Here is a 487,587-nt window from a genome sequence, read left to right as displayed (position 1 = left end):
CTTACCTTGTTAGATGTTCTCACTGTACTTTGATTATGTGATTATAGGCCTACCTGCCCCCACTGAATGGTGAATTCCATAAAGTCATTTCAACAAGTGTCTTGCACAGTGCCAAGGTCTAATAGTGGATGGATTGATGGATCCATGGATGGACAGACTTGGACATAAAGGCACATAGGCTTTACCTGTGGCTCCTTATCCTTGGCCTCAAGCAGGATGTTGGAGCGGAGGCCATCTAATTTTCCAAGAAGTTCATGATGCCATTGATTCTCAGTCTCAAAGAGATTAGCCACTCCTTTGTTATACAGATAAAGCCATCACCCCGTGGTTACCCAAGAACATGTTTTCATTCAACAAACACTTACGGGCTCACTGTGCACCAGGCTCTCTACTCACTGTCTGAATCACAACCTGAATCAGTGCTGGAGGACTTCTAGGAGTGGCCTCCTCTCTAATTGGTGAGCAATTTCCCTACAACCACAAGAGACCCTAGGGAAAGCAGAAATCAGGATCTCAAATCGAGACTCCTGCCCAGAGGTAGCTTGATTTGGCAAATCCTGAGCTTTTTAAAAGGGCTTCAGTGAGGTGGGCTGGGTTGTGGCTCAGTGGTAGAGCGCTTGCCTAGCAGGTGTGAGGCCCTGGGTTCGATCCTCAGCACCACATATAAATAAATAAATAAAATAAAGGTCCACTGACAACTAAAAAAATATCTAAAAAGGGGTGGTGGGGCTTCAGAAAGTGGGTGGGTTCCAGCTCAACTCCTGTTAGTGTAAAGCAAACTCTCTTCCCCTTCTCAGCCTCCCCGGGCACCACTCCCTGCTCTACCCTTTGGTTCCAGCAATGCTGAAAGCCAGGGGGCCCTGTGTGCCCTGGATACAAGCTCCATGAGGACAGGAACCTTGCTGGCCTGTCATTGTATCTCCAGCACCTCCACATTCCTGGAACCTAATAGGCCATTGGGAAATGTTTGTGATGATGTAATAAATGCTATGTTGTACTGTTGCTGCCATTGCCACCGTCATACATCATGTTATAGATGATACATTGTAGTACCATAATCTACCGTGGTCTTTGCCGGCAATGTCTCCCTGTGCTCAGAACGCCCTTCCATCTTCCATTTTTATTTAGCCTCTTTTTTTTTTTTCTTCTGATACTGGGGATTGAACCCAGGGGTGCTGAACCACTGAGCCACATCCCCAGCCCTTTTGTATGTTTTATTTAGAGACAGGGTCTCTCTGAGTTGCTTAGGGCCTCACTAAGTGACTGAGGTTGGCTTTGGAATTCATGATCCTCCTGCCTCAGCCTCCCGAGCCACTGCCATTGGGATTACAGGTATGCATCATGATGCCTGGCTCTCCAACCTGAGCCTTTCTTTCTTTTTTTTTTTTTTTAAGAGAGAGTGAGAGAGAGAGGGGGACAGAGAGAGAGAGAATTTTAACATTTATTTATTTTTTCTTAGTTCTCGGCGGACACAACATCTTTGTTTGTATGTGGTGCTGAGGATCGAACCCGGGCCGCACGCACGCTAGGCGAGCGCGCTACCGCTTGAGCCACATCCCCAGCCCCCCTGAGCCTTTCTTAAAGCCCCTAGCTCACATCAAACAGCCTTCCTCTGAGTTTCTGGCATCCTGTAGAGAGGTCTCTCTTCTCACTAGCCACAGGATACTGCATTTTTCTGGTGTGTGTCTGCTCCCTGCCCTGGACTTGGAGCATCGTGTAGACAGGGACCAGAGGTTATTCATCTTCATACCCTCAGCTCCTTGGCAAGGTGTCTGGAACATAGAAAGCACTCCATAAAGATTTGTCAACTTGAACTAAACAGCCCCAAGTAGATGCAGATTGGGTCATACCAAATGTGATTGCTGATTCATTTGGTCATTTGGCAAACATTGATTGAGTACTCGTGATGTGCCAAGCACTGTTTTGGGTGGGGGAGACACAGCACTGAGCCAAACAGACAAAAATGATGATAAAGAGGGTGCTTATCAATTAGACACAACCCAGATATTTTAACAGGGTAGTAAAGTGCTGTGCAGGGTCAATGTGAATTTATTTTGAACCTCAGCTTTAACCCTAACATTAAGATTCAGCAGGAAATTCAGGGTCCCAATGGCACAGTGATCTCTCAGGTGTGCACCACAATGTGCAGCCTCAGTGGTCTCTCTTTCTTTGTCCACCTCCTTAATGGATACATACAGTAGTCTCCCATGAGATATTTTAGTATATGTTTATTCAGGGTCCTCTGAAATTCCTTTTACATTCTAAAATCTCAATAATTTGCCTAGAAATGTTCTGCAAATAGCATTAAGTATTTCAAGGCTTAGAAAGCACTTCACAAGTGCACAAAATGCATTTGTATTTCAGATCCCATGATAAATAAAAAAATTGAAGTCCAATCAGCTTTCAATCCAGATGAAATTCAATTGAATTGAATTGAAATGCCATTTATGGACTTTTTTGATCACACTGACTACCCACGTTACATTGAACAAACTCATATGGAGCCCTCCTATTCTGCCATGTGCTGTAGTAGCATTAAAAAAAAAAAAAAGATCAATAGGACTTGATCCTGATGTTTAAAGAGTTCCCAGTTTAGTGGGGGAGACTGCATTACCGTCTCACTCGAACACGTGAGACTGAGAAACACTGCAGCCCGGGTAGGTTCGCACGGTGCTGGAGGAACAGGCGGACCAACACGTTCATTTTGCCCCTGGAGGTAGCAGAGAGGCTTGACCAGTGGCAATACCTAGGTGGAGATTAAATAGATGAGCAGAGTTTGGCAAAGAGTGGAAATAAGGGAAGAGACCGGCTGGGAAGAAGGATGTGTCATGAACACAGTGACCGAGGTACAGGGCAAGCAGGTGGTGAAGGATATTGACTGATAACAAGGTAAGTTTTTATTCCAGGGACAAGGGAGAATGTTATTAAAGTTTAAATGTTTAAAATTTATGATGCCTTTATATATACCTAAGGACATACATCATGATACTCTGTAACAAAAAAACAGAGAAGGGCCAATATTACCTGCCTTTTGTGAAGTGTTTACTCTATTAGGCAGGTGCCAGATTAGGCATCTGCTAGGCAATTTGCATTTTATCTTCGTGACAACCCTAGGATGAAGCTATCATGATGCCCATTTTACAGATGAGACCATGGAGGCTCTGAGTGATTAAGTCCCTCAGCCAGTCTGTAGCAGACTTGGAACTTAAATGCAAGTTTAAGTTGGTGGGTCTGACTTCAAGGCCTGTGACCTCAACTTCTGGGCTACGGCTGAAACTTGTACAAACTCTAAGCAAATTCATGAATTAGGAGTTTATAGAAACTTTTTTAAGATTTAGTATATATATTAAAACTTTAAATGGTTCACACTCTTTAACCCAAAATGAGATTTCTGGAAACAAATCTTAAAGAAGTAATCAGAAATTCACCCAAAGTTATATGCACAAAGATGGTTATTGCAATGTTATTTATAGCACAAACAAAATGCCCAATATTAGGAAAGTTTTTCTTATAAAATGATGGCTTATTATATAATCATTAAAATTATATTTGCATAGGATAAAAAATTATGTATATATAATGGTAACTGCATAAATTTTAAAATGTGCAACAAAAAAAAAAAGAAAGAAAAGAAATATCATAGAGTAGCCTGTCTGAAAAGGGAGCTAGAAGTGATTTTATTTTCCCCTACACGTCCCAAATTTTCTTCATTTGAGCACCTCGGTTTTAACATCTGGAAAAAAATAGAACCAAAAAAAAAAGCAACTCCATCCTGGGCAGCCAGAGGGATGAGTGGCAGCCGTGTTGGCCAAATCAGCTACTGCACTTGACCCTCAGATGTCTGGAGATCAACACATTGACTGAGCTGGTGCCCTCGCCGTGACATCAAGGGTCCAAATTCAAATCATTCCATTTACCCATAGTCACTCAAATATTCAAAGAAGGCAGCGTAATTCATCCTAAAATTTAAAAAAATTATGTTTTGCAATTCATTAAATTAACACATTTGTTAAATATTGTCAAGTTTGTTTTTTAGCCTGACACTAGTAATTCTTCAAGGAAGTGGGAAAGAAGGAGAAGAGAGAACAGATCTGGAACTTTGGGGTCCAACCCAGGAAAGCTACTGGCTGGTTAAGTGCAGAAACTTACTCTACAATTGCTGGGTCCTCTCAGAGGAATTAGAGTTAAAGCTAATAACCCAATTTGGAATAATCTAAAGCTCTTTTTAGGGAAGTTTTTTACTCAATTGGGCTCATTATGCATGGGTTTAATGTGTAACAATTTGTTCTTGAAAGCTAACATTATTGTTGGCAATAAAGATAGGAAGTGGAAATAAGTTTCCAATATGTAAAGCAGATTTATTTCTCGTTTCATATGGACTTGTTCCGGGTCTCTGCTTATGAATCACACTGGGCTCCCCGCAATAAGACGCTGTCCATGCAGTTGGTTATGATAAATGGCCTGTAATTGTGAATCTGATATTGGTTTTCAATATTGAATTTATCATTCTGTCCTCTTAACAGATATTAAATACCTTTAAGAATTTATCCATTTGCCTGATCCATCCGTGATTTTTCAATATGTAAAATTTATTAGTTTCCTAGTTTTTTGAGATTTTAACGGCCGACAACATCATTAATAACGCTGAGTAATGGAGCTGACCTCTTTTAAACCTCGTTCCCTTCCACTAATCCAGAACATTCAAATTGAATCAGAATGTATTCAATTGAGGGACTCAAAGAGAAAGAGGACTGTGGTGGGGTGAGGTGTCTGGTTTGAGATGCAGCAGCCGCAGCCTGGCCACATTGTCACCGCCTCTACCTCTTCACCTCCAGCCCCTGGCAGAGGGAGTCAAGCCCAGTTGTGTGGATCTTTGCTTCCTCCTCCTCCCCCTCCTTCTCCCATTGGCTGGGCCAGCTCCGCAGACTCCTCCCCTCAGCTGCCTCAGTTTCTTCAGTGTCGAGTGATTGATGATAATAATAATGCTGCTTGTCTGGCTCCCTCCTAAAGTACTTCGGGAATTGATGAAAGCTTGCAGGCTGTACACTCAGAGAGTCCCCTCCAGGACAGCTGCCTTGCTGCCCTGGAAGCCTCACCAAGCTTGGTGGGGAAGGAGTCCTCTCCTTCATTTCAGTCCTGTCCTTCATTTGGCTGAAAGAAATCAGACTGTGTGGAAGAGAAACAAGGCTGTGAGGAACAACAGCAAAGCAGGATTTACCTGACTCCCAGTTCTGTGTGTTTAAGGCTTCCCGTGCATGTTGCTACCAGAACAGCATAAAGCTAGCTCAGGGTCAGAATTTGGAACCATGCCTTGGCTAATTTTATTGATTTTTGAATTTCTTTTTCTTTTCTTTTCTTTTTCTTTTTTTTTTTTTTTAGTTGTAAATGGACAGCATGCCTTTATTTTATTTGCTTATTTTTATATGATGCTGAGGATCAAACCCAGGGCCTCACACATGCTAGGCAAGTGCTCTGCCACTGAGCTATAGCCCCAGCCCTTTTTTGTTTGTTTAACTCAGTCTACAAGGCTACATCTCATAGTTACTGTAGTATCCATGGCATAAAACCGACACTTAGAAATGACCTCTGTTAGGTCAGGGAACAAGTTGACCACCAGTTATGGGGGTTCCCTCAGCCAGGGGCCCAGAAAGGAATGAGCCAGAGCTGTGAGCACATGCAGAAAATTAAAGGGCCTCGTGGCAGGACAGGGAAGTGGACAAAAAGCAGCCCTGAGAGGGGACCCAGCTGAATTTCCTGATCATGCTCAGGGGATACAGAGGACCGCCTTCTTGGGGCGACTGCAGGGTGCACAGTCCTTGCTGCCCTCTTCCTGCAGATAATTGGAAATTAACTACCACCCCTTCCCCTAAAGCCTAATTTCATATTCTTGCAGCAGCCTGATTGACTTTCAGTCCAATGAAAATCAGCTTCCTTGGAAGTTTTGTCTATTTAAGGATTATGGGCCAAGATCAGACCTATCAGAAGAAACCAGGCGTTGTCAATAGATCAATAACAGGTGACAAATTTCCAAAGGGCTCCTGAGTCAAGAGGGAACTTATTTTTATTATTTTCTTTTACCAAAAGCTGGAGGGTCACCTGGCTCCAGATCTAGTCTACAGGACAATGTCAGATTAGGTGACCCAGTCCATACCAGTCACCAACTCTCCAAAATTTTCCTGCAATCCCAGAGCATGATTTACAAGCCCTCATAAAGTACATATGTCCTCCTCAAACCCCAGACATTTTAGAACCTTCTGTAGATTCAGCTTTACTCCCCAAGACTCTTACTATACTTTTCATATCAATGACTAATCACCCCCTCGAGCGCCTCCCCCAGAATTTTAATCAGGGGAAATGTTTGAGTATCTATGAGTGCCTGGATACTCAGCACTGGGTGAACTGCTGTGGAGACACAAAAATATATAAAATACCTCTGCCCTCAGGTAGGACTAGCAATGGCACTGTTCTTCAGAATCAATTATTGAGCATTACTCCATGCCTGGCACCATGCCAAATGATGCAAAGAATCATACTTAGTCCTTTCCCAAAGAGTGTATTTTTTTTTTGAGAATTTTAACATTTATTTATTTTTTCTTAGTTCTCGGCGGACACAACATCTTTGTTGGTATGTGGTGCTGCTGAGGATCGAACCCGGGTCGCACGCATGCCAGGCGAGCGCGCTACCACTTGAGCCACATCCCCAGCCCCTAGGAGTGTATTTTATTCAAGAGAGAAGATTGTAATCTATAAACCCGATGGTTCATGGTGAAATGTTGAGTGGTGAAGGCAATAAGCATAAGAGGGTTAGGAAGCCTCGTTGCAGGCTGGGAATAATCAGGGATAAACCTTATAAAGTAAGAGGCAATGGAAAAGCATCATGAGACAAGGATGGGTGGGGATAGGCAGCAAGAGCACACAGTCATTGTGTGGTTGAGTGTTGTCAGGAATTACCGTCTTTATTATCCAGCCCTTCAAATATCTGCCCTCCCTGCGAGGTACTCACTCATAGCTATCCTACACAGGAAAAGAGGCAACAAACACTAACAAAGCACCCACTGTGTGCAGAAGGTATCTTTACCATATGCATCTTCCCAAGCCGCTCTGCCAAGAAGACCTCATGATCCTCCTTCATGGAAAGGACCCCGGAGCTCAAATGGTAAATCATTGCTCAAGACTGTATCCCCAGTTATTGGCCAACTGAAATTCAGTCTCTCTCTTGACCTCCAAGGCTCACATTCTTTTACTCTGGATCACATGGACTCCAGGAAGCAGAAAGGGGTAATACCCCCAAGAAGGCAATATCAGGCCAGAATCTAGAAGAAGAGAAGGGAAAATGGCAGGTGGCCGTGCTTCTAAGTGGACATGAGCCAGGTGCCAGGGTGGGCAGGGAGTGCAACTAGATCTTCACTTTTAGATTCAGTCACCACTGTGGTCTCCTGCGACTGACACCCCAACCTGATTTCCCGCCATGATGACGGCTCCCTGTGGCAAAACACCAGTCCTTGAGGATCTAGGGCTTTCTCCCCTAGCAGCTAGAGTCTCCACTGGGGCTCTATATCCTTTGTCCAGGGTAAGACAAGCTTAGGTTTGGTGCCTACAGCTGGACCCCCTCACAGCTATGCCGTTTTTTGAGGTATATGAGGGAGAAAAACTATCACTGTCCCCAAAATAATATCTCCTCCATATGTAAATGGTTCCATTTTAAGCCAAAATTGGTGTAATTAAAATTATAAAAGGCTGGTTATGGTGGCACACTCCTATAATCCCAGCAGCTCAGGAGGCTGAGGCAGGAGGATCAAGAGTTCAAAGCCAGCCTCAGCAATTTAGGGAGGCCCTAAGCAAACTGGCAACATCCTGTCTCAAATTAAATACAAAAAAGACTGGAGATGTGGCTCAGTGGTTAAGTGCCCCTGGGTTCAATCCCCTCAATACAAAAAAAAAAAAAAAATATATATATATATATATATATATATATGTGTGTGTGTGTGAGTGTGTGTGTGTGTGTGTGTGTGTGTGTAACAAAAGATAGCCCTTTTCCCCTGTTGCCCTTAATTATGATAAAGATGAGAAAGAAGAAACTATAAGATAGTTTGTTTAAAAGGCACAATCCGAAGGGGCAATGAATAAATAATTAAAATGAGTGTATTGTTATTGCTTCTTCAAAAGGTCTCATGGACAGAGGGGCCTGATTGGCAGCCAAGACAGCCGGGAAACATTTGTCATCCTCAAAGTGACTGTTCTGAAAATGAAGATACAGAAAGCCCTGTTCTCTGGGACCTATCCCCCCACAGCCTTTCCATCAGATGGGAGAACAGGAAAAATGCCAAAGGTCAGTCTGCCCGACAAGGAACCCACCCCCCTGGGCACATTAACGTCAATCCAAAGAAAGGGTTAAATCCTTAGACTCCCTTGGCGTAGAAGAGGCAGAGCTACCACAAGATCAGCACCATTGTGGTGAAGCTGCTGCAGTCATTAACATTATCCGGCCCCAACATGGTACTTAGCACAGCACTGAGTATAAAGGATGATCCAGCTCCTGCTTTGAAAATAAATATCTAGGCTCTGAGACCTGATTTACGGCTCAGCAGGTGGCGCCAGCCTTTAGCAGCCCAGGCCACCCTGCCCCCTGCCCCCACAGCCCCTGCAGTCTCTCATTTTTCTCATGCAACTTCAGATCTTCTGGAATCTACTCTGTGTTACAAGGTCCTCCTGGGTTGCTTGGCCCTCAACTGGCCTCTGTGGCTCAAAGAACAGGCAAAGGACAGAAACAGAGAAGGGCAACCAGGACCCTGAGGTGGCACTAGAGCAGGAAGGGGGCATGGTGATGGTTTTCTATGACTGGTGGGAATCAAGTTAAGTACCTAATGTCACCCCTCTACCACTCCAGGCCCTGGATATGTCTTATCATTTCATCCTGGAATCTCACACTTTGTAAATCCTCTGGTATATTTTATTTTTATTAATTTATGTTTTTATTTTTTGCAGTAGTAGGGAACAAATCCATGATCTCACACATGCTAGGCAAGTGCTCTACCACTGAGCTACATCCTCAGGCCTTTTTCTTTTCTTTTATTTTCTTTTATTTATTTTGAGACAGTCTCTCTAAGTTGCCAAGGCTTGCCTCAAACTTGGGATCCTCCTGCCTCAGCCTCCCAGGTACCCAGGATTACAGGCTTGTGCCACCACACCTGACTCATACATTTGAAAAATCCAGATCCATGCCATAGTAAATTCTATCCATACACGACTTTGGAACACGAAAGCATTGACACGTGTCCATGGCCATCTAAGAAATGTATAAACATTATATGTACACATCAGTTCCTCTAGCAAAAGTCCCACTTCCCACTGCCAAATGTTATTTTTTACAGCAGCTCTGTGAGATGAGTGAAGGCGTATATCTCACCAAAGTAAGCCACTTTTTATAGAGTGGAAAAAAAAAAAAAAAAGCCCAAACAGTTTTATTGCTTTTTAACCAACAGAATTTCTGGATGCAAATGAATGAATCACCCTTGTGGTGATTGGCTGCCTGAGTTTCCTTGTCATGCATGGAGCAGGATCAGCGGATGTGACTTGTGTCCTCATGAGTCCCGGGGAAGATAAAAGACTGACATTGCTACCAGTGAATTATGAGATTTGTCTTTATCAGTGAAAATAAGGTCATAACGAAGCCAGCCGTCGCCTATTATATGTGTGTTCCATCTACTTCTCTGTATAATGTGATCCAGAGTGCCAGGGTGAGGTGGACAGCCCAGTGTATAAATTAGCAATTTTAAAAAGCTGCATTAAGTCTTTAAGGCCACCAGGGTACCTTTTAATGCATTGATGCCAGTCTTCAATAGACACTGGTCTTCTTTACATCTGACCTGCATTTTGATGACAATTTGATGGGAAAAGTATCTGGAAGGACTCTCCAAAGTACATTTGAAACTAGAGAGAAAAAAAGAATATGTTGAACCACAGCTGGATCCGGAGTAGACAGCTAACCAATCACGGAACTGAGTTCCTCAGGGCTACTTCTAAAGAGATCTATTAATTAAATAATTAAGTCATTCAGCCTTTGTTTCTGGAGCGATCTCTCCATGCAGGGCACCAAGGGACCTCTGAAGCCCTGGCTCTTTCAAAAGCTGAGAGAGGGATGTGTTTTGCATTAGAGAATCTCTGTACGAGGAAAAGAATGACAAGGGAAATGATGGCTATGTTCTAGAACATGTGCAAAGTTGACCCCGAGTCCTATATAAAATGATCTGTTGATGCCCAGGATTGAAAAAGATATGAAAAATTCTGAAAATGGCTTCTCTCTTCGACATGATCCTTGGCCTGAAATTTGCCGGCTTAGTTTTCTCATAGCTACTTCCACACAAACAAGTGCATCTATTTGCTGCCACAATACAATAGGCAAAATTTTACAAGATAAATACATTCTTCCTTCTCTTCCACAGTAATGACAGAAGTTTGAGAGTCAGCAATGGGCACAAGGAGGGGCAAGCGAGAGACGGAAGGAAAACAGACACAGGTCTCTATCCTCAAGGAACTCCCAAATGATTTATGGAATAAATAATTATTGAGTATCTACTAGATGTAACTACTCTACTTGACTAGCTATTTATTCCAGATGCAATTAAGTTCATGGGAGGTGGGGGGAGCAAGAGTAAGAAAGAAAACCTGAATCTTTCTTTCTTTCTTTTTTTTCAATGTACAAAGAATCTACTCATTCATCCAACATGGTTTCATTGAAAACCTAATATATGCCAGACACTGCTGTAAGCCCTGGGGAGCAGTGAACAACTCAAAGTCCCTGCTTTAATGGATCATATACCCCATGGGGGAGACAACCAACCAACACACAGGATGGACATTTATAATGAGAAGAGTACAGTGTAGTGGATTCTGGACTCTAACTGATTGGTTTAAGTACTATCTTTGTCAATTGCTAGGTATAGAACCATAGGGAAGTTATTTAACATTTGATGTCTCAATTTTCTCATCTGTAAAATGGGGAGAGTACTAGTAATACACCTAATCCACAGAATTGCTGTTAGGATTACTCAGGTTGGGACAGGAGCTGTAGCTCAGTGGCAGAGGGCTTGCCTAGCATGTGTGAGGCATAGGGTTTGATCCTTTGCATTACATAAAAATAAACAAATAAAATAAAGGTATGATGTCCAATTACAACTACAGAAAAAAAAAAGATCAGGTTAACATATGTAAAGTGCTTAGAGCAGCACTAGTTCTACCATAGTTAGTCCCATATGGCTGTGTGCTAGTAATACGAACGCCTCACTGATAAGGCGGAGATACGACAATGAATCAAAAATAAAGGCATACAGATGATAGGAGGTACTGTTAGATGGGGTGATCAGGGAAGGTCTGTCTGAAGGAAGAGGTGTTTGAGCAGAGACTTGAGTCATGACAATAACCAAGGAAGATGGCTGGGGGTGCAGCTCAGTGGTGGAGTGCTGGCCTAGCACATAGGAGGCCTTGGGTTTGATTCCCAGAATCGGAAAAAAACAAAAACAAGGAAGAACATTTTTGTCAGAGTGAATGGCAAATGAAAAATCTCTGAGACAGGATCAAGCTTGGGGTAACAGGGAAGAGCAGGATACTAAAACTAGCTAAAGAGAAGAAACTAAGGAAGTGCCCATGGGCCTGGCTGTCTCGGGCCTTGCAGGCCACATAGGGATCTTAGATATTATTCTAAGAACAACAAGAAGTTAGTGAAGAGGTTTGAACAAGGGAGTAACAAAATTTATGTTTTAATAACTTCTTTGTATAGCAGTTCCTCAAAAAATTGAAAATAGAACTACCATTTAATCCAGTGATGTATACCACAAATAATCAAAAGCTCAGTTTGAAGAGATAGCTGGACACCCCCATGTTCACACCCCCATCACATAACAGTCAGAAGGTGGGGAGGAACAAACCAATTGTCATCGACAGATGAATGGTTAAACACAGTGCAATGTCCACACAAGGAAACATCACTCAGCCTTAGAAAGGAAGAGATTCTGGAAATGATGGCATTTGCTGGTAAATGGATAGAGCTGGAGCATATCATGCTAAGTGAAATAAATTAGTCCCCAAACAACCAGAAGACGAATGTCTTCTCTGATAGGAGGATGCTAATTCACATAAGGGGAAAACTAGGGATTAGGCAGAAGAGAGTGAAGGGAGGGGAGCGAGCGGGTACAGAGGTAGGAAGGGCAGTAGAATGACTTGGACACTATGACCCCATGTGCAGATACGACTACACGACATGTGATTCAACATCGTGCACAATGAGAAGAATGAGAAGTTAGACTCTATTTATGTCTAAAGTGCATTCCACTGTCATGTATAACTAACTAGAATATTTTTAAATGACATCCATAGTGCTCAACACACACACACACAAAGAAAGGAGGACATTCTGACACCCCACAACATGGATGGACTTTGAGGACATTAAGCTAAATAAATAAAGCAGTCATAAAAGGACAAATATGGATGATTTCACTTATAGGAGATATCTAGGAGAGCCAAACCCATAGAAACAGAAAATAGAATGGGGATTGCCAGGAACAGGAGAGAGAGGGATGGGGAGCTGTGGCTTACTGGGTACAGAGTTCCAGAATTGCAAGATAAAAGAGTCCTGGAGATCTGTCGCACAACAAGGTGAATACTCTTCTTTTTTTTTAATAAATATTTTTTAAAGATGGACACAATATTTTTATTTATTTTATTTATATATATTTTTATGTGGTGCTGAGGATTGAACCCAATACCTTATAAATGTGAGGCAATTGCTCTACCGCTGAGCTATAACCCCAGCCCCAAGGTGAATACTGTTAATGCTATTAAAATATACACTTAAAAAGCATAAGGATGATAGATTTTATGCATATCTTACTATAATTTTTTAAAACATCATCTGTAGTCAGGGGCATGATGATGCATACCTGTAATCCCAGTGGCTCTGGAGGCTGAGGCAGGAGGATCACAAGTTCAAGGCCAGCCTCAGCAACTTAGTGAGGCCATGTCTCAAAACAAAATATAAAAAGGACCATGGATGTGGCTCAGTGATAAAGCACCGTGAGTTCAATCCACCATACAAAAACAAAAACAAAAAAAAAACCTGCCAGGCACTGTGGCACATACCTGTAATCCCAGGGACTCTGGAGGCTGAGGCAGGAAGATCATGAGTTCAAAGCCAGCCTCAGCAAAATGGAGGTGCTAAGCAACTCAGTGAGATCCTGTCTCTAAATAAAATACAATATTGGGCTGGGGATGTGGCTCAGTGGTCTAGTGCCTCTGAGTTCAGTCCCTGGTACAAAAAAAAACAAAACAAAACAAAAAAACACCCTTCTGCGTCTGCAAACTAGACTGACAACAAGTAAGAATGGAAGCAGAGAGCCCCCTTAGATGTTTTAGTTATATATTGCTACATATGAAACCAACCCAAAACTGTGGCTTAAAACAACCATCATTTTATTGTCCCTCATGAGTCTGTGGGTTGACTGGGCTCAGCCTGAAGGTTCTTCTGCTCCATGGGACGCCAGCTTAGGCTACAGGAGGGTACAACTTGTACATGATGCTTAGGCACATGTCTGGCACCTCTGTGGGACGCTCAGTTGGAACACTGATATGCAGTCTCCTGGCCTCTCCCGCTTCACTTGGCTTCTGCAGCAGAGCAGCTCAGGGCTCCCGGAGGTACAAAAGCTTTCTTGATACATGGGTCAGCTTCGCTTCCTCCACATTCCATGGCTAAAGTAAGAGTCACAGGTCAGCTGAGATTTGATGTAAAAATACACAAAGGTGTGACTCCAGGGAGGACTGGCTCCCAGGGGACCTTCTTTGGAGACTAGCCATGCAGGAGACCACTGCTGAGATCTGGGTGAGAAACAATGAAGGCTCAGACCACAATAGCATTTTAGATGGTAAAAAAAAATGATCAACTTGGGATATATTTTGAAAGCAGGATCAGTAAGATTTGCTGATGACTCAAATATGGAATAAAAAGGGAAAGAACAGTAAAAGATGAGTCTACGTTTTGGGGCAAGGCCACTGAATGAGTGGTGGTATCATTAATCAGGCAACAAAGTGTCAGCAAGAACAGCAAACTTGCCAGGAGTGGTACAGAACGACTGTAATCTCAGCAACCTGGGAGGCAGAGGCAGGAGAATCCCAAATTCAAGGTCAGCTTCAGCAATTTAGCAGACCTTGTCTCAAAATAAAATTTAAGAGCTGGAGGTATGGCTTAGTGGTAGAGCGTCTGCCTAGCATGCGTGAGGCCCCAGGCCCAATCCCCAGCACCACACACACACAAAAAAGTAATAATAATAATAATAATAGATTTAATAAGGGCTGGGGATGTGGCTCAGGAGTATCTATCATGTGCAAGTCCCCAGGTGCAATCCTGAGTACCAAAAAAAAAAAAAAAAAAAAAGCAGCCAGTGGTAGTGGTACACACCTGTAATTATCCAGCAGCTCTGGAGGCTAAGACAGGTGGACCACAAGTTCAAAGCCACCTCAGTAACTTAATGAGGCCCTAAGCAACTTAGTGAGACCGTGTCTCAAAATAAAAAGGGCTGGAGATGTGGCTCAGTGGTTAAGAGCCCCTAAGATCAATCCCCCATACAAAAAAAAAAAAAAAAAAAACCAGACTTGGAGACATGGTATCAAATCAATCCTCCGTTGTTTGTCCCACATCGCCTCTCTGGGCTTCTACTTCCAACCTGAAAGATGAGGACTATATCTGTTCATCCAATCTTATAAGGTCATCCCAGGAGCAAATGAAATCTTGTGTATAAATACCTTTGTCTGAAGGTTGTTATCCATGCTGTGGCCGAGGGACAACCACCCACCCTGCAACCATGAAATCTGGTTCCAACCCCAGGCCCCTCTTAGATTTGTTGAAAGCACTTGGGCAAGTCATTTAACCTCACAAATCTGTTTCCTTATTGGTATAATTAGGCAGGCCATAAAAGCTCTACTGCCTATGTCAAGGGCATTTTTGTGAAAATCAATCACAAGATGGAAAACATTTTTGAAAAGGCATAAAATGGCAATGGAAGGTATTATTATTGCATCAGTAATTACAGATCCAATATCCAGGCTTGCAGAGGGGTGGAGGGAACCAACAACAGGGTGGAGTCCATAAAAATTCACCCTTTCTCATGTGACCCAGGGGTTCCGGGCTTGCCTTAAGGAATAGCCAGGGGGGAATACCACTCAGAGCTGCTGTAAAACACAGCCCCTAATTGCAAGTCAATCATACGCAAGCCACAGAGGTGGTGAGTTATTCATAATAATGGAATACAGATAACAAGCTTGGATTTGCAGCACTTTGAGACAAACTGTTTTTGTTGGTTGATTTTTTAATGCATTGGAAAACTGAGGGGTGAAAGCAGCAGGTCACATCACGGAAGCAAAGAAACAGCAGGAGCTGAGGGAAGAAAGGCTCCAATAAACATCTCTCTTCAAAATCGAATGTGTGACATCTGGGGCCAGGCCAGGCTCTGGAACCCAGGGCAAAGAGAGCAAGACAAGAACTCCAATATCCCCATCCGCCACAGAAAACCCTTGGGTTTTAAGGTCTCGTCTGAAAGACACCCACACACTAAAGAGCCTGGTATTCAATTTATTCTTTGCAGAAGAATAAGAGACTGAATCAATGCTGCAAGGATATGAACTTGGGTTCGGAGCCAGTCAAGAGCAGCCGTTCAAACCCTCACCCACCCCCTTCAGGCAGGGGAGCACATATAGTGAAGGACACGAAACGCAGTCATCGTTTTCTAAAGAGACCGCTTCTGCTCTCATTATCATTTAAGGCTGTAGTCAGTGTTGAACAATCATAAGAAACGGGCATGGGGGGAAAATGCACCCAAATCACAGGCGTACACAATAAAAATGCTATTATAGACTTTTGTGAATATAAATAGTTTTTTAAATGAGGCTGCTAAAACTGGCATCTTAGATGCTACCTGAAAAAGAGTCATGTTTATATATTCCAACAGTGGCACCGGTCACCAGTCTCGGCTGGCTACCACAGAATGGACTGGCTGATTCTTTTGGAATGAATTATCAAGGCAGACTGGTTGTGGGGCAGAGAAGGGAGAGGTGGATGGAAGCAGAGGGCGAACAAAGGGCAGAGAAAAGCGACTCGATGCTGGACAGGGGTAAATTGAAGAGGACAAAGGAATCAAAAGAATAAAAGGAGTAAGGACGGGTTCCCTCTGAGCCACATTAGACCGTACGTACCTCCTCCATCGTACCTCAGCACAAACTTCAGTGGTGGTTTTTGTCTTTGCACTAACAACAATCCCAGCCCCTCAGGTCGCCAGTTCCTTTCCTTCCCTTCGTTCTGGTGAAGGCATGGCAGTCATTAATGAGTATTCTGCAGAAGCATAATAATGCCAGAGCGGTGCTTCCCTTAAAAGAGGTGATCGCTCCCTATCCATGTGGGCTCCTACGCTTTAAGTCAGCTCAGATGAAAAAGGGCAGCACACAGGAACTGCACTGTGCAGGTCAAGGTCTGTGGGAGCCACCTAAAGCGTGAGGAAGGACATTCGGTCAGTGGGGAGTGTGGAGGAAGGAAGCAAAACCTGGAGAGCCCGTTGAACTGAGGTCTGGGTCTGCTGTGGGCCAGAATAACCCCTGCATGCCTTTTGGATCATCCGAGTGCAAAACACTTGCTCGACCTAGTAGGATGCGGTGGGTGGGCTGCTGGCCCTGAGACTAGTGACTATCAGCTGGAGGAGGCACAGGGGCCTGGAAGCCCACCAGTATTCTCAACGGTTCCCATCAGAGGTTGGTGTTGAGACCTTAGGGTGTGAGTGAACACAAGCCACCAGTGGGGCGCAGTGGCCCACGCCTTTGATCCCGGCGGTTTGGGAAGCTTCAGCAGGAGGATCGCAGGTCCAAAGCCAGCCTCAGCAATTTAGCGAGGTCCTAAGCAACTCAGTGAGACCCTGTCTCTAAATAAAATATAAAAAGGGCTGGGGATGTGGCTCAGTGGTTAAGCACCCTTGGGTTCAATCCCTGGTACCCAGGTGTGGGGGGCTGACAAAACCACATGCCACCAGCCAGCAGGTGAGAATGTGCGGCCAGGGCTGGATCCTCAGGGCGCACATCAAGGCAGGACTCAGATCAGTCTGTTCTTGTTGTCTTCCTCTGCACTTGGCTCTTTTGGCCCCAGAGCACCACCCTTATCAGGTTTCTGGCTTCAGACCTGGAGCTGTCCCTCCATCACATTGCAGCTTCTCCTCCTTGCCCACTCATGGCCATACGTGTCCCACCAAGCCTTTGACTTCTCCCCACCTGCCCTTTCCTTTTAAGCCCCTGTGACCTACCCGTGCTTCAGTCATTTCTCTGTTTAGAAACCCCCTCCCGTCTGCTTCCTCATCTCCCCAAATCATCCCAAGGTGATCCACTAACTTGCTACTTGGATCACACCATAGCTTTGCTCAAAAACTTCCCAGCGTTCTCCACTGCCTTTGGGACAAACCCAGAATCAGGTATCCTGACATTCAGGACCCTCTACAAGCCTGTCTTAAACTTTCTGACCTATCCTCTATCACAGCCAAAGCCACCTTCTCATTTCCCTTTGCTCCCTGCCTGCTGCTGCTTCATCTGCTCTGCTTAGACTCAGTTCATAGCCACCCCCACGCCCACACTGCTACTCCTCAGCCCCAATGGTACAGACAAGCACCTAGAGTCTCCGCCATCCACTTGTGACATGCTCACCACCTGTGACATCTCATCTGCTTCACACAACACTGTGCTACTACTCAATGTTTTGTCTCTTTGACTCAATCAGGTTGAAAGCTCCTTGATGTGCAGGCCCTGTGCACGTCTTAATGTGTGTATGGGGGTTCTCGCCTGGTACCCTGAACAGGGTAGGTGCTCACTAAGTAGCGATTTATCACTTTTAAGGACATTCTTCACTGACTTCCAAGAAGGATCCAGCCCCAGTGGCAGCAACATTCCCTGCCACCCAAAGCAAGCACGACACCTCCTCTGATGACTCGGCTGAAATTAAAAATTCAAGAGCTTCACTGGAAAGCACAGCTCTCCGCAAGGAAATCTGTCAAGGTGCCTGCTTCTAACCCAATAGGTTAGGCCCCAGACTTAAAAGGCCTCACAACTAGGGTTAGGAGGACAGGCAGCAGCCCTAGCAAAGTAAAGGCGCCTCCATGGCTCCAGGGGTTCACACAGGCCCCGGGTGCACGTGCAGAGGCTCCAACGGCATGATGAGCAGAATTTTGAAACTTCCTTCCCCAATAGCCCATGGAATTGAATTTCTGATCTCTGAGTGCACACATGGATATGCATTTCCCATTACTTGTTTAGGCAGACTATAAAACATGACTGTAGAGGAGTCACCAATTTATGAAGAGGTTGCAGGCTTCAAGTTCATTTGTTGGCTATTTGGAACTTAGAATGAATTTTTCCCTGGAAGCAAGTGTTTAGGTTTCCCAGCCAACCAGTACAAGGGCACTTAACCCATAATGTACCGCACTAGAAAGAAGCAAAGCGATTTTTATTCTGTTCACTGGGGTGTTGGAAACTGCAGTGGCTGCGAGGCCAGGGGGACAGTGTAAATGAGAAGGGTCAGACAGGGAATAACAGGCACTGCCAGGCATCACCCTTCGGAAAGAGAGAGCCGCTCTCCAGCTCCAGCTAACTGCTGCCACGGGAGAATGCAGGCCCTATGCGGCAGATCCGGAGGAGCCAAAACCCAAATTTTTATGTGAAAATTGTTGGCAACTAATTGAAAATTTTTTCAGCACAGTGAAGATCAAACTGGATACATCACGGGGCTAAAACTGGCCCAAGCTTACAACCTATACTCAGTAATGTTGCTTCTTTGGTGGGGGGAAGGAAAGCATTTTAATTACTTTTGTTTGTTTGTTTATTTTTTGTTCTTGTGTTTTGTTTTGGGGTCTTTAGTTGGTTTTGTTTTTTGGTACTGTAGATTGAACCCAGAGTTGCTTTACCATTGAGCTGCATTCCCAGTCCTTTTTATTTTGAGACAGGGTCTCTCTAAGTTGCCCAAGCTGGCCTCAAACTTGTGATCCTCCTGCCTCAGCCTCCCCAGTTGCTGGAATTACAGTCATGGGCCAACATGACATTCAGCATTTTAATTTCTATGGGTTGACAGTGGGGAAGTATTTTCCCCCATGAAATATGGGGCTCCTCCTAGGAACTCATCCAAGGGTAGGACCCTGCTTTGCATATAGAAGGCTGATGTTTCTGTAGGTCTATCTGAAAAGTCAAGGCTGATAGAAGGCCCCTGGCTTGAAACCTGTTCCCCCACCTCCTCCATCACTGTTCGAGGACATGGCCCCTTTACTCTTTCTGATATGTCAGGGCCATTTGTTCATATGGTATATATAACTTAGGACTCATCTCTGTTTTGCTTTGGTTGTGGTGGTTATTACTATTGCTCTACTATTTTCGTCTGTTTTTGTTTTTGTTTTTCTGATTACAAATGTTACATTAGTTCAGTAAAACAAATTTGGAAATTTTTCCCTCCTGAAAGTAATCAATAATAATGATTTACATTTTTTTTCCTTTTTAAATATTTTTACATTATACTAGTGTAGAGAGTGGAATGACCTCCCTCCCTACGATATATGTCTCTACATCCTAATCTCTAGAATCTGTGACTGTACCCTTCTCTGGAGAAAGATCTTTGCAGATATAATAAGTTAATATATAAGTTAAGGATGTTGAGATTACCCTGGTGAGTCCAAAATCCAATGAGAGTGTCTTTGTAAGAGAGACACACAGATGTACTTAAGAGAGAGAAGCCATGTGGCCATGGAGATTGACATGGTCATGAGTCAAGGAATGCTCACAGTACCTAGAGCTGGGAGAGGCAAGGAGTGATTGTCCCCTAGAGCCTTTGAAGAGAGAGTCTGGAGGACTTCTGTCCTCCAGAACCATGAAAGAATAACTTTGTTGTTTGTTTGTTGGTTGGTTGATACTACAGATTAAACCCAGGGTTCTCCATCCCTGAGCTACATCCCCAGCCCTTTTTATTTTTTATTTTGAGACAGGGTCTTACTAAGTTGCTGAGGCTGGCCTTGAACTTGCAATCCTCGTACTTCAGCCTTCCTTCTGAGTTGCTAGGATTATAGGCCTGCACCACCAGACCCCAGAAAGAATAAATTTCTGTTTTACCAAGTTTGTAATCATTCATTACAGAGCACTAAGGAAACTAATCCCACAAGCTATACATAAATAAATGTTCAATGTAATTAATTCCAACAATGCAGGATGACATAAAGTAAAAAGGTTAACATGCTAAACCAATCCCACTCTATTCCCTGTGAACAGTAACTGCTTGGTAAATAACCCCTTGAGGCCTTTTCCTCTGCACTTAAAACACACACACAAACCTGTGCACATGAATATTTTTATGTATTTTTGTATGTTTTTAAATAAATCTGCTACTTGCTCTATTTTAAGTTTGGTATCTCTTGGGGATATTTGCATGTGTGAACATAAAGCTCTGCCTTGTCCTTTTCAGGGACTGCAGTATATTCTATTAACAGTCTATGCCATTGTTTTTATCCACTCACAACTTATCATTTTAACAATATTACAACGATAAATCAGAATTGACTCTCTTAGCTACAATTAAAACTTTTTCCTCTTTTCAAAGTACACCCTCCTATATACATATGGATGAGGGTAACCTTATTTCTCTCACCAAATATTCTGGCTTTCCTCTTCCTGTCCTTGGAATCCTGTGTGACCCAATGACTTGCTTTAACGGTGGTTTGTGACCAGAAGTCACATGTGTCTTTTCCAACTAGAAGCTTTAGGATCGAGTATACAGTTTGTCTCATTCTTTTCCCCTGCCACCCAACTGCAGAAACACAAAAAGGGAACGCCATCAGCCTCGTTCCTCTGGTGTGCATGACGGAGGAGAGTGACATAGAGTCAAATGGGGAATAATCCTTGTTGTTTTAATCCACTAACATTCAAGGAGTTTATTTGTTTATCTTTAATATATATATATATATATATATATATTAAAGATAAATTATATATATAATTATAATAATATATATAACAGCATGTATATTATATGTAATATATATTATATATTTTTTTAGTTTTAGGTGGACACAATACGTTTATTTTATTTTTATGTGGTGCTGAGGATCAAACCTAGTGCCTCATACGTGCTAGGCAAGCATTCTACCATTGAAACACAATCCCAGCCCCCATTCGAAGATTTTGTGTTTTGTTTTGTTTTAAATATCTTTATTCATTTTTTTATGTGGTGTTGAGGATTGAACCTAGTGCCTCACATGTGCTAAGCAAGTGCTCCACCATTGATCCATAACCCCCAGCTCTCAAGGAGTTTTTGTTATTGCAACATATCCCAATCATAATGGATTAAAATATATAATGTATATATGTATATGAAATATCTACATATTCCATATACATATAAGTTAATATATAAGTTAAGGATGTTGAGATTATCCTGGTGGATGTTGAATTGAATTACCATTTACCTTCTAAAACTGAATTACCATTTACCACAGCAATTTCACTTCTAGATATATATCCAATAGAAATGATAATATGTTCACACAAAATATACAGAAATGTATATAATAGTATTATTCCTAGTAACCAAGATATGGGAAAAAATCCAAATGTCTATCAACTGATGAATAGATAACAAAATGTTGGTTTATCAATAAAATGAACGTATTTAGACACAAAAAATGCAGTATTGACAAAAAATGAAGTCTGAATGGATACAACTTTAAAACATTTAGTGAGGTAGTGAGGATGTGGCTCAATGGTAGGATGCCTTCTTGCCATGCATGAAGCCCCAGGTTGATCCCTAGCGCTACCAAAATAAAAAAAGGAAAAGAAGAAAAGAAACAAAGAAAATGCTATGCTAAGTGAAAAAACTGTCAGTCACATAAAAAAAATACATATTATATAATTCCATTTAATGTCCAGAAAATGCCAATTACCAAGATCCAAAGTAGACCAGGCACCATGGTGCATGCCTGCAATCCTAGGGTGAAGCAGAAGGATTGCAAATTCAAGGACAATTTGGGCAATTTAGGAAGACCCAGACTCAAAATATAAATTACAAAGGCCTGGCGATGTAGCCCAGTGGTAAAGCACCCCTAGGTTCAGTTCCTGGTATAAATAAACAAAGACCCAAAGTACTGTGATTGCTTAGATCTAAGGTGAATAGGATAATGAGAGGTAACTGCTAAAAAGGATGGGATTTCTTTTTGAGATGATCAAATGTGCTAAAGTTGACTATATTTAAATATATTTATGAATGATTGAATAGATCTGTGAATACACTAAAACCCCATGAATTACCAAGAATAGGGTGTATGTTTAAAATACCAGCTAACTTGAGGGGCTAATGAGGGAGAGTTGGGAGTTCAATGCCAGCCTGGGCAAATCAGCAAGATCCCTGTCTCAAAAATCAAAAGATAAACAATCTATGAATTGTGCATTAATTTTTTTAATTGATTACCTTTTTATTTTTATTTTTTTAGTTGTAGATGAACACTATACCTTTTTTTTGTTCATTTATTTTTATGTGGTGCTCAGGATTGAATCCAGAGCCTCATACATGCGAGGCAAGCGCTCCACTGGTGAGCCCCAGCCCCCCCTATTTATTACCTTTTTTAATGCTGGGAATTGAACCCAGGGCCATGGGGCAAGCCAAGCAACCCCTCTCCTACTGAACAACACACCCAGGCCTAACCTGTACACTCTCCATGGGTGGACTATATTGTGTATGAATTATATCAATAAAGCTGTTAACAAATTAAATAAATAAATAAAACTGGGGAAAGTGTGGGCTGGGGTTGTGGCTCAGTGGTAGAGCACACGCCTAGCATGTGCGAGGCCCTGGGTTTGATCCTCAGCACCACATAAAAATAAATAAATAAAATAAAGGTATTGTGTCCAACTATAACTAAAAAATAAAATATTTAAAAAAAGAAAGAAAAAACTGGGGAAAGCTTAAGACAAGTACCTTGGAAGAGAAAGGTGTGGTTTAGCAAGGCCCACTCAGTATTAATCAACAATATTATCAGCAATATACTCTTACTTTCTACCTAGTCATTTTTCCTTTTTACATTTCCTCTAAGATGATGAACTTAGTGCCACTGGAAAGGACACATCATGTGTCCCATAGCATGAATATCACCCTAGCTCTAAGTCAATAAGTGGGTTTGGCGGACATATGGGTCCACAGCATTGCTCTTGGGTCTAGTAAAACTCACCATGCTCTGCATTTACTAATGAAGCAATGGGTTTCCGGTTATTTTCTATAGTATCGTGTACATTTGAGGAAACAGAGCTCTGAGGGCTCAGAGAACACCCCCTCCTCTCTTGCTTCTGGTTGGGGGATTAGCAGGTGCTGGGAGCTTGGGGCAGGGAGAGGAAGTGCCTTTCTCTGATCCACAGTGATGCCTCAAGCTAATTAAAGAACATTGTTTGTAGAACTGGAAGGGGATCAAAATGCCTTCAGTTCTCCAAGTCAGAAAAAAATACGGCCTTGAAGGCTAAAATGGTAAACATGACAAGAGTCTTATGGTTTCAGGGAAAGTGAGCTCAGATCCAAGCCTTTTCTCTCCAGGGCAGAGAATATTTTTTAATGATGTCTCTTAAAATGTCAAATTTAATAGGAAAAAAAAAAAAAGAGGGAGCCCTCTGCTTCTCCCCTCCCCACCCAAATACTGCAATCGGAGGAGTTTCCTCAGTCTGGGCTCTGACCCCATCACCGTTCTCAGAAGGCTCTGCAGCCAGCCACACGGAGAAGGAGGCCTCCGAGGAGGATGACATCTCAAATTTAAAATTCAAATCTTCAAAAACTGCTAGGCCTCCTGTCACCTGTCACAGTGGGTCTTTAAGAGAGAATCCTAATCTGGAGGATCCTAATCTTCTTTGGGAAGAGCTGAGGGGTTGGCCAATTAGGAGTGCCCTGACCAAAGCACCCAGGCCCCTCCGCAAGCTGGGCCCCTGTTAGCCAAAGGGCTGGGCTCTGTGCAGGGTTCCTGAGTGAATTCCCCGCCCAGTGTGAACCGAGGCTCCTCAACCCAACAACAAGCAGGGTCAGGTGCTTTGGTGGTTCCCCCTCAGCCTGAACCAGCCCAGTCAGTGCTGCCCATCAGCCATTATTTTTGTCTCTCTCTGGATACAGGCCTACATCTTCCATTCCTTTACTTATTACTTACTTACTTACTTACTTATTTTGGGTGCTGAGGATTGAACCCAGGGACACTCTCTGCCTCTGAGCTACATCCCCATCCCTTTTTATTTTTATTTTGAGATAGGGTCTCTCTAAGTTATCCAGGCTGGCCTCAAAATTGCAATCCTCCTGCCTCAGCCTCCCAAATAGCTAGGATCATCCCATTCTTTTCTAAGAACATTATTTCTGTTTCTTTCAAATGCTTAACAAATACCATTGTTTAAAATATGATTTATGGAACTCGGACATTTTTTTCTGAATCATTATTGTAGACAGAATTCTGAGACGCACCCAAGATTCTGGCGCCCTGGTATGCACACACCTTCTCCGGGTTATTCGGCCAAATGAGAATCTAGGTGCTGCTGTGAAGGGATTTTGCAGATGCAGTTAAGGTCCCAAATCAGCTGACTTTAAGAGAGTAGATTAGCCTTGGTGGGCTGACCTGATCAGGTGAAGTCTTAAAGGGACTGGTTTCTGATGATAGAGACAAGAAGGGTACAAAGTACATGGAATGGGCTGCATGACAGGGCACTACAGGTGGCCTCTAAGCACTTAGAGCACCCCTGGCTAATAGCCAGCAAGAGATCAGGGGATCAGGGGCCTTAGTCTCAACCTGTCAACTTGAAGGGAAATACCAAGCTCCAGAAAATAACACAATTCAACAGACACCTTGATTTTAGCCTTGTGAGACCCTGAGCAGAAAATCTAACTTAGCTGTGCCCAGACTTCTGACCTACAGACACTGGATAATAAATGAGCAGCTTTAAACTACTGTTGGTGTTACTTTGTTTTATACAGGAATTGAAGGCAAGCAGAAATAGTCTATTTGCCCTGACCTTAAATATAAAGAAAGTTAATTATATGTGCCATTTTAAACTTTGGTCCATATTCTTCCTTTAGAGCCAGACACAAAAGCATAGCTTAATGTGACTTTCATTTTATGAAATAATAAAAGTTAAATTGAAAATCCTAATACTTTGTTTATATTTATCCCAAACCTGGAAGCTTAGTACTCTTCATTCTATTTTCCATTCCTTCATAACCTTTCTATTATAAATTATATGCTTTTAGAATTCACAGTCTAGCCAGACACAGTGGTGCACATCTGTGATACCAGTAACTCAGGAGGCTGAGGCAAGAGGATTGCAAGTTTGAGGGCAGACTCAGCGACTTAGCAAGGTCCTAAGAAACTTAGCAAGACCCTGTCTCCGAATGAAAAATAAAAAATGCTGGGAATGTGGCTCAAGTGGTTAAAGACCCCTGGGTTCAATGTCTGGTACCAAAAAAAAAAAAAAAATTGATAGTCTATCAGATACAGACAATGGGAGGTGCTCTCCCAAATGCAAATAGATTCAGTAACTAAATAGCAAAATAAACAGGAAAAATTTCATATAATATACTCATCCAATTCAAAAACCATTTATTATGACTGGTGGTAACAATCTCACAAAATGGATGATAATTTAATTTTATCAAATAACACCAACTCAAAAAATTAAACCACAATAGTGATGTTTCTATTTTTCAATTACAAATAGCAATCCACATAACTGAATTTTTTTCTAGTCAGCTTTAAGACTTAAAGGATTTTCTTTTTCTTTCCTGTCTTAATCAATGAAGCTTACTTTTTAATTAATTTTGGAGTATCTGGACCTTTGGGCTCCTTGAATAAAGGTATTGTTAAAATACTAAGGTTTTTTGTTTGCTTGTTTTTGGTCTCAAATAATTGAATGCATTTTAACATGGTCTGTGAAAGGCCAGATTTGCATTACTCAGATATCAACACAGAGGGGACTTTAGAGGAACCACTTAAAAAAAAAAAAAAAAAAAAAAATCAATGAAACAGCGCCCTTTAGTGGTAGAACAACAAAATTATCAGCAGGTTAACAGTACAGACAAAATCTGCTGAGATTTACAATAGTAAGTGCAAAAATAATTTTCTCTTAAAAAAAGAATTGAGCAGAACGTGTTAGAGTAATCATTGCAAAGTGGATTATGAGGAATCACAGAGTGTTTAGAATGCCAAAATAGAGCCATCATATCTGCTGAGAAAAATGAAAACTAAGGATTAACAGCCTTTAACATATAGGAAATTAAATTATCCCTAATACAAGTAGAAAAGTAATCTCAGCAGCCATTTGTTCTCCACTGACACGAAGCACAAATGAAAGCAAGCTGATTCTTTAGATAAATGGAGTAATTTTAGGTATTTACATGACCCTTTAGAATCATCGATTTATTAATATCAATACCCAGTAACATCTGCCCTGTTGGCTGTATTTTACAAATGAAATCACTAAGACTCAGGGAAGTTAGGAGAGTCGATACTTAAATGCTACCATTTCCAATTCTTTATCCCTGTAATCGGGTTCATCCCCGGTCCACCACATAGAATGTACCCTATCCTAGACACTTGTCATTTACTAATTAAAGGGTGGCTCAGCTGACTCATTGCATAAACTCCACAGCCAAACTGCTTGGGTTCGAAGTCTGGCTTTGCCATCCATGGAGTAAGTGGCCTGGGAATCAATTCAGTCCTTTTCTAGGTCAGTTTCCTTGCTTGGAAGGTGTACTTGCTAATGGTAGCTCATTCAAGGCATTGTTTTGAGGATTAAGTGTGAAAATGCAGCAAGTTTGTACAGCAGTACCTGGCTGCTGGTAAAAGCCTGAAAAGCATTAGCTGTAATTAGCTGGTTCAGCATAGGTTGAAAACTTTGGTTTCTTTTTAATGACTCTTAGGATGCAAAGCTATCAAACAACAGTAATTACAGAGAAGTAGGTTTCAGATGGAAACAGAACTTTAATGTTTTTACTTCTCGTCTTCAGAATTGTATGTGTTGCAGTAAGCATGTAATTTTAAATCAAATGTAATTTTAATTATTGTAATTTTAAATCAATCAATAAATACAGATTGTTTCAATGCTAGCTTCCATAACCCCTCAAATGCTTCAAGCTCATCTTCTGGAATTTCTTTTATACCTTTAACCTCCCTGTCCTCTTAGCCCTTTGTAAAGATGCCCCACTCTGCCTAGGTTAGCCTTTTGATGAGACCTTTTGATTATGATCCAGTAGATAGATGCTGATGTCTGCACTCCCAGAGTGCATCTGCAAGAAGGCATGTCAATGCTACAAACTCTGCCGTGTAAGCACCCCGGTGCTCAGCCTGAAGATTGAAGTCATGCACCAGGGAAACCAAGCCACAGTCAGAGATTTCCATCAGCAACAGAGTGCTGAAAGCTGTCGCAGCACTCTGGTATCTGGGCAATTGGCTGCCCATCTGCACTTGGATTGACAAGGAAAGGAGAAACTAAAGAGAGAAGCAAGCTGCCAGGCATCCTTGCCCAGTGTAGCATTACTGCCCAGACGGAAGCAGAACACAGCAGACCACTGATGTTCTCCCACCTGCTAGAGGACTGTACCATTAGAAGTGCTGTAGAAATCCTTGAGCAGCTTCATAAAGACACTTAGTATCTAGTGAGGAGTTTTCTGAACAAACAGCCCTGCAACTCTTGGACAAGTTTCTTAGCTTCCTTTGTGAAGTGGGAGAGTAATAGGATAATCGTAGCTGCCAAAACAAAAGCTTATTTCTGCCTTATAAGAGTTCACTGTGGATGCCCCTGAGTCCGGGGAAGCAGAGCTCTCCTCTGTACAGTTTAAGAACCAAAGATGTCCTGGAGGGGAAAGTTTCTGCCATCTTTAACACCAGCTTCCAAGATCCCCTGGGCATTGGAATTCAGCCAGTGGAACATGAAAGAAGAGCATACATGGGGGTTTTGTAGGCCAGGCCTGGAACTGGTGCCATTACATTCTGCCAGCTAGAACCCAGTAATACCTCTCTACCTGCAAGAGAAACTAGGAAATGTGGGTCATCTCTGTGTCCAGAGAAGAGAACATGGATTTGGTGAGGAGAGCAAGTCTCTCTCACAAAAAAAAAAAAAAAAAAAAAAAATACTCAGGGACTGAGGTTGTGGCTCAGCAGTAGAGTGCTTGCCTAGCATGTGTGAGTCACTGGGTTCAATTCTCAGCACTTCATATAAATAAATAAAAGAAAGTACATTGACAACTTAAAAAAATATTTTAAAAAAATCACATACTGGAGCTGGAGTTGTGGCTCAGTGGTAGAGCGCTCATCTAGCATGTGCAGAGGCCCTGGCTTCGATCCTCAGCACCACATAAGAATAAAATAAAGGTATTGTGTCCAACTATAACTAAAATTTTTTTTTAAATTACATACTGAACTACTGTGATAAGGATAAAGAGATGATGTGGTGATGAGTGGTTGGTGTACTGGCTCATGCGGAGAGTCCAATGTAAAAAGAAGTAACAGAATATTCAAGCAGAGACCAGGTAGTGGGCTGAGGTGGGGTATCCCACAGAACAAGGGATAAGGAGATTGCAGAACAAATTGTCTCATTTAGGGGAAGGATTTGGGTAGAGGCACTCAAGTAGTCACTAGTGCTGTTCAAAGGGTTTCACCACCTGCCTTCAGACCTAGGAATGCACCTCCTGCCCCACCTGTCCCCATTGCTGGTCATGTGACTGATTCTGACCACAGGAGGAAATGACTCATGATTTCCACTCTGGACCACGATTCTGATTATGGGTGTAAAGCTCTCCAGAGGGCTCTCTCCCCTTTGCCAATAACCAGCAGCGTTCCAGAAAGGGTTATTTCATCAGCCTGAGTCCTGGGCAAAGACAGCAGTGCTCTTGGCACCTAGGCAACCTTTAGTTGTCTTGAGACATTGAGATTTTTGAAGTTGTATGTTACTACAGCATCAGCTGGTTTATTCTGATACAGACATCTTTCTTCAGTCAAAAGGCATCACATGGCCTGTGAGGCAAACCAACCAACCAACCAACCAGAAGGGCACTCATCCATTTTAGATGATCAATTCTAAGAACTGAGGGACCATTTTTTTAATAACAGTTTCCAGGCATGGTGACACATGCCAGTAATCCCAGTGACTCTGGAGGCTGATTTGGAAGGCTGAGGCAGGAGGATCACAAGTTAGAAGCTAACCTTGGCAATTTAGTGAGGCCCAAAGCAATTTAACAAGACGCTATCTCAAAATAAAATAAAATTTAAAAAGGGTTGGGATGTAGTTCAGTGGTAAAGTGCCCCTAGGTTCAATTCCCAGTACAACAAAACAGAAGAAAACAGTTTGTACATTATTGTCACAATTCAAGCAAAAGAAATTCTTCATGGGCCTTAGGTTATTTAAAATATTGATGAAACCAACTCTCAGTAGAATCCCAGACATATTCTATTTCTTAAAAGATTATGTGTCGGGACTGGGGTTGTGGCTCAGCGGTAGAGTGCTAGCCTAGCATGTGCGAGACACTGGGTTCCATCCTCAGCACCACATATAAGTAAATAAGTAAATAAATAAATAAATAAAGGTATTGTGTCCAACTAAAAAAAATATTAAATAGAAAGATCATTTGTCCCAATCTGCAAATTAGAATCTAATCAAAGTTATCCCCTTCCCCATATAATCAAACGTTTAAAAAAAGATGAAAATGGGAGAGCTTTAGCCAGGTGCAGTGATGCACACCTGTACCAGCTTTGTGGGAGGCTGAGTCAGGAGGATGGCAAGTTCTTGGACAGTTGGGCAAGTTAGGAAATCCAGTCTCAAAATAAAAATATATAAAGGGCTGAGGATGTTGGTGGTAGAATATCCCTGAGTTGTCCCCAAAATAGGAAGAAAAAATAGAGAAAAAGCACGCATGCACAAGCATTTTGGAGAGAATTGTGAACAGCTGTCTGAAGCATTTTTGTGTAGGGGACAAATTTGGCTACTTGCTATGCTCTGAGCGCTTTAGAATTGGCCTCTTGAATTGGGGCCTCCTGCACCGTGCATCTGGGTTCGATCCTTGCACTCTGGCCTATGGACTAAGCACTCTGTTAAATTCTGATTTGTGCAATTTCATCTCAGATCTCACACCGCTGTGTATTTTGACAGAGGTACACTGAAGGGCCATGGCTTCGTTTTTAATATTTATGTTTGAAGTACTAGAGATTGCTCCAGGGCCTTGTGCTTGCTGGACAAGTGTTACCTCACGGAGCTACTTCCCCTCCTTTTTTTTTTTTTTTTTAACCTGGGGCAGGAGAGTACTGGGGATTGAACTCAGGGGCACTCAACCACAGAGCCACATCCCCAGCCCTATTTTGTGTTTTATTTGGAGACAAGGTCTCATGAGTTGCTTAGCACCTTGCTATTGCTGAGGCTGGATTTGAACTAGCAATCCCTCTGCCTCAGCCTCCTGAGCCTCTGGGATTACAGGCATGTGCTGGACAGCACTTCCCCTGCTTTTTAATTTATTTTTTTTTTAATTTTAAGACAATGTCTGAGTTGCAGATCCTTCTGCCTCAGCTTCCCTACTAACTGAGATTATAGGGTGACTCATTGTGGCCATGGTTATTTTTACGGTGTTCCCTTAGAATAAAGGGAGAGATCCAATAGGGCACCCTCAATTCTGCTTACTTAAGCAGAATAGGAGGCTGTGATGTTTCCAGCCAGAAGGTTGAGCTGTCTTAGCTAGAACTTGCTAAATATATACACTATAAATTCCTTAGATGCAGGAACTGTGCTTTATTCATCTCTGAATAGTAGGTTAAGAATCTGCTTTGGACTCATTAGATTCTGGCTTGAATGCGGATTCTACCACTTAATAACTAAGCCTGCCTCAGTTGTAAAATGTGGATGTGAATGCCCACTGCTTTGATTTGTGGAAGTTAAACTGGTATATGTGCAGCACCCCCTCTGTCTCAAGTCTGTCAAGAAAGTTCTGCAGGGCGCGATGGCGCATGCCTGTAATCCCAATGGTTGGGTAGGCTGAGGCAGGAGGATGGGGAATTCCACACCAGTTTCAGAACATAGTGAGGCCCTAAGCAACTCAGTGAGACCTTGTCTCATAATAAAATATAAGGAAAGGGCTGGGGTTGTAGATCAGCGGCAGAGCACTCGCCTCACACATTCCAGGGGCTGGGTTTGATCCTCAGCACCATGTAAAAATTGTGCCCAACTACAACTAAAAAATATATATTAAAAAAAAATACACACACACATGGAAAAAGGGCTGGGATGTGGCTCAGTGGTTGAGCGCCCCTGAGTTCAATCCCCAGTATAAAACAAACAACAACAATAAAAAGGAGTTCTAGCCAGTCAAAGGTATGTGATCTCAGAAGCTACATTACAGTACCATTGTGATTGTCAATAGCAGTTTTAAGAATTCCTTTGGCAGAGAATGCCAGTGCTATAAAGTTGAGGTTGAACCGTGTTTACCCCAAGGGATGGGACTGGTTTTCATTTTATCTGAGAATGTTTACATGTATTAAAATTCAAAATAAGTACATTTTTAAAAATATTTATTTTTTTAGTTGCCGTCAGACATAATACCTTTTATTTATTTTCATGTGGTGCTGAGGATTGAACCCAGGCCCTCAAACGTGCTAGGTGAGAGCCTAATGCTGAGCCACAGCCCCAGAAAGGAATAAAGGCTGGGCTAGCGGGGCTGTTTAGCTTCTGATTTTTATTTATTTATTTTTTTAGCGAGGACAGATAAATAACTGAAAACTCTAGTAATTGCCCAGTATTTATATGGCAGCCGGATTCCCATATGGATCTAGATAGAAACAAAGTATTAGTAATTGTTTATAGTTCAACCAAACCTTTTTTCAGAGTACTTTTAAACCAGCTTCCAGTGGCACATGCCTTTAATCCCAGAGGTTTGGGAGGCTGAGGCAGGAGGATCATGAGTTCAAATCCCTCACCTGTACCAAAACAAAACAAAAGCTTTCCTGCATATAGTGTCCTAGTCACCCCTAAGTATTTGGGGTGCATTTTAATCACCTCTCTCCCATATATATTCCTTATATTTTATTACCACGCCCACGCCATTGCGAATCAGAAAGAAATTTAGGTGGGGTTAGAGGCCTGGGCCGGGGCTGGAGAATCCGCCCCGCGGGCCTCGGGCCTCGGGCCTCAAGCCCTCCGCACGGCCGTCCGTTAGGGCGGTTCGATGCCCGCAGCGCTCACACCCCAGCCGGGTGGGCCGGGCCGGGCGGCCGGGGACCGAAGGGCGGGCCCCAAGCCGCGGCCTCGCCTCCGGCGCTTCCCGGCAGCTCTGGGCGGCCTCCCAGGGCTCAGAGCTCCGCGGGGCCGAGCGCTGCCACCATGCTGCAGAAGCGGGAGAAGGTCCTGCTGCTGAGGACCTTCCAGGGCCGGACGCTGCGGATCGTGCGTGAGCACTACCTGCGGCCCTGCGTGCCGTGCAACAGCCCGCTCTGCCCGCAGCCCGCCGCCTGCCGCAACGGTGAGGGCCGGCGCCGGGGCCTGGGGAAGCCTGCGGAGCCGGGGCCTGGCGGGAACGGGGGCGGCCGGGCGCGAGCGAGGACTGCCGGGGCGGAGCGTCGGGGGGCGCAGCGCGAGGCGGCGAGAGCGCGGAGTCCCAGGCCCGCGGCCTCCGCCCGCCTCAGGATCACCTGCAGCCTGACTGGGGCTGGGAGCGGGCGGCCCGGGTCCGCGGCTGCAGGGGCGCTCCGGCGGCTTCTCCTGATCAAATGGAAGAGCCCTGGAGACTGGCGCCTCCCAGCCCAGAGGCCGGTGGTTCGGGTTTTCAGAGGGGCCCTGAGGGCGCAGGCACCCGCCTCTTCAGGCGCGCAGCCTGGGGGACGGCTCCTGACCGCTCGGGCTCTGCGGTGAGAGGCTGCCGCGAGCCGCTGCCGCCCCCTTGACATGGCCTCCTCCGCTCCTCAGATTTTCAGCCTGCCAACCCGGACGCCGTGAACGTTTATACAGTGGAGAGCAGGACTCGGGAATTATCTAGGCCTTCGTCGTGGGGGAAGGTGGTGTGAGAGCTGGATTGGAGACTGCTGCGGACCAGACTTGCCCGCTTGGTTTCCAAGTTGCAGGAGTGGCCCATTTAACAATGAGGGTTACTGTTCTTTCCCCCTCGTGGGAGATGAGCCCGGTGGTCCTTTTCCGGGAATGCTTGGAATTCTGTTTATGGTTGGGGTTCAGCTTGGTTACAGTTTCAGTTACAGCTTGGTTAAACAGCTCTCAGCTGGGTAGAAAGCCTACCACTTCCAGTTGCTTCCAGTAAGCATCTTTTCTGGTCAATTCCATCTTTCTAGGACTTGAGACTTCTGAGCATGTTTAGAAGCTTGAAACACGACCTACTAGAAATTGCTGGATACATACAAGTGGTTAACATATACATACAGTGCTTCATTTGAATGTGATTGCATGTCAATGAGGAGGTAACAGAAATATCCAGCTAGTGCTGAAATGTACTTTTTTGCTTTTAAAATATCATTTGTCCTCTCCTGCACCACTAGCAACACCATAAACCACTTTGAGCATGAATTTATCACAGCTTCAAAAACAAAAAAAGAAGGCGCAGAGTTTCCCCTGAACTTTGGGCTTCTACCAAAGTAGATTTGTCTTGTCTTTTAAAGAACTTTATGTTGGAATTAAGATGGGAAGTGATTTTAAACACTGGGGCACCATGACATTGAGATAGTAATAAAACAGGTTTGAAAATGTTATCTAATATCTTACATTTTGAATTATGTTTCAGAGGGGAAGCTCTTGTCTAGTGATGTGACTCATTATGTGATCCCAGACTGGAAAGTTGTTCAAGATTACCTTGAGATCCTTGAATTTCCAGAGCTGAAGGGAATTATTTTCATGCAAACGGCTTGTCAAGCTGTGCAGCATCAAAGAGGCCGGAGGTATCTGTTTTGCATTATTTATTTATTTATAGTGCAGATTTTTTCTCCCCCTTTAGAAAAGGTCTCTTGTTGGAGGGGGAGGAGAAGAATTCATTATTTTGTCAGAAAGGACTTTTGAAACTAATTTGGTATTCTCTTTGCTAGTGGAGAATGCAGTAACATTATTTTAAATTTCTGCTTCAACACCTGGCCCCAAACTGACTGTAGATCAATAAACTGCAGTGTCCCCAGTATATAGGTATTTAAGATTCTAGTGTGAACTGACTTTTGGTTTGCATTTTTATGGTAGCAGTGCATTTTTTTTTCTGTTAATGTATATTATTTAAGCTTCTTTTTAATATACATTGTTTCAGTAACCTACATTCTTTTCTTTAGAAAAGGACTACTTTTAAATAAAGCCTCTAAATAAAATATTTAAAAAAGGACTGGGTAGTGCTGGGGTTGTGGCTCAGTGATAGAGTGCTCACCTTTATTGTGAATTACAAATTGTACTTATAACGATTTATCCAATAAAACCATAAATAACTTGTTTTATTTTTAGATTACTAGTGTAAATATCAGCCACAGTAATTGTATTTACTGACCAAAAATTTCTAATTGAACTAGTCTAAAATACTTGCCTTGTACTTAAATGAAGAATAATTGTCCACCTTTTAAACAAGTGTCCTAAAAATGGTTTTGCTTCATTGAATACTGAGAAAAATTTTATGATTTGAACTTCAGACTGTATGGAAATAGCATATTAGAATTATATATCCAAAAGCTTAACATCCCAAGCTATTTAATAAGCAGAAACTACGTATTTATTCTTTTTTTTTTAATGTTGTAGTTTCTTCAGAACTTGATACTAAAAGATGAAGTTGTTTTTATTTGTATATGAAAATGATAAATTGTCCTTATGATACGCTCAGTTAAAAACGTACATTAACTAGACTGTGTACAGGCTTTTTTCAGATAGAATATTTTAAAATGACTTGAAGTTGATTTTATTCAGACACAAAGATGTAGATGTTTACATACATCCAGGTTTCAGTGCTGCTTCAGGTGTCGTATTTCAATTTCTACTACTAAAATCAATGTGTTATTATCGTTCAAATTGCTAACACACCGCAAGCCTTTTCAACTTCTGTTTTCTGATATATTTTTAACATTAAGGATTGTTTTAAAAACCAATTCCTGAGACATTCAAAAGCAAAGAATCAGAATTTAAATGTCTTTTCTCCTGAACATTTCAAAAGTAGTTAACTTGATGAAAAACTATTGGTTTTCCAGTACTTTACTGTGTCTCTCAATATACTAAATGCAAAAACAAAAGATAAGGTTTTATGAAATAGGTTTTTATGATAACATTCTGCTTTTTTTTCGTTGGATAAGCCCTTTTCTTTTTTCCAGTACTGGGGATCAAACCTGGGGGCACTGTACTGCTGAGCTACTCCCCCATACTTTTTTTTTTTTTTTTTTTTTTTTGAGACAAAGTCTTGCTAAATTGCTCAGGCTGTCCTGGAGGCCTGGAACTTTAGATCCTCCTGCCTCAGTCTCCTGAGTGGCTGGGATTATAGGCATGTTCCACCAGCTATGCACCCCCCCACACCTTAATAAATACTTTTTGAGTTCCTAGTTCTAGGCCTTGAGGAATACAAAAAGAAGTCTTAGTTCCTCTCATAATAAACCTGTTGTTTCATTAGGGTCAACTGCAAGGAACAAGAAATTAATTATGAAGGATCATAGCCACAGAAGGATAGTTAATGTGAACTATCCAAAGTACAAACGTATAAGTGGGTGTGAGGTTAGGTCAAAAAGCCTCCAGGAGAAATAGGTTTGAAACTGGTCTTAAAAAATCTATTATGAGGGCTGGGGTTGTGGCTCAGGGGTAGAGCCTAGTATGCATGAGGCACTGGGTTTGATCTTCAGCACCACATTAAAAAATAAAATAAATTAATAAAGGTATTATGTCCATCTACAACTAAAAAATATTTTTAAAAAATATATTATGAGCTGGGTGCAGTGGCCCATGCCTGTAATCCCAGCACCTTTGGAGGTTGAGGCAAGAAGATCACAAGTTCAAAGCCAGCCTTAGCAACTTAGAGAGGCCCTAAGCAACTCAGTGAGACCCAGTCTTTCAATAAAATATTGAAAAAGGACTGGGGGTGCTGGGGTTGTGGCTCAGTGGTAGAGTGCTTGCCTAGCATGTGTGAGGCCCTGGGTTCAATCCTCAGCACCACATAAAAATAGATGAATAAAATAAAGGTATTGTGTCCAACTACAATTAAAAAATAAGTAAATATATATATATATATATATATATATATATATATTTATAATTTTTTTTTAAGGGCTGGAGGTGTGGCCCAGTGGTTAATCACTCCTGGGTTCAACCCCTGTACTAAAAAAAAAAAAAACCGTTTATTATAAACTGAGTGCAATGGTGCACACTTGTAATCCCAGCGACTCAGAAGGAGGCTGAGGCAAGACTACAAAGTTGAGGCCAGCCATGGGGTTTAGCTTAGTGTTAGAATGCTTGGCTAGCATGGGGGAAACACTGGGTTCAACCTTCAATACTGCCATTGAATATATAAGATCTAAGAGAATCTCTTTATTAATTTGGCCTTCATTAATGTTAAGTGCAATATAAATACTATGTAAGTGCAAGTCATTTGATTTTTTTTTTAAGTTCACCAATAAATGATGTAAACATGATGTTTAACATGTTTTGAAATATGTTTAGAAGGCTAAATCAAGCTGATTAATATGTCCATTACCTTATCTTTGTGTGTGTGTGTGTGTGTGGTGAAAATCAACTTTCTACATTTAAACAAACTTGGCCTAGTAAGAGGCTCTCTGGTGTTTTGTTTCATTTACTGTCGGGCAATGTTTTGTTTTTCAGTTCTTCCTTGGATATTTTTGAGATGTCAGTATATAATTCCTTCTATACAATATGCTTCTAGGAACCTGATTGCTTGGGAAAGCTTTGTTGGTTAATGATGCCTGGTGTGATCTGGTGTCCACTGTGAGGATGCCTTGCCTTCTCCTTTTGACTCCCTCCTGAATTCCTTCAGAGAGTATCGGCATTCTGTGCCTCTGTTTTTTGGTGGTGTACAGTATAAGATTGGAATCATATTATACTTGGAGGGCTCTATGAGGTCACATAGGTTTCAACTTCTTCTCCAATACATCAGGGTTTTTCAACATGAATAATGTATTAACCCTGATTCTAAAAGACAAAAATGCTCCTGGATATCCCATGTTAATATATTTTATATGTATTTTACTGTACTGGTATTTAAACAAAAGTCTAGGTATAAGTTCTCATATTTAAATACTTAATACAACCATAAAACCAAATCAGACCTTTAAAGTAAATAAACATAGTTTAAAAACTAGAAAACTACAAACAAACATTATAGATAGTAGTTCTTTAGTATTCAGGGGAAATTGGTTCTAGGACCCCTAAGGGTAACAAATGCTGAGGGTGCTCAGGTCCCTTATGTGAAATGGCATAGTGTTTGCATATTACCTTTGCACATCCTCCTTCATGTTTGAAATTTTCTCTAGATTACCATATTAGTGCATGCCTATAATTCCAGGAATTTGGGAAGCTGAGACAGGAGGAAGGTGAGTTCAAAGACAGTCTCAGCAATTTAGCAAGACTCTGTCTCAAGAACTTGGGTTCAATCAGGAGGAGAAGGAGGAGGAGAAACCTAATACAATATAAATACTATGTATACAGTTATGTTATTTAGGAAATAAGTTTAAGAAAAACTCCACATTTTCAGTACAGTTGAAATTCTTTTTATCTGATTATTTCCCTCAATAGATGAGGTTCCCTCAGGTGTGGAACACAAGGATGCAGAGGGCCAACCATAATTTAATGTGGCAGATGACACTGTGTTACTGAAATGAAATCACCAGAGTTGGGTTTCACCGTAAAAAGATAATCTCCTATCTGATTCTATATGTAATGTGAATTTACATTTTGATTTTAATATCAACGTAGAGAATGCCTGTTCTCATAAGTGTATTGTACAAAAGAGTGAATAATGTCAAGTCTTTGATTATTTAAGATGATCACATGCCTGTCATCTAAATCCTTAAATTATTTAATCAAGTGTTAATTGGTAAATCTATAATAAGGCTGCCCTGTCCGCTACATTCATGTAATCAGATGGTAACAAATACGTATTGAGGGAACATAGGCTCTAGAAACTGCTAGCACTGAGGGTATAGTGGTAAACAAAAGCAGACTCAGCCCTGAAGGGGCGACAAGCAGGAATCGGGTAGTCTCACACAGAGGTAGGACTGTGATCGTGACCTGTGCAGGGAAATACAAGGAGTGGTAGCAACAGAGCTCCTAGCAGCCAGGGAGCAAGGAAGGGCATTCCTTGGGCAAATGCCTCTGCTGAGCTCCAAGGGATAAGTAGGAGTAGACCACACAGAGAAAGGAGAAAAGTTTATTAGGCAAGGGGAGGTGCTTGTGCAGGGCCCATGATGGGGGTGTGACACTCTTAAGGAACTGAGAAAGCACAGCTGGATCAGTTGGGAAGTCCCATGGACCTCCCGGATGTCAGGGAAGGGTTTTAAGTAAAATGGGATAACATAATAAGATTCCTGTCTTTAAAATATTTGCAGGTCCCTGGGCTGGGGCTGTGGATCAGTGGCAGAGTACTTGCCTAGCACATGTGAGGCACTGGATTTGATCCCTAGCACCATATAAAAAATGAATAAATAATATAAAAGTATTGTGTCCATCCACAGCTAAAAATATTTCTAAAAAAATTGCAGGGCCAAGTAGAAAAGAGTCCTGGAGAAAAAAAGGGAAGAGGCTATGTTATAGTCCAGATGAGAGAATACATTGGTCTATTTTGTTTTACTATAATGGAATACTAAAGACAGGCTACTTTGGGGCTGGGGATGTGGCTCAAGCGGTAGTGCGCTCGCCTGGCATGCGTGCGGCCCGGGTTCGATCCTCAGCACCACATACAAACAAAGATGTTGTGTCCACCGAGAACTAAAAAATAAATATTAAAAAATTCTCTCTCTCTCTCTCCTCTCTCTTAAAAAAAAAAAAAAAAAAAAAAAGACAGGCTACTTTATAAAGAAAAAAGGTTTGGGGCTGGGGATGTGGCTCAAGCGGTAGCGCGCTGGCCTGGCATGCGTGCGGCCCGGGTTCAATCCTCAGCACCACATACCAACAAAGATGTTGTGTCCGCCGAGAACTGAAAAATAAATGTTAAAAATTAAAAAAAAAAAAAAAAAAGAAAAAGAAAAAGAAAAAAGGTTTGTTTAGCTCATGTTTCTAGAGGCCCAATGTGATGGGCCATATGGATTGGTGATATGGACTTGTTACTAATGGAGTCTCAAGGTAGTGCAGGTCTCCACATGGCAAAAGGCAGGGAACACACGTATGTACGTGTGTATCTTCTGATGGTCTCTCTTCCTCTTAAAAAATTACCAGTAATTCTGTCATGAGGGTTCCACCTTTATGACATCTAACCCTAACCACCTCCCAAAGGCCCCACTTCTAAATAAAACAGTGGGATAAGTTTCCACCTGCCCTTCATATCTCACAATAGGGATTAAATCTCAACAAATGATTCCCTAGGACTACATACCCAAAAAAATAAATAAATAAATAAATGTTCAACTCATGAACCCTTAGGGGACACACTCAAAACATTCTCCAATCATAGCAGAGACGCTGGGAGCTTAGACACGGAGATAAGTGGATAGTTCCAAGAGCTACTTAGTAGGTAAAAATCTATAAAACTATCTAAATATATAACCAAGGAAACTGAAAAGTATCCACATTGAAACAGAAAAAGATGGAATATTCACAGAAGCTTTATCTATAAGCAAAAAGGTAGAAATAAACCAAGTGTCCATTAACTGATGTTCAAGCAAAATGTGGTGCATTCATACAGTGGAATATTATTCAGCCATAAAAAGCTGAGCATGTTTACAACATGGATGAAACTTGAAAACGTCATGCCAAGTAAAATACACCAACCACACAAAGACACCATCTATTGTATAATTTCATTATTTACATGTCATGTAGAGGCAGATCAATAGAGACAGAAGGCAGAATAGTGTTGCCAAAGGATGGGCTAAGGGAAAGGAGGAATGGCAGCTAATTGGATATAGGTTTCTTTTCTTTTTTTCTGTGGTACTCGGGACCCAACCCAGAGCTTCACACATGCTAGGCAAGTGCTCTGCCACTAAGCTATATTCTCCAGCCCTTTTTATTCTGAGACAAGGTCTAAGTTGCCCAGGCTGGCCTTAAACTTGTGATCCTCCTGCCTCAGCCTCCCATGTCACTAGGTTTATAGGTGTGGGCCCCTCCACCTGGCTGGATGCAGGTTTCTCTTAGGATGATGAAACTGGTTTGGAATTAGATAACAGTAATAGTTGCAGAACTCTGTGACTCTATGAAAATTATTGTATTGTACATTTTACAAATATAAATGAATTATATCTCAAAATAGCAATTTTTTTGACCTATAGAACTTAGTGATAGTTTTAGATATGTAAGATGGTGAGAAGGTGGTGTCAAAGATAATATTGAGGTTTCTGGCTTATGTAACTGGACAGAGAGAGAACACTAGAGGAAGACCAAGTGTCTAGCTTCTGAGAGGCAGGGCCCTGATGGCAGTGCAAGTTGGAAGGTGTGTGTTGTCAGCTGTCTGAGATGATTAACTCATAAAGAGACAAGGTGGACTTTGGCTCACATTGTTGGAGATTCTAGTCCATGATGGATAGGCGTTTGATACATGATCATTGCTTTTGGTCCCATGGCAAGGCAGCATATCAGATATGTCAGGAGCAAGTGACAGAGCAAAGCCACTCACTTTGTAGGTAGGAAGCAAAAAAAAGGAAGAGGAAGGGGCAGGGGTCCCACTGTCCCCTTCAAAGGCCCTCTCCCAAAGACCTGATGACCTCCCGCTAGGCCCCACCTCTTAGAGCTTTCACCATCTCTAAATAGCAGCACCCTGGGAACCAGGTCTTTAACACAAGGGTCTTTGGGGACATACAAGAGCCAGACTATAACTGTAGTCACTCAGATGGCCCAATATGCAGTCCTCAAAAATGCACTGAGTATATTGGCTACATATAAATAACAAACTTCTCTTGTAGAAAACCCAAGGATTTTGAAAGTGAGGGCCAGCCTATTGTAAACCTAGCTGGCAAACATATTTAGTACAGATTTTACCTCTTGTAAGCCTTCCCTCTGATTGTGGGATGCCCACTTCTAACCCTTCGAGAGTGCGGTCATGGGGGGGATTGTTGTTGCATCTGTAGGTAAGGTCGCCATCAAATAAAAACAGTAAAAAAAAACAGTTTAACCTGGGTTCAGTAGTGTGTGCCTGTAGTTCTGTTATAGTTAAAGCTTTGTCCCTGGGTTTCATAAACTGACTTCCAGACCACTCACATATAATCAAATCAAGACTTTATTGAAGCACACTAGTGGCAACTGACCAGAACATAAAGCAGTTCCCCTGATCAGCCCCGAACAATTGCAAAGGCACTCCTTATAAGCCTGAAAACCGCAAAAGGGATGTTGGGGGGGGGGGTCTAGCCAATGCAAGCAAGCCAGAAGCAGGAGAGTGCAGTCAGGCGGAGGGACGCCTAGCTAATCACAGTGAGCCCAGTCACCCCAGTTACAGAAACAGAGCCTTGTTACTCTAGTTACAAAAACAATGCCCCATTAGGTAGTTCTGTGTTCTTAAAGGTTTCTATAGCAAAAGGAAAAGAACATCTTGCCCTGGTCATGACCCTTCTAACTTGGCATGGTTTTACAAAATGGAGTTACTAAACAAAATGGAGTCACTTTGGCTTGACTATCACAGTTCCAGCACTCAGGAGGCTGAGGCAGGAGGATAACTTGAGTCCAGGAGTTTGACATCAGTCTGAGCAATACAGCAAGACTCCATCTGGGAGGGGGTGGGGGGATCAACCTACAGAAGGAAGTTTAGCTGGCCCCAAGAAATTTTTGAAATATTTAGGTGATAGAGATCTAGAAAAAAGTCCAAGCCAGTCCAAGGGAGGTAAAGTTTTTCTGCAAGACTGTGAAGGTTTTAAAACTTAAGATATTTTTATTGCACTTGACTATCAAAACAACTGCTCTCCTGTCATTCTGGTCAAACTTGTTCAAGGCCCCATGATGCTCTGTGCTGACTCCACACAGGACACTCATCTATCTAATTCTATCATAAGCACTACAAACTCTGACTAGCAGAAAATATGACTATATTGCATGTATGCACTATTAAATTATAACTATAAGCCGACACATCTACAAGGAAGCTGATTGTCATGCTCAGAGTAATCTGTAATTTGTTTCCTGCTTTTCCCATTAGTATTCCTGGGCTATTTGTTCATTTGTTTTATCTGGCTGATAGGTAGCTGACAAATGGAAGCATGTAATAAAAGTCTAAGAAAAATATATGGGAGTGCAACCTAAGTTTTGGAAAAGTCTTGTTAGGTTAGATACTTTTCTAAATATTTGGAAGGGCCGGGTGCAGTGGTGTATGCCTGTAATCCCAGCAGCTCAGAGGGCAGAGGCAGGAGGATCGCAAGTTCAAAGCCAGCCTTAGCAACTTAGTGAGGCCCTAAGCAACTCAGTAAGACCCTATCTCTAAATAAAATATAAAAAATGGCTGGGGATGTGGTCAGTGGTTAAATGCCAAATAATTTATATATATATATATATATAGGCATTATTCTGGTCTGGTAGTTATACTGGGTCTGGCTTGTGGCATGTCATTATTTGGCAAGGAATTCTGGTCCTAGAGTGAAGGGGACGTATATGAACCCTAGTAGGAGGATAACTGGGTTCTGAAAATATCAGAGTTTATTCAGAAACATTATTACCCTGGACTTGGATGGAGACAGACACAGACACACACACACACACACACACACACACACACACACACACACACACACACACACACACACACACACACCTAGCATTTGGAAGATACTGATTAAGCCTCGGCTGTCAGCCAAAGATGCTGGAGTGGCGTGTACTGTCTGCCACCTTCCCCGCTTGGCCCTTCCTCCAGCCAGCTCCCATTCATCTTTCAGGCCTCAAGGGTCACCTATTCTAGGAAAACTCCCTCCTTTCAGCGCACTTTATTTCACTGAAACGAGTGGTTCTGTTTTGATTTTGCCAAGTAGGATTTCTATTTTTTTAATCATGTTTTTGTGGTAAAATATACATAAGATTTAACATTTTAACCACTAGTAACCATTTTAACCATTTGTAAGTGTACCGTTCAAGGGCATCAAGTACTTTGGCATTGTTATGCAGCCTTCACCACCAAGGGCCTCGATAAATTGTAGAACTCATGATATTCCTGCCTCAGCCTCCAGAGCCTCTGGGATTACAGGTGTGTGTCACCTTGTGCCCATCCCCTCCTTTTCTTTTTGAGACAGGGTCTTGCCAAGTTGTGGAGACTGACCTCAGACTTGGCGATCCTCCTGCCTCAGCCTCCTGAATGGCCAGCTAGTTGCCTCTTAAAGCGACTCCTCCACAACCCTGCACTGGGAGTTAAGTGTGCATCATGGGAACTTTGGGGGCCATGTTCAAACCACAGCATGAGATAAGACCAAAAATAGGCAGTAATTTTTCTGTTTTCTCTGAAATAATAAATTACAGTTGTTTATAAAATCACTTTCGAAATCTATTGCTTAACAAATAAGTGTTCATTTTTTAAAAGTTCACATGTTAAAGAAAGGTGTAAAGCAGAAAATGAAAATCTAATATATCCTCCTGCAAAGCTGACCCCTGTTAACAGTGCAATGTAGAAATGATTGTTTTTTGTTTGTTTATTTGTCTTTTGGTCCCAGGGATTGAACCCAGGGGCACTTATCCACCAAACCACATCACCAGCCCTTTTTATTTTTTCTTCTGAGACAGGCTCTCACTGAGCTTCTCAGGGCCTCTCTGACTTGCTGAGACTGATTTTGCACCTTGAATCCTCCTGCCTCAGCCTCTTGAGCTGCTGGGATTACAGGCGTGCACCATCACACCCGGCTCAATGTAGAAGTTTTAAAAAAGTATTTGTGAAGATGGGAAAATTTCCAACTTCACATGTTCTACCAATCTTGTGGGAGGGAAGTGGCTTTTGTACAAATGGAATTATGTTAAGAAAAACTACAATGCATTGATAGAAAGGGAACTGAGTCCCTTTGTTCATTGTGACATTTTATAAGTTACTATTGATCATTTTTGTTTGTTTCTTTTTTTTCTGGCCATGCTGGGGATATAACCCAGGGCCTCACACATGCCAAGTACATGTTCTACCATTGAGATTTCCCCCCAAGCCTGATTGTTTTAAGGGGACTCCAAATAATGTCAGTGTCTCTTGTTTTCATGTGAATTATAAGATCACACAGATATCAGTAGTTGCCGTGACTGTAGTAGGGCAAATTGGGGAGTTCTGTCTTTGCCTTAATGAAAAGGCTGCAGGGAAGAATGGCAAACCCAGGGCCTCAAGCATTCTAGGCACATGTTCTACCACTGAGCTATACTCCTAGCCCCAAAAATCTTTTTTTTTTTAATTTTTTTTTTATATTAGAGATTGAATCCAGGGATGCTTTACCTCTGAGCCACATCCCTAGCCCCTTTTTATTTTCAGAGAGGGTCTCACTAAGTTGCTTTGGGCCTCACTTAGTTGCTGGGGCTGGCCTCAAATTTTCAACCCTCCTGCCTCAGCCTCCCAAACTGCTGGGATTACAGGTATATGCCACGACACCTGGTCCAAAAGATTCATTTATTCTTTTTTTTTTTTAAGTTGTTGATAAACCTTTATTTTGTTTATCTATACATGGTGCTGAAAATCAAACCCAGTGTGCTACTGATGAGCCACAGCCCCAGCCCTCATTTATTCTTTTTTTAAATCCATAGTGGCAGGCTGGAGGTGGGAGTGGAAAAGAACGAATTTTATTAAACATGTTAGCTGAGTGTAGTGGTCCACATCTATAATTTTAGCTACTTGGGAGATTGAGGCAGGAGGATTGCAAGTTCAAGACCCATCTGGGCAAATAGTGAGACCCTTTCCCAAAATAAAATTTTAAAAGAGCTGAGAATGTTGCTTAGTGATAGAGCATCCTTGGGTTCAATCCCCAGAACCACCACCACACACACAAAAAAAAAACCTCACATGTTAAATGATGCTTTGGATAACATATGTTAACATCTGGTTTAATTTGGGGGGGTTGGAGTACTGGGGTTTGTAGAGAACTGAGGGACCTCCACCACTTAGCTGCATCATCAGCACCCTCACACACTTTTTTTTTTTTTTTTAAGATACGGTCTCACTAAGTTTCCAAGGCTGGCCTTGATTGTGATCTTCTGCCTTAGCATCCCAAGTTGCTAGAACTACTTGCAATTTTTTTTTTTTTTTTTTTTTTGGTGGTACTGGAGATTGAACCCAAGACTTTGTGCATTCTAGTCAAGCAATCTACCACTGAGCTATACAGCCCCAGCCCCCCAAGTTGCTAGAATCACAGATGTACATCGATACGCCCCACTAAATCAATTTTTAAATAGACAATATACACTCAAATAATACACTCATATTTGGCATAAATACATGTTGGTGATCATTATTAGGTGGAACCACGTAAATTGATGTTTTGTAAGTAAAAAACAAGAGATTATTTCCAGTCTTAGTCAAACTATAATCATCATCATTACTATTACTATAAGAACTATAAATATTAGTTTAGTGGCTGGAAGTGTACCTTAGAGGTAGAAGTGTGCAGATGTGTGAGATCCTAGCACAATGAAACAAAACCTCAGTTAACTCCCTTTAAAATAATTGAATGGCCTTTGTAATTTCATACTACTTAGACTTTTCAAAAGCACCTTCTTAGAAATTGACCCATAGTCTACTTGATTTATTTTTTATTTTTATTTTTTTGGTGCTGGGGATTGCATGCAAGGCAGGTTCTCTACTAACTGAACTATATCCCCAGCCCCTAGACTTAATTTTTGAATTATGACTGTGTCTTGATGGGGAAAGATTTACAACTTTCTATTAGGTGTCTGACAAGTGAGGCTAGCTCTCCTTCATGTAAATCAGAGTGACTGCTAAATAAAATTCACAAATAAGTCCCTAAACTTATTTACCTTGTACGTCCTTTCCTGGGCCTGCCAGCAAAAAGTACAATGTGTTAGTCCTTAATGCCATTTACAGAACAAAGTGAGGGACAAAAATAAAGTGTCAGATTTTGCTTGCCTCTGTGTACTCAAGCTTTGAAGAGGGACAGGGCAATACAATTACATAGTAAAAAGATCAGAAATCACAGAGGGGAAAGCAAAGAAAAAGAGTTTAATTAATCTGAAAACTAATTAACTAAGCCCTGCTGAAGTACATTCTAGCAGGCAAAATGGAGAAAAGAGCAGCCCAATCACACTAAGGCCAATAAGTGCTTCTCGGGTTTTAAATAATCAATCTTTTGCTCTAAAATTTCTTTCTTTCTTCCTCTATTTCTTTCTTTCCCTATTATTTATTTATTTATTTACTCACTCACTTACTTACTGGATCTTAGCAGGAGATTGCAGGAGATGAGTACCTGCTGTGTTAGATTCATTTTTCTCCTCTGTGTTACAGACAGTATAACAAACTGCGGAACCTCCTGAAGGATGCGCGTCACGATTGCATTCTCTTTGCTAATGAATTCCAGCAGCACTGCTATCTCCCTCGGGAAAGAGGAGAATCCATGGAAAAATGGCAGACCAGGTGTGGCAGCGAGTCATCTTTCATTTCCTCATCATTGACTATTTGCAGGTTGATCTAAATAGTATGCCAGAATAAACCAACAATTATCCAGCAGCCATGATTAATACTCAAATGCTTAATGCATCAGTATAACAGATAAGTCATTTGAATATGTAATTGTTAAATTTTTAAAATTGTTATTAGGGGAGCCAGTGTGGTGGTGTGCACCTGTGATCCTAGTGACTTTGCTGGCTGAGGCAGGTCACAAGATATCCAGGCCAGCCTGAGCAATTTAGAGAGACCTTGTCTCCAAATAAGAAAAAAAAAAGAAAGAAAGAAAAAAAGAAATGACTACAGCTGGGGGTGTAGTTCAGTGTCAAAGCACTTGCCTACGGTTTGCAAGATCCTGGATTTGATTCCCAGGACCTTGAAAAAAAAATTGTAATTAAGGAGAACGTAGGTGGACTGGGGATATAGCTCAGTTGGTACAGTGCTTGCCTTGCATTCACAAGGCCCTGGGTTCAATCCCCAGCACCCCCCGCAAATAAATAAAGGTCCCCAGGGTAAGTTTGCCTCTGACCCTAAGAGCTAGCAGGATCCTTCCAGTGATCTAGAAGTTGTAATTCACTACCCGTGTGTCTGTGTAGGGGGAAGGAGTATTGCTTTTAAGCTAATGAGGTCAAATGCTCAATTTAATATCCTTGGCCAGTCTTGTTAGACTGAAGCTGTTTTAGGAAATACAGTGTCTTAGTTAAGATCTACCTGAAAACAGCCTGAGGTAAGCAGTTGGGTGTGGGGTGTTTATGGGGGCGATTCCCAAAACAGGAGTGAGGAAGTGGGGGCAGAAAGAGGGGTGAAGGGTTGGGTTGGGGCTATAGCTCAGTTGGTAGAGTGCGTGCCTCACATGCCAAGGCCCTGGGTTCAATCCCCAGCACCACAACAACAACAAAAAAAAGAGGGATGAAGGGAAAGAATAAAGGATGTGACACTGTTGTAGGAAATGAAGTCTTGTTGGGGAACCTCTGAGAAGCCCTAAAGAATGTACCTTTGAAGGCACCCCAAAGGGTAGGGCTAGGGATTTAGTTAGTACCCCCTCCTTTAATTGAGAGATTTTCGCCAGGGCTTTAAACTCCATTCAATGACTCCATGAGGAGTGACAGAAAACATTTAAGTTATCTTTTTCCTTGTGATTATTTATCTGATAGAGCCATTAAATATTTCAAGTCTCCAAAGCAAAATAGTTAACGATACATATAGAATTTGGGGGCAGGGGGAGGGGTATTGGGAATTGAACTCAGGGCACTCGACCACTAAGCCACATCCACAGCCCTATTTTATATTTTATTTAGAGACAGGATCTCACTGAATTACTTAGTGCCTAGCTTTTGCTGATTCTGGCTTTGAACTCGAGATCCTCCTGCCTCAGTCTCCTGAGCAGCTGAGATTACAGGTATGCACCACCGCACCTGGCTTAGAATTTTTACTTATAGTCTCCAAGTTCCCACTGGGTTCAATATAAGTAAAAAGCAAATCTTTCTCCAGATCGAGTCACATAGAAGCACTCAAAATAATAACATTTGCTAAGTACACAGCCTTGCACATAGTAGGTATACAATAAATGTTGGCTAAATGAAACACACACACACACACACACACAAAAAAAAAAAATGGACCTTACAGAGCACCTTCATTTTTAGAAAGGGAAATAAATGCCCACAAAAAGGGACCATACAGGTTTGTACACTTCCTTGGAAACATACTCTTCCAACTAAGGGCTATTAAAAGATGACAGAGCCTGATGGTTTCTAAGCCATAATCAAGAAATAAAAGTGGTTGCTATGGTTGTTGGATGTCTTTAGGGAGAAAAGATGTTAGATGCTTTTTCATCATCTCTGTATCCCCCAGAGCACCAACTCCAGGGCTTATTTATAATGGATACTCAGGAAGTATTTGATAAGGGGATGAATGAATTAATGGATATCTATATGCACAAAAGGATGGCAGATTAAGAGCCAAATGTGAAACTCTGAACAATGGCTTGTGTCTGTCAGCCTTGGGAGAGTTCACGTGTTCTTTGCTTTTCCAGGAGCATATACAATGCGGCTGTTTGGTACTATCACCACTGCCAGGATAGGATGCCTATTGTTATGGTGACAGAAGATGAAGAGGCGATTCAGCAGTATGGAAGTGAAACAGAAGGAGTATTCGTGATTTCTTTCAAGGTATTTGTGGTTGTGTGTGTGTGTGCATCCTAAGTTATACCCTCATAAGGCTCTAGATCCCTTTGGATCACAGCCAGGCATGATAGTGCAGGCCTATAATCCCAGCAATTTGGGAGGCTGGGGTAGGAGGATCGAAAGTTTGAGGCCAACTTGGGCAATTTAGTGAGACCCTGTCAATAGAGAGAGAGATGGATAGAATGAGTGAGCTTAGTGGTAGAGTGCTCCTGGATTCAGTCCCTATACAAAAAAAAAAAAAAAATGTCCATATCTTTATTATTCTCCAACTAGTTTACCTTGACTTTAGCAAATGTGGACAAACTATGTGACTATAAGGCACACAGATCCGAGACCAGCCTAATAAGCCCTTGCTGAGAGTAGACTAATTTTGTTTTGTGGGAGGAGGATGTTTAGTGCTGGGGATTGAACCCAGGGCCTCGTGCATGGCAAGCACACACTGTACCACTGAGCTATGCCCCAGTCTCTAATGTTTATACAATAATAACTATTATGACAATAGGTTGAATAAGATTGCCACAATTCTCTTATTTTTTACCAAAAACTGGCAGTTTTATAGTCCCTCCTAATACTCAACATGCATCTATGCCAAGCCTAAGTGTGTTATTTAAATGGAATGATACACACCAATGTGTATTAGTTCATTTAATTCTTGCCCAAATCTTCTGCAGTGGGTGTTATTATCCCATCTTATTGGTAAAGAAACTGAAGCACAAAAAGGCTAAGTGACTTGCTAGGGTCACAAAATAGAGAATGGTAGAGCCAGAAGGTGTCCAGGAAGTCTGACTCCAGAGCTCCTAATCACCATTCAGATTATTTTCCTGAATACACACACAAAACACAAATTATTTTAAGGCAGTTTTATTTTCCAGCTATTCCTCACTCTTCCCACTTAGGAGTGTTCCTGGGAATTCGTATGGACAAGTGAAGGGGGCTGAGATAGGATATAATTTATGTGAGGGCTGTCAGATCAGCGTGGTGGAGATCATAACAGGAGTGGCATTATCAGTGCCAGTTTCTTCAGGCTGTCATGGCAATACAGTTCTTCCTATCTCTTAAGCACCTTTTGAGAAAACAGGAGGACTGTTAATCTCTCAATAGATGACTGGTCTCCCCTCTTGGCCCAGTTGGTCAATCAACTTCTACTGGTTGATTTCGTTTTATGATTTAGAAACTAGAATGAGGTTCTCCATTACCCCTGTCGGTTTATAGAAAGACTAGTTGGATTTTGAATTGTAGATTCTATAAGGATTCCCATGTGCATGTATTGCTAAAGATTTGCCAATAGAATTTTTTTAGCCCTGCTATAAAAAAGTGTTTTGGCATGCCAGAGAATTCTAGGGGCACTAGATATTAATGGCAGTGTCACTTGTTTCTTCTGTTGTAATATATCATATCTTGTTCCTGCAGAGGACAGTTGACTAAAATTACATTTTTCTATTTTTTTGTGAAAATTACTTTTCTTTGTAGTTCAGTAGGATAGGACAGTTTTATTTTGTATAGCATTTCTCAAGTATGCTGTGTGACCAAGGGCCTCATAGAGGTGAATGATGGTAGAAAAAGAGAGAGATTGTGAAGTTCAGATGAGAGGGAAGTCCAGAATTTTCTTTGGGGACTTGAAGTTAGATGGAAAAGAGCCAATATGATAAATACCACTTGAAGAGGTGGTTCACAATGACAAAAATTTGGTGTTGTTAGTGATAAGTGACTATGGAATTAGGATACTAATATTAGCATTAGCACAGTTTGTTTGAATAGGACCCTGAAGTTAATGAGCAAAATGCTAGAGTTGACAATCGGGATTTTTTTTTTAATTTGAGGAAAGAGAATATGCTAGACTCTACCTTAGAATTAAAATTGAGTTAAAATCACAAATAAAAAAGTAAGAATACCTACACAGGAGACTTTCCTGTCCATACAGACTACTGTCTGTAGCAGTGCAATATAGGGAAAGTCAGGCTACCTGAGTGTGTGTGTGTGTGAGTGTGTGTGTGTGTGTTTTAGGTGGGTGGGTGGCTAGGGCATTGGACAGAGAAGTTTAAAAATACAGAAAATCTAAGTAAGAGGTAGAAATGCACCGTGGTGGAATTCTTGGCAAGGCTTCAGGAAATAGAAGAAAATAAGCCAGTAACTTGAGGCTCAGGAACAGCATTCCCTAGGCAAGATTTTTCAGTAGTACTATAATTAAAAATTATTATCTTCTGACCATGTTTCTCTGTCCCTTTATTAAATGCAGAATTACCTGGACAACTTTTGGCCAGACTTAAAAGCTGCCCATGAGCTTTATGATTCTATCCTTCAGTCTCGACAGGAGAGAGAGAATGAGAGTCAGGAGAGCCATGGCAAAGAGTACCCAGAACATCTTCCCTTGGAAGTGTTAGAAGCTGGGATCAAATCTGGACGCTATATCCAGGTGAGGATGGTAAAAAAGAATCACTGTCAGAGCAGGGCATGGTGGCACACAGCTGTAATCCCAGGTCCTCTGGAGGCTGAGGCAGGAGGATTAACATGTGGTAGGCCTTGGGTTCAGTCCCTAGTATTGCGAAAATAAAGAATGAATGTCAGGACCCATCCTTTTTTTTCTTCGTCTCCTGTTGCAGGCCTCTAAGTTGAAAGGCTATACACAGAATAAGCCTGGGCTGTTGAAATTTAGGGTGACTGGGGTGACATTCTGCCTACAGCCCTAGGCTATCCAATTTGAAGCTGCTTTATTACGATGTTGTTAGTTGTGCTGCATGTAGAGCATCATACAAATGGAGTGTGGGAGTAGACTTGTAAATACCTCCTGTTACTAGGGAAGAAATATTTTTGAATCAAGGTGTGGAAGTTTAACAACATTATAAAATATTTGAAATTTAGCTTCTTCACTCCTGTACATTTTCCCATTCCTTTCAAGGACCTCTTTGTGATCCCCCTGGACCTAGAACCCAGGTGCTTGGGAAGGAATCAGACAAATTATTCAGTTTTCAACAACTATATACTTATATAGCTGTGTGCAGTCTTTTTTTTTAAACTTTTTATTCATTTTTTTTAGTTGTATGGACACAATACCTTTCATTTTATTTATTTATTTATTTTTGTGTGGTGCTGAGAATTGAACCCAGCGTCTTACACGTGCTAGGCAAGTGCTCTACTGCTGAGGTACAACCCCAGCCCCTGTGCAGTCTTTTTTTTTTTTTTTTAAGAGTCATTCTTTTTTTTTTTTTTTTTTAAAGAGAGAGAGAGGGGGAGAGAATTTTAATATTTATTTTTTAGTTTTCCTCGGACACAACATCTTTGTTTGTATGTGGTGCTGAGGATCGAACCAAGCCGCACGCATGCGCATGCGCTACCGCTTGAGCCACACCCCCAGGCCCCCCCCCCCAGTCTTATCACATGCATAGATCTGTGTGCATCCACCACCACAATCAAGTCACAGAACTGTTCTATAATAGATTTTACACTTCTAACAAGCAACTCAGAAGATTTTTCAATTTTTTATTTGTTCTACTTAGTCGTACATGACAGCAGAATGCATTTCAATTCATTGTACACAAATGGAGTGCAATATTTCAATTCTCTGATTATATATGGTGTAGAGATGCACCATTCGTGCAATCCTACGTGTACCTAAGGTAATGATGTCCATCTCATTCCACCATCTTTCCTACCCTCATAACCCCTCCCCACCCTCCACTTTGCTCAATCCAAAGTTCCTCCATTTTTCCCATGTCCTCTCTCCATCATAGATCAGCATCTACTAATCAAGGAAAACATTCAGCCTCAGAAGATTTTTATGCTAGCAAAGTTTGGGAATGCCACACTAAAGTTCCTGCTGACAGTATGAATATGAGTGTGTCTAGCACTTGGTATAGTCAGTATTTCAAAATGATTGTATTTGCTATCAAGAAAAGAAACCTTAGTATAATTCCTAAAGAAAAGAATCATAAACCTATAGGAATATATTGAGGATATCTTTTGTAATTTTTTTAAACCTGGACCTTTTGGAAGAGAAAAGTAGAGGTAAGGGAACTGGGAATGGGGGGAAAAGAAGGGGAGGGTAAATACTGGGGATTGAAGTACAACAGATCATTTTCCACGCTTTTATAATTATGTCATAACTAAAAAGAACCAATACAAATATTGTTACAAAATACAAACAACAACAACAATAACAACAAAAAAAAAACCCTGGACCTTTTGGGAGATAAACTTGGGAGAAAAGAAAAATTTTCACACTGATTTTTTATTATGATTTTAGGGGATTCTGAATGTCAATAAACACAGAGCACAAATAGAAGCTTTTGTTCGACTTCAAGGAGCCAGCAGTAAAGATTCAGGTTTAGTATAAATCTTATATAAATTTCCATACTACTTTTTTATTCTGATATTACACAGTGAAGAAAGCAAAGTTGAAATTTCATTGTTATATATCCCCATGTACACTGGGTTTCTGGAATTTGGGCTTTCTTCTCCCTAGCTTTTTTGTGTATTATTGCTGGTTTTATTTCATCTTATCTTGCTTTTTAAAGATTAAAATATTTTCAATTAACACTTAGTAATTGCATGTATTTACGGAGTTTAGTGTGATATTTCTTTTTTTTTTTCAGTGTGATCTTTCAATACATTGTATACAATGTGTAACAATCAAATAAGGGTAATTGTTATATCCATCACTTCAAACATTTACAATTTCTTTATGTTTGGAACATTCAAAATTCTGCCAGCTGTTTTAAAACACAGAATTTATGGTTATTAACCATAATTACCCTATCGCACTACAGAACATTAGAAGTTATTCCTCCTATCTTTGTACCCCTTATTTCTGGTTTTATTGTAATAAACTAAAACAAAGAAGCAAAGTAACTTGCTCAGAGCTACATACCTGGTCATTGGTAGAGCTTAACTTAGAATGAAGGCAGTTTGTGACTCAGACATTCCTTTGTCTGCCTCAATGTACTATATTATCTCATTGAATCATTTCTAAAAAGTAATCAAAATGAAAAAGTGTGAAAATAAATTGTACCATATGGTTAATTTTGTGATCCCAGAGTGGAAAAACAAAACCAAACCCTGAGCTTCCAAGGAGTGGGGCTGGGTGGAAGCAGACTGAGAAGCAATGGCTTTCTGGGGGCTTCTCTTTGTCAGAGTGGCAGTTCTGCAATTATATGTAGTTCATCAACCCGCTGACCGTGGCCCCCTTGGCTGTGCAGATTCTGAAGGTATCACACATAATTCCAGTGTAGGCCCACATGCAAGGAACTAATACCTACCTTGAAAGGTAATAAGAAGAATTTTTTAAAAGGTGATCAAGTAGTCTGTATGAAAGCACACTGTACAGTATGACTTGGTGGCAGCATTTCTTCACTCCTAACCTCCAAAAAGAAGTTTAACTTCACCTTAGAAAGGAAGTTTTTATTTTCAGGAATGCTGATTAGACTTCAAATGTATTGAAATTATTTCCGGTGTTTGTGTGTGCTACCTAGGTTTAATCAGTGACATCCTAATCCACGGCATGAAGGCTCGGAACCGCTCCATTCATGGAGATGTGGTGGTTGTGGAACTGCTCCCTAAAAATGAATGGAAAGGAAGAATTGCTGCCTTGTGTGAGAATGACAGCGATGACAAGGCCTTGGGCGAGTCCCCAAGTGAGCCCATGCCTACAGGTGAGCCTGCTTGGAAAGTCACTCCAGCATCCATTTTTCTTGTGGAATTATTATTTTCTTTTGCCTAGAATTCCAGAAATACTGTTTGCTCTCTATTTATATATATTAACAGGACTGGGGATGTGGCTCAAGCCGTAGCGTGCTCGCCTTGCATGCGTGCAGCCCGGGTTCGATCCTCAGCACCACATACAAACAAAGATGTTGTGTCCACCGAAAACTAAAAAATAAATATTAAAAATTCTCTCTCTCTCTCTGTGTATCTCTCTCTCTCACCTCTCTCTAATATATAAACAAATAAAACACTATACATAGTCATCATGTGTAACATCCTCTTTTTATACATGCATGCATTATGGAAGGGCTACATTGAGCTAGTTAACATGAATTATTTCACATAATTGTTTTTATAGTGAGGAGCCTTAAAATCTAGTGATTTTCAAGACTACAGTACATTGTTAACCATAGTCAGCATGTTGTACAATAACACTTGGAATATGAGACAGTCTCTTTGCTGCACATGTTGGCATATGCCAGAAATCCCAGTGACTTGCAAGGTTAAGGCATGAAAATCACAAGTTGGAGGCCAGTCTAATTATCTTAGTGAGACCCTCAAGAATTTAGTCTCTGTCTCAAAATTGGGGAAGCATGGTAATAAAGTACCCCTTGGTGCTAGGGATTGAACCCAAGGCCTTGAGCATGCTAAGTGCATGGTCTACCACTGAGCAGAACCTGCATCCCCTCGAGTATTTTAATCTTATCTGTAGCCAAATATGCTATGTCACTCATTTTAAAACAAAAACCCTCTTTGGGTCCCACATCCCTTCCATCTGTCGCACTCTTTTCTGCATCAGTTTATGATGAAACTCAATAAAAACTCAAAAATAAAAAAACTCCCCTCCTCTAAAACCGCTCTTGTCCAAATCATCAGTGATCTTGAGTTGCTAAACACTGGTCAGTTCCCATTCCTCAGCCTGTCAGTGGTATTTGACTGATCGGTCATTGCTTCTCCCTTTGGAGTCTGGGAGCCCAGGCTTGATCAGCTGTGGTTAGGAGACAGCCCATGGTGGTCCTTCTGTCTTTTGCTGGTTTTCCATGGTGTCATCCTCTTGGGCATACAGCTGCTCTGCTCTGGATCTGTTTTTCTCTGCACTCTTTCACAGAGACTTCATTCAGTGTTTGACTTTCTGTCTGCAGTCCAAACCCTTTCTCACCCTCCAACTTCATTTAATCAGTCATCTCTTGGGCATCATCCCTTGAAGACTTAACACACTCAATAACAGATGTCTGACCTCTACCCTGAGGCCTGCTCTTCCCCAAATGCTCCCCATCTCAGTAAAAGGCAAATTAACTATTAAGAGTCGGTCAACCCAAACACCTTGGGATTTTCCTTAAATTTTCTTCATATGTCAGCATATCTGGTCAACTTTAACATCTGACCTGAATCCAGCCATTTCCCACACTTCTTATCACACCTCTCTGTGCATGGTCCACAGGCACCCTTCACACAATTATCGAATCAGACTCCTCACTAGCCTCTCTGCCCCTACTCTTACTCTCAGTGAGACTTTAAAAAATGAGTTGGGTCTTGCCATGTCTTTACTCAAAATGTTCCAAGAGCTACCACCTATTTCTTTTTTTTTTTTAAAGAGAGAGAGAGAGAGAGAATTTTTTTAATATTTATTTTTCAGTTTTTGATGGACACAACATCTTTATTTTTATGTGGTGCTGAGGATCAAACCCAAACCCTGCGCATGCCAGGCGAGTTCGTTACCGCTTAAGCCACATCCCCAGCCCAATAACTCCTATTTCTTTAAGAGTAAAATTCAAAGTCCTTATCATGGCCTATATAATACCCCCAGCTTGGGCTGCTCTATTATTCTTTTCTTCTCCAGCCACATTGACATGACTTGATCTTCCTTGACTTGGACAAGCTTTCCCCAAATGATTTCATATCTGTTTTCCTCACTTTCTTTCAAATCTCTGCTCAAATGTCCCTTTATTTAAAATAGCTGCCAATTCTGACCCTTTATCTTTATTGATCATCTTACCCCATTTAGTGCCTTTCTTAGTAATTATCACTACCTCATATGTATTTCTTTATTTCCATTTTGTGGTCCTGGGGATTGAACCTTGAACCCAGGAGCACTCTACCACCAAACTACACCTCCAACCCTTTTTTTTTTTTTTAAAGAGAGAGAGAATTTTTAATATTTTTTTTTTAAAGAGAGAGAGAGGAGAGAGAGAGAGAATTTTCAATATTTATTTTTCAGTTCTCGGCAGACACAACATCTTTGTTGGTATGTGGTGCTGAGGATCGAACCCAGGCCGCACGCATGCCAGGCGAGCGCGCTACCGCTTGAGCCACATCCCCAGCCCAATTTTTAATATTTATTATTTAGTTTTCGGCGGACACAACATCTTTGTTTGTATGTAGTGCTGAGGATCGAACCCGGGCCGCACTCATGCCAGGCGAGCGCACTACCACTTGAGCCATATCCCCAGCCCACCTCCAACCCTTTTTACTGTATATTTTGAGACAGGGTCTTAAGTTGCTGAGGCTGGCCTCAAAATTGCAATCCTTCTCCTTCAGCCTCCTGCATTGCCAGGATTACAAGTGTGTACCATCGTGCCAGACTGACATATTTTTTTCTGTTTCCCACTCAAACTGATTACATATAAACTCCATGAATTCAGGGACTTTGTTTTGATTTTGCTATATTTTGTGTATCTACAACAGGCCCTCATATTAGGAAGGGGCTCAATAATATTTATGAAAGAAAAGCACTTTTAACAATTACATCTGTCTTTTTCTTGGCTTCAATAAGTGCTGATTAAAAGTGCTATATATCAGACTTATGATTTGTATATATTTTTTTGTGAATAATGGGCCACGCAAGCCTCACTGGTGAAAGAATGAAAGATGACAGTGAAAACCCAAAGAAGAGGGCATGGTTTAAGAGTGAAAATCATTTGACTCTTATTGGGTTCAGTATTCCAGAACCTAAGATTGATAAAGAACTAGCAAAAGAGAAAATGGCACCAATGGATTCTAAATGTCACATCAGGTCCGAAAGAAAAAAGGGGCATGATGATCACACATAAAAAATTATTTATCTTAAAAAATATCTTTAAAATGATCAGAAGGCAAATCTTTAAACACCTCTTGTGTAGATGTGCTTGAAAAAATGGGACTTTGCATTCTTATTTGCATCTTTACTGCTGAGCTGCTCACAGTCCAGGTAATCATTGCTTTGTTCTGTTTCGTCATCCCAAGGTCGAGTGGTGGGCATTCTTCAGAAGAACTGGCGGGATTATGTGGTGACATTTCCATCCAAAGAAGAGGTCCAATCTCAGGGCAAAAATGCTCAGAAAATCCTAGTTACACCTTGGGATTACAGAATCCCCAAAATTCGAATTAGTACCCAGCAAGCGGAAGCCCTCCAGGTAGCCAACACTGTACCTCTACTGTTCTCCTTCTGTCTTTACCAGCTTCTGAGCAGTACCAGGAAGCGTTATTAATTCCTTTGCATAAGAGAAAATAAATTATTGATGGATTCTGGCACTCTAAGATACTGTTTTTTAAAAGTTCTAAATATATAAGAACCATCTATTAAGTAGTCCGTGGTTAATAAATGAAGGCCAGAGAGAAATCGTCCTAGAAAGAGCTGTGTAGGACAACCTGAACGAACATACATTATCCAGCTGTCCAACCCAGAAACTTTCAATAGATACACTTTGCCAACACTAACAAGCTTTCTTCCAGCAAGAGATATAGAAATACGATCACTCTGCCCTGTAGGGATGATGTAGTGGTACTTCACAGAATCGATTATCCATAAAGGAAAATAGCACTGGAGAGAAGACATAAACAAGAAAGTTAGAAATTAAACTTTTCTTGTGGCAAAGAGTGTGGGCATTGCCCAATTTAATTCACCTGATGTTTTGCAGTTTTTGAGACACTAAGGCAGAATGTCCCCAGTCTGTAACCTGGATATTGTATCTTTACATCTTACAGTTTTTTGCAGACTCTCAGAGGTCAGTTGCAACTACACACATTCCATTTCCATAGTTTCCTGGACTTGTTGGGTAGTGACGTTCCAATTTACACTGATATCTTCTTTCCTACCCAATATCATCTTAAGACTTCAAAGAAATTAGAAGCCAGATGCAGTGGCACATGCCTGTAATCCCAGAAGTTCAGGAGGCTGAGACAGGAGAGTTGCAAGTGCAAAGCCAGCCTTAACAATTTAGTGAGGCCCTAAGCAATTCAGTGAGACCTTGTCTAAAAATAAAATATAAAAAAGGGCTGGGGTTGGGGCTCAGTGGTTAAACGCCCCTGCATTCAATTCCTGCTACAAAAAAGAAAAAGAAAAGAAAAAGAAATTAGAAAGTAATTCCCAAACACTTAAAATTGAGACTGCCATTTTAAAACTTAATTTAGACCATGCATAATTAGGTTTATCCCTGTGTTGCAAGTATTAACTAAAATGTATTACAACTGCTTTTCTTTAACAAACTAAAATTTCCAGTCTACTTATTTGATGTAGAGAGGTAATGCCTCCCTTCAAAGCAATGAGCCAAGCATTTGCAATGCCATCTGGCAATTCAGTAAAACAGGAAGAATAAAAATAAATAAAATAAACCACCACACACCAGTATTGCAAATTTGCCCCTTTCTTTGGAACTGAGTGCTGTTTATCTCTTGTTTGCTTGATGTTTCTAATTGAACCACTTAACTCCTAGTGCTTGGCTCATGTTTTATTTTTTCCTTTGTGCAGGACTTCAGGGTGGTTGTGCGCATCGATTCCTGGGAGTCAACATCTGTGTATCCAAATGGGCATTTTGTGCGTGTTTTAGGAAGAATCGGTGATCTGGAAGGGGAGATTGCAACCATCCTGGTGGAAAACAGTATTTCAGTTGTCCCTTTCTCAGAAGCTCAGGTCAGATTTCCCAGAGGCCTTTGATCTAGTAGCACACATTTTCGTTTTGCTTTTGTTGTTGTTTCATCATTAAGAAAGAAAAATCTTTATGCTATGTAACAACCCACTGTCTAAAGCCACAGAGTAATGAAAAAAATCTCACTCCACTTTATTTCATATTTGAACCAGACTGAAGTCTGCTTCAAGTGTAAAATTTGTTTCCTAGAGCCTCATAGTTCTAAAATTTTTACATTTTCCAACTGTGCTTAAAAATGACATGTCAATGTCCTGCAGTCAGTATACATCCATCCTCAACAACTGTAAATGTACTTGGTTATAGACCCATTGGACTCTACTCCCCTTCAGAGTTGTTCAACCAGAGGCTTCATAAAACTACAGGGAACAGATTCCTCTGATCCATACATCTCCAGCCCATGGGTCAAAAAAATCATGCTCATTATGAAAAAGTTTTGTAACCTTTACAGAAAACAAAAATCCAATGAACGTAAAACATCAGCCATTTCCATCACTTTATGGTCTTTTAAAACCCCCATAAATCTTGTTTATTATTCTTGCATAGCCATATTCATTGAGTGCACTTATTTCTGTTCTGCTTCTTTCACTTAAAATTATGTCTATGTATTGACATAGCCTACTTATTTTTAGTAGTTATGACAAATTACTGCATATTGATGTACCCTAGTTTGCTTAAACATTCCTCAATTGTTGGGCATTTGGGCTGTTTAATTTTTCAGTAATATAAAAAATCCTACTTCAAACATTTTTATCAACATTGCCTTTTTTTCCCTTTTGATCATTCCCTTGGAATGTAATCTTTAAAGTGAGATTACCAAGTCAAAGGGCATAAAAAATTCAAATAGCTTTCATTATGTATTGGCAGATTGTTTTCCAGAAAAAATTAGACCAGTTTGCATTACCATCAAGAGTGTATGGATATTCTTATTTTCATTAGAGTACTTGACAGGACAGGAGCTATAATAAGAAAATATTTTAGAATATTTTACATTATTAAATTTTTATGTTTAACATTAGTTTCTGGAAATTATTGGTTGACTTGTTTGGCGGCAGAGAAAATGTTAGAATAAAATAAAGTGTGAATTAGACTTCACAAGACTAGAGTTCTCTCCCCTTTCAGCCTACTTAACTGCAAATTGATGGTTTAAACAGGTAATAAAGGAGAGAAAATGTCCTAGATTTGTCCTGTTTAAATAATCTTTAAGGAATAAGCTTTGTATTATTTGGGACATGTTGATTTTTTTCCAGGCTTGACGTGAAAAGCTCAAGGACAGCCAGGCATTTTGGTGCATATCTGTAATCCTGGCAACACAGGAGGCTGAAACAGGTGGATCCCAAGTTCAAGGACAGCCTCCACAACTTAGGGAGACCTTGTCTCAAAATATAAAATAAAAAAGGCTGGGGATGTATTTCAATAAATTTCAGTACTGGGTTCAATCCCTAGTACTGAAAAGGAAAAAAAAAAAGGCTTAATCTTCATTTAAATAGATGAATCATTTAGAAATGGATTACATTATTTGTACTCATAAGCTGCTACTTCATTTTGTGCTAGCCCGCATAACTGATGAGGCTGGTGGAAATTGCGGGACATTTCCTGTCAGATTGCAAAGGTCCTCAAGGGGGTCTTTCTTTTCTGTTGACTCCTACTTTCCACACCCTCACCCAGGGCCTGACACATCTGGGGCATCCATTAAATAATGATTGATCAAAAGAAGCAAAATAGGTTGATGCAGAAGGTAATTGGAAATTAATAAATTTCTACATGGTTACATTGAAAATGTAAGAAAGCTTTTTATAGAAACTTGTGGTATATAAATTGCTGAATATTTGGCCTCTCATGTAGATGTGTGAGATGCCAGTAAACACACCAGAAAATCCTTGGAAGGTGAGTCCTGAAGAGGAACAAGAACGTAAAGACTTGAGGAAAACCCATCTTGTGTTCAGCATTGACCCCAAAGGTTGTGAAGATGTGGATGATACACTGTCAGTCAGAACCTTAAATAATGGCAACCTGGAACTTGGAGTCCACATTGCAGATGTAACACACTTTGTGGCTCCCAATTCTTACATTGATGTGGAAGCTAGAACAAGGTAAGATCAGCACCATGGTGTGTGTATGTGACTATTATTTTTTTTATCTGTGCTAATTTCAGATGTGCAAAGATTTTATGTTTGTACAATTCTGAAAATTCCTTCCAAAAAAAGTTGTGGTCATTCCCCCTTTAAATAGTAGCTTGGTCAATTTTCCTTTCCTTTTTTAACCTTTTTACACCATGATTCCTACTAAATTGAAATAGGTTAAATTTTCATGTAGTAATATACTACTTTTATATAAACATTGGATCATTACACTCCAGTTTTTGTTGCTCTTTCTTTCTTACATCAGTGAAAGAATATTCAGCCCAAAGGAGAATCATTTAGAAAAGTAGAAACATGGGAATCATTTTATTATGCAGTCTGCTGCACTTTATAAAGAGCAGCAGCCTTGGGGAATCTGTACTGAGGTCTCAGCCATTTACCTCTCTGCAGCCTATGCTGTCAGCAGTTCTGTTTCTCCCAGCTGAAGGTCAGTCACTGCATATGTGTCATTCGCAGGGCCACCACTTATTATTTAGCAGATCGTCGCTATGACATGCTGCCCTCTATCCTCAGTGCTGATTTGTGTTCCCTGCTGGGAGGTGTTGATAGGTGAGTTTATTATTTTTATCTTAAAAGTTTATCTTGGCCCTTTGAGGTACCTGATGCTCTCTGCTCAGGCCTCTTTCCTCTTCCAATATCTCTTACCACCCTCTCCCCTGTGGCCTGCTTTCCCTGTCTCCTCTAAACTCTGCTGTACACTTATTTTTAGGTAGCTTTATTTCTCCAGCCTTCCCTTCCCCTCTTTCCCTGTTAGCTTTTAAATTCAGCTAGTCTGGGAACAAATGTTTATAGCTTTATACACATGCATTCCCTGGTTGAAGCTGTTCTACATCAGAATAATGAATTTAGGTAGTTGTTCATTTATTATAGTTAAAGTTTATTTATCTTTAAATAGGTAATAAAATCATATAATCCAAATTCAGATTCCAAAAAATATTTAATGAAATGTTCTTTCCTATTGCTTTTTCTCAGTAACTTTTTAAAAATTTTGGTATGGGGACTGAATTCAGGGGCACTCAACCGCTGAGCCACATCCCCAGCCCTATTTTGTATTTTATTTAGAGACAGAGTCTCACTGAGTTGCTAAGTGCCTCAATTTTGCTGAGGCTGTCTTTGAATTTGTGATTTTCCTGCCTCAGCCTCCCGAGCTGTTGGGATTACAGTCGTGCGCCACCATACCTGGTGATAACCAGATTTTTCCTAGATTTAATATGTACACAAATATGATTTTTTTAACACAAAAAAGCCAGCCTTAGTAATTTAGTGAGGTGCTAAGCAATTCAGTGAGACCCTGTCTCTAATAAAAAATACAAAATGAGGCTGGGGATGTGGCTCGGTGGTCAAGTGCCCGAGTTCAATCCCTGGTACCAAAAAAAAAATTATCAAACTACTTTGAACACAAGTTACTTTGTGTTTTAAAAAATAGTGTATCTTAGGGCTGGGGTTGTGGCTCAGCAATAGAGTGCTCACCTAGCATGTGCGAGGCCCTGGGTTCAATCTGCAGCACCACATAAAAATAAATAAATAAAGATATTGTGTCTTAAATAAATAAAGATATAGTGTATCTTAAATTCTTAGAAATGGAATGTATCAAGGGTACATCATTTGTGTTTGGATCAATAAATTGACCTCAAGAATTTGCACCAATATATTCCTACCACTAAGGTATGCAGGTGTTTATTTCCCCACAGCCCTGCCAACACAGCGCATTGTATTTTTCTTTTAGGTAATTTGTTATTTGAAAACAATTTTTTTTTGTACCAGGAATTGAACTCAGACATACTCAACCATTGAGCCACATCCCCCAACCTGATTTTGAATTTCATTTAGAGACAGAGTCTCACCAAATTGTTCAGCACCTTGCAGTTGCCAAAGCTGGCTTTGAACTTACTATTCTCCTGTGTCAGCCTCCCTGGCTGCTGGGATTACAGGCGTGTAGTTGTAGAGGGACAGTAATGCCTTTGTTTTATTTTTATGTAGTGCTAAGGATCGAACCCAGTGTCTCATGCATACCTGGCAAGTGTCCTGCCACTGAGCTATAGTCCCAGCCTGAAGAATGGTATCTTACAGTAGTTTTATTTTTTTTATTTTGAGAGAGAATTTTTAATTTTTTTTTTTTTTTTTTTTCCGGCGGACACAACATCTTTGTTTGTATGTGGTGCTGAGGATCGAACCCAGGCCGCACGCATGCCAGGTGAACACGCTACCGCTTGAGCCACATCCCCAGCCCACAGTAGTTTTAATTTGTATTTTTCCTACTATGAGGAAAGTTAAACATTCTTATGTTTCACAATCATTTGTGCATCCTTTTCTGTGGGATTCTTATTCGTTTCCCATTTTCAGTTTGGTTGTGTGATCCATTACTGACTTGAGAACTCTTTAGATATGGGTAAATTAGTCTTTTTTTTCCAAATACAAATTGTGTATACATACATAAACACATTTTAGCAGTACTGGGCATCAAACCCAGGGCCTCACTATATGCTAGGCAAGTGTTCTAGCATTGAGCTACATCCCTAGTCCTTTTAAAATTTTGAGACAGATCTTGCTAAGTTGCCCAAGCTGGCCTTGAATTTGTGATCCTCCTGCCTCTGCCACCCCAGATACTGGGATTATAGGTATGGGTTACCACACCAACTAGTTTTTAAATGAAGTGTTTTGGTACCAGGGATTGAATCTAGGGGTGTTTAACCACTGAGCCACAACCCTAAACCTTTTTATTTTTTGAGACAAGGTCTTACTAAGCTGCGGAGGCTGGTCTGAATTGTGATTCTCCTGCCTCAGCCTTCCTGGTCACTGGAATTATAGGCGTGCACCACCACACCCAGGAAACGTGTTTTGATGGCAAAATGGTTCTTTGCTGAATGAACATTTGCTAAATTAAGCTGTCATCAAGACTGGTACCTTAGCTTACTGTCATCCTATAGAATCTAAAAGGCTTTGCTGTATTATCCTGGGAAGCTAAATAGACTCTTCTATCAGTGCCAGTATATTCTAGTCAAAATGGAGACCTGTAAAGTAGATTATGTATTGTTACATATAAACTCATTTCAGATTTTTTCAGAACTTAGAACCTAGCCTAACATCTTTGATTAAAGTTCAAATACATTTTGATTTATTATTAGTGTGGTTAGATTGAGTAATTGGACCAAAAACCTGTAGTGATGTAATTTCTTTCAAGTTACATTTAGGGTCAAGTTCTGTTTGCTTCAAAAATAAGAGCTGAATAGTGATGTTGTTGATGTTACTGGTTTTGTAGGTATGCTGTAAGTGTCATGTGGGAATTGGATGAAACCTCTTATGAAATTAAGAAAGTGTGGTATGGCAGAACCATTATTCGATCAGCTTATAAACTCTTCTATGAAGCAGCCCAGGAACTACTGGATGGAAACTTCAGCATTGTTGATGATATTCCAGAACTTAAAGACTTGGATGAGAAGAGCAGACAAGCCAAACTGGAGGAATTAGTATGGGCAATTGGAAAGTTGACTGATATAGCTCGCCATATCCGAGCTAAACGAGACCGTTGTGGTGCCCTGGAACTGGAAGGGGTAGAGGTTCGAGTGCAGCTCGATGAAAAAAAGAATATTCATGACCTCATCCCCAAGCAACCCCTGGAGGTCCATGAGACAGTGGCTGAATGCATGATCCTGGCCAACCACTGGGTAGCCAAGAAGATCTGGGAGAACTTCCCTCATCAAGCCTTGTTGCGCCAACATCCTTCTCCACACCAGGAGTTTTTTTCTGAGCTCCGGGAATGTGCTAAAGCAAAAGGCTTCTTCATTGATACACGGTATTCCTCCTTTGAGGCAGGCAGATGAATGGCAGGAAGTACTGTACACTGGCAGATCTTTATTTTTGCCATGTTGGGGATCAGACCCAGAATCCTCCACATCTAGGCAAGCACTCTATCAAGCTATGTCCCCAGCCCTTTTTATTTTTTTTAAATAATGTTCACTAAGTTGCCAGTGGGCTGGCTTTCAAACTTGGAATCCTCCTTCCTCAGCCACTCAGACAGCTGGGATTGCAGGAAGACACCACAGTCCCTGGCTAGTTTAACTATTTATATACATATGTATTTCCTGGTTTGTTTATTTAGTTTTATGTGGTGCTGGGGATCAAACCCAGGCCTCAGGCACACATGCTAGGCAAGTGCTCTACCACTGAGTTACAACCCAGCCCTACTTGTTGGGTTTTAAAAAATTATTTTGAGCCAGGCGTGGTGGTACATGTGTGTAATCCCAGGGGCTTGGGAGGCTAAGTCAGGAGGATTGTGAGTTCAAAGCCACCAAAACAACTTCGCGAGGCCCTAAGCAACTCTGTAAGACCCTGTCTCTAATTAAAAGGGGTAGAGATGTAGCTCAGTGGTTGAGAGCATATTTAAAAAGAAAGGCTGCCAGGCATAGGCAACTCAGGAAGTTAAACCAGGGGGGACTTCAAGTTTGGGGCTAGACTCAGCAAGATCCTGTCTCAAAATTTTAAAAAAAAATGAAAAAAGGGCTGGAAATGTTATCTCAATGGTACATTGCTTCTGGGCTCAATCTCCAGTACCCACAAAAAAAAAAAAAAAAAATTGACCTGTATTGGATTTTTGGATTTTTAAAATTAAGTATTTTAAGAATTTAACTTGGGGGGCTGGGACTGGGGCTCAGTGGTACAGTACTCGCCTAGCACATGTGAGGCCCTGGGTTTGATCCTTAGCACCACATAAAAATAAATAAATAAAATAAAGGTATTGTGTCCAACTACAACTAAAAAATAAATATTTAAAAAAAAAAGAATTCAACTTGGGCCAGATGCAGTAGCACATGCCTGTAATCCTAGTGGCTCTGGAAGCAAAGGCAGGAGGATCACGAGTTCAAAGCCTGGCCTCAGCAAAAGTGAGGCACTAGCAATTCAGTGAGACTTTGTCTCTAAATAAAATACAAAATAGGGCTGGGGCATGTGGCTCAGTGGTCAAGTGCCCCCGAGTTCAATTCCTGTACCCCCCACAAAAAAAGAATTCAACTTGGGAGTCTGGGGCTGTAGCTTAGTGATAAGCATTTGCCCAGCATGTGTGAGGCACTGGGTTCGATCCTCAGCACCCCATAAAAATAAATAAAATAAAGGTCCATCTACAACTAAAAAAAAATATTAAAAAAAGAATTCAACTTGGTAAGAATTTAACCACCTACTATTTACAAGAATTAACTCAACCTAGTATTATTCAGGACAATGCTTTACTAAAGAAATTTATTTAATCTGTGACATTCTTCTTTTGTCTAAATCCTAAAAGCAAACTAGATTTCTGTAATTAAAAAGAGTTGCTTCTGAAATGTGTCCAAAAGAAATTTAACTGCTGGCAGATAAAGGTAATCAGACCAAAAAGCAAAGGGTTCCCCATAAACCCTTACTTCTACCTTAACTTTGGGACTACATAAAGGTTTTTCTGTTCTTTATTAGGTCCAATAAAACACTGGCTGATTCTCTGGATAATGCTAATGACCCCAATGATCCTATTGTAAACAGACTGCTACGCTCTATGGCTACGCAGGCTATGTCTAATGCACTGTATTTCTCTACTGGATCATGTGCGGAGGAAGAGTTCCATCATTATGGTGAATGATAAAATTTTCTTCTGTATGACTGTAAGCTTCAGCAATTTGTTTAAAAAGCATAGACATTTTTTGTTAATTCTGATGTTTTGGTTTCTTTCTGAAGGTCTTGCATTAGATAAATATACCCATTTTACTTCTCCAATAAGAAGATATTCAGATATTGTAGTACACAGATTGTTAATGGCAGCCATTTCAAAAGATAAGAAAATGGAAATGAAAGAAAATCTACTCAGCAACAAGGATCTTGAGGAATTGTGCAGACATATCAACAACAGAAACCGAGTAAGAAGACATTTTACAATTCTTTTACCATCATCTCTTTATTTATTTATTTTTTAAAATTTATTTATATGTGGTACCGGGGATCAAACCCAGTGCCTCACGCATTCTAGGCAAGCGCGCTACTACTGAGCTTTATTATAGAATGGAATACCATACACATTAACAAATTCTAGAATTATTCTAACAATACTCTTAATATATTTGCAAGTATTCTTAGATAACATGTGGTTTTTTAATGACAAAGTCTCACTATGTTGCCCAAGTTAGTCTCAAACTTTGGCTCAAATGATCCTCTGGCCTCAGCCTTCCTAGAAGCTGGGACTACAGGAACACATCAGCATGGTTGTCTTGAATTTCCAAATTTGATGATAGTTTAGATGTTCTTCCCAAAAGGCAGGAATATAAAGATTCAAACAATACATAAAGATAGGAAGACAAAAAATTCACCTAACCCCTTGCCACTCAACTCTAGACAGCGCTAACATTTTCATTTATAAAATATACAATATCTGCTGTTTTAAATTTTTTCATTTATATAACCTATAATTGATAGCATATCATGTTGCTATAATTATATCATTATTTTAGAAGCTACTTTTCATTCTATTTCATATTATTACTAGTAGTTATAAGATTGTATAGAACTAAACCATTGGGTGATGCAGAATATTACAAAGTAAATGTTTAAGACAATATTCTGTATCCAATGTTTGTGTTCTCTATTGTACAATACTGTAGCCACTGGCCACAATGATTATTTAAATTATTTAGAATTAAAAATTCAGTTCACTTGTGGTTAGCAGCCACCTATTAGTAACAGATACAGAACATTTCCATCATTACAGAAAGTTTTGTTTATAACCATCCTAGTACATACATTGTTACGGATTTTTCAGATTATTGCCTAGGTAAATCCTAGAAAGGGAATTACTGAGTCAAAAGGTATACAGAAATAAAATGTTGATGCATATTACTAAATTGCTCAGTAATAGTAGGGCTAATTTACATTTCCACCAAAGAGACAATGGCAGCCCAGCCTTGAAAAAGACAGGACATATATATATAATACTTTTTCTGTGCTCTAAGGACATGTCCCAGATTTGCCAGCCTCTACTTCGATGAACTAAAAAGTTTATTTTTATAAAATTATCTATTTTCTGTGACTTTTTTGATGGGATAATACTGGATATACCAAGTTCTCAAAAAATTGATTTGATTCAAAATAGAAAACAGTTTTTATATTAATAATAGTTAGACATCTTCTAACCTTTTTAAAGACATTTTCTGTAGAAATGTGAATTTCAGGGCTGGGGATGTGGCTCCAGCGATAGCGCGCTCGCCTGGCATGTGTGCGACCCGGGTTCGATCCTCAGCACCACATACAAACAAAGATGTTCTGTCTGCAGATAACTAAAAAATAAATATTGAAAATTCTCTCTCTCTCTCTCTCTCTAAAAAAGAAAAAAAAGGAAAATACTTAAAAAAAAACAAAAAAGAAAAGTGAATTTCAGGTTTCTTCTGGGAATGTCAGGAAGGTCTGTTATAATGCTCGAGGTTGTGCTTCTTCCAGGCAGCACAGCATTCTCAGAAGCAGTCTACTGAGCTCTTCCAGTGCATGTACTTTAAAGACAAGGACCCTGAAACTGAGGAGCGATGCATATCTGATGGAGTTATTTACTCAATTAGAACAAATGGTGTGCTTGTATTTATACCGAGGTATGTTGCATCCAATGCAATAGGTAATAAGAAATCAGAATTAAACTAAAAATGTAGAACCAAAACAGTAAATTTACTAAAATATTTATTTAGGGCTAGGGACATAGCTCAGTGGTAGAGTGCTTACGTAGCATGCACGATGCCCTAGGTTTGATCCCACAGACTGCAAAAAATAATATTAAGCAAGTATTTATAGTTACCATAGATACAAAATGGGGGCAACTGGCCATTTTAGTGTCACCTGGGACCCTGGGCCTCCTTCCTCGGATAGAAGGGCTTGGGCCGGGCCAGCATCCACCTACCTCTTTGGGGCATTCTCTCACCCATTGACCCTTTCCCGAGGGGTTGGTCCCTAGGATACTCTCGAGTACATATGTATGTCCATCTATATCTATTTTAGGATCTTACGTAGCTAAATATTTTGTGTTCTCATTTACTATAGAAAAATAAATAAACCATGGGAAAAGTGGTGTTTTTAATCTAAAAGAAAAACTAGCATCCTAGATAAACATACAATATCTATATACTAAGTACATTATCTCTGAATTTTTATTCTGGCCCTGATTCAGGTTTGGGATTAAAGGTGCTGCTTATCTAAAAAATAAAGATGGTTTAGTGATCTCATGTGGTCCAGATAGCCGTTCTGAATGGAAACCAGGATCTCTTCAACGATTTCAAAACAAAATAATCTCTACCACAACAGCAGGGCAATCTGTTACATTCCATTTGTTTGACCATGTGACAGTAAGTCTATATTTACATTAAGTATTATTTTCATTGTAAATAACAAAGAATTTGATTTAGTAATATGTATTTTTTTCCTCCATGATAGGTAAGAATATCTGTACAAGCCTTGCGTTGCCATTCTGATACAATCAGGCTTGAAATAATAAGCAACAAACCATACATGATACCAAACACAGAACTTTTTCATCAGAGTTCTCTCTTGCTGAAGAGTGAATTAGTGAAAGAAGTGACCAGATCTATGGAAGAAGCTCAGCTTGCCCAAGAAGTCAAAGTAAACATCATTCAGGAAGAATATCAAGAATACTGCCAAACAAAGGGGCAAAGTCTATACACACTTCTAGAGGAGATAAGGGACCTAGCTCTCCTAGATGTTTCAAGCAATTACAGAACATAAAATATTCTTTGAACTTTATCTTATGTGTTTTAACATTCTTTCAAACTTCTAATTTGGTGTTACTCAGGACTACAGTTGCTCAAGATTGGAGAGGTATTTCATATATGTATAAAATGTTCTTTCATAATTCACTGAAGTTGTTAAAAAGTAAAACTAGATTACTAAACTGATTTTTCAGCTAGGATGACGGTGCAAAGCAGGTTGCTAGCCTAGTTTTCATCTTATCTCAAATCAATTCTTACCCAAAAAAAAGGTCTTATTGAAAAAAATAATTGCCTCATTGGGACAAAAGTGCCAGTGACATAGTCCTTTCTAACATCTATCAAATAACTTTTCAATCACTTTCAGGAAAGACCCAGTCCTGTCCATCTATCCACTTTAAAACTCCTCTACTTCAAACTTTCCCAGTTGTCCCAGCACCAGATGGGGACAGGGCATAGAGAGGGCACTGGGATACACAGCAAAGTCTTACCGCAACTCTCCTTTCCCACACCACCCCCATTATGTTGTGTATTCCTCTGATAATGAGGTATGTTGGATTCCACTTGTTGGAAACTTATTAAATGCCAGTAAATCCATCACTGGAAAAACAACCCCCCCGCCAATCCCCTCCTCATCTAGGATCATGATTATGGACAGAGGCCTGAATAGGGACTCCTGGGAAGCAGTTTCTCTAGGCAACAATGGCAACTCCATCATCTAGCTGACTGCTTATTGGCAACAATAAACCATGATCCTCTTGATACACATGCCTCCTGGCCCATCACTAATGGCAATTTGTATCAAACATACAATCCATACGTTATTCTTGTGCTTCCTGGATTTTCAATCAAACCATCTTTGTCACTTCCTCTCCCTATCTGAAGTCAGAAAGCCTGAAAAGCTCTGTGAAGATGCCCATCTCTCCTGGCTTTATGGATGGAAGCAAATGTAGCACCATCATTCCACTCTTTTCCTAAGAGGTAAAAGCATTTCTTTATAACTTCCTAAAAACTGGCTTAGTTCTTTCCCTCCTCTCCATAGCAATCTCCTACCAAGAACCAGACCTTCTTTAAACTTGTTGTCAACATGATCCTTTCCCATCTCTAATTAACCTCTATCAAACTGATAAAGCAGGCAAGGAGAACTCTAATCAGGTCCTTTCTCCATCTGGTCCCAACATTTATAGCTTCATAGTCACCAGTCCCAAATCTTCCTTATTTCCTAAATCTTTATCTCTGTGTCATTGTACAATGTTCTTCCTAATACTTGGACCCAACTGAAAGGTCAATCTGTTGAATTCACCTATGAATCATCCCTCAGTCTGTGTTACTCATAATATTGGGCAAATTTCCTCCCAACTATTCAAAAAGGTACCAAGGAGCATTCTTTGAACTTCCCCAGAATCTATGATGGTTAGATAATACGTTGACCTTTCATTTGCCCTTTTAATTATTAAAGTGACTCCCCAAACTACAGGCAACACTGTGAACATTTTATTAAAAATATAATTGCAGAACAGTGATCAAACACACAAAGTTTCCAAAGACATTTTTATTTCTTTTTAAAAAACAGACATTAGGGGACTAGGGTTGTGGCTTAGCAGTAAAGTGCTCCCCTAGGACATGTGGGGCTCTGGGTTTGATGCTCAGCACCACATAAAAATAAAATAAAGGTATAGTGTCCAACTAAAACACAATATTTAAAAAAAAAAAAACAGACATTTAGTGGGCTGAAGGTGGCAGAAAATGCTCTAAATAAAATACAAAGCAGGGCTGGGGATGTGTCTCAGTGATCGAGTGCCCCTGAGTTCAATCCCCAAGTACCAAAAGAAAAAAGTGACACACACCTGTAATCCTAGCGGCTCGGGAGGCTGAGGCAGGAGGATTGTAAATTCAAAGCTAGCCTCAGCAGCTTAGTGAAGCTCTAAGCAACTTAGCAAGATCCTGTCTCTAAACAAAATTTTAAAAGTGACATCAAGTCAGGCTTGGTGACACATAATTGCAATCCCAGTGATCCGGGAAAAAGGTAGGTGGATCACAAGTTGAAGGACAACCTCAGCAATTTAGCAAGACCTGTCTTAAAAAGGGCTCAATGGTATAGCACTCCTAGGTTTAATTCCCAGTAGCCCCCCCCCCAAAAAAATTTAAATACATATTTACATCTTAAAACATGCAATTTAGCGGAAATAAGGCATTTAATGCACACTAGTATTAGAAGCTGCTTAACAAATCACTTTATGAAGTCATATCTATATATAAAAAGACTTTACTAATATTACTGACAATTATAAATAAATATCAGAGTTTAAACAAGAATCCACAAACATTTTTACTACATAAAGGTTTTCTTACAAAGCAGACAAAAGACACAATAATAACTTTGATAACACTTCTGGATGAAGCATAAAATTACCTTTGCACATTTTAAAAGGATTGGTCCAGTTGTGTTTCCTCTAATTTTAATTGCTCCTCTTCATTTACAGAAGCATCATTATGTGAACTGACTAAAATGTCTTTGTTTAATCCATTTGACTCCTCATTTTGATCTTCATCAATACAAATCTCTTCAACTGTCTGTGCCTTGGGTGTATTCATTAACATTTCTAAAGGAAAAATTATATTATCATTATTCATAAGGACCCGATTCAATCTTATATCCAAGGTATAAATATCTTCAAAAGCTTGGGTTAGTAGAAATAAAACCTATGATCATTTAATTATGATTACTTTTTTTGTTGTTAACCATGGATTGAACCCAGGGGGACTCAACCACTGAGCCACATCCCCAGCCCTTTTTTATACTTTATTTAAGACAGGATCTTTGGGACTGGGGATGTGGCTCAAGCGGTAGCGTGCTCGCCTGGCATGCGTGTGGCCCAGGTTCGATCCTCAGCATCACATACCAACAAAGATGTTGTGTCCGCCAAAAACTGAAAAATAGATATTGAAATTCTCTCTCTAAAAAAAAAAAAAAAAATTTTTTTTAAAATAAAGACAGGATCTCACTGGGTTGCTTAGGGCCTCACTGAGTTGCTGAAGCTGGCTTTGAACTTGCCATCCTGTTGCTTAGCCTCCTGAGCTACTGGGATTACAGGAGCCATTATACCCAGCTTGATTACACCTAATCCTATATGAGATTTTTACACTTGTATACAAGTCCGCTTAAAATGCAAAGGGTCTTGGGGCTAGGTGAATAGCTCAGTGGTACTATGTATGCACTTAGCAAACCCCTGCTCTATTCTAGGGATCAAACCTGGGATGCTTTACAATGAATTACATCCCAAGCCCATTTTATTTGATAAACAGTTTTGAGCTGGGGTTATGGCTTAGTGGTAAAGCGCTCGCCTAGCATGTGGAAGGCCCTGGGTTTGATCCTCAGCACCACATAAAAATAAAATAAAGATATTGTGTCCAACTACAACTAAAAATATATATATTTTTAAAAAAAGAGTCTTGCTAAACTGCTGGGACTGGCCTCAAGCCTGTGATCCTCCTACCTCAGTTTCTCAAGTAGCTGGGATTATGGCATGGGCCACCACACCTGGTGCAAAGGGTCTTGAATGATACTAAACTCCAACTTTTAAAAAAATTTTTGGTATTAGGATACTTTACCACTGGGTTATAGCTTCAGCCCTTTTTATTTTTTTTAGTTTGAGACAGAGTCTTGCTAAGTTGTTTAGGGCCTCACTAAATAGCAGAGGCTGCCCTTGAACTTGTGATCTTCCTGCTTCAGTCTCCCAAGCTGCTGGGATTTTAGGCATGCACCACTGCACCTGTCTTAAATTCAAACTGCTGACTCACAAGTGTAACTTCTCATTCAAAATCAGAACTACTTGAAAGAAGTTCAAAAAACCAAATGCATAATAATTTTGTCAAAGTGATCTAAAGTAAAGAAAATTTAGGAAAATTACTTTTATTTGGGCAAATTTTAAGTTATATCTTATAAAGAGGTCAGACTTAAATACCTATTACCAGGTATATATTGAGAGGGCAAGAAAGCTACTACTGTTAATTTTATCTTCATGTAATTTATTTTTGTAGTTGTAGATGAACAGAATACCTTTGTTGTATTGCTAAGCATTGGACCCAGTGCCTCACACATGCTAGGTAAGTGCTCTGCCACTGAGCTATAGTCCCAGCCCAATATTCATGTAATTTTTCACATGGTACTAATAAAACATTGGTAAAGATAAAAACTAAGTTCATTTTAGCTGAAAAAAATATCATGATTGGTAGTCACAATATTTAAGAATGTTGTAATATTAAGTGAAACTTGTTTTACAATATGGTCTTTACTTACCATATAATTATTTTTCCCACTTTGAAGGAAAAATCTAGAAATTGAGAAAACTTTTGATTCTTTTTAAAAAATAGTTTTAATGCTTATTTATATAGCATCTAACCCCATAATCATTTTTAAAAACAGCAAATTTAGAGCTGAGGATATATAACTCAACTGTAGAGCAGGTACATTATCATACACAAAGCTGTGGGTTCAATCCCTGGCTCCAAATAAATAAAGAGCAAATCTTAAATTGGGAAGGGATAAGCAAATGAACAGCCACCAAAAGTACACCTCATAACAGAACATAATACAATAAAAAGAATTTAGTGGTTGTGGCTCAGAGGTAGAGCGCCCACCTAGCATGTGCGAGGCTCTGGGTTTGATTCTTTTTTTTTTTTTTTTAAGAGAGAGTGAGAGAGGAGAGAGAGAGAGAATTTTTAATATTTATTTTTTAGTTCTCAGCAGACACAACATCTTTGTTGGTATGCGGTGCTAAGATTCGAACCCGGGCCGCATGCATGCCAGGCAAGCGCGCTACCGCTTGAGCCATATCCCTAGCCCCTGGGTTCGATTCTTAGCACCAATAAAAATCAATAAAGGTATTGTGTCTAAAAAATAAATATTAAAAAAAAAAAAAGAATTTTAGTACCTGTTTGTATCACAACAAATGGCTCTAAAATTCTCAACTGGTCCATGATTTAAAAAGTCAGGGAAGAATATATTTTTGAACAATTCAGAATCCTAGGAGATACCGAGCTATCCAGAAAACCATCTTAAACTCATTCTTTCAATATTTCCAAATAGCTCTCTTCCTCCCTCTCTCTCTCTCTCTTTCTCACACACACACACACACACACACACACACACACACACAAGTTTAATATCACACATTTCCATTCCAAGAGGTAGTTTATTTAGGTAGATAGTAGAGAAGTTAAAATTTTCAACATGCCTATGATATATTAATGGCAGCTCATAAAACTTACCATTTCCTAGGGACTGACTATTACTCAGTAGCTTTGCCTGCCTTCTTTCCAAGGCCAGTTGTTTATTTCTCTCAATTCTTTGTTGTTGCTCTTCTGTTAGGTTTCTACTTGACACAGAAGCAAACTTCTCACTTTCAGATGAGTCTGTCAAAAAGGGATCTAACTCGGCAGCAGTTACATCAAGGCCTTTGCTTTCCCCCACTTCATCTGCAGTAGAAAAGAAAAAATTAGTACAACTGAAGCCTTAGAAAAAAAGAGATTATCCAGATTTTAACTGAAAAGTGGCTTGAAGAGGCAACAGGTCAGGGCACAGTGATACATGCCTGTGATCCCAGTAACTCAGGAGGCTGAGACAAAAGGATCCCAAGTATGAGGTCAGTTTGGACCCTATGCTAAAATAAAAGATAAAAAAGGGCTGGGTAGGGATGTAGCCCCTGGGTTCAACCCCCAGTATGAACAAAAGAAAACAAAACATAATAAAATGGTGGCAAGTGGCTGCATCTGAAGAAACAATTCATGAGGTATGAGAATATTGCAAATACATGCTTGATTCAAACAAGAAAAAAATTTTTTTTTTTTTTTTAATTGGGGAGTACTAGGAATTGAACCCAGGGGCACTTAGCCACTGAGAAACATCCCCAGCTCTTTTTATTTTGAGATAGGGTCTTGTAAAATTGCTTAGAGCCTCACTAAATTGATGAAGTTGACTTTGAATTTGTGACCTCCTGCCTCAGCCTCCCAAACTGCTTAAATTACAGATATGTGCCACCACACCTGACCAAGAAATTTTTATAAAACACCTTAAAGGTGCATGTTTAGTCAAATGAAAATATTATTAAGTGGTAGAGTACTTGCCTAGCATACGCAAGGTCTTTTTTTTTTTTAATCTTTTTTTTAGAGAGAAAGAGAGGTAGATAGAGGTAGAGAGAATTTTAATATTTATTTTTTTTAGTTATCAGCGGGCACAACATCTTTGTTTGTATGTGGTGCTGAGGATCGAACCCGGGCCGCAGGCATGCCAGGTGAGCACGCTACTACTTGAGCCACATCCCAAGCCCCATAAGCAAGGTCTTGAGTTAATTATTATTTGCAGTGATGGGGATTTAAGAAAAATTAAGCCAGGCGCAGTGGCACATGCCTGTAATCCCAGTGGCTCGGGAAGCTGAGGCAGGAGGATCATGAGTTCAAAGCCACACTCAGCAAAAGCACAGCACTAGGCAACTTAGTGAGACCCTATCTCTAAATAAAATAAAAAAATAGGGCTGGGTTGTGGCCTCAGGGGTTAAATACCCCTAAGTTCAATTCCTAGTATCTGCCCCCCCAAAAAAATTAAATTTTATTAACATATTTAAAATGAGGACTGGGAAGCTGGACACAGTGGCTTACACCTCTAATCCCAGTTATTCAGAAGACTGAGGCAAGAGGATTGCAAGTTTGAGGCCAACCTGGGCAACATAATGAGACCCCCATCTCAAAAACTGAAAATAAAATGAGGGCCAAGGCTAAGGATGTGGCTCAGTGAGTAGGGTGCTTGTCCAGCATCCACAAGGACCTGGGTTCAATCCCCAGCATCAAAAGCCAAAAATGAAAGGACTTTAAGTGCTAAACTACCACTTGTTCATATGACAGAATTAGTCTGTTCTATGAACTGAACTGAAAAATGCAAGAAACAGGCCCTCGTTCATTTTCAAAATTCAGCATAATATGACATGGAGATGCTTTTGATTGCCCAGGCAAGTAAACTGACATTGTGTTTTTACCAAACACCAGCAAAATGCACAAGTGGTAGTTTAAAAAGATCTGAAAAAGAACAAAATGCCTTCAGGTAGAATAGAAACACAAGCAAAAAATAACAAAATGGCAGAGATAAGACTTCACTTTCTCTCTGCGTCATCTACATTATGGGATTAAAAAAACGATAATCCCAGGGACTGGGGTTATGGCTCAGTGGTAGAGTATCCGCCTCACACTTGCAAGGCCCTGGGTTAGATCCTCAGCACCACATATAAATAAAATAAAGTTATTGTGTCCAACTACAAATAATAAATATTTTAATAAGATATAATTCCAACAGATCTGACAAAGCCACTTGAAAATTTTAAATCACTATATCCCCATTTGAAATATGAATTTATATCTCATCCCTGTCCTATAATATATATTATGACTTATGATATTCGGTAAAATAGTAGAAAATATCCCAAAACATGAAAATAAACCTCTACAATTACTTAGTGACATATACTTAATCCAGCCCTTTACACAAAAGCCTCTTTGGAAACTCCTTCCTTTGTAGTTAAAAAGCCACTTTTCCTTCCTGGAATGGTAAAATATTTATGTGTCAAGAAACTAAAATGCTGGGCTGGGGATGTGGCTCAAGCAGTTGCACGCTCGCCTGGCATGCGTGCGGCCCGGGTTCGATCCTCAGCACCGCATACCAACAAAGATGTTGTGTCCACCGAGAACTAAAAAATAAATATTAAAATTCTCTCTCTCTCCCTCTCTCCTCTCTCTTTAAAAAAAAAAAAAAAAAGAAAGAAACTAAAATGCGGGGCTGGGGATGTGGCTCAAGTGGTAGTGCGTTCGCCTGGCATGCATGTGGCCCGGGTTCGATCCTCAGCACCACATACAAACAAAGATGTTGTGTTCGCTGAAAACTGAGAAATAAATATTAAAAAAATTCTCTCTTTTAAAAAAAAATAAATAAATAATAAAGGCATTGTTTGTCTCCACCTTCACCTAAAAAAAAAAATTAAAAAAAAAAAAAGAAAAAAGAAACTAAAATGCATTCCTTTGTCAAAAAATACTAATAGAATACTAATACTGCTGGAGAAGAAACAGGCACTAGAACCAATTATGAGTGAGGTATTCTTTTTCTTTTAATATTTAGTTTTAGTTGTAGTTGGACACAATTCCTTTATTTTTGTTTATATATTTTTATGTGGTGCTGAGGATGGAACCCAGGGCCTCACACGTGCTAGGTGAGCACTCTACTGTGAGTCACAACCCCAGCCCCCACCAGTGAGGTTTTTAATATGCTTTACCTTACAGAGCTTAGAAGATTCTAAATCAATAATAATGAAATACCCAAACAAGTATTTTTCATGAGCCACAAAAGAAAAACTACTTTAGTAGTAAATGATCTCTTTAATATAAACAATGTTGTATGGGGGAAAAATATGAATGTAACCACTGATGAGGCAATGTATTGCTTTAACTAGGATATAAAGGGGGTAAAAAAAAAAAAAAAAAAAAAAAAACAATTAGCAGGCCTGTAATCCCAGCAGCTCAGGAGGCTGAGACAGGAAGATTGTGAGTTCAAAGCCAGCCTCAGCAAAAGCAAGGCACTGAGCAACTCAGTGAGACCCTGTCTCTAAATAAAATATAAAACAGGGCTGGGGATGTGGCTCAGAAGTTGAGTGCTCCTAAGTTCAATCCCTACTACCTGCCCTCCCCCCAAATTAAAACCCCAGATAACTTAAATCACATTCCTTCACTTTTTTTTAACAGGGTGGTGGGTACTGGGAATTGAACCCAGGGATACTTTACCACTAAGTTACATTCCCAGCCTTCCCCTCTACCTTTTTTTTTTTTTTTTTTTTTTTTAAGGCAGTGTTTAAATTGCTTAGGGCCTCACTAAGCTTACCAGGCTAGCCTTGAACTTGCAATCCTCCTGCTCAGGTTTCCAAGTCACTGGGATTACAGGTGTACACCATCACACCAAACTCCTTCTCACTTTTTTTTTTTTTGTGGTGCTCGGGATGGAACCCATGGCCTTGTGCATGTGAGGCAAGCACTGAGCTATATCCCCAGCCCCTCCATCTCACTTTTAAAAGCAACTTATAATTAACTTTGGGGGATTCAATATGGAACCTGTATTTCTCACATCTATTAAAAGTTACAAAACATGTATGGAGCCATCGCACAGAAAATCTGATAACTGTACAGATCCTGTCGGCAGGAACCATCTGTGTTAATGTGTGTGACTGTCTATGGTTGCACTGTACAACTAACAAATGCAATCAACATCAGGAACAGTCACATGAGTCTTACTAAAATCCTACATTCAGAATGTGCACTATAAGTGAAATGCAAACTTTCATCATCACTGTATTCTGCCTAATCCAAGGGCACTTAATTACTGAGCCACATCCTCAGTCCTTTTTAATTTTTTTAAATTTTGAGGCAGGGCCTCACTAAGTTGCTTAGGGCCTTACTAAGTTGCTGAGCCTGGTTTTAAACTTGTGATCCTCCTGCCTCAGCCTCCTGAGCTGTTGGTATTACAGGCATGTGTCACCATGCCCGACCACTCTATCTTGATACATATTTTTATTAACAAACACTATAAAGGATTAATGGTCTGACAAATTCTCACAAGTTCACATTTTTTTAAAAATTTATTTATATGTGGTGCTGAAAATTGAACCCAGTGCCTCACACATGCTAGGCAAGCATTCTGCCACTGAGCCACAATCGCAGCCCTGCAACTATATCTTTAAGAAGCAAATTTCAGGGGCTGGAGCTGGGGCTGAGTGGAAGCGCACGTGCCTGGTATGTGTGAGGCACTGGGTTTGATTCTCAGCACCATCTATGGAAAAAAAAAAAAAAAAAAGATCTGTCAGCAACTAAAAAATATTAAAAAAGAAAAAGAAACAAATTTCAGCCAGGCGTGGTGGCACATGCCTGGAATCCCAGTGGCTTGGGAAGCTAAGGCAGGAGGATCATGGGTTTAAAGCCAGCCTTAGCAATGGCATGTGCTAAGCAACTCAGACCTGTCTCTAAATAAAATACAAAACAGGGCTGGGGATGTGGCTTAGTAGTTGAGTGGCCCTGAGTTCAACCCCCAGTACCCCTCCCCTAAAAAAGAAAAAAAAAAAAAATTTCATATGCATTCTAGATTTCCTAATGCATTTTAACTTGTTCCTATCAACTGTACTGATTATATACACAATACAGATTGAGAATACAGTCCTCTGTTACCTACCCCAATTGGATCCATTTCTAAAAGCAAAATTGTTATAAAGCAGATAAACCTATATACTTACCATCATTGCTAACAAAATCTTCATGTAAAATAGGGAGATCAAGTCGAATTCGTTTTAAACAGGTCTGACAATAAAGAAGATATTTTTACATTTTCATCTAAATGTTAGGAAGAGAAATGATCACTTATTCAATTCTTAGTTTCTAAAGAACTGTCCTTCAAATAGACATTATTAATTTTCCCTCTACCACAACAAATTTCAAAATGAAAACCCCAAAATAGCAATCTAACCTCAGCTACATTTACCTTTGTTCTATTTAGCACTATGAACAACATTCATAATAATCACAATACTTACCTGCACTTCCTTTTTATTTCCCAGATATTCAACTCTGTCAATAAAATCCTCAAATTGCAGTTTGGGGAATAGCCTATGTGCCCAGTGCTCCATGTTTCTGATTAGTGTCTTCAAGTCTTCAGCCTGGCACATAAAAATAAAAACGCTAAATAGAAGACTCATTCTCACATTGGCCTTGTCAGCAGATTTCAGAACTGAAAAGAAATGCCAAAGTCATTGGTGTCATATTTATATATAGTTAGGAAACTTTTAGAAGGAAATTTACAAAGAAAAATATTTACTAAGGGCTTAGAGGATTACAGTTCTAAAAGAGCACTGGATATATGTTTTTAAAAATCAGAGGAGCTGAAGTTGGGCATGATGTTGCATGTTTGCAATCCTAGATACTTTCAAGGCTGACACAGGAGAATCACAATTTCAGGGCCAACCTCAGAAACTTAGCGAGATCCTATCTCAAAAAATAAAAAGGGCAGAAGGTGTAGTTCCGTGGTAGAACACCTCTGGTCTCAATTCCTAGCCCCACAAAACATAAATAAACAAAATTAAAAACCAGATGAAAAAATACCAGTAAGAAAATTTCCAAGATAATAATATGTGTCTTTTCAGAATTGTAAAGTAAAACCCCAAAATGAGCTTTAATACAATATGTCAAAATATCTCTCAGGAATCCTAACTGGAATAAGTTATAGTCCATATATGTATAAAAGGTCAAAATACACTCTACTATCAAGTGTATCTAAAAAGAACAATAATTAAAAAAAAACTTTCAGGAATAACTAAACACTGACAGATCCCAAAATCATATACTTAGAAAAAATCATTGAAAATTCAGAACTGTAAGGAATATATTTAAAAACCCAAGGACAGAGACTAGAAAGAACAGTTTAAACATTCTCAAACCATTAATACCTCTCCATATTTGAAATTCCAATTAAGATTTTTTAAAAATGTAAATTAAAAATAAATTTTAATAAACTTGACTCATGAAAAGTAAAGTTATAAATTCCTGGTTTTGCTATAAAATATTCATTCTTCACTTTACAATATTTTAAAATAGGACTACATAAAGTCAAATTCCAATTCTATCACTTAAAAGCCATTTACATCTCTGTACCTATTTCCTCATGTGTGAGACTAATATACATACCTCACAGGGTTATTGTAAGGATTAATAAAAACAATGTGCCACAGGCATGGTGAAGCATACCTGTAATCCCAGAGGTTCAGGGAGGCTGAAGCACGAGGATCACAAATTCAAAGCCAGTCTTAGCAACTTAGCAAAGCCTTAGCAATTTAGAGAGATCCCGTCTCAAATAAAATATAAAAGGGCTAGGTATGTGGCTCAGTGGTCAAGCACCCTTGGGTTCAATCCCTAGTACCAAAAATTAAAAAATAAAGAAATAAAACAAAAACCCTGATATGGCTCAGTGATTAAGCACACTGAGGCTCAATCTCAGGTATCAAACAAGCAAACAGTGCACCTGACACTATGTAAATTCTGAAATGTTGCTATTTTTATTTGACCATGACTAGAAGCAAATGTCAAAACTACCAACTCTATCACTGACTAAATATGCTTTTTTTGTTTTTATTTTATTTTATTTTATTTTTTTAAAGAGAGAGAGAGAGAGAGGGAGGAAGGGAGAGAGAGAGAGAGAGAGAGAGAGAGAGAGAGAGAGAGAGAGAGAGAGAGAGAATTTTTTTTTTAAATATTTATTTTTTAGTTCTCGGCAGACACAACATCTTTGTTGGTATGTGGTGCTGAGGATCGAACCCGGGCCGCACGCATGCCAGGCTACCGCTTGAGCCACATCCTGTTTTTTTTGTTTTTAAAGAGAGAGTGAGAGAGGGAGGGGGAGGGGGAGGGAGAGAGAGAGAGAGAATTTTAATATTTTTTTTTTTTTTAGTTATCGGCGGAGACAACATCTTTGCTTTGTATGTGATGCTGAGGATCAAACCCAGGCCACAGGCATGCCAGGCGAGTGCGCTACCGCTTGAGCACATCCCAGCCCTAAATATGTAATACTAAGAACACAATCTCTTTTCATTCTCCCCTTCTAATAATAAAGGTATAAATTATTTTAAAGATTCAATTACCTAAAATCATTTTCCAGTTGGAAGTAGCTGATTAACCACCTCACAATGTCACATTAGACACAAAGGAACCAAGAAAAGAAAAACTGTGCTGGGGGCATAGCTCAGTGGTAGAGCATTTGCTTAGTGCTCTCAAAGTCCTGGGTTCAATCCCCAACATTGCAAAAACATGATAGTTAAAAAAAAAAAAAAAAAAAAAAAACCAAAAAACTAAATACAGTTAAGTTCCAAGTTAATATAAGAAGAAAAAGTAGTGAGTGTTCAAAATTGTAAGAAAATAGTAAAAATTTCTAAGGGCAAAATACAGAATAAAGTAAACTCAAAGCACATTCTGGCCCAATGAACACAAAATGCCTATTATTCATATAAACTTACTTATTTTAATAAAGGCTTATTATAAACACGATCAAGACTTCATAAATTCAAAGTACCAATTCACCACTAATACCTGAAAATTTCATCTACCACTATCCTATCTCGTCTAGTACTAGTACTACTACTATTACTACCTTATCCCTCAGGTAGTAGGTAGTAAAACAGCCTGAGTTGTTGACGACCTCCAGTTTCTTTCTCCTTACAAATTATCCTGCATACCATACACCTAAATATTACTGTCAATATTATTTTAGTTGGGCAATTAAACTAAGCTCAGTTTTAATTATTGGCCATTGGCCACTCAAAACTCTTAAGTCTGTGACTAGATAATGGGACCAACACTCACTTCATAGATTGAAAATTAACAGAGAACATATTTGAAATACTTTAAACTGCAAAGCCCTATAAAAAGATTATCTACCAAAAACCTACCTAGTCTTATTATTCAAAGATAAGAGAATTTTAAAACATACAGTTATACAGTGTACATCTGTTATTAAATGTTTTCATTTTTTCAAAAACTTTACTGATATCTATTAACCAGACACTGTCTCATATCTTGGGGACATATAAGTAATCAATTCAGGGCTGGAGATGTGGCTCAAGCGGTAGTGCGCTCGCCTGGCATGCGTGCGGCCCGGGTTCGATCCTCAGCACCACATACAAACAAAGATGTTGTGTCTGCCGAAAACTAAAAATGAGTATTAAAAATTCTATAAAAAAAAAAATAATAAGTGATCAATTCAGGCAGAGTCTTTGCCCTCATGAAGTTTAAAATCATTCTTTGAAGAGCAAAGTAAATTCTATTCCTCCTATCTGTGTGTGTGTATTTGTTTGCTAATGGGGATTGAACCCAGAGATACTTTACCATTAAGCTATACCTCACTTTTTTTTTTTTTTTTTTAATTTGAGATAGATCTCACGCAGTTGCCCAAGCTGGCCTCACACCTGTGATCCTCTTGCTTTCACCTCTCAAGTCATTGGATTACAGGTGTGCACCACTACACCTAGCTTCCTCTAAATTTATAACTTTAAACTCAGGCTTAGAGACTCAGAAATGATTTTACCTAAAGCTATGACTTTACATATATATGTATGTATATCTACATATGATGTGACAAAAAATGAGACTACACAGACATATTTTCTAATTCTTTAAATAGTACCTTTTCCACTACATCACAACTGCTTTTCAGGTGATATTATGATTAATGGAAATATTTAAAGATTCTCAAGAAGATAATGAGCCCACAGTTTACTGCTATTTTAAAAAACAAGACTAGGGCTGGGGCTGTAGCTCAGTGGCAGAGTGCTTGCCTGGCATGCGTGGGGCACTGGGTTCGATCCCTAGCACCACATAAAAATAAGCAAAATAAGGGCATTCTGTCCCTCTACAACTATAAAAGATATTAAAAAAAAAAAAAAGACAAAAAGGAAAATAAGACCTTTCTTACCTCATGACCTTTCCCTTTGAATTTTGTCTTATCAAACACATGCCTTAAGGCAGGAAGTCCTCTCTCTGAAATTAATCTGTAAATAGAAAAACATTTTGAATTTCAAGTTTCCTAGAGTGAAGTCCAAACCAAGACCATAGGAAAAAAAAATATTTTCTCCTAAATGAAAACAAATATTTATAGAACAATCTGATTTTCAATTCACCCCAACCCAAAGCTTGTAACATTAGAAAAAAACAATAGCTATAAAGTATAAACGTGTATAGAAAACACATACCTCTGAGCATCCAACTTGGGAATATTCCTTTTAACTGTTCTCTTTACAGGTACAGGAACAGGTGCTCTGGTCCCTGACCCTGATGAAATATATCAAGAAGCAGCATTATATAATTTAAGCCTTACTTACAAATTTATTATTTATAAGCTGATGGATGGATAAGTGAACATGGATACTTTTGTGAAACTCTATACAGACCTTCATCAGGTTCAGGTCCTTCACCATCTCTCTGCGGAGATGCTGGAGGTGGGAAAGGAGGAAAAGTTTCATCTTCTACATGTTCATAATCTGGCAGGTCAACTAAGCCATTCTCTTGGGGTTCTAACATTTTTTTCCCTAGGGGAAAAAAAAAGTAAAATTATTCTTATTTATCCAAAATAATATTCCTATTATACAGTTAAGTTCCAGATGAAGCAAGTTCATGGGTAAGCCACATTTTAGATCACACATCATTAAAAAAAAAAAAGAAAGAAAGAAAACAATGAGAAAAAAGACTAGGCTAGAAACTGGCACTGAGTTCTACTATAGACTCTACCACTGAATATGATTTTGAACAAAATCATTTTACATCAACTACTTAATGAGTTAATAAGTACCTGAGACTTGTACTTGATGAGTTAATAAGCACCTGAGACTTCTTTTCAATGGCTTCTGTTTTAAGAATAAAAACCCCAAGGTCATGAGTAAACTGGCCTCTTTATACCTCTTTGGCCCCACTTTACATAACTCTTTGCCCCTTCTTTCAGTTCCTTGAAAGAGCCATATCCCTCATGGCCTTGGATCTTTGCAATTGCTATTTCCTATCTTAAATGCTCTTCCCTGACTCCTAATCTTTTTCAGATTTCCATTACCACCTCCTCAGAAAATCTATCCCAATTTCCTCAATTTAAATCCTCTTTTAATAAGCACTGATAATACCAAGTCTCACAGTAATTATTATTTCAACATTAGGTTTTGTGTGCTTATTTAATGTTTGTTTACCATACTAGACCAGGTAGGGCTCTTTGTGTTCCCCCACTGCATCCCTACTGCTGGTACACAACAGGTGCTCAATATATATTTGTTAGTGAAGGAAGTAGCGAAAAGAATTACAAACCAGGCAAAGTGACATGCACCTATAGTCCCAGCAAGCTAAAACAGGAAGATCCCTGAGCCCAAGCATTCCAGGTCACCCTGGGGAACACACAGACTCAGTCTTTAAAAATAAATAAAACAAGTATATTTACCTCTATTTCAATTAAGTCCTTTGGAAAGAAGTGGGGCTCAGAAATTCGAGGTTGACAGGGAGCTCTGAGTTTGGTGACAAGGCACAAACTATATTAAGTTCATCAAAGAAGTGTTCGGGCATGGGGCACGGAGCATGGGGCATAGGGCGAGGAGTGTCAGTAAACTGATGCTCCTTAGCTGCAGATCACATTTCCTACACTTCTTTCACGCCTTGACAATGGTGGCATAACTGCCTCTTTTTAAGACACTGATCAAACTCTTAACTTCCTCCTCTGATCCCCAAACTTTCAGAGGACTGAAGATTAACACACGTAATATCCAAACCAATTCGTTCCCAGACCCTTTCGTTTCCCATGTCCCCAAGTCCTCGGAACAGAAGCCCTCTGTCTGACTTTAATTCCCCTGGGTTCCACGGCTGAAAACATCACCCCTCCCAGCCTCCTCTCCAACTCTCACCTCGCTCCCCCGGTTCAACCGGGTTCATTCGCTGCACATCCACAAGGCGCCCTCCGTGTTTATAGGGCCTTCTACAGAAGCAGAGGGACCCGGAAACGCGCTCGCTCCAGCCAGAAGGCTCGGCTTAGCGGCAGGCAGCCCTGAACGGCAACGCAGGTAAACGTGCCCGCCCCCTACGGTCCAGGCCGGTCCCGCCCTCCCCCCCCCCCCCCCGCTCCAGGGGCGCTTGGCCGAAATCCTGTTCTCCAGCTCCTCACCCGCTCCCTGAGACTCCCCAGCTCCAGTCAAGCTCCGAAAGAAGAAGCCTCCTTACCAAGAACTTCACTTTCGTGGCACCCGCTTTCAGCTCACGCCGCCTGCAGCCTCGGCGCGGTGGGCGCCCCGCTGGACGCAGCGGGTGAACCGAACTTCTCGCGAGACGCCGACACACCGGCGGTGTAAGAGGTCTCGGAGTTTGGCGCCAAATACACGCAGGGCCTGGGCGGGGCCTTTATGAAGCCCAGCCCCGCCCCGCGGCCTCGCGGTTCCCCACCTTTCCGAATCTTGAGTTCTTTCTCTCCTCCTTTGCTTAAAGTTGATAGTTGTTACTTCCTGGACACTTTATACTTTGGAAGTGTTGAAAACTGAGTTGTGGAGGAAGTTAAAAACGGGTAGAGGGAAGCAGTATTGATTGCGAAACTGCCTTTTTTTCAGAGTTGATGGCGGAATGCCTGGAGGTGAGTGCGGCTTTTCCTGGGTGCCGGGGATTGAGCCCAGGGGGCTCCACTGGGCTGCTTCCCCAGCCCTTTTTTTTTTTTTTTTTTCTTAAAGAGAGAGAGAGAATTTTTTTAATATTTATTTTTTAGTTCTCTGTGGACACAACATCTTTGTATGTGGTGCTGAGGATCGAACCCGGGCCGCACGCATGCCAGGCGAGCGCGCTACTGCTTGAGCCACATCCCCAGCCTTTTTTCTTTACTTTGAAGTGGCCTAAGTTTCCCAGGCTGGCATGGACCTTGTCATTGTCACGAGTCGCACTTTTTTTTAAATAGCCAGGCGCTTCGGGACACGCCTGTAATGCCAGCGACTCGCCACGTTGTCGCAGGAGGATCTCCATCACCTCAGTAATTTAGCGAAACCCTGTCTTAAAAATGGGCTGGGGGTATAGCGTAAAGCGCCTCAGGTTATTTCTCCCAAAAAAGGAAGAAAGAAAAGAAAAACAAAAATGATATCTGCAGCAAATTATCTAACCATCCCGATTTGGCAAACCTAAAAGATAAAAGTGTTAGCAAGAACATTCTAGGTACTTTTTTTTTTTTTTTTTGGTACTGGCATGCCCCCGTTTTTTGAGCTACACCATCTCTAATTTTTTGTATGTTGAAATTAAAAATTTAAAGAATGGATCAAATATGTGAAGAGAATATGACAAAATTGCCAGTTCTTTGTGCCTGAAATTGTGTATGAAAATGTATATGCACATTTTTGCTTAATTTTTCCATAAAAATATATGCAAATTAATATAAATTAACAAAATTAGCATCAGTTTGAAACAAATGTCTCAACTTCAGTACAAATGGCTGAGGCAGCAATTTTTGCTGTTGATGCTGGGGACTACTGAGCTGGGTCCCCAACCCTATTTTGTATTTTTTTTTCGGGGGGGGGGGGGGGGGGGGGATTGAAACCACTGCCTTGTGCGTGCAAGGCAAGCACTCTACCAACTGAGCTATATCCCCAGCCCAAAACTTTCTTGTTTTGGAGGTGGGGGTTACCAGGGATTGAACTCCAGGGTATTTGACCACTGACCCCCATTTCCAGCCCAATTTTGTATTTTATTTATTTTTGTGGTGCTGGAGATTGAACCCAGGGCTTTGTGCATGCCAGGTAAGCCCTCTACCAAGTGAGCTATATCACCAGCTCCTATTTTGTATTTTATTTAGAGAATACAGGGTCTCACTGAGTTGCTTAGCACCTGTTTTTTGTTTTTTTTTTTTTTGTACCAGGAATTGAACTCAGGCACACAATCACTGAGCCACATTCCCAGTCCTATTTTGTATTTTATTTTGAGACAGGGTCTCACTCAGTTGCTAAACCCCTTGCCCATTGCTGAGGCTGGCTTTGAAATCCTAATCCTCCTAATCCTGCCTCAGCCTCTCCTAGCCCCTGGGATTACAGGAGTGTGCCACCATGCCTGACAAGAAGTACACTCTTTATTATCCAGATAACAATCAGTATTTTACACTTTTTGTTTAATCAAGTAAATGTGAAAGCACTATGAGAAGTTAAAAAGTTATACACTCCCCCCAAAACAAAACAAGAACTGAAAGTATACTCAGAGTATGAACTCAGTTCTGTCATTTTCTGGTTGGTGGTGACCTTTGTGCTTCAGTTTCCTCATTACAGTATTAATAAATAGTACCTACTTCCAGTTGTGAGGCATTAATTAACAGTATCTATCATTAGCCACAATTTTTTTTTTGTTTTTTTTTTGGAGAGAGAAAGAATTTTTTTTCTATATTTATTTTCGGCAGACACAACATCTTTGTTTGTATGTGGTGGTGAGGATAGAACCTGGGCCGCCACGCATGCCAGGCAAGCGTGCTACTGCTTGAACCACATCCCCAGCCCATAGCCACACCATTTTTAGAATGCTTTACTCTTAGGAAATGTCAAGATTTTGTTAAGTAATTGTAGACCCGTGTGAATAAATGATCACACCTGTAAATAATTGGTATTGCCAAATCCAGATTGTCTTTTTTTCCTTATATGAAGACTAGGGGCTGGGGATGTGGCTTTGTAGTAGGGTGCTGACCCAGGCCCATTTGAGACCCTGGGTTCAGACCCCAGCACTGCAAACAACAAAAAAACAGAACTATCTTTTCTTTAGAAGTTTCACCAAAAATATTCCTATAGTACAAGTCATTAAAAATCTTTTAAGGGGCTGGAGTTGTGGCTCAGTGGTAGAGGTAGCACTTGCCTAGCATGTGTGAGGCCCTGGGTTCGATCCTTAGCAATAAATAAATAAAAATAAAAAGTCTTTTAAAACAATTTAATGTTTAAAAAGTGAATAGGGGCCTAATACAGTGGTGCACACCTATAATCCCAGCAACTGGGGAGGTTGAGCAGGAGGATGGCAAGTTCAAGGCCAGACTCAGCAAGTTAGTGAAGCCCTAAGCAACTTATTGAAACCCTGTCTCAAAATAAAAAGAACTGGAGATGAGACTCAGTGTTATATACCCTGGATTAAATTCCTAGTACCAAATAAAAAAATAAAAATTAATATATATATTTTTTTAGATAAAAAGGGTTGGGGCTGTTGCTCAGTGGTTAAGCACCCCTGCATTCAATCCCTGGGATCAAAAACAAAACTGAATAGGGTTAAAAAAGAAAAATGAGGGGCTGGGGAGGTGGCTCAAGTGGTAGCGCGCTCGCCTAGCATGCGTGCGGCCCGGGTTCGATCCTCAGCAGCACCATATACCAACAAAGATGTTGTGTCCGCCGAGAACTAAGAAAAAATAAATAAATGTTAAAATTCTCTCTCTCTCTGTCCCTCTCTCTCACTCTCTCTTTAAAAAAAAAAAGAAAAAGAAAAAAAAAAAAAAAAAGAAAAATGAAAACTATCAAAGGATCAAACATTGAGTACTGAATGTGCAAGTTTTTCTGGCAAACTGGGAACCAAGTCTACCACAGATCTAGATAGGCTTTCAAGATGTGGTTTGGAAGAAAAGAAGTGAGGTAAATCTTTTAAAACCAAAAGCCCATGAATTACATCCCTCATTAAAAAAAAAAAAAATCTTGCTAAGCACAGTGGCACACACCTGTAATCTCAGCTACTTGGGAAGCTGAGGCAGGAAGATCACAAGTTTGAGGACAGCTTAGGCAATTTAGCAAGATGCTGTTTCAAAATAAAATTTAGATAACTGGGGATGCAGCTCAGTAGTAAAAGTGCCCCCCTTGGGCTGGAGTTGTAGCCACAAGCTGCTGGTAGAGCACTTGTCTAGCATGTGTGAGGACCTGGGTTTGACTATCAGCACTACATATAAATAAATGAATAAAATAAAGGTCCATCAACATCTAAAAAAATATTTTTTTAAAAAATGCCCCTGGGTTCAATCACTAAGGGGGAAAGTCTCAGACTGGGGATATAGCTCAGTGGTAGAGCATTTGTTTAGCCCACAAATCCTGGGTTCAATCCCTAGTACTGTTGTAACAAACCCAGCCTCAGCAACTTATCAAGGCACTGGCTCTAAAAGCTCCCTTTCACCTTCTGAATGTACCCCTTATTGCTCTAAGGCTTATTTATTTTTAATATTTTTTTAGTTGTAGATGGACACAATGCCTTCATTTGTTTTGTTTTGTTTTGTTTTTTAATGTGGTGCAGCGGATCCAATTCAGTGCCTCATGCAAGCTAGGCAAGCGCTCTACCACTGAGCCACAACCTGACCCAAGTTTTTTTAAAAAGTTTTTTTTTTTTTTTCTCTCTGCTCTTCCCCCAACCCTAACAAGATTAGGGAGAAAGTGTTATTTTCCCCAAGTTAATTGCCCTTGTACACACCCACTACAAGAAGGAGATGCCTACAGAGGATCTGGAAAGTGAATATCTCCCAAATTAACAAGTGAATCCTAACACGCCTTTAGGGTACCCTGGGACACCACCCCCCCCCCCCCAGGATTCCCTACCATAGCACACCTGGAATGTAATCCTTGAAAAGTTCCTTTAAAACCCTCCAGTACTTCCTGATTAAGAAAGTCACAACCTTTGGGACTGGAGTCCTCTGTGTTTCTCCTTTGCTAACAAAGCAATAAACTTTTTTCCTTTTTTTCTCAAAACGGTGTCCTCATTATTAAATTGGCATTGATCGCACTGGGGACAGGGACTGAGTTTTTTGTTACACTGTGATGGCAAAACCAGACCTGGTTGTGACGGTGGGCTGGGGCTGTAGCTCCGTGGTGGAGCTCTTGCCTAACATGTGTGAAACACTGGGTTCAATCCTCAACACCACATAAAGATAAATAAATAAATAAAATAAAGGTATTGTGTCCATCTACAACTAAAATATATTTTTTAAAAATGAGTTAGGTCCAGTGGCACACGCCTGTTATCCCAGTGACTCCAGAGGCTGAGGCAGAAGGATCATGATTTAAAACCCAGCCTCAGCATCTTTTCAAGGCCCTGGCTCTAATAAAATATATAAAAAGGGCTTGGATGTGGCTTAGAGGTTAAGCGCCACTGGATTCAATCCCTGGTTTAAAAAAAAAAAAAGTTATGGTCATAAACCAATGTCTGGGGAAAGGGTCAGTTTTGTCCTCCCTACCCCCTAGCCTTTCTCTGGGAAGCATAATTAACCATGAGTCCCTACCTTTTGGGTTATAAATAACTGCCTTAGGAGCTGGACTGCACTCTTGAAATGCAAAAGAAGCCTGTGAAAAGAGCCCTTTCTTACCTGTTTCTGTAAGCAAGTTGTATGTTAGAGACCCTGCACTAGGCTGCCAGTTGCATAAATTAGGGCTTTTTTTTTTCTTCTTTTTTTTAAGAGGAAAAAGCTCCAATGATAGGATGGGTCTAAAATGATGCCAAACAACCTATAAATGTAGACACTGTGAATCGGCTCAGAATTTGGAGTTTCGTTTCCCTCTGGGTCTGCTGGCATGATAGAACATTTAGATTCTCTGAGTGCTGCTTACTGCTTCCAGATCAGTCTGTTTCCTGCAACAGTACCTTGAAGGAAAAAAAAAAAGCGAAATCTTCAGGTCTTGTTGATTGCTGTTTTTGGTTTTTTTTGTGTGCTTTTTTTTTTTTTTTTTGGAGGGGGGGTTGTTTTAGTATAAACATGTGGTTCTATTTTCAGAGACATAAATATTTCAGTTACAAATATAAACCATCATTGTCCACATATGGTATAACTTTGATTTTGATTAGAATCAACGAAACTAAAGTGGCAATTTTCAGTTTTATTAAAATAAAGTGATTTTGAAATTGTTTACAATAGCTTCTTTAATGCTTGAGATTTTTACCAGTTTATAACTTTGTTACAAAGATAATCAGCATAACATATTTGATAGATTTGTTTGTATTTAAGGAAGATCACTTGATTGGCTGGTTTTATCTGGACTCCTCACTTAGGTAAACACTGAGCTGGCTGGAGATAATGGTCTGCTGTGTACTTGAGGACTCTGTCTCAAAAATATGGCTACCCTTGCCCCCTGAGTTGTGTGTGACAAATCAAAATTGTGATGATATCACCTAGGCAGGTCTGCAGTGGCATTAGCAACCAAGGTGACGAGGCAGGGTTTACAAATTAGGATCAACTCAACTGCAAATTACAGGAAGCAAAAAGGAAATAAAAAGAAAATAAGCTAAATAAACTAAAATTCTAATAAACAAGATCGAATTTGTCTTTCCCATATAAGAAGTCTTAAGGTAGTAAATCCAAAGTCAGCATGGTGCTCCATGTTTTTAGAATCCAGTCCCCTATCTCCTTACCATGCAATCATTCCTCTCTCAAGTTTGTCTCTCAAGCTCTGTCCAAGAGCTCTCACTTGCCAAGTTCCAACTATATTCTGGTCAATAGGAAAGAGGAAAAAAGATTGAGATGGCCCCACATTTTCAGAACAATTCCCAGAAGCTGCATACAATTCTGGTTACTCCTATTATCCAGAATGTAATCAATCACATGGTCACACTTAGGCGTAAGGGATGATAGGAATGTAGTCTTTATTCTTGTTGGCCACATGCCCAGTAGGAACACAGGATTTCTACAACTGTGGAAGAGGGGTGAAAAGATGTCAGGCACAACTAGCAAATGACCATAAATAACAAGATCGAAAAAAATGAATACATTAATTTTGCAAATTTACCATTTGCAAAAATATGAAGCATATGATACTTAGTATTTTCATAAGAATGCACACAAGTAATTCTCAGCATAAGACTTATTTTGTCACTGTAAACTGATTTATACCTTTGGGAATCTAAGAACTTATCTTCAAACCACAATATTGGCTCTACTAATAACTAAAAGCCTGATCAATTCACTTTATTCTTTTGAGTCTGGTCTTTTGTAATACACAAGGTATAGATTAAATGACCCCAAAGGTATTATTTTAATGAAGAATACTAAAGCCTAAAGTAAAAATCAACAGGTATTGACTGATCATTCTAGTTTTGTAATAAAACAGTGTCTTTTCTGTTAATAAGCTTACAGTTAAATTGGTAAAGTAAGATAACCTTTGAACACATTATTTTATGAGTTCATTCCCGAGACAAAAGAGAAAAACTCACCTTCCCAGGGCTCCATGTGTCAGATGTATACTGTATACTCTGGTCTCTCAACTGCATGAGATTTCAAGTCAGAAGAGAGGTGGAGTGAAGATGGAGGCTGCTTGGCATTTCATTGTGATACAATAACCAGCATCCAAAAATAGTAGGGCAAGAGGTGTTAGAGGTCATGTTCAGTGTCTAGTGTCAGCACCGAGAGTGGGGGATCTACTTGCACCCCATGGTGGCATCAACAAGATCAACATTAGAATAGCAGAACACTATAATTTTGGTATTAGTCCTATATAGCTACTGAGCCTTTTTTTCTGCACACTCATAGATTCTAGGAGACATCTGGATCCTTTAATAAATATATTTTCTGTTTAAACTAGAAATGAGACTAGATTCTGTTATTTGCAACTGTGGATCCTAACTAAAACACACTGACTGATTATAATTAAGACAACACATAATTAAATGTTGATTAATTTAGAAATAATAGATTGATAAGTGCTACAACCCAGGCACAGTGGTGCACACCTATATCTTAGTGCTTCAGGAAGCTGAGGCAGCAGGATCATGAGTTTGAAGCCAGGCTCAGTAATTTAGTGAGGCCTTAAGCAGTGAACCCTGCTCAGGGTTCAATGAAACCCTGTTACAAAATAAAACACAAACAAAGAGCTGGAGATGTGGCTAAGTGGTTGAACACTATGAGTTCAATCCTCAGTACCAAATAAATAAATAAATAAATAAGTGCTATGGATGTTCTGAAGAAAGAAAAATGAACAAGAGTTGTCAGGGAAGGCTTCTGGAAAGATATGGAACTTGAGCTGTATCTTGGAATTAAGTAGGATTAAAATAGATGGATAGACAGTTGTTTTAAGATAACAGAAGTATAAAAAAATAATTAACCTTTGTGGGTGTGGTGGTGCATATCTGTAATCCCAGCAACTCTGGAGGCTGAGGCAGGAGGGATTCCAAGTCCCAGGCCAACCTGGACAATTTATCAAGATCCTGTCTCAAAAAAAAAAAAAAAAAAGGGATTGGACATGGTGGTGCACACCTGTAATCCCAGTGATTTGGGAGGCTGAGACAGGAGGGTTGTAAGTTCAAAGTCAGTATCAGCAACTTAGTGAGGCTCTAAGCAACTTAGTGAGACCCTGGAGAGGTGGGGGGAGGGGGGAGAGGGAAAGAGGGAGGAGGGGAGGGGATTGAAATAACTTGTGCTGGGAAGAATGGAAAATAAAATTGGGATATGACATAATTAACTGGTACTGAGAAAAATAAAATTGGGATAGCTATGTTTTTGGTGGGTACCCAGAAGCACTTTACCATTGATCTACATCCCTAGCCCTTTTTGGTGGTTGTTGTTTTTGTTTTGAAACAGGGTCTTGTTAAATTGCTTAAGAGTCTAAGTTGCTAAAGCTGGCTTAGAACTTGCAACCCTCCTGTCTCAGCCTCTTGAGTTGCTGGGATTATAGGTACACACAGTGTACCACTGTGCCCATACAGGATAGCTATTTTTTAAAAAATAATTATTTTATTATTTTATTTATTTTTATGTAGTGCTAAGGATTGAACCCAGTCCCTCACACATGCTAGGCAAGCATTCTGCCATGGAGCTACAGCCCAACCCAGGGACAACTATTTTAAACAGAGAGATCACATCATGTATTCTTTTGTTAATACACCCTCATATTAAATATTATTTTAATATAATACTGGATACATATAAAATATGTTTTCACATATCATAATAAAAACTGTGAATCTAATATCCATTCTAAGAATTGGTCTATATCTTCCATATATGAGTTTATTTTCCATTCTCCTGAATCCTCCAGCTTACTGAGATCACTCCTATTTTGAATTTTATATTTACCATTCTTTTTAAAAATAGTTTTAGAGCTGGGCACGGTGGTGAACACCTGTAATCCCAGCATCTTGGGAGGCTAAGACAGGATTGTGACTTCAAAGCCAGCCTCAGCAATGGCAAGGCACTAAGCAACTCTGTGAGACCCTGTCTCTAAATAAAATGCAAAATAGGACTGGGCCTGTAGCTTAATAGTTGAGTGCCTCTGAGTTCAATCCCTGGTACCCCCACTCGACGCAAAAATAGTTTTAGCATATACATATGGGCCCAAAATATAAACAATTTTAATACTGTTTGGGGGCTTTATAAAAATTACATCAAACTATATGCAGTCTGTTGGGCTTGCTTGTCTTACTCTATATTTTGTTCTGTGATTCTTTCACATTGTTTCAGATAATTGTAGTTCAGAAAATTTTCACTGCTGTAAACTATTCTATTTTTGAATCACTACGGTTTATTTAAGCATTCTCTCATTGAAGAACATTTGGAATGTTTCCAGTTGTTTTGCAACCATGAACAGTGTTACTTTTGACATTCTTTTTTCCCTTGGTACTGGGGATTGAAACTAGGTGCTCTCTACTACTGAGATAAATCCCCAGTCCTTCATAAAATTTTATTTTGGAACAGGATATCACAAAATTTCCCAGGTTGGCCTGGAACTTGCCATTCTCCTACATCAGCTTCCCAAGTAGATGGGTGGGACAATGTGTGCCACCATGCCTGATGTGTGTGTGTGCATGTGTGTGTGTGTGTAGACACACACACATTCTTATACATGTAACATATATGTTAATTAAAGGGGCAAAGACTTGAGAAGATAGGAGAGAATGATTTAAGTCACAGGCAGAAGGGATAGCCTTTGATTGTAGGGTGAATTACTTCACTCTTTTTAAAAATTTTTTAATACTTTTATTTATTTGTTTATTTTTATGTATTTTGTGCTGAGAATCAAACCCAGCGTCTCACATGTGCTAGCCAAGCACTTACTGCTGAGCCACAACCACAGCCTCTACTTGTCTCTTAATATGAAGGACAGTAAGTTTAGATGCAGGTGTGATAGTTTCGTGATAGGAAGAGTCAAAGAAGATAAAACCAGGTCACTCCAGAGTTGAGGTTTTCTCAGGAAAGCACAATGAAAAGTAAAAGAGACATGGACTTGAAGTATTTGCAGAAAGCAACTTAACCACTGAACCTGAATCTGAGCTGAATGGAGAAATGACTACGGAAGGAGACAGGGTTAAAGTGGAAACTTAACTGAATTTGAGCTCTGGATGGTGCTTGAAGTTTGATTCTAGGCAAGCACTCGAGCAAGTAAGCCAAAAAAAAAAAAAAAATACAATTGCAGATTGTATTTTGGTGGCTTACACCTGCAATCCCAGCTCCTTGGGAGGCTGAGGTGGAAGGACAATTAGAGCACAGAAATTTGAATCAAGCTATGCAACATAATGAGACCTCATCTCTTAAAACAAATAAACAAACAAACAAAAAAGGATAGAGTGTTTAATTTTTTTTTTTAGTTGTAGATGGACAATATATATCTTTATTTTTTATTTACTTTTATGTGGTGCTGAGGATGGAACCCAGGGCCTCACACGTGCAAGGCAAGTGCTCTACCACTGTGTCACAACCGCAGCCTAAAGGTTTAAATTTTGATACTGGAGACTTTACTGTTTTAGAATCATGCAAATGCCCAGGATTTCAGCCACAGTCTCTCTTTCTTCATAGTTCAAATACAGTTGATTTAACACTGATCATTTTCACTTTCACTGCCTGTGGAAGTTGGGATCTCTCCCAAAATTTATTTATTTATTTACTCCCCCTCACCTTCTTCCCTTCTTTGTCTCTTACTTTTTGTGATCCTGGGGATCACATGTCCTCATACATGCTAGGCAACTGCTCTACCTCTGAGTCTTATCCCCAGCACCTTCCCAAGATTTCTGTAAGTTCACAGTGAGACGGGTTTTCATGATTATATGGGCCTCTGAGTTGCTCAATCTCACATCTTATTACTGTTCTAAAACATTCAACATAGGCCTGTAGGCCCTTTCTCTAATTTCAACAATAAATTTACTCCTTTAGTTTTCATGGGGAGAGAGTTACATGGTACTTGATCAAGACTGCTTCTATTTTATTTTTGTACCAGGGATTGAACCCATGGCCACTTAACCACTGAACCATATCCCCAGCCTTTCTTTTATATTTTATTTTAAGACAGGGTCTCACTAGGTTGCCTACAGCCTAACTTGCTGAGGCTGGCTTTGAACCTGCGATCCTCCTGCCTCAGCCTTTCCAGCCACTGGAATTATGGGTTTGTGCCACTGTACCTGGCTAAAGCCTTCATTCTAATGTTACCTTCCCTATTTTTCTCCTTCTTTTCCATGTCTTCTGTTGTGTAGACCATGTTCCCCAGTTTTTTCTTAAGCTTGAAGCTGGCTAACACCCTCAGGTTGAACCAGAAGCAATGGAAACAGGTACTTACCAACTTAAAGGACTTATTAAAATACAGTATTCTTCCCAACTAGAACATTTCACTTCCACAGAGGACTTTAATGCCATATATTAAAGCAGTAAATTGTTCTCATCTCCATCCAAATACAATGTGATCCAACTGAAATGGTTGTGTTGTTTTGAGAAGGGATCTGGCTATGTTGCTCTGCTGGATCTCCCAGCTCAGGAGATCCTTCTGCCTCAGCCTCCTGAGTAGCTGGGATTACAGGCATGTACCACCATGCTTGGCTCATCCAACTATAATTTGATGGAAAAGAAGGGTACTAAGAAAGCATTCCCACTGGGCATAGTGGCACACACCTGTGATCCCAGGAAGTCAGGAGGCTGAGGCAGGAGGATCACAAGGTCAAAGCCAGCCTCAGCAACTTGGTGAGGCCCTAAGCAACTTAGCAAGATGCTGTCTCAAAATTTAAAAAAAAAAAGAAAGCAGTCAACTATGTAGCATAATAAGACCAGCACCGTTTGATTTCATGTCTCACTTTTTATTTTTTTTATTTTTTATTTTTTTTTTAGAGAGAGAATTTTTAATATTTATTTTTTAGTTCTCGGCAGACACAACATCTTTGTATGTGGTGCTGAGGATCGAACCTGGGCCGCATGCATGCCAGGGGAGCGCGCTACCGCTTGAGCCACATCCCCAGCCCATGTCTCACTTTTTAAATTACTTATACTATATCCTCAGTAGTAAGTTATTTTGCAATTCTGAAAAATATTTGAAAAAAAAAACCTTTAGGTTTTTTTAAACTCTCATAATTTTGAAATGTCTTTTGTTCAAATGTTTGAAAAGAACATTCTTACCAGGTGAGGGAGCTGGGGAGCTATTCCTAAGTATTTTCACAAGGAAGGAGTATTACTAAAGATTTAAAGTTTAGCTTTGCACAGAGGCAGTATTGTAGCCTATGAATTTATCTGAGGTATGATTATTGCTAATTGAAAACTCTTGGAAAAGTTTTCAATTAGCAATGGGGACTGATTAAAACAAAACAGATGCAATGGTCTGTTCTTGCCTGTAATCTCAACAACTGGGGAGGCTGAGGCAGGAGGATCACAAGTTTGAGGCCAGCCTCAGCAATTTAGTGAGGCCTTAAGCATTTTAGTGAGAACCTGTCTCAAAATAAAAAAGCAAAACAGACTGCGGATGCTGCTCAGTGGTAAAATATCCCTGGGTTAAATCTCTAATATTAAAAAAAAATTGTTCTTTAAAGAAAATGAAGAAGCAAACCAATAGGCAGAAAAAGAATCATTGCAAATATATGCCTGACAAAGGACTTGTATCTGGAGAATATAAGAATTCTTATAACACCATAATAGACAAAAAATTAAAAATGGCAAAAAAATTCTGAACATTCACTTTGCCAAAGAAGATATCTGTATGTCAAACCAGCACAAAAATAGTCTGAATATCATTAGTCAGTAAGGACATATAAATTAAACTACAATGAGACACAACTACACAAAGTTTAAAGTTTAAAAAGACTGATCCTACCAAATATTGACAAGGATGTAGAACAAATGGAACGTTCCTTGGGTACTGATAGGAATGTAACAGAGTTTAAACACTTAAGAAAATAGTTTGGAAGTTTCTTAAAAAGTTAAATATATACCTACTATATGACCCAGGCTTTTACTCTTAAGTTACCTATATAAAATAAATGATTTGTACACAGATAAAGACTTTTACCAGATGTCTATAGCACTTTTATTTGTAATATCCAAAAAAAGCAGGGGGTGGGGAACCCAAATGTCTATCAAAAGGGCTGGGGTTCTGGTTCAGTGGTAGAATGCTTGCCTAGCATGTGTGAAGCACTGGGTTCCATTCTCAGCACCACATAAAAATAAAATAAAATAAATAAAGGTATTGTGTCCATCTACAACTAAAATTTTTTTTAAAAGAGTAATAAATTGTGATATATCCATAAAATGACATACTATTTGCAATCAGTGAGACAACTGATATATACAACAACATGGGTGAATCTTTTTTTTTTTTTAAGTACCACAAAGGTACTTTTTTAAAAATTATTTTTTAGTTGTAATTCGACAGAATACCTTTTATTTTATTTATTTTTATATGGTACTGAGGATCGAACTCAGGGCCTCCTACATGCTAAGTGAGCACTCTACCACTGAGCCCCAACCCCAGCCCCAACATAGGTGAATCTTAAAAGTGCAAGTGAAAGAAGTCAGACCCCCCCAAAAAAAATCCAAAGGGGGGGATATATTTAACAATTCCATTTACATAAAATTCTGCAAAATGCAAACTATAGTGGGAGAAGGGACAGATGAGAAAGAGTTTCAAGACGGGCATATAAGGACACTATTGGGGATAATTTATATGTTCATTATACTAATTGTCATGATGGTTTATTTGCGTATGTCGAAACTATTCAAAATGTACACTTTAGGGCTGGGATGGAGCTCAATTATAGTTTGCGTTTAGTACCTGCAAGGCCATAGATTCAATCCCCAAGATAAAAAAAATATATATATTTATTTGGGGTTGGGAGGTTGGGGTTGTAGCTCGGTGGTAGAGCATTTGTCAAGCACATGTGAGGTACTGGGTTCAATCCTCAGCACCACATAAAAATAAATAAAATAAAGGAATTGTGTCCATCTACACCAAAAAAAAAAAATTTATAAATACCATGGCTTCTTGTTGTTTTGAATAAAGTAAAACAAAGTAATATATGTAACTAGACAGAAAAATAAAATACAAAAAAGGTATACAAAATGAAAAGAAAAAGATCCTCTTCCCACTTAGCAAGTCTTTCAAAGATAACCAGTATCAACAAATTGTTATAGTTTCCCAAAGGAAAAAGATACATTGATTTGTGTTTACATTTTGTTTTTATGAAACAAATGCTGAAACAGACATCCCCATTGCACATCTGTGATTATTTTTGTAAATAAAGTCCTAAATTTGAACTATTAGCATGATGGATATTATATGAAATTACACAGGGGCTGGAGAAGTAGCTCAATGGTAAAGGGCGTGCTTAGCATGTACAAGGCCCTGCCTGGATTCAATCACTAGCACCACCAAGAGAGAGAGACAGAGGCGGGGGGAGATATTTTAGGAATTAAATTTGAATGATATTTAGGTTTGTCAATTTCTAAATTTAGCCTCAAATTTATCTAGCTTAAAAGAATTATTAAGTATGATAAATTCAAATCTATTGAATTTATACAAAATATGGTATGATATCAGTTGAAATTGAAGGTATTAAAACTGGAGGAAAGGAAAAATAATCATTATTATTTATGATATTAAAAGATATTTAGTGTCATTTTTTTTTTCCCCTCAGTACTGGGAATCAAACCTAGGGCCTTGCACATGCTAGGCAAGCACTCTACCACTCAGCTAAATCCAAAGTCTTTCTAATCTTTTATTTTGAGGTAGGGTCTTGCTAAGTTGCCCAGGAATACCTTGAACTTTTGATCCTCCTGCTTCAGATTCCTTGGTAGCTGGAATTACAGGTCTGAACTATCACCAGCACCTGCTTTAGTGTCTTTATAATTGAAAATATCACCACCAAACAAATCCACTTTATGACTGTCTAACAAAATTAATTTTACCTATCTACTATTCGGCAACATAACAGACTTTATTTTATTGTTAAGTTCCCAGGATGGTCTCAAACTCATAGGCTCAAGTGATCCTCCCACCGTGGTTTCCTGAGTGCTGGTCCTACTGAATCCAGCTAAAAGATCACAGGGACTCAGAAGATGTCCCTGTTTTACCCCTCACTAGCTATGTGACCTTGGAGGACACTATCGTACCCTGAGAGGCTGTTTTCACAATTATAAAGTGAGCTGATTGGGCACCAGGACCTCTATAATCCAGTTCTAAAATTCAAAAATGAACTCAGTCTCTCACTGTCCAAGTGCAAAAGCCTCATATCAGATGTCAGTCTAGGATCTAGTTACAAAGGTCTACCTATTCAGAGAAAGCATAGAAAGGAGCGAAGGTAAATAGCCTTATGGTTTAGCAGTAATCTAATGACAAAACATAATACTTTATATTTTATGAGGCTGTACAATTACAACAACCTGGCACATTGTGGAGAAGAGATTCCTTGCTCCCTGGGAGTATATAAAACTACAAAACACAAAGATGTACCTGTAATTATAGTTTATAATACCTTAAAATACATATAAACCCAGGACTATGTGTCATACATGTTTCATTATTGGAAACAAAATTCTTTTCAGGCAAATTCTCAGGTCTCTATAAGTTGATCTGCCTCTGAGCAAGAACAAATTATAGAAAGATGTATAATCAGACTTTCTGATGACTCTGCCTGTGTAAGTCCCATATTATCAGATCACTAAAGCTCAAGTGGTCACTTATTTTAAATTTCTTGCCTGTAATCTTCACAATATACCTGACAGGAGAAGGATGCTGCAGGAATTTTCCACTGAGTAAAAGAAATCATTAAGAAGAATAATATTTATTTATTTTGGGGGGAGGGGACTGGGGATTGAACTCAGAGGTTCTTTACCACTGAGCTATATTGAAAGCTCTTTTTATTTTTTTATTTTAATACAGGATCTCACTATACTGCTTAGGACATAGCTAAATTGCTGAGGCTGGCCTAGAATTATTGATATCTCCTGTCTCAGCTTCCAAGGTCACTGGGATTACAGGCATGCACTACTGCACTAGCAAGAGGAAAACTTAGAAAAGATCAATGACGACAAGCATTTAAATGAATGCCTTAGGAAAGAAATTTGAGATTTGTTTAATCTTACACCAGATTGAGAATAAGAATATCCAGGATCCTAGATCCTAGACTGACTCCAAAGGAAGTGGAGACTTCCTTCTCCATAGCTACCCTCTAGGAAGCTGGTGGGTCCCAAGTGTATATTCTTTCACTGTGCTACCCAAGGGTGAAAATCAAAATAACGCAGTACTACATCTGTTAAGCCAGGGTGAAGTACCTACCCCCACCCTCCAAAAGCATAGGTCTTGGATCTCACATCCTGTCTGGTTTAAGCCACATCCTTAGATAGCACCTAAAATTGCATCATCCTCCACCTTGTGGAGGCATCTTTTCCTTTAAATGAACGGCAAGTCACCATTAAAAGTGGTTCCCAAAATAACCCAGTGGTTTCATTGCCATCGGAATATCTGACATCAAGACTGAGGAAGCGGATGCATCTCCTCCGAGGGGGAGGGACCGCAGTGTTACCCTTCACACTTGACTCTACTCAGTTACTCAACAGGAACAGCTGCCAAACCCAGGAACTTAAAAATCCAGACAATGGGTTACATTCCTCACCTCCTAATTATTTAAAAAAATTAATAAATAGCTTCACATGAACAGAATGAGTTTTAGGCAAAGGGAACTAAAGATAGTAAAAACATTTGATCATTTGATAGGGGCTGGGGACATAGGTAGGGTGCTTGCCTTGCATGCACAAGGCCCTGGGTTCAATCTCAAACACACACACACACACACACACACACACACACAAAAAAAAAAAAATTGATAAAGAGCCAGAACCAGAACTCTCTCATTAGAGTGTAGGAAAATGTGGTAGTAAAGATTAAAAACCAAAAAAAAAAGGGCGGGGGGGACGGTGGAACTTTTTCATATGGAATAATTTCTGTTTGCAATACTCAGAAGTGTTTTAGTTTTGAATTTCCTACTGAACTTTTCATAGCATGAGAATAAAAGAATCTTAATTTGTAAAGGGACAAATATGGACTTGCCTCTAAAATAAAACTCATAAATTGATTATATCAAAAAACTGATTCTATAATACCAACTGCATTCAATACAGTTGCAGATGAACACAGGAGTCTATCATATAACCAGATTATCAATAGGTTCTTTTCCTTATTTTGTAATTTCGTTTCCATCAAGATAACTTTTCCCGAGGGAGGAGAGGATCCCCAGGCTCTCATAGGAGGAGGCGCGCAGTACCTGGCCCTGAGAATCTCACGCACAGCTGGAACCAGGAGCCTGGACACTAAACCTCTCTTTTCCAGTGGGTTTATCTGGTGCCTCCAGGCAGCAGAGGGCGCCGTGGAGCCTGAGCCAACCCGGCTCCCAGGCGGGCGCACCGCGCCCCCGTGACGTATTTCCGCGTCATCTGCCGTCGTTATTTGCTTCCATTGGCTGTCGGAGAGGCAATGGGGCGGAGCCATTTGGGGGTGAAGACAGCGCCGCGGCCAGGGTGGGGGCGAGGCTTCCCCCTTCCCCGCCCCTCCCCCGCCCTCCAGTCCCTCCCAGGGACGGCTGCGCGGAGCTCCTAGGAGCGCGGTGGCGCCTGCACTTTCCCGGGCCAGGGCTGGAGCAAGGTTCTGCTGCCCGCGCGGCGGGGCTGCCCGAGCCGGAGGGACCCGCTGACTGAAGGAGAGAGGGAGGGAATCCCAGCTTGCCGAGCGCACGCAGCCCGCTCCGAGCCGGCGGGGCAGCCCTTTTGCTTCTTGCGCGCGGATTCCGGGAGGGTGGGGTGGGGGTCCCCTGAGACCGCCGCTGGCCCCTAGGCATTGACGGGCGCAGGAAGCGCCCTCCAAGTCAGTCCTCGGGCCCGCGCTCCGACTTGCTCCCGCGCAGCGGGCGCCGGCTAGAGCAGAGGGAGGAAGCGAGAGGGGCCACCCTCCCCTCGGAGTTGGAAGCTCCTTCCCGGTACAAAATGCCTAAAAAGAAGCCGACGCCCATCCAGCTGAACCCGGCCCCCGACGGCTCGGCGGTTAACGGGACCAGCTCCGCGGAGTAAGTCCGGGGTGGGCGGCGAGCGCGGGGGCCGGGCTGGGGAGGCCCGGCCGGGGCGCTCGAGCGCCAGTCGAGCGTGCACTGCGCGCCGGGCTCCGCTCGTGTTGGTCACGTAGGGCTCGGACTGGAAGGGGGCGAGGAACTCCCCGCCGCCGAGGTATCGGTGACTAAGCACTGATTGCGCGCCTGACTCAGACCAGTGAGTGGACCCAGCGAGTCTCGACTTTCCCCCTTTTCAGTCGTCTTGGCCACTGACTAGTCTTTTCTCAAGAAAATGAAAGCTAGCACATCGCCCCTAGCCTCCCGCTGCGGTTTTCTAAATAGATCCTCTGGGATTCTGGCCTGTAACGGGACGAGGAGGCAAATGTCTTGGAAAAAATTAAGGGCACATCTGTGCCTTTGAGACCGGCTTAGTGGGTATTGAGTTGGGATCAGCTTCCCTATCTTTACCTTCGTGCCTGACACCTGTGGGTCCTTGTAGCCGGTGGGCCGCATGGCCAGCGGGGGCGTGTGTATACAGACTTCTATGTGACTTTTCCCTTGCTGACTCTGGGGACTCCCAGTCCCTGGCCTTCTTCCTGGCAACTCTCTTGCTAAAAGGAAGCGGTTTTCTTCTTTATCTGACCATTTATTAAATAAACATCCCCTAACCAGTGACTCCCCAGGCTTTCCTTACTTGACCATGGGGTCTGAACTCCTGACATGAATACTATGACCATGGAAACCACATGCAAGGTGCTCAGTCGCTGTTTCCAGTGTGGCTCACTTATTTCATGGGGATTTCTCAGTTCTCTCAATTCTTTTTTTTATAGTTGTAGATGGACAGAATGCCTTTATTTTATTGCTTATTTTTATGTGGTGCTGAGGATCGAACCCAGTGCCTCATGCATGCTAGGCAAGCATTCTGCCACTGAGCTAGAGCCCCAGCCCCGCTCTCAACTCTTTTTTGGGTCCTGAGTAAAGAACGTGACCATGTGAGGGAGAGATGCCTATCTAGCTGGAGACATAACCAGAAAAGATAAAGGTCCTAACCTTTTACCTTTATCCTTGCTGATGAAATGAATAGAGTAGGTATGGACCTTCTGCCCTTTGATGATTTCTGTAGCCTCCCTTCCTCTCCCTAGAGGGACTCTGTTGGCTTGATGACTCTGTCCTTACCTGTAATGGTCACAAGGGCAATAGGTGGTAGATTTGTGTGAATTCTGCTAGGTTTTTTCAGACTTGCTCCCAGTATACACCCCCCCTCCCCCAGGCTCTTTTAGTACTGGAGTTGCTGTTTTACATGATATTGACTTGTACATATGGATGGATTGCATTGGAAACTATCCTTCAGTTTTAGTGTACAGTATTTTGTGCCCTTAAAACAGACAGAAAGCCCCCAGGGAGGGGGTTCCTCAGTAATCCTCACTGTTTTCTGGACAAGTTTTATTTTTTAGTAGAGGATTAAAATCCAGAGGTACTCTACCACTGAGCTACATCTGCAGCCCTTTTTACTTTTTTTTTTTAACCTTTGTTTTTGTTCATTTATTTTTATATGGTATTAAGGATTGAACCCACTGCTTCAACTATGCTAGGTGAGTGATGAACCCCAGTCCCCCCTTTTTGCTTTTTATTTCAAGGTAGGTTTTCACTAAGTTTCCAGGCTGACCTCAAATTTAACAATCCCCTAGCCTCAGCTCCTGAGTTTGCTGGATTTCATGCATTGCCACCACACCCAGCTCAGGACAAGTGTTGACTCAGTGGGTTCTGGGGAACTGATCATCCTTTTCCTCTTTGATTTAGAGGTGGATATTGAGTGGAAGTACCTGTTATTATTTTGTTGACTCCGCAGCTGTATTCTTGCAAGGGGAAGAAATTACATGAAAATGATACAAAGAGGATAAGAAAAAACTACCTTGAAGTTGAGAGGAGAAAAATTTGGGTGGGACTGGGAGGTTCTAAATAGTGCTTAGAAAGTTGGGCTCTGGAGTCAGACTGGATTTGAAGCCTGACTCTGGTTACTTGTGGTGGTTTTATGATCTGAGACAAGTGTCTGAGTAGTCTCTCTGAGGCTTAGGTTTATTTTTTTTCATCCATATTAATGGGGCTAATGATAGAACCTACTTAGGATAGTTGTGAGGATTAAATGAGCTTGTATGTAATAAACCTTCCAAAAATGATGCCTTTGTTATTGGTAAGTGTTGAGAAGACTAAAAGACATTGGAAGGTAATTTCCATTCACGGTGGTGGATCTGTAAGTTAGGGTGCTTCTGTACAAACAACCCTCCTTAGGTTAGTTTCCATGGCATCTGCATGTACCTCCATGACTCATTGTTGTTACAATAGGAGGCATCTTTGTGTAGGCTGCTGATACAAACAGGGACTGTTCCCCCTTTTTCCTAGCACTAAAGAGGAGGAAAGCTGTGTACTTCTTCACCTTTTCCTTCTGATAGTATTTCTCAGGCAAAACTTCCCCTATCTTGGATTGCCAGTAGAAAGAACTCTGTTGTGGTCATTGTTTCTGTGATTAGGTCCTGGCACAACTTTATTTTATTTTTATTTTTTAACATTTATTTATTTTTTTAGTTATCGGCAGACACAACATCTTTGTTGGTATGTGGTGCTGAGGATCGAACCCGGGCTACACGCATGCCAGGCGAGCGCGCTACTGCTTGAGCCACATCCCCAGCCCCTGGCACAACTTTAAAATGATCAGATAATGTGAATTAATGAAGGAAAAAAAATCCATTGCTAATGAAGAACTCTTGGTAACAAATTGTCAAAATTGCTTTACCCCATTCAGAGATGAAGCTGGTTATATGGATCCTAAATTTTATGCAAGTTTTGGGGATCCTCAAAAAGAATGCAAACATATCCTTCTTTTGCAAATTCTACAAAAATATGTGAGCATATTTCTAGGATCTGAAGTGTTAAATGCAATAAGTTAGAAATAAGATCATATTATTCCCTCTTTGTAAAAAAATGTTTTTCTGGTTCCATCATAAAATAAAATTTATATTCCTTAAATATAAGGACCCTGAGTGAGCTGCCTGCCTCAAATCTCATTAACCACGTTTCTTGCCCTTCCTTTCTTTCTCTACATTGGTCCTCTTTCACTTCCTTCATGGGAAGGTCTGTGCTCCCTTTTGGCTTTTACACATGCTCTTCCCTTTTTTTTTTGGAATATTTATTTTTTAGTTGTAGGTGGACACAATACCTTTATTTTGTTTTTATGTGGTACTGAGGATTGAACCCGGGGCCTCATACGTGCCAGGCAAGTGCTCTACCACTGAGCCACAACCCCAGCCCTGCTCTTCCCTTTTCCTAGAATGAATAATCTCTCCTTCTTTTCTAACTGGAGAGGAAGCAGTTATCACCTCTCAGCTTAAATATCTAAATGTCATTTCCTCAGAGATGCTCACAGCCTACTTCATCTAAAATATATTCTTCTTTGTTGTCACCTGATTTTTTTGAGGCTTAATTATTGTCTATTTTTTTTAAACTGGGGATTGTTAATATCCACCTTTCTTGTACACCATAATCTTTAAGCATAGAACTTCACAGTTTTGATTCACTACTCTGTAAGTAGCCCTTGAAATAGTACCTGGCGTGTGATAGATGTGCATGTTTGTTGGACGAATCAAATCAACAAAATTTCAGACATTTATGTAACGTGTTTAATACATCTTTTCATCCCCTTTAATTTTTCCTTTTATTTTCCCCTTTTCTCTCATCCTCCTTCCCATTTTCTTTTTTCTCCCACATACTCTCTTACCTACTCTAAGGTGTTTAATCTGTGGCTTTATAATTCTACTTATGTGCTTGGTTGTATTTTTATCTGTATTAAATTATGGCTTTATATCTCCTCCTCCCCCCTTGTTTTGTTGCCCTTGGGAAGTAGAGGGTATTATTTTCTGTGTTTCTGTACTTGGGGTACTAAATACTATTGTCCTGTAAATCGACATCAGACAATATAGACTACATTATGTTGAGGTAACAACCAACAACAAAACCTTAGAAGGTGAACACACTTTCAGGTTAGTGAACGGCTCTATCTATGGGACCCAGGGTGATGGAGGCACTATCTCTGAAATGTGCTTACATGGGAAGGAAATTTTGTGAGCCCCATTCAGGTTTTTAAAGTTTTTGTCCAGTAGTGGCACATATCACTTTTGCTCCATTTTGTTGACCAAAGCAAATCACTTGGCCATGCTGACCTTCAGAGTGGGCAGGGATCTTCTTCAAAGGAGACAGGGAATATTTGAACCTGATTCAATGACCAATAACCATTCCCAAAGTTTTATATCTTTTTTTTTTTTTTTTTTTTTTAGCAAATACCTTGTGTGTTTGTTTTGTGTTTATGCAGTACTAGGGATTGAACCCAATTATGCTCTACCAGTCCTTTTCATTTTTTAGTTTGAGTCAGAGTCTCACTAAGTTGCTAATGTTGACTTGGAACTTGAGAATCTCCTGAGTTGCTGGGATTACAGGCATGTGCCACTAGGCTTGGCTCAAATACCATGTTTTTGAGCTCTATTCATGATGCTATGTGTGTATCTAGGTCTTTATTTCTCTTGTTTGCAGAGCAGGCAATTATGTTCATGAACCACATTTTACTTGTTCTCCTAGAGTGAGACTGAGGCATTGTTGTTTCCAGCCACTGCTGCCTTAAACAGTGCTTCCATGACCTTCTTTAAACACAGATCCTTGTGAGAGTTCACTGTGGAATGTTCTCAAAAGTGGGATCACTGGGTCTTAGGGTAGTTTGTCTCTCCCTTCCAAGATGAGGCATGGTTTGTTTTTGGTGCTGGGGATTGAATCCAGCGCCTTGTGCATGCTAAGGAAGGCTTTCCTGCTGAGCTTCATCCTCAGTTTAAGGCACATTCTTAGCTCTTTAAAACTACACTTTTTGGGGCTAGGATTGCAATCCAGGGATAGAATGCTTGCACAGCATGCTCAAGGTCCTGGGTTTCATCCCCAGCACTGCAAAACAAACAAAACCTAACACTTTTAATCTCCCTGAGGAGAAGCCTGAACCCTGAACAGACATTTCAGTAGTGGGGCAGGGAACCTCCCAAGACCTGACCTTTTTTTTCCAAATGCAAGTCCTTTGTACTTCCTTATTCTTAGTTTCCTTATCTATGAAATGGGGATGATAAGAATGTACCATGTTGATCTACAGGTCCTACCGGTCAGGTTCTTTGTTTTCTTCCATTGTCCTTTTTCTCTATATTCCAGCACTGATGTTACACAGCATATAAGTGTTTATCCACCCCAACCCCCCACTATGAGGGCTTCATAAGGTTGAGGCTTTGCTTCATTCCTTGCTCAGTATGTAGAACAGTATCTGACACATAGTTTGTTCTTTTTTTTCCAAATGGTGCAGGGGTTTGAACTCAGGGCCTTGTACATGCAAGGCAAGCACTTTACCAACTGAGCTATATCCCCAGCCCATAATTGGTACTTGATAAATACCTGATTAAGTGGTTGGACAGGTTCTTCCTGGAAGGAGTACTGTGCAGAGGAAGACAGTGTATGAAAATGTGCTTCGAAGGCCTCAAGATGCTGAATAAACTTAGGAGGGCTCATTGCTTAGCTTTGGTGGCATCTGTGATTTTGGATTTTGAACTATTTGAATGTAACCTTGAAATATTCAAACTTAATTATTGCATTCAGAGCATAGTTCACAGCATCAGCAATTCTGCCTCACTTATAAGGAACGCATATCTGTTAGAGTGTGAAGGCCCTTGAGGAAGGGGACAGAAAAGTTGAGACAAGTGGATGTGCTTTTGATGGGTGGGCCTCTTATAGCCTTTTCTGAGATGTGCGCCAGGATAACTAGGAGCTTTTAAAGTAGATTTACACTGATTTTGTAGTTTTGAATGTGGATTCTTCTATTGGCTCTTTGAGGTAATAATTACTTCAGGTGAAAAGTAATGTCAGACTCTGTGTCCTTGGGAAGAATGTTTCTGCTGTCATAGCAGATACAGAAGTGGAAAAGACATTCATAAAGATGACTTAGCCCGTGGCAAGGAGATGTGTGGGGATCTTGTTTGAACATAAACACAAAATTCCACTCCTGCTTATCAATGCTCCTTTGAAAGAAAAGGAGATGACATTAGAGTAGAGTGACTGTTTACCCTGACATACTATCCAGTTTGATTTTCCTCTTTTCCAGCTCACCTACTGTGATCCACACCAAGTGATACAAAGTGATCCCTTTACTGTCCTGGCCTCCCGCCCAGCACACTCTAGCACCCTGCTTCTTACCTTTTTACCCACAGGTCTTTCTCACACTCCTTTTGTCTGAAACACCCTGCTTCATGTTACTAAATTACTGAATAATTTTTTTTTTTTTTTGTAGTGCTAGTGATTGAATCCAGGACCTCATGAATGCTAGGCAAGCACTCTACCACTGAACTATATCTCCAGCCCAATTTTTTTTTTTTTTTTTGTGGTGCTGGGGATCAAACCCAGGGACTCGCACATGCTAAGGATGTGCTCTACCACTGAGCTTATCCCCATCCACTACTCTTTTGCATTATTTTATTTTTGCTTTATATTTGCCATCAGACTTAAGCAGCACTGCTGCTGCTTCTTCATTGTTGTCATCTTTTTACTGGGGATTGAACCCAGATGCTTTACCACTGAGCTACATCCCCAGCCCTTTTTATTTATTTATTTTAATTTTGAGATGTGGTCTCACTAAGTTGCTTAGGGTCTTGCTAAATTGCTGAGGCTGACCTCCTACTTTGGCCTCCCAAGTTGCTGGGATTACAGGCATCTGCTACTGTGCCTGACAACTTTAGCTTTTTTGAGGGCAGGGACCAAGACACTGCATTGCTGTTTCCCTAGCCTCTAGCATGGTGCCTGGGATAAATACTACCCATCTTTCAAGATCTAGCATGAATAAATGCTAGCCATAATTCAAGATCTAGTATAAAGTATATCTCCTATATAGGTACCTAGAGGTACTCTACTACTGAGTTATACCCCCACCCCACCCCACCCCTTTTTTTTTTTTAAGATAGGCTGTCAATTTGAGGCTGGCCTTGAACTCATGATCCTCCTGTTTCAGCTTCCAGAGTTGCTGGGGGATTACATGTGTGTGCCACTGTGCCCAGCTTCTTTTTTGGTACTGGGGATTGAACCCAGGGGCTCTTCATCGCCAGGCTACATTCCCAGTCCGTTTGATTTTTCATTTTGATACAGGGTCTCACTAAATTGTTGAGGCTGGCCTGGTTCTGGTGATCCTCTTGTGATCCCAAGTGACTGGAATTATAAGTGAACTCCACTGCGCACAGGCCAAAAATATCAGGCATTTTAGTGAATCACACATTTTAGTACTTATTACATTACCACATATAATTTCTAACTTATTAAGTGTACCTTATGTATATCTTCCCCCCTTAATTATTAGGGAGGATACCTGTTTGAACCCCTGGATCTATTGCATTGCTGATACAGCACGTCATTATTGGTAGAGTTGAGAAAATCAAGCCTGGCATGGTGGTGAGCACTTGTAGTCCCAGCTGCTCAGGAGGCTGAGGCACGCTTGCATCATGAGTTTGAGACCAGCCTGGTAACATAGTGAGGACTACCCCCACCCCCTCATCTAAAAACCAACAAATCAAACAGTGTTTAAATACAACAACAAAACCTCCTGACTACCTTTCCGCTTTATATGTGATAGTTATTTCCTCCACATCCACATGAAGTACAGGTCAAGAAGTGGTGAATCTTTTTGACATGTTGAGAAAATGAGTCCAGAGAACCCACAGGCTGAGAAGAGGAAGAGGGGGGCCTGAGAAGAAAGCTTAGGGTCCCAGTTTTGTTTCTGTTGTTCCTTTCCAAAAACTGCCAATTTTGTAGTGGTTTCTTACTGCTACTTGATTTGTATTTTTCCTTCATGTCCAGTGCCCTGGTTTGTTGTCCAAAATCCCAGAAGACCTATTTAGAGGCTCACATACCTGTTTGCTAATTTAACTCGTCCCAGGATGAATGGCATTTTGTTTCAAAACAGGTGTTCTTTGAAACCTAATGTAGAACCAACTGCTGAAAATGCTGATTCTGCCTTAAGATTGCTCTGTGTAGTTCCCATGGGCATCTGCTTTGATGTCAGAGAGGGAGTCAGGTTAATAAGAGGTTATAGCGTGCTGATGAAAAAGTAGAAAAGGGTAGAGTGACCTCTGCCCTCCCCACTTCTTTGAATAAATTACAACTCTAGAAATTTTGGATGTATAAACGCCTTTTAAAGAAATTATATCCTCTAGTTTAATTTTTGATTATTCTACTATATGCATTTTTATTTAGGTAGTTAAGATCACTTAATGAACACCTCCCTCCTTTTTTTTTTTTTAAATTGGGCATAATATTCATATTTGTCCTTTTGGTTGGCTAAGCAAATGGCATTTTATTGGTGTTTTATGTGATTCCCAGATTTTTATTATTTGACAATATTTTTATGTTTTTGAACCAATTTGTTTTATTTTGCTTTCAGATGAATTCACTTACCAAATCAGAGCTAGTGCACTGTGCTACCATTGTTGTCACATATTAATAGAATATGTTCTGAAAAATAGATTAAAACTTTTTCTGTGTGTGTGGTACTGAGGATTGAACCCAGGGGTGCTCTATCACTGAGCTACGCTCAGCCCTTTTTGAAACAGGGTCTTGTTAAATTGCCTAGTCTTGTCCAAATGTGAGATCCTCTTGCTTCAGGCTCCCTGAGTGACTGGGATTACAGGTGTGCGCCACCAAGCCTGGCTGAACCAATTCATAATATATATTTCAACTATTTCCTCAAGCCTCAGGACTTTCTACTTTTTTTTTTTTTTTTTTTTTGGTGGTGCTGGGGATTGAACCCAGGGCCTTGTGCATGCAAGGGAAGCACTCTACCAACTGAGCTATATCCCTAACCAGGACTTTTTTTTAAGGCTAGTATTTTGGCTAATTTAATAGGTGCTATAAGGCCTCCTTTAAAACCAGTATCCTTTCCTTTAATTGTTAGTTTTATTTTTGAAATGGCATTATCTTCAGTGTTTTATCATTTCAGTTTAAACTAATATTTATTGAATGCTTACTGAACGTAAGTCACTATGCTGGGAGCTGCCAGTAGGTGACTCAGAGATGAGTAAGAGTATCTTTGCTTCCAAAGATCTCTTTTTTTTTAAAAAATATATTTTTTTAAGTTTTAGATGGACACAATATCTTTTTTATTTACTTTTTTTTAATTGTTGGTTGTTCAAAACATTACATAGTTCTTGATATATTATATTTACAGTATCTTTATTTTACATTTATGTGGTGCTGAGGATTGAACCCAGTGCCTTGTGCATGCTAGATGAGCACTGTACCACTGAGCCACAACCTCAGCCCCCAAAGATCTTAAAATCTAATATGGGAGGGGAGGAGGCTATCACAGGGGCACCAGAAAAGGGAACAAATGGCTGCAGAGGAAGAAAAGTGCCCCAAAAGAGGAGGTACAAAGAATGCACTGTTGAAACTCATTCAGAGGAGGGAGAACACCATCCAGCAGGGAGCTTAGGAGAGCTCCCTTCACGGTGGAGATGACATTTGAACTGGGTCTTGCAGGATGGCTAGGATTTCCATGGGAATGGGGAAGGGGGCGTGGCAGGAAGAGACTGCAGGATGAGCAGCTTCACATAAGCGGGAATGCTTGGGATGTGTGCAGGAGTAATTCAGTGTGAGGGGTTCATCGGTTCAAGTTGCAAAAGATGAAGCTGGAGAGGTAGGTTGGAACCGTTCTGTGCTACAAGGCTGAACATTTTGAAAAGTCGCATGCAAACTTCTGGCCATTTTTAATGTGCTTTGTAGTCTATAAAGTTTTATAATTTTGTGTGGTTACTGCATTGTCCCATTGTGTTTAATGTTATATTAAGAAGGAATATTTTTTTAATCTCCAAAAGCATGTCTTTTGTGTGGACTAGCCTACATTTCATTAGCATTTAGACATCTATCATCTCTTTGCAACTAGCTGGAGTATATGGCTTCCTTTTATTTTAGTTTCTTCCAAAAAATTCTTGTGTATACTGAGTAAATATTTCAAGTATTTAACATTTATTGATTTACTTTTGGTACTGGGGATTGAACCCTGGGGCACTCTGCCACTTAGCTACACCCAGTCTTTTTTTTTTTTTTTTTTGAGACAGAGTATTGCTAAATTGCTGAGGCTGACCTTGAACTTGTGATCTCCTTCCTTTGCCTCCAAAGTCACTGGGATTACAGGCATGTGCCACCATGCCTGACTTTAAGCACTTAACACTTCGATACTGTTGTGATTGAACATTTTTAAATTTGTGTTTTTCATCATGATTAAACTGAATTTTTTGACTTCTTTGTATCCTATAGTTTAAGTTCACTTATATGATCATTTTTTTGCTTAAAAGTATGTGCATTTCTCAATTTACTATTGTTATCTGTAAAACATAACTTTTTCTTTTCAACAGTCTCATCTTGTCTTGCTCTCAGGGGCAGTTCTTGTGTCTCGGGAACACTCAAGTATAATGAGGTTTCACAAGAACCTTCTGGGCCAGGGATCTTTATATTCTTTCCAAGGAACCATGAAAATAGGAAGCAGCTGCCCAGCTTTGTAGAAGCAGACCCTGTTAGGGCCGAATGGGACATTAGCCCTTTGCCTTCATTTGAGAGATGAGGAAACTAGAGCCAGGGAGGGGAAGGAACTTGTTAAAGAGTTCTGATTGCTAGAGTGGCAGTTGAACTTTTATCCAGCTCATTTTCATATGGTGTATATATTCATGTTTTCATTTGGGACACTTAATGGTTTGAAAATTTTCCAAGTTTCCCCAGTAATGAATTTTGGTTACTTCATCCAGTATTTTTTTTTAATTGTTTTTTGTTTTGTTTTCAAGCAATAATCGAACTCTGGAAAAGTTACCCCTCTGTATCCCTACTCTCCTAGGTAGTTGAGGGAAAAAAGAATAAGGAAATGGGGGAAGGAAAGGGTATTTTAGTCCTTGATCCTTAGTAGGAGGGCCTATTTTTAAGCTTCATAATGTCAGTTTTAAAAGCAGTGGTTTTCAAAATAACCATAGACGAAAATCCCCTTGAAATGAATGCCTTTCTGGAATTGACCTATTTTGAATTTAACTGCTAGCAAGAAGGGTTCAGAATCTCAAATGTTCTTAAATGCATTTGCTTTTCATAGAAAGTGGAACAACTGAGTGATTAATCCACCTGGGTTTCAGATAAAGGTCAAATCTTTTTTTTTTTGGTACTGGGGATTGAACCCACGGGTGCTTTACTGCTGAGCCACATCCCCAACAGGGTCTTGCTAAGTTGCTGAGGTGGCATTGAACGTGTGATCCTCTTGCCTCAGCCTCTCGAGTCACTGGAATTATAAGTATGCACCAGCAAGTCAGATTAAGTCTTGAAATCTAGGAATTGTAGGGAAAAAGACATGGCTAATTAGCCAATCATTGTTGTCTTCATAGATTTGTCTGGATTCAGCTTAACTATTTTTTCTTAATTGAATTGTAACTGATATATCAGGTTAGTTTAAAAAAATTAGATCACTCAAGGCCTTGGGTTTGATCTCCAGCCCAAAATATGTGTGCGTACACACACACACACACTGACACCCAGAAGATCCTCGCCTTATTTGGGAGTGTAGAGTCAAAATTATTTGCTGTTGCATTATCCTTTGTTAAACAGTCCTTCAAAAAAGTCCTTGTTGGGGGAGGCCTCAGAAGTTAACAAGAATTTCAAGCTAACTGTAAAACTTTTGTGTAATGGTTTACTTAAATCCAGATTGAAATCCTACCAAATTGCCAGCCTTTCAGCTTTTCTCTTCCTCTAAGGGTTTGTGGTATGGTGGAGAAACAGGAAGAAGAGAGCCACTTAACATTCAAGTAATTATTAGTATAAAAGAAATTTTATCCAGCTTAATTTAGGCACTCATTTGAATCCACTGAGAAAACTTGGTCATTGGAGCCTAGGAAAGATTCCATTCACTAAAGGAAAGACCAGCATACTTTGGGCCAGACTCTTAATCATATCATATTAACATTACATTACACTTATATATATTAGATACATCTAATATTGATTTAGTTGGAGATTGTAACACTTTTATTATTTTATTGAAGCATTCCTTCTAATACTTTCTTGTTTTGTTTTATTTTGGTAACTAAATTTATGCTGGCTTAGCCAAAAATGTAACTGATTGCATTTCTATTTTTGAGTATTCTAAATCACTGAACAATTAAAAAAAAAACACTAAGTATTTCCAAATAGAAAAGAAGACATACCATTTTGGATTATGGGCAGTCGAGGACAGAGTTTGTGAGGAAAATACCAGAAACCACTAACAGGTTTTTTTGGTTGCACTAAAACAAAGTTTCAGCTTGATATGCAGTCACTTGGACGAGTTTGTAAATTCCTGCATGACTATTTGAGGTGGAAGGGACACAGAGTAAGCGGAAATTACTGGTTCCGGGAGCTCAGAGGACATGGGTAATTAGAGGCTTGCCCACAGCTGAGGACCTGGAACAATTCCTGAGCAAGTTGCTTTCTTGATAGACAAGGCTGCATGTGTAGGACTTATAGCTTTTAATCTGTGAGGTAATAAAAATGGATCTGAATGCAGGAAGGAATAGTGGGATGAAGTTGGTAGGTGCGACACTTTTATTCCTAAAGAACACAACTGGAAAAATAAGTTACCATTTATTGAAGGCCTATCTGGTGTCTTTACATTCATGGTCTTAAGTTTGCATTAAAATTCTATAAAAAGATCATAGCATGCTATTGTACAAATAAGGGAAATGAAGCTCAGGGAAGTTAAGTAATTCCTCAAGATTGCATAATTAGTAAGTGGTGGAGTGAAGTTTAGAGCTCTGGTCTGTCCAGTGCTTTTTCCCTGTGGCCCTTCCTATACTATATAAAAAGCCACAGGTTTTTATGGAGCTGTACTTTCCAAAACTGCAACCACTAGCCACATGTGGCTATTTGTACTTAAATTAATTCAAATCAAATAAAGTTTAAAAAATCGGTTTCTAAACTGCTCTAGCCACATTTTAAGTGTTCAGTGGCCCTATATGGCTGGTGGCTACGGTATTGAACAGCACAGATTTGCCCATTTCCATCTTTGCAGAAAGTTCTATTAGTGCTGGTCTAGAGATCAGTTAATCTTGCCCTTTTAATTAATTAATTAAATATGCCTCTATTTTGTAAAGGAGAAAATGAGGGACAAAGGAAGGAAGTAACCTGTTCAGCCTCATACATTTCATTAATCTAGGTCTTTGGACTGGTTGCCTGGTGAATTTTCCCATGCCCCATCCTCTCCCTTAGAAACAAAAATAATAGAATGGAGATATTTAAAAAGAGAGACTTCCCTGCTCTCTAAGCTTTGCTCAGCTTTTAAACTAGATTCTTTCTCCTAAAGCATGGCCCTGTGTTTTCCCAAGTTCAAAGGGCATGTCCGGATTAGTTTCCCCCAAGGAAATGAAAGATGTTTGTTGGAAAGGAATTCCATGCTTAATATATGAAGTGGCACTTGGATTCCCTCTGGTTCCTCTCTGCCTTCCTACCACTTTGTAATTGAACTTGCAGCTGCTAACCATTTGTCTTCCAAACAAGACCAACTTCAAAACAGTTCAGATGACAGAGGTATGTATACTTTGAATATGAGCAGCTGCCCATTATTTGCTGTTGATTCAAATGGTATTTGTGTTAGGGTCAAATACATTTAGATTATGACCAAAATTACAGTAGATTTCTAATTTATATGTTAGATTAAAAGATGTATTAACATTCATCCAACTGATACTTACTACATACGTAATACGTATCAGGCACTGGGTTGCAGGCGGACTAAAAGGACTTTGTTGAAAATGGGGGAAAAAATGCAGATGTTATGGAGAAGCCTAATGCATTTAAAATTCTTGTCTGAATTATATTGTTGGTGTTTGCCATCTGTGTATTCTACCTATTTAGTCTTGGAATTCAGTAAAAGCTTCAGTTTAGGTCACAACTCTGAAGCAAAGTGAAGAATTGTGCAAATGTCCTTGTAGTAGATGCTATTAAAGACATTTAAATTATACCCTCCAGTGTCTAAATGACAGTTTAAAGTACATGTGTGCAGCTTGGGGGATGGGCACGTGGGAGCAAAAAGGAGGCATTGTACTGGGGTAATATTTTTAGGAAGCCTAAATGTGATGTTTGATTGCAGTATAACTAACACACTCCGGGTTTAGAAAGTTATCGTTCAGAAACTGAGAAATTAAAGTTTTGGGTTTCTTAAATGTTAAAATCATATGTTTGAGTATGCTTAGATTAAAAATGGAGAAATTGGAATGACGACAGGGTATCCAGAAAAGTGCCTGTCTTCCCTGAGAGCACAAAGACAGCCACAGAAAGGACTTTAAAGATGGTGGGAACAGCTGGAAGGAATCCCTAGGAGCTTTGACATCTGGTCTTTCTAATTGCCTGATCATATGATGGGGGATTGAGCATCCAGAGGACTCTCTGTTGTTCTGTAGAGTTGGGTCTAATTTCTAGAAGGTTGGGAATAAGCTTTTGAGAGTTTGGAGGCAGTAGGCCCAACTGCAGGATGGTCTTGAGAAAGGACTGTTCACCACTCAGAGGGTTCTTGTTAGATGAGTACTAGCAGTCATGAAAGGCTTAGCTTCCCAGTTGGATTGTGAATGATAGTTCCTCCTCCCCAAGTGGTTCATTTGAATCCAGAGACTAACTCCTTTTTCAGAGGAGTCTGAAAGTCTTCAAGCTTTAGAATTTTCAGGGCACAGTACTTTGGAATGACAGTAAGTGTAGAGTAAAAGTGTGAGATCTGAGCGTCTTTCCTGGTGCAACTGAATACGTGCCATTTGACCATTTTGTGCCTTGGTTTCTTCTCTGCAGATTGGGGGTACTGGGAGTGGCATTTTATCTTCCAGGTGTGTATGAGTTGCACAGAATTATATTGGTCACCACTCAGCACACTTTTAAGCTCTAAGTAGATAGTATTTTATAGTTTAAAGGAGTCTTAGAAATGTTCTGTTGAAATTCTGTTTGCAGAGAAAGAATCTGGGACTACAAACAAGGATTACAGGAAGTTGGTTGTGTCATATAGCAGTGCTATTTCAAATTTGTGACTTTTGAGTAACACAGCTTGAGGGCCATGTAGTACAGCTGAAAGACTTTGGGTCCCTGAGCCCAAAGAGATTGAGTGAAGCTGCCTCTTATTATCTTTATGACCTTGTGAAAGTTTTCATATCCTTAAGTCAGAAAAATGGGCATAATAATACTTACCCAGGAGAAAGGATCATAGATACTCCATGTATGTAAACTGTTTTTCATGATGAACAGAGCTAATGGAAAGGGCAGGATTACATCCCCAGCCCAGGGTGCTTTTATCAGGTGAGAAGGAGAGAAAATTCTTACCTCTCAAAGCACTTCCAGTGATAGACCTCTGTAGCTTTCTTTACCCACACACAATTAGCATAGAAACAACCGGGCATACTTGCAATTTTTTAGGATGTGCGGGAAGCAAAAGAATTATTTTCAGTGAAACAGGAGTCTTCAAAAGGTGCCTCGGAAACAACTGCTGCATAGTGCATCCTAATATAGACTCCTCCCAGCTTCTCTGGGTCAGTCATCTGCCTAATGAGCACCATCAGGAAGCCCATCTTTCTTCAAGAGTTTAACAAGGATTTCCTGGGCTTTGTGTGCATGCACGTGCCTGGAGGAGAGGGCAGAGCGAGGAAAGACGAGTCACTGACCTTTGGTGGAGTAACTGGAAGGTAACACTCCCTTCCTGTGGTTGACACCAGTGGGGGAATCAGCTCATGGTTCATCTAGACATCTCCTCCCTGGGTCCAGGCCTCTGCTTTGTGTCTTCTGGGGATTCCCTTCTCCACTCTCAGTGTATGTAAAATTATGATTTAGGGCCCAAGTTTAACTGGTAGGTCACCTCTTCTGTAAATCTGTCCCAGACCTCTCTTCTGCCCCACTCCAGGCAGAGGTTGTCTCCTCCACCCTCCAAATTGTTCTCTACATCTCCCATCACACTTTAGTTTGTGTAACTCTGTACAGTTTGACTGAACCTGGAGAAGCCCAGCCTTATTCTTCCTTAACTGCAGTGCATAGCTGTTCTCTGATATGTTAGCTTTATAGCACTAAAACAAATACCTGAGATGATCAACGTGTAAAGAGAAATATTTATTCTGGCTCAGAATTGAGGAGGTTTCAGTCTATGATGGATTGGCCCTCTTGTTTTAGTCCTGTGCCAAGGCAGCACAGTATGATGGCAGCCCATTTGGAACAAAACAGCTCACTTCATGGCCAGAAAGCTGAAGAGAGGGGAGGGAACCGGGGTTCATTCCCCCCCAGTGACCTGAAGACCTCTCTACCTCTTAGAGGTTCTCCCACTTCCCAGTAGCTTTGAGCTGGGGACCATGCTTCTAATACATGGGCCTTTGGGGAACATTTCAGGTATAGACTGTAGGACCTGGAATCTGATTTGGAACAGTTTTATTGGCAACTAAACAAGCCTTGAGATGGTGGGAAGACAGAGACTTGAGGACGTCCTTCTCCAAAAGGCAAGGCTCTGTTAGTCCCAGTGAATTCTGACTTTGACATCATTGGTGGTCAGCTATTTTCATAGTATTAGTCACAGGAGGGTCACATTGTCGCATTTGAGAACTCTGGGGGCTCTTTATTAACTCCCCCTTGGGTGCTAAGAATTGACATTCAGGACCTCACACGGGCTGGGCAAGTGCTCTACCACAGAACTACATCTCTAGCCCTTCTTCATGTTTTTTTAACATCCATTCATTGCCTCACTCAATCCCCCTTAGACATGGGGGATGTGTTATCTCTGCTTGAGAAATGAGGAAACAAGATTTCTTTTTTTTTTTAATATTTATTTATTTTTTTCGGTGGACACAACATATTTGTTTGTATGTGGTGCTGAGGCTCGAACCCGGGCCGCACTCATGCCAGGTGAGCGTGCTACCACTCGAGCCACATCTCCAGCCCCGAAACAGGATTTCTTGTTGAAGGTCAAACAGGCAGCCAAGGATCTGCTTCTTCAGCCCACAGGAGAAACAGGTGGGAAGCATATATTGGTGGTACATTAATTTTGTGCCTGGCTTGGAGGAAGGCTCCGGGAATGTTTGGAAGGCCTGAAAGCGTCTGTGAGCCTCTTTTGCAGGTTAAGCTGCTTGCTTATTCCCAGCAAATGTTGCGCCCTTGATGGATAAATGACAGTGGTGGCTGAATTTACATGGCACCTGTTGGCTTTTCACACTCCCCTTCACGCCTCTCTGGGGACTGAGATAGGACAGATGGCCACAGACATAGGATTCTGAGCTCTGCCTCATCTCTGCAAAATCACATTTGGGGAAAAGTTAAGTTTGTGCAATAACACAATTTTGGTAACATGGTTTTGTACTGCTGGTAAGTTGTTTAACATTCTGGATAAATCACACTTCAGCAGAACTCATTTGGGAACAGAGCTTAATTTTGCTGTAGGTGGCTGTGATTCCCACCCACCAGTCCTCCCACCCCCTAATAAATCAAGGCTGATAAGGTGAATGCTGTGCTAAGCCAGGCTATTTCTAGGTCTAGGATAGAATTATATTAATCATCCTTTTCCCTTTTAATTTCTTCTCCCATGAATATAGCCACCTGTCCTTAAAATGCTAGAGGTGGAATTGATCATAATAGTTCAACCTCTTTCTTTTGTGTACCTTGGAAGGGATTGAGGCCAGTGAGATTGGGTGGTGAACCCAGGGTATTGGGCAGTGAAGACCTGAATGAGATCAGGGCTCCTGATTTCTACCCTGCTCCATCCATTGCCCTTTGCTTCTGTTAGGACTAGAGGAGAGTTAATACTGTGTTCAAGTTAAATCAATAAATTTTGCTCATTCTTTTTTTTTTTTTAAATATTTATTTATTTATTTATTAGTTCTTGGCGGACACAACATCTTTCTTTTGTATGTGGTGCTGGAGGATCGAACCTGGGCCCCACACATGCCAGGCGAGCACGCTACTGCTTGAGCCACATCCCCAGCCCCAATGTTGCTCATTCTTAAGGGCCCAAGCACAGGATGAATTAATTTCCTTTTAGCCATAACATTTTCTCTTGACATCTTTGATAAGGGTAGTTAAAGACTACAGTAAAGTGTAGTCAAAGGGTTAACTGTGAGTGGGTTTAACTGATAGGATTTAACCTTTGGGCCGGGAAAAATCAGGCAAGCAATGGATAAGTATATTTGGAGGGAGAGAAAATTTTGTTTTAACAGTTAATCTAGAATAACACTAATATACCATTTGGCTCTAAAAATCATCAGCTTTTTTTTTTTTTTTTAAAGAGACAGAGAGAGAGAGAGAGAGAATTTTTAATATTTTATTTTTTAGTTCTCGGCGGACACAACATCTTTGTTGGTATGTGGTGCTGAGGATCGAACCTGGGCCGCACGCATGCCAGACGAGCGCGCTACCACCTGAGCCACATTCCCAGCCCAAAATCATCAGCTTTTAATGTCTCAGATACAATAGACAGATGTATAACCCAAAAGCAGGTGTCCGGGCTGCTGAAGATGTTAAAAATGTAACCATAGGTCCATTTCTGGGACTTGAAATTCTATTTCTTATTTGTTATAGAAGCTTCAGTGTTCTACTTTCTCCTGCTACTGAACTTGGGAGCTTTGGGAGCTCAGCTGCTAATGTGCCATTGTCTAGTCTTTGGTCCTCTCCTATCTGGGGGTGTGTGTTTTGTGTCCAAGTGGGAACTTTGAGGAGGGATACACATGCCTGGCCAGCCAGCCAGACCTAATCAACTTGTACCATGTTCTGTGTAGCAGGTAGCCTAGTTTTAACTCAGCTGAAGATGATGATTTTCACCTGCACACAGTATATTTTTTTCTTGGCAGTACTGAGCATGGAACCCAGGAGATCTACTACCACTAAGCTACACCCCCAACGCCCCCTTTTAAAAAAATTTTTTTTAGTGGTAGATGGTCACAATACCTTAATTTTATGTATTTATTTTTTATGTGTGCTGAGGATCGAACCTAGTGCCTCATGTGTGCTAGGCAAGTGCCCTACCACTGAGCCAGAACAGCAGCACCTCCTTTTATTTTTTGATATAGGGGTCTTGCTAAGTTGCTGAGGCTATCCTCAAACTTGCAATCCTCTTACTTCAGCCTTCTGAGTCACTGGGCCCACAGGTGTGTGCCACCATGCCCAGCGGCACACAGTGTCTCTTGTTGTAAATGGTCATTGTTTACAGATTTATTGATTTTAGAAAAATCTTAAAAAGTCTCAAGTCTTTTCTAATTGAGGGGAAAAAGAGATGCTAATTATGTCCTGTTCTGCTTCTAATACCATGATAATTGTGTGTATGTACCCCCCCACACACACATACACCCCTAGACTCTTCTGTCTGGGGTCTTAGGAGTGATCCCTGGAGGCAGACAGCTGAGGTCGGGATCTTGGCACTACCTTAAACAGTTGTGTTGGTTGAATTGATTGTTTAACCTCTCTGATTCCCAGTTTTCTCACTAATAAATATGGGTTTTCAGAAGTAACTTCACACAATTGTTTAGAGGGCTAGTAGAAGTCCTCAGCATGACACCTAAATCATAGAAAGTGCTCAAAATAATTTTACCCATTACTGTTGACATTTCATTTGGGGTTTCTCCTTCATTATTGCCAGTGTGTGGGAGCCTACCTCTCTTTGAATGTTGAAGTCAGGTCAGATATTACCATGACTGTCTCTATCAGAAAAGCTCCAGCAGGACTGTACATGAACTACTCAGGAGAAGAGTCGCTTGTGGGGAGGTGTGTGGTGATCTTTATACATACCTGTTCTGTTTTACCACCTACTCTGTGAGCTTTTAAAGATGAAGAGTTAAGTCTTGATGCCTCCTCTCTAGCCCAGGCCTGACATATGTAGGCATCAGTAAACATAGAAAGTCAGTGTTGGTGTACAGATCTTATGTGTGACTGAAGCTTTATACGATTGAGTTTTGCTGATGTCAAATACAATATTTATGAACATTGAATTTCTTGATCCTTTTTTTCTTTTTTGGTGGTAGAGATTGATCCCAGGGCCTCACATATGCTAAATGTGTGCTTTATCATCAAAACTACACTGATAACTTTTTGTTTGTGTGGTTCTGGAATTGAACCTTAGGCCTTGGACATGTGGGCAAGAGAGCTAACACTGAGGTACACCTCCAGTCACTGATAAATATTGAATTTTTTTTTTTTTCCTTTTTGACTGATTAAGCAAGGCTGGACTTGTTGGAGCCCTTAGATGGGAACAAGGGATGTGACTCTTTTTCCTGGGTTATTATGTAAGTGCTTACATAATGCCTGACACAAAGGAATTTGGAAGTGTTATCTAGTCATGTAGTCTAGTTATTAGATTGTAAGTGAATATGCTAGGTATGGATATTATAAATATATTTGTGATCTGAGGGCCTGAAAGAGTTAAAGCTCCTCTCAGAATAGCCTAGGCAGCTCCCAGGAAGTAGCTCAGAGGCAGGATGTGGCAAACCAGTGGGTAAATGAGAGCCCTTCTCCTTTGGAAGAAAAGGAAGTAGGTGGGGAGAAGTAAAGAGGAAGAGCTCAGTGGACAGATCTTTTTATCTCTGCTGTAAGAATAAGCTTTTTGTTTGAGTGCCAAGCCGACCCTGTAGAATTTTGACCCCAAATGACCAAGGTCCTAAGGATGCTAGTAATGCTGGTTTTGGAGTTGTTTTATTCTGCTCCACACTAGTAACTCAAGTTTAATATGCAGTGGAGTATTGTCTAAGCAGATTTTTTTTTCTTTTGAGGTACTGGGAATTGAATCCAGAGGCACTTTAACACCAAGCTACACCTCCAGCCCTTTTTCTTTTTTCTTTTGAGACAGGGTCTCACTAAGTTGCTTAGATCCTCACTTAGTTACCAATGCTGGCTTTGAACTTGCGATCCTCCTGCCTTGGCTTTCCAAGTTGCTGGGATTACAGGCATGCACCACCATGCTTGGCTAGATTTTTTTCTAATTTTGATTATTGGTATATTGTCCCCCCACTCCACCTCTTGATATATCCTTTAATGCCCTTTGAAGATTTAAAGTGAACATGAGGTGTCATCTAAAAATTACACTTCTTCTAACCAAGAATAAATTAGAAGAGAGAGATATTTTTTAGAAAAGTATCCCTCTAATGTATTTACCTGTTATTACTGGACTGGATATGCTGGTGCATGCTTGTAATCCCAATCCAATTTAGCAAGACACTGTCTCAAAAATAAAATAAATAAAAGGGCCAAGGACATAGTTCAGTGATAGAGTGCCACTGCATTCAATCCCCAGTACTTTAATTTTTTTTTTCTAGCTACTTATCCATTTCAGAACACATTTCTGCTTGTTCTCTGAGCAGGTTCTGATGATAGTTCCCTGTTATACAGGACAAGAGAGTGCTTTCCTTTATTTCAGACAGATTTTGTTCTACATCAGATGACCAGCTGTCAACAGAGTTGATGGAGGGCTCCAGACCTCCTGACTTAAAGTCCAGGGTTTTCCACAATATTAGTACTTTTATTTTTTTCTCTAGTGCTAGGGATCAAACCTAGGCCTTAAACATGCTAAGCAAGTGACCTACCACTGAGCTACAGCCCCGGCCATTTGGTACCTTTATACATTAGAAGAAAATTATCAATGAAGGGTACAGTTTTTTTTTAATATTTATTTTTTAGTTGTAATTGGACACAATACCTTTATTTCACTTATTTTTTTAATGTGGTGCTGAGAATCGAACCGAGGGTCTCGCACGTGGGAGGTGAGCGCTCTACCTCTGAGCCACAACTCCAGCCCTTGAAGGGTACAGTTTCACAAATAAAAAATGCATTACTTAGGCATGATTGGTTTAATCATTGGCTATGATTGAACTTGGTTTCAAGCCCCCTCAGTTCCCTGCAAGTTGAGCTGTTATCACATGTCTCAGAGCCCCAGCTCACTAATCAGGTATTTGGCCTTTCTGATACTGCCAGTGTCCCATCTAGTCTTCTCTTTGGCACAGACTAAGGGCACATCGTGAGTCACATTGTTAGCAAAAATTGCCATTCCCACTATGAATAACAAAGACACTCCTATTACTCAGGAAATTGCCAGTATTTACAGGCTACCTTTCAGAAACATACAAAGGCCAACGCTTGCCGCGGCGCCCCCCCCCCCCTTGTGTTACTGGGGATGCTCTGCCACTGAGCTACATGCTTGGCCTTTTTTTTTTTTTTTTTACTTATAGATGGACACAATATCTTTGTTTTGTTTGTTTATTTATTTTTATGTGGTGCTGAGGATCAAACCCAGTGCCTCACACATGATAGGCAAGCACTCTACCACTGAGCCACAAACCCAGCCCTCCCTTTTTTTATTTTTTATTTTGAGACAGGGTCTCACCAAATTACTGAGGCTGTCCTCAAACTTGAAATCCTTCTGCTTCAGCTTCCGGGGTTTCTGGGATTACAGATGTGTGTCACCATGCTTGGCAAGTCAGATTATTATATAACATCTTCATACCCCCAAAGCTGTCTAATCCTCATCTTTGTGATGTGGTAAATCATGCCTTGGCTGCTCACACCAGAAATCTGGAGTTCTTCTCAACTCCCTCTTCTCTCTGCCTGTGTCCAGATGGTCACCCAGATGTGGCAACACTAAATTCAGTCTCTGTCGCATCTACTCTCTTCACTGTCCCCTGGCTACTGTGATGTGATGCTCTTGTCTCCTCTTGCTTTTCTCACTGCCTTCAAACTGATTTTCCTCCCTTGTTTTCCCCCATCTCCAACCTGCCTGTTGCTGCCAGACATTTGGTTCCAAAATATAAAAATGATCTTACCACTTTCTTACTGTAGAATTTGTTGTTATAGAACAATGTATATATTATAAATTCATTTGTGTAAAACACAAATAAAACATACTAAGTAAAAATGTACTTAGAAGGGTGTGCTACGGATATAGCTCAGTTGGTTGAGTGCTTGCCTTGCATGCACAAGGCCTTCGGGTCAATCCCTAGTACCACAAACACACACACACACACACACACACAAAAAAAAAAAAAAAAGTACTTAGAAGGAATCTAGAAGAGTACATATTCAACAATGTGAACAGTAATTATTTGAGGGAAGGTGGCACATGTGCATTTCTGGACTGGTTGGATTGTTTGAAATGAGCACCTATTATTCTTTTTTTAATGTCTGGTATAATTATAGACATCTACCCTGCTCAGCTTCTTACTGGAGTGCTGTGCTCTTCACCATACAGTCTGGCCTCAGCTGACCCCCAGCCTCATCTCGGCTTTCTCCTAGGTTCACCTACTCTCTGGCCACTTGGAACCGCTTGTACAAGATGCACAAGCTTGGACTGCTTTCCCTTCTTGTCCTCTGTGAAAATTGATAACCTTCAGGACGAAACTTGGGCATTACATTTTCTGACCTTCTCTTTATTTTCATCATCTTAGAGGGCATTTAGGGTCTTTTCTCTTTGTTCTGATAGCCTTCTATGCCCAGCTTGCTTTCAGCATTTTGTCTTACAAGTAAGTCTTTTCTTTTTACTGTATGTTGAACTAGTTTGGAATTTAGCCACCTTTCTCTGGTTTTCACCAAACAACAGTAAGAACAAAATATATACAGAGCTATTTGTGTGCAGCAGATTGGGTGGAAGGTCTGGGGTGGAAAGGGTGTGTTGTTATTATAGCAATAAAGACAACTTAAAATCTCGCGGTATTGGATATCAGGTTTTAAAAGACCTTTGCACTCTGCTGTGGTACATCCTTTCCTTCCTTTCTTGCTACTTCTTAGTCACTCCCCAAATGTTTACCATTTTATTTTGCAAAATAATTCAGTTCTCCAGCTCCACCTCTACATGCTATTCAGCCTCTCTTCTACCTATTCCATGGCTTAGGCGAAGACTCTCCTAAACTATGGGCATGCTTTCTGGTCCTCTAGTGGTCTCTGCTTGAGTGGTGGGTTGTTAATATAGAAACTTATTTCCTCACCCTCTGTCTCTCCAATTCCCTGACCCTGAAGATAGAAGTGAGCATTATCAGTATTTAAGTTTTTTCGATTTTGTGTTTTGGTGCTGGAGATTGAACCCAAGGCCTAACACATGCCAAGTACGCACTGAACCACTGAACTATATACCCCAGCTCAGTTTTGGTTTTAATTACGTTTCTTTCTTTTGATACATATTACTAATTCTTGGTAGGTTTTGACTGTACTAGGGCAAATGCTGTTACTTTAGGGACCTGACTAGTAATTTTTCACCCCTGTACCCCAGCCCCCCATAAAGGTGTGCATCTAAGCCAGCACATATGTGGTGGTTTGTCCTGATCCTGAGATCAGGATTCTCTGAGTATTAATAGAGAATGATGTAGGAGTGGAATTTTTCCAAGAGGTGATGTATACTCAGGTGAGTCTGGCTGACCTGTGTACTTTGGGACAGAAGAAGCATCCACTGGTAATAAAAATGTACTTCTTGTACATTTAAGACTGGAGAAAAAGGATTTCTCAGTGTGAACTAAAATTGGAAACACATTTTGAATTCTGTGTTTCTTTCACTGCATCTTCCTGCCCTTAGCTCTGCTTCTGAACATGGGCTATTTTTTTTTAAAAAAAATATTTATTTATTTATTTTAGTTGTAGTTGTACACATATCTCCATTTCACTTGTTTATTTATATGTGGTCCTGAGAATTGAACCCAGTGCCTCACGCATGCTAGGCAAGCACGCTATCACTGAGCCACAACCCCAGCCCTGAACATGGGCTATTGACCTTGGTAACTCCATTGTCCTCATGGTTCTGCATTGTTAGGTCTAAGATCCTGGTCACCTCGGGTCCTATACCTTCTCCCACATTGAACAGTTGGTACCCCTGATTCACAGAATGATCTAGACCATTATTACTCAGGGAGTTTCTCAGAGGGCTTTCTTCTCTGTTAGGTCTTCAAGAACAGGCAATTGGTAATGACCAGTAGATCATCTTTCCCAGGCTGCAGTCAGTCAGCTTGTCCTTTTGTAAATGGCCAGTCACACTGTTCTCTAGCGCCTCCACCAGTCCCAGGTCTCCTTTCATTTGTTTTTATAAGGTCCGCATGACCCCTATGGTTTACTTTTTCCACCGATGGGGGAATCTCAGCTCTTTTCTGGCCACCACGATTTTTACTTCTTGCTGCTTCTACCAGAGTGCTTTACCAAGCACTTCCCTTCCCGCTCCAATCAAAATGTATCAGTCTTGGGTGTTCCTCTGAGGGGAGTTCGTCTTCAGGTAGATTTAATTTATTGCTTTTCTAGGAACTTTCACAATTTAGCAGAGCACACTTTTTAACCTAAAGGAGTAACGAGTAATGGAGAAAGAACTGTTGTTAGGAATGAGCGGGTAGGGTATTTTGTAAGAATGACATGAAAATCTTCAGCATGGTGTGGAGGAAAGAGCAAAATTTGGAGTTCTTCTCTTAGCCTTGGTAATTTACTTAACTGTTCCTCCTTTATTTCCATATCTGTGATGTGCAAACAGTATAATTATTTTTTTTTTCAGGTTGTGAGGACTAATGGGTGATCAATGCTTAGTATTTAGGAAGTTCATCCCTTCAGCTAAATCTAAATTTCATTTTTTTTTTTTTTTTTTTAGTACTGGGAATTGAACCTAGGGGTGCTTAGCCATTGAGCTAGTTACTGGGTTTTGACAAGTTGCCCAGGGCCTTGTTGATTACTGAGGCTGGCTTTGAACTTGTGGTCCTCCTGCTTCAGCCTCCCAAGCTGCTGGGATTACAGCAGCTCCTTGCCCAGGTACATTTCATTCTTTATCATACTGTTATGTACTTTTTTTATCCCCACCAAGTAAAGGTTATATTCCTTTTTTGTCTTCTATCTTTTGATCTTTGAACCCTCCAAACATTATCACTTATTCTTTCTGTAAGTTTAGAGAAAACTGATGTTTTAGGAATTAATCTGTGCTGACATGAAACAAATTTTGTCCACTGGGGCAGAAGTTACTCTAGGCTTTCAGTTCTTTCAAGCAACAACCTAATACGCCCTCTTTGATTCAGAGTGTTGTTCAATATTTGAGATGAGTCTTAGGGAGTGGGTGGTCCCATCATTCCAAAGTGTGTGTGTGTGTGTGTGTGTGTGAGAGAGAGAGAGAGAGAGAGACACTATCTGCAGAACCATGCTGTGGGAAGGTAATGTAAAAGATTTCGGAAGCCTGTTTTGTTCCAAGGGATAAGTTTTTTTCTTTCTTTCTTTTTTTTTTTTTGGTGGTGGTGGGGTTGTTTTAAAAATTGATAGGAGCACATGGTTTTTATTCATTTCTTTTTTCTTTCTTTTTTTTTTTTTTTAGTGAGAGAGGGGGACAGAGAGAGAGAGAGAATTTTAACATTTATTTATTTTTTCTTAGTTCTTGGCGGACACAACATCCTTGTTGGCATGTGGTGCTGCTGAGGATCGAACCCGGGCCACACGCATGCCAGGCGAGCGCGCTACCGCTTGAGCCACATCCCCAGCCCTCTTTTTTCTTTTATAAAAAGTTTTTTTTTTCTTGTAGTTGTAGACACATCTTTATTTATTTACTTACTTATTTTGGGATACTAGGGCTTGAACTCAGGGGCACTTGACCACTGAGCCATCTCCTCAGCCCTTTTTATTTTGTTTTATTTTTTGGTAGTACTGGGAATTGAACTCAGGGGCACTCAACCACTGAGCCAAATCCCCAGCCCTATTTTGTATTTTATTTAGAGACAAGGTCTCACCAAGTTGCTTAGCACCTTGCTTTTGCTGAGGCTGGTTTTGAACTTGTGATCCTCCTCCCTCAGCCTCCTAAGCTGCTGGGATTACAGGCATGCACCACCGCACCTGTCTAAAATTTTTTTTTATAGCTGTAGATGGACACAGTACCTTTATTTACTTATTTTTATGTAGTGTTGAGGATCAAACCCAGGGCCTCACACGTGTGAGGCAAGTGCTTTGCCATTGAGCCACCATCCCAGCCCTTATTCATTTTTTTAAAATCAAACTGTTGTTAACTTAAAAAAATTTTCGTTTAGAAGCTTAAAATCAACTTGGTTTAAAGTAAAATTCAAGATAAACACCTGTCCTAAATCATTTTCTAATTTTTATCTCCCAGCATTTAGTTTTTGTTTACAATATTTTTTTAACTATATTTTTTAGTTTTGTATGGACTCAGTGCCTTTATTTGTTTTTATGTGGTGCTAGGATTGAACCCAAATTGAACCCAGTGCCTCACACTTGCAAGGCAAGTACTCTGCCACTGAGCCACAACCCCAGCCCCTTGTTTACAATATTTTAAATTCCAATTCTGCACCATTGTCCACAGATTAACCTCTGCTAGAATGCTCTTTCTTTTTTTTTTTTTTTGCTTTTCAAATTTTATCCTCATATCTCCTATTCCTGCAAAACTGGTTCTCATTCTTCTAGCATGTCTTAAACTATGGAGTTGTTTGTATCCTAGGCCCCTTATGAGAGTTAGGGATGCTGTGGGATGACCCTGGCCTCACAGTCTCCGGTGGTAGTAGTGAAACAGTGAAAAGCAATAGAGGTAGTGTTTAAAGACATTGTGTATTTTCCCCACACTATTTATTGCATGAACAACTGAAAATGCAGGCGTTTTGAAAACTACCTCCTATCCCATTACACCTGATTTCATTAATCTGCATTTCCTTCCAGTGCTTGTTCATATGCAGTTTTTTCCCCCCTCATACATAATAGAATTTTACATTCTTTTTTCTCTTTGGTACTAGGGATTGAACCCAGGTGCAAATAACCACTGAGCCAATCCTCAGCCCTTTTTTTAAATATATTTTATTTTGAGACAGGATCTTGTTAAGTTGCTGAGGCTGGATTTGAACTTGTGATCCTCCTGCCTCAGCCTCCCAAATTGCTAGGATTACAGTGGTGCACCACCACTACCAGCTAGGTGTCAACATTTCTGATGCCCATGAGTCTATACAACTATGGGCAAGTCACTTCTTTCTGAGACCCAGTTTCTCCTTGTCTAAAATCAGGGGTTTAGACTAATTGACCTATAAGAAAATATCTATAATGAAAGTGTCTAACGCTGGTGGAGTATTTCACAGTCAGGCATGTGTGCATTGTGTTTATGTGTGTACCTTCAATGCACATCTTTCAGATTCCTCCAGTAGTGGCTTTTTTCTTGTGCATAGAGTGGAGCCTGAGTTGCACAGGTTTTTTCCTCAGTGTTCCTACTGCTTTCTCAGCTCTGAACTGCCACTCAATGCCTAGACATAGGGGTGTCTTTCTGTACACTCTTTTCCTTGGCTTAGGGATAGATGGTAATTACATTATTTATTTTTATTTTTTAAGAGACAGGGTCTCACTGTTCCGCCTAGGCTGGCCTCCAGCTTCTGGGTTGAAGTGATCCTTGTGCCTCAGCTTCCCAAATGACTGGGACTACAGGTACTCATCACTGTGCTGGCTTACATTTGCTTTTTTATTTGGTGCTAGGCTTGAGATGGAGGTAGGGAAAGTTTTATGTTGTTCCTGTCCCACTTCAGCATTAATAGGCTCTGTGAATTTGGTTCCCAAGTGTGGGTTTTTCCCAATGCTTTCTCCCCTTTTCTGCATGGATACCAAACTCTACTTGGCTTATTTATTTATTTATTTTTTCATCCAGTACTGGGAATGGAACCCACACGTGCTTCACCACCGAGCTACATCCCCAGTCCTTTTTATTTTATTCATATTGAGATAGAATCTAACTCAGTTGCTGAGGCTGGCTTTGCAATCTTCCTACCTTGGCCTCCTGAGTTGCTAGAATTATAGGTGTGTACCCTGCTTCCAGCCAAACTCTACTGTGTATCTGTGGTGTGTCTTGGGCAGAACAAGTTTCTTATAACTCCTCTTGCAATGGTAACCTTTGCTTTGTGTTGGTGTTGAGCAGGGCTTTGGGCTTAATTTCCTTTCCTTTTCTTTTTTTGGCAAGCAAGCAGGAATTTTATTAAAAGAAGGTGAGAGCAGGATTCAGAACTCCTTAGCACATGGGGCAAGGGTACCCCTGCCCTCCCCCCCTTTTTTTTGAGGTAGAGTCTTACAATGTTTCCTAGGCTAGCCTTGAACTCCTGGGTTTAAGCAATCCTCCCACCTCAGTAGCTGGGACTCCAGGTGCATGTCACCATGCCCAACTGGGCTTAGATTCTTCATCAGTTATGGGAATCCATGCTCCAGTACAGTCATTCTCTTGAATGGTTCATCATGTGCTTCACTGAACTCAGCAGAGATTTTTTTTTAACCTTTTCCTTCACATTGACTGCACATGCAAATCACATGTTGGCTGCCTACTCTTCTCTGCTTGCTGACAGATGTGTAGGTGAGAAAAGTCTCAGTCATTGTTCCTGAAAGGAGCCCCCAGACCCATTTCTAGGGCCAGTGACATATGCTGGAAATCAGCTGCTTCTGGGCCAGCACAGAGCTGGTCTTTCACATTGGAATATAAAAGTATTCAAAAGAAGAGAAGCATTCATATGGCTGTCAGATACTGTATTTGGGAAAGAGGTATGAAGGCATCAGAGGTCAAAAGACCTGGGTTTAACATGGGGTAACTTGCCCTGTGAATTTATGTACATCACTTTTCCTCATAGTGGAGTATAACTAGGTGGTCTTTAAGTCCTGTCCAGAGCTAATATTCTTTAATCTAATATCATATACATATTCTAAGTATAAAATTCACAGGTAAGTATTAGGGCTATGCTTCTCTGCACACACAGTGGTTGGCTTCCCGGGTTCCTGGGGCCTTGGTAATTCTTGCTTACATGTAAGCTCCATTAACAAGATAAAGGCATCATTTTGTTTACTCTGGTCTTCTCTGAGAACACATGCTTTTCAGCACTAAAAGGCCTTTAGTGAACAGACTAGAAACAGACAGTTAAGGGCAAGTTGAGTCAAGATGTGATGGTAGACCAAAGGAGGTGGTAGAGAGCAAGGTAAGAGTTAAATGTAAAAAACAAAGCAAAACTGGAATGATCTGAATGCCAGACCAGTAGTTAATATATGCTATTGTTGGACAGAATAACATTCAGCTTGATAGTACTTATTAGGCACTTATTGTAAGCCAGGTATTCTACTATGATGAGCTGCTTTAATTTCATCAATGTCCTACATGTGATTATCACAGCCCCACTTTACTGATAAAACTGAGGCTTAATACTTTTATTTTTTTATTTTTTTTTAAAGAGAGAGTGAGAGAGAGAGAGGGAGACAGAGAGAGAGAATTTTAACATTTATTTATTTATTCTTAGTTCTCGGCGGACACAACATCTTTGTTGGTATGTGGTGCTACTGAGGATCGAACCCGGGCCGCACGCATGCTAGGCGAGCGCGCTACCGCTTGAGCCACATCCCCAGCCCTAATACTTTTAAATAACTTGTTGAAGATGACATTGCTACTTAAGGGGCCAAATAGGGATTAAACCCAGACAGCTTGACTCCCAGGTATATATTTGTATATCCTAAATGCAGAGTTTGATGAATTTTCAGGAACTAGACACACCATGTAACCAGCACTCAAATCAAGAACAGGGCATTACAAGCACATAGCAATTTCCTTTTGCTCTGTATTAGGGTTCCTTAGAGGAACAGAACCAACAGGGCGTGTGTGTAGTATGTCTGTGTGTCTGTGTTGAGAGAGAAAGGGAGCAGATGTGCACATGAGACATCAAGAAATGTTGATGTTAATTTTAGGGACTTGATTCTCGTGGTAGGAAGACTGGTAAGTGTTAAGCCTGTAGGGTAGGCCAGTGGGCTGAAGACCCAGCAGGAGTTCAAGTCCAGTGGCAGTCTACTGGCTGAATCTCTTCTTTAGGGAGATCAATCTTGTTTTCTTTTCTCTTCAACTGATTGGATGAGGCCTGCCCACATGGAGGGTGATTTGGTTTACTAGAGTCCAACAATTGAAATGTTAATCTCATAAAAAAACAAAACTTTCACAGAAAGTGAAAGGACCAAACAATGTTTGACCAAATATCTGGGCACTGTGACCTAGCCAAGTTGACACATAAAATTAACCACCACTCACTTCCCTCATGTGGCTACTCTTGGAAAGGTGACCTTTCCTCATTTATAACTGCATAGATTAGAATTTCATATAGATGGAATGACAATATGTATTCCTCTTTTGTGCCTGGCTTCTTTCACAGAGCCCATGTACATAATCCTAGGATCTTATTGCCTAGTTACTTGACTAGCCATTTCTGGAGTGGCCTGCAGGATGGAGGTGGGGGAGAACATAGACCCTCTCCCCCACCATTTTGCCTGCACCAGCCCTAGTCAGTGCTTCTGGACTCCCTAACCCAGATGGACTGGCAGAAGAATGGAAGTTGATAAGCAGTGCCTTTGGCATTCCCTGCCTTCCTCCTCAGGCCCCTTCTTCTTTCCTCCCTTCCTACTCTTAGTCCCCCACCCCATTCTTACATCCCCATGCAGCCATTGAAGTTTATCAGCCCCTCAACTTGAACACACACTCTACCTTATTCCATACCTCCTCCACTTGCAGTCACATTGACAGACTTGGCCCTCAGATATTTAGACAGCTCTCCCTTGCTCTTTTCCTCCTCCTATGTACTTTTTTTTTGTTTGTTTGTTTGTCTTTTAAATGGGTTTGGGAACTGAGGACCAGAAAGAAGGTAACTTGCCCACAGTCTCACTGATGGGGCATGGTAGTGCTAGAGGATCCAGGGGTTACAGCCTCTAGCAGACCCCTCAGGGGTCTCTCTTAGCTTGGGTCCTGCTACAGTAGCCTTCCTTTTTGCCAAATGCCAGGCAAGGGAGCATGATCTCTCCCTGTGTTCTAATGAGGCTCACTGCTCTGGCACCTGGTTCTCCTCCCAGCCTGGTGATTGCTTGTCATCCTCTGCCTGCCCTTCAGTCTGCCCTCCTGGCTGAGGCAGGGCCTGCCACCCACTATGGTGGCAGCTTCCATGTTCAGCCACCATCAGAGTTGGGAGTGGCGGCAGGGTCTTGAAAGAAGTTCTGTTCTAGGAGATCTGCCACCCTGAATAATGTGGCCTTGTCCTCTCTGGACCCATTTCTTTACTTGCAAAATGAGGGTTAGATCAGGTAGTCTTTAAGTTCCCTCTCTGTGTTGCATTTTATACTGCTTCTAACTTTTAAACTGCTGAGCCATAAATGAGAGACTCCATCGTGGCAGTGTAATTAGGCTCAGCAGATGGGTGAGTGAGAGGGAAGGAGATGTTCTTACTCATAAGATCAGCCTTTCCTTCATTGGGCCTCCCTGATGTTTTCAGAACACCAGTGACAACCCTTGTTTTTATCTGTGTTCCCATTTCAAACCTATAATCTTCTTGTATCTCCATGAACTTGTGTTTACTGTTAGACAGCCATGCTGCAGAATGCGTTACAGTGAGCTGTCTTCTCCAACATGGCGAATGTGATGACAGTTGGAGCTGTTCACAGCTGGTCCCTGGAATGACAACTCTGTGTGTGTGTGTGTGTGTGTGTGTGTGTGTGTGTGTGAGAGAGAGAGAGAGAGAGAGAGAGAGAGAGAGGGAGGGAGGGAGAGGGGGGAGGGAGATTGTGATTGAGCTCCAATTTTTATTTTCAGATCTCTAGTCTCATTTTTGCTGATTTTAGTTAAAACTAAGGGTTGTAAAAGGGCAGTTTTTGGCCTACTGAGTCTTGAGGAACTCTTTATTTCCATTGCTTTAAGCATTTCACATTGGGAGGGCAGAAATGAGCTTTATGGATATCATTGATCCCTCGTGCTAGAGGAAGCAGTATGGAACACTGTTACATTTTTGACTGATCTCTTTGTCATGAGCACTGAAAGCCAGGAATTTCGTTTCACCTTTGGATTCAATATTTTGCCTTTCATTCTCTGAAAAAAATTTTAACAAACTTTTAAAATGCTGGGCATGGTGGTGCATTCTTGTAATCTCAGCAACTTGGTAGGCTGAGGCAGGAGGATTGCAAGTTCAAAGCCAGCCTCAGCAACTTAGCAAGGCACTAAGCAACTTAGCAAGAACCTGTTTCAAAATAAAAAGGGCTGGGGATGAGGCTCAGTGGTTGAGCATCTCTGGGTTCAGTCTCCAGTATCAAAACCAAAACAAAAAATATCACCACCACCAATAACAAAAAAAAAAAAAAAAAACAAACTTTTAAAATGTTTTGCAAATTAATAAAGTCAGTGATTTCTGGATTCTGCAGTTGCTGCCTTGGCTCCTCCCCATCCCTATTCTCCCATCCCCAACATTAGTGTAGAAATGTGCCAAAAATATCGGAGTTTCTTCCCATTAGTTTTCTGTTTTGACCCCTGGTGGAGTAAGTATGGAGTTGTTACTTCCATTTACAGAAGAGAAATCTGGGATGTGGCAAAGCCGAGTGACTTGTTGGTCACGCAGTTAGTTGCTGATAAATTCAGGATAAGAATCTAGGGCTTCTGAACACTAGTGACTTGTTAATTTGCAATACTAATCCACCCCCAGTGCTTGCCTTTAACCTACCTGCCCTTGGGAAGGTCTTGCCATCAAGACTCAGGGACTTTGTTGTCTCTCTCTGTGGCTCCACCTCTGAAAGCACAAATGAGCAGAGCAGCCAGTTACCTAGCTGGTGAGGTGAGCTGTAAAGGGAGGCGGTGTAGAGGTGGAGGAGGAAGGAAGGTTGTGCAAGGTGCAGACTTATGTTTTCTTCCTAAAGAATTGCTAAAGAATTCCACTCACTTTCCCCCCCCCCCCCCGCACAAAAGGCAGAAAAGTGAGTGGAATCAACATTCCTTTTTCCTTGCCAAAAGGAGTAAATTTTCTGGGTGTCTTTGGCGGATGGTATTAGTTGCAGTGCAGAGTTAACCTGCCTCTAGTTCCTCAGCAGATTGTGCAGCAGACAGGGTTGTATCTGAGATAAAGGGCCCCTCACCGAGGTAGACCATCATGTGAGATTGAGCCCTAGTGTGTTAAACACCACATGCTGGGATTCTTTCCTCTGTTTGTGAGTTGCCTCCTTTGAAAGTATTGAGCATTTTGAAGAGGCATCATGGTTAAGGTTAAGGATTCTTTGTAGGTTTGATCCCTGGCTGTGCCACTTACTAGCTGTGTGACCTTGAGCAGTTTATTTCTGTTTGTTCATCTGTTCTAATTGTAGGGTGTGGATTAAGTGAGGTAATAAATATAAAGCATTTAGAAGGGTACAGTATTGTGAGCAGAGTGAGTCTCCTTTCTGTAGCCTTTCTGCTCTCCTTCATGCACCGTGTGTGTGTGTGTGTGTGTGTGTGTGTGTGTGTGTGTGTGTGTGTGTTTTCACGTGCATGCATGATGGTAGTTTTTGGATTCTGCATTTCCAGCTGGGCTGCTGAGCCCTCCAGGCAGCTGTAACATCATCCAAGTTTTAGCTATGGGGTCTGTCTGCATTGGATATGTTTTTAAATGACATCATCAAGGAGCTGCTTTGTGGAGAGAAAGGAAACCGAGCGAAACCGAGCGTGTGCAAGCTGTGTACTCACAGCCCCATGTGCACCGGGTCCCTCCACCTTAGGGGCTGAAGCACTGTGAGACTTAGTCAAACCTAAAATTTTATTTTATTTTTTGGTACAGAGATTGAACCCAGGGTGCTTAAGCACTGAGCCACATTCTCAGCCCTTTTTATATTTTATTTAGAAACAGAGTATTGATAAGTTGCTTGGTGCCTGGCTAAGTTGCTGAGGCTGGCTTTGAACTAGCCATCCTCCTGCCTCACCCTCCTAAACCATTAGGATTACAAGCACGCTTCACCATGCCTGGCTAAAACCTAAAAATTGTTTTATAAAATATTTATTTTTTAGTTTTAGGTGGACACAATATATTTATTTTGTTTTTATGTGGTGCTGAAGATTGAACCCAGTGCCTCATGTATGCTAGGCGAGCACTCCACCCCTGAGCTACATACAACCCCAGCCCTAAAACCTAAAATTTTAGCGGGGTGAGAATACTGACCAGCAGTCTTAGTCTGCTCGTCTGCTGTAACACAACAACACTGGTGACTTAAAGGGACATCTATTTTCTCTCAGTTCTGGAGGTTGGCAGTCTGAGGTCAGGATGTCGGCACAGTTGGACTTCCTGGTTTGCAGAGGGCTGTGTGCTTTTGTCCGTATATGTGTTAGGAGGAAGGCGGAATAGATTTCTCTTCTTCTCAGGCCACCAATTCTGTCTGATTAGGATCCCACCCTTAGAACCTATTTAACCTTAATCACCTCTGAAAATCCTGTCTCCGATCAGTTGGAGTTTAGGGTTCTACATAGGAATTTGGGGGAGGGGTGCCCAATTCAGCCCGTAGCACCAGCCTTCCTCCCTCCAGAGATATCCAACGAGGAAAGTCGGTGACATCACCCTATGTCTTCTTTGGCCCCACACACTGTTATTTGTGAAGCGGCATTGGACCTCCCCATACGTGGGGAGGCCCCTGTCTCCTAGCCTTCTTGAGGTTTGGGATGGTGGGTGTGATAGAGGAGAAGGTTATGCTGACTTCTGCCTCCAAGCTCAGAACTGGTGTGTACGTGGGGGGCACCAGCATTCAGATGTGTCATAGGCCTGTCTTGTCACCTTTGTCACTTGTGTCATCTGTTTAGACTGGGGAGTGAAATCAAATGAAACAGTGGAAGCTGTCTTTACCAACTCACAGGAGTAATGAACACTCTTCAATTCTCTGTGTAAAACATACAGAGCGAGGCCCACAGCCTACTGTGTGCGACTAGCAGGCTGCTCTCTGCCGAGCCCACTCGCTCAGCACCCACTGGCTGAAGTATGTGCTTACCAAGAGCCAGCTTGTTCCCAAGCCATTTGCACAGTTCTAGCTGGCATTGAAGCTAAGTAATGTAGTTAAGTACCAGATAACTGATGAAATATGACTGCAAATGAACTGATTTTCTTTCCTTTCTTTAAATACTAGTTAAAAGCCATGGAAAGATTCAGTAAGGCCAAGTCCCTGAAATATGTTATTGTCAAATTAGATGAGCAGTAAGTTTGGGGAAAATCAAAAGATCCTAAAATTTTATGTTGTGATTATTTTGTCTTCATTTTTACTTCATTTTATAGAATCAGGATTTGGACATCATAAATAGTATATTATATTCTGGTTCATGTAAGAAAGATGATGTGGAATTCTTAGCAGTGGACCCTTATTCAAAGGGCCTTGGACTGTGTTAAAGGCTGAATGATGAATATGGATTTACATCCATTATACTAAAATAAAATTTTTAGGTCTATTATTTTTGTGGATATCTTGCTGTAACTTTTCTGATTTGTCTGGTTCTGGGACCTGATTACAGTGGATCTGAAGGTTCTTACTGTTGTGATTCAGTTTACAGTGGGTTTGTTTTCAGTTGAGAAGATTTAAGGAATTTTATTTTGTATATGGTGTAAACTTAATAAAACCAACATTATTGGGGCTTTTTTTTTTTTTTTTTTTTTGATACCAGGGATTTAAACCAGGGACACTTACCTACTAAGTCACATCCTCAGCCCTTTTTATTTTTTCTTTTGCAACAGGGCCTCACTAAGTTGCTAAGGCTGGCCTCAAATTTGTGATCCTCCTGCCTCAGTCTCCTGAGTTGCTGGGATTATAGGCTTGTGCCAATACACCCAACTTAGTGGGGCTTTTTAAACTGGGACTTTAAAAAAATTTAATGTGGCTCATTCTCAATTTTATTCTTTGGTTCCTCTTGTATACTTAAAGCACACTAAGAGAGACCCAATTCTCTCATTTTACAAAGGAGGAAGCTGAAGCCCTGAGAGGTAAAGCATGCTGGTGGTGAAGTAGTTGTGGTGGCTGGAGTAGAGGTGGCAGATCCACAGCAGGATGAACCCTGCCCTCCAGTCCCCTCCTCCAGTTCTCTGTCCCTGGCCTCAGATCTAGAGCTGTCCACGATGGGAGTCTTCCTCTGGGTGACTACTCTGGTGACAGTGTTGACCTGTGGATACCTTTTGGACAGGACCAATCTGGAGGCCTTGCAGAAGAAGCTGGAAGAGCTGGAGCTTGATGAGCAGCAGCGGAAGCGCCTTGAAGCCTTTCTGACCCAGAAGCAGAAGGTGGGAGAACTGAAAGATGATGACTTTGAGAAGATCAGCGAGCTGGGTGCAGGCAATGGCGGTGTGGTATTCAAGGTCTCCCACAAGCCGTCTGGCCTCGTCATGGCCAGAAAGGTGAGTTTACCAGGATAGATAGGTAATTGAATTATCTCAGGGAAGATCTGGAGGCCTGGGGACAAGTGTGGAAGGAAGATGGATTTTTTTTTTAAAAAATACTTTATTTATTTATTTTTATGTGATGCTGAGGATCAAACCTAGGTCCCCGCACATGCTAGGCAAGTGCTCTACCGCTGAGTCCCAGCCCCAGCCCCGGAAGATGGAATTTTTAACTTGTATTTTTTATGTTGTTTGAATCTTGAACTCATCATCTATCAAGTGGTGGGTAAATGTGCTAGTGACTGTTAATGTATTAATTCCCATCCTCAGTCTGGGAAATAATAGTAAGTGACCCTAACTTAGCTCTCTGTGTGCTGTGGAAGGGGTACCAGGTGCCAGTTTATCATTTATCAAGTGTAGGAGCAGCTGCTTTTGTTCACCTGGGCCCAGAAATGCTCAGGCCAGACGCTGAGATCATGTTGTTTCCTGTGTTCCTACCCTGCCAGGGGCTGCCTTCGTCTCCCTGCAGTTAGCCTCAGATCCCTCCACGGTTGCATTCTTTGAGTTGGACTTCCCATTCCTGTCTCCCCTTGGTCATTTTTCTGAACACAGCCCCCATGTAGAGAGCTGGCCTCTTCCATGGTTTTCAGCTCATCGTGTTCATTCCTGCCCCCATGTTTGTGCTTGTGCTGTTCCTTTTTTTTGGGAACTGGGGATTGGACCTGGGTACTTAACCACTGAGCCGCATCCCCACCCTACCCCACCCTTTATTAAAAAAAAAATTTACTTTTTAGTTTTAGGTGGACGCAATATCTTTATTTTACATCTGTGTTGTGCTGAGGATCAAACCCAGTGCCTCGTGCATGGTAGGCGAGTGCTCTACCACTGAGCCACAACCCCAGCACCCCCCACAGCCCTTTTTTTATATTTAACTTAAAGACAGGGTCTTGCTGAGTTGCTTTTAGGGCCTTGCTAAGTTACTGAGACTGGCTTTGAATTTGTGATCCTCCTTCCCCAGCCCCCGAGCTGCTGGGATTGCAGGTGTGCTGTTCCTTTCATTTTTTTCCAACAGTGCCTGTCCTCAGGAATCTCTAGCTGCTCCAACTCACAGTTATCGATAACCAACACTTCCATGTTCTTTGACCATTGTTTATGGCATTTTTTAGATACTCAACCTTATCAGTATTTTTTGTGGTGCTGGGGATTGAACCCATGGCTTCATGCAGGCTAGGCAAGTGTGATACCTCTGAGCTACATCCCCAGCCCTAGGTGACTATTGATTTGTCTGTTACTTGTCTCCCCAGTTAGAATAAGGACCAGTGTTAAGGGGACATAGAATAGTACCTGAGATTTTGGCTAACTCTCAACCACATGAGGCACCCGAGGTCAGGGAGGAACCTCTTGGGCATCTTGGGTCAGTATACCAAGTTCCTCATGCCCTTTTATCTTTCAACCTGAGTATGACCAAGTCCTTGAGGCCAGTTTCCCCTCAGATCTCAGCCCTACAGGTTCTTTTGGCATAAACTCTCCATTTAGATTTGTTCCCAAGCTTGGCTCCTGGAAGCAGAAGCACAGCTGGCTTTCTGGTTACAATTCTTTGGTGCCAGCACCCACCTTATACATAGACACTTAGTGGTTTGGTAGAACAGAAATTTGTGCTTCTATTGACCTTATATTTAAACATTTAAGAAGAAAGATCCCTCCCTCTCATAAAAACCTCTCTTTCCCCGACCTTTCTTTCCCCAGCTAATTCACCTGGAGATCAAACCTGCAATCCGGAACCAGATCATCAGGGAGCTGCAGGTTCTGCATGAATGCAACTCCCCATACATCGTGGGCTTTTATGGCGCATTCTATAGTGACGGGGAGATCAGCATCTGCATGGAGCACATGGTATGTAGTGACCTGCTGGTCCCTGGAGCAGCAGCCTGAAAATTGGCGATTCTGACCTAATCTTTGGTCAGGGAGGTGATCAGCTGCTTCCCTATGATACCCTGTGTCACACCACCATCTTGAGCATCTGGGTAGCTTGATTGTAGAACTTGGCAAATTCATAGGATGACAAGCTTCCTTTCCTTGCCTCGCTTCAGAGAGATGATAGTAACCAGGATTCCCTGGTGGTGTGTCTGAAGCACATCTCCCAGTTTTCTCCTATCCAGATGACCCTAAGATTTTGATGTGGATAAAATATGGTTAATATAGTTTAAATCATTTATTGCGAATAATATTGTGTGCTGGGTACAAAGTTCTGGGATTATGAAGATGAGTGAAACAGTCTCTGCCTTCTGAGAAGTTATAATCTACTTTAAGGGGTTTGGACAAGGAGAGAAGTAATCCCACCCTATGCCCATTAGTGGAAGTTCAAGTAAGGGACAGGCTTATGGGCTCACAGGTATGAGTGTCAGTCTTTTTAGCTGCCTGGGGTCCCTTCAATTTCTAGTGAGTAACAATAGTAATGTTAATGCTAATAATGATAAATTAATTTTTATATGGTAAATATTATATCAAGCATTATTATTATTATTTTTTGGTACCAGTGATTGAACTCAAGGGGTGCTCAATATCCCTAAGTTCAGTGAGCCACTTCCCCATCCTTGAGCCACATCCCCAACCCTTTTTTATATTTTGTTTACAGACAGGGTCTTACTGAGTTGCTTAGTGCTTTACTAAGTTGCTGTGGCTGGCTTTGAACTTGCGATCCTCCTGCTTCAGCCTCCTGAGCCACTGGGATCACAGGTGTGCACCACTGTGACCAGCCTCAAGCTTATCTTAAATTTTAAAAAAAGTGTTTTTTGGGTACTGGGGATTGAACCCAGGGGCGTTCTACCACTGAGCTACATCCCCAGCCCTTTTTGTTTTTTATTTTGAGACAGAGTCTCACTAAGTTGCTGAGGCTGGCCTCCAACTTTTCATCCTCCTGCCTTAGCTTCCCAACTTGGCAAGTCAATATTTTATTGCATTTTCACAGCAACCTTTGTGAGTGGGCATATTATCCCACCCAGTGAGGAGACCAGGGTACAGAGAAATTGATGAATCGCCCTAGATCATACAGCTAGTAAGTGGTGTTGGCAGAATTTAAGCCAAGGCAGTCTGACTCCAACTTGTACTTTATTGGATAGTGATGAGGGGATCAGGGCTATTTCCATCCTGGAAGCCTAGAATTTCCTAGAGATGCTGATGTCATCTTTTTTGCAGCATATGATAGGGGACTTTGGAATCTGACATATGTTTATCCACATCTCTTTTCTCCATGGAAATCCAAGTGGGGACTTTGTCATGTTTGCCACTGTCTTCAAAAAGCCTAGAATATTCCTGACACATAGCAGGTGCTCAATATTTATTTGTTGAATGATTGTCACCTCTTTGTTATGATCTTGGACAGATTTCTTTATCTTGTTGATTCTCAGCTTTCTCATCTGTAAAAGGGCATTATTATAGCTGCTTTGTTTTGGTGAGGATTAATTAAAATAACAGATATAAGTCTTCCAGCACACTGACTCAGAGTATATATTCTGCAAATGTTAGCTTCGCTTTATTTCCATGGACTGACAATTTAGAAATGAAGGCTGACAGGAGTCTACATAGTTGATGGCTGCTGTGTTTTCAGTCCAGCCTGGTGTCCTTCTCCATTTCTTTCCTGACCCTCTAGAGCTGCCCTGACCTTTAGAACCAGATCCCTGGTGCCTGGTCTTAATGAACTCAAGGAGAATCCTTCCAGGCAGTTCTTATCTTGCTCGTGCCCCCATTATTTTGAACGTCTCTTCATTCTGATCAAAAGAAGGGCTGCATACACTGTTGTAGGCATCTGCCGACATTTGTGGGTACCATATGGAACATAGATCCTGAAAAATCTGTGCTTCTAAAGGTTATCAAGAATGCTCCCGTTCCTTTTTTGTTGCAACTAGAGTAAGACTCTGCGGGAGACATTTCTGGCTTGGTCCTTGAACCTGGCCCAGGATACTGATTATTTTTCTCTTGGGTTCTTGTTTCATATCCCTTGGGTTTCTTTGCTCTTTGTGATGATGCTGAGTTTTCATCTCTAGCCTAAGAGCTTTAGATGATGATATATAAATGGCAGTGGAGGTCCTGGAAACCTAGAAGGAAAGGCCAGGGTGGCTTCTTTCCCTTAGGTCCTGCTAATGTTGTAGAAGGTGGGTGGTGGCATGACTAGGTATAACAGTAGCTAGCTTTGAATCTTTCACCACTTTCTAAGTCCCTTTCATATTATGTAAGTTATTAATCACATCAGCCCCAACTCAGGGGATAGATTATTGACCTCCCAGCTGCTAGTCAGAGAGTAAGCCTCAGACAGGTTTTGTAATGAGCTTATTCTCACAGTCAATAAGCATCAGAGACTCTGAGGAAGTCTGTTTTCTTTAAATTTCATATTCTCCCTGTTACTCTGTGTAAGTGTATACTCAGGATTTTGCATCTCTGAGAACTGATTGGATGGGATCTTTTCTAGGGCACCTCCCTGTGCTCACATCCTGTGTTTCTATGGTTTTTAGCACTTGTAACCAGTCAGGGGTTATGTAAGTAAATCAACTTGGGTTCACAAATTCTTTTTGGTGTTTATTATGTGTGTGATGCCACATGACCTGATCTGAGGACAGAGACATGAGAGAAGCATCTCTCGTCCTCCAGAGCTGTTCACAGGCTGTATGGCTGTGTTCTAGCACCTTCTCAAGTAGGAGATGTCAGTGCAGATGTAAAAGCTCCTGAGCACCATGTATGTCATTTCATGCCTGCTCAGTTCTTTCCTGGGTCATCTCCAAGTTCCATACCACTCAGATTTATTCCTTTATAGAGGAAAAAGGACACCATTTGGGGTGTGAGCATGATTGAATTCCAGGATGCTTGCTTCAGAAATAGGGTTAGGCTTAACCCCGAACATGGAGAGTGGCCTCTTCCTTTATTTAGATTTGTCAGTACCTCTTGTATGTCCTCCTGCCAGGAGGACCTGTTTTGAAATGATTGCTCTGGATTCAAAGTGCCAGAATAGCTTTCTGCTCCAGCTGTGGACCCCTCATCTTTTCCTCAGTCTCCAAGCAGTCCCTTGCAGCAGAGGCCTTGTTCCAGCTGCCCCTGACCAGAAAACTCTGCTCTGGCTGCCACTTCTCTTGGGATTTATGCTCAGCATTTATGCTTCAGCATTTTAGAAGTGGTGTCGTGGACTGGATGTGGTGACACATAACTGTAATCTCAGCAACTTGCAAGGCTGAGACAGGAGGACTGCAAGTTTGAGGCCAACCTCAGGAAATTAGGGAAACCTAGTCTCAAAAAGGGTTGGGGATGTAGCTCAATGATAAAGCATCCCTGGGTTCAACCCCCAGTATTAAAAAAAAGAAAAAAAGTGGTGTCACATAGAGAGCTCTGCTCAAGTCACATCAGTGTATTATGAAAAATTTCAAGCATAACGAAAGCTAAAGGAATTGTACCCTGTATTCCCACAAACCCACCACTTTGAGCCTACAACTAACATTTTGCTATATTTTTCTCACCACATATTGTCTGTTTACTGCTCAAATCAATTTTTTTCTGGATGCATTTAAAAATTAATTTGTATCATTAGCATTCATTGAGCCCTATCTTCTGAAGTGCTCAGCCAGGAGCTTACCTTTCCTGGAAATGAACTGTATTTGCACTGCCCAGTCTAAATTTTGAGACCCAAAGGGGCTGTGATGCTCTTGATCAGAACAGAAATGCTCTTGTCTTCAGGGAAGTAAATTCCTGCTCAAGTGGTAGCTGAGCAACCAGGGAACTGGGGACTCAGAATTGATGGTTCTCATGCAGGAGTAAAAGCTTTTGAGCTATTATTTTCATAAAGCGTTTGTCTCCTCTATAGAAAACCTTCACAAAAGTACCATTGACTTAGTTAATAATTGGCTTCTAAAAATAAGCACAGTTTCAGCAGCTCTAGTCAGTGAAGGCAAGTTCTTGGCAGTGAAGTAGAATTAGAAGGCTATAGGGTTAGTCGTAGGCAACTCTGGGTGCTCCTGATAGCTTATGCCTCTTACATCTTGCTAATACCATTGTTCTTCCTGTTATTCTGCTCATAGCTCAGGAGGTTAAAGGGAAGAGAGCCCATGTTTCTTCCTTTTTAATCAGTATTTTTTGGGTGGGAGATACTGGGAAGCTCATGTGCTACTGCTGAGGTATACTCCATCCCCAGCTTGATTAATAGAAATATTTACCTTACCAGTTCCCAGGGAAAGTTATACATTTTCAGTTAGCTAGGGCTGCTCTCTGTTCAGTTGAGACATAGTACTGTTCATTGCTAAATGGAGGAAGGAACCTGAAAACCACAGGGTTAACTTTTCCACCTCATTTGAATCCAGTTTTGGCAGTGGCTGTGTTATCTTGTTTTATTTATTTATTTGGGTACCAGGGATTAAACTCAGGGGAACTCGACCACTGAGCCACATCCCCAGTCCTGTTTTGTATTTTATTTAGAGACAGGGTCTCAGTGCATTGCTTATTGCCTTGCTTTTGCTGAGGCTGGCTTTGAACTGTAGATCCTCCTGCCTCAGCCTCCCGAGCTGCTGAGATTATAGGCGTGTGCCACTGAGCCCAGCTTGATAATCTTGTTTTAAAAATATATTTCTTATGATTAGGCAAAGCCATTCATACAAAAGAATTAAAACCATATCAATTGGAGGCAAAATAGAATTAGCTTGGGAACTTTCTGCACTGGAGTTCCTCTTCCCACTGGTAAAGGAAATTGAGAAGTACTGTGGAGTTCTCGGGGCCTGGTAAATTGGGGTGGTAACTTGGACTATGGTGTTGTCCTGATTGGACCAAAAGGAGGCTCTGCAGCATGGTGAAGGCAGCCAAGGTCATAGGATTGATTTGATTGCTAGAGTTCAGCGGAGGTTATAGCCCCCAAGGGCTTTTTGAAAATAAGTGTGTTTAAAGGGGAGTTCTTTTTGGTTTTAGTTTTATGATCCCACTTTCCTGTTTTGTGGAGGTTATCCATAGCACCTTTGAAATTTAGGTTGAGTTTTGGAATCCTCTACTGTTCTCCTTGGTCACCTTACCCTCCACTAGGTGGTTATACTGGTCAAAAGTCACTCATGTGTACATAGGGATGTATATATGTTATGTGAGACTGTCCTGCATTTGAGAATCCACACCCATATCATTTTACCTTGCCATCAGCATCAGTGATCCAGAGTTGATAGTAACAGAAATTAATTGGTCTGAACTATATTTATTTATTTGTTTGCTTGCTTGCTTGTTTATCATTCATTCATTCATTCATACATACATATTGGGGATTGAACCCAGAGGCAGTTTACCACTGAAGTATACCCTCAGCCCTTCTCATTTTTATTTTTGAGACAGGGCTTTGCTGTGTTGCTAAGGCTGGTTTGAACTTGTGATTCTCCTGTCTCAGCCTCCTTAGTAGCTGGGGTTACAAGTATGCACCACCACATCCAGCTTGAGCTATCCTTTATATAAGGATAGAATTTTTAAGTTGATAATCTGGTTTTAGCCTTAGATTCAGGTAGTATTACTTGGGAGATCTATATCCTTGAATGAGTTTTGCCTCCTCTACAAAGAAAGCAGTTCTGTATTTACATAATAGTGCCTTTGAACAAAATGGGTGCTCAGTATCTATTAATTTATTTATAGATTTAATTCTCTATTTTGCCAAATTAGTTATTTAAAAGGTAAAACATTTATTCATTGTAGAAAATTTATAAACAATAGAAAAACACAAAGAAGAAACCATCATGCAGCGGAAATCTCTGATAATCTTAACTGCCTAGACTGAAGGTAACTCATGCTAACATTTTTGACTTTGTTTTGTGTGAATATATGTGCACTTTTTTATTTTGATAGAAGTGGAGTTGTGCTGTTCTTTTGTTTATCACATTGTGTATTATTCCCTGTCCTCACATTCAGTGGCTGCTTCTTAGAGGCTTAGTGATTTGGGAGGCAGGCTGTCTGTAGGAGCATCTCTGCTTGTCCAGGTTTTGCCACCTCCAAGGCTCAGCTTCTGCTCCTGTTCTGAGCCTTCCCTTAGCAGCTTCAGCATAGCAGCATTTATTCCCTGCTTTGTTTCAGAGGAGGATTCATGGTGCCTTCCTTCTTATGAATGTGTTCTGTCTCCTCAAGCAGAGGGTACATTCTCTTTCTTTCTCAGCTGCTGTGGCTCTCATCTTTTTTTTTTTTTTTTTTAAGAGAGAGGAGAGGGAGGGGGGGAGAGAGAGAGAGAGAGAAAATTTATTTATTTTTTTAGTTTTTCCGGCGGACACAACATCTTTGTTTGTATGTGGTGCTGAGGATCGAATCCGGGCCGCACGCATGCCAGGCGAGCGCGCTACCACTTGAGCCACATCCCCAGCCCCTGTGGCTCTCATCTTAAAACTCTAGGGCTGGATTCTTTCACTGTTTTCTAAAAAGTGCAGTCTGGGTTTCCACTGGGGGGCCTTGGCCAAAGCTGGTCATTTCCAGTCTGATCTCTGTCACTATGGGTTGAGGAAGAGATGCAGAAATGAACCATGTTATCCCAGGAGTACTAGGCAATTTAATGCTTCTTTGCTTTTGATCTTATTGAAATACCCCATTCTTTCCTTGCCTTGTCCCTCCCCTTTCCAGGTATAGAAACCAGTGCTTCTTGAGTAAGAGTTCAGATCAAATGTTATCTTCTGAGTTTAGTCAGAATGGCTTCTCCCTTCTGCATGTGTGTAGCTCATTTATACATTTCTGGTTTGTTATATTAGGTAATACGTTTATTGAGGGGAGAAATTAGCTTTTAATATCTTTGTCCCCTATAACACCTAAGATAGTCCGTAGCATTTTGTAGGATTTGTGGGATGAATGATTGCTTTCTGTGACATTTTTGTTTGGATTTTGTCAATTCTGATTTGTTAGGATAATATCAAATGCAAGTTGTAACTTAAACAGTGGCTAACTTTCATTGAGTACTTATTATGTGCTGTATGTTGTTCCAAGTACTTTAGGTGTAGTAGCTTGCTTAATCCTTATAATAGCCCTGTGATTATTATAATAGCCTTTTAATTATCATCATCCTCATTTTACTGGTTGAGTAGCTTATTCAAGGTCTCCTAGATAGTAAGCAAAAGAATTGGGCTTTAAATTTGGACAGGTTGCCTGTATTCCTGACCACTGCCCCATGCTGTGAGCTGGGGGGGGGCAGCCAAGACTTTGACCACTATTAATTTGCTTATGGAAGTTCATGGGATTGGAGTTACTTGAATTTTGTGCCTCCCCCAATGTGTTGCATTCATGTCATATTTGATGTCTAGAGCAAACCACAGGGTGCTCACCCTTAACCTCTTAGGAAGATTTGCCAAGTAAGAGTTACTTTCTTCCTAAAGTTGAAATGATCACTAGAAACATTGTAATGAAAATGTCTGCTATTCTTGTTCTTAGGATGGGGGTTCTTTGGATCAAGTCCTGAAGAAAGCCGGAAGAATTCCTGAACAAATTTTAGGAAAAGTTAGCATTGCAGTGAGTATGTTCAGTTGTTCTTCAAAGTTGTTTCATTTATAAATTGAGTTGGTAGGGAATAGATGAGGTGGGGAGGAAGCCAATGAAGGGAAAGTTTATTTTAAAACTGGGATTTTTCTCACTATCTTTTCCCTATCTAGAGTCTAGATACAATATCTCTTTCTTTCTTTCTCTCTCATTAGAATGAGAAAAGTTACTTTTTATATGTTAAAATCTGTGTCTGAAAAACAAGACAAGGTATTTAAGAAAATCCCCATTCATGGTATTAGAAAAGCTCTGCTAAATTGCAGATTTAGAAAAACTTGAATTCACACATAGTGTTTTTTAAAGTTGTTTAATTTTGAGATAATTAGGTTAACTTAAAAATAACACTTTAGATACCACATAAAAAGATGATTGCTTGATAGGACAGGTTAACACAGTGAAACAAAAGAATAAAAAGGGCTGGGATGTAGTTCTGTGCTCACCCAGCATGTGTGAGGCCCTGAATTTGAGCCCTAACATCGTCAAAAAGAAAAAGGATAAGGAAGGATGGCAAATTTACTAATGATGTTTGGTGAAATATTTTCTAGGTCATTTTAAAATAGATTATTTTTCTGAACATAACTATTTCCATTTCCCATCCTTTTATATTCCCTTTCCTCTAGGTAATAAAAGGCCTGACATATCTGAGGGAGAAGCACAAGATTATGCACAGAGGTAAGAAATTACTTGCTAGTTATTATGTTCTGAATTTCAACTGAAATCAAGCATCTTTTTGTGTGTTTCATTTTGTTTTGGGGTAAAAGCCTTTGAATTATGGTTTTAGTCTTCATGACATGTTTTTGTGTAGTGTGGTGACTGAGGCCGCGCATTTCACCTGTCTGGTCCTGGTATGCGCCTGTCCCTCCTGCCATGTGTACTAGCCCTCTGGTTTTCCACGAGGAGCTCTGCCATCATTTCCATTAAAGGGTGGGAGATTTCAGATCAACCTGGAATAACCAGCTTTCTTTTCCCTTCTGCCTAGTGTAGCTCCCACCTTCTCAAATCTTTCTTTTTGGCTTCCCCAGTTATCTTGTGTATACCCAAGGAGCTGCTTGGTAAGCCACACGGGTCTGTGCAGATGTCTTTGGAGAGTTCACCACTTGCCCAGCCAAGAAGGGGAAGTTGTTAGAAGGACTCTTGCCCCATTGAGCACTGCTGTTATGGCTCAGCCTGGCCAGCTTTTCAGATTCCTTTTTCAGATTCCTGCTCTCTTGGGTCTTTTCCAGAAGCCCTGGAGGAATTAACAAGAAGGCATATCTTGATTCCTGAGCAAAAAGACAGTGGATGATTTGTGGAAACCTGAGTTAGGGTTAGAATGAGAGAGCACAAGTCTCCCTAGTGTCTCTGTCTTCAGGCTTCCTCATTGCTAGTAAGTTCTATCTCTGGTCTAACTGTTGTCTTTCCTGATGAAACTTAAACTCCATTTCTTCTTATTCTGTTCTTGAGAAAAAAATAGGGAAGAGTAAAAGGCTTCTTCTCTGCTTTGAATTTTCATTTGTTCTTATTTGTTATTTGTTTGCTGGAGAGAGCTTAGTGATTATTTCAAGTCTTTTTTTTTTTTTTTGGTACCAGGGTTTGAAATCAGTGTTGCTTATAACCCTGAGCTACATCCTCCACCCTTTTTATTATTTTTTTATTTTTTAATTTTGAGACAGGGTCCTGTTAAGTTGTTTAGAACCTCATTAAGTTTCTGAGGCTGGCTTGGAACTTGGTGTTCCTCCTGCCTCAGCCTCCTAAATCACTGAGATTACAGGTGTGTGCCACTGCCTGGCCCTCAATTACCTTTTTCTATATAACAAACTTAGTAGTTTAAAAATGCAACAGTTTGTTACTTTCCAACATTCTGTGGGCTGGCAGATTCACTATCCTCTGATAGTCTAAAGCCCTGGCTTCTTTCAGTGCTATCTTTGGGTTTTCAGCAGCAAGAGCTGGTACATCACAATATTCAGGCACCTTTTAAACCTCTGTTTATGTCAGGTTAGTTGATGTCCTGTTGGTCAAGGTAGATTGCCTGGTCAAGGTAGTTGCCTGGTCGAGGGAGTCAAGATTTAAAAGCAGTGTGAAGACCCGTTTTCTTGTTAGAAGAAATGGCCAGTTTATTTTCACAGTAATTAAAATCTAGGTTCAAATCTTATATATGTTACTTACTGTCTGACCTTGATTGAATTAGTTAACTTACCCCCAAACTCGGGAAAACAGAGGCTACCAAAAATGTTGTAAAGATTAAGACAATACAAAGCACTTGAAATAGTGTTTGACACATAGTTGGCACTTAATAAATGTTAACTGCTGCTTAGTAGATGGATTAGTAGGTTTTTCTGGGTGGGGATTGGGGATTAAACCTGGGGTCACTTAACCACATCACCAGCCGTGCATCCCCCACCCCCTTTTTTGTAAGTACCGCACGCTAACCGATTGCGCCACTGGAGCTCCAGACCACCCCCCTTTTTTAATGCAGTGTCTTGTTAAGTTGCTTAGAGCCTTTCTTAGTTGCTGAGGCTGGCTCTGAACTTGTGATCCTTCTGCATCAGTGTCCTGAGCCGCTGATTACAGGTGTGCGCCACTGTGCCCTGCATGGATTAGTAGAGATTTTTAAATGATCACCAGTGTCGGGTACAGTGGCATATGCCAGTAATCTCAGCAACTTGGGAGGATGTGGGAGAAAGATCAAAAGTTCAAGGCCAGCCTCAGCAACTTAGCAAGGCCCTAAGCTACTTAGTGAGACCCTGTTTCAAAATTTAAAGGACTAGAGATATGACTCAGTGGTAGAGCCCCCCTGGGTCTAATCCCCAGTACCACCAAGTAAATAAATAAACAAACAAATAAATAAATAAATAACAAATTATCAGCAACAGAAACCATCCTGACTTGGTTTAATTTTCTTAAAACTTATGCATTAGAAGGATTCTGAGGAAGCTAGAGAAGCCCTTTTTTGGGGGGAGGGTACTAGGGTTTGAACTCAGGGGCACTCAAACCCTATTTTGTATTTTATTTAGAGACGGGGTCTCATTAAGTTGCTTAGCACCTCAGTGTTGCTGAGAATGGCTTTGAACTTGTGATCCTCCTGCCTCAGCCTCCTGAGCTGCTGGGATTACTGATTTGTGCCACTGCATCCCGTTTAAAGAATCCATTGAGGGCTGGGGTTGTGCAATTGCCTAGCATGTGCAAGGCCTTGGGTTCGATCCTCAGCACCGCATAAAAATAAATAAAATAAAGGTCCAACTACAACTAAATATATATATATATATAAATAATTCATTGAGAAGCTGAACCTATAGACTAGTTTGGCAGGAAGCAAGGCTTTGCTGGTTGGGGAGCTGGTTCACTGGAGCAGAAAAGCAGCCACCCTAGTTCACAGTTATCATAGTGCTGCTGCTGCTGCTGCCTCTGGGCCTCTTGGCTCTTTTCACTCTTACTGTGGGGTGGGGTGGGCTGTGGGTTCACCAACTCCTGAACCTAGAGGGGGTCCAGGATCAGTGCCTTTGAAGCATCTGTTCTCACAATAATTATGAAGGTGGGCTGGGGTCTAGCTCAGTTAGTAGAGCACTTGCCTCACATGCATAAGGCACTGGGTTCAATCCCTAGCACCATAAAAATAAAACAAAACAAATAATTATGAAGGTATCAGGGGACACCGTTCTTTCCTGCTGAGTGTTGTGGGCAGGTTGACACCTCATTTTCAAGACTAGCTTAGGAACTTAGGGTTTTAAATTATTAGGTTGGAAGTGATTTCTAGATGCGCTCTGCTGTAAGTAAAACTAATGTACAAGAACAAAAAATAAGTAAAAATAATGAAAAATTGTTTTACAAAAAGAATTCAGTGTTCACTTCAGGATCCTTCAAATATCACTTCTTATAGAAACTTCCAAATTATGTCAACTTGATTAGAATATTTCTCTTTAGGGATATGCCATTAACATAAAGCTAGGCATACCTGCATTTGAAATTAATAATAATAATAGTAATAATGATTATTATTATTTTGTGGTGCTGAGGATTGAACCCAGGGCCTTGTGCATGCAAGGCAAGCACTCTACCCACTGAGCTATATCCCCAGCCCGACAATTATTTTTTGATGAGGGGAAGTACAATAATGGTATTTAAAGGAAGACCAAATGATTTGGGGTAGCATTTGGATATGATTTTTCCAGCTAGGTGGTAGATACCTTTCTTCAACTGGGTGAATATGTCCTGGTCCTAGTTTGGTACCTTGCCTTGTTGTAAACATGGCCAGCTTTCTTACATATGTAGCATGACTACAACAAATGGGAATCTAGAGATAAGCAGGTTCTCATCATTCTTTTTTTTAATTGGCAGGTGGGTAATTGGGATTAATCCCAGGGGCACTTAACTACTGAGCCACATTCCTAGCCACCACTCCCCACCCCTTTTTTAAAATTTAGAGACTGGTCTTGCTGAGTTGCTTAGGACCTTGCTAAGTTGCATAGGTTGGTTTTGAACTCACAATCCTCCTGCCTCAGCCTCCCTAGTTGCTGGCATTATAGGCATGTGTACCACTGTGCCTGGCTCATCCTCATTTTAGAGTGACTCATTGGCAGGGTTTCTTGAGCAGGATAGGTACCACCAGCTATTCTGGATTTCATCTATGGTGAACTGGTCCCCTGTAATGTCTTCTGGTATTGTCAGGTCATGGTATTCTCTTTCCCCTGGGTATTCAAAGAGAGAAACAATACTGTGGCTCACTGTGGTACATGTGTTTTATGGCCTGCTGATCAGGGCATGGGTGTGAGATCTATGACTGTTCTGGAAGTATGAGTTTCTTTTTTAAAATTTTTTAAAACGTTATATTTATTTTTTAGTTTTAGGTGTACACAGTATCTTTTTATTTTATTTTTTTTTTGGTGCTGAGGATCAAACCCAGTGCCTCACGCATGCTAGGCAAGCGCTCTACCTCTGAGCCACAACCCCAGCCCCTGGAAGTATGAGTTTCATCTGAAGTCTCTGTATGACTTTCTGGTGAATGGCCATAAATAGGTAACTCTATATGCTCCTCACTCCTCTCCTTATAGTCTCTTCCCCCATCTGAGACAAGTAATTCATATTTGTAAAATATTTATAGAATACCTGCCAAGTGTAAGATACTGGATGAATCACTATGGAGGCCGTAAAGATGGCTCATAAATGAATTGTGTCTTCCAGAGGAAAGATGTATCTACAGATGACACTAGTATATGGTGGAACATAACCATTGTCATTTTTATGCATGAATCATTACTTTATCAACTTTCAAATGGAATATGATGTGACATAATTTATTAGTCAGAATTCTTTGGTTGTGTCAGAACTCAAGAATGTGTTCGATTAAGTCACCACGAAGTCTGAAGACATGGATGAAGATGGGGTTGAAATGACAGCCTCAGAATTCTTGTCACCTCTTGGCCTTGCTCATTCTACTGTGGGTTTGTTTCCCTTTTAGGCAGGTTCTCTTTACTGAGGACTAGATGGACCTCACTAATCCGAGACATATTTAGACCTTAGTGCTCCCTATCCCAGAGAGAGAATTTCACTTGATCTCCCCAGCATCCAGATTCCTACTGGACCCACTGGTTTACTCTGATTGGCTGTGGTGGGAGTGTCTTCCCATGTTGGGCCCATTGCTGTGCCCAGGGCCCTGGAGGGTAAGCCACTGTGACTTACATGCTCAGCACCTTGGTGGGATCAATGATTGACACCCTAGCAAAAAATCTCGGTGTTTGAGTAGGAATATATCCCAAATAAAAAATGGGGAGATTCTTTTTGTTTTGTTTTGTTTTGTTTTACTAGAAGATAGGAAGAGGGGATGGATGCTGAAAGCAAGCAAATTTTAAAAAGAGAAGGAAAAAAAAAAATAGGCAAAGAATGTAACTCAGTGGTAGAGTGCAGGCCCAGCATGTGTGAAGTCTGGGATTCCAGCCCCAAGAAAAAAAGAAAAGAAACGTTTTTCCATGAGAAATACTTTTAAACATTGGGTCAAAAAGACAAAAAAACTATCAACATAGGGTCAAAACAGTAATCAAGCATTGCAGCAAGAGTGGGCAAACAGGCCCACTGGCCATGCCTGGGCTGCTGTCTTGATTTCATATGGATTGCAAACTAAAAATGGCTTTCAAAATTTTGGAACATGTGACAAATGTCCATTCAGATTTTTGTGTCCATTTTATGGACATTTTATGAAGTTTGTTGGAACACAGCCATGCTTATTTGCTTAAGTGTTATCCATGGCTGCTTTTGTGCTATCATGGCAAATTGAACAGCTGCCTTTGAAAGAGATGACTGTGTGGCTCACAAATTGAAACAATAATTTACTCTCTAGTCCTTTACAGAAAAAAGCTTCCTGAAAACTGAGGTAAGAGAAAGAATTCCCTGAGAGAAAACTTTAGAATTTAAGCACAAAACTCAGCTTTGATTCACCGGCTTTAAGTTCTTGAGGAAAACCTGATATATGGCATAGGTTGGAAAGAGTATTTTTTTTTCTAACCCTGGACCTCTGAAAAGAATTAGTCATGATCCCCAGCTCTGAGGTTGGGGGTGGGGGAGAAGAAGGAAAAAAGAGAAAGAAAGGAAAAGGGTTAGGGGAGAGAGAGAGACTGTTAGTGTCAGTTACAAAAATTTCTCTGTGGTGTTTCTTTTTACTGTGGTAGATCAAAGGTCCATTTCAGCTCTGAGTTAGAGTTTGAGGTAGAGAGGGTGCTAGGCTGTAGCCCTGTCTTATGCTATTTAAAGCAGTGATTTATATCACCACCATGCCATTCCTTTTAGACTACTTTAATTATCAAGGCCTCATTTTGATCAAGACCCTGAAGAAGCATTACATGAATTAGGATTCCATACAACTTAGCCTGTGAATTATTTGTGCCTTGGAGTTGCCGGCTGATAAATATCAATACATGCTAAGAACAGTTTAAAATTATGCCTTATTTTTCTTTTCCGTTCACAGACTCTGTGTAACCTGCCTGATCTTTATGCCCAGTATTGAATTAGTAGCCTGGGCCTATAGCATACTGAGAAAGCCAGCCTGGATTTTTAAGGAAATACAACCAATAATCTGAGCAAGCTGTGGATGGACTATACCAGAATGGCTTAGACCTTGGGGCCATCCTGCTTGGAATGCACTCCAAAAGAGTCCCTGATGGCTAGGATAGAGAGTTATGTAAAACTGGGGATTTCAGGTCAGAATGAGACTTAAGGCTTTTGCAGACTGTTATGAGAGTGTTCTCAGTTCCTTGCTCCTGCGAGAGCTGAGTCTCCAAAGTACCTCAGGTGGCCCAGCAACAGCCTCTGCCTTTGGGGTCCTAAGCAAATTCTTCACCACTTCATTCAGGTATGCTGGTGCTAATAGGCACGATCTGAAGTGGATCAAGTTTGTTGTCTTGTCGTTTTATGTCTGTTTGCAGCAGACTGGCACATGATGGTTTTTGAGCTGCAGAAACTGCAGTTCTTACTAGACACTGTCCTGTCTGCCTTGGCTTTTGTGGCCTCTTGCAAAGTTTCCCTGAGCAGAAAGTCAGGGTGGCCCTGTCTCCCCCAGCCATTTGGCCTGAGGCTACACCCAAGGTTCCTTCTCAAATAGTCTGTGTGTGTGCCAAGGCCTATCATCTGCTCCCTTAACTGGGAGGTTGCCCATCACATGCATGCAGTAACCCTTCCTTTGCCTACACATCTCATCCCATAGCTATGTGGAAGACAGCTTCAAGAGGACAGTGAATTGACACGCTGTCTAGACTCCCCTGCCTTCCGCACAGAGAGTAACAGTTAACCATTCTCTTGGTTAGAAATGTCTCATTCTCTCTAGAATAATCTCAACTGCCAGACTCACAGGGATGGATTATAGTTGCAGATGAGTTTGTCTCAAAGTTCCTCAGGAGAGGCTGACAGGATGGGAGAAGGAGTGCTTAGAGGAGGAAGAGTGCTTCCTCATATCCCTTTTGGGAAGCATCAGAGAGGAGGTGGTATTTGAGCTGGACTTGAAAACATAGGTAAAAGTGGCGCATGTGGCAGTGTTGGGGGAAGGAAGTCCAGGTAGAGGGAAACACAAAGGCAGGAAAACAGACTCATCCAACAGGAAATGGCAGTCATTCAAGTTGTCTAGAACACAGGGTCCCTGATGGCTTGGGGCAGAACAAAGTAAGGATAGTTGAAATACCAGGGAGGGTCTTCACAGCCATGTTCAGGGGCTGGGTTTTAGCATGGTAACAGGAAGCAGTGGAATCTTCCTGCACAGGGAAGAGAGGTTAGCTATCCTTCGAGGAAGAGGACTCTGGCTGCTATGGCCAAGGTGATCTGGAGTGGAGAGAGATCACTTAGGAAGCTGCTGCCATGGCACAATGGAGAGAATGTGGGTCTGAGTTAGGATAATGGCAGAATGAAGGGACACGAGGAGACACAAGGGGGTGAAGTAGTCAGGGTTTATTCTAGAAGTCTCTGGAGAGCAGAGATCAGGTACTGGGGTGGGAAGGTGGAGAAGTGGCAGGCAGACTTGACTGTGGCCCTTGTTGCAAGTTGTGGTAAGAGGGAGCTGAGGCTGTACCTGGTGACCCTGGAGAGCTGTGTCCTATTCCCTCCTGTACCATAGAGCCTCATTCTAAGGGAAACCTGGCTGGAACTGCCATTATCTTTAGTTATAGATTTCTGTAACTTCCTGGAGGGACCTGCGCCCTGAGAGCTGGTTTGATTTAGAATCTGGTCACCTGATGAACTAGGGGTAGATTTTATTAACCACTACCCAAAGCAAGGGAGGAACCCGGCTCATGATGCCCAGTGCTATAGAGAAACAACAGGAGAATCTGTGGTGCATCTCAGCTTGAGGGTGGGGGCCAGCTTAAGGCTTGATGATACCAAATTAGAGCCAAATGTGGTGAACGTTTCTATTTGGAAGTACACATTTCTAGGTTTATTGTGGGAGTGAAGTTCTTACTGCCCCACTAAGCTGTGAACATTGCTGTTAGGTGGTGGTGGCTGCCTCTGAATACCTGGGGAGCTGATGCCCAGCAAATGGCCTCAGATCCACTGTGTCCTCTCAGTTTAGCATCCTGGCTGCTGATGGAACCTTGTAGAAGGCTTCTAGCTCCCACCCTACAAAGAAAAAAATGGTTGTTATAAATGAAATAAGATGGGAAATGAAAGGGTATTGTTGAGGCCAGGTGATTGAGTACATAGTTACTATCTCTACTTTTGTATTTGGATCTTTTCAGACAAAATATTTAACTAAAAGAAGGTGGCGTACATTCTGGCCTAATAAGTGACTTACAGGTTAATAACCCCCAGGATTCAAAAGAGACTGAATCTTGTGGACCAACAGTTACTAGGTAAATAAATAAAGAATTAAAAAAAAAACATATAAAGAACAAACAATAACAAAAAAAACAGTTACTAGGGGTGGTTCCCGTCTGGGAGCTGGGCTTTGTCCTAGGGAGGACTGTTGGCTACAAGTCACAGAAACCAACATGAGCCAGTATTGACAGAAGAGAGGATTCCTTATAAGAATCTAGAGAGTCCTGAGGGAGCCCAAGGGCTAGACATAGTCTGTGCCCAGGAAGGAACCAGGACAGGGACCTGAAGGCCACTAGAATCCCAGGCAACCTCTGCTCTCTTTGCTTCTCTGTCCACGGGTGGAAGGAAGGCAGCAGCCTTCAGCATTTAGCCTGCATTGAGTTTCTTCCAGACTCAGCTCAAGCCATTTGCCAGGTCCTTGAACAACACAGCAAAAACTTACAGCCATTGGGGCTCCTCCCTAGAGGTTTAGGAGGTCATTCCAGGGATACATTTGAGCCAGGCAGCCCTTCCCTTGCTCCCTGTAACCAGAAGATTAGGAGGATGTTGGACATATGCAAATAGAGAAGACTGGCTTTGAGACTAATGAGCAAATGATTCAGACATGCAGAGGGTACCAGGGAGCCATGTAGATCCTCCAGGTATTGATGGGGATCTTGCAGGCAAGAGCCTGGCTGAGAAGGAGCCTCATTCTTTATGTCACTTGGGTTTTTTCTCAAATAAATGATAGCTTTTTTTCCCCCTCCTAGCTGAAGAAGCCACTGAACTTTAAAGTCTGTGCTTTCCACGTATAACTTCTTCATTTATTGAGTACTTAGGACTTGCCAGACACAGTCAGGTAGGAATTACTCTTCCCGCCTAACACCCAAGGAAAGGTTCAGAGAGGTTCTGTAACGTGACTGTGGTCAGCTAGTGAAAGGTGGAGTTCAGATTCAAACATCAGATCTCACTACTCCAAAGTTAGTGGTGCTGTCTCCACACCACAGAAATGTCCTATTTACTAATGTAATTTATGAAAAGGATCACTGGGCATTAGGGTTCTTGAGTTTTTTTTTGTTTTTTTTTTTGTGGGAAGATGTTGGAGGTTTAGCTAACCAAATCTCAGGAAGGATAGAGATGCAGTTGGTTGACTTGAGGGATAATTTTGTCGAGGAACTAAAATGCCATAAACTCTTATGCTTCCATTAGAAGGTACTTATAAAAGACATGGGTAGGGACCAGGGATATGGCTCAGTGAGTGCTTGCCTATCATGTCTGAGGCCCTGGGTTCAATCCCCAGAGCATGCTTGGGGGCATGCGCGCGTATACACACACACTGTTGTTAGCTCTTTTTCTTATTTGTTTCTCTTTCCATGTTGGCTCTATTATCTCAGGGCAGCTGCCTCTCTAGACTGTAACCATTGTTTCTGACTTCATAGTCTCTTACCAGAAAGGGATGAGCTCTTCCTGGCTTCATCTTGGTAATTCTGAGGGAGGGCTCTGATTAATGTGGATGGGTCAAGTGCCCACACCTGCTGGCAACCCTTGGAGGGGATGGGAGGACAAGTGGCCCAGCCTGGCTGGGGGCTGCCCTGTGTTCAGGGAACAGGGTTCTCTGATCCTCATTCTCCACAGTGGGTGTGAGGAAAGAGAATCTTCCCCAACGGTGTGCATGGAGGGGAACTGGGCTCCTCAGTAGACTAACTGGGGACTGCCCCTTCTGTGTCACTGGACACTTCATTCTAAGAGTTCTGAGTTTGTTCCTTAGGGACCTGCCCAGAGCTAACTAGGAGTGACTGGTGAGTAGCCTCCTCACCTTTTTTTCTGGACTTCTTGATGAAATATGCTGAGCTGTGACCCAGGCACAAATCCTGGGTCACCTTAAACATACTGGCCTTACTACAAATTCTCTTAAATTCTCCATTTAAAAATTAACAGATTTCCATGTGACTTGTCCCCTTTTACCAAGGTCTTTTCTCTCATTCTGTTGAGCACAATTAGCTTTCATCAGGTCAAAACAAGTTTTGAGCTAATTTCTGCTCTTGAATAGCATGTGAAAAGTATCCAAGTTAGTAAACATGGTGTTCCTGTCAGTAGGTGGTTGATTGGCTCCTTTTCTCCTCCCAGGTAACCCAAATAGTCTGGAGAGGGAAATGTGCTGCTAGAATGTAGGTTGGTTGGTTGGTTGATTTCTTCTAATTCTTATCTTTCCTTCTTGCCTTTTTTTTTTTTTTTTTTTTTTTGTACTGGGGATTAAACCCAGGGTCCTCTGTCACTGAGCCATATCCCCAGCCTTTTTTATTTTGAGACAGGGTCTCCCTAAGTTGTGGAGCCTGGCCTCAAATTTGCAGTCCTCCTTCCTCAGCCTCTCAAGTTGCTGGGACAGGTGTGTGCCACTGCACTCAGCTGAATGCAGGTTTCTTTTAATGGAAAGGATACTTTTTGATCTTTGGTGAGAGACTTCATTGTGGATTTCCCTACCCTAACTTGGGATTGCTCTGCCAGATGTTACTACAGGGATATTAGAAATGTGTCAGGAAATCTAGGGCCCATAGCTTTTTCCTTTCCTGCCCCGCTTTCTTTTCCCTTCTTTTATTACAGCCCCCCCTCTCCTTACCCCTGCCCTTCTGAGTATAACCGCTTTGAATGACATGTGCTAACAAAACCAAGCCCTGAACTCTTTTGCATCATCATCTCATGTGTAAGAGTCAGATTTTGTTCCTTTTGGTCCAGGGATGAGCAGTGAATTGTCAGGGAGGGGTGCATGAGGTTAGAGAACAAAAACATTTCAAAACTAATGAATCTTGGAGGGGAAGGAGGGAAAACTTTTCAAATGCAATTGCTGGGCTTGGTTGTAAGAATCTTGAAAATGGAGAAGATAAAATTAGTGGCTTGTTAGGACCTGACAGGAATGCTCCTCCTCCCAGAGCTCCCTGCTGGAACATGGTTGTTCATCAGAAGGAGGTGGGAAACGAGCTCTAGTTCCTGTTGCTAGCAGGGCTCTGCAGTTAGATGTGTTGGGAGGGAATGGGCTGTGCTGAGGAAGAGCCATCATGCTCACTTGCTAAACCAGGGCGCAATGTTTTCTCTCACAACCGGATTTGCAGGATTTCAGCATACCCCAAGTCAGATGTGGTTCCCAGAAATAGAGCTTATTGCCTCTGTAATGAGAGTGACTTCTTCCCCAAGCCAAGTGACAGCTTCCTAATAATGGCTTCCCTAAACTTTTGGGGCACAGCTCCTGGTGGTTTGCCATGAGCTCTGCTGCCTGGGCCCCGACCATCTGGGTTCTGGCAAGAGCACTCCCTCAGGAGTCTAGAACCCTCTCCCTACTGTACAGCCTTGCTGGAACGACTCCATGCTGAGCCTTATCTCTCCTCATCTGCGGGCAGGGGCTCATGATGCCTCCCTCACACCATTATGATGAGGATTAAAGAAGAGAATGTATTAAAAAGACCTGGCCTCATAGGTGCCCCAGAACCAGAGCTGGGTGGGTTTCTCCCTGGGTCTGCTGGGCTCTGTTAAACCCCATCCCTCAGTCTTCCAGCTGCATCCATTTTCACTCACTGAGAAGGGGAGGGAGGGGAGAGCCCAAGCCTTTTATGAGCACTCTTGGGGAAGGAAGTTTGGGTGGGAAAAGGGGGTTACAGGCTAACTAACTGAAGGGTTTGGGATTTTCTCTGAGTTTGAATTATCTTTGCTACATAGTTAACTTCCTGAGGCCATGGGTAGCTGCATCCAAGGCAGCTCCCTTTTTTCTTCTGCTTTCGATCTTTAGAGAAAGGTTCTTAAGACTCCACCAAAGATGCTAGGAAGAAGTCCTTTGAAACCATTTAAAAAGTCACCATTTAAAAAGAAAATCTCCCTTGCAGCTGGAGGTATATACCCAGTAGTAGAACACTTGCCTCATGTGCCCAAGCCCCTGGATTTGATCCTCAGCACAGTAAATAGATAAGTTTTTTAAAATTTTAAATCTCATTTGCTTTTTTTTTTCTTTTTTAAAATCTTCAACTCTCACTTATCTAAGATCATCTTGCTTTTGGATCCAGCTTTTGTCACAGATGGGCTAGTCAGGCTTCTCTGTGTCACTCTGCTTGTTTCTCAGTGGGCCCTTGCTCCTTGCCTTACACTTTTCTGATTTTCTTGTGCTTCCCGCTGCTGCAGCTCTCTTCTGCCCTTCTGCTCCTCCATCTTGTCTTAGAGAATGCAGCTTCCTTTAATATTACCCAAATCAACAAGATGACATTGAGAAGCCAGGCATGGTGGCACATACCTGTATTTACATCGACCTGGAAGGATGAGGCAGGATATCATAAGTTCAAGGCCAGCCTCAACAACTGAATGAGACCCTGTCTCAAAATAATAAAGAGTGCTGGGGATATAGCTCAATGGTAGAGTGCTTTTCCTAGTATGCATTTGTTCCCCAGCACCACAAATAAATAAGAAGAAAGAAAATGACCTAGATGGAATCTGCTGAGGTCTGCCATGCACCTTGGTTTGTCTGTCTGCTGTGCCTTCTCGGCTAGACAGGCTGGCTTCAGAGGGGTGGCACTGATTCCAGCTGCTTGGTAGAATTTAGACCATATCTCTGTCTGGCTGTCACCAGCCATGTGTGCACATACATGTTCTTGTTATTGTTGGATTCCATCACCCTGCCCCTTGAAGACAGTGCCCTTTTTATGTATTGCACCACACAGGCATGTTATAAAAGTATTTGTAGAATAAATGGCCCTCAAATTATTTATCCAAACCCTTGTTTTAGAGTGGCAAAAAAAAAAAAAGCTCTGAATATATGCTCTTAAGGGAAAATTCAGGGGGCTTTGAACAGTGGTCATATCTGGGGTAGAAGATTTCAGAAGAAAATACTTTATTCTCTTTATTTTTTCATACAATCTCCTTGTTCTTATATGTGTACTTTGTTTTGTGGTGTGGGGGAGTGAACCAGTGCCTTACAGAAGCTGGGGAAGCGCTCTGCCAACCCTCATCTGCTCATTTTTGGGGAAGGAGGGTTTGCCCATTATTGCAGAGAAGGAGCAGCATTGGGTATCCCAACTCAGCATCTTGTGGGATTCCTGGGAAAACCCACCAACCTGGGAGTCTAGTGGGTGGTGGATGCTTCTTCCAGAATGTAGTTTGGCCTGCTTTTTGCTGAGGCTTCTTACATCACTTCTTCATATTGAAGGATCAGAAAGAGAAGCTGAGAGTCAGGCATGGTAGCACAAGCCTGTAATCCCAGTGGCTCAGGAGGCTGAAGCAGAAGGATCAAATCTGAGGCCAGCCTCAGCAACTGAGTAAGATTCTGTCTCAAAAATTAATAGGGCTGGGCATGTAACACCCTTGGATTCAATCCCTAGTGGAAGAAAAAGAGAGAGAGAGAGAGAGAGAGAGAGACACACACACACACACACACACACACACACACACACACACACACACACTGAGGTCTGGAAGAGGCCTGAGGGACTGGGCCTATCATTTGAACCACCTTGAGAGATCTGTTAGGACAGTGTGGGAGGAAGCCCAGATAAATCCCCCTGGACTCCAGGAACGAGGCAGTATCTCATGTTGGGAAGAGGACTCAAAAGAAGCAAGCAATGGAGGTAACAGAGGGGGTGGAAAGGAGGATTTTCAGATGTAGGGACCAGCAGAAAGAAGGTGAGGAGGTGACACACCTTTGTACAGTGGCAGTCTGAGAGGCAGGCCAGCCTGGACTGGGAGTAGGTAGCTGAGGAGTCACCTTGAGGGTGAAGAATTGGTGGAAGGCTGAGAAAGCCAGGAAAAGGGTCTTGGACTGTGCTCTGAGGCAGAGGGTGAGCCATAGCAGCAGGGGCTCTGTCGTTGGAGTTCTGGTGGCCACAGACAAGTTGGAAGGGAATGGTGGGGAGGGGCTGGCTCCAGTGTGAAGCTGTTCCAGGTGCTGATAGAGATCAGGAAGTGAACTCTGGACCTTATCTGACATCATATACTTCTTTTCTGCTTCCAGAGGAGTGCGGCTTGGCTGGGGCTTCCTGAGGGTGGGGTGGGGAAGGAGAGCATGTTCTGGCTTGGCTGCTCCAGCAGCATACTGGAGTTGAGTGAGTTGGTGTGTCCAGGTCACCAGAGGGGCCTTGTGCAGTGCATCTGGCTCCTAGATCCTGTGTTCCAGCAGGGAAAATCCTCCAGGGGATCCCTTTCCTTCCCTCCACTGCCATAGATCTCTGCAGCCTCCCAGGCAGTGTTGTTGCTGGGGTGGATGCAGCGAGCTGGAGATGACAGTCTGGGTGGTGGTGGGGGAGCAGTGTTATGTAAGTTTGAACAGGAGGCTTGCTTGCCATGTGAGTAGAAATCAGATGCAAGGACAGCTAGAGGCAGTGCAGCCTCTCGTGAGCACAGTTGCACCAGAGAAGGGCTGCGCCAGCAGAGGAGGGCTGGGGCCAGGAGGAGGAGAAGGGACACCTGGTTCCGTGAACTGCCGGCCTGGGAAGGCAACCTCTGAAATCATCAGTCTGTATTCCTCTGGTTCAGTGTTCTGTTTATATGCTGTTCTTGATCACTTTGATCCTGGTCTTCATTTTGTGATGTTTCAAGAGCTGCAGTTGTCACCACTTTACTGATGGCACATTACAACCCAGAGAAGTGAAATCTAGCTCAAGGCTCCACGTAGAGCAGGTGACAGGACCAAGATTTGAATACAGGCCTCCTGTCCCTTTACCCAGTGCTCCTTTCTAGCTCCCAAACAAGGTCTCACAGACCACACCACACAGGCCATGGGAGCTTTGGGGATGGATGAGGGAGTGTGGCTGGTGTGCTCAGCACCCAGAAGAAAGGCTGTGGCATGTGGTGGGGCGTATGAAAGAGGGGACTCGTGTGGGACTCATGTTGGACTGCCTATCTATCCCTATGTCCCAGCAGGCATGTCACACACCTCCTTCTTCCCAGTTTGGTCCTATTTTGTAGTGTCCTATTCCATATCCCGAGCAAGTGGTTTCTAGGAATTTGTCCTCTGAAAGTGGCACTGAGGGATTTTTCCATATGTTCTATTATAGGATCCTTATTACTGTCAGTAAAGCTGCTGGGCTTGCTCCTTGGCTGAAAGTGTTTGTTGGGACCTGTCCTACACTAGGCTGGGGGAAGGAACAGTTAGTTCCTCATTTCCCAAAACTTTTTCGTATAATTCTCCAGAAGGCCACATGCTCCCTCCCTCTCTGTCCCAGTCGTTACCAAGTGTTCTACAGAGGTCTACCTTCACCAGCCATCACAGCTGCACCCTTCACTCTCTGGTTTCATGCATTTTTATTTTCTTCATGGCCCATGAAACTCCCTGAAATTACACATTTGTTCATTGATTTATTCATTGTCTCCTCACACTAAATTTTAAGCTTCGTAACAGTGGGGACTTGATCAGTTTGTTCACCTCTGTGTGCCTGGAAGCTTGCAGAGTGCCTGCATATGGTTGGTTCTCTGTAACTATTAGTGACAGAGAGAGCTAAAGAATATGGCAGCAAGGCTGGTGGGAGGCAGATAGGTTCAGATGTCAGAAGGTCTGGATTCTACTTCTAGCTTTACTCAGTTTTTGCTCTGTGACCTTCCATAAGCCCCTGGACCCTTTGGGCTTAGACCTTTTGTCTCTACCATGAAAGGCAGAACTGGATGCCCTTTAAGGCCCCTCCTGGTGTCTGTACCTTGACACCTGTGGTAGGTTGGGGTTGCCCAGAGGTTTGGGAAGGTCTTGTCTCCTGTGCTCCTTGTGAAAGCCTGACCTGGATCTGAATGCTGTGTGTGGAGACATGATGAGGGCTGGGATTTAGAAAGAGCACGCCATGGCTGTGTGGGTATACCTATGTATATGCTAGCTTGCGTGTGCACATGGTGAGTTTGGATCTGTGCATTGGACAAGAGTTTCTGGAGCATCTACCATGTGCCCAGCATTGTCTGGCTCACATCTTAGAGTGGTGAGAAGGGCAGCCAGCCAGTGCCCTGCTGGAGCTGTTGGTGATGGAGAGAGGCAGGAGATGAGTTGTGTGGGAGAGGAGTTTGCTGGGAGATTAAAGGTAAATTTTTTTTTTTTTCAATTTGCTCTTAGAAGGATACTCAAATAGACCTGTTAGAATCTGTTGATTCATGTGGAAGAATATTGAAGGGAAAATAATGGAATGTTAATAATTGCTCTGGCAGGTTAGAATTATTTTTGGCTTGTTTTTTTCCTCTGATTTTTCCAGATGTTCTATTATAGTGTCCATATTACTTTCAGTAAAGATTCCCTGTCATGATGGGGTTGTAGCTGAGTGGTAGGGCACCCATATGCCTGGCATATAGGTGGCCCTGAATTCAATCCATAGCATCACACACACAAAAAGATTCCCTGTCATGGTTTAGGATTTTTCTCCTGACATTGCCTGCCCTTGAGTGACTCTCTCACTGTTTGTTGATGTCTGCTCACAAAACCCTGGCCTGGGGACTCCAAGTCCCAGCCTGGGTTTTCCCACCTGTAAATCAAGACAATGACCCTGGTCTATCCATTTCACAGTTGTCTGATCAAAGGAGATGGTGGGAGAAAAGACATGTGAAAGGTTATTGCTCTCTGCAGACAAAGAGCCAGTGGCCTGTTATTGGTGGCAGCAGAAGGTGTGGAATGTGGGATGGTATTGTGAACCTAGGGACGTGAGTAGACTTTATGCTGGCATATTGCCTTGACTCTGAGGAGCATCTTTCAGGCCTCTGAGTTCTCTGGCCTTGAGTAGCTAGGGGCTCACCTTGACTAACAGAGCAGGTGTAGGTGAGTTGACTTTTAGGTAAGTGACTTCAGTTAAAGAAAATCACAAGTCAGCACCCACTCCATGCTTTGTGCTTGGTACAGAGGTCAAGAATAGAAATTCCTGCCCTTGTTAAGTCTTTCATCTGCAGCCTCAGCGAGCATATAGTTCTTGTTATTTATGTTTTCTGCTTCTCATACCTTCCACCCATAGATCTGTGTCCTGCCAACAAGGATGGTTGAATGTTTTAGTTAGCTTTTTTCAGTACTGGGACTAAAAGACCTGACCAGAACAATTTTAAAGGAAGAAAAGTTTATTTAAGGGCTTACAGTTTCAGAGGTCTTAGTCCAAAAGATGGCCAGCTCCATTCCTCGGGGCTTGAGGTGAGGCTGAACATCACGGTGAAAGTGTGTGGCAGAGGGAAGCAGCTCACATGGTGATTAGGAAGCAAAGAGAGAGACTCCATTTTCCAGATAATAAAATGTATACCCCATAGCCATGCCCCTAATAAACCACTTCCTCCAGCCACACCCCACCTGCCTCCAGTTACCACTCAGTTAATCCATCAGGGATTAATTCGCTGATTAGGTTAAGGCTACACCCCCAATGATTTCTCCTCCAAACCTTCTTGCATTGTCTCACACATGAGCTTTTGTGGGGCACCTCACATCCAAACCATTAACATTGAAGCAACAGACTTTCAAATCTTGACTATTCATGAGGACTGACTCCTTTCCATGGGTCGTTTGGCCAAGCCTCAATCCTTAAAGGGTAGAAAGAAATCTACTGGCATTTTGTCCTACTTTTTCAGCAGCTAATCATTTCATTCCCTGACAGTCCTTCCTTGGACCCTGAAAAAGGGGGGAATAAGGAACTCTGGTGTCCAGTATTTGCAAGCCAAGGGCTGCTTCTGATGGGAGACTGGGGTGTTGTCCTGGACTCACTGTCAACACTGGCCTTTTTAGGGAACATTGACTCTTCTCCCCTACCCAGGCTCCTTATGTCAGTTCCTTACTTTTCTATTTTTTCTTTCCTACAGATGTCAAGCCATCCAACATCCTAGTCAACTCCCGTGGGGAGATCAAGCTCTGTGACTTTGGGGTCAGCGGGCAGCTCATTGACTCCATGGCCAACTCCTTCGTGGGCACAAGGTCCTACATGTCGGTACGAACAGCAAGTCTTGAGTTTCTCAGCTGGTCAGAGATAAGAGCCAAATGGTTACCTTCCCTGTGGAGCCAGAGCGTTGTGATGGGTGATGATGGGTGGGGGACAAGAAATGAGGGATGAGGCACAATGGTCCTCCCTGAGGAGTTGAAATCTAACAGGAAGATACTTGGCCTTTCATGGACCTAGGTGCATAATTGGAGTCTTTTAACTCACTAGGAGACATTGTACCATCCCAGCTTCAGAGCTTGGCTTCCATTCCAAAGAGACAGTTCTAGCTAGATGTCTTTACCTGATTGTTTACAGACCCTCACACCCAACAAGTTCAGACATGACGGCACTCCAAACTGTCTTACCTTTCCTTTCCTATTAGCAGTAAATAGCATTACTGTGTCCAAGGCAGAAGTTGACTTAACCTCCCTTTCTAGCTCCCCATTCTTTTAACATCTAGTATCCCCAACTCCTGAGTTTATTTAGAGTTGTTTCCTCCATCTCGCCTCTTTCCCTCCTCACTACATGTCAACTTCTACCTCTGCCTCTCACTGTAGCCCACCCGGTCTCCTGGCTGGAGTCTCTGCTCTAGTTCAGCCATCTTGGGGATCTTCCCTCCTTCAACACTCCATCTTGGGGGTATTTCTTCCTGCTCACAACTCTGCTGGCTCCCAGTGCCACCAGAGTGCTGTGGCTGTCCCACACCCATGGCTACATCAACACAGGATCATTTTCTTTCCCCTTGGGAAGGCTGTAAGTGACTCTCTTGTCCTTGGCATCGGCATGGGATCTGACATGTGCAGGTGTTGAGGGAAGGCTAGGTGAGTGGGGGAATGTCAGCTGACTGAAGGGAAAGGTGGGAACATGAGTCTGGGTGAGTGCTGACCCAATTCTGCTGGGTCAGAGTGGGTGGTCTTTACAGAAGCAGAAGTAAGTGCAGCCAATGATTGTGAAGACGGGCTCAGAGGCCCAGGAGACCTTAACATGCACAGTATTTTATGTGCTCTTTGTCAAAGCACTTTTACATCCTTAAATGGTCTCATTTGATCCATGCAGTTGTTCCATCAAGGATAGAGCATAGTTCCCATTTCAGAAGTGAGGAACTCTAAATTAGAGGGGTTAAGAGAACAACTATAAACTTGCCAAGCCAGGATTGAAAGCCAACTCCTGCACTTATCCTCATTCCCACTTGCTGGCCCCTCCCCTGCTGTCAACACCACTCAACACTGCTTGCCACATGTCCCCATCCCTCTGTTCTCCAATGACCCATGGTGAGCTCTCTTCTGTTCTCTTTGCCTGTCGTCTCTGTCATCGCTTCTTCCCTAAGTGGATCATAACTAAACAGCTGGCACCCTAGGCCCTTCAATTGCCAGCTTTCAAGTTCAAAATCAATTAATAAGCCCTGGGTCTTATTGATCCAGGGTTTACTGGTTGGGTTTTTGTGGTTACATGGTCAGTTCCAAAATAGTTCAGCGTTAGAGTTAGTGAAAAATCCTATGGGAGAAGTTAATTCAGTATAAATAAATGAATTATGGTCAGAATAAAGATTTTTGGTAGGATTTTTGAAATCGTGTACTACTTGAAATAATGCTTAGTAAAAATAATGGTTTTTGTAGCACTATATACTTTTTTCTACTTGAGTCTTCCCACCAAATATCAAACTGATATTTTGATATTTCCCAATATCAAACTGTTTATATACAATTTTGCAGTATCTGACATGTTTTCATTTGATTTGACCTCAATAACACTAGTAAAAAGGATGGGTATTTTGTTATGTTGTTGTTACTGTTTTTACCATCAGCAACCAGTCCCATTTTATAGATGAAGAAACTGAGGTTCACATCTCGTAGCTTGTAAGTCCCAAGGTTGGGACCTGACCTCAGATCCTTTGTTTCTTGTACCCACGGCATTACTTCATTAATACCCATGTTTCACAAGCTTCCTATTTTAGACTCAGGAGACAAGATGAGCTTCTCATGGTGGGCTTGGGAGAGGCTGCCCTGTACATGCAAGTCAGTGGCCAGAATGAACAAAGCTGGAACCACACGCTGAAGTGGTAGTTGGGGCCCAGTGGGTTGGATGCTGTCAGCTTAGTGTGTGTTACAAGGGATACAGTGAGGAGGAGTCAGAACCATGAAACCAGCTAGGATTTGCTAAGTATGACATTTGGAGGCAAATGGGAGGTGAGATTCAAGATGTTTGTGGGGCTCTTCAAACAGGATGTGAGCATGTGAGTTGCCCAGAGGAAGGGACAAAAGATAAAACATTAGCAAACCAAGGGTCGTGCTTAGTTCAGCTAATGATAATTGTTTCTGTCTCTTCTGCAGCCAGAAAGACTCCAGGGGACTCATTACTCAGTGCAGTCGGACATCTGGAGCATGGGGCTCTCTCTGGTGGAAATGGCAGTGGGGAGGTACCCTATCCCTCCTCCAGATGCCAAGGAGCTGGAGCTGATGTTTGGGTGCCAGGTGGAGGGAGATGCAGCTGAGACACCCCCCAGGCCCAGGACACCCGGGAGGCCCCTTAGCTGTGAGTGGCCTGCTGTGTCTCCAGTTTGAACTGTGGGGTCCCTTGTTGTAAGGGGTTTCTGGAGGGCAGACTCTCTGTACATTCTGCCAGCACTGCTTCTCTGTCTCGATGCCAGGCTGGGGCCAGGGGGAAGCAGCAGGGGTTTTCAGGTAAGAGCAGAAAATTATCATAACCATGAACAGTTTCCCACCATTTGTTGAGTACCTCTATGTTCTAGGTGCTGTGCTTATTAGCAGTTTATATACATTAATTTTCTTTTTTTTTTTTTTTTTTTTTAAAGAGAGAGTGAGAGAGGGGAGAGAGAGAGAGACAGAGAGAGAGAATTTTTTTTTTAATATTTATTTTTTAGTTCTCGGCGGACACAACATCTTTGTTGGTATGTGGTGCTGAGGATCGAACCCGGGCCGCACGCATGCCAGGCGAGCGCACTACCGCATGAGCCAAATCCCCAGCCCTACATTAATTTTCTTTTTAGTCGAGACAGTTTTGGTAGATTTGTTTTTACTGAGATAAAATTCACATAACACAATATTGACATTTTAAAATACATGTGGCCCCTGAGGCTGGCCTGTACCTCTGGGATATGAAAAGAAGAAACCCAGGTTCAGGAAGAATTAGAGCTAAGTCAAATATAGCTCAGTGATAGAACACTTGGCTAGCATATGGAAAGGCCTGAGTTCAGTCCCCAGCATTGTGGGGGAGAGGTGATCAACAACACCACATACAATGAAATCCTTTAGTTGTTTAGTCATTATATTATTTCACATAATATAAAGGAGGAGAAATGGGCAGATGTATTTATTACCTATGTCTGCTTTACAAAACTTTGTACTTAATATGGCACAGTGGCACATGCCTGTAATCCCAGCAACTTGGTAGCTAAGATAGAAGATTGCAAGTTCACGGTCAGCTTCGGCAACTTAGACCCTGTCTCAAACTAAAAAATAAAAAGGGCTGGGGAGGTAGCTTATTTCAGTTCCCATTACTGGATAAAGAAAGGTAACTCAGAGCTGGGGTTGTGGCTCAGTGGTAGAGCACTTGCCTAGCATGTGCAAGGCCCTGGGTTCGATCCTTGGTATCACATAAAAATAAATAAATAAAGATATTGTGTCCAACTACAACCAAAAAAAAAAGATTAAAAACAAAAAACAAAAAAAGGTAACTCAATACTTTATCTCAGAGGTCACCTGATTTGCCCAAAGTCACAAATGTAGGATATAGCAGAGCCCAGACTCATACTCTGACCAGGTGACTCTGAAAGGAAAGTGAGAAAGCGAGAGCCGTGCGGGCGAGAAATGAAGGACAGAGACCAGAGATCCACACAAAGGTTTATTTGTCAAAGCTGACAAATAAAGGCCATCCCTCTGTAGAGTGGAGAGAGGCCCTGAGATGTTTGGGTGTTCAGCTTTTATGGGGTAGGGATTTGGAGTTGTAGTTGTGGTGCTAGGGGATGGGCTTGGGAGTGCTTGCCTCAGAGCTAGGCGGGTGGGGAATACCATGGGATTGGCTTAGGTTGATGGCACCATGGCGCTTTCCAGAGTCAAGGGGTCCTGGCCTTCTGGATTTGGCTTAGGGTTATGGTACCGTGGAGTAAGTCACTAATGGAGGCGGGGGAGTTTGGGTAAGAGGAAGTACAGGAAAGCAAAACCCATAAGATGGTGGTTAACACTTAAGATGGCTGCTTGAATGTTAAATCAGTACTCTATACTGTGGCCTTTGCTAGTTCCTTCTGTTGAGGCCTTATCTGTGAGTGATCTGTTTATTGTCATAACCCTGTTCTGGGTCCATGCCCAGCCCCTTGCCCCATTGATAAGTGATCACCTGTGTGTTTCTGAGAACTGTTTTCTTTTTTCCCTTTTGTAAAATTGTAGCATATGGAATGGACAGTCGACCTCCCATGGCAATTTTTGAGTTGTTGGATTACATAGTCAATGAGGTAAGTGTGGCCTGGTTTCCTTGACTTGGAATTTATTCACTCCCCTTAAGAAAATACCCATTGTCCTGGGTGGTAGTGCGTACCTGTGTCTCAGCTATTTGGGAGACAAGGCAGTCTGGGCAACTTAGTGAAACCTTGTCTCCAAATAAAAAATAAAGCGTGAGGAAGTAACTCAGTGGTTGAGTGCTCCTTGGTTCAATCCCCAGTACTGCCCACCCCCCAACCCCCACTCCTACCCCTGCCCCAGTAGCCATGGCTGAGTTGCCTGGGAGACCTGGAAGTTGTTCCCACAGTATGGCCTCCAGGATGTTTGTGTTCTGGTTTATGCCTCCTGCTGCTGAAAACATTGGCTGGTTTAGAAACTACAGGAGTGTTCCCAGTCCCCCACTTTCATCCCCTCCCCCCATCTTCCTGTAGCTCTGAGTCCTTCCTTTCCAAGATTCAGGAGGCTTCAGTTTGCTCCTTTACATACTCTTGTGCCTTCATTCACCAACCTCTCTAGTGTACTTACTATATATCAAGCACTGTGACAGCGATAGTAGGCCAGGGATACAAAGATGGAAAATAAAATCTATAGTCTTGAAAACTAATTGGGAGGGAGAAGCAAGGCAAATGTATGTATAATTGCATTGTAGGGTTTTTGCTTTTAAGTGCTGTTTAAAAGCTAGGAAAAATGGGGCACAGTGGTGCAGGCCTGTAATCCCAGTGGCTTGGGAAGCTGAGGCAGGAGGATGCCAAGTTCAAAGCCAGCCTCAGCAATTTAGTGACTCCCTAAGCAATTCAGGGAGACCCTGTCTCTAAATAAAATGCAAAAATGGCTGGGGATGTGGCTCAGTGGGTACCTGAGTTCAGTCCCCAGTACAAAAAAAAAAACTAGGAAAATTTAAATTAAAATGAGTGTGGAAATAGATATGGACCATATTCATAAATTGTGTGAAAGCAGCAAATAACAAAATAGTATGTATACTATTATCAGTTAATGAACTATATGTGTATATATGTGCCTATAAAGTCTGGGAAGGAATAAAATAGATTGGTTTTCTCTAAGTGAAATTAAAGATAATATTTTCTTATTGCTTTTGGCCATCTTTAACCACAAGGAGCTCATATACTTGTGAAATATATGCCAGTAAGTTTAATTGACAAAAGGATCAAGGAAGGAACATATGGAGAATCATTCATCAAACTTGGGTTTGGGGTGTTGGGAAGCTGGTGAGGAGCCCCAAGGTTCTCACAGGAGGTGGGGGCTTGGCTGGTGGGCAGGACAGGATTTTAGGGGAGACAGTAGGGCCAGCATTCCTGGCTTCAGGAACAGCCTTAGTAGTCGAAGGGGCAAGTTCTGGCATGTTTGGGAAGTAGCTGTGGTGTCAGATATAGTATCACCTCATTCTTATCTTTTTTTTTTTTTTTTAAAGAGAGAGAATTTTTAATATTTATTTTTTTAGTTTTTTGGCAGACACAATATCTTTGTTTATATGTGGTGCTGAGGATTGAACCCAGGCCGCACGCATGCCAGGCGAGCGCGCTACCGCTTGAGCCACATCCCCAGCCCCTCATTCTTATCTTGTCTTCCTCAGTATACCAGCAGAATGCCTTCTTAATACTTTCTTTCTTACCATTCTCTGAAACCAGACCTTAGAGGTCTCAAAAATGTTGCCTGGTCTATTACAAACTCGACAGGGAAAATCATGATTTGCCCTGGAGGCTAATAAATCACTCTCACTGGTTCAGGGCACTAGGGTATTTACCTCTTTTTGCAGTCTACAAAGCTTTAGACTAAAGCAATGTGGGATGAAGAAAAGAAGTTTGGGTTCTGATCCTTGCAGCTTAAGGTTTTAAGGAAGAGCATGTTGTGTTTCTGGAGTCAGGAAAAAGCCATCCATCCCCTACTGCTGGGGACACTGCTCTGCATGGTTCTGGGTTCCTGGGAGTCCTATTAAGAGAGGAATTGCACTGGTGCTGCTTTCTTTTTTCCTACTCAGTTCTTCCAAGCACTGTTGAGATGGGCCAAATTGGTTTTATCTTCTTCATACAGGTGAAGAAACTGAGGCTCCAAGGAAAAAAGTAGCTCAGGTCTCCCCAGTTAGTGCCCTAGTGCTCTTTCTTTTTTACCACCTACTCCCAATACCCACCTCCTGTCCAACCCCCGTGCCTCCACCCCCCTACCTCCCAGGAGCCTTTGCTGGCACACATTCCTATCCTGCCTGGCCCCCTCCCACAGAGAAGGAATGGAAGCTGGCCTGTGTACCTCTATTCCCCCATTCCCCCTCAGCAGCAGGGACAGCCTGCAGGGCAGTGCTTGCTCTGAGTCACTATTCCCAAGAGCTGGGCTGCAGTTAGCCTTAGGTCAGACTGACAGAACCTTCAGGGGAGAGGGCTAGGCTGGACTTTTTGGTAGGCGGTGTCAGTGTTTTTATCTTTTTCAGTTTGAGATGGGGGTCTGTATTGCCCAGGCTTGTCCTGAATTCCTGGATTCAAATGACTTCCCTCAGTCACTAAAGTAACTAAGGCTAGAGCTGTTTCATTTTTAATTTTGAATCACCTGTTGATTTTAGGCCACAGAGCAATGACATCCTAGGCACTGGGGTCAGCTTATTCCAAGGAAGTTCCCAGCACAGGTCACATAAATGCATTTAGATTTCTTGGACTGCCTGGAGCATCATAAACCTGTGCAGCCCTGAACAATTGCCATGGGAACCCAAGATCTGTGGCCAGTGTCAGAGACCTGAAAAGCGGCCTCATTTCTGGAGTATACAGGCAACATTCTTCCAGATTGACCAACCCTCTGCTAGTTAATGTTTTATTAACCTTTCTCTGCCTCCCCAGGGTTCAGAGAAGGGATTTTTCCCCCCCCCTCCTTTTTAAAGCTTGCTCCTGCAGGCCTGATCCATGCCTGGTGGTTTGCACACCCCCCTAGTTGCTGTTGTTAGAATTACTGGTGATGTTTCCATGCCACATGTCAAGAGTTCAAAGGGTTCCAGAGATCAGTAGGCACAACCTCCTCATTTCATTAAGACAAGACTGAGGCCACAGAGGTTCACTGATTTTTTTTTTCTTTCACCAGATGAATGAATAGTAAAGTATAATGTGGTCCCAATTTTAACTGTGCTATGTGAGACCATTGGGTCCAACAGGGTGACCCAGCAGGCTTTGTTTTTGACTGGAGCACAGCACTGCCCAGAGGTAGGGCTGGGATGGGAAGAGATGGCTGGAGCAGGGTCTAACATTTCTCATGTCTTGACATGTGTCTGCAGCCGCCTCCAAAACTGCCCAGTGGAGTATTCAGTCTGGAATTTCAAGATTTTGTGAATAAATGGTGAGTTTGCTCATTGTTTTTTGAAAGGGTACCTGGATTTGTCAGACTTCCCACCCCATTTCTGAGCCCTCCAGCTTTGCCCTTTCCCCTCTTGAGTACCCCCTGGCTATTGCCATAGCCTTTCTTGTGGAGGGCCAGGGCTTAGTGGTGTGACTGCTTCCAGCACTTGCTCTACATGGATTGGCATGTTGCTTTTTTTTTTTTTTTTTTTTTTGTAGATGGATACAGTACCTTTATTTAGTTATTTTTGTGTGGTGCTGAGGATCAAACCCAGTGCTCTACCACTGAGTCACAACCCCAGCCCCTCCCTTGCATGTTGCTTTTTGACCTTCATTTAATTCAGCAAGAAGTCATTAACGTATTGTGGGCATGATATTGTACCAAGAACAGGAAGATGAATAAGGCTCTGGCACTCCTCCTCAGAGCCTATAGTGCGTAGGGGGAAAGGCATGCAAACAGAAGCAATCTGAATCAGAATCAGCGCCAGGCAGAAGCTTCATATTACTTTTTTCCTTTCAGCTTAATAAAAAACCCCGCAGAGAGAGCAGATTTGAAGCAACTCATGGTAAGTCCATTTATTTCAGATTCTTACAGCACTTGTTTATTAATTTGGTCTCCTGTCATTTTTCTGGCACTTATTTACTTTCCATTCCCTGCTTCTGCCCTGACCACCGTGGTGCAGCTGAGAGCCTGAGGCTGCAGGACTCAATCACCAGTCTCCTCTGTCCTCCCATCAGTTTAAAGAAAAGGCTGAAATCACCTCACAGCTGGGATATTGGAAGAAAGGCTTGAGGCAGTCGAGGGAAAGAAGGGGCCAGTCTGCGGCCTTCATGGGGCTGGGCCTTTTTCTCTTGCTGACTTATCTTATGTTAACCTGTGCACCTGCCTCCTCTTGCTTGGCAGCAGGGCAAGTGAAACACCTTGACCTCATAGCTTTTGTGGCTTGCAGTGTCACATGCTCTCACCTCCACCAGTGCCTTTGGCTTTCCCAACAAGTCTGTGAGGTCTTGAAGGGAAGGTCACTAATCCCGTTACATTCTGCAAGAGCAGCTAGGGAGGTGAATGACTTTCCATTGGTATAATTGGCAGAGGCAGGTAGAGCAGGTCTTTGGGCCTGCAGCTGGCCCTACTGCTGCTCAAGGGCAGGCCAGGAGCTCCCTCCAAGTGTGGCACAAGTGCTAGATGTGACTCTTGGATTTTCCTTCCATTGGTGGTTTTTAAAACACCTCTCCCTGTTTCCTTGCTTGCAGGTTCATGCTTTTATCAAGAGATCTGATGCTGAGGAAGTGGATTTTGCAGGTTGGCTCTGCTCCACCATAGGCCTTAACCAGCCCAGCACACCAACCCATGCAGCTGGCGTCTAATCCTTTGGGAAGCAGCAAAGAGCGAGTCCTCTGCCCAGTGGTGTGCCATGTTGCTTTTGGGCCTCTCCCATGCTTGTCTCTGTTCAGACGTGCATTTGACTTATGACAAAGGATGAAGAACACAGCATGTGCCAAAACTGTACTCGTCGTCATTTTTAATATTACTGTCTTTATTATTACTATTATTTCCCTAAGTGGATTGGCTTTGTGCTTGGGGCTGTCTGTGAGTATGTTAATCAAAACACATGCCAAGCTGAAATACAGTGACACTTTGGTGACCGTGGGTAGTCATTCTTACTGACATTTGCACTGCTGTTCCTGCTCCGCAACTGGCTGGCCGCCTGTATCTCCAGGATTCTTGACACTTGGTGGTCCTTCATTTCTGCCAAGTGGACCTTCTCTCAGTGTGAGTGCGAGGGAGCCTCATAAGTCCCTTCACAGGCAGTGCATGTGAAGCATGCTTTGCTGCTGTGAAAATGAGTACCAGAGAGTGTACATCATGTTATTTTATTACCATCTTTTGCTTTTGACGTAGAATTCAGCAGTTTCCATCAAAATCTAGCCAGAGCCATTCACTGCCATGATAGCTGGGGCTTCACCAGTCTGATTTGTAGACTTCTGGTTGTATTTCTATATTTATTTTTAAATATATTGTGTGGGGTAGTAAATGGTATATGTATCTTTAAGTTTAGATTAGTGTTTCTAAAATGGTGGAGTTACTCTGAATGTCACAAATGAATCAAGGCATTAAAATATGTCAGATTTCTATCTTCCCCCAATCTAAGTACCAATGCTATTGTAAACAACGTGTATAGTGCCTAAAAAAAAGTAAGAAAATCCTTTTAATCATTTTAATCCAGATGTTTAACAAATCTAGTCTCTTATTCTAATAAATATACTATCAAGTTAAAGGATGAAAGGTATTTCTACTTTTGTGGTAGGCTTTGCGATTTCTCTAATGTATAAGAAATCAAATGATTTAGTCAAGCATTGTTGTGGGGGGTGGGGAAAGTAGGAAGGAGGCTGAAAGGCAGAACTATCACACCAACAACAAATTCAGGACATTGGACTAATGGGTCTTCCTGTGATTTCAATCTTTGTACTAATTCTTCTGCTACATCACCTTACCTGTGACTTTCAACCACTTGCCTTTAGACTTATGGACGGATCCCTTCTTTTCCTTTTCTCTCTACATAGGAAAAAGCAGCAGGTAGGGTTTGGGAACAAGTCTAAGAAAAATCACAAGCCATTTCTCAGTGAACATTCCCCGTTTTCCTTAACAAAGAGCTGAGCTGGGGGTTTACCTGCTCACCCGAGGCCCTGCAGGCTTTGGAGCCTCTAGCCAGGCAGAGCCAGTCAGTCTGCTTTGTTACAATGAGCAATGGATTATCTTCTTGCACCACTTACACTTAACTCCACCTTCCTGGAAGGGAGAAATGTGCCTGATGCCAGCTTTGTCATGTCTGTGAGGTGGCAGTGAAATCACAGTAATTAGATGTGGTAACAGCCACACAAAGTAGTCTAAGGTGGGCAGTGTAATTAAAGCCATGAGCCAGGTGTGGTGGCATACACCTGTAATCCCAACAGCTCAGGAGTCTGCAAGTTCGAGGCCAGTTTCAGCAACTAAGAGAGGCACTAAACAACTTTAGTGAGACCCTGTCTCAAAAAATAAAAAGGGCTTGGGATGTAACTCAGTGGTTAAGCACCCCTGAGTTTAATCCCTGGTACCAAAAAATTAAAAACACAGAAAAAAGCCATGGTCATTGGTGCCCTCTTCTTAATTAAGCATGAAGCTTCCTGATCAGTACATCAAATCTTGTATTCTTTGAAAGGGCAGATTATAGAAAACCAAATGTAATGTATATGTTTAAAAATAAAAAGGCTATTTCATTTTTAGATTAAAAAGAGAACTTGGTAAGTAATACCCAAAGTAGATAGTTCCACTCTGGAGCTACCAGAGCTTGGGTTATAGCCAGGATTTTAAAAAATGGTCAGTGTTGTGTACACTGCTGCCTACGAATTTTTTTTTTCACGAGGCCAACAGCTGTTCTAAGAACAGTCTAACTTACATGTTTTCAACATATAAACACTTGAGTTTTAAAACCTACTCCCTATGTCTTGCCAACAAGGAGAGGATGCCTGGCTATTGAGAATGTCTCATTAAAATGAACAAACTACATCCTTTGTGAGAAAATAGCTTAAGCTGGTATCTAAAACCTGGATTTAGGTGCAGTGGCATATACCTGTAACCCCAGCTACTTTGGAGGCTGAAGCAGGAGACCCAAAAGTTCAAGGCCAGTCTGGACAACGTGGAAAAACCTTGTTTCAGAATTTAAAAAAGGGCTGGGGTTGTAGCTCAATGATAGTCCCCCTGGGCTCCATCCTCAGGATCAAGAAAATAAAACCCAGATGTAAATGCTTTCATGAGTGGTTTCTTTTGAGGGGTGCTTTAATTCTCTATCCACAGTTAAATGTATTTCATTTTTAGTGTCAAAAGATTTTTTTCCAGTAATTTTTTTTTTACCAAGAATGATCTTGTTTTCAAGAATGATGTTCCCAGCATCAGTGCTTTGAGTTCTTAGTCAGATTCTTGTCTCAAACTTCCTTTTACTGAGACACCAGTAATAGTTGGGATTTTAGATGATACCTCATTGGCATCTTAACAACCTGTGAAACTGCTAGAGCAGATGTGATTATCCTCACGTTACAGATGTAAAACTAGAGTTGCGAAGAGGTGTGAAAACAAGCAACCAGTTACCAGTCAGCAGTAGAGCTAGAATACAGTGAACTTTTCCGGGTCTTGAAAAACCCTGTTCATGTTTTAAATCAGACCCCAAAAATGTATACCTTGATAAATTTTGTTCCAAAACTGTCTTCACTGTGTTTTAAGGAACATATCACTTAAACTTCCTGCTCTTTCCTATAAGAGTAGCTTAAAATAACCTCAATGAAACATTAACAACAAATATATTCCTCTTTTTTTCTGAACAGCTACATAAGTTCTGTGTGAAGACATTCTTAGTTTGCATTGGCTGTTAGCTGGAGAAGAAATTATAGAATTAAGTGAGTACTCAGTAGAAAAGGGACAATATGCAGAATTAAATCTCAATTTCAAATACAAAGTTCAACAACTCTTATTCTGCAGTTATCATCTCTTTTATTATAAAAGTGCAATCTCCCAAGCATAGTGATATCTTCTTTAATGACACATTTCTTCTTTAAGGGCCAGAAATGGATCTTATTTTACGCCATCTTGCCATTTCCCTCAGAGGAGGAAATGCTGCTTTCTCCCTCTGTATCTAGAAACCAGCAAGGTCTATGATGGTTATTTATAATTTATTCTGAAGCATCTTTTATCAGCGATGTTTCAAGCTAGATGTGGTAACAGCCACACAAAGCAGTCTAGGGTGGGCAGTGTTTCCATGTCTCTGAAATATGGCAGCAGCTTGTGCTCTCAAGTGCCCCGTCCTTCGTCTTGTTATCTTTCTCTCCTAGACTGTGACCTAACTGTTCACAAGGGTTCAATCGCACACAAATAGCTCTTAACTGGGTTTTCTGAAAGACTTGTTGACTGGAAAGCCTAGCTTGTATCTTTCTCAGTAGGATTTCAGAGGAAATTTTATTTTGAACATAATTACTAAATCTAATCTTGTCACAGATACTTCACCATCCAAACTGCTCAACTTTAAGACAGTATATCTTTGATTTTGTTACTATGTTTTACTTTTCCTAAAACATTCTGGAACTTGAGTTATTACTGATGAAGCCACTTATACAATGACACATTCCTCCTAAGATTCTTGCTTTCCTTTCAAGTAGGCCATAGGACTTCTCTGAAGAAGTATCTGAGGCTTAGAAATATAATTTTTAGAACAAATCCTGGGTCTCATCCTCCTTTAGGAATCTGATTCTTCTTCTTCCTCTTCTTCTTCTTCCATCACATGGCTCTTTGTGCTCAATTCTAGTGTAGTTTGATTGATCGATGCTTCATTATCTACATGCATCAACATCTGTTAGCCAAGGACATCAAAGATTAGTAGAAAGGATATTGGCAGCAAAACAGCAAATTCTTAAAATGTTTCAAAATCAAATCTCAACTGTATATTCACCCCTAGCATTTATGACTAAGAGGTAAGCCACTTTGCTATATTCTGTTCTTCTAAGTTCTACCTCACTTCTGTTACCAAAATGGGGTAAGAGTAAAATGTCCCAGATTTACTAGAATGTTACCTCATTTACAAATATGGTTCTGGGAGAAAGTTCTAACTTAAGAATTGTGCAGACTAAATGACATAACTACAACATCCAGAATTGCTCACATTTGATATATTTAGATGTATTTAGAAAGAGTATGATTTTATTGACTTCTTGAAGGCATGTGGTAAGAGGAGGGTAGGATGAGGACTGAAATTCATTTTTCAGTATTACACTTTGTAGTTGAAGCCACATTTTGTTTTTGACACATTCTTACAGAGATCTACATACTTCCCCAGGGTTCATCCGAGTAACTAGAGAGAACAGGTGACCAGGAGGGAGTAGGCTCCCTAAATTGGTCAAAAGTGTAGCCAACTAATGTAGAATAGCCAGCTTCTTAAACTAGAAACTGATCCAAGGCTGGAGATACAGCTTAGTGGTAGAGTGCTTGCTTATCATGTACAAGGCCCTCGGTTTGATCTCCAGAACCACCACCAGCACTAAAAAAAAAAAAACAAAAAAAACAGCAGCACTTAAAGTCCTTTGGGCTTGACAACATGCTTTATAATTTTTGGCCACCCAAGCAGCAGGGGAGCATAGTGAACTCTGCACTCTCTCTGCCTGTACTTAATTTTTTTTTGTGAGGTGGGGGAGGTAGCAGGGATTGAAGTCAGGGCACTTGACCACTGAGCCACATCCCCAGTCCTATTTTGAATTTTATTTAGAGACAGGGTCTCACTGAGTTGTTTAATACCTTGCTTTTCCTGAGGCTGGCTTTGGACTTGCCATTCTCCTGCCTCAGCCTACCGAGCTGCTGCGATTACAGGTGTGGGTGCCTGTATTTAATTTTACTTACATCATGTGACTGTTCTGGTATACCAGGCTGAGAAGACAGCATCTCATCCCCTTTTCTAGAACTGATTATTGATTGGAGGGCCAATTCTTCAACCTAGAAAAGAAGAGTTGAGGATATTTCATTACCATTTTTTTTAGTTGTAGATGGACACAATATCTTTATTTTTATGTGGTGCTGAGGATCGAACCCAGTGCCTCATGCATGCAAGGCAAGTGATCTACTACTGATCAACCCCAGGCTTTTCATGCCTTTTATTTTTGCTTTTTTGCAGTACTGGGGATTGATCCCAGAGCACTGAGCAAGGTAGGCACTCTATTATTCACCCACATCATCAACACTTTAAATTCAGAGACGGGTTCTTACCCATTTGCTCAAGCTGGCCTTTAACTTGTGATCCTGCCTCAGCATCATGAACAGCTGTTTTCCCTGCCTTTTAAAGAGAGGAATAAATTCCACCTTCTTCCCTTTGGACTGTACAGGTGGGTTTTGTGTGTATGTGTATGTGTGTTGTGTGTATTTTACTAGGGATTGAACCCAGAGCTTCCCACATTCTAGCCAAGCACTCTACCACTGAGCTACATCCCCAGCCTCCATTCCTCCTCCTCACCACCACCACCACCACCACCACCCTTTTTTGAGACAGGATATCAAAGTTGTTCAGCCTTGAGCTTTTGATCCTCCTGTCTTCCAAGTTACTGGTGTTATTGGCAGCAGAGCCAAGGAACCTACCTGGATTCTGACTGGTCATATCTAGCCTCCCACCTGCATTAAAAAATAGGCAAACAATGGAAAAAGAAAAAATGAACTTTATACAATTTGGTCAAGCCTTAGCCACTGTTTACCTTTTTCTTATGTGCGCAGGCAGCTGAATCCAGCTAGCTGGGATCCAGACAGGTTCCCTGGCCTGGTTGCCAATAACACTGGGATTACAGGCATACACTGCACAATGGGCAGTACAGGTGTTCTGGCTTAATTATGGTTTTCATTCACCAAGAACTAGCAGTTATGAAAGAAAACACAAGTGTATCATTGAATCAGATGTGGAAGTCAGCCTGTGCAATTTATTAAGACCCTGTCTCGAAATAAAAACTGAAAAGGGCTGAGAGTGTAGTTCAGTGGTAGTGTTCAATCTCCAGTACAACCCCCGGCCACACACACACAAAAGACCAGGCAACACCCGACTCCACAGAAGAGTCTTCAGACCTGAGCTTGTCTACTCAGTAATGAGAAAGCAAAGACAGGGGGAAAAGAAAACCCAAGTGTTTCTTGAACCATGAGGGAATCTGGGTTTTGGGGACCATCATCCATACTATCACTAGGTACTTGTAGGGGTACTGTTGCAGTATAGACATAACTGTGGGTCATTATAATTACCCAGGAGGAAAATCCTTATTGTTTTGCTAAGTCAAAATTGTAAAACGCTTTTCAGTTTATAAAGGGCTTTTTAATCCTCATGTCATTTGGACTTCAAGACCTAAATAAGACAGTTGAATAGGGATTAGCATGATCATCTCACAAGGGCTGAATTATCCACAGGTCTGGAAAGTGACGTAAACAGGCCTGAATCACCAACCTTCAAACTCATGGAGTCATTAACAGCTCCAAGAACTACTGGGAATTCTAAGCTTTGGGACCAGTCCCTCTCCCAGGGCTTGATATCTTTCACACCATGGGATATCTCAAAGATCTATTCTTGGTTTGCAATATTAAAGCCATTTCAAGAATCAGTACAAACTAGTAAACGGGCTCAGGAGAGGGTTCAGGAAGAGATGGATGGGTAGGAAGACTAAGTGAGCTTTGGAGAAGAGGACACATCCTCAGCGTATGACCAGCAGGGTCAAGATTTAGAGATGTGGGGCCTAATATTCGAAAGCACGCTTGCCAGGTGTTTCAGCTACATGAGTTTGTAACCTGCTAGGTCCGCGCCACGACAGACGGATGAGGACCAGGACAATCGACCGCAGAGGCAGGCTCCTCAAAGGGCTGAGCTCGGGGAGATGTCACGCAGGCGAAATGGTGGGGCGGTGGGGTCACCTTGAGGCGGTTCAGCTGGTCGTGCAGGGCTGCCTTCAGTCGCAGCAACGTCTCCTCCTCTTTGCGCAGCTCCTGAAGCCGGCTCAGCATCTCCGCTCGTCAGGACGCCAAGTTCCACAGTCTGTCAGCCTGGCGCTCGCTGATGACGCCATCGCCAATTTCCGGAAACGTAGGGGGCGGGGCTTGAAGACAAATCGGAAGCGCACAGCAGGTCTCCTTCCGGCGCGTGCAGTCGCCCGGTTACTCAATGGGTAGTGAGCGATGTGAAGGGTTTGGCTTTCTAGGAGACATTTGGACGCATGAATAATGATCAAGATTTCTAAAGCACAGGACAAAAAAAAACTGAAAATAAGTCTTGAGTTTGGACAGGTTTTTCAACCCCGGTAGTGCATTTCCTCACACTAAGTGGTGAAGCTGTAATAATTCAGAACAGTACTGACTGCAGCACACTTCCAACGCGGTGCTTCAACCCCCACCCCCACCCTTCTGCTGTCTTGGGTAGAGCCCAGGGCTTCGTGCAGGCTAGGAGACTACAACCCCTGGCCAAAGCAGCTGTTTGACTCCACGATTCCAGTTGCGTACCAAGGAAGGGGTCAAAACCACCCGTTTCTAGTACAAGCTGTGGTACATGAACCATATTAATTCCTAGTGGACTCTAAAGGGGACAGACTGCTACTTAAGGAGCTAAAGAGCATGAAGATGAAGCTGTGAGGACAAAATGCAATGAGAAACACCCATTTTGTCTACCAAGAACCAACAGTTGGCCCAGGAACCAGATCATCCCGGCTGTGAACCTTTGCCAACCATCTATGCACTAAATACGTGCACATGGTTCCAAAAACACCCCCTCTAGAATCTTTTTAAATTAAGGGTGACAAGTGCCAACCGACTTCCATCATTGTAAGCTAACAGAAGCACTTTCCCAGAGGTAACCAAATTCACTGGTTACTTCCAACATTGTATTGAACAACTTTGCCCTCTTGTGGTTGCTTAAAATGTCAAATTTCTATGGAATTTAACGCACATCCAGCCTTTTTGGGAAGCAAATAGTTTTCTTGGAGGGGTACAAGGGACTGAACTAAGGAGTGCTTACCCACCAAGCCACACCCCCAGCCCTCCCCTTTTTTAACTTTGAGATGGTCTAAGTTGCAGAGGCTGGCTTTGAACTTGTGTTCCTTCTGTCTCAGCCTCCTGAGCTGCTGGGATTACAGGCAACCATGACCTCAGGTTTTTCTAGTGATTTATAAAATGGAATGCCACATCAAGGTCTTTGAAATAAGATACTGTGTCCACCTACAACTAAAAAATTTTTTTCCTAAGACCAGTGAAGTTTTACTAAACAGACCCAACAAAACATGTTTGTCACTGCATCTTTGATCAGCTCTTTATTCAAAATAAACTGTCCAAAATTATTTAAACTTATGGAATAAAACAGATTTTAGAGTTTATGCAGCAGACTTTTTCTCTTCTGCAGCAGGTTTCTTCTCTGCTGGTTTCTTTTCAGCTGTTGGTTTCTTGGAAGGTGCAGCCTTCTTCCCCACAGGCTTCTTCTGCTTAACACCAACAGCCTTCTTTCCCTGCTTCTTCACCACAGGCTTCTTGCCTGCAGCCCCCTTCTGATCTTTCTTATCTGATTTAGCTGCGGCTGCAGCTGCTGCTGCTTTATCCACCCGGAGTTTGTGCTGCAATAAATTAAGTAAAAAGTTTAAGTTTTTTTAAAAAAACTCCACATTCACATTATTAGTAAAAACAAATGGATCACTTACATTCTTGGCCTGGCGAAGAATGGTATTCCGGCGCATAGTCTTTGCATATGGGTTTAGCTTCAACATGATTCTCAGGTTTTTCAATGGATTCTTCTTCAGGACTCTGCGATGAATCTTCTTACTGTGAAAAGGTAGACACTTATTAATTTACTTACATTACTCATATTTTTGAAATAATAATTTGGCAGAAAGAATGATACTATAAATATCAGAACTTTACCGTGGTGCCCTAAGAGCTCTTTGAATTTCTGGGCTCTTCAAGATTCTGCTCAAGTCTGTATTGATCATCTTGTGCATAGGGAGGCTGAAGGAAAATGATTAACAATGGATACCTAAATTCTCAAGTAACCGACTGAGGATGATAAACTTCAACACCTTTATTTTTATTTTTTTAAATGGCAATTCTTTTATTTAAAAAAAATAGTTTTTTAGTCCTCAATGGACCTTTACTTATATTTATTTATATGTGGTGCAGAGACTCAAACCCAGGGCCTCACACATGCTAGGCCAAGTGTTCCACCACTGAGCTACAACCCCAGCCCAACAACATCTCTATTTTTAACCATTTCTCTCTCCAGAACGCAGTAAAAATTTCTACTAAACTATCTTCAGAAGCCCTGGCCAAAGTAGTATTTACCATTCGAGCATACTGTTTGCACATAAAGGGAAATGTCAGCCAAATAAAACCCATTATTTATATAAAGTATGCAGCTAGGTGTGGTGACACATGCCTTTAATTCCAGGCTGCAGCAGTTTGAAACCAGCCTGTGCAGCTTAGAAAGATCCCATCTCACAATGAAAAAAAGGGGTGGGGATTTAACTTAGTGATGAGTGCTCTGGGGTTCAAACACTAACACTACCAAAACAAAACCAAAAAAATCCCATGAAGGGCTGGGGTTGTGGCTCAGCGGTAGAGCACGTGCCTAGCATATGCGAGGCCCTGGGTTCAATCCTCAGTACCACATAAAAATAAATATATTGTGTCCAACTAAAAAATATTAAAAAAAAATCCCATGAAAATTATGCTAACCAATTCTGAATGCTAATGTGCATAAATGGTTAAAAATAAAGGTGCTGAAGTTCACCATCTTCAGTTTAAATCTATGTTCAGTATTTAAATATAAAAAAGCACTCACTTATAGTTACTCTTGAGGGAAGCAGCCTTACGCCAAGTGCCATATAGTTCATCTAACTTCCGAAAAGCACTTTCAGTCCAAATGCAGAAACGCCCCACATGCCCACCAGGAGCAAGTTTCAAAATGTTCAGTTTGCTTACATTAAGTAGAGTAATTCCTTTTAAAGGGAAAGGAGAATTAGAAAGGCATTTTCAATATAATATAAACAATCTTTATGGCGTCACCAGGAACCCGAGAGCTACCTTCTCAATTTTACAAAGTTTCAACCATGGATAGTACAATTCATTCAGCTAAGAATCAGAATTTCCACAAAATCATTTATTTCAGAAACACGGACCATAAAGTGGAATCTCATCATAATCAAAGCTGAATAAGGATGCATAGTGTGAGTAATCAAAACAAAAACACTGTAAGGATTACCAGGTATGTTTCTGAAGGCCTTGATGATACCATTGTCTTCATTATAGATGATACAGGGGCCCCTGCGCTGGATACGACGACGGTTTCTCATTTTGCCTTTGCCAGCTCTCATTCGTTGAGAGGCATAGACCTACAAAATGAACAATTTCAGTATTAAGGTAAATGAAGTAATTATTAAGGTATAGATCTGCCCTGGATCTTCACAGTTAAGTATGTGTTTTCTCAGACACCATTCTGACAAAGTATTGCATCTATACTGTGTATATGTCTTTCCTAGTAATTATTCCCTAGATAATATAATGCAGAACTATTTACGTAGCATCTACATTAGGTAAAAATAATTTTTTAAGATGAGGTGTATAGGTTATATCGAAATACTATAGTACCTCACTTTGTGAGGCTTGGGCATCAATGGATCTTATTATGGAGACAAGGATGGTCCTGCAATCAGTGCCCAATGGATACTAAGGGTTGACTGTCCTATCTTTCAGTTTTCCTCTTGAACAATCAAAAATCTGGGGTTGGGGTTGTGGCTCAGCTGTAGAGCGCTGGCCTAGCATGTGCAAGGCCCTGGTTTCGATCCTCAGCACCACATAAAAATAAACAAAATAAAGGTACTGTGTCCAAGAAATAAATATTTTTTAAAAATGCTTAAAAAAAAGAGAGAAGAAATTCAAGATCTGACAAATTTCTATACATCAAGAACCACCAAACTGGGGCTTATGGTTAGAGCTCAGTAGTAGAGTACATGCCTTGCATGTGGTGAGGAACTGGGTTCGATCCTCAGAACTACATAGAAATAAATGAATAAGATGAAGGTATTGTGTCCATGTACAACTTACAAACAAACCCCACCAAACTGTAAATATGCACATTAAGCCTACTTTTTTTTTTGGTACTGGGGATTGAACCCATGGGCACTTAACTGAGCCACACCCCCAGTCCTTTTTTTTTTTTTTTTTTTTACCAAATGTCTTCTTTGATATAATGAGAGCAACTAAGAATAGAGTAGGGAGGAAGAGCAGGAAGAAAAGATTGACATTAAACCCCCAGTCCTTTTTAAGTGTATTTTTTTAGAGACAGGGCCTTGATAAATCCCTGAGGCTGGCCCTTTGAACTTGTGATTCTCCTTGTCTCACCCTCCCTAGCTGCTGGGGGTTACCAGCAGGTGCCATGGCACCCAGCTAAGCCTACCTTTTTGATATCATTCCAGGCTTTAAGCTTCTTAAGAAGCAAAACAGCCTCCTTGGTCTTCTTGTAACCTTCAACTTTATCTTCCACCACCAAAGGGAGTTCAGGAACTTCCTCAATTCGATGACCTGACAAACCAATTCAATACTTATCTGGTTACCTGAATTCTTTGAAAAAGATTTTATATAACTTACAAAAGCAAAACAGTACACAATTTGCCAAATCAGAATTTCCACAAATATCATTTGTTTCAGAAACACGGACCAATGAAGTGGAATCTCATCATTTTGACAAGCAAAAATGTGCACGAGGGAGATGATGTGATATGAAAAGCTTTCTAATTATATAATTACTATTTGAAGAATTTCCAGTTACATAGCTATTGTTAGATCACCAACTTGTTATTTAGAAGTAATCAAAACCTATTCTTAATAAACGGAAATTTAGACACTCTAGGATGAACACAGGTAAATTATAACAAAATATTACAAACCTTTAGACATGACCAGGGCCGGTAAGGCTGAGGCAGCCAAAGCAGAGCAGATGGCATATCGCTTTTGGGTTGTGTTCACTCTCCGGTGCCAACGACGCCATGTTTTGGTTGGTGCAAACATGCGGCCTCCTCTACACATCTATTTCCTTAGTTAAGAATAAAACTTCTTGGGGCTGGGTTGTGGCTCAGCAGTAGAGCACTCGCCTAGGTGTGAGGTCCTGGGTTTGATCCTCAACACCACATAAATAAAGATATTGTGTCCAAGTACAACTAAAAAATAAATATAAAAAAAGAGTAACACTTCTTAAAATTACACATTAGGAAATGGTTATGTCTTGCTCAGTAACAATTTTCGTCAACCTTCTGTAACAGCTTACTGACAGCAGGCAACTGTCGCTGAGAACAGAGTAAGACGCAAATTACGACATCATTGCAAGAGAAACCTCCCTGCGTGAAGCCTTTTCTCTTGAATAATTTTAATTTCACATGTGTCTCAAGCGACAGATAACTTGAACACTTAATATTTTAGACATAAAGAGTTCAAAATACATCTAATGTGTATAAACCGGGCACAGTCTGCTAGATTCCAAAAACTGACCAGTGTAGGTAAAGGATACATTTCCAAAGGCACCCTGGCCAGAACGGTGAGTCCCACCACCTCGAACTCTGGGGATTCGAGCCACAGCTCTACCAGTACCCCAAGACTCAGCACTGGTTTGATGACCTAAATGGGAAGAAATTCAATTTTAGCTACCTAGACATAACCAATCTATTTGACTTGTGAATGGCAACAAACAGCATCAGAATATCCAAGAAAATCATGTGGTTCAGAAACACGGACCAATGAAATGGAATTTCATCACTACTGTAAAGCAACCTTAAAATACCAACCCAGAGAAAACATGAATCCATACCTGCCAATTCACTGACAGCATACGGCTGTCTGTTGTTTTTACGCAAGTTGGTATGAACAAAGTTCACAATATCTGGTCGAATTGGGGCCTTGAACACAGCAGGCAAAGTAACATTTTTGCCAGATGACTCCCCCTTTTCAGAGTACACAGATATCAGGGGTCGAGCACACGCCTTGGGGAAAAAAATTGACAAGCAACATTAGAGGTGAACTCTTCTCATATGCCAACAGCAAACTATCAGTTATGTAAGAGCTCAGTTTTGTGAGGCAGATATTGCTTCAGGCTTAAACACCATATAAAGCCTCAAACAATATCAAATTATTAAACTTCAATAAGTTCTCAGGCCTGTCCCAAGCTCCACAATTTTCAAGGGTTGAAAATGCAGTTTAATCTCACCACCTAAACTATCTGAACTCACTCATCCAACCTTTCATTTCTGTTGCTCCCCCTTACCTCTTCCAAAGCTTGCTAGTAAAAACTTGTCAGGTTACTTTTCCTTCATCTTTCCTAAAAACTTTTCACTGGAAATAGTAGCGTCTTAAGGATGGCTTATACAATCTCCTCTCTTCCAGATATTGACCCACCTTTTGTTCTTTCCAGTTTTGGGGTTCAGCACTGGGCCTCGCACAAGTGCTGGACCACTAAGTTATAAGGTCACCTTCTCCAATCACTGTTTTAAGTTGATAATTACATCCTCTCCAATTTCCTATGTCAAAGGCACTTGCAATTGAATATTACTATGTTTTCAGTCCAAGTCAACAGCAATCCATGTATAGAGTGTTGTCTGTCTTGTTCACAAACTCCAGTACGTTACATAGCACACAAGCATGGTATTTAAAACATAGTGGACACCCAACGTTAGTCATACCGTGAGTTTGCTAAAAGTTTAAACATTAGACGGTGTCAAATACAGCAACGAATCTTAACGGAGTCTCAAAGCTTTTTACAGACATCATCTCAATACTGGGCATTCAGGAAAAAGGTTTAATACAAGTTTTCCCCTCTTTAACAAAGTTCCTTAAAAGATGGAAATATACCTAGTTAGAGAGCACATTTAGACATAAGGCACAAACCTGTCCTTACCACCCACCTTCTCAGGCGCCCAGAGCTCCCATTCTCAACAGAACTCTAGTTTTCTAGGATCCCAAAGCAGCTAGAATCCAGAAGTTCGTTTGAGAACGACCGAGGAGCTTCCAGGCGCGCCCTAGTGCCCGGCCTCCCACGTTGCCTAAGATGGCTGCCGGGTCGCCAAACAACCCAGTTCTCCCCGAAAACAGACGCCTTTGGAACTCTCGTCCTTGATTCCTCCCCTGCATATTTTGTTTTCTGAACCCTCGTCACTCCCTTCTCAATTCGGGCAGGCGAAACTCCAGGTAAGAAGATTTCCACTCACCATTGCCGGGAGAGGAGAGGGCCACGCTCCTCTCGCCCCAGCTGCTCCCACAGGAAAAGGAAGTACTTAGCACTCCTTACTCTATATGTAACCTTCAGCTTGTTCACACACTGCCCCGCCACAGAACAAACGCAGGCACAAAATATCTCTCTACTATACTAAGTAAATAAAAAAAAACCAGCGTGTTATTTTTTATATGTATCAAAGCATGGGATCTATGTTTCCAAATCTTAGAAAACTTGCTTAGAAAGGAGGGACTCCTTTTAGCGGACTAATCCTTAAGAGGGCGTGACCAATCTCGCGAGAGGAGGAGTCTTTCTCTGCAACCACTACATTTATTTAAAAAAAAATTTCTGACGGGAATAGAAAACTATTGTAACAAGAAATTTCACTGAGTGCTCTATAAACAAAGTTTAATTATATGGACAAAAGGAATTGGTTTCCAACTAGTAAAAGTAGTCCCGGCGGGGCGGGGTTACGGCCTCTGACGTCGGCGTCCGGGCGCGCAGTTCAGTTTGGCGGTTCCGGAGTCGGGAGTAAGACCGGGGCAGAATGTGGGCGCAAGTGAGCCGAGGAGCTGAGGAGTTTTACGCTCGCCTTCTTCAGTGAGTCGTAGTTTATACCGATAGCTGGATGTAGGAACAGCATTTCTAGATACTCTCTAGGTATCTAGATCCCGCCCCAAGCTTTTTGCTGCACCTTGAGTGTTGAGAGCCACAGCCAAAGGGGCCCCAGCAAACTTCCAGCTGCCAGCAAGCTTCAGACTGCCCCAGCAACATCTAGCTGATTGGCTCCTCTGCGGTGATGTTCATTGGGCTGTTTCCCTGCCCTTCAGACTGCCAGCTGATGATTGGCTCACAGCTGCCCCAGCAACATCTAGCTGATTGGCTCCTCCACGGAGCTGCTCATTGGGTGACTTCTTTGGCTCTGCCCACGCAACCCAGCCAATCGGCCTCAAGAGGAGGAGGATTGTGGGAGGTTGAGAGGCTGGTGTGGGGGAGAGAGGCTTGTGGAAGCCGGTGGTGGCAGTTGGGCTCTGAGGGTTTTTCCCTGGAGCTGTTTTGTTTGGCGTTTGTAGTTCTAAAAATAAAGTTAGTTTCTTTTTGACAAGTGGCTCCTGATTTGTGCCAAGCCAGACTTCGGCATTTGGTGGCTCGCACGGGGAGCAACTGAGGGTAAGTAAACTGCTCGCCCCTGAGGGCAGGGCGAGAGGATGGGGAGCCATTCTAAGTCTCCTCTTTTGTTTTGCTTCGTTTTTGTTTTAACTTTCCTGTCCCTGGAGATGAGTAAGAGGGAAGACAAACCACTCACATCTGAGGAAAAACTATTTGCGTTTGAGGAACAGATAGGGAGAAAGGACGGATGCATATGTCAGGAGGATAGAAAGGCTGTTATAATGATTTTGTGTGGTTCCCTTTTTATTGGATTCTGTCTCGGTTTTGTTTGGCGTCATCTTGTTGGGTTGTATTATAGTAGAAATACGGGATCAGCAATTAGTAAAAAACAAACCGAAAGAGTGTTAAGTAAATTGTTAGAGGAAGGAAGCTTCCCAGTAAAATCAAGAGCAGTCAGGGCATACGTTGATGTAATACAAGAATATAGCCCATGGCTTTTTAAGGAGGAGCTGTTAGATATATCACAATGGAACCATCACGGTGAAGATTTAAAAAGAATAGAAAAGAACAACCCAGGGACTCTGCCAGTTGGCACATTGTCATTGTGGACGTTGGTATCTAGTTTGCTTAGTCCAAAGCCTTCAGTTCAGACAGAGGTAGAGGAAGAAGAAGACATATTGATTCAAGTAGAAGAGGAAGTCTCTCAAGTTAGTCAGACAGAGGAAAAGATTCAAGTAAAAGCTCGAGCTAGTCAGAAAGAGGAAAAGATTCAAGTAAAAGAGAAGGTCTTTCGAGATAGTGAGACAGAGGAAGGAAGTTTAGAGCAGAAAAATCTATCAGGGGAAAAGTTAAAACAGGTGACTGCTAATAAGACCCTTTTGTTAGAGAGCGTGAGTGTCCAATCAACAGCACCACCTCCATATGCTAAGAGACTCCCAACCCCCGCAGTTGATAGTTTGGATCCTGAGACAGGATCTCAAGTATGCCCTGTATTTGAGGTAGGAGGGCAGCGAACTTACCAGGGTTTAAATTTCAAATCAGTGAAGGAGCTAAAAGAGGCTGTAGCAACCTATGGTCCTCAAGCACCCTTCACTGTAAGCTTGGTCGAATCCATTACCAACTTAAGCATGACGCCAGCAGATTGGGCTAGTTTGTGTAAAGCTGTGCTAAATGGAGGACAATACCTGTTATGGAAGGTTGCCAATGAGGAATTTTGCAAGGAGACGGCTAGTCGAAATGCAGCAGCTGGTTATCCTCAGAGAAATCTAGATATGTTGTTAGGAAAGGGACCTTATGAGGATCGGCAGCAACAACTTGCATATGATCCTGGTGTATATTTACAAATTGCTGTAGATGCAGTTAGGGCATGGAAGTCTTTACAAGAACCTGGAGGTTTACAAGGTCAATTATCTAAGATAATACAAGGAGCTAATGAACCTTACGCTGAATTTGTAGATAGGCTTATTCAAACAGCTACCAGAGTTTTTGGGAATACAGAACAAGCAATGCCATTTATAAAACAACTGGCTTATGACCAAGCGAATCGTTGGTGTAGAGATATCATTAGACCATGGAAACAGGAAGATTTAAACACATATATTAAATTATGTAGAGACATTAATGAACAAGGGCAAATTGTGGCAGCTGCAGTAAAACAAGCTTTAGATGCCAGAGACATTAATGAACAAGGGCAAATTGTGGCAGCTGCAGTAAAACAGGCTTTAGATGCCAGAGACATTAATGAACAAGGGCAAATTGTGGCAGCTGCAGTAAAACAGGTTTTGGATGCCAGAGACATTAATGAACAAGGGCAAATTGTGGCAGCTGCAGTAAAACAGGCTTTAGATGCCAGGCCAAGAACATGCTACAATTGTCAACAAACAGGACATTTTAAAAGGAATTGCCCCATAGGAGGAGGGTTTAACAAAACTAGGTATCAAACAAGTAGAATACCGGGTATTTGCCCACGATGCCGTAGAGGGAGACATTGGGCTAATGAATGCCGTTCTCAAACCACCATAGAGGGTACTCCATTATATTGGGCTAATGAATACCGTCCTCAAACCGCCATAGAGGGTACTCCATTATCAAAAAACGAACAAGGACAAGGTGTTTATCCACAATATCGTGGACAAAGGCATCAGGCTCCGTTGCCAAAAAATGGACAGGGGGCCCCAATGCTCCGGGGCCCCAAACCACAAATATACGGAGCACTGGAGGAACCCAGCAACCCCAGCAACCCCATCAGGGTAGTGCCCAGCACATCAGATCCCTCATCAGACAAACCAGAGGGAGCGCAGGGTTGGACATCTGCGCCTCCACCAAATCAGTACTAACTCCAGAGATGGGAGTTCAAATCATTCCCACAGGGGTAAAAGGACCTCTTCCCAAAGGAACAGTAGGCTTATTATTGGGACGCAGCTCTTCTACTCTAAAAGGACTTTTGATAAGTCCTGGGGTAATTGATTCCAATTATGAAGGTGAAATAAAAATTATAGCCAGTTCTCCAAAGGGTATATCAGTAATTTCACCAGGAGATAGAATAGCACAGTTACTAATAATACCAAGCCTACATGATAAATTTTCCAGTCATGTTGTAGAAAGAGGTTCCAAGGGATTAGGCTCCACAGGTGTAGATTGGGCTATGCTTTCTTTAAATTTAGATTCTCGCCCCATGCTAAAACTAAATATTCAAGGACATGAATTTAATGGGCTACTGGATACAGGTGCAGATCTTAGCATCATCTCTCGTCAAGAATGGCCAAAACATTGGCCATTACAACAAGCCACTCAATCGCTTCGAGGCCTAGGATTGGCGACTAATCCCGATAGAAGTGCAATGCTATTAGATTGGAAGGATCCTGAAGGATGTGAAGGAACTATACAGCCATATGTATTGGATCATCTTCCCGTAAATTTATGGGGACGAGATGTCTTAGATCAATTAGGTTTGACATTAACAAATAATATCAATCAAAATGCACCCACTATTATGGCTAGACAAGGTTTTAGGAAAGGAAAAAGATTAGAAAGACAAGAACAATGTATAGCAGCACCAATACAAATAGATCAAGGAACAGACAGACATGGGTTGGATTTTCACAAAGGGCCACTGAGACAATAAAAATTACATGGAAATCAGAAAGACCAGTATGGGTTCCTCAGTGGCCCTTGACTAAAGAAAAGACACAAGTAGCCCATGATCTGGTCAAACAACAATTAGCGGAAGGACATATACAACCTTCTGTATCTCCCCATAATACTCCCATTTTTGTCATCAAAAAGAAATCTGGTAAATGGAGATTACTGCAAGATTTAAGAGCCATTAACAATGAAATGGTCATTATGGGACCTGCTCAATCGGGGATTCCTCAATTGTCTGCTTTGCCAAAAACTTGGTATGTTTTAGTTATAGATATTAAAGATTGTTTTTTTTCAATTCCAATTCATCCTGAGGATAGTCCACGTTTTGCATTTACTATCCCTGCACTAAATCATGAAGGTCCTGATCAGAGATATGAATGGAAAGTACTCCCTCAAGGGATGGCTAACAGCCCAACTATGTGTCAAATTTATGTTAACAAAGTAATCCAGCCACTTAGAAATCAAAATCCTGAACTACAAATATTTCACTATATGGATGATGTGTTATTGGCACACAAAGCTAAAAACACATTGCTAGAATGTTATGCCACACTTACAAACTTATTAAAAAATTATAATCTAGAGATAGCAATAGATAAAGTGCAATTAAATTTTCCAATTAATTATTTAGGAGTTCTATTATCCTCAACCATGGTCCGTCCACCAAAAATTCAAATACGAGTAGATCAACTCAAATCACTTAATGACTTTCAAAAGTTATTAGGAGACATAAATTGGATAAGGCCTTATCTAGGTATTCCAACAGGAGAATTGGGACCTTTATTTGATATCCTAAAAGGTCCATCAGATCCAAATTCACCCCGAATGTTAACGCCTGAAGCAAGAAAGGCATTAAAAATCATTGAAACATATATGGAAAATATGCATTTGGATAGAATTGATATAAGTTTGCCTTTATTATTTATTGTACTACCAACAAAATATATTCCTACAGGAGTATTTTGGCAAGAAGGTCCATTATTATGGATACATTTATCTTATTCTCCTAACACTATTCTTACTAGGTATCCTGAGGCTGTAGGACAATTAATACTCAAAGGAATAAAAACAGCAAAGGCAGTGTTTAGAATTTCTCCCCATAAAATTATTACTCCATATACTATGAATCAAATTGATGAATTAGCTAATGAGTTAAATACTTGGGCAATAATAATGTGCAAATCTAATGTTTCATTTGATAACCACTTACCATCTAATCCTTTATTGTCTTTTTGGTCATTGCATCCTGTAATTTTTCCAAAAATGACAAGAAAAACACCTATCATGAATGCTCCAAATATATTCACTGATGGGTCAAATAATGGTACAGCAGCAATAGTTACACCTGATCAAGCTTTTACATTTTTAGTACCCAAACAATCAGCTCAAAAGGTAGAGCTTAATGCAGTATTACAAACTTTTGTGATGTTTAAAGATTCTGTATTTAATTTATTTTCTGATAGCCAGTATATAGTTAATGCTATAGTATCCCTTGAAGATGCTGGTAGAATTTCCCCTTCTTCTACTGTTTTCTCTTTGTTTTCCACTATACAAAGTTTAATCTGGGACAGAAAAGATCCATTTTTTATAGGACATATCAGGGCACATACAGGATTGCCTGGAGCCCTTAGTTTGGGCAATGATTTAGCAGATAAAACTACACGTGACATACATATTTTCTCTATACTAGAAGAAGCTATAAATTTTCATGAAAGATTCCATGTCAATGCTAATACTTTACAAAAGCGTTTTAAAATAACTAAGGAACAAGCTAGACAAATAATAAAACAATGTCAAAATTGTGTGACCTTTTTACCACAAGTTAATCTTGGAGTCAATCCTAGAGGATTGATGCCTAACCATATTTGGCAGATGGACGTCACACACTTGCCAGAATTTGGAAAATTAAAATATTTGCATGTTACAGTTGATACTTCTTCTGGATTTTTGATGGGCTCCCTTCATGCCGGTGAAAAAACTAAAGATGTTATAGCTCATTGCTTACAAAATTTTGCCACTGTGGGCATTCCAAAACAGTTAAAAACAGATAATGCCCCTGGTTATACGTCTACTTCTTTTAAACAATTTTGCTCATCATTTGGCATTACTCATATAACAGGAATCCCATACAATCCACAGGGTCAAGGCATAGTTGAAAGAGCTCATCAAACTATTAAAATGTACTTATTAAAGCAAAAAGACGGAATTGGGAAGGGGTATATATTCCCCAAAGATAAACTTAAAATAACTCTTTTTACTCTAAACTTTTTAAATTTGGATTCATCAGGACTTAGTGCTGCAGAAAGGCATATGTGTCCAAAAAATGTACATAAGCCCAAGGTACTTTGGAAAGATATTCTAACAGGACAATGGAAAGGTCCTGACCCAGTAATTGTCTGGAATCGGGGGTCTGTTTGTGTGTTTCCACAGGAAGAACAGCAGCCGATTTGGATTCCAGAGAGATTAACCAAGGTTCTGACCCAGAACAGCAGCCGATTTGGATTCCAGAGAGATTAACCAAGGTTCTGACCCAGTGATTGTCTGGAGTCGGGGGCCTGTTTGTGTGTTTCCACAGGGAGAACAGCAGCTGATTTGGATTCCGGAGAGATTAACTAAAATCCTGACCCAGTGATTGTCTGGAGTCGGGGGTCTGTTTTTGTGTTTCCACAGAGAGAACAGCAGCCGATTTGGATTCCAGAGAGATTAACTAAAGCGATTTCTACAGACCAAAAAGAAGATGATTTAGCTCAAATCCATAATAGCTGATATCCAAAACTCCAATTTGGCTATCCTTACATCTGCGACAGAACCAGGATGCTTTTTTCAATATCTATTTTATTATTGCCCTTTCCCATATCATGAAGTTCTATTTTATTTTTTTGAGCTCATACAGACCTAGGTTAATGTTTTGCTGATCAGTTCTATTTTTTTTTGACTATAGAGTTTTTAAACATTGCAATAGAGATTTTACCTGTAAAAAGTTATAAGGCCTTTACTATTGTGTTATGTGTTGTATGTATTATATTATGTGTGCACACTTGTGTTTTGTGTTATATGTTTGAATGTACGTATGTCCAATGTACATATTTCTATATATCATATATGATGAGCGCTCATGAAAAGATGGATCCAAATATTTTTTTTTTATTCACGTGATTTAAATGGTTTAATTTAAATTGGGTAAATAACTGTTAAGAATTGTTTTAATATGTAAACAAAAAGGAGGTTAACAGATCTGTTTGTTTACTCTCACCTTTAGTTTTCATTATATTTAATAATTCTCTTCACTATAATATAAATTGTTAAGAAAATTGTTTTCTTTTAAGAAAATTGTTTTCTTTTAGTGCCTTCTGGAATGTTACCTAATTTTTTCTTTAGCCATTATTGCCAGAATTTCTATCTTCATCCCAGTGCCGATGAAGATAATATAAATTGTTAAGAAAATTGTTTTCTTTTAGTGTCTTCTGGAATGTTACCTAATTTTTTCTTTAGTCATTATTGCCAGAATTCCTATCTTCATCCCTGTGCCGGTGAAGACAAAGATAAAACTAATCTACAGTTTCTGCAATAGCCATCACTGAACTGCTTACAGAACTTGCACTGAACTGCTTACAGAACTATGTGTCATTTGTATGCATTGTGAACTATCTGTTGGTGCAGCGACTTGTGGTAGTGTTGGGGTATTTTTGCTGATGATATCATCGGTGGTACAATTTTCCCAAAAGGAGCCGTCAATTGACTTGGTATATCTTCCTCCCTTCTGCTTGTCATGATCATTCAGCTAAAATTTGGGGGTCAACAGAGGTGAGGCAAAGAACCTCACCCCCCCCCCCCCCCCCGCTGAGACCTCTCCACAGGTGTGGCTGTACTGGACCGGTAGTCAATGACGGGTAAGATCCAATTACAATGGTACCAACCTAAGACAGGAGGCTGACGCCCTGAGGTCAGCTCATCCGAAGACGGGTAAGGACCATATGTATTGGACAACCTAAGGCAGGCACGGTCCATAAGCCACATGCTTGTTGTTTAAACAGAGAGGGGGAGATGTTGAGAGCCACAGCCAAAGGGGCCCCAGCAAACTTCCAGCTGCCAGCAAGCTTCAGACTGCCCCAGCAACATCTAGCTGATTGGCTCCTCTGCGGTGATGTTCATTGGGCTGTTTCCCTGCCCTTCAGACTGCCAGCTGATGATTGGCTCACAGCTGCCCCAGCAACATCTAGCTGATTGGCTCCTCCACGGAGCTGCTCATTGGGTGACTTCTTTGGCTCTGCCCACGCAACCCAGCCAATCGGCCTCAAGAGGAGGAGGATTGTGGGAGGTTGAGAGGCTGGTGTGGGGGAGAGAGGCTTGTGGAAGCCGGTGGTGGCAGTTGGGCTCTGAGGGTTTTTCCCTGGAGCTGTTTTGTTTGGCGTTTGTAGTTCTAAAAATAAAGTTAGTTTCTTTTTGACAAGTGGCTCCTGATTTGTGCCAAGCCAGACTTCGGCACTTGAGAATGAGCGCTTGGCCTGCTTTGCTGGGGAAGAGACCGGCCTCCTGCTCCAGTGTGGGGGCCCTGCCTGTGGTCCTAGGAGAAAATATCTGCACGTTATCAAAATAGGCAGAAGGTGACACATATTTAGGAGGCAACTTATTTATTCTGTTTTTGCGCACGCTTGTGATTTAAGTAGAGGCATCTTCCAGAATATGAAAACTGGATGTCGCCATCCTTCACCTGTTCAAAGCCTTGCTAAAAGTGAAACGGATTGTTATAGTCTGTTCAAAGTGGTTACCGTATGATCTACACTTCTAATGATAACGGCATGAGGTGTTGATTTTAAAAACACCTTTTTATTTTCACTGCTCCACGACTTCATTTTGTTCTTATAGTTAAGTATTACAACCAAAGGGATTCTATTAAGTTCTTCACCATACATTAAAGTCTAATTCAGTGGGTCGGAAATTTGCGTGTGTATCAGAATCACCTGGAGGATTCTCAAAACACAGATTGCTAGGTTCCACCTCCAGGGTTTCTCACTTATTAGGTCTGAAGTGGGGGCCACAGAATTTGCCTTTCTTACAAATTCATTATTCTTTAAATGCTATAATTTTTCATGGTCTTTACTGCTTTTCCCCTCTGCAGTAATGCTTTACATTATGACGAACACTAGCATTTTAAAAGAAACTAACAGTGTCTCGGAAATCTTTCAGTGTGAGAATGTATGTATCTATCTGATCGTTTACTTGCTCCCACATTCTGCCCTGGTCTTACTTCAGTGTCTGGAAGTATACAGTACTTCATTCTGTGGTTGTTCTATGATAAAACTTAAGCCCTTTATACTTCCGAAATATTTAATGAGTGTTATTAGTTTTTTTCTTCACTTGTAAGCACCAAAAGTTTCTGTCTCTTGTTCCTCTATATCCAGCTGCCTAATGGAAATTTTTATGTGGAGTCTCAAAATCAATACTTGAAGATTGAATTAATCTTTCCACTTAACCTGATGTTTTTCTTCTGATTGATTGATTGATTTTTGTAGATTGAACCCAGGGGCACTGTACACTGAGCGGCATTCTCAGCCCTTTTAGTTATTGTTTTAAGACAGGGTCTCACTAAATTACTGAGACTGGCCCAGAACTTTTGATCCTCCTGTCTCAGCCTCTTGAGTTGCTGGCATTACAGAGGTATGCCACTGAACCTAGCTCCACTCTTGAATTCAGTCTCTGAATTAAAAGAGGTCTAAATCCAATACCACAACTTCATTCTCTTTTTCACTGTCCCCTACTCCCACCTCATCTAGGCTGTCCTTTTATCTTTGCTTCACTCCTGTTGAGGCCACTATGACTTCTCTGAAGTGCTGTAAGTTATTCAGAGCTATTTTCCTGGACTCCAAGTTATATTTCTCATTTAAATCTTTCAGTAAATTCCCCTGGGCTTTCAGATAAAGTTCAAGCCCTAGCTAAATCTCCACCATAGCTTCCTGTACAGTACTTGCCTCTGACAGAGCACTCATGACCCTGTAGCTAGCTCTTGATTTACTCTTTGGACTCCAGTCAAGACTGCATTTTCTCTGCCTCCACCCCATGCTGGGGATTGAACCCAATAGTGCTCTACCACCAAGCTATATCCTCAATCCTTTTAATTTTATTTTTGATACAAGGTCTTACTAAATTGCAGAGGCTGGCCTTGAACTTGACATCCTCCTGCCTCCTGTGTTTCTGGGATTATAGGTATTTACCACCTTACTTGGCTAAGACTGTATTTAACATCCCTAGCATCTAGCAAGAGTGCCTGGCTTAAAATATGTATGTTTGTTGACAATTGTTGAATGACTGACTAAGTAATATCTTTGAGTCATACTTAAAAGGTAAATGTCTTTAAGAATAAGTCATAATCTAACACAGTATGGCAAAAGCAAATTAGTCACAGGCCTGCTCTCCTGTTTCTATTTCAGTAGGTCGTATATTAGATCAAATAGATGTAAATGGTATCCTAAAACAGTGCTATTGGGGCCCTTCAAAGACTTTTTCAGAGCGTAGATCAGGCTGATGTGATTTTGGTATTGCATTTTAGTATGTTAATTTAGAGTTCATATGTAAAATTTATTGAATTGATAGTTATTAAATGATATCCTAGAGGTTTTTGCTTATATTTTAAAAAGGAAATATTTAAATTTTTTTTTAGTAACTGTCAAATTTACTGTTTTTTTTTGTTTGTTTGTTTTAAGTAAAAGCTCACAAAATGGAGAAGAGATGGTTCTATTTAGCCGAAATCTAAGATCTGAGACTTTTAAGTAACTTCTCAGAAGTTAACCACTGATTCAGTGTCAGATCAGAATTTACTCACTTTTAATCTTCCAAAATTTATGTGGTTATGTATTTGAAAAAGCATAAGTGAAGAGGCCGACGACATAAATTTCTGCTGCCTCTAAGAAACAAATATGTCTGCTGGGTGTGGTGGTGCACATATGTAATCTTAGCAATTTGGCGTCTGAGGCTGAAGGATTGCACATTCAAGGCTAATCTTGTCAACTTAATGCGACTCTGTCTCAAAATAAAAAGATAAAAGGGCTGGGATGTTGCTCAGTGGTAAAGGGCCCCTGGGTTAAATGCCTAGTACCAAAATTTAAAAAAAGAAGAAACTTTTGTATAATTGTGGGTAGCAGTTCATTAATCTATCACAATTCTTTTTTTTTTTTCTTCTTTATCTAAGCACTTCTTTTTTCTCTTCTTTCCAACTATGCCCTAGGGCTGCCATAGGTATTTTTATTTTTCCCCTCACTGATATCATGCAGAGGTAAAGTGCAGCTAACTTCTGAGTTTAATTAAGCTATAGCTCTATTTTTCACATGTGGTTCTTCATTTCAGAGAATTTAATGAAGAAAAGAAAGGAATCTGTAAAGACCCATTTATCTATGAGGTATGAAATGTTTATTTGGTTTTTAAACACAACTTTACCCTAAAAATTGTAGGGTTTTAAGTCAGATTTATTGAAATTAATTTACATTCAGCAAATTTCATTGTTTTGGCGTACAATTCTGTGAGTTTTGACAAATACCTTTAGTCATATCACTTCTATCCGAGATATAGAACATTTTTTTTAATATTTTTTAGTCATTGATGGACCTTTATTTAATTTATTTATTTGTATGTGGTGCTGAGAATTGAACCCAGGGCCTCACACGTGCCAGGCAAGCACTCTACCTCTGAGCCACCACCCGAGCTCCAACATTTCTTTATCTCTGAAAATTTTCTCATATTAGCTGAGTGTGGTAGCACACAGCTTTAAGACAAGGCAGGAGAATTGCAAGTTTGAGTCCAGCCTGGGCAACTTAGATAAATAAAAAGGGCTGGAGATGTAGCTTAGCATATAGAGTGCTTACATAGCATGTGTGAGTCCCTGGGTTTAATTCCTAGTACCAAACACAATTTTTTTTTCTCATGTTCTTGTGAGGGTAACCTTTTCCCCTGCCCTTAGTTCTTAGCAACTACTAATTTGGTTTTTGTCACTATAGTTTTGCCTTTTTAAATATATATATATATAAATAAAATCATCTAGCCTTCTGGCTTTTTTTTCAATCAGTATAATGCATTTGAGATTCATCTATATTGTTTATGTATCAATAATTCATTTTTATAGGTGTACTACAATTGTGTTATCCAATCCTGATTGAGGGATATTTGAGTTATTTCCAGTTTTTTTGGGAGTTTTTTTGGCACCAGGGATAGAGCTAGGAGCACTTAACCACTGAGCCACATCCTTAGTCCTTTTTATTTTTTATTTTGAGACATGGTCTCACTAAGTTGCTTAGATCCTCATTAAGTTGCTGAAGCTGGCTTTGAACTTGCAATCCTCCTGCCTCAGCCTCCCAAGCTGCTGGGATTACAGGAGTGCGCCACCAAGCCCGACTTGTTTCCAGTTTTTGAGGCTTATGAGTAAAGCTGCTTTAAATATTCATGTATTTGTTAAGCATCTGATATGTGCCAAGTATTCCATAGGAGATAATTAATGAATTAAATAGTATATATTAAAAGACAAGCTGAGGAGAAATAATTGTGGATAAGTGTTAATATCTATATCCATCTGTATAAATAAAATATGTAAAATTCACAAGACAAAAATTAATAGAAGAATAGTTTTTTAGGGATGCTCTTACAAAGTACCACAAATAAGACTGCTTAAAACATGAAATTTATTCTCAAACAGTGTTGAAATCTAGGTGTTGCTAGGACCATGCTTCCATGATCAAGGCCAGCCTAGGCAATTTAGTGAGTCCCTCCCTGTCTCAAAAGATCTGGGCATGTAGCTCAGTGATAGAGCACTCCTGGGTTCAATCCCCAGTACTGCTAAACAAACAAACAAACAAATAATTTGGGTATGATGTATTTGACAATATTAATGTGATTTTAGGTGTTCATCTTAACATTTTTGATAGATATTTACTTTCCATTATATATTGTAGCAAATAACTGGAAACTACCAAAATGTTGCACAAAATAGAATTAATATGTGAATTAATATGTGTATCACAGTTTATTTACCCATAGAATTAATGTGGTAGAATAATAGAACCATACTACTAGGAAGAAAAAGAATAATGACATGGAAAAAGGTTCATGAAAATTATTGGAATATCCTGTCTTTACTAAACAAAATTCTGTCCAGATATCTAAATAGACATTTTCTTTTCTTTTTTTTTAATGGTGCTGGGGATTGAACCCTGGGCCTTGTGCATGCAAGGCAAGGCTACAAACTGAGCTATATTCCCAGCCTCACATTTCTTTTTACATAAGTGACAATTTTTTGTATGCCTTGTAAAAGATCTGACAGAATATAAGCCAACCAGACTGAAAACAGTAGTAATTATACTGCGTAGTAGAATTATGGGTGATTTTAAAAAAAACTTATATTTAAAAAAAGCATTTTTTACAGTAGTTGTGAATTGCATTTGGAATGAAAAAATATATAAAGTTTCTGCAAACTGATAGTGGTAAAGTTTTAAAATTTTATAGTACAATCAAAGGAAAGGATAATATTTAATAAATTGGTAATTTTATGCTACAAAACAGTAAATACAGAGTGTGATTTTGGGAAAAGGATGTCATTGTGGTTCAAAGCAAAGATGACTTTACAAGGCAGTTGCACCTCAGGTAGACCTTGAAGCATGAAGAGGTGTTAGGTTTAAGAGCTAAGTTTTCTAAACATCATGAGAAATAACATGGACAAAAAAATTAATAACATCTTTTAAAACATATGACTTGTTAAAATCTCTTCAGGTCACTTACATAGAACCAGTCTTAGTGTGTTTATATATTTGTACAAAAGTGTGTGTGTGTGTGTATTTATATATATATATATATATAAAACATTGCTTAACGTATGTATGTTTTTAACAGGCTGATATCCAAGTGCAATTGATCAACAAAGGTCAACCAAACCCTCTGAAAAATATTCTAAATGAAAATGACATAGTATTCATTGTGGAAAAAGTGGTAAGCAGTGTTTGGGCTTTATGGTTATATGATTCTTTTTAATATTTATTTTTTAGTTGTAGTTGGACACTGTATGCTTATTTTATTTATTTTATATGGTGCTGAGGATTGAACCCAAGGCCTCATACGTGCTAGGTGAGTGCTCTACTGCTAAGCCCCAGCCCCAGTCCTGTATGATTCTTAATAAGTAGATTTGCTTCCTTGGGAATAATCACACACACACACATTTTGCTATCAGCAATAGAGAGAGTGTATATAATTCTTTTAGGAATAAGCATAGTGCTGTCTAGTAGAAATAAACTGTCAACCATATATGTAGTTTTAAATGCTTTAGTAGTTTTATTAAGAAAAAGAAAGAAGTGAAATTATCATTGAGACAATAAAGTTGACTTTTTTCTTCTTTTGTTCAGTCCTATGAATTTTGACATACATAACGATTCTTATAATCACTACTATAGCTGGAATATAAAACACTTCCATCTCACCAAAACTCTCCCTCATGCTAGTCCTTTGTAATCATATCCTCTCCTATCCCCTAACCATTGGCAGCCATTGGTTTCTTTTCTATTACTGTAGTTTTGTCTTTTCAAGAATGTCATGAATGGAATCACAATGTGAAAGCTTTCGAGTCTGACTTCTTTTACTTAGTATAATACTTTAAGGTTCATTCAGTTTGTATCAATAGTTCATTTACTCTTATTGCTGAATAGTATTCCATGATATGGAGTATCACAGTTTATTTACCCATTCACCCTTTGAAGGACATTTGGTAGTATAATGAATAGAGCTATTATAAGCATTCTTATGAAGGTTTCCATGTGAGCACACTTAGGTTCAAATATTGGCTTTTAGGCAAGTTATTTAGCCTTTTGCTACCTCGATTTTCCCAGAGATGATAATAACATCTAGCTCAGAATTTTTGTGAAGAATAAAAGATAACTTAGAACAGTATTTAGTACTCAGGAATTGTTAACTCTTAAAATTACTGTTGTTACTACTTAAGCTAAGCTATTTAACTATTTTGTAAATACATAGATACTGGAATCCTATAATACCAATGACAACTGCTGATAGCCCTAAGAGGAATAGGTACAAGGAGCAAGACTGTGGAGTTAAGATCATATCCCAGAAAGAAGAACTCCCAGTTTGGGAAATGAAAAATCCAACAAAATCTGGGAGGTTCTCTTGGTATTTCCCTTGGTATTTATTCTTTAGCTTGATTTAACTTGATATTGATTTTATCACTTTCTGCATATTGGAGCACTTTTCTAATGGCATTAGATGTTTCCTTTACCAGGAGTAACTAAATTGATATCTTTTTTATGGGATAGTGGAAATGCTTATAATGGTGTGATTTGTTGGTACCAAACTAGTCTGTGACTACAACCCCATTGTTTGTGCTTATGGGTATAGAAATGAGTATGTTAGGTTCTGTCTGTAGTTATTCCCTTACATAGTAAGGCGTTGACTATAAAGTGCTATTTTATCTGATTAAATAATTAAAACCATTTTGAAAGCCATTAGAAAAGGAAGAAACAAGTCATGTTGAAGAACCACAAACTGAAGAAACTGCTATTTCTGATTTCTCTACTGGTGAAAATGTTGGACCACTTGCTTTACCAGTTGGGAAAGCAAGGTAAGTTTTTTCCTCAGCATAGGGTCAGAGGTGGAAGGGGGGAGGATTTAATTTGAAGCATTCTTGTAAATATTGGGGAAAAATAGGTATCTAGCACCCAGATCTCTCTCTTCCTTCCATTTTCCCCTAAGATAATGTAGGAAAACCACGGTTATCTTCCCTTTCTCCACTCTTTTCCAATTTGTTGTTGCTTCTTGTTTTCCTTGTGTTTAAACTGGCACCTCTTCTACATTTTTTTTTCCCCCTCACTACTGCCACAGTGATTTTTTTTTTGTTTTTGGTGCTGAGAATCAGTCAAACCCAGGGCCTTAGGTAAGTGCTCTATCACTGAGCCCAGTCCCATACTGATCTTTATAAAATGAAAACCTAATCATATTGCTTAAAAATCCTGCAGTTCTTCTTCCTTCCCTTCATGATAAAATCCAGATTCCACATGAGTAACATATAGGAGCTTCATTTACTTGTCCTGGAAATCCTCCACATGGAATGGTACCATACCCCATGGGCATTGGAAGTATTCAGGGGTATTTTTAGTCATAACCATCAAGAGAAATGACTGGCATTTACTGGGATTGGGCTATGGATGGTAAATGTCCTGCAATGTGTGGAGTTTTCCTGTACAACTGGGAATTACTCTACCCAAGATGGCACTGTGCCCCTTTTGGAAACTCTAATGCCTCTATCTGCCTCTCCAGCTTCACTTTCTGTCTTCCTGCTGTGTAGCCATATGTAGTTCCCTTTGCCCAACCTTTCCGTACTTATAAAACAAAAAAAAATTCCTTGCCTCCAAGGAGTTCTGGCGGATAGAGTCATAAAAATAATATCATTAGAGAGTGATAGTTACCATAACACTCTTTGCAAAGTGACTTTCCTTCATGCAGGTTTGTTATGTAGCTAAATTATTCAGTCTTTTCTTTCACGGCTTCTTGTGTTTAAGTCCTAATGTAGGCTGTTTTTCTCCCAGACAACTTGAACATTGTTGATATTGTTTTCATCAGGCAGTGTTTTTTGGATTGATTCATATGCTATCATTTCTTTGCTTTCTGTTTCTTCTTACATTTTAAACCATCCTTCTGGAATTATTTTACTTCCTTTTTGAAATAAAATTGTTTAGAAATTTATTTCCTGGACATCTGTTCATAGTAAATTCAGGTTTTATCTCTTTGAAAAAAACAAAAATTTAAGCACATTTTGTGAGTAACCTTTAGTTTTGATATATTTACAAAGTTTTAGAAAGTTATAAGATAGTGCAGGAACTTCTGTGTACCCTTAACCCAGATTCACTAATTATTTTGCTAAATCTGCTGTGTCAATCTCTCTCCCTCTCCATGTAGATCTATACATAAAGCGATGTACATACAGTACATATGTGTATACAGTATAACTATATTGTTAATTATATATTGTTATTTTCATATACAACGCATGTAACTATTGAAATATATATAGTGTGTACGTATTTATGTTGTAAGTATGCACTTATATAGCTACATATAAAATACACATACCATACACACACATAAATATATGCAATTTTTTTAATGACATAGGTATAAATGTATGTAATAGGTATAGATAGTATATTGGAGAAGCTTTATCTTTTTTTTTTTTTTAATTTGTTGATGGACCTTTATTTATTTATTTATATGCAGTGCTGAGGATCAAACCCAATTCCTCACACATGCAAGGCAAGCACTCTAACACTAAGCCAACAACCCCAGCCCAGAAGCTTTATTCTTTTATCCCCAAATATTTCACTGTATGATTTCTAAAAATGAATATATTCTCTCTTTTTTTAATGTGTATGCTTTTATCTTGTTACTCTGTGGGGGAGGGGGGCTGTGCTGGGGATGGAACCCAGGGACCTGTACATACATGCAAGGTAAGCACACTCTACCAACTGAGCTATATCCCCAGCCCACAAATATATTCTCTTATGTAACCACAGAACAATGATCAAAATCTGAAAATTTAACATTATAATTAGTATCTAATTCAGAGGCCACATTTAAATTTCCTTAAGTATCCCAGTGATTCATAACTTTGAGCATCTTATGATATGCTTATTGGCTCCTACCTATTATTTCTTTAAATTACTCTCACACCCAACTTCCATTCTCACCCCATCTCCATATTGATCTCCTTTTTAGTAGCTGGTCCCTTATAGTGAGACTCTTAACTTTATGGTCTGTGTTTCTTGATCAACTAGTGTGCTTTATTCTCACATCTCTGTGTGAAATATACATACATATATACTTACGCATTTTGCTACTTTATTTCCAAATTGATGTTTTTGAGGCTCTTCTTGGTATAGTGTTACTTTTTATTCTTTACTTTTCATTTATTTATTTATTTATTTAATATTTATTTTTTAGTTATTGGCAGACACAACATCTTTGTATGTGGTGCTGAGGATCGAACCTGGGCCACACGCATGCCAGGCGAGCGCGCTACCACTTGAGCTACATCCCCAGCCCTTCATTTATTTTTTAAAAAATTAAAGTTCTGTGTTTATTTATTTTTGCAGTTCTAGGTATTAAACCCAGGCCTCACACTTTGGTTTTGGTGGTAGTTCTGGGAGTCAGATGCAAGGGCCTCTCCCTTGTTAAGCATGTGTTCTACCACTGAGCTACACACTCAGCCCAAAAAGAAAATTTTTAATTATGATCTTTACCTAAATTTGTTCTTCTTACTCTTATTTTCAAGGCAATTAATTGGACTTTACACCATGGCTCACAATCCTAATATGACCCATTTGAAGATTAATCAGCCAGTTACTGCCCTTCCTCCCCTTTGGATAAGATGTGACAGTTCAGATCCTGAAAGTACCTGTTGGCTAGGAGCTGAGCTCATCACAACAAATGACAGTATTACAGGAATTGTCTTGTATGTGGTTAGTTGTAAAGGTGAGTGCTCATTCTTTGTATTTGTATAATTTTTGTTTTGTGGTTTTTACTGAATATTTATATTAAAGGGGAAGTGTACACAGTGGGACTTTAGTTGATTACATGAAGTTATTCCACTGTATAACTTGAAGGAAGGATTCTGGAAAAACCAGAAAGTCTGGACAGGAGGTTATGCCTGTTTTGTTTGGGTTTCATTTGATTCGCATGTGTATGTTTTTGCAAATTTTCCTTAGAGTGTAAATAACTGAATATAATAACAATATAATTCCAGACTCATAGTAAACATTTAATGATTTTTTAAATTTATTTTATTTTTGAAACATGGTCTTACTAAGTTGCTTAGGGTCTCAGCCTCCTGAGTTGCTGGGATTCCAGTCCTGTACCACCACATCTAGCTTTAATTACATTTTTGATGGTGATATTGACCTTTGTTTCACTTTTATTTTTAAATAAACATTTCACTCACGGTGATTTAAAATATAATATGAACAATTATTAGTATTATGGCATCCTCACAATTTAAGAAATTATGATTTTCTAACTCTCTAACAATATAATTTTGAGTGGTACCTTTAATTTTTTCTTTCGTATCCTGTAGCTGATAAAAATTATTCTGTAAGTCTGGAAAACCTAAAAAATTCACACAAGAAAAGACATCACTTGTCTACTGTAAGTATTTCTCTCTCATTTTTTTTTTTAAATGTTATTGACCTGCCCTTCTAGTTTTAAACATTTTTTTTCAAGATGTGAATGTAGATCAGTGGTAGAATGCTTGCCTTCCATGTGCAAGGCCAGTACCTCCTCTCCCCAAAAGAGTTTTTTTTTTTAAGAGAGAGAGAGAATTTTTAAATTTTTTAGTTTTCGGCGGATGCAACATCTTTATTTGTATGTGGTGCTGAGGATTGAACCCGGGCCGCACGCATGCCAGGCGAGTGCGCTACTGCTTGAGCCACATCCCCAGCCCCGAATTTTTTTTTTTCATTTCTGATCCCCAGTACCTCCTCTCCCCAAAAGAGATTTTTTTCACTTCTGAAATTTATTAAGTTTATTTTCATATTATCAGCAGCTAAGATACAGTCATCCTTTGGTATCAATGGGGATAGGTTCTAAGACCTTTCTCAGTTGCTCAAGTCCCTTATATAAAATGGTGTAGTATTTCCATATAACTGATGCATATCCTCCTTTGTGCATAAAATCATCTCTAGATTACTTTTAATAGCAAATACAATGTAAATGCTTTGTAAACAGTTGCTATATTTTATTTTCAGAGAATAATGACAAGAAAAAGTCTTGTCATTTTTAAAATGATATGTTTTTGCTCCATGGTTGGTGCAGAACCCGTGGATACAGAGGGCTGACTATATGTGACTTCTTGCCTTTAAGCTAATGTTTGTCACTTAAAAAGAACTCTTATTTTTCCATTTGGAATGAAAGTCAGAGTAAGGTGCTTTTTTTCTTTTGGGACAAGAATCAAAGTAGTTTTCAAAAAATGGGCTTTTGGGCCATTTGAAAACATAGTGCTAAGGGTCTGCTGGATGCACTCTTTTCAGGTAACAGCCAGAGGCTTTGCCCAGTATGAGCTCTTTAAGTCCACTGTTTTGGATGATATAGTCACCCCATCACAAACTACAATCACTTTGGATATTTCCTGGAGTCCTGTTGATGAGATTCTTCAAATTCCCCCACTCTCTTCAACTGCAGTTCTGGTAGGAATGGACCCTTTTTTCTGCTTGGGTTTATAAGACCCCTAAATGGTTGTTTACTTGTTCATTGCTGGGGCTGCATGCTTTCATTTCTAGCAGTCACTGGGTATAAGGCTGGACAACTCTGAATGTCTTGCCTTGCTCCTGGAGTCTCACCAGGGCATCCAGGGGAGGTTTTGCCAAGTGAGCTGAGCCATCAGTTGCTCACAATTCCACAATTAGAAATTTAAGAATTTTCTAGTGCTAAGTTTTTGCCTCAATTGTGTGTGAGGCACTGGGATCAATTCTCAGCATCACATATAAATAAATGAATAAAATAAAAGTCCATTAACAACTAAAAAAATTAAAATTAAATTAAAACAGAATTTTCTAGTGATTAATGAAGTCTGTTATGTGGAGACTTAAAATGATTTATGATTTCCTGTGTTCTTAAGAATGCAGATATTGCTGAGTACCGTGGTGCAGCAGCTCAGGAGGCTGAGACAGGAGAATCTTGAGTTCAAAGCCAGCCTCAACAAAAGCAAGGTGCTAAGCAACTCAGTGAGAGTTGCTAAATAAAATACAAAATAGGCCTGGGGATGTGGCTTAGTGGTTGAATGCCCCTGAGTTCAATCCCTGGTACCAAAAAAATCATGTAGAAGATATTCAGTCTTGGACACAGTTCTTTCTAAAATATTAAAAACAAAACCTGAATGTTCAATAGGGAAGTAGTTAAAATAGATATCCATGGTGACATATTATCCAGGCTTTAAAAAGTCATGTTTCAAAATGTCCTAATAGAAAATGCTTTTTAAGAACAAAGGAAATATACAAAATAATATATACAGTATGATCTCAACTATGTTTAAAAAAAGGCATGCACAGAAACCTGGATAGTGTTAACAGTGGTTCCTACAGCATGGTAGGATTTTGGATAATTACATTCTTTGTGCTTTTCCTGTAGTAGGGATTTACATATATTGGCCTTTTTAAAAAAATTATAAGGTCTTAAATTTGTAAAACTTTAACCTCTGACTAGGACAGTGCTCTGTTGGCTTAGTTAGAAGGAGTCTATAAAACTATTGGATTTTTATTTTTGGTGTGTGATAATGCTAAGTTATCATTGAGTCTTTAGATACATTGACTGAAATTTCTCTACCTTGTCCTCTTGATGCTAAAGATTAATAAGTGTGTGTTTGAAGCAGGACAGCAGTGCATGCGAAAAGGGCAATTGTTCCATGCAAGTACAGTTGTTTATGGTATGTAGAGAGGGTATACAATTCCCTGAGCTTAGGTTACTGTATCAAGATGGCAGAGTCTGGGTAAAATGTTTTAAATGAAGTGTTGATCTAATTTTTCAATTCATTGATGCTTTATAAAATATATTTTTAAATGTGTGGTTGGTTTGAAATGCAAGTTACTCTCTTATGCAGCTATTGCCCATTAAAACTGACAGATTTGGGGTTCTTTTTAGAATATTAAAGTGGAATCAGGAGAGCCCAGAGGTTGTTTGAATCATCTTCACAGAGAACTGAAATTTGTCCTTGTGAGTATCCTTCTGAAATTCTTAACTTTCATTAAATTGCATGTTTTCATAAAAAAAGTTTGCTAATATCACTTACATGGTGATTGTCCTTACAGTTTTAAAGGGGAGCATCAGTAACTACAAACTTTCCATTTTCTACTGGAGTGTTTCCTTTTTATTTATATGAGGGTCCCCCCTTTCCAGGTGGGTCAATTGCCCCAGTTTATTCCAAATGGCCTGCTATTCATAACTGGAATTTTGATTGATGCTAGAGATTAATGTGTGTTTGAAGAATTTTATATTTTAGTAATTTTAGCTCTACTCTACAAATTGAATCTTAGGAGCATGTCTCATTTTAATACAGTAGAAATTCCATATAGCCTGGCATACAAAGCCAGGTATGATCCAGCTGCTGTCCTGCTCATTTCTTTTCATTTATTTTTGAAAATAGTTTTATTGAAACATAAATTATATTCCATAAAATTCCCTCATTTTAACTGTGCATTTCAGTGGTTTTTAGTATATTTACCCAAGTTGTACACATCAACAATTAATTTTAAAACATTTTCATCACCCCTTCATGAAATCTGGTGCCCACTATACCCATTAGCATTCACTTCCCACCTCCATCAGCCTGTGGCAATCACTATCTACTTTCTATTTGGTCCTTTATAGTGCTAAGTAGCATTCCATTGTATAGATACACCACATCTTGTTTATCCAATCATCAGCTGATGGTCATTGTAGTTGTTTCTACTTTTTGCCTATCATGAATAATGCTGCTGTGAACATTCATATGCAAGTTTTTGTGTAGACATGTTTACATATTTCATAGATGGAGTTGTTATGTCTATGGTAACTGTTTTGAACCTCTGAAGGGACTGTCACACTGTTACTTTTTTCCAAAGTGGTTGCAGCATTTTACATTCTTACCAGCATTGTAGGAAGGTTCCAGTTTCTTTGTATCCTTGCCAACACTTGATATTGTCAAATTTAAAAAATAATAGCCATTCTAGTAGGAACAAACTAGTATCTTATAATTTTGATTTGCATTTCTAATGACTTTGAACATATTTTCATGTGCTGTTGGCTTTTCTTTACTAATTGGAATTACATAATTGAGTGACTATGAGCAAGTTATTTAACCTGGATTAGCTTAGCCTCGCCTCAATGGAATGAGAGTAATAGTAATATCTACCTCATTTAAAAAAAATTTTATTAGTTATTGATGAACCTTTATTTATTTATTTGTTTATGTGTGGTGCTGAGAATCGAACCCAGTGCCTCACACATGGTGGGCAAGCAGTCTACCATATACTTTCACAGTGCAATTGAGTTTAAACACTCAAGAAATGTCACTGCAATTAATAGTACTAAATACATCCTTATTTATTAAGCTATATTTTCTACTAACAAGCTTCTGGGCTTTTTAAAATCTCCCATAGGTTTTGGCTGATGGTTTGAAGACTGGTGTGACTGAATGGCTGGAGCCCCTGGAAGCAAAATCTGCTATTGAACTTGTGCAGGAATTTCTGAATGGTGTTTGTTTTCCTAATTCATTCTTATTGCAGGGACTGGGGTATTGAGGATTGAATCCAGGGTGCCCTACCACTGAGCTATACCCTCGGCTCTTTTTATTTTTTATTTTTTGAGACATCTTGCTAAATTGCCCCTATGAAACTCCTAATTCACTCTTGTTTTTCTTAAATAGGAATTTACACTTGGTATATTTAAATGTAAATTCTCTCTTTAACCTTGATATGCTTTTTGGTTGGAATTTCTTAGAGCCAGGAGGTCTGACATGGTTGGAGGGACAAGTTTTATTCCAAAGTGCTAATGTTAAAGACCTAAGTAATTCTAAAAAAAAAAAAAAAACAAAACTAATAAGATTTAGTTTGAAATTTATATAACACAAACATATTTGAGATCATAGGAAAAGAAGGATGAAATAGTAACCCTTGAGTACCTACCATGTGTCCAGCATTGTGTGTCAGGGGCTTTCATGTTACCTCAGTTCATTCTCACACCCCTACCTGATGGGTATTTATTGTTACTGCCACTGCAGAGTTAGGTAATTTGTTAAATTTCATACTTTTACTGTTCCCATTTGCTACTTGAGAATAGGAGTAGGATGAAAATAATTTGGAAAACTTGAAAACAAAAATTAAGTTAATTAGCTTTTGCTACTTTCTAGACTTAAATAAGCTGGATGGATTTGGTGATCCTACAAAAAAAGATGCAGAGGTAAGTGATTATTATTAGTTAGAAATGTACACAGGAAATGCTTTGAAAATTTGCTTATGCTATTACCTTTCTTGTTGTATCATCTCAAGTGGATCTGGTACAATCTCATTATTATTAAGCTACTCAATTACAGAGAAATGAATGTCAGTACACTATATGATGATATTGCTATAGTATACTAATACACTTTAAAATGATGTTATAATGATATAATGTGGTATTAGTAATTAAAACTAGATATGTTCTCATTTTAATGAAAAGAAAAATGGAGACTAAGGTAATTTAATAAATATTATGTGGAAAGAAAACTGAATGCTCATTTCTAGGCATTAGAGTTTTAAAATAACTTTAACACCAAGTCTAGTTTTTCAAAATATATTGTATGTCTCATCAGTGAATGAAAAGGTGTAGAAAATATATTCATATTATTCTTTGTGTTGATAAATCTGCAATGTCTCAGAGCAGCCTTTAAAAACTTAAGCTATTTCACTTTAAAAATAAATAAACTGACATTGTCTCAAATTTATATCTTTTTCAGACAGTGAATCATGACACTGCTGCAGTTGATAGGTCCGTACTTATCACAGTGCGGGGTGATCTTGATTTTGCTGAACAACTTTGGTGCAAAATGAGCAGCAGTAGGTATCCATTGTGATTAAAAATTTTTTTGTTATTTAAATCTTTTGGAAATAATGCAGTATGTACTATTAGTCTATGTTTATATTATCAAATTTATTTCTAATAATAGATTGGCATATTCTGCTCAAGAATTATACTAAGATAAAGCAATTTTATAAGTCTATTCTTTTCTCCTGCTTTTTTTTGTATATTTATTTTTTAGTTTTAGTTGGACACAATACCTTTATTTATTTTATTTTATTTTTTTTTATGTAAGTTCTCTCTTTAACCTTGATATGCTTTTTGGTTGGAATTTATTAGAGCCAGGAGGTCTGACATGGTTGGAGGGACAAGTGTTATTCTGAAGTGCTGAGGATCGAGAACCCAGGGCCTTGCAGGTCCTAGGCAAGCACTCTACTATGAGCTACAGTCTCAGCTCTGCTCCTGCTTTTTAAAGTATTAGATTTTGCTTTATGTTTCGTTTCATTTATTTATTTGTTTGTTTGTTTGTTTATTTATTTATTTATTTATTTATTTATGGTGCTGGGGAATCGAACCCAGGTGCACTTAACCACTGAGCCACATCCCAGTCCTTTTTATATTTTATTTTGAGATAGGGTCTTGCTAAGTTACTTAAGGCCTTGCTAAGTTGCTGAGGCTGGCTTTGAACTCAAGATTCTCCTGCCTCATCTTCCCCAGTTGCTGGGATTACTGGCATGCAACATCCCCAGGATTATGTTATATTTATATGAACACAAATATATACCTAATATATTTATAATTATTAGAAAAATCAAAAGTATTTCTTAATATTTTGCTTACTATATTATTTTCTGGCAATCTCAGTTCAATGTTTTACCTTAGAAATGTATTAAGTCGGGGCTGGAGTTGTGGCTTAGCAATAGAGCACTTACCTAGCATGTGTGAGGCCCTGGGTTTGATCCTCATCACCATATAAAAATAAATAAATAAAATAAAGGTATTGTCCAACTACAAAAAAAAGTATTTTTTAAAAAATGCATTATGGGGCTGGGGATGTGGCTCAAGCAATAGCGCACTTGCCTGGCATGTGTCCGGCCCAAGTTCGATCCTCAGCACCACATACAAACAAAGATGTTGTGTCCGCCAAAAACTAAAAAATAAATATTAATATCTCTCTGTCTCTCTCTCTTAAAAAAAAAATTTTTAAAAAATAAAAAATGCATTGTCTTTTTTCTGTAAATATTTTTCCTTTTCCCCATCTATATAGTACATATTCTTCTAATTCATTTGTGTATTCTTAAGTTTAATGACATTTTTGATTTATAGAAATATGAAAATAACGTTAGTCTGACTTGGTTTTGAAGGTGTGGTTTCATATCAAGACTTGGTGAAGTGTTTCACATTGATCATCCAGAGTCTACAACGTGGTGATATACAGCCATGGGTAGGTTGAATAGTGCTAGAATGTGTTCTCAGTGGCATAGTATGATGGGTAAGGACACAGGCACTGCAGCTACTATTATTGTCATTGTTAACTATTCTGTGTCTGAGTATTTCCATATACCAATGATGAAAATAAAAACTCTTTTTTTTAATATATTTTTATTTGTAGATGGACACAATGTCTTTATTTTACTTATTTATTTTTATGTGGTGCTGAGGAGTGAACCCAATGTCTCATGCATGCAAGGCAAGAGTTCTACCACTGAGCTACAACCCCAGCTCCTGAGATACTCTTTTTTAAAAATAATTTTGAAGATGTATTGATATCCGCAAAATGTAGCATGACCTTTGAACTATTAATTCTATGGACAGAATCCACCCTAAACTTATAAACAAAAATATATGTCAAGATTGCATATATCAGAATAGTCATTATAGTTTCATTTATAGTAGCAAAAGATTATAAACAACTAAATTCCCCTTGTTAAAGGAATGGCAAGTACATAATGATACAGCCACATAATAGCATGTATCATAGTTGCTAAAAAGTGTTGCTGACAAATGGAGTATACACAGTTGTATAAAAATGTAAATTTGGGGGCTGGGGTTGTAGCTCAGCAGTAGAGTGCTCGCCTAGCATGTGCAAGGCCCTGGGTTCGATCCTTAGCACCACATAGAATAAATAAATAAAGGCATTGTGCCCTAAAAAATAATTTTTGTATTAGTTGTTCAAAAAAAATAAATATTTTTAAAAATGTAAATTTTGGAGAGAAAAATCTAAAAACAAGTGTGCTAAAATATTAATAACAGTCAACTCTGGTGAAAAGGTTACAAGTGACTTTTTCCAACTACATTATATGTTTCTGTACTTTACAAATTTTCCATACTGAAATTGCACTATTTTTACAATGAAGGAAAAGCTAAAAGTTGGAAACAAACAAAAATTACTTCTTTAATAGGAATCTTAAATAACTTGGCTGTCAATTCACAACTATGAAAGTTTAAAAACTTTCATAGATGTGTGAAGTCCTGGGTTAATCTCTAGCACACCCTGCCACCACCACCAAAAAGAAAAAAGGCTTTCTTAGTTCTGAACAGAGGTACACTTCAGAGCAAAGGCTCTGCTTAATTGGGCATTAGTGATTGTAGGCATTTTAGTTTTTCTTTTTTTTTTTTTAAATATTTATTTTTCAGTTTTCGGCGGACACAACATCTTTATTTGTATGTGGTGCTGAGGATCGAACCCCGGCCGCACGCACACCAGGCGAGCGCGCTACCGCTTGAGCCACATCCCCAGCCCCGGCATTTTAGTTTTGATTATTTATAATTTTCTGTTAAGAATTTCTGTGTGGGCTGGGGATGTGGCTCAAGCGGTAGCACGCTCGCCTGGCATGCGTGCGGCCCGGGTTCGATCCTAAGCACCACATACAAAGATGTTGTGTCTGCAGAAAACTAAATAATAAATATTACAAAATTCTCTCTCTCTCTAAAAAGAAAAAAAAAAGAATTTCTGTGTTTTTAAGATGTTTACAAGTAAAATTCTTTTGTATACAGTAAGTGCAAAATGTGAAACTACTTTAAAAAAAGAAAATGCAAAAAGATTGTGATAAAAGTTAAAATAGAGATAAATAGAAACTAGTGGGAAAATGACAAATATTTTATATATGTTTAAAATGAATTATATAGCACTTGGAACACATTAAATCTTTAATTTTACAGTTCTTTTTAATTGGCAATTATCAAGTTATATTGGATATCATAGCCATAAAGGAATTCCTTATGATATATGCACAGGCTATTGAGGAATAGAGTTTTCCCACAGCTTAAGCTTATCACTTAGGGGTGGTAAGTTTAAACTCTTCTGAGTTGCTTTGAACTTTTCAACAATTAAGGTAGAAAAGACAGTTTAGAAACTGACATATTCAAACAATTTGTAGTGACAGTTTAGAAACTGACATATTCAAACAATTTGTAGTGTCAGGAGATGAAGAATGAAAGCTTATAATTTTTAACTTATGCAGTTTACTTCTCTTTTGCATATTGGATGGTTTTATAAAAATTTCTTGATTTCTAGCTCCATAGTGGGAGTAACAGTCTACTAAGTAAGCTCATTCATCAGTCTTATCATGGAACCATGGACACAGTTTCTCTCAGTGGGACTATTCCACTTCAAATGCTTTTGGAAATTGGCTTGGACAAACTAAAAAAAGATTATATCAGTTTTTTTGTAGGTAAGTTCCTTTCCCAGCTCAAAACATTAAAAGGTATGTCCAGTTGTCATCCATAGATATTTTCACATTTTATCTTTCACTTGCCTCTAGTCATTTGTAGTCCTGGTCATCGTCCCCCCCCCCCTTCACTGTGAAACAAGCATTTCTCTCCTGTGAGCCATTCAAAAAGATATCAAATTAACTATAACTATAGTTTTGTTTGTTTGCTTATAGTTCAAACATTTGAGATTCTGCAAGTTTAGTAAATTAAAAAGCCTTTTATGAGATGCTATTTTAATACCCAATACTTGGTGATTTTTTATTGGAGCAAGCTGTGATCAGTTTTAGAATAGTATTAGTATGTATTTATGGTGTAAAATGTCAGAAAAAATTGGTCTTTTATGAGGAAGTATTTAGCTTGATGATCTCTTTCATGTATGAACTATGGAAAGTTTTGCTTGGGGTTCCTTAACATGTAATAGCAATTCCTAAAACTGATTTGCATATATGTGTTTTTTCTTCATAGGTCAGGAACTTGCATCTTTGAATCACTTGGTGAGTTTTTTTAATTCTAAAATTGGTTTTTCTTTTGTTTAGTCATTCTATCTGTAAGTGTCTGTAATGTGCTCTAGGAAACATGAAAAAGACAGTCAATACCTTAACTATTACTGTCTAGTAAGACAAATGAAAAATTAGTCTACTCAATGTCATTTCTCATAATTTACAAATTGATGATACTGATATATGTTTTCATCCTGCTCTAGTAAATGTGCTGCTATATGGGCTGGGGTTGTGGTAGAGCATTTGCCTAGCACGTGTGAGGCCCTGGATTTGATCCTTAGCACCACATAAAAATAAATAAAATAAAGATGATATTGTGTTCAACTAAAAAATAAAATTTTTTTTTAAATGTGCTGCTATAACTTTTATCTAGAATTATTAGGGAATGTCTTCAGCCCTATAAAGAAGGTTTATTTTATATTTATCAACCCATTTATATTAAAGAATCATTTTGCAAAGAATTTACACACACACACACACACACACACACACACACACACATACACATACACACACACATATATTCCTCCCCCTCCCCACCGTTACCACTTAAGCACTTTTTTTTTTTTTTTTTGAGAAAGGCTTTCACTAAGTTGTTAGGCCTTGCTAATTGTTGAGGCTGGCTTTGAATTTGTAATCCTCCTGCCTCGGCCATTTGACTACAAGGATTATAAGCATGTGCCACCATGCCCAGCTATGATGTTCTTTTTTCTTGTTGTTATTGTTCTAATTAGTTCTACATGACAATGGAATGTATTTTGGCACATCAGACATAAATGGAGTATAATTTCTCATTCTTCTGGTTGTACATGATGTAGAGTCACACCAGTCATGTTGCCATATTATTGCATAGGCAATAATGTCCAATTCATTCTACTATCCTTCCTACCCTTATGCCCCTTCACTCCCCTCTACCTAATCCAGAGTAACTATTCTTCCCTAGCCCTCCACCCCTTATTTTGAATTAGCATCTGCATATCAAAAGAGAATATCAGGCCTTTGGTTTCCTGAGATTGGCTTATTTCACTTATCACAATAGTCTCCAGTTTCATCCATTCACCAGCAAATGCCATAATTTCATTCTTTAAGGCTGAGTAATATTCCATTGTGTATATATACCATATTTTTTCTTTATCCATTCATCTGTTGAAGAATATCTAGTTGGTTCCATTGTTTAGCTATTTCGAGTTTCATGTATTAGTTCAATTTTTGACTCAGGTCCTAGAGGTTATTCTCAGCTTTTGCCACATGGCCCTCTCCACAGCGTGGCAGCTCCTTCAGAGTGAGCAAAACATCTCTAAGACTTTACTATCTTCTGAAGGGCTTCCCTAATCTGGTCGTTATAATGACCAAGAGATAATCTCCTTTTTGATTAACTCATAGTTAGTGACCTAATCATGGCATTAAAATTCCATAGTATTTACAGGTTCTTACCTCACTCAAGGGAAAGGTGTGTGCTCCTGGAGGCTTGAGTCTTGGGGGCCATTGTCAAATCCTGCCTACCATATTTACCATGGACTATTTCCTTTGGATGTCTTCTCAGAAATGGGATTAGAAGATCTGAGCATTTTATGATGCTGGCATTTCTTTTGGAAAAGAAAATTGTACCAATTTATCAATAACAAGTGAAAGTGGGAGCTTATTAAACACTTGCTTAGCTTGACATGATGGTGCACACCTATAATCTCAGTGATTTGGGAGGCTGAGGCAAGAGGATCACAATTTGAGGCCAGCCTTAACAACTTAACAAGGCCCTAAAAAAGGTCTAAACAGTGCTGGGGATGTGGCTCAATCGGTAGCGCGCTCCTCTGGCATGCGTGCGGCCCGGGTTCGATCCTCAGCACCACATACCAACAAAGATGTTGTGTCCGCCGAGAACTAAAAAATAAATATTAAAAATTCTCTCTCTCTCTCTCTCTCTCTCTCTCCTCGCTCACTCTCTCTTTAAAAAAATAAAAAGTCTGAGGATGTAGGTTGGTGGTTAAATGCCTTTAAGTTAAATCCCTGGGGGTACAAGAAAAGAAAACACATGCTTAATTATTTAATACTTCAGGTTTACTATTTTTAGAGATGGATACATCAATTTAGCAAGTATGGATTTGCCATTCATTCCATCTGGGAAGCTTGGTGGGTGGTATTGGCTACCCACTTGGGCCCCTTGGTGAAGCAGTTCTGTGATTTGCCTTCACTAGAGAATATGTGTAACCATTTGCTTAGAGTAGTCCTGGTGAAGACTTTATTTATAGTTGCGTTAGGAATAGAGAGCATATTTCCAAATATTCTTCTTATTCTTTTTTGAGGGGAGGGGTACTGGGAATGAAACCCAGGGGCACTTAACCACTGAGTCATATCTCTAGCCCCTTTTACTTTTTATTTTGAAGAGTCTCTCTAAGTTGCTTAGGGCCTTGCTAAGTTGCTGAGGCTGGCTTTAAATTTGCGATACTCCTACTCAGCCTCCCAAGTTGCTAGGAGTATAGGCATGCACCACCACACGTAACAGATTCTGCTTATTTTTTTTTAATATTTATTTTTTAGTTGTAGTTAGACACAGTACCTTTATTTATTTATTTTTATGTGGTGTGAGGATCGAACCCAGGGCTTCACACACGCTAGGCAAGCACTCTACCACTGAGCCACAACCCCAGCCCTAGATTCTGCTTATTCTTTAACTCTCTATTTTGCTTATACTTTTTTCTTTTTTGTTTTTATTTTTTTTTTCACTTTAAAAAAAAATTTGCTCTAATTAGTTATATATGACAACAGAGTGCACTTCGATTCATAGTATACAAATGGAACACAATTTATCACTTCTCTGGTTGTACATGGAATCACACCATTTGTGCAATCAGACATATACCTAGGGTAATGATGTCTATCTCATTCCACCATCTTTCCTACCCCCGTGGCCCCCACCCTCCCTCCTCTTTGCCCAATCAAAATTCCTTCATTCATCCCATGCTCCCCCCATATGGATCAGTATCCAGTTATCAGAGAAAACATTCAGCCTTCTTTTTTCTTTTTATTAGTGTATTATACGTAATACTGGTGTTCATTTTTGATGTAATTATACATGCATGGAATATGATTTGCTCCACTTCAGTATCCCCACTCCATTTCCTCTTTCCCTCCCCTCCTCCCTCCCCCATTCCCTTTCCTCTACTTAATTGGTCTTCCTTGTACTTATTTATAGTTTTGTTTTTAACTGGTGCTTTATGGATATACACAAAGGTGGGAGCTGGGCATGGTAGTACACACCTGTAATACCAATGACTTGAGAGGCTGAAGCAGGCGGATCGTTTGTTTAAGAACACTCTCAGCAAATCAGTGAGACCTGCTCTCAAAAAGGGGTGGGGCGGTGGCTGTGGCTCAGGGGTAGATACACACTTGCTTTGCATGTGTGGGGCACTGAATTCGATCCTCAGCGCCACATAAAAACAAATAAATAAAGACATTATGTTCATCTACAACTAAAAAAAATACTAAAAAAATAAAATAAAATGGCTGGAGATATAGCTTAAAGTACAGATAAAGGTGAAATTCACCATGATATCATATATGTATATAGCATAATTTGGTCAGTTTCAGTCCTTTTTTATATTTTTTTCATTCCAGGAATACTTCATTTCTTCATCAGTGGAGATACAAGAACAGGTTAATCGTGTTCAAAAACTTCACCATATTCTAGAAATAATAGTTAGTTGCATGTTTTTCATTCAACTTCAACATGAGCTCCTCTTTTCTTTAACACAGTAAGTATTTATTGTTTACTTCATAGATACATCTTCTCTTCTGAATCCCAGCTATTTGGGAGGCTGAGGCAGGAGAATCACAAGCCTGACCAACTTTTTCACTAAATAAAATTTCAATAAAATCTAAAGGGCTGGGGTGTAGCTTAGTGGTAGAGCAGTAGCCTAGCATGTACAAGGCCCTGAGTTTGATCCCCAGTCTGAAAAGAAAGAAAGGAAGGAACGTGGGTGTTCTTTTCTGAAAAACTGCAGCCAAAATATGTAGTTTTTATTGCCAGTCGGGATAGAACTTGTTCACCCTGTCTTCAGATTAGCATGGTTCTAGGTCACTATCATAGGAAGGAAAGGGTTTTAAATCCAGAATACTCAGACTTAACACTTGGTTTTATCACTTTTTAACTTTCTTAGGAAGTTTCCTCTCACTTAATCTTGTTTCCTCCTCTATGAAAAGCATCATTAGATCCATCAGAGATTATTAAACTTCCTATGTAAAGCCAGGCATGGTGGCACACGCCTGTAATCCTAGCAGTTTAGGAGGCTGAGGCAGGAGGATTGCAAGTTCAAAGCCAGCCTCAGCAAATTAGAGAGGCACTTTGCAACTCAACAAGACCTTGTCTCTAAATAAAATATAAAAAAGGGCTGGGGATGTGACTCAGTGGTTAAGCACTCCTGGGTTAATCCTCAGTGTCAATAAATAAATAAATAATCCTCCTATGTGTGCTGTAAGGATTAAATTATATAATGTGTATAAGGTCACTGACACATAATAAGTGCTTAATAAATATTGTTTCTTCTCTTCTTTACATCCCTATAAATCTGAGTCAGACCAATCATTACCAGTCATCTCTATGGACAACTGGGTGAAATCAGATAGTATTACCAGACCTCTGTAGTTGGATTGTTGTAGTTAGAGATTCTGAACAGTTAGAACTAAAAACAATTTGGAATAATCCGTATACATGTATTGCTGGTGTTTTACATGTACTAGAGCTCTCAAATGAGGAGTAAATAAACCATTGAGCCTTTTCCAAATTTAGAATTTGCCTCAATTTTAAAGAGAAAGGTTTGAAATTGTTACTTTTTATAGAACCTAAAAGAATTGTTTTCATTAAAAATCAGTAGTATAATCAAGTTAACTAATATACTCCAGACTCTGAAAACCACGGAGGCCATGTCTTTATCTCTCTTCTACCTCTTAGTTTTTATGTTTCTGATACCTCTTTGTCCTGATTTGAGCCTTTACTTGGGCTCAACATAAACATATTAAGCATATTTTTATATGTATGAGAAATATGTCTATTATTAATTTATTTTTAAAGTGATTGACCTAGCACCCCTGGGTCCAATACCCAGTACAGAGAGAGAGAAAAAGAGAAAGAAAGAAAGAAAGAAGGAAGTAGGGGGATGTTGAGATTTTCTTTTAATAAAAAACAAAACAAAACAAAAAAAAACCTTAGTTGGGCAGGTGCTGTTCATTTTGTACTTTTGTGGTAGATGGTACTCAATAAAATATTTCTGATAATCTAAGGAAAGTTTTATCTCCAAATGAGTCTTCCAAAAGGTGTTTTGGGGTTTTGTTTTGTTTTTTTTAGATCCTGCATAAAATATTATAAACAAAATCCTCTTGATGAGCAACACATTTTTCAGCTGCCAGTTAGACCAGCTGCTGTAAAAAACTTATACCAAAGGTAAGCAGTTTAATAATTAAATTCTACCTTAAGTCCACCCATGATTCTTGGCAATTTTGGTGTCTATACCATGGGAATCTCATCATCTAGAACCTTTTCTCCTCTGAAACCTGCATCAGTGCCCCGTTCTCTGACCATAGTCCAGTAGTCCTCCCCTTTCTTTCTCCCAGACCTTATATCAGCTCTTTTTAGATTGTCAAGCCTTTAATTCTTCATTTTGTTCTCAATTTGAAATTATTCACAAAAGAAAGTAGAAAGTAGAGCCAGAAAGGAAATGACAGATTGGGGTGCGGGGAGGTGGGAATGATCAGGAGAGTGGCAAGGCTAAGGATATGGCTGTGGGAGTAAAAGGAGAATGTGGGATTGGGGAGGCTATGGTGATGGGTTAGTTATCTACTTGGGCACTGAGTTTGCTACAAGTGATGATCTCCCCTGATTCTTCCCTCCACATAGAAAATACTTGAATTTTCTCATACTACAGCCACTGTTAATTTCCCCCCTCTATTTAGTTCTTTCTTAGACAAACCCCCATCTCTCCCCTGAAACTGCTCAGGTGAAGGTCCCCAAGAGCCACTCATTGGCAAAATCAGTGGATGATTTTCAGTAAAAGAATGTTCTTTTGCTCCTTGTGTGCCATCAGTTTTCTCCTTTAGTAAGCACCCATAGGCTATTTGTTGTTTAGCACTATACTTTTCTTAAACCTGTCTTCTTAGTTTCTGTAACATGCATTCTGTGTTAACTTTTTAATTTCACTTCTCTGGCCCACTCCCAAGACTGAGAATAGTTCTTTTTTTAAGTTATTGGTCAGCTTGCTTCCTAGATGTGAGTTTTCACCAGAACAGTCTCTGGGCTAATGATAATTCATAATCTATGTATTCAGCTTCTTCTGAGCTTCAGACCTAAATTTCTATATGCCTATTAGATGTGAATCCCCAGCTTCAGGGTCATGTAGTTAGTCTAGAATCTAATTCTGAACCAGTACTAAGAGCTGTTGTACAACCTGGCACCTATGTATTAGGTGAAAAGTGCTAGAATAAATTTTACATGTACATGTTAATCAGCTTGATTCAGCCATTCTACAATGTATATATATAGAAAACATGTTGTATATGATAAATACATACATTTTTGGTTAAAAATTAGTAAAATGTTAAAACAACAATGAGTCCCTATTCCCCTTTGTTGTCCTTCTGCATTTCATCTTTCAAGTGACCATCATTAGTATCCATCTAATACCTAAAATAGAAACCTGAGACTTATTCTCCACTAATTGTTGTCCTGCACTCCCTCCTTTAAATGATTACCAAGTCACCAGTTAAAGAAATTGAAATAATAAAATAAAATAAATGGATATAAAGTCCTGATCTTATTTGTACCTCTTGAATTCAGCCCTTTCTTCCCATCATCATTACTTTCTTTATGTCTGTCTTTTTCATACTGGACTTTGGTAAAATCCTCTTTCCTAACCGTTCTCTCTATCAACATAATCTTCTGTTTCAATGTTGCTGCCAAAGTTATCTTCTAAAATTCACACTCTTTTGTGATATCTTTCTGTTTAAATGACTCCCTGTTACCTTTAGGACAATGCTCCTGTGCCTAAGTGTGGTCTTCAAGGCCCCCTGTGCCTGGCCCCTGCACCTTTCTGGCCAAGGTGATGCCACATCCTCCCTCCTCCCTTTTGAGTCAGGAATGCTATCATTGACTTTCTTCAGATGTTTCACCCTCACCCCTCAGTGCCTATGCCTGTGTCATTTCTTCCTCCTAGATTTTGTCTGCTTAATTAACTCATCATTTCATACTCAGCTCAAATGTTGTAACCTCTGAGGTTCTTCCTCAACTCTGCATTCCCCATTCTGAGTCAGATTCCGGGCTTCTCTTGTCCTCTTACCCAGTTTTTCTCTATTATTGTTATTTATATTCTTATTTCTTTTCCTCTCCTGATTGCACTCAAAATGGGAGTTATGACCTATTTTGCTTCAGTGTTTATCCCATAAGGACTTCACTAAAAGATTGTAAAAGAAAGGAAATAGCTGTTCATTGTTTTGTCTTTTAATGTTTTTATTTTTTTTTCCCCTCTTGGTCTTAGAGAAAAGCCACAGAAATGGAGAGTGGAAATAAATAGCGGTCAGAAAAAGGTTAAAACAATTTGGCAATTGAGTGACAGTCCACCTGTAGACCATCTGAATTTTCAGAAACCTGGTAAAGATGATTTGTAATCTATTTAGATAAATTATTCCAAGTGAAAATAAACTAAATTTTTCTGGAAGGGATCATTATTACAGCTCTTGTGCTTAGTTTTAAATAATTTTCCTGAATTGAGTGTAAACAGACTTTTTTTTTTTTTTTTTTTTTTTTTGGCATGGCTGAAGATTGAACCCAGAGGCACTCTGCTACTGAACTATGTCCCCATCTCATTTTATTTTTTATTTTCAGAGAGGGTTTCACTGAATTACCCAGGCTGAGCCAAAACAAACTTATTCTTAGAAATAAAGGGGTTGAGAGGGGGGAGACAGACAAATATTTGTGCCAGTGTAATGCTTAGAAAAATTCAGAGTTTGATAATCATGAAAGAGTGCTTTTTCTTTTTTGTACTAGGAACTGAACCCAGGAGTACTTTATATTTTTTATTTTGAGACAGAGTCTTGCTATTTTTTAGGGCCTTGCTACGTTGCTGAGGTTGGCCTCAAACTTGTGATCCTTCTGTCTTAGCTTCCTGGGTTGCTGGGATTATAGGTGCCACCATGCCCAGCATATGAAAGAGTGCTTTTCCTCGTTATCCTGGGTAGAGGAACTTTAATCGAATGAGGTCAAGCAGTAGGGACATGGGTGTAAAAATAGGTTATAAGATGGAAATGCTAGTTCATAATCCACACTGTGCACTCTTTGAAATTGTGTTATTTCTGTCCTGGTGTCTTCTCTGTGACTAGAGTAAGGGTTAACATTTCTTATACTCTCTCAGTGATTACCCATGTTAGTTGTATAATTAGCTGGTCTACTAAGTCCTCCTCCTTTAGCATCTATAAACTTGTATTTTCAGACATACAGATTGTGATACAGTTGTCTCTTATGTACATAGGTCTTTAATCACTACATTCAGATATTGCCAGGATTGTTTGAAAACAAATCTGATAGTTTTTTAACAAAGTCTAAGACTTCAAAGACCTTAATTAGCTACTCTTGGGAATACAAATCGTTCTATTTTATTCATTAATATCTTTCAAAATTATTTCCAGACAATGTTTATTCTTCTCCCCAAAATATATTTTAATTCAGACATAATAGAAACCTGTCAATTGAAGACTCTGTGCATATAGCTACACTGTGAAAGTCCTTAAAAAAAAAAAACTGAAAGAATTTTTCCATGAGCCATCAGTTAAAATCATGCCTTATCTTTTCTGAGTGTGATATAAAACCTGGGCACTATAAAAGATTGAAAGTCAGTTTTAGAAATAGAAAAATTTCTGCATGGCAAAACATGCCAGAGGCAAAACAAAAGACAAATGACAAACTAAGAGGAGAAATTTATAGCCCATGTTCAGAAAAGGGATATATTCCCTATAAAACAACAAAAACACTTTTAAATCAGTTTTTAAAAATTAATAACTTAATAGAAAAATGGGCAAATAATTTGAACAGTTTACTAAATGGAAATTTGAATGTTTCTTAAAAGGTGCTTGGGCTGGGGATATAGGTCTGAGAGTGGTAGAATTCAATGCCTACTACAATAAATAAATGGAAGGAAGGAAGGAAGGAAGGAAGGAAGGAAGGAAGGAAGGAGAGAAAGAAAGAAAGAAAGAAAGAAAGAAAGAAAGAAAGAAAGAAAGAAAGAAAGAAAGAAAGAAAGAAAGAGAAAAGAAAAGAAAAGAAAAGAAAAGAAAAGAAAAGGAAAGAAAAGAAAGAAAGAGTGTTTAGCCCTACCCATATTAAGAAAAAAAAAAAGAAATGCAAATTTATATTATGTAGGGACTAGGGCTATAGCTCAGTGGCAGAGTGCTTGCCTAGCACGTGTGAGGCACTGGGTTTGAGCCTTAGCACTACTTAAAAATAAACAAATAAAATAAAGGCATGCTGTCCATCTACAACTACCAAAAAAAAATTTTTTTTTAATTATGCAGATACCATTTTTATCTGGTCAGAGTAGCAAAAGATCAAAAAACTTTAGTGTCACTGTGCTGGTATGGGTATGGGGTAATAGGCAATCAACCATAAACCTTGCCAGTGTGAGTGTAAAGTTATACAGCCTCTGGAGGGTGATATCCACTAGAATTGTAAAAGAGCACATACTTTAGCCTAGCCATTCCATTAGTCACAATATCCACACATATAATCAGACACCAGACATGTGCAAACAGACCTATGAACAACACTATTAATTGTAGTGTTATTTACTATAGGAAAACATAGGCTGGGACATATAAAGAGGTCTAGAACCAAATGTTAGCCCTTAAGTATGGACTGCTGAGGGCATAGGTGGTCTTTAACAATCATCTGGGGAGCTATTAAAGTGCTGTTGCTCCAACCAAGTAAATCCGAATTTTTGGTGGGAGAGCCTAAACGTCAATAATTTTTTTTTTTTTAAGGAGAGAGAAAAATTTTTAATATTTATTCTTTAGTTTTTGTCGGACACAACATCTTTATTTGTATGTGGTGCTGAAGATTGAACCCAGCGCCGCACGCATGCCAGGCAAACGCGCTACCGCTTGAGCCACATCCCCAGCCCTGGACATCAATAATTTGTAAAGTTCTCCAGGTACAGCTAAAGTTGAAATCCATTGACTTAAACATTTTAACTACACCTGTTTTCATTTTTTTAAGAAGAAAACATATATGGCTTTTATGATTCAGAAGAAAGTTTGAAGACATAAATATGTGATACAATTATGAAAAATGCCATTTTAAAACTTAGGAGAAAAATCATGCAAAGTGAAAAAAAATTTTTTCAATGATACTGAAAAAGCAAAGTATACTGAACATATCTTTAGAGTCTTTTTGACACAGTCACTTCAAAAAAAGTCAAAGTTGGGCTGGGGATGTGGCTCAAGCGGTAGCGCGCTTGCCTGGCATGCGTGCGGCCCGGGTTCGATCCTCAGCACCACATACAAAACAAAGATGTTGTATTCACCGAAAATTTAAAAAAAAAAAAATTTAAAAAAAAGTGAAAGTTATTTTGAATATTAAAACATTTTGCTAATGCATAGGTCCAGTGCCTCCTTTTATCAGAATAAAGAATTCTTATGAAATTGTATATTTTGTGTGTTGAAAATGCACTCAATTTTGGCTTGAACTTTATAATCTCTTCTCACTATCCTATATTCTTAATATTAGGTCAGAAATTATTCAGTGATTTTGGGCCCAAAACAAGATGCATTCTTGAAGAAAGACCTCATTTGTAAAAGTTGTGAACTATCCAAACAAAGCCCCAATTGTAAACATTAAAGCTCAATAATGATTTATTTTTTGTTAGAGATAAGCATTTAAGAAATTAGATTTTTTTATTTCATTGCACTTAGATCAAAAACTAGTTTTTCAAGATACTTAATGGGTTTTATGGTCTTAAGTAAAACAACTGACATGAAAAGTAGGATACTTAAGAGAAAAAAATATACCTTTAGCTGTCATTAGAATAGAGAATAATGATTTGGAGTTAGTGGTGTGGAAAAATGGTATCTAGTAGAGTGCTGCCCACCCAGAGGTGCTCAGTGGTAACAGGTAATGGTGAAAGTGTGGAAGCTAAAATACTGCTCTGCAAGGAAGCAGACTTAATCCTATGTAAATGTTAGACTTAACATTTTTTTTAAATACAACAATCAGTCTGAGGAGGAAAAAAATGGATATATGTCTAGCTTGAAGACTACAAATCCTAAGTAGAATTTCTTTCTTTTCTGAAATATATGTTTAGATGGGGAAAAGTCAGTTTAACCTCAGTTGATTTGGCTCAAGAAATAAAGCCATATATTCCCAGATGAAAAATAAATTTTTTTCAAAATCTGCCTTAAATTTTAGGTTGTTAATCACATTTTAAATGCATCAAAAGGGATAATATTTAAATGAATTGTCCTGGATGACAATGTCTAACTGAGTTTTGGCCAAATTTTGTCTAACAAATTCTCTTAAAGTAGAAGATATATGCCATTCAGTCAACCTCTTGATTATTGTGCTAATACAAAAGTCAGTGTAGAAAAGCCAGCAGGGTGTTAAAGAATTCTGATCTTACTGTCTTTCTGGTTACAGATTTTTCTGAATTAACACTAAATGTTAGCCTGGAAGAAAGGATACCCTTTACTAACATGGTTACCTGCAGCCTGGTGCATTTTAAGTGAAGTGAGCTGAGGTGGTCCTCCATAAGGTATTTAAATTCACTTTTTGTTCTCTTTATTAAGTACTTTATGTTTTAGTTATTTCTACATTGTAAATGTTGATTTAATACATTAGGAATATGAATAATTTATCAGTAATCACATATAAGGCTTACCAGATGTTACTTCCTTCCTACCTTCTATTTAGTCAACTTACTAGGTCAGTTCAATTCTAAAACCACCAAAATGAAAATTTTTTTCTTTTGGAGTTTTTGCATTTTAAATCTGAATAGTAGAGGGGGCTGCTGTTGCAGCCCAGTGGTAGAATGCTAGCCTAGCATGTGTGAGGAGGCACTGGGTTCCATCCTTGGCATCACATAAAAAAAAAAAATACAAATAAATAAAATAAAGGTATTGTGTCCATCTACAACTAAAAAAAAAAAAATTAAAAACAAATCTGTATAGTAGAGTTGAATTTCAAAACCACCTATAGGGGGCTGATGTTGTGGCTCAGGGGTAGAACGCTAGGATGTGCGAGGCCCTAGGTTCGATCCTCATAAAATAAATAAATAAATAAATAAATAAATAAATAAATAAATAAATAAATAAATAAATAAATAAACACCACATAAAAATAAATAAAAGCAAAGGTATAGTGTCTAACTACAACTAAAAAAAAGAAAAAGAAAAAAAAACACCTATGGGGGAGAAAAATCCTAAATAAACATACTATTTATAATGAAACTAAAGTTTTGTTAAAAAATAATTTCATCTCAGCCCAATTATAGGACTAAGTCTCAGACATGAACACCCTTTAAAAATCTTTTGATTTCAGATAGTGTTAACCAAAAAAAATTTTTTTTTAATTAATGGAATAATATTTTTTGCTATCTTTATGTTTCAGAAACAAAATTAAGAAGAATCAAATAATGAATAAAATGTTCCTAAATAAATGAAGATTAATTTTAGCAAACTTAAAAATACAAAGGACTGGGGCTGGGGATGTGGCTCAAGCGGTAACGCTCTCGCCTGGCATGCGCGGGGCGCTGGGTTCAATCCTCAGCACCACATAAAAAAATATTAAGATGTTGTGTCTACTGAAAACTGAAAAATAAATATGAAAAAATTCTCTCTTCTCTTTAAAAAAAAATAATAATAATACAATGGACCTTAATGTTTTTAAAATACACCTTGTTACTTAACAGTTAAATGTTTCTTTTAAATATACTTTTTATATTCTGAAACATTTCTTTGAAGTAGCTTATTGATTAAAATAAATCTAGTATGAGAAATTTACCTCTGTAAAATTTGTGTGCTCATTTATTGGTGCCCACCTAATGCTTTTTCCTGGTTGGCTAATGGATCTATAATCTAAAAGGATTATTGTATGTAGAGTGATGCTATCCATTACATAGGACAGTGCTGAGATGGTAGTCATTTGTACAGTTAAGTAGTATTTCTATTTTATATGTTTTACATAAAATGAAAAAAGTCACAAAACTATGCTGTGATCTCTTTTGTAAAGTGAGAGTGTGTGCATAATATAAGCAGAATATTAATGCTGACTTTGGGGGTGAGGTTATAGGTAATTTTTTATTTTATGCTTATTTTTATTTTTTAATTTTTAAATTTCAGCATACACCAAAAAGAGTGGGGGGAAAAGGTAATTATAACAAATCCAGAAAACAGACATGAACAAACTTCCAAAGCAGAAATAGGAGGACCATCCTGAAGATTTCTCTATGAAAGACGAAGCTCCAAAATTGGTGATCTTGTCTCAACTCTGGCTCCTGAGGAGCAGCATTAACAGCAGGGCAGCAATGAGTGTGCAGAGGGTGCAGACTGTGGGGACCACGATCTCCGAGACCATGTGCATGTGACTGAGCAAAGGCTCTGAAATGGGACAGAGAACAACCACCAGGTGAGCTGCGTCCCAGAAGCTTTAAGTATACTGGAAAAACTTGAGAAATGACATCAAGTTTTCTAATTCTCATTTTGTAGAAAAGGGAACCTAGTAAACTCAATGTTATTTAAAAATTAGGGGTTTGGGGATGTGGCTCAGTGGTAGTGTACTTGAGTAACATGCATAAGCCCTGGGTTTAATCCCCAGCACCACATGCACACACACACAAGTTATGTGAGAGTTTATAAAATATTTCAGAGAATATGGGATTGCCTAAATTTGGATTTTTCTACAGGTAGTATAATAAAGGCTAAGTGTATCGTTACTTAATGCTTACCATGTATCTCTCTCAAGATTATTAACAGCCATGTTTTACAGTTCCCATAATTTTTCATTGGAGAGACTTATGAAAGAAAAATTGAGAAACATTTCCAAACTTTCAAGCATGTTACTATGTATCTTATGGGAATTCCCATATTAAAATATATGGTGATTCTTGCATAGTTTGATCTTTAAGAATTAAATGATGAGCCTGTTTCTTGTACATTGATATAATAGTGAATATTTCTGTAATACCCTTTTTTAATTTTTCTGCTAGGCATTCTGATTACTGAGATAAATAAAGCACAGACTCTGTTCTTATAGAGTTCATAGGCTTTTAAGCAAATTCTGTGTTACGAATACATTGTTTATTTCAGTTTAATGGAATATACATCCTTAGTATTGTCTCTGTTATTTAGATATGGGAAGGTTTATACATAGTGATATACTGGCTCTTAAAAATGTTGGCTTCAAAGAGTTTGCTTTAGTACTTTCTACATTGAATACCACATTAAAGATAAGTTTATTGCTGTGTGCACAGTGGCACATGCCTGTAATCCAGCAATGTGGGAGACTGAGGCAGGAGTATCACAAGTTCAAGGCCAACCTGGGCAACTTAATAAGACCCTGGGGGTGTAGCTCAGTGGTAAAGCATTGCTAGGTTCAATCCCCAGTATGGGGAGGAAAAATGAGTCTAGTAAAACAGTATATTTCTCTGAGTGTCCCTATGGAGAGAAAAAAAATTCAAAGAGGTGAAACGTGTTGCCATTTCTTGATACACATTTGCATCTTGGTTATTCTATAGCTTGGATCCATTTAGATCCCATTTCATAAGAAATGATGCCTTCTGTGAGGGTAGGGACCTAGTTTTATTCATTGCTGTATCCCCAGGGCTTAAAATAACTCATAGTTAATAGTGAATGATTAATAATTATTTGCTGAATGAATGAGTACAAGAGCTAAAGTATTCTTGACCTTTTCTTCATTCCTGTAGGTATAATGGTTAACTTTTCCCTTCCTTCTATAAGCCCACTTTAACAAAAATGGTAGGTATATAAATTTACAATGTGGTTCAGAAAGAATAAAATTTCAGTAGTTGAAACATTACTCTTTAATGGTAGTTTTTTTTAATATTTATAATGCTTCTGAGATAGAAATTTGACATTGCTTCAAAGTAAAGAAAAAATTCAATCAAATCATAAGTGGTTTGGGAAGATTGACTTCAGGTAGATCTACAGTTTGAGATTTTTGGTAATGTCATTATAGGTGTAATTATGTAATTTAATTATCAAAGAAAAGAATTAAAATATACTCACCTGCAGCAAGTAACTGGTTGTTTATAGAGCAAGTTTCCAAGGCTTCAAGGTGCCAACTTTCCACCTGATAAAAACCCACTTGGTAAGTAATGTCTTAGACTAACTACTTTTTGCTGTGTGAAATTATTTTTGGAGTAAATGTAGGGTATATAAATAAATATTTTAAAAATCCACTTGTAGTTTAAATTAGTTAATATTTATTGCACATCTATATGCATCATAGAGAGGGAATCAAAGAATAGATTATTTTTAAGGAGTGTGCAATCTTGTGCTTTTTTTCTCTTCCTCCCCTTCCTTCCCCTCCTGCCCTTCTTGCCCCTCCTGCCCTCCCTCCTCTCCTTCCCTCCCCTCCCTCCCTCCCTTCCTTCCCGCCTTCCTTTCTTTCCTTCCTTTTTTTTTTTTTTTTTAATTTGGTACTGGGGATTGAACCCAGAGACACTCTGCCACTGAGCTACATCAGTTCTTTTTAATTTTAGTTCGAGGCAGGATCTCACTAAGTTACCAGGGCTGGCCTTGAAACTCAAAATCCTCCTGTCTCAGTCTCCCAAGTAGCTAGGATTACAGGCGTGCACCACCACGACTAGAGTATTTTTCTAATAATATAAAAGTAGCAAATGCCTTATAACTGTTAGTCACCACTTTCATTTTTAGTCCCTCTGGCTCACCTTCAAAGAATTTTTAATTATCATTTATATTCCCTGCCAATAGGTGCATCAACATGTAATAGAGAGCTAAAATTGTAGATTATTGTAGATTATTAAATTTGTAGATCATTGATATGTTTGGTAGGTTTTAAAAGATTATAAAGTTTGATTACTTTTTTATCTCATTTTGGAGCCAGTATGTTTATAAGGCTTTCATATTTGATGGGAAAAGAAACGATAATAATGTCATTCTACATTTGATTTACTTCACTGATTTTTCATATTTTGAAGATTACATAGTATTTATTAGCATTAAGACAACATTTAACCAGAAGTCTCCATTGACTTTACCTGTTATAACCTAGAGCACATGGAACTCATGCACACCTCTAGTCATGTCCTTAATGCTTTGTTGTGAGTTAAATTTTGAGGCATGCTTCCTCTATTCTAAGCAAAGGAGCAAAGAGGTGGTGAGGGGAAGGAAAGACAGCCACGCTGCATACCTCTGTCCTCTTTGGAAAAAAGAGGGGAAGTGCTTGCCAAACTGCACCCCAGTGCTTAGCTTGTCTAAATCCAGAAGAAATAGTTAGTCTTACCTCTCTTGGATTGGGAAACCCATTGGCAGTGATAATCTTCTTGTAATATTGAACTGAAGCCTTAGGATAGCGAGGCTTATTTCTGACATTAAACTCAACATAGTAGAATCCATATCTATCTGTGTATCCTTTTTCCCATTCAAACTTATCCAACAGAGACCAGGAAGTATACCCTTTTATATTAGCACCATCTTTTATAGCTGAAAAGACATTTATTCCACTTTTAACATATTTCATTTACTTAAAAAATAATATTGTGAAGATAATATTAAAATGTTTTTATTTATGAGATTTAGAGACAAGTCATAGTTGATCATGTGTTATCAAATTTTGTTTAAGGTGCATAGAAAAATATGTGAAGACATTGTTGGTTTGTATCTCACCTTTTAGCATTTCATTTATGTATCCTTTAAGGTACTGAATTCTCCACTCATCACATAATTGTGTACAGTGTTCTTTTTGAGATGCTCCATTTTCTGTCACATATATGGGAGGATCGCCATATTGAGTCTGTAAGTGAGTCAGAGTAACATATCTTAAAAATTCTGACTTACAGGTAGATTTCTGGATCAGATACTCGTATAACAACATGTATTCAAGGCTACCAGATTGTAATCAAGTACATCTTAGCATGTACTGTCAGTTAACATGTTTATTTAGAGATGAATGTAGGCAAGAGGCGCATTAATGTGAAAGAATATATTTCTCAATAAATTGGCATTGTTGGAGGGAAAATGCACCTTGAGTCTTGTTCTTTCCTACATTTTCCATTTCAGGTGAGAAGGACAACAAAACACCTAAATGTGAGATAAGAATTTTTAGCTAAAATTGTATATGTTGAAGCAATTATTCATAAAAGGTATTGGTCTGCAAGGCCAATTCTCACAATCTGAAATATAGGTAATTGGATTTATTTTATTACCTTTCACATGTAGTCACCTGAGTTTAAGCTGTGAGAATATGAATTCAGGTCTAAAAGTTCTTTACAGAGCTTAATACAGTAAGTACCTGAGCAAAGTTAAGGAGCCTCCTGAATCCCCATGGCACTGAATAGAGCCAGTTAGATCCAAGATCTGGCCAGTTTGGATCAATAAGTTCTATTAAGTCACGGTCATTCTGGTAGCTGGGCCCCTGGCGGGAGGGGTAGTTCCTTTCAGTGATGTATCTTGTAGTAAAATGACCTAATCCCAGGAAATCAGATGTGCCTTTAATGTAGCTCTTCTCCTGGAGGGAGAACTCTGGTAATCTGGACATATCCAGGCCTTGCTCTTCACTCTTTCTTCCTATTGAGAGAAAACAAGAAGATTTAACCAAGTCTTATATTCTCACAATCATCATTTTATTTTTATGTACCACTATGATAATGGCATGTGGACATAAAAGCTGGACTTCAGGATTTGTCTGCATGGAAAAATATGACCTTTGCCTTCCAAACTGGGATTTTAGCATCTGAATACTATCCAAAGGAATTTAAAGTTTTTATTGCTTAAAAGTAACAATTTCAGGGCCAAGGTTGTCGTTCAGTGGTAGAGCACTTGCCTAGCATGCGTGAAGCACTGGGTTTGATCCCTGGCATCACATAAAAATAAAAACAAATAAATAAAGGTATTGTGTCCATCTACAACTAAAAAAAAAATTTTTTTTAAGTAACAATTTCATGCTGGGGTTGTAGCTCAGTGGTGGAGCGCTTGCCTTGCACATATGAGGTCATGGATTTGATCCTCAGCACGACATAAAAATAAATAAAAATATTGTGCCCATCTACAACTAAAAAAAATATTTAAAATAACATTTTCATGGATTAGTTAAGTGGTATGTGGACAACTGGGTAGCTATCTGGAAAAATGTAGAGTTGGACTCCTGTATTATTCCTTACATCAAAAATTGGTAATTTTGACCTTTGGAAGGCCAGTGGTGGTATAGGACCAACATGGACATGTTCACACATTGTAGTTGGTAGTGTGAAGTGTGACAATCTCTGCATTGGGCAATTTTGTTCTTTCACAATTGTAAACTATTATGTCCTTTCACTAGCCAGTCCCCAAACTATTTATTCTATATTTTATTCACACATGTAAAAGGATGTATGTACAAGAATCTTCATTATAGATTGAGCAGCAAAAGATTGAAAATAACTGGGGATGAGGCTTAGTGGTGGAATGTTTGCCTGGCATACACGAGATGCTGGATTCTATCCCTGGCACCACAAAAAAGAGGGGAAGGAAGAGGAGAAAAAAAAATTTTAATGAAATATTCGCCAGTACAACATGCAGCCATTAGAATGGAAGAGGCAGCACTTTATATATTAACATGAAAAGAATGCCAACAGATATGCATAAGTGGAAAAAAGATGCACGCTCAGTGTAGCATGTACTAATAAGTACATACTTTGGACAAACAGCAGTGATTTGGCTCCCATAGGCCCAGTCTATCATTGACAGTGTACTTCCCTCTGGAAGGATAGAAGAAGATGGAGGGAGGCTTGATTTTCACTTTGTATTTTTTTGTGCTTGAAAAAAATTTAAAATGTGTCCTTCTGTATAACCTTTGCAAATTTTTAAAAAATTATAAAGAAAAGCAACATTTTTGTTAGTTGATCTACAATATGACCATAAAAGCATTTCCAAAGAGGCTATTGGTTTAGATTAAGTGAATGAAAAGTTTGTATTATTAAATACCTTTAAAATATTAGCATGTTATTACCTTCAGTTATATTTAGTAACATGAAAAACTATAAGATACTGTTTCTATACTAATACAGTAGCTACTTGCTACATGTATATTAAAATATGACTAGATTCAGTCACACTGACGAATGATTTTTATTTTATTTTACTCTTAAGCTTAAATAGGCATCTATGGCCATAAGCATTACCTTTGTAGTAGACAGCACAGATGGAAAGCATATCCATCATCACAAAGTTATGGCAGACTGCACTGGCCTAGAGTTACTTTTTTACTTTTGTTCATGTTTATTAAGGTGTTTTTGTTTTGTTTTGTTTTGTTTTGTTTTGTTTTTGGTAGTGCTAAGAATTTTACCCAGGGCCTCATGCATGCCAGGCAAGACACTTTACCACTGAGCCTTTGACACTTTACCCCAGCCCAATAAAAGGTGATTCTCAAAAACCTGAAAGTAATTTGTAAACAAGATTTCCGGTATGGTGCTTTCATTACTAAAAATAAATAAATAAAATTGCCTATAGGGTCCTCCTCTCCACTCTGTACAAAACCCTGTTCCCGCTTGAATCATTACCAAATTGAAATTGATGAGGTCTGGAATTATTGGCCTTAAGACCAAACACTTCTCTGTAATGAATAATCTATTTGGCTTTTTAGTGCAGTCCCCCTGTAGCACCTGCAATGTCTTCTCAGACATTGAGAAGCAAATGTACTGTGTGAATGATAGGGTGTTCTGCAGGGATACTGGCCCTGGTCCTGGCCCTGAGGGCTTTTTCCTTGAAATAATTATTAAGAGTTTGACTGTCTGTATATAAAGTATTACAGAACTAGTTATTGCCAAAAGATTGTGAGGTTACTTTGTCTAATCTGTTCATTTTCCAGAGTGAGAAAATAGATTCCCTATTTTTCGAGCCATTTTCCCTGGAATTTCCTGTTATGTGGGCAGTTAATAGCTTCCAAACTGAGGGCTGGGGATATAGCTCAGAAGTAGAGCACTTGCTTACCAGGCACAAGGCTGTGGGTTCAATCCCCAGCACCCCAAGGAAAAAAAAAAAGAAGGGAAAAAAAAGAAAGAAAAGAAAAAGCTCTATAAGCTTTACTTGTCTTCATTTGATTCCCTGACACATTGGAAACCAGAGCTTTGAAAGTATTTCTCAAGCAGCACAAAGAACCAACAATTGAACCTATATCCGCTAACTGGATCTAGGCTGTCATCTACTTCATTGAAGATGCAAGGGAGTAGAGCAGGCAGAGGAGACAGGACAGCATAACAGCAGAGGGCAGCCCAAAGACCTAGCATGGTTTTTCCTTTGTTCTGAATTCTCAATTCCAATTCTAGGGATTTGTTTGATGTTCCCCCATCCCACCCTGCTACCTTCCAGCTCTCAAATAACTAGTTAATACTTTGGGACTGGGTTATCCCTTGAGTGCTTTGCCAAGCCCAGGTCCTCTTCTGTTCCCTGCTTTCTCCTCATTTCACTTGGACTCAGTAACTGTTGCTCCTGAGGTGACTTGGTGGCAACAAGTGGTAGAGATCCTTAAGTAAAATAAACCAGGCTCAGAAAGGTGAGTACTGCATTATCTCACTCAGATGTGGAGTATAAAAACTTGAACTCACAGAAGTTGACAGTAAACAGTGGTAACCAGAGGCTGGTGGAGGGTGGGATGGGGTAGGGTAGGGAGAAGTTGATCAAGGGGTACTGTTGCAGTTCCGTAGGAGTAAGAAGTTCTGGGGTTCTCTTGCACAGTTCAATAATGTACTCCCCTTCCCCCAAGTACTGAGAATTGAAACCAGGGAGTCTATACCACTAGTTACATCCCCAGCCCTTTTTATTTCATTTTTTATTTTGAGACAGGATTGATCTTAAACTTGTGATCCTCCTGCCTTAGCCTCCCAAATCACTATAACAGGTGTGCACCACTACCCCAGGATGTTCTATACTTTTCAAAAAGCTAGAAGAAAGGAGTTTATAAGTTTTCACCCTAAAGAAATTTTTTTTTTTTTTTTTTTTTTAATGCCAGGGATCTAAGCCAGGGCCTTGTGCATGCTAGGAAAGTGCTCTATTATTGGGCTTCATCCCCAGCCCTAGAAATGATAGTGTTCAAGGCAATAGATTTAACATGATTTAAACATTACAAAATATGTACATGTATTTGAACATCACATGCTACCTGATAGATATGTATAATATTTGTTTTTATCAGTTAAAAATAAATTTAATTAAAAATATGAAAATATGACTTAGCTCACCAATATGGTCTTTCATGACTTCGGGATAGTCACCAGCATAAATGGGGTTGGCAAACCAGCCCAGGCAGAATTGTAGGTATCTCTCAGCAGCCTCTACATCCTTGGGGTTATTGATGTCCACAGGTTCCCCCCAGTCACAGTTCAGTGAAATCCCCACCAGACCTTAAAAGAAAAGGTGGGTAGGAAGTATGCATGACATGGCTCCTCTTGGCACCTGTGTTTCAGCTCCTTTGTGGGGTTCCAGCTCACCTTGCTGCTTGTTGCGCCACTTCTTCCTGTAAGAATGCCAGGCTTGGGCATGGGCCTGAAAGGAGCAGGAATTCACCATGGGTGCCTGACTCATCTATTTCTTTTCCCCCCTTTCAATCTGGGATGGTCTTTCCTTCCTAACTCCAAAAAGTTTAAGACCTAACATTTTTCTAAATCTAGCCCTGATTGTCCCAATCCACAGTCTCCCTCTGACTTCCAGAGGCACTTAAATTTCTATTTACTGACTGGCATAAACCACTTCATGTTGTCATTTATTATTTCTAAGATTGTTGCACAAATTCTTTGTTCCCGTTTGTCTATTGCAACTAGGCTGTACTTTCCTACAGGTACTCTGCAAGTTAGGACAACACCACATGGAACAATCAGGAAATGAAATGGGAAATGTACATCCAATTTTTTCTCCATATTCTCTACCAGGACCCTCTGGTCTGCTGTAAAGTCTATTTCAAAGGCTAGGTCAGTATCTAAGAGAGATTAAAGGTTATCCGGAACAGCGGTTCTTAAAGTATGGACCAAGAGCAGCATCATCGCCTGGAAATTTGATAAAAATGCAAACTCATGGTCCTTACCCAGACCTACTGAATCAGAAGATCTGGGAGGGGGGCCCAGCAACCTTTTAATAAGGCTTTCATGTGATTCCCACACTTGCTGAAGTTTGAGGAGCAGAATTAACATCTAAAGGCTACAAAGTTGGGGATATTGCCTGTTACTCCCAGAGAACCCTTATTTATCAGTCTTCTCTCCCTATTTTGCCAGCCAGCAATAACTAGAAAACAATGAACTATAGAACTGTCTGATAATGTGGAACATCTCAAAAACAATATTAAATCACTTCTATTCAGCTTACTATCTTTTATAGATAAGAAGGCCTGAAGAGTGATCTCCATGTTATTAAAGATATCTTCAGAGCTCTGTCCTTTAAATATTCAGTTTAAGAAATCGTAAGTCAGATTTACGATTGGGATTGTGGCTCAGTGGTAGAGCACTTGCTTAGCATGTGTGAGACACTGGGTTGAATCCTCAGCACCACATAGACACAATACCTTTATTTATTTTTATCTACAATTAAAAAAAGTCTTTTTAAATCGTAAATCAAGCATAGAAAGAATGATGTTTGCCTCACCTTCAGCCCAGAACAGTGGAGTTGGCTGACTTCTGAAACCAGGAACCCAGTTAATTTTCTTCTCTAAGTTGTTCTTGTCAAGTATTTTTGTTAGTGTTGAAAAGCTAACACATCTACCTTCTTCAAAATGTCCATTGGACCTATCTCATCACCCGTTGAATCCCTTTTCTGCAGGCATCATCACTTGTATTTGAAGCTACGTCCTATGTATGATGTGACCTGATTTTCTCCCATTCTTCTCACAGCTTTCCTGTACTTGTAACTCATGGTTAGTCATCTTCTCTGAATGTCTCCTCCACTTTCTTGCCTAGAACACCACCTGGCTACCCTAAAGATCATAAGGCATTTTTTTCCCCACACCCCACATGCCTTTGGGCCTAGAAGAGGGCTGGTGTTTGCCAATGCTTCCAAACTATTTCCTTCCTCCTCCAAAAACATGCTGTTAAACAACTGATACTAACCTTTATTAACTGCTGTCTTTCACAATTTCCAGTTCTCATTCACTGAAGATTTTAGCCCTTAGCTCAGAATCATACACCCTTTTCCTCCCATCACCTATAGGTGACAAATTTCCACATGTACGTGCTTCACCCAGTTGGCTAGATCTTAAGCAGCAACTTTTACAGCATCTCAGGTCATAGCAGAGTGCTAGATGACAGGACACACTTTCCACAAAATCCTCACAGAATAGGAGTTGCTGTGGAATACGCTGAGGTGGAAGCCTAGCAGCAAAGGATCAAGTTCAGCCCCAGACCCCTGGGCAGGCTGGCCTGGCACTGGGAGTCATCCCTCTACCTGGAACCCAGTCTGCACCCCAGAAAGACCCACCTCACCTTAATGATGTGGTGTGCCGCCTTGTACATGCCAGTGCCGTGCAGCTTCAGGCCTGGTGCATGGCGGCCCGTCTCATAGCCTTTTTCCACCATTGCCTGTGGGGACAGCAAGTAGGGACCACAGGACCTGTGACAAGTGGCAGGCAGCACTCTAGTTTTCCCACCTGGAGAAGGGCCCTTCTTACCCGAGGATCACTGAAAGTGATCCAGTGCTTCACCCGGTCCCCAAAAGCCTCAAAGCACAGATCAGCATAGTCACTGAAGTAGCTGGTCATGCTCGCGTTCTGCCACCCGCCATATTTGACCTGGAGCAGCTGCCAATGGAGAGAGAAGTCAGTGCCCTGAGATTTACTTCTGGAGCCAATTGGCCAAATGGGTAAGAGGAACAGGGGTGAATACAGCACAGAGAATGTTTAGAGATCCTTGTTCAGGGAGAGGTGAGCAAAGGTGCAGGGTGGTGGGCCCAGAGCTCTGACTGCAATAGCAGTAAGGAGCCACCTAACAATTTAAATATGAAGGGAAAGGCTGGGAATGCAGCTTGGTGGTATAGCACCTGCTCAGTGTGTGTGTTGGAGGGCTGGGTTCAATCCTCAGCACCTTTTTAAAAAAATGTGTGGGTAATAATTTAAGCCATCTAGCATACAAACGAGGGAGGGAGCAGGGAAAGTGAGACTTTGAAGGAACCTGACAGATTGGATATTTAAGAAAATTTGCCTAGGGAGAGGCCTGATACTGAAAAAAGCATTTAGAATATAAATTGTGAGGAAATGAGATATGGCTCCAGACATGCAGGCTCAGATGAGGATTTGAGGGCTGCATAGAATCAGAGACCTCCAAGAGTCTACAGTTCAGGTGGGTCTGCTTTCTTCAGCAGGGAGCCCTATCCCAGCTGAAGGCCTCTGCTCCTGCAGTAGGGTTTCCACAGATCAGTCCTGTTGTGATTACCTAGAGTTCTCTGGGAATAAGCCCAGATTCCCAATCACCTTCGCTCCCTATAATTGAAGTCTTCCAGGTCTGGCCCAAGCCACTCCTCCAACCTCTGACCTTTCTCCCCACTTTACCTGCTCCTCCAGCCCAGTCACCTGCCCAGTGCCTCACCCTCACACAGAGCTGCCTCCAGAGAGCCAGAATTCCCTTTCCTCTCACCTCCTGCTCGAAACCTTCTCCCCAGCACATGTATAAACTTGTTAAATACATCATGGTACCAAACCTGAATCAAAAGATATTTCTTGGACCAGAGGCATAGTTTGGTGGTAGAGCACTGGTCTAGCACATGTGAGGTCTTAGATTCAACCCTCGGCATCACAAAGAAAAAGTTTCTTAATACTTTTTTTTTTTTAATTTTTTCATGCCAAATGTTTTGGGAAACACTGGGATTCACACTCTTCACTTACTATAAACTTCAACTAAAGCAGTGGATCCTCCCAGCCATGTGAGAAGGTGCTATGGTTTGAGTGTTTTTGGTTCCCTAGAATTCATAAACTTAGTTCCCAGGGCAACAGGAAGGTGACTGAATCATAGGGCTCCCTCCTCATGAGTGGGATTGGGGGCCCTCATAAAATAACTTGAAGGTCATCCCCTTTGCCCTTCCACCTTCTGCCATGTGAGGACACAATTTTTTCCCTCCAAAGGATGTACCATCCGAGTGCCATCTTGGACCTTTGGGCACCTTGATCTTAGACTCCAGAACTCTGAGAAATATCTGTTCTTTATAAATTACCTAGTCTGTGGTATTCTATTACAATGGCACAAATGAACTAAGACCAAAAGAGATTTCTTCACTCAATCCTTTTAGTCCTAAGCCAGAGTCCAGACCCCAGACTCTGTCCTACCTTGGCCACCCTAGATCTTCCAAGCATACTCCTCCCCACTGAACCTGCACCAGCCCTCACCTGTGGCAGATCCCAGTGGTACAAGGTCACAATGGGGGTGATGTTGCTCTTCAGAAGGGCATCAATTAAATCACTGTAGAATCTGATTCCCTTTTTGTTCACCTGCTCAGCTGTAGGTGAAATAAAGAGATAAAAGAGGACTCTACAACAAAGGCCCTGGGGCTTGCCTCCTATGGTGGACCTTGCTGGACCCTATGGCTTTCCCCAGACCTGAAGGCACCTGAGCCTCAGAGTGCTTTAGGAATGCCTGGGAGCCAGTGACCCACACACCTGTCAGACTGCTGCAGCCACAGCCAGGCTCCTGGGCTGGTTGTCCTTCCCAGGACTTTGTGGTGTCTCTGCACTTGGGCTGAGAAGGGGACTGTGCTCTAGCTCACCTCGGATGCCTGTGGGCAGGAGCCGGGGCCAAGACAGGGAGAATCGGTAGTGGCTGACGTTCATCTCCCTCAGCAGAGCGATGTCCTCCTGAGCAGATGGAGTGTGAATGGGTACAGGGCTGGGTCACCTGGGGACCAGGTGGGGATCAAGGGGGAGGCAGGGGTCATGGAGCCCCTGGGCCAAGGCCCATTCCTGTCTGTAGCTCTCTATAGCTCCTCGTATAGTAGAGGTGAGGTCACCTGTTCCCTCTCCATGCCGGGGTGGCCGAGAGTCAGGTGAAATGCAGGGTCTAAGGGCACTCTGAGAAGTCCACCAGATGACACTTCTTGAGGTGATGAATCCCTCAAGAAGCCAATGCAAGAAGAAAGTGGGTGCCAACAATGAGCTGGCCTGTCTCCTTCACTGGAAGCAAGTTCACAGGCAAGGATCAGGTTCAGGCAGCTGCAGGCTGGAGGCCCTGGACCAGGGCATCAGCCCTTAAGCCCCGCTCACCTGAACAGAGGGTCTGGTTGAGTGAGGTCACGTGCACCCCCCTCACTCACCTGGACCTTGTAGTAGCCATCACAGGCTGTGTCTGCGGTCTCATCCCCGAGCACCTTCCCCTTCCCGCTGTGTGTGAAGGCGTCCCAGATGCTGGGCCCTTTCCCGTCCTGGTCCCAGGCCCCCTCAGTCTGGTAGGCAGAACTGCCCACACCCCAGGAGAAACCTGTAGGTGGAGACCCCTGCTGGGCCCTGGGCCACCCAGTGCTTCACCTGAAGCCAGGACATCCTGCCTCTGGCCTCAGGGCAGGACCCCTCTATGGCCTGTCTCCCTGGGAGCAAGAGTGTATGGAGCAGTGGGAAGAAGATATAATAATTTAAAACATTTTTTTTGCACAATTTTAGCTCTGATTAGCATTTGTTGCCTTATTTTGGTAATTTTTTAAACAAATCTTTTAGGAACTTTTATTTTAGAATAATCATATGGAGGTGTGTTTCTCATCCTCCCCATCAGGAGTAAAAGCACCAGTCTCCTCAGCAAGTCACCTGAGGTGGGCAGGCCAACAGACAGATGGACAGTCAGAGGACAGACCAGCAGAGGAGTGGAGGGGACGTACCAGGTGGGAAGGTTCCGTAGTAGAAGGAGGCCTCTTCTGGGAAGCCATCCCTGGCCCCCAGCCTGGACACCAACAGTAGCACCCAACAGAGAGTGACAGCCTGCACTTGCTTCATGGCACTCGGCCCTCCTCCATACCTGGAAAAGGCACCTGTGGGGCCCATTCAGCCAGGCTGGGGCAAAGGTGGAGGGTGGGGGGATAGGAAGAGGTGGGGTACTTTGTCTGGACCCACCCCAGGGGCTGAGCTAGGCACTGGGCGCCACTCCTGAGTTCAACACTGAGCGGAAGACAGCGTTGGGCTTGGGGAGCTCTGGGTGGGCAAAGCCCAAACCAGCCCCTCCCTCTATGCTATCTGATGGGGGAGACCCAGCCATTACTCCTTGAGTGGCCACTAGCTGATGGGGAACCATCTCTGCTGAGGGGAAGCTCCAGGCTGGGGAGATGAGATAACCCCAGTCCCTGCAGCCCTCCCACCTGCATACTCCCCTTCCTGGCAGGGGGATTATCCCTCCAGGACCCTCAGTCCCATCAGGAGAACTCCTTTCCACTCTGATGCCAGCCCAGCCGACTTACTTAGGATTGTCCTTGGTCCCTGACACCCCAGAGCAGCCGCTGAAAGCCAGAGCTCCCTTGGACTAACCCCTGAGCCTGCACTGCCCCTGAGAGCAGAGCCCACAGTGCAGAAGGCTCTGGCTGGGGGTGTGGTCTGTGGCCTGACCCCCTACAAAGAACTTCAATAGCCCCAGGGGGAGGAGACAACAGGAGTGCTGAGCTGGCCTGAGTCAGCAGTGGCCTTGGCCCTGGGCCCTGGGATCCAGCTGGCCCTTTCCAGGGTAGAGGGGCAACAAGGTTGGGATGGTCCCCAGTCCTCCTGGCCCACCCAGGACCACCTTCCAGTGCCACCTTCAGCACATCTTAGTCCTGCACGTCCTGGGTGGGGGGGTGGGGTGGGACCAGCACCTTGGTGCCTGTCTCAGTCTCTCTGCTACCACAGAAAGTCCCTATAGAAGGTAAAGGTGAGTTTTCCACTTCAGCCTCCTCTCTTTGGACTTGCCATCCATTCCTTCCCTCACTCATCCAACCAGCTGCTGCTGGAACATGGTGGGCAGGGGGCCAGGGCCACCACTAGGGCTTCCTTCCCCCAGTGCCTTCTCAGTCAAGTCCTCCTCCTCTTGCAGCACCCTTGCTCCACTTCCAGCCACCCTGCCTCAGCTGAGACCCCCGTGTGACTCTCTCTTGTGGGCAGGTCTCACCCCTGTGTGGGATCATTTCTTTCTTTTCCTCACTTTATGGATGGGCAGCACCTCCTCCAGGAAGCCCTCCTGGACCTGCTTCCTGAGGCCAGATTGGGCATTCCTGTTTCCATCCCTGCAGCCCTGCCCTTCCCTGGCAGTGGGCTAAGTGCTGGTCTGTCCCTGCTGCCTCCTTGTAGGTTCCTGGGAGGCAGGGGTGTGCCAGCCTGGTCCACCTAGAGTCCCCAGTGCCCCTCACGCTGGTGCTCCGTAGTGTGAGATGAATCTAAATAATATAAGAATTATTCTAAAAACAGCCGATTCTCCCCCAAAAGTCAGGCAGGCAATTAGAAGCAGCTTCACCTTGTGGGTTAGGGTCTCTCCTGGACCTGACCAGCAGCCAGCCTCAGGTGGGCCCATTCTGAGGTTGTTCCAGCTCTGTGCCCATTTTCAGGTGGAAGAAACTAGAAAGCTAGCTCCTCCACCACTGCCTGCCTGAGCTCCTAAGGGATTGGCCAGAGGTGTGCCAAGGAGGTGGGTGCCTGGACACCAGGGGAGGGGACCAACTGAGGTCTGGTGCTGGCTCCTCTGGGCTTCCACTGGCAAAGCCTGTAGTGAGGGGACTGAGGTCTTGCCCCAAGTTTGGAGGTTCTCCATCCAGCTTCATGGGGGCAGGAATGCTTTTTGGAGTGGTGCTGGGCTGGGCCCCTGAGCAAAAATTTCCTGCCCATTGCCACCCCCACCCCAACAAGCACATCCTTCCCTCCACAGACATTTCCAGCAGCTTCGGGCCTACTGGGGAATGGATGGGGGGGGCGGTTGTAAACACTGTACAGGGGGATGGGGCAGAAATGGAAATGCGGCACCCTGGGAAGCTGGGGGTGGGGCTGGCATCATAAGGGACTGGAAGGAGTTGGAGGTGGTTACCATGGTGACCGACAGAGCAGAAGCAGCTGCCCCAGGTGTGTTTGGAGACCTGGGTGGTTGGTAGCTTCCCTCCTCTTGCTCCTGTTGTGCAGTGCCGTGTCCACAGGGTCAAGTGGGCTACAGGCCACCTCTTACTGGTGCCTCAGGCCCACACATGCCAGTGCAGGCCCTGGGCACTCTGTGCTCTGGACTGAGGGCTGCAAGAAATACAAAACTTGAAGGATTGATGTCATCTCTGAAAAATGCCTCTTCCCAGGAGCCCAGTCCCCGTGTTTGTGTGGGAGGAGGCTGGTCAGCCCAGCTTGGCAGGGTGACTCAGGGTTTGTGTAGAACCCAGTTTCCACAGTTCTGATGCCCTGTTCTCTCCCAGGGCCTCCAAATCTGGCTCTGGCTAGAAGGAAGGTGAGCCTCCCACCTCCTTCCCTTCCATGCACACACTCCAGCGGCTGCCCCGGCTCTGCTTGAAGCCAGGATCTCCCAGTACCTGGGCCAGGGCAGGATCCTTCCCTGGGTGGGGGCCCGAAGTCCCTGGCATCAGGTCCTGGATGACAAACAAGGTGTGTTAGGGGACAGATGAATGGCACTTAGTCTCTGCAGTCTTCTTCCCCCTCATGCCTGCAAGGGCCATGGAGTTGGGGACCCCTCGTAATAGACGTGTATGTCCAAGATGTAGCCTGAGTTCTGTAACTCTGAGGATGGACTTAGTAAAAGCAAAGGGTGTGGTCTTCAGTCCTGGGTGGCACCGTGGTACCCCAGGCATTGGGGCAAGGTGGGATGGGTGCTGGAAGAGGCACAGTTGAAATCTGACAGCTTGGCTGGGGTCTTTGATAACTGGTCTTGGGGCTCTGTATGAGTGGAGACAGGGACAGAAAAATGCAAGAAATCACCAGCAGAGGAGCTCAGTGTGGGAAGCTCTGGCTGGTTCCAGAGCTCCCCCCCTCCCCCCTCCCCTCCCCCTCCTCCCTCCCCTCCCCTCCCCCTCCTCCCTCCTACTTCTCCTTCATTGTCATCATAATAGCAGGTGCCATCCACAACCACTACTCAAACCACCATCCTGGCTGGGAGAGGTTGTGGGCTTCTAGGTCTCAGAGCTCAGCTTATCCCGCCCCCTCCCGTTTCCTAGGAGAGGATGCAGGGGCTGGAGATCCAGGAGCTTTGCTATGTTTGGATGAGTGTCCCTCAAAGGCCCAGTGTTAAACTTGGTCCCCAGGGTGGCACTGTCAGGAGGTGCTGTGAACCTCTAGGAGGCGGGGTCTAGCGGGAGGTCCTTAGGCACTGGGGGTTATGTTCCTGAGGAGGACTAAGGATCCTGGCCAGTCCTCTCTTCCTTTTTGCTTCCTGGCTCCCTAGGAAAGTCTGTTTTGCCATGTGCTCTAGCCATAATGTGCTGCTCTCGCCAGAGGCCCAAAGCGTAGGGCCATGGATCATGGACTGGAACCTCCAGAACCAGGAGCCCAAATAAACCTTTTCTCTTTATTTATTCATTATCTCGAGTATTTTGTTCTAGTGTCAGAAATTGCTAATACAGGCTTACTCAGGGCCATACGGTGATTTATGAGAGGGCAGGCACAAGACAACCCAAGTCCTTTGCCTCCCAGCTTGAAGTTCCTCTCACCCACACAGGCTCCCAGCTTGTCTGTTTTGCCTGAACCAAACATATGGACAGAGCCTGAGGCCTCTCCTTCAATCCCTGAAGACTCAGAAAATCCCTCACATCTAGCCCCCAATCCTTCCTCCCTTTGCTGACCCAGTCATCCAACAAACTACCCACTGAAGACCAGTAAACCACACCATCTGCTTTACCACTTGTTCCTCCTGCATTTCCAGACAGGCTGGCCCCACAGCTCCAGCCTCCTTCTCTCCCCAGGCCCCCCTCTTAGGCCATGAACCCCAGCCCAGGCTGTTTCCATCTCCCTGTCTCTGTGGCCAAGAAAACAGGAAGCATCTGAGTCACCCGTTGTCTCCCTGGGCTTTGGCTGTGTGGAGTCAGGGAAGGACAAGGAGGGAAGAGGATGGCTCCATAGTGGCTGAGACTCTTGTGAAGCTCTGTCTTCCAGCTTGTGCGACCCCCAACAGCCAGCAGTCCAGGAGTCTCCCTGTAATTTTTCTTGATATAAGAGAAAGAGAATGCCTTAAGATTTGGAATTCTGAAGTGGGGCGTGGTGCTACACACCTGTAATCCCAGTGACTGGGGAGGCTGAGGTGGGAGGATCACAAGTTCAAGGCCAGCCTCAGTACCTTAGCGAGGTCCTCAGCAACCTAGCAAGACTCTGCTTCAAAATAAAAATATAAAGGGGTAGGGATGTGGCTGAGTGGCAGAGTTGATAGAGTGCCCCTGGGTTCAATTCTGAGTACTGGGAAAAAAAAAAAGATTTGGATTTGGACTTGGCTCTGCTTCCCACTGGCTGTGGGTCTGGGCTTGTCTGGTAGTTCTCAACCTTGATAGAGTCATCAGGGAGTTTTTTTTTTTTTTTAATATTTATTTTTTAGGTGTAGATGGACACAACACAATGCCTTTATTTTTATGGGTGCTGATGATTGAACCCAGGTCCCGCCCGTGCTAGGCAGGTGCTCTACCACTGAGCCACAATCCCAGCCCCAGAGTTTTGATACCACTGGCACCTAGGCGCTACCCCCAGCAGTCAGGTGTCATTTTTAAAAAGTTTCTCAGGGGATTCCAAAGTGCAGCCAGGCTTGAGAACCCCTGGGCCCATCTCCTTAAGCCTCAGTCTCTCACCTGTCAAGTGGGGCCCATGTGGCCTGCTCTGTGGGTGCTGAAAACAATGGAGATCTGAGGTGCAGGTTCAGGTATGTGTGGTTCTGTCCACTACTGGGAGAGCTTGGGCAGAAGTGGGGTATCCCCAGGGGCACCTTGGCCTTCAGAAACCCATTGAGGTCACAGTGGTAGGATATTGATGAGCAGGCTGAGAAGCCTGAGCAAGCCCACCTCCTTTTCTGAGAGCATCTTCCAAAGTACCCTGCATGGAACAGAGGAAATTGGAGGTGAGAACAGCAGGCGTCACTCCAGGATCAGCCCCCAAACAACTCTTGGTCCAGTGAAGAGAAAGGTCAAAGTTCAAAATGGAAAAAAAGCTCTAAGAGAGGAAGTTAGAAGAGGAGACAGGGCTCTGGCTGAAGGGAGTCTGGAAGTTTCTGGAGAATGGCACAGTAAGTAGCCATCCGGGGGCTTGGGAGTCCCAGGCTGAGGAAGCTGCCAGAACTGCAGGCATAGAGGAAAGAGCAGAGAGGACTCCTCAGGGTCTCTGGGCTGTGAGTTGTGAGTGGGGGACGAAGCACCCTCTTCCAGCCCTTGCCCTTGAGTAGATGCAAGATTCCATTCACGAAAACCAGCAAGCATGTTTGTCTTACAGTGTGGACTTACATTTTTGTTCCTGGAGTTGTCCTAGGCCTGGTTTTGATTTCTATTGTTTCAGGTGGCCCTTGGTTATATTGTCTCCACACCTTGTGTGCCTGGTTATTTTTGACTGTAGGGCTGATATTTGTCCGATACCTTGTCTTTACGAATTATTTGAGGCCCAAAATGATGTCGTTGTCCTTGGCAAGGACTTTACTTAGCTTCTGCGGTATGTGGGGGCACTGGCAATCCAAGAGCACCTTGATTGAACTAGAGTTTCTGGCCTACTCAGATCATTCAATGCCAGAGTTCGGTACTTGCAAGGACTGGTTTGCTCCCAGTTCATTGTTACTCTTGGAATGCAGCCTGGGGTTTTCTGGTTCCAAGTGGGGGGTGATTACCCAGTTCTCCCCTTCTTTTCTGTCCCTTGGCTTCTCAAAGCTCTCAGAGGCTCTGCCCATCTTCTTAGCCTTTGCTCTCTGGCTGGCAAATCCAGCCATGGCAGAAGAGGCTTCTGACATTGGGCTGACTGGCCAGGCAATTTCTTTATATCTTTTTAGTTCTTTGATGCTTTGTTTTTGTTTTGTTTTGTTTGTTTAGTTTTGCTTTTGGTACAGGAATTGAACCACTGAGCGCTTAACCAGTGAGCCACATCCCCAGTATTTTTCATATTTTACTTAGAGACAGGGTCTTGCTGAACTGCTTAGGGCCTCGCCAAGTTGCTCAAGCTGGCTTTGAACTCATGATCCTCCTGCCTCAGCCTCCAGAGTCACTGGGATTACAGGCATGTGCCATGGCACCAGCTCTGCTGACTTATAATACCTGATACAACGTAAATGTTATGTAAATAATTGTTAAACTGTATTATTTAATGACAAGAAATGCTGAGTACAGGTGTGATTTTTTTTCCCTGAATATTTTGGACCCATGTTGGATGAATCATGGATACAGACCCCACAGACATGCAGGGTCAACTGTACCGAATACACAGATCCCAGGGCTGTCTACCAAGTTGGGCTGCCCAGCAGGCTCCACTAACAGCACGCAGCCATTTTCCCCCAGCACCTCGTCCTGGGAGCAATTAGGGACGTGTGATGGTTTGGGTTCCCCTTGGATCCCGTTCACAGTCGATAGCTGAGAGTTTCAGGTTCTTTGAAAGTGACATCTGCAGCTATTGGGCTCCTTGATATTTGGGCACTGAGGGACAGGTGAAGCTGGTTCTGCCGGTCATTTGATGAGACAGGTTCCTTCATTTGTTCTTCAAATGCTCCTACAATACTGTGCAGGGGGCCACAGGGGTGAGCTGCTGGGTGTCCACCTTGCACAGCTCCATGGAGCACGAGTGACAGATAATCATGGTGACATGGTGCAGGGGTAGCCATGGGTGTAGGTCCTTCCAGCGTGGATAGGATGTGTGAAGGGAGGCTTGGAACATGTGGGCTAACAAGTCCCAGAACATTTGTAGGGACAGCACAACATACTGTTTGAAACTTGGCCTGCCCAGCCTAGAAACACAGACCGAATGGTTGCCATGCTTGAGGGTTCTTGGTGGGGACAGGTGGAGACTAGGCTAGGCTGGCAGGGGTCACACTAGAGTCTGGGCTTTCCATCTACTTAGACACGCAGGCAGGCTCAGTTAAGTCCCATCTATGTCTCGTGACCTCAGTTTCCTCATCTGAACAATGTTATTCCTGCTAACTAGAACCTTCCTCTACACAGGGAGGCAGGGGTGGACAGGGAGGACAGTCTAAGTCCAGAAGGCTGACCACTGGCTTCAGACCATGTTCTGAAAGGTCAGCATGTTCAGAAAGGCCCCTGTGCTGTGAATGCTTGCTGTATGAGGAGAGTTTGAGGCTACTGCTGACCTCCAGGATTCCATGAGCCTCGCCCAGAGCAGTGGCCAGAGTGATGCAGAGACTGTGAGAGATTCCGGGGGTGGAAGGTGCACACGGGGATGCCCGGGCATAGCCGTAGGGTGAAGGGAAAGACAGAGGTGACCCAGAGCCCAGCCCCGGCCCAGAGCCAACCGGTGGGACGGCAGCCTCTAAGCAGATGTGTATGGCTTGGGGCCTCCAGGTCTTTCTGCAATCAGGGAAGGAGGTAGCCATGCCTAGATGCAAAGGAGGCTGGGACATGCAGTCCTTCTCTAGGCAGCACTTCCAGAACAGCGCCACGCTGAGGAAGGAGCAGGCAAGCTTGGTAGACAGGGAGCCATCTTTAATATGGCTGAGGAATGGGCCTAGCAGCAGGGAACACCCTCCGTCCCCAGCAGGCTTGAGGGGACAGGTGGAAACCAGGAAGGGTTGAGGGCACCTCAAATCAACTCAAACAGACAGCGGGTGCAGTTGGGGAGTTTGAGCCATGTGTGCCCCGAGTGTGACATGGCACGTGTGTGCTGAGTATGTGCTTTGTATTTGTATACTTGTTTTCTTACCACATAACAAATCACCCCAGAGAGAGCACTGAAGCCATGTCCACTGGTTAGCACGCAGTTAAGTAGGTCAGAAGTCCAGCTGGGGACAATTGAGTGCTCTGCTTAGGGTCCCTCAGCGTCCCAGTCAAGGTGCGGTTGATCTGGACTCCCATCTGGAGGCTCTGGGGAAGAATCCACTCCCAGGCTCACTCAGGCTGCAGCCAGAGCTCAGTTCCTTGTGTTTATAGGACTGCGGGTCCTGGGTCCTGGCTGACTGTCAGCCAAAGGTTGCTCTCAGCTCCCAGAGGCCCTGTTCTGTGGGCCACTCCATCTCAAAACCAGCCCTGAGTGCTTTTGAGCTCTCTGATTTCCCTTCTGTAACCAGCTGGAGAAAACTTGGCTTTTAGAGGGCTCCCAATAGGATTGGGCCCACCCAGATCACTCAGTTCAGACCACACTCCAGGGGGAGGGGCGTGGGGATTATACAAGGTCAGGTCTCTGTGGAATTCTGACCACCCCAAGGGCTGGGTCTGGATGCCTGTGGGCATGACCCTCTGGGTGACCCATCTGGCCTGTGCCTCCCTGGCGGCACTTTTTGCCCCATCTTATCTCCAAGCTTGCTTCCTGGTTGGAAGGATTTCTAGGAAAAGGTGCCTGAGGAGGCAGCTGAGGCCCTGCAGATTCCAGCTTGGTCCCCTGCAACTTCATAGACTTGAGAAAATAGAGGCCAAGACAGAGCCTTTTGCTTCAGAGTTGCCACTGAAAGGCCCTAAGTGCTTCCCTTTTTCTTCCTGCTGCTTCAATTCAAATGACTATCCACACTGCGCGCCGTGCCCCCCATCTTCATGTTCCTCTCATTCCACTGACTCCTCTCACCACAACTTGCAGATCCTTTCCATCACTGTCCCCCGCACCCACTGGCCCCTGGGTGCCTGATGATGGAGGGACACAGTGGGAAGAGACGGGTTTGGCTGCAGCTTTTGCCCCGGGAGCTTGTGTGACTGTGGGGGAGACCTTTAGTCACTCAGCTCGAGTTTCCTCAAAGGTAGAACAGGGATGGCTATGTTCCTCACCATGGGGTCCTCGTGAGTGGGTCCACCCTGTGACCTGGCCATGCTGAAGAGCAGAGAGCTCTGGGGAAAGACAGTCAGGCTATTCGCCAAAGGGTCAGAGAGGGCTCTGGAGGGGAGTCCCTCCTGGGAATAAGGCCCAGGAAAAGCATGGCTCTCAGAGGGGAGGGTTCTCCTGGGCACAATGGTGGCAGGGGGCAGGGAGATTGAGATGTCACAGGAAGAGAGAATTTGATTCCAGCCAAGGGGACAGGAAAGAATGTTTTTTTATTTACTGTTTTTTTGTGTGTGTGTGGGTTTTTTTGGTACTGGTGATGGAACTCAGGGCCAATCACCACTGAGTCACATCCCCAGCCCTGTTTTGTATTTTATTTAGAGACAGGGTCTCACTGAGCTGCTTAGTGCCTCACTTTTGCTGAGGCTGGCTTTGAACTCACTATCCTCAGCCTCTTGAGCTGCTGGAATTATGGGTGTGAGCTACCATGCTGGGCAATACTGGTTTTTTGTTTTGTTTTGTTTTCCTTTTCTTTTTTGTGGCACTGGGGATTGAACCCAGGAACATGTGCATACTAGGCAAAGAACTTTTATTTTATTTTTTTTTAAGGGGAGAAAGACTGTGTTTAAAAACAAACAAACAAATAAACATTGACTTGTGTTTATTAACTGTTCCTGCAAGTTCATAAGAAATACCCTTTGGGACCCACAGGCATACTTGGGGGAACTCGGTAGGGGACTGTTCAGGAGGCCTCCACAGGTGAGGACTAGCCTGTGCTGGACCCTATGCAGATCTGAGCTCTGAACCACACAGCTGTCACCAATACCACCATTGCTAGCCTCCTTCTCTCTGAGACCAGAACCTGTTGCTCCTCCTTGTTTGTGGGTCCTATAAAGTCCCACTAAGCACGTGTCGCGTAAAGGACCCTCTTGGCTATGGGTTAAAGGGGATTCGTGCACATGCGCACTACAGAAATATCCTTGAACCTTCTCTGGGAAGGCTCCTTCTTCCTAGTTGGTAGAGAGCTGCAGAGACCCCTGAGGACACTTGGGCAGGGTGACTGCCTGTGACTGCCCCCTAGGAGCAGAGGGAAGGCTGCTGACGTCAGGGCAGAGGAATGATGGGCGACCCGGGGAAGGCCGCATTCTTTCTTAGCAGAGTTGTGGAGCCCAGCGCCAGGCAGCAGGCGTGAGCTGCAGGATCCCAGGAGAGGGACGCTTCAATGGCTGAGCTCCATGTCAGCTCTCAAGAAAATTTAAATGGAAAGACACTTTCGGTCTTACTTCCTGCCATCTTCCAGTGCTCTTGACAACAACTCACTGGCTGGCTGCCAGGCTGGCTGGACTGTAGGTAGGAGGCAGGAAGGCAAAGCCTCTGGGGCTCACAGCCAGGGCTCCCGCTTGGACCGTCCCTGCCACACGCCCTCTCTGTTGTCCAGAGGCCTCCTGAGGCTCCTTCATTTTATGGCTCTGCCAATTTCAGCCCCCAGCCTCCATCCTGAGGTCTGAGGTGAGATTCATCAGTCTCAGTTCATGGGAGGGGGAGCTTAGGAAGTGGAAGGGGTGCGTGAGTGTTCCCTTCAAGGACACACCCCCCAAATTGCTTTTCTCCAGTGTTCATACTCATGAAGTCAGAACTTAGTCATATCACAATGTGCCACCGGGTTGAGAAAAATCATCTTTACCTAGTGGCCACGGAACCAGCCAAAATATAGGGGCCTGTTATTAAGGGAAGGAGAGAATGGATACTGGAGAACAGTCATGAGATTTGTCCACAAAGCAAGGGAGAGTGAATGTGGATTGACTGGGAGGGGTAGAGTGGAGGCAGGGAGGCCAGGTAGAGGCCACTGCAGTATTCTGGATGAGAAGTTATAGTGTCCTGGTCTAGGACGTGGCAGTTGGGAGGAGCCACAGGATTTGCTACTAGTTAAATAGTGAAGATGAAGGAGAAAGGAATCAGGGACAACTTCTGGCATGAAAATTTGGCACAAGCATGTGTTGAGTGGTTCCCACAGGGCAGGTACTGCTGATCCTTTTGGAGCCCTGTGGCGCCATCTCTGTCCTCGCAGGGACGTCGGGGGGGAAAGAGTCATCCCAGGAAATGAGGAAAGAATAGTTGAAAACTCAAAAACCAGGTGAATTGACTAGGAGAACAGGAGCTCGGCCAGGCTGAGCACTCCTGGGGGAGGAGGCAGACACTCAGTTAGGTAGGGGACTGTTCAAGAGGCCTCCACAGGTGAGGACTAGCCTGTGCTGTGCCCAGGTAGGTAAGCAGGAAGACCCAAGATGAGAAAAAAACTTCCTAGTGATGGCAGTGCTGGTCAGAAGGGGGCAGAAGGAGCCTTAGCTTTGGAAGCAGGTGATGAATTCAAACTGGTTGTGTTCTCCTGCATTGCAGGTATTGTTATAGATTGGATCAGTCTCTTCTGTAGACGGGCACTAGCGATAAAAAGCACAAACACACATGCTCATTGGCTCAGAAATTCCACTTTACCCCAAAGATATACTCACTCATGTATGGAGCATCACATATACATAGCTACTCATTGAAGCATTATTTTTTTAATTGCAAAAAAATTGGAAACAAATGTTCCTCAGTATAACTGGGTGGAGAAATTAGGATATATTTATGCAATGAACTAGTATGTGAAAAAGAATGAAGTTATTCTCTATGTACTGATTTGGAAAGATTTCCAAGATGTATTAAAAGTGGAAAAAAAAAAACAATTACAGATCCATGTGTATAATTTACTCCATTTGGGGAAAGGGAAATAGTAGGGAGGGAACATCTATTCATATTCACGTGTCTTTTAAAAGTATATATATATATATTTTTTCCATATTTGTTTATGCTATAAATTGGATGTGGTCTGTCTCCCAAGGATTCACATGCTGGAGGATTGGTCCCAAATGTGATAGTATTAAGAGGTGGTGGAGCCTTTAAGAGGTGGAGCCTAGCATGAGATGATTAGGTCATTGGGGCATTGCCCTCAGTTTCCATGAAATTGCGTTGTTATAAAAAGAGCAAGCCTGGCCCCTCTCTGGTTTCTGACTTCCTGTCTTGGTATGTGATCTCCCCCCAACCCTCAACAAAGCACTCCCCCCAAGCAGTCACATATCTTGTTGTAAAGCAGCTAAGGAGCTTGTACCTGAAGCTGAACAGATAGGACTCTTGATCTTGGACTTTCAGCCTCTGAAACTGTGAGCTCAGAGAGTTCTTTTTCCTTATAAATATCCAGCATCAGGTATTTTGTTATAGCAACAGTAAATGGACGAAGACAGCTTATTTATATAGAATATCTTTGGAAGGACACAGAGGATAGGTTGCCTCCAGAATGGAGATCTAGGTGACTGGCCATCAGGGCTAGAAGGAAGACTTTTCATTACACATTGGGAATTTCAATGTGATGTATTATTCATATCCGTGTACTGCCATTTGTAGCTGTGTGACTTTGAGCAAGTCATTGACTTCTTTGAGCCTTAGTTTCCTCCTCTATAAAATGATGATAACACCACCATCCTTGAAAAGGATCATCCGGGTTACCTGGCAAAAAAGCAATGCCACGTCCCTCCCATCTCTTCTTTCCTTTGTTGTTCTGGCTGCTAAGTCCTCCCTGCCTCACACACCCACTTGCATATGCGAGCTGCCTCTCCCAGACTTGCTGGTGTTTGGAGTTAGGGTGATGGGTACCTAACAACTGTCCCCACGATTCCAACATCACCAGCCAAGATGGGGGCTCAGGAGAAGGAGCAGGTTTGGGGATGCAGAGTGTGAGGCCAGTTATGGTCAGGCTAAGTGGGGCACAACTGACGGAGGTCAATGTGTGGGCTTCTTTTTCCCTCTAGTGTCCCCCTCCCCACTGCAGGGATTGAGCCCAGAGGTGCTTTACCACTGAACCCCATCCCAAGCTCTTCTTCTTTTATTTTGAGACAAGGTCTCACTAAATTGCTTAGGGCCTCTCCAAGTTGCTGGGACTGGCTTTGAACTTGAGATCCTTCTGCCTTGGCCTCCTGAGCTGCAAGCTGCTTGGATTACAGACGTGCACCACCATGCTCAGCCCCCTACTCTCTTGACCTTTGTGCTTCTTTTCTCTCTGGTCCCTGCCCACATGCCTGCCCTGCCTCCTCTGGGACCTTCTCATAGCTCCCTCCACCTGGGATTCCTACTTCCCTTTTCCCACCCGAAAAATACTCTCTGATGCCAGAGCATCCTCTCCCCTCGAGGGTGGATCTGGGAGCAGCACTTCCAGGGTGAGGAGGGAAGGGACTGCGCCTCCGCCTCGTAAGAACCACTTCTCAGGCCTGGGGCAGAGGTGCATGCCTGCAATCCAGAGGCTGGGGCAGGAGGAGTGCTAATTCAAAGTCTGTCTCAGCAACTTAGTGAGGTCCTAAGCAATTGATTGAGACTAGGGATATGACGCAGTGGTTAAGGACCCCTGCGTTCAATCCCCCCCCCCAAAAAAAAGAGAGAACCACTTCTTGGATGCAATGGCTCCCTGTGGCCCAGAGGACCAGTGGACCAACTAAGGTCCCTGAGGCCTGGCATTCCAAGTCTTTCGTGGTCTGTCTCTGGCCTCGTTCCTACCCCAACTGCACCTTGCTGCCCTCAGGGAGCTGGCAGGGCTGATAGAAATATAATTTGAACCACACTGTAGTTCAGATAGTTTCAGTAACACATTAAAAAAAATAACATGTACAATTAGTTTCAATAATAGACTTTGTATAACCCATTATATCCAAAATGCCATTTTAACTTGTACCCAGCACACTTAACACTGATGAGATATTTTACGATTTTTCCCCCTAAGTCTTTGCAACCTGGCATGTGATCTACACTGACAACCATCTCAATCCATACTGGCTGTGTTTCTGGTTCTCAGTAGCCACGGGTGGCAGGTGACCCCTGAATTGGCCACTCAGGTCTGAGCTAACTTGAACTCCTAATACTAAGTCCTAAAAACAATGGCATGAGTAACTACATGGTGGAAGGAATAGGAGGTTTAACTTGTGGGTGTTCTTTCCTTTTTTGCTTTGTTTTCTCAGGGAAGAGGTGAGGGGCTTTGTGAAGGCGGCCTCCACCCATTAGAAGGTTCGTCTGTTTGTCTTGGAGTCCTGGAGCACACAGGAGACCTCCAAGTCTTGCCAGGAAGTGGGAAATAGGCACCCCTTTGTGTATTAAGGTCAAAAAGGAGAAGATTTGACATGGGCCCCCAGAAGAGGACTAGGTGTCTTCATGCTCATTACCCAGGAGCACAGGGAAGTGGCCGTTGTCACTCTTTGAACAGGTAAGCCCCGGCTCTGGAGCCTGTGGAGTCCTGGCTGGAGCCTCTTCTTCCTGGAGGAGGGCAAGATTTCCAGAAGTCAGCCCCTGACCTGGGTCTCCTTTCTTCTTTTAGTATCCCTTTCTACCCTTCTCTCTCTCACACCCCTTCCTTTCCCTGTCCTAAAACTACTGAGACGCAGTCCCCAAGTGAGGGGGCCTGTGTCCAAATACCTGTTTTCTCCTTGGAACGCTTAGGTGTGGCTCTGGGAAAGAGGCCCGGGAGGAGGAACTGCGGACACTGGATTCCATCCACCTGGAGGCCTGGCCTCACCTGCGGGCGCCCGGCCCACCTGTCTGTGGCTCCAAACACCAGCTCCTTCCACTCACAGTCATTCATAAAAAGTGTGTGGGTGTGTGAAGGGGACTGTCAGACTGAGAGTGGCTCAGGGGGCTGTCTGGGGCATAGGGTTGATGGCTGGGTTCTCCAGCCCAGGCCAGGTATAAAGGTTCATTCATTCCTGACAGGTGTGTGATGACCTGTCCAAGGCCAGCCAAGAGCTTTCAGCGGGATTTAATCAGGGCTCAGGTGGGCCCCTCTCCCGCTTGAAAACTAGAGCTGTGATCTTGGCAGAAGCCATTGGTTCATGTTGGGACCCCATGCTGGTAACAGGAAGCCAGCCCGGCCATACAGCCCTCTTCTGGTACAGATGGGTAAACTGAGGCTGCTGAGGGAAGCAGGAGATGACACTCTCCAGGGTCAGTGAGCTTGGGATGGTCTGTATGGACTCTCTGCTCTCTGGGGTGTGGCTTGTTATCCCCGTTTTACAGATGGGAAAAATCAAGGCTGAGAAACTTTATGAGCTTGGCCAGGCTGTGGCTGGTGAGTGGAAGAGCTGGTATTCCCACCCTGACCATAATGCACAGTGGCGACAGGTGGGGCTCACCTTGCCCTCAGCTTCCCCCTTCCATCAGGACAGGGAGGCAGGATCTGGGGGAGGGAGCCAGGCAGGGTGGGAGGAGTAAGTCTCAGCCCAGTGGCTCAGGTGAGTGAGAAAGGGAACTTCACTTTTCTGTCATTCTACTTACTGTGGGGTTCAAAGCCTCCTGGAGGAGGGGGGTAGAAGGGGAAGGGGTGTGAACATTGATGGCAGTCCGAGTTCTTCCCCTTTGCTCTGAGGGGGACCCCTATTAGATTGGGCAGCTCTCTTCTGACTTTAGTGTCCTTTCCAGGGCTCAAAAATCAGCCTGCTGCATCTGGGCCTTACAGGGAGGTGCTCACAGCCCTGTCTAGCCCTGCTCTGCCCGGCCCCCTGCAGAGCTTCCCAGGACACATCACATTTCACATGGAGGTTTCTATGCCTTCCCCTGCAGCCTGGGGAGTAGGAGGGACTGTCCTCTGGACTCCTGGAGACAGACCATCAGCACCACCCTCCTCCTTAGCTGCTCTGCAGATGGGGATGGGGAAGGTTCTAAGTATCCCTGGGGGTCAAAGTGGCCTTCCACTCTTTCTTGGAGATAAGTCACCACTGCTCTGACATCACTGGTCAACCGCCGTGTGCGTCTGTGACCCACTCAGGCTCTGGAAGCCTCATGATCTCTGGGTCACTGATGGACCCAGGGAGGAGGGCGGGGCAGTCCTGATTTGCGCAGGACTGGGGCAGGGTGGCTCCTGGGACCACAGATGTTCAGTTCTAAAGCAGGGGCATGCTTGGGTAAAGTGAGGTGAACTGGACCCCCATCTTTCTCCCTGCCTCCTTCCCCTGGCCTGCTGTGACTATCCTGGGAAGGGGAGGATGGGGTCAAGGACCTTCATCTCTGTGTCCTATGTTTGGGAAAAAATGCCAGGCAGGCCAAGCCTTGGAATTTGACTTGGGGGAACAAGATTCCTTGGTGAGACCTGTCCATCCCTCCACGCGGTTCCCATCTGCTGGTTTCATCCAAAAATTTGGGGCAGAGTCTGCATTGCGATACCCGTATGTGACTGTTTACATTTAAGAATGGTGTTTTAAATGACCACTTTTCTTGTTCAAATGTTGGCACGAGGCTAAACTGCTGGTGAGGTGGGGTTGGTATAGTTTCTGGGGACACTTTGATGAGCCACCCCCAGGGGGCACTCACACCCCGTCTGGGCAACGCTTCTGGCCTAAGATCCCTCGCTGGGCAGAGGGTGGAGGCTGCCTCTTCAGTGGTTCTGGGGAGGGGCAGGAAAGACAGCACCCCCGTGGGGCTGGTGTGCCCGACCTCCACTCCACAGTGTGACCCCTGTTCCCAGCTCCACCAGAGCAGCGGAAGAATAGCTTTTAGGGAATTTGTGTGCAGAATGGTGTGGAGGACAGATAGCCTGTCTAGGGAGAGGGCCCATGGTTTTCACAAGACTGGGATGCCTCATGGTTAGGAAGCCTACTCTGGGGACCAGAGTGGTGGGTCAGAGCAAATACTCCAGGACAAGGGCTGACCAGTCACTGGCCTCCTGCAGGCAGAGTGGCAACTCAGTATTTTCTGAGCACCCTGAGAAAAGCTGACAGAGAACCCCACCATCCTCTCTTCTCAGAAGATGCATCCCATGCCCCTTGCTGCACCCACCCACCCTTCCTGACCAGTGTCCAGGTCCCCAGTGCAGAGCCAGAGAGAGCCTGCTCCTGCTCTGGTGTCTGCACCCTCTGGGCCTCCTGTTTTGTCCCATGTGAAGTGGGGACTGAGTGCCTGTGGTGTAGGGTGATTCTGAGGTTCAAGGAGGGGATCCTCAAGGGTGGGCCTGTTACCCCTGAGAGAAGCCCTGGCCACCTTTCCTAGCTGATGCTCTTTCTCCTTCACAGGGCACAGATGAGGGCAGTGTGCTCTTGCTGACCAGCCTTCCCTGCTGCATCAGGACCCTGATTCTCTCTTTCCAGAACTTACCAGGAAGAGAATTAAGCTAAATGTAAGCTCCGTGGGGGTAGGAGTGGGGTCTGTGCTGCTCACTGCTGTATCCTTCAGGCATGGAAAAGAGCTCAGCACATAGTAGGTACTCAAAAATATGCGTTGAATAACAAATAGGGCAATAAGAAAGGGACATCCAGACATGTTCAGAAAAGCATGGGGAATGGTCTTAGAGGGGCCATGACACTTTTTTCACCCAGGGGCCTGGTTTTGATTCTATCACCACCTTTCTGAGTGACCTTGGGCAAGTTCCTTCTCTTCTCTGGTCCAGTTTTCCCAAATGTAACATGAAGGCCCTGGCCCAGGAGCTCTTCAGGCTCCACCCAGCTCTGGTGCTCTGTGCATCCCTGGGAAGCATGACCCAGTGGGTCTGAGAGCAGAAGTAGACAGCAGAGGAGGGCTGAGCACAAGAAACTCCAAAAGGGAGCATAGTAGGCACTCTAGGATCAGACCAGATCCGGGCCCTGGCGGCTGGGGACTGCAACAATTTTCTGTTGCCACCCACAGGAGCAATTGTTTCTTCTTCTGTCCCCAGTCTTTCTCCTGCAGGGCTTTCAGCCACTCAGCAGAAGGAGCTGTAGGCAAGCTTCTCCTGGGTTTGCAGCCGAGCGAGTACTGACTTTCGGTGAAGGCCCCTGGGCTGGGACCAGGCAGAGCTGCTGCTTAAAGTTCTGGGGTTCCATCTCCAGCAGAGGCCCCACCTTGCTCCTTTGGGCCTGGGTTGAAATTGTCCTTCCCAGCCCCCTTGGCCTGGGGAGAGAGGAGGTTGACAAGGTTGAGTTTCCTGTAACCTGTGATTTCATGAGCCCTAGAATAGACCTACCAACTATCGCCTACCTCTGCCCTCTCCCAGCATTTCTTCTGGGAGTGGACTTTTTCTCTACAGCCTGATAGAGAAACATCTGGGAATATAATTAGACAGGTAATTTTATTTAAATGATGGGTTCGGTTCCATCCACACTATAGTGTGTATTTTGTTGCACTGGTGACTGTTAAATTGGGATTTCTCTATGTCCTCTGAGAAAGTTCTACACATTGCCCCACCCCCACAGAAAACCCCTCCTGTTTTCATCAACCATTTGAAATAGCACAACCTACAACCCAATTGGATTAAAAATTACTTATAACAAAAGTAATTTGTGCTTTGTGTGAACTTTGCAGAATTATATGAAGGTTTTTTTTTTTAAATTAGTGCATTATAGTTAATAGTAGGGTTTATTTTGACATATTTATAAATGCATATAACACAGTTTTCTCTATTTAACCCCTCTACCACCCTTTTCCTCCCCCTCCTCCCTCCTTCCACTCTATTGGTGTTCTTTATATTTAGTTATTTATTTTTAAATTGATGCATTATATATATAATTGGAAGGCATTATGATGTATTTATTCACGCACCTTGTATAATTTGGTCAACTTCATTCCCCTGTTCTTTCCCCTCCTCTCTTCCTTCCTCCTTGGTTCCCCTCTTCTTTTTAACTTTTTTTATTTGTTCTTTTTACACATATATGTCAGCAGAATGTATTTTGACATATAATACACACATAAGTATAACTTAGTCTAATTGGGATCCCATTCTTGTGGTTCTACATGATGTGGAGTTACGCTGGTCATGTATTCATATATGAACACAGGAGAGTTATGTCTGACTCATTCTACTGTCTTTGCTATTCCCATTCGTCCTCCCTTCCCTTCACTCCCCTTTGTCTAATCCAAAGGATTTCATTCTTCTCTCCCCCTCCCCCACTTATTATGTGCTAGCATCTTCATATCAGAGAGAGCATTCATTCAGCCTTTGTTTTGGGGGGGTGTCCTCTATTTCTACTCTACTGATCTCCTTTCTATTTTCATGAGATCTCCTTTTTTATTTCTTTTTTCTCTTCCACATATAAAAGAAAACATTTGATTGCAGTTCCAATTCTCCAGTTCTCCAGTTCCATCCACTTACTAGCAAATGATATAATTTCATTATTCTTTATGACTGAGTAGAACTCCATTGTGTATACACATCTGATTTTTAAAACAAAAATCTATTCATCTACTGATGGTTGGTTCCATAACTTGGCTATTGTGGATTGTGCTGCTATAAACATTGTTATATATGTATCACTATTGTACGCTGATTTTAATTCTTTTGGGTAAATATCCCACCAAGATGTGGGACAGCTGGTGGTGATAGCATTTTTTTAATGTTATTTTTTTAAAAAATTTTTTAATATTTAATTTTTTTTAAGTTTTTGGCATACACAACATCTTTGTATGTGGTATTGAGGATCGAACCCAGGCCGCACGCATGCCAGGTGAGTGCGCTACCGCTTGAGCCACATCCCCAGCCCTTAATGTTATTTTTTTTTAAGTGAAAATTCTCCTTTCATCTCATTGTCTAATATTAATAGTTTGACATAACATTCCACACCTTTCTACCTATGTATATGACATTTTCTATCTAATCTTTGTGCTCTTGTATGAGTTTATCTGCAAAACAACTTTGTAGAAGGGGAATTCCTATGTCAAAGAATGTATATATTTAAAACATTCCGAGATATCACCAAACCTCAAATTTTTGTATATTAGCTATTCACAAACGATGTATGCAATTGCTTATTTCCCCACTGCATGTGTTATACTTTGGATATTAGGTGTCCCCAAAAAGCTCACATATGAGATAATACAAGAAGGTTTGGAGGAGAAATGATTGGGTTATGAGAGTCTTAACCAATCAGTGAATTAATCCCCTGACGAGGATTAATTGAGTGAAAACTGAAGACTGGTGGTTTGTGGCTGGAGGAGGCTGGTCATTGGGTGTGCCTTTGGGGTGTATATTTGTATCTGTGCAAGTGGAGTCTCTCTCTGCTTTCTGATCATCATTTGAGCTGCTTCCCTCCACCACCCTCTTCTGCCATGTTGTTCTGCCTCATCTTGACCCCTGAGGAATGGAGCCTGCTGTCTATGGACTGAGACCTCTGAAACTGTGATCCCTCAAATAAACTTTTCCTCCTCTATCATTGTTCTGGTTGAGTCTTTTAGTCACAGCAGCAAAAATCTGACTCAAACAGTATGACCAAGTCTTATATTATTTTTTATTTTATTTCTGGTAGTAGGAATTGAAACAGAGGCATTCCAGCACTTAGCTACATCCCCAGCCATGTCAACTTTAAAATTTTGAGACAAGATCTCTCAAAGTTGCTCAGGCTGGCCTTGAACCTGGGATCCTCATGCCTCAGCTTCCTGAGATTATAGGCGTATGCCACCAAGCCTGGCTTCCTGCTGTCTTTATCAGTTAGGTAAGGAAAGTAGCCTATCATTTTAATTTGCATTTCTTTAAATGTAAGCAACTGAATTTCTCTTTGTTTATGGCCCTTTGAGAGTTTTTCTAATACTCATTGCTTACTATTGTCTGTTTCTTATAGATTATAAAAATGCTTTACACACAAGGACATCATCAAATTAATCTTTCACTTGTCATAATTAACTGGTAAATATTTTTTCCCTGTTTATATTTCGTTTATTTTTTAATTTCTAAAATCTCTGTGGCAATGGTGATTAATATTCCCTTTATGGAGTCTGGTTTCTTACCTAGGCTTGTGTGTGTGTGTGTGTGTGTGTGTGTGTGTGTGTGTTGGAACCCAGGGTTTCAAGCATGCTAGGTGAGTGCCTAGTTGCATTTTTGATACTATAAGTCTAGTGACCATGAAGGTCCATAATCCATATATTGAGCTTTGGGAGAGAGAAGATTTTTGTCATTTACAGTTTACAGCCCCAAAACAAGAGGTTCAGGGACAAAGTGGCTCAGAGATCTGGAAGTCTAGAGTCCAATGCCTGAGGGGAAGGTGTAGACAAGAGGTGGCCAGAGAAATCTGGTATCTTGGTGACCCTGACCACTGCCCTGCCTCCTGTGACCTCAGTTTCTCTGAATGCAAAATGAGGTTAATGTAAATGAACTAACTCCAAGGTCATATTCTGTTTTAACACTGCATAGTGTGACCTTGGACTGGTTGCTGCCTCTCTCTTTTTAAAAATATTTTTTTAGATGTCAATAGACCTTTATTTTATTCATTTATTTATATGCAGTGCTGAGAATTGAACCTAGTGCCTCACACATGCTAGGCAAGCACTCTTACCACTGAGTCACAACCCCAGCCCTGGTTGCTGCCACTCTTCTGAGCCTAATCCCTTCCATAAAAGGAGGAGATAGCCAGGCCTGGTGGTGACACCTGTAATCCCAGACAAAGGCTTGGGAGGCTGAGGCAGGAGAATCACAAGTTCAAAGCTAGCCTCAGCAATTTAGCAAGGCCCTAAGCAACTTAGTGAGACCCTGTCTCAAAATAAAAATAAAAAGGGCCTCTAGGTTCAATCCTTGATACTCTGTCCTCCCCCCCAAAAAAGACACTTCTCAGAAGAAGATATATAATCGATCAACAAATATATGAAAAAATGTTCAACATCTCTAGCAATTAAAGAAACGCAAAACTACTAAGATTTCATCTCCCTCCAGTCAGAATGGCAGCTACTTTGAAGATAAACAACAATAAGTGTTGGTGAGGATGTGGGGGAAAAGGCACACTCATACATTGCTGGTGGGACTGCAAATTGGTGCAGCCTATCTGGAAAGCAGTATGGAGATTCCTTAGAAACCAGGTGAAATGATCCATCTCTGCTACTATACAGTGCTTGGGGCTGTGGATATTTAAAGCAGATCTTGGGTAAGCCTCACTTTCCTTATCTAGGTAATGGGACTAGCAAAGCCTCCTTCTCCAGCTTGTTTAGTTGAAGATCAAAGCAAAGTTGCTAGCCCTGGCACATAGTTGGTGTTCAAGGTAATCTAACCCAGCCCTTGCTGGGGGCTTGCCATGAAACAGGTCATGACCAGATCTTGGGCCAGGGTAATATGTGGTGTTTAGTGGGGTCGGATGGACCCTGTCTGCCCCTCACTGGTGCCAGATCTTCGATGAGTCATTTGGTCTCCCTGCACCTCGGTTTCCTTGTCTGTTCAGTCAGATGGCTGAGCCCCTTTGGCAGGGTGGTCATAAGGATTATATGAGGTCGGGAGTGAGGCAGGCAGATGGTGCCAGCACCAGAGTCAAGGCCTCCGTTGGCCTGAGCTCAGGCTTTAGGTAGCTAGCTCCCTCTGGCTTCAGGGATCAGAGTCCCCTTTGACTCCGCTGGCCACAGTGGTCATTACTCCAAAATCACTGAGCATTGGAGAGCGATTGTCCCCTGCAAGCCCCGCTTGTTCCTTGGCTGTAGTCCTATGACCATTTAGGTTTAAACTGGTGAGCAGGGCGGGTGGCTCTGGTGGAGTCCTGCAGTGGTGCTAACACTGGGTGACAGGGGCTGGAGAGGGGGCTCCCAGCCTGTCTCTGTGGCCCCGGCAAGCTCCTGCTCTGAACTCCCAGAGCCTGGTAGGGCAGTTTGGGTCCCGTGGTTCCTCACACCATCCCTGACATAGCTGGGACCATTATTCCCATTTTATGGCTGGGTAAACTGAAGTCCCCAGGTCTGGAGACTCTAGGGCACATGGGACGACTGAAGTCCCACCTGATCTGATCCTGCTGAAGGCTCAACCCATGAGAAAGGCTTCATCTCCAGAAGACTCCCATTTAAGTAGGGGCATCAAGCCTCAGAAGGGCTACTACGTGCCCACACAGGTTTCCTGGGCATCTGACTCATGCCTGGCCCCGTGCCTGTGCCAAAGGAACAGAGAAGACAAGTCATAGTCCTGCATCGACATGGGTTCAAATCCCAGCTGTGCTGCCGGTCAGCTATGGCGCAAGTCATGCAGCCACTCAGGCCTTGGTTTCTCTATCAGTAAGATAAAACCAAAGGAGATTAGATACAATGTTGTGTGTAAAAGTGGTTTTAAAACTGTAGAGATGTATCCAGTGAGCCAAAGCCAAGAACACTGTCCATGAAACAGAAGAAGCAGAGCAGGGTGACGGACTCTGGGGAGTTGCCTGAGTGGGAAACGGAGCTGGATTGTACATGGGGGAGAAGGACTTGTACTCAGAAAGCCAGGAGGGGTAGCGACTTGTCTGGCCCTTTCTCCCCATTGCTCAGAGCTGGAGAAGGAAGCTTAGAGAAGGGTTTTGCCCAAAGACCATTGCAAAAGCCACACCTCGTGCCTCACACATGCGAGGCAAGCACTCTTACAATGTGGACAGCTCTCAGCAGGAGTTGAGGCTTCTGTGAGATCCTGGGGAATGGCTTGGCCAATCTGGGCCCCATTTCACCCTCTGTCAGTCTCACAGGGGCTGCTGGGAGTGCTCTGCTTCTGGAGCGTGAGTGCATCATTTGCCCTGTGTGGCCTCTGTGTCTCATGGGCCTGTCAGGTGGTCTGGCAGCTCTTGAAGTGCCAGAGTGTGGTCCTCTGTGGAAGGATGCTTCTCCTTCCCTGTAGGTTGGTCTGACCGCAGGACCAGACTCAGGTCAAACCAGACTAAAGGGAAAGAGGTCCAGGAGGGGCGTCCTCTCAGTGCCAGGGAACTCTCAAAGAGGAGGTGGGCTTTGGAGAAGATGGCAGCTTTGTCTCCCCAACTCTTCTGTGGACGAAGTGGTCCTGGGTCCCTCGAAGCTGAGAATCCCTGGGCTGACCCACAGGCATTCCAATCCTAGGTGTGACCTGAAGCAAGAGAGAGATGCCAGGCCTGGGGGCCTCAGGGGAGGAGGAGGAGGAAAGGGAGGGGGGGCACCTTTGCCAGCCAGGAAACGTCTGCCGACTGGCATCAGACATTGAGCTAGTGAGCTTCCTGCGGGCGGTACACACAGCCCAATGACCTCACCCTTCAGGCATCCTGGGACAGCCCCCCATTCCAAATAGGACATCCCATTGTCCCCTGGAATGGCAAATGGTGGCAGCATTGACCTTTCAGCTTCCAAACAACATTCATTCATTCAACAATATTTACAGAGCACCCACTTTGTGCGGGCACCATGCCAGGCACAGCACACAGCAGGAAGCCTGGCAGCTCAGGGGCTAATGGGTCTGCATGTCCCTGCAGGGCCCCTGAGGGCTTGTGCACATCTCCTTTCCTGTTGTTCTGGCTGGGACACTGAGGTCCTCACTGATGAGGGGGAATCGCAGAGTGGGTAACCCTGGCAGTAGGTATGGGATAGCCCACACGCACAGATTGGGCCCCACTCACGTCAAGCACTGCAGTGAGGCCCCACATCTATTGGTGGCTTTGGTTAAGTTTCCCAACAACCAATAAGTGTCATTGTCCTCTTTACTGAGATGAACACTGAATCTCAGTGAATGAGCTGGCTGCAGGCCACACAGTTCCTGAGAGTCTTGACCCAGATTCAGACCCCAGTCTTTCCCGGGTACCAGGGCCTCGGATACTAAAACTAGTCCAACTGCGCCCATGACTTCATTTTGGATCCTTGGCTTGAAACCTCTTATTGGCCTAGTAGATTTGGGCAAGTCATCTTACCCCTCTGAGGGGGGTTTTTCCATCTGTAATTTAAGACTTCACAGTGTCCAATTCAAAAGATTGCTATGCAGGGTAAGTGGGAAATGGGCGTGAAGACCCCTCCCACTGGCTGAGGCAAGAGGCTTCAAGAGACCTCATTCAGGGGGCTCATCTCCCATAATTCTCTGGCCAGACAAGACCTGGAGATGTCACTGAATCTATTTCCCAGTCTCCAGGCCTAATCACTTTGGTCACCAGCAAGAATTGATAGAGTGCCTGACATTTTGCTATGCAGAATGAGCAGGGACAGATGAGGAATACGACATAGCATCCCTCTCTTCCTCTCCTCTTTAGTCACTTTAGGGTCATTGAGATCTTAGTTTATTTAGGAAGTAACTAGACCAGTACAGGCTGCCATAATGATCGTCCATCTCTTTGTGAGATATTTCATGACTTCACTCATTTTATCCAGATGCTTGAAAGTTTCCACAGCCACATAGGTTAGGGCCAGAACCTTCCAGTCCCATGGGTTCTGCTCATTGTGGCATGGGAAGTAAATAAGTTTGTTTTTTAAATCCAGGGAGTGATTCTTGTCTGCAAAGTGGAATCAGTCCGTCCATCACCTAGGGGTATCTCCAGACCATCCACTGAAGGCTGGACAGGGTGGGGTGTGGGAACTGTAGCCAGCAGGGCAGACGTGGGGCAGGGGTCTCCTGTGGAGGACAGCCCAGGAGAGAGGCAAACATTTCAGGGGTTCTTCTTCTAGTGGCTTCTATGTCACCTGCCTCAAGGCTTTTGCAGGAGTTCTATACATCTGTGAAAAGCAAAGCCTTCTCCTTTTCTCTGATGGGAAGCCTCCCTCAGAGGAGCTGGGGAGTGAAGGCTTAAATCCTCACCATTCATTGACTTGGCCACCTTAGATAAATCTGTCCTGGGCTGGGGATGTGGCTCAAGCAGAAGCGCGCTGGCCTACCTTGGGTGCGGCCCGGGTTCGATCCTCAGCACCACATACAAACAAAGATGTTGTGTCTGCCGAAAACTAAAAAATAAATATTAAAAATTCTCTCTCTCTTTCTTAAAAAAAAAAAAATCTGTCCAAGGGTCTGGTCATCTGTAAAACTGGGATGATATCAGCAATGCACAGAGCTGTTTGGGGGATAAAATGGGCCCCTTTAATGCAAGGAAACTTTTATAAGCTACCATGTGCAGGTACCATGCTAGGCACTAAGTGGAATCAAGCAGATCATGAATCAGACCTTAATCCTACCTTAAGAAACTCACAATTGAATGTAGTTACATGAAAGGAATTAATGATACTGTGAATAAGATCCCCCATGACCCCCTGCCTCATGAGTACCGTGCACACACCAGGTGCTCAATACCTGCTGATTGAATGCAACTAAAGTACAAACTGGCAGGCCCAGGGCAGTGGATGGTCTCCCAGGAGAGGACTCACTTTACTGGGCTCCAGGGACCCTTCCATTTGTCTACTGATCCTGCATCAAGGCGGAGGAAGACAGCGCAGGGCAAGGCCCCAGCTTCTCCTTCCCTCCTGTCCGCCCAGCCCTCGTTGGAACTCTGAGGAGTCTCCGGATGTGAAGAGGAAGCGGCCGGGCTGCGGAAGGCAGGCTCATTTCCAGTGCGGGCCGGGCCGCCAGGCCGGGTCCTGTTTACACAGCCAGGCCGGCAGGACTTGGCGGCAAGCGCGCTTCTGCCTGAGAACACAAGGGGCTGGCAGAGCCCGCTCGGCCAGGCGTGGGGAGGCCTGTGCCAAGGGGAAAGTCGAGTCTAAAGAGTGCTTCCTCCGGCCGGCGGCCCCAGGCTTTGTCTCCAGTCTGTGAGCAGTTCCTCCAGGGATTCACAATCAGCGGGAATTTATAAATAAACCCCACCTCAGCCTCACACCGCAGCCTGGCCGGACCTGGGGACTGGGAGGCTGGGGAGAGGCCCTGGGTGACACTGGCTGCAGGGCAGAGGCCCTCCTGGCTTTTTGGGAGGGGATGGCAGGGGTGTTGCCAGCAGCCACCTTTCCCACCAGAGGACTCTGGAGCTGGGCCACCAGTCTAGAACAAAGAACTTGAGAGACCTGAATTTTTATCTGCTCCCAGGAGGATGGTGGAGGGAACTAGGTAGAATTTTGAAACAACTGAGGCTTTCAAACCCTTTTTTTTTTTTTTTTTGTACGATGGATTGAACGCAGGGGTGCTTAACCACTGAGCCACATCCCCATCCCTTTTTGTGCATTTTATTTAGACAGGTTTTCACTGAGTTGCTTAGGATCCCGCTAAATTGCTGAGGCTGGGTCTTTGAATTCGTGATCCTCTTGCTCAGCCTCCTCAGCTGCTGGGATTACAGGTGTATGCCATAGCTCCCAGCTCAGTTTCATTGATAAAATTTAAAACTTGGGCTGAGGACACAGTTCAGTTGGTAGAGAGCTTGCCTCTCATTCACTAAGGCCCTGCACAAGGCCCTGGGTTCAATCCTCAGCACCACACACACACACACATACACACACACACACACACAAAACCCTCAAAGAAAAGTTGCAATAATAGAACAGAGAATTTGCATATATCCTGTAATCAGAGTCCTCAAGTGCTTACATTTATCCCATTGCCCTTCATTGTTCTCTCTCATTTTTTTTTTTCCTGAAAGTGGGCTGTATCAAAATCCTGACTGACCACTTAGTGTATTCCAAGGCAAGGTGTTCCAGTTCTCTAAGTCTGGTGCATCCCCTCTTTTCTGAAATGGTGCTAAAAGGGCCCTTCACCACGTGAAGATGAGAAGAGGTGACAATGGGGAACATCTGGTGTAACAGACATGATCAACACAGCTCATCTGGAGAGCAATTTGTACACAGTATGTCATCTGATCTTTGTAACACTTCTTTCTTTTTTTGTAATATAGTGTAGATCCTACCCAGGGCCTTGCACATGTTAGGCAAGTGATCTACCACTGAGCTATACCCTCAGACCTAATTTTCTTTTCTTTTCTTTTTTAAAAAATATTTATTCTTAAGTTTTAGGTGGACACAATATCTTTATTTTACATTTATGTGGTGCTAAGGATCGAACCCAGTGCCTCATGCATGCTAGGCAAGCACTCTACTACTGAGCCACAACCCCAGCCCCCTAATTTTCTTTTTCTAATGAAGAAATTGAGGCTCAGAGATGGTGTACCATTGGTAGATCACACAGCAGGTAAACTAAAACACTAGGCTTTGCTATACAGCACTGAATTAATTCTGGGTCGGTCATCTTCCCAACTTGCTGTGTGATCTCAATAGCATTCCCAAGGCCTCAGATCCCCATTGTGATATAGGGCAGGGATCCCTAGGTGGGACAGAGGAGCTTACATGACAGCAGCCCTTCAGATCCCTGGAGACAGGTAGTTGAGCGCTTTCTAGGTCAGGATCACAGTGGAAGCTGTTCCAGTAGAGCTTCCTTTAAATTCTTGCAGCCACCTTAGGATCCCAGCTCAAAACTCTCTTGCAGGTTGTTTTTGGAAGCTCTGGGAAATCTGACCAGAAGGCCTGGTCTCACAGCCTCTGGAGCTCATGCAGTGATGGGACTCAGCCACCAGGTGGCGCCACACAGGTTGCGGTGCTCTCATGGAAGCCTGCATAATTCTGCTGATTGTCTCAGAGCAGCTGCAGTCCCCTGATCATGCCCTCCTGGCTGTCCAGTTAGACTAGGGTCACATCCAGGGAAACTAAGCCTACAAGGACTAGTGGCCTTCCTAGAAGTTGTTATCCATGTGACATTTGCTTGGCCTTTGTGGGGGACACTGACAGAGTTGCTGGGCTTCCTGGCCTCAGTTTCCACACTTGCAGGAAGGTGTGAGTCATTCTTGCCTAGCTTTCTGCATATGTCTGGGTACCACAGTTTCTATAACTGTTGAATGTAAAGGCGTGAGCCTACGAGGATACGGCCCATGTCCCAGCACTGTGTGAGATGTGACACCTGTGGTCCAGCGCTGGGTTTACATTCTGCTCCCAGCATAGTTTCTGGACGGCAGCACAGGCCCTTGGAACAGGAAGCCCTAGGGCTCCTCTCACCAGCCCCTGTCATTCCTCACCGGCAGGAACTTGAGGTCCAGCTGGCTAGGGATTTGCCTAAGATCTCACAGCTGCACCTGACTCACCAGAACCCAGCCCTATTACCCTGGGGATGGCTGTCACGGACTCTTTTCTCACCTCTGCTGCTCAGAGGTCCAGCAAAGAAGCCCTTGTGGGAAAGGTCTGGTGCAACTTGGGCTGGAATGGGCACTGGTGGCAGCTGTGAGCTGGACCACCATGCTGCAAAACAGCCCCAGCTCAAGGAAGCCCCTCTCCCTGAGGGACAGTCAGTGCCCCCCCCCACCAAAGGTCTCCCATGGAAAAGCCCCTCAGGGCTCACCTGCCAAGCCCCCAGGGGAACATTTTTAAAAGTTGAGACATTCTCTAGGGAACAAACTGCATTTCTATTCATACAGACATTTATGCTTTTATTTATGAAATAAAAAGACTTCTGTTCTCTGTTAATTAGTGGGCTCATATAAACCCTCTTCCCAGCTCAGGATGTGGGGGCAGGGGAGAAACCAATAAAAATATAAAAATATGGAATTCCAGATATACTGGGCAGCCTGGGGAGGAGGGACTCATTACCCCAAGTTAGTAACTGTCCAGAATCCCAGGCTGCTAGCACACATATTTTGGGAAGAGCATGCCGGTAACTTGAACTTATGCATATTCATATCCAGATCCAACTGTGACTGGCTTTTCCTCTGGTTTCAGCAGGGAGATGGGGAGTAGGGCCCTGTGGGTATTGAGGGTAGGAGCAGGGAAGGAACAGGGCAGGGGATGGGGGATGTACACGAAGGCTGAGGAAATTGTCCATCAGAAGGAGAAAGAAGACTCATTGTTGCTTTCAAGATAGGCCTGGGTGATGGGGGACATAGAAAATTCAGTTTCCATGAGCCATGCTTGTAACCTGGGGCAGAAGGGGCATACCTGCCCCTCAAAATTCCCAGAAGCAAGGCTGGCTTATGGGCCCAGAGTTGTCCCTCTCCTGCAGAGCCCCAAGCTGTCCTGGGGAGGAGCCACTATCCTCATCCCCATTTCTCTCCTAGAAGACTGAGGCTCAGAGAGAGGGAAGGGCTCACCAATAAGCAGTGACTATGCTGATGCCTAAATGCCCAAACAAACCACATTCTGCCTGAACCTAGACCTACGCCTACCTGGTAAAGCTACTGACCCTTTCTGAGCTCACTTTTACTCATCTGTAAAATGGGGATAATAGTGCCTATATCCTGGGGTTGTTGATAGGATTTGAAACTGTACATAAGGCCTGGCACACAGTAGGTATGCAATAAATGGTAGTTGTATTACAGAGAAGCCAAATCTTACTTGGGCACTGTGTTTGTTTTTTTTTTTTTAATATTCATTAATTGTGTGTGTGTGTGTGTGTGTGTGTGTGTGTGAGAGAGAGAGAGAGAGAGAGAGAGAGAGAGAGAGAGAGAGAGAGAGAGAAGCATGAAAGGAAACTTTAATTGCTATGGCCATATTGGGAAGACACAATGAGATCTAGCATCTCAGTCCTTTTTTTGGTACCAGGGATTGAGCCCAAGGGCACTTAACCACTGAGCCACATCCCCAGCCCTTTCTGTTCTTTGAGACAGGCCTCAGCTAAGTTGCTGAGGCTGGCCTTGAGTGTGTAATCCTCCTGCCTCAGTCCCCCCAAGTAGCTGTGATTGCCAACATTGGATGCATTTCTTAAGGCAGCTTAATTAAGGAAAAAAAAAAAAGTCCTTGGAAAGTCCTTTAGGAAGGAGTATAAAAGCCTTGCAAGGGTATGAGGGGAAGGGAAGTCATCCATGGGAGAGAGACTAAAGCTTTAGGGCTGCCTGGAAGCCAAGGGAGGCAGGCCAACTACACACAGAGCCTGAGGGCGCTGGGGAGGCCTGGCAGGTACCGGAGGGATCAGGGCCAGGCCAGGCAGGGCCTGGAATGCCAGGTGGAGAAGTCAGGCCGTGCTCGCTGCTGCTGGAGACGGCTGACTTTGGGAGTGGGGCGATTCAAGGGAGGTTCCCTCCGTAAGTGTCCGTTTCCACCCATCCCCAGGGTTCTTTCTCTGCGGAGAGCTGGGGCCAGTTCGCTGCCCCTGCGAGGCCTCTCCCAGCCGGGCCTTCCTCTCCCCCAGGCCTCCTGCCTTGCTGTCTGGCTGCCAACTGAATTTTATGTGGGGAATTTGAAGAATTTGAAAAGGCAGAATGCAAATGCCACTCCGAGATTTCCTTGTCAGACTCTAACCCGGAAAAGCCCCTCTTTGTGGGGTGATGGAAAGAGCATCGGATTCGGGTCTCCATCAGATGCTCAGCGGCCAGGTGGCCAGACCGAGTCCCTTAATCTCCCTGGACTTAACCCGCCATCCGAGGAAAGGAGCCACCCCACCAACACGCCACTTTAGAACTGAGAGTCCAGCGCGGTGACAGAGAGCGGCGCGAGTGCCCTGTCACAGCGGGGTGCGCAGAGGTTGCTCACCACACTTGGGTGCCCTTTCACAGCCGAGGGCACTGAAGGCCCGGGAAGGGCGGTGGTCCGGGGTCCCCTGGCTGCCTGGCCCTGGCCCAGGCGCGCGCACTGAGGTCGGCGCAGCCCCGTCGCGCGCCCCTGCGCCCTCGACGCCCTGGGCGCGCCCCCTCCCGCCGCCCCCGGGCTGCCGGCTGCGCGCCCCGAGCCGCCGGGCCAGCGCGCCTCTATCTCCCGCGGCCCCGGCGTCTCGCAGTCTCGGCAGCTCCAGCGCCGGGCGTTATCTTCGCTCGCCGGGCCGGGGCCCCTTCCCGCCTTCCCGCCGGGCCGGGGCCGCCGTGGCGACGGGCCGCTCCCGCCTTATCGGCCGCCCCCGCCCGCCAGCAAGGGGCCCCGCGGGCGCCGGGGAGGGGGCAGAGCCGCGCCCGCGCCCTCACCCCGGCCCGAACCTCCTGAAATGCCAGTTCCCAGGGATACCCCCTCCCCGAGATTCCCCCCCCTCCTCCTCGGCTGTCCTCTATCCCGAGATGTCCCCCCACCTCCGCTGCCTCCCAGATGCCCCCTCCTCCTCCCAGGGTTGAGCTCTCCTCAAGATACTCCCTCCCAGGGCGCCCTCCTCCCTGGCCAAGCTGCGGAGAATGCTTTCCCCAAGGAGCTGCGCATCAGAAAAGGGTCGCTCCCCCCAACCCGCCCCAGATTTGTCCTTTCCTTAAAAGACAAGCCTAACTCTGCTTAATCCCACTTAGTCACGTTTTAAACGATTTCACAAGAGAGGAACAATTCTGCAAAACAAAATAAAAACAAAAGCATCCAGTCGGTAAACCCGCTGTCTTCGGGGATGTGGGGGAAACAGGAATGCTTGTTCACCAGATCTCTGCAAAACGCTTGTGCGGAGTGGGGGGTGCAGGGTGGGGGACTGGCTGCATTGCCCAGGTGGCAGCTCTTGGAACTTCAGTTTCTCTGCTGTTTATTTGAATCTGTAGGATATGAAGCTCTCCGTAGTGCTGGTGGTAGAGAACATGGGTGCAGTCCTTGGTATTAACGTTTTGGCAGTGTAGATGGAAAGCCATAAATGTACTCATACCCTTTGACTCAGTGATCCCACTCTGGGAATGAATCCCAGGGAAATAGCTTAGCAGCAGCAAAAGAAAAAAAATTCTGGGTTCATCCATGTGTTACTTGTAAAGCTAGTGAACATATCTTTCTAAGTGAAAAGTTAGAATACATGAGTCACGTGGAACTGGGTTTGAACCCACCACAGCCACTTCTAAGCCCTGGGTGAATTGCTTAACTCCACTGGTTTGTTTCCCTGTTTGCAAAGTGGATAGCCCTGGCACTCAGAAGGCTTCTGTAAAAATTCAGGAGGCAGCTGGTGGTAGCATCTAGTACAGGGCCTGGGGTAGGAGAGGAGTTGAAGACATGTTTATTTGCTTCTGTCTCATCCTTCAGAAGTGCAAGTATGGATATTTCAAGTCACATTTGTAAATACAGTTAGCCTTCCATATCCATGGGTCCACATCCAAGAATTCACCCAACCTCAGATTGAAAGTATTAAAAAAAAGTTCTTGTGCTAAACATGTACAGACATCCCCCATCACTATTCCTTAAACAATGCAGAATGAAAACTATTTACATAGCGTTTCATATTGGATATCATAAATAATCTAGAGATGATTTAAAGTATATAGGAGAATGGCCATTTGTTATAGGAAATACTGTGCTTGTATAAGCATCCTTGGATTTTAGTATCCACGGGGGTCCTGAAGCCCATTCCTCAAGAATACTGAGGAAAGACTGTGCAAGAGAAAGCATATGTGGTGGTTAAGAGTGGAATTTTTGAGTTCTTCCACCTTGGATTGGCTCAGAATCTTAACCATACCACTTGTTTCCTAGCTTGACAAGATGAATTTCCTTACTAATAAAGTGATAGAACCAACTGCACTGTCAAGCCAGTGTCATGAGAGGTAAGTGAGCCACTATGCTCAACCCATTTACCTCTGTGCCTGGCAGGTAAGAAACATTCAATAATCTCTAGCAGGGCTGGGGTTGTGGCTCAGCAGTAGAGCACTCACCTAGTATGTGCCAGGCCCTCGGTTTGATCCTCAGCACCACATAAAAATAAACAAACAAACAAGCAAACAAACAAATAAATAAAGGTATTTTGTCCAGCTACAACTAAAAAATAATAATAATTCGTAGTTGTTATTGTTACTAAATAATATTTACAACTGGACAAACTTTAATATCCAAAAATACTCCAAGTTAAATAGGGTAGTATATCTTTCAGTGGAATATGATGCAGCATTTTGGATGCTGTAAAAGAAAGAGACTTGATATAAGCTAAAATGAGGAGGACGTATGCTGTAAGTGAAAAAAGCAAGTTGCATCCATCTGGATAGAGGATCTAAGTTTGAAAAAATATAAGGTAAAAGTACAGGTGAATATTTAGGAAAGTTCTTGTCTCATTGTGTAGTCTGGGAGTAGGAATTCTCTCCTTCAACAAATCAGGAACCCAGTGCCATGGAGGAAAAGATGGACTGATTAGACTGTAAAATAAGTTTGAATAAGTGTTCAGAGGCTCCAAGTCCACAGACAACATCAGATGGGCAGAAATACTTGTTATGTATATGATAAAGTGTTCAGAGCCCTCATATACAGATTCCCTGCAAATTAATTAGAAAAAGGAAAATTAATTAGAACTAGGAAAATAGGTAAAACAGGGCTGGGGTGGGACTCGGTGGCACAGTGCTTGCCTAGCACGTGCGAGGCACTGGGTTCAATCAGGCACCTTGTAGAAATAAATAAATAAAATAAAGTTATTAAAAATGGGTAGAACAATCACAGAGGCATACACCATAAACCCAGTGACTCAGGAGACTGAGGCAGGAGGATCCCATGTTGGAAGGTAGCCTGGGCCTTTTAATAAGACCCTCGGCAACCTAATGAGAACCAGTCTCAAAATAAAAAATAAAATAAAATAAAAAGGAAGGGCTGGGGATGTAGCTCAGTGGTAGAGTGCTCATCGGTTTAGTTCCCAGTCGGGGTAGGGAGGGCAAAACCACTTCACAGAAGAGGAAATGCATAGGCATGTAAACTTTGGAAAAGCCTCCAACTTCCCTGGTCACTGGGGAAATGCAAATCAAAGTAGGAACAAAAATGCCATTTTTCTAACAAGCACTAGCTATTAAAATAGAAATGGTTCTGCCCTTGACCCAATTGCAGAACTCTAACCTGGAAATGTTATCCATAAGAAGATGTTTTTTCCCCCTGCTGTGTTGTTCATAGTGACAATCTCAGTGTCCTCCTTTAAGAATTATGGGTGGATAACTGGTTACCTCCATGCTGGGGAATATGGTGGATTATTAAACTTGTGAAATCTCCATGCAGTGACTTGTGACATGTCTGTAATATTTTATTAGATTACAAAAAGGCAACATTGGCATCATGTGAAAAGTATGATCCCACTTCAAAAAGTGAGTGTGTGTGTGTGTGTGTGTGTGTGTGTGTGTGTGTGTGTGTGTGTAAGATCGGGTAAGGCTTCAAGCCTTCACCATGATACATAGATTGGCTGTTTGCATGAGCCTCAAGTACGGTGGGTGCCCATATTGAAAGAAAGCAAGAGACTTTGCGCACTCTTTAATTGTTTGACTTTTTCCCATTTAATTTGTAAGAACTTGCATATGAAGGCTATAAATCCTTCCTTTCCTGCTTGAGGAAAGATTCCTGCCAGCCTATTCTGAGTTGTTCCAAGATCTCCCAGTGGTGGGAGGAGAGAGAAGTGGCTTTTTCTCAGTCCCCCTCTCTCTGTGACACTTGGCTTGGTGCAGCAGTGCACACTGATGTTATAGTTTGGGGCACAAGTGCAATTAAGTAAATTTGGTCCCACACAACAAAAGAAGAAAAGTTGCAATGAGATCCCTAACCTGTGATTCAGTTTTTGTGAAGAAGGACTAGGAGAGGCCAGGCCAGCCTCAGGTGTGGTGGAAGGGATTTTAAGGTTTAATGTCTCTATCACATTTACATTTTTTATAATGAACATCAAAACACTATTTCCCCTTGCAATCTCATGGGGTGTTTGTGTCTGGTGATTGCAGGGAATGCGGGCGAGAATCAGAGATTGGTCTGGCTGGTGGGACCCCACCCCAGCATTTTAGTGTAGTAGGTTTCCATGGAGTGAATTGTTTGTGGGGCCGGTTGGGCAGACCCAGGGAGACAGATGGAATTCCTACGATGGGAAGCTCCTATTGGCACAAACTGAGTGAATGACACCGTGAGCCCACCAGAGCCATATGCCAGTCTCCAGTTCTGTTCAGCTGCAGAAGCCACACAGTGACCTTTCTACAGGATGAGTGACATCTTACTCTTCCTTCATCTCCTTCCTTTCTTTTCGTCTCCTTCCTTCTTTCCTTCCCTCCTTTCTTTCTTTTCTCTTTCATTCCCTCCTTCTCTTCTTCCTGCTTGCTTTCCTTTCCCTCTCTCTTGTTCCTTATTTCCAGCCCAACTGAATTGGGTGACTTGCCTAAAACAACTCAGGAGTGACAGGAAGGTGGCCTTGGCCTCCGTCCTTAGGAGAGGCAGGGGGTAAGCAACATGTCCATGGTACCTGCCATTGCCCAGGCAGTGCGCTAGCCGAGAGGAGTGGAAAGAAAATCTGTCAGTCATGCCTGAGCCTGTGCTCCTCATCACCCCTTAGAGCTGCGACGCAGCCACCTCTCAGAGGTTACTCAGGCAGGTCCCCATCCTTCTATTGTATATGGTAGGCAAGACTGTGACTTCTAAGGTACAGGGTGCCCCTGGTCTCGGCTGCACCCAGAGGAGTGTGCAGTCCCGTGAATCTGAGTGACAGGAAAATCTTCGGGGTGTTGGATTTCATAATGTTGTCAGGAAGGGCAACCTAGGAAGAGGGACCAGCCCGAGGACCAAAATTACATCAGCCAACACTTGATGGATCTCAGCACTTGGTATACATATTAATTCATTCAATCCACCAAGAAGTCTCAGCCCGCAGGGTGTTATAGTGGGTACTATTAGGATTCTGACTTTACAGGTGAGGAAGGTGAGGCTCAGAGAGCTTAGATAGCCTGTCCAAGGACACACAGCTAGAAGGAGGAGGGCTGAGTCAGCACCAGTGCCCCTGGACTACATGCTGCAGAGGAGGCCGGGTGTGCAGTAGGGTTTGGTTTTGCGTTGTTTCGGGGCAGACCCTGGTGAATGGACAGCCAGCAGCACTCTAGGCCCTTAGGAGCCAGGTCATTAATCCTCTCTAAGCTGTGCCTGTAAGATGAGGACAGTGATTATTGCCCCCCTAATTTCCCTTTCCCAGCCTGCCCACTCTGCCCAAAGCAAAGAAAATTCTCAGCTTTGTAGTAGAGTGCTGGGGCATTAGGAGTAGGGGTACTGTCATCCCCGGGGACCCCCCTCTAGCTGATCAAGGTTAAAGTCAGGTGTCTTCTCCAGCTCCGGCCAACATGAATGCTTCTCTGCAGGAGCTGGCACAGGGTAACATGGGTGACCTGGGGAGGATTTCTCCCAGATTGTCCTGGGTAAAGACCTTGGGCAGTGTCCTAATCTCTCGGAGCCTTTGCTTCACTGGGTTGTTGTGAGGATGAAATGAGTCTCTACACGTAGAGCGCTCAGCCGGGCAGGCAACACAGAATAATGGCTATAGAAGGGAGCTAGGTGCTAAGGGAGAGTGGCATGGATCAGGCAGATCCGTTCCCTGACCTCTGAGACCTCAGCGTCTAGTAGGGTGATCAACTGTCCTTGTTCACCTGTGTGTGGGCTTCTTGGTGTCCAAACTGGTAAGGTCCACAGCAAACTGAGACGAATTGGTTGCCCTACTATGCAGTAGGAGCACAAACAACTAAATAAGCCAGCCCAAGATGGCTTGGTGAAGAAGCTCAGAGTGTATTTGAGCTGAAAGAAAGAGCTGAGAAAAGAAGGAAAGGAGGGCTGGGGATATGACTCAAGCGGTAGCGCGCATGGGGCCCGGGTTCAGTCCTCAGCACCCTATACAAACAAAGATGTTGTGTCCGCCGAAAACTAAAAAATAAATATTAAAAAAAAAAAGAAGGAAAGGAGGAGAATGTACCAGGCAGAGGGATACAGAGCTGGTGGTCGGTGGGGGACCAAGACATGCCCAGGCACTTGTACCAAAGACCCCCCCTCCCCCCGACCAAGTGCCAGGGGAGGACAAACAGGGGCAGTGTGGTATATGTACGTATTTTCTTGTTCATGCCCTAGTTACCTCTTGTGACAGTGGTTGCCTCCAGAGGCATATCCCAGGAGGAGGAGGTGCTGGGGACAAGTGACAGAGATCGTGGAGTTTTTAAATGGAGCGAGTGTAATACCTCTCCACAAGATAAAATAATGTAAGGCCACAGGGTTGCCTGTGCTCCCCCACACCCAGCTCATTCCAGTGAGTGGCTGCAGGACCCGCCAGCATGGGGCTGTCCCAGCCCCAGGGGCACCAAGCTGGCCTAGGAAAGGGAAGAGGCCACAGCCACACTGTCTGCCGCCTGGGCTGAGCTCCGGTCTCCCCCAGGCCCGTGGCAGACAGAACTAAACAGGCTGGCTTATCAGCTGTCGCCACTGCGTCCCACCCGGCTGAGCTGGGCTCCAGGCTGCTGGGAAAGTGACCCCCTGCCTTTTGCCAGGGAGAGCCCTGGCCGAGGGTGGGGGCCTGTGAGGTGTTTTCCCAGGGTCAGTCTGGGGAGGGGGTATCTGGTGGAGGGGGGCACCATGGGGCCCGGGCGTTGTTCTGCTGCAGACTTTCACTGTGGGATTCTGCAGAATTCATTCTTAGTATTATTTTTATAATGACACAGTGGCCCAAGAATCTATTCTCTTTATCAAATACCCAGGCAATGCTTCTGTGTAGGAATGACAAGCCCCCTCCCCTGGAGTCCGATGTTGGTGCGGGCCTGGGCTGTCCTGTGTGTGTTCTCATTCAGTCCTTGTGGTCCCTGGGAGGGAGCACTGTCCCTCGTGGTCATTTTAGAGATGAACAAACCAAGGGCTTGCTGGGTAGAATTTGCCTTAGGCTCCAGGGATGGGGAGCAGCAGAGCCGGGACCATGACACCTTCCCTTCCTCTTCCTTGAGAAGGGGGGAGACTGAGGCCAAAGGAGGACGGTGATTGGGCATCATCTGGCCTCTCTGGGTCCCAGGGTCCTCCTCTGAGTAACTGGGTCATGCATGATAATCCTGGTTCCTCTGCAGGGTCACTGTGAGGGGGTGCTGGGCACTCTGATAGTCTGTGTGCAGCGGGGAGGGGGTTCCTCTTAGGTTTTTCTTTTTCCCCTGGATCCCAAGGGTCCCAGCTGGGGGGTGAGGGGTGGCCCTCTAACCACTGGCTGTGTCACACAAAAGGCCTTTGAAACCCTCCCAGGGGGTTGGCCTCCCTCAGAGGGCACCTGGCTTCCTGCTCAGGGACACCAGGCTGTACCTGGTTGGGTCACACCCAAGTGCTGGAAGTGGAGGTGTCACAGGAAGTGGGGGGAAGGGAAGGGTGGGCAGTGAAAGCCCTGACAGTTATGGGGGAGTTTGGCAGAGACTTAGAGCGGGGTGGGAGGTTAGGGGAAGGAGGGCTCCTAGAGTCAGGGCAGAGGGGAACTGGGGCTGTACCTCACCACTCTAAGGCTCCCACAAACAACTGCTCCTATAGGGAACTCTCCACAGATCTGCTGCAGCCTGAGCACCTCTAAGCCCAGGTAGGAATCTGGGTGTCCTAGCCTAGCCCCTTCTTATCAAGGACAGTCATCAGACTTAGAGATTCTAGTCTTCCCAGTATCATCTCAGCTGGAAGCAGCCCTCCATTCCTGAGGGGCTGAGACTCTCTTCCTCTTATCAAGACCCTGACTCTTGGTCCCCAACAGTCTTCCCCCGCCTCGGCCTCATCCACCGCCAACACCACACACACACACACACACACACACACACACACACACACACACACACACATTCCTGTCGCCCTCCTAAATTTTAGCTCTCAAATACAAATCTATTTCCTTCACATCCTTCTTAAAACTCTGTCATGGGCCCTGTGTGGAGTGCAGGTGACTCTGGAGGCTGAGGCAGGAAGATCACAAGTTTGAAGCTAATCTGAGCAACTTAGTGAGATCCTGTTTCAAAATCAAGTTTTTAAAGGGCTGAGGAGATAGCTCAGTGATATAGCATTTGCCTGGCATGTGCTGGGGCTTGGGTTCAATCCTCAGTACAGAAAGAAAGAGAAAGAAGGAAATGTATTTATATTTTTACAAAATGGCTCTGCACTGTGTAGGGGACAGTCTCAGAGTCCCTAGAGGGACCTCTGAAGCCACCTGCCCTTCCCCACCTCCCATCTACTAGAGCAGTTCTGTTCCCTCCCCACCCTGCTTCAGCCCCTGGATGGGCTCCCTGGGGCTCTCTAAGTGCAGGGTGCTCCCAGGTCCCCAGGCTTTGCCCTTGCTGTGTCCTCCCTAGGACTTTGATGTGTCCTCTCCTTTGTGGGCACCAGTCACCCTGGCGGGCACCAGTCACCCTGGCGCTCCCTCAGCGCAGGGTATACACATGGGAGCACAAATTGTGAGACAGAAGCTGAAGGGCTCTAATTTACGTACCTTTCTGTCTCCTTGGGACCTGGTAGTCCCTGAGGGCAGGGCTGGGTGTTCCCTGTCCTTGGGAAATGGCCAGGAGTCCTACAAGTGGCTGGGTAAGAGTGGGGACAGAGCCTGGTGCTGTGGGTGGGGATGGGGGTCTGTTCCCTCCTCAGCTCTCCGTGTGGGGGGCTTTCCATTCAGGTGCAGGAGACTTGGTTCTTGGGTGGCCCTGGCAGACCTCAGCCTAGAGCATCTCTTAGGGCAGGTCCCCAGCAGGACTCTTTCTAAAGGGGAGGACACCCCTGGCCCCACTTGCCCTTTTCTGTGGCATCATCCTCTTCCTGAAGATGTTCCCAAATATCTCCAGTCTCCTTCCCTGGCTCGCCTCACCTCCACCCCTGCTGCAGCTCTGCCTGAAGCAGGAAGTCCAGCTCCATGGACGCCCCCACACCTCCCCAACTTTTCCTCTGGGCTTCTGCTTCCCCCACTCCTGCTGCACAGCCGGGGCTTCACCCACCCCAGCACTGACAATGGCGAACAATGGCTGTTTCCTGTGTGGCCCACTTGTCCTCACCTCTAAGCTATTGTTAGTTCTATAAATTCTCTCAAAGCATCTCCCCATTCTCCTCCTGGTCCAAAGCTTCCCCCTCCCTCCAGGGCCATCAGAAATGTGCCTTCCTCAAGAATCACTCCAAGGTCCCGTAGCTGACCCCCTTGCTTAGCTTCTTCTGCCTTGTATTGGAGTTCTTTTTTGGGGGGCTTATGTCCCTCTGAGCCTGGAATGGAACTTCCTGAGCCTCAGTCTTGTCACTTGAGGGTCTTTTCCTGTAGATAGGGATGACATCCCTGCTCTGCACAAGTTTTAACCCATCACAACCTGAAGTATCCATTAGCAGGGTTAGAAAGAAAAGGGGGAACCAGGTGCGATAGCACATGCCTATAATCCCAGTGGATGGGGACGCTGAGACAGCAGGATTATAAATTCAAAGCCAGCCTCAGCAACTTAGGGAGGCTGTAAGCAACTCAGTGAGACCCTGACTCTAGATATAAAGGTTGGGGATATGGTTCAGTGGTTCAGCACCCCTGGGTTCAGTCCCTGATACCAAAACAAACAAACAAACAAACAAACAAACAAATATAAAACAAGAAAAGGAAAGGAAAAGGAGAGGTGAGGTGCACTCCCCTTGACACCTGTCTTTCTGAGGAACTCTGAGGTGTTTGAGACGTCTCACCCTGAGCTGGCCTGTACAGTCATTCTGAAGGCTCATCTGTGTGTTTGTCCAGGAAGGAAGGACAGTGAACTATTTGTTGGCCTGATTTATAACTTTTAAATATTTAGACACATGGTAGGTTGGCCTTGGTCCTGCCAATGTTGGGGGAGGTCTTGGAGAGGAGCCATGAGGAGTCAGTAAAATGAACCTAGGAAGAGGTTGGGTGAGCAGGTTGCCCAGATGGCGGGAGCACAGTGATTCCTATCGCTGAGAGATGAGAGATGGAGAACAGGAACTGGGGTGAGAATGTGGCTGCCCCTGCCACCCCAGCACGTGGGATGGACTTCCTACCGTGTCCAGGAGGACGCACACCAGCAGTGTTATTCTGTTGCTCTGTGATGTGGGGCTGGCAGTGTGACCTCTCCTTTCCCCACTGTGGGTGTTCAGCCTCAGGGGTCATTGAGGAGGGCTTCAGTGACAAGGTGATAATCTCTATGTCATGTGACTATGTGACAGTGAGGCTGTTTATATAAAAAAGAAAAACTTTTATGCCCTGAGACAGGAATCAAACCTGATTCCTCTGTTGATTTTATTACTTTGAAAAAAAATATGTATATTTACTACACAGCAATATACAGTCAGCTCATTGTCAAAATGTTAGCTTATAGAGAAAGACTTTCCCTCTGCCCCCCCCAAAAGAGCCATCAATCCTCCACTTTCCAGGACAAAGCCTTTTCTCTCTCCTACAGCTCACTGATAATGATGACAAACAGACGGAACCTTTACTATGTGCTAAGCATAACCCTCAACTCTAATTTCCCCATTAAACAGATACAAAGCCCGAGGCTTTAAGACACAAAGTAAAGGTTGCCAAGCATTGGTCAGGGCAGACCAAGCCCAGGCCTCTGGCTTCAGAACCCCTGTCCTTGGCCATTTTTGGCTCTCCTTTTTCCTAGATGGGTAAATCTCGACCTTGAGGTCCTTCTAGGCAGATGGGTCCCAGCAGGAAAAACACTGGACTTAGAGGCCAGTGGCTTCCAGTTCTGTCTCTATGGCCTCCACTTCTCGTTCTGTCAAATGGGTTGGCCCCGTCTGCCCTGCATACTTCCTAGGCCTGTTTGAGAACCAGGAGGAAGGGTAGGGCCAGATTAGTGGAAGCTTGCTCCCCCATCGCAAGATTCCCCCAACTCCTTACAGCTCCCAGCACACAGCTTTGCACAGAAAATGGGCCCACTTTAGGCAGCCAGTTCTGTTAGCAGGGGAGCCTGTTGGAGGGTGGGTGTGGGGAGAGCCTGTCCTGGGAGGAACCCTGAAGAGTGCATTGCCGGGATTATCTGGGTCCCGGCTGCTCCCATGTGCCCTGTTTTTGGTCCTGTGCCCAGCTTGGGGCTGCTGGGCCCTGCCTCCCTCCCATGGGTCCATGGAGGTCTTGGAGGCTTGTCCTGAACTCTTGGGCACAGGCCCTGCTCCCTGGAGGGGATTTTTGTGTGGTTTGGGAAGGACAAAGAACGCCTTCTGCCAATAGGGCAGAAATTACACGGTGGGCATTCCTGGCAGGCCAGGCCAGCGTCATGCTAGCTTTCAGTCTGGCACGGGCACCCCCGCCACGGAAATGTGCTTCTAATTACAGAGGCCAGACCAAGCGCTTTAGAGGATCCCAGTGCAGGGGACGTTAACCAGTTCCTCTCACAGGGGCTGGGGAGTGGACTTGCAGAGGCTGAGGGCTTTGAAGGGAGAGCTGGGTGGGTGCAAGGCCCTCTCCTCATATGGCAAGGTAGAAGTGCAGCGTGAGGACCCGGGGCTGTGAGAAGACCATCAGGGGGAGACAACCCTGAGCCGGGAGGTGGGCAGCCCTGAGTGGGAATCCAGGTGGGGACTTCCTGGCTCCCGAACTAGGGTGAGTCGCTTAGCCTCCTGACCTCAGAGGCTTACTTTCCCTGACCCCAAAATGGAGATCACAGCCCCTTTCTTGGGAGGCTATTATGAACGCACTAGATGATGCAAGGCCCAGAGCCTTTCCAAACAGAAATAAAAATGAAGAACTTTATGCCTGGGGGTAAGAATCAAAGTACGGATTTCTGCCAATTTTTTAATTTTGAATTTTTTTCTTACTATAAAGCAATATATGGTCACTGTTATAATTTTAGTATCTAGGGTTGGGGGTATGACTCTGTGGATGTGAGCCCTGGGTTGCATCCCTGGCACTGAACAAAAACAAAAATTTAATATAGAAAGATTTTTTAAAATAAAGTCACTTGTTGTCCCTTTCACCAATTATTTATTATTATTATTATTATTATTATTATTATTATTAAGTGACAGTGTTGAGGCTGATCCTCATTTTGCCAGGGTAGAAGCTGCCACCTCCTCCAAATTACAGGAGTGGGGGGGGGAGGTGGGCGTGGGGGGGGTGCAGACCCTTGACTTGGAGACATCAGGAGCTTGTTCTGCCTTCAAAGAACGCCCAGCCTCACCTGGAGGAGTGGCTTGCCTGGCCACATCCCAGGGCACAGTGAGGTACAACTGAGAAGGGTAAAGAACTCAGGGTCTGAGCCCATGGACACAGGCTCCAGCCTGGCTGTGACCCTAAAATGCTTTCCAAAACAACTTCACTACTTTGATAGAAATGGATGTAAGTGATTGAGAAAAAGCATGAAGAGGAAGCTACCACTCCTTCCACCCAGAGGGCATGAAGGTGGACTCCCTGGGGTGCCTCCCTCCAGTGGTGGCTCCAGCAGATGGGAGTGTGCATAAGTCTGGGCGCTGGTAGAATCCAGCCTGGCGGCTGGACAGGAAAAAGGAGAACCAGCATCGCCACATCCTGGGGCTGCTATGGGGTGAACAAGGGGATGGGGGCTCTCTACTCCTAAATTGGGTCCCGACTGCCACGTATGCCCAGAGGGACAAAGAACAACAGGAAGGCTTGTCGTGGAGTCAGCCATGAGCATCCCTCATGGGTCCTGGACCATTCCTCAGAGAGCCCACGGCACAATGCTCCAACACAGCGGACACAGGAGGCAGACTGGCTGGGTTCCAGTCCCAGCTCAGCCACTGACCGGTTCCTGCCAGAACTGGGGCATGTTAGCTGATTTCCCTTGCGTTGATTTTCCTCACTTGCAAATCAGGGGCACCGGTAGCCCTCTCTAGTAGGGCTACCCAAGCTTAAATGAGTTAATTCAAATAAAGCTCTTCCATCCCAGGCACAAGGTAAGTGATTCATAAGTGCTGGCTGTTATTAATGTTGCCATTGTTATTCGGTGGCCACATTGCTCAGGCCCTGGAACGGGCAGGGTGGTGGAGGGCCCCCCAGCTGCCCTCTCTGAGACTCTCCCTCTCTGCAACTTGCTCACCAGCAGAATGCACCTTTTAGCCAGGTTTGAGGTGCATTGGCTATTAGGAGACCCAGGGCCAGATCTGGAGGGACCTGGCTCTCTCAGGCCCGCTGTTTTTCTTGGCTCCCTCTGCTTTCCATCCCCCAGGCCAGAGGCAGAGCCTGAGAAACTGTTGTTCTTGTGGCAGTTGTTTTGTAAAAACTGGCCTTTCAGGGACCTCCTCATCGGACCTCCCATTTTACATAGAGGAAACCCGAGGCCCAGGGAAGTGAAGCATGGTCACCCGCAGTTAAGTGGCCGAGCTGAGCCGAGTGGCCACATGCAAACCAAGAGCTCTTTTCCTGGACTGGCGGTGATCTGCTGGGAGGTGTCTCTGTGGACACACTGCAGGCTCCAAGAGCAGGGAGCTTGAATCCAAGCTACTCACATTGAATTTTCCTGCCCAGCTCTGTGCCCACTCAATGCTTGCTCAAAAGGACTGTAGAAACATCCTTCACCCTCTTTCAGAGGAGGAAATTGAGGCCCAGAGTGGATTGGATGCTTGGGTGCATGGTGAGCCAGAATGGGGGCTAGAGCCCAGGGGTCCTGGTGCTAGGCCTGGGCCGTATCCACTGCCCTCCCACTGTTCCATGCAGACAGTGCACTTGCTGAGTGCCACCAGGAAGGAGCCAGTGCCTCTGGGAGTGTGCTGTGGGCACCAAGAGGATTAGGGAGAGAAGATGGGAAGCTGGCTTTGGGGTCCAGGCTTGGCCTCAAACCATGTTTCCTATCTATCTCAGTTTCATTCTTTCATGGGAGATAGGAAGGAGAAGGATAGGCTTGTTCTTCTATCCTGCAGTTGGAGAACTTTTTTTTTTTTTTTTTAAGACAGGGCCTCACTAAGTTGCTGAGGCTGGCATTGATCTTGTGGTCCTCCTGCTTCAACCTCCTTGGTACTGAAATTATAGGTGTGTGCCACCGTTCCCCAAAAGGCAGAGAGCTTGAGACCAAGACAGTGATTTATTTGCCAGAAAAGCCCGCGCCAATGCCTTCTGCTCTCAGCCCCCTGATTTCCAAAGCTCTGGCCATGATACCCAACCCCCTCAGGGTACCCCCAGCATGGAGGGATCTAGGCTGGGGTGCAGCACACTCTGCCTTGCACTGGCTGGATGCCTTTGAGACAGGTCACAGATCTTCTCTGGGCCTCAGTTTCCCCATCTCCACTGTGTGCTGATGGTAATTCCCGGGCTCACTCCATGAGGATGGATATAATGGACATGATTGCTTTGAAATTATAAAGTGATGGGCTTGTGTGGGATTGGTGAAGAGGGCTCAGAAAAGTCAGTGTGGTGGGCAGAAAGTCATGCAGGGAGAGATCTTGTCATGGGAGCTGTTGAAACTGTGTGTTCTTAACACTGCCTTATATCCCATATTTCCTTACATAATTCGTCTTTTTCTTGTTTCTCCAAATAGACTTTATTACAGGTGTAAGGCAATAATACAGAAAAGGAGGGCTCCCAGGAAAACCACTTGGTGAATGTTTTGGGGAGATCCTTCCAGACTTTTTGCTAGGCATGTGCATCAAAATAGCTATATGTACTTGTATATTGAAGACTATGGAATATTTCATATATTATTTTGTGAAATTTCCTCTTTTTTTTTTCACTTACTGATATTGAATAACATGTCACTGTTAACAGAGCTTTGTCTCCACCATTCTTTTTCCCAGCTGAGGAGCACCCCGGGGATGGGGACGCTGTGTTGTGGTGGGCCAGCCACCATAGCTCCAGCTGTTTAAGGGACATGAAGGACGACACACTAGTGATACCCAAAGGTCCCTGCCTCCAACCTCAGCCCGGGAGTGAGTTGGGAGTGGAGTGGGAGCCTTCTGGAGCTGAGGTCCCTCCCTGACAGCTTAGGGAGGGAGGGGATATTACAGGGGGGCTGGCTGGGGAGGGAGAAGGGCCCACTCCCGTGGGGCAGGCACAGATTCGCTTGCGCCCAAGCCCTCCCTCCTTGGCCTCTCCAAGAAAGCCCCCCGGGGTGGGCCTGGCCCTTTACTTTGTGGCAGTGGGGGTCCTGGTCCACTGCACCCCGGGAAAAGCAAGAGCCAGGAAGGGCCCAGGTCTGGGGCAGGGGCACCCCCCCAGCTTTCCCCAGCTCCTTTTGGGTTGTTTCTCTGCTCGCCAGGCCCTGTTATCTTCCTCTGAGCCTGACGCCTAGTTCTTCCTGTTTAAAATTTAGACTCTGGACTTTTCCTCTGGGGGCGGTTATGTGTTTGTTTTGTGTTTTGCATTCTCCCCCAGTTCCTATCTCTGCCACTTTAGGTCACCCAGGCTCAGTACCAACCCAGTTTTCAGTGCCCTGTCTAGTACCCACATAAGCAAAATGTCCCCTCTGCTCAATACCATGGCTGGGGTGCTCAGGTGACAGGGGTCCCTCGGTTTCCCTGGCTGTAACATCCAGAGGTTGTGAGCGCTACCCTGGGTCCCCTTATCAACCATGGCTCCTCCTCTAGGGCCCACCCAACCTGAGGGTCCCCGTTCCCTGCAGTGCTCTGCTTTGAGCTACCTCAGGAAGGAGTTTCAGTCACAGAACAAGGAAATAAGCTTGGAATGCGAGTGTCCCTGGTAGGCCGCATGCTTGGTAGGGAGGCAGGCCCAGGACCCAGCCCGTGCTACCTGTGGGACGAGCAGGATGCAGGAGTCTGGAGCCCTGGCCACCCACCCCAGCCATGTCTCCCTCTGGACCTTGGTTTTGTCATAGGAGGGTGGTTGAGGAGTTGGATCAACCAGTCCCTGGGGTCTTGCAGGTTGATGAGCTAGGATTTTTTTGGTCTTCATGTGATGCTCTTGGGGATTCCAGGTGGGGTGATTGTGGGGAGAGACAGCGGATAGAGAAAAGGCATGGGGCGGGGTGTGCTTGGCCTTCACCATACAGATCCGCCCCACCTCCTCTGGCAGCTTCTCTGGGGCTGCTCCCGGAGCCACTCCAGCATTCCCACCCCACAGGGGACTCTGGAAGGCCTTGGGTTTGGGGTGGGATTTGGGCAGGTCAGCCTCCTCCTCAGCCAGTGCAGGTGGTAGTGCCTATCTGCAAAGCTGATGGGAAGACAGGAGGCCGGGTGCCTAACCCAGAGGACATGCTTCCTGAATGGTGGGTCTGGAGGCCACTGCCTCCCACAGGAGAATGTTTGTTATGGTTCTTCATGGCTGTCAGTTCCTAGAGAGAAGCACCAGGTCTGAGCCATTCTTGAGAACCCTTGGCCAGGAACTATTGATGAAGAAGCTACATCAGTGGAACATGGGGTCAGGACCTTCGGGAGCACGCCTCACCTCCACCCCTGGGCCTCTCTACTCCGGCTCTCGTGAGGCCTGTCTTAGTGCTCGCTCTCTGCCCCAGGAGATAGGACCCAGTGGCCCACGGTGGGGGACTTCTCAGGAAGGCCCTGAGGTGACGTTTGTTGCTCTCCTGTTTCAGGCCCCATCCTTCACTTCTGATGTTGGGGACATCTCAGAGACATCAGAGCCCTTGAAGAAGACCCCCTGGGCTAGGGTCCTTGTGTGGGCAGCAGTTGGCATGTCTGAAAACCCCAGGCTGGACCCACTGGTGGGGCTGGCTGGAGCCTTGTGCTGGAGGACAGCCCTGGGGAAGGCCTTTGCCCAGATCCTCTGGGCTCCCCTTGGCAGCCCAGTGAGGAGGGGACGCACGTCCTGTCCTATGAATGCAGCAAAATGGACATAAGTGACAGAGCTGGGCGTGGAAATCCCACCTGCAGATTCGCAGGCCGCCCAAGCCTCCTTCATACTGCTGGGTCCCCAAGGAAGGCCCAGAGCTGAGCCCCATTTCCGCCTTTTCCTCCTTCCTGCTGCGGGTTTATCTCTCCTGATTACCAGTTGCAGGGAAAGTTCTCACCACCCTCCTTTGAACCCTCAGGGAAGGACCCATAGCTCAGCGACCAGGACTGAGAGGCTTCCTACCCCTATCTCTGGGCCCTGTACTCCCCATTGGGGGGAAAGCTGGCTGCCCTAGAGGGCCCCACAAAGGTCCGGCTGTCAGAGCAGGGGCTGATTCCAATCCCAGTTCCAAGCCTTGGTTTCTTTATCCATAAAATGGGCATAATAACATGGCTGACCTCAGAATGCCCTAGTGAAGACTGTCAGAAAACCCAGAAAATGCCCTGGGCCTCTGGACTGAGTCCATTTTACTTCTGTGTTCTGAGTTGACCCCCTGCCTCCTCAGACAGCAGCATCTGGTTCTTGCAGACTTAGGTGAGGAGTGCAGTGGAAGAAAGTCTGCAGTCTGGAGCCAGAGAACCAGGCCCCTGTCTGGTTTGGCCACCGACTGGCTGTGGAACTTTGGCTTCCCTTAAAGTTCCCCAGATGCCCTCTGAACTTCGGGTACTTAGTGGGGAGACTCGACAAGATAGTCTTGGTCCTGTGCTGGGGCCTCTCCCACTGCCCTGACCCCAGCCCCATCAGGTGGAGCCATCGCCAGGCAGCGGGGCTCTCAGCATCCTGCCGCCAGCGCCCCACGCTGCCCATCTGCACACCCTGCCCAGCCGGCCTGGCCCGCCAGGGTGGCTGAGGGCCTGGAGCCATGGAATCAGCCTGCCCTTCCCTCCTTTGTCTGCGGGTGCTTCCTTCCCTTTGCAGCGGGCTTGCTTTTTTCTGGTTTATCAGGCCCTGGGGAAAGCAGGGGCCAGCCAGGCTCCCAGCCGAGCACCCCTGGGAGGCCGCCAGCCAGAGCAGACATTCCCTCTCAGTCTCCAGGCTGCGGAGCTCGCCAGGCCCTCCCTCCACCTCGTAGGCTGCTCCAGCCTGGGGCCAGGGCGCAGGAACCCAGCGCCTCTCCCAGCCTGGGGGTGGCGGACAGGAGCCCCGGACCTCACGACCTCCTTTTCATAAGTCGGAAGCCTGAGGGGTCCTTGGGATGCATTGATGTTCCCTGCCTCACTTTGGAGGGGACTGAGGCCTAGAGAGAAGCGTCCCAGAGAGCCCACTACCAGCTCAGGGCTCCCTCCCCATCAGCTTGCAGCTGGCGCCCTGGGTCTCCCTCTCAGGACTAGAGGCAGGGCAGGGGTCTGTGGTCTGAAAGTCCTGCTGTGCACCCCAGCTGTCACTCACTAGTGGGACAAGTTAGCTACCCTTGTTCCTCCATGCACAAATCTGTCCAGTGAGGGGAACGGGCCTACCTCACAGGCTGTTCTGAAGGCCAGAGGAGATAATCCAGATGACAACCTGTCCCAGAGCAGGGGTCCTCAGTGGCAGTGATATGGCCTCTGAAGGGACAAATGAGTTGGTAAAGGGGCATGAAAACAAAATTACATTATGGTTCTATCCACAGTAAATAAACAGTGTATCCTTGGTATTAGAATTTTGCAGTGGGGAACAATTCGGAAAAATTCTCTATCAAGGTTGCTTGGGTAACAGGAATGATCATAAAAAAAAGGATGGAGAGTGCTGGTCAGTGGTCAGGGCTCTGTGAGCCCACCCCTCCCACCCTCTCCTCTCTTCCCCAGAAGCCTGACCTGCATTGGGCTGAGTCAGGTCAGGAGTCAGCCTGTGCTCATCTTCACAAAAACTTGTGAGAACCCGTGGTGGGATCACAAGTTTTGATAATAGGAAAGTTGGCTTGTTTGTTCTCTCGTTCATAGACATCCGCCTGAGGTCTCAAAGCCACCCCTGAGAGCAGGTGCAAAAGAGGTAATGATGACCCTGGTCCCAGCTCTCAACACAGCCAGGACAGATGGCCCGGAGATGTGATCAGCTTGTACTGCAGGAGGGCCAGGCCCTGTGGGCAGGGGTGGTGTGCAGGCAAATTCAACAGAGGAAAGGGGCCATACGAGGCCGACTTGATGGACGGGTAAGAGTTCCCAGGTGGAAGGAGCAGCAGGACATGCCATGCAGAGGAAACCACCTGGGCAAAGGTACGAAAGGGTACCCAAGAGCTGTGAGCAGGATGGGACAGAGAAAGGATGTGGAGGACCACAACACCTGGGGTGTAGCTTTAGGGTTATCACCAGGGCGGTCTTGTTCGTAACTCTTCATAGAAAATTTGGGAAGCCTCAAGAATCAAACAGAAGCTAAGCGCTGTGACGCACGCCTATGATCCCAGGGAGGCTGAGACCGGAGGTCACGAGTTCAAAGCCAACCTCAGCAACTTTGTGAGGCCCTAAGCAATTCAGCAAGACCCTGTCTCTAAAAAGTGAAAAAGGGCTGGGGATGTGGCTCAGTGGAGAGGGGCACGGGGTTCAATCCCTTGTACCCCGTCCTCCCAAAAAAATCAAATGGAAGTTCCCGTCTTTCATTCTGGGGGGGCATTTTTGCAGGCTTTCCTGTCTTGTTTTGTGTCCTGCTATCTATTTCTGAGGGACCTGCCCACTCATATCACTGTCTCTCGGGGCCCAGCACTGTGTCCCCTGCTTTGCCTGAGTCATTCAATTCCTGCCATGACTGGACGATCTTTCCCCCAGAGTGGCCACAGGGCTGAAGGTCGCAGAGCCAGTGAGTGGTGGGGCCTGCATGGGGCTACCACAGCTGACCTGCCACCACTGTGCACGATGCTGTCCTATGTAGTCTGGGGAAGCTCATGGGGACCGTGGGGAGGCAGAACAGGGAGGGCCCAGAAATGGTCAGGAGATTCTGGCTTCCTGGGTTACCAGCCGCCTGGGCCAATCTCTGAAATGTCCCAGGTACCAGGGCACACAGATGGTCACCCAATGCTGCAGCAACTACACCAGGACTGGATTACAGACAGGGAAACCGAGGCCTGCACAGAAGAAGGTCCCTGCCTGAGACCCTGCCTTATGTGTTGGAATCATGGGAGTTGAGTGGAGTGGGGGCGAAAAGGTCTATTTCTATGAATTTATTTTGAAAAATGAGAGTGCCTGCAGGGACCAGAAGGCCACCCATCAAGTGAGTATCACCACAATTGTCTTTTGTCTCCCATTATTGAGTGTCAGACATGAGGCTGTCCCTTCTATAAATGAGGAAATGTCAGAATGGCAATCATCAAGAATATAAGCAACAATAAATGTGGGCGAGGATGTGGGGAAAAGGTACACTCACGCATTGCTGGTGGGACTGCAAATTGCTGCAACCACTCTGGAAAGCAGCATGGAGATTTCTCAGAAAACGTGGAATGAAACCGCCGTTTGACCCAGTTATCCCACTCCTTGGTTTATATCCAAAGAATACTGCAGTGACACAGCCACATCAATGTTTACAGCAGCTCAACTCACAACAGCTGAGCTGTGGAACCAACCTAGCAGCTCTTCAACAAATGAATGAATAAAGAAAATGTGGTACATGTACACAATGGAATATTACTCAGCCATAAAAAAACAAGGACTTTATGACTTTTGCCAGTAAATGGATGGAGCTGGAGACTATGATGCTAAGTGAAATAAGCCAATCCCAGGAATCCAAGAACAAATGTTCTCTCTGATATGCGGATGCTGACATACAATAAGGGGGAGATGGAAGAACAGAAGTTCATTGGATTAGACAAAGAGGAATGAAGAGAAGGGAGGGGGATGGGAATAGGAAAGATAGTAGAATGAATCAGACGTAACTTTCCTGTGTTGATATGTGAATACACGAGCTGTGTAACTCCACATCATGTATAACCTCAAGATTGAAATCCTAATTTGAATGTTATGCTCCATGCATGTATTAAATGTCCAAATACATTCTACTGTCAAGTATGTCTAAAAAGAACAAATAAAAACAAGAGAGAGAGAGAGAGAGAGAGAGAGAGAGAGAGAGAGAGAAAATTGTAGCTCAGAGAAGTTAAGCCTCTTGCTGATGGTCACACAGCCACTTAAACAGACCAATCAGAACTAAATTCAGTTCTAAGTTGATGCCCATATTCCTGACCACTTGGAATACTCGTATAATAAAATCAGCTAAAGGAAAACAGCAGTTAAGTATGAATTTGTGTGTGTTTTAGCGACTTTAAACCAATAACTGTGAATTTATGCAGTGCTAAGTGTCCTCATGCCCTAATCCAAACCAGCTGTCTCAATTCTGTAAGCAGCAGCCCCTTTAAGATTCATCACAGAGACACCCCTCAGCCCTCCTCCCCACACCGACTGTGGAGTCCGTGGACCCCACTCCTGGGATGTCTCCACATCCTGTGCTGAGGTCTCAGAGAAAGTACAGACCTGGGATCTGGGATCCCGAGGTCTGGCCTACTGCCTGCTCTGCAGCCCTGAACAAGCCACTGTCCCTCTCTGGACCTCACGAGGGGCTTACCAGATGAGTACTGAAAACCCTTCCTTGCCCTCCGGGTACTGTGTGCAGAGTGTTCTGTGAACCTCAGGGCCAAGACAAGGAGGAGGATGCCTTAGATCATCCCACATCACCATGATGTACAGAATTTCAAATAACTGCTCCACCCAGCAATAGGCCAGCCAGGCAGGCCACCCATTGCTCCAGCTGAGTGTTGGTGAGCAGAGCCCAGCAGGTGTGGCTTTGTGCAGACTGAGTGTGGGTGTGGTCACCCTCCCACACCACAGCCACAGCCCTGGATGCTTGCAGGGCGTCAGGTGTCACCGCTCAATCCTCAGGGTGGATCTCTAAGGGGCTCTAGTAAGAAGTCACTGTTGGAGGCGTACATTCTTTTTTGGACTAAGAATTGAACCCAGGGGCACTTAATCACTGAGCCACGTCCCCAGCCCTTTTTTTTGTATTTTATTTAGAGACAGGGTCTCACTGAGTTGCTTAGTGCCTCACTAAATTGCTGAGGCTGGTTTTGAACTAGCGATCCTCCAGCCTCAGCCTCCCGAGCTGCTGGGATGACAGGCGTGTGCCACGGAGCCCAGTGGAGACGCACATTCTTTTAGTAGTGTCTGCAGTTTATCAGGGAAGATGGGAGGATGATCCTTGTCAGAAAGGAGTGGCCAGCTGAGGGGCTTCCAGGATAGGAGATGTGCAAAGGGATGTTCCCTGAGCCCCCCCCCAGCACCCCATGTACCAGTTTTGAGGGCACGAGGGCACCTGGGCAACGGGGATATCCGCCCCCCCCCTTTAAACAGGCTTCTCCAGCATCCCCTGCTCTTCCACCCTGCGGCTGTCTCGGATGTCCCTTGCTTCTGTGGCCATGACTCCCTCAGCCATATCTGTTAGGCCAGATCTCTCCGCCAGGGCAGCCCTGCCCATTGAGAGAGAGCGAACTCCTGTCTCACCATCCGCCCCCGACACCACGCTGGAGAAATGCAGGGAGACATGCAGTCAAGAATCAAGGGGGGCTTCCTGGAGGAAGGGGTGTCCGGGCCATTTGTGGATGACCAGGCGGAAGAAACAGGAAATCAGGACTTGGTTCTAAGGCTGATGGGAAACCAAAGAACCCTCATGCAGGCGCAGAGGAATCGCTGTGTCCAGAAGGGCAAAGCCGCAGGGAACGCCCCAGCCTGCGCACAGCTTGAGGGGCACAGGGGGCCAGGGCTGGGCTCAGGAGGGATCCGGGGGACCCATGTTCCTGCCTTGGAAGAGGCTGGGGAATCTAAATGTGTCCACTTGGGAAGGTCATTCTCGGGGAGGCCAAGCTGATGTCCGAGCCCAGCCGACTAAGGCAGGTGGTGCTGGAGGCCCTTGTGTCTGGGTGGTGGCTGAATCTGTGAGTCAGTGGGGTTGGGGACACTGAGATGGGAAGAGGGAGTGGGAAGCTGGGTATCCCCATATTAGGGGCAGAGTGGCGGACAGGTCCCTCTTTAGGGGACACTGGGATGGGGTGTTCCAGGACCCCACTACAAGGGCGGTTCAAGGAGGGAACTGCCAGCAAGGCCCCACAGCATGAAGGATCACGTGCACTGGGCCCCATGGAGGTCACCGAGGAATCTGTCAAAGCAGCTGGACAGAGAGAGGACACAGATGAGGCAAGCCAGATGGGCCCACCAGGGCCAAGGCCCTGGCACCCCTCTCATAGACACCTGCCAGAGCCTTCCCCTGCTCTCCCTGCTTCTGCCTCAGCCCTTTAGTGCATCTCAGGCAGGGCCAGAGGGCTCTGGCAGACACAGCCAGGCCTCCTGCTCCTGGCCTCCAGCTCTCTCAGGCCTCCCCAGCAACAGCCTTAACACCGCCCAAGGCCAGTGTGCTTCTGCTCTCCCCTTTTATGTCTTGGGTCCCTGCTCTGAATGAGAGCCCTGCTTCTACTTCTCCAACCTGCGGGTGGCCTCCTGTTTCAGCACCTCTGCGCGGGAGACCCCATAGCCCACAGCCTTGCTTCCTGGGATGGAGCCCACTCTCTAGCCGTGCCTCCCAAAGGAAGCTTTCTGGAACACCCCTCCCAGCCCCAGGCAGATCAGGTTCTCTTCCTTTTTTCAGGGATTGAACCTAGGGGTGCTCAACCACGGAGGCACTTCCCCTTTTGATGCTTTATTAAGAGACTTGGGGTCCTCCTGTCTCTGCCTCCCCAGCCACTGAGAATACAGGTGTGCACCTCGTCGGCCAGGTTCTCTTCTTTGATACCTGTAGCCTCACAGTCCGAAATGCTCCTCACAGTCCTAAATGCTCCTCACAGCCCTAAATGAGTGTTTAATTGGGCTCCTGATCTGCCCTTCTCATTAGAATGTGAGGTGCTGCTATGGGCGGCAGTTCTGCTGTGTCCACCATAAACTGCAGCCAGGCCTGCTCAGAGTGGGCACCTAGTAAATTTGAATGAACGAGAGCTACTGAGTGAGAAAAATGGAGACAAATGGACTAAGGGAAGTCTTTCTTTCTTTCTTCTTCTTCTTCTTTTTTTTTTTTTTAAACAGGGATTGAACCCAGATCGCTTAACCACTGAGCCACATCCCCAGCTTTTTAAGATGTGTTTTTTAAAATAAAGACAGGGTCTCACTGAGTTGCTAAGTGCCTCGCTCATCTGCTGAGGCTGGCTTTGAACTCATGATCCTCAGACCTCAGCTTCCAAGTTGCAGGGATTGCAGGCATGAGCCACGGTGCCCAGCTGGACTAAAGGAAGTCTCTAGAGCAAATATAGTTTGTCCACTGAGGTGCAGGTCGAGATGGGAAAGGGGTATGACTGTGGGAGGGCAGGGGGCACAGCCACCGGGCCAGTTTCTTAGTCTTTTTGTCTGTAATAACAGGATCCTGGCAGTGATCCCCGGGCACACAGGACGTGGTCAGTAAATACTAGTACCCCATCTCCCAATCTGAAAGCACAGCCCTGTCGGGCGCAGGCTAGGTGTGGTCCACCAGGGCAGGGGGAGCCTCCTCGCCCCCAACTGGACCCGCCCAGCGGGGTCTCCCAGGACCCCCTCTTCACGCCGGAGCACCCAGGGGCCAGTATCCGTTTAGGACTCAGCAGCGTTGCGACTCCCTGGCGCCCCGGAGGCGGGGCAGGGCTCTAACCCGAGCGCGCAGCAGGGTCGCCGCAGCCGGTGCCGCCCGCCGCCCGCCGCCCGCCGGATGTCTGAGTTTGGTTTTGGTGATGGAGCCGCCGAGTGCCGCCTTATCGGGCTGTCTCTGCGCTGGCTCCCGCCGCCCGGCCTCCCAGCCTGGCCGCCTCGGCCACCCGGCTCCGCTCTGGCGGGCTGCTCCCTGGGACTCCCCAGGGCAAAACTGGGGGCCGTGGGGTCCATTAGAGCAGGGCGGGCCGCCTGGGGCCTGGGGAGGGTGGAAGGTGGGGGTGTTGGCTGGGAAAGGTCTCCGATGTCTCCCCGAGAGGCAGGGGGTCCTTATTTAAGCCCCTTTGGCAATGATCAGGAAGGGACTGATTGGCCCGCCTTTTGGAGGGACTGGTCCCCTGGTGCGAGTGGCAAAGAAGCAGGCCAGAAGGTGCCACCCTGCAGCGAGATCTGTGGGGACCCTGCTTTTACTCTGCAAAAATGAAGGGTTGCCTCAGAGGCTGGGGCAGAGGCAGCCGAGTCCCTGTGGGTATCAGGGCCTTTCTGTTCCCAGCCACAGGGGTCCCCTTGGGCTCTGGCTGGCACTCCAGGTACCATGTCCTCTCTCTGCCTCCAGGAACGCCTTCTCAGGATTGCACGCTCTACACCTTTGGGTCTGGTGACAGCGGGCTAGAACCTCACTGGCCAAAAAGAAAGAGCAAAACCATAGTCAAGGAGGGTGCTGGAGCTAGTGCTGCCTCCTTGGGGTGGGCAGCGTGGTGGCCAGGACAGCTTTCTGCCCCAGATGTGGCAGGCAGGCATCTGAAGCCCCGAGGAGGTTGAATATGAAGACACTTGGGATGGGAAGGAGGATGACAGCCCTGCAGGGTCCCTTACCTCATGGGGAGTCTGAGCCCAGATTTCCTGTAGTCACTCTGCAAACTCCAACTGAGCTGGGGGATGTGGAGCTGGGAGGCAGGGAAGCCCCCATTGTGGAGCCCTGGGGGAGGAGAGAAGCCCCAGACTCCCAGGCGTGGATCATGAGCTAGTCTGGGGGCCAGGAGGAGGAAGATAGAGAGGAGGAAGGCCAGGAGCCCTGCAGAGGCACAAGCCTGGAGGCCCTTGTGAGGAGTCTGGGTTTTTTGCACTACAGTGAGTGGGAGAGTGGGGATGCAGAGGGACGTTGGGGTCTCCTTGAGAAGACTCTCACACCCCAAGGCAAGGACCGAGCAGTGTGTTTCAGACTACAAGAATGTTACTTTACCGCGTTTACAAACTGATAAATCATGATGAGAGATGTCATGCCCATTTTACAGTCAAGCAAGCTGCATCAGAAGCTGGGAAAACCAGATTTTGAGAACATCATCCTGGCGCAGAAGCCCAGGCTGCTGTCTCCCTGCCTCAGCCTCCAGGAAATGGAATTATGGAGGGGCCTTCGGGTTCACTTGCTCTGATCTCTTTCCTCTCTGTTTTTATGAAAGAAGACACTGAGGTTCCCAGAGGGGCCAGGCTTGGTCCCACCATCCTCCTTCTTCATGTGACCTCCCTGACATCCTCCCAGTGTTCCCAGACAGGAGTTGGTTAATGACACAATGCTCCTCCCCACCCCCATCTGCCCCATCTCCTGCCCTCCCCTTAGTGGGTCTGGGCAGGGCCTGGGGATCTGTATTTTTGGCAAGCATCTTGGTGGTTCTGGCTCTGCCATTTGCCCTTAGGCATTTGGGGCTCATAAAGTTTTCCCTGCAGCTTCTCACGGAGCCCGTTCTCCACTGGCTTCCTCCCTCCCCCCTCAGCTCACCCCCCAAGGACACCCCCTCCACTCCCTCCACTTCTGTGCACCCCAGGCCCTTCCTCTTCAGGCTCCCCCTCTAGAAGAAAAGTGAAAACACATGGTTTCCTGGGCAACCGCATCCCTCCTCCCGGCCTGCCCTGAGACCTCCCAGTGTCTCTCTAGTGTTCAGAAGAATATTTCAAATACCAGCCTCACCAGGCCCCAGCCGACAAAGGCTGATTCCCCTTCAAACCTTTCTCTCTGTGGGGCAAGAGCTCTGTTCCCCTCAAACTTGGAGGCCTGGGATCTCAGTGAAAGTTCCAGGCCATCACCTTGGTTACCACTAGGTTTACTCTGCTCACTAGCTAGAAGAGAAGCTCATTGCTATTTGGCCTTAGGGATCTATTTAGATGGGGAAGCTAGAGCTCAGAGAGGGAAGGGACTTACCCCAAGTCACACAGCAAAGCTGTGGTCTGACTAAAGGGTTGAAGAGTACCATGCCGATCACCTACGTCTTCTAGACATGGTACGGGAATCTCCGGAAACATTAACTGATCAGTCCTTCCCTCCCACAATTCTATAGGGTCAGTTTTTATTCCCATTTTAGAGTCGAGAAAACCAAGGCTCAGAAAACCTCAGTAATTGTTTGATCATGTGTGCAGTTGTGAGCAATTAGGAGAGTGTGTGGGAGGTGATTAGAGTGTAGTGAGGCGTGTGTGATTATACGTGGGGGACAAGTGACGCATGGACATGATTCATGTGTGAGGGGTGTTATGGTTGAGGGTGCGTGTGATTGTGATTTTATTTGGGTATGGGGAAGAGTGATTTGGATGTTCGTACATGTGTGTTGGTGTGTGTGTGTGTGTTGGGGTGTGTGTGTGAGTGTCCACGTGTGGAGATGACTGTGCTCCAAGAGCCGGGCTGCCTGGGACTGTGCTATTGTGCATATTTAGATGTGTCGGGCCTGCGGACCTGAGCGTGAGTGCGTGTGTGTGATTCTGTGTGGGTGGTTCGGGTGACTGTGTGTGTCACTCTTCTCTGCCTTCAGGGCTTGGGGTGAGCATGACCCCTCCTCTTTGGATTCCCCGTGGCAGTGGGGGGGGGGACCCTGTAGGATGCTGGAGCATGTTCTTTGGGCACTGGGCTCTAGGGCTGCTGTGGTCGCCCCCCCCCCCCCTCGAGCTAGGAGGATGCTGGAAATGGGTTCCAGCCGCAGCCAGGTCTCTTTGGAGAAGGGGAGGGAAGAACTCTCAAAAGGCAGATCTTTATTGAAACATTCCATGACACGCACACCATCTAATTGATCTCCTTATTAGTAGCAGATTTTTCTCTCGGCCTCTTCTCCTTCCTGAACTTACAAAACGAGAGGGGCAGGAGCCAGTTGCGTGCAGACCCTGGCCAGCTCCTGCCTGTCCTTCTATGGGTGCACTGCTGCCTTTCCAGGTCGGAGTGTAGGTAGAGGGGCCATGGTCCCCTGTGGGATCAGGTTTCCAAAGCCCAGAGAAAGGCCCTGGCCGTCCTCCAGTTCCTCCTCCTCATCGCTGGCCACTGGCTGAGTCCCATCGTCCGTGAGTCCTTCTGGTTACTTTGGGCCTTCCTTTAGGTCACAGTGAAGTGTGTGTGGGCAGGACCCGGGGGACTCCTGAGTCATTTGCTCATGGCTCATGCTGCGGGATTCTTGGAGCCTCCTCCTCCTTACCTGTAAGAGGAGACTTCAGATGATCAGTGCTGCAGGTGGCCATGGGGATGGATTCCCATTAGGTGTGCAACTCCCCAAACCCACTGTAAATGTGGTGGACCCCATTACGACTCTGATGAATGACACACACAGAAGGCACAGTTGAAAGCCTAGGAGTTCCCAAGAGGGAGTCGGCTTTGCATTAGCAGAGCAGGGAGGGGCGGGGCAGCAGTCGGACACAGGAGAGGTCACCATGCTCCCCTCAGGTCGCTTTCTGCCCCCCTGTAGAAAGCCAACGACACCGTCTGGGTGGGCCTGTGCTAGGTGACAGTTCAAGCTTCACCTAAGGAGCTGTGAAAGGAGAAGACACTTTATTCAAAAGGTTCCTGCTGATGCTTTAGGCAGCCATTGTTGTCCCCATTTGTCAGAGAAGGAAACTGAGGCCCAAGGAGGTCTGCAGATACACCGAGAGTGCCTAGCTCAGGAAGGGAGGTGGGCTTGGACCTGTTTTGAGCCCTCTAGTCATTCAACAAACACGATGGTAAAACAGCCTCAGTCCCTCTGCCAGGAAGATCTTAAGGGACAGAGGAGTGAATAGGCATGGGGACACTAATGTGACAAGTGCTGTGACAGGGCAAGGCCAGCCACTGACTGGTGGGGCCAGGGAGGGTGGCCCCTGAGTAGGTGGAGGGGGCTGGACCACAGGGCTGACCTGCTGGCATGCATGGGCAAGGCCACACGGGCAGTAAAAACATGGGTGCACTTATTAGGCAACTACTGTTAATATCTGCTGCCATTGCTCCCCTCGCCCCTCCCCCCATCCAGAAACCATCTGGCATAACAGGGGCACTGCTGTGGCAGTGGGTGAGCTTCGTGCCTGGGCTGGGGTCCTTTGCTCTGTCTTGTTTTTGCTCGGACGTGGGGGAGAGGGTGGGGGCTGGAAGCTGCAGTCGGGGCTGAGCCAACGGGCCTGCTGCTCGACACGTCTGCTTCCATTCCACATGGACTTCCTGGGAATGACCAGGGCCTCTGTGCAGTTCCTGTTCCCAGCGGCTCGCAGTCGCCAGGCCCAGGGAGACAAACCGTCCCTGAATGTGGTGGGGCAGGGAACAATATGGGGCGGGTGGAGGAGGGCCACAGGAAGCGTGGCAGGGACAGCCGGGGAGCTGGCCTCGGGGCTGGGGGTGACTCAGGGACTTGTGACTTGATAAAGTAAGATGACTCCTAAGGAAAACAACCAGAGTCCGGGGAGGCGCCGAAATGGCGAACGAGACGGATTTCCAGCTCCCAGTCAGACATGAGATCCGGAGTCCCCACGTGTCTCTCTGCCACAAAGGACTTTAAACACCAGCAAACCAAGCACGTAGTCATGACTGTCAGGTAGGCATCACGACCCTGACTTCACAGAAGAAGAACTGAGGCTTGGAGAGGGGAGATGGAGAGCTGGGGAAGGCGCTGTGTGGCCAGGATCTGCCCCAGGCCAGTCTGACTCCAGAGCTTGTGTGTCTGCTGCCCCAGTAACCAGGCCACCAGTGGCTCAGCCAGGGCCCTGTGTAGGCTCATGATATCCTTGCTGCCCAATCCAGGGCCCCCAACACTTTTCCCAGAAGACCCCCGACAAAGAGAACCATTTTGCCACTAGAGCTTCAGAACATGTTTGAAACTGGGAGGGGGAACACAGCTCAGAAATGCAGCAAGAAATCTACAAATAAAATGAACAATCACAGTAAAAATCCGAGTCCCTGTAGATCTGTGGGTTTAATAAAATATGGAGCAGGGTAGGTGCAAGATGGCCCACGTGGTGGAGAGGCCTCCCACAGTCTGACAGCGATGGCCCTCTGGCCCGTGTCTGCACGTGAGCACCCGCCACGGGCACTGTGACTGGGAGGTCCCTGGGTTCCTGTCCCTGGGACCGTGGATCCATCCTTTTACTTTCCCAGCCTCAGTTTCTTTATGGGAAAAGAAATGGGACCATGATGGCAGGCTCACACTGGCTGGTGGCAGGGTTAACTCCAATAACGTTGGAGCTCAGCTATTGTTCATGCCTCTGCAGGCTGCCCTGCCCAGTTTCAGGAAGTCCTTTTTGGCTGCAAACTTCTTAAGATGAAAGAATGTTGGAGAAGGCCATTCGAGATAAGGCAGAGCCAGCCTCTCCTGTGGGAGGGTGACTTTGGGAATTCAGGAGGCTTTCTACCTTTAGATCCATCCCTACCCAGCCTCGGGCTTGGGTTAGGTTACAGTGCCCATCCCCCTTCCCCTCCCCATGAGGGAGAGGGCGCTGGAAGCAGAGTCCAGGTCAGATTTATTTCTCTCTTTTAATATTTATTTTTTAGTTGTAGTTGGACACAATACCTTTATTTTATTTACTTATATGTGGTGCTGAGGATTGAACCCAGGGCCTCGAATGTGCTAGGCGAACGCTCTATCGCTGAGCCACAACCGCAGCTCCAGATTTATCTCTTTTTAAAAAACAGCTCTATCAGGATGTGGCTGACATACAGTAAGAGACATGTACTTAAAGTGCACGGTGTGATGAGTTTTCACATATGCTGACACTCGTGAAAACAGCACCAGAATCGAAAAAACTGGACATGCTCATCACTGCCAGAAGTTTCCTCATGCCATTTTGTTACCCTTTTGGCTCTCTCTGAAAACTCCCTAAGCTATCACTGATCTGCTTTATGCCATCATACAGTAACATTTTTCAAAAATTTTATGTAAATTTTACATGTACTTTTGCATTAAGGCTTCTTTCACTCAGCATTAGTATCTTTTTTTTTTAAATTATCACTCATTTCTTTTTTTTTTTTTTAAGAGAGAGTGAGAGAGGGGAGAGAGAGAGAGAGAGAATTTTAATATTTATTTTTTAGTTTTCGGCGGACACAACATCTTTGTTGGTATGTGGTGCTGAGGATCGAACCCGGGTTGCACGCATGCCAGGCAAGCGCGCTACTGCTTGAGCCACATTCCCAGCCCCTCAGCATTAGTATCTTAACATGGGTTTATATCATGCATGTATCAGTCGTTCACTCCTCTTTGTGGCTGAGTAGCATTCTGTTATGTGAATATCCTTCCATATTTTTATTCATTCTTCTGTTACAGGCATTTGGAATATTTCCAGGTTTTTTTTTTGGGGGGATAGGGATAATGAGGATTGAACTCAGGGGCACTTGACCACTGAGCCACATCCCCAGCCCTATTTTGTATTTTATTTAGAGACAGGGTCTCACTGAGTGGCTTAGTGCCTGGCTGTTGCTGAGGCTGGCTTTGAACTCACAATCCTCCTGCCTCAGCCTCCTGAGCCGCTGGCGTTCACCACTGTGCCCAGCTTGGAATATTTCCAGTTTTTTACTATTTTAAATAGAGCTTCTATGAGCAGTCCCATGCAAATCTTTATATAAACATAGATTTCATTTCTCTTGGATAAATACCTAGAGGAGGGAGCATGGATGGTGTAGGAAATGTAGTTTAACTTTTTAAAGAAAGCTCTAAATTGTTTTCCAGTGTGATTGTACTATTTTCATTCCAACAGAAGTGTAATAGAATCTCAGTTGTTCCTCCTCCTCACCAATGCTTTGTGTGATCAGTCTTTTTTGTTTTGGACATTCAAATAGGTGTGCAATAAGATCTTATTGTGGTTTAATTGACATTTCCCTTAGGACTAATGATACTGAGCATCTCTGCGTTTGCTGATTTGCCACCTGTATATTTTCTTTAGTCAAGTGTATGTTCAAGTCTTTAATCATTCATTAATTGGGTTGTTTATTTTCTCATTATTGAGTTGTGAGAGCTCTTTATGTTTGATTTCAAGCCCTTAATGAAATATCTGGTTTGCAAGTATTTTCTCCCGATTTGTGGCTTGTTTTTTTTTTTTTTTTTCCATTCTCTTCACTGTGTCTTTCAAAGAACAGGAGTTCCTAAAATGATGAAATACAACTTATCTTCTTTTTTGTTTTTCCTGTATTGATTGTGTTTTGGTATGTATATAAGAAGTCTTAGTCTAATCTGAGATCACAAAGACTTTCTTCAAAATTTTATTAGTATTAGATTTTACATTTAAACCTATGATTTTTTTTCATGATTTTTTCCCCCCAGTACTGAGGATTAAACCTGGGGAATATCTACCATTGAGCCACATCCCTAGCTCTTTTTTTTTTTTTTTTTTTGAGACAACATCTTGCTAGGTTGCCCAGGTTATCCTTAAATTTGTGATCCTCTTCCCTGAGTCTTCCAAGTTGCTGGGATTACAGGTGTATGCCACCTGGACTGGCTAATTAATTATTTTTTCTCCTCCTCCTCCTCCTCCTTCTCCTTGTCCTTTATTGATCTGTTCGTCTCTCTTAAGAGCAATGTCACACTATTTTAATTTCTGTAGCTTTATAATCAATCAAAATTGTTTTGTCTATTTTAGGTCCTTTGCCTCTTTCCACATGGGTTTTAGAATCAGTTTGTCATCTTCAACAAAATACCTTCTGGGATTTTGTTTGGGATTGTATTGAATCTATGTGTCCATCTGGATAGAATTGACATTTTAGCAATACTTAAGTCTTCTGGTACATGAAGATGGTGTACCTCTATTTATTTATGATTTGTTTCTAGAAGCTTTAACTTCCTATTGGCAGAATTCTGTAGTTGTCACTGTAAAGTCTTGCATGTCTTTCATTGAATTATCTATGTTTACTATTTTAATGCTATAAATAGTATTATTTTTGTTTTAAATTTAAAGTTCTGATTATTGATACTTTCAGATAACAGGAACAGGACCCACCACCTGAAACAACTAAAAAGCCACACCTGGGTTGGGGTTGTGGCTCAGAGATAGAGCGCTTGCCTACCATGCATGAGGCACTGGGTTCGATTGTCAGCACCACATAAAAATAAAATAAAGGGGCTAGGATTGTGGCTCAGCGGTAGAGCATTCCCCTAGCACAGGCGGGACCTGGGTTCGATCTTTACTCAGCACCACATAAAAATAAAGGCATTGTGTTGTGTCCATCTACACCTAAAAAAAATAAATATTTTTTAAAAAAAGAAAATAAAGATATTGTGACTACCTATAACTAAAAAAATAAACAACTTTTTAAAAAAGCCACACCTAACAAAAAAGAATAACACCAAAAGTATGAATAGCAATGAAGGACAGTGGTCTCTGAATGACAGAACGCAGATAAGATGAGCTACGATTGCCCCAGTTTACTGACTGGAGAGCATTTCCAAGCCACAGCAAAGGACAGTGGAACCAAGGCAGAGCCCAGCAGTGGCCTTGAGTTGAGGAGATGGAGGTGGACACCCAAGAAAGTCAAAGTAGCTAGAATTTGCAGAATTTGAAGGAGAGGAGAGAGCTACATAGAGAAAATAGGAATCCCTTCTCCTATTTGAGTAATGATCAGCACACAGATGTGATAAAGCAACCTGAGGCCTGAAAGGAACTCCAAGAGATTAAAGAGAGCATCCCCTGGAGCTCTCCTGGGTGATGCTCTCTTGAGACACAGAACAGTGCCTATTCCCAACAACCAAATGCAAAACATCACACAGAGCTCATGGGACTTTGTTAGAAGTCCCACCTCAGTAGCTGGGGAACAACCCTAGATTAAATGCTACTTAAAAATATATATATATTTTAGTTTTAGATGGGCACAATACCTTTATTTTGTTTATTGGTTTTTATTGTTTCTAAGGATTAAACCCAGTGCCTCACAATTGTGAAGCAAGCATTCCACCACTGAGCTATAGCCCTAGCCCCAATGTCACTCTTATTCTGCCTAATAAAGCTTAAAATCAAGGCCTAAAAGGATCAAACTCCTTTCAAATGACTTAACCTCATCATAGAATTAATCTCAAGAGTAATTTTAGAACCACAAAAGGAGTTTACCCAACAAGATAAAATTCACAATGCCTAGCATCTAATCAAAATTACCAGACATTCAAAGAAGAAGGAAAATATAACACAGAATGAAAAGCAGGTCATCAATGCACAATGAAAAGAAGGCATTAAGACTGCTGTTATGGGCTGGGGATATAGCTCAGTTGGCCTTGCAGGCACAAGACCCTGGATTCAATCCCTAGCACAACAACAACAACAACAACAAAAGACTGCTGTTATAATTATTTTCTGTTCATTCGAGTAGCCCAATGAAAGCCTGGACATGTGAAGTGGAGATATATAAACCATAAAAAAGGCCTAAACAAGCTTCTGAAGACAAAATTCACAATATCTGGGATGAAAATCTGCTTGAAAGAAGACAGATTTGACACTACAGAATAGTAAACTAGAACACATAGTAAAGGAAACTACCCAAAAGAAAACATAGTAAGAAAAAAATAAGAAAAATGAACACGTATCAATTTATGAGGCTGAACATATGTGTAATTGGAATCCTTGAAGGAAAGGAGAGAAAGGGTGGTATCAATAAAAGATTTAAAGAAACAATGACTGAAATTTTTCCAAATTTGATGAAAGCTATAAATCCAATTCCAGCAAAAGCAACATAGAACTATGCCAAAACACAGCATAATCAAATTGCTTAAAACCAGTGATTAAGAGAAAAATTTAGGAGGAGCTATAAAGGGAAACATATATACCATACAGAGAAACAAAACTAAAGATAAGCAGATTCCTTATTCTAAATAATGCAATGTAGAAAACAGTTTAACACATATTTGAAAAAAAAAACTAGAAGTCTATATCCATGGAAAATATATTTCAAAATTACAAGTGAAATAAGGACTTTTTCTGACATGTGAAAGTGGAAAAAATTTGTCACCAGCATATCTGCCCTTCAATTTTTTTTTTTTTTTTTTTTTTTTTTTTTTAGCACTAGGGGCACTCAACCTCTGAGCCACATCCCCAGCCCTATTTTAAATTTTATTTAGAGACAGAGTCTCACTTAGTTGCTTAGTGCCTCGCTGTTGCTGAGTCTTGCTTTGAATTGTGATCATCCTGCCTCAGCCTTCTGAGTTGCTGGGATTACAGTTTTTCAGGCAAAAGGAATAGGATGACTGAAGGAAACCTAGATCTACACAGACGATGAAGAAAACTGGAGGGGTTGGGGTACAGTCAGTGATAGAGGGCATCTTAGCAGGTTTAAGGCCCTGGGTTTGATCCCCAAACACTACAAAACAACAAACAAACGAAGCAAAACCTGGGGATGGTAACTACGCCAGTAAGTATCCAAGACTGTTTTTCTTATTACTTAATACCTTTAAAATACAGCTGACTGTAAAGGGGAAAATAATAAACGTGTATGGTAGATTTTAAAACAAATCAAAATTCAAAATGTGACCACAATAGCACAGAGGCCAGGAGGAGACAAATGTAAGTATACTATTATAAGATTCTTGTACCCCACGTGAACTGGTAGAGTATCAATTGAAGGTGAACTATGATAAAGAGATGTGTTCAAGAAACGACTTAAACCAACACAAAAAAAGACATTGCTAATAAGCTAGCAAAGGAGATCAAATAGAAGCCTAACAAAATATTCAACTAATGACAAAAAAGCAGAAAGGAGGAATAAGGAACAAATAACAAACAGAACAAATATAAAGCATATAGCAAAATGATAGCTCTAAACCCAACCATAAGCCAGTACGTCATCCCATATGTGTAGTCCTAGTTTCTTGGATGGCTGAGGCAGGAAGATCTCAAGTTTCAGGCCACCTGGGTAATTTATTGAAACCCTGTCTCAAAATAAAAAGGGCTGGGGCTATAGCTCAGAGGTAGAGCACTTACCTAGAATGGGCAAGGCCTTGGGTTCAATTCTCAGTACAGGAAAATAAAAAGGGTATTAGAAGCACATTATGGTGGCAAGTGCCTGTAGTTCCAGCTACTTTGGAGACCAAGGTAGGAGGATCACTTAAACATGGAGTTGATGCCAACCTGGGTAACAAAAGGAGATCCTGTCTAAAACAAAACAAAACAAAACAAAACAAAAAAGTAACTTGAAAAGAATGTAAATGAAAACACAGCATATCCAAATTTATGGGATGCAGCTAAAGCAGCACTAAAAGGAAAAATAAGCTGCTAAAATGCCTTTATTAAAAAGATAAGTGCTTTCAATCTAGTATTTTAGTATCTACCTTAAGGAACTAGAAGAGCAAATGAAACAAAGGAAGAAGGAGGGGAAGGAAGAGGAGAAGAAAGAAAAAGTGTCAAAACAAAATCAATGAAATAAAAAAAATAGGAAAACAATACCAGGAATGAGAGATATCACTACAGACTCTACACATACCAAAGGCTAACAATGTTTTTTTTTTTTTTATGTGTGTGGTGCTGGGGATTGAACCCAGAGCCTTATGCATGTGAGGCAAGCACTCTCCCAACTGAGCTATGTCCCCAGCCCCAATAATGGAATTTTATATACAATATCTGCCAATAACTTGACAGCTTAGATGAAGTGAACAAATTCCTTGACAGACGCAAATTTCCAAGACTCACTCAAGAGGAAAGAAATCATTTGAATAGCCCAATATCTATTAATGACACTGGATTTATAGTGAGGAAGGTAAAATCCACTCACTGGATATGGTTCCTCAGAGAGAACTCCTTGGTGACACAGAGGAATTAGAAATGGCCTATGTGTTATTGCTTGTGTCTATCCATCCTACACACGGAGAGCTGAGGTCACCATCTGATAAATGGACATCATGCTAGCCAGCAATAGCAGAGCCAACTGCAGCAGCTTTGGGAGGAGAAAGAGTTGGAATGGGGAGGCAAAGAGTACACGCTAAATATCGTGAACACCAAGGAAACCTGCATTTGTTTGTTAACACTGTGATAACAAAATATCAGACTGTGTGGCTTAAGTAACCGAAATAGTTTTGGAAGCCGCAAGCCCAACATCAAGGTGCCAATGGGTTTGGCTTCCTCCAAAGCTTCTCTCTAGGCCTGCAGATGGCTGCCCTTTTGCTGTCTTTTCTCTGTGGGTACTCATCCCTGGTATCTATTAATGTGTGTCCAAATTCTTTGTTCTCTAAGGACACTAGTGAGATTGGGTTGGGACCACCCAATAGCTTCATTTTGCCTTAATCACCTCTTTGAAGGACATGTCTCCAAATACAGTCACATTCTGAGGTCCTAGGAGCTGGGGTTTCAAAATGAATTTGTGGGGCAGCAACACAATTGAACCCGTCACAAAAATCAACCACCAATCAATGCTTATCCCTGTTCAGGAGTACAGAACTGGGACTTCTAGGAGGGCAGCATCCTTAAAGGTTGAAGCATTCTGGGAAGATTTCCTAGAAGGGAAACTGGAAATTTTGGTCAAATGGGAATTATAAGGAAGAACATTTCAAGCAAAGGGAACATTAACAAGGGCTTGGAAATATATTTTTTGGGAAAAGACAAGTTATGCAGTGGTTTAGATGAATCACAGGGGCTAATTCTGGGAGTGGGGGTGGAGTTAAGCTGTGAAAATTATGGGATGTCAGGGGAAGGTCTTGGACTTGATTCCATGGCAGTAGGGAGCCATGGATGGTGTTTGAGTGAGTTGATTCTATTTTGGGGGCAGAATCAGGGAAATGACTGTGGTCTTCAAATTTGAATGTGCTTCAGAAACACCTGGAGGGCTGGTTAAGCTAGATTGTTGATCCCCATTGCCAGAGTTCCTAATGCAGTGGGTCTGAATGGGGCCTGAGAAATCTCATTCCTGACAAGTTCTCAGGATTGCTGCTACTACTGATCTGCGGAATTTGAAAGTCACTGGAAGCTTTGCTGGAGGGTAAGAGCGGTCCTGGGAGGTGATCAGAGGTTTGGCTCATCTGCAGAAGCCGTATTCCCAAATCCCATACTTTAAAGACTTGGGAACTGAAGCCCCAAAGGAAAAGGCCCCAGCAGGGGATCCTTTCCAGGCCTTGAGCCTATCATCTTGGATCTGGGTTGCCATGGCATCCAGCGCCCCGCGCAGGAAAGCTCCTCTGGCACCTCCTCTGGCATCCACCAGCCCAGGATCTTTCAAGAATACCGACGGTTTTGGTTGAAAAACAGGCCTCAAATGGCTGGGTCTCCCAGAGCGAGCGACGTGCAGACAGAGCACGACGCCAGCATTTTCCTGTCCGCCCAGCAGCTGCAAGTTTCCGCCCGCCCCGGTCCCGCCCACCAAGGCCCCGCCCCTCCCTGCCCTGCCCAGGCTCCGCCCATCTGGCCCCGCCCCACGTGCCGCCCCGCCTCCCCTACTAGGAGTACCTGTCAATCACGCTCCCCCTCCTACGGACTGTACCTGGGGAAGATGCTCAGTTTCGCTGTGCTTCATCTTTCTCATCTGGGAGCGAAACATCCGTCTCATAGGGCGGATAGGAGGATTAAATATGTACTTACAAAGTCCTAGGAATGCGGCCTAGTAAGTACTATTATTGAGTGCATCAGCCATATATTACTATTATTTTTGTTAAAGTTTTTTCATTGTGATCTATTTCTAACATTAAAAAAACATAAACACTGTGTGCCCATCTTCCAGTTTAAGAAATAAAGCATTATAAATGGAACTCCTTGCTCAACTTTAATCAGGTCCTTATAGCTTCTGTTCTGGAGCTTCTAGAATCTTCTGACTCCTACCCATCCTCTATGCTGCTTACAGGATGTGAGAGATCAATATAAAACAGGTGACTTGCTTAGAAGCCTCCACCTATAGTATAAAACCCAAACACATCCTTTGATATCCTTTGATATCTGACCAGCACTGAAGCTTCCTGTTTGGTCTCTGTATTCAAGACTGAAGCTTCCCTTAACACATTTACACCCCCTGCTCTTTACATTTGTTGGTCTCTCTGCCTCTCCTGTGTATCCATTCTTTCTCTTTTATTCACTTCAAGAGGAGCAATGTCAAGGCCCCTGAACACTGTCCCACTGAGATTTGATTGTTTGTGTGTGTGTGTGTGTGTGTGTGTGTGTGTGTGTGTGTCCTGTGTTGAACTGTAAGCACCTGACAGCAGGCCCACAGCTGACTCATCCTCTTCTGCTCCCTGTATAGGGAAAGCATGTACCAGCAGTTGTAGTTGAGTGTGTTGGAGTACAGTGTAAGTTATGGCAGGGGTAGTCATCAGTGCCTTAAACTCTGTCCTTTTTATGGGGAACATAAGGTCCATCAGCTTTGAAAGTGCTGAGGAAGAATATAGAGGTCATTCAATGGGGTCTTCATTTTAAAGAAACTCTGCAAAGTGTCATTTTCTCTATCATGCCCACTTACCCTTTCCCAAACCTCTTTCTGCTCCTTCCCCTTTCTGCTGTGGTCCCTGTCTTCTCTCTCTGAGAATGGTGAGTTCCTCATGGTGAGTGGATCTTCCCAGGGACTTTCGTGAGGGACATGCAATGACCATGTCACACAGATCCAAAGGGTTTGCAGTTTGCGGGGAACCAAGTGGATGGGAAGCGGGGGCCCCCAGAAGCCTGCATATTGGGAACAAAGTGATGAGGAGCAGAGGCGAGGCTCCCAGCCTGTTTTTCATTCTGTCAGATGTACTTGCAAGACAGAGGAGAGCCTAAGTTTCCATTTCAGTAAAGTGGAAATAAACTGGTAAGTGCACTTAGACTCGGGAGAGACACTTGCCACTTGACATTTTGAGTTGTGTACTATGCTTGCATCCGACCTATTTTTAAAAAATGAATACATGTATTGGACAGTAATCAGAAGCACTGTTTCCAGTATTACAAATACCAATTCCCAGCCTGCTCACCTTGGTCTCTCTGAGCCTCACATTCATAACCACTCAGTTCTCAGGCTGAGAGAAGGCACAAGGGAGGCCTTTGTAAATTAGATGGAGCTGGGTACACGTCATCATCATCATCATCATCATCATCATCATTATTATTTTAATATTTATTTATTTATTTTTTAGGTGTAGATGGGCACAACACTATGCCTTTATTTTTACGTGGTGCTGAGTATCGAACCCGGGTCCTGCCCATGCTAGGCAAGTGCTCTACCGCTGGGCCACAATGCCAGCCCATGTCACTATTATTTACTCCCGATTCAGTTCATCTCAGTGGATAATAACTGAGGCCGACACTGTTGGCCATAGTGTCTGGGTCTCAGTGTGTGTCTGGGCATGAATATGTGGGTCTGAGGGTGTGTGTGTGTGTGTGGACATGTTTGTGGTGGGGTGTGGGGTGATTGAAGTTGATCATTACAGGGTCTTGGCCCCAAGGATCTCCTGCACAGGTAGCCAAGTGAGCAATTCCTCTAACACACTCGACCTGTACTAATGCTCAAATAAAAGGCTGAGAACTGTGTGTGCACAGAGGAGGGAGTGCACATTCTCATGGGGCCTTGGCCTGGCTCTTCCCTCGGCCAGAGATATTTTTCTCCCAGGATCAAGGCCCATCCCCTTGCCTTCTCAGACTCTTTGATCAAGTGCCACTTTCTTAACAAAGCCCACCTGACCAACCCTTTTAAATAGCAACTCCCAGCCATGTATGGTGGCACATATACACACCCCTGTCATCTCAGCTACTTGGGAGGCCGAGGCAGGAGGATCATGAGCTCGAGGCCAACCTGAGCAACATATGCAATATAACAATAACCTTCCTCAAATGTAAATAAATAGTAACTCCCCAAACTCACCCTTCCTTTGTTTGTAGCCTGTTTCTTCATTTCTGGTGCTGGGAATTGAACTCAGGGTCTTGGTTGAGATGCCAAGCAAGTGTTCTACCACTGAGCTGCACCCTCAAGCCCCCCAGACATTTACCTTTAATAATAGTAAAGCTACCTGCACTAAAACTAACTTCACATGCTGTAGTTTTACTCACATTAACAAAAGGACAGTCGGTTCCTTCCCTTCCTACAATAGAAAGAAAGATCTGTGAGGGAAGGAGCATGTCTGCTTTGCTCACTACTGTATTCCTGGGCCTAGAACTAGGCTTGGCACACAGTAGGTGCTCAGTAAATATTTGTGGCTATTGTCGTGAGTGGGTGTGTGTTGGACATGGAGGACAGCAAGGACACTGCCATGCCTGGAGGGGCAGCTGGAGGGCTGAGACTGCAGCAGGGGACTGAGGGCCCCCCCCAGGAAGTGTGTGGATATGTGGGGATATGGGTGGTGGAGGTAGGAAAGCCCCCGGGGCACAGGAGGAAAGCGTGGCCTGAGAATATCTGAGACATTTGGGGGGTCATTGTGGAAGCCCCAAATTCCAGGTTGGTGCCCATCCCCTCCCCTTGCTACCCCAAGAACCAGAGACTGTTGGTATAGGGATGGGAGATCCAGGGCCCAGCTGAAAGGCGAGTGTCCCGCAGACACACTGGGAGGGTGCGGAGGTGATGAGGTGATGGTGGACCCATTGGTGAGAACTGAGGGCCACCTGGAGGTCTGCTGGCTGGGAGGAAGTACTGCGCGAGGGGAGGCATTTTGAAGGGACGCAGCCCCAGGTGTCCAAGTCATGGGAACGGGACTGCAGACTGAGAAGAGCACAGTGCTGGAGGAGCAAGGGCCTGACTCAGGACCAGAGGGTGCTCACGGGAGCAGGGCCCGAGAAGGGACCTGGCTGGAAGTTCCTGCAGGCTAGACCAAGGCGTCAGGGACTTGGGACTTCTGGGGAGTATACACATTTAAGAGTAGGAAGTGGGGCTGGGGATATGGCTCAAGCGGTAGCGCGCTCGCCTGGCATGCGTGCGGCCCGGGTTCTATCCTCAGCACCACATACCAACAAAGATGTTGTGTCCGCCGAGAACTAAAAAATAAATATTAAAAATTCTCTCTCTCTCTCTCTCTCTCTCTCTCTTAAAAAAAAAAAAAATGTAGGAAGTGCCAGGCACGGTGGTGCACGCCTATAACCCCAGCAGCTCGGGAGGCTGAGGCAAAGTCAGTCTCAGCAACTTAGTGAGGCCCTGTCTCTAAATAGAATATAAAAAAATGGCTGAGGATGTGTCTCAGTGGTTAAGGGCCCCTGGGTTCAATCCCTCATATCAAAAAAAAAAAAAAAAAAAAAAAAAAAAAAAAAAAAAGAAGAAGAAGAAGTAGGAAGTGGTGAGGAAGAATGTTGTATTCAGGAAGAACTGCTGCTCAGGGTCTTTACCAGGACCAGTTGCTGAAGGGCAAGAGGAAACAGGCTCTCTAAACCCCTTGCAGAGAAAGAGATAAGGCTATTCCACTTTGGTGGTTCATTCCCTTGCTGCTCCTCTCCCTCTCTTTATTAAGAATATAATGTGTGCTGGACTCTTCTGGAATCTGGGGATGCTTCCAAGAGTCAGGCCTGAATGTTGACCCCAGGTAAGGGACAGCGTGCTCCAGGAGAGAGGCCAGCTCGCCAGAGGCTGAGGCTGTGCCCATCCAGAAGTAAATTTATGTAATGGAGTGTGGACTTGAAAGATCTAGAAGAAAAAGCAGGGTCCACACGTAAAGCTGTTGACGATAATGATAAAGAGATCTTGCAAGCCGTGTCGTTAACACATTCATAAATCTTTGAGAGCAGTAGGGGCTTCGCAGACCGTGCCCTGGCCCCTTGACACAATTCTGCCTTTTGCTTCCTTCATCTGAGTGGCTCACATGATCAGAGCACAGGCAGCCAGCACCCCTCCCCAGCCCCAGCCCCTGCACGCACGAGATGTCCAGGCCCCATGCCAGGGCAGCCGAGATTCCTACTGCCTGGGAGCTGGGCTGCGGCCCCAGGAGGGCGGTCCACTGGGGGCCCAGGGGCTTATCGCTTTGCACTGACTCCCCAGCAGGCAGACTGTCTCCGCTGTTGCTGAGCGAAGCTGATAAAGAGGACAGACCCTTGTGTTTACTGTGGCCCAGTGTGGGGAGAGTCCGGCCTCCCAGGGCAGCCCTGTCTCCTCTGGGAACAGACTGTCTGCTGAGATACCATCGCATTCCTGCAGAGGCGGCCACCCTAGGATGGATGGTGGGGGGTGGACAGGGGAGGAGGAAGAAATATGACAGCTGCACCCTCTGTTCCCCTGGTGCCAACTCTGAGGAGGCCACACTGGGTCCTCCCTCCAGGGGGACTCTGGTTTCCCAGACTCATTGTCAAGCACTTCATAAAGGTCGCCCATGGCCAACACAGACATCATCACTTTACAGCTTCAAATGCATCTTTGTTGGTCTTCCAAATAACATTTCGGTAGTCTGGGGTAGTGAAGTTTTGGAGAAGAGAGATGCCCAGAAAGACTGGGGTGGGGTGGGAGTCCGGGCGACGCTCAGCTGACCAGGTCAGCTCATGTTCATGGCCAGCACTGTCAGAAGCACTTGAGGTCTATTAACTCTTCATTTACTCTTCAGAACATCCTATGAGATGGACACTATAGTACAGATGAGGACACAGGCAGAGAATGGGAGGGCTAGGCTTGGAAGCCAGTAGAAAGCCTCCAGGACTCCCGGATTAACTAAGGTGCTACCCCACCAGCTTAAAGGAAGCCGTCTAGAAGCTAGACTAGGCAAGAAAAGGAATTCTCCCCTCTGGCCTTCTGAGAGATGTGTGGCCTGCTGGTGCGCTGATTTTATTTAGCCCAGTGATACCTATTTTGTGGCTCAGACTTCCAGAACTATAAGACCATATTGTTTTAAGCCACTGAGTTTGTGTAATTTGTTACAGTCACAAAAGGAAGGGGATACAGAGGGTACGCTGGGTCCTGGACATTGGCAGAAGGGTGACGGGGTGAGGCGGGCAGGATAGCACAGGATTTGTAAAGTGTGCAGCCCAGGGCCTCAGGCTGCAGGGCACAGAGCTTTCAGGAAACAGTGGTAAAACCTGTGTGCTTCTTTGTATTTGGTGGGCAGCTGCTCAGCTCACTGAGGCTGGAGAATCATGTCCAGTTTTGCAGAGACTATGTCCCCATCGCCTGAATCTGGGATTGGCTTTTCAACTTGTTTTGGCTGCATGTATGAGAGTTTGGAGCCTGGGCCTCTAGAGACTGCCTGCTGCTGTACTCCCTCCTGCCGTCCCGCAGTCCTGCGAAGGACCAAGCACGTCTAATGGGGAGTCTCTAAATTGGCTCCCAGTGATTCCTCTTTCCTGATCTCAACACCCGGTGTAATCCTGGACACTTGCTTCTAACAAACAGAATACTGTAGAAGCGATGGTTGGCCAATGGCCAGGTGTTAGGACTGTGTGCCGTGCATCTTGCCCTCCCTGTCTCCTTGCCCTGCTCCTCACCCTAAAGGAACCTGGTTGCCATGCCGTTGTGCTGCCCCATGGAGAAGGCCAGCCCGGACCTACCAAAAGTCACAGGAGCGAACTTGGAAGTGGATCTACCCAGTGCAAACTTGAGAGGACTGACTGACCCCCCTGTGGAACTTGGAGTTGGATTTGTTGGAGACCCTGAGCCAGAGGACCCAGCTAAGAAGCATTTAAGCTCCTGACCCGTAGAAACTGAGAAAAGACACATTTTGTTTTCAGTTGTGTGACTTGTTATGCAGCAACAAGCAGATAACTAATACATCTCCTGGCTAGTCTGCTGGATGCTGAGTGACATGTGGCCCAGTCACTTCCTTTCACTCAGCCAATAGCCAGACAATTGTCAGTCCTGGGAGCGAGCCAGTCTTGGCCCAGAGCAGCAGAACAGCTGGCTGACCTAGACTTGTTAGCAGTAACATAAATTGTTTTAAGCTACTGAGATTTGGGGCAACCTTTTACCCAGCAATAACTGCCCTAGGTAGCCAGAGGGTTATGTGTGTGGCAGGAACCGAGGCCAGAAGCTGGGCAGGGGATCTGGATGGGGTGGCACTGAGGCCAGATGAAGGCATTTGGGGGTTGGATTTGCTGGCAGTGGGAGCAGGTGTTGAGCAGGGGAATAACCTGAGGACCACAGCTGTGGTTAAGGAAGCTCCCTGTGCCTGGGGCAGCAGAGAAAGGCGGGGAACCACCTGGGGGCTGCTGTCATGAGGCTGATGAGCAGCGCGAAGGCCTGAGAGGGTGGGGTGTGCGGGAGACACCGTAGAGGTAGAACCAAGGAGCCTGCCTGTTCTGTGTGGGCTGGGGTTGGGCGGTGGGAGAGTGGTCCTGGGAGACGCAGCGGCTGGTGGTGCTGTTTTCAAAGATGGGCAAGTCAGGATGGGGCGGGGGGGGGGGGATGTGTGCTGTTTGGGATGGACCTAGGATTAAGTGCCGCATTAAATGCCTATTCTGGGAATAGGTCCAGGGACCATGAATCAAGACCACAGAGGAGGAGTTTTCCCAGTCCAAATAGAGGGCAGCTCTAGGGAACAGTAGAGGATGGCACACGTGTTCAGACACCGTCATCCAGGGAGTGGGAGGAAGGACTGATTTAAAAGTGTGGGGAGGGCTTGGGAAGCACACCAAGGGGTGCTGAGGTAGCCTGGAGCTGGCAATGGTGGGAGCTGTTACCTCCTCCTAGGTCTGAGGGGCAAGGGAAGGAGCAGGAACTGGGAACCAGAGGAAGGTGGAGTGTGGAGAGGGCTGCTGACCAGAGCTGGGCCTTCCAAACCCCACCAGAGGACCATGGCAACCAACAGGGACCACCCAGAGGGATACGTTCCTTGATCTCTCCCTCTTCCTGTTTTGTAAGAACCTTCTGGTAGCCTCCATTGACTAAGTCCAACCTGAAGTCAGAGAGTAAGGTCACCCATGGATACTGCCCATACCTCTCTGCCTCTCAGGACACAGAAGGTGGAAAAGGAGAGGGACAGACCAAGGACGGCGAGTTACCAGACAAACGAAATTTCTTTATTCATGGGTGAGCCCATTCTGGCAAATGAGCTTCTAGAAGAATCAACGCGGGCACTCGGGGAAAGGTTCTTTACTCTAAGAAGGACACACCTGGAGAAATGTTTTTGGTTGTGACTCATGTGTTGTCTGGAAGTGTAGCAGCCATTTTGCAACTGTGAGGGAAGCCAGGAGGCAAAACTGACCCACCGAGGATGGGAACACAATCAGGCGGAAGGAACTGGGTTCTTGATAAGTTTGTGGAACTGCTCCCATAGTGTGTCCTGCCTCCGGGTTTATTTTTTTCATGAAATAAAGAAGACCACATCTTCCTGTTTTCCTCCATTGCATCGATTACATCAGATGCAGTTCAGTGTTTCAGTGCTTTTTATATCTGAGAAAAGAGACTGAAGGAGGGCAAGGAAGTGATGTGCCCTCACCTGAGGAGGGGCCCCAGCCAAGGGCAGTGGGGGATGAATGAGGACATTGCCTGGGTCTCTGATGGTGGGGAGAGATCTGGAGGTGGGAGGCTTGTTCCCATGGTCTCATTTCCTGGGAGGCGTGGCCCATGCTCAGCCTCAGTTTTTCCTGTCTGTCCATTAAAGGGTGAAGTGAGCCCCACCCAACCTGGACATGCGTCATTAATACAGACTCTACCCACTGTCCACACGAGGCAGGAGAATAGGCTTCCCAGCCTCAGTGTGTTTGTAACTCATGGGCTCTAGCTCTTGGCGGGGATGTATCTGGACATCAGGGGGAGGTCAGGAAAGGATGGCCAACCCCTGGGGCCTTGAGAGAGAATCCATGGAAGCAGCCCAGGAAGCTGCTGTCACATGGCCCACACCTGGCTCCAGGGTCCAAAGCTGCTCTGCGGTCAGCAGCTGGTCAGGCGAGTTCACCATGCCATTGATGCCTCTGGTGGAGCCCCCAAAGCCGGCCACACCCCAGTCTTCAGTGCTTTGCCTTCTTCTCTGGACCCCCCTGGACCTGCATTCCTACACCCCTTCCACCCTTCTCCATCTAAGCTGGGTCACAGAATTCCTCCAGGGCCGAAGACGGACAGATGTGGCTCAGGGTCTCTGCTGACAGCAGCGTCAGGGACTCGGCTCGGAGACTCATTTTCTGCAGCTGTAAAAATGGGCTCTAATCCTAACTGCCCGAACAAGTTACTGCATGTTTCAAGTGAGACCCTTACTAATGTTTTCAAAGCCAACCCGACTGGTGTCCCATTCTTTCAATACCCTTCTGTCCACTAGAGGTCAGCAAGACAGGCAAGCCGACAGAGCCATCCATTCATGAGGCAGACCGATGATAATAATGTTAAAAGCTAAACCTCAGTGGACATCTCCTGTGCCTTGCACCTCCTTAAGCACCTGACTCATATTGGCTCGGGAGGTCCAAGTCTAATCTCCATTTTACAGATGAGGAAACAGGCCGCTTGCCCACAGCCTCACAGGTGGGAGGGTGGGCTTTGGACCGGGGGTCTGGCTCCAGAGCCTGTGCTCTTATCTGCTCTGTGGTTCTCCAGCCACCACTGGAGTTGGCTGATGGCACTGATCCCAGCAGAGAGACGTCTATGGGGGCGGCTGGTCTAAGGTGGTCAGGAGCACAGGCCTTGCAAGTTGTCAAAACTGGCTCCAAGTCCAGTTGTCAAAACTGCTTCCTCACCGTGATTTTGGGCAAGACTGTTAACCTTTCTGGGCCTTGATTTCTTCCCTAGACCTGGGAAAGTTTGAATTAGATAAAAACAAAATGAAACAAACAACAACAACAACAACAACAAAACCCTGATACAAATCCTAGTACAGAGAGGCGGTTCCCCAAGGACTTCCTCCTTCTCTCCAGTCCCAGAAGTGGATATGAGGGAGATCAGGAAGGATCCCTAGGGATATTAGCAAGAGGAAACAACCCCTGGAAGAAAAGATGGGTGCACTTGGAAAGCAGCAACTTGATTTGCCATATAGAAGGGTCCCCTATGTGTTTGTTGTTTACTGTCTGGATGAGAGAATAAGGGGAAAGACAGGCGTGGAGGTACACGTCTGTAATCCCAGCTACTCAGGAGCTGAGGCAGAAGGATTGCAACCTTTTTTTAAAAAAATAATGTTATTGTATTTTTTATATCTTGATTTTATTTGTTTATTTATGTGGTGCTGAGGATCAAACCCAGTGCCTCACACATGCTAGGCAAGTGCTGTACCACTGCGCCACAACCCCAGCTCAAGGGTAGCAACTTTGAGACCAGCCTTGGCAACTTAATGAGATCCTGTCTCAAAATGAAATTTAAGGGAGCTCAGAGACCTCAGGCACATGCCCCTGGGTTCAATCCCCAGTACCATCAAGGGAAAGAGAGCAGAAGGTTGGGGAGTGGTGTGTGTGTGTGGAGGGAGAGAATAAATGAAAAAGAAAGAAAGAAAGAAAAATGAATAGGTAGGAGGGCTACAAAGGTGAGGAAATTTCACCCACACCCAAAGAGGAAAAGACTGAAGTGATCAATATCCACAGTGCAGATGGCGATCAGTCAGGGTGGGCTGGGTCGTGCTGTGGTAACAAACACCCCCCAGATCCTCATGACTTTACAACCTCCATGCTTATTTCTTGTTTATTCACCACATGGCAGGTTATCAGGATGCTCTATTCTTCAAAGTCACTCAGAAATCCAGCTGGTTAAGGCCCGTGCCAATAAGCTTCCAGAATGACAGTGGCAGGAAAAAGAGAATGAAGCAAACCTCACTCTGGCTCTTTAGTTTTCTGCCCCCAAAGTGTCTCACATCACTTATGTTCATATTTCATTGGTCAAAGCAGATTATAAGTTTCATACTTGAGTTCAAGTGGTGAAGAAGTACAATCCTCTGTTATAGTCCCAGAAATGACAGACTGGCCATTTTCAGCAGTACCAATAACTACCAGAGGGGCACTTGGGTACGGCTTCTGTGATTTGCTCAGCATTTGAAATATTTCAATATGATTTCCAACATTTACGACAGCAAGATATATCATATATGAACCTGCATATCTGGCTAGATTTCAAATTTGGACCGTCAGGTGATAGTAAATAAAGTTTCATGCAGGCTGTTAGAACAAAGTACCATAGACTGGGTGTTTATAAGCAGACGTTCATTCCTTATAGATCTGAAGGCTGGGAAGTCTGAGACCAAGGCACCGGCAGATTAAGTGTCTAGTGAGGGCCTATGTCCTGATTTATCATGGCCACATTTTCCCTGTCTTCTCACATGGCAGAAGGAGAGGGAAGCTCTCTGGAGTGTCTCCAGTAAGGGTACTAATCCCATTCCAGAGGGCTCCACCCTCACCACCCAGTCACTTCCTAATGTCCCACTGACTAATGCCATCACCTTGCTGATTAGGCGTCAACATGTGAGTTTTGTGGAGACACAGTCCATTGGTAATGCTCTGTTCTTTTAAGAAAGATTAATTGAGCAGATTAAAATAGAAAAGCTCAAAACAACAGTAGCTTAAATAAGCCATCTCATGTAAAAAAAAGTAAGGGGAGAAATAGGCAGCTGAGGCCTACTTTGGTAGATCAAAGAGACCATTAAGGACTTAGAAGCTTCTCTGTGCTTCTACTCTGCTGTCTTTAGTGTATGATTTTTATCTGTAAAGGTAACTTCGTGGTCTATAGTGGCTTCCAGGGCTCTGGCCATCACATCCACCCTCTAGATCAGAGAAGAGAAGACAGGTTAAAGCAAAAAAGGGTGCTTCCCAGTCAGCCCCAATTCTGCGGCCTTCCCTGAAGTCTTGCCCGGGACTCTGCTTACATCCTATTGGTGAGAATAGTCACATGGCTACATCAAATGCCAGGAAGGGCAGGAATAGCCATGTCTCTATGCCCAGGTCAAAGTACCTTTTTCACCAGGATAAAATTTGCCCAGCTAAAAATAAACCATTATTCAGCTATTAAAGAGAAAGGAAATAATTGAGGTTGGCACAGGCACCCAACAGTCTCTGCCAGGACCCCATAGTCCTGATGGTCTGGAGTGGAGAAGCAGATACCTCATGCACATTGGGCCTGAGCTTACTTGTTTGTCACAATCTCCACCACTCCCTCATGCCCTCCCAATGCTCAGTGTCAGTTTCTGTTTATCAGCAGGTTGGAGCTGGATTTTGTTTTGTTACTGAGAAAGAAATCTTTCCTCTTCTTATTCTTTATTTCTTTTATGTATTAAAAATGAAAAGAGCAAAAGAAATGCTGAGAGAGCCATGTATTTCAAGAAAGCAACAAAGACAGGTATCTTTTGTGGGGGGAACAGAAATAAATTCCTAGCTGTGCATTATGTAAGCGAGGTGTGTTGAAAAGTGCAGCTTCCCTCCCTGTGGGGACACAGCCCACTTCCTTTTGTGGCCACTGTGGCCTGGCATGGATTTTGCTGGCTGTAGCTTGCTGGGAAGATAGGGGTCTCAGCCTCCACGTTCTGCACGGCTCATCCTTCTTCCTGGGAGGAGGACAGCCCCTGTTGTCCAACCCCTCTTACCCCTCCTTTGGAAGGATCTTGCCCTTCTTTGTATTCAGGGCTTATTTTAAGCAAGTTCAAAACTGCCTTGCCAAGTTCAAGATCATTATGACGGGCAAAAATGTAGTGAAATAGCACACCACTGTCAGTTAATCACTAAAATCCTTTAATAGCTGACATTATTATGAATTATAGACCCATCATGACAGGGACAATTGGGCTCTGTCTTTCTCGCCCTGCATTGGAACCCCAAACAATGCCGACTTGTTGGAGAGAATGACTTGGATGCACTTGGAGGCAAGTTGGGGGCTTCCTGGGACTACCTGTCCTGGCCACAGCCATTGTGGGCCTCTGAGGACATCCTGTTCCTGGGTGGGGATGAGGCTGCAGCCTGAAGGAACCTCTCTCCATCTCCCCGATTGCTGTGGGTACAAGAGTCTCTCCCTCAGGGCTCCTTCTGTTTCCTGATTGCTACCCTCCTCCCCATCTAGGCTCAGCTCAAAGAACTCCTCTTCTGGGCAGTCTCCCCTGATTTCTCCTTCCTGTAGCTCCAGACACAGGTAGGGGGAACTCATCTGTCTTTTGAGTCAGGTGCATCTTAAGTATAAGATGTGTATTTTCTGTGTAATCCTTCCCAGATCAAGAGGTAGAGTATGGGTCTTCCCTTAACTGAAAAAGGCTACGGTGCAGAGGAATCCCCTTGGGAACCTGTGAAAAACGCAGCCTGTGGCCAAACCAGTGGCTGAGGTCGTGGGTCTGGGATGGCTCTGGAGTCTGCAGATTAGCGGTGCCCAAGGCTTCAGGTGGGGGGGACCTGCTGCCCATGCTTGGACGGCCTCCCCTCCCAGGCTTGCTAGGTACAAAGAAGGGCAAGATCCTTCTCAGTTATTCCACTGTTAGGTAGCAGCCAGCATGCTCTGTTCACTTTATCTTGGGACCCAGGAAGGTTCTGGACGGAGAGTGGCTCCCACAGAGATGGATCCAGTGGAAGCAGCCTGAAGAGGCACCGTTTGGGAAGTTGTCTTTAAGAAAAATAATGTTCTGTTGGGCATGCAGCTAAGAAGGGCTCCCAACAAGTGGTGTTAGCCCCACTTTCAATCCACCTTTGGCAGCCACTAGTTCATGGTCTTATAGGTCCTAGAGGTGACAAGCTGTGCAAGAAAGATCAAGAAAGACAAGAAAGAGCCTTCTCCAGCTCACTCTGCTTCAGCAACAGTAGCTACGGGGGATGCTGAGCTGGCCCATATCACAATCACCTGAGGGAATGGAAAAAACCAAGACCAAAACAACCATGCAACTACACCAGACATGCTGAGAAAATTGGTCTAGGTGGGGTTTGAGCTGCAGTTTTTTTTCTTTTTCTTTTTTTTTTGGTTCTGGGGATTGAACCCAGGGCCACTTAACCACTGAGCCACATATCCAGCCCTTTTTTATGTCTTATATAGAGATGGGGGTCTCACTGAGTTGCTGAGGCTGGCTTTGAATGTTCCATCCTCCTGCCTCAGCCTCCTGAGCTGCTGGGATTACAGGTGTGCACCACCTCACCCTGCTGAGCTGCAGTATTTTTTAAAATACCCAGGCAATTCTGATTCATAGCTAAAGCAGAGAATCTCCCAGGAGAGGTTTGACTCTTAAAGTTATTCTTTTGCTCCAGACTCATACTAAAAGAGGGCCAGGTGACAGTCCCTCCCTCAGAAGGGGCCATGACTCCTGGCTGTGGTCAGTGTTATCAATGCCTACTGTGTACCTGGCCCACCCATGGCACCCCTTCCGTCTTGGGGACAAATCAGTCACTAGTAGTGGGCAGTTATTAAGCATCATGCCATCTGTGTGAGCCTCAGGGTGTCATGACATTCCAGCAGAGAGAAATGGAAGTCTGGGGCATTAGCGGTGGCCTTACAGTGGTCCAGTGGATAAGCACTGAAGCCCGGATTAGATGCAGGTCTTCAGGGCTCCAAAGACAATATGAACTTCCCTGAGCCCGGCCGCCCTAAGAAGCAATGCCTGTGTAGTAACCATCAGCCATGCCCAGGGACCAGGCCCAGGCCCACTCACCCCTTAGGTACAGCATGCATAGTGCCAGAGCCCGTGGCACCTTTAAGGGGTTATGAAATATTTTAATTTTCTCTAAAATCAAAAGAAACAAAGTGAATTATAACAAATGTGTAACAATAAATCCAGCCTGGATGATATTTGTCTTTACATCTATACACTTATAGAATGTGTTTTGTTGTTATATTTTTCTTTCATACCAGGGATTGAACCTAGGGGTGCTTAGCCACTGAGCCACATCCCCAGCCCTTTTTATTTTTTACTTAGAGATAGGGTCTCACTAAGTTGCTGAGGCTGTGATCCTCCTGCCTCAGCCTCCTGAATCACTGGGATTAGAGGTGAGCACCATTGCCCCTGTACACAGTGCTCTGCTTAGCTCTGGAAACACTGGTGACTGTCCCCAGATGATTTGTGTTTGTGGAATGAAGGTTAAAATAAAGTTTATGCCACAGCTTCTGATGCCTGGCTCTGGGAAGGAAATGGGAGCCAACAGGCTGTCCTGGTCTGGCTCGGAAGGGAAGATGTACACACAGGAAACTGAGAGCAGGACAAGACAGGACGCAGCCCCCACTGTCGTCAGCTTGTACTTCTCTCTCTTTTGTTTTTGTCTTTTCACTTGTCACTTAGTCATGTCCTGCTTTGCAGGTAACTGTTTCATGTATCGAATTCTTCAATCAACAATTCTTTTGTTGATTTCTTCCTCTCTTCAACAAGTGTTTACTATTTTAGTCTTGTATTTATTATTTTTAAATATTTGATTTGCTTTTGAAGAGGTAATTCAGCCCATGGTGCAAAAAAAAAACACTCAGAAAATAGGGCTGGGGCTATGGCTCAGTCCATGGAGTGCTTGCCTCACACGCGCAAGGCCTGGGTTCAATCCCCAGCACAACAACAAACCCCAAACTCAGGAGGTACTATAGGACATACACCCTGAAGACTGGGGACAGGAGGAGGGGAGGGTGTCTTTGGTCCTGAACCATTATACTGTTTAGATTTTGTACTAAGTGCAAGTAGTACTGACTTAATAGAATAAACTAAAACAAGCAAGCAAGTAGACAAATGGCTGTGGGTTGAAAAGTTAGTTCACTCGCCTTCCAGCCCCCTTGGGCCCCACTCCAGAGACAGTCGTCTTTATCAGCTTATTGTATATGTTTCCGAAGACATTGTGTGCATCTATAAGCACATGCACTTTTTAAAAAATGTATGCAAATTGTTCCTATTGTTGTTAGTCACTTAATATCTTGATTTTCTTTCTTTTTTTTTTTTTTTTTTTGTACTGGAGATTGAACCCAGGGAGATTTTACCACTGAGCTACATCCCTGGTCCTTTTTGTTTTATTTTGAGACAGAGTCTCTAAGTTGCTCAGGATGTCCCGCCTCAGCCTCAAGAGCCGCGAGGGTTACAGTGTGCACCACCACACCCAGCTAACCTGTTGATCTTTTCCTAGCGAACTGCTCTTCTTTCTCAACAGCTGCATGTTATACCACAAATTATTTAGCTAGAATTTATATTGATTAAGTTAAGATTGCTTCCAATCTCTTTCATTTTTTTTAAATAAAGTAACCTTATGGAACATAACACTCCACTCAGTTGTGAGATATAAAACCATATGTTTATGCGTGGAGCAGTGGTGCAATCTCAGCGACTCAGGAGGCTGAGGCAGGAGAATCCCAAGTTCAAAGCCAGCCTGAGCAACTTAGTGAGACCCTGTCTCTAAATAAAGTATAAAAAAGGGCTGAGGATGTGCCTCCCTAGTTAAGTACCCCTGGGTTCAATCCATGTTGCCAAAACCAAACAAACAACCCCCCCCCAAAAAAAACCATGCAAGTTCTATTTCGCTCATGTGCAAACACATCTCTATGGTATGTCTGTCGACCACTATAATCCCAACCACAGGGTCAACCACTGTGGGGAAGCTGCTCCAGCTTCCTCTGGGTAGTCAATTTGGCCAAATCTATGAAAAATTTGCAATCTGTCTCCATTTCCCCTAAATTTCTGGAGTACCTCCTGGTCCTGGGTAGGGGTACAAAGACAAGGAGGACTCAGATTTTTCTTGTGAGGGTGTCTCCGATGTGGACAAGTCATTTCTAGCCTGGGGAAGAAGGGATATACCAAGGCCAGGGCAGGGCAAGGAAGGTAGCCTCAGGCCAGTCACTGAGGGAGGGAGAGAGAAAAAAAGATTTGTTCAGAGGAAAAGGAGGAAGGACATTCCAGGCAGATGGAGCAGCATGTGCAAAGTCTGGGGTGTCAGAGAACAGGATACAGGTGGGGTGTTCTGGGGTGTTCTGAGAGCGGGCATTCTCTTTTTCAAGATCTAGGCAGTGAGAAGGGGGGAGTGGAAGGTGACAGGTGACAGGCACCTAATAGGGCTAGAAGGCCCCTCCTGAACCTATTAAGGGTCCATTGACAAGGGTCTCAGTCTGGCAGCCTCAAGGTCATAGGAATGCTAGAAGGCTGTCTTCAGCCATGGTGTGGAGGATGAATGCAGATGTTCCCCAAATAATTTCCTAGATCCTGATGACAGGGATCCCCACACTAGGGCTTTGGTCCGCAGGAAGTGCCTAGTGGAAACGTTTTGTTGAATTATAGCCAAGCACCTAAATCCAACTTATGCCTGGCCTTGTTTCTCAAATGTTCTCAAATGTTCCTGCATTTCCCTGAAGTTTTGGGGAAACACCTCCTCTAGGGGGGCCTGGAGTCAGGTCTGAGGTCAGGGTAGGATCATGATCTGTTGCTACTCACAGCCAGTGACACTTTGAACAGTCTCCCATCTCTGTTCAGAAACTCCAAGGACTTCTGCATTCTCTTCCCTAATATATCTAAGTCAGCTTTAATACTGAAAATGAAACATATTCTTTACCCTTTGGTAGGTGCTTATTCATTGGCTTGCTGAGTTGCTGAGTCCTAAGTGTGTCAGAATTTGACTCATTCAACCCTCACCTTGGCCAAGTCAGCCCATTTTACAGATGAGGAAACAGAGTGTCCCAGAGGTTAAGTAGTTTGCAGGGTTGTCATTAATTTAGTGGTTCAACTTGGAAATGGCTTGGTAATGACTGACTCCACGCTCATTTCACTAATAATAGCTACCATTTATTGAACACTTATCAGGTGCCAGACACTGGGCATTTTGAACTTCAAAAACAACCTTCTAAGATCATGACCAGTGAAGACTCAGAAAACGCATCTCCAGTGTATCACCTGGGACCAATACTAGTGTCCCTACTGTGGATTGCTGCAGGAGGTGAAGGAAGTCACCCAAGGTCACACAGCTAAGAGTTAGACAACAGTTTTGCAGCCCAGTTCTGCTGGATCCTGTGGCCCAAGTTCTCAACCATGACCTTGTACTGCCCATGACTGTACAGGTTGCCTTAGTGGCTAAAGCAACACCAGCGACGTGTTCAGAGGGCCATGGTGAGGTCCCCATAATTTAGAGACAGGACCAGGAAAAATCATCCTGCCTGAGAAAAAGTAGTAAAAGGCAAGCAAATAAGAAAACATAAAAGAGGGTGAAGTTAGGAACTGGTTAGACCAGTGTTCCCATGTCTAACCATGTCTACTGCTGAGCCCCACATGATTTCAGGTGATGCACAGGTAAATAGACTTATCTATTTAATACATAAACAGATTCACATATTTACTTATTTCTTCTTCTTCTTCTTCTTTTTATTTTTTTATTTATTTTTGTCGGGGGAAAGCACAAATGCAGCCCTCTACTACCGCAAATTTTAGGTAGTTGAGTTTCCTGACTATGGATAAACCACAGGGATCAGCACAGCCTTGAAGTGCACTGGCACAGTCTTGCCCTAGAGAGCCAGCTGCTGCTGCTGCTGCTCCTCCTCCTCCTCCTTCTTCTTTCTTGTTATTATTTTGGTACCTGGGACTGAATCTAGGGGCACTTAACCACTTAGCCACATTGCCAGCCCTTTTTTATATTTTCTTTAGAAACAGTGTCTCGCTGAGTTGCTTAGGGCCTTGCTAAGTTGCTGAGGCTGGCTTTGAACATATGATCCCCCTGCCCTAGCCTTCCAAGTGCTGGGATTATGAGAGCCAGCTTCTTGATCATGGTATCTCCCCTGCCAGGTAAGTATGACATATTTATTTTAAAATTAGAAACGTAATTGGAACATTTGTACCTTTGTGGATATTAGAGTTTAGGACTAGGCTAAACAAAAGTTGTGAATCGATTTAAAAGATTTAAATAAATGTCAATATACGGTTTATTTTTGACCTTGGCACTTTTATCTTCCACTACACTATCCACCCTGCCCATTTTGTTCTGGTCTGTTTCTCTTCCCATTAGACTTTTTGAGCTTAGGAATTGTGCTTTGCTTCCTATAGGTTCCCTTCCTATAGAAGAGGGCTGGGTACACAGAAGGAGCTCAATAATTGAATGAACACAAATTTTAATTAATGTGACTGTGCATTTTTTAAAGGAAAGAGGGTCCATAGCATTTATTAGAGTTTCGGAATTATTGTCAACCACTGCCCAAGGGTACCCCAAGTGTCCCTTTTAGGGTCATAGTGACCTATAGATTTGCCTTCCAAAGGGGTGAACACTGCCACTTAGCCAGTTAGCCCTATGGTTGTCTATAAAATTTGAGCCTAGAGCTGAATTAGCAGGTGGGACCCTGCTTATCCATCAGTCTTCTGTGAAGTGGGTTATAATGAGTCAGTCTCCGTGTCCATTCATATATGATCATGGCGAGGGATGAACCTGGCTTTCTTTGTGATGTCTCTGTAAGCAGTGGCCCCTAGATCCTGCCCTCTTCCCACAACCCACAAGCAAGCTCTGCCTTGCACAATTTCTGCTCTTTCATGCCCTTCCAGCTAGTGTAGAAACTTCCCAAGGGCAAAAAAACAGTTTTCTTTTCTAGGTCTGAGTGTTAAGATGTGCACTTACCTGAAGAGGCCTGGGTTCAAGTCTCAACTCTGTTACTTACTGGCTATGTGATCAGAAACAAATCACTTCTGTGTTTTCTCTAAACAAACAAACAAACAAAAAAGAGTCCAGGAAGAATGAGACTTCACTGTGTTATTTGGGAGGACTGGGGGAGGCAGTGCCTATAGATGCTTGGCACAGGGAGAAGCATGGAGCTCCATGAAGTGAGGGAATTTCGACTGACTTCTCCACAGGTACTTAACGGAGTATCCATTATGTGACAGGTGTAGTGCTAGGGACCCTGAAAACAGCAGGTGCTCTCTTGTGTGAGTTAGCTTCTTCAGTGGCACAGCTAGAATGACATCAAGTGGCCTGTTTCTGACTCCCCTCCCTACACACTGCTGTGGTGAGCTGTAACTGCAGCATTGCCATCTTTGCCCTAGTGGGGCTTACTTTCCAGAGGAGGGGGGAACAGATCACCAAGTGTATGGTTATGAGCTGTGGGACATGCTCTGGGGTACTTTTTATGCATGGAGTACTTTGAAGACCGAGTGGGGAGGATTCAAACAGAGGGTTCAGTTTACTTCTTAGTGAGTTACTTTGTGAGTAAACTGGCTGCAGAGCCCTGAGGATGCGCAGCTGGGACCCTACCCTGCTCCTATCCTCTCTTTTCCTTATGTCCCCAGGGAATTGGAGCTTTTTTCTCTAGAGTAAGAGTGGAGGGTGGTAGGTGTGTTAGGCTGTAGCCCTGTGGCCTGCCCTGCTGGGCCCAGCTGCACACACCCTCTAGTGGCCACAATGCAAGCCAGGCACCAGGCTGCGTGAAATCCAAGGACAGTGGGACTGTCACTGACCTTCCCTTCCTGACACTGTGTCCATTCAGATGCAGTTTTCCTGTAATGAAGGCCCATTCTGGGTCCTCTCTCATTTAATTCTGGCAGCCATCTCTAGCATGATTCCCACTCCCAATTTACAGAGGTGAACCCCAAGGCTTATAGAGTTAAGGGAGGTATTGAGGGTGGGCACTGAACTCAGGCCGACCAGACTTTGTTTTCAGGTGGCATCTTTCTCTACCCCATCCACAATGCCACATCTCCCAGTGGCAAAAACTAAGGCTAAATTTTGCTAAGTTAGTGCCCAGAAACGAAGGTGGTCCTCCCAGGCAGGCCACTGCTTCAGTGTCTCCTGGGCTGGAGGCTGTGGAAACACAGGCACAAACATTTCTCAGAATGCTCCCCAGGAGTTCTGCAGGAAGGGATGCCATTGTGCCTCAGGGAAGTACAGAGGGTGGAAGTGGGAGAAAGGAGCCACGGCTCTCATTTTTGCCCCAGGGATATGAACCAAACATTTGTGGCCAACATTTGTGGCCACAGATCTAGCTGTGCCCTGAAGGGAGGCCCTGCAGGCTACCTGCACCTAACCCTCCTCTTCTGGCAGTCCCAACCCCTTTATTTCCTATCACAGCACAACTCTTCCCCAGTCAAAATGGATGGGTTCAAATTCTGCTGCTGCCACTAATTAGAAACTTGTGTGGTTATTTTGTGCAAGGCTTTGTGTACGAATGCCCTGATGTATAAACTGGTGGTTCCAACCATCCCCATCCCTAGTGTTGAAAAGGGACCTGGGGTCTTTCCCTAAAACATGTTGATTCAGTAAGTGTAATATAGGTGGACCATATTCTGAAAATTGTTGCCCATAAGTGCACGTGCTAGCCCTCCCCTCCCCACATCACTTCCAGCTGTTGGGGTTATGCATATGCTGGTGTATGCCCTTCTGATTTGAGCACATTAACACACTCATCACTATCCTTATTTCAACGACAAACGAAATGGTCAAGCTCCTGTGCCTCAGTTTTCTTATCTGTACATATATACTCGTTAGGATTGTGTGAGTTATGAGACTAATTCCTGGTAATCCTTGGAAAAATGCCTTGCATAGTAAAGATCCAATAAGCATGTGTTATTTTTGTAATCCACCACCAAAGAAGCAAATACCTTCATAAAAGAAAATACATTACATTTTGTTTCTCTTTGTATTTTAAGATGCAGTAATTTTTCAAGGGAGGAAAAGTGATGGAGGGGCCGCTCAATAGGCTTCTGGAATGCACTTCTGGGATGCGGGTCACGTTGCATTTGGGGTGTTTGCTGTTTACTTGCGATTCGTGCATTTCGCAAGCACTATTACTATTACCTATGATCTCCATGGTTCTGTGAAGCACGCAGGGCAGGCATCGTAACCTGCATTTTTCAACAAAAACTGAGGGTCAGGGCAGCTATTTTCGATTTGATCAAAGTAGTATGGGATGGGCGGGGCGTTTCTCAGTTCCGATTCTTCATTCAGGAGAGTAATAGCCTCTACTAGAGAAAATGGTGTGCCTAGTACCTGGCTCCAGGTAAGGTTCAGCAATGGTTCTGAGCCTTTCCAGAGAATCCCGCCCTCCCCGCCAGAGCACACCGAGACCCGGGGACGGGACCCGGGTCGTACCGCCACATATTCACTACGCCATCCCCCAGCGTGGCACCCGAGGGAGACCCGCGCGCCGGCGCCCCTGCGGCCCCGCGGGGGAATGGCGCCCAGCCCCGGGCCAATGAGAGTAGCGGAATTTCTTTCATTCAGCGCTGGGCCCCCGCTCCTGCCCGGAAAGGGGCGGGGCGCCGCGCCGGGGGTGGGGCCGCCGCGCGCCGGGGAGAGGGCGGTGCCGGACCCGCGGTCCGGCCAATCGGCGCCACGCCCGGGAGGGGGAGGGGGAACCAGGCCTTTTTTCCCCTCCGCGCGGGACCAATCCCGACTTTACAAGCTTGAACTTTTGCCACCCTCGGACGAGCTAGCGCGCCCGAAGAGGTACCCCGCCGCGCCGGCTCCAGGGCTGGAGCGGCCTTAACCCTTCCCGCGCCAGGCGTCCGCAGTCTGCCTCCGCGCCCTCAGTCCCATCCCTAACTCACCTGCATTCTTAAGGTGAAACATTGCTGGGGAAAGCACGACCCCCTACCCACGCCCCTTTCCGAGGAGCAGAGAATAAATGCGGGAAAAGCCAGTAGGGAGCACCCAGTCTCGAGGGGTCCGGGGACGGCAAGCGGCCCGCCTCTCTCGGAAGGAGGGCAGTGGCGACTTAGAGGAGCCATGGAGGATAACACTCCTTGCCTCCACCCCACCCTCTCCAAGTCCCTACCTCGCTCGTGCCTGCCTGGAGCCCCCTTGCGCTTAGCGTCCCACGCCCCGGGTTTGGCCCAGCAGAGCAATACCCGACTCTGCTCCGGGAGTATGGAACCTTGGCATCTTCACGGAAAACCCCGATACCCCAACATAACCGCCTTCAACTCCCCAGAGATGCCGGGCAGGAAGGCACACATGCACACCCATTTTTATTATCGTGCATTCGGATGGGGGTTTGAACTGACTCTAAAGTGCAATGTGGGTTTGTAAGCTTGTGCATAAACCAGAGAGAGGCAAAATGCCCCGTTTGCGCTAGAGTCTTGGTGGGTTCGCCGAGACCTCACGCACCCACGAATGGTTTGTGTACCCCTCTGTGTGTCCGTGTACTCCCCGGTATCCGTGCCCCGGGCGCACCGAAAGCTGGAGAGCGAGCCGCGGGCGCTGTCAGGCCAGGGGCGGAGGTGCTGGGGCGGGAGTGGGGCGGGGGCCGGGTCTCGGCCCGCCCCGGGAGCCAGCCCCTCGGAGTCTCGGGCCCTGCAATGGGACGTGTTCTCCTTTAAGAGTTAAGAAACTTGAAACCTTGTTTGCGCAACAATCAGCGCCGCGGAGCCGCCAAAGTGTCTAGACTGGCATATGATGGGAGGCAGCCAATGACTCCGCGGCGCTCCTCCGGGGGCCCTCAGTGTGCGTTTGAGGAGAACAAAAAAGAGAGAGAGAGCCGAGCGGGGGAGCGAGCGAGGGAGCCGAGCCGAGAGAAAGAGCTGCCGGGCGCTGCCTCGCCAAACCTCGCAGGGACCGCGGGGCCACCGGGAGGCACTTTTGTGGAGGGGGGAGGGGGGGCGACCTCGGCAGCCGCGGCGCCCCAAGCGTCCGAGCGCAGCGTGGGGCGGGCTGCGACCTCTGCCTCGGTGGACTGCGTTTTTAATTAAGGATTCCCAGCAGCTCTTTGGGATTTTTACAGCTTCCACTCATGTGTTGACACCCGCGTTCAGGAGAAACTCGCTCCAAGTGCATCTAGCTCCTGGGACCTGAGACGGAGTTGGCCTTTCATGCATGCAAATCCAGGGATTTGGATTTTGTTTGGGATTTTTTCTTTCTTTCCTTCCCCCCACCCCTTCTTTCTTTTTTTGCAGGGAGTTGAGGGTATCAACAAGCCTACCTTTCGGATCCTGCAGGAAAAGCCCATGTAGTTACGCGCTTGGGCTTTAAAGGCAGGGCTTTCCAGACACATTTGGGGGTTCGACGCGAGCGCTTTGTGCTCATGGACGAGCCGCGCAACTTTTGAAGGCTCGCCGGCCCATGCAGGGTCTTTCTAACTGCGCGCTGCCTGCAGCCCCCCTAAAGCGCGGGGGCTGGAGTTAGGCCGGCCGCCGAGATCCATGTAGCCGCTGGCCAAGCGCGGACTGCGGCTGGGCGCGCGCTTGTTCCCGGCTGTCCAGCCCGGGCGAGCTCCCTCATGTTGCAGTCCTGCTGTGCCCCTTCGACGACAGGCTGTGCGCGGTCTGCACGGCGCTCCGCGGCGGAGCTTCATGTGGGGCTGCGGCCCGCGCAGCCGGCGCCTCGCTGAGGGAACGGACCCCTGGTAATCGGAGACCGCCTCCCTCCCACCCCTGGCGCCAAAGGATATCGTATGTTCAGGTCCAAACGCTCGGGGCTGGTGCGGCGACTTTGGCGAAGTCGTGTGGTCCCCGATCGGGAGGAAGGCGGCGGCAGCGGCGGCGGCGGTGACGAGGATGGGAGCTTGGGCAGCCAAGCTGAGCCGGCCCCGCGGGCACGAGAGGGCGGAGGCTGTGGCCGTTCCGAAGTCCGCCCGGTAGTCCCACGGCGGCCCCGGGACGCGGTGGGACAGCGAGGCGCCCAGAGTGCGGGGAGGCGCCGGCGCGCAGGGGGCCCCCCGAGACCCATGTCGGAGCCGGGGGCCGGCGCCGGGGGCTCCCTGCTGGATGTGGCGGAACCGGGAGGCCCGGGCTGGCTGCCCGAGAGTGACTGCGAGACAGTGACCTGCTGTCTCTTCTCGGAGCGGGACGCCGCTGGCGCGCCCCGGGACGCTGGCGACCCCCTGGCCGGGGCGGCCCTGGAGCCGGCGGGCGGCGGGCGGAGTCGCGAAGCCCGCTCGCGCCTGCTGCTGCTCGAGCAGGAACTGAAGACAGTCACGTACTCGCTGCTGAAGCGGCTCAAGGAGCGCTCGCTGGACACGCTGCTGGAGGCGGTGGAGTCCCGCGGCGGCGTGCCGGGCGGCTGCGTGCTGGTGCCGCGCGCCGACCTCCGCCTGGGCGGTCAGCCCGCGCCGCCGCAGCTGCTGCTCGGCCGCCTCTTCCGCTGGCCTGACCTGCAGCACGCCGTGGAGCTGAAGCCCCTGTGCGGTTGCCACAGCTTCGCCGCCGCCGCCGACGGCCCCACCGTGTGTTGCAACCCCTACCACTTCAGCCGGCTCTGCGGGCCAGGTGAGCGTGCCTCGCGGGGCCAAGTGGGAGCCTAGCCTTCCCCCTCCCTGCACCCTCCTCTGGCCTCCTCTCTGTGCTACTGGGGCGGGCGGGCACAGCGGCTGGCGCTCACCCAGTGCCCCTGAGCGTGAAAGCTTCCAGGAGAGGTGCCTAACCTGGCTGAGGGGAGTGAAAAGGAGAGCCAGAGAGTGACTGTCGAGTGCACAAATCAAATGGCAACTTCATTTTAAGGTTCCAGCAATGGCTACCCATATAATGGGTACAAGTTGGAGTTTTCTCTGTGCAGCTTCAGCTTCAGTGAGAGGAGAGGGCAGACCAAAGAGAGCCGCCCCCCCCCAAAATGGATGTCGTTCTTCCCACCACCCAATATCAGAATTTACTCCCAGTGGGTACCCAGGCTTCCAGCATTTGTATGAGCATGCACATGCCTATACCCAGGCTATACTTCTGTGAAGGTACCCATAAGTTGTGAAATTGGGTATATACAAATTATGGCTAGAGTGGAAAGTATTCATAAAATGTTCCACTTATTCTTTAGTACACTTTGCAGCAAAGCTTTTGTAGGGTTACTCCTCTCTCATTTCCAGCATCCCTTGGGTGTCAAATGCCAGGGTTCTCCATCATCACCATCCTCATTCTCTTGTGCTCCTCTTTCCTCTAGAATTGAGGGTCCTGAGGCTTCTGAGACTAGGTGAGGAAGCCAGCTATTAAGTTACCTCCGAGAACTGCACTCCCCTCCTTTGTTCTCCTCTTGGGATTTCCCCTGTACACAGCATCTCCACCCTTCCTTACCTGGGCAGCCCCTGGATGCTGGAGCAGAAGTGAGGAGGGGCAGAGCTCTGGAAGGCAGGGAGCTCGCCATCCCCTCGCTCTGACCTCTGCACTGTAGGGAACCTTCATTAGGGGTGTGTGTGTGTGTGTGTGTGTGTGTGTGTGTGTGTGTGTGTGAATCCATTAGGTGGCATTGGGGGTTTTGCAAGAATGGGGCCAGTAGAATTTAGGCTGTTGGTCCTGGGAGTTCTTCCAATCTGACCTCCTGGAAGAGAGTCAGCACCAGCCTGGGGGCACAGAGATGGTCAGATCACAGGACTCCCGACTCAGTGTGGAAGGGGAAGGTGGGAGCCTGGATTTGTCCCAGGTGTCTTATATATGTGGTTTTCGGGGTTGAGTGGGGGTAGTTGCTCAAAGGGAAAGGAAGTTTCCGCTCAGTGGTGATTCCTAAATAGAGGGCATTGATGGGTGTGTGTGTGTGTGGGGGGGAGAGACCTGCTCTCCGAATGGTCACTCCACACTGCCTTGGGCAGACCCTGAGTTGGGGTCTACCCTGAGCTTCCTATGCCAGGCCACTCTTTTCAACAGCTTCCCCTGGAAGAGGCTTTCTCCCTTCAGTTATTCCTGTCTCCTCCCTGTCTTTGAAAAACGGGGCCCATATATGATGGTCTTGTTCCTGATTATTTTCTAGTAGGAGATGGATCGTGGGGTCTACTCCACTCTTCTAGTAGGTCCTTGCAGGTACTTTCTCTTTCACCATGTCAGTGTGCTGGCAAATGTTTGTTGAGCATTTACTCTGTGCCAGGCACCATGCTGGGTGCTGCAACTGGTGAAGTAGAAATGTGAGTAGGTTCTACACCTTCAAGAAATAATCCTGGGGAGGAGAGAGAGATGGGAAGAGGGGAAGAAGCAAAGGGGGCAGGGTCAATGGTCTGAACCACTAGCAGTGCTGTAGGTGTGTTCATATAGAATCTGCCTTCAGGAGCTTCACACCTCTAACCTGGAGCAGCCTTGTAGGAAGGGTCAGAGGAGGAGCTGGCCAGCAGGACCAAGAGGCCAGGCAAGCTCAGCTGGGTGGGCAGGAAGGGGAGGAGCAAAAAAACGTTGAAGGCAACAGACAGTCCCATTCCCACTCCTATTCCTTAAACTAGGAGTTGGCCTGGGCTGTGGTTTGAGTTTGCTAGACTTGGGCAGTTGTAAGTTTGAAGGAGAACTGGAAACGGCAGTAGAACAGTTCTTAACCCTAGACTCTGGTCCTAGGCTTTGCCCAGCCAGTAACCAGCAACTTGACCTTGGATGAGTTACCTCCCTGCAAAGTCTCCCTATGGTTCAGTGGGGGTGGCTGTAGGAACATTTCCCAAGTCTAATTCTAGACTGAGCATTGGTTCTTGGCTTGCTCCTGCCCCCCAGAAGGAGGCGCTGTTGCAGGGGCAGCAGTGTCCCCAGTCTGTTCCTCTGCTTCTTTGCTTGCTGCTAGCCTGTGAGGCCCCCAGTCAGTCACACTGGAGGCAGGCTGGAGAGACTGATGGCCTGAGGAATCTTCAGTGTGTGCTGGGGTCGACCCTTTTGCCTTTCCTGGGACTGAGAACTGGGGAAGCCCTCTGCTGCCCACCCCGCCCCCGCTGTCTGGCCGCCAGCCTGGCTCCTGAAGCTGGGCGGGCGCTGAGCCCTGCATAGCTAGGGCTCAGCCGTGCGCGCCCTGATAAGGAGACTGTTCTTTCCAGCTTGGGTGGGGGGAGGACTGGGGCATGGGACAGACAGACAGACAGACACTCACACAGAGCAGACGCATGGCTGGAGTAAAGTACACAGGAACACCCAGCATGGAAGGACTGAGGAACACCCACCTGGCACCAGTCACCAGTGTTCCTCCCCACCCCAGCCAGCCCTACAAGAGCCCCAGTGACAGGAGGCCATTTCCTGGGCAGTGTGGACCCCTGCAGTTCAGAGCCAATCCTGCTTGTCCATCAACTTGCTTTGAGGCAAATTTCCCTCTCAAGGCCTATTTTCCCATTTGTAAAGTTGGGGGCTGGACAGAGCCCCCGAGGTCTGATGGGTGCACAGGCCTTCCTCCCCTCCACTTGCCCTGGCCCCTGTGCTTGTCTCAGAAACGGGGGTCTTGGGTGGGGGGCGCACCCTGTGTGCCAGGCTCTGTGCTGGGCACTGCTTGGCCCCTGGGAAGTCAGGCTCCAGCTCAGCCTCCTTCCTGCCAGCCTTTCTGCTCAGGGCTAAGGCAGCGCGCTGAGCCCGGTGGGTGCCTATGTGGACGGAAATGTGGAGAAATACTTTAATCACAGCTCTGACCTGTGTTTATAGAGCTCCTTTCTCCTGAAAGTATCCATTAACTTTGGAGTAAATCTCCTGCTCTTTGCTTCACCACTTTTTTTTTCTTTCTGTAATTATATTCAGTAAATTACTATTATCCAAATTGTGCCCGGGAAAGAGACAGAGTGAGAGAGTATTTCTAAACGACTGGAGGAGGCCGCCTAGGAAAACACAGGGTTCCCAGGCCAGGGCTGAGGAATTAGAACGGGCTAGAAAGTTTTCCTTTTATTTGGCCTGGCATTATCCCTTTGAAATGAGATCAATTTCAAGTTGGGCTTCCAGGCCCCCCCCCCCCCCCCCCGCCCGGCTCGAGGCCCCTAGGCCTGCCCGTCTGCTCCTCGCTCCTCCTGGAGGTGAGGAAGGGGTGATAATGTGCAGTTTGCCTCTTGCTGGCGCCAGCCGGCCGCGCTGTTTATCTGGCTGCGGGGGAATCTGGGCAATTAGGCTCAGCCGGCCTTAAAGTGCCAGGAGCTCCTTTTCTGTGTCTCCCATCCTGGGGCTTGGGGTTGAGCCTCTAGGTTCTGGGGGAGGAGGGGAAAGGCGCCTGGGAAGCCCCCTCCTGGTTCTCAGCCACCCCTTGGGAGGGGGAGAAATTCAAGGCCACCGAGAGCTATGTGAATCCTTTCCTAAGCAAGATGCTGAACTGTAAAGAAGGTAACGTCCCAAACTGCGGCTTTGCCAGGTGCAGGGAGAGGCTGTGAACTTTCCTCTGGCTTCAAATGTAGGTCTAGATCCCAGAAGGGAATAAGTACCCCCTAGAGGCTAACCCGAGGCCTGTCTGGGCTGAGCTGGGCTGAGCTGAGCACCAACTTGGGTGCCCTCGGCCCCTGGCTGACTGCTCTCCCTTCTGAAGGAAGTTGGAGGAGATTCCTGAAGTGAATGCCTCAGGCTAGGTGTCTGCAGGGATTGGAGTTTCTGAAGCCTTTCTGTTTTTCTATTAGGTCCATTTCTTTCAGAGGGGCCTTCAGGGCACCAGAAGTTCTGTTCAGGTTTAGAGCATATAAATCATTTTAAAATCACAACTTTCGCAAGTTTTAGGATCTCTTCTAAGAGGGCAATAGACCGAGGGCCTATGACTCATAGGATCTCTTCCTGATCCTTTGTCTCACCTCTCAAGTGTCCCACCGGAGGGTCCACCTTACCTGCCTGAGACAGTGTCCTGGAGCCCCATTCTTACAGATTCAGGGGGTGGGGCCTGGCTCCATGGAAGTGGAGTGGGAGTGGCAGTTAAGAATGATCTAGAATTGTATATAGCACATTTTTCTTAATGGCAAAATGGGGAAACAACCCAAATGTCCATTAGCTGATGAATGGATGAACAAAATGTGGTACATCCACAAGGTGGAATATCATTCAGCTATAAAAAAGAGTGAAATACTAATACATGGTGCAACATAGGTGAACCTTGGAGCATTATGCTGAGTGAAAGAAGCCACACATAAAAGACTACAAACTGCATGATTGCATTTGTATGAAACTTCCAGAATAGGTATTTGTAGAGACTAGTCAGTGCTTGCTTAGAGCTTGGGACTCGGGTATAGGAAGTTTACTGCTAATGGGGACAGTCTCTTTTTGCAGTAATAAAACCATCCTATAATTATATTGTGGTGATAGTCTCACAACTCTGTGAATATACTAAAAATCACTGATTTGTATACTTTAAAAGGTTGAATCTCATGATCTGTGGATTATATCTCAAAAATGTTAAAAAGAATTATCTGGTATTGGTTTCCAACTGGCCTCCCCCTCTTTCAGTCAAAGTAGAATAGCAGCTGCAGTTACCTTCATGTGTGGCCTGGGGTAGGTCATTTTCCTGGCTGGACATCAAGTGTCCTATCAGTTAAATGGAGTTGAGTAGACAGGCTCAGTGGTGCACACCTGTAATCCCAGCTACACAGGAGGATCACAAGTTCAAGGTCATCCTGGGCAACTTATCCAAGACTCTGACTCAAAATGGAAAAAAAAAAAAAAAAAAGAAAAGCTGGGGATGTAGCTCAGTGGTCAGGCCCTTGCCTCGCATGCTCAAGACCTCGGGTTTAATACCCAGCAATGAAAAACAAAAAACAAAAACCAAAAAAACAAGAGTTGGGCGTGGTGGGCCCCTAGGTAGGCCCCTTTCGTCCCTGATGTTCTGGGTTCCAGTCTCCGCTAGAGTTGGTAAAAAATCTGTGCAGACTTCTTTGCTGGAGCCAGCAAGGGCCTGGTGAAGTTCCTCCTGAGAGCTTTTCTGTCTTTTGCTAGCTGGCATGTCTGCATTTCAGGTTCATAGGTTTTCTTTCTGTCTCATCGATGGTTTTAGAAACCCACAACTCAGGTGTGTCCCTGGGTGGTGTCAAAGCTCAAGGCCTAGGTGGCATCTGCATGATTCTGTCCTGCCTTCCACCTTTTGATAAATAATCCCTGCAAGAGGTGCTAGGATTAGGAACGATGGCTTGACCACTCCTGCCACCTCCATTGCTTTGGGGATGGGGTGGGGATGAGGTGGGGGGTGGGACGGATGCCCTGAGCTCCATGCCGTGTGTTACTGGGCCTCAGCCAACCCGATTTTTACCAAGTAACCCTAATGTAGGAATCACAGGCTTCCTGATAAATGTGTGGGGTAGTGAAAAGGTCATGAGGCTGGAGGTCAGAGACTTGGCTCTGGTTCTGGCTCCACAACCGGGTCCCCAGGGAGGAACCTCCACTGGCCTGGCCTGTCTCCTCTGTATAGTGGGAGCGCTGGCCTCAGTCCCATTTTCCCTGTGGAGCTCCAGCCCTTCCTGTGACATACTCTTGTCTTAAGAGGCTGGCCTTCGCTCAGGACTGTCCTATGGGCCTGTGGACCAATGCAGTAGGTGGCTCTTGCGGAAAACAGATAGCCCCTCTCGGTGAATCTTGTTTGGGGTCTCCTGTGGGCTCACCCGGCCTTGACCCTCAGCTTCTCTCTCTCCACACCTTTATCCAATATGTGCCCAACTTCACCATATCCCCGTCACTGATGCTTTTGTCCTCAAATATTATGTGAGCACTTTCTGTGCAGGTGGTGTGCTGGCCCCAGCAGGGACCAGGGCTGTGAGACCCGGCGCCGCCTCATTCCCTGGCTCATGGAGCAGTGGAGCAGAGTCTGGCCTGGGCACAAATCCCACCTCCACCGTGATTGGCTGGGGGGCATGGGCAGGTCAGTTTCCTCATCTGTAAAACGGGGATAATAATGCCATCTAATTGTTTATTTTTATTTTTGAGGAAATATTAAATACAAATAGGTGCCCAGCAAGCAGGATTAACCGCTCTGTGCAAACTGTTTTGCTGGAGCAAATGGGCTACTCCATGATTCGCCCTTCCTTCTCGCTAACCCCCATCCACAGATAGTCCCTGTGTCTAGGCCTCTGAGCCTCCACTGTGTAGAGGCAACTTCTGGCTGGAAAGGCCAGGGTGGAGAAGAGGTGAAGCCTCATTGGGTGTGTGGAGCCCAAGAAATGCTCCTAGGACTAATTGTGACCCATTATAATTGCGAAAACACTTATTACCCCTGTGTCATTCCTGATACCCGCCTAATAATAGTTATTACCCCTTTATTACGGCGGAGTTTGCCTTCGTTTGCGATTTGATGGTGTTGAGTTTCATTTAGGGAAAATGAAGGGTCATTTCATTCATGCAAATTGTTACTTAGTTTAGCAAATTGTTACTTCCCCATAATGCAAGAGGCTAAGAAATTCTTCTGAAGGCAAAGTATCTGTTTTTAAGGAGGATTATTTTAGGCAAATGAAAGGAAACCCAAAGGAAACACCGTAGACAATAAGGAACCCAGGATCTGAGCTGGGAAGCCAAGTCCCATCCCTGCCTTTACCTTCCAGAGCCGGAGACTGAGGCCGAGAGCTGGAAGCAATGTTTTGAGGCCTCCCGTTGAGCTGCCTGAGCTAGGTTTGGCTTCCTGGGCCACAGCCAGCCCTGGGGTCCTCCTCCCTACACCCAGGAATGTCAGTTCTTATGCAGCTCATTTGGAAACAGATTTCATGTCTGGGCCTTGGGATTCACCCTCAGCTCTGACGAGGCTTGCCAAATTTAGCCAGTAAAATGCAGGATGCCCAGTTAAATTTGAATTTCACATAAGCAACATTTTAGTATAAGTATATCCCCAATATTGCAAGGGATATACTTATACTAAAATACTATGTCATGTTTACCTCAAATTCAAATGTAACTGAGCATCCTGTATTTTATCTGTCACTCCTATCTCTGACTTCCCCTGCACCCATGTTTCTCTTGTATAATAATAATAGGTACTATTTATGGAGGTGTTTTTCTACAGTGCCAAGAGCTGTGCTAAGCATTTTATATACATCATCTTCTTTTGCCCTCCCGGCAAAATTGGGAGGTCTCTATGATTATTATCCCCATTTTATAGCTGAGGAAACAGACTCAGAGAGGTGAGGTAACTGGCCTGAGCTCACACAGCCATAGGTGTCAGAGTAGGGATGGAGCCCAGGTCTTTCTGCACCCCAAGCCTCTGGCCTTCACTCATCCAGTAGATTTGGACAGTAGAGGTGGTGAGGGACATGGAGGGCTTCCTGAGGACTGAGGAAACTAATAATGAGCCACAAGCAGAGGTCCAGGTGTGACCCCCCAGCCTCAGCAGTGACATGCTGTCTCCTGTCTTTCAGAATCACCGCCCCCTCCCTACTCTCGGCTGTCTCCTCAAGACGAGTACAAGCCACTGGGTAAGTGTGCCCCTCAGCCCTGGAGGGGCAGGTTGGTGGCTGGGTGGGGTCCTCTGAAATGGGATGAAGTTTTAGGAACACTCCCACCATTGGGCCAAAGCCGACCCAACTTCTGCAGCCGGCTATTTACATCTTGAAATTCCAGGGCTCATCATTAACCTTTCTGTGACCTTTAAACATGGGCCTGTCGGAGATGAATGAGTTCTGACTTCAGCCTGTCGTTGGAGGTGGATTGGAATTTCTGGGTTTCTTGTCCTCTCTCTCCCTCCCCCTGCCGGGGCTGTTCTGCTGTCATGTGTATTAATCAGGAGTGTGACAGATAAGTTGGACATGAAGTCCTTCTTGAGAGGAGCTGTATGCCTCCCCACCAGCCCCGATGTTCACCGGGACAAATAGGACAGCGGGAATAGGTGGGATGAATGTGTATTGGCACAAAAGGCCCTGACAGGGGCTGTCCCCTAGGTGAGCTTAGTGACGGTGGCAGTGTCATTTTAGATAATTCCCCTCAGAGCCAGAACATGATTTCTGAAAACCTTACGGCTAAACCGTTAGCCTATCTGCTGGGGTGGATGCCTGTCATTTTAAAAGTAGATCTCGCTTGTTCCCTGGCCCTCTTGGCTGTCTCCAGTGGGACTCAGAGCACACAGTGGGAGCCCTGGACCCTGCAGGCTCCGGTGGCGGGTGCCGTAGTTTGGCCTTAACTGTCAGGAGAGCTACTCTGTGACCCAGGAAGTTTCTGGAGGACGCCGGCTTTCGAAGCCAGATGGCTAAAGCATTCCCGAGTGACCGCAAAGAGTGGGTTTTGTTTTGCTTTTGGTAAAGGTATCTTCCCGTGGTATGTGTCACCACCATCTGGGAGGTCACTTCTGCATATCACAGCCTCTCAGGGACTCACCCCAGTTTTCCCCCAACCCCCACCTTGTGAGGTCGGAAGTGCCCACAAGGTGCCCTCAGAAGCTTGACCTCTGGCATGAAGGGCAGAGGCTGCCGTGGAGGGCGTGCAGATCCAGGTGCACCGTGGTGGCTTCCCCACCGCGTGTTTCCGTCCTTGTTCCAGAAGCAGGATCATCCTGTGGATGGGGGACCTGGCACATTCACCTGGCAGGATGATAAGGAGAGGGGCTGAGTGAGTGAGGGGGTAGGTCACCCCGCCAAGGGGCAACAGGGCTCAGGCCCAACCCCAGAGCAGTCCCCATTCAGGTCCAGAGTGTCCCGTGTGTCACTCATAGGCTCGACTCAGTTCTAAGCACTAGTTGCTTAGAAGACCACTGGTCCCGGTAGAAGGAAGGAAAAAAAAATGCCTCAAAAGTTTGTAGTGAGTATGGCACCTGGTTTAACCGCCCAGACCACTGCCCCGAGGGACTGTGGTCAGGAGCCCAGGATAAAACAGCAAAAGCCAGGACACTGCCCAGCCCTGTGGAGGGAGCATTTGGAAACCTACAAGTGTCCCCATTATTTTACAAATGGGACAACTGAGGCCCAGATGGAGGAGGTGACTTGTTGGGGGCTGTTGGAGCTCAGCCCATTGCCTGTTTTTATATGACTTGTGAGCTAAGAATGGTTTTTATTTTTTAAATGGTTACAAAAAAAAAAAAACCATATCAAAAGAAGAAGAATAGGGGTTGGGGCTGGGGCTCAGCGGGAGCGCACCTGCCTGGTGGGTAAAAGGCACTGGTTCGGTTCTTAGAACCGCATATAAATAAATAAATAAATAAATAAATAATAAAAAAGATCATCAACAACTAAAAAAGATTAAAAAAGAAGAAGAATATTTCCTGGCTCATGAAAATTTATATGAAATGCAGATTTTAGTGTCCAAAAGGAAAGTTGCACAGGAACACAGCCACGTGCGCCCTTTTCCACTTTGTGGTGGAGTTGAGTAGCTGTAACAGGCTGTAGAGCTTGTAAAGTTAAAACACACACACACACAGACACACACACACACACACACACACACACACACATACACACACATATTTGGTACCAGGGATTGAAAACTGAAGCCGGGTGCGCTTAACCACTAAGCCACATCCCCAGCACTTTTTTATTTTTGAGACAGGGTCTCACTAAGTTGTTGAGGCTGGCTTTGAACTTGCGATTCTCCTGCCTCAGCCTCCCCAGCTGTTGGGATTACAGGTGTATGCCACCACCGCACCTGGCTAAGTTGAAGATATGTATTCTCTGGCCCTTAAAAGAAAAAAGGTAGTGACCCTGATATTGCCAACTATTCACTGGTTGGGGGGGGGAGACTTGAAGCTGGGGCTCCAGGTTCTGCCCAGAGCCCCTCCTCAGGCTTGGGCAGTGTTGGAGTTCGGGAGCATCCTTTATTTAACAGCCCCTATGACATGGCTGCCCACCTCCGAGGCCCTCATTGGAAACGCTAGATGAGAGGGTTTGGGAGGGTATGATTGGGACTTGGTAGCTGTGAAAGGTGGAAGGCACCTGCCTTTCCAATTCCTCTGGAAATCTCTCTATGTGTCGGTCAGGACAGGCCAGGGCTTAGGCCATGGTGGTGTTGCTTCAGATGTAAAGTGGCAGCAAAGCCACCGAACACTTGGGAACATTAGGTGCTAAAAGTCCTTTCAGAAGTTTCCACTTAGGCATTGAGGTATTTTTTTTTTTCTGTTTCTTTATTTTTCTTTGTTTTTTAAAGATTTTCCAAGGGCATTTATTTTCCTCCTAATACTTCTACTAGCAGATAACTTTTTTGTTCCCTGATAAATAGTCTGAGGTTTTTTTTTTTTTTTTTTTGTATTATTTTCTCTTCCTTGCATTGTTGCTTTTTCATAAACAAAAAGTCAGTTCACTTCTAAGCCTCTGTGATCACATGAAACCAAGAAAACAAAATAAAACCCAGAGTACTCAGTCAGCATCTGGCAAGTGGGAAACAACAAAAAAAAAGGCCAAATTGGTTAATGTTTCATCTTCCCGCTCCCCAAGCCATGTGGTAAAAGGGAAAAATTCCTGCAAGATCAAATGGAATTCTAGCTAGCTCAGGCCTAGGCTAATGGTTTTGTCCCAGGAACCCCTGACCCCCGAATGGCTCTGCTGGGCCAGGTGGGGCCAGGTGGGGCCAGCAGAGCCAGATCCAGGTTGTGCTGGGTCAGCGGAAAATGAAAATGCTGCAGGTTCCAGGGACATGCCTTCCAACTCCTGGACAGGCCTGTCCCTTAATGGGGACAACACCCAATCACTGGTAGCAGAGGCCCCGACCCAGGAAAACTTGTCAAGTGTACTTGTCCCAAAAGGCATCAGTTTGTCAAGGTAGCAGCTCGGTGTTCAAGAGAAAATGTGCTAAAGAATTTCCCTTCCCATCTAACCGTACTGCAGACAGGACAAGCCAATAATGCGTGCCATATGAAGTCCTTAAACCTACCACAAATAAAAACAAAACACAAGAAGGCCTTAAAAAAAAAAAAATCCAGGCATTGAAAGTCACATGGTGAGCATGTTAGGGAGCAGGAGAGAAGAGAGAGAGCAAGGGGGAAAAAAAAAAGTTAACTTGGGAGCAAATGCTTGAGCCCTTAATTAGAGGGGTGTGAGTGGGACCGAGAGAAGATGGCTGCTGACTTGTTAAAACAGTTTCCCCAGTGCTAGCAGGAGGGAGGAAGGAAGGAAGGAAGGAAGCAAGAAGGAACAACTTCAAGAATTTTAATGGTTGTAATTAAGTACAGCAACTATGAATTGTTTAGGGGCTTAATTTACCCTTACCCAAGAAGGCTCCAAGTTGCTACTTGCTGGGTCCCCTGAACTTGGCTTATTTCTGTGGTCAGAGCAATTGGAACTTTTCCAGGTGCCAGGGTCACAGCATCCAGCCGTTTCCAGAAGAGTTCCAGGGCTGGCCAGCCTAGAATGGGGTTACAGAGTAGCCTGAGAAAGCTGTGGGGGGATACACTGCCCTGTGCATGGACACATATGCCCACGCCAACCCACGCTCGCAGGTCCGTGAGAAAGAAGAGGAGAGCGCATGGAGCCCAAGGCCAACTAAGTTCTCTTTCTCTTCCCCCGACAGATCTGTCCGATTCCACATTGTCTTACACTGAAACGGAGGCCACCAACTCCCTCATCACTGCTCCGGGTGAATTCTCAGGTTGGCATTGTTCTCCTGGCGTCGCAGTCTTGTTGAGCTGTGTTGTGGGGTGGGTGCGGGGAGCTGGATGGAGGTCTTTGGATTTCTCCTCCCCTTTTTGGTTCTTTTCCTCCCACCCCTTGGGTGGAAAACGGCCAGTGTTTTAATTGCTAGTGTTCTTGGGCTTACGAGCCGTCTGCGTGAGTGAAACCTGAAGCTGGCAACTGTTAAAGAGCCTGTCGACCACGTTTTAACCGGTTGCGTCTACCTTGTCTCTCATGGAAATGGTAACAGCCAGCAAAGCTCCCTCGTCGCTCCCTTGAGCAAGGGATCCTCCTCCTCTAGCTGTGGGAGGCAGCCAGACAGATATTATGCCTTTGTCTTCCTCCTGTTCCTACTCCTGGGGAAGAGCCCATGCGAAGGGTCAGCAGAGGGAGAAAGAGTGGGTTTGGGTGAACTTGCAGGAGGGTCGGGCCAGTGAAGAGTTTGCTAAGAGCCCGTGGCTCCAAGTTCCATCCTGATCAGAGGATGCTAAGATAGGAAGTGGAGGGAACCTTGGTTTAGTGCTGTCCCCTGACTGTCGAACGGCCCCAGCCTCTGTATTTCAAAGCCCTGTAGGGACCCCCACATTTGATAGAATAAGGTGTCCCTGAGTCCTGAGAAGTTGGTGGTGAACCAGGGGCATCAGGGCAAGAGGGGACTCAGGTGGCCAGGTCTTTTGGGAGCATGGCAGGTGAGGATAGCTGGGCTTGGGGCCTGGCTTTCTACTGGATGCGGGGCGGGGCTGACAGCCCTTGGGCTGGGTCTGTTTGTCTGCCTCAGAGCCTTAATTCTCCTTACCCCACGCCCATGTCATACAGCAGTACAGTGGGAGTGACCGTGCTCTTCGTGGAGTGTTTACTGTGGTGGCCTCCACTCAGCTACTTTACATGTATTATCTCAGAACAGCACCAGGCTTGGGGGACTGAGGGTAAAATCACTCACCCAGGGTCACTCAGTGGCACAGCCACTTATGTCCAGGGTCTGTTCCTTAGCACTGTTGGGGTCCCTACTCTTCTGCAAGTGGGGACCAGTGTGCCTTCACTCAAAGCATTTCCCACAGTATTCTGTCTATGGTTCCCCCTGACTCTAAGGGTGACACATCACTGGCTGCTTACAGTGACTGTTCCCTAGCCAGAGCGCTTCTCCATCCACTCCTGGTTGTCACCAAAACCGTGGGAGACCACAAGAGCATGGCTTTCTCAAAGACCAAGACACAGGAAGCTGAGGCAGGAATGTGACTTGCCTGGGATCACGCGGTGGGCTCAGGGCTCACTGGTACAGGAGTCCGGGTCTCTTGGGTCCTACTCCTGTCTGCCTTCTGGTCTCTGGCAACCCCTTTATTTGGCTGCTTCCTTCTCTTCTCTGCCTTTTAGGCCTCTTTGGTTATAATCTCTTTCCCTCAAAGACCAAGCCAGATGAGCACAAGGAGTTAACATTGCCATCCATTCTTTTTTCTCTGTACCTATGCAGGTGAAAACAAGCAAGGGGCTTAAAGGTATTTTTGAATGGATTGCGCAGGCAGCAGGGGTCTGGACGGATGGATGGGAACTTTTTTGTTCCCCTTTCCCCTGTTGTTAATGGTGGGAACTTCCATGTGTATTTCACAGTGTTTGCAGATAAAGTCTCGCTTAATCTTACTTGTCTCTGCTGGGGCCTGGGGTCAGCTCTGGCTGGAAGGAGCAGACCCCAGAGCACCTACAGGAGGCTCCTACCCCAGTCTGGTGTCTAGGAGAGAGCGCCCTCTGGAGGTTGGGAGGCCTACGGAGACTTCCACTGCAGACCATTAGGGTTTGTCTGCTTTGGAGGCCCAGTGGGACTGTGTTTGGGATTTCTGCACAGATGTCTCAGAGAATAGTCTTTAGTGCTGGACAGTGAGAATCCAGTGATATATCTTGATTGTATGGTTTTCATGCAAAAGAAATTGTGTTCAGGGGCTGGAGTTGTGGCTCAGTAGTAGAGCACTTGTCTGGCATGTGCAAGGCCCTGGTTGGATCCTCAGCACCACATATAAATAAATAAATAAAAGAAAAGAATTCTAAGGGGTGAAAGATTGGGGGGGGACAATCTGGGATTTCCTATGGCAGGGGATGGAAGGAAGTCTTGACAGGCGTTGGTGTGAGTTCCAGGTGGCCGTGGTGGGTGGGTAGAGGGTTCCCCTCTGGGGTCATGCAGGCCCTTTCAGGTATGACATGAGTCCTGTCCTGACTCATGGCCCTGGAGCTGTACTGGCCATCACACTGGAAGACAGGCTCAGGGAGGCTGGCAGGTCTTGGTGGATGGTGAAGTTCCTGTGGAAGATGAAAGGCAAGGAGGGGGTGAGGTCAGAAAGGGGAGGGGCTGAGGGGGGCTCAGTGTTTGGGGTCAGGCAGGAGACTGGATGTTCAAGAACAGGTAAAATAATGCTGATGGTGCTGATGATGACAACAGTTGACACTGGCACTCTGTGACAGCCCTTTTATAAGTGCCAGCCATTCTCCATCTCATTGACTCCTTGCCGCAACCCAGCCAGAAAGATGTGATTCTTCCCATTGTGCGAAGGAGGTGACGGAGGCTTATTGCTGAGCCACCTGCTCAAATTCCCCTATTGTAGGTGTCAGGCTTGGGAGGTGAGCCTAGGCAGTGTCGTTGCCCAGCCTTCCATAGCAGGAGCCCTGTCCCCTCCCTACACCAGACCCTAGTGGGGATTTGGGCAGAGTAGAGTGATCAGAAGGAGCCTGGGGGCACCCTGTCCTGATTTGAGTACCAGGGACAAGGGTGAGGGGCTGGCAAGAGGCCCAGGGCTCGTGTTCACCCAGGAGTCAGCTGGGCACCCTTATGGATCACAGAGACCCAGACCACCAGCCAGGGCCCCTTTGTCTCCCTGTGCCCTGAGGAAGTCGGTATTTCTCCTTGTCTCAGGACAGGCATCTTGTTCAAGCAGTGTCTGAAGCCCCAGGACAGAGACCTCCCTGTTGGTCTTGCACAATGACAGTCCCAGTGCCTGGTCTGGAGCTGTCTATGCTTCACTTTTCTGTCCTGCTGTTGAAGCTACTTGGGAGAATGATGGGGATTTTTTTTTTTTTTTTTTTTGGTACTGGGACTTAATGAGAGAGTGAATGCTTAACCCCTGAGCCACATTCCCAGCTCTTTTTATTTTTTTGTCTTGAGACAAATAATAATAATAATAATCACTAAATTATTTTGGGTGTGGCTGTTTCCGAGGCTGGCTTTGACCTTGCCATCCCACTGCCTTAGCCTCCAGCACCGTTGGGATTCCAGGAGTGCACCACTGTGCCCAGCCATGATGGGGATTTTTGAGGCTCAGTCACAGACCCAGGAGGGCTGTATTGGTGGGCAGGGAGGGGGCATCAGGAAAGGAGACTGTCTCATGTCAGCTGGCTACTGAGAAGTTGACAGAAAACTCATTCCACATCTGCATCAGCTCCTAATCTGGGTCCACGATCCTCACTAAACAGACCAAAATTTAAAAGCCAGAGGGGGCAAGTGACTGTGGGCACAGAGCTTTACCAGATCTGAAGACCCTTAAAAAATGGAGTTTCTGGTGGGATTTGAGTAAATTGAAAGCCTAGAGGTCTCTTTGGGGTGCCTTGAACTCTGGTGCCTAACTCAGTGTCTAGACTACTGTCCTCTAAAGCCCCCCAGGCCAATCTTCTTCATTGCAGCATTAATACTCTTCTCCCATTCCCTTGAATTCCCATTCAGTCTGGGGAGTCAAGCAAGATGTACCAGTTAAAGAAATTCATACTGGGGCTAGGGCTGTGGCTCAGTGGTAGAGTGCTTGCCCCTCATGCATGAGGCACTGGGTTTAATCCTCAGCACCACATAAATGTAAAATAACGATATTGTGACCACCTGAAACTAAAAATAAATATTAAAAAAAAATAAGGGGCTGGGATTGTAACTCAGTGGTAGAATGCTTGTCTCACATGTGTGAGTCACTGGGTTCAATTCTCAGCACTGCATATAAATAAATGAATAAAATAAAGGTCCATCAACATAAAATACATTTTTTAAAAAACCAAGAAATTCATATTAAGTGTGAATGACTGGTAGGATTTTTTTCTTTTTTTAATTTGAAGGCAGAACTGTAGGTTGAGAGACCCTATGGGACAGAGTGGGCATGAAACAGGAGCTTTATGTCCTGAGTGAGAGTAGAATCCTGGCCAGGCAGGGTGGGTGCTGGGTGAGCTCTGGGTCATATATGAGAGCCTGGGTGTGGGACTTCCTGAGAACCAGGCTTGCCTGACTCCATGCTCTGGGGCCTAGTAGGGCACTGGACACATTATTTTTTTTTTCTATAATGGGGCCTGAACTCAGGGGTGCTTTACCTCTGAGCTATATCCCCAGTCTCCCCAGCTTTTCTTTTTAGATTTTGAGACAGGGTCTCACTAAATTGCTGAGGCTGGCCTCAGACTGGCAGTCCTGCTGCCTCAGTCAACTAGGATCACATGTATGTCACTGTCCCCTGGTCAGCCTTCTTTAGGACCCGTGGTTACTATCCAATCTTAATCTCATGTCTATTGGACAACCAGTCAGACTCTTTGTTAAGCACCCACTGTATGCAAGGCATGGTGTAAGCTGTTCATCTTGGAGACCAGGTGGGCCCCTCTGTTGGTTGCTCGGTCCCCTCGAAATGCTGGATTCTTCAGAGCTCCATCAATGAGGGTACGTCCCTGGTTTTATAGAGCAGGCCCAGGGAAGGGAGGGAGCCACGCAGGACTGGTGAGCTGGGCATGGTGTCTTTCCTCCACCAACTTGACGGCAAGCTCCTTGTGGGCACAGGTCCACCCATCCATCGTTTCATTCTTCAGGTTGACAGAGGCTCAGAGAGGTTAGGGGACCCAGCTGAGGACCATGGAGCAAGCATAAATAGGTGGAGCCAGGTCCCCTCCTAGTTGGGTCCGTGCTGCTCCCCCATCTGTCACCTGGTAGGTGCACCGCCTGCCTCCTTACCTTTGGAGCTTGGTGTCTTCCAGGTGCTCCGTTCAGTCTAGCCCTGCAGCAGTGGCAGGCTGATGAGCATGGGCTCTGGCCAGTGGGCACCGGATTCATGTTTTGGCGCTGCCCTGGATGAGTTGTGTGACAGCCACTTAACCACTCTGTTCCTGTGTTCTTATCTGTAAAATGATGACAGTGACAACATGTCCCCTGTGGTGAGGGTTAAAGGAGATCATGCTTGTGAATGAGCCAAAGGCTGGGTACTGCTTGGAGGTGTGACCATTACAGTGTTCCAGGCACTGTGCTGGGGCACAAGGTGGAACTTACGCCATGTCCACCCTCCAGGTGCCCTGAGATAGGCAATGCACAAACAGTAATGGGAGGCAGTCTGGAGGAAGAAGGGGTTAGGACCTGCTCTTGGCATGGTGGGGAGGCAGCCTGGAAGAGGTGGTGTCTGACCTGGGGCTGGGGTAGCTCAGTGGAACAGCTGCTTGTGAGCATGCCCGAGGCCCTGGTTTGATCCACAGTACCCAGAGAAAACCAAACCAAACCAAGTCGGGTTTTAATGGATGAATAGAAGTCTGCCAAAAGACACAATTTGGAGCATTTCAGAAAGAATAGCAGGTGCAAGGGCCTGGAGGCATGAAAACAGCTTGATTTTGAGAAAGCACAGGGTTTAGAGGGACTGGGAGGCCAGGGAGTGGGTGCTGGTGGGAGACAAGGCCAGGGGATCAGGCCTGGGCAAGATTTGGGAAACCTTTTTACTAAACATAGAGTGCACAGATAGCATTGGGTTCAGTGAATTTGCACCCACAGAACACACCTGGTGACTCTCAGGGCCCAGATGTCATTGCTGTCATGAGATAATGCTCATTGCCCGTGGGTCTGAGGGTGCTTGGTTGAGGGGCTTGGAAGGGGAACTGGGAGAGCAGGAGATGAAGATTTGGCTAAAGGGGGTTTGTTTTGCTTTGGAGAGGGGAAGATGTTTTACCTGGAGCTCAGGGCAGATGGTACCCTGCCTGACACATGACCCCAGAATGGTCCCATGGGCTCAGGCTCAGGTCTGCTGGTCGGGGCGGGTTGCCCGACTTGGACTGAGCTTAGGGGCCAGGCCCAGCCTGCCACTTCCAATTCAGATATGGCCCAGCCTCCATTTCTGAATGAGAGGGAGTGGAGGAAAAGGATGCTTAGCTTCTGTCCACAAATCCACAGCATTTGCTACTCACATCAAACTCCTGCCTTTTTTTTTTTTTTTTTTTTTGTACCAGGGATTGAACTCAGGGACAGTCACCCACTGAGTCATGCCCCCAGCCCTATGTTGTATTTTATTTAGAGACAGGGTTTCACTGAGTTGCTTAATGCCTTGCTTTTGCTGAGGCTGGCTTTGAACTTGTGATCTTCCTGCCTCAGCCTCCTGAGCCTCTGGAATTATAGGTGTGCACCACTATACCCAGCTTTTAAAAAAAAATCTTTAACCAACCAATGGAACAAAACCCCTTGTGAAGCCTTTCTAGGATCTCGCAGAGGAACCCATCTTCCTGGGCTGGCCAGTTGAGGCTGGGTAGAGGTGGTGAGGGGAGTGACACAGAGGACTCCAGCAGTCCTGGAAAGATCAGACTGTTGCAGAGAGGGTCTCGCCCACCTGGGTTTACCAAGGAGCAGTGTAGGGTGGTGGTCAGCATGGGTGGGGTGGGGGGTGGGGTGGGGTTCCAAGCTCATCTTTGCTCTTTCTTTGCTCGTGACCTCAGGCAAGGTTCTCATCTCTCCAGACTCAGTTTGCTCAGCTGTGCCCTGGGCTGTTGGCTCACTGATCTCAGAGGTCCCTTGATGCTGGGTGTCCTGGCTCTAGGTACCAGCTCCCTGGCCTTAGGAGATGAATAGCAGAGAATTGGGACTTCTGGCCTGCAATATCTTAGCTTCTCTTCTCATTATTTTCTGAATGCATAAGTATGGCCAGGGACAAAGTTGGGTAGAGGGAGGGGACTGGTGTTCTGGATGACTCTGTTGGAGTGGGAATGCGGGTGTTCAGGGAAAGCCTCATGGAGCAGTGATTCTGAGTGGGGTTTTGTAGGATGCCTAAGAGCTCAGCAAGATGACATCAGGGTTTAAACATCCTCTCAGGTAGAAGGTACAGCATAGCAGGGAGACATGCATGTGATCTGAGTTTTTTGTGGCTCTGTGGTGAGTGACGGGAGAATGGGGAAAGATAAATCCAGAGAGACTGTCCTGAACACCAGAGGTATAGGCTGGAGCAGAGGGATTATTGCTTCTGGGACCAAGGAACCCTGGAATATACCTGGTCCTGAGGGACCTTGACTGGCACCCAACCCTGGGCCTAGCCATAGCAGGGGGGTCATTGTGGAAGAAATGAATGAATTTTTGTCTGGGACAAAGAGATCAAGGGAAAGTCCACAAAGACAGAAGGATCATCATATGTGATATTTAATAGTTGCAGTGAACACAGAGCTCTGTGCCAGACCTTTCTTCAGTGCCACACACATTCATAAAATCCTCCCAGCAAGGGCTGGGGTTGTGGCTCAGTGGTAGAGTGCCTACCTCACACGTGTGGGGCCCTGGGTTCGATCCTCAGCACCACATAAAAATAAAGGAAGATATTGTGTTCATCTACAACTAAAAAAATATGTTAAAATAAATTCTCTCTACAACTCTCTGAGGTCGCCACAGATTCAAGGAAGAAGTAATGGAGGCTCAAAGAGGTTAAGTGACTTGTCCAAGGTCATCAGCTGGAATGCACTAGAGCTGGCATTGGAATGCAGGCTAGTCTGGCACGTGTTGGTGCTTCGCTTCTCGGACTCCCCATTGTCTGGTGGGATTCCCTGGAAGATGTAGGATTCAAATACGGTCCTTGAGCTCCCGGGGCTTCTGTGTCCCTGGGAATCCAGAATTCAGCATGTACAGCTCTGACCCGCTCCAGAGCATCTCTGTCTGTTGGCTGAATGAATGAAGGACCAGGGAGAGGGAGGGTGGGTGAGCTTCTGGGAGGGGGCTGCTGGGCTTGGGGTGTTGAGGGCCTGTCTAGGGCTGTTTTGAGCAGGAGGTAGATGTCCCAACCCCTCAGGATGCCTTGACAGCCTGCATCACCTGGGAACCAGCAGGTTTTCTGAGGAGACCTGAAATTCCAGAAAGTGTACTTGACTGATGGAGCCTAATGACAACCATCTGTCTACCGCCCCCACGGCCCCTCCCCTGTCCCCTGGCATGCTCTCCCCCGGGCACCCGTAACAATCGGGAGCCGCACTAGAAGGTTCCCTTGTCAGGGTACAGTGGCTGTTGCCAAGAGCTACTTCTTTGATGCAAAACATATATCCTGAACGTACTTTGTCAGATGTTTTTATATTAAACATTTTCCCTCCGTGGCCCTGGACTGCCAAGGGAAGCAGAGACCTCATCGCTTTTCCAGTTGCCCTTTGTGGAAAGAATTCCTGACATTTCATGGGCCATTTCCCTATGCCCCCCAGGCAGGGCTCAGCACCCCCAGCCAGGGAGGGTAAGGCCTGGGGGCTGCACCTCTGCAAAGTGGTGGGGGACACTGGCCTTTGGAGAGGACCCTGTGTTCACCTGGTTGTAGAAGCTTCTGGGTTTGAAAATTAAAAAACAAAAAACAAAACAGAAGTCTCATATCTGTAGGGGACATCAAAGCCGCTGGCCCAGACTGCAAGGTGAATCATTGCCAAGACTTTAATTGACCTTTAGACGGGGAGGTGGGAGCTCACAGATAGGCTCCCGGTAGTGACTTGACTCTCTGAGCCATCCAGGGCAGTGTCAGTGCTGGACAGAAGAAAGGGGAGCAGGACTTTCTGTTCCAGGGTGAGGGAGGCTTGGGAGGCTCTTGAGGACACATTGGGGCTCTCCCATAACTGCCCTCCGGGTTGCTGTTTCCAGAAGGCAGGTGTTGGGGTGGCAGTGTGCGCTCTGGACTGCAGGGCCGGCCCTCCTCTTCCCACCTTGCACCCAGGTCAGGGCCTGCTGTGCAGTGGCTGGGGGGATGAGGCTTGTGATTCGCACAAGGGCCCAGCCTCTCTGCCCCTCTCCCCGAGGATTCAGAACAGCTCTGCCATCACCTAGAGGTGTGGCTTCTTGGTACCCAGGGACTCTCAACTTCCTTCCTCTGTCTTGAGCCCCAGGAACTCGGTCTTGGTTTCAGGGAGCTGGACAACGCAGTTTCTGGGGTCTCCACTGCTGTTTGACCTGAGGGAGTAGCTGAGGAGGGTAGAAATGGCCCAGCCTCTGCAGGAGACAGACTCCATCTCCTTCTGCCTGTCTGCCGTCTGCCTTCTCTCTCGCAGGGCAAAGGCCAGAGAGAGCCGCAGGGATGTCCCCTGAGTCTAAAGGCAGCACCACCCATGGCCAGGGGGCTGGGAGACCCAGGTTCCAGTCCTCACCTGTCCCACATCTCTTAGTCATCGCATGCTGCTTCTACTCCACCTGCCTGATGGACCTCTTCCCCGCTCGTCGACTCTCCATCCTCTGGGCACAGTAGAGCACCTTGGAGAGTTTTTGACGAGCTCAGACGCCGTTCCACAAATGGTTGGGATGGGACTGGGCATCAGAATTGGTTTTGTTTTAAATTCCCCAGGTGACTTGGATGAGTAGGCTGGGCTAAGCACCCAGATCTGGATGGACCGCTTACAGGCCACCTTCCCCTGGGGGGACCCCTGGGTTGTGCTTGGTGACTGCTGGGCTTGGGGGTATGTGGCATCTTACAGCAGCCTGTGGTGTGTGTGAGCTGCCCTGGTTCTAGTCCCCTCAGCAGTGATAGCAGTGATCAGTGTCCTGAGGTGAGACACACTGCAACACCAATGAGGTCACATCCGACTGTCCCTTTGAGCACCTGCAGGCACGGACACACCCTATTCTCTCACTTGATTTCAGCTCCCAGGTGAGAAACTGAGCTGGGGTGGTTATGTGTACTTGCTCAAGTCCCTCAGCCCAGAGCTGAGCCTCTGACCAGCTCCTCTGTGGGGTGTGGTCATTTTCTCTCTCTGGGCAGGTGGATTTTCTGTGATTGCTCAGGAAGGCCAGGGCAGCCCCATCCAACCCTGCTCCCTTCCTTGTTGCCCTCAAGCCTCCTTTGGTTCTGAACAGCTGCATTAAACATTGCAAAGAGCCTCACAGCTCTGCCAAGGACTGCTTCTAGACCTTGAAATGGACCCTGAAGTGAGGGCTACAGATGAAGGGACACTTGGGGACCTGAGAAGGCAGGAGTTAAAAGCCCAGGCTTTGGGGCCAGACACACGTGCAACCTATGTCACTTAACTTTCCTTTGCAACTTGCCTCTCTCTTGTGCTAAGTGGGCGTGGCAACACCTCATGGGACGTCACAGAGACTCACATTCACGTAGTAGGACACAGCACTTGAGCCTGGTGCATATTGATATTCAGTGAATGGTAATTATGTAAATTGATGACCAGGTGCAAGCATGAAGGTTAGGAGTGTATGAAGGAGAAGACACCCAGAAGGTAGGGTGTTCTCGAGAAACTTAGAAACTAAAAAACCCTTCCCTCCTGGAGAGCAAGGCACATGCCGTTTTCTGAGTGTCTGCTGTGGGCCAGGAGAAGGCTGCTGCCCTGGGAGGCTTCAGGGCTGCCGGGGGCAGAGCGGGCTTGAAGGATGCCAAGGTGGGAAGACATCCCATGCCTGTGTGACTGCTGGGCAAGGGCCAGGGGAGGTGAAGGTGCTTGTCCTGGGGATGGGGAGTGATCCTGGCAGGGCCACAAGAAGCAAGGCTGACCAGACAGGCCTTGACCACTGCTTCAGAGGGGCTTTATTTTTTCCTCGGTAGTGAGCCAGTGATATGCATCCCAGAAATATTCTTGGTTTACAGAGTATGTGGTAGGCAGCAGGTTGGTATGGCTCCTCAGGCGCGGAGAATTTTTTGTTCGTTTCACGTAAGCTTCTAGTGACGCATCATATGTCACAGATCACGAGTGAACACTTTTCACCAAGTGAACATTGTTGTGTAACTACAGCCCAGATGAAGAAGCAATATGACCCTCCAAAACCCTTCTCAAGTCCCGGCCTGCAGTCCCCCAGGGTAACTGAGTTCTGTCTTGACTTCTCATACCATACCCTTTCTGTTTTAGAACCTGATACAACTAGAGGCATATAACATGGGCTCTCTGAACTTTCACTTCTCTCGCTCAGCAGAACATTTGTGAGATTCCCCCATATTTCTGCATAGATGTTGGTTGCCGTTCTCATGACTGGGCAGTGTTCTATGGGGAACATGCCACAGTGGTACTAAACTGGCACATCCAGTCTATTACCCATGGTTGCCAGCCATGATGGTTGCCAGGTTTGGGCTCCTACTCATGATATTACAAGAAATATTCTGTGCCGGCCTTTTAATGGACACAGGGACATCCTCCTCTTGGGCACACGCACGGGAGTGGATTGCTTGGCTCCCCGATACCTGTGTCGTCACCCTTACTAGATACTCTGCCAGGCTCTTTTCAAGGCATGGTGTTTTAGTCAGGAGCCCTCAAGGGGGGGATTTTGGTTCAGTCCACCCTGGAAGGAACAGCACCTGTCCCTTGGCCCTGGCTCCAAGTGGCAGAGCTCATCCTGGACCTGGGATCGCCCCTCTGTCCAGTGCCTCTGCCCACGTGGAGGTGGGACCCAGGCAGCTCCTCAGACGAAGCTGGGAGTCCCAGATCCCATGGCCCTCATCACCCCGAGGAGGGATTTTTAGCTTCACATCCTCTCCTAAGGCCCAGGGCAGTGCACTCTGGGAAAAACAAAAAGGAGAAAAGAGTGAAAGGAAACTAAACATTGGAAGAGCAGTGTGTTTCCAATAAGCCGGGCCTTTCACCGGGAGCCAAAACATTACATTCCTGGACCCTGGGAGCAGCCGGCCGGCTTTGCCTCTTTGGGCCGTAAATCTTGCTGGGAGTCGGGTCGGGACTGTCCCCGGGACACACAGAGGGGCAGTGTCCTTGGGGCCTTGGGTCCCCGGACTGGAGGTGACCTGGTCGTTTGGTCAGCGGGTTGGCTGAGGCCCAGGTGTGGCGCGGGGCTGGCCATGGGGTCTGGGCCTCCCGAGGGAGCAGCGCCCCTTTCCCCGGGGCCTCTCTTCCCCCGCCACCCCGCCCTTCTTGGGTGCTTTGATGGGCTTGAGGTGTTTACAGGCTTCATTCACGACCAGTTACCAGGGTTTTCCACGGAAATAACTTATTAAAGGGGCCGTGCACACAGCGACATTGAAGTCTGCAGGGTGGTGCTCATCAAAGGCCACCGCGGCCAGCAGGCTGAGTTCCACTGGGCCCTGCGTCCAGATGAGGCCAGACCGGCGGGAGGGGACAGGAGGGAGGGGCGGCCAGGGCAGCCTGGGCTGTGGGGGAAAACACTTGGGCTTAAGAAAACACTGCCCAGATAAACCAAAATTCAGGTTCATGGAAAAAATAGTTGGGGGGGTTGTTAAAACCCAAGACCCACACCAGCCCCGCATCAGACCTCCTGCCCAGGTGTGGGGACACATATGGGTGCTGGGCTCTCTGCTGTCATGCCCACATCTCCCCTTGGCGCAGGGCTCTTCCTTGGAAGGGAATGCCAAGGACGCGGACTGCCCTCTGCCTTGTGCCAGGGTGGATGGAAGGATGGGCTGGGCCGTGGGGGAGAAGTCAGGGGTAGAGGGATTTTCCGGCTTCTGCCTTCCGGAGAGCTCCTTTCTTTAATTCCATCTGATTTATTTTTGAGGTTCATGAAAAGCCTTCTTTTTCCAGGAAGGCTGTGGGGATTGGGCAGGCCACAGTGGCCTCTCTCTTTCCGGAACTTTCTGTGGCTTTCATCTCTGTTTGTTTCCTTGCTGTGGGTTGACTTTGCATTGATTATCTGCCGTCCCCAGCCAGGCAGACAGGGAATGGATTTTGGGCAGGACCTAGGTCTGCCTCTGCTTTGTGACCAGGACACCCTCTACCCTGATACCTGGTACAACCTACCTTGTGCAGGAAGAGGGAGCTTAAAGTCAGTCCCTGCAACTCAATCCTGGTTCTTCCCTAGTAATAATGGCAGTAGCAGCAGGACTGTGACAATCGTGGCTAAAATTCGAGTACAGAACACATGTGCACATTACTCTGTGTTTCTTACCTCTTAGCTCATTTCATCCTGAAAAGGTAGATTCTCTTATTATTTATCTCTGTTTTACAGATGAGAAAACCGAGGCTCAGACTGGAGAAGTAATTTGCGTAGGGGTAACAAGCTAATAAGTGGCAGAGCTGGGATTTGAACCCAGAGCTGCCTGACTCCAGAGCCTGCGTCTTTGGAAAATCACTTAATCTCCCTGAGTTGAAGTGGCCCCCAATCCTATCATTGAGTTTTCAGGCTGGCTGAGAAACCAGTTAAACCCTTATAGGGGTTGTTGTTTATTTTGGTTTATTAAGATACAGTCTACATATTTTTTAGAAAAAGTTTTTGAAAGTATACTGTTGTTGGGTGCAGTGACTCATGCCTGTACTCCCACTTTACTCAGGAGACTGTGTCAGGAGGATCGCAAGTTCAAGGCCAGCCCAGGCAACTTACTGAGACCCTGTCTCAGAATAAAATAAAAAGGGCTGGGGATGTAGCTCAGCGGTGGAACACTTGCCTAGTATGTTTGAGGCCCTGGGTTTAATCCCCAGTGCTGCCCGCCACCCCTGAAAAGGCAGGAAGTTTAGTGTTGTGTGAAGTTTGATAGTTATACAATTATTATCTTGCCGTCAAGATAGAGAGTCCGCCTGGAAGTGTGTGAAGTGTAGCTCAGGGGTAGGGTGCTTGCCTAGCATGCATGAGACCCTGGGTTCAACCCTCAGCACTGCAAATAAGTAAATGAATAAAAGATAGAAAATATTTTTGTTTTAATTGCTCCCAAGTTTTTTGGTGCATTTTGTAGTCAGCTCCTACCCCAGCCTTCAAACTGCTGGCAGTCACTGATGTGATTCCTATCTCTGTGATTTTGCCTTTTTCAGAATACCCTACAAAAGTGATTATATAGCAAGTAGCTTGCCCTCCCTCCCTTCTTCCCTCCCTTCCTCTCTCCCTCTCTTCCTTCCTTCTCCTTCCCTCTCTCCTTCCTTTCCTCCCTCTTTTTTTCTCTCTCTCCTTCTCTTTCTCTGTCTCCCTTTCTTTCCTTCCTTTCTTCTTTCTTTCTTTCATAGTATGGAATTGAACCCAGACCTTTTTATTTTTCATTTTGAGACAGGGCCTTGAACTTGTGATCCTCCTGCCTCTGCCTCCTGAGTACCTGGGATTGCAGGTGTGCACCACCTGAGCTGCCTCCATTTTTTTTGAACTCAGCATATGACTTTGTGACTCAGTCATGTTGTTGCCTGCATAAATAACTGGGCTGCTTCCAGTTTTGTGTTTGTTTGTTTGTTTGTTTTGCTATAAACACTTACGTTTGTTTTTGTGTGAACCTAGTTTTTAATTCACTTGAGTATACACCCAGTAGGATCACTGAATGGTTAGTTTTTTATTTGAATTATTCTAATAGACATTGGTTTTCATTTGCTTTTTCCTAATGACTAATGATGGTGAACATCTCTCCATATAACTTATTTGCTCTCAGTTTATCTTCTTTTGGGAAATGTGTCTTCAAATCTTTCACTTTTTTTTAAATATAAGGTTGCTTGTTTTCTTATTATTGAATTTTGAGAATTCTTTGTATATTCTAATTACCAGTCATGTAAAAGATATGTTTTGCAAATGTTTTCTCCCAGTCTGTGGCTTCTCTTTTCATTTACCTAATGGAGTCTTTTGAAGAACAGAAGATTTTAATTTTGCTAAAATTCAAGTTATTGGTTGTTTCTTTTCATGCTCTTCCTGTCATATGAAGAACACTGCCAAATCCAAGGTCACAAAATTTTTCTTCTAGAAATTTTATAGTTTTAGGTTTTACCCTTAGGTTTATAATATGTGTTGGGCTAATTTTTGTATAAGTTTTGAATATGAATCTAGTTCTATTTTTTATTTTTCTTCTTCCTCTTCCTCTTTTTTTTTTCTTTTTCATTATATGGAGGTCCAGTTTTTCTATTGGTTGAAAAAACTGCCCTTTCTCTTTGGAATTATATTGTTTTCTTTGTTAAAAGTCAGCTGATGTATGTGTGGTTCTTGTTTTGGACTCTTATTCTGTTTCATTGTCTGTGTGTCTGTCCTGTACCAATACCATACGGTCTTGATTCTGTAGCTTTGAAATCAGGTAGTATGAGTCATCCAACTTTGTTCTTTTACAAAGTTGTTGTGGCTATTCAAGGCATTTATAATTGTATATATGTATGGTTTTTTTTGTTTTTTTTTTTTTTTTTTTTGCGCAGTTTGGGATTGAACCTAGGGCCTGGTTCTGTGCTAGGCAAGCCTTTTACTATTGAGTCACATCCCCAGCCCCATATAAAAAAAGTCTGCCTGTTGACTTCCACATACGGCCTGCTGTGATGGAGATTGTGATGGCGTTGGATGGTTAGATCAATATGGGCAGGATTGTCTTTTTATGATATTGAATCTTTCAGCCAATGGATATGGTAGAGTTCTCCATGTATTTAGAATTTTCATATCTTTCATTAATGTTTATAATTTTCAACATACAGATCTTGCACATTTTTGTTAACTTTGTGCCTATGTAGTTCATAATCCTCTGTAAATGGTACTTTAGAAACTTTTTCTGATTAGTGATTGTTAGTATCTAGAGATAGCATCGGTTTTCATACACTTAACTGGTGTGCGTAGAGTTCTTTAAATATCTTTATTTGTTCTTTTTAGATATTCATGACAGTAGAGTGCATTCTGACATATCATACATACTGGAGGACAACTTCCCGTTCTTGTGGTTGTACATGATGTGGAGCTACACTGGTCGTGTGTTCATATATGAACATAGGAAAGTTATGCTGGTTCATTCTACTGTCTTTCCCATTCCCATCCCTCTTTTTTTCATGCTTAGGGTTTTAATGGCTCAGATGCTTGGAGTTGGGTGCCATGGTTCAGAGAAAGAGTTGTGGAGTGGAGAATTTATTTCTCCTGGACTCCTGGCCACATCGCCTCTGCCCCGTGACATTCCTCAGATAGTCAAGTGTGAATTTCTCCCACGGAGACAGAAATGACATCTTGGGCTGTCGCCTCAGCCATTGGGTGTTAGTTTCTTGTCTGTGCAGTGAAAGGTGGTGGAGAGAGCTGGATTTGATGACCTGGTGAGGTCCTGTCCACCTGGAGCCTGACGTTCACATGGATTGCAGGTCGGGAGGTTTGGAGGAGAGAGGAGGCCTATCACCCGGAGTCCTCTCTCTTCTCACAGAATTGAGAAGGCAGGCACTTGCTTAGGCCACACAGCTATGGGAAGACAGGGCTCCTGGGGCTGCCCCTGGGCCCTGCACCCCTGGTCTGGACTGGGAAGAGTAGTCTAGTGACTCCAGAGTGGGAGGAGAGAGAGGCTGGAGAGGCGGCCATCAGTGCTGGCAGCTGGGAGGCCCAAGGCTCTTCTGGGAGTTCTGACCCTCAGAAGTGGCCAGTTCACGTTGGGCTGTTTTCAAAATATAAAAGTGCCGTGCTTGGAAATGAGGGTTCTGGCTGACCTCACCCTGAGGTGCTGAGTGTGGAGTTTAAAGCCCTTTGTAACTCTTTGGTTTGGAACAGGGATCTGGGAATAGCTGGAGAAAACACTGGAACCCGTTAGAGCTTGCTGCCGTCTCTTCCACACTCCCACGGGGCCAGGAACCCGACAGGATGCACAGCAGGGCGCAGAGGGCCAGGGAGGGCCCCGGCCTGGCCTTTACTGAAGAGAGCCAGGAGCAGCTCTAAGCACTTAGTGTCCATTAGCTTTGATTTCCATGATATCTTTGTGAGTTATCCCATTTTACAGGTGAAGGAACCAGGGTTCAGAGAGGTGTCACCTATCGGAGTCGTTCAGGGAACAAGTGAAGGAGTTGGGATTCAAGTCCAGTTTTTGTCTGACCTCAAAAACTGGTGTGAGCTTTATATTACATGTATTTTACTATAATTTGAAAAGTTGCCCTTCTCCCTCCACCATCCATGGGCTCCCTCCATGGTGTGTGAGAGGGTGGACCCGGGTGGCAGTGTCTCCTGGTTGGAGGGCGGGAGAGCAGGTAGGGGCTCTGGTCGCAGGATAGCCGTGGCTGGTTTGGCCTCTCTGAGTCATCTCCCTCTTTCAGGATGGAGACCGTCCCTGGCAGCATCCCTATGAGGATGCCAGGACACTGTCCCCGAGCACTTGATTCACACAAAAGAGGTGGGACCTGGGGTGACCATGGCTCGCTGACCACCCAGACCGCACCATAGACCAGGGCTGGGCTGCAGCCAGAGTGGACGGCCTGGTGCCTGCGTGGTTGGCCCCTGGGCTCTGTCCCCTGGCGCTGCTGGAAGTTTTGGTTCTTCCCCCCACCACAGCCTTTTCCTTTGAGACGGAGATCAGGGAAGGACGTCAAAACATAACCACCCGTGTTTTTTAGAGATGCATAATGAAGGATGTGGAGGGGAAATGATACGAGGGACTTCAGCCAACACAAACAAGCAAATAACTAAATAAAAGAGCTACATGAAGCAAATGTGGCAGAAATCTTGATAATTATTGTATCTGGGTGAGAGTTACCTTCGGGTGAGTTCTCAGGAGCAGAGCCCGAACCCAGGTTGGGAAGTGCATGGTTCCGGGGCGTGTTCTCAGGGGACGGCTGGGGAAGGGGCACAGCAAGGACACAGGCTCAGCCGGAGCCCAGCTCTGGCCTGATCCCACAGGATGGTGGGGCAGGAACTGCCCCTCAGAGTGGCCATACCTTGAGGCAAGAGGGCCAGTCTTTTGTTCCAGCTCAGGCATTGGCTGTAGGTAGGAGCGTGTGTGTACACATGTGTGCACCCCCCTGCCCCAGTGTGTGAGCGCACAGTCACCTGGCCCAGGATAGTTCTGATAAAGGCACATCTGGGAAGCATCAGCCCCACATTCCCTGTATCTGGGGATACCAGAGGACCTGGACAGGCCGTGTAAGAGCACCTGTTACCTGGGCAGATGGGCGTCTGTTGTACTTGTCTATTTTTAGGGTGTGCTGTACGTTTCTTTGTCATTGTCGTTGTCATCGTCATCATCAAAATCATGAAATCCTTGCTGGAATCAGTTTCTGGGGAGGAAGGAAGGAAGGAAAAGGGTACCCCCTGTCCTAAGGGCTGGCTTTACGCCAAGCATCTCACTGCCTTTCCTGCCTTGGTTACTTCACTGATGCAGAAGGACAAACTGAGACTCGGAGAAGCTAAACCACTCCTCCTCCATGCAGGATTGCCAGACTCAGCAGTAAGGATTCAGGAGGCCCCTTGCGTTTGGATTTCAGATAATTAGTGAAAGAATTTAGGATAAGTACATCCCTTCAATGTCCAGAACAGGCTCATGTATAAAGGTTTTTTGTTGTGTATCTGAAACTCAGATTTTTTTAAAAAAAAACTCTTAGTTGTAGATGGACACAGTACCTTTATTTTATTTATTTTCATATGGTTCTGAGGATCGAACCCAGTGCTTCACAGGTGCTAGGCAAATGCTGTCCCACTGAGCCACAACCCCAGGCCCTGAAACTCAGATTTTAGCTGGGTGTCCTTTATTTTATCTGAGACCCCTACCTGGGTCAGGTGTCCTGTGAGTAGCAGGGCTCAGATTCACAATCAAGTGGGTGACACCAAAGCTGAGGTTTTTCCTACCCTGATGGGTGGAGCCCTACCAACAGGGTTTTGGAGGTATTCCCCTGCCAGAGCCTCAAAATTAGGATCATCTGGCAGCTTTGAAAAAATCCTAATGCCAGGCCCACCTCAGTTAAAACAGACCCTCTGTGGGACACACTGCCCTCCGGCTCGGTCCATTTCAGAGCTCTGCAGGTGAATCTCTGTGTGGCCAGGGCCCAGGCTCCTTGCCTGGGTACCCAGCTCTCATCCTTCATACAAAGAGATGGAATAACCAGAAGCCAAGATGGATCCTCTGCAGGACCCCTGCCCTGGCCCGGGTCCAGGAGTGTGCTGGGGAGGCCCAGAGCGCCAGTCCTGGTAGGGGCTTGCATTGCTGTTCCCTGCTCCGCTTCCTCCCAGCATTCCTTGCAGCCGGCAGGTGGAGATTGAGCCCAGCACTTAGGCCGTGCCCCAGCTGCCAGCACGACAGGCTCTCCTACAACACCCAGCCTTTGCTGGTCCCTCTACTTGGAATGCCCTGCCAGGCTGCTCTGTCCACCTGGTCAGCTCCTCCTGGGCCTTCTGAAGGTCCATAGGACATGTCACCTCCTCTCTGGAGTCTGCCTGAATGCCGTCAGCACAGCTGGCCACCCGTCCTCCAGTGACTCGCGGTGCAGACTTTAGCAATAGCTTCACTTAGCAGAAGTGAGCAGGGGCCTGCTGACCCTCCCACGACCAGTCGGGGCTTCTCTGTGTCTGGTGGCAGTGCCCAGCATGGCAGGGTCACTTGGCAAATGGGTGCAGCAGTGGAGGAAGAAGGGAGGACTGTGATGGAGGAGTGGGATCCCATTGCCCCTCTTCACCACTGTCCTCAGGAGGGTCCCCCTTTCCTGCCACTCTCCTTCCTGGCAGGCACTTAGAGTCTGTTTGCTTGGAACCCAGGCCCTCCATAGCCCAAAGGGAAACAGGTTTATAAAGGCTTGGGCGCCAAGGGGAAGAAAAGGCAAGTGAGCCAGGAAATCTTGCCATGCCAGCTCTGGGCCTGGGTAAGTGGAAAAAGGCCCCCATGGTCAACCAGAGCCTTGGAGCCAAGCGCCAGCCCAGCCTGAGCCTCTGCTTCCCAGCCTCCCCTCTGGATAAACATGGACGTGAGGCCTGCAGCCTCCCCCCTCTGCAGTGGGATTGGAAGGAGGAATGGAGGCAAGGACCCCTGTTAGTAGAGGAAGCCCTGGGGGCATGGTGTGGGGTTAGTAGAGCAAAGGCTTTTTTTTTTTTTTTAAAGAATGATGCAATACCCCTATTTTATTTATTTATTTTTATGTGGTGCTGAGGAGCCAACCCAGTGCCTTGCATATGCTAGGAATTCTACCACATAGCTCTAACACAGAGCTACAGCCTCAGCCTCTAAAACATTAGAATGAAATGCACACCATCTTGGTTATTTCTGAATTCACAGGCATCAATCATGCACACAGTGTGCACTGTCACCACCAGCCACCGCAGAACTCTCTCCTGCAACAAGAAGCCTCATGTAGTGTCCTGTTGAAAATGTACCCTCAGCCAGGCATCGTGGCGCATGCCTGTAATCCCAGTGGCTCTGGAGGCTGAGGCAGGAAGATTGCAAGTTCAAAGCCAGCCTCAGCAACTTATTGAAGCCGAGTTACTAAATAAGATATAAAAAGGGCTGGGATGTGTCTCAGTGATTTAGAGCCCCTGGATTCAAGCCCCAGTACCTCCCCCCCCCAAAAAAAAGTACCCTCAAGCTATTTTTACATGCATGGCTGGGGACAGAGGGAAAGAAAACAGCCCCTGCCCTTGGGGAGCTTCCATTCTTGAGAGGTATAGTCCCAGGACAGAAAGGACCGTGGAGCTCAGGGAGGCTGAGGTTGACAGCGGGCAAGGGCACACCTCGCAGTGTGCAGCTGGTGGACATTCCAGTTTCAGGCCTGAGAGGCTAGGGGACATGCTTACAGGCTAGTCTCAGAAATACATCATTTGTGTCACCATGAAAATTGTGGGGTGTTGGGAGCATGGAGGGAGGCCCAAGATATGATAGTGCAGGAAGTTTGGAAAACAGAAAAATATTTCCCAGCGTCCTCTGTGCCCTCCAGTTTCTCATGGCCACACTGTCGTGATGCAGTGGCAGAGAAGGCCTATTGTCCTCTCTGTCCTCTTCACCTCACATCATTTTAGAAACACGCTTCCTTGTTGGAGCCCAGGCTTCCAAATGTGTGTGAAGCCCCGTGCTCTGCCCTGAGGGCCGGGCTGCCCGTGAATCTCCTCCAAGAGGTGGGGCAGCCTGGGAGTGGCTGCACCTGGCCAGAGAGCAGGTGCAGGTGGGGGGCTGACCTGTGGTCACAAGGCGGGGGGGGGGCACTCTGGCAGCTTATGGGGGACGTGCGGTCAAGGATGGTAGACACCAGTGCAATTTGTATGGCCTTTTTGAGTCCAAGCTGTGGGTTCACAGGCACCTTCTCTGGATCCTGCCTTGTCTGTGGGTAGCTAAGGCCCTCACCTGGCTCCGAGGGACTCTAGGTGTGGCCTGCTCCACCCTGCGGCCTTCTCAACACTGGAGTTGGTTGGGAGCATGTGGGTTTAGTATCCATGTTCCTGGGCCTCCTGGAGAGAGCCTTACCCAGGCCTCCTGCCAGCGCAGGCCCACCCCTCCTGCCCGGCCCAGAGCCGCACTTTTCCTGTTTTTAAAATTATACATGGACACAAGATCTTTATTTTGTTTATTTATTTTTATGTGGTGCTGAGGATCAAACCCAGGGTCTCTCACGTGCGAGGCAAGCGCTCTACCACTGAGCCACAACCCCAGCCCCATGCTTCTGTTTTTTAAAGAAGCACATGGGTTTGGGTGCAGTGGCGCTGTAATCCCAGCAGCTCGGGAGGCTGAGGCAGGAGGATCTTGAGTTCAAAGCCACCTTCAGCAAAAGTGAGGCACTAAGCAACTCAGTGAGACCCTGTCTCTAAATAAAATATGACATAGGGCTGGGGATGTGGCTCAGTAGTTGAGTGCCCCTGAGTTCCATCCCTGGTACCAAAAAAAAAAAAAAAAAAAAAGAAAGAAAAAAAAAAGAGTACATGTACATGGCTCACTGTGGAAATTATGGAAAGCCTAGAAAAGTGCCAAGAGATATAAGGAAGGAACGACCACAATAGGACTCAGCAGAGGTAACGACAGTGAATAGCGCACCGGTTAGCATTTTTTTTTTTTTTCTGTTAAAAATAGTAGTTTTAGGGGCTGGGGATGTGGCTCAAGTGGTAGTGCTCTCGCCTGTCATGCGTGCGGCCCAGGTTCGATCCTCAGTACCACATACAGAGATGTTGTGTCCACCGAGAACTAAAAAAAATAAAAAATAAAAAAAAATAAAAAATAAAAAAAAATAAAAATAGTAGTTTTAGGTGGGGTTCTGTAGTAGTATACTTCCCTAACATGGCATGAGCGTCTGGCTTAGTTTGTTTGGTTGTTATGTACCAGCGATGGAACCCAGGGGTGCTTACCCACTGAGCCACTTCTCCAGCCCTTTTTATTTTTTATTTTGAGTTAGGGCCTCACTGAGTTGCTTAAGGGCTCGCTTAGCTGCTGAGGCTGGCTTTGAACTCCTTTCTCAGCCTCTCGAGCTGCTGGGATTACAGGTGTGTGCCACAGAATCTGGCTTGAGGCCATGGGGTTGATCCTCAGAACTACTAATAAAAAGGAAAAAAAAGAGAGAGAGTTAAGAGAAAGAAAAAAATGCATATATAGATATATTTTTTTCTTTTATTTGAATGCTGCCTTTTCTTCTTAGCACTACATAAATATCATTCATGTCATTAACGTTCTTCTGATACCTTGTGTTTGGTTCTGGCCTATGGAATTACCAGGGCTGACTTAGTGTGGGAGCTGGACCCCTGGGTCCTGGGTGGGAAGAAGAGCTCTGGCTGGGTGGTGGTGCATGACTCCTCCAGGAGGCGGTCTCTGGTCACCCCAGCTTGGTGTGATCAGTGAGTACTTATCCTTCTCTCCAAACTCCCAGGGAAGAACACTTTTGACCTTTAATGCATGCTGCCTAAATGGTGGCATGTTCCCTGCATGTTTTTTTTTCCCTGCTGAATCTGGCCTCTTTTTCTTATTCTCTTTTTTGGTAGAATATTAGCTTTAGAGTTAAGACCTTGCTATTCACTGCTGTGTGGCTTTGGGTAAATTCCTTCACCTCTCTGAGTCTTGGTTTCTCTTCTGTAAAATAAAGGTGATAAGAATTGTCTGCTTGGTTGTTGTGAAAAATAGAAAACATGCCCGGTGCCAAGCACTCTGTGTGCCAGGGACAGGGAGGCGGTTCCTTGGTAGGTGGTGGGAGCCTGCGTGTCGTGGGAGAAGTGGGTGCCTTGCTGTCTCCCCTTTCACCCAGAGGAATGGGCAGCCCCGTGGCCGGTTGACCTGAACTATAGTTGACTCATCTACATGTCAGTGAACTATCTTTGCTCCCTTTTCTTCTGCCCACACTTCAGTGGGGGAAACTGAGGCCACCCTGAAGTTCCGCCCACATCCCCTGACCCTCCCAGATCCCTTGAGGGTGGCTGAGGATGCCTCTTTGGAGATTCAGGAACACACTGGATCCATCAGTTGGTGAGCCAGGGAAATTAGCAGTAACAAGCTCATTTCGATAGCAATGAGCTGAGTCTCCCTCCAGCTGCCAGACATTTACGAGGCTGGCTGGGTGCCGGCGGCCGGAGGCCTCCAATGGCCCTCATCCCTCTGCCTTCCGGCTGGAAATAATTCGTATTTGAAAAATAACAATAATAAAAAAAAAAAAATCTCCATCTCCTCTGGCCTTCTGGTTCCTCTAGGGCCAGGTGGGGAGATGGCGGAAGTCTTGGGGCTGTAAGCTTTGGTCTCTTTCAGGGCAGGCAGGCAACAGAGGTCCCCTCCACACCCTCCACTACTGCCAACCCTCACTGGGTCGGGGTGGTCAAGGTCAGGCCTCGGACCCTGCCTGAACCAGATCACCAAGGACTTGGCCTCGGGTCTGTGGCAGACCCCCCGATGCAGGCCCACCTCTGGTTAGGGAAGGATTGTTTGCATCTTGTTAGGACCCTCCAAGGACTTTTGCTCTGGACCTGTATCCCCCCTGCAAAATGAGGGGGGCTGACGGGGGCGGGGGGGGGTCATCCAGACTTGAGCAGCTCACAGCAGCCACGACAGACCTGACAGATTTGGTGTTGTCCCTGACATCCAGGGACACTCACCTCTCCGTTCCCATCCCAGCCCTCTCCATGCTCTGACCCCTTGCTGCCTTGAGCACGAGGCACTGCTGCCTGTAACCCCCTCTGCTTGCCAGATAGTCCCCTTAGAGAAGCTTGGTGCCTGGAGACCTTGACCCCTAACAGGCAGGGCTGTGTAAGGACCAAGAGCCTCAGGGTAGAGAAGTCCTGTTAATCACCACCTCGTCAGTGGCCTGACGTGCATGTGCATCTCGTGGTCTGGACCAGGACACTCCCCCTCGGGTCTCTGTGGGCAGTGAGACTCTTACACAAAGTCCTCTGTACCCTAAGGTTTGTGGTCTTGAGGCCCCTGGGGTCCCTTAGCCCCCTGGATGGTATGCTTACTGGTTGACTCTCTTTCTAGGGGAGGGATGGCCAGTTGGCTTGTGTCCCCTTATGGCTCTTGGGGTCACCACTGACATCTCTGACCAGTTTGCAGTCAGCACCCCTTCCCGAACCCCCAGGCCTTACTTAAGAAAGCTGATTGGCCGGATGTGGTGGTGCACACACCTGTAATCCCAGTGGCTTGGGAGGCTGAGGCAGGAGGATTGAGAGTTCAAGGCCAGCCTCAGCATTAAAGTGAGGCACTAAGCAACTCAGTGAGACCCTGTCTCTAAATAAAATATAAAATAGGGCTGGGAATGTGGCTCAGTGGTTGAGTGCCCCTGAGTTCAATCCCTAGTACAAAAGAAAGAAAGAAAGAAAGAAAGAAGGAAAGCCCATCAGATACTGCTGCCGCTGCCACTGACCACCACTGGGCTCCCTGGCCCAACCTGGCTCCGCTCCCAGGTTTGTATACTTTTAGCTCTTGCCTGAATCTTCAGCCCTTAAGTCTTTTCTCCAGAGCCCCCTGCCTCCACCTGGAATCCAGCGTCCAGAGCAGCTGCCCTCCTGGGGTCAGTGTGTAGTGGGGGCCCCTACCCTAACTGTGTGACCTTCCCCTCTGTGGGCCTCGTTTCCATGTCTGTGAAGTAACAGGTTCTTTCTAGCCGTGCCCTTCTATGAGTCACTGCTGCCCTGCTGTGGAAGGGGCCCCGGGAAGGTGGACAATGGATGGCTGCTCCCGCAGCCAGAGACCCTACAAGGCCCATTCCCAGCAAGTCCCCTGGGCTTGCAGTGAGAGAGTGGCCGTGGAGAGTTTGTTTCTGATAAGGGTTGGTAGCTCCAAGGGGGGTAGTTTTCTCCCAGGACCCTCCACCAACCCATCCCACAAGGCTGGCTTATGTGTGTTCTTTGGGGGAACAGATGGTTGAGCTTATATGGCCAGCAGGTGGCCTCTTGGCTGGCACAGAGTCAGTTTCTGCATCTGTGAAATGGGTGTATATCCAAAAGGGCTTTGGTGAGTGTGAGTGAGGTGATGTGGGCCAGGCCCCGCAAAGGTGCTGTCTACCTGAGGCTGTCACCCCACGCCCTCATGCACACCTGATTGGAGGAGCCTGGCCCAAAGTACACTCCGGTAGCATTTCTTCTTTCTTTTTTCTTTTTAAGAAAAGAAACAAGAAAAGATTTAACGTAGAACATTCAGAAAACAAGAAGAGCTAAAGGAAAACCAAATTAGCCTTAGTTCTACCTCCCTGAAAGCAACTAGTTTTATTGTTATTTGAGTTATTGGGATGATTACTTTTCTTGTCATCATGTTTCTTAGCAAAAAATAAAGGAAAAAAAAGGGGGAAATTCAGTAAGAAAATGAGATACACCTGTTTATGTAAATAAGCGCGATATGTGCATATGAAGGAGTCTAGTGAGAAGACAGGGCTCTAAAAGCCCATGTGAGGATGTTTCCTTGATTCGACACAGATTCCAGGTGATTTTTAATGGCGTGCATCTCCTAGATGTGCTTATTAACTTAAGCAGTCCCCTGGCACTGGACCTTCAGGGGGTTGTAGTGATTTTTAAAAGCGCCCGTAAACACTGCAGGCTGGCGAGCGTCCCTGCGCACATCCGTGGGCATCGCCGGTTATTTCCTTAGGATAAGTTCCTAGAAGTGGGATTGCTAGGTCAAAGGCCACACACATTGAAGGTCAAAGTGGCCTCCGGAAAGGCTACATCCGTTTTTCCTCCCAGAGGCCGTGGAGAAGGCCCGGATCCTGTAACTCGCAACCCTTTGCTATTTCCAAACCATGAGCCCAGAAAGTTGGAAAAAAAATAAAAAAATAAAAATACAAACCACTGCTCTGGGAGCAACTTCCTGCCAGAGGAAGGGAGGCATCGGGTAAATAGTCCACTCCCAGGTTTTGAGGGAAGGCGCTGCAGCCGGCCTGGCCTGGCCCTTGGGGACAGACCTAGGAGCCCAGATCAGGCCTCTGACCTCAGGCTGCGTCACCTGCCTGCCTTCGGGGGAGATGGGAGAGTCAGGTCTCCTGGCACCCACTTTGCCCACCTCCATCCCTGGCATCTGGTGGGTACCACATGCACCCGATGTGCTGGGGACGTTTGTGACCACCCACAGGAGCTGGGGTGAGCTCCTGGAGTGGCGGTGGGGTCCTGTCGTGGCTCGCTAGACCTCCAGACCTAGAGCCCAGTCACTGCCCACACGTTTGGCCAAGTGAGCCAAGGCAGCCTGGGACACAGGAATCCCAGTGCAGGGAGGGGGTCTCGGTAGGAATGGGAGGAGCCACCCTGCTGTCCACACAGATCCGCATCCCCACCCCTCTCACAGGCACCAGGAGCCTGGGCTGGTGCCCGCCCAGCTCTGTGGGGTCGGCCTCTTGCCTCACCAGCCTTGGCTTTCTTAAGGGACTAGACTTTGTTCCTGGGGGCCCTCTTTTGGTTCTTGGGCCAAGAATCTGGGTGCCTGTGCTCAGGATGAGCGTGGGAAGGAGTCGTATGACAAGACTCCAGCCACACACCTCTGCCAGGGGCAAGGGATGCTGCTGCCTGGCCCCGGTCCCTGCCACTGCCCCTTGCCCGCTCCAGCGGCCTCCAAGGTGGGTGACCCCCTCCCAGGGATTATGAAAATCAGGTGATCCAGCTTCTCTGTTTTGAATAAGGTTGTGGGTTGTTTATTCCAGAGACGAGAGGCCCCAGCCAAACATCCTGCTTTTAAAATCTGCAGCTCGGGACCTGCAGCCCCTCCTCCCACCCCAGGCCCTCTCGCAGCCCCCCCAGGATGGCATGCCTTCTCGCCTCAGTTCCAGATGCCCCCAACACTGAGGGTTCTCCACTCACCCTCCTCCCTCCCTGGGCCCTCAGGAGAAGGGCTCGCAGTGGCTCCCTGCCCTGCTGCCCTCCCCGTCTGTCCCCAGACAGCCCCTTCTTGAAGCCCAGACGAGAAGGGCTGCCATCAAGGAGGGCATTTGACTCTGGTCACTTTCCCAACTTAGGCTTTATTTGTGTCTTCAAGACCTGAGTGCTGAATCCATGTCACAGGCCAGGACACTGAGCCTGAGTGGCAGGGTACCACTGGCTCAGGGTCCGAGGCACAGCAGCAGCCCAGCACAGAACCACTGGGAAAGCTGGTTCCTGCCCAGCCTCTGCCTCCAGTTTGCTCTGTGACCTTGGACAAGTCCCATCCCCTCTCTGAGCCTCCCCTTGCTCATCCAGAGAGCGAGCGAGTGAGTGGCTGTTGCTCTCTGAGCTGTTTCCCTCTCTTTTTCTCAAACTCTAGGTGAGGATCTTTGGGCATCGGGTGGGGAGGCCCCTTGAAGTCCCTCTACAGCCCTATGGCACCCCTACCCCTTCCTTGCACCCCACTTCCTGCATCTAGTTTGGAGCCAGAGACCCAGGCCTGCTCTGGGCAGAAGGTGCAGCTACCCAGCGGGATGTGTGCGGATCCTGCCTCCCTGGTAGAAGTGGCAGGGACGGGGACACAGAGCAGGCTGGTACTTGTTTGGCCAGCCTGCCTGAGCCTTCCAGGGCCTCCCCAAGCCCTCTTGCACAGGTGAGGGAGGGGCTCATGACAAAGGCTGCACTTGCCAGGAGAGAGGGACACAGCAGCTATGCCACTTCAGCGACTCCTGTCCTATGATGTGTTTGTAGCTGGAATTTTTCCAGCTGCAAACCTGAGGCCTTCAAAAAGCTTGTGGGACTACGTGTGGGATGGGACGTGAGTGGTTTCTGGAAGCTGGTCTCCCTCCCTGGCGAGCCAGCTCTTTGTTCCACATCCTCAAGACCCTGGCTTCAGCCTATTGTTCCCCCTGCTGACACAGAGCTCCAGTTCCTCTCTGGATTTGCACTGGGTGGGGGGGTTCCTGGTGTTGACAGTGGGGGCTGGGGTAGGGCTCTGCACACACCTGCTTGTTCACAGTCATTTGCTCACTCAGGGAAGATGCATTTCGGGACACTCCTGGCATGTGGAAGGCTGAGACAGTGACTGCCTAGGTTTTTGTATCTTGAGTTTTTTTGTCAAACTGAGGCTAGACCAACTCCAGCTATGGCTCTTGTTCATTGTGATAATTAAATTGCTCAGCGACCAGCCAGGGGCCAGGTCCGATTTGACAGGAGCTGATGGAGGACTCCAGGGTTGACAGGAGCAGTCAGAGGAACCCACTGGCAAATCCTGCAGGCAGTGTGGATCCGCAGGATGTTCCACTCAGAGTGTGAAGAACTGAATTCCCCAGGGAAGGAGGGTACTATCCAGGGTTGCAGAGACACTGGCTTGGAAGGGTTAATGTTATTTTGAAGTCTAAATAAGGGAAGGGAATGTTGAAGCTACTTTCCGGGACATTGTGCTTTGGGTCATTTAGCATGTCAATTATTGGTATAACAATACAAAATTCCTTCTGGCCTGATTTTCATTTTATAAAGAATAATCCAATTAATCTAACTGATCCAATTGATCTTCCTAGAGAGGATCTAACTAAAAGGACAGAAAGTCTTTTTTTTTTTTTGACTATTTTTTCAGTTGTTGATGGACCTTTATTTTATTTGTTTATATGCGGTGCTGAGTATCGAACCCAGTGCCTCACACATGCTAGGCAAGTGCTCTACCACTGAGCCACAACCCCAGCCCAGGATGGAAATTCTTATCTTCATTTGGTCAGAGGTTGCATAGTGTGCCAGGGTCGCAGGGCCAGACCAGTGAGGAGGGGATGGTCATGGCCTCTGGCTGCCCAGGGCACCCGCTCTTCACTGAGCCTGCCTACCTGCCCACATTAATAGGCACAAAGGAGCCCAGCCTGTCTGTCCCGTCTGGCCTTCACGGGCCTCGGCCTTCTTCTCTTCTGAGTATTTGGAGCTTGGGGGCTTCGTGGTCAGGGAGCCAGGAGGTGCTGTTTGCAGAGCCCACCTGGCCCATCTTTCTACCGGTATTGCTGCTTCTCACCTGAAGATTTTTCCCAGGTAGTTTTTAATTCCAGATTAGTTTTCCTGGCGGACTCTGTGGTTTCCTCTTTGGTCATTTCATTAAACACTGAAAATATGAGAAGTATAAATTGATCAAAGTTAAGCAGAGTGTCCCAACTTAGAATGCCCAAGCACAGGTGGCTTTTGGGTCATCGGACATCAGGAGCTGCCCTGATGTGTCACTTAGGCTCTGGGCACCATTTCTTTGGAGACTGGTTGCAGCCTGTGTCCTGTGTAGGTGCCAGCAACCCCCACCCTCCACACCCTGCAGAGATGGCCCAAGTCTTCCCCAAGAGCCCTCAGGCGCCCCTCCTCCTGCCCTGGCACAAGGCACACGGCCACCCCCACATCCTGACCTGCCCTGTTTGCAGCCAGACCCTTCCCCCTCATCATGAGCCTCCCTGAGCTCCATAAATCACCCTAAGAGCACATTCCTTGGGGGATTTGTAAAATAATCAAAATATTTGGAGAAAAGACCTTAAGATTACTTATGGCTATTAGTGGGATCCATATATTTTGGCACCAAGCGTGGCTTAATTGAAAAAATATGTGTGCTTGGTGATTTCTTTCTTTTCCATTTTTTTTTTTTTTCTTTTCTAAGGAGTAGGCCCAGGGAGAAGAGTGGTTAGGGGAAAAAAAACAAGGAGGAATTGAATATCAAAAGAGTTTGTGTGGAGGAGCTGTTTACAGAATGGTGGAAAATATAATGCTAAATGGAAAGTAAGCCCTGCCTATATGGCCCGGGATTATTAATAGGGCCGAGTTACCACGCACATAATGAACCTTTTAAGAGACCTGGGACAACTTTCCCCTTTGCAAAACAAGTTTCCCTCGAATAGCACCATTCACGCTGCCCAGGGCATTGGGTTACAACAATAAATAAAAATGAACAGTGCCCTGAGAAATTCAAGGAATGCACGAACGTTTCAGTGATTTAGTATGAGAAAACACTATTTCAACATTTAATTGAATTGCAGACTTTCATCTTTTCAAACGTTAGCGTTTGAATGGCCACCTGACTCTCCCTCTCCCCTCTTCATTAGATGGCAGGGTGCTTTCGGAGGAGGGGGTCACTCTCCTGCGCTCTGGGTTCTTCCCCTTCCCTGCTGCTCTGCCCCTTAACTTGCTTTTGCCTGGGATTATCAGGAAAAGGAGACTCCACGGGAGTTTCCTTGTAAAGCTGCAGAGACAGGCTTGGGCAATGTGTGCTTTCCAAATTGCTTTCTTTGCCAGGACTTGGCATGAGCTGTGGGATCCTGGCTCAGTAACTGCCCCTCTCTGAGACTCAGTTTCTTTCCTTTTTTTGATACCAGGAATTGAACCTGGGGCGCTTAACCACTGAGCCCCAGCCCCAGCCCTTTTTTGTATTTGATTAGAGACAGGGTCTCTCTGAGTTGCTTAGGGCCTGGCTACGTTGCTGAGGCTGGCTTTGAACTTGCAATCCTCTTGCCTCCTGAGCCGCTGGAATCACAGGTGTGCACCACCGTGCCCGGCAAGACTTACTTTCGAACTCTGTCACTGTACACATGATTGGTGCCCCGGCTGATTCTCTGGGCTCCCCAGCTGCCTCCTGGTTAAAAATGACTAGAGGAGAAGTTCTGAAAGGCCCTTGCAGGTCTAGGGAATGAGGAGGCGGGTATCTAGTGCTCCCTGGGTTCCTGTGGGAGCCGTCAGGTGCTCAGTGCTTGGTGGGAGGTGGCTGGTTGAATCCTCTTGGGTTCAGGGACCTTAGGAGGTGCCTAAGGAGACTGGCCCCACGTGCTACCTCTTTCTTGAGCTGAAATTTAGTCTCCATGTGTAGACAGTTGTCTAAAGTTGCTGGGACAGTGGCACTGGTGAGGGCCTGCTGACAGATCAGGTTTGGCTCAAAGGGACAAGGGAAAGTGTGTGCTGGCGGCGTGGTGTCCAGCCTTGGCCAGCTTCTGTCCTTCGAGGTTAATGTGTACACCTGGGGAGCACATGCACCCACACACGTGTGTCCTTTCCTCAAAGGTTAATCAGTGGCCCTTTATTGATTACCTTTCCAGTCCAGGGCACCCTGTGAGCTGCTGTGGGGAACACAGAAGGACCACTCGTGACCCAAACCTGGAGGGGCTTGAGTCTCTCTGTCTGTCTGTCTGTCTCTCTTTAATATTTTTAAGTTATAGATGAACACAAAACCTTTATTTATTTATTTTTTGGGGGAGGAGGTGGATCCAACCCAGTGCCTCACACATGCTGGGCAAGCACTCAGCCACTGAGCCAGAACTCTAGCCCCTTGAGTCTCTTTTCAGTGATAGCAAAACTGTGACCTTGGGAAAGTCACTTCTCAGTAAGAGATGTCATATCTAGAAGCTTAGAGTAAAAAAATAAAAACAAACAAAACAGAACCCTTGGTACTTATGGATATCTTCACAAAAATATTTTCTTATTTATTTATTTTTTTTGGTACCAGGGATTGAACCCAGGGTTACTTAACCATTGAGCTATATCCCCAGCCCTTTTTGTATTTTATTCAGAGACAGGGTCTTGCTAAGTTGCTTGGGGCCTCACTGAGTTACTGAGGCTGGCTTTGAACTTGGGATCCTCCTGCCTCAGCCTCCTGAGTCACTGGCACTATAGGCCTGTACCACCATGCCTGGCTTCATGGAATCTTTCATGTTTTATCTCCAGTTAGACCTGGGGTACCTTGAGGACAAGCAGTCTTCAGTATGCTCAGAAGATTGGCAGAGTCCATGTGGCCAGTGGATACTCAGATTAACTCATTCTGACTAATTTTGCTCTGCTTATGGGCAGCTCCCATGAGCCTGGCCTGTGCCTCTTGCAGGGGCACAAAGCAGATAAGTCAAAATCCTGTTTTCACCGCCCTCCCCATTTCTCGAGGAAAATTTGGCGTTGGCTATGATGTGATTTGTTTGGTGCCAAGGGAGTTTTTCTTAACTTGGGTGTTCCCAGGAGAAGATCCCCAAAAAGGGAAAGGCAGGGGGAGAATGGGGAAGGGACCAGAGGGAGGTGCATCTGGAGGCCTGTTCCCTCTGTGGCCAGTTGTAGCTGAACCCTGCAGGACTCACCTTGTTATCCTACCTAAGGGCAAGACAGCGGGGGGTCGGCGGGGGGTCTTGGTCTACTACTCCTAGGTAGCCATTCCTTTTTAGGAGGGTACTGGGGGTGGAACTCAGGGGCACTTGACCACTGAGCCACATCCCCAGCCCTATTTTGTATTTTATTTAGACAACTCACTGAGTTGCTTTGTGCCTTTCTTTTGCTGAGGCTGGCTTTGAACTCTCGATCCTCCTGTCTCAGCCTCCCGAGCCACTGGGATTACAGGCGTGCACCATTGCACCCCGCCTGGGTAGCCATTCTTGATCCTGTCCAGCACTCTAGCAGAGCCAGCCCCAAGGGCCAGGACAAGGCCTCAGACAAGAAACAGGGTCAGCCTCTGTACTGATTGACAAGGGCTGAGCAGGCATTGACGGGGTCTTGGTTCAGTTCATCAACTTAGTGTTGACTGAGCTTCTGTGTGCCAGGGCCGCGTGGCTCAGAGACCCCACCACTGGTGTCCTAGGGCAGCAATATATTCTAAGCAGAGAGGACATTGGCATGCTCTGCTCTTGGGAGAACAAGTAAGGAGCCAGGTCTGTATGGGAGGAGCTCTGGGGAAAAGCACTTTACAAAATGTCCCATCCGGTGGGTAATCGAGGGTGGTGGTGGCGACTAGCTTAGAAGGTCAGATCTTATTCACTTCTCTTCTTACTCCAGAATCAGAAAATGAGAACCAGTGCCAGTCCCACCCACCTGTCCGTAGCCTTGGCTCTGGAGACGCTGCTCAATGTACTCGCCAGCTAATTTTGAGCCTTGGAGTGACAGCCCAGTACCACGCCTGGTGCCTGGTGACTGTACATAGAAACACTCACGAAACACGGGTTCCCTCGCCCTACCCACAGGCTGGAAGTACATACCCTCCTGGGACCCTCCCCACAGGAGCCAAGCTGGTGGGACAGTGGTGGGACAAGGTGTGTGTAGCTGCCGCTTCCACAGTAGGACACCAAGGCCCCTAGCTAGGTCTCCTGAGCTGCTGTTCACACTGCTTTCCTGATGGGACAGCCACGTGTCAAGGTCAAAGCAAATCACAAAGCCTGCTTGACAGGGAGGAGGCCCTCCAGGAGGAGGTCACCTGGCCACTCTGGCTGTGGCCTTCACCCCTCTCTAGCAGGTCACTGTGGCAGGTGCTCAGACTCACTGGAACTTGGCTCCTGCTTGGGGCTCTGCATCCCCAGCACCTGCTCAGAGCCGGGTACTGAGCAGCATGGCGGAGCCAGAAGGTGTCTGGCAGTTGGCCAGTCCAGATCTTTGTTTTGCTGAGAAGAGGAAATGGCCCCAGAGACTCTAGTGACTTTCCAGGTTGCACAGTGACTTTGTGACACCCGGAGCAGGGGTAGACCTGGATGGTGAGTTTGCCTCTCCTCCCACTCCTTCCATAAGGATCTGCAGCGTAGAATGCATTTCCAAAGCCAGGGCTGGCCCTGGCTCCCCGTGTGACATGGTGAGAGTTCTTCCGCTGGGATAGATGGCCCTGCATACTGCCCTGGTTATTTTCTCAGTCCGCTCGGAGGGTCATGGAAGCAGATCCCTAATTAGAAACACATACAGACGTCTGTCATCAGGACCTGAACAGATTGCCGATGCATCTGGCGGGAGTTGACCAGGTGCGGGTAGAAAGCCTTCACTGGGGAGAGGACATTTAGCCTGGGCAGAGGACAGCAAGGGCATGCAGGGAGCAGGCACAGAGGTCACAGCAGCATTTGCCAAAGACGTACCATGTGCTGCGTGCCTTAAGCATGTGCTCCTCTCACCGCGTGCTTGCACAGACAGCCCGGGAGGTTGCTGCATTATTGCCCTTGAGCAAGTGAGCTCGGTGGTCCCCCACTCACCCAGGGCAGGCGGCTTCTTTAGGGTCGCAGGGGTCAGGGGTTAAAGCCTATCTTCCTTTCCCTTTTCCACAGCCTCCTGTGCGTCTCCCACAATGGCTCTGACGCCTGATGAGGCTGAGGGTGTGCCCAGGGAGGAGTGGGGATGGTCTACAGCCTATCCCTCTGTCACCCAGCAGCCAGGAGCTTCTGCGGGCCTCTGAGCCAGGCCATCCCCCCCCTCCTCCTGCCCAGACCTCTTAGGCAGCCGTGAACACATATGAAGGCCAAGCAGTGTCCCATGACATCGACCTCCAGAGGCCATTCCGGGTTGGGGGTGTGGCTCCGTGGTAGAGCACCTGCCTGGTTTGCATGAGGCCCTGGGTTCCATCTGCAGCACCACAAAAGGAGAAGCCAAGGCTCTGGGAAGAGGAGTGGCTGGACCAATAAAACCATATCAGGGACTGAGCCAGGACGCTTGGAGTGATGATTGAGGCTCCTCTGGCCCTTCACCATGGTAGATGGTTAGTGGGATCTACCCTGCACGGCTAGACCTCCCCACCCCACAGATCCTCATTGAACTTGAAGAAGAAACCTTAAATTTTTTTTCTTCACTCCCTACAGATCTTCATTAGTCTTTGGAGATCTGTGGGAACAGGGTCTTGTTGGGGGAAGGATTCAGGACACCTCTCCCTGGGGCCCAGCTGGGCCACGCAGGCGCACATCCTCGCCCAGCTTCCTGTGCTGCCTGCCCTCAAAGGCTGAGGCCACCAAGGGCAGGGTGAGGGGTTCTTGGAGCTCAAGAAGTCCTGGCTCAGTTGACATGAGTGACACGTGGATGGTGGTCATCCTCCTGGGTAGAGGTTCTGCCCAGGGGAGGGGTTAATAACACACATGCTCAGCGCTCCAGGGATGGGCTCTGTTATTACATCCCCAGACACAAGGGGCATCTCTCACCTTCCCCCCCCCCCAGTCTGCCTGACTGTGGCATTTCCCAGACTCCCTCAGCCTCTGTGGCTTTTACTAATGGGGTGACCTATGTTCGCCTTAAATCAAAGGCAAGGGTCAAGCTCAAACTCTCACTTGCAAAAAGGTCAGAGGTTTGCCAGGCTCCAGGTGACATCACCTGGGGACCAGGTAGGCTTGTGCCAGGCTGCTGAAAGACTGGACTGCAGGTGGCCATGTCCAGGCCTATGCTGGCTTCTTCCAGGCAGCCTTGCTGACCACATCCCACCTGCACATGGACACAGTGTACACACCCCTGGCAGGAAGAACCACAGTGGTCCTTGATAGGAGCTCAATAAATGCACGTGCTTATTTTATTTCCCATTCCTTAGTATTAATGCTACCAGGTGTGTAGGGGTCATTTGGCTCTTCCTTCCTTCCTTCCTTCCTTCCTTCCTTCCTTCCTTCCTTCCTTCCTTCCTGGGGATTGAACCCCAGGGTACTCAACCACTGAGCCACATCTCCAGCACTTTTTATATTTTATTTAGACACAGGCTCTCCCTAAGTTGCTCAGGGCCTCACTAAGTTGCTGAGGCTGGCTTTGAATCATGATCCTCTTGCCTCAGCCTCTCCAAGCTGCTAGGATTACAGGCGTGCACCACCCCGCCCAGCTGGCTCATTTTCATACCATGTCGTGATTTCTCTAAGTGCCTCTGCAGGGTGTTGCAGGGTTGTGCAGAATGAGTACTCGCTCACTAGCTCTTCATCACTGTTGGGCATTTTACGAGAATGACTCTCACAATACTTTTAACCATCTGAGAGTGAGGTTTGATCAGTCATAATTCCCACTTTATGGATGGGTTCCCTGAGGCTCAGAGAAAAGCACACGTAACTCCAGGTAGTATTGAAGATGACCATGCAAAGGACAGGATGAGGCTTTGGCTCCTGGAAGAAGTAGCAAAGGAGCTGGAGCGAGGGGAGGCTCTGTGGGCTGAGTGTGCAGTGTGTTTCACCTCGCCAAGGAGATGAGACTGCAGTTGGGGCTGGCATAGGCTACCTTGTTCTTATCTGCAGTCCTCTTCTGCCGCTTATTTGCTGTGTGGTCTTGGACAAGTGCCTTTCCCTTGCTGGGCCTGTAGATTACTGCATAGTTATTGTCCATCTTCATTTCTTTTCTCCTCCTTCCCCTGCAAGCAGATCCATTGTATGTAGAAAGGAGCTGTTTATTGGTTCCAATGCTGTCCTTACCCTTCAAAGGCTTTTTATGTGTGTCGAGGGTGGATCATGGCCTGGCTCAGAGGGTCACTGCCATGTTGACGAATCACTGCAGGACTCTGATCCAGCAGAAATCCTGCCTGCTCACAGGAAGTTGCCAGACAGGCCCTCATGGACTCACAGACCCCAGGAGTGTGAACATCGGGCCACACTCCCACTCCAGGGCCAGGACCAAGTCACTCCCCATGGCTGGGCCTCTTTCAGGCACTGCTACAAACCATGAAGGATGGGTTAGCTTCGCTTTATCTAATTTATTTGGAGATGGAACTTTAGGATGCTTTACCACTGAGCCACATCTCCATCCCTTTTTATCTTTTGAGACAGGGTCTCACTAAGTTGCCTAGGCTGGCCTTGAACTTATGATCCTGCCTCAGCCTCCTAAGTGGCTGGGATACAGGTGTGCACCTCACACCCGGCTGCTCTTATCTAGTTTAGATGCTGAGGTTTATAATCCGAGTCTTTTTGAGAGAGAATGGGAGAGGGATGTGTGTTTCCCTGCCACCCATGCGAACAAACCTTGAGAACTAAGCAGGACTGAGGGGGTGGCTCAGGGCTAGAGCACTTGCTTAGCATGTTCAAGGCCCTGGGTTCCCTCCCCAGCACTCAAAATAAAGGAGCACGTGGATGATCTCTTCTGTGCTTGTTGCTCTCCTGGTAAAGACACACCAAGTGTGGACGGGCCTCGGGAGGTACCCCAGGGGCTGCTGCGGGCCCAGGGTTTCTGCTCTCAGTGGGGGGACTGGTTGCTGGGTAGAGGACACCGGGCAGGGTTGGCACAGGCCCACACCACCCCCTGCAGACATCCCAGGTTACCTCCCTACAGGAGTGGCCCTGCCTGGCTCCAGGGCAAGAAGCTCCCGGCCTGTCCCTGGGCCCTGCAGTGCTTACCTAGGTCTTACATGGTGCTTTCCCCGTCACCTGCCCCTCTCTGCCAGCGCCCCGAGGTGTAGGCAGCGGCTGCTGATATTGCCCCATTGTCGAGATGAAGAGCAGGAACATCCTAGGAACAGGGGTATTCTCCCCTCCTCTGCAAGGGGCACCCACAGTGGGCTTGGACAGAAAGGCCTCCTGCAGGAAGGAAAAGCTTCCCAGGGTTCCGTGCTTCAAGCCATTTAGGTGGTGGCGGTGGGGAGCCTAATTAGAGGTGACAATGGTGACTTTGTATGTGTGTTCACTTTTTCCTCTCTCTTCCCTTCACCTCCCCCTTCGCTCTGTCCCCCATTTGTTGTATCCATGGGAAAACTAGGTAACACTGTAATTACTGAAAATACCGTGGGTCCCTGGGAGCCAGGGAGGGAGTGTCCGGGAGGGCAGGAGGCCTTTAAAAAAAAAAAAAATTTTTTTTTTTTTTTAGGTTTTATTTTATTTTTTTTTCCCTTTCGTTTGGAAAAGGAGCCCTTTGCAGTCATGCTGTCACAGTTAAAATAAGGTTTAAATTACAGGCCAGCCCGTGGCTTTTCCCCTTTCTTTCAGAATTTTTGCCAACTTGCAATTTACTTAATGAAATCCTGCTATTCCGTTTAACAGGGATATTTTTTGCAGATGTTGGTTTAACTTAGCTTTGCAAAATATGTGAACTGTACCGTTTCTTTTCCTATTTTTAACGGTTTCAGGACTCCAGTTCGGCAGCTCTGCCGGCCCTGCCGTGCCAACAGGGCTGCCTTCTCCCAGGCCTTGAAAATATTTGTTTTCCATTGCTCTGCTGGCCCGCCCCTCCCACGTACCCAGAGGGGAGGGTCCTTCACACCAGGCAGGACCTTCCACTGGAGAAGCCGCACGGGGCTTAGTGATGGTGGGATTGGACTGGTGGGGCTGGCGGGGACACCAGAGCGTCTTATAGTTCAGTCCCCTTGGTTTGAGGAAATTCAGGCCAGAGTGGAGAAATAACTTGCCCCCAGTCCCAGTCTACTTAGGAACAGAGGGGCCGAAGCTGTGTCCCTGCATGAGGTGAGGGTGGGGCAGGAGGACATTTGCCTTGGACAGTTGGGGTCATTTCTTTTCCCCTGCAGGGAGCTTTGGGTTTCATCCTCAGGTGTTGGGAGGGAAGTTCTGCCTCTGATCTACTCTGAGGCAATTGAGTGCTGGAGAACCCTGGGGGCTGGGGGTGGGGCTTCCGCTGTTGACTGGCTTCTCTGTCCTGGATACAGTGGCTCCCGAGCCTGGGTTTCCCCTCTACACAGTGTGGGTGATGCCCTGTTGGAAGACCGTATTGGAGGGGGCTGTTGTGAGGAGCCTGAGGCACAGCGCATGCCCTGGGAATGCTTTTTAAAATCCTCAGGCGCCACCAGCTCCGCTATCTGGATGAGACGGGGCCTGGGAGGAGGCGTGGTGTGCACCCTACACAGATCTCCACAGGAGTGAAGCCAGGGTCTCCAGTGCCTGAGATCTGTGTCACACACAACAGAAGTCCCTTCCCTTCGGATTTGGGGACCTCCTCTGGCCACCCTTTCCTTAACAAGGAGCTGCCAGAATGACAGGTTCACATGGGCTCAGGAGAGAGTGATCCGGGGGAGAGCTTAGGGGAGCTGGCAGTGACCCAGAGATGCCTTGGCAGGGCTGACCCAGGGCCCTTTGTGCCCCGCCGTGGCCTCCCTGCTGGTTGCTCCTGCGGAGTTCATCAGGATCCCCCAGGCTGGCTCCTTTCCTGGGGGACTGGTCTGCCCTGATTCTGGCCCCTCTGGGCCTTGTCCCTCTCTTTTGAGGTCCTGCCTGCTCTGAGATTTTGGAGAGGGCTAGACAGGGCTAAATTCTGGAGGTGGGGCCCGTGGGAGAGCAGTGGGCATTGGGCCTGCCTGAGCACCACATTCCGCACACACCCCCTGGAGGCCAGGATGTCCACAGAGCTAAGGAAGTGCTGGCGGGACAACAGAGCAGCAGCGGTGAATGTGGACACGTGGGGGTGGGGGTGGGGTGGGAGGGGGTGGAGGTGGGGTGCGTGTCAGGCTCTCTGCAAATGTGGTGGCCTGCCTGGGGCCAGGATGGGATGGCCACTTAGGCTCACTCTGCGCACCAGGGGGCTGGCTTCTTAGTCTGGCTGAGAGGGGTGTGGGCCCCTTTTGAAGCAGAGTGCACAAGCTTAGGCAGCAGTGCGGTGGTGCTTCTGTCCTCATGAGGGTGGGGGGTATACAGTAGGAGGAAAGTGTGGCCAGAGCTTGGATTGACTGAGGGATTCTTCACAGGGATCCTAGTATGTTCACAACTCTTGGTCCTTTAAAACTCTCTTTATTTGTCATTAAATATGAAATAATATGCAATGACACACATAATATCATAATCCTCTATAGAAAATTCAAATCATTCTGATAAAGGAGAAGTGTCTTTTCCCCCACCTGACCCCACATTTTCCCTGAGAGTTAATGACCTTAAAACTTGATGGAAATATCAGCAAAACATGCAGCAGTGGGGCAGGCCAGACACCAGCAGCAGAAAATATGAATGCATCAGATAGCCGAGTAAAAGACACAGGCTCATGGGTTGTTTTATGAATCCAGCTCCATGCTAAGCCAGGAGGGACTCACCTAAACCCAAGGACACAGGAAGGTGGAAAGAGCTGGGGAAAAGGAGGTACAGGCTGAGCTTCCCTAATCCCAAAACACTCTGAGATCAAAAACTTTTTGAGCACTTACATGATGCCACAAATGAAAAACTTCACCCCTGACCTCATATGAATGGGTCACAGAACTCTAAATACATTGTATAAAATCGCCTCAGGCTAGATGTGACTACAAGTGAACTCTGTGTTTAGATTGGAGTTCTGATCCGCAAGATCTCTCATGATACATATGCAGATATTCCAAAATCTGAAACATTCTAGGTGTGGGGCTGCATTCCCATAATCTCAGCAGCTCTGGAGGCTGAGGCAGGAGAATCGCAAGTTCAAGGCCAGTTTGGGCAATTTAGCAAGTCCTTGTCTCAAAATAAAATAAAAAGATCTGGGTATGGAGCTCAGTGGTAGAGTGCCCTGGCTTCAATCTCTAGTACAATAAAAATCGGACATACTTCTGATTCTAAGCATTTGGAATAAGGGTTATTCAACCTGTGTCCATGGGTGCTAAACAGAAGAAAAGCAGGTGTAGCAATATGAAATCATTCCACGCAAGAAAGCACTAAAAGGAATAAACAGGAATATTTTACATAGGTCACGGGCAAACTTCCTTGTATAGGATTAGATAGTAAACCTTGTTGGTTTTATAGGCCACACAGCCTCTATTGCAACTACTAACCTTGTTGCTATAGATAATAGGTTTAAAAAATGATCTTGGCCGGGCACATGCCTATAATCCCAGTGGCTCAGGAGGCTGAAGCAGGAGGATTGTGAGTTCAAAGCCAGCCTTAGCAACTTAGCAAGGCCCTAAGTCATCAAGACCCTGTATCTAAATAAAATATTTAAATAGGAGCTGGGGATATGGCTCAGTGGTTAAGCATCCCTGAGTTCAGTCTCTAAAGCCAAACAAAATGAAAAAAACACTTGGCTGTGTTCCAATAACTTTAATTACAAAAACCAGGGGCAGGTCAATTTTGGCTTTTGCTGTACCCATGGTAGATCAAAGCTAAACTTATCAGTAAGATCTAATTATCAAGAATCTTTGGCCCAGGGGCTGTGGCACACATGCCTATAATCCCAGCAGCTAGGGAGGCTGAGGCAGGAGGATCACAAGTTCAAAGCCAGCCTCAGCAACTTAGCAAGACTCTGACTCTTAAATAAAATACAAAATGGGCTGGGAATGTTTCTTAGTGGTTAAGCGCCCCTGGGTCCAATCTCCAATGCCAAAATAAATTAATTAATTAGTTAATTTTTTTTTTGCACAATCAACAAACAGAGCTTTGAAATATCAAAATCAAAGATGGATAAAAATCAAAGGAGAATTTGGGGCTGGAAATACAGCTAAGCGATAGAGTACTTGCCTAGCATATGCAAGATCTTGGGTTTGATCCTCAGCATTGCAAAAATAAGTAAATAAAAGAATCTTGGGGCTGGGGTTGTGGCTCAGTGGTAGAGCACTTGCCTAGCATGTGTGAGGCCCTGGGGTTAAGTCTCAGTACCACATAAAGGTCTATTTACACCTTAAAAAAAAAAAAAGAATCTGACAAAACCCCAGATAAGGGAGGCTTTATAATTGTGCCTTGACAAGTTGACAAATCCAGCAGAGACAAAAGATTCTGAACACCACGGTAAACTTGTTGACCTGCACGTAGACCCCTGTCCTACTGAGCTATGCTGGATCTTCATTCACTCTTAGGGGTTTTTAAACTTGATAGGGTATCCTGCCTCTGGAGGGGCCCTCACAAAGAACAGGAAGAGAAGTTCTGTCTTAGCATTGAGTGCTGAGAACACTCCCGGGGTTTGCACCCACGGAATCCCTGGCTTCTGGTATTAATCACACGCAGTTGTGGGATCCAGAGGAAGCTGCAGGCAGGGACCTCATCCTTGTTGAACCGATGGTTGAGTGTGAGTACATGAAATAGGGGAACCGTTCTGGTCCCCCGCTCCTTATTCAGCCCCTGGCAGTGGCTGGCTGTGCCCATTACACAACATGAGTCCTTACTCCTAGAGGAGCACTGAGGTCTCGCAAGATCTGCCCCCAGCAGCCTCTGCGCACTCTCCTTTGCTAGCCCTTCTGCAGTTCTGGGAACAAGCAGCGGAGACTCTCTGGGCCTCCTCTTCTGCCCGTGTCTTTGGCCCACACCACTCCTGACACCTGGAAACCCCTTTGCCTCTCCCTACCCATTGTTCTCCACCTTCAAGCCCAGGATCAGGAAGCCATCCTCTCTCCCTAGCGGGAGTTTGGGTCTTTGTTCTGCTCTGCTGCCCTCATTTATAATGCTCTTTTGTGGACATGTCTATTGCAGCAGCGAGGTGTCTTGGTCTCCTGGTGTGCATACAGACCAGCGTGGTGTGCGCCCAGGCACTAGGCGGCATGGTGAGGAGCCTTCCTGCGTGGTCCGCCTGGATGCACGAATCCCAGTGACCCAGTGTGGAGGGGTCAGGAGGTCTTAGTTTCCTCCCATGTAAATTTTCTTCATTAGTAAAATGGACAGTCAGTACCATGTACCTCATGGGTTGTTGTGAGAACGGATGTACCTGGCACAGAGGGAGCTCACAGGGCATATCAGCTATGCAGTGTTTTAGTTCCCTTCCAACAATTCATGTCAACCCTATTTTACAGACGGGAACCAGAGGCCCAGAGAGGCTAAGACCATTCATCTTAGACAGGCAGCTAGAAAGTGACAGAGCCGGGATTTGAACTGATGTCCTTAATTCCAAATCCCACAGGGAGGTGTATATACTGTCCCAAGCGCCTGTCCTCAAACACACCCGGACACACTGAGTCAGGGCCATCCGCGGTGGCTCCAGAATGTCGCCTTCCCAGCTTGTCTCCCAGGCCTGGCGCTGGGATGGCCACGGCTGTCTAATGCAAGGAAGTCAACTTGGTTTGGTCTCCTTCCTGCCCCTGTCATTCCTCTGTCAAGGAAGCCAGGTCTCCCACCCCCGTGCCAGGCTGCAGAACCCTTCACTCTGCCATCGTGACCTATCAGAGCCAGAAAAGGGGCCTCCTAAATCTTGTGAAAAACATAGATTCTCGGACTCCACCCAGAACCCATGAATCAGAATCTCCAGGGGTGGGGCCTGGGAATCTGGACACAAGGACCCAAATAGGAGGACCATGGCTGTGTTAACCCTTTTATTTTTGGGCTAAGGAAGCTAAAGACCCCGGGACTCAGAAAAGAGTCCTCTGCCCTGCTGCTGGAGGGTCCTGAGCCTGGGGGCCTGGAAGCCCCTCCCTAGACTTCACCTGGGTTGTGGCTGCTGCTTTTTCCAGCACTGTCCCCATGCCACCCCCTAGCCCCGCCCCTGCCTCAGCCCCAGAATCTCTAGAAACTCTGTACAATGGAAGTGGCTGTGAGCGGGTGTGCAGAGGCCTTCTGGAAACGCAGTCTCTGCTTGCAGACTTCCTGTGTCTTACAATGTTATCTTCAGAATAGGAAACTTTGCCCCATTTTTGCAACGCACATCCTTCGCCTGAGAGTCGGTGGCGGTGCCGGCCAGCCGGGGCGGGTCACTTCTCAGGCCCAGGCGGGGAGTTGTTCCGACAGCGATGCAAGGAAGGCCATGCTCCCTGCTACCCACAAGTACAAACAAACAGACGGTTTTGCAAAAATAATTCATGTTGGCTGAGCTCGTCAGGAGTGTTTGTCTCAGTTCCTCTGGCCTGGTGGTACTGGGGACAGGGGTCCCTCCTTAGGGACAGCTAGTGGGGAGGCCCCACCCTGCGGGGTGATCTCAGGTGATTTCTGCTCTCCAAACCTCAGTTTCCTCTTCTGTGAAGGGGAGAGGTTGGGCTAAAAGCCCTGACATACAGTGACTTCCCCCAAACCCTTTAGATTTCCCAGGTTTCTCTTTGAAAAAGGCATGCTGTTGCTATTCCATAGCACCCTGTACTTTTAAGAGTCTTTCCCTGAGACATTCTCGCATGACCCACTGGGGTGGTGGGCAGATTCTCCAGATGAGAGAGTCCATTCTGAGCCGGAAGCAGGGAGGCACCTCTCAGAACCACAGGGGCAGGGCTTTCTGCAGGCCTGCAGTTAGCCCAGGCCCGGCTAGTGTTGCCTGCTGTGGGCCAGCGGCAAGGAATGCTGATGATGCTCTTCCAGTCGGAGGGAGGGTTATTTTGGTTTGAGGGAAACAATAGTGTGTGTATAGCCCACTAAATAACTTGGAACTCACCAGAAGGAATGGTGTTTGCAAAAACAAGAGTCTCCCTGGTGTCCTTAGACATGCCCGTGATTTTCTCCACACCTCAGCCCCAGCATTTCCCACAGAACCATGCATTCCTCCCGTGAGCACATGCTGGTGTGTCTTTGCACACAGTAGGCCTTCATGGAGCAAGAGCAGAGCTCAGCCTCCCAAGCAAAGCTCTTCTCACGTCCGGGAGCACTTCTGTTGGCTGGAAACCAAACCCACAATGAGTGGTTCTTGAAAACATCCTACCCACTCTTTCCCTTCAGGGAATTTGCTTCCAGGGTTTCCGGGTGGAGCTCCACACGTTCGAGGCCTGGGCCGGAGTGGCTCTGCGAGCCAGCAGGAGGGGTCTTGGGAAAGTTGAGATGGCCAGGCTCCAGGAAGAGCCACCTGTGAGGAAGTGGCTCTTGGTGGGTCTTGATGAAGAAGCGCATCGGTCGGCCTGTTCTAGTGTGAGTGTCGCGGTAAAGGGGACAGGTGGCCTAGACGGGAGCTTGGCTTGCACACGATGGATGAGGAAGCCTTCCCATCAAACAGCGTGGCCGAGGAAGGCGTCCCTGCCAGGAAGTCCGTCTGGTGGCACATGTTGTGGCCAGCCTGGACCTCAGTGTTTTTGTTGATAGCCATTTCTGAAGCTCAAGGGGAGGGGGCAGAGGAGTTGGTACAGGGAGGGAGAGAAAGGTGTCCACCAACACCCTGGGCTTCCCTGCCCTAAAGGATGGTCCCCACCCCCAGGGACACAGCAGGGAGGCCCTGTCACCTCAGGATCCCCATCTTGGTGAGCTAGATGTCTGAAATGTAGCTTCGGGGGCCACCCTGGGCACCAGTCTCGGGGCTCTGCTGAGCACCTCCTGAGCTGGGTGATGGACAGTGGAGGGAGCAGAGCAGTTGTGGCCTGGAGGCTGGGCCCCACTCCCTGCCCAATGTCAGCGCGCCACTCGAAGGGGCTCCACTTCCTCAGGGGTCCACAGGCTGGAGGGCCATGGGGGTAGCGCCAGGACAGGGACACCCTGGGGAGACTGGCGGCTCTGGGTCTCCCTGGCTGGGCTCCAGCCCCCACGTGCCCAGAGACACAGGCGGTTGCTCCTGACTCGGTGCCCTTAGGGACCCGCCCAGCCGGAACCTGCCAGTTCCCCGTCAGTGCCGCCTCCCCGACTTGGCAGGGCTGTCTCCTCGAGCTGGAGCAGCCTTCGGTATTTCCAGCTTGGCCCCCTGCCCGCCTCTCTGGGGCCTTGCAGTCTGTCCCTCTTGGGCCGGGACCAGGGCACCCTCTCAGCTGATGGCTTCACGAGCTCGCCCCACACGCCCTGCACTTCTCTGAGGGCCCCTGTCCTCACCTGCGGTGTGACCGAGTGGAGCATGCTGCCTACCCACAGGGAGAAGACCGGGGGCCAAGCTAATTTGTAAATCATCCAGGAGGCCACAAGCAGGTGACCTTGGTTGCCCACTGCCGTGATGCCCGAAGGAATTCCACACGGGTGGGCCCCTCCCTCCTTGCCTGCTCTCACTGGGAAACGCCTGAGCTGGCAGGGTCCCCTGGCTGAATGCCTTAGAAACGCTGCTTCTTTAAGACAGACAGAGATAGCTGGGTGGCACGCTGGCGTGCAGGGCCACAGGCCACGGCTCCTTCCCAGGCAGCCACTGCTTGCCAGAGGAGAGCCGAGGAGGCTCTACCGTCCCAGGGACATTTTTGTCCAAATACACAGACAACATAGACGACTGAGGACCCCTCACCAGCTCAGGCCATTTGCGGGGTGGGCAGTACCTAGGAAATCAGGTTTTGTGATTTTTTTTCAAATACCATAGGCTGGGGTGCCGGCTGGTGATGTTTCCTGTTAGAGGTCATTGAGAGATCTGCTTAAGGGAACATAGGAACGATTTGTAATGGTATGCCCGTTGTTTATACAGAGCTAGTAGGATAAACAGTTCTCCTGAGCCTTATTTATATTTTGCATTTGTTTATCAAAACTTTTTTTTTTTAAACTGCAACCCAGCTGCTTTCGGAATTATTATAAACTCTAGATTTATGAGTCCTAATTAATGGTACTTTACTGTATATGCACAATAATTCATCTTGGCAGTGTGCGTGCTTTATCCAGAAGCCTCAGTGTTTGGGGGAAGGGGAGCAAAGTGAAAGTGTCCCTTCCCCCCTGCTCCCCAGAGTATTAATGTTATAGAAAGATTCAGGTTATATCATTTCTCTTATCAGGTTAAAAGTGGACGTAAGACATGGCGTAGCTGAAGCCTGAGGTTGTATGCCTGCATGAGGCCCTGGATTTGCCCCCAATACCCTGCTACACAGAGACCTTCCCTAAGCTGCACTCTAGGGTGCCTCGACCTTGGAGCCCACAGATTGACTGGTCTGGTGCACACTCCAGGGGAGACGTTGATACTGAGGGGTGTGTATGGGGCCAGAGGAGAAAGATGACCAAAAGGACACTCGATGGCAGTTCTAGCAGGAACTGATGTTCATCCTTGCTTATGATATCATAGTTGCTTCTGTTACAACAGTTATCCTTCTCTGATATCATGGCTTAATTTTATTTATTTATTCATTCATTCATTCTAAAGGTGGAATCTTGTTAGTTGCTAAGGCTGGACTCAAACTTGCGATCCTCCTGCCTCAGCCTCCCAGGTTGCTGGGGTTACAGGCATGTGTTACTACGTCTGGCTCCTGGCTTGATTCTGACATCGATCCAGCTAGCATCAACCATTCAGCATTACTGCTGACATGAGGTGCCCATTCTATCCTGTACCTTAAAGGGGGAAAAAGACCTTTATTACCTTTGGGAATTAAAGATACTGCCCAGCCCCGGGGCTCTGCATTTGGCTTGCAGGGGTGTGTAGGGTGGGGGTGTTGGAGAGCTGTGCTCTGCTCTCCCAGTTGGTTGTCATCTGGGTACACACCAAGCTGGTTACCTTGTTTCTTGAGTTTTTTACCCATGCAAAGGCCTCCCAAAGTTTTGACCCATAGAGGTGGCATGTTTCCATCTTGGCCCTGAAGACCCTGGGATGACTTTAACAAAGCCCAAGCTGCAGCTGTCCCCTCAGCTTTTGTGTGCCAGGGAGATGGGGGGGGCATATCCCCATTTCACAGACCAGGAAACTGAGGTGTCTAGTGACTTCATACAGGTTGGTAGCACCCGCTTGGGTTGGCCCTGTGGACGACTTAGGAAAGGTGACCTCCGAGTGTTGGGGTTTTCTGCTGTTATTTTTAACTCTGGTTTCCAACGTCCTTTCTTGCAGCAGTGGCCACAGACAGGGCTGGGATGTCGTAAGAGGCTTGATGTAACTAAAAGTGCCTGGCCTGCGAGTTCCCAAGTTCCCGCCTGAGGAGGAAGTGGTGAGGTGGCCAGGAATGCAACCTGCGCCTCCCAGATTAATTAATAATTGAGAGCTGGCCCCCTGCCAGGCGGCGGAGCTGGGAGATACACTGAACAAAGAGTGGTGGTTAACTGCAGTGGGGGAAGGCGAGGTCTGACTCTGCCTGTGGCTAAAGGGGAAATTCACAGTGGCCTTGATTTATGCTGCTGTTACTCAGGATCCTCTTTAGTGGGCCCACTTGGGCCAGTGCTCTAAGAATGCACATGCTGACGACCTGAGGGCACAGGTGCCCATGGGGAAGGGGAGGAAGGGTTGGGGGGGAGGTGCCAGTCACACTGGTACTTCAGAGAGTGGGACTGTGCTGACTGCCTGTCAGGACTTTAAACAGGTGAGAAGTAGAAGTGGCTTTGGAGTCCACTACCCTGAGTTTGAATTCTGGTTTATTGGTTTATCAGGTCAGGGGCCTTCATTTCCTCTGTAAGTTTTCCTAGGATGGTTCTTGGTGTTAAATGAGATGGGATATGGTGACAGTAGGTGCTTGGTGGGGACTGGAGATGAGGCTGGAGGAATGACACCTGCAATCAGTCTCTGCTACGGCCAGACCTGCCAGGTGCCTGCTGCTGCTTAGGGTCGACCCACAAGAGCCCTGTAAGGCTTCCCTGTGACTCAGGAAAGGTACCTCTTCCTCCCAATGTCACACAGGCCCCTGTGGCTGTGAATAACTCTGCCGAGGGCAAGAGAGTCCCAGAGGCACTCGGGCATTGCTGTCTGGGTTCAGCCTAGGTGTCTCCTTGGGTTTTTTCATCTTTTCAAGAAGAAATCAAGGATTATGAACTGGATCATGGAAAATGAGGCAGATGCCCCTCTTTGCTGAAAAGTGAGTGTTTGAGTCAGCTTTTTCGCTGCTGTTATGAAAACAACTATAGAGGAGGAAAAGTTTATTTGAGGGCTCACGGTTTCAGGGGTCTTAGTCCACAGAAGGGTGGCTCCATTCCTCAGGGCTCGAGGTGAGGCCGAACATCATGGCGGGAGAGTGTGGCTGACGGAAGCAGCTCACATCATGGTGATCAAGAAGCAGAGATTCGGGGTTGGGTTGTGGCTCAGCCGTAGAGCTCTCGCCTCGCAAGGCCCTGGGTTCGATCCTCGGCACCCCATAAAAATAAATAAATAAATAAAGTCATTAAAAAAAAAAAAGAAGCAGAGACTCCACTCTCTCTCCAGATACATATACCTCAAAGCCACACCCCCAGTTCCCACCTCCTCCACCTCAGTTACACTTAGCTGACCCCATCAGGGGATTAATTCACTGACTGGGTCAAGACTCTCACAATCCAATCATTTCTCCTCGGAACCTTCTTGCATCGTCTCACCTGTGAGCTTTGGGGGGACACCTCAGCCAAACCCTAACTGTTAGCTTGGGAGTAGACCCAAGAGCAGCACAGTGGACCGACAGGACCATTGCTGTCCCATCACTGCCACATTGACTTGAGTCCCTCAGGGTGCCCCTGTGTGTCCAGACACAGACTGAAGAATTACTCTGAGGAATAGAAGCCGGTTCCCAGGCGATGGCTTACCTTCCTCCAGAATGCCTGGCGGAAGGAAGGTGGTGGCAGTGGAAGGAGATCTGACCCACTGCCTCAGTAGCCTGGGGCAGCCCCCCAGCCTCTCAGAGCCGATATTCCATAACCTAAAATGGGGCCCTTTCTGAGTGAACTTGGAGAGTGGGGAGACGCTCCAGTCAGAGAGAGCATCCTTCCATTACCATCTATCTGCAGGTAGAACCACTCTCTTGCCTGGGTTATGAGGTCCGAGAGAACCATGCTTGTCCTCCTCTTGTTTTGGGAACCAGGCTTGGCCTTGGGTTTGAGGTGTGGCTCAAACACAGGGTCTCTGTGGGGTTGGCCCCACAGGATGGATGAGCCGCTCAGCACCCTCCCTCTGCTGCACCCCTATCAAACAAACCCGTTCTTTTCCAGGCAGCTTGGGAGCTTGGGCATGGACGTGCCTGGTGCCAGGCAGCTTTGACTCACCTGCACAGTAGCACAGCCGCGAGCAGCAGACAGGTCACTGTGGCAGGGCCAGGAGCTGCCAAGCCAGTAATCATTTTGCAACATTTTTGCAGAGAACATTTAAATCTCATGTTACTGTAGTTTCTCCAGCAAATACTAGTATTTAATTGTGGATTAATGATCTCTCCAGTCAATATTAGCTATTTGCTTATTAATGATCTCTCCAGTCAATATTAGCTATTTGCTTATTATGAAGCACTCCTGTTTGTTCCAGAAACATATAAGAATGATTCAAGCAACCCTCGCTTTAAGAAAATCCAGCATGTAGGCATCTGCGTTCACCCAAGAGGCGTGGATTGTGTATCTTTGTGCTATAAGGGGATATTTTCAAGAAAAGAATTTCATGCAAGAATTATTTTACAATTGAATGCCCCACGTCTGGTACTTTAATATTGAAGTATTTATTCCCAACTTCATCTTCAGTGTAAATCAAGGCAGGTGCATTTGACTTGCAAAGCTCACACCGAAGAAGGTCTGGTTGGTAAAGAGCAGCCTGGGCTTAGATGAGACTTATTTTTTAGAGCTTTTGCAAATTCGAAAACCAGCTCTGCTGCCCCATTCCTTGGCTCTTCCACTCAAAGCTGTTACTCTCTCTTCCTTTACCCTCTTGGACATCAAAAGCCAGAGAAATGAAACCCACCTCCACCCAGACAAGATGACAGGCGCGGCCAGGCTTTAGGCAATTTTTTTTTTTTTTTTTTTTTTTTTTTGCCACTGAAACAAGCCTGTGTCTGTGTAGTGAGTTCATGGGACATTCCACAAGCAGGGTCGCCTCATGAGAGGTAGCAGTAGGGACAATGCTTCTCCCCACTGCCTTACTGTCTGTCTCAGCCTGTGGGCACCCGTGGTGTCATCTGTAAAGCGGGAACAGTATTGTTGCTGTGCCTTTTTCAACGGTGTGGATGCGGAGGGGGACCAGATAATTTCCCCAGCCCTTGAATGTCAGATGTCATTCACACTCCATTGCTCAGAGCACCTTTATTAGGTGCCAGTCCCCAGTCCCCCAGAGGAAAGGCAAAGATGGGGACCCACCCCGGTCACTTTCTGCAGTGTTCCTGTACCATGTAAGATGCGGTGACCCCTGAGAACTAAGACAGACTGAGGGAAGGCAATTTTTAGGTACTTTGCTTTTTGTGGCTTTATATTGGTCTAAATAGAAGTCTGAGGCAGGAGATTTGCCAATAAAACTCAATTTGCATTTGAGAAATAAAAGGAAAATGGAGGTCTTGTCTCCGTCTTAATCATAAAACAAAGCTGGCCCTGAATCTTCCAGCTCTGGGGGCCTGCAGGGTGGGAACTTGAAGACCCCTGCCATCTATCACACACTAGCTGTCCTGAACCCCTTCCACACCCAGGCTGTCCCTAGCTGAACCCCCAAAGGGCCAGTTTTGTTCTCCGTGGCCTAGATTCACCAGGGAAGCCAGGGTTGGGTCCAGTCAGTGAGGTTCAGCCGTGAAAGCCTGAGATGAGGACCCAGGTTTAGCCTGACCCTAGAGCAGCCCCCAAGACCAGAGAATTGCACGGTTCACTCAAGAGCAGCGCACGGCCCTCCCCTCTCACAACTACCACCTCTTCCTGGGGACTGAGGTCCCCCGCTCCATCTTCTCACACAAATATCATGTTATTTCAGAATCTTTCCAGGGGTAGCAGTAAAAGCCAGGCTTTCCCACCCCAGGTGGTCTCTGAGTAAGAAAACAAACAAACATGCCCAGCATCTGACTTGCGATAAGACCAAGGAGGCCTTGGAACCGGAGCAAAGTTCAGAGGCTTTTGTTGCAGAAACTGGTTCCCTCTGGGAGCCTGGGCTGGTTTCACGAGCTGTTGGCCTCCCTCTGTCTCCTTCCCAGGCATTTCTCATTCTTCACTCCTCTCCCCTCCCTGCCTCCTCCTACCTGGGGGCTTCCCTGCCCTGTGTCCTAGGTCCCTAAGCTGCTGGGGCTTCCTTTGGAGTTTCTGGAGTCATTTGACCGGTTAGCTCTGGGGTGGAGGTGACTCAGATGCCAGCCTCAGTCCCCGGCCTCTGTGTGGCTCTTTGGATCTCAGCGGCGTGCAGAATCTGGCCAGAAAAGCCACGCTGCCTGAGCCTGGGGAAGCTGGAGCAGCCCTGCGGGAGGGGAGCCATCTCAGGAGGGCAGGATGAGGCGCCGCAGGTGGACGGCAGGCCCCAGGTGTCCTCTGGCTGGAGTGGCAGGGCTGGTGGGCTCCCGTGGAGGGGCCGCTGAACAGGAATGTGCGTTGGGGCCTGGGCAGAGCTGGCTTTGTGTCGGGGCTGCAGTACAAGTTCATCTTTTCAGGATTTGTGTGAATGCTGCACGAGATAAAAGAATGGAAACCTTACCCTCGGCAGCCAGGCGGACACTTTGTTCAATCAGAGACGCGGCCGAGCCCGCCAGGGTCAAGGCGCCAAGGCTGAAAGGAAGGCCTTTCCGCAGGGCCTCTCCTGTCTCTCCCTCTGAAGGAGGCCACTTACAGCTCAGCCAGCGACCGTCACTGTACCCTTGATGGCTCCTAGACCAGTCTGGGCAGCACCTCTGAGGGACACAGAAGAGCAGAGGGAGGGACGAAGCGCAATGAAGGGCCCAGGAAAAAGGGGCTGGCGGGTCCTGGCTGCACTGCTGTGTGGCCTCCCGTGCTGGGGTCTGCCCTATGAATGGGGTGGCTCCCATCCCCTCGGGGGGCTCGTGAGGTTCTGAAGGGAGAGTGAACGGACAGCACCCAGCAACAGGCACCTCCCACCCTCCAAGGACCCAGCCAGGGCCCGTGGCCTTTCCCAAGACCAGTGTTCTTTATTGGTGCACATCTAGAAAATGCTCCTTCTTGTATTCTGAAGGGGTGGAATTTTTGAGTGTGAGAGAGAAAGTAAACTTGAAAGCCCCCAAATGTCTATGTTCACAGGGCTGCACCAGGGGCCACAGAGGGCGTTTAGGGATTGGGGGTATTTGAAGAGCCCTGGGACCCTCCAGGAAGGTGGAGGGTGTCAAGACGGTCAACTCTGAGGACCCCCTGTTTTGGGGGTGCTGGGGATCAAACCCAGAGCCTTGAGCCTACCAGACAAGTGCTCTACCACTGCTCTACCCGCAGCCCAGAAGACCCCTCTTAATATCCCATCTTTGTGTGGCCCCCATGTGACAGTCTGGAGTTGGACATGGCTGGATGATTATAGCTTCGTGACCATAAAGTAACCCTCATGGCCTCTGGGATTTTGCAGCCCACAGGTAGCAGCCACAGGAGTAATGCAAAAGTCCCGGCTCTAAGCCTAACAGGTGCTCAAGTCCTAGTTTTGCAGCTTCCTAGCCAGTGCCTCTGGGCACGTTACCTGACCTTTGGGCCTCAGCTCCCTCATCTTGAAACAGATTGATGATAGGATGAGCAGTATGTTGACAAAGTGCATTTAAAGCGCGGTGTGATGGCTCACGCCTGTAATCCAGAGGCGTGGGAGGCTGAGGCAGGAAGATTGCAAGTTCAAAGTCAGCCTCAGCAACTTAGTGAGACCTTGTCTCTAAATAAAATATCTGTTTTAAAAAGGGGGCTGGAGATGTGGCTTAGTGGTTAAATGCCCCCTGGGTTCAATACCTGGTACTAATAAATAAATAAATAAATAGTGTGCTTCATGCTCTGCCTGGCCTTTGGTAAAGGTTTGTTAACTGTTGACGGGATTATTACATTATTCATATTTCTATTGTTATTTCTCCTTGATATTCAGCTCCATTGGCACATCTTTTCTTTGTGGGTGTTATTACCTAATGGGAATCTTCTTATGAACTGTATAGGCTGAGCCAGTCTATTATACAATTTGTGCAAATAATATAGAGAGATAAGTTAGCATGGTGGTAATAGCTATTAACTTACGGGGTGCTTATTTTAAGTCAGGCGTTGTTTGATGCACTTGAAATTCATGCCAATGCCCCCAGTGAAGAAGCCACTGATTGCATCCTCATTTTGCAGTTTAGGAAACTGAGGCCCAGAGTGGTGAAGCCACCTGCCCAAGATTTCACAGCTGGCAAGTGCAGAGCTGAGACTCACAGACAGGCAGAACCCATGCTCCTAATCCAGCCCTGTGTAGAAGACGTCCACTGGTCACAGATGTACTGCTCATTTCCACTGTGACCTTGGCAGCCACTTTACCTCTGGGGGCTTTAGTTTTTGCCCCTCAGCCATGTGGACTGCACGTTCCTCCGTCCCCTCCCTGGCTGTCACTCTCTGTTCCCAGTCCCATCACACTCCCTGTCTTGGGAGTAGCACCCCCCAGCACAGCAGCTGAGGGCTGTCTGGATTGTGGCACCAGCGTAGAGTCCCCTGAGCCAGGCGTGGTGGTGCACGCCTCTAATCCCAGCAAATAGACAGGCCGAGGCCGGAGGATGGAGAGTTCAAGGCCAGCCCTGGCAATTTAGGGAGACCCTAGGTCAAAATCAAAAGGGCTGGGGATGGCGGTCGGGGCAGAGCACCCTGGGTTCCATACCTGGCCCTGGGAGGCAAAAACAAGAACCCCGAGGTGGGCCCTGTGCAGGCAGCGGCGGTGGCCAGACCGCCTGTGATGTGATGACCGATTAGGAACTTCCTCTTGGAAGCCCAGCTTCCTCTAGGAGCCAGAGGTGCTGGGGCTTGGTGGGGGCGGGGAGGGTGGGTGGGAGCAAATGAGAGGAAACTCCTGTCAGCTGGGCTGCGCTTGGCCAGCATTCAGCAGAGCGGCTCACTCTAAGCTGCTGACCATTAGCATGGCCCTGTGCACATGCCTCTCTCCCCGCTGCTGCAGCCCGGTGGGTAAACCACTGGCGTCCCCTCCCTTGACCAGCAAAGAAAGCTTCTAATTAATGCCACGCCTGCCTCTCCGACTTGCTGGAAAACCTGAAGCCATTTCTGCCACTCAAAACGACAAAGGAGGGCTAAGTGGAAACTCCTTTTCTCCTCTAGGTTTGATAACAAAAACGACTTATCTAATGGGCAAACAAGGCTTTAAAGGGGTGTTAGGTTAACCAGATGCAGGGCCACGTAATTATTCCCAGGCCTGGGAGCCTCAGATGAAAAGCTGCCGGTTGGACAGGAACTTGAAGCCACAGGCATGACATGGGACAGAAGAAAGGAGTTTTCCAGGAAGACAGGAGGCCCCTCAGTTCAACCCTGTGAAAAGGGGAAGAGCAAGACCCAAGTTCCTGTCTGGCGCAACTACCAACTTGCTGATTGACCCTGGATAAGTCACTTAACCTCTCTGGTCGTCTGGGAGCCCAAGTTTCTCTCCTCAGCTCTCTCTGGGGGATCTGCCTTGGTACTGGGCTCATTGATTTGTGGCAGACCAGGCCTATTCATCCGGCTCCAGGAGGGAGAGGGAGGTTGCTGTGGCCTAGGTAGTTATGAAGCAGCAGCAAAGACTTGGAGTGTGGTGGGCATGGGCCAGCCAGCCAGACCCTGCAGAGTAAGAGCACACAGCCTGGCCTCCTGTGAGTGCTCTATGCCTTTGCACCTAGGGCTTTTCAAGAATGACCTGAGCACATTCCTGGTGTATTCAGAGGATGGCCAAGTCCAGGGACGTTTGGCCAGAGGGGCAGGGGAAGCACAGGAAAGCCGGGCTGCAGTGTGCCGAGGCTTCTGGAGAGAGCACGCAGCCCAGCCCACGGGGGAGCACACAGGAACGCTCCTGCCCTTTGTTTTGACAGAAAACTGCTGATTCAAAGAAGCTGAAGGCTTTTCTTGGGACTTCAGCTCTCTGGCCTCCCTCAGACTGCAGCCGATCCCCTTGGTGCCCCGGCACCCCCACAAAATTACATGGTGGGCTCTGGGCAGCCTTGATGGTCAGAGAGGCCAAGAGGAAGGCGTGCCAGCCATTGGAGGGGCTGGATTCCGTGCCTGGGACAAGGCCTATTGTTGGGGACAGGGCCTTCTGCCCTACACAGGCATCCACCACCCTCTGGTGGCAGGAATGTGGGCGCCACTGGGAGGGAACTGACAGTCCCCTGGCCGCCCAGAGCCCTGCTGAGGCCACTCTAGGACAGACCCAGGAACAATGAAATTCACAGCTGAGTGTTTAGGTCAGGATTTCGTCCCCAGGTATCAAACACTGCCGTCACCCGGAAGGTTCTCTCATGCCCCTTCCCATCATCCCACTCCTCCGGGATTTCACTGTTCTGACCTCCTTTTTTCTCTTGCCAGTGGAACCCAGGGCTAGGCAAGCGCTCTACCACTGAGCCACACTGTCCTTGTTCTATCTCCATAGCTTGCTTTGCCCACCCAAGAATTTGATGTAGGTGGGAGCAGATACTAGCGCTCCTCTCGCTCGCAGGATGCACTTGGGGCCATCCTCAGTGTGGCATGTTTCACTAGTTTGTTCCTTTCTGTCGCTCAGTAGTGCTGGGGGTGGGGTGGCTGGGCCTCGTTTTGCTTATCCACCCACCCCCCTGGTGATGGCATCTGGACTGGCTCCTGGTTGGGGGTTATGGCTGGAGCTGCTGTGAACATTAACTAAATCCCAGGCATTTGGGGCTGCAAGTTCAAGTCGTGAACTCATTGCTCAGAGGGGAAGACTGAGGCCAGAGAAGGGAGGTGACTTGCTGGATCAGGGCCAGCAGGCAGGACTTCTGACTCCCCAGACCCAGCGCCTGTCCTCTTCCCCACCAAGCTCTCCCAGCGGGACCTGGAGTCTGGCTGGGAACTAGGCCAGGCCGTGAGCAGGGGGTAGCGAGCCGGAGTTTCGGTCAGAGCTCGGTCATCTTTGATGTTGTTCACTCGGGTCTGACTCCCTGGTATTTATTTGCAATTAAAGAGCTGGTTCCTAATTAGGCTGATGGCTGTGGGAGATGGCGGGACCATCGCCTCAGAGCCACAGAGAAAAGGATCCTTCTGCAAGAGGCTGTCCCCTTGTGTCCTGAGTAGCAGCCCAGACAGACTATGGGCAAAAGACTTGGTGGATCTGTGGGGGAGGTGCTGGGGACGGGGGGGGGGGGGCACAGGAGTCCCTGCCTCTCACGTGCAACACGGCCGGGCGGTGGTCAGCTCACTTGTCCAGGCTGCACAGCTGGCCGGTGGTGACAGCCTAAGGTCTGTCTCAGTCTGAAATCTTTTGGCTCATGTGAGCAGGGTTAGAGGAGAACTCTAGAATCCGAAGCTCTGGTCCCTGCCCCCCCCTGCCATGTGTCATCAGGCAAGCCACTCTATACCCTCTCGGGGCACGAGGTCACTGGACTCCATTAGCGTTTCCCACAGACCAGCCTCAAAACTCAGTTTTCCTTGGTTCATGACAAAGAAAATTAAAATGAGGTAGAAAATAAGTCCGCACAGGACAAAATGAAGCAGCCATAACCCTCTCATTTCAAACTCCCTGTTAAAATAGGGATTCAAGGGCTGGGGCTGGGGCTGAGCTAGAGCGCTCACCTAGCTCATGTGAGGCCCTGGGTTCGATCCTCAGCACCACATAAAAAAGAAATAAAATAAAGGTATTGTGTCCAACTACAACTAAAAAATAAATATCAAAAAATAAATAAAGTAGGATTCGTTTGTGGGGGCTCTAAGTGTTGGGATCCCCTACATGAGACCATGTCAGGGACCCTCAAGCTATGCAGTGGTACACACCTTCCAGGACCCAGACCATGAGAGCAGTCGTGGTCACCGGTGGGGAAACTGAGGCTTAGAGAAGACGAGGGACTAGCTTCGTGCACAGGCTGTAGGGTGGAGCCCACCCCAAAGGCTTTGCCTGGCACCTGGAGAAGGGCTCCTTCTCAGTATCCGACAGAGACCCAAGTCCTTGCCTACCACCTTCCACTGCCCCGGGCTTCCTGTGGGGTGGGGACAGTGTGCAGACTGTACTTTGTGTCACCCCTCCATCTGTGTTAGCGGGTTCCCAGAGCACCCTTCTGGACAGATGCGGCCCCGGGGCAGACAGAGAAGACGGAGACCCCGCCTTTCCTACTTGGAGAGTGTGGGGGTCGCTGACCAACAGCATGGTCACCTCTCAGGCCTGGGGAGGGGCTGAAGTTTAGATGCCCAGGAGGGAGAGGTCACAGCAGTCTTCCCAGAGGTGACAGTCTGCCTCCAAGAATTTGGGAGCCTTGGCCAGGAGCCCAGGCCCAGTAGGTGCCACCAGTCTGCTCAACCCAGGCCCCAGGTACCCGGGAGCGAGACAGCTGGTCAGGCTGAGCCCTCGGGTGGCCTAGTCATTCCTGTGAGGGGTGGGAGACCCAGAGGGGTGTTTGGCTGACTGGGGTGAGGGGAACTGAGACGAGGGGGCCTTGAATTGAAAAGCTTTTTGGGAACTGAGAAGACGAAGTGCCCACCCTCCCAGGCCTGTGACACCCCTTCACAGGCTGCTGTCTGGGCAGAACTGGTGCGTTATGGTGGGTGGCCCTTGCAGAGCCTTCCTGAGAAGGGAAGGTAGAAGGAAGTGGTAAGGCCTCACTCCATGAGACAGTGGCGGAGTCCTGGGGAGGTAGGGGTGGTACACACCTCTAGGACCCAGACCGTGAGAGCAGTCGTGGTCACCGGTGGAAACTGAGGCTTACAGAAGAGGAAGGACTTGCTCCATGCACAGGCTCCATGCACAAAACCTGCCTGGCGCCTGGACAGGTGCTCCCCTCCTCTCTAGAGCGTGCTCTGGTGAGAGGCGGGCTCCAGCATTTCCTCCTGTGTTCCCCGGCCCACCTCCTCCCTTGCAAGTAGAGCTGTTGTAAAGAAGGCCACAGCTCATAGAAGGCGCTCGGTGATGCCCGTTGCTGGTCCTGTCTCCCAGCATCCTCCGGGCACCTCTTCTTTGCTGCCCCGCCTTGCTGAGTCTGGCACACTCACAGGTCTCCTGCGGGTTGGTGAGCAGCGCTGGGGTTCAGGGCCAGGCTGACCTGCTACTGCTTTCTTGGCCCTTGTGCCAGAGAGGGCAATGGCTTGAGCATTAGAGCTCAGTCTGGCTGTTCCTGGCTGCTCATCTGCTGAAGCTGGCCTAGTGTCCACAGCCTGGTCGTCTATCAAGGCTTGAGCTGTCTCTGTGCTCACTAGCTAAGGGGTGGGTCAGTTGAGGGCCCAGAGAAGGATCTTTCCTTTCCCTTCCTCACCATCAGCTGAAACCATGAGGGGCCTCCATGGAGACTCTGAGGCAGAATGATACAAATTTTGGGCCAGCATGGGGACTTGGATTCCCCAGCACACCTGGGGACCTGTGGCTGGCACCTTGGTGCCAAGCAGAGGGCAGCAGGTGTGTGTGGCGGATGGACATTCATGAGGTCTGCACCAAGCCCAAGGCCCCAGCAGAGCAGCCAGCCTACAGGAAGCCCCTCAGGCAGTTTCCTGCTAGGTGGCCATATGGGCCTCCTGGTATGTGAGGATATCAGGGGACCCTGTCACCCTGCTCCTCTAGGGATTTGAGGCAGTGCAGGGATGAAGGAAACAGAGCTGGCCTCATCCAGGCTCCCAAGGGAAGTTATCAGAAGTATAATCCCAGCTACTAGGAGGCTGAGGCAGGAGGATCACAAGTTTAAGGCCAGCCTCTGCAATTTAACAAGGCCCTGTCTCAATAAAATAAAAAGGGATGAGGAGAGTGCTTGCCTAGCATGCACAAGGCCCTGAGTTCAATCCCTAGTACTACAAAAACAAAAACAGAAGTGTTGTCTCCCTGGGGTTTGGTTGAACTTTGATCAGTTTCCCTTGGAGAAGCTGAGCCGTAAAGTGCCCTGCTTTGTTCTTGCCAGGTTTCCAGCTGAATGTCTTCTTCCATACAAGGGCCCCCAGCCAGGGAGCAGGCATGGCAGGTCCTGTCACCTTGCTGGATAGTCATGGGCCATGAGCTCAAGCGAAAGACCAGATGACAGAGGCTTCAGAATCTGAGGGGCTGGCCACAGGTGGTAGTAGTAGGCCTGGGCATCCCTGCAGGACAGGACAGGCCTGTGTCTGGTTTCCACACGTACAAAGATGCCCCATGTTGGAGTGGCATAGGGTTTCAGGAGCATCCAGGCCACCCCTTTGCCATGCAGTGGGGAAACTGAGGCCCAGAGAGGAGCAGCACACACCTCAGAGCTGAAAAGCTCCTGGGCCCTTGAGGAGTCGTTTTCTTTAGCACTTAGGGACCCTCAACTTCTGCTGTCGTTCTGGTGAAAACCTCCGTCTCTTGCCAAGAAAATCAGCTCAGGTGCAGTAGGCAGTGGGGGAAGTGGGAGGCTGAGATTGAGGCTGGGAATGTCACTGCAACCTCCACACTCTTCCTAGTGTTTGGAAATGGCATCTCACTATGTTGCCCAGGCTGGTCTGGGACTCCTGGGTTCAGGTGACCCTCCTGCCTCAGCTCCTCATGTGTTAGGACTTCCAGGCACCCTTACTATAACAAGGCCAGCACAGCATTCCACGCTGCAGGCTGAAAAGGTTCTCCACCCTGCCTTCTATGCTGAAGTCCCTTCAGGTGATCTCCACCCCCAAGAGTTTACCCCTACTCTATTCCTGTGGCGGCCTGGATGAAGGGGTTCAAATCCTGGCCAAGCCTCACTAGTTGTGAGACCCTTGGGCAGGCTGTGGGTACCATTTTCTGCAGACCAGGTGTCCTCACAGAGTCCAGAGGTAAGAGGCATGGTGCACACACCTGGCAGGTGGAGGATGCTCCTTTGAGTTTGTGCAGATGTCTGTCTGTCTGTCTGTCCTGGTGGTGTGTCAAATGCTGGAGAGCAGGAGAGGGATGTGATTTGGGTTGTGCTGCACCCTGTAGGTTCGCAGCCTGTTTTCTCCTTTGCCTGAGGTTATGGATGTGTGACAGAGGGGAGGGGGGAGGGGAGAAGAGGTCCCCTCACTGTGTGCCAAATGTCCCGCGCCAAGGCACACAAGTAGGCGCTCACACAACTGCTGAACCCCTACCGTCCAGACACACCCCTGGTAACCCCCCATACCCTGTGCTTGTCCAGCAGACGCCAGCATGTCTCCGGACGCCACCAAGCCGAGCCACTGGTGCAGCGTGGCGTACTGGGAGCACCGGACGCGTGTGGGCCGCCTCTACGCGGTGTACGACCAGGCCGTCAGCATCTTCTACGACCTACCTCAGGGCAGCGGCTTCTGCCTGGGCCAGCTCAACCTGGAGCAGCGCAGCGAGTCGGTGCGGCGCACGCGCAGCAAGATCGGCTTCGGCATCCTGCTCAGCAAGGAGCCCGACGGCGTGTGGGCCTACAACCGCGGCGAGCACCCCATCTTCGTCAACTCCCCGACGCTGGACGCGCCCGGCGCACGGGCCCTGGTGGTGCGCAAGGTGCCGCCCGGCTACTCCATCAAGGTGTTCGACTTCGAGCGCTCGGGGCTGCTGCAGCACGCGGCCGAGCCCGACGCCGCCGACGGCCCCTACGACCCCAACAGCGTGCGCATCAGCTTCGCCAAGGGCTGGGGGCCCTGCTACTCCCGGCAGTTCATCACCTCCTGTCCCTGCTGGCTGGAGATCCTGCTCAACAACCACAGATAGCGGCGGCCCCGCCAGGGGCGCGCAGGAGGCCGGGCGCCGCCATCACTCACCTCGGGAGGGGCCGGCGCCCAGAGACGCGGCCCCCACGGACGAAACCCCCCAAATATCATCTACCTAGATTTAATATAAAGTTTTATATATTATATGGAAATATATATTATACTTGTAATTATGGAGTCATTTTTACAATGTAATTATTTATGTATGGTGCAATGTGTGTATATGGACAAAACAAGAAAGACGCACTTTGGCTTATAATTCTTTCAATACAGATATATTTTCTTTCTTTTCCTCCTTCCTCTCCTTTATTTTGTTTTTGTGTTGTTTAAGAAAAATGATACAGCAGAACTAGGTGGAAAAGCCTGGGTTTGGTGTATGGCTTTTGAAATATTAATGCCCAGACAAAAAGCTCATAGCAGTCACTCGATGATAATAAAGTATTCACATTCTAGTTTTTTTTTTTTTTCAATTTTAAACTGTCTTGTTTTTACAAAGAGGGACACTCAGGGGTTCTGAGTGGGCTTCTGACCCATCAGGCACTCTGAAACGACTTCAGAATTTACTGGATTAAAAGGAGAGGGAATACATTGAAAAGAGAGGAAGGATAAGTTTACTCTTAAGTGAACCAGAGAAGGGTCTGTTCCTACCTGCCCTTGGCTTTAGTAGTCCACTGGAGAGGGACCCAGGCAGGAAAAGACAGTTTAGTGCTGGCTACCCTGTAGGATGGAGGGGCCTCCTGCCTTGGCTCGAAGGAACTCTAAGTCCCATGGGGGAGGCTCAGGTCGATGCCTCCCATCTCAGAAGACACTATTTTTCACCACTCTGGGGAACTAGCCAGAGGAAATAAGACCAAGTCACATTTACCACATTGTATAATCGCTTTCGAGCCCCAGGGCAAGGCTCCTCTTGGGGTTTTGCAGGCTGTCCCCACACCGCCACCACAGAGGAGCTCAGAATCTGTCCATTCCCAGCTCAGCTGTGTTAATGATTTATGTAGTGGATGGTGTATTTCATTCAACTTCATAAAAGGGAATATTGGGGTTCTGGTAGGATGAGTGACTAGCTTATGAGTCAAATGAAGCCTGCAATTTCCATCTAATTGTAGGACCAGAGCCATCTCATTATATCAGTATTTTTTTCTCCAGAATATTCTTTTTTGGATACTAGGGATTAAACCCTGGGGGTACTTAACCACTGAGCTATGTCCCCAGCCCATTTTTTATTTTTTTCCTTTGAGACAGAGTCTCACTGAGCTATTTAGAGACTCACTAAATTGCGGAAGCTGGTTTTGAACTTGTCATCCTCCTGCCTCAGTTTCCCAAATCCCTGTGATTGTAGGCATGAGCCATCAGGCCCAGCTCCAGAATAACCTTAAAAAAAGGCCTTGCTGGCCAAATAGCTACAGGGAACATTCCATTGTATGCCTTCTTTCTTGAAGGTTTATATTAACGTGAAGTGCTCTGAGAAGTCCGGTGTATTATCTCTTTGCTACATAATAAATCATCCCCCAATTCAGCAGATTAACACAACTAACATTAACTCCCACAGTTTCTGCAGGTCAGGAATTAGGAGCAGTTTAGCCAAGTGGTCCTGGCTCAGGGAGCTTGCGGTCATGCCAGGAATGTGGTCATCTAAGATTTGACTGGGTCTGGGGTCCTGTTCCAAGCTCAGTCACGAGGCAGTTGGCAAGAGGATTCAGGTCCTCTCCATGATGGCCTCTCTGTCAAACCTCCCATGACAAAGCTTCCCCAAAGCAAGTGATCAAAGGAGACACCAAGAGTGGAGCCTCTGTTTTCCATTTTCGCATCTCAGAGGAGCACACCGAGGCTTCTGCCGTAATCACTATCACACAAACCATCCCCATTTCAACACAGGGAAGCCTCCTACACAGGCTGTGGGTGGCACGAGGCAGGGATTGGGTCACCACATCCTCCCATGAAGACATCATTTACCTTTGCTTCCCAAAGTTACTGCCAATAGACTGTCCCCACCTTTATGAATCCTGTCCCCATGCCTCTGAACTGACCACAGGTGGTCACTCCAGGGTAGCCCCCCGCTATAGCCCTGTCCTAGAGATGCCTGTCTCATTGGCATCTTTCAGAGGCTCTGTTCCTGGTGTAGGGTCAAGATGGGAGGTTCCTAAACTCACAGTCAGGGGTGTCAGAGACCAGGAAGCAGAAGAGGAGTTTTCAGACACGCTGGAGAGAGGGTACGTGAATTCAGATCCTATCCCTGCCACTTAGAGTCAGTGACTTCTGAACTTCTCAGTGTGCTTCCATGCCATCATCTGTAAGATGGGAAAAAAATTGTTCCCACCTTGGCGCAGCTTGGGAGAATTAGGCACCCTGTGCAGCACCTTGCTCAGCAGTAGCTGTCACACTGCAAGGGCTGGGGAGGGAGGCTGGGAACCCTCACACAACACCATGAGGAACTGGGCTGATATTTAGGAGGCTGTGGGGAAAAATGGGCTGGTTTCTAAATGGACCAAATAAGTGATCAGAGCTGGACTTTCTTAAAGATCCTTTTCAAACTGGGCATGGGGGCACACACCTGTGATCCCAGTGACTCAGAAGGCTAAGGCAGGAGGATCGAGAGTTCAAAGCCAGCCTCAGCAATTTAGCAAGGCCTTAAGCAACTGGGTGAGAACTTGTCTCAGAATAAAATATAAAAAGGGCTGGGGATGTGCCTAGTGGTAAACACCCCTGGGTTCAATCCCCAGTACTAAAAAAAAAAAAAAAAAAAAAAAAAAAAAGTCATTTTCAAGGGACTTAAAGGCAGACTTACAGGTAGGAACAGGCTCTAGCCCTGAACCCATCCTGGCTCCCAGAGCATGTCACCCACCAGTGGCAGGCTCCTTGCCCGTAGAAGCTGCAGCCAGCCACCCCATAATGCCTGAGAATGGAAGCAATGATCACAATCCTTCATCACCGGGGAGCAAGAGGCATAGGGAGTGACATCCCCATTTGGTAGACAGGGAAAGTGAGACCAAGGACTTCCCTGAAGCCCCTGACTGGCCTCTGGTGCCTGCCTTTCTTCCTGGGGCTCTGAGAGTTCAGTTCCAACCAGATGGGGACGCTGAGTCCCAGGAGCTGGCTGAGTTCTAGGCAGTGACAGGAGCTGTTGCCTTCTCCCCCCATCCCCCAGCAGGGTGCTGGGCAGTGACTGTGGTTTCCCCAGACCACCCAGGGATCTGGTGACTCAGGCTCCAATGGAGACACTTTCTAAATAAGGCCCCAGGTCCCTGGAGAGTGTGGTGGGAGCAGGGTTCCTGCAGGCTCTAGGAAGCAAAGTAGGTGGGACTTGTGTCCCCAAATCCAAGCTCAGGCTGGGTGGTACCCCAGGGGAATTCCTGCAACTGACCAGTTTATTGAAGAAGGGTTAACCCGTCCCTTGTCTTCTTTGTTGCCAATCCATGCCCACCCCCCCACCCCCCCAACTCCCCCCTCTCCAGCTCCTCCCCTGCCTTAGTCTCTGGGTGTATCTGTGCTGGGAGGAGTGGGTTGGTTGATCTAGAAATGAGAGGCCAATGGGAAAGAGAGGGGCTCCTGGTGATTTTATGCTCATGTGTCAGGTGAACATAGGCCCAGAAAGAGAGTAAGAGTGGCTGGAGGTCACACAGCATTCTGGAGACTTTTTTTTTTTTTTTTTTTTTTTTAATATTTTTTAGTTGTAGAGCTGGGGAAATAGCTCAGTTAGTAGAGTGCTCACCTCACAAGCACCAGGCTCAATCCCCAGCACCACAAAAACAAACAAACAAAAACAAACCAAAAAATTTAGTTGTAGATGGACACAATGCCTTTATTTATTTATTTATTTATTTATTTATATGTGGTGCCCAGGATCAAACCCAGTTCCTCTGACATGCCAGGTGAGCGCTCTACCACTGAGCCACAGCCCCAGCTCTTGTTCTGGGGACTTCCTGGTGTTTCACACACCATCCCCCTTCCTACTGCAATCCCACACCTGGCAAGAGGCTTTAAAACTGCAGCTGTCCCCAGCCTCTGTTGCCTAGTTCTAATCCGGGCCCCTGCCACTTACCCGCTGTGTGGCCTTGGCCAAGTTACTCTAGGGTATCTCATCTCCTTACCTGTCAAAGTGAATACTGACAGCAAGATCCCTGCAGGCTGGCGGGCTGGGAGGGTTCTGGGAATTCAGGCCCCCAGCTGCTCAGAACTGACTGGCACCGAGCACTCAGCTGGTGTGTACTACTATTATTTGGGGGCCTGAAGCAGGTGAGAAGAGCTTTGGTTTGGGGGCCTAGCAAGTGTGAGGCCTCCGATCCAGACCCCTTACCTTGATAATGACTTGGGCCCTTCCCTGGCCTGTGGGGACCCATTTCCTCAGCAGGAAAGTAGACCCAGTGACCCACCAGGGCCCCTCCCTGGCAGCTCCTGCCTCCCTGGGATCCATTCTCCGTGTCAGAGTGACAGTCTCGCCTGAAGCTGGCAATGCCCCTCTCCGCCCAGCTGGGGTGACTCCATGTTCCTGGGGCTGTAGTACTAGCTCTTAGGTGGCCCACGAGGCCCTGGGGGAAATCTGGCGCTGCACCATCTCTACCTGGGGCCCCTTCAGACTCCACACTCCAGCTCCCTCCCTCTCTCCCAGGCCTCAGCTCCTGTCCTCTCAGTCCCCCATCCTGCCCTATCTAGGCTCATCCAGTGACCCCTCATGTCCCAGTGCCGGACACAGAGGAGGGACTCTCTGGATGTTTGTGGAACGAAGGGGTCACTGAGGTAATGGCAGTGGGAGTCTATTATAAACTCTGAAGGACCAAACAGGCACTCAGAGGGGGTGTGTTTATTAGTATCATGTGTCTCCATGACAATCCCCAGCTGGTTTCTCCCTACAGGCCCCTAAGAATGCTCACCCCTACACCAGGTTCTGGGGGCTCCAAACCTGCAGCCTTATTCAGAATTCCTGGGGTGTGGGCAGGAATGACTTGGATGACTTAGAACACAGACTCAGGGAACATCAGAGCTGGAAGAACCCTCAAAGTACATCTAGTTCTACCAAGTATCACAGAATTGAGGCCCAGAGAGGGCAGGACACCCACCAGGGTCACAGAGCAAGGCAGCAAGGCAGTGGTAGTACTTAGTGCTGCTGCAAAGGCTTCAGTGAAGACCACATAGCCTGGGGGGGGGGGGAGAAGGTGAAAGGTAAGACGGGCAGGAGGGCAGCTTAGGAATTTTGGTTTAATTGTGGTAAAATATATGTAATATAAAATTTGTCATGGGAACCACTTTTAAGGGAAGAATTCAGTGGTATGGAGTACATTTGCATCATTGTGCAAGCATCACAACACCCATCTCCACAATGTTTTTCATCTTTCCTCTGCTTTTAAAATATTATTATAAAAAATGCCTAACATAAAAGTTGCCATTTTAGCCACGTTGAAGTGCACAGTTCTGGGGCTTGAAGCTCATGCTCATTTTTGGATTCGACTGCTTTTAAATGAAAGGCAAATGAAGACGAAGTGTGTACATCACCCCAGGATTCTGAGCCTTTGTGGTCTCCTTGCAGCCCTGAGAACCCGGAGGAGGCTGTGTGCCAGCTTGACCCACCTGGAGGTAGGGGAGGCTGTTGGAGAGGCTGGGAGGACATTGGGGAAGAAGTGTCCCGTCTATACTGACTGGTACTAGGGACATAGTGGGAAACAACCTAGCAGCCTCTGACCGTTGGTTGTTGTTGATTTGTTTGTTAGTACTGGGATCTGAACCTAGGGGCACTCAACTACTGAGGCACATCTGCAGCCCTTTTTAACTTTTATTTTGATACAGGGTCTTTCTAAGTTGCTGAGGCTGGCCTCGAACTGTCGATCCTCCTGCCTCAGCCTCTTGAGCTGCTGAGATCACAGGTGTGTGCCTCCACACCTGGATCTCCAACCATTTTCTTTCTTTTTTTTTAATTTTTTTTTTTTAGTGGTAGTTGGACACAATATCTTTATTTATTTTTATGTGGTGCTGAGGATCAAACCCAGCGCCTCACACGTGCACCGCGGGCGTTCTACCACTGAGCTACAGCCCCAGTCCTCCAGCCATTTTCAAAACAGTTTTGTAAAAAAGAGGCTGGTGGCGTGCAGATAAAGTTTCCAGAATTTCTGAGCCTGAAACCAGGGGCCCATGAGCTGAGCAGAGGAGAGAGATGGTTTTCAACTTGACCTCCTCAGACTCCACTGGAAGTACCACTGGAGACCCAACTGAGGGAGGCTGGGAAAGCCCCGTTCCTCTCTGGGCCACAGTTTCCCCTTAAAAGGAAAGGGCTAAGCCAGATGGTTTAATGGTGCCCTCTGGGGAAATCTAGGCAGGGACTCTAGAAAACCTCTCTCCTCACCCCCAAGATCCTGGGCTTCAAGAGAGGCAGCGAGAGGGGACCCTCTAAACCTGCTGAGAGGAGCTGGACAATTGCTGGAACAGAATTCTGACTTTGTTTAGTAATGCTAAAAGCAGTTCATTCCTGAGGGACTTGTTATGAACTAGGCACGTTGTATTATCTCATTTAATCCTTATCTCTGTTTTATAGAGGAGTCTCAGAGAAGTTCAACAAGTTGCTCAAGGGCTCACAGCTAATATCAGAGCTAGGATTCCCAGCCAGGTGTCTCAGGTTCCAGAGCTTGTGTTCCTCCCCCACACCTCAGCTGCTGACGGCACCTGGTTGTCAAACACATGGGCCTGGAAGCCAGCTCCTGGACTCCAGGTCCTGCTCTGCCTCTAGCCAAATGACTTTAGGCCACTTACTTGAGGTCTCTGAGCCTTAATTTTCTCATCTGTTAAAATGGGTGTGAGAGTAGCACCTAATTCGTAAGGTGGTTAGGAAAATTCCATTAAATGAGCTAATATCTGTGAAGCAATTGGTACAGGGCCTGACCCACAGTGACTGACATTATGTTCAATTTTTAAAACATGTCTGTTGTCGGTTTGTTTTGTTGTGTTGTTGTCAGTTCTGTTTGAAATAGCAAATTCATTGTAAATGTTTATTTTTAATAGTTTTGCTTTCTGTTTCTCATCAGTGAGCAACGAACAAAATGGAGCTTTTGGAACGCCTTGGAAACACACACACACACACAAACACATATGCGCAGCCCAGGATGCGCTTTCATTGACATTTTAACAGAAACACATTTATTCATGAATTTTTGTAGAGGAGAGAGAAAAAAAAAAGTCTTCCAAAATAGAGCATTCAATGTTGGCCAAATTCCTTAAGTTGCCTCAAATGAGCAGCATTGTGATGTTTTTTAGGGTATTAGAAGGGGACCCTCTAATGCCACCCCCGGCCCCAACACCTCTTCTTTCCACTCCTCCTTTAAAGAGAGAGAGCCATTCTTGGCCATGATGACAACTATTTTGACTCCTTATGAATCCTCTGCTTTGTGTTGCCCCAAATATAATGCCAATGAGTGTCAAACCCACATCAGACCCGCAGAAAGCTGGGTGGCACTGAGTCTGCTGTGGTGGCTCTGGGACTCTCTTTATTCTGGGCTCAGGGGTCTGAAGTCTGACCTCTGGGGCTGTTTGGCCCCATCTGGGCCCACAGCCAGGCTACATCCATGATGAGGGTGTCCCTGCTGGGGCCCACAGAGAATAAGGAGCTCTGGGCCACACAGAATTTAAAATTGAGGGACTGTCAGTCCTATGTTTGGTTTGTCTCATTCTGAGTCTGAGTCTGAGGCTGTGTGTTCCACTCGAGGGAGGGCTCTGCTGGCCTGGCCCTAGCCCAAGCAGGAGATGTCATGAGAAGTCTTTGGTGACAGTTTCTAGGCCTTGGGTGTGGGACCAAGGGACTGAGAGAAACCAAAGGCCTTTGAGGTGAGTTTGTTCTTAAATTTTCCATGGTTGGGGAGAAAGGAGACACAGAGGAACCAAAGTCCACGTGGAGGTGACGAAAACCATCCTTAAGCTGAGAAATTTCCCCACCTTCTCCATCAAACCTTATGTCTGAGCTGCTGCTGATGCAAGACCAGCTTTGGATAGAATTGAAAGCCTGTGGACACAGGTTTGAATCCTGGCTCCATTTTCCAGTCTGTGTGAATGTGGGCATTTCATATTTCTTTTGGGCCTTGGTCTTCTCATATGTAAAATGGAATGAGGCTCTCCACTGTGAGGAATCCAGTTAGTGCTGGCAGATAGTTTTCTATGGGTCTCTGCAAATGTCGCCCGCAGAGACATGGGCTGCCTTTCTCATCTTGGATGTTTGATGATAGCCAAGAGCCTCAGAAGACAAAGATATAACATCTCCCTCTACGGAAAGGGCAAGCATGTTTATTGCCTGTTCTAAAAGATTCGGGTTCCCTAAGCTTGGGTCCTCACTTGTAAAGCACTCTGCTCAGGGTGCAGACATTTCCTTCTGTCTTTGTACCACAAAGAAACCAATGTGAGCATGATGCTCCTGCCATGAGGAATTGGAGTCCTTTATCTCGGAACCAGGAATCTTGTGTCTTTCACACTAACATCCATGAATCAGCGATGAGCAAACTTCTGATTTTGTAAATAAGGTGAAATCCTGGATTCTTCACTCTCTTTGACAGTTTTGATGACAAGGATGGGATGGTAGCAGAGATATGGCTTTCTGGAAGAGGACAGATGAGGGACTCATAAGCCAACTAGTGCAATGTGATGAAAGGTCATGGAAATCAGTTATCAAACATGTGGACCAAATTTTAGGGTAAGTGAACAAGAGATGGTCCTTTACTTCTCTGTCTGTTGAGAAGGAATCGAGTGGGGATGGTTGCAGGCTGAGGACCAGGAAGTAAGTGCAAAGACCGCTGCTAAAATGGTGCTCTGATTGTTATTGACCCTTTTTGAGTCAGTAAACTTCTCCACTGAGGTCCTGGCCAGCCATAGTCCCTCCCCACTGAAACACAATAGCTTGGAGATTTGTCATGGGTGGGCAGAAGGAACTCCTGCCTTGCAGAGAGCTGTTGCAGAGACAGCCACTTGCCTGAGTGCTGCTGTGGACAGAAGCCGGTAGGGTGCTAGCATTCTGGGGGAAGGGAGGGCATGATGCTTTTGAGCAAGAATAACAACCCTCAGCCTTCCTAAAATGTCCCATGCTACCTTCAGATCCACTTGGAGGTGACATTAATAGGTCTTGGGTTTTGGGGGGCGTTTGTTTGTTTTTTTAAAAGTACTTAATTTTTTTTTTAGTTTTAGATGGATGCAATACATTTATTTATTTATTTATATGTGGTGCTGAGGATCAAACCCAGTGCCTCATGCGTGCTAGGCAAGCACCCTATCACTGAGCCACAGCCCCAGCCCCTGCTTGTTTGTTTTGACAAGGGGTCCTGGCTACTATAAGAGAATATAAAGGAATTTTGGTCTGCTTAGAGAAATTTTCCTGAGATGGACAAATTTCCAGAGGAAACCACAGATGAAGAATTGGCTCATATCAGGCCCTTAACTGCTTCTGGTTGAGTTTAGCATCCAATGGTGACCCTTTGAAGAATGAGAAATGAACCCAAGGGATTCTAAATAGATTCCTACCATCAACCCGATCACCCTGGAAAACCCCTAATCCTTCTGTTAAAAGATTTGATATTGGTATCGGGGCATCAGGTGCCCTCAATTAACGTGATCTTCCTTAGATGCTTCCGCTCTGTCCCTGACAGAGTCCCAGCTTACCCTATGGGTATCAGTCCTGTAGCCCCAGACAGAAAGCAATGCAGTTGGGGCTACTGAGTCAAGGTGTCCTAAAACAGAAAGAGCTGGTACAGGGCTTCAGGTGGGCCAGTTGGTGGAGCCATAAGCAGCCGCTGTGGTGGTGGCTTACTGGCACAGAAGCAATCCCCTCCCCTCCCCCCTACAGCCTCAGCTGCTTTAAGGAGAAAGATGATCAGGGAGAGGCTGAAGTCTCCCTGACTCCAAAGAGGCTGAAGTCCATTTGCTCTCATCCAAGTGCACTAAGGAACTTTGGGAGGGAGGGATTCAAACTTTTCTTAGTCTGCTGGAGCCAGGCAGCCTAGTCCCCACCCTACCCGTGGCAGGAGGGGAGCCTGGATGCACCTGTGGGGTCTGAGGATGGTTCAAAGTGAAGAAGAGAAACTAGCATGATCCTTTGGGCCACGTCAAGGTACTGCTGTTGTGGCTTCTATATCAAAATGACTGGTGGGAATTGGTGATTACATATAACCTGCACGTCCCCGACTCCTGGGAGATTCTGGTTGGGGAAAAGTCACCCAGAGAGAAGTGCTAGTACATTTAGGTCCCCACAGCCTAATGAACCCCTTTGAGCTATGATAGCTACAAACAAATGGCTGGGGGTATGACTCAGTGATACAGCATGTGCCTAGCCTGCCTGAGGTCCTGGGTTCCATCCCCAGTGCTAAAAAAAAAGAAAAGCTACAAGTGACAGATGCTCCTACTCCCTGCAGCCTCTGGCAAAAGGAGACAGCCTTCACATGGAGACGCTACTGGGGCTTTGGACTCATACCTTCCTGACATGGCCACCAAGCATACCCTTCTGTTTTTCTTTTTGGTACCAAGGATGGAACCCAGGGGTGCTTAACCACTGAGCCACAACCCCAGCCATTTTCTATATTTTATTTAGAGACAGGGACTTGATGAGTTGCTGAGGCTGGCTTTGAACTCTTGATCCTCCTGCCTCAGCCTCCTGAGCTGCTGGGATTACAGGTAGGAGCCCTGCTCCCAGCAAGCACACCTTCTTTAAAGCTTGCTACTAGGCTCCTGCTGAAATTGAATATCTGACCCACAGAGGCCATGTAACTGGCCTGATATTTCTACCTGAAATGGGTCAACTCAGAACCAAGGGCCCCACTCGGAACACAGCTGCCTGCAGCTCCTCAGCCTCAGCCCTACCCTTCGAGGGACACATTCTCCCACATGCCCCTCCCTGAAGCAAAGCTTCTGGCTTCCTGGGGACTTGGATCCACAGAGGTTCCCCTGAATGCCTTGAACTGCTGTTCACAGAGGGTTTCCCTGAGCACCCTGCTACTCAGCCTCGGTGTCAGCCCTGTAGAACCCAAAGTGGGCCCGTTCCCTTGGCCACGGGCAGCACTCTGTGCTGTCCTCCCAGCGCTGGCCAATGCTCCCCTTGGTGAGGCTTGCTTGATTTTTACTGACTCTTGGGGGTTAGCCAATGGCTCTGCTCCTTCATCTACCTCTGGGAAAACTACAGACTGGCAGGTGGCGACCCCCCTCTCTGGAATCATAGAGGGGAAACAAGGTGAAGCTGTGGACTGAAGGGCCTGGGTCACTTTCTGCAGATGTCCATAGTAAGAGTCCGTCCTCTGATGAGACCACCTGCCCACCTGCCTGCCACCTGCCAACTGGACCTGTCACCCTCCCAAACACAGGACACCCCTACTCACACAGATACACCAAGTAAAGGACTTTGTGCTTCTACCTTTGCATGTCAGACTTGTGACTCCTGCTAAAGCTTCCCTGGATGTCTGAGAGCGGCCGTGACCTCCACCTGGTTAGGACCGATGGACTATGTCTCATGGCGTCGGTGGGGACCTCACGGCTCCTGACTCCTTTTCAGGTCATAGTGTTGCTGTTTCAGTCGGATCAGCCGATTTCAGTCACATGTTGTGGCCCTTGAAACGAATTCGTGTCGTGGTTTAAACCAGCGGGACCGTGTGCAGGGTGACGATGCTGTGCCTTCAGTTGCAGAAGGCACTCAACAATGGGCTGGCCATCAGGGTGTTCCTGGCCTTCTGTGCTCCCCGCTGTCCATAGGCTCCTCACGCTCAGTGTCCACTCCATCCCCCTCACCTTCCCCCCATCCACACAGCTGAGGAAAGCAGCTTGGTCACTGATGGTGGCGGCACTCAGAAAGGGTCAGGTACTCTCACTTCCAGGGTAATGACCAAGATGAAAGGGTCGAGGACCCTGTAGACCTGCTTTGAAAACTGGAGATTCTGCCCCAATGATTCCTGGGCATGACAACTTCTTACTTTCTCTAACCTCTGGCCTAGTTGATCCAACTCAGATGCTAGTTGGTCTGAGCTGAATTCTAGTGAAATTTTATAACAATACCCTGTTGCTCTTGGACTGACCATTCTGGGAGGAAGGTCTGGGACGAGTGAGGCATGATGGGAAAAGGTGAAGTTGCCTCTCCTAGAGTGGATCCCTCGGCTGTTGGGCCCACAGAGGAGAAGCAGCGCCCGGCTCTGAGAGGAGTCGCCTTAGACCTCAGCAGCTTTCCTCACCATAGTAACGGGACAGCTCTGCCACCTGGTTGTAAGAGCCTCAAACTTACCTGCCTGCTGGGTTAGCCACCCCCCATCATAGGGCTCTGAATGTGGTTTTTATTTATTTATGTTTTTGGAACCGAGCATTGAATCCCGGGACACTTTCCCACTGAGCTACACCCCCAGTTCTTTTTATTTTTTGGTACCTGGGATTTAACCCAGGGGCCCTTTACCACCGAGTCACATCCTGAGCCCTTTTTATATTCTATTTTGAGACAGGGTCTTTCCAAATTGCTTAAAGCCTCGCTAAGTTGCTGAGTCTGGCTTTGAACTTACAGTCCTCCTGCTTCAGCTTCCCGAGTTGCTGGGATGCCCGGTGTGTGCCTCTGCACCTGGATTGTTTTTTTTATTTTTGAGACGCCCGGCTCTGGCCATGATTTGATGACCCTTTCCCTTAACTCTACAGAAAAGCAGAGAAGTTACAGGGAATTGTGTGAGATAGCCCCAGAGCCTATGCAAAACACCTGCTGACCTCTCTGGATGTCCACCCCTCCCTCCATTACCCATTTCATCGGGCTGATGAAAGCTACCTGCCTGGTACTATAGATGCACAGGACAGGTTGGTTTGACTGACCTTACGTAATTTCTCCAAATTTGTTACACAGAGGTGATTAACACACCATCCGTTCTCTCATTTCATGCTCACAAAGTGCTTTTTTTTTTTTTTCCTGTGGGATGATGTCTACTTTACAGAGAGACACCAATCTCCAAGAAGTTAAGTTGCTGAAGGTCTCACAGCCAAGTGGTGGCTCTGCGGTGTGAGCAGTTCTGCCTGACTTGCTGCAGAGTTGAGTTCTGCCTCACCATTACTTCTCCAGGGGGCTGGATTCTTTCATGTGCTCCACAGACTCTGAACTCTAGCATTCCATGTTCTTCCACCTGTGCCTCAGGTCTGAACAAGGTGCACCCCCGCCCCATGTGGGTTCGGGTCTTAGTTGCCTCATCTGGCAAATGGGTCTAGGGCCTGCTTCACAGAGCGGTTGTGGGGAACAAATGAGCTCAGGAGCAGTGGAGTCCTCTGGAAAACTGGAGGTTCTGATGAGAACACTGATGTGGTCTGAGCCATGGCCCAAGAGGCCCGGGATGGAGTGAGCAACATGGAAAGGGCCTGGGCTGGTCCCCCAAGAGCTGCTTTCCTGGGCCCTAAGTCCCAGACGTTGCTGTGGTTAAACAGCCTCTTTCCCAGGATCTCCTTTTAAAACTCTCATCCCTCGGCTGGGCACAGTGGCGCACACCTGCAATCCCAGCTACTCCGGAGTCTGAGGCAGGAGGATGGCAAGTTCAAGACCAGCCTCGGCAACTTAGCAAGACCCTGTCTCAAAATAAAAAATAAAAGGAGGTTTGGGGTGGTAAAGTACCCCTGGGTTTAATCCCCAGTAACACAAAAACAAATAAATAAGTAAATAAAAATAAATGAACACCCATCTTCTATGTAGCCATGGTGCTGAGCTTTGCACAGAACCAGCTGGGTACTGTGCTGCACATATAATGTCACGGAGCCCCAGGCCCTGCCCTGTGGTTGGATCCCACAGGGACTGAAGGCCAAGGACAGCTTCCAGGGTGGAAGGGCAGCCAGAGCTCCCCTGGATACATTGCCATCTCCCGCGCGTCGCCGAAGCCATGGTGTCTCCTGAGTCCCTCCTCCTGGCTCCAGTAGAGGCTTTTGATCTCTCTCTTCTTGCAGCAGGTGGCACGTCCTGAAGTGCAGCCCTGGCCCAGACACTCCCCTGTGCAAAGCCATCTGACTGCCCATCAAGTCCAAGTTCATTGTAGGGGGTCCAAGGCTCTCATAGTCCACAGCCCCTCACTCTCCCTGGGCTGGACCAGTGGTGCTCCCTACATGGGCCTGGCTGCTTTGTGACTCCAAGCCTTTGCTTATGTTGTCCCTCTTCTAGAACGACCTTCACCCACCCCATAGGTTAATTGCCAAACTCCTTCCTATTCATTTAAAATAATAATTTTATGAATATTTAATGTTTTAGGAGGAGATACATGCACATGGATACAATTCATAAAGTGAAAAAAAAAAATTCACTTAGTGAGAATTCCTTCCTCCCACCCAGGCCAGCCCACCTGGTCCCCTGGGTTACCTGTTGGTTGTGTGCCTTTGTTTTTCTCAATATGTCGGTGTCCCAGTGCTTCTGTTCATCTGTCCCTTCCTCTGGGACCTGTGCCCTCATGCTCTCTCCTCCCCAGACACAGGCAAGCCCTGCCTGACGGTCTTCCCACACCCTCTCTGGCCCCAGCCTTCAGCATGTCGCCCGGCAATTATTTACAGGCCTGTTTTCTCCCTGGCCTGGGCACTGCTTGGGGTTGGTAACTGCCCTGTGAGTCTGTGTTCCCAGTCAGAGGCTCAGGGCCCTGGCTCAGGGTGAATGCACAGTAAATCAAGGTTGAAAGGATTGCTGGAGGATGGTCATGTCCTCAGATGGTGACAGCACAGTGCCTGGGGCTGTGGCACTTCTCAAAAACCTCCTGGAAAGGAAGATTTGCTTCATAAATAGTGCTGGGGAGACCTGGGAGGTGGGGGAAGGGGAATAGCTACTTCTTCAACTCACACCGGAGAGCAGAACTGGTTCCGGATGGATGAGACCGAAACACGTGAAAACAATGAAGCCGTAAAATCGCTTGCATAAAACACGCATGATTTTGACCTCTGAATGGGAAGGGCCTCTCTAAGCGTAGCAGTAATGGAAGAAATTATAAAGGAAAAGATGTATATGTTTGTATACTGAAAATTGGAAATGTCTGTATATCCAAATACACCATAAATCGACTTAAAATGAAAACAAATATGTAAAGGCACCTGCAAATCAAAAAGAAAAAAAAAATTCTGACAACTTTAGCAGGAGAATGTGGACAGTGGATATAAAAAGAAAATCAACAAGAGGGAAAATTCAAGTGACGAAACATATGGGAAAATGTTTCTTCTTGTTAGAAAACAAAAGATTCAATGAAAGTAGGGAGATGCTATTTTTTTCCTTATTACTTTGGCCAAACTATTAAAAAAGCAAAACAGTTGTGCTCAATAGAACTGAGCTAAAGTGAGATAAGCATGATGCATGTTTTCCTTGTATGTTGATGGGGCTCCCAAAGTGGGTAGCTTTCTGGAAATCAGTTTCTCAGCCTGGTTAAAAAGCCTTAAATACATTTTTACCCTTAGGAGGACCCCCAGAGCTTAGGAGTTTGGGTCCCACATAGCAACATAGTGAGATCTCATCTTAAAAAAAAAAAAAAGAAAAAGAAAAAGTGAATATGCTGTTTTTTCTAGTAATTTGGCCTCTGGAGCCTGAAAAGCTATTCCTGAAAAATATTCTTTTTTGTGATACTGGGGATAAAAGCCAGAGGTGCTCTACCACTGAGCTATACCCCCAGCCCTTTTTATTTTTTTCTTCTGAGACAGGGTCTCACTAAGTTGCTGAGGCTGGCCTTGAACTTGCCATCCTCCTGCCTCAGCCTCCTGAGTAGCTGGGATTACAGGCATGCATCGCCACACCTGACTATGTGACAAAATATTATGTAGATATTAAAAACCTTGTTTAATTACCAGTAGCAATTTTACCTGGGGGTGGAGGTAAGGCAAAACTTTTTTTTTTCCATTTCCACTTTCTATTTTTCTGGACGATTTACCTTACAATAAGCATGTGCTATTTTTTAAAAAATATTTATTTATTTTTTTAGTTGTAGTTGAGCACAATACCTTTATTTATTTATTTTTATGTGGTGCTGAGGATCGAATCCAGGGCCTGGCATGTGCTAGGCAAGCGCTCTACCCCTGAGCCACAACTCCAGCCCAGCATGTGCTATTTTTATAATAAAGAGAAATATCACATTTTAGAATGTTTTTAATTTTATGGAAAAATCATCATATTATGGTGGATGCCCAAAAAGTAGATGATGATGTGTAACTATGTAATGTGCTGCTTCATTTGTACATTATGCACATAGATGATGCAGTAAGTACTGAGTTCAGTCCCTGGCACATACTAAGTGTGGAATATACATACACATTGATATTATATTAATGCATGCATCCTAAGTGTAAAATATAACTTGAGAATTTATTTAGATATTGGAGTTAGGGATAATTTCTGCATCATTTTCTTTTGTACTTTCCCACAATTTCTACATAAATCATATACTATCTTTATTTCATTAAACTTCATTTTAAATTATAATTATAAAACCAGATTCTTGGATAAAGAAAATGTAGTATACACAATGGAATATTAGTCAGCCATAAAGAAAAATGAAATTATGGCATTTGCTGGTAAATGGTTGAAACTGGAGACTCTCATGCTAAGTGAAATAAGCCAATCCCCCCAAACCAAAGGCCGAATGTGCTCTCTGATATACAGATGCTGACTCACAATAAGGGGTGGAATGTGAAATATTCAAATTCCCATCCCTTTCATTTTAGGTATGTCTTACAGCTATTTCTGTGCAGTTTCCCTGAGCATTCCCTTTAACATGAGCCAGAGAAACAACTCTGGTGTGAACCTATAGCAGCATAGCTTCAGTACCAGAAAACGCTGTTCTTGTACATCTCTAGCCATCCCCCTCAGTTACTGGTGTCACAATGTAACGTGTGTGCATCATGAATAGGACTATGTGGAGAAATAACGATGAGACTTTAAGCCTCCTTCTGGTCCCTGCAGGCGTTAACACTGTGCTTTACGGTGTCTTAGGGAACAGCATTTTGTTGCAGTATCACCGTGTGAGTGAGGCGAGACCATCCTTTTGACACCAGTCATTCCAAGTCAGAAGAAAAGGAATTGAATCCCTTGAGTGTCGATCATGTTGTGGTCTTTCAAAGCAAAACATTATCACGGATTTTGAGGCTGAAAATGAAAAGAACATGAAGTTCCGTACAAATATTAATTCCTAAACAAGTAAATATCAGTCTCCATAACCCACTAAAGTAAAAAAAAAAAAAAAAAAAAGTATGGAGTCCTTATCTGTAAATGGAAGAGGCCCAAAAGGGAGATGACCCCTGGGAGTTATGGCCACGCATGACTGGGCGATGACTTCCTATGAAGTCACAAGGAGCCATTGGGAGTAAGTTTCAAAGTGCAGGGATATAAGACAGTGGCCACGTGTGGGATTTTTTTTTTTTTTTAAACAGAGAGAGAGAGAGAGACAGAGAGAATTTTTTAATATTTATTTTTTAGTTTTCAGTGGACACAACATCTTTATTTTTTTTAATTTGTATGTGGTGCTGAGGATCGAACCCAGCACCCCGTGCATGCCAGGTGAGCGTGCTAATGCTTGAGCCACATCCCCAGCCCAACATGGGTTTTTGTCCATAAGTACAGAAAGCTCTTGGTGGTGACCTGTTGGATGCCCAGATAGTTAGCGCATTTGGTGGTTGGTGGTTGTTGGTGGTGGTCTTTGGGTGTTGGTTCTTTGGTTTGATTTGTTGTTTTGTCGTGTGTGTTGTGGTGGTCTGTTATGTTTTTCCTAGCTAGCATCCTAGGCGGTGTTCCTGTGAGGACGTACAACCAGAGTAGTGAGACTAGCGTAGGGTGACAGGGGCCAGCTCCTGCAAGAAGGCAGTCTTGAGGGACCAGTATGAGGTCCTGAGGAACACTGGACATGGCGGGTTTGGCCAGATAAAACTAGCCTGCCATCACCCCATGGGTAGAGGCAGCAGTAAAAGTTCTGCTGAAGACAGTGCAGAACCTCCTTGTCCTCTCCGAACCGGATCTGATGAGGAACCTGGAGCATCCCAATGTAATTCAGTTATTTCAGGTTTTTGAGACCCACAGAAATATCTACATGGTGATGGAGTATGCAGGTGGGGGCCAGCTATCGGGCCACGTCCCACAGGGTGGCATGCAGGAGGAAGAGGCCCTCCGACTGTTCCAGCAGATAGTGTGTGCTGCAGGCTACAGCCGTGACGAGGGCGTTGTGCACCAAGACCTGAAGCCAGAGAACATCATGCTGGATGACAGAGGCCACATCAAACTTAACGACTTTGGCTTCAGCACCACAGTCATGCCTGCACGAGTTCTGGGCACTTTCTCCCACTTTGTCTCCCAAATTATCCTGAGGCAGCATATGAGGGGTCCCCAGTGGACATCTGGAGCCTGGATGTCATTCTGTATTCATGTTGACAGGGAGACGCCCAGTTATGGGACCCACGGCTAAGGGGATGCTGAAGCAGACAGTGCTCAGAACCTACCGCGTCCCTCCCCGTGTTTCTGTGGCAGCACAAACACTCACCCACCAAATACTGACCCTGGGCCCCAGGAAGCGGCCCACAGCAGACCTTTCAGCACCCATGGCTGATGCAGGGTGAGCAGTATTTACTCCATAATTACAGTGAGGCCCTCACAAACACCCGGACCCCAAAACACTGACAGTAATATTCCACATGGGTTATGATCTACTCAAGACCTGGGTGTCTCTGGCCAAGAGGAAGTTCAGTGCGGCCATGGCTCCTTACCTTACACTGGAGCACCAGGAAAGCCAGGGGGCAGCTGCACGTTCCAAGGGAAGCCTGTGCCTCCCAGGGTTAAGCCTCGCCCATGCCTGTTGGATCTTTCCAATTCCCCTGTCCTCCCAAAGAGGAGCCCCAGTGAGCCTGCCCTTCACCCCCTCCCCTTGCCCTGTGAGCCTCCGCTGCCTGAGAAGGCCCAACAATCAGGGCAGAAGTGCATCAGAAGGGCCGGCCAGCCAGCCTGCCATCCATTTCCACCACCTGCCTGCCAGGCTCCCCACACCTGATTTAGCCACCAGACTGACTCTGGGCAACCCCATGCCAATGGAAACTTCTGGAAGTGGGTGACTGGGAGGATTGCTACCTGTGTCCTGCAACTGTGCTATTGCGTGCCACGTGTCAGCAGTAAGGTGGCTCCAATGTAAGAGGGCAGAATCCTGCCAGATTCATAGAGTGTGGCTCCAACGAAAGAGAGAGGTGACCAGACTAAACCAGTGCACAGGCAGAGGACCTGGGCTCTGTGGATCCTGACACCTTGCATGGGCATCGTCATGTGGACCCTGAACAGCTAGCTGCAGGAGCAACATGGGCCAACTAACCTCTGCCTGGGTTTGAGCTGAGAGCAGTTCTACGTCCACCCAGACATCGGCAGTCTCCTCTGCCCCCACCTGCAGAAGACATCGGAGGCTGGTCTCCCTGGGACACTCCCCCTGCCCTGCTCCTCCATCCTTTCTCCCACTCTCCTGAGATATTTCTTAATAAAATTGTTTCAGACAAAAACAAACAAAAGACCAATAAGAGGTGGGAGGGAAGAACAGAAGTTCCCTGAATCAGACAAAGGAGAATGGAGGGAAGGGCGGGGATGGGAATAGGAAAGACTACAGTAGAGTGAATCGGACATAACTTTCCTACGCTCACATGTGAATGACTACACGACCAGTGAAACTCCTCATCAGCAGACTCTACTGTCATGTGTGACTGAAAAGAACAAATTAATTTAAAAAACAGATTTTTTCACAATAAATACAACAAAAAGGCTACAGTGTTAAAACTCGATTAACCATTCTTTCTCTCATTGATTTATTATTTTTTTGTACTAGGGATTGAACCCAGGGGCACTTTACTACTGAGCAAAATCTCAGTCCTATTTATTTATTTATTTACTTTGTTTACAGACAGGACCTTGCTAAATTGCTGAGGCTGGCTTTGAACTTGTGATCCTTCTGTCTCAGCCTCCCCAGATGCTGGGAATTATAGGCGTGCACCCTACACCCAGCTATAGCACGGCTTTCTACCAGGGCTTCCTGGTCACCCCATGGTCCAGCGAGCACAGAAGGCATTTAGGAGGGTAGAAGGGCATAAGAAGGACAACCTATTGCTAGACCTTGTAAGGTGATGGGGTGCAGGACCCCCTCCTGACTATGAGGCTCCTGCCCTTCTTGATGTCCCATAACCCCGCCCTTCTCAGCCCAACAGTGGGTTTGGCAATGAGGTGGCATTTCCTTGGAAGAACAAATGAGAAGACCATGTACTGAGAACACTGCTGGGGTAACTGCGTTCTGTTCTTTCAGCATTGGATTCATATGTGGTTTGTTTCTGAGGCAATCAGGATACACAGGGTTTTCTGAACCTCAATGCAGAAACCCCAGTGCACAAATAAAGAACTCCTTGGCAGGGAGGGGACAGCACAAGCAAGGGCCTGAGAGGAGCCTCATGCTGGGCTTACTGGCATACAGAGGGAATGCTAGGCTGTGGAAGGGAGCTTAAAGATGATAATCATAATGAATAATTACTGTTTATTGAGCACCTGCTGTGTTCCTTCTAATACCTCATTTAATTTCCCCATACCTGAGATAGGTAGCAGTATGCACATCAGTTTTACAGATGAGGAAACTGAGACTCGTAAAGGTAAGGTAAGTACTTGTCCAGCTACTTTGGTAAGCGGCAGATGTAAAATTCAAATCCAGGTTGTTCTGCCTCCCAAAGTAATGTCCAGAACTTACCTGATCTCTGGTTGTTTTAAAAAGGTGAATTTACTGAGTATTTACTGAATTCTAAGCCCTGGTTTATGTGGGTGTTTTTTTGTTTGTTTGGTTTTGGTTTTGGTGGTACTGAGTATGCTCTACTCATAGAACTACATTCCCAACCCTTTGTGTTTTAATTTTGAGACAAGGCCTGGCTAACTTGTCCAGAGTGACCTTGAACTTGCCATCCTCCTGCCTCAGCTTTCTGAGTTGCTGGGATTACAGGCATGCACCACAGCGCCCAGTTGGTTTGTGTGATTTTTTCCCATAGTATCTCATTTAGTCTTCAGGGTAGCCTTGGTGGGGCATATGGAATTATCACCATTTTACAAATGAGAAAACAGGCCCAGAGGCCTGTCCACCATCACACCAGACTAAACAAAGGCTTTCTAAAGGAAAGCACCTAATGAGAGGAATGAACCAGGGGCAATCCAGATCCCAGGATCAGAGCCCCAGAACCAGAAGGGACTGGGGAAATGGGGTGGGGCTGCCAGGCGGATTCTGTCTCTGCTCATGCAGGCAGCAGAGGTCAGTGGGTGACTGTGATTCTGGATAAGGATTTGCCCCAACCTCAATTTCCTCATCTGAAAATGGGCTCGCTGGTACCTCCCATATGGGGCTGTGATGGGGATTAAGAGGAGACGCACAGAAGGTGCCTAGAGTGATACCCGCTTCCCTTTCCCCATGGTCTCTGGCAGTGGTCAACACTCCTGAGGGGCCCTGTAAGTGCAGCCTGGACCACCCCGGCCCCAGCACCAGGGTGTGGCGACAGTATATAGAATGCGTGCCAGTGAGCTGCTCCCTGCCTATTTGAACTCGTGTATTTATCTTCTAGGGGCCTTCATCTAGAGGGCCAGGGCAGCTAGGGCAGGGGGATGCTGGACTGGACCATCTCCAGGCCCCGACTCCCGCCCTCCCTGGCCTGCGCAGCCTGCACTGGAGCTGGGCACACACTACTTGCAAAGGCTCTGGGGCCAAGGCAGTGCCTGATGCCCCAGGGACCATCCCAGAGGTCCTCTCAGGGACGCCCCTCAGCATGCTCTGGGTGACAGACCCAGCCTTTTTTCTCCCACAGCCCCTGGCAAAGGCCCTCCCACCCCAGCAGCAGACAGGAAAGTGACTCAGCCCCCACGGCCCCCTCCTCAGCCTCACACACCGCAGTCTTGCTTTGGAAAAAGGGTGGTTTTCATTTCTTTCCTCTTTTTTTCCCTTCGAGCTTGTTCTGCCCCTGGGCCGTCTCTCCCACAGGCCTCCGTGGTTTGGGCCAGAGGTCTTTAGACAGCTCTTTTCCATCGTGTCCTGGTGGAGGGTCCAGCCATCAGGGTGGGCTGTGTGGCCCTACTGTGTGTGGGGAAAGAATCGGGCCCCTGGAGGCCCCTGCTGGCCCCCTATTATATTGGCTTCTATTAAATTGAAACACATAGCACATCTATTACACAATAAACCACAGCTATTTCATGGATCAAATTAAGTTTTATTTGGGCAAATTACAACCTTTCCTACAGCCGAGCCTTTGTGAGGCCATTCCTTTTTAATAAAAGCAAGCATTTCTGGGCCTGGCTCTCCTGCACCAAAGCTCCGCGGAGGGTTGGGGGCTCCGGCCGGGGCTGGCATCAGCATGAAACTGTGTGTTCGTGAGTGTGGATGGGAATCCTGTGGGTCCTCCTGGGAGTGGATTTGGCCTCCTCCTCCCCCTGCCTCCATGGCCTGAAGTTGCCACAGCAGTCTGCAGAGGACTTCTTACCAAACAAAAAGACAGCAGTGGCAGCGGGAAAGCATTTCCCGGAATCTAGGAGGAAGCATGAGTCACTGGCCTGCTAAGTGAGCCCTGCGTGTCCACCTTGGCCTAGCCCAGGAGGCCTGCAGCACAGAGCCAGCCATGAGGGCTGCGCCAGGCTGGCCCGAGTAGACAAGCCTGCTGTCCAGGCTGACGCAGGCTCCAGGAATGCAAACAAAGCTGGGTGGAGGGGCCTTCCGAGGGCCAGGGCACCAGGCCAGCCAGGAGGCAGCGGGCCTGAAAGAGAGGCCTGCAGAGGGGTCTTGCGCTGGAACAAGGTCCTCCGGTGTCCTTGGAGCCCAGGCTGCTGATAAGTCTCCTAATTCCTGCCCTGACCTGGCCTAATACTGCAGTTCTGGTGTTCAGGTTCCTAATGAGTTGGTCCCTGTACCACCACCTGGGAACTTATCAGAAGTGCAGATTCTCCTTTTCCCACTCTAGACCTACTAAATGGGCCCTGTGGTAGGGCCCAACAGTTTGTGTTTTAATAAGCCCTATGGGCGATTCATCAATACTCAAGTTTGAGGATCACTGCATTTAATGATCTCTAAGTCAACTTCAAACCCACATTTGCTAGTTATGAATTCAACAAAATAAGATGGAAACTTAACTCATGTTTATACTGTGTTAGGTACTCAGCTGCCTACTTTACGTGCATGAACTTGGTCCTCAATCGGTTCTGCTAGTTCAGGTTCTGTGATCATTTCTCCTTTTCACAGGTGACACTAGTGCTACTCACATCTCTGGGACCTCAGGGGATGGGAGATGCTGGGACCAACTGGTAGAGTTACCTGTGTTAGCTAGCTAGCTTGTATGGCTGGCTGGCTTTTCCCTGGGTAGCTTTTCTTAAGATGTCCTTTAGAGACTGTCGTACAGCCTCTGAGGTGACTAGGTAGAAGAGAGTGCCCATTCAGAACTGGGGGATAAGAGGGTATCAGGCAGGTGAATGAAAGGAAAAGCAAGAGATGAGAAATGTGTCAGGCCTAAGAGAGATGCAGGGTCTGGCAGAGTCTGGTTTCTCCAAATGTACTTCCTGGGCCAGAAGCACCAATCATCGTTGGGAGACTCTTAGAAATGCAGAATCTTGGGCCTCACTCCAGGCTGAATCTGAATCTGCATGTTAACAAGATTCCTGGGGATTCGGTGTGCCTCTTCAAGTTCAAGAAATATGAGGTGGGATACAATGAAGATCCCTGAGCCACTTCCTGTCACAGGACTACAGGATGCAGGATCTTTGCGGCAGTTCCATCTTGCTCCTGCAGGGTAAACCCTGAAATTTGAGGGCACTGGAGGGAGACTTCAGTCCCTAAGTCCCACAGCAAAACTAACCCAGTGAGTGCATGTTTTCAGACAGCCAAATATCCTCTTCCCAGGTTTGAGGACTTTCACTTCCTTAAATGCTTTCCTATAATGTGGACTCTGGGTTGGCTTACCATCTGTGGTCCTAGTTTTAGAAATAAAAGGGGAAAGAAGGAAGGAAAGAAAGAGGTCTAAATCTTACAAAATATGTACAGGATCTAAGTGAGGAAAGGACAAATGATGACAGGTATCAAAGATTTATAGAGCCTTGCGCGCATGCCCAGAGCTGGACAGGGCCCCGCCCCGCCCCACCAGCCCCGCCCCACCCCCGGAAGTCCCTGCCCAGAGGTGGCTGCTACCGGCGCCATATTTTTCAGTAGAGTGCTCACCACTGGAAGCCAACTGTCGCAGTCAACCGTCTCGTCCCCCGGGTCAGGCACCACAGGGGGGGACGCGAAGGAAGCGTGAGTCTGGAGGAGGAGGCTGTAGTAGGAGGGTCATGGCATCCATTCTTCTGAGGAGCCCTGGCAGCTGGGCACCCGCCCGCTTCCCCATGCCCGTCGCCGCAGCGTGGGACGGTGGCCTGGGGGACGGTCCCACGTACCAACACCGTACCAACACCGTTGGGCTGGTCAGCCGCATGGATGCGCCATTTGGCTGCTGCGCTCGTGTCCACTCATTGTACCGCTCCTTCAGAGGCCATTGCTTCCACAGCTGGCCTCTGAGGCCCGAGCGCTTGCACACGGTGGCATCCGCCCCGCGTTTGGTTGTCATAGGACCTGGGGACCTTCCTGTGCGCTGCTGGCACTCGTCGTACCCCCTCAGCAGTAACTCCACAGTGACATCTCCCAAGTCCCTCAGGGACAAGAATAAGAAGCTAGAGGAAGGTAGCCCTGTGTCCAACACCACCGCGGAGCGGGCAGTGAAGCCTGGCCTCAAGCAGAGGATCCTAGACGGGCTGAAGCACGTTTACCACGGCTTCCGCCTGCTCTGGATCGACACCAAGATCGCTGTGCGCACGCTCTGGAAGATTCTCAAGGGCCAGACCCTGAGCCGCAGGGAGCATAAGCAGTTAGTTCGGGTCTGCGCTGACCTCTTCCGCCTTGTACCACTCCTTGCCTTTGTGGTAGTGCCATTCATGGAGTTTCTGCTACCCATTGCCCTCAAACTCTTTCCCAACATGTTGCCATCCACGTTTGAGACACAATCTATCAAGGAAGAGAAGCTGAAAAAGAAGCTGCGGGTCAAGCTGGAGCTGGCCAAGTTCCTACAGGACACTGCTGAGGAGATGGCCTCTAGGAACAAGGCAGCCACCGGGAGCACTGCCAAAGACTTCTCCCAGTTTTTCCAGAAGATCAGAGAAACTAATGAAAGACCTAGCAATGAGGAAATCGTGCGTTTTTCCAGGTTGTTTAAGGATGAGCTGACCCTGGGTAACCTGCCCCGGCAGCAGCTGATGGCTCTGTGTAAGCTGCTGGGACTCCAGGCCATTGGCACCAACAGCTTCCTACGCTTCCAGATTACCATGCAGCTGAGGTCCATAAAGGCTGATGACGAGCTGATTGCTAAAGAAGGGGTAGACAGCCTGAATGTCACGGAGTTGCAATCAGCCTGTCGGGAGAGAGGCATGCCTGTCCTGGGTGTCACAGAAGATCGGCTGAGGGACCAGCTGAAGCAGTGGCTGGACTTGCACCTGCACCAAAAGATCCCCACTTCACTACTTATATTATCTCAAGCTATGTATTTCCCAACCACCTTCTCTCCTACTGACCAGCTCACATCCACACTGCAGAAGCTTCCAGAGACTGTGGTGAAGGGAGCCCAGGTTCAAGTGGCCAATGTTAAAGGCAGTCAGGTGGACAACAAGATGAAGCTAGAGGCCACGCTGCAGGAGGAGGCAGCCATCCAACAGGAGCACTGGGAGAAGGAACTACAGATGCTGTCCCAAGCAGTGGTAGAAGACACCTCTGGGAGGCCAATGGCTGACCAGCAGCTGGAAGTGTCAGATAGGAGTCTGCCATCAGAGTCCCATCTCATTGCCCCTGTGGTTGAGGTGTTGAAGGAAGAGGAAATAACTAAGGAAGAAATCCACATACTCAGCAGTGCCTGTTCTCAACTGAAGGAGCAGAGGAAGTCCCTATCCAAGGAGAAAGAAGAGCTTGAACTGCTGAAGGAAGATGTCCAGGACCACAGTGAGGACTTACTAGAGATCAAGAAGGAACTTTTGAAGACTGGTGGAAAAAAACATGTGGAAGCACCTAAAGCCAGCCAGAGGGTAAAAAAGAGAGTCCAGCAGATGATTGGACAGATACACAGCTTGATCTTGCAGCTGGAGACAGACCAGAAGGCTGGCAAGCTAGAGCCAGCAAAGGGCTCACTCACAGGGACAGAAATTGTCAGTATCACTGAGCTCGCCAGTGCCCTGAAGCAAATCAAGCACATTCCAGAAACTAAGCTGATCCACTTGGCCTCAACATTTGATAAGAATAAGGATGGCAAGATCAACATTGACAAATTCATGAATATGGTTGAGCTGATAGACAAAGAAGACATTGACATCCCCACCAGCCAGGTGGCCACAGTTTTGGCAATGCTGGAAAAGGAGGAGATGATAAAGAAGGCCAAAGAAAGGGCTGAGAAGGAGGCTGCAGGAGTGAAGGCTTAGGGCTGTCCCAGCTCCCTGGCATGTTGGTGGTGCTGCTCATATCTGCTTCCATCACTGCACCAGCTGCTGTGCCGATGACCCCAGTGGTGATTGCTTTGAGGGATCCATAGTGGCAAATGTAATATTTTGCCTTGAATGAATCAGAAACTTCAATTAAAACACACATAAAAAGAAATTGGGAGATATTTCTTGTTCACAGATAGGAAGGAATAGTCCGCATGGTTAAGATGTCATTTCTTTTCAGATTGTTCTACAGTTTCAACATAACCCCAATTAAAACTCAGCAAGTTTCTTTGTGGATTTTGTCAGAATAGCCAATAAAATTACAAAAAAGAACAGTCAGAGGACTGATGCTACTCAACTTCAAATCTATCATAATGGAACAGTAATCCACATAGTGTGGTATTGGTGAAAGAAAAGACAAATAGATCAATGAACAGAAAAGGGGGGCTAGCACTAGACCTTTACAAATATCTTTTGACAGTTGTCTTAACAGATAAAAAAATAGTTTTTCAATAAACAGTGCTGGAACAACTGGAATATATATGCAACAAAAAAAAATCTAGACAGACTTTTACACCTTTAAAAAAATAGCTCACAATAGATTATAGACCTAAACATAAGACTATTAATGTTCTACAAGATAACTTAGAAGAAAATTGTGAAACTTTGGGTTTGGCAGTGAGTTTTCAGATACAACATAAGTATGATCCATAAAGGAGAAAGTGGATAAATTGGGCTCCATTAAAATTAAAAATCTGTTCCACAGAAGACACTGCTAAGAAAATGAAAAGCCAATCCACACCGGCTAAAACACATCTGTTAAAGGACTTGTACTCAAGTCTTCTTAAAACTCAACAATAAGCAAACAACCCAACTTTAAAAATGGGCACTTCTTGGGGTGTAGCTCAGTGGTAGAGCACTTGCCTACCATGTTAAAGGCCCTAGGTTTGATCCCCTGCACATAAGCACACACAAAAGCAAGATATCTGAATATGCACTTCACCAATGAAGATAATGCAGATGGCAACGTGCATATGAGAAGATGTTGGACATAATTTGTCACTAAGAAGCTGCTAATTAAAGCAATGAGACACCCTACACATCTAGTTAGAATGGCTAAAATCCAAATCACAAAATCCCAAATGCTATCAGAATAATAGGAACTCTCTTCATTGCTTACAGTGATGCAAAATGGTCCAGCCACTGGGGAAGACAGTTTGGCAGTTTGTTACAAAGCTAAACATACTCTTAGCATACAATCCAGCAATTATGCTCTTAGATGTTTACCCAGTTACGTTGAACACTGCTGTCCATACAAAAACTGACACATGTATCGAGTACCTTTGTCTATGATCACCAAAAAGTGGAATTATCAAGGTATCCTTCTGTAGGTAAAGGCATGAATTGTGGTACAGCCTTACAATGGAATATTATTCAACAGTAAGAAATGAACTATGAGACCACAAGCAGACATGGAGAAAGCTCAAATGCTCTTTACTACTTGAAAGAAACCAGCTGGAAAGACTACACTGTATGATTCCTACTATATAATCTAGAAAAGGCAAAACCATAGAGACAGTAAAAAGTTTCCAGAAGCTTAGGAATAGGGTCTAGGGAGGTAAGGAAGTATAGGGGTAGCCAAGGGGATTTTTTAGGCCAGTGAAACTGTTTTGTATGATACTATAATATTGGATACATGACATTCAGTTGTCAAACCTATAGAAGTGAACCAGACAGAGAACCCTAGTGTAAACTATGGACTTTGATTAGTAATATGTATTAATACATATTATGTCAATGTTGGTTCATTGTAACATCAAACGATGCAAGATATTAATACAGGGAAAGCATGGGGGGGCAGTGGAGGAGGCATGTTGGAACTCAATTTACCTCCAAATCTAGAACTATCTTTTTAAAGAGTAAAAACTATTAAGTTAAAACATATATATGGCTGCTTTTCAGAGCTCCAGCCTGAGGGCTGGCAGGCCATACTTGGCTCCTGCCTCATACAGGGATGGGTATTTGGTGCCTATTTAGGGAACAGGTTCTCTGGAGCCTGGAAGACATGTGATACAGTTCTGACTCCCATCACTCATCTCATGTGTGACCTTGGGTCAGTCCCTCAACCTTTCTGAGCCTCAGGTCCCTCATCTGCAGAATGTAAACAATAGTAACTGCCTTATGGGTGGGGCATGAACAAGGCTGAAAAAGACATTTCATGGAAAGTGTTGCAAATACTCGCTGCTATAGGGGTGAGCACAATGTGAGCTGCTGTGTGCAGGCCCCTGCTCCAAGGCTCACAGTGTATGAGATTCTTAAGCTTACCTCTTACCACTTTTCAACCTGGTAGGAGAGAGAGAGAGAGCGAGCTCCCTGCAGGTGGAAGTGCCATGTGAGCAAGGCTTAGACAGGAGAGACTGGGAAGAGATTCTGAGATAGACTTGAGGTAGTTCCCAAGAGATTGGCTTCATTCCAAGCTGAGGGCCCAGCCTGAGCAAGGCTTGGGGGTTGCAGTCCAGGACTGTCACTGCCCCAGGGGGAATCCGAGCTGTAAAGGGCAGGGGTCAGGAATCACTTGGCCCAACCATCCTGCTTCAGAGATGAGGAAACTGAGGCCCAGAGAAGAAGGAACCTAATAAGCATAGAGACTGAGAGTTTTGTAGGAGAGAAGGGTGGTTAAAGATGGGGATGATAACTGTTGCTGATGTACATGTGCCAGGTACTGTTCAACCCCCTCCCTCGTACCAGGGGTTGAACCCAGAGTAGCCTCCAGAGTAGCTGGGATTACAGACGTGTACCACTCATTTTAGGGGCTTCATAGGTTTTTTTTTTTTTTTTTTTTTTTTTAATCCACAAAGTATCCCTATGAGCTAGGTGCTGTGAGGTTAGTCCCACTTTATAGTTGAGCAAACCGAGGACTGCATGGTCAAGCAGTGACTCAGGGGATTTTAGCAGGCCCTGCTCATGGCCTCTTCCACATCCACCCTGCCTCCCTCGCTGGCACAACAGTGACATTGTTCTTTTATCCTCTCCCACAACTAGCACTGCAGGGGGCCAGCCCCAGGGGAGACTACTGGGGAGGTAAAAGAAGCCTAGTGAGAGGCCTGGTGCTGGGGCAGCCATGCTACAGGGACTTCTTCGAGGGCTTCGGATAGTGACCAATCCTCTCAGGCTTGACCTCCACTGGGTTGAAGTTCTACTTTTGCACATGCTGATAGGCCCGGGTCCTTGGAGACGTGTGGTTAGGTTGCTGAATTAACCAACCCTGATGCCCTCCTTTTACCTCCTTTTGCATGAGGCCGTACACGGTTTATTGGCCAAGCTGGTGGCATCAGGGTCTTCTGTTCCTTGCAGCTGGAAGCATTCCTGTTGGTGTGAGGATGCACCCTAACCCCGACACACATGTCATTTGGGGCTACACTCCTACAGGCCCGTTTTCCTGCCAACATCCGAAGCCAGAGTGATGAAAGGGCCGTGCTCTCTAGGGCCTCTGGACATTTGCATTTGTCTTTCCTCTGAAGTGTCCTCCCATGTGTCTGCCTTATACACCTCCCCCTTGTCTCCTGACAATTGCTCCATCCCCTTCTCTGTGGAGTCAAGGGTACCACAGCACCCACCTGAGTGGTCAGCAACACCTTGTCACTGAAGGTTGTCACTCACTGGTTATATATCTGGCTTATGTCCTGAGAGCAGCTCTTGAGCTGAGGACACAAGACCCGATCAGATTTATTTCTGGGCCCCTGGCAACCCTGCCCAGAGCCGCCCAGAGTATATACCCTCTAGATGACTATGGGATAAATGGGTATGAGAGCCTTCTGAGTCCCCTGGGGCTCACCAGGTACTGGGGAGGCACTGTCCAGGGCAACAGCATTAATAAGAGCAATCATCACAAGCAACTCATGCACCCGGGCACTTCTCATTATTTCACACATTCTTCATGGTGTGTCTGTTATCCTCATTTAATCAATGACTAATGAGGAAACTGAGGCACAGAGGCAGGAAGTAACTTGTCCAGAGCTGGGAGTTAAATAGAGTTCTATGGTCTATTAAGTAGAAAAAAAAATAACTGAACTCTGTATATGTTTGTTGTACTATTGTAGGAATGTTAGCAATTTACTCTTTGAGTTCTTACAATTTCTAATTTTTTTCAGAAACATTAAGAGGAGAATTTAAAAATATATAGACAGAGGTATTGTGCCCTGTACCTTGAGAACTTCACTTTCTTAAAGGATTTTGCAGTAGGACAAGGAGCCCACATGATTCTGTACTCCCAAGATACCTTCTGAACAGGGCCATGTCAGCATGTCCTGATCCCCCTCTTTGCTATGTGCTCTCATGATTTGGGGGAAGTTTTCGTTTGGTTTTATTTCCTTCTTTCTCCTTTCTGTCTTTTTCGTTACATTGCTTAATTTTTTCCAGAGCTGCTTGATTTTTTAAATACTTAAAATGATTAGGTTGTTGGGGTAGAGATGGAAAGACTCGTCTCCAAAATACACTCCCTTTCTTATTTCTATAAAACTTTGTCCTTGGGGCTGGGGTGGTGGCTCAGTGGTAGAGCACTTGCCTGGCATGTGTGAGGCACTGGGTTTGATTCTCAGCACCACATATAAACAAATAAAGGTCCATCAATAACTAATAAAAAAACAAACTTTGTCCTGAGGCATCTTAGGGGCCAAAGAACAAGTACACACACAAAATTGTTACAAGTTGTAACTATTCTGCTGTCTGTACCCCTGCTATACTGTGGGTAGAGTCCAGGACAAAGTTCTGGGGGTACCAGGCAGTAAGGCCAGTAACCCCCTTTGAGGGGAGTTTGTATTTGTGACTCAGGCTCAGAATTGTAACCGAGGTGTAGCCAGCCCTCCTCGACAGGGCCTGTGATGCTGGCCCCCAGACCCATACTACAAGGGGTTTACTCAGAGAAGGGTGGCCTCAGTTCTCTCTTCTGTAAAATGAGGCTGCTGTGAAACCCCCTCGGATGACAGGACCAGTGTGGTGGTCCAGCAGCTCAGAAGTGTGGGTGGAACCTGGTCTCTGAAGACAGGCCTGGGCAGGGGGGCTTCTGCAGGCTATAATGTATGTTTTGGGAAACTCTGGTTTTGTTCTTGGCTTGGAACTCAGGCTTCTGTGAACCACTTCTTGCAGCACTGACGTGTTTTCTCCCTGCCTCGTCTTGAGTCTGTGAACCCCTAGTGCCAGTTTCTACCTCTGCAGCTGGCCTCTAGCAATTGCCCGCCTGCGCTGTCTGGAGGCAGTGTGCGACTGGAGGAGGCTGCAGGGCTGTGTCCCCCTCTGTAGAGAAGGCCCTGCCCTGCCCTTGCCAGGCTTGGCAGGGGGCAGTGGAAGGAGCTCTTAACTGGTATCAGAAGCCCTGAGTGTCTCATGATCCTGTCACAGGACTGCCTGTGCCATTGCAGACTTTAGCTTCTACCAGAAAAATGGGGCTCTGCCTAAATGTCCACAAAGGACTCCTCACCCTGTCGTACTAAGGGAAGGCTGGGACAGCTGGAGAAGACTTCTCCCTCGAGGCCTCCTCTCCAGAGTCCCTTCAGGACTGGGCCCCTCCCTGTCAGGGTCCAAGGCAGCGCAGCTACAGGGTTAAAGAAGGCGAGTTGCAGCCCTTGCCCGGGACAGGCCCAGCGCCTTCCTCCTCAGAGGCCTTGGGGATATTTGAAACTCTGTGGAGTTTGGCTACAGAGGCTGGAGTGGAAACCACAGCTCTGTCACACGAGCACATTCGATCTCCCTGGGAGGAGAGAGCGACTGGCTTCAGAAAATGAGAGACAAGTTCGAGGTCACTGGCTCTGTGGAGAATACATTTACTTCCCCAGATATATCAGTTCTATAGAGCCTCAGGGAGGGCAAGTCTCCATACTCAGCCAGAACAGCAGGAGCAGCCTCCAAGGTGGTGGGCTCCCTATTACTGGAGAAAAGGCCAGGAACCTTTACAGAGGGGACTTGGGCCTGGATATCCACTGAGGACCATTTACCTTCCCTCAAGGCAATCTTATTCTGAAAGATTTATACCTGCCAGACAATTTTTTTTTTGTACAAAGGATGGTACCCAGAGCCTCTTAACCACTGAGCCACATTCCCAGTCCTTTTTACATTTTTATTTAGAGGCAGAGTCTTGCTGAGTTGCTTAGGCCTCACTAAGTTGTTGAGGCTAGCTTTGAACTTGAGATCCTCCTGCCTCAGCCTACTGAGTCTCTGGGATTATAGGCATGTGCCACAGTGCTCAGCTTGCCAGACAAATCTTTGAAGAAGAAATACCATTGGAAGAGAGTGACGCTTTCCCCATCCAGAGCAACCCAAGCAACTATATTTGCACAGACAAATAGAAAATTGTTCCTAAGTCATTGACATCACCGCCTAGTTGGGTAACTTTGGACCAACACTTTAATGACCCCAGCCTCAGATTTCCCATTTACCAAATGGAAATAAAGAGCTGAGCCTTGTGGGGCTATCAAATGGGCAGAAAGAGCCTAGCAGAGGTTCAGGATAGGTCAGTCAGTGTTTCTCTCAAACAACATCAATCAAACCCTCATTTCCCATTTCTAAATAATGCAAGGCCATGGTACTGCCCATGGGTACTTGTGGTTGGCAGGACTTACCGACTGTTCCACAAGGTCGCCACCATCTAGTTGGAGGCCGTCAGTCAGCCTGCTTTGTGAGGACAGACACTGGGGCTTGAGCATGGGTGAAGTGGGGACTTTGAATGTCACAAACCTCAGAGCCCCATGATGACTTTTTTTTTTTTTTTTTTTTTGTGGCACTAGTACACTGGTATGAACCTGGTACTCTGGAATGAGCTACTTTGCAGCCCTTTTTATTTTTTATCTTGAAGTGGGGGTTGCCCAGGCTGGCCTTGAACTTGCCATTCTCCTGCCTAAGCCTCCTGAATTGCCAGGAATACAGATGTGTGCTACCACGCCCAGCCCCCTCGTGACTCTTAAGGGCAGGAATGGGATGAGCCATCTCTTCAGGCCTTTCCAGCCTGAAGGGCCTCTCCTCCACACTCTCCAGGGACGGAGGCTCAGGCTTGATTCTGCCCAGCCTCTGTTCCCCTGGGTGCTTTGGGCTGGCTCTTGTCTATTTGTATGGGGTGCAGGACTGACTGGCCCAGTCACTTAGCAACCTCAGTTTCCTCCTCTTTAAAATGGGAATAGTAACCGTGTGAGCTCTCTGGCAGGTTGTTGTGAGGGATAGGGAGAGAGTTAGCAGTTTGATTGTGTGATCCTTCCCACTGTGACTAGGAGAGACCCCAGGTTGCAGGGCACCAAGGCCTGGGAATGCAAAATGAGGAGGAGAGGGTGCTCCCAGGAGAAAGCACTTCCACGGACACAGGGCCTGTGGGTGGGTGGAGCAGATTTTCAGTACTTTTAAGATTTGTGAATGGAAAGAGATGAGAGGTGGTAATGGACCTTGTAATAGTCAGGCCATCCTGGTCGAAGAGAATGGAGCCTTTCCTACCCCTGCTGACTGTGCTGCTGGGACTCCACGGGTCCCTAGTCAAATGCTATCCCTCTTCTCATCTGCTGGGTCATTCATAAGACTTGTGCCACGAGACTTCCCAAAAACCTTTTTGATGCCTGGCTGCCGAAGTCTGGCTTGGCACAAATCAGGAGCCACTTGTCAAAAAGAAACTAACTTTATTTTTAGAACTACAAACGCCAAACAAAACAGCTCCAGGGAAAAACCCTCAGAGCCCAACTGCCACCACCAGCTTCCACAAGCCTCTCTCCCCCACCCCAGCCTCTCAACCTCCCACAATCCTCCTGCTCTTGAGGCCGATTGGCTGGGTTGCGTGGGCAGAGCCAAAGAAGTCACCCAATGAGCAGCTCCGTGGAGGAGCCAATCAGCTAGATGTTGCTGGGGCCGCTGTGAGCCAATCATCAGCTGGCAGTCTGAAGGGCAGGGAAACAGCCCAATGAACATCACCGCAGAGGAGCCAATCAGCTAGATGTTGCTGGGGCAGTCTGAAGCTTGCTGGCAGCTGGAAGTTTGCTGGGGCCCCTTTGGCTGTGGCTCTCAACATCTCCCCCTCTCTGTTTAAACAACAAGCATGTGGCTTAGGGACCGTGCCTGCCTTAGGTTGTCCAATACTACATATGGTCCTTACCCGTCTTCGGATGAGCTGACCTCAGGGCGTCAGCCTCCTGTCTTAGGTTGGTACCATTGTAATTGGATCTTACCCGTCATTGACTACTGGTCCAGTATACAGCCACACCTGTGGAGAGGTCTCAGCGGGGGGGGGGGGGGGGAGTGAGGTTCTTTGCCTCACCTCTGTTGACCCCCAAATTTTAGCTGAATGATCATGACAAGCAGAAGGGAGGAAGATATACCAAGTCAATTGACGGCTCCTTTTGGGAAAATTGTACCACCGATGATATCATCAGCAAAAATACCCCAACACTACCACAAGTCGCTGCACCAACAGATAGTTCACAATGCATACAAGTGACATAGTTCTGTAAGCAGTTCAGTGCAAGTTCTGTAAGCAGTTCAGTGATGGCTATTGCAGAAACTGTAAATTAGTTTTATCTTTGTCTTCACCGGCACAGGGATGAAGATAGGAATTCTGGCAATAATGGCTAAAGAAAAAATTAGGTAACATTCCAGAAGACACTAAAAGAAAACAATTTTCTTAACAATTTATATTATCTTCATCGGCACTGGGATGAAGATAGAAATTCTGGCAATAATGGCTAAAGAAAAAATTAGGTAACATTCCAGAAGACACTAAAAGAAAACAATTTTCTTAACAATTTACATTATAGTGAAGAGAATTATTAAATATAATGAAAACAAAAGGTGAGAGTAAACAAACAGATCTGTTAACCTCCTTTTTTGTTTACATATTAAAACAATTCTTAACAGTTATTTACCCAATTTAAATTAAACCATTTAAATCACGTGAATAAAAAAAATATTTGGATCCATCTTTTCATGAGCGCTCATCATATATGATATATGGAAATACGTACATTGGACATACGTACATTCAAACATATAACACAAAACACAAGTGTGCACACATAATACATACAACACATAACATAATAGTAAAGGCCTTATAACTTTTTACAGGTAAAATCTCTATTGCAATGTTTAAAAACTCTATAGTCAAAAAAAAATAGAACTGATCAGCAAAACATTAACCTAGGTCTGTATGAGCTCAAAAAAAATAAAATAAAATAGAACTTCATGATATGGGAAAGGGCAATAATAAAATAGATATTGAAAAAAGCATCCTGGTTCTGTTGCAGATGTAAGGATAGCCAAATTGGAGTTTTGGATATCAGCTATTATGGATTTGAGCTAAATCATCTTCTTTTTGGTCTGTAGAAATCGCTTTAGTTAATCTCTCTGGAATCCAAATCGGCTGCTGTTCTCCCTGTGGAAACACAAAAACAGACCCCCGACTCCAGACAATCACTGGGTCAGGATTTTAGTTAATCTCTCCGGAATCCAAATCAGCTGCTGTTCTCCCTGTGGAAACACACAAACAGGCCCCGGACTCCAGACAATCACTGGGTCAGAACCTTGGTTAATCTCTCTGGAATCCAAATCGGCTGCTGTTCTGGGTCAGAACCTTGGTTAATCTCTCTGGAATCCAAATCGGCTGCTGTTCTTCCTGTGGAAACACACAAACAGACCCCCGACTCCAGACAATCACTGGGTCAGGACCTTTCCATTGTCCTGTTAGAATATCTTTCCAAAGTACCTTGGGCTTATGTACATTTTTTGGACACATATGCCTTTCTGCAGCACTAAGTCCTGATGAATCCAAATTTAAAAAGTTTAGAGTAAAAAGGGTTATTTTAAGTTTATCTTTGGGGAATATATACCCCTTCCCAATTCCATCTTTTTGCTTTAATAAGTACATTTTAATAGTTTGATGAGCTCTTTCAACTATGCCTTGTCCCTGTGGATTGTATGGGATTCCTGTTATATGAGTAATGCCAAATGATGAGCAAAATTGTTTAAAAGAAGTAGACATATAACCAGGGGCATTATCTGTTTTTAACTGTTTTGGAATGCCCACAGTGGCAAAATTTTGTAAGCAATGAGCTATAACATCTTTAGTTTTTTCACCGGCATGAAGGGAGCCCATCAAAAATCCAGAAGAAGTATCAACTGTAACATGCAAATATTTTAATTTTCCAAATTCTGGCAAGTGTGTGACGTCCATCTGCCAAATATGGTTAGGCATCAATCCTCTAGGATTGACTCCAAGATTAACTTGTGGTAAAAAGGTCACACAATTTTGACATTGTTTTATTATTTGTCTAGCTTGTTCCTTAGTTATTTTAAAACACTTTTGTAAAGTATTAGCATTGACATGGAATCTTTCATGAAAATTTATAGCTTCTTCTAGTGTAGAGAAAATATGTATGTCATGTGTAGTTTTATCTGCTAAATCATTGCCCAAACTAAGGGCTCCAGGCAATCCTGTATGTGCCCTGATATGTCCTATAAAGAATGGATCTTTTCTGTCCCAGATTAAACTTTGTATAGTGGAAAACAAAGAGAAAGCAGTAGAAGAAGGGGAAATCCTACCAGCATCTTCAAGGGATACTATAGCATTAACTATATACTGGCTATCAGAAAATAAATTAAATACAGAATCTTTAAACATCACAAAAGTTTGTAATACTGCATTAAGCTCTACCTTTTGAGCTGATTGTTTGGGTACTAAAAATGTAAAAGTTTGATCAGGTGTAACTATTGCTGCTGTACCATTATTTGACCCATCAGTGAATATATTTGAAGCATTCATGATAGGTGTTTTTCTTGTCATTTTTGGAAAAATTACAGGATGCAATGACCAAAAAGACAATAAAGGATTAGATGGTAAGTGGTTATCAAATGAAACATTAGATTTGCACATTATTGTTGCCCAAGTATTTAACTCATTAGCTAATTCATCAATTTGATTCATAGTATATGGAGTAATAATTTTATGGGGAGAAATTCCAAACACTGCCTTTGCTGTTTTTATTCCTTTGAGTATTAATTGTCCTACAGCCTCAGGATACCTAGTAAGAATAGTGTTAGGAGAATAAGATAAATGTATCCATAATAATGGACCTTCTTGCCAAAATACTCCTGTAGGAATATTTTTTGTTGGTAGTACAATAAATAATAAAGGCAAACTTATATCAATTCTATCCAAATGCATATTTTCCATATATGTTTCAATGATTTTTAATGCCTTTCTTGCTTCAGGCATTAACATTCGGGGTGAATTTGGATCTGATGGACCTTTTAGGATATCAAATAAAGGTCCCAATTCTCCTGTTAGAATACCTAGATAAGGCCTTATCCAATTTATGTCTCCTAATAACTTTTGAAAGTCATTAAGTGATTTGAGTTGATCTACTCGTATTTGAATTTTTGGTGGACGGACCATGGTTGAGGATAATAGAACTCCTAAATAATTAATTGGAAAATTTAATTGTACTTTATCTATTGCTATCTCTAGATTATAATTTTTTAATAAGTTTGTAAGTGTGGCATAACATTCTAGCAATGTGTTTTTAGCTTTGTGTGCTAATAATACATCATCCATATAATGAAATATTTGTAGTTCAGGATTTTGATTTCTAAGTGGCTGGATTACTTTGTTAACATAAATTTGACACATAGTTGGGCTGTTAGCCATCCCTTGAGGGAGTACTTTCCATTCATATCTCTGAACAGGACCTTCATGATTTAGTGCAGGGATAGTAAATGCAAAACGTGGACTATCCTCAGGATGAATTGGAATTGAAAAAAAACAATCTTTAATATCTATAACTAAAACATACCAAGTTTTTGGCAAAGCAGACAATTGAGGAATCACCGATTGAGCAGGTCCCATAATGACCATTTCATTGTTAATGGCTCTTAAATCTTGCAGTAATCTCCATTTACCAGATTTCTTTTTGATGACAAAAATGGGAGTATTATGGGGAGATACAGAAGGTTGTATATGTCCTTCCGCTAATTGTTGTTTGACCAGATCATGGGCTACTTGTGTCTTTTCTTTAGTCAAGGGCCACTGAGGAACCCTCCATCTTTTTGCTTTAAAATGCCAGCTGATGCCTGGCGCTGGGGATACAGTGCTGAGTGCGGCTTCTGCCCTCGTGGAGCTTATACTCCACATGAGGAAGAAAGACCTTCAACAAATAGCCACATATACACCTCCATGCAAACTTATTTAAAATATAGCAAGTGTTGGTAAGCGGAACACAGGGGTGTTAGGAAAGTGAATCATGAGGGCAGATTCTTCCTGAAGCCCAGCACTTCCCAGGTGTTTGGCAGTATCCTAAGCCCTTGATGTGAACTTTCCCGTGGGCCTGTGGAATGGGCACTATTGCTCTCTCCATTTTACAGTCGAGGAAACCGGGGCTCAAGAAGTCGAAGAACTTGCTTAAGATCCACAGCCAGAAGAGTGGTGCCCAAGAGCAAATGCAGATGGCCAGCTCTGCAACCCTCAGGGAATGGAAGATCAAGGTCTACTCTGCTGAAACCTGATAGATGAGGTGAGCTGGCCGGAGGAGGAGGAGGAGGAGGAGGAGGAGGAGGAGGAGGAGGAGGAGGAGGAGGGAGGAACCGAAGGAGTTGCTGGGGCCTGGGTTCTGTGAGAATGTGAAATCCCTAAATGCAGAGAGGGCAGAACAGGGGAGTTGGCATGGAGGGCCTCGAGGGCCACGGGGGATCTGCATGTATCCTGAGCAAGAGGCTGATGTGGGCTGGGAGCCTGGAACCATGATGAGTCTCTAACATGACATTTCCCAGGGCCAGGGCAGGGCTCAATTGTTCCCTTTCATTCTATAGCAGAAGGATGGGCTTCAAAACCACTTTTTTTTCTCACAAATGAGGAAACTGAGACAAGGTCACAGAGACTGAAATTGCTGAGTTCTTGCCCCTTCTCCTCCCACCAAAGTGCAACCAACCTGACACAATGTTTAGTGCAGTGAGGCTCAGCCACTCTTGGAGGAACAAAGGCACCATCTGGGGGAGAAGATGGGCGTCGCGGTAATCAGCTACATTCAGGGCCCAGCAATCCTTCACCCCTCCCTGTGGACCCTCTGTGGAGTGACCCGCTGGCCCCCCTGCACTGGTCACACTTTCTGCCAGTCCCTGGCTCTGGACTCAGCCCATGGTCTATCTACGTGGGTTGACCTGATGTTAGTGGACTTGGGCAAGGGGGAGAAGGCACTTGCACCATCCTGGTTTGGTTTTTGTCTTCTGCCACTGTCATGGGAACATGTGGGCCTTCTGAAGGACTAGACATGGTCTCCAGCCAAGCCACTTCTATCATTGCAGCTGAGGCCATTGTAGAACAACTGACTGGCCTCCATGGACAGACCCCAGCCCAGATCAGTTGAACCCCATAAACTCACGAGCAAAATGAGGTTTGCCACTGCGACGTTGGGTTATTATGCAGCATTGCAACCAGTGACAGGGACCTTTGTAGCCAGTTTTACTATTGATTGCAGGTGACAAAGGCTCTGCTGGCAGCCTGCACAAAGCAGGGGGTGGGCAGGAACTCTGAGCTGTGGGGTCAAGGAGGCACCATCAGGCAGTCAACAGGTGAAATGGACCTGAGAACCTGTCCCATGCAGGTGGGAAGGGAGACTGGGATGCTCTTCCAAGGAGCCTGAGTGTGGTGAGCTCCGGATGCCCAGCTCGGAGCGTAGAGTCTCCAGGGGGGCAATGGGGATCCTCTGGAGGTTGGGAAGCTGTAGGGGGTGGTTGACATTGTTCTGCTATTTTGCCCATCTATTCAGGTAGCAAATCCCAGACATCTGGTCCATTCTTTGTCCTACCCTGAGTCTGACATTCTCAGCCGGGCTCCTACTCACCCTCCAGCTGGCACCCCAGACTGCCCCAAAAGTTCTTCCCTAGAATGAGGATAATCACAGTGCATGGATCACCAAGCCTTTCCTAGCGTTCAAGTCAAGGCACCTGTTTCTGACTTCCCCCAAGGCAGGGCTTTCTAGCGGAGGACGCCATGACCACAGGAGCCAGGGACCACCCAGGTTCCAAAGCCACATCATAATGGCACCTGGATGTGACTTGGAGAGCCATGTCCCCTCTCCAAGCTCTCCTATCCCCATCACCCCAAGTTCCTCCTATGTCCTGGGATGCAGGTATCCCTGAGTCTTGGAGGTTCGGAGACAAGGGTGGCCTTCCCAGGTCACAGAGCTAGATTGTGGTAGGCAGGAGGGGACCTGCTCTATCTGCCCAGGACAGTCTTTTCTGTCCTAAGCCAATTATGTCCAGGTGGCATATCCTTCTGGACCCCTCCTAAAATTCCTGGGGGTGAGGTGGTCAATTTTCTCCACAGACAGTTGCCAAACATGCCCCCCATCTGCACTCACGATGCTCCTCCCAGCAAAAGCACCCCCTGCCCCCACCCCAGTTTTGAGACAGAGACTTGCTTGTGTTGTCCGGGCTGGTTTTGGATTCCAGGGCTCAAGTGATCCTCCAGTCTCAGCCTCCCCAGTAGCTGGAACTTCAGGTGCCTGCTACGGTGCCCCGCTGCTTCATGTGTTGGGGTGGGGTGGGTGGGGAGAAGGTTTTTACAGACAGATAAAATCAGTCAACCTGGAAGGGGTGGGAGATGCCCGTCTGCTTTGGTCCTGTGATGGAGGGTGGCGGGTGCAGGGTCTAAGTGAGTGGGAGAACCCCGCGCCTTCCACGTGCCCATTGCTTTGTTTGCTCTGTGTCCCATCCCTTCATCCCTTTACGGGAGCTGCCCCTCACAGTCAGAGCCACAGATTCCCAGTGGGATCTGCCACATTTGTTTAAAGCCACCCCCTGCCGAGGGGCTGAGCCCCTGACCAGCACCCTCGGCCACCTACTTGGAGGCCGGGTCAGCCCAGGAGCTGTGGACAGCTACAGTTTCCACTGGTGACCTGTGAGAGGGGAATGAAGAGAATAGAGAGGAGCCAGGTGAGAAAAAGCAAGGGAACCCCGCTGAGTCTCTGCCTGGGATTCCAGGGGATGCTCAGGTTCCTCGGCCATAGCTGCCTGCCTTCCACATTTTAATTCCTTTCTTTCTTTCTTCCTTCCTTTTTTTTTTTTCCCTGTGACTAATTTAGGTGAGTTTCTGCTGTGAACAATCTTGCCTGGTATGAAGAAAGGCACAGTGAAATTTAGCTTTATGTGGCTGCTTCCTCATATTATTATTTTTTTAATCCTTATGATGATTCAGTGAGGGAGGTATTATCATTACCTCCATTTGACAGAGAAGAAAACTGAGGCCCAGAGAGGTCAAGCAGCTTGAGAGGTGTCACACAGCTAACAAGGTTTTGGAGTCTGGGAGGACTGGTTCTAGAGGGCGTGTGTGGTGCTCCTGTGCATGTACCCATCTTGCTGTAAGATTGGGGTTGGAAAGACACTGGCCTGGGGGAATCTGTTGGGGCTTCTGTAGAGCTGGTGGCTCCCTAGACTTATTTGACTCTGTTCTACCATATAAATTTGTACATTTTGAGAAGGAATCAAGCTTGTTGGGCTTTAATTTTTTAGTACTAGACTGGAGGGGTTCTCTTTGGGGAGCCCAGCCAGAGCTTGATCAAGCCTCCAGATCTGGAGGAGATTAATTTTATAGCTAGAGAAGGTCTGAAGAAAAGAGAAGCAAAGAACAAAAAGCAGGTTGTTCATTTCAAACTTTCTTTCGCTGTAAGGTGGGAACATGGAGAAAGAGCAATTTAAAACAATTTTAAAACCTGGCTAACATTGTTCCTTCAGGAATGTAAAGACTAAATGAATTTCATTTTCATGTCAATTCAAACTGTTTGGTCATATGGTCGTTTCACTCTGGCAATGCGGAACTTTAACACAAGTAACTCCATTTTGATTTTTAGCCTGGTCTGTTGGCACCTAGGGCTTGGTCCAAAACAATGGCCTCCAGTCATTTTTATTTAACCATATTATATGGCATACACATTATACCATATAAATTATACATGCAATGCATACACATACTTGTTTTCTCTATGAAATTGATTATGGGAATCCTTCCAAATGAACACACAGAGATCTATGTCATTTTTGTTAATGGTTGCCTCTTAGTCTACAGATCAAACAACCCAAAGAAAACTCAGGACAGGTTTTGTTTTGAATGTAGATGCAAGAATTCTAAGCAAAATATTAGCAGAAGAAATGTAGCCCCACACTAAATTAAAAGAATTATACCTCCTGACCCAGTAGGAGTTTATTTCAGGCACGTGAGGATGATGCTGCGGAGCCCACCAACATGCTCATTAAATGGACAGTGAAAGGGCAGCGGAGTTATTCTCTCAATAGATAAGGGGAAAGATTTCCAGGCTGATTGGCAGCTTTTTCTGATAAAACCCCAAGAAGGAATCCCAAGAATAGTTAGAGTGCTGACCAGTCCTGCCAGCACAGGCAGGAGATAAGGGGAGATATCCTTTGGGACAGTCTGGAGGCAGACAAGTCTCCAGGGTCCAGCACGGTTATGACTCACCTTGCATGAGGGTGAGTGAGGTCCTGAGCACAGTGGGGTGGCAAGAGGACTGGCACCCAGCAGCCTCTGAGGAAGAGCCCTCTTTTCTATGGAGCTCCTATGGCCACAGGAGAATTTATCCTGAAACTACTATTCTGTCCAGGACTCAGCAAACATTTTCTGGAAAGAGCTGTTATTTCTAGCTTTGCAGGTCACACATTCTCAATGGCAACCGCTCAACTGTGATGCCTTAGCACACAAGCAGCCCTTAGACCAGGTAAAACTGAGTGGGCTTTGATGTGTTCCAATAAAACTTTATTAACAAAAACAGACTGCAGGCCAGATTTGCCTGAGGATCATACCCTGCTAACTCCTGGCTGGTTGTGTTCACCTTTGGGCAATTGTCCCAATTATATCCTTTTATAGTAATATTTTTTTTCCTGATCTATGCTTGCTTGGACAAATTAATGCTTTTAATCCTTTAAAATAGAATGGAAAATAACTGCCATTCACAGGTTACCACAGGGTTTGCCGAAGCATCGGTTCACACCACGGCCCTGCAGACAGTGTGGTTCTGTGATGGCTGTGGGTTTTGTCTCATGTCTTCTTCTTTTTCCATCTGAAATGCAGCTCTTTGAGGTTCTGAATAACTTAATAATTCCAGGTTGCCACAAAAGTCTCAGTTGAAGGTCCTTTGTGAAGGTGACCCTAAATAACTGCTGGCCTCCCTGTGACCTCTGGCCCTGTCTCAAGGACAGGAGTGGATCCCATTCCTCATAGAGCCTGGTCCTAGGGCTTGGCCCAGAGGGACAGATAGACCTGGGTCTGTCTTGATGTGTGGCCTGGGGCCAATTGTCTCTCCCCTGGGGGTTCTGGTTCCTGTTGCTGTGAGTCCAAGCCAAGCCTCCTGCCTCAGCTCTGGGGCAGAGCAGCAGAGATTTCAAGAAATACCTCCAAAGAACCCGCCCAGGGAGCCAGCAGAGTCAAGGGCCACGGAGGCTTTGCCACAAAGGCCACAGAGTGGACTCAGCCATGAGAGTAGAGAAGAAAGGAAGGGCATCCAGAGAATTCTGGCCCCTGGGGCCTTTCTCAGGCCCAGGGTAGCCCTGCTGCCTGTTCCTAGTGCTGGGCTGAAGCTTGCACTCCCCTGTCACCCCTCTGAGAGCTCCCCACCCAGGAAACAGCGGGAGCTTCTGCCTTTCAGGCCCCCTTGCTGGGGGCAGAGGCTGGAATACATGTATGTGCTGAAGAAATCCTAAGGGGGTCTTCATTCAACTTGAATACAGCACAGACAGGCTGGGGCTTTGAAGCCAAAGAACAAAATGAGGATATCAAGCAGTAGATGGAAAAATCTAAGATGATAGGGAAGAACCATTCTTGTTAAAATCGCGTACCCAGACTGAGGATGAGGCCTAGTCAAAAAGAGAGCTCCTCTTGGAAGCTTGTGGCAGGAGGATGGCAAATTCAAAGCCGGCCTCAACAACTTAGTGAGGCTCTAAGCAATTCAGCGAGACCTTGTCTCTAAATAAAATATAAAAAAGGGCTGAAGATGTGTGTGGTCAGTGCATAAGCCCCCCTGAGTTCAATCCCTGGTACCAAAAACAAAGGTCTCAGAGGAGTTTGGTCAGGAAAAGTCTTTGTCTCGGGCTCTGGGATCTTTGAAAAATTCCCATTTTACCTACAGGTGAAGAGGTCCAGGTTCACAGAACAGTCGTTTGCCTGAGGGAGGTCTGCCTTAGTCTACACCCAGAGGCCCAGCCCCCAGGGTTCTGGCCACATCTCCCCACAAGGGAAGGGACTTGGGCTCCAGAGCCTTGACTTTGTACCAACTCATGGCTGTGTGAGCCTGGTTAAGTCCAGCCCATCAGTGGGCCTCTCAATGTGGCCTGAAGCCATGAGGGAGTCCCTTGGCCAAGTCTTGGGAACTCAGGGGAGAGCGGGGTGGTCCAGGCCTGGGACAGGAAAGGCATTAATTAGCTGAGCCTCCTCTGGAATGTTAAGTACCCAGCCCTGGAATGCAGTTCCTGCTGGCTGCAAATCCCCTGGCCATCAAATAGCAGGCAGCAGAGATAAAGATCAGGTGGGCAGGCCTGGGGGCCTCATCTTAAGAACAGGGCACTAGGCAACAGCCTCTCTGTTCTGTCCCCATGGGCCCCATTTAGAACTCCCTCCAGCTTAGAGCTTCCTCCCAGCAAGGTTTGGCAGGTACAGGAGGGGGCTTCCAAGATGGCCCCCAGTGACCCCCTCCTGCCTAAACATGTTGCTCTAATCCCCCGTCCCTTGGTGGTGGCTGGCATCTAACAAAGTCCAGCAAAAGTGTGGGAGGTCTTTCCTGGTATTAGGTCACAAAAGCACCATGGCTTCCGTCTTGGGCCCGGTCTCGCTCTCTCTGAGGGAAGCTGGCTGCTGTGATGTGAGCTGTCCTGTGGAGAAGCCCAGGTATGGGTCTCTGACCTGATGCTGGAGAGACCAGCAAAACCAGAGGGCTGAGGCTCACGGTCCAGCGATCCATGTGAGGGAGCCTGGACGGGGACCCTGCCCTGCTGGAGCTATCACAACAGACCTGACTACAGTTTGGTTACAGCCTGAGAGAGACCATGAGGAGGGGACAGGCTGGGCTCTGCCTGGATCCTGTCCCAAGAAACGGACATGATTAATAGTGGCTGCTCTAAGTTGGCTGCCTCTGGGGCAATCGGTCATGAGCAGCACGTGTCTATCAAGCGCTTCCAGGATCCTCTCCCCTTAGCACCCTTCTCCCCTGCCCCCCCCCCGTGGGAAGCCAGCCCATTTCACAGACATGGAATGTGAGGCCGGAATGGAAGCCCTAGTCCAGGCTCCTGCTGTTCACCGTGGTCCACCCCCAGGCTCCTTCTTCAAGACTCTTCTGAGACAGTGGAAGAGCCACCAGATGACCAGAACAAGCCGGATGCAAGATGCCCTGTGAAGGGCCAGGGAAGACTTGGCACCCATGGTGTCTCGGCTGAGTCCAAGGACTGTTCGATTTGGGGGGCTTGGACCAGGCAGAAAGATGAACACAAACAATTTCACAGAGCCCTCTCCAGACACAAGCACCAATGCGTCCAGATGTGCACCCACTTAGACGCATGCTGATGTGTCCCATCCTCCTCCAACTGCAGAGAGCTGGTGTAGGGGCAGGATGGCCCTGAGACGGCACAGCCTGGGCCCAGCCAGAGCACTCAGGGAGCTGATATGACCCTGCTTTCTACATTCCTGTCACCAGAATGCTTAGGAGAGAGAGCATCTCCCTTCAGAAGGGCACTGTCCCTTGCTTCAAGGCCAAGGCCCCACTTCCAGCAGTCAGGTTGGGAGATTACCGAGCTGTCTGAGCCTGGAGGGACATTAAAGACTGTCTGTCCCACTCTCAAGTTCCCAGGACCAACCCCAGCACTTAACACCTAAAGACTCAGCAGGGGAGGGAACTGCCCCAAAGTCATAAAGTCTAGGAGTGTCAGGTCTCCACTAGGACAAAGGTTGCTTAGAGCCTTGCTAAATTGCTGAGGTGGCTTTGAACTTGCAATCCTCCTGCCTTAGCCTCCCGAGCTGCTGCGATTACAGGCATGCACCATCTCACCCAGCTTAAAGTTTCTATCCTTAATATGGTGTTTTGGATGCTGAGTAATTGGTGGATCTATTAAAGTAGATGTACATTCATATATGGGTATAAATTTTGATATAGATATGGATATGAATATGAACACAGGTCTAGATATAGCGTGTGTGTTTGGGGCCCAAGTATGTCTAACATGTGAGATTGTGTGGTACCTCCTCCCCTAGGACTTTATGTTGTTCATAGTGAGGGATGGAGCCCAGGCCCCCTTCCCACCAAGAATCTGTGGTCTGGGTAAAAGGTAAAGAGAGGCTGTTCCCTTAGGCCCATGAAGGTCTTCCACTGGACGGCACAGGGGAGGAAGAGATGGTTTTAGGAGTCAGAGCCAGCTTCTTGAAGAATGGAGCTGGCTCTTTCCTGTTGGCACATGAACTGCCTAGTTAAAACTACATTGCCCAACTTCCCTTGCACCTAAATGTGACCATGTGACTAAGTTGTGCCAGTATTTTGTGAGAAGTGATATTTCCTAAGAAGGCAGGACACAATGCCTCAAAATTAAGTACATGGAATACAGCTTTGTCCACACCACTGCCACCTCCCCACTGCAAGCTGCCAGCTCATAAGAGGCCCAGCATCATGGGCCTGCCTCTCTCCAGCCCTCCACAGGAGGATGGCCCAGCTTTGCTCATCACCAGGCCCTCAGCCCAGGATGCCTTCTGCACCCTCTCTGCAGGCTGAACCCTACTTATCTTCCAGGGGCCTGGTTCTTTCTCCAAGCTCTCAGGGTCCTAAGCTCTTATGGGGTACTAAGATCCTGTGTGGCTTGGTCTTATGCCTAATTTCTAGGACAGAAGCTGCTAGTTGCCTTCCAATGTCCATTTCTTCCTTTCTTCTATGGCAGGGGTCAGCAAGCAATGCCCATAGGGCAGATCTGGGCTGCCGTCTCTGTGCTGACTGCAAGCACAAAGCTATTTCTTATTTTTATTTATTTAGTGGTGTTAAAGAAACCCCAACCCAAACTCAGGGCCTTGCATATACTAGGCAAGTGTTCCACCACCAAGCTTTATGTTGAGACAGGGGCTTGCTAATTTGCTGGACTTGAACTTGCAACCCATCACCTCAGTCTCTACTTGGGATTACAGGCATGCACCACTACTCCGAGCCCCAAATAGTTTTCATTGGTTGAAAAAAAGCAAAAGAAGTATATAATATTTGGAGAATTGTAGAAATTAGACCATATACAAATTTTAGAGTCAACAAATAAAATGAAAATGCAGACATGCTTGTTCATCATGTATCCACTATGACTGCCTTCATGCTTTTGGGGCAGAATAGCCAATGCTACAGAAAAGGTGTGGCCCACAAAGCCTGAATTCTCCTTCTCCTTCTCCTTCTCCTCCCCCCCTCCTCCCTCTCCTTCTTCTCCTTCTCCTTCACAGGGATTGAACCCGGTGCTTAACCACTGAGCCATATCCCCAGTCCTTTTTATTTAGACACAGGATCTCAATAGTTGCTGAAGCCCTTACTAAGTTGCTGAGGCTGGCTTTGATCTCTTGGTTCTCCTGCCTCAGCCACCCGAGCTGCTGGGATTACAGACAGGTAAGCCCCACCACACCCAGCTACACAGCCTGAAATATTTACTGTCTGGCTCTTTACAGAAAAAGCTTGCCAATCCTTGTTCTATAGTGTTAATATTTGTTTGTTTTGCTTGGTTTCTTCAGTACTAAGGGTTGAACCAAGGGCCTCATGCACACCAGGAAAATGCTCTACCACTGAGCTACAGCCCCTGTTCTCTCTGTCTCTCTGTCTCTCTCTCTCTTTCCTGTTGGCACATGAACTGCCTAGTTAAAACTACATTGCCCGACTTCCCTTGCACCTAAGTGTGACCATGTGACTAAGTTGTGCCAGTATTTTGTGAGAAGTTATATTTCCTAAGAAGACAGGACATGGCCCCTCCATCCCTTTTCCTCTGTCCAGAATGTAGATGGTGGGTGGGCAATTGGGCATCTCAAGATGGCAGGGTGACAAGGCAAGAGGAGCCTGGGGTGCAGGGATGACCTCATGGAGTAGGTGCACCATCCCAGCCATGGACAACCTACCCCTGGAAAGTCCCATAAGAGAGAAGCAAACTGTGGTCTGACGTGGCTGGACAGACATCTCACACACCTTCTCCAGCAGATAAGAAGCTCATCAGAGCTCACAGAGCAGCCTGGCACATTGGAGCTCTGGTCCTGCCCCTTATTAGCAGTTGACCTGGGGCAAATGACCTCCCTGGCCCATTTCCTCTTTAGAAAATGAGACTTGGCAACACTCTCAAAGGATTGTTATCATGTTTCCTAAAATGCTCTGTGTAAAACAGCGAGGCCTGTGCCAGCTAACAGGAGCTAACTGGTGGCTGTTATCAGCTATGAAGTTTTCAGAAATCTGATCCTGTTCCTCCACCCCACTTTAAACCACGGCTCCCGCTTCCCTTCAGATAAGGTCTACACTCCCTGCTTGACCTCTAAGACCCTGGCCTGTCCACCTCCCAGCCTCATGGGTCAGCCTCTCATCAACACGGCCAGATGGAGTGGCCCTGGCATTCCACCTTAAGGGGTTGTCCTGAGGTCAGAGCAAAAGCTGAGACCTGTGCTAAGTCCAAATGACCCTTGGACATTCTAAAACCCCTCATGGGCATAGTACCCAGACCTGGGACCCCTTCTAGTCCCACATGTTTCCTTCTAGTGTGGGAACATGAGGCTGGATCACCAGGTAAAGTAGCTGCTTGTGTTTAGAGATCTCAGGGGACCAAACATGTTAGTCTTTAATCAGGACAGCCACTCTCCAGATGCAGTGTTTCGAGAGGCGTCTCCCCTGGACTTTCAGTCCTGGCAACACACTTGGCTTTGTAACGCCAAGCTTTTGCACATGCTCTTCCTCCTACCTGGACGCCCCTACCTGCTTTCACCTCCACTTGGCCTGCGGCTCCCATCTTCTTGAGGCCTTGCGCTGGTGCACTTCCCCCAGGAGGCCTCCCTGCACCCTGTCCTGTCCCCTGAGACCCTCTGCCTGTGCAGGCTCCCTCAGCCCGATGGCCATTGCCCCGCTGCTTCTGATTTGTTTTTTGAATGGGGCGCCCCTTCTCTTGTTCCCCGCGAGTCCCCATGGCCGGAGAGAGTGCCGGTGGAATGAGTGGACACACAGGGCGACGGGGAGCGGCGGGGCTGCCTGGGGAGGGCAGGCGGGAGAGGCCCTCCCAGACCCTCTCCCTGCCCAACAGGGCGCCACTGGCCTGTCCCACACCCTCTCTGCCGCCTGCCCAGTGACCTAATTATTGTTTTTTCTTCCAGCCCCGCGGAGGGGAAAACAGAAATTCCTGGTGCATGACACAGGCCCGGCGGCCGCCCGAGAGCCGAGCACGGGACCGGCTGGGCCGGCTTCGCCCGCCCCGGCCCCGCCGCCCGCCCGGCCATTAGGGCCGCGGGAACCCGTCATCAGGCTAAGTACAGAGCGGGCGCGGGCCGGCGGGCGGCCCGGGAAATTGCCGGTTCCCCTGCCCGCGGGGCCTGCGGGCGCCCCGAGTCTGGGGGCCCCGGGCGGGCGGGCCGGGGTCTGGGAGCGGGGGTCACGGGCCAGCCCGGGCCGCCTGTCCTGAGCGCCGCGACGGCCCCTGCTGGGGAGCGAGGCGCTGGCAGCCGAGGCCGCTGGGGGCGTCGGGGGCGGCGGCGGCGCCAGGCGCGGGCGGGGAGGCCGGGCGGGGAGGCCGGGCGGGCTCCGAGGCCCGGCCCGCGCCTAGGAAGCGCGCTGGGCGGCGAGCCAGAGCCGGGTAGCGCGACCCTGCGCGGGCGGCCCGAGCTGCCACTCACCGGCCCGGGGCCCGGACGCTGGAAGGCAAGGTGCCATGGCCGCGGGAAGAGGAGCGGGCGCCACCCAGCCCTCGGCCTCGCAGAAGCAGGTGCTCCGTTTCCTTGAATGCATTCAGGCCGGACCCGACTCAGGACTTGGCCGCAAATGTTAGTTGAGCACCTACTGCGTGCCAAGCCCTGTGTTAGGCCTGAGGTTAGGTTGGTGAATAAGAGACAAACACTTAACATGGGCGGGGGGGGTGGTAAATAATGAAGACACATCACCACCGAGAAGACAGAGCTTCAGACAGTGAGAGGTGCCATGGAGACCAATGAATGGGGAGGGGAAAGGCATGTGGGAGTTGGAGCTCTCTTTTAGACTCTGGTTCTAGAAGGAAAACTTCCTGGGATAGCACCCTCTGAGCTGAGACCTGAGTTAACCATGGCAGGCCACAAGGCAATCATCCCAGAGATCAAAGGAAATAGCAAGTAAAAGACCCTGGCTCCCCTCCTCACTCCTTGCTGGGCCCTAGGCTCCCAAAGTGCAAGATCACTCCTCTCCCTCTAGCAACAGAAAGTGTGCAAAGTAGATTTGGAGTCAGACAGACCTGGTTTTAAATTATGGCTCTGCTACTCACTAGCTGTGTGAACTTGCCCAAATCACTTGACCTCTCTGTGTGGTAGGTTCTGCATCTGTCAAATGGGAAGAGAATATTGGCATATTCCTTCAGGCTTGTGTAAGGATTCAATGATGTAAGGCTGAAATGCTGGGTCCAGCCGAGGGCATCTTTTTTTCTGTTAAATGATTGATCTGTGGGATCCCCTAGGAAGACCTCAGTTTCTCCATCTGAAAATGGGGTATCTCTTTGACTTGGAGTGACATTTGAACTTACTGTTCCCCATCCTTGTGGTGATGGGGAGGTCAATGGTGGAACCGTGAACACCTTAGACAAACTCTGGGGGACAGGTCCCAGCTGGGGCTGGCTCTTGGCCACCCTCTGGAACTCAGGGCCCTGTTTAGAGGAGGAGAGAGAAGCAGCTGAGCGCCCGGCCTCCCCATCTTGGCTCCTATCCCTTCGTCTCTTGAACTCTTGCCCTTCACTTTACATCTCAGGGAGGATTTTAGTCCTTAGAAATACTCCCTCATTTGGGCTGTGGCTGTGGCTGAGTGGTAGAGCCCTTGCCTCACATTTGTGAGGCACTGGGCTCGATCCTCAGCAACACATAAAAATCAATCAATCAACAAACATATTGTGTGCATCTACAACTAAAAATTTTTTAAAAAAAGAAAGAAATACTCCCTCATTTGACACATGGGGAATCTGAAGCCCAGAGAGGGAAGGATTCTACTGGAGGCCACATAGCAGTCCTGGGGTAGGAAAGCATGTGAGCAGACCCTTGCTCTAGGATTGCTTCTCCATTGTACTTCATGGCCTAGTTGTGTCCATGTTATGGGTGGAAGAAATTGAGGCCCAGAATAGTACCATCAATCAGCAAAGGCTTCCTAGACCCATAAATAGCAGTGGGGAGAGAGAACCCTTTTCTTGCAGGGATGGGAAGGACAGGAACCCTTCAGGACACCTCGGGTCAGTTTTATTCCTACCCTATTGAAGAGGAGCTCACACAGGGAACAGCACTGGCCATCAGCTTCCCCTCCTCACCCAGGAAACCCAAGTCCCCCCATCCTGAAGGGTCCGCCCAGGTGGGGCCAGGTGGCCCAGGTGACCTTGCCTATCTGGGTATTGTGAGAGTTGGCTCTGGCAGCTGAGCTGTGGCAGCACTTGGTGGCCACCAAGGTCAGGCTGGGCAGTGCCTTCCCCCACCACAAGGTTCTGGACCAACGCCACGGCAGGGGATTTGTCTCAGGACCTGGATGTCCACAGCTACTTCTGGCCCTAGACCTCTCCTGACCTGCCCCCAGGGCCCGAGAGCTCTCTTTTCATTTGGCCACTTGTTCATTCTCTCAATCTGGGAATTTTCTGGAGAGCCTGGAGGTGCAGGTCCTGCAGATGGCCCCGCCCTGCTCCTCGGAGGTCCCGCTCTGGGTCAGGACCCGGCAGCAAAAAAACCACTCAAAACACACAGCGAGGGGACAGCACGTGTTGGGGTGACGTTTTAGACTGGATAATGGAACAGAGGCCACCACCAAGCAGGGGGTGTCTCTTGTGGATGCTGGGCCGATGAAGTTCAGATAGAGGGACCTGCAGGTGCCCATGCTTGGCACTAGCGGGGACACAGGGAAGGCAGCAGCTGACCTGAGTGGGAGGTGAGCGAGGGGGGAGGAGGGGACACTGCAGGGGCTGGACCAGAGGGGCTGCCCCTTTATTCCCATCAGTCTCTGTGCAGCCCTCCGAGGGCGACGGGACCTCCCCAAGAGCCAATTACAGAGTGGCCCCTGCGTCCCCTTGATTCTGGCCCCCTCGGCCCTTTCATTCCTCACCTCAAAGCAGGATTTAAAAGATGGGCCAGGAAACCGGACTCCCCAAGAAGACTTCGGAGTCTGAGGTCCCTGGATTCCAGGCTCCCCTGCCGAGTCCCTGCAGGAGCTCTGAGGAGCTGCTTCCACTGAGTCTCCATTTATGTGTCTGTAAAATGGGTCTAAATCGACCTAGAGCCTAAATAGCTGTGAAAAGCTAAAGGTCTGCCAGCCCTGACCCAGCAATGAGGCTCGAGGACACCAACCGAGGGACAAGAGCCCGCGAGTGCAACTCGGGGTGGTTCACCATCGCCCCAGATGGAATCACCCCGGGGCCCAGAGCAGGAAGAAAGCCTCAGTAAAGTCCGTCCTAGAACAGCAACAGCACTTAGACAGAAAGAAACCCCTGGGAGGTGCAGCTGCCTGGGCGAACCTGAGTTTGTTGAAAGGAGCCAGGTGCCAAGAAAAGGTGCTGTGAGTCCCATGAACACCAAGCTCAAGAGCAGGTCAGGCCAGGTCTGTGGAGAGGGGTGGAGGGACTGGAGGAGGCTGGAGGGACTCCTGCAGGCAGGAAGAGTTTCACATCCTGAGTGTGGGCGGGACCTGGGTGAACCCCAGGCCACGCTCCACCTGCGACCTGATTCCATAAAACCGTCAACCAGGAGCCGGCCGAGAGCCTGGCACACGGCCACTCTGACTCCCTGGCCCACTTCTGAGGGAGGGGCGCCCTGCCCTGTGCATCCTGCCATGGTCACTGCTGACCGCCACCAACCGAGGGGCCGCTGGGGTCAGGCGACTCTGTGCTGTCCGGTCTTTTTTATTATTTTTCCTTCTTTTTCTGCTTTATTTTTTCTTTCTTCTTCTGGTTTATTTTTTATGTTGTTTTGCTTTGTGATAAAAAAAATAATTAGAGTGCTTATCATCATTTGGGCCCCACAGCCTGGTTCACAGTTCAGATCTTGGAGTGGGGGCGCTCAGCTCTCTTGGCCTCGGGGGCAACCCCCTCCCTTTGCAGATGGACAGGGATCCTCAGAGAGGAGCGGGGTCCTGGGGTTCACTCACTGAGAGTGGCAGAGCCCCCACTGCCTTTGGGCCACATCTAGATGTCCACGACCCAAATGTCCATGGAAACGTTTTTGGGGGGAACAACACTATTGATTCTATCCTTCCACCCTGCCTCAGTCGTTGTCCCAAGTTCAGAGAGGGGGAGTGACTTTCCCAAGGTCACACAGGAAGTCTACAACAGAGCCAGGCCAGGGGCCTCAGGTGGGGTGAGAGGCTGAGGGCCTGGGCTGCTGGGACACCAACCAACCTTCTCACAACCTTGGGTGGAGGTTCTTCCTGGGGTCTGTGTCCCCCCTGCTCTGAAGAGGAGGAGATCTACAGGATTAACATGGGGACTCTTTTCACTCTCGGCACCTGGATAGCTTCTCTGCCAGGTCTGTTCAGGGCCTTAGCCCTCCTATCTCAGGGTCACAACCTAGGGTCCACTCCTGTCTTGGCCACCGGTCACAGGCCATAGGCCAGCCCTGATTTTTACCTGGAGGATGTGGGTTTGGATGGTCTGGTGCTGTGCTGGGTGTGAGGCGGTGGCCTGAGGAAGGGACTCCAGAGATGACAGCGACCCAGGCCTGGAACCGCTTTTCCGGCCGGTCTCACCTGCCTTCAAGGTCAGTTTCAATGTCATCTCCCCTGGAAGAACCGGATTGACTGGGCTCCCCTGGCCAGGTGGACCTTGGGATCTTCACAGCCTGCTATCCCTGGCCACCTGCTGTCCCCCGGCCGCCTGCTGTCCCCCGGCCACCTGCTGATCCGAGTTGCTCTGTGCTGCGCATCAGTGTCTGCGGCATCAGTGTCTGCGGCCGCCTTTCCCACAAGATTGGAAGTGCCTCAGGAGCAGTGCTGTCAGTGACATTCGCCACTGGGCCTGAGCCCCGGCCTCCAGCAGATGTTTGGGGTGAACGGAGAGGGGAGGAGGGAGTGGCCGGGGGCTTGGCGATGGGGGTGCGCATGTGCAGGGGAGGGCCCGGGGCTAGCCCTGAGCTTGGGGAGGCTTCAGGGAGCTGGTAGGTGAGGTCTGCAGGAAGGGCCGGTGGGCCACCAGAGGCTGGGGCTCCCCGGGTGACTCGGGCTGCCTGGGAACTTCAGCCCTTCCTTCCTAGAATACAGGATGCCCGGCTGGATTTGAGGCCGGGTGAGAGGCCCCACCAGGAGACTGGGTAGGGTTCCCCCAGATGAGAAGAGCCCCTGGGTACCAGCTCTGTGTTCTCCCTAGGACTCTGCTGAGCCAGGAGAACTGCTCTGCTCCTCCTGGGGTGGGGAGACGGCCAGGAGGAGAGTGTCCAGGTGTCCTGGCCATGGGGCTGTGGCTCTCAGGAGGCTTCAGTTCCTAAGAGGCCTCTGAGAACCGCCAGCCCCGCACTCAGTGAGGGCAGGCAGACTGCTCCATGCTGCACAGCAAGGGAGAGGCAGAGCCTCCAGTTTCCGCCCCTTGCTCTTCGTCAAGGCCTCATTCAGGCTGGTCACCAGGCAGGCGCCCAGCCTTGGACCCCACACTCTGCCTGTGGTCCACTCGGAGCTCAGCATCCCTGTGCGATTCCAGGGAGCAGGCTTCCTGCGGTTCAGGGGAGCAGGGGCGTCTGTCCTGGCAGTGGCCCCTGCTCACCTGAACCCTTCAGGGTCCCAAGGGGCCTGATTTCAGAAGTGCCTGTTCTTCGGGTCTTTGCAAAAGTGTGTCTCGACTCCCCCATGAGACGGAGTCCTCCCCAGGGCAGGGCTTGGGCCTCCTCCATCATGGGTGTCCCAGGCCTCAGCTCTCCAGTCTTGCCCAGGACTCCCCCGTACCCCCACGGCGAGCCAGATGCCCCCCTCTTACCCCAGGCAGGGCCTGGGTCAGGTTGGGGTGTGGGGGTAGACCTCCCAGCCCCTCTTCCTGGAACCCCGTGGTGATTATGAACCAAGCCTTATTTGTTCCCAGTCTCCTGTGACTATGATAGAGCCTGGCATAGAGGGGGCTCTTGTGACATGAAAGAAGGTGTGTACATGGTGACTCTGACGTCATTGAGGGGGATCTGGGAATATTCAGACCCCTCCCCGTGTCCCTCCCAGGAGCTGCAGTCTGGACTTGGGGGCTTGCTCCTTGACATTCTTTCCACAGGAATAATGGAGACGGCCTGTTGATGGGCTCTGGGGCCTGGAGGGACTTTAGAGCAGATGGCTGAGGCTGGGCGTGGGCAGGGGTCTGCTGGCTGGCTCCTCACCTGGCACAGGAGGGCTGAGACCCCAGGCAGGGCTGAGACCCCGGGCAGGGCTGAGCTCTGGAGACGGGCCAGGGGACCCTTGGGGCCTGTGGGAATGGCAGGGCCTGTCTGGGAGGGAGCCTCCAACAGACGCGTTATCAGGCCCGTCGCCAGCGTTATCTGTGGCTTCTCAGCAAAAAAGGAGCCATCACCGCTCAGACCACTCCAGGCCTGGAACAAAGCAGCAGAGTCAGCTGGTGTCCCCGTGGCTTCAGACCTGTGGGCCCAGCAACCCGTGGCCCACATTGGGTGACCAGGGGGGCGGCTGCCCAGCCGGCGACAGCCTGTCTGCCTGGACTCCCCACGCCAAGAGCCTGCTGCCGCCTGGACCACCTCCCCCGGGCCTGTCTCCATCAGGGGCATGGGGTCACCCCGTCTTTCCAGGGCCCTGCTGAAATGTCAGCCACAAAGGACGGGACACAGACAGGCCTGTGCAGGAACAAGGACCAAGTGTTGGCACGGGATGAGGGCTGGGGCCGAGCTGGTCAAATGTTTACTTGAAATGATTGGGGCGGGGCGCGGGGGCACCCTCAGGCCATGGGGGCAGCTGGCGCCTGGTGTGGGTGCCACTGTGGGGCACACCCTAGATTGGGCCCAAATCCAGAAGCACCCAGAGGGGGCTGCCAGCTGAGACCTTGACGTGGGTGCTCCCGGCCAGTCCCTGCCCATTGCTGGGGAGAAGCAGGAGCTGGGAGGACTGGCTCCTGTCGCTCAGAAAGCCCTGCAGGATTGCCATGAGTGGTCATGCAGGTTGTGCACTAGAAAAAGACACCTCTCTGTTGAAGCAAGTGGGCCCCAAATCCTGCAACTGGGCAAGGGAAGTGTCTTCCTGCAGGGCCCATCCTCCCCGGGAGCTGGGGCCGGGCAGGGTTGGAGGGGCTGCCACGGTAGCCGGCGCCCTCTGGCGGCCGTGTTGAGAGCAGGCTGGAGGGTCCTGGAGAGAGGGGCGGCTCTGCCCAGCGCAGCGCCCACCAGAGACCACCGTGCTGGGACCAGGCAGTGAGCCAGCTGCTGGAGAGCAGTGGCTGGACATGGGAACTTTTCATTATGGAAAAGCCTATTCAAAATCGTGAGGCCCGTGCAAGGAAGTCCCATGTCCCCACTACCCACTTGAACCCTCATTGGCTCATGGCCAGTTTTATTTCATATAAACCTTTCCCTCCTCCTGGCAACTGGGTTGTTTTGAAGCAAATCCCAGACAGCATTTTATTTCATCCATAAAAAGGTCAGTATCCATCACTAAAAGATAAGGCCTGGAGGGATTTTGAAGCCGGAGTCACTGGGAATTGACCTCAAGACCTCAAGTGCTATTAGGGGGGGGGACCCCGACCCCACCAAGCCCAGGATGTGCAGTTAGTTCCTGGTCTTCTGTAATCTCTCCTAAAGCATTCTAGTTTTTCCTCCCCTGAGAAGAGTCATCTGAGGCCTGGTGTCTACTCTCCCAGCCTCCTGTCTGGGCACACTTAGGTGTGGCCTCCAGAGGCTGTTCGGAATCTCCTGAGGAGTCCCAAGCACCCACTCCTTCCTCTGGTCCCTTGATAAGGAGATTGAAGGACCACCTTGGAACTCAGGATGTGTAGGTGCCCTTGGGGAATGTGAGGAAAGTAAACAGCAGTTACCCAGTGAGGGACCAGAAACCTGGATTGTCACATGACTTAGGCTCTTCCTTTCCAGAAGGCCACTTCCTCCAGGAAGCCGCCTGTCTCTGCCACACTGGGTGACCCTGGGTAAGTGGCTGCCCCTCTCTGGGCCTGAGAAGGGAGCAGCAGCTCATCAGCGCTTGCCCTGTCCTCAGATCCTGGGTCTTCCAAAGTCCCTGGGGCGGGGGAACCCATGGGCAAAGTAGGTGGGGCTCATGCACACACTGAGCCCTGGGAGGCAGGCACAGTTCCCCACTTCCAGGAGAGAAAAGCCAGGTGCAGAGATGTAAAGAAATTTGACGAGGGTTCCCCAGCGTAGGTGGCACACCAGGACAGGAGTCAGGGGCCAAACCCTCAGCCTCAGTCCACCTCCCAGGGTTTTGAAGCAGGTCTCAAAGGTGAAGGGCAACACGTGTCGCCCGGGGCAGAGGGGACATGAGTGACCCTTCCTCAGCGTTCCCCAGGCTGTGTTGCAGCCCAGGAGGCACTGACACTTATGCTCTTCTAGGGCCCTGCAGCCTGGCGATGACATTGAGTCGCCCTCCTGGTCATTTAGAGTCTCGCTGGAAGCATTTTTGTTCTCTTTTTAACCCAAAGTTTGAACCCACCTCGCGCCCTTCCTCATCAGCATATTTAGCCACCTGGGGAGGCTGTCAAGTTCAAGAACCATGAGAAAGAGCCTGGATCTCCACCAGTCTGGGAGCTCTTTGAGGGGAGGTCTCTGCTCCCCCATCACTTTAGATGGAAGGAGAAGGACTGGGTCTCTCCAGCCCTCCACCTCCATGCTGGGACGAGGCCTTTCAGAGCCAAGACAGGGACATGAATGGGGAAGAGGTGGCCTCTGGCTTGTGCCTACCACCATACCATGGATGGCCCTCTGTGCACCCCACAGAGCATGAGGGTCCTGTGTTTCCTAGGGCGAGGGCAGGGCGTTGAAGAACAGGAGAGAGTGGATGGGGCAGCAGCTTGGGGCTCTGTCTGCACAGAGGACAGCCTTGGAGCCCGGGAACTTGAATTTGGAACCCAGTGTGATTGAGTCCTTCAGAGCGTGGGCACATTTGAGTTGAAGACTGCTGTTCCCAGAGGCAGGAGCCAGGACTGGGTATTCACTGGGGCATGGGAGAAGGGTCTGGAGAGTGGGGAAGGCCAGGCTAGCTGATGTCAAAGGCCCTGCAGTCCCTGGATCTCCACCCTGAAAGTCCTAATGCCTGCTACCCACCAGTCTCCCCGACCCCAAGGTCCTGTAGGTCCCCCGATCCCCCATCTCAAATATTGCTGCTCCCACCTATTCCTTCTTCTCAGTTGCTATTCTTGGTTCATTCATTCATTAGGGATTAAATCATTTAGGGGGGAAGGGGGAGTTCTGGGGGTGGAACCCAGGGCCCCACACCTGTTAGGCCAGTGCTCTACCAAGGAGCAACATGCCCAGCCCCACTCAATTAACATTTAGTTGATCATTTGTGAAGTGGCAGATTGAGGTAGAATTTCCATATTGTAAAATTCACCCCTTTTAATGTACAGTTCTATGAGATTGACAAATGTATAACAGATGTGTAAACAGCATCATAATCAAGATATAGAATATTTCCATCAAGCCAGAAAATTTCTTCCTGCCCCTCTGTAGTCAACCCGCCTCCCTCCTCCAGCCTCTGGTAACCACTGATCTTTTCTGTCCCCATGGTTTTGGCTTTTCCAGAATGCCCCTACAGAAAGTCATGCAGTTTCTTGACTGAGCGTAAATGCTTTTGAGAGCCATCCGCCATATGGGTATTAGCGGCTTGCTCCTTTCTATCGCTGGATTGTCTTGCATCCCATAGGCCTAGTACAGCTTATTTATCTGTTCACCAGATGACAGGAATTGTTTGTAGATTTTGGCAGTTAGGAATAATGCCACTTTAAACATTTGTGTGTAGGTTTTGGTGCAAACATAAATTTCCATCTCTAGGGTGGATGCTACAAGCAGGATTGCTGGGTGCATGTAAGTATATGGTTAGTCTTACAGGAGTCTGCTGAGCTGTGATTGAGAATGGCTGTACCAAGGTCATAATGACCTTTATAGTTTAAACTTTAACTTTGTGTCTTAAAAAACCCATTCCTAAGGGAGCATCAGTTCTTGGGCAAATATAAGTTTTCATTTCTCTGGAATAGATGATTGAGTGGAATCGCTGGGTTGGATGTTCAGGGTGGGAGACACTGTTCCCAAAGTGACTGTGTTTTGCGGTCTCTCCATTAATATATGAATTTTGATTATTTTACGTCTTTACCAGGTACCAGCTTTTGTGTGTGTGTTGGGGGGTACTGGGGATTGAACCCGGGGATGCTCGACCGCTGAGTCACATCCCCAGTTTTACTTTATTAGAATTCTTTTTTTTTTTTAAAGCACAATACCCTTACCATATATAAAAGGTTGGCTGTTGTCACATTTAATGTCATTAGATAGCTAGTCAGTGCTCACATTTCCCTGATCGGCTCGTGGATGCCATAGTTTATTTGTGATAACCTATTGGAGTCAGCAGGCAAATAAGGCCCACACACTATGACTGGTTTATGGCTTTTATTTGAAAATCATTTGAAATAGTGCCTCTTGGTGGTTAGATGACTAGCTCAATGTACAGATTTACTAGCTCCATTTTGCTTTAGGTTTTTTAGAAATTTATTTAAAGACTTATAATTTTGTGTATGGTTCCAAAGTCTATTATACAAAATAAAATATTTTCAGAAAGGTTTATCTTTTGAGTTCCCTTCCCTCAACCCTTCTCCCAACTCCCAACTTTTAAGTTAAAAAATTATATAAAATAATATACTTGCATGCAGGTGCCTCCATCCTTCCTGTTTGTTTATTTGTTTTTATCTTATTATTTTCTCACAGGTTCACACACAAAGCAGGAAGCACTGTTGTATATCTTTATTGTGGTGCTAAGGTTCAAACCCAGGGCTTCACACATGCCAGGCAGACATCCTGCCGCTGAGCCACATCCCCAGAGCCCCTACTGTTCTTGGTGGTGGGGGTGGTGGTGGCTCCACACTCTCCCTCCACCTCGATTTCTTCACTGCACACCCCACTTGGCCCTCAAGAACCAGCAAGTTCCTCCTGGTCCCCTTGTGTGGCCACGGCATCCTCCACTGGTGGCTCAGGCTTTTGCCACTACGCACTGAACTGCAGTGAGAAAGCTTCTCTTCCATCTTGGGCATTCTGCTAGCAGGATCTCCAGGATCGCCTCTCAGCAATGGGCTTCCTGAGTCTTAGGTTGGAGAAACATGTTCCTTGCCACTGGACCCAGTACTGGGGGTTGAACCAGGAGTGCTCTACCAGCGGGCTCTACCCCCAGCCTCTTTTATTTTCTTTTTTTTTTTTTTTTTTTAAAGAGAGAGAGTGAGAGAGAGGGGGACAGAGAGAGAGAGAGAGAATTTTTTTAACATTTATTTATTTTTTCTTAGTTCTTGGCGGACACAACATCTTTGTTGGTATGTGGTGCTGCTGAGGATCGAACCCGGGCCGCACGCATGCTAGGCGAGCGCGCTACCGCTTGAGCCACATCCCCAGCCCCTTTTATTTTCTTTTGAGACAGGGTCTCCATAAGTTGCCCAGGCTGGCCTTGAACTTGCGATCCTCCTGCCCCACCCTCCTGGGTCGCTGGGAGCCATGTACAGTTTTGCTGGCTCTCGCCAAGTTCCCCTGCAAAGGGCTGCAGCCTTTGGCTCTCTGCCAGGGCCTCTTTCTCCTCAGCCTTCCCAGTGGAAAGGGTTGCCTGATTTCTCGATTTTTGCCTATCTGATAGGTGAGAAATGGTATCTCTGAGCAGTTTCAAGTTGCATTTCTTTTATTCAAGCGATGGGATCACTTTTCATAGGGTTACGAGCCATTCACATTTCTTTTCCTCTGGATATTTTTAGCGCATTTTCTAGAACATCGCGGTGCTTTTCCTTCTCCACTGTTAGAAGCCCTTGCTGAATTAGAGGCCTTGATGCTTCACCTGTGATGCAGGGGCAGGGATTTCCTGCAGTCTGTCATTGTCTTCTTTCTGGGTTTATTTGTTCATTTACTTATTCATTCTGGGGATACGGCCTGGGGCAGGGTGGCCCTGAGGGGCTCCCCCAACAGGCTCATCCCAGGTGAGAACCTTGGCCGGATCCCAGATGCTCCCTGTTTCAATCAGTCCTGTGCTGTCCTTTCTGTCCCATGACGGCTCTCCTGCCGCCAGTGTCCACCCTGCCCCCGTCCTGCCCTATTCAGGCCCTCAGCATCTCCCACTTTGGGCTCAGAGATGTCCACAAGCAAGCCAAGCCTGGTTGTCTGAGTGAGCAATGAATGAATGAAACTTGCGAGGACAAAGACCTTCCCACCAGAGGGAGCCAAGCCAGAGACCACGGTCCCCTCCTGCCTCGCACCCCTCAGACCTAACTCAGGTCTGAATCCTGCTCCCAAATTGCTTGTAGATTACACCGGACACCTGCTGCTTTTCATGACTTAGAAGAACAGCTGCTCATCCAGAAATTGTGGGAACACAGGCAAGTGCCAAGAAGAAAATAGGAATTAACCTGTTCACCCATCACCCAGAACAAACCACTGTGGACTTTTTGGTGTTTTTTCATCTAACTTGCTTTTCTTTTGCATATTTTACTTTATACACACACACATATGCATATACATGTACCCTTTGCCCTTTAGCATTGGAACACACACATTTTTTCATGGCATTCAACTTCTTCATTTATTATTATTATTATTATTATTTTCATATCAAGGGCATTTAACTACTGAGCCACATTCCCAGCCCTTTTTATTTTTTCTTTGAGACAGGGTCTCACTAAGTTGCTTAGGGCCTCACTAGGTTGCTGAGGCTGGCTTTGAACTCTCGATCCTCCTGCCTCAGCCTCCTGAGCCTCTGGGATTACAGGTGTGCGCTGCTGCACCTTGCTGTACACCTTAATTTTAAACAATTTTAAAGTAGTCACAAGATGAATGTATCATATTTTTAATATTTTTTGCCCTATTTTAATTTTTTGCCCTTTCACTTGCCCTCTCTGGGCCTCAGTTTCCTTCTCTGTAATAAAAGCGCTTCCTTCCTAAGCTCCCTGTAAAGGTCAGCTGTGGTTGTGGAGTGAGTGCAGTGAGCACTGGGTAAAAAAGTATGACATCATCACCATGATTATTGCTGCTATTCATTCCTAGTTGTGGGCTTTAGATTTTGAGTTTATTCTATTGCTAATGATACTGTTCAAGGGAGTTGGTGGGGCATGAGAGAGTGCTCCAACTCCAAATCTAAATTAAGCAGACAAAGGAGCAAGGAGCTAGAGAGACCCGACTGCTGAAAGTTAGGATCTCAGGTGCTTGCCACTGGCTGCCTGGGGCGGGAAGGGCAGGTGGAACCACATCTGCAAAGGCTCAGAAATTTGAGAGCATGGTAGAGGGTGGGTTTCTGATGTGGTCACTGGAGTGGGATTCTGGTCCCTGTTTTACTGGTCAGTCCCCTGAGGCCCAGGAAAGGGAAGTGACTGTCTGATAATGTGGGTGGGAACCAGGGCTGAGCCCCAACTCCTGTCCAGTGCTTCTCACCTGCCCACAGGTGGTCCCATCCTCCCCCAGACACCTGTGTGCTTGATGGGAGGGGAAGAAGCTCAGCAAGAGGAAGCGGAGAGGAAGTGGGAGTTTTTGTCATCTGCATGCCTGTGGGTCCCTGGCCAGTCAAGGGCTAGCTGTCCTGCAAGCGACCTCACATGCCCTGTGAGGAGGAGGCCATTCTCAGTTTCATCTCCTCCCTGACACCTCCCAAATGGGGACCTTGAGCTGGCACAAGCCAAGTCTCCCAAGGTTCCACCCTCACCTCCCATCCCTTCCGAGGCCTGGCGGGCCAACTTGGGAAGCCAGGGTCCATTTCAAGTTATCATCCAGAGCACATAATTAGGCTGCACCCCACCCTGTGCCTATTTAAGGGAGTGTAACCATGGTGCCTGGTGCTTTTGCCAAGAGGGAGGAGCCCTTGAAGGCCCAGGGAGAGCTGGGAGAGGCCACAGAGGAGGTTGAGGCCCTAGCAGACAAGTCAACCCGAGGCCCAGACACTCACGAGCAAAGTTCCAGTGCTCCTGGAAGATCTTTAAACTTTCCTGCTACCTGTAGCCACTCTAGGCCCACCATGAAGCCTGACCCTGTAGAATGGGGAAGACTTCCTGAGTACCAAGCTCTTCTTAGAGCACTTCCACTCTTTCTGGTTCGAATTGGAGAGCACTGCAGGAGCATCTCCTTGTCACACTCTATGGTCAGTGCTTAGCCCCCCACATACAGAGGGGCTCTGCCCTGCTGCTTACAGACAGTAGCCACAGGCACAGAGCCACAGGCCTGGAACTACAGGTACAGAGGTCCCACGATAGCTAACCTCCGCACTCTGGGCGTTGGAACTATTCCACTAATACAGCAGAAACTCACTTCTCTGAAGAGCCGTTATGAGTTAGACCATAATATGTGACTCAGCAGTGTGAGCAGAAAGGACCTCAGAATGTCAAGGCCACTCACCTCGAGGGGCAAAAAGCGGTGCAGAGAGATGCCCACGCGGGGCAGGAGCTCGACCCACAACAGTTGAGGCAGCGCTGGCGCCAGAGCACAGGCCCCCTGAGACAGCCCTCACTCTCCAGGACCTTGTCACCTCCTTCCATCAAAGAGCAGTAGGGGACATTCAGCGCCAGCTGAAGGGCAGTGAGGAGCTCCAGAGGCCGAGGACACAGGAGCAAGCAGTCATCTGGATCACGGTGGGTGGAAGGTTGGCAGAGCAGGTACAGAGAACCCGGAGAGGAGGGTGGCAGGAGAGACCTCCAAAGCTTCCTGAGGGAGTTAGCGCAGGAAGCAGGAGGAGGAGGGACAGTTCCTCACCTGGGGACTTAGCGAGGAATTCCAGGAGGGGAAGGGCAAGTGCAAAGTCATGGGGGAGAGAGGCTGATTTCTCCTGCACCCTGGCTGCACTGGATTCCTGGGGATTGTGACTGGGATCCCCAGCACTGGGTGCAGACTCTCCTATCTCAGGGCCCAAGGATGCACGCTAACCCTCAGACATGGACAGAGATTGGCTGGATGTGATGTACTGTCATCTGAGAGTCACCTAATGGTGGAAATGCAGGCATGTGGCAGATGTGAGGAAAGTCTTGTTTTGAGTAATGTTGGTATATAAACCGTTATGTGTAAGGGCATGCTGCTGGTGTGTGTGTGTGTGCGGGGGTGCCTCAGTCTGTTGGTTTTCAAATAGCACCTTAAAAGTGACCTGCTCATATCCAACTCTTGAAATGGCCACTCCCTCCTTCCATCCCTCCCCTCCATCCCACCACCCCCCTCTCTGAGTCTCCGTTTCTCCACACATAAAATGAGGCAGGTTCTTGAAGCCCCGTCTCAGGCTCTCCCTTTGCTGAGATGTCAGACGCGCCCTCTGGTGGCCAATGTCAGCCATGCACCCTTGGAAGGGGCACCGTGGGCACCAGCTTGGCTGCAGTGTGTGTGTTTTGTGTTTGGGTGAGGGGGTGTGTCTGTGCGCTGGGAGGGGGTGGGTGACAGGCTCGTGACAAATAGAATGCAGAGCTTCTCCAACTCTCATCCCCTGATGAAAACACAGAAAGAGTGAGGGGCCATTTCCAACAAAGGTAAACTCTGGTAAAGCCTTTCTGGGGCCCAGGCAGGATGCTCAGGTTTCCAACATGCCCCGGGGTGCCTGTCCTGCTAATTCACTTTGAAGGCATCACTCTTCTGCTCCAAGTCTCATCCCACCGAACAGAGTAAAGACCAAACTCCTGGCTGTGGTGTTTAGAGCCTTCTAGAAGCTGCCCTGCCTGGTAACCCCTCTGGCCTCACTTCTCACTCTTCCCCTCTCAGACAAACTTCCCCCAACCTTTCTCATCTCCGAGCCTCTGCTCATCACAGTTCTTCCTCTTAGAGTGTCCCACCTCCTCCTTTAGTCCCCGTGGCATTTTTTAAATCTAGACTAAAATGCTCCATGCTCCAAGAAGCTTCTTGGTTTTTCCACTTGGGTCTGTGCTCATCATTCCTGAGAACCAGCAACTTTGTCTACACCTGTCTTCTGGGACACAGGGAGTTTAGAATTTACCCAGGCAACTGGGTTGAAGATGGCCTGTTTTGTGCACTTGATCTGAGAACCAGCTCCCCATCCCAGAAGGGATGAGGTCCCTGAGGTCATGCGTTAGGGGGCAAGGAATCCTGGGCATGATGAGACTGGCACCCATCGGCACACTCTGCCAGTTAGGTCAGCTCTGTGGTGGTGTTACTATGGATGTCCTGGGGCCCCAGGAGCCACAGGAAGGTCCTTGGTCAGGGCTGGCCTGCAGGGTGGGGACATGCAATTAATACCAATTGAGAAGTCGATGCCAAGTCAAATTAGCTGTGGAAGAGACTGCTTAGGGAATGCTTTTGTGAGGGAAGTAAGGAAAAGCCCGGGGAGACTGAGAGGGCCATCAGACCACAGCGCAGATCTGTTCCTGACCAGAAGGGGCCTGTGGGAAGCATAGCTACTGCAGATTGGAGAGCTCAACTGTTGAAGCCATTGGTCAGTGATGCTCCTCCTCTCAGCCAGAGATCTGAGAGGGGTGTTTTCATGGCCACCAGTGCCCACAGTTGAAGGCAAGGGCTTTGGAGTCTTTGTAACCTCGGTGAGAAGCTGATTGGCCCAGTCTGAGTCCTATGTCCAGTTCAGGTCCAGTCAAGTATGACCCTAGCTAATAGGTCAGGCCACTCGCCCAGCTGCCCTCTCAGCCAGGACTAGGAGCCTGATCTCTGAAACACATGTTCCCCTAGAGCTGGAGAGTCAAGGAAAATGTCCAGCCTTGTGGAGTATGGGCACCCATGGGGGGTGAGGTGGTGAAATAGGCAGGTGGTGCTCTCTTGCTGAACACATCTTTTCACCATGACACACAGTGGCTCCAGAGAGCCAGGAGCTGGACTTCTGTTTCTTTCAGGGCTGGGGTGGGCACGCTTCCAGGCACAGAGGACAGTCCAGGAGGGCCTGCTACTGCCCACTGTGAAAGGCTCCCTCTGCTGGTGAAGACAGGTCCTACACCTGACCTATGGATGCCACTCTGGATGGGGAGGGGATGTTGGGATCGGCCTTTCCCATCAGTCTGGAAGGTTGGGACCACTGAAGTTAAACAATCCAGGGACGTGGGTCCAGCTGCTGCACTATGTTGAGCAAGACCTTAACGTCCCCAAGCCCAGTTTCCTCACCCTTCTATTGAGAATCATAAACTGAGCCGATGGGAAAGAGGGGTGAGGTATGGAATTTTCAGGTTTAACTCCATCCCCCCACCCCACCCCAGTTCTGGGGATTGAACCCAGGGGTATTTTACCACAGAACTACATTCCCAGCCCTTTTTATTTTTTGAGACAGGGTCTCATTAAGTCACCCAAACAGGTCTCAAACTTGCCACTATCCTACCTCAGCCTCCAGAGTAGGTGGGATTAAAGGTATGTACCTGGTAAGGTCTGTAAACAAGTCAAAATAACACCTGGTATTTTGCCAGGGGAATGTTAGAGTTCGTAAACAAGTCTGGATGGTGCCTGGCAAAATGCCAGAGGGAGTGGTTTGAGAAGTAACAAAAGCGAGCCATTAAGTGTGGAGATTCCTTATTGGTTGACTGATGTATCTAGTTTATGTTAATTAAGATAAGCTGTGCAAAATGTAGAAATAGCTCTGTTGTCCTACAATAAACTGGCTCCTACTCCTGCTGTATCAATCTACAGAAGTTGCTCGTCACCCCCAGGTTAGTTTGCTGCAGCCGGACTGCGGCATGTACCACCACATCTGTTCAGGTTCAACTTCTGAGCTGATTTGAATCCAGCTTCTTAAGTTATTTGCTCTGTGACCTTGGGCAAGTTACTCAAACTTTGCCCCATCCATAAAGGCTGAATAAGGAAGACGCTAATTTTCTTTTCCGAAAAGGTAAATGTGAAGATTCAACAGGTGAATCTGAGGACGGCAGACTCTGGCACCTGGTATTCATCCCATTTCGATGTAGTGCTTCAGGCAACATCATCTCTTAACCTTCACCTCTACCCCAGCCCCACCACTCCCAGATCCCCTGCTGATGAACCATGAGGTGATCAGTGTGGGCCTCACCTCCTGGGCCCAGCTACACAGGGAGAACGGGAGTGCACCCCGGGGCCTCCTGCCCTGCTGGCCTCACCCTCATTCACTCAGCATTTCTTGGGCATTGCACGCATAGCCAGTGCTGGGCTCGGTTGCCTAGGAGACAGGCCCCAGCATCCTGTCCTTAAGGATTCCCAGACACCCCATACAGGCACGATTCCTCCAGGGCAGGGAGGAGTCTATCTTGGATGTCTGGTCACCTCAATCCCTCCCTCCTCCCAGCCCCAACGAAATCAAGATTCCACCAACTGGAGCGGAAGGAGACTTCAGCAGGAGACTGGAAAAGGGCCCAGCGCAGAGGTAGAGGCCTCCCACCAGGGGAGCTGGGAGTCTGGGCTTCCTGCGCAGCGACAGATGCCAAGGCAGGAGGCAGAGCGGAAGTCTTGCAGGGGGCGTGTCGGAGCGGAGGGGTCGGTTCGGCCGCGAGCAGCAGAATGCGCCTGCGTGCCAGGGAGGGAGTTCCCACAGTCGCCTGGGGTGGAGCCTGTCTCTGAGGTGCCAGGCGCCCGGAAGAGGTGTCTTGAGGTGCCGAGAGCTGCAGGACCTAGAGAAGCTTGAGGTGGAGCTCAGAAAGTCCACGGTTTGTGTGTGCGCGCATGCGCATCAAAAGCTCACATCCATTTATCTTAGGAGAGGTGGGCCAGGGAGACCACACCAAGGACGGACCCTCCTCGCGCTCCCCACCTCAGCGCTGCACACGCCCCCTCTGCCAAGGTGTCCTCCATGCTAGTGGAAGGAGGGCTCAAAAAAGCAAAACGTAATCCTAGCGGCTCGGGAGGCCGAGGCAGGAGGATCGCAAGGTCAAAGCGAGCCTTGGCAACAGCGAGGCACCAAACAACTCAGTAAGACCCTGTCTCTAAATAAAATACAAGATAGGGTTGGGGATGTGGCTCAGTGGTCCAGCGCCCCTGAGTTCAATCCCCGCAATGCTGTTCAGACAGCTCTATCCCTTGGAACACCTGAGTTTGTGGACTTGAGATTTCTACCTGCCATGGGAAGACAAAGGGACGTCCTGGGAGTTCACCCCAGTGAGAAGAGGTGGATTTCAAAGAGAAGCAAACTAACATTAATCTTACATTGCGATGGTGGAAAACTAGACAAGAAACCTCAACAGACAATTAGGGGAAAGATTGTGTGATCCAAGAGGTTTCATCCCAGGCACGATACCAATATTTCTGTTTCAGCGCATTGTTGAGGCACACATCGACGGAACAAGAAGATATGAGGGGGAACCTCAAGCCAGAGGAGGATGGAGTTAGAAGACAATCTCAAGATAAGGGATGGCAAAGTGTGTAGGAAACAGATGGAGGGAACAGATACAGATAATTACATCTAAATGAATGTTGATAATGTGGGAGATACGTTGTAGTTTTAAGCTTTTAAGCAGGGATTCTTTTTTTTTTTTTTTTTTTTTTTTGCAGTCTTGGAGATCAAATCCAGCACCGCACATAAGCTAGGCAGGCACTCTATCACAGAACTACACCACCAAAGCCCTAAGTAGGGATTCTTGAAACAGAAAGCTGTAACTATTAAAATCCAGAAATGAAAAAATCTATTTTGCACTATCCAGTGTGGTAGCCACTGTCCAGGTGTAGCTATGTACATGTGAATTAATTAAAATTAATAAAATCAAATATTTGTTTCCTCAGTGTCAATAGCCACTCTTCATGTGTTCAGGGGCTGTGGGTACCTAGTGGCTATTTGTGTTAGAGCATATGTAGGGCATTCTGTCACAGCAGAAATCATTGGGTTGAACAGCGTGCGTCCCAATTATCTCAGCAAATCCACGGAGAGGGAGGGATGAGGAGAGGAGGGAGGGAGTCCTAACGGTCCTCTAAGGAGAGGGGAGAGGTGAAGAGGGAGGTGAGTGGCGGAGTTGAAAACCAGGGTAAAACTTCTAGATCAGGATATAATGGGATTTGAAATAAGGAACAAAGAGAAATTCGACTAACCCAGTTAAGGAAGAAGAAAAAAATGGGAGAAAATGTACTAAGTAGTAAAAATGAAATCAAACAGGAAAAATAAAACTAAGTTCATCAGCTGCCACAATAGCTCTGATCTAGATGACCCCCCTCCCAAGAAACAGAGATGCTGTTTCCAATGATATGGGGGAGCAGATGGATACAAAAATACCCACTGAGACAGAATGCCTAAAACTGCTGGGTAAAACCTAAAAAAAAAAAAAATTTTAAACATAGTTTGGGCAACAGAAATTAAAGGAAATGTCAGTTTTCAGAAGCATCAAGAAAATTCAAGTCACCAGAGGTAAATACATCTTGGAGCCAGTGTTTGCCCAAAAAGTATCTCCCATCTCTCAGGACCCAAAGCTTGGGTTTTAACAGGCTGCACAGCTCATGTCAAGAAAGATAATTCTGGGGCTCAAAGCAAAGTGGGAGATTGAAGACTCCTGTAAAGGGGATTTCCAGAGGGTTACCCCCTGAGTAAAGGAGGAAAGCGGAGCTGGTGGAGCCTCGTCCGCCTCTGTCTTGAGTGGGATTGGAGAAGAGGCAAGAAGGGCCTTCCCTGTGTGTGAATCTCTAGGATGAGCTGTTTCAAGTGGGTGTGTTGCCTGGATTTGTGCTGCTTCTACTGTCTGACCTCCCTGCCCCCCCAAAAAAAGAACTACAAATGTAGTTAAAGTGACCCCAGATGCCTGCTGGAGCAATTGCAAAGGCTCCCTAGAGGAACACACATCAAGTCAAGGCTTTAAAGAATTCTCATGGATAAGCTTCCATGGAGTGGGAGGTCACACTATATACTTACCCTAGCTGTCTATCTATAGATAGAAATACGTGTTATACATACACTACACCTATATAGTAAACAGAAGAGGAAATGAGCTAAATTAAATGAGACTCAGCAGAAGCAACACTGTTGAATCAGACCCACAACAATCAAAAATATTGCAATTATCTGCTGTGCATATAAAAAATTATGTGTGGTTTGCTTAAAGAAATTAAAGAGGAGGGCTGGGGGTATAGATCAGTGG

General features: G+C 45.4%; 9 protein-coding genes, 6 long non-coding RNA genes, 5 other non-coding genes and 1 pseudogene across 46 annotated transcripts in view; 8 read left to right on the top strand and 13 right to left on the bottom strand.

Annotated features, from left to right (window-relative positions):
• Positions 1-1,429: 1,429 nt before the first annotated feature.
• On the bottom strand, positions 1,430-33,177 carry LOC144377714 (uncharacterized). The gene is made up of 3 exons (XR_013438734.1): positions 32,724-33,177; positions 2,615-2,746; positions 1,430-1,772 (listed from the first exon to the last, which is right to left on the bottom strand). It is a non-coding gene; the product is annotated as an uncharacterized LOC144377714 (long non-coding RNA).
• On the top strand, positions 32,171-70,432 carry Dis3l (DIS3 like exosome 3'-5' exoribonuclease). Of its 9 annotated transcripts, none has more exons than XM_078049420.1 (17): positions 32,174-32,554; positions 33,821-33,974; positions 46,595-46,723; positions 48,789-48,924; positions 51,242-51,352; positions 53,180-53,258; positions 54,405-54,584; positions 57,859-58,028; positions 59,363-59,524; positions 61,383-61,630; positions 62,135-62,227; positions 64,938-65,471; positions 67,121-67,275; positions 67,379-67,557; positions 69,128-69,273; positions 69,843-70,017; positions 70,106-70,432. In XM_078049420.1, exons 1-17 carry the CDS (start codon positions 32,416-32,418, stop codon positions 70,412-70,414), a joined length of 3,099 nt encoding a protein of 1,032 aa, XP_077905546.1. In that variant the 5' UTR covers positions 32,174-32,415; the 3' UTR covers positions 70,415-70,432. The 9 variants fall into 9 exon arrangements, with proteins under 9 accessions (XP_077905550.1, XP_077905546.1, XP_077905545.1 ...); XM_078049419.1 differs by having other exon boundaries at positions 51,176-51,352; XM_021727728.3 differs by lacking the exon at positions 32,174-32,554 and adding an exon at positions 33,198-33,339 and having other exon boundaries at positions 51,176-51,352.
• Tipin (TIMELESS interacting protein) lies at positions 67,577-87,846 on the bottom strand. Of its 6 annotated transcripts, none has more exons than XM_078049425.1 (9): positions 86,892-87,052; positions 85,407-85,544; positions 85,209-85,287; positions 84,932-85,007; positions 81,009-81,131; positions 80,712-80,775; positions 75,667-75,873; positions 72,809-72,998; positions 67,577-68,967 (listed from the first exon to the last, which is right to left on the bottom strand). In XM_078049425.1, the coding sequence occupies exons 1-8, from the start codon at positions 86,917-86,919 to the stop codon at positions 72,820-72,822; spliced, it is 894 nt and encodes a 297-aa protein (XP_077905551.1). In that variant the 5' UTR covers positions 86,920-87,052; the 3' UTR covers positions 67,577-68,967; positions 72,809-72,819. The 6 variants fall into 6 exon arrangements, with proteins under 6 accessions (XP_077905551.1, XP_077905553.1, XP_077905555.1 ...); XM_078049427.1 differs by lacking the exons at positions 67,577-68,967; positions 86,892-87,052 and adding exons at positions 86,435-86,498; positions 87,205-87,846 and having other exon boundaries at positions 71,933-72,998; XM_078049429.1 differs by lacking the exons at positions 67,577-68,967; positions 86,892-87,052 and adding exons at positions 85,805-85,859; positions 87,205-87,846 and having other exon boundaries at positions 71,933-72,998.
• LOC120887070 (small Cajal body-specific RNA 14) lies at positions 79,573-79,708 on the bottom strand. The gene has a single exon (XR_005730238.1).
• A 4,537-nt stretch (positions 87,847-92,383) lies between the features above and the next one.
• Positions 92,384-104,690, bottom strand: LOC120886620 (uncharacterized). 2 transcript variants are annotated; one of them, XR_005729686.2, is made up of 4 exons: positions 104,437-104,690; positions 94,150-94,246; positions 93,352-93,629; positions 92,384-92,586 (listed from the first exon to the last, which is right to left on the bottom strand). It is a non-coding gene; the product is annotated as an uncharacterized LOC120886620 (long non-coding RNA). The 2 variants fall into 2 exon arrangements; XR_013438733.1 differs by having other exon boundaries at positions 93,352-93,428.
• Positions 99,377-99,455, top strand: LOC120887122 (U4 spliceosomal RNA; annotated as a pseudogene).
• Positions 104,691-105,096: 406 nt separating the features above from the next.
• On the top strand, positions 105,097-181,072 carry Map2k1 (mitogen-activated protein kinase kinase 1). The gene is made up of 11 exons (XM_078049417.1): positions 105,097-105,231; positions 142,181-142,391; positions 144,120-144,266; positions 151,776-151,853; positions 152,501-152,552; positions 170,898-171,022; positions 173,344-173,545; positions 175,417-175,481; positions 178,736-178,797; positions 179,317-179,362; positions 180,048-181,072. The coding sequence occupies exons 1-11, from the start codon at positions 105,152-105,154 to the stop codon at positions 180,159-180,161; spliced, it is 1,182 nt and encodes a 393-aa protein (XP_077905543.1). The 5' UTR covers positions 105,097-105,151; the 3' UTR covers positions 180,162-181,072.
• Positions 181,073-183,295: 2,223 nt separating this feature from the next.
• Snapc5 (small nuclear RNA activating complex polypeptide 5) lies at positions 183,296-187,412 on the bottom strand. 3 transcript variants are annotated; one of them, XM_040275932.2, is made up of 4 exons: positions 187,246-187,396; positions 185,575-185,641; positions 185,212-185,304; positions 183,296-184,171 (listed from the first exon to the last, which is right to left on the bottom strand). In XM_040275932.2, the coding sequence occupies exons 2-4, from the start codon at positions 185,620-185,622 to the stop codon at positions 184,058-184,060; spliced, it is 255 nt and encodes an 84-aa protein (XP_040131866.1). In that variant the 5' UTR covers positions 185,623-185,641; positions 187,246-187,396; the 3' UTR covers positions 183,296-184,057. The 3 variants fall into 3 exon arrangements, with proteins under 3 accessions (XP_040131866.1, XP_077905544.1, XP_005316776.1); XM_078049418.1 differs by having other exon boundaries at positions 187,123-187,259; XM_005316719.5 differs by lacking the exon at positions 185,575-185,641 and having other exon boundaries at positions 187,246-187,412.
• A 1,191-nt stretch (positions 187,413-188,603) lies between these two features.
• Positions 188,604-194,715, bottom strand: Rpl4 (ribosomal protein L4). The gene is made up of 10 exons (XM_005316720.5): positions 194,559-194,715; positions 193,166-193,337; positions 192,869-192,975; positions 192,252-192,390; positions 191,762-191,886; positions 190,568-190,697; positions 190,148-190,304; positions 189,232-189,315; positions 189,012-189,132; positions 188,604-188,927 (listed from the first exon to the last, which is right to left on the bottom strand). Exons 1-10 carry the CDS (start codon positions 194,559-194,561, stop codon positions 188,691-188,693), a joined length of 1,275 nt encoding a protein of 424 aa, XP_005316777.1. The 5' UTR covers positions 194,562-194,715; the 3' UTR covers positions 188,604-188,690.
• Positions 190,441-190,510, bottom strand: LOC120887011 (small nucleolar RNA SNORD18). Its single transcript, XR_005730181.1, has one exon. It is a non-coding gene; the product is annotated as a small nucleolar RNA SNORD18 (small nucleolar RNA).
• Positions 191,978-192,049, bottom strand: LOC120887010 (small nucleolar RNA SNORD18). Its single transcript, XR_005730180.1, has one exon. It is a non-coding gene; the product is annotated as a small nucleolar RNA SNORD18 (small nucleolar RNA).
• LOC120887021 (small nucleolar RNA SNORD16) lies at positions 192,588-192,686 on the bottom strand. Its single transcript, XR_005730191.1, has one exon. It is a non-coding gene; the product is annotated as a small nucleolar RNA SNORD16 (small nucleolar RNA).
• Positions 193,048-193,119, bottom strand: LOC120887012 (small nucleolar RNA SNORD18). The gene has a single exon (XR_005730182.1). It is a non-coding gene; the product is annotated as a small nucleolar RNA SNORD18 (small nucleolar RNA).
• Positions 194,716-194,864: 149 nt separating the features above from the next.
• On the top strand, positions 194,865-240,835 carry Zwilch (zwilch kinetochore protein). The gene is made up of 19 exons (XM_005316721.4): positions 194,865-195,163; positions 206,159-206,210; positions 208,688-208,783; positions 210,301-210,419; positions 213,126-213,325; positions 213,924-213,994; positions 214,876-215,031; positions 216,482-216,553; positions 217,978-218,071; positions 218,727-218,776; positions 219,315-219,414; positions 220,741-220,820; positions 222,894-223,050; positions 223,556-223,584; positions 227,203-227,339; positions 228,929-229,024; positions 231,111-231,223; positions 235,256-235,370; positions 236,956-240,835. Exons 1-18 carry the CDS (start codon positions 195,111-195,113, stop codon positions 235,342-235,344), a joined length of 1,764 nt encoding a protein of 587 aa, XP_005316778.1. The 5' UTR covers positions 194,865-195,110; the 3' UTR covers positions 235,345-235,370; positions 236,956-240,835.
• Lctl (lactase like) lies at positions 236,895-251,325 on the bottom strand. Of its 8 annotated transcripts, none has more exons than XM_040275921.2 (15): positions 251,197-251,325; positions 250,624-250,773; positions 250,069-250,232; positions 249,766-249,928; positions 249,526-249,613; positions 249,149-249,258; positions 247,442-247,570; positions 247,257-247,352; positions 245,280-245,334; positions 245,031-245,192; positions 241,109-241,383; positions 240,484-240,610; positions 240,101-240,300; positions 238,861-238,924; positions 236,895-237,213 (listed from the first exon to the last, which is right to left on the bottom strand). In XM_040275921.2, exons 2-15 carry the CDS (start codon positions 250,669-250,671, stop codon positions 237,098-237,100), a joined length of 1,797 nt encoding a protein of 598 aa, XP_040131855.2. In that variant the 5' UTR covers positions 250,672-250,773; positions 251,197-251,325; the 3' UTR covers positions 236,895-237,097. The 8 variants fall into 8 exon arrangements, with proteins under 8 accessions (XP_040131855.2, XP_040131857.2, XP_040131856.2 ...); XM_040275923.2 differs by having other exon boundaries at positions 250,624-250,795; positions 251,197-251,316; XM_040275922.2 differs by having other exon boundaries at positions 250,624-250,760; positions 251,197-251,316.
• A 90,978-nt stretch (positions 251,326-342,303) lies between these two features.
• Smad6 (SMAD family member 6) lies at positions 342,304-417,283 on the top strand. Of its 4 annotated transcripts, none has more exons than XM_021727791.3 (5): positions 342,304-344,175; positions 350,291-350,428; positions 351,912-351,968; positions 355,981-356,058; positions 416,288-417,283. In XM_021727791.3, exons 1-5 carry the CDS (start codon positions 343,362-343,364, stop codon positions 416,830-416,832), a joined length of 1,632 nt encoding a protein of 543 aa, XP_021583466.1. In that variant the 5' UTR covers positions 342,304-343,361; the 3' UTR covers positions 416,833-417,283. The 4 variants fall into 4 exon arrangements, with proteins under 4 accessions (XP_021583466.1, XP_021583468.1, XP_013213086.1 ...); XM_021727793.3 differs by having other exon boundaries at positions 342,308-344,175; positions 416,291-417,283; XM_013357632.4 differs by lacking the exon at positions 350,291-350,428 and having other exon boundaries at positions 342,310-344,175.
• Positions 391,542-393,406, bottom strand: LOC144377713 (uncharacterized). Its single transcript, XR_013438732.1, has 2 exons — positions 393,183-393,406; positions 391,542-392,206 (listed from the first exon to the last, which is right to left on the bottom strand). It is a non-coding gene; the product is annotated as an uncharacterized LOC144377713 (long non-coding RNA).
• On the top strand, positions 395,232-402,860 carry LOC144377712 (uncharacterized). Its single transcript, XR_013438731.1, has 2 exons — positions 395,232-401,465; positions 402,245-402,860. It is a non-coding gene; the product is annotated as an uncharacterized LOC144377712 (long non-coding RNA).
• Positions 417,284-423,922: 6,639 nt separating the features above from the next.
• LOC144377711 (uncharacterized) lies at positions 423,923-431,352 on the bottom strand. Its single transcript, XR_013438729.1, has 2 exons — positions 431,131-431,352; positions 423,923-425,394 (listed from the first exon to the last, which is right to left on the bottom strand). It is a non-coding gene; the product is annotated as an uncharacterized LOC144377711 (long non-coding RNA).
• Positions 431,353-440,969: 9,617 nt separating this feature from the next.
• Positions 440,970-444,395, top strand: LOC101971549 (mitochondrial proton/calcium exchanger protein). Its single transcript, XM_040276229.2, has one exon. The coding sequence runs from the start codon at positions 441,082-441,084 to the stop codon at positions 443,245-443,247; it is 2,166 nt and encodes a 721-aa protein (XP_040132163.1). The 5' UTR covers positions 440,970-441,081; the 3' UTR covers positions 443,248-444,395.
• Positions 444,396-480,881: 36,486 nt separating this feature from the next.
• Positions 480,882-487,587, top strand: part of LOC144377710 (uncharacterized) — a 13,993-nt gene continuing 7,287 nt past the window's right edge. The window contains exon 1 of the long non-coding RNA XR_013438728.1: positions 480,882-481,206. This is a non-coding gene — a long non-coding RNA (uncharacterized LOC144377710). The remainder of the gene's footprint in view (positions 481,207-487,587) is intronic.

The sequence above is a fragment of the Ictidomys tridecemlineatus genome, chromosome 5, assembly GCF_052094955.1.
Source record: "Ictidomys tridecemlineatus isolate mIctTri1 chromosome 5, mIctTri1.hap1, whole genome shotgun sequence".
Taxonomy (NCBI): Eukaryota; Metazoa; Chordata; class Mammalia; order Rodentia; family Sciuridae; genus Ictidomys; species Ictidomys tridecemlineatus.
This window is presented reverse-complemented; position numbering and strand designations above follow the sequence as displayed.

What these genes read in the sequence shown, in the direction of transcription:
- Dis3l (XM_078049419.1), top strand. Translation starts at nt 32,416, where the DNA reads ATGCTGCAGAAGCGGGAGAAGGTCCTGCTGCTGAGGACCTTCCAGGGC. An exon ending in GCCCGCCGCCTGCCGCAACG is followed by an intron (nt 32,555 to 33,820) that starts GTGAGGGCCGGC and finishes ATTATGTTTCAG; the next exon opens with AGGGGAAGCTCTTGTCTAGT. An exon ending in GGAAGAGTTCCATCATTATG is followed by an intron (nt 67,276 to 67,378) that starts GTGAATGATAAA and finishes TTCTTTCTGAAG; the next exon opens with GTCTTGCATTAGATAAATAT.
- Tipin (XM_078049425.1), bottom strand. Translation starts at nt 86,919, where the DNA reads ATGAACCCGGTTGAACCGGGGGAGCGAG. An exon ending in AGGACCTGAACCTGATGAAG is followed by an intron (nt 85,288 to 85,406) that starts GTCTGTATAGAG and finishes ATATTTCATCAG; the next exon opens with GGTCAGGGACCAGAGCACCT. An exon ending in TCAAAGGGAAAGGTCATGAG is followed by an intron (nt 81,132 to 84,931) that starts GTAAGAAAGGTC and finishes TTTATGTGCCAG; the next exon opens with GCTGAAGACTTGAAGACACT.
- Map2k1 (XM_078049417.1), top strand. Translation starts at nt 105,152, where the DNA reads ATGCCTAAAAAGAAGCCGACGCCCATCCAGCTGAACCCGGCCCCCGAC. An exon ending in TAGGAAAAGTTAGCATTGCA is followed by an intron (nt 151,854 to 152,500) that starts GTGAGTATGTTC and finishes CCTTTCCTCTAG; the next exon opens with GTAATAAAAGGCCTGACATA. An exon ending in CAAGATTTTGTGAATAAATG is followed by an intron (nt 178,798 to 179,316) that starts GTGAGTTTGCTC and finishes TTTTCCTTTCAG; the next exon opens with CTTAATAAAAAACCCCGCAG.
- Snapc5 (XM_005316719.5), bottom strand. Translation starts at nt 187,335, where the DNA reads ATGCTGAGCCGGCTTCAGGAGCTGCGCAAAGAGGAGGAGACGTTGCTG. An exon ending in ACCAGCTGAACCGCCTCAAG is followed by an intron (nt 185,305 to 187,245) that starts GTGACCCCACCG and finishes CTTCTTTTCTAG; the next exon opens with GTTGAAGAATTGGCCCTCCA. An exon ending in TACCAGAACAGTCACATGAT is followed by an intron (nt 184,172 to 185,211) that starts GTAAGTAAAATT and finishes CTTGGCTAACAG; the next exon opens with ATGTTGATGCATGTAGATAA.
- Rpl4 (XM_005316720.5), bottom strand. An exon ending in GGCCCTGGTCATGTCTAAAG is followed by an intron (nt 191,887 to 192,251) that starts GTTTGTAATATT and finishes TTGGTTTGTCAG; the next exon opens with GTCATCGAATTGAGGAAGTT. An exon ending in CCTGGAATGATATCAAAAAG is followed by an intron (nt 190,698 to 191,761) that starts GTAGGCTTAGCT and finishes TTCATTTTGTAG; the next exon opens with GTCTATGCCTCTCAACGAAT.
- Zwilch (XM_005316721.4), top strand. Translation starts at nt 195,111, where the DNA reads ATGTGGGCGCAAGTGAGCCGAGGAGCTGAGGAGTTTTACGCTCGCCTT. An exon ending in TATTCATTGTGGAAAAAGTG is followed by an intron (nt 208,784 to 210,300) that starts GTAAGCAGTGTT and finishes CCATTTTGAAAG; the next exon opens with CCATTAGAAAAGGAAGAAAC. An exon ending in TGTGCAGGAATTTCTGAATG is followed by an intron (nt 218,072 to 218,726) that starts GTGTTTGTTTTC and finishes GCTACTTTCTAG; the next exon opens with ACTTAAATAAGCTGGATGGA.
- Lctl (XM_040275921.2), bottom strand. Translation starts at nt 250,671, where the DNA reads ATGGCTTCCCAGAAGAGGCCTCCTTCTACTACGGAACCTTCCCACCTG. An exon ending in ATGGCTACTACAAGGTCCAG is followed by an intron (nt 249,929 to 250,068) that starts GTGAGTGAGGGG and finishes ACTTGCTTCCAG; the next exon opens with TGAAGGAGACAGGCCAGCTC. An exon ending in GGCTCCTTAACTTTGCTCAG is followed by an intron (nt 240,611 to 241,108) that starts GTACTTACTGTA and finishes ACTCACTTACAG; the next exon opens with ACTCAATATGGCGATCCTCC.
- Smad6 (XM_021727791.3), top strand. Translation starts at nt 343,362, where the DNA reads ATGTTCAGGTCCAAACGCTCGGGGCTGGTGCGGCGACTTTGGCGAAGT. An exon ending in CAGCCGGCTCTGCGGGCCAG is followed by an intron (nt 344,176 to 350,290) that starts GTGAGCGTGCCT and finishes CTTTCTGTGCAG; the next exon opens with GTGGTGTGCTGGCCCCAGCA. An exon ending in TGGCTGGGGGGCATGGGCAG is followed by an intron (nt 350,429 to 351,911) that starts GTCAGTTTCCTC and finishes CCTGTCTTTCAG; the next exon opens with AATCACCGCCCCCTCCCTAC.
- LOC101971549 (XM_040276229.2), top strand. Translation starts at nt 441,082, where the DNA reads ATGGCATCCATTCTTCTGAGGAGCCCTGGCAGCTGGGCACCCGCCCGC.